The sequence below is a fragment of the Salmo salar genome, chromosome 10 (genome assembly GCF_965601325.2).
Source record: "Salmo salar chromosome 10, fSalSal1, whole genome shotgun sequence".
Classification (NCBI taxonomy): domain Eukaryota; kingdom Metazoa; phylum Chordata; class Actinopteri; order Salmoniformes; family Salmonidae; genus Salmo; species Salmo salar.
In genome coordinates this window covers 3,791,572-4,368,287 of record NC_138300.1, presented here as the reverse complement: position 1 = coordinate 4,368,287, position 576,716 = coordinate 3,791,572, and the positions used below count along the sequence as shown (strand labels likewise).

At 43.9% G+C, this 576,716-nt stretch overlaps 7 protein-coding genes and 1 non-coding gene across 31 annotated transcripts; 2 read left to right on the top strand and 6 right to left on the bottom strand.

The window, feature by feature from the left end:
• Positions 1-17,844: 17,844 nt before the first annotated feature.
• si:ch211-121a2.4 (transmembrane protein 205) lies at positions 17,845-45,654 on the top strand. 13 transcript variants are annotated; one of them, XR_014378970.1, is made up of 6 exons: positions 17,979-18,103; positions 31,559-31,705; positions 31,808-31,971; positions 32,381-34,311; positions 34,349-42,536; positions 42,602-45,654. XR_014378970.1 is itself a non-coding variant. In XM_014123872.3 (5 exons), the coding sequence occupies exons 2-5, from the start codon at positions 31,606-31,608 to the stop codon at positions 44,826-44,828; spliced, it is 399 nt and encodes a 132-aa protein (XP_013979347.1). In that variant the 5' UTR covers positions 17,979-18,103; positions 31,559-31,605; the 3' UTR covers positions 44,829-45,654. The 13 variants fall into 13 exon arrangements, 1 of the variants encoding a protein (XP_013979347.1); XR_014378968.1 differs by having other exon boundaries at positions 32,381-35,327; positions 35,365-42,536; XR_014378973.1 differs by having other exon boundaries at positions 32,381-36,277; positions 36,463-42,536.
• trnat-ugu (transfer RNA threonine (anticodon UGU)) lies at positions 43,962-44,042 on the bottom strand. The gene has a single exon. It is a non-coding gene; the product is annotated as a tRNA-Thr (tRNA).
• Positions 45,655-45,895: 241 nt separating the features above from the next.
• slc35d1a (solute carrier family 35 member D1a) lies at positions 45,896-75,751 on the bottom strand. The gene is made up of 12 exons (XM_014123868.3): positions 75,383-75,751; positions 74,903-74,936; positions 74,729-74,815; positions 74,578-74,645; positions 71,768-71,839; positions 66,986-67,054; positions 64,637-64,739; positions 55,212-55,304; positions 51,548-51,615; positions 51,328-51,406; positions 49,551-49,633; positions 45,896-49,450 (listed from the first exon to the last, which is right to left on the bottom strand). Exons 1-12 carry the CDS (start codon positions 75,490-75,492, stop codon positions 49,348-49,350), a joined length of 969 nt encoding a protein of 322 aa, XP_013979343.1. The 5' UTR covers positions 75,493-75,751; the 3' UTR covers positions 45,896-49,347.
• Positions 75,752-82,186: 6,435 nt separating this feature from the next.
• On the bottom strand, positions 82,187-141,907 carry LOC106613426 (uncharacterized). 2 transcript variants are annotated; one of them, XM_045687250.2, is made up of 6 exons: positions 141,694-141,907; positions 141,466-141,549; positions 140,899-141,095; positions 95,195-95,334; positions 91,178-91,389; positions 82,187-83,320 (listed from the first exon to the last, which is right to left on the bottom strand). In XM_045687250.2, the coding sequence occupies exons 2-6, from the start codon at positions 141,538-141,540 to the stop codon at positions 82,292-82,294; spliced, it is 1,653 nt and encodes a 550-aa protein (XP_045543206.2). In that variant the 5' UTR covers positions 141,541-141,549; positions 141,694-141,907; the 3' UTR covers positions 82,187-82,291. The 2 variants fall into 2 exon arrangements, with proteins under 2 accessions (XP_045543206.2, XP_045543205.2); XM_045687249.2 differs by having other exon boundaries at positions 141,762-141,907.
• An 11,753-nt stretch (positions 141,908-153,660) lies between these two features.
• Positions 153,661-198,781, bottom strand: LOC106560708 (sex comb on midleg-like protein 2). Of its 4 annotated transcripts, none has more exons than XM_014123867.3 (14): positions 198,298-198,781; positions 186,316-186,431; positions 185,854-185,907; positions 185,575-185,645; positions 184,867-185,101; positions 180,890-180,978; positions 172,644-172,887; positions 165,816-166,190; positions 158,945-159,148; positions 158,375-158,530; positions 157,448-157,573; positions 155,697-155,927; positions 155,101-155,285; positions 153,661-154,633 (listed from the first exon to the last, which is right to left on the bottom strand). In XM_014123867.3, exons 2-14 carry the CDS (start codon positions 186,335-186,337, stop codon positions 154,508-154,510), a joined length of 2,118 nt encoding a protein of 705 aa, XP_013979342.3. In that variant the 5' UTR covers positions 186,338-186,431; positions 198,298-198,781; the 3' UTR covers positions 153,661-154,507. The 4 variants fall into 4 exon arrangements, with proteins under 4 accessions (XP_013979342.3, XP_045543202.2, XP_045543203.2 ...); XM_045687246.2 differs by having other exon boundaries at positions 155,697-155,930; positions 198,298-198,774; XM_045687247.2 differs by lacking the exon at positions 198,298-198,781 and having other exon boundaries at positions 155,697-155,930; positions 184,867-185,096.
• A 20,377-nt stretch (positions 198,782-219,158) lies between these two features.
• On the bottom strand, positions 219,159-324,798 carry LOC106613422 (retinoschisin). The gene is made up of 6 exons (XM_014215611.3): positions 324,658-324,798; positions 320,422-320,447; positions 308,613-308,844; positions 291,588-291,729; positions 224,817-225,012; positions 219,159-220,297 (listed from the first exon to the last, which is right to left on the bottom strand). The coding sequence occupies exons 1-6, from the start codon at positions 324,710-324,712 to the stop codon at positions 220,145-220,147; spliced, it is 804 nt and encodes a 267-aa protein (XP_014071086.2). The 5' UTR covers positions 324,713-324,798; the 3' UTR covers positions 219,159-220,144.
• A 5,207-nt stretch (positions 324,799-330,005) lies between these two features.
• On the top strand, positions 330,006-410,290 carry LOC106593666 (AP-1 complex subunit sigma-2). 3 transcript variants are annotated; one of them, XM_045687244.2, is made up of 6 exons: positions 330,108-330,240; positions 339,629-339,807; positions 351,390-351,498; positions 354,388-354,525; positions 386,625-386,712; positions 395,361-401,331. In XM_045687244.2, exons 2-5 carry the CDS (start codon positions 339,629-339,631, stop codon positions 386,670-386,672), a joined length of 474 nt encoding a protein of 157 aa, XP_045543200.1. In that variant the 5' UTR covers positions 330,108-330,240; the 3' UTR covers positions 386,673-386,712; positions 395,361-401,331. The 3 variants fall into 3 exon arrangements, with proteins under 3 accessions (XP_082812804.1, XP_045543200.1, XP_045543201.1); XM_082956678.1 differs by lacking the exons at positions 386,625-386,712; positions 395,361-401,331 and adding an exon at positions 408,524-410,290 and having other exon boundaries at positions 330,006-330,240; XM_045687245.2 differs by lacking the exon at positions 386,625-386,712.
• Positions 410,291-435,168: 24,878 nt separating this feature from the next.
• Positions 435,169-575,398, bottom strand: shroom2a (shroom family member 2a). 6 transcript variants are annotated; one of them, XM_045687237.2, is made up of 12 exons: positions 575,155-575,398; positions 574,035-574,256; positions 547,748-547,896; positions 537,110-537,214; positions 533,271-533,393; positions 477,284-479,804; positions 459,368-459,450; positions 452,870-453,574; positions 448,771-449,457; positions 446,680-446,863; positions 439,052-439,324; positions 435,169-435,799 (listed from the first exon to the last, which is right to left on the bottom strand). In XM_045687237.2, the coding sequence occupies exons 2-12, from the start codon at positions 574,233-574,235 to the stop codon at positions 435,527-435,529; spliced, it is 5,304 nt and encodes a 1,767-aa protein (XP_045543193.1). In that variant the 5' UTR covers positions 574,236-574,256; positions 575,155-575,398; the 3' UTR covers positions 435,169-435,526. The 6 variants fall into 6 exon arrangements, with proteins under 6 accessions (XP_045543193.1, XP_082812802.1, XP_045543194.1 ...); XM_082956676.1 differs by having other exon boundaries at positions 439,052-439,321; XM_045687238.2 differs by having other exon boundaries at positions 575,195-575,398.
• Positions 575,399-576,716: the final 1,318 nt, after the last annotated feature.

Below are 576,716 nucleotides of genomic sequence, written 5' to 3'. Positions count from 1 at the left end.
ACCTGTGGTTTGGATTGAAGAGGGCTTAGGTTGGAAACAACTGCGGATAGAGTGAAAATCTACAGGAGGGTAGCTCTCCAGGAACAGAGTTTGAGAGCCCGGGTCTAAGATCCCTCCCAACCCTCCCAATGTTTTCTCTAATCTCATTAAACATTTTTGAAAAAACTCAATGTCAATGTCCTTGCAAGGGGAGGAGGTTGCTGGAGTATTGAAAACAGGGGATCCAATAATTTTGAAGCCAAAGATTTTTTTTATTACTTGTTAAACAACATCTCTTTCTCTGAGCAAATGTATTAGTATAATATAATTTAAAAAATGCATACACTATTTGTATTATTTATTTTATACAGTCTTTCTTGCTCATCTTTATCAAGGGATCCAATAATTCCGGACCCCACTGTATATGTTTCCTCTTCCTTATTGTGTTCAGACTCAAGTTCTCCTCTCCTCCCTTGTCACGACTTCCGCCAAGGTTGGTCCCTCTCCTTGTTCGGGCGGCGTTCGGCGGTCGACGTTACCGGTCTTCTAGCCATCGCTGATCCATCTTTCATTTTCCATTGGTTTTGTCTTTACTTTCTACACACCTGGTTTTCATTATCTAATTACATGTTCATGTATTTAACCCTCTGTTTCCCCCATGTTTGTTGTGCGTGATTATTTCTATGTTCAGTTCGGTTCATGATGGCTGGTTTTTTGCCGGATGCAATATTTGCTCAATTAAGCTATCTGTTGATATGCATTTCAAAAAGTGCACACACAGACAAAGTTTGCCTTTTGGCAAAGTCCAAGTGGCTGTCATGTGCCTTTTACTAAGGAGTGCATTCCGTTTGGCGTCTCTACCATAAAGGCCTGATTGGTAGAGTGCTGCAGAGATGGTTGTCCTTCTGGAAGGTTCTCTCAACTCCACAGAAGAAATCAGGAGGGCTTTCAGAGTGACCATCCCTGACCAAGGCCTTTCTCCCCCGATTGCTCAGTTTGGCCAGGCCGCCAGCTCTAGGAAGAGTCTTGGTGTTTCTTTTACATATTTAGCAGACGCTCTTATCCAGAGCGACTTACAGTAGTGAATGCATACATTTCATCCAATGTCATACATTTTTTTTCCTGTGCTGGCCCCCCATGGGAATCGAACCCACAACCCTGGCATTGCAAACACCATGCTCTACCAACTGAGCTACTGGGAACTCCAATGCTGCGGAAATGTTTTTTATTTAATCAAATGTTAATGTAACAAAATGTGGAAAAAGTCAAGGGGTCAGAATACTACTCAACAGCCAGTGTAATCCCGTGGCGCGATATTCAAATACCTCAAAAATGCAAAAACTTCAATTTCTCAAACATATGACTATTTTACACCATTTTAAAGACAAGACTCTCGTTAATCTAACCACACTGTCCGATTTCAAAAAGGCTTTACAACGAAAGCAAAACATTAGATTATGTCAGCAGAGTACCCAGCCAGAAATAATCAGACACCCATTTTTCAAGCTAGCATATAATGTCACATCAACCCAAACCACAGCTAAATGCAGCACTAACCTTTGATGATCTTCATCAGATGACAACCCTAGGACATTATGTTATACAATACATGCATGTTTTGTTCAATCAAGTTCATATTTATATCAAAAAACAGCTTTTTACATTAGCATGTGACTAGCATGTGACTAGCATTCCCACCGAACACTGCCGGTGAATTTACTAAATTACTCACGATAAACGTTCACAAAAAACATAACAATTATGTTAAGAATTATAGATACAGAACTCCTCTATGCACTCGATATGTCCGATTTTAAAATAGCTTTTCGGTGAAAGCACATTTTGCAATATTCTCAGTAGATAGCCCGGCATCACAGGGCTAGCTATTTAGACACCCAGCAAGTTTAGCACTCACCAAAGTCAGATTTACTATAAGAAAAATGTTATTACCTTTGCTGTTCTTCGTCAGAATGCACTCCCAGGACTTCTACGTCAATAACAAATGTTGGTTTGGTCCCAAATAATCCATTGTTATATCCAAATAGCGGCGTCTTGTTCGTGCGTTCAAGACACTATCCGAAAGGGTAAATAAGGGTGACGAGCATGGCGCATTTCGTGACAAAATATTTCTAAATATTCCATTACCGTACTTCGAAGCATATCAACCGCTGTTTAAAATCAATTTTTATGCCATTTTTCTCGTAAAAAAGCAATAATATTCCGACCGGGAATCTGCGTTTAGGTAAAAAGAGGAAAGAAAATAAAGCATTCGGTCGACTCGTGCACGCGCCTAAGCCCATAGTACTCTGATCAGCCATTTGCCAAACGCGATAAAGTGTTTCAGCCAGAGCCTGCCTCGATATCGTTCAGCTTTTTCCCGGGCTCTGAGAGCCTATGGGAGCCGTAGGAAGTGTCACGTTATTGCAAAGATCCTCAGTCTTCAATAAAAAGAGCCAAGATGAAACACAATTTGTCAGACAGGCCACTTCCTGCATGGAATCTTCTCAGGTTTTGGCCTGCCATATGAGTTCTGTTATACTCACAGACACCAGTCAAACAGTTTTAGAAACTTTAGGGTGTTTTCTATCCAAAGCCAATAATTATATGCATATTCTAGTTACTGGGCAGGAGTAGTAACCAGATTAAATCGGGTACGTTTTTTATCCGGCCGTGTCAATACTGCCCCCTAGCCCTAACAGGTTAAGGATTTCACGTGAGGCCATGTGCTAAAGAACCAAAGATTAAGACTATAGGCTGGTTTATACTATGTCTATCAACATGTCTGTATACAGTTGTCACAGCGACATCATGAACATTCGATTGTCGTCCGATATCAAACTTGTCATTGTCGTTATGAAAAAGAATAAACACAAAAACGACAGACTGCATGACAGGCTGCATTAAAATACGGGGCTATTCTAACACCAATAAACCCATCGGTTAAAAAATGTATGTATTATATATCAATCTAACAAAGCAGGCAACTAAAAGCAACTTTCTAAACAATGTTTTGGTTCATTTCCAGCTTGTTAGCTAGAGTAGCTAACGTTAAGTTAGCTGGTTAGCAAGTTCAAATAATGACCATATCATGTAGCTGACAACGTCTTAACTTTAGCTCATTTGCATTCAATATTAAAGGAGAATAAACTCACAACAAGATCATTATTTAAAAGTTAATGGCAAGCTAATTACAGAAAATAGCTTACGCTTTTAACAGTGACAAAATAAAAGCAGGGCATTCTATAGGAGAATTTTAGAACTTGGACACTGTCTTGTTGGCCTAACGTTATATCATAACTACTGTCTATGGTAAACACACACTATATCAAATAAAATCAAAGTTGATTTGTCACATGCACAGGATACAAAAAATGTAAACGGTACGGTGAAATGGTTACTTGCAAAGTGGAGTCTTTTGTTTAGACATGTAGCTAGTTAGCTAACTAGCTAAACAATGAACCATAATCCCAACTCATAATGTTACTACCCTGCATGAATCTACAGGTAGCTGAAGCTAACCAACTACTGTAGGTTCAATGATAGCTATCTAGCTAACATTAGGCTGTAACTAGCAATGCAAAGGGCTCTGAGATATGAATAATATTACTACACAGATCACACATGTAATGTTAGCTAGCGAGCCAGCCAGTCAGCCAGCTAATGTTAGCTAGCTGATGAAGAACAGCAAAGGTAATCCAATTTTTCTTATAGTAAATCTGAGTTTGGTGAGTACCAAACTTGGTGGGTGTCAAAATAGCTAGCCATGATGGCCGAGCTTTCTACTCAGAATATTGCAAAATGTGCTTTCACCGAAAAGCTATTTTAAAATCGGACACCGCGATTGCATAAAGGAGTTCTGTATCTATAATTCTTAAAATAATTGTTATGTTTTTTGTGAACGTTTATCGTGAGTAATTTGTAAATTCACCGGAAGTGTTCGGTGGGAATGCTAGTTCTGAACGTCACATGCTAATGTAAAAAGCTGTTTTTTGATATAAATATGAACTTGATTGAACAAAACATGCATGTATTGTATAACATAATGTCCTAGGAGTGTCATCTGATGAAGATCATCAAAGGTTAGTGCTGCATTTAGCTGTGGTTTTGTTTTTTGTGACATTATATGCTAGCTTGAAAAATGGGTGTCTGATTATTTCTGGCTGGGTACTCTGCTGACATAATCTAATGTTTTGCTTTCGTTGTAAAGCCTTTTTGAAATCGGACAGTGTGGTTAGATAAAGGAGAGTCTTGTCTTTAAAATGGTGTAAAATAGTCATATGTTTGAAAAATTGAAGTTTTCGGATTTTCGAGGACTTTGTATTTCGCGCCACGCCCATCATTGGATTTTGGAGCAGGTGTTCCGTTAGCGGAACGTCTAGATGTAAGAGGTTAATGTTGTAAATGACTATTGTAACTGGAAACGGCAGTTTTTTTAATGAAATATCTACATAGGCATACAGAGGCGCATTATCAGCAACCATCACTCCTGTGTTCCAATGGCACATTGTGTTAGCTAATCCAAGTTTATCATTTTAAAAGACTAATTGATCATTAGAAAACCCTTTTGCAATTATGTTAGCACAGCTGAAAACTGGCAACTTCATTAAATTGTACCCGCAAAACACCAGTCTCGTCATCAACAGTGAAGAGGCGACTCCGGCATGCTGGCCTTCTAGGCAGAGTTGCAAAGAAAAAGCTTTATCTCAGACTGGCCAATAAAAAAAAAATATTAAGATGTGCAAAAAAAACACAGACACTGGACAGAGGAACACTGCCTAGAAAGCCAGCATCCCGGAGTCGCCTCTTCACTGTTGACGTTGAGACTGGTGTTTTGCGAGTACTATTTAATGAAACTGCCAGTTGAGGACTTGTTAGGCGTCTGTTTCTCAAACTAGACACTCTAATGTACTTGTCCTCTTGCTCATTTGTGCACCGGGGCCTCCCACTCCTCTTTCTATTCTGGTTAGAGCCAGTTTGCGCTGTTCTGTGGAGGGAGAAGTACACAGCGTTTTACGAGATCTTCAGTTTCTTGGCAATTTCTCGCATAGAATAGCCTTCATTTCTCAGACCAAGAATAGACTGACGAGTTTCAGAAAAAGTTATTTGTTTCTGACCATTTTGAGACTGTAATCGAACCCACAAATGTTGATGCTCCAGATGCTCAACTAGTCTAAAGATGGCAGTTTTATTGCTTCTTTAATCAGTACAACAGTTTTCAGCTGTGCTAATATAATTGAAAAAGTGTTTCCTAATGATCAATTAGCTAATCCAAGTTTAGCATTTTAAAAGCCTAACTCAATGTGCCATTGGAACACAGGAGTGATGGTTGCTGATAATGGGACTCTGTACGCCTATGTAGATATTCCATTAAAAAAACTGCCGTTTCCAGTTACAATAATCATTTACAACATTAAAAATGTCTACACTGTATTTCTGATCAATTTTATGTTATTTTAATGGAAAATTGATTTTATTTTCTTTCAAAAACAAGGACATTTCTAAGTGACCCCAAACATTTGAAGGGTAGTGTATTTGCAATCTAAAGCCTGAATTTTAACAATTTCCTTAGCTATCATACTCTGCTTCCACCGGGCATTCCACTGATTTTAAAACTCGGTCCTCCAGAAAGTGGAGAGCATTAGCAACATTATCATAGTTATTCGTGATATCTTTAATTCACCTGACGTTTTAATCTGCTCCTGGAGTCCATCGAGAAAGGTGTGTTTTTATTAGCGCCCGCCAGTTCCCAATCTGTCAGTCACTCTCCCACTGTCTATATACACCTGTCCATCAAATGCCATTCACATGGTGATTCTCCATGCCTGCTCTGTTTAATGGACCAACATCAGTACAACATTATTACCCTATAATAGTTAGCTAGCTGGTCGCAGAGATAAATCTTGACAAGGGTAATCTATTTGTGTGCAGACAGTCTGTCTCAACACATTCTACGAGCCCCTCAATGATACACATGCAGCGGCACCCACAATACTGTTTCACTCAATGTTTTTTTAGGGGTAAAATACAATTCACTCAATGCAATTCACAATCTTCACAGTCTCAAAACACTTGACCCCTAATAAAGGTTATTAGTGCAAATATAGCAATATAGACACTAATATTGAATTGGAGGATAGTGTACTAAAGTAAACTGAAAACGTTGTATCGGTTGATGTCATTCACTTAGTAAGTCCTTGCCTGTGGTTATCATGACAGGAAAAGTAATCTTGTAAAATGTCCCTCCAGATTGCATGGAGCCAAGTTGTGTAGCTAAAAAACTGTGAATCATTTTAGACAATGTGGTGGGGTAGTCTATTTGCTTCAGATGTAGGATCTTAGTTTAATCATCCTGTTACAGGAGAAGTTTTCTGCAATGCAGGAAATGTAAAACTTGAGGTGTATTTGAGGTTGAAAAGGCTTCTGAAATGTGAAATTTCCACTGTAAAATGTATGACTCCCTTTATTATTTTTCTGCTGTAGCAAACTGGCTTAAATTAAGATCCTATATCTGTATATGGTTAATTTAGTTTTGGATGACAGCACTCTTGCAGCCATCCCTTTTCAAACAGATTGTGTTGAATATCGCCTTAGGGGAGAGTGGGTAAGTTGAGCCAAAGGGGATAAGTTGAGCCAACCTTATTTCTAGGAAACCATACACAAAATGTATAATTTTACCAAATATTTAGGAAGATGTCATCATTTCATGGAGTCTGAATGAAGAAACCGCATGGAAAAGCAAGTTAGGTTAGAAAAGCGCTACAGGGTGTTGTGCGGACAGCCCAGTACATCACTGGTGCTGAGCTCCCTGCCATCCAGGACCTCTACAGCAGGTACTGTCACAGGAATGCCTGAAAAGACTCCAGCCACTCAAGCTGTAGACTGTTCACTCTTCTACCATACTGCAAACTGCACCAGAGTATCGACTCTAGGACCAACGGCCTCCGAGACAGCTTCTAACCCAGTGTTTCCCAAACTCGATCCTGGGGACCCCATGTTTTTTTTTTCCTAGCACTACACAGCTGATCAACTCATCATTAAGCATAGATTTTTTGATTATTTTGGCAGGAATGCCTTCTGGAACGTGAACTTTCATGTGCCTTAAAACTTCTCTAGGGTAGGGGGCAGTATTTTGACGTCCGGATGAAAGGCGTGCCCATAGTAAACTGCCTGCTACTCAGACTCAGAAGGTAGGATATGCATAGTATTAGTAGATTTGGATAGAAAACACGCTGAAGTTTCTAAAACTGTTTGAATGATGTCTGTGAGTATAACAGAACTTATATGGCAGGCAAAAACCTGAGAAAAATCCAACCAGGATGTCACATCCTGACCAGTAATAGGGGTTATTTGTTATTGTAGTTTGGTCAGGACGTGGCAGGGGGTATTTGTTTTATATGGTTCGGGCTGGTTGTGTTAGTTGTAGGGTGTTTGATTTAGTATTCCGGGTTTTGGGCACTGTTCTATGTTTATGTATTTCTATGTTCAGTCTAGTTATTTGTATTTCTATGTTTAGTTAATTGGGGGTTGAACCCTCAATTGGAGGCAGGTGTTTTCTCGTTGCCTCTGATTGAGGGTTCTATAAATAGGTATGTGTTTGTTTTAGTATTTGTGGGAGATTGTGCTAGGTATAGCTTTGTTGCCTTATCAGCCTGTTATTAGTCGTTGTGTTTTTGTTGTGTACTTGTTTGTTTTGGTTCACCTTCTTGTCCGTTTAAATAAAAAGAAGATGAGTGCACATTTCCCCGCTGCGTCTTGGTCCACTTTAACCTATGACAGCCGTGACAGAATCTCCCACCAACCAAGGACCAAGCAGCGGGGTAAGGAGCAACGGGATAATAATATGGACTATCGGGAAAAATGGACTTGGGAGGAAATCTTGGAGGGAAAAGACACAGCATTTTATAGCAAAGTCCAACCTCCTTCAGTCTACATGACACACAACAGATGCATGGAATGGGTCACAAGGTTAAGATTGTATGAAAGATACCTATAATTCACAGCAGACATTGTATTGTAGTTTTTCTAGGTGTCGACCATTTTGGCTGTAGTATTTCCAAGCGCATAGAAGAGAGTCCGTTCTTTGGTATTTTTCTCCAGTAAAGACAATAACAATTCTCCGTCTTAAATTGTATCGTTTATTTACGTATTAGGGTACATAAGGTCTGATTATAAACATTGTTTGACTTGTTTGGAAAAGTTTATTAGTAATGTTTGGGATTAATTTTTGTATGCATTTTGATGTAGGGAAACTGGGTGGATTATTGACTGAAGCGTGCCAGCTAAACTGGGTTTTTATGGATATAAAGAAGGACATTATCGAACAAAAAGGACCATTTGTGATACAACTGGGACCTTTTGGAGTGCATACAGAAGAAGATCATCAAAGGTAAGGCATTTTTTATATTGTTATTTCTGACTTTTGTGTCGCACCTTCCTGGTTGAAATATGTTTTTCATGTGTTTGTACGCGGGGCGCTGTCCTCAGATAATCGCATGGTTTGCTTTTGCCTTAAAGCCTTTTTGAAACCTGACACCGCGGCTGGATTAACAAGAAGTTAAGCTTTATTTTGATGTATCACACTTGTGGTTTTATGAAAGTTAAATATTTATAATACTGTGGTTTGAAATTCCCGCTCTTCAATTTCACCGGATGTTGGCCAGGTGGGACGCTACTGTCCCACCTGCCCATAAGAAGACAACAAACTGGATTTATTTACAAATTAAGAAGAATGTCTCACCCCATTTCTTACTTTATTCAGATAACAATTGCTCAATTTTGGGTACTTGAAACAAAATCATCTCCAAAATATCATTAGTTTTTAAACAAGCCATAGAAAGTTGGTTGCAATTTCAGTAAAAAAGAAATAAGTAAGGAACTTGTCTGGCGGCCCTGCATTAAAAACCAAAATTGGTTAGAGAAAATTGTGATATATAAAAATATATATCACCGTCTCTTGCGCATGTCAGTTTCCTTTCATAATGTATCCTTATTTTCAAAGAGATTATATTATAATTATATAAAATCCCCTTAGATATTTTCAGAGACCAGATTTGCCCGAACAAAAAATGCCCCTTAGATATTAATTTAGAATCCTCCAAACCTCCTAATTGAATTATTGGCGGAGAGTCAAGTCATTGGCGGAGTTGAAGAGGGTGAGGAACGAGATGTAGTCACAATCCATGCCAGGCAAACATGCAGATGTATAGCTCAACTACATGTTATTTGCAACAAGTTCGATCAGGTTTAAATCAGGAGACCTACCTATGTTTAGATATACTGTAGGCCTACCATAGGTGACATGAGTCTCAATAGTGTTGAGTATTGTGCTGTTAAGTGTTGAAGGTCTTTTATTTATTTATTTTTATTTAACCTTTATTTTACTACATATAGGTCTACTTACTCTGCTGGAGTCTTGACCCAGTTTATGCCCTCATTTGCAATGCAAACCATAACAAATTACTATGGGAATAAATGGATGAGGCAAACGGAAGGGGGAAAACGTAAGGAACTTCTTTGTTGGACCTGGAGGCCTTTTGAAAACAGGAGACAGGCCAGTACATTAGGAGACATGGAGGAGGCCATAGGAGGGCAACAACCCAGCAGCAGGACCGCTACCTCCGCCTTTGTGCAAGGAGGAGCAGGAGGAGCACTGCCAGAGCCCTGCAAAATGACCTCCAGCAGGCCACAAATGTGCATGTGTCTGCTCAAACGGTCAGAAACAGACTCCATGAGGGTGGTATGAGGGCCCGACGTCCACAGGTGGGGGTTGTGCTTACAGCCTAACACCGTGCAGGACGTTTGGCATTTGCCAGAGAACACCAAGATTGGCAAATTCGCCACTGGCGCACTGTGCTCTTCACAGATGAAAGCAGGTTCACACTGAGCACATGTGACAGACGTGACAGCGTCTGGAGATGCCGTGGAGAACGTTCTGCTGCCTGCAACATCCTCCAGCATGACCGGTTTGGTGGTGGGTCAGTAATGGTGTGGGGTGGCATTTCTTTGGGGGGCCACACAGCCCTCCATGTGCTCGCCAGAGGTAGCCTGACTGCCATTAGGTACCGAGATGAGATCCTCAGACCCCTTGTGAGACCATATTCTGGTGTGGTTGGCCCTGGGTTCCTCCTAATGCAAGACAATGCTAGACCTCATGTGGCTGGAGTGTGTCAGCAGTTCCTGCAAGAGGAAGGCATTGACGCTATGGACTGGCCTGCCCGTTCCCCAGACCTGAATCCAATTGACCACATCTGGGACATCATGTCTCGCTCCATCCACCAACGCCACATTGCACCACAGACTGTCCAGGAGTTGGTGGATGCTTTAGTCCAGGTCTGGGAGGATATCCCTCAGGAGACCATCCGCCACCTCATCAGGAGCATGCCCAGGCATTGTAGGGATGTCATACAGGCACGTGGAGGCCACACACACTACTGAGCCTCATTTTGACTTGTTTTAAGGACATTACATCAAAGTTGGATCAGCCTGTAGTATGGTTTTCCACTGTAATTTTGAGTGAGACTCCAAATCCAGACCTCCATGGGTTGATAAATTGGATTTCCATTGATTATTTGTGTGTGATTTTGTAGTCAGCACATTCAACTATGTAAAGTATTTAATAAGATTAATAAGATCTAGGATGTGTTATTTTAGTGTTCCCTTTATTTTTTGGAGCAGTGTATATACACAGTTGAAGTCAGAGGTTTACATACACCTTAGCCATATACATTTAAACTAAATTTTTCACAATTCCTGACATTTAATCCTAGTAAAAATTACCTGTTTTAGGATCACCACTTTATTTTAAGAATGTGAAATGTCAGAATAGTAGTAGAGAGAATTATTTATTTCAGCTTTTTTTCTTTCATCACATTCCCAGTGGGTCAGAAGTTTACATACACTCCATTAGTATTTGGTAGCATTGCCTTTAAATTGTTTAACTTGGGTCAAATGTTTCCGGTAGCCTTCCACAAGCTTCCCACTAGAAGTTGGGTGAATTTTGACCCATTCCTCCTGACGGAGCTGGTGTAACTGAATCAGGTTTGTTGGCCTCTTTGCTTTTTCAGTACTGCCCACAAATTCGTGATGGCCACTCCAATACCTTGAATTTGTTGTCCTTAAGCCATTTTTCCACAACTTTGGAAACTGACATAATCTAATGTTTTGCTTTCGTTGTAAAGCCTTTTTGAAATCGGACAGTGTGGTTAGATTAACGAGAGTCTTGTCTTTTAAAATGGTGTAAAATAGTCATATGTTTGAAAAATTGACGTTTTTGCATTTTTGAGGTATTTGAATAACGCGCCACGGGATTACACTGGCTGTTGAGTAGGTGGGACGCAGAGGTTAAGAAGACATGTGTGGAGTGGTAGAAAAACAAGTTTTAATGACTCCAACCTAAGTGTATGTAAAGTTATATATACGTAAATGTCTTACAACGCCTTTACATAAGTCCACTCAAGTTTCTTCAACTGTCTTCTGACTGTGATAAAAGCGATGTTGATTAACTTTGCCACATTGTTTTCGAACCACATCTGGATGGATCCATAACAAATTACTATGGGAATAAATTTCACTGAATGACAGAAATATTGGAATTAAGTACGATAATGAAAGCAACAAATTGATGCTTACTGGAACACCCAAAGTCATCCAGTTGTTATAATAGGATTTCAAGCAATAGCCTACCCGCTTGTGGTCAACTATTTCAGCACTGTTTGGTGCTGCTCTGACAAGCAAGACTACTTAATAAACATATACATTTTAAAACAGTTGTTATAAAATGCAATAATATATTTGTCCTATTGTAAAATGTACATAAAGGCCAAAATGGGCAAACTTCCAATGTATTTGATGCTTAAGTACTCTAAAACCACACTTGTGAAAAACAAAATGCCTCCAGCTGTCCATCACTACTGTAAATAAAAACACTGAATATCTAAAGCTATCATGACACAATGAAATACCCAGATGCGGACACAGGAGGCAGATGGTTGGAGTCTTACATTGTTTTTTTAATCCAAAAGGAGTAGGCAAGAGAATGGTTGTGGACAGGCAAAAGGTCAAAACCAGATCAGAGTCCAGGAGGTATACAGTGGCAGACAGGCTTGTGGTCAAGGCAAGCAGAATGGTCAGGCAGGCGGGTACAGAGTCCAGAAACAGGCAAGGGTCCAAACTGGGAGGACTAGAAAAAGGAAAATAGCAGAAAGCTGGAGAACAGGAAAAACACTGGTTGACTTGGAAAAATATACAAGACGAACTGGTGCAGAGAGACAGGAAACACAAGGATAAATAGGGACACCACCTGGTGTTCTACCTGGGAGCATACCTGGCTGACCGGGGTGTCGGCGGTGGAAATTGGCGATGAGGCCCGCGTCCAAGATGTCTTTAGCAGGAACCCAGCACCTCTCCTCCGGGCCATAACCCTCCCAGTCAACCAGGTCCTGGAAACCCCTGCCCTGTGGTCGAATCTTTAGGAGGCGTCTCACCGTATACGCTGGCTGGCCATCCATTACCCGGGGGGGGGGGGGGGGGGGGCGGGATGGGCCTGGAAACAGAAGACAAAGGACAGTGAGACACCGGCTTAATTCTGGACACATGGAAAGTAGGGTGGATACGGAGGTTACGGGGTAACAAGATAGACAGCAGTGGGACTCTGGAGATGGGAAAAGGACCAATTAACCGGGGAGACAGTTTGCAGGAATCTACCCGAAGGGGCAGGTCCCGAGTGGAAAGCCATACTCTCTGCCCAATGCGGTAGCGGGGAGCTGGGTTCCGGTGACGTTCTGCATGTCAACGATACCTGGAGTTGGTCTTGAGGATAGCTGCCCTGTCTCTTTTCCATGTACGTCAACAGCGGCAGACAAACATCTGGGCCGAGGGTACGCTGACCTCCTGCTCTTGTTCCGGGAAGAGTGGAGGCTGATACCCCATGGAGCACTCGAAAGGGGAGTGTCCCATGGCAGAACAGGGAAAGGTGTTCCGGGCATACTAAATTAATCAAATTTATTTATAAAGCCCTTCTTACATCAGCTGATGTCACAAAGTGCTGTACAGAAACCCAGCCTAAAACCCCAAACAGCAAGCAATGCAGGTGTAGAAGCACTGTGGCTAGGAAAAACTCCCTAGAAAGGCCAGAACCTAGGAAGAAACCTAGAGAGGAACCAGGCTATGAGGGGTGGCCAGTCCTCTTCTGGCTGTGCCGGGTGGAGATTATAGCAGAACATGGCCAAGATGTTCAAATGTTCATAGATGACCAGCAGGGCCAAATAATAATAATCACAGTGGTTGTCGAGGGTGTAACAGATCAGCACCTCAGGAGTAAATGTCAGTTGGCCTTTCATAGCCGATCATTCAGAGTATCTCTTCCGCTCCTGTTGGCTCTAGAAAGTTGACAACAGCAGGTCTGGGACAGGTAGCACGTCCAGTGAACAGGTCAAGGTTCCATAGCCGCAGGCAGAACAGTTGTGGGCCACCAGAAACGATGACAGGTCAGCCTGGAGGAATGAGCCCATTCCAGGACCCGGGACCGGACTGGGTTAGGGACAAACAGCCGGTTAGCTGGCTGGGCCCCCTTCAGGTCCAGGCTGGGAGCGTTGCACCTCGCGAACCAGGTTCTCAATACCCCAATCCACAGTGGCAGCAAGGCATGAGGTAGGGAGAATGGTTTCGGAGGATGTGGCAGAGGAACTGTATAGCCGGGAGAGATGTTAGGCTTCACATTGTTTGACCCTGGCCGGTAGGAAATGGTGAAATTGAATCTGGTAAACAAGAGGGCCAAACGGGCCAGCCTGGAGTTGAGGCGCTTGGCTGTACGGAGATATTCCAAGTTTTTATGGTCAGTCCAGACCAAGAATGGCTGTTCTGCTCCTTCCAGCCAGTGCCTCCCCTCTTCCAATGCCATCTTAACCACCAGGAGTTCTCGATTGCCTACATCGTAGATCTTCTCTGCAGGATAGAGACCATGGGACAGGAAGGCACAGGGATGAAGCTTTTGGTCCTGGGCAGATCGCTGGGACAGGATGGCCCCCACTCCAACAGCCGAAGCATCAACTTCCACCACAAATTGACGCGAAGGGTCCAGATGGATGAGGATGGGAGCTGTTGTGAACCGATGCTTCAGGTCCACAAAGGCTTTGTCGACAGCTGGAGACCATTTGAACGGTACCTTTGGAGAGGTGAGTGCAGAGAGGGGGGCCGCCAGGGTGCTGTAATCCAGAATGAAACGGCAGTAGAAGTTAGCAAAACCAAGAAACCATTGCAACTGAACCCTGGATGTTGGTTGAGGCCAATCCACCACTGCTTTCACCTTTCCAGGATCCATCAGAACATTGCCCTCAGCAATGACATATCCCAGAAAGGTGATAGTAGTGCGGTGGAACTCACACTTCTCGGCTTTAGGGTTAGGGTTAGGGAAACACTGCTGTAACATAAGAGGTTATGGGTTAGGGTTAGGGTTAGGGAAACACTGCTGTAACATCGGAGGTTAGGGTTAGGGTTATGGAAACACTGCTGTAACATGGGAGGTTAGGGTTAGGGCACTGCTGTAACATAAGATATTAGGGTTAAGGAAACACTGATCTAATTTTAGCTAAATACAGGATTGAATAAATTAGCAGCATTTCTTTAACCCTAACTCTAAATCTGTGATGTCTTGTGCAAGTTTAAATTGATACAATACCTGTTAGCAAAGGTTTCAGCTAGAGATGATGTGCAGGGGCTTGCAGGGATTTGTAGTCTTTCATGATGTCTACTTTGATGCTAATTAGCATTTTCAAATCTGAGAGTAAATATAGCCGAAAATATTGATAAAAAAAAAGTTGCCTTGTCCGAGAGAGATTTACACGGTTATCAATGGTGTAGCAGCCCAGGACCATGGATGAAGAGGTGCAGCAGCAGGCTTGTTGTGAATAGCTTCACAGGGTGAACAGTGGCCTTACATGCTGCTGAATGTCCTGATCCAGTCCAGGCCACCGAGTGTTTTCAATCGAGTGATCCCTGGATGTACCTCATGCAGGTCAGATAGCAGTCTCCTCTTGAATTTGTGAGGTACCACCACCCTTGGTCCCCACAGAACACATCCTTGATCAGTAGCCAACTGGTCTTTCTTGTTGATGAATGGACGAAGGCTATCGTCATTTACGAAGGTTGGCCAGTTGGCCAATGTTAAGTCCAAGACTTTTGAAAGCACTGGGTCTTTCCTTGTTTCCTCTGCTATGTCTGAAGCAGATATGGGCAGTTCGTCAATGAGAGAGAACTGGAAGACTGCTCTATCATCTTCACTTTCGGAGTCACTTTTGCATGATAGTCTTGATAGTGCATAGGCATTTGTGTGATCACTGGATCATCTGTGCTATATCTCCTAGTTGTAGGCTAGCAATATCAGAGCCCAACGTTGCATTCGAAGTGCAGCCAGGGTTGGTATGGCTGATTTTGGTCCCAGGATGGCCAACAGAGGCTTGTGATCTGTCAGTAGTTGGAACTTCCTTCCGTAGAGGTATTTGTGAAACTTCTTCACCCCGAATATTATGCTCAAGGTTTCCTTCTCAATTTAAGCATAATTTTTCTCACTTGGTGACAGAGTCCATGATGCAAATGCAATAGGGTGTTCTTCACCTGACGGTAGAACATGTGAGATGACGGCTCCTACTCCATATGAAGATGCATCACACGCGAGTCTCAGCTTCATCTCTGTCGTAGTGGGCAAGCCATTTGCTCTTTAGCATAAGCTGTTTTACCAGTCTTGACTGCTTCTTCGAATTCTGGAGACCAATTCCACTTTCGGCCTGCAGTAGTTGGTGAAGCAGATGCAACAATGTGGACAAGTTTGACACAAACTTTCCGTAATAGTTCCACTACTGAAGGTGGTAGAGGTTGGTGCTGACACGACGATGTCGTCCATGAAGCACTCAACATTGTCGATGCCGTCCGAGATCTGATCCATTGTGTGTTGGAATATCACTGGAGTTGTTGAGATCCCATAGGCCAAGCGATTGAATCTAACTAGTCCCTTGTGTGTATTGATGAGATCCCAAAGACCAAGCGATTGAATCTGAATAGCCCCTTGTGTGTATTGATGAGATCCCATAGGCCAAGCGATTGAATCTGAATAGCCCCTTGTGTGTATTGATGGTCAGATGCTGTTCTGACTCCGGATCAAGCTTCAGGCGTTGATAAGCGAATGCCAGGTGCAGCTACTGAAAACCTTCCCATCAGCTAGAGTGGAAAACAGATCTTCAGCGTTTGGTAGTGGATATTCCTCTGGTAGTATGCAGCAATTTACTGTGACCTTGTAGTCTGCACATTCTAACGGTCTTGTCTTTCTTTGGGACTACAGCGATTAGTCGCACCTCTCCACTTTCATGATGATGTTATTCTTCTGTAGGCGCTCCAGTTCTTCCTCTACTGCTTCCTTAAGAGCATAGGGAACTGGATGTGGCTTGTGAAAGATAGGCTTGGTTCCTTCTTGTACTCTGACTTTTGCTGTGAAGGGTTAGGGTTACTTGGCTTAGACCTTTGTGATGTGGGCTGCTTTGTTCTTGTGTTGCCTTGAGGACGGGACTGAGAAAAGTGTGACTTTTGTAAAGCTTTTTCCTCCACGTGTGTCTCTGACGATCTGCATGTCCCGATAGCTCAATAGTATTCCTGTGGGGAAGCTTGAGTCCATGTGCGATATCACAGGCTTTCTTGAAAGTCAGGTCCTTCTCAGACAGAAGCTTTCTGTGATACGCTTCACCTGTGAGACCACATACAAACTTGTCTCGGAGAGTGTCATCAAGAAATTGTGCAAACTCACATGTAATTGCCAGCCTTTTCAAATCAAGAATGTAGTCAGCCACAGTTTCCCCTTGACTCTGGTGACATTGGTAGAATCTGAAACGTTCTGCAATGAGAATTGGTTTAGGCTTGAAATGCCTTGAATGAGTTTCAGTCAGTTCCGCATAGGTTAACTCCACTGCTTTTATTGGTTCAATGAGACCTTTCAGCAATCCATACTCAGTTGGACCCAAACCTAATTTGCAGCCAGCCAACGCACAAAAAGCTCTAAATGGGAATCAAAATCCTCTTTTGTAGCCTCAAACTCTGGTACTTGACCAATGGTTGCCATTTTCAATGCACATTTTGTTGTTTCCTCATTCCTTGTATTCCTAATTTTCAGAATTTTCATCTAATTCTTTACTTTCTCCATTTCAGAAGTTTCTGCAATTTCTTCATTCTCTGCACTCATTTGTAATAATTTGACGTTTGTTATTTTTCGTCGTTTAAAAAAAGATGTTTTACAATATTTCTCCGCTGAGATCGCCTATTTTCAATGGGTTCAATGACAGTTCTTACTTTAAACACCAGAGGGCAGTGTCGCTATTCTGGACTCCAATATAGGCTTGCTACTTGGCAGCTCCCGAACACTAAAAGCTGTCATCAAGGCAAAGGGTGGCTACTTTGAAGAATCTCAAATATAAAATATATTTTGATTTGTTTAACACTTTTTTGGTTACTACATGATTCCATATGTGTTCCTTCATAGTTGATGTCTTCACTATTATTCTACAATGTAGAAAATAGTAAAAATAAAGAAACCCTTGAATGAATAGGTGTCCAAACTTGACTGGTACTGTATGCTTCAGTAAGGTTGGTTTCTTAGCGTTCATAGCAATGGTTATCAACTGTGCGCAGAAATGGAACGTAAATCACAGAAAATATATGTTGTGGTGGCAGCTGCAGAGAAGTATTTTGGTATACGAGATCTGACTTCAGAAGAGTTCCAGGGTGTGTTAAGGGATGGTGTCCTGTCCGCCCAGGTCGTTGGCATGGTGCAGGAGCAGATAGCATCAAAGTAGTGGAATGGGGTAGTGGGTTCTTAATGAGTGTAGTTTTTTTTTAATGAAATAGTGGTGTGTAGGGTTAGTTGGTGGTGCAATGATTAATATTTATTTTCATTTTACGAACAAGAATAATTCATATAGTTGAATGTACTATAGGTTGGCCGTGACTGGTCTCACACTTCAGTACAGTAGGTGGCAGTGTAGGCAATCCGCCAACCCATTCCCAACGAAGAAGAGCGCCTCTCTCCCTCCAGTCAACAAGGAAAGGTGTCGTTTTCAAGACTGCAACAAACTGGTAGCTATTTGAGGTGCTGTTGAAATAACATTCATTTCCTAAATAGAGATTAATGGACGTTGGCCTGAAAAGCACTGATTACAAATGATTGAAATCTTTATGCACATTTAGGTAGCTAGTTAGCAAGCCTGTCTTGACTTCTCATAATTGGCTAGCTAACCTGCCAGGCAGCCAGCAGTTAGCTAGCAGCTACAGTACCTCTTTTGAAACATGACAACACATAAGTGAAGTAGCTAGCCAACGTAGTTCGTTGAAGGTGACATTGAAGCTGGCTTGTTTTATGTTTTTTTCCACACTGAGCAAATGGCTTGCCGAGTAACGTTAGCTGCCTATGTAGCATGCTGTAACCAGCTAGTTGGCTAAGTATGTCTGCAGCTAGTTAGCTAGTCATGTTCTATGCTGTCAGACGGATTTAAAAAAAACATGTTTTACTAGGCAAGTTAACACATTATTTACAATGACGGCCTACAAAAATGCCTTCTGCGGGGACGGGGATTAAACATACATTAAGTAAAAATATAGGACAAAACGCACATCACGACAAGGGACAACACAACATAGCATGGCAACAACACATTGTTCTGGGGTCGAAATAATCAAGGGACACAACAGTGTAAAGCTGTTGGGAAATAGCCGTAAGAATCGGACTACACGCTAATTACCAGTACCGAGTCGATGTGTGAGGGTACTAGGTAATTGAGAGCTATGTAGCGTTACATAACGTATACAGTACGAGTCAAAAATGTGGATAGCCTACTCATTCCAGGGTTTTTATTTTATTTTTACAATTTTCTACATTGTAGAATAATAGTGAAGACATCAAAACTATGAAATAACACATGGAATCATGTAGTAACCAAAAAGTGTTGTGTTGTGACAAGGTAGAGGTGGTACAGAAGATATACCAAATATGGCTAAGACCAAGTCCATATTATGGCAAGCTCAAATTAACAAAGAGAAATTACAGTCCATTCATTACTTTAACCCTTGTATTGTCTTAAGTGTCAAACGACCCGCCACTATGTTTAACAGCAGAGAAAACCCCCTAAATTATGTTTTTTAAACTTGAAATTTGATGACTTTTCCTTGAGTGACCCCAACATTAGAAAAAGTGAAACATAAAATAATTTACACACCAAAAAAAAACACACACACACACACAATGAGAAATTGAGATTGTGTGCTACTGATTGAAGTAGGATAAAACAAAAATGTGCATGTGCAGCGTCTCCCCTCTACGACCCCACACATGACTCAAGTTCACAGACAAAATAAAAACAATTTCAGACAAAATAAACATTTCTTGAAAACATTGTTTGCTAATGGTGAATGCAGTCAGAGGCTATAAAGGTGCTGCAGATGACAGTCCCTCCAGTTCTCTCTGCTGAAGCCATTAGTGCACGTTTCAGTGCCCAACAGGTCGTAGATCTGAGTTTTCTTTCTTCAGATGTCCAGGAGGAACAAGAGAACAATGGTTTAGAAGAGGTATCTGAAGAAGATGGGGAAGAACACAACCCAGAGCACGATGCATCATCTGCAGATGGAGAAATCCCCCAAGCTGAAAGATACATTTTTGTCAAAGAACAGCAAAATACCATGGTCCTTGTCACCATATGACAACCAGGGCAGGATGGCAGCACAAATGTCATAAGGATGGCCCCAGGGCACACAAGGCATGCAGTTGCCCAGGACATTGCCTCAACATTCTACATGTTCACACCAGCCATTGAAAAAATCATCCTGGAAATGACAAATTTGGAGGGTTTCCGTAAATAACGAGACAACTGGAAAAGGATGGATGAGATTGACCTGCGTTCCTACATAGGGCTGCTAATCTTAGCGGGCGTGTATAGGTGGCGAGGCTACATGTAGTCTCTGGGATGCAGAGAGTGGAAGGGTGATTTTCCGTGCCACGATGCCACTGAAAGTCTTTCACACGTTCTCAAGAATGCTAAGATTTGATAACTGAGTCAAGACGTGTGAGAGACAAACTGGCAGCCATAAGAAGTGGGGGGAGCGTCTGCCATACCTCTACAACCCTGGCCCTAAAGTAACAGTGGATGAGCAAATGGTTCCATTCAGAGGTACATTTTTATATCTGTAATGTAAGTGATTCACTCTTAATTTTATGTATTGCTGTAACATTGATTTATGTGATTAGTATCAGTGTCACAGAAAACAATTACTGATAGTAATCTCTTTTGTCTAAAGGTCGCTGTCCTTTCCGGCAGGAAATGCCCAGCAAGCCAGCAAAGTATGGCGTCAAGATATGGGTGACCTGTGACGCACAGTCCAGCTACGCTTGGAAGATGCAAGTCTACACAGGGAAGCCGACCAGTGGAGGCCCGGAGAAGAACCAGGGGATGCAGGTTGTGCTTGATGTGTCAGATGGACTGAGGGGGCACAATGTCACGGGTGCCAATTTCTTCACCTCTTATCAACTCAGCCAGCAGCTCAAAGAAGAAGAAGATCACCATGGTTGGCGCAGTTAGAAAGAACAAGCCTGAGCTCCCCCCTGTACTCCTAGAAACAAGGGGGAGAGAGGCCTTCTCATCAAAGTTTGCCTTCACCACCACCACTCTAGTTTCGTACCTTGCAAAGAGAAACAAGAATATGGTCCTCCTGAGCACACTGCACAAAATGGCTGAGATCAGTGATCATAAGGACAGGAAGCCAGACATCATCCTGGACTACAACCACAACAAAGGTGTGGACAAGGTGATTGGAACTTACAGCTGCAGGATGACTGCCCACTGGTCATCTTCCATAACCTCATTGATGTGTCCTCATACAATGCCTTCATGATATGGAACAAGATCAACCTTACCTGGATGCCTGATAAGCGGAACAAGAGGGTGTTCCTGGAGCAGCTGGGAAAGGCACTTGTAACCCCACACATTCAAAGAAGGGAGAGCCAAAGGACTGTAAAACAAATACTATGTGCTGCACATGTGAGAAATACATCTGCAAAGTCCATGCGCACACACTTGCATACTTTCCTACATGTGCTAATTAGAGTTCATTGATTTATGTTCACGTTTTTGTTTTGTATCTAGTTTATTCTTATTTATTGTTTATACACCTTGTGGCTGGGGGCAATCGTTAAAACATGTGACAAGACCAGTATTTTGTAGTTGAATTCCTCATTGAACAGTATATAAGAATATCACTATGTTGCCAAAAAAGTTAAAAGGCTATTATTGTTTCCCTTCAATAAAATGCATTTAAGACTACTTTTTCACATTTCTGATTCTTTCTTAGGCTATACAAGTGCTGTCTCTTGCAAAAAAAAATGTTTACACCTATGCAGTACCTTTAGCAATAATAATAATAATAAACCTCTACTTTAGTAAAGAACTATTGACAGGTGTGTTGTAATAAAAACAAGTAGTGTAGACTGCATTTAATCATTGTTTCTGCATTGTGACGAGGGAAAACCCAGATATTTACAACGTTTGAAGAATGACGGGTTGTTTCTTCATGCAAATATATTTGGGGTTAAATTCTATTAAGCTACTTTATTTTAGGGGTTTAGTGAAGGCGGGTAATTTTTTTTACCCTTAGGACAAGGGGAGTATACAGAATGTTAAGACTACACAAGGGTTTAAGACATGAAGGTCAGTCAATCTGGAGAATTAAGGACTTTGAAAGTTTCTTAAATTGCAGTTGCAAAAACCATCAAGTGCTATGATGAAACTGGCTCTCATGAGGACTGCCACAGGAAAGGAAGACCCAGAGTTACCTCTGCTGCAGAGGATACGTTAATTAGAGTTAACTGCACCTCAGATTGCAGCCCAAATAAATGCTGATTTACAGAGTTCAAGTAACAGACACATCTCAACATCAACTGTTCAGAGGAGACTGTGTGAATCAGGTCTTCATGGTCGAATTGCTGCAAAGAAACCACTACTAGGACACCAATAATAAGAAGGGACTTGCTTGGGTCAAGAAAAACAAGCAATGGACGTTAGACTGGTGGAAATCTGTCATTTGGTATGATCAGTCCAAATTTGAGATTTTTGGTTCCAACCGCCGTGTCTTTGTGAGACGCAGAGTAGGTGAACGGATGATTGCCGCCTGTGTGGTTCCCACCGTGAAGCATGGAGGTGGTGGTGCTTTGCTGGTGACACTGATTTATTTACAATTCAAGGCACACTTAACCAGCATGGCTACCACAGCATTCTGTAGCGATACGCCATCCCATCTGGTTTGGTCTTAGTGGGACTATCATCTGTTTTTCAACAGAACAATGACCCAACACACCTCCAGGCGGGGGAGGGGTTATTTGACCAAGAAGGAGAGGGATGGAGTGCTGCATCAGATGACCTGGCCTCCACAATCACCCGATCTCAACCCAATTGAGATGGTTTAGGATGAGTTGGACCGCAGAGTGAAGGAAAAGCAGCCAACAAAGGCTAAGCATATGTGGGAACTGTTGGAAACGCATTCCAGGTGAAGTTGGTTGAGAGAATGCCAAGAGTGTGCAAAACTGTCATCAAAGGATGGCTACCTTGAAGAATCTGAAATACAAAATATATTTTAATTGAACGCTTTTCTGTTACATGATTCCATATGCGTTATTTCATAGTTTTGATGTCTTCACTATTATTCTACAATGTGGAAAATCGTAAAAAATTAAGAAAAACCCTTGAATGAGAAGGTGTTAACTTTTGACTGGTACTGTAGGTAGGGATAAAGTGACTAGGCAACAGGATAGATGAACAGTAGCAGCAGCGTAGTGCCTTTGGCAAAGTTTTCAGACCCCTTGACTTTTTCCAAAATTTTGTTAGGTTACAGCCGTATTCTAAAATTGATGAAATCATTTATTTTTCCCCTCATCAATCTACATATAAGATCCCATAATGACAAAGCAAAGACAGGATTTTAGAAATGTTTGCTAATAAACAGAAATATTACATTTACATAAGTGTAAGATGGCGCCGGAGAGGATGGCTGCCGTTTCATGGGCTCTTAATTAACCAACAGTGCTGTTTTGTTTGTTTTCTAAGCATTGTTTGTAACTTATTTTGTAGATAATGTTGCAGCTACCATCTCTTATGACAAAAAGATCTTATGGAAATCAGAACAGCGATTACCCACCTTGAATTGGACGAATAATTTATCTTTAATGAGTCGGACGAGAGGGATTTACTCCAGACACCTGAACAGGCCCTAACCCCTGTCATTCGCAGAAGATAAGAGACAGAAAAGATATCGCGGAAAGAGATCGGGGTGCCTTGTGAGGATCCGCAGATGATTGGTTAATCTGCCCTCGCCATCCGTACTACTGGCCAACGTACAATCGCTGGAAAATAAATTGGACGTGCTAACGTATATACATATATCTTACCAACGGGACATTAAAAACAGTAATATCTTATGTTTCACTGAGTCGTGGCCAAACAACGACATGAAAAACATACATCTGGCGGGTTATACACTACACTGGCGGATTTTAACAGCTGCCTCTGGTAAGACAACGGGTGACAGTCTATGTATATTTGTAAACAACAGCTGGTGCACGATATCTAAGGAAGTCTCGAGGTTTTGCTCGTCTGAGGTAGTGTGGTCAACAGCTTATCATGAGATACTCTATCTACCTAGAGAGTTTTCATCTGTATTTTTTGTAGCTGTCTACATACCACCACAGACCGATGCTGGCACTAAGACCGCACTCAATGAGCTGTATACTGCCATTTGCAAACAGGAAAACGCTCATCCAGAGCCAGCGCTCCTAGTGGCCGGGGACTTCAAGGCAGGGAAACAAATCCGTTTTACCTCATTTCTATCTGCATGGTAAATGTGCAACCAGAGGGAAAAACACTCAAGACCACCTTTACTCCACACGCAGAGACGCGTACAAAGCTCTCCCTCGCCCTCCATTTGGCAAATCTGACCATAACTTTATCCTCCTGATTCCTGCTTACAAGCAAAAATTAAAGCAGGAAGCACCAGTGACTAGATCAATAAAAAAAAGTGGTCATATGAAGCAGATGCTAAGCTACAGGACTGTTTTGCTAGCACAGACTGGAATATGTTCCGGGATTCTTCCGATGGCATTGAGGAGTACACCACATCAGTCTCTGGCTTCATCAATAAGTGCATCGATGACGTCGTCCCCACAGTGACTGTATGTACATACCTCAACCAGAAGCCATAGAGTACAGGCAACATTCGCACTGAGCTAAAGGGTAGAGCTGCCGCTTTCAAGGAGCGAGACGCTAACCCGGAAGCTTATAAGAAATCCGCTATGCCCTCCGACGAACCATCAAACAGCCAAACCCTCAATACAGGACTGAGATCGAATCATACTACACCGGCTCTGATGGTCGACGCGCAGCTGTGGCAGGGCTTGCAAACTATTAGACTACAAAGGCAAGCACAGCCGAGAGCTGCCCAGTGACACAAGCCTACCAGACGAGCTAAATTACTTTTATGCTTGCTTCAAAGCAAGTAACACTGAAACATGCATGAGAGCACCAGCTGTTCCTGAAGACTGTGTGATCACGCCCTCCGCAGCCGATGTGAGTAAGAACTTTAAACAGGTCAACATTCACAAGGCCGCAGGGCCAGGCGGATTACCAGGATGTGTACTCCGAGCATGCGCTGCTTCACTGACATTTTCAACCTGTCCCTGACTGAGTCTGTAATACCAACATGTTTCAAGCAGACCACCATAGTCCCTGTGCCCAAGAACATTAAGGTAACCTGCCTAAATGGCTACTGACCCGTAGCACTCATGTCTGTAGCCATGAAGTGCTTTGAAAGGTTGGTCACGGCTCACAACACCATCATCCCAGAAACCCTAGACCCACTCCACTTTGCATACCGCCACAACAGATCCACAGATGATGCAATCTCAATAGCACTCCACACTGCCCTTTCACACCTGGACAAAAGGAACACCTATGTGAGAATGCTATTCATTGACAACAGCTCATCACTTAGCTAAGGAACCTGGGACTAAACACCTCCCTCCGCAACTGGATCCTGGACTTCCTGACGGGCCGCCCCCAGGTGGTAAGGGTAGGTAACAACACATCCGCCACGCTGATCCTTAACATGGGGGCACCTTGGGTGCGTGCTCAGTCCCCTCCTGTACTCCCTGTTCACTCATGACTGCACGGCCAGGCATGACTCCAACACCATCATTACATTTGCCGATGACACAACAGTGTGGTAGGCCTGATCACCAACAACGACGAGACAGCCTATAGGGAGGAGGTCAGAGACCTGGCCGTGTGGTGCCAGGACAACCTCTCCCTCAACGTGATCAAGACAAAGGAGATGATTGTGGACTATTAGGTAAAAGAGGTCCGAGCACGCCCCCATTCTCATCGACGGGGCTGCAGTGGAGCAGGTTGAGAGCTTCAAGTTCCTTGATGTCGACATCACCAACAAACTAACATGGTCCAAGCACACCAAGACAGTCGTGAAGTCTCCCCCTCGGGAGACTGAAAAGATTTTGCATGGGTCCTCAGATCCTCAAAAGGTTTTACAGCTGCACCATCGAGAGCATCCTGACCGGTTGCATCACTGCCTGGTATAAAAGCTGCTCGGCCTCCGACCACAAGGCACTACAGAGGGTAGCGCTTACGGCCCAATACATCCCTGGGGCCAAGCATCCTGCCATCCAGGACCTCTATACCAGGTGGTGTCAGAGGAAGGCCCTAAAAACCTATTCCCCCTCGGGAGACTGAAAAGATTTGGCATGGGTCCTCAGATCCTCAAAAGGTTCTACAGCTGCACCATCGAGAGCATCCTGACTGGTTGCATCACTAGTCATAGACTGTTCTCCCTGCTACCGCACAGCAAGTGGTATCGGAGTGCCAAGTCGAGGTCCAAGAGGCTTCTGAACAGCTTCTACCCCCAAGTCATAAGACTACTGAACATCTAATCAAATGGCTACCCAGTCTACAGTGAGGGAAAAAAGTGTTTGATCCCCTGCTGATTTTGTACGTTTGCCCACTGACAAAGAAATTATCAGTCTATAATTTTAATGGTAGGTTTATTTGAACAGTGAGAGACAGAATAACAACAAAAAAATCCAGAAAAACACATGTCAAAAATGTTATAAATTGATTTGCATTTTAATGAGGGAAATAAGTATTTGACCCCCTCTCAATCAGAAAGATTTCTGGCTCCCAGGTGTCTTTTATACAGGTAACGAGCTGAGATTAGGAGCACACTCTTAAAGGGAGTGCTCCTAATCTCAGCTTGTTACCTGTATAAGACACCTGTCCACAGAAGCAATCAATCAATCAGATTCCAAACTCTCCACCATGGCCAAGACCAAAGAGCTCTCCAAGGATGTCAGGGACAAGATTGTAGACCTACACAAGGCTGGAATGGGTGAGAAGGTGACAACAGTTGGTGCGATTATTCGCAAATGGAAGAAACACAAAAAAAACTGTCAATCTCCCTCGGCCTGGGGCTCCATGCAAGATCTCACCTCGTCAATGATCTCAAGGCAGCTGGGACCATAGTCACCAAGAAAACGATTGGTAACACACTACGCCGTGAAGGACTGAAATCCTGCAGCGCCCGCAAGGTCCCCCTGCTCAAGAAAGCACATATACATGCCCGTCTGAAGTTTGCCAATGAACATCTGAATGATTCAGAGAACAACTGGGTGAAAGTGTTGTGGTCAGATGAGACCAAAATGGAGCTCTTTGGCATCAACTCAACTCGTCGTGTTTGGAGGAGGAAGAATGCTGCCTATGACCCCAAGAACACCATCCCCACCGTCAAACATGGAGGTGGAAACATTATGCTTTGGGGGTGTTTTTCTGCTAAGGGGACAGGACAACTTCACCGCATCAAAGGGACGTACCGTCAAATCTTGGGTGAGAACCTCCTTCCCTCAGCCAGGGCATTGAAAATGGGTCGTGGATGGGTATTCTAGCATGACAATGACCCAAAACATACGGCCAAGGCAACAAAGGAGTGGCTCAAGAAGAAGCACATTAAGGTCCTGGAGTGGCCTAGCCAGTCTCCAGACCTTAGTCCCATAGAAAATCTGTGGAGGGAGCTGAAGGTTTGAGTTGCCAAACGTCAGCCTCGAAACCGTAATGACTAGGAGAAGATCTGCAAAGAGGAGTGGGACAAAATCCCTCCTGAGATGTGTGCAAACCTGGTAGCCAACTACAAGAAACGTCTGATCTCTGTGATTGCCAACAAGGGTTTTGCCACCAAGTACTAAGTCATGTTTTGCAGAGGGGTCAAATACTTATTTCCCTCATTAAAATGCAAATCATTTTATAACATTTTTGACATGCGTTTTTCTGGATTCTTTTGTTGTTATTGTGTCTCTCACTGTTCAAATAAACCTACCATTAAAATTATAGACTTATCATTTCTTTGTCAGTCGGCAAATGTACAAAATCAGCAGGGGATCAAATACTTTTTTCCCTCACTGTAAGTATTCAGACCCTTTGCTATGAGACTCGAAATTGAGCTCAGGTGCATCCTGTTTCCATTGATCATCCTTGATGTTTCTACAACTTAATTGGAGTATTTAAATTCATTGGACATGATTTGAAAAGGCACACCTGTCTATATAAGGTCCCACAGTTGACAGTGTATGTCAGAGCAAAAACCAAGCCATGAGGTCGAAGGAATTATCCGTAGAGCTCTGAGACAGGAGTGCCGAGGCACAGATTGATGAAAAACTGCTCCAGAGCGCTCAGGACCTCAGACTGGGGTGAAGCTTCACTTTCCAACAGGAGAATGACACTAAGCACACAGCCAACACAATGCAGGAGTGGCTTCGGGACAAGTCTCTGAATGTCCTTGAGTGGCCCAGCCAGAGCCCAGACTTGAACCCGATCAAACATCTCTGGAGAGAACTGAAAATAGCTGTGCAGCGACACTCCCCATCCAACCTGACACAGTTTGAGAGGATCTGCAGAGAAGAATGGGAGAAACTCCCCAAATACAGGTGTGCCAAGCTTGTAGCGTCATACCCAAGAAGACGAGGCTGTAATCGCTGCCAAAGGTGCTTCAACAAAGTACTGAGTAAAGTGTCTGAATGCTTATGTAAATGTCCTCAGCATAAGGTGCACCTGTGTAATGATCATGCTGTTTAATCAGCTTCTTGATATGCCACACCTGACAGGTGGATGGATTATCTTGACAGAGGAGAAATGCTCACTAACAGGGATGTAACACATTGTGCACAAAATGAGAGAGAAGCTTTTTGTTCGTATGTAACATTTTGAGGATCTTTTATTTCAGCCCATGAAACCAACACTTTACATGTTACGTTTATATTTTTGTTCAGTGTAGCTACATATTGAACTTTCATTCTCTCAGGCCAGGGGCACAATGTATGTATTTATGGTTGCATCAGAATCACTGTTATAATCATTGGCCAGTACGGAGAATTAAGTAAAACCACAAGTCCAAATCCCTGTCTCCATCCATGGCTAATGTCGAAAGGGGACAATTTTAGCTAGGTAGCCACCGGAGGACAACACAACAATTCAAGTTGTTTCTGTCAATGATATATTGGAGTGAAGCCAAATCCAAACTGGCTTCCCTTGACCCTTTTTTTTTTTTTAAATCAAGGGAGGCCAAATGCTTGCTTCTTTTGCATTCAATGCTACGGGGTGGCAACAATATCACTCTTTTTGACCAGACAGCATCATACGGATGGCCTAAACAGAGGGGCTCTGATTTCTCCGATGAGATACATTCAGCCTCTTGCGAATTGAAGAAAAAGTATGAAACAGAGACGAAAGATATAAAATGTATTTGAGAAACTTGGCTTCCATAAATGCACTCCACTGAGAGAACAGTATGACTTGGGTGGCTGGAGTCGTAGACAATTTGAAGGGATTTCCTCTTACACTGCCTGGTATAGAGGTCCTGGATAGCAGGGAGCTCTACCACACTACCCTCTGTAGCGCCTTGCGGTCAGATGCCGAGCAGTTGCCATACCAGGCGGTGATGCAGCCAGTCAAGATGCTCTCAATGGTGTAGCTGGAGATCTTTTTGAGGATCTGAGGACACATGCCAAATCTATTCAGCCTCCTGAAGAGGAAGAGGCATTTTGTTGTGCCTTCTTCACGCCTGTTGGTGTGTGTGGACAATGTTAATTCCTTAGTGATGTGAACACAGAGGAACATGAAGCTCTCAACCTACTCCACTACAGCCCCGTGGATCGTGGCATGCTTGACCCTCTGTTTCCTGTAGTCCATGATGGGCTCCTTTGTCTTGCAACATTGAGTGAGAGGTTGTTGTCCTGGCAGGTCACTGACTTCCCTATAGACTGTCTCATCGTCGTCGGTGATCAGGCCTACCACCGTCATGTTGTCAGTAAACTTGATGTTGGAGTCGTGCGTGGCCATGCAGTGAACGGAGGGTACAGGAGTGGCCCGCGTGTTGAGGGTCAGCATGGCGGATGTGTTGTTGCCTACCCTCACTATATGGGGGCGGCCTGTTAGGAAGTCCAGGATCCAGTTGCAGAGGGAGGTGTTCAGTTCCAGGGTCCTGAGCTTGGAGGGCACTATGGTGTTGAACACTGAGCTGTGGTCAATGAACAGCATTCTCTGATAAATCGATAAGATTGAAGTACTGCTAGTTTTGTCTTTTTCATCAGCATGCTAGGCTAGCTAATTCTATAGCAGCCCATTGGATTCCATGAAAATGCGACGCCTAGAATTGGTTGCTTTAATATTAGCTTGCCTAAAATGCTGACGGAAAGGTTTCATTGTAATGCTCCTCGTTTTTAATCTTCTTGATTTGTCAGTTGGCATAATTAGTACACTGACATCTCCCATCACTGGATTGAGGTACATTTTCCAAGACATATCTCGCGCTGTCCTGATCGTGGCATCGCCACGCTCTGACTAGAGAATGTAATTAACATGTAGTCGAATTCTTATAGCTACAAGGGAAACAGAGTTAACCCGTCTGGGCCAGTGGGACGCTTGCGTCCCACCCTAATCAACAGCCAGTGGAATCGCGTCGCGCTAAATGCAAAACCTCATAAATGCTATAACTTCAATTTCTCAAACATATGACTATTTTACACCGTTTTATAGATACACCTCTCCTGAATCGAACCACGTTGTCCGATTTCAAAAAGGCTTTACAGCAAAAGCAAAACATTAGATTATGTCAGCAGAGTACCCAGCCAGAAATAATCACACAGCCATTTTCAAAGCAACTAGCATGCATCACAAATACCCAAAACACAGCTAAATGCAGCACTAACCTTTGACAACCTTCATCAGATGACACTCCTAGGACATCATGTTACACAACACATGCATTTTTTGTTCGATAAAGTTCATATTTATATATAAAAACAGCATTGCGCATGACGTTCAGAAAATCTTTTCCCTCAAATGCTTCCGATGAATCAGCGCTACAATTTACAAAATTACTAATCGAAAACATTGTTAAAATGTAATATTGTCATTCAAAGACTTATAGATTAACATGTCCTGAATGCCATCTCTTTGCCAGATTTAAAAATAACTTTACTGGGAAATCACACTTTGCAATAAACGACGTGGTATGCCCAGAAAAAAAGTCTAGGCTATAAATGTTGGAGCCATCTTGGAACGATCAACCATCAAAAATACTATTGTAAATAATCCCTTACCTTTGATTATCTTTATCAGAAGGCACTTCTAGGAATCCCAGGTCCATAACAAATGTAGTTTTGTTCAAAAAAGTTAATAATTTATGTCCCAATAGTGTTAGCGCGCTCCGAAGTCTAGTGAAAATGTACCGTGTGCGTCTGACTTGTCGTCAGGAATGAGCCAAAAAAATATATTTAAGTTCGTTCAAACATGTCAAACGTTGTATAACATAAATCTTTAGGGGCTTTTTCAACCAGGGCTTCAATAATATTCCATTGGGACGATTGCATTGTCTTTCAAAACGTTTCGAAAAGGGAGAGTACCCATGGGCGCCGACGTCACAATGGTAATGGCCCATCCCCTGTGACCAAGATAAACATCGTCTCTTTCAGTCAATTTTGATAGTAGGAGACTCAAACCACTTTGTAAAGACTGGGGACATCTAGTGGAAGATTGATTCACAAGCCCCTGTGTGTTTCAATGGCAAATGTTTGAAGTGATATCCACACATCAGATTTCAGTTTCCTGTCAGGATTTGTCTCAGGGTTTTGACTGCCATATGAGTTCTGTTATACTCACAGACACCATTCAAACAGTTTTAGAAACTTTAGGGTGTTTTCTATCCAAATCAAACAATTATATGCATATTCTAGTTACTGGGCAGGAGTAGTAACCAGATTAAATCGGGTACTTTTTTTTATCCGGCCGTGCAAATACTGCCCCCTATCCCCAACAGGTTAAGTGGAGTAGCTAGCTAGCTAGTTGTACATTGCTGTCATTCTGAAACTAGACTTTCACCTCTGGCCCAGTAACCTGCTACTGCTGGTGACTTAGTGGGGGGTCAGAGAGAAATAACCCTGTGTGTCTGCTTACAGGGATCCAGGCAGAGAGAAAGTGGTGGAAGGAGACGGCTGGACTGACAATGACCACTGAAGGGGATCCCAGCCTCTCGGCCAAACTGCTGCAACTGGTGCTCCTGTCCACCTATTGGGGCATGCAGATCTGGTTTACCTGCATATCTAGTAAGTACCTTGACCTCTGATCCCCTTAACCCTGTGAGAGGGTGTGTGTTGGGGTGTGTGATGGACAGTACTCCTATAGGGCTCCTGTGTGTTTTTGATCAGGCATTGTGATGGACAGCCACCTGAACAGACACACATTTGGTTTGATCCAGAGCAGACTGGTTCCGTTCTACCTTCACCTGGGCTCTCTCTGTGCCTTCCTCAACCTGACGCTGTTCGCTGTCTACCACCCTGCAGACCTGCTAGATGACAGAGAGGCCTTCCAGGTAACCCTGACCCTTGACCCTACCACCCTGCTAGATGACAGGGAAGATTTCAATTGCATACTCATCTCCTTCTCAAAACCCATTGGATTAGAAAGCCAGAGGTCCCTCCCTTCAGACCTTCTCCTCCAATGGGTTATGAAAAGGAGAGGACGTGAGAAGTATGCAACAGATTCTCCCAGGGAGACCTTCCAGGGACACAAGGAGTCCTGACCGTGGGAGAATCCTCTCCTCATAACCCATTGGAGAAGGTCTGAAGGGAGGGACCTCTGGCTTTCGAGAAGGAGACGAGTATGCAATTTAGATTCTTCCCCAGATCTGTAACCTTGTCAGGGACTCGATTACATCTGGAGTCATTCCTCTAATCAGCTATGCAGCTGCTTTCATACATACTTTGTCTCTCTCTCTGTAGATTGGGGTATACTTCCTGTGTGTGTCAGTAGCAGCGGTCAACGCCCAGTGGTTCGGTCAGATGACATCAGAGATAATGGAAGACATGCATCTAATGGAGCAAGCCCAAGGATTGGGCCAGGACATTGGTCTGTCTACCAATAGGGAGGCTTACGCCAAACTGTGTGAGACAGACGGTAGATACAGGCGTCTGTCTGGTCGGCTGTGGCTTTACAGACTATTGTCTTCGCTGTGTAACATCTGCTGCATTACCTGCAATGCATACAGCCTGTACTACCAAGCAGAGAACCTTACTTCACTATAGCACAGTTACTAAGTCTGCAGTATCTATTGGCTGGGGAAATAAGGATGGTAAGTCCACGGGTGGCTGGAATGAATGGTAGGGACACATTAAAATCATGGTTTCATACCATTCACATTACTATGAGCCGCCCTACCCTCACCAGCCTCCTGTGGTTAAATCTAGCAACACTCGGGTTTGTTCTTTTTCAAGTTATCAGCCATTTTAATCTTCTACTAGAGGAGAGGTGGATGGGTGTATTTTATTATACTAGAGGAGAGGTGGATGGGTGTATTTTATTATACTAGAGGAGAGGTGGAGGGGTGTATTTTATTATACTAGAGGAGAGATGGAGGGGTGTATTTTATTATACTAGAGGAGAGGTGGAGGGTTGTATTTTATTATACTAGAGGAGAGGTGGAGGGGTGTATTTTATTATACTAGTGGAGAGGTGGAGGGGTGTATTTTATTATACTAGAGGAGAGGTGTATTTTATTCTACTAGAGGAGAGGTGGAGGGGTGTATTTTATTCTACTAGAGGAGAGATGGAGGGGTGTATTTTATTATACTAGAGGAGAGGTGGAGGGTTGTATTTTATTATACTAGAGGAGAGGTGGAGGGGTGTATTTTATTATACTAGTGGAGAGATGGAGGGGTGTATTTTATTATACTAGAGGAGAGGTGGAGGGGTGTATTTTATTCTACTAGAGGAGAGATGGAGGGGTGTATTTTATTATACTAGAGGAGAGGTGGGGGGGTGTATTTTATTATACTACCAGAGGAGAGGTGGAGGGATGTATTTTATTATACTAGAGGAGAGAAGGAGGGGTGTATTTTATTATACTACCAGAGGAGAGGTGGAGGGGTGTATTTTATTATACTAGAGGAGAGGTGGAGTGGTGTATTTTATTCTACTAGAGGAGAGGTGGAGGGGTGTATTTTATTATACTACCAGAGGAGAGGTGGAGGGGTGTATTTTATTATACTACCAGAGGAGAGGTGGAGGGGTGTATTTTATTATACTAGAGGAGAGATGGAGGGGTGTATTTTATTATACTAGAGGAGAGGTGGAGGGGTGTATTTTATTATACTAGAGGAGAGGTGGAGGGGTGTATTTTATTATACTAGAGGAGAGGTGGAGGGCTGTATTTTATTATACTAGAGGAGAGGTGGAAGGGTGTATTTTATTATACTAGAGGAGAGGTGGAGGGGTGTATTTTATTCTACTAGAGGAGAGGTGGAGGGGTGTATTTTATTCTACTAGAGGAGAGGTGGAGGGGTGTATTTTATTATACTAGAGGAGAGATGGAGGGATGTATTTTATTATACTAGAGGAGAGGTGGAGGGGTGTATTTTATTATACTAGAGGAGAGATGGAGGGGTGTATTTTATTCTACTAGAGGAGAGGTGGAGGGGTGTATTGTATTATACTAGAGAGATGAAGGGGTGTATTTTATTATACTATAGGAGAGATGGAGGGGTGTATTTTATTATATTGTAAGTCGCTCTGGATAAGAGCGTCTGCTAAATGACTTAAATGTAAATGAGAGGTGGAGGGGTGTATTTTATTATACTAGAGGAGAGGTGGAGGGGTGTATTTTATTATACTAGAGGAGAGGTGGAGGGGTGTATTTTATTATACCAGAGGAGAGGTGGAGGGGTGTATTTTATTATACTACCAGAGGAGAGATGGAGGGGTGTATTTTATTATACTAGAGGAGAGGTGGAGGGGTGTATTTTATTATACTAGAGGAGAGGTGGAGGGGTGTATTGTATTATACTAGAGGAGAGGTGGAGGGGTGTATTGTATTATACTAGAGGAGAGATGAAGGGGTGTATTTTATTATACTAGAGAGATGAAGGGGTGTATTTTATTATACTAGAGGAGAGGTGGAGGGGTGTATTTTATTATACTAGAGGAGAGGTGGAGGGGTGTATTTTATTATACTAGAGGAGAGATGGATGGGTGTATTTTATTATACTAGAGGAGAGGTGGATGGATGTATTTTATTATACTAGAGGAGAGGTGGAGGGGTGTATTTTATTATAATAGAGGAGAGATGGAGGGGTTTATTTTATTATACTAGAGGAGAGATGGATGGATGTATTTTATTATACTACCAGTGGAGAGGTGGAGGGGTGTATTTTATTATACTACCAGAGGAGAGGTGGAGGGGTGTATTTTATTATACTACCAGAGGAAAGATGGAGGGGTGTATTTTATTATACTACCAGAGGAGAGGTGGAGTGGTGTATTTTATTATACTAGAGGAGAGGTGGAGGGGTGTATTTTATTATACTACCAGAGGAGAGGTGGAGGGGTGTATTTTATTATACTACCAGAGGAGAGGTGGAGGGGTGTATTTTATTATACTACCAGAGGAGAGGTGGAGGGGTGTATTTTATTATACTACCAGAGGAGAGGTGGAGGGGTGTATTTTATTATACTAGAGGAGAGGTGGAGGGGTGTATTTTATTATACTACCAGAGGAGAGGTGGAGGGGTGTATTTTATTATACTAGAGGAGAGGTGGAGGGGTGTATTTTATTCTACTAGAGGAGAGGTGGAGGGGTGTATTTTATTCTACTAGAGGAGAGGTGGAGGGGTGTATTTTATTATACTACCAGAGGAGAGGTGGAGGGGTGTATTTTATTATACTAGAGGAGAGGTGGAGGGGTGTATTTCATTATACTACTAGAGGAGAGATGGAGGGGTGTATTTTATTATACTAGAGGAGAGGTGGAGGGGTGTATTTTATTATACTAGAGGAGAGGTGGAGGGGTGTATTTTATTATACTACCAGAGAGGTGGAGGGGTGTATTTTAGTATACTACCAGAGGAGAGGTGGAGGGGTGTATTTTATTATACTACCAGAGGAGAGATGGAGGGGTGTATTTTATTATACTACCAGATGAGAGATGGAGGGGTGTATTTTATTATACTAGAGGAGAGGTGGAGGGATGTATTTTATTATACTACCAGAGGAGAGATGGAGGGGTGTATTTTATTCTACTAGAGGAGAGGTGGAGGGGTGTATTTTATTATACTAGAGGAGAGGTGGAGGGGTGTATTTTATTATACTACCAGTGGAGAGGTGGAGGGGTGTATTTTATTATACTACCAGAGGAGAGGTGGAGGGGTGTATTTTATTATACTAGAGGAGAGGTGGAGGGGTGTATTTTATTATACTAGAGGAGAGGTGGAGGGGTGTATTTTATTATACTAGAGGAGAGGTGGAGGGGTGTATTTTATTATACTAGAGGAGAGGTGGAGGGGTGTATTGTATTATACTAGAGAGATGAAGGGGTGTATTTTATTATACTAGAGGAGAGGTGGAGGGGTGTATTTTATTATACTACTAGAGGAGAGATGGAGGGGTGTATTTTATTATACCAGAGGAGAGGTGGAGGGGTGTATTTTATTATACTACCAGAGGAGAGGTGGAGGGGTGTATTTTATTATACTAGAGGAGAGGTGGAGTTTGTATTTTATTATACTACCAGAGGAGAGGTGGAGGGGTGTATTTTATTATACTACCAGAGGAGAGGTGGAGGGGTGTATTTTATTATACTACCAGAGGAGAGGTGGAGGGGTGTATTTTATTATACCAGAGGAGAGGTGGAGGGGTGTATTTTATTATACTACCAGAGGAGAGGTGGAGGGGTGTATTTTATTATACTACCAGAGGAGAGGTGGAGGGGTGTATTTTAGTATACTACCAGAGGAGAGGTGGAGGGGTGTATTTTATTATACTACCAGAGGAGAGATGGAGGGGTGTATTTTATTATACTACCAGAGGAGAGATGGAGGGGTGTATTTTATTATACTAGAGGAGAGGTGGAGGGGTGTATTTTATTATACTAGAGGAGAGGTGGAGGGGTGTATTTTATTATACTACCAGAGGAGAGGTGGAGGGGTGTATTTTAGTATACTACCAGAGGAGAGGTGGAGGGGTGTATTTTATTATACTACCAGAGGAGAGATGGAGGGGTGTATTTTATTATACTACCAGATGAGAGATGGAGGGGTGTATTTTATTATACTAGAGGAGAGGTGGAGGGATGTATTTTATTATACTACCAGAGGAGAGATGGAGGGGTGTATTTTATTCTACTAGAGGAGAGGTGGAGGGGTGTATTTTATTATACTAGAGGAGAGGTGGAGGGGTGTATTTTATTTTACTAGAGAGGTGGAGGGGTGTATTTTATTCTACTAGAGGAGAGGTGGAGGGGTGTATTTTATTATACTACCAGAGGAGAGGTGGAGGGGTGTATTTTATTATACTAGAGGAGAGGTGGAGGGGTGTATTTTATTATACTAGAGGAGAGGTGGAGGGGTGTATTTTATTATACTACCAGTGGAGAGGTGGAGGGGTGTATTTTATTATACTACCAGAGGAGAGGTGGAGGGGTGTATTTTATTATACTAGAGGAGAGATGGAGGGGTGTATTTTATTATACTAGAGGAGAGGTGGAGGGGTGTATTTTATTATACTAGAGGAGAGGTGGAGGGGTGTATTTTATTATACTAGAGGAGAGGTGGAGGGGTGTATTTTATTATACTAGAGGAGAGGTGGAGGGGTGTATTGTATTATACTAGAGAGATGAAGGGGTGTATTTTATTATACTAGAGGAGAGGTGGAGGGGTGTATTTTATTATACTAGAGGAGAGGTGGAGGGGTGTATTTTATTATACTAGAGGAGAGATGGATGGGTGTATTTTATTATACTAGAGGAGAGGTGGATGGATGTATTTTATTATACTAGAGGAGAGGTGGAGGGGTGTATTTTATTATAATAGAGGAGAGATGGAGGGGTTTATTTTATTATACTAGAGGAGAGATGGATGGATGTATTTTATTATACTACCAGTGGAGAGGTGGAGGGGTGTATTTTATTATACTACCAGAGGAGAGGTGGAGGGGTGTATTTTATTATACTACCAGAGGAAAGATGGAGGGGTGTATTTTATTATACTACCAGAGGAGAGGTGGAGTGGTGTATTTTATTATACTAGAGGAGAGGTGGAGGGGTGTATTTTATTATACTACCAGAGGAGAGGTGGAGGGGTGTATTTTATTATACTACCAGAGGAGAGGTGGAGGGGTGTATTTTATTATACTACCAGAGGAGAGGTGGAGGGGTGTATTTTATTATACTACCAGAGGAGAGGTGGAGGGGTGTATTTTATTATACTAGAGGAGAGGTGGAGGGGTGTATTTTATTATACTACCAGAGGAGAGGTAGAGGGGTGTATTTTATTATACTAGAGGAGAGGTGGAGGGGTGTATTTTATTCTACTAGAGGAGAGGTGGAGGGGTGTATTTTATTCTACTAGAGGAGAGGTGGAGGGGTGTATTTTATTATACTACCAGAGGAGAGGTGGAGGGGTGTATTTTATTATACTAGAGGAGAGGTGGAGGGGTGTATTTCATTATACTACTAGAGGAGAGATGGAGGGGTGTATTTTATTATACTAGAGGAGAGGTGGAGGGGTGTATTTTATTATACTAGAGGAGAGGTGGAGGGGTGTATTTTATTATACTACCAGAGGAGAGGTGGAGGGGTGTATTTTAGTATACTACCAGAGGAGAGGTGGAGGGGTGTATTTTATTATACTACCAGAGGAGAGATGGAGGGGTGTATTTTATTATACTACCAGATGAGAGATGGAGGGGTGTATTTTATTATACTAGAGGAGAGGTGGAGGGATGTATTTTATTATACTACCAGAGGAGAGATGGAGGGGTGTATTTTATTCTACTAGAGGAGAGGTGGAGGGGTGTATTTTATTATACTAGAGGAGAGGTGGAGGGGTGTATTTTATTATACTACCAGTGGAGAGGTGGAGGGGTGTATTTTATTATACTACCAGAGGAGAGGTGGAGGGGTGTATTTTATTATACTAGAGGAGAGGTGGAGGGGTGTATTTTATTATACTAGAGGAGAGGTGGAGGGGTGTATTTTATTATACTAGAGGAGAGGTGGAGGGGTGTATTTTATTATACTAGAGGAGAGGTGGAGGGGTGTATTGTATTATACTAGAGAGATGAAGGGGTGTATTTTATTATACTAGAGGAGAGGTGGAGGGGTGTATTTTATTATACTACTAGAGGAGAGATGGAGGGGTGTATTTTATTATACCAGAGGAGAGGTGGAGGGGTGTATTTTATTATACTACCAGAGGAGAGGTGGAGGGGTGTATTTTATTATACTAGAGGAGAGGTGGAGTTTGTATTTTATTATACTACCAGAGGAGAGGTGGAGGGGTGTATTTTATTATACTACCAGAGGAGAGGTGGAGGGGTGTATTTTATTATACTACCAGAGGAGAGGTGGAGGGGTGTATTTTATTATACCAGAGGAGAGGTGGAGGGGTGTATTTTATTATACTACCAGAGGAGAGGTGGAGGGGTGTATTTTATTATACTACCAGAGGAGAGGTGGAGGGGTGTATTTTAGTATACTACCAGAGGAGAGGTGGAGGGGTGTATTTTATTATACTACCAGAGGAGAGATGGAGGGGTGTATTTTATTATACTACCAGAGGAGAGATGGAGGGGTGTATTTTATTATACTAGAGGAGAGGTGGAGGGGTGTATTTTATTATACTAGAGGAGAGGTGGAGGGGTGTATTTTATTATACTACCAGAGGAGAGGTGGAGGGGTGTATTTTAGTATACTACCAGAGGAGAGGTGGAGGGGTGTATTTTATTATACTACCAGAGGAGAGATGGAGGGGTGTATTTTATTATACTACCAGATGAGAGATGGAGGGGTGTATTTTATTATACTAGAGGAGAGGTGGAGGGATGTATTTTATTATACTACCAGAGGAGAGATGGAGGGGTGTATTTTATTCTACTAGAGGAGAGGTGGAGGGGTGTATTTTATTATACTAGAGGAGAGGTGGAGGGGTGTATTTTATTTTACTAGAGAGGTGGAGGGGTGTATTTTATTCTACTAGAGGAGAGGTGGAGGGGTGTATTTTATTATACTACCAGAGGAGAGGTGGAGGGGTGTATTTTATTATACTAGAGGAGAGGTGGAGGGGTGTATTTTATTATACTAGAGGAGAGGTGGAGGGGTGTATTTTATTATACTAGAGGAGAGGTGGAGGGGTGTATTTTATTATACTACCAGTGGAGAGGTGGAGGGGTGTATTTTATTATACTACCAGAGGAGAGGTGGAGGGGTGTATTTTATTATACTAGAGGAGAGGTGGAGGGGTGTATTTTATTATACTAGAGGAGAGGTGGAGGGGTGTATTTTATTATACTAGAGGAGAGGTGGAGGGGTGTATTTTATTATACTAGAGGAGAGGTGGAGGGGTGTATTTTATTATACTAGAGGAGAGGTGGAGGGGTGTATTGTATTATACTAGAGAGATGAAGGGGTGTATTTTATTATACTAGAGGAGAGGTGGAGGGGTGTATTTTATTATACTACTAGAGGAGAGATGGAGGGGTGTATTTTATTATACTACCAGAGGAGAGGTGGAGGGGTGTATTTTATTATACTAGAGGAGAGGTGGAGTTTGTATTTTATTATACTACCAGAGGAGAGGTGGAGTTTGTATTTTATTATACTACCAGAGGAGAGGTGGAGGGGTGTATTTTATTATACTACCAGAGGAGAGGTGGAGGGGTGTATTTTATTATACTAGAGGAGAGGTGGAGGGATGTATTTTATTATACTACCAGAGGAGAGGTGGAGGGGTGTATTTTATTATACTGGAGGAGAGGTGGAGGGGTGTATTTTATTATACTACCAGAGGAGAGATGGAGGGGTGTATTTTATTATACTACCAGAGGAGAGATGGAGGGGTGTATTTTATTATACTAGAGGAGAGGTGGAGGGATGTATTTTATTATACCAGAGGAGAGATGGAGGGGTGTATTTTATTATACTAGAGGAGTTATTCTACTAGAGGAGAGGTGGAGGGGTGTATTTTATTATACTAGAGGAGAGGTGGAGGGGTGTATTTTATTATACTAGAGGAGAGGTGGAGGGGTGTATTTTATTATACTAGAGGAGAGGTGGAGGGATGTATTTTATTATACTACCAGAGGAGAGGTGGAGGGGTGTATTTTATTATACTAGAGGAGAGGTGGAGGGGTGTATTTTATTATACTAGAGGAGAGGTGGAGGGGTGTATTTTATTATACTACTAGAGGAGAGATGGAGGGGTGTATTTTATTATACTAGAGGAGAGGTGGAGGGGTGTATTTTATTATACTAGAGGAGAGGTGGAGGGGTGTATTTTATTCTACTAGAGGAGAGGTGGAGGGATGTATTTTATTATACTAGAGGAGAGATGGAGGGGTGTATTTTATTATACTAGAGGAGAGGTGGAGGGGTGTATTTTATTCTACTAGAGGAGAGGTGGAGGGGTGTATTTTATTATACTAGAGGAGAGGTGGAGGGGTGTATTTTATTATACTAGAGGAGAGGTGGAGGGGTGTATTTTATTATACTACTAGAGGAGAGATGGAGGGGTGTATTTTATTATACTAGAGGAGAGGTGGAGGGGTGTATTTTATTATACTAGAGGAGAGGTGGAGGGGTGTATTTTATTCTACTAGAGGAGAGGTGGAGGGATGTATTTTATTATACTAGAGGAGAGATGGAGGGGTGTATTTTATTATACTACCAGAGGAGAGGTGTATTTTATTATACTACCAGAGGAGAGATGGAGGGGTGTATTTTATTATACTACCAGAGGAGAGGTGGAGGGGTGTATTTTATTATACTAGAGGAGAGGTGGAGGGGTGTATTTTATTATACTAGAGAGGTGGAGGGGTGTATTTTATTATACTAGAGGAGAGATGGAGGGGTGTATTTTATTATACTACCAGAGGAGAGGTGGAGGGGTGTATTTTATTATACTAGAGGAGAGGTGGAGGGGTGTATTTTATTATACTAGAGGAGAGGTGGAGGGGTGTATTGTATTATACTACCAGAGGAGAGATGGAGGGGTGTATTTTATTATGCTAGAGAGGTGGAGGGGTGTATTTTATTATACTCGAGGAGAGGTGGAGGGATGTATTTTATTATACTACCAGAGGAGAGGTGGAGGGGTGTATTTTATTATACTACCAGAGGAGAGGTGGAGGGGTGTATTTTATTATACTACCAGAGGAGAGGTGGAGGGGTGTATTTTATTATACCAGAGGAGAGATGGAGAGGTGTATTTTATTATACTACTAGAGGAGAGGTGGAGGGGTGTATTTTATTATACTAGAGGAGAGGTGGAGGGGTGTATTTTATTATACTAGAGGAGAGGTGGAGGGGTGTATTTTATTATACTACTAGAGGAGAGATGGAGGGGTGTATTTTATTATACTAGAGGAGAGGTGGAGGGGTGTATTTTATTATACTAGAGGAGAGGTGGAGGGGTGTATTTTATTCTACTAGAGGAGAGGTGGAGGGATGTATTTTATTATACTAGAGGAGAGATGGAGGGGTGTATTTTATTATACTAGAGGAGAGGTGGAGGGGTGTATTTTATTATACTAGAGGAGAGGTGGAGGGGTGTATTTTATTATACTAGAGGAGAGGTGGAGGGGTGTATTTTATTATACTACTAGAGGAGAGATGGAGGGGTGTATTTTATTATACTAGAGGAGAGGTGGAGGGGTGTATTTTATTATACTAGAGGAGAGGTGGAGGGGTGTATTTTATTCTACTAGAGGAGAGGTGGAGGGATGTATTTTATTATACTAGAGGAGAGATGGAGGGGTGTATTTTATTATACTACCAGAGGAGAGGTGGAGGGGTGTATTTTATTATACTACCAGAGGAGAGATGGAGGGGTGTATTTTATTATACTACCAGAGGAGAGGTGGAGGGGTGTATTTTATTATACTAGAGGAGAGGTGGAGGGGTGTATTTTATTATACTAGAGAGGTGGAGGGGTGTATTTTATTATACTAGAGGAGAGATGGAGGGGTGTATTTTATTATACTAGAGGAGAGGTGGAGGGGTGTATTTTATTATACTAGAGGAGAGGTGGAGGGGTGTATTGTATTATACTACCAGAGGAGAGATGGAGGGGTGTATTTTATTATGCTAGAGAGGTGGAGGGGTGTATTTTATTATACTCGAGGAGAGGTGGAGGGATGTATTTTATTATACTACCAGAGGAGAGGTGGAGGGGTGTATTTTATTATACTACCAGAGGAGAGGTGGAGGGGTGTATTTTATTATACTACCAGAGAGGTGGAGGGGTGTATTTTATTATACCAGAGGAGAGATGGAGAGGTGTATTTTATTATACTACTAGAGGAGAGGTGGAGGGGTGTATTTTATTATACTAGAGGAGAGAAGGAGGGGTGTATTTTCTTCTACTAGCTGAGAGGTGGCGGGATGTATTTTATTGAACGATTAGAGATGGCATAGCTTTTGGCTTTGCAACTTTTAAATTGAATCAAAGGTATACTTCGGTAATGAAAACCTTTATCTACTTCCCCAGAGTCCTATTAACGCAAGGATACTTTCGTGAGCTAATGCTAACTAGTGTTAGCGCAATGACTGGAAGTCCATGGTATCAGCTATCATGCACCATAGACCCAGTCATTGCGTTCATCGGACTCTGGGTAAGTAGATAAAGGTTTAAATTTCCAAAATCCCTTTAATGTAGAGCTGATGTGGATGGTGTCATTAAAGCAAGAGATTCTGTTTACAGTTCTTTTTAAAGTCACATTTACACAACCCTCATCTACCGGTAGAAATTAGGGGGTGGGTGAGGTCATTACTCTCCTGCAGGACTCAGCCTATCCTGTGGGGCTGCCATGGGGACCTCCAGGTGCGTCTTTGATGTCATCTCCTGAGAACCCTCCAACCTGTGTGTTGGCTTCATAGAGGTAGAAAGGACTCCTCTGTGCCACAATGGATTCTGTGACAGCATGGGTAGCGCCATCTCAATTTGAAAGTAGTCAATTTTCTTTTGTGTTTGAAAAAAGCGTATTGCTGAACCAAATGTTGTGATTCATTTCTTGGCTACTAGATTTACAAACCATAGGCAACACAATTCACTCCCAACCCATAGAGACCCCACTCAGTTGACTTTTCTACATTGTAGAATAATAGTTAAGACAAACTATGAAATAACACATGGAATCATGTGTTAAATAAATCAAAATATGAGATTCTTGACAGTAGCCACCCTTTGCCTTGACAGCTTTGTATTCTCTCAACCAGCTTCATGTGGTAGTCACCTGGAATACATTTACATTTTAGTCATTTAGCAGACGCTCTTATCCAGAGCGACTTACAGTAGTGAATACATTGCATTTTTTATTTTTGTACTGGCCCCCCGTGGGAATCGAACCCACAACCCTGGCGTTACAAACACCATGCTCTACCAACTGAGCCACAGGGAATACATTTAAATTAACAGCTAATTAAAAGCTAATGTGTAGAATTTCTTTCCTTCTTAATGTGTTTGAACCAAAGTAGGGGTGGTATACAGAAGATAGCCCTATTTGGTAAAAGACCAAGTCCATATAATACAAGAACAGCTCAAATAAGCAAAGAGAAAAAACAGTTAGTCAACACAGAAAATGTCTTCAAGTGCAGTTGCAAAAACCAAGCGCTATGATGAAACTGGCTCTCATGAGGATCGCCATAGGAAAGGAAGACCCAGAGTTACCTCTGCTGCAATAAAGTTAGTTACCAGCTTCAGAATTCAAGTAACAGACATCTCAACATCAACTGTTAAGAGACTGCGTGAATCAGGCCTTCATGGTCAAATTTCTGCAAAGAACCCACTACTAAAGGACACCAATAAGAAGACATGCTTGGTCAAAGAAACACAAGCAAAGGACATTAGACCAGTGGAAATCTGTCCTTTGCTTGGGCAAAGAAACACAAGCAAAGGACATTAGACCAGTGGAAATCTGTCCTTTGGTCTGATGAGTCCAAATTTGAGATTTTTGGTTCCAACCGCCGTGTCTTTGTGAGATGCAGAGTAGGTGAACGGATGATCTCCGCATGTGTGGTTCCCACTGTGAAGCGTAGAGGTGATGGTGCTTTGCTGGTGACACTGTCTGTGATTTATTTTGAATTCAAGGCACACTTAACCAGCATGGCTACCACAGCATTCTGTAGCAATACGCCATCCCATCTGGTTTGGTGAGACTATCATTTGTTTTTCAACAGGACAATGACCCAACACACCTCCAGGCTGTGTAAGGGCTATTTGACCAAGGAGAGTGATGGAGTGCTGCATCATATGACCTGGCCTTCACAATCACCCAACCTCAACCCAATTGAGATGGTTTGGAATGAGTTGAACTGCAGAGTGAAGGAAAAGCAGCCAACAAGCACTCAGCACATGTGGGAACAGCATTCCAGATGAAGCTGGTTGAGAGAATGCCGAGTGTGCAAAGCAGTCATCAAGGCAAAGGGTGGCTACTTTGAAGAATCTAAAATATATTTAGATTTGTTTAACACTTTTTTGGTTACTACATGATTCCATAGATGTCTACACTTATTTTACAATGTAGTAAAACCCTGGAAGCAGTAGGTGTCAACTTTTGACTGGTACTGTATATTTATTTGGTGTTACATGTACGAGTGGATTTCTTTTAATTTGGGGTGCTTTAATCAAATAAAGAAACAAACGTATCTGTTGTGCCCTTGAGCAAGACATTTAACCCCTAATATGCAGGGTTTTTCTGGATCAAAAAGGGTGGTGGGTGTGGCTGAATTTGAGCCCCCATCTTGGCGGGGGAAGAAATTTTATTTAAGCCAATTTCTCCATGGTGCTATAATACATTTTTGCAGTCTTAAAAGCAAATGTCCTGCAATTCTATGCATTTTACTATCGCTAATGCTGTGTTCAAACAAATCAATACCGCTTAATTGCTTTTGAAATGTAATTCTCCCTGACTGTCAAGATTTTTTGTGATTGTTAGTTAAATATAGTTCCATTTGGTTTTAGTCATTTGTTTACATAAATCCAGTGTAAGAAATAAAAAAATATTTAACGTATACCTCGGGTTTCAATCGAAAATCCGCACAGGGTTCCACATCCACGCAGTGATTGCCGATGAGAGGGGTCATTTCATTCGAGGGGGTGGCGTGGAACGTATACATTAGGCTTCACCTGCTACTGCTGTGTGCCCCCCCCCCCCCCCCCGTGCTGCTTTTAGCCTCTGACTGTCAGTGGTCTAGCGGATTGCGATAAACAGTAAAAAGATCCATTTCACTATGGACTAAAATACTTGAAGGGTTGTAGATGAGGTATTTTTAATGTTAAAAACCATTGTTCTGGTTTTGAAGATAGTTTGACATGTTACAGTAACAGATGCCTTGTTAGGTGATCAACATGATTCACTCAACTTACTACACAAATCAGTAACAAAAAGTAAGTACACCCAGCTAAAACCTTGGGGAGTGCAGACATTGGTATATCAAAAATGCGAATATTGCCATACCTGACAACTTGGCTGTTGTTGGGTAATGGCATGTAAAAGGACCCTGACGTTTCTAAGTATTAAACAGCCTTCAGGGTTAAGTTAGTCCCATCCTTAACCCTTAGGGGAGAAGTTAACCTCTGACAGCCAAACTATGAAACACATCTAAAAGCTTTAGCAAGAGCAAGGTATTGTCTGTTGCCTGCCAGCTACAGTTAAAACAGACCCACTAATCAATGAGACGTGCTAGCAGCAAGTGACGCCTTGCGCTAGGTAGACTCAGCGATATGACGTACATGCAGAAAGTAAACAGCATAGTGGGTCAATAGACTCAACTTCTGTGCTGTTTTGGTGCCCTGGCTACCACACTCTTTTGCCTGGCTACCCACACTTCTTACGCCGGCCAAATGCCACGCCAACGGAAGAGTGGATCCCGACGATTTCTAGAAAGCAAACATCCTAACCATTTTGATTGGTCCCAGAGACAGATGTGTTGTGCCAGAGCAAGAACACACGTGGATAAAACGGCGTTTAGAAAATTCGTCATTGGCTTCGATACCCTGGTTAAAAACGATCCGATGACTTTGTTTTGTACAACACCCTTCATTTTGACATCACCACAAGTGAAGTATGCAGCAGAATAATTCAATTTGAGTTATGGCACATACTGTGTGTGACTATGTGAGAGAAAAGTCTTGTATCTCGCTCATCTCAATATCTGCGGTGCTGCTCGTGGCAACATTTTGCTGAGTCTACCTTTAAACGTCTTTGTACGCCTATAGAGTTTGGTGGCAGAGAGTACTTAGCACCTCTGAACGTAATTTGTGAACAGTGTGTGCACCGATTTTCCATGTAGAAGCACGAGTCAGACGTCTACAGAGGGTGGTCCCTAACGATCGGCACACAAACGCTAGATCCACATTCGGCGCGATGTGTGAAAGCTTTTAGGGTAAGTTAACCCTGGACATGGCGTGTCACAGTAAGGCATCTGTAGTTCACCTTCTCCCAACACTGGCTAAATACAGATAGACCTCCCAACACTGGCTAGCTACAGACAGACCTTCTCCTAACATTGGCTAGCTAGACCGACAGCTGGTAAAAGTGCAATAATATTGTTTTTAAAAGCAAATGAAAAGATTTGACAATCATAAACTTAACATCATTACCACAAGTTGCCTCTATAGAGACCCAGTCACACATACAAACCCTTTATAAAACCCAGAGCAGACATTCAGAAATACTGGAGAATGACAATATAAAAGTCTTTCCTTTCAGATACAGTTGAAATCAGAAGTTTACATACACTTAGGTTGGAGTCATCAAAACTTGTTTTTCAACCACTCCACAAATTTATTGTTAAACTATAGTTTTGGCAAGTGGGTTAGGACATCTACTTTGTGCATGACACAAGTAACTTTTCCAACAATTGTTTCACTTATAACTCACTGTGTCAGAAGTGTACATACACTAAGTTGACTGCCTTTAAACAGCTTGGAAAATGATGTCATGTCAATTAGCCAATCAGAAGCTTCTAAAGTCATCATTTGAGTCGTACCTGTGGATGTATTTCAAGACCTACCTTCAAACTCAGTGCCTCTTTGCTTGACATCATGGGAAAATCAAAAGAAATCAGCCAAGACTTCAGAAAAGAAATTGTAGACCTCCACAAGTCTGGTTCATCCTTGGGAGCAATTTCCAAACGCCTGACGGTACCACGTTCATCTGTACAAACAATAGTACGCAAGTATAAACACCATGAGACCACACAGCCGGCATACCACTCGGGAAGGAGACGCGTTCTGTCTCCTAGAGATGAACGTACTTTGGAGCGAAAAGTGCAAATCAATCCCAGAACAACAGCAAAGGACCTTGTGAAGATGCTGGAGGAAACAGGTACAAAAGTATCTATATCCACAGTAAACGAGTCCTATATCGACATAACCTGAAAGGCCGCTCAACAAGGAAGAAGCCACTGCTCCAAACCCGCCATAAAAAAGCCAGACTACGGTTTGAAACAAAAATATAACTGTTTGGCCATAATGACCATCATTATGTTTGGAGGAAAAAGGGGGAGGCTTGCAAGCCGAAGAACACCATCCCAACCATGAAGCACGGGGGTGGCAGCATCATGTTGTGGGGGTGCTTTGCTGCAGGAGGGACTGGTGCAATTCACAAAATAGATGGCATCACGAGGAAGGAATATTATGGGGATATATTGAAGCAACATCTCAAGACATCAGTCAGGAAGTTAAAGCTTGGTCGCAAATGGGTTGAATGACCCCAAGTATACTTCCAAAGTTGTGGCAAAATGGCTTAAGGACAACAAAGTCAAGGTATTGGAGTGGCCATCACAAAGCCCTGACCTCAATCCTATAGAAAATTTGTGGGCAGAACTGAAAAAGCGTGTGCGAGCAAGGAGGCCTAGAAACCTGACTCAGTTACACCAGCTCTGTCAGGAGGAATGGGCCAAAATTCACCCAACTTATTGTGGGAAGCTTGTGGAAGGCAACTCGAAACGTTTGACCAAAGTTAAACAATTTAAAGGCAATGCTACCAAATACTAATTGAGTGTATGTAAACTTCTGATCCACTGGGAATGTGATGAAAGAAATAAACCATTCTCTCTACTATTATTCTGACAATTCACATTCTTAAAATAAAGTGGTGATCCTAACTGACCTAAGACAGGGAATTTTTACTAGGATTAAATGTCAGGAACTGTGAAAAACTGAGTTTCAATGTATTTGGCTAAGGTGTATGTAAACTTCCGACTTCAACTGTATGATGGACAACATCTTATGCATACCAGCGCCCACATAATACTGCCTCAGATTCCATCGGACCATTCCTGTTTGAGGGAACATTCCAGGTTGGTTCTACACATTCTGCTTGGTTCTGACATCAGGAGAGAATTCAATCCCCATGAACACATTTCACCAAAAACGGGAAGATCGTGCTCTCCATGATGTAATCATCTAATGACTAAACATGAGGAAGTTAAGTAAAAGCACCCTTTAAAATCGATCCATTATAAATATCGTAATCATGTTGCCCCAGCACCGCCCTCCTAATCCATGTGTCCAGTGGGAGGAGCCTGTTGCCACGGTGGGGTGTCCAGTTGGTTGCTATGGTAACCACAGCTGTTAAGTCCATAAATACAACATGTACCAAAAATAGAATGTTCTCTTGTACCATTAACATTTGAAAAAGGATCTCCAGTGACTTTTCCTCTGGCATACCATTACCTCCCTATGATGTAACCATGATGTCAAACCACCACTTTCCCCTTGATCTCCATGGTGTTCTCAGAGGGTTTACTGGACTGTTCCTCTGTCAGAGTAATGTAGGAGTACACCAGGCTACCTGCAATACTGACACACACACACACACACACCATTAACTGTCTGAAATGAATGACTATTTCAGTGTGTAACAAACAGTGACTTAAGTTCAAATATATCCGGTCCATACCTGATATTTAAACCAATGAAATTTGTCCAAGAGAAAATGTAGTCTCCACCAAACACCATCCCGATGTATGTCACTAGAATATTCTGTAAGAAAGAGCGCAGTAGAAGGATTAAAAAACATTTTATCACGTGATTACCGATGGGTTAGAGAGCGTTTTATCACGTGATTACTGATGGGTTAGAGAGCGTTTTATCACGTGATTACTGATGGGTTAGAGAGCGTTTTATCACGTGATTACTGATGGGTTAGAGAGCATTTTATCATGTCATTATTAGGGATGCACAATATATCGGTGAACTTATCGGCATCGGCCGATATTAGCCAAAAATGCCAACATCGATATCGGCCCGATGTCAAAGCTACCGTGCATACCTATATAACGTAGGTACATGACGTAAATGCGCTACACGTGCAACACAGCACGCCTAACCTAGCCCACACAATGTCTGCTGTGTGGATCGAGCAGTCAACAAGTCCAGCAGTCATTTGAAAGAGTAAGAACATTTCAGCGAGACAACTCAAAAGGCGAAATCCATTAACGCCAAGATAACGGAATTCATTGCCCTTGACCGTTCTCTGTCGTGGGTGATGTTGGCTTTCGCCGACTGGTCGAGCATCGGTACACACTACCAAGTGTGCTATTTTTCAGATGTTGCCCTACTGGAGTTACACAGTAATAGCTTCACGACATACTATGGAACGCCGTTTGGGTCTTTGTGTGTCAAAAAGAAACAGTAGTACTGTCAAAGCCGTACAGAAAAGTAAACACCGGCCACGAACGATGTGTTTACAAATATTGTGTTGGTAAAAAATAATAATTTGTTAGACCACAACTTCTGGGGTAGCTAGCTTTAGCGTGGTACCTAGCTAGCACCAATACAACCAGCCTGAAAACAATGATCAGTAGAAACTGCAGTCATTTTCATTATTCTTAGCAATGATTTATGAATCCTTGTGAGTAAGTATTAGCTAGGTTGCCACTTGTTGTTCATGAAAATAAATGAGCTTTGGGCAACAGGGTTAAGCAGCCAGCTAGCTTCATCTGGCTAGTGAGGCTCGACCTGACCGGGTTATGTGTTGTGAAGCTAGCCACAATAAGGATTAGACGCAATGGTGGAATTTGCGATTTGCCTTCAAAATAAAACTAGGCAAGTCAGTTAAGAACAAATTCTTATTTACAACGACGGCCCGGATGATGCTGGCCCAATTGTGCACCGCCATGAGACTCCCAATCACGGCCGGATGTTATCCAGCCTGGATTCGAACCAGGGACTGTTGTTACGCCTCTTGCACTGAGATGCAGTGCCTTAGACCGCTGCGTCCATGTGTGTGTGTTAACTATTTAACTGTACTATAATGCTTAAAACTGCGCAAAAAAATTTATATCTGAAAATATCGGCCAATCACTAGTCATTATTGATGGGTTAGTTAACGTTTTATCGTTTCATTATTGATAGGTTAGGGTTAGAGAGCGTTTTATGTCATTATTAATGGGTTAGAGAGCATTTTATCAGGTCATTATTAATGGGTTAGAGAGCGTTTTATGTCATTAATGGGTTAGAGAGCATTTCATCAGGTCATTATTAATGGATTAGGGTTAGAGTGTTATCACATCGTTATTGATGGGTTAGTAAGCGTTTTCTCATGCCATTATTGATGAGTGGGTTAGTGTTTTATGTCATTAGAGAACGTTTTATCATGTCATTATTAATGGGTTAGGGTAAGACATTTTATCTTGTCATTATTAATGGGCTGGGGTTCTGTTCTGGGAGCTTACCTTGATACAGCCCACGATGGTGGTGGTTAGAGCTGAGTTGTATTGTGTACAGAGCACTGTAGAATACATCAGCACAAACCTGCAATACAAACACACCACAAGTCATCACACACACAGCACAGAAGGGTAGAAACCAGACGTTAGAGGAGTAGGGAAGAAGGGTAGCGAACCGATGGAAGAGGGGTAGAGAACAGACAGAGGTTAAGAGTCAGGATCTCACCCCATTATACAGGATAGGATGAACTGGCTGAGAAACAGGATGTCTGACCAGCCATCATACTCCACCGCCTGCAGACATACACCATCATTAAGACAGCAGAGAAAGTGTATTTAGTAGTAGCTAACAACATAATGGCAGCTTTATGTGTTTCTGGCTGCTGGCCTCTTCACTTCCTGAGTTCGGAAAACCAGGTCTCTCTGTTTCTCTCTACCACTCTCTCAGACACTGTCTCTCTCTCTCTACCACTCTCTCAGACACTGTCTCTCTCTCTCTACCAGTCTCTCAGACACTGTCTCTCACTCTCTACCAGTCTCTCAGACACTGTCTCTCACTCTCTACCACTCTACCAGTCTCTCAGACACTGTCTCTCACTCTCTACCACTCTCTCAGACACTGTCTCTCTGTCTCTCTCTCTCTCTCTACCACTCTCTCAGACACTGTCTCACACTCTTTTGGTATCTTATTAGGATCCCCCATTAGCTGTTGCAAAAGCAGCAGCTACTCTTCCTGGGGTCCAGACAACACATGAAACATGACATAATACAGAACATTAATAGACAAGTACAGCTCAAGGACAGAACGACAAAAGCGGCACACGTAGCCTACATATCAACACACACAAACTATCTAGGTCAAACAGGAGAGGTGTTGCTTTATCTGTTTTTTTAAGCCAGGTTTGCTGTTCATTTGACCAATACGAGACACAGTATTATATAGAGCCATTTTTGCATGTTTTCTTGTTTGTTCTGGATTTAAGGACTATGAAAAGACCCCTGGTGGCATGTCTGTTGGTGTAAACGTGTGTGTCAGACCTGTGTGTAAGTTGACTATGCTAACAATTTGGAATTTAATATTAATGTTTCTTATAAAAAGAAGAACTGATGCAGTCAGTCTCGCCTCAACTCTTAGCCGAGAGAGACTGGCATGTATACAGTTGCTTGCGAAAGTATTCACCCCCCTTGGCATTTTCCTATTTTGTTGACTTACAACCTGGAATTAAAATCGTTTTTTGGGGGGGGTTTTATCATTTGATTTACACAACATGCCTATCACTTTGAAGATGCAAAATATTTTTATTGTGAAACAAGCAAGAAATAAGACAAAAAAACGGAACTTGATCATGCATAACTATTCACCCCCCCCCCCCAAAAAAGTCAATACTTTGTAGAGCCACCTTGTGCAGCAATTACAGCTGCAAGTCTTTTGGGCTATGTCTCTATAAGCTTGGCACATCTAGCCACTGGGATTTTTGCCCATTCTTCAAGGCAAAACTGCTCCAGCTCCTTCAAGTTGGATGGGTTCCGCTGGTGTACAGCAATCTTTAAGTCATACCACAGATTCTCAATTGGATTGAGGTCTGGGCTTTGACTAGGCCATTCCAATACATTTAAATGTTTCCCCTTATACCACTCGAGTGTTGCTTTAGCAGTAAGCTTAGGGTCATTGTCCTGCTGTAAGGTGAACCTCCGTCCCAGTCTCAAATCTCTGGAAGACTGAAACAGGTTTCCCTCAAGAATGTCCCTGTATTTAGCGCCATCCATCATTCCTTCAATTGTGACCAGTTTCACAGTCCCTGCTGATGAAAAACATCCCCACAGCATGATGCTGCCACCACGTGCTTCATTGTGGGGATGGTGTTCTCGGGGTGATGAGAGGTGTTGGGTTTGTAGCAGACATAGCGTTTTCCTTGATGGCCAAAAAGCTCAATTTTAGTTTCATCTGACCAGAGTACCTTCTTCCATATGTTTGGGGAGTCTCCCACATGCCTTTTTTTGGCCACTCTTCCGTAAAGCCCAGCTCTGTGGAGTGTACGGCTTAAAGTGGTCCTATGGACAGATACTCCAATCTCCGGTGTGGAGCTTTGCCGCTTTTTTAGGGTCATCTTAGTTTTTTTTTTGCCTCTCTGATTAATGCCCTCCTTGCCTGGTCCGTGAGTTTTGGTGGGCAGCCCTCACGTGGTGCCATATTCTTTCCATTTTTTAAATGGTGCTCCGTGGGATGTTCAAAGTTTCCGATATTTCTTTATAACCCAATCTGTACTTCTCCACAACCTTGTCCCTGACCTGTTTGGAGAGCTCCTTGGTCTTCATGGTGCCGCTTGCTTGGTGGTGCCCCTTGCTTAGTGGTGTTGCAGACTCTGGGGCCTTTCAGAACAGGTGTATATATATACTGAGATCATGTGACACTTAAATAAAGTCCACCTGTGTGCAATCTAACTAATTATGTGACTTGTGAAGGTAATTGGTTGCACCAGATCTTATTAAGGGGGTGAATACATATGCACGCACCACTTTTCAGTTTTTTTATTTATTTAAACAAGTTATTTTTTTCATTTCACTTCACCAATTTGAACTATTTTCTGTATGCCCATTACCGGAAATCCAAATAAAAATCCATTCAAATTACAGGTTGTAATGCAACTAAATTGGAAAAACACCAAGGGAGATTATTACTTTTGCAAGGCACTGTAGTATTTATATCAGCCCTCTGATTACAATGAAGAGCAAGACGTGCCATTCTGTTCTGGGCGTTCTAGGGCTTTTATTGCAGCACTCAAGACAAGAACACTAGAGCCTGCAGGATTTATGGTGTCATAAAAGCACAGCATCTCTTTATTACAGACAGACCGCTCTCCATCTTCACAACCATTGAATATGTTTTGACCATGACAGTTTACAATCTAAGGTAACAACAAGTAATTTAGTCCACTCAACTTGTACAACAGCCACTGAGGTCTAGAACTTAGGAAATGATTTGCACCAAATAAAATGCTCTTCGTTTTAGAGATGTTCAGGACAGGTTTATTACTGGCACCCATTCCAAAACAGACTGCAACTGTTAAGGGTTTTGATGACTTCATTAGCTGTGGTTGATATGTATATGGTTGAATCATCAGCATACATGCTTTGTGTAATGCCAGTGACAGGTCATTGGTCAAAATAGAAAAAAGTGGCGGAGCTAAAGAGCTGCCCTGTGGTACACTACACCTTAAATGTTTGACATTAAAGAAACCCCTCTGAGTTCTATTAGATTGCCATATTGTAGATTCAGAGCTATCCGAGGTTGAAAATCCATAACACAAGTTCTCTCAACAACAGGTTATGGTCAATACTGTCAAAGGCTGCACTGAAATCTAACAGAACAGCACCCACAATCGTCTTATTTTACATTTATGTCAGTGCAGTACATGTTGAGTGCCCTTCTCTATAAGCATGCTGAAAGTCTGTTGTTAACTCGTTTACAGAGAAATAGCATTGTATTTGGTTGTACTGTATTTTCAACAGTTTGCTAAGAGTTGGCAGCAAGCTGATAGGTCTGCTGTTAGAACCAGTAAAGACTGCTTTACCACTCTTGGGTAGCCGAATGACTGTCTTCCCTCCAAGCCTGAGGACAAAGACTTCCCTCCAGGCCTGAGGACAAAGACTTCCCTCCAGGCCTGAGGACAAAGACTTTTCTCTAGGCTCAGATTAAAGATATGACAGACAGATGCTTTTCTTTAATTATTCGTTTTTTTATGCATGAGTACGACGGCTCACTGTTCGTTGTTGACGTTTTCTGCCTAAGTTTGCCCACTTTGCCATTTGTCTCTCCCTCTCAGTCTCTCCATGACATCAGCACATTGAGAGACTGCTGCCACACAGACCAGTAGACAGACAGATCTTACCCTCTGAACATCTCCAGTGAGTTGAGCTAGCAGCATTGTTGGAAAGATCATAAACAACGCATTATAATACAGCAAGCCATACTTCCCCAGCTCCTGAGGGGGAGGGAGAGAGAGAGAGAGGCAAGAGAGGGAGAGAGGGGAGGGGCAGAAGAGGGAGGAAAAAGAGGGAGAGAAGAGAACAGAGGGTTATTCATGATGGTACATTCCTCTCTAGCCAGCATACAGCTGTCACCAGCTCACTGCTCTACAACAAACTCTTTGGGGTTGTTGGGACGGCATGCTGACTCCATATATGGTGGTAGAATAGTACCTCAGTGTCTATGCTGGTAGGGTTATCATCAGTCTAAAGAACAGTACATACAAAATTACTTTGGCAGTAGTAGAATAGTATAACTAGCGGTAGAGTATAACTAGTGGTATAATAGTATGACTAGTAGTATGATTGTATAACTGATGGTAGAATAGTATAACTAGTAGTATAGCTAGTGGTAGAACAGTATAACTAGTAGTAGAATAGTATAACTAGTAGTATAGCTAGTGGTAGAACAGTATAACTAGTAGTAGAATAGTATAACTAGTAGTATAGCTAGTGGTAGAACAGTAGAACTAGTGGTAGAACTAGTAGTAGAATAGTATAACTAGTAGTATGATAGTATAACTGATGGAAGAATAGTATAACTAGTGGTATAATAGTATAACTAGTAGTAGAATAGTATAACTAGTAGTATGATAGTATAACTGATGGAAGAATAGTATAACTAGTGGTATAATAGTATAACTAGTAGTAGAATAGTATAACTAGTAGTATGATAGTATAACTGATGGTAGAATAGTATAACTAGTGGTATAATAGTATAACTAGTAGTATAGCTAGTGGTAGAACAGTATAACTAGTGGTATAGCTAGTGGTAGAACAGTATAACTAGTAGTAGAATAGTATAACTAGTGGTATAGCTAGTGGTAGAACAGTATAACTAGTAGTAGAATAGTATAACTAGTGGTATAGCTAGTGGTAGAACAGTATAACTAGTGGTCTAACTAGTAGTAGAATAGTATAACTAGTGGTATAGCTAGTGGTAGAACAGTATAACTAGTGGTATAACTAGTATAACTAGTAGTATGATAGTATAACTGATGGTAGAATAGTATAACTAGTAGTATAGCTAGTGGTAGAACAGTATAACTAGTGGTCTAACTAGTAGTAGAATAGTATAACTAGTGGTATAGCTAGTGGTAGAACAGTATAACTAGTGGTATAGCTAGTATAACTAGTAGTATGATAGTATAACTGATGGTAGAATAGTATAACTAGTAGTATAGCTAGTGGTAGAACAGTATAACTAGTGGTATAGCTAGTGGTAGAACAGTATAACTAGTGGTATAACTAGTAGTAGAATAGTATAACTAGTGGTATAGCTAGTGGTAGAACAGTATAACTAGTGGTCTAACTAGTAGTAGAATAGTATAACTAGTGGTATAGCTAGTGGTAGAACAGTATAACTAGTGGTATAGCTAGTATAACTAGTAGTATGATAGTATAACTGATGGTAGAATAGTATAACTAGTAGTATAGCTAGTGGTAGAACAGTATAACTAGTGGTATAGCTAGTGGTAGAACAGTATAACAAGTGGTATAACTACTAGTAGAATAGTATAACTAGTAGTATAGTAAATGTAAATGTAGTATAGCTAGTGGTAGAACAGTATAACTAGTAGTATAGCTAGTGGTAGAACAGTATAACTAGTGGTATAACTAGTAGTAGAATAGTATAACTAGTGGTAGAACTAGTGGTAGAACAGTATAACTAGTGGTATAATAGTATGGCTAGTAGTATGATTGTATAACTGTTGGTAGAATAGTGTCACTAGTGGTAGAATAGTATAACTAGTAGTATAATAGTATAACTAGTGGTAGAATGGTATAACTAGTAGTATAATAGTATAACTAGTGGTAGAATAGTATAACTAGTAGTATAATAGTATAACTAGTGGCAGAATAGTATAACTAGTAGTATAATAGTACAACTAGTGGTAGAATAGTATAACTAGTAGTATAATAGTACAACTAGTGGTATAATAGTATAACTAGTAGTAATGAGAGATCATAAAACAAGTATAAATTAGTAGTCAAAGCAGTAGCGTAAAGTGAATTAGAAAGCTAGCAGACAGTGTAATATGAGTGCAACAGCCAACCTCATGTCAACTCCCAAAATTAACTCTCATTCAAAAGTCACCGAGGGTGACAGTGGGTCACTTTCTAAACATATCTCAGCCTGCCTGTGCTATATCTCAAGCCTTGATCATTTATTGAGTTAAAACTTCAGTCGCAAGTTTTAGCTGATGAACTAAACTAACTGGTGTTCAGCAATAACATGTGAAGGATAGCTTGCCTTCCATTATCTCCACATACACTACATGACCAAAGTATGTGGACACCTGCTCTACAAACATCTCATTCTAAAATCACGGGCATTAAAATATGGAGTTCGTCCCCCCTTTGCTGGGAAGGCTTTCCACTGGACATTGCTGTGGGGACTTGCTTCCATTCAGCCACAAGAGCATTAGTGAGGTTGGGCACTGATGTCGGCCGATTAGGCCTGGCTCACAGTCGACGTTCCAATTAATCCCAAAGGTGTTCGATGGGGTTGAGGTCAGGGCTCTGTGCAGGCCAGTCAAGTTCTTCGACACCAATCTCGACAAACCATTTCTGTATGGACCTCGCTTTGTGCACAAGGTCATTGTCATGCTGAAACAGGAAACGGCCTTCCCCAAACTGTTGCCAAAAAGTCGGAAGCACAGAATAGTCTAGAATGTCATTGTATGCTGTCGAGTTAAGATTTCCCTTCACTGGAACTAAGGGGCCCGAACCATGAAAAACAGCCCCAGACCATTATTCCTCCTCCACCAAACTTTACAGTTGGCACTATGCATTTTTGCAGGTAGTGTTCTCTTGGCATCCACCAAACACAGATTTGTCCGTCGGACTGCCAGATGGTGCAGCGTGATTCATCACTCTAGAGAATACGTTTCCACTGCTCCAGAGTCCAATGATGGCAAGCTTTACACCACTCCAGCCTACACTTGGCATTGTGCATGGTGATCTTAGGCTTGTGTGATCTTCGGCCATGGAAAACCATTTCATGAAGTTCCTGACAAACAGTTCTTGTGCTGTCATTGCTTCTAGAGGCAGTTTGGAACTCGGTATTGAATGTTGCAACTGAGGACAGACAATTTTAACAATTGTTCTGTGAGTTTGTGTGGCCTACCACTTTGCAGATGAGCAGTTGTTGCTCCTACACATTTCCATGTCACAATAACAGCCCTTACAGGTGATCGGAGCAGCTCCAGCAGGGCAGAAATTTGACGAATTGACTTGTTGGAAAGGTGTCATCCTATGACGGTGCCACGTTGAAAGTCACTGAGCTCTTCAGTAAGGCCAGTCTACTGCCAATGTTCCCTATGGAGATTGCATGGTTGTGTGCTTGATTTTATACACCTGTCGGCAACGGGTCTGGCTGAAAAAGCCAAATCCACTATATACAGGGCATTCGGAAAGTATTCAGACCTTCACTTTTTCCACATTTTGTTACATTACAGGCTTATACTAAAAATGATTACCGTAAATTCCGGACTATAAGCCGCAACTTTTTCCCAGGCTTTGAACCTCGCGGCTTAAACAATGACGCGGCTAATATATGGATTTTTCCCGCTTTACATTTTTTTTTCTCCAAAAAACATTCTGTGACGTGCTCAGTTTTTGGGCGGCATGAAGCTTTCATTAGACCAATGAAATTGCCGAACAGGTTAAGGTCAAACAACTTTTTTGTTTACTGTTTAGATTAAATTGAGCGCTCTCAAACTTCCCATCATTCTGATTACGGTAGTCATTTTGTCACCCTCATCATGGCAAAGACACGGAGAAATGCATATGATGCGGCTTTCAAATTGAAGGCGATTGATCTGGCTGTTGGAAAAGGAAATAGAGCTGCTGCACGGAAGCTTGGTCTTAATGAGTCAATGATAAGACATTGGAAACAGCAGCGTGAGGAATTGACTCAGTGCAAAAAGACAACTACCGGTAAAGCTTACTGCTAATTTTAAATTTTGTTACAAGCCGTGTTTCGTTAAAGCCTATTTATTTTTGTTACAAGCCGTGTTTCGTTAAAGCCTGTGTAAAGTTCATTTGTTTCAATGTACCGGTAGGCACCTGCGGCTTATAGACATGTGCGGCTTATTTATGTTCAAAATAATATATATATTTTTTAATTCAGTGGGTGCGGCTTATATTCAGGTGCGCTTAATAGTCCGGAAACTACGGTATAGGTTTTTTCCCTCATCAATCTACACACAACACCCCATCATGACAAAGCAAAAAAAAGTTGTTTTTTATAAAAATACAAAACTGAAATATCGTATTCACAACCTTTACTCTGTACTTTGTTGAAGCATCTTTGGCAGCAATTACAGCCTCGAGTCTCCTTGGGTATGACACTATAAGCTTGGCACACCTGTATTTGGGGAGTTTCTCCCATTCTTCTCTGCAGATCCTCTGAAGCTCTGTCAAGTTGGATGGGGAGCATCGCTGCACAGCTATTTTCAGGTCTCTCCAGAGATTGGGTTCAAGTCCAGGCTCTGGCTGGGCCGCTCAAGGACATTCAGAGCCTTGTCCCGAAGCCACTCCAGCATTATCTTGGCTGTGTGCTTAGGGTCATTGTCCTGTTGGATGGTGAACCTTCCCCCCAGTCTGAGGTCCTTAGCAGGTTGTCATCAAAGATCTCTGTACTTTTCTCTGTTAATCTTTCCCTAGATCCTAACTAGTCTCCCAGTTCCTGCAGCTGAAACACCTCCCCACAACATGATACTGCCAACACGCTTCACCATAGGGATGGTGCCAGGTTTCCTCCAGACGTGGCGTTTGGCATTCAGGCCAAAAAGTTCAATCTTGGTTTCATCAGACCAGAGAATCTTGTTTCTCATGGTCTGAGAGTCCTTTAGGTGCCTTTTGGCAAACTCCAAGCGTGCTGTCATGTACCTTGCTGTGGAGTGGCTTCTGTCTGGCCACTCTACCATAGAGGTCTGAGTGCTGCAGGGATGGTTGTCCTTCTGGAAGGTTCTCCTATCTCCACAAAGGAACTCTGGAGCTCTGTCAGAGTGATCATCAGGTTCTTGGTCACCTCCCTGACCAAGGCCCTTCTCCCCCGATTGCTAAAATTAATGTAATACATTTTTGAATAAGGCTGTAACGTAACAAAATGTGGGAAAAGTGAAAGGGTCTGAATACTTTCCGAATGCCGGGTGCTAAATATATTAGTCCAGCTCGGTGCAACATACGGTATCAGTCAAAAGTTGACACACCTCTTTCAAGAGTTTCTTAATTTTTTCTATTTTCTACATTGTAGAATAATAGTGAAGACATCAAAACTATGGAATCATGTAGTAACCCAAAAAAGCATTCAAAATGTATTTTAGATTCTTCAAAAGTATCCTTGATGAAAGCTTTGCACATACTTGGCATTCTCTCAACCTGCTTCATCTGGAATGCTTTCCCCACAGTCTTGAAGGAGTTCCTACATATGCTGAGCACTTGTTGGCTGCTTTTCCTTAACTCTGCGGTCCAACTTATCCCAAACCATCTCAATTGGGTTGAGATCGGGTGATTGTGGAGGCCAGGTCATCTGATGCAGCACTCCATCCCTCTCCTTCTTGGTCAAATAGCCCTTACACAGCCTGGAGGTGTGTTGGGTCATTGTCCGTTTGAAAAACAAATTATAGTCCCACTAACACCAAACCAGATAGGATGGCGTATCGCTGTGGTAGCCATGCTGGTTAAGTGTGCCTTGAATTGTAAATAAATCAGTGTCACCAGCAAAGCACCACCACCTCCATGCTTCACAGCGGGAACCACACAGGCGGCGATCATCCGTTCACCTACTCTGCATCTCACGAAGACACGGCGGTTGGAACCAAAAATCTCAAATTAGAACTCATCAGACCAAAGGACAGATTTCCACTGGTCTAATGTCCCTTACTCGTCTTTCTTGGCCCAAGCAAGTCAATTCTTCTTATCGGTGTTCTTTAGTAGTGGTTTCTTTGCAGAAATTCGACCATGAAGGCCTGATTCACACAGTCTCCTCTGAACAGTTGATGTTGATATGTGTTTGTTACTTGAACTCTGTGAAGCATTTATTTGGGCTGCAATCTGAGGTGCAGTTAACTCTAATGAACTTATCCTCTGCAGCAGAGGTAACTCTGGGTCTTCCTTTCCTGTGGCGGTCCTCATGAGAGCCAGTTTCATCATAGCACTTGAAGAAACTTAAAGTTTTTGAAATGTTCCGAAGTAACTGAACTTCATGTCTTAAAGTAATGGACTGTCGTTTCTCTTTGCTTATTTGAGCTGTTCTTGCCATAATATGGACTGGTCTTTCACCAAATAGGGCTATCTTCTGTTTACCACCCCTACTGTGTCACAACACAACTGATTGGCTCAAACACATTGAGGAAATAAAATCCACAAATGTACTTTGAACAAGGCACACCTGTTAATTGAAATGCATTCCAGCTGGCTACCTCATGAAGCTGGTTGACAGAATGCCAAGAGTGTGCAAAGCTGTCATCAAGGCAAAGGGTGACTACTTTGAACAATCTCAAATATAACATATATTTTGATTCATTGGTTACTACATGTGTTATTTCATAGTTGACGTCTTCACTATTATTCTACAATGTAAAAAATAGTAGAAAGAAAAAACCTGGAATGTGTAGGTGTGTCCAAACTTTTGACTGATACTGTATATTAGTCCAGCTGGGTGCTACATACAGTACTAGTCAAAAGTTGACACACCTACTCGTGGAATTTCTTCCCGTCTTAATGCGTTTGAGCCAATCAGAAGACCCAGAGTTACCTCTGTTGCAGAGGTTCATTAGTTACCAGCCTCAGAAATTGCAGCCCAAATCAACATCAACTGTTCAGAGGAGACTGCGTGAATCAGGCCTTCATGCTCAAATTGCTGAAAAGAAACCTCTACTTAAGGTCACCAATAAAAAGAGACTTGCTTGTGCCAAGAAACACGAGCAAAGGACATTAGACCAGTGGAAATCTGTCATTTATTCTGATGAGGTCAAATTTGAGATTTTTGGTTCCAACCGCCGTGTCTTTGTGAGACGCAGAGTAGGTGAACGGATGATCTCCGCACATGTGGTTCCCACCGTGAAGCGTGGAGGTGGTGGTGCTTTGCTGGTGACACTGATTTATTTAGAATTCAAGGCACACTTAACCAGCATGGCTACCACAGCATTCTGTAGCGATACGCCATCCCATCTGGTTTAGTCTTAGTGGGACTATCATTTGTTTTACAACAGGACAATGATCCAGCACACCTCCAGGCTGTGTAAGGGCTATTTGACCAAGGAGAGTGATGAGTGCTGCATCAGATGACCTGGCCTCCACAATCACTCGACCTCAACCCAATTGGGATGAGTTGGACCGCAGGGTGAAGGAAAAGCAGCCAACAAGCACTCAGCATATGGGGGAACTCCCTTCAAGACTGTTGGAAAAGCAGGTTGTGAGAAGGACAAAGCTGTCATCAAGGCAAAGGGTGGCTGCTTTTTTGTTTACTACATGATTTCATGTCTTGAAGAATGAAGAAAATAGTAAAAAATAAAGGAAAACCCTTGAATCTGTAGTTGTGTCCAAAATTTTGACTTGTACTATATGTATGTATATATACAGTGGAAGTCAGAAGTTTACATACACCTTAGCCAAATACATTTAAACTCAGTTTTTCACAATTCCTGACATTTAATCCCAGTAAAAATTCCCTGTCTTAGGTCAGTTAGAATCACCACTTTATAAGAATGTGAAATGTCAGAATAATAGTAGAGAGAATTATTGATTTCAGCTTTTATTTCTTTCATCACATTCCCAGTGGGTAAGAAGTTTACATACACTCAATTAGTATTTGGTAGCAATGCCTTTAATCTGTTTAACTTGGGTCAAACATTTCAGGTAGCCTTCCACAAGCTTCCCACAATAAGTTGGGTGAATTTTGGCCCATTCCTCCTGACAGAGCTGGAGTAACTGAGTCAGGTTTGTAGGCCTCCTTGCTCGCACACGCTTTTTCAGTTCTGCCCACAAATCTTCTATAGGATTGAGGTCAGGGCCTTGTGATGGCCACTCCAATACCTTGACTTTGTTGTTCTTAAGCCATTTTGCCACAACTTTGGAAGTATGCTTGGGGTCATTGTCCATTTGGAAGACCCATTTGCGACCAAGCTTTAACTTCCTGACTGATGTCTTGAGATGTTGCTTCAGTATAACCACAATTTCCCTACCTCATGATGCCATCTATTTTGTGAAGTGCACCAGTTTCTCCTGCAGCAAAGCAGCCCCACAACATGATGCTGCCATCCCCGTGCTTCACGGTTGGGATGGTGTTCTTCGGCTTGCAAGCCTCCCCCTTTTTCCTCCAAACATAACGATGGTCATTATGGCCAAACAGTTCTATTTTTGTTTCATCAGACCAGAGGACATTTCTCCAAAAAGTACGATCTTTGTCCCCATGTGCAGTTGCAAACCGTAGTCTGGCTTTTTTATGGCGGTTTTGGAGCAGTGGCTTCTTCCTTGCTGAGCGGCCTTTCAGGTTATGTCGATATAGATACATTTGTACCCGTTTCCTCCAGCATCTTCACAAGGTCCTTTGCTGTTGTTCTGGGATTGATTTGCACTTTTCGCACCAAAATACGTTCATCTCTAGGAGACAGAACGCGTCTCCTTCCTGAGCAGTATGACGGCTGCGTGGTCCCATGGTGTTTATACTTGCGTACTATTGTTTGTACAGATGAACGTGGTACCGTCAGGCGTTTGCAAATTTCTCCCAACGATGAACCAGACTTGTGGAGGTCTACAATTTCTTTTCTGAAGTCTTGGCTGATTTCTTTTAATTTTCCCCATGATGTCAAGCAAAGAGGCACTGAGTTTGAAGGTAGGCCTTGAAATACATCCACAGGTACACCTCCAATTGACTCAAATGATGTCAATTAGCCTATCAGAAGCTTCTAAAACCATGACATAATTTTCTAGAATTTTCCAAGCTGTTTAAAGGCACAGTCAACTTAGTGTATGTAAACTTCTGACCCACTGGAATTGTGATACAGTGAGTGATAAGTGAAATAATCTGTCTGTAAACAATTGTTGGAAAAATGACTTGTGTCATGCACAATGTAGATGTCCTAACCGACTTGCCAAAACTATAGTTTGTTAACAAGAAATTTGTGGAGTGGTTGAAAAACGAGTTAATGACTCCAACCTAAGTGACTTTATCTGTGTATACACACACACACACACACACACACACACACACACACATATATACACACACCAGTCCAGCTAGCGGCTACATATATTAGTCCAGCTAGCTGAAACATACCTTCGAGTCTAGCTTCTGCTTGACGTAGGCTCCGTTAGCTGCAGTCAGAACATCATTTAGCAGAATAAACACATAGCCTTGGAGGTCGAAAGACAGGTCAGCACTGGAGAGAGAGAACACGGACACACAGCAGGTCAGTGCAGTAGAGCGCATAGACAGGTCAGAAACATAACCTGTTGGGGCTAGGGGGCAGTATTTGCACGGCCGGATAAAAAAACGTACCCGATTTAAACTGGTTACTACTCTTGCCCAGAAACGAGAATATGCATATAATTAGACGATTTGGATAGAAAACACTCTAAAGTTTCTAAAACTGTTTGAATGGTGTCTGTGAGTATAACAGAACTCATATGGCAGGCCAAAACCTGAGAAGATTCCATACAGGAAGTGCCCTGTCTGACAATTTGTTGTCCTTCTGTTACATCTCTATCGAAAATACAGCATCTGTGCTGTAATGTGACATTTTCTAAGGCTTCCATTGGCTCTCTAAAGCCGCCAGAAAGTGGAATGGGGTGTCTGTCTCTTGGCAAAGAACAGCAGCAGAGTTTGTGAGTGGTCAGCCTGGGGACAGTGAGACTGAGATGCGTGTTCACGAGACTACTCAATTTTTTTCTTTCAGCCTTTGAATGAATACAACGTTGCCCTGTTGGAATATTATCGCTATTTTACGAGAAAAATAGCATAAAAATTGATTTTAAACAGCGTTTGACATGCTTCTAAGTACGGTAATGGAATATTTTTTTATTTTTTGTCACGAAATGCGCTCGCACGTCACCCTTCGGATAGTGACCTGAACGCACGGACAAAACGGAGCTATTTGAATATAACTATGGATTATTTGGAACCAAAACAACATTTGTTGTTGAAGTAGAAGTCCTGGGAGTGCATTCTGACGAAGAACAGCAAAGGTAATCCAATTTTTCTAATAGTAATTTTGAGTTTAGTGAGCCCCAAACTTGGTGGGTGTCAAAATAGCTAGCCGTGATGGCCGAGCTATGTACTCAGAATATTGCAAAATGTGCTTTCCCCAAAAAGCTATTTTAAAATCTGACACCGCGATTGCATAAAGGAGTTCTGTATCTATAATTGTTATGTATTTTGTGAACGTTTATCATGAGTAATTTAGTAAATTCACCAGAAGTTTTCGGTGGGTATGCTAGTTCTGAACATCACATGCTAATGTAAAAAGCTGGTTTTTGATATAAATATGAACTTGATTGAACAAAACATGCATGTATTGTATAACATAATGTCCTAGGAGTGTCATCTGATGAAAATCAAAGGTTAGTGCTGCATTTAGCTGTGGTTTTGGTTTTTGTGACATATATGCTTGCTTTGAAAATGGCTGTGTGATTATTTTTGGCAGGGTACTCTCATTACATAATTTAATGTTTTGCTTTCGCTGTAAAGCCTTTTTGAAATCGGACAATGTGGTTAGATTAACGAGAGTCTTGTCTTTAAAATGGTGTAAAATAGTCATATGTTTGAGAAATTGAAGTTATAACATTTTTTAGGTATTTGAATTTCGCGCCACGCGATTCCACTGGCTGTTGACTAGGGTGGGACGCTTGCCCATAGAAGATAAGGGAGGGTGAACAGGTTGAAACATGTATTTAGCTGGGGGCAGAGACTCAGCTTACACACGCCGTAAAGATAACATTCTAGAGAGGGCATGGCTCCTCCAGCACAACTCAAAGACATCATTTAAACACTTTATGAATTGATTCATTTTATTTTTGGTAAAACAATATGCACAGTTTAAAAAAGCTTTTAAAATACAAGAAACCCAGAGGATGACACATGAAAGCGTAAACACTTATTTCCAATGTGGTCATTCAGTGTAGAACAAAAACAGGACATAACACAGGAAAATACATGGAGATACGGGTGTGGACCCTAACCCTTCTCTGTGCACCAGGAACAAAGCTGACCTGAAGATATTATATACCATATGAATGAAGCGGTCCTAAAGATATTATATACCATATGAATAAAGCGGTCCTAAAGATATTATATACCATGTGAATAAAGCTGACCTAAAGATATTATATACCATGTGAATAAAGCAGTCCTAAAGATATTATATACCATGTGAATAAAGCAGTCCTAAAGATATTATATACCATGTGAATAAAGCGGTCCTAAAGATATTATATACCATGTGAATAAAGCGGTCCTAAAGATATTATATACCATGTGAATAAAGCAGTCCTAAAGATATTATATACCATGTGAATAAAGCGGTCCTAAAGATATTATATACCATGACTAAAGTGGTCCTAAAGATATTATATACCATGACTAAAGCTGACGTCAGAGACTCTTCACACCTAGAGCAGTAGAACTTACCTTGCCGCTACAAACGCCCCCAGGATCATAGTAAACACTGTTAGCTGGACAGGCCTGGAGAATGTCTTCCTGAAGAGTTTAAGAGTAAAAGGTTAGAGACTAAGTACATGCCTTCTGACAGTCTTCATACCTCTTGATTTATTCCATGTTGTGTTACAGCTCGAATTCAAAATGGATTCAATAGATTTCACAAAATAACCCATAAAAGTTTAAACATGTATTTAGAAATTGTCGCAAATGTATTGAAACTGAAATACAAAAATGTCTAATTTACATAAGCATTCACACCCTTGAGTCAATACATGTCAGAATCACTTTTGGAAGTCTTTCTAGGTAAGTCTAACAGCTTTGCACACCAGGATTATAAAATATTTGCACATTATACATTTTTTTATTCTTCAAACTCTGTCAAGTTGGTTGTTGATCATTGCGAGATAGAAATGTTCAAGTCTTGACAGATTTTTAAGCCAATTTACACTGAACAAAAATAAAAACATACAATTTCAAAGATTTTACTAAGTTACAGTTCATATAAGAAAATCAGTCAACTGAAAAATTCATTAGGCCCTCTAAGCTATGGATTTCACGACTGGGAATACAGACATCTTTTTTAAAAAGGTAGGGGTGTCAATCAGAAACCAGTCAGTATCTGGTGTGACATTTCCTTCGCATAAAGTTGATCAAGTTGTTGATTGTGGTCTGTGGAATTCTGTCCCACTCCTTTACATTTACATTTAAGTCATTTAGTAGACGCTCTTATCCAGAGCGACTTACAAATTGGTGCATTCACCTTATAATATCCAGTGGAACAACCACTTTACAATAGTGCATCTAAATCTTTAAGGGGGGGTTAGAAGGATTACTTTATCCACTCCTCTTGCAGGATATTGGCAGGAACTGGAACACGCTGTCATACACGTCGATCCAGAGCATCCCAAACATGTTAAATGGGTGTCATGTCTGGTGAGTATACAGACCATGGAAGAACTGGGACATTTTCAACTTCCAGGAATTGTGTACAGATCCTTGCGACATAGGGCCATGTATTACCATGCTGAAACACGAGGTGATGGTGGATGAAAGGCAAAAAAAATAAAAATGGGCCTCAGAATCTCGTCACGGTACACTACATAACCAAAAGTATCTGGACACCTGCTCGTCGAACATCTCATTCCAAAATCATGGGCATTAATATAGAGTTGGTCACCCCTTTGCTGTTATAACAATATACACTCTTCTGGGAAGGCAAACCACTAGATGTTGGAGCATTTCGGTCAGCCACAAAACCATTAGTAAGGCCGGGCACTGATGTTGGGTGATTAGGCCTGGCTCGCAGTCGGCGTTACAATTCATCCCAAAGGTGTTCGATGGGGTTGAGGTCAGGGCTCTGTGCAGGCCAGTCAAGCTCTTCCACACCGATCTCGACATTCCAGTTCTGTATGGACCTCGCTTTCTGCATGGGGGCACTGTCATGCTGAAACAGGAAAGGGCCTTCCTCAAACTGTTGCCACAAAGTTGGAAGGACAGAATAGTCTAGAATGTCATTGTATGCTGTAGCGTTCAGATTTCCCTTCACTGGAACTAAGGGGCCCGAACCATGAAAAACAGCCCCAGTCCATTATTCCTCCACCAAACTTTACAGTTGGCACTACGCATTCGGGTAGGTAGCGTTGTCCTGGCATCCACCAAACCCAGATTTGTCCGTCGGACTGCCAGATGGTGAAGCTTGATTGATCACTCCAGTGAACGCGTTTCCAATGGTCCAGAGTCCATTGGCTGCGAGCTTTACACCACTCCAGCCGACGCTTGGCATTGCGCATGGTGATCTTAGGCTTGTGTGCAGCTGCTCGGCCATGGAAACCCATTTCACGAAGCTACCGATGAACAGTTCTTGTGCAGACGTTGCTTCCAGAGGCAGTTTGGAACTCTGTAGTGAGTGTTGCAACTGAGGACAGACCAGTTATACAGGCTACGCGCGCCAGCAATACCATTCTGTGAGTTTGTGTGGGCTGCGGCTGAGCCCTTGTTGCTCTTAGACATTTCCACTTCACAACAGAACTTAGTTGACTGGTGCAGGCCATTCTACTGCCAATGTTTCCTATGGAGATTGCATAGCTGTGTGCTCGACTTTATACACCTGTCAGCGATGGGTGTGGCTGAAATAGCCAAATCCACTAATTTGAAGAGGTGTCCACATACACTATAGTACAAAAGTATCTCTGTGACATGTCTGAGTATGCAGGCCACAGAAGGAACATTTTCAGCTTCCAGGAACTGTGTACAGATCCTTGCGACATGGGGCTGTGCATTATCATGCTGAAACATGAGGTGATGGTGGTGGATGAATGGCATAATAATGGGCCTCAGGATCTCGTCATGGCATCTCTGTGCATTCAAATTGCCATCGATAAAATGCTAATTGTGTTTGTTGTCCGTAGCTTATGCCTGCCCATACCATAACCCCACCTCCACCATGGGGCCCATACCATAACCCCACCACCACGGGGCCCATACCATAACCCCACCTCCACCATGGGGCCCATACCATAACCCCACCACCACGGGTCACTGTTCACCATGTGACATCAGCAAACCGCTTGCCCACACGACGCAATACACGTAGTCTGCCATCTGCCTGGTACAGTTGAAACCGGGATTCATCCATGAAGAGCGCACTTCTTCAGCATGCCAGTTGCCATCGAAGGTGAGCATTTGCCCACTGAAGTTGGTTACGACGCCAAACTGTAGTCAGGTCAAGACCCTGGTGAGGATGACGAGCGGGCAGATGAGCTTGCCGGAGACTTTTTCTGACCTTTTGTGCAGAAATTAGTGCTCGTCTCAGACCATTCCGCAGGTGAAGAAGTCAGATGTGGAGGGGCTGGCGTGGTGGTTACACTTGGCTTGCCGATGTGAGGCCGGTTGGACGTACTGCCAAACTCTTTAAAACAACGTTGGAGGCGGATTATGGTAGAGAAAAATATCATTCAATTATCTGGCAACAGCTCTGGTGGACATTCCTGCAGTCAGCATGCCAATTGCACACTCCCACAACTTGAGACATGTGGCATTGTGTTGTGTGAGACAACTGCACATTTTAGAGTGGCCGTTTATTGTACCCAGCACAAGGTGCACCTGTGTAATAATCATGCTTCTTGATATGCCACACCTGTCAGGTGGATGGATTATCTTGGCAAAGGAGAAATGCTCACTAATGCTCATTGTAAACAAATGTATGCACAACACTTCTGGGATCTTTCATTTCAGCTCATGAAAATGGGCACCAACACAATAAAAGAACACCTTACGGCATGACAGGGACTGTGAAGAGACATTTTTATGCATTTTGTATTATGTGATAAGTGGTTGGGATACGACTAATACTGTATATCGTTGTCTCGCCTGGCTATCTTAAGATCAATGCACTAGCTCTGTTCGGGAGCGTCTGCTGAATGGCTGAATTGTCATGTACATGTGGTGCTATGTATGCATTTTATTTGTTGTTTCCTGTTTGGACAGCAGGAAGAGTTGCCACTACCTCTGCAGCTAATTGGGGATCCTAATAAATACTGAACCAGGTTTTCCTCTAGGATTTTGACTGTGCTTAGCTCTATACTGTTACTTTTTATCCTAAACAACTCTAGTCCTTGCCATGCCAAGCATACCCATAACAGGGTGCAGCCACCACCATGCTTGAAAATATGAAGCGTGGTACTCAGTGATGTGTTGGATTTGCCCGAAACATAATGCTTTGTATTCAGGACAAAGTAAATTTCTTTGCCACATTTTGTGCAGTTTTACTTAAGTGCCTTATTGTCAACAGGATGCATGTTTTGGAATACTTATATTCTGTACAGGCTTCCTTTTCACTCTGTCACTTAGTTTAGTATTGTATATCAATTACAATGTTGTTGATCATCAGTTCTCTCCTATCACAGCCATTAAAATCTGTAACTGTTTTAAAAAGTCGCCATTGGCCACATGGTGAAATCCCTGAGCGTTTTCCTTCCTCTCCGGCAACTGAGTTAGGAAGGACGCCTGCATCTTTGTTGTGACTGGGTGTATTGATACACCATCCAAAGTGTAATTAATAACTTCACCATGATCAAAGGGATATTCAATGTCTGCTTTTTTTTTTTTAACCATCTACCAATAGGTGTCCTTCTTTGCAAGATATTGGAAAACCTCCCTGGTCTTTGTGGTTGAATCTGTGTGAAATTCACTGCTCGACTGAGGGACCTTACAGATAATTGTATGTGTGGGGTACAGAGATGTAGTCATTCAAAAATCTTATTAAACACCATTATTACACACAGAGTGAGTCTATGCAACTTGTTAAGCACATTTTTACTCCTGAACTTATTTAGATTTGCCATAACAAAGGGGTTTAACACTTATTTGAGTCAAGACATTTCAGCTTTACATTTTTTATTAATTTGTAAAACATTGACATTATGGGGTATTGTGTGTTGGCCAGTGACAAAAAAAATCTAAATTTAATCAATTTTAAATTAAGTCTGTAAGACAACAAAATGTGGAAAAAGTGAAGGGGTGAATACTTGGTGAAGGCACTATTTTATTACAGACATACAGACTGGTCATTTATCAAGGGTGAATCCTAACTGCCACTTCAACAAATATGTTCCCTTGGTCTCCAATGACATCAATGCATGACTACAGGGGATTCTCCCTTTAGAGGGTAGAGAAAACAAAGCTTTATAACCTAGTGTTCCAATATTGAAACAAAATGAGTATATTTAAATAATATTAAATAGTAAATCATACTTGAGCAGCAGAACTTCAGCCATCATGGTGAAGAGGATGGAGAACCTCCTGAGGACTGTGAACATCGGCAGGCTGGGAGAGAGAGAACAATATCATCATCTATCCACTACCTCCAAAACAACACAGCTAGATGAAGCCTCAGATAACCTACAACCCCAACCTATAACCATTCCATATAACCCCAGATATTACCAGAACATACAGTGCATCATTCAGAAAGTACTCAGACCCCAGATTTTTTCCACATTTTGTTACATTACAGCCTTATTCTAAAATTTGTTTTCCCCCTTTTCAATCTACACACACTACCCCATAATGAGAAAGCAAAAACAGGTTTAGACATTTTGGCAAATGTATTAAAAATAAACAAATACCTTATTTACATAAGTATTCAGACCCTTTACTCAGTACATTGTTGAAACACCTTTAGCAGCGATTACAGCCTTGAGTCTTCTTGGGTATGAAGATACAAACTTGGCACACCTGTATTTGGGGAGTTTCTCCCATTCTTCTCTGCAGATCTGCTCAAGCTCTGTCAGGTAGGATTGGTAGCGTCACTGCACAGCTATTTTCACATCTCTCCAGAGATCGTGTTCAAGTCCGGGCTCTGGCTGGGCCACTCAAGGACATTCAGAGACTTGTCCCAAAGCCACTGCTGCTGTGTCTTGGCTGTGTGCTTAGGGTCGTTGTCCTGTTGGAAGGTGAACCATCACCCCAGTCTGAGGTCCTGAGCGCTATGGAGCAAGTTTTCATCAAGGATCCCTCTGTACTATGCTCGGTTCATCTTCCTCTCAATCCTGACTAATCTCCCAGTCCCTGCCACTGAAAAACATTCCCACAGCACGATGCTGCCACCACCATGCTTCACTGTAGGGATGGTGCCAGGTTTCCTCCAGACATGACGCTTGGCATTCAGGCCAAAGAGTTCAATCTTGGTTTCATCAGACCAGAGAACCTTGTTTCTCATGGTCTGAGTCCTTTAGGTGCCTTTTGGCCAACTCGAAGGGGGCTGACGTGTGCCTTTTACTGAGGAGTGGCTTCCGTCTGGCCACTCCACCATAAAGGCCTGATTGGTGGAGTGCTGCAGAGATAGTTGTTCTTCAAGAAGGTTCTCCCATCTCCACAGAGGAACTCTGGAGCTCTGTCAGTCACCTCCCTGACTAAGGCCCTTCACCATTGCTCAGTTTGGCCAGGCATTCAGTTCTAGGAAGTCTAGGTGGTTCCATTCTTGTTCCATTTAAGAATGATGGATGCCACTGTGTTGTTGGGGACCTTCAATCCTGCAGAAATGTTTTGGTACCCTTCCCCAGATCTGTACCTCGACACAATCCTGTATCAGAGCTCTACGGACAATTGCTTCGACCTCATGGCTTGGTTTTTGCTCGGACATGCACTGTCAACTGTGGGACCTTATAGATCAGGTGTATGCCTGTCCAATCAATTGAATTTACCACAGGTGGAATCCAATCAAGTTGTAGAAACATCAAGGATGATCAATGGAAACAGGATGCACCTGAGCCCAATTTCAAGTCTCAGCAATGGGTCTGAATACTTAACATTTAAAAAAATATATGTAAATAAGTGAATACATTTACAAACATCGCTAAAAACCTGTTTTCGCTTTGTCATTATGTGGTATTGTGTGTAGATTGATGAGGAACATGTTTCTTTTAATCCCTTTTAGAATAAGGCTAACGTAACAAAATGTGGAAAAACAGAAGGGGTCTGAATACTTTCTGAACCCCCAGACAGCCACAACATATAACCCCCAGACAGCCACAACATAGGGCTGGGCGATATGATGATATATATCATGTGACAATAGAAAAACATCCATCGTTTAATATTATGCTCTATCGTTTATTTCGTTGTGTCGCAAATCACACTCTTTACGGCAATATTTTTAGTCAACTGGACGATGCTTCGCGTTCTGGAAATTTGCAACACAAACATGGAGTAGAGTGAATGTGACACAGAGCAGAGACAAGGAGCTCATACCTAAAAGAGGAGCACCTTCGGTCGCATGGACGTGGTTTGGGTATGAAAAGTCTGACACGGACCAGAAAACCGTCCTTTGCAAAATATGCCGCAGGCCGGTCCCGACAACAGGCTCAAAAACCACAAACCTCTTTTACTACATAGGCAAGAATCATGTGAAACAGCACGGAGAGTCCACGGATGAGATCCAAAAAAGTAAAGTTGAGTGCTCAAAACAAATCTGACTCAGATGTTGCAAGAGGGTTTGCTCGTGGCACACCATATGTCAAAGAATCACGAAGATGGAAGGAGATAACAGTTGCTGTTACAACTTACATCTGCAAAGACATGGCCCCAATTTACACGGTCAAAAAACGGGGGTTTCGTGAGTTAACACTCGACCCAAGGTACCAAATGCAAATTGATATGCGACACGTATTAATGCCAAAATAACACGCAACACCCCCCCCAAAAAATTATATATATATTTGCAACTATAGTTGAAGTGTTTTCCATTTACCTTTTATATTTTGTTACATGCTTAATTGAAAATTTGCACAAAGTTCTAAATAAAAGGAGAACTTATCAAATATGAGTAAATATATTTTATTTGTTGCGTATAATTCAAAATGTAATGAGAAATAGGCCTTTACATGTGGTCATTTTATATAAACTATTGATTCATTGAATTCACAGAAAATGTGCTATATCATGATATGCATCCTTATCGGGATTTGAAAGGACCTATATCGGGATATGAGATTTTGGCCATATCGCCCAGCCCTACCACAACATATATCCATTACATATAAACCCTGATACCAATAACATACTTTAACCGTTTTGTTCCAAACAGTCCAGTTATCTGGTTCCCTACGTACAAGAAAGGGAGCGGGAAGGTCTGCAACAAGAGAAACACGTTACACACACACAAAGATGGACACATACAGACATGCACACCTACCTATTAGCTGACTGACTCACCTTGCGAGGTATACTATGGTCGAAGTCTGGGAAACTGAGCACCCTCAGAGCCTTGCCCACCCACAGCACGACCACGGTGGCCAGCATCTACAACAGACACCTCCGTTATACTGGATCAACACACCGCACCTTCTCTTGCGTTGTCTCTCACACAAACACAGGAATAACACTTACCTGACCGATGCCGACACATATTGACGAGGGGAACCTGAAAGTAAAAATGTATGGTACTGTGACAAGAAAACAGCTTGAGAAACTTGCCAAACATCTCGTGTAACTCCGTGATGTGAAGGTGCCCCAAACGGTGACACATCGACGAAGTTACAGTAGTCAGCTAGCTAGTGTCGCTATCAAAGTTAATTTATTTAAAGTTTCACGTTAGCCACCAAAGCCTCAAACCCGTAGCTAAGTTACCTACATAGAAAATATAAAGAACTGTCTAAATGTGTATCTAACGTTAGTAGGAAGTATCTCGCTGGCGTTAATGAACTAGCTAAATAACGTAACCTGTCCAAGCAATATTAACTAAGTAGCAAGTGAGTTTACGTTAGCTAGTTTATGAATAGCCTGACCAGAACCAAACAGCACGTAGCATCGCTGTGTGTCTAGATGGTTTTGGAAGTAGCGAACAGACTAAACGGAAATCAAACAAACCTATAGTTTGTGAGGATGCTCTTGTTTACCACGACGATGAGGAATGAACTGAGTCCGTAAAATACAGCGGCGAACAGCTTCACGAACACCGTGAGAGATTTGTCCGCCATCCCCGAGCACTCTGTCCTCTTTCCCACTCGCTATCCTTCTCTAGACGAGGCTAAACGGGAACATTGGGACGTCCGGTGAAAGGTAGACTCAACGATATGACGTTGCCACCAGCAACAACGTTAGATATTGACTGTGTTCGAGACTGACTGACCTACAAATCACCTTGCATCATAAATAACTCATTATTATTTGTAGATCAGTCAGTCACAATTTACCAATGATACATAACGGTGTTGATGCTCTCGAACACGGACAGTATCTGCGCATGTGCACGGGTTGCTTCACGCTGTGTACAGCGTTGTTGCCAGGGCCCCAAAACAGCGGAGCAGTTATCCCCACGCTTCAACGCGCTTAGTTTTTGCGGAAATTAACCCACTATGCTGTTCACTTTCTGCATCTATGTCATATCGCTGAGTCTACCTTTAAGGTAAAGTTAGGGTTATGATTTAGGGAGTGGACGTATTAAGGATCCCAGATAGCCCTAACCATCCTCTCTCTCTCAGCCATCGCTTGCTTGGCCTGCGTCAGAGAGGAAGAGGAAGGAGAGACCCAACTCGGCAGAAAATCTGTCAATTTCAATTCAAGGGGTTTTATTGGCATGGGAAACATGTTTACATTACCAAAGCAAGTGAAATAGATAAAACAAAAGTGAAATAAACAAAAAACGTAACATTAAACACACTCACAAAAGTTTCAAAATAATAAAAGACATTTCACATGTCATATTATGTCTACATACAGTGTTGTAATGATGTGCAAATAGTTAAATTACAAGGGTAGTGCACAAAACATTTGATTTGAAGACAGGCTATGTCACATGCACCGAATACAACAGAAATGCTTACTTACAAGCCCCTAACCAACAATGCAGTTGAAGAAATAGAGTTAATAAAATATTTACTAAATTAACTAGTGCAAAAAAAATTGAAAACATTTAAAAATAACAAGAAACTTACATAACAATAACGAGGCTATATACAGGGGGTACCGGTACCGAGTCAATGTGGAGGCTATATACAGGGGGTACCGGTACCGAGTCAATGTGGAGGCTATATACAGGGGGGTACCGGTACCGAGTCAATGCGGAGGCTATATACAGGGGGTACCGGTACCGAGTCAACGTGCGGGGGCACAGGTTAGTCGAGGTAATTTGTACATGTAGGTAGGGGTAAACTGACTATGGCGGGGTCAATGTAAATGGTCCAGGTGGCCATTTGATTAGTTGTTCAGCAGTCTTATGGCTTGGGGGTAGAAGCTGTTTAGGAGCCTTTTGGTCCTTGGTGCTCTGGCACCGCTTGCCGTGTGGTAGCAGAGAGAACAGTGGTCCCGTGTGGCTCAGTTGGTAGAGTATGGTGTTTGCAACGCCAGGGTTGTGGGTTCGATTCCCATGGAGGACCAGTACAGGGAAGAAAGAAAAAAAAAAATGTATGAAATGTATGCATTCACTACTGTAAGTCGCTCTGGATAAGAGCGTCTGCTAAATGACTAAAATATAAGTGTAACAGTCTATGACTGGAGTCTGACAATGTTTTTGGTCTTCCTCTGACACCGCCTGGTATATAGGTCCTGGATGTCAGGAAGCTTAGCCTCTTCAAAACTGTCTTGGTGTGTTCGGACCATGATAGTTTGTTGGTGATGTGGACACCAAGGAACTTGAAACTCTCAACCCGCTCCACTACAGCCCTGTCGATGTGAATGGTGGCTTGTTCGACCCTCCTTTTCCCTGTAGTCCACGATCAGCTCCTTTGTCTTGCTCACATTGAGGGAGAGGATGTTGTCCTGGCACCACACTGCCAGGTCTCTGACCTCCCTGTAGGATTTCTCAACGCTGTCGGTGATGAGGCCTACCACTGTTGTGTCGTCAACAAACTTAATGATGGTGTTGTGGAGTCGTGCTTGGCCACGCAGTCGTGGGTGAACAGGGAGTACAGGAGGAGACTAAGCACACACCACTGAGAGGCCCCAGTGTTGAGGATCAGCGTGGCAGATGTGTTGTTGCCTACCCTCACCACCTGGGGGCGGCCCGTCAGGAAGACCAGGATCTAGTTGCAGAGGGAGGTGTTTAGTCCCAGGGTCCTTAGCTTAGTGATGAGCTTTGTGGGCACTATGGTGTTGAACACTGAGCTGTAGTCAATGAACAGCATTCTCACATAGGTGTTCCTTTTGTCCAGGTGGGAAAGGGCAGTGTGGTCTGCCTACGGCGGTCTTTCTCAAAAGCAAGGCTATGCTCACTGCGTCGGTACATACAGTAGTCAATGATTTCCTTCAATCTTTATTCTGCCACTGTGTACTCTCTGTTTAGGGCCAAATAGCACTAGTTTGCTCAGTTTTTTTGTAAATTCTTTCGAATGTGTTAAGTAATTATCTTTTTGTTTCCTCATGATTTGGTTGCGTCTAATTGTGTTGCTGTCCTGGTGCTCTGTGGGGCCTGTTTGTGAACAGAGCCCAGGACCAGCTTGCTTAGGGGGCTCTTCTCCAGGTTAATTTCTCTGTAGGTTATGGCTTTGTTAAGGAAGGTTTGGAAATCACTTCCTTTTAGGTGGTTATAGAATTTAAAGTCTCTTTTCTGGATTTTGATAATTAGCAGGGATCAGCCTAATGCGGCAACCAGGAGTTTCCGAATGGAAAGGAGTCATAGGCCTATTTAATGCCCTCTGCTTGGGCCTCCGTTTGACATTTAGAGGGTTATGGTGTAGGGGTTACCGACCGACCATCAACATCGCTGACTTCGGAGTCAAGCAAAAGCGACTGAACGGAGGAAGCGACTTGAGTCAATGCAATGGAGCCCGAGGTAACGTTAACCGGTCATGAATGTTGTTGACGAGGCTAGCGTTAGACACTGGACAACTTTGTTGCAACTCTAGTTGAAGGTAACTAGCTAATTGCGTCTGAAGTGTTTTGTGTAACACCCCCCAGTAACTAACATTAGCAAGCAACTCGACTGCAACTAAAATTGCAACAGTTTCTCTGTGTACCTGTTATTAGGTAGTTACTGTAGCTAGCTTCCACCTCAGATAGTCAAGTAATATTTTGTTAGCTCCACCTCATTTAGTTAGGCTGAAGTTGACAAAGCTAATGTTCGCTGAAAAATACATGTCCCTGTATTTGCTTTGTGTGTGTGTTGACAGAGCATACAAGACCGGTAGCTTGCTAATGCCAACTGATATATTTGGGTTCAGTTGTCTTAACAAAATGTTTGTTTTCTTTCAGGATGACATCTTCATCCCTGAATGTTTTCATCCTGGAGGAGACTGTGCAGGAGGCAGAGGAGGTACATGCAAATCCATGTTATTTCTAAGGCTATTGTTTAGTTCAAGTATATGCAGTGATTCTTGAATATAACTATAGCCTAATAGATGCCTTAATTATTCTCTACCAACAGGAAAGAACAGTTAGTACAGCATGCCAAACTGACCCCTTGGCGCCAGTGTTCATGTGCTGCGGTGGAGAAGAGGTCCACCAGGACCATCGCTAAAGAGCTCAGGGCCCAGCTAGACTGCGCTCACGACCATCAGTATACAACGGAGTCCTGCCCCTATAGCAAAATTTCACCAATTAATTAACTGGCATATCGGCTGCTGACTGGTCGAGTAACCTCTTCAAAAGGACTAGTGACACGTCCAATACATCGCCCTCCAGACAGACTGACAAGAACCTGACTGGATGTAATACATCACCATCCAGACAGACTGACAGGTGCCTCTGACTGGATGTAATACATCACCATCCAGACAGACTGACAGGAACCTCTGGATGTAATACAGTCACCATCCAGACAGACTGACAGGAACCTCTGACTGGATGTAATACAGTCACCATCCAGACAGACAGACAGGAACCTCTGACCTGGATGTAATACATCACCATCCAGACAGAAACCTCTGATTGGATGTAATACATCACCATCCAGACAGGAACCTCTGACTGGATGTAATACAGTCACCATCCAGACAGACTGACAGGAACCTCTGGATGTAATACAGTCACCATCCAGACAGACTGACAGGAACCTCTGACTGGATGTAATACAGTCACCATCCAGACAGACTGACAGGAACCTCTGACCTGGATGTAATACAGTCACCATCCAGACAGACTGACAGGAACCTCTGGATGTAATACAGTCACCGTCCAGACAGACTGACAGGAACCTCTGGATGTAATACAGTCACCATCCAGACAGACTGACAGGAACCTCTGGATGTAATACAGTCACCATCCAGACAGACTGACAAGAACCTCTGACTGGATGTAATACAGTCACCATCCAGACAGACTGACAGGAACCTCTGACCTGGATGTAATACAGTCACCATCCAGACAGACTGACAGGATCCTCTGGATGTAATACAGTCACCATCCAGACAGACTGACAGGAACCTCTGGATGTAATACAGTCACCATCCAGACAGACTGACAAGAACCTCTGACCTGGATGTAATACAGTCACCATCCAGACAGACTGACAAGAACCTCTGACCTGGATGTAATACATCACCATCCAGACAGGAACCTCTGACCTGGATGTAATACAGTCACCATCCAGACAGACTGACAGGAACCTCTGGATGTAATACAGTCACCATCCAGACAGACTGACAAGAACCTCTGACTGGATGTAATACAGTCACCATCCAGACAGACTGACAGGAACCTCTGACCTGGATGTAATACATCACCATCCAGACAGACTGACAGGAACCTCTGACCTGGATGTAATACAGTCACCATCCAGACAGACTGACAGGAACCTCTGACCTGGATGTAATACATCACCATCCAGACAGACTGACAGGAACCTCTGACTGGATGTAATACAGTCACCATCCAGACAGACTGACAGGAACCTCTGACTGGATGTAATACAGTCACCATCCAGACAGACTGACAGGATCCTCTGACTGGATGTAATACAGTCACCATCCAGACAGACTGACAGGAACCTCTGACTGGATGTAATACAGTCACCATCCAGACAGACTGACAGGAACCTCTGACTGGATGTAATACAGTCACCATCCAGACAGACTGACAGGAACCTCTGACTGGATGTAATACAGTCACCATCCAGACAGACTGACAGGAACCTCTGACTGGATGTAATACAGTCACCATCCAGACAGACTGACAGGAACCTCTGACTGGATGTAATACAGTCACCATCCAGACAGACTGACAGGAACCTCTGACCTGGATGTAATACAGTCACCATCCAGACAGACTGACAGGATCCTCTGGATGTAATACAGTCACCATCCAGACAGACTGACAGGAACCTCTGGATGTAATACAGTCACCATCCAGACAGACTGACAAGAACCTCTGACCTGGATGTAATACAGTCACCGTCCAGACAGACTGACAGGAACCTCTGGATGTAATACAGTCACCATCCAGACAGACTGACAGGAACCTCTGACCTGGATGTAATACAGTCACCATCCAGACAGACTGACAGGAACCTCTGGATGTAATACAGTCACCATCCAGACAGACTGACAGGAACCTCTGACCTGGATGTAATACAGTCACCATCCAGACAGACTGACAGGAACCTCTGACTGGATGTAATACATCACCATCCAGACAGACTGACAGGAACCTCTGACTGGATGTAATACATCACCATCCAGACAGACTGACAGGAACCTCTGACCTGGATGTAATACAGTCACCATCCAGACAGACTGACAGGAACCTCTGACTGGATGTAATACGAGAACGAACTCTGATCTGGGTCAACGATCGGCTCAGACGTGAACGGCTTCAGTAGGTTTATTGGCTCCCTAACTAACATTATTTCATTCTCTGTAATAAACTCATTCTCTGACTCAGAGCTACTCGGTAAATTCAGCCATATTTGGGAGTTCCAAAATGTTCTCTCCTGCCAGTGATGCAACAATGCCAACATGGGGATTTACAGTTGGCTGGAGTTCTGAATCCTTATGTTTCCATTCCCCTTTAAGTTCTCTCATCTCAGTCCGTAGAGCAGCCGGCTCTCTCAGGCAGCCGTCCATCTCCACCTTCTGCTCTCTGGGTCTTGTTGTGGGGGGTGTTGTTGTGCTGGTCTGTTTTGTGGGTTTGTTCTGTCTGGATTGTGTGGACTAGCTCCCTGAGCTCCACCATGTCTCTCTCCAGCTCTGTGAATGTATCCCTCTCTATGATGGAGGGTCAGTGCAGTTGTGGGACCTGGGTGTGTTCAGTGCTGGGGGTGTGTGTGACTATCCTCGTCTGTAGGACGGTGTGATCAGACTCACTCAGGATGGGGGGGGGGGGGGGGGGGGTCACAGAGAGAAAGCTTTTCCTGCTGTGCGCTCTCTTTGATCCCGTAAAAGTCCCGCTGGAACTATCTCACCATTGAATACAAGCGGATGAAGTCAACAACCCTCATCGAATATTTAAAAAACAGATTACAATAATGAGACGTATCCACCAATCCATAGAAAGGATAGGCGGGAGCTAGACAGACTGCTGTGCCGCTTTGTGGACAACGACTGACATTGTTAGGGCGGAGAGACATGCATCTTGTTACTATATCCATAATCTTTGCCTGCGTACACCCTGAAGGGTTGCAACTTCCGCAAGGTTGTGTCGTCATCAGTATCTCTGACGGAGTCAAATGGTTGTCTCCATCTAGTGGAAGTGTATGCATCGTCCAGAGAAAACAGATTAAATAAATACGCATGATATCAATGAAGTTTGCAGTTCAAATTTATTGTAAAAAAAAAAAAAATCTAACGTAATTGCTATGTTATAGAATATATAGCTAGCTAGATAATATATAGTCCTACTCTCCATTCATGGTAAGAGAACATTCTCTGCTGTAGGGATGCTGATAGCCTGCTGCGGGTCGAAGGGGAAGTTGGGTCTCAGTGTGTGTTCTGAGCCAGACTCATAAGAGGAGCAGGTTTTCAATGTGTGTTCCATGCCTGAGTCGTAAAGGGAATTGGTTTTGACATCGTGTATGTGTGAGTGATGTTCTGAGAGATAGAGGGAGGTGTAATGCCGTGGGGTCTTGTTCCCGAGTTGGGACCGGAAGATGCGGACTCCGTAAACTCTGATGTTCTCTACATCTATTTCCTCTGACAGCATCACCAAGTGCCTCTGGCCCAACCGCCAATCCTCCCTACTGGCCCGTTGCTTGGCAACCAGTGGACTCACGCTCTCTTCATGATGATGCTTCAGCGGCTTGGAGATGAACAGGAAGTCCATCTGACCTGTGATTGGCTCCCTGGGAGAGCTTGTCTGAAGCCTCTTGCTGGTTCCAGAGGGGAATGGTCTGAAGTAGTCTGGAGAGCCAATCAGAGGCTCTGACATTTTAGGGTTCATCCCATTGAGCACAGGACCCACAGCAGTGGAGCTGCCTCGCTTCTGCCTGGGGGGGGGAGGGGGCAGGAGGTGGGGAGGAGGGGGGAGGAGATGGGCCCTGCTTGAGGGAGGGGGGGACAGCTGGTTGCTATGCAGCGGGAGTTGTCCCAGTTCTGAGGCCTTACCAACCCTCCCATCAGCAGACAGAACCCAGAGGCTCACACTGTGGGGCCCTGCCACACCCTGTTTCTCCTCCCTTTCTCTCTCTTTTTCCCTCTCTCTCTCCTCCCTCTCTTTCTCCCTCGCCCCTTCTTTCTCTCTCCTCTCCCTCACCATGATGTCTGCCTGCAGGGAGTCAGTGATGCGGACGATAGCAGAGTGGAGAGTGGTCCTGCTGGGGTTGGGGCTAGGGTTAAGGTTGGGATTAGGGTCTTCTAGGAAGTGGTGTCCAGAGGAGGTGAAGGGCTTGTGTTGGTACGGATCACTGTTGCACACCACAGGGTATGTCTCACTGACTATCTGTGAAAACACACAACAATACAGGTAGGAAATAAACACACAGGCCTTACAGAGGCAAAGCCACGACAGGTTGAATACTGGCCCACCCAAATCAGGCTGTCTTAAAATATATGCAGTATGTGGACACCTCTTCAAATTAGTGGATTTGGCTATTTCAGCCTCACCCGTTGCTGACAGGTGTATAAAATCGAACACGCAGCCATGCAATCTCCATAGACAAACATTGGCAGTAGAATGGCCTTACTGAAGAGCTCAGTGACTTTCAACGTGGCACAGTCATAGGATTCCACCTTTCCAACAAGTCAGTTCATCGCATTTCCTGCTAGAGCTGCCCCGGTCAACCGTAAGTGTTGTTATTGTGAAGTGAAAATGCCTAGGAGCAACAAGGGCTCAGCCACAAAGTGGTAGGCCACACAAGCTCACAGAATGGGACCGCAGAGTGCTGAAGCACGTAAAAATCGTCTGTCGCAACACTCACTACCGAGTTCCAAACTGCCTCTGGAAGCAACGTCAGCACAAGAACTGTTCATCGGGAGCTTTGTGAAATGGGTTTCCATGGCCGAGCAGCTGCACACAAGCCTAAGATCACCATGCGCAATGCCAAGCGTCGGCTGGAGTGGTGTAAAGCTCGCAGCCAATGGACTCTGGACCATTGGAAATGCGTTCACTGGAGTGATCAATCAAGCTTCACCATCTGGCAGTCTGACGGACAAATCTAGGTTTGGCGGATGCCAGGAGAACGATACCTGCCCGAATGCATAGTGCCAACTGTAAAGTTTGGTGTCCCAGACCACTAAGTTTGGTGAATAGTGGTCTGGGGCTGTTTTTCATGGTTCTATGCTTCTAATTTTGTGGCAACAGTTTGGGGAAGGCCCTTTCCTGTTTCAGAATGACAATGCCCCCGTGCACAAAGCGAGGTCCATACAGAAATGGTTTGTCAAGATCAGTGTGGAAGAACTTGACTGGCTTGCACAGAGCCCTGACCTCAACCCCTGTCCACATACTTTTGGTCATGTAGTGAATATAAAGAATGTAATAAATTAATTTAATTTGTAGCTTGTATTGTCTCCTGACTAATCAGACATTTTGGGAAAATGCAGTAGGAGGTTACTGGCATCTTATTGGTTTTATCACAATCATATGGTATGGACAGTTAGTCTGAAATACAGTTCGTCAAGGGATGCTGTTTTCTGTTAAATGTGGAGACATTTTCCTGAGTTCCACTATGGAAAGGTAATTTGTTAGACGGATATAAGGATTGGAAGCACCTTCGCGAAGCATGAGTCAAGCATCAGGCTAGTAAACCCCACTCTTATGCACTGTATACATTTGAAGGCTACAGTGCAAACCATGGCAATTAAAGCCGGGGTAATGTTATTAATCAACTTAACTATGAGGCCATGGACTATTCATTTCTAGAGCGTAATCGTGGTTGTGGACATTATATTTTACGCTAAACAGAACAAAGCGAAACGTAGACATGGGGCACACGGTTTCAGCCATTTCACCCGGTGGGCGGGGCTATAGGTCACGGTGGGCTTAGATTTCAGCGCGCATACGGGTGCACACAGTGTAGAGCACGAGCCGAGCACTCGCTCAAATCGTGGAATATATTCAACACATACATTATGGCTGACCTCATCTGGTCGATTGTTTGGTCGACCAAGATTTTTTTTAGTCGAGCAGTTGCAAATAGATGTTTTTTTTTATGGCACCCGAGACTCCTGTCTGACTTGCACCCGTCTCAGTGAACTAATTCATTGACGCGGCTGCGGGGATGGTTGGGTCCAAGAAGAAGGGAAGTGTGGGTAAGATGCAGAATGCATTCTTTCCCACCATTTTGTGCGCATTCATTGTTTCGTAACTTCATTGTGTGAATTGTTTAACCTTTGATTGTTAGTGTCTATCAATTCCCCATTACAGATATCACCAGTACTACAGTACATTTACCGTTAACCTCTATGGGGCAGGCGGGACGAATTCGTCCCACCTACGTAACAGCCAGTTGAATCCTGTGGCTCGATTTTCAAATACCTTAAAAATCCTATTACTTCAATTTCTCAAACATATGACTATTTTACAGCTATTTAAAGACAAGACTCTCGTTAATCTAACCACACTGTCCGATTTCAAAAAGGCTTTACAACGAAAGCAAAACATTAGATTATGTCAGCAGAGTACCAAGCCAGAAATAATCAGACACCCATTTTTCAAGCTAGCATATAATGTCACAAAAAACAAAACCACAGCTAAATGCAGCACTAACCTTTGATGATCTTCATCAGATGACACACCTAGGACATTATGTTATACAATACATGCATGTTTTGTTCAATCAAGTTCATATTTATATCAAAAAACAGCTTTTTACATTAGCATGTGACGTTCAGAACTAGCAAACTTCCGCCGAATTTACTAACAATTTACTAAATTACTCACGATAAACGTTCACAAAAAGCATAACAATTATTTTAAGAATTATAGATACATTACTCCTCTATGCACTCGATATGTCCGATTTTAAAATAGCTTTCGGTGAAAGCACATTTTGCAATATTCTAAGTACATAGCCCGGCATCACAGGGCTAGCTATTTAGACACCCAGCAGGTTTAGCACTCACCAATATCAGATTTACTATAAGAAAAATGGTCTTACCTTTCCTGTTCTTCGTCAGAATGCACTCCCAGGACTTCTACTTCAATAACAAATGTAGGTTTGGTCCAAAATAATCCATAGTTATGTTCCAACAGCGACGTTTTGTTCGTGCGTCCCAGACACTATCCCAATGGTAAATAACGGTCGCACGCACGGCGCATTTCGTGACAAAAGATTTCTAAATATTTCATTACCGTACTTCGAAGCATGTCAACCGCTGTTTAAAATCAATTTTTATGCCATTTTTCTCGTAAAAAAGCGATAATATTCCGACCGGGAATCTGCAATTAGATAAACAGCCGAAGGAAAATATATCACTGGGTCGAATCGGGCACGCGCCTAATTCCATTGTCCTCTGATGGGCCACTTGGCAAAGGCGATTATGTGTTTCAGCCTGAGGCTGCCTCGTCATCGTTCAGGTTTTTCCCGGGCTCTGAGAGCCTATTGGAGCCCTAGGAAATGTCACGTTACAGCTAAGATCCTGACTCTTCAATAAACAGAAGCAAGAACAACAACACCTTGTCAGACAGGCCACTTCCTGCATGAAACCTTCTCAGGTTTTTGCCTGCCAAATTAGTTCTGTTATACTCACAGACACCATTCAAACAGTTTTAGAAACTTTAGGGTGTTTTCTATCCATATGTAATAAGTATATGCATATTCTAGTTACTGGGTAGGAGTGGTAACCAGATTAAATCGGGTACGTTTTTTATCCGGCGGTGTAAATACTGCCCCCTAGCCCTAACAGCTTAATAACCATAAATTCTAATCTACAATGTTTGTTTGGTTACGGTAACTTCTGGTAACGCATTCAATATATTATTATTACAGTCGTTTACCGTTCTCATTGGAGTGGACACGTTGTTTGGAGAGCTCACAACCTATGCTACACTTTTGAGAACCAAGTTTTGGTTTATTTCATTACATTTACAAGTTTTGTAAAAGTATACATTTTTTGCACTCCTGTCAACGTTGGGCTCCCGAGTGGGGCAGCGGTCTAAGGCACTGCATCTCAGTGCAAGAGGCATCACTACAGTCCTTGGTTCGAATCCAGGCTGTATCACATCTGGCCGTGATTGGGAGTCCCATAGGGCGGCGCACAATTGGCCCAGAGTCATCCGGGTTTGGCCGGGTTAGGCCGTCATTGTAAATAAAAATGTGTTCTTAACTGACTTGCAGTGCCTTGGACCGCTGCGCCACTTGGGAGCCACATACTTGAATACCTTATCCCTTCCACAAATAGCCTACAGCTGTGTCTGTCCAGAGCTCACTGGCGCTGGAAACTGAGGACCCAGAATATTTTATACAATGTTGCAAGTTTGCTAGCATGAGCTTTGGGCTGGACACAGTTGATAGTTGATAAAATGTTTCAAGTTCGTTGCAGACGGGCCATGTGATTTATAAGATATTTATATTTATCAGGATATTTTCTACCTACAAGCTGCAATGTTTTTATTTGTTTGCTTTACAAAGACTACCTTCACATAGTTGACAATGGCAACAGAAGTTACTTTTAGAATTGTATCATTTTCATTTAGTTTTAGATAGAATTTAAAACCACATGACAATTATTTTGAGATACAAAGTGTATTCTCTCTCAGAATGACCTTCTTGATCCTAATCAGTCAGGTTTCAAGACTGGGCATTCAACTGAGACTGCTCTTCTCTGTGTCACGGAGGCTCTCCGCACTGCTAAAGCTAACTCTCTCTCTCCTCTGCTCTCATCCTTCTAGACCTATCTGCTGCCTTTGATACTGTGAACCATCAGATCCTCCTCTCCACCCTCTACGAGTTGGGCATCTCCGGCACGGCCCACGCTTGGATTGCGTCCTACCTGACAGGTCGCTCCTACCAGGTGGCGTGGCGAGAATCTGTCTCCGCACCATGCGCTCTCACCACTGGTGTCCCCCAGGGCTCTGTTCTAGGCCCTCTCCTATTCTCGCTATACACCAAGTCACTTGGCTCTGTCATATCCTCACATGGTCTCTCCTATCATTGCTATGCAGATGACACACAATTAATCTTCTCCTTTCCCCCTTCTGATAACCAGGCGGCGAATCGCATCTCTGCATGTCTGTCAGACATATCAGTGTGGATGACGGATCACCACCTCAAGCTGAACCTCGGCAAGACGGAGCTGCTCTTCCTCCCGGGGAAGGACTGCCCGTTCCATGATCTCGCCATCACGGTTGACAACTCCCTTGTGTCCTCCTCCCAGAGTGCTAAGAACCTTGGCGTGATCCTGGACAACACCCTGTCGTTCTCCACTAACATCAAGGCGGTGACCCAATCCTGTAGGTTCATGCTCTACAACATTCGCAGAGTACGACCCTGCCTCACACAGGAAGCGGCGCAGGTCCTAATCCAGGCACTTGTCATCTCCCGTCTAGATTACTGCAACTCGCTGTTGGCTGGGCTCCCTGCCTGTGCCATTAAACCCCTATAACTCATCCAGAACGCCGCAGCCCGTCTGGTGTTCAACCTTCCCAAGTTCTCTCACGTCACCCCGCTCCTCCGCTCTCTCCACTGGCTTCCAGTTGAAGCTCGCATCCGCTACAAGACCATGGTGATTGCCTACGGAGCTGTGAAGGGAACGGCACCTCCATACCTTCAGGCTCTGATCAGGCCCTACACCCAAACAAGGGCACTGCGTTCATCCACCTCTGGCCTGCTGGCCCCCCTACCTCTGAGGAAGCACAGTTCCCGCTCAGCCCAGTCAAAACTGTTCGCTGCTCTGGCACCCCAATGGTGGAACAAGCTCCCTCATGACGCCAGGACAGCGGAGTCAATCACCACCTTCCGGAGACACCTGAAACCCCACCTCTTTAATGAATACCTAGGATAGGATAAAGTAATCCTTCTAACCCCCCCCCTCCCCTTAAAAGATTTAGATGCACTATTGTAAAGTGGTTGTTCCACTGGATATCATAAGGTGAATGCACCAATTTGTAAGTCGCTCTGGATAAGAGCGTCTGCTAAATGACTTAAATGTAAATGTAAATAAAAGTCAAAATAAAACATAATAAAAAGTAAGTTTGAATGACACTGAGTGGCAGTGTTTTTACAACTAATGCCGGTTTGCCTGAGGCTGATGCCGTGCAGGTGTTTGTACACATGCATATACACACACTCTCATTCAAATAAACACATACAAGAACACACACATACATGTAATAGTGCCAGACATGCACACAAACATATACAGTTGGCATTGCTGTTATGATTTTAGTTGTCCTTGATGTCCTTTGTTTTAAATTCATTAAAATGTTGTTGTTTTTTGCATTGTTGTGTGCTATTTTCTTCTGTCTTTTTCTTTATTCTCTTGGTTGTTGGTGCATTGGGGGGTTCTTGGGGGTGGGGAATGGAATTAATTTTATTTTAATTTTTCTTCTTGAGGTGGGACTACTCTTCTCCACCACATGTACTGCTGAGAGGCTCTTCTCCACCACATGTACTGCTGAGAGGCTCTTCTCCACCACATGTACTGCTGAGAGGCTCTTCTCCACCACATGTACTGTTGAGAGGCTCTTCTCCACCATATGTACTGCTGAGAGGCTCTTCTCTACCACATGTACTGTTGAGAGGCTCTTCTCCACCACATGTACTGTTGAGAGGCTCTTCTCCACCACATGTACTGTTGAGAGGCTCTTCTCCACCACATGTACTGTTGAGAGGCTCTTCTCCACCACATGTACTGCTGAAAGGCTCTTCTCCACTACATGTACTGCTGAAAGGCTCTTCTCCACCACATGTACTGCTGAAAGGCTCTTCTCCACTACATGTACTGCTGAAAGGCTCTTCTCCACCACATGTACTGCTGAAAGGCTCTTCTCCACTACATGTACTGCTGAGAGGCTCTTCTCCACCACATGTACTGCTGAAAGGCTCTTCTCCACTACAGGCCGGATCAAAACACCCATCCAATCTTGCATGCTGACTGTTGTGTTGAGAGGCTAAATCTCAACAATCCAGTCCTGTTGTCCTTTGAAAGGGAAGTCAGTCCCTCTTTGGACTATGATGAAATAATCACCATCTGCAACATCAAGCCTAGTGCTGTAGAACGCCAAACACAAGAAAAGGGAAGCCTGAATACTGTTTTATGATTTAGCCAAATATTTCCATGCCTGCCATGGTTGGCCAGGCCTATGTGTTTGATTCAAAGTGAGCTAGGCTGCTGTCTTCATACCCACCGTGATATTATGCATGATATTTTCATGCCTGCCTATACAGTAGTGTTTGTTCATTCAAAGTGAGCTATTCACTTCAAAGTGGGTTCAATGAAAACACATGCAGGGCTTTCTATTTCTATGCGATATATAGTCTGGAGCAGAACCACGGAGCAGAACCACCGTGCAGAACCAACGTGCAGAACCGCGGAGCAGAACCGCAGAGCAGAAGCCGCGCAACAGAACCGCAGAGCAGAACCACCGTGCAGAACCACCGTGCAGAACCGCGGAGCAGAACCGCAGAGCAGAACCACGGAGCAGAACCGCAGAGCAGAACTGCGGAACAGAACCGCAGAGCAGAACCGCGGAGCAGAACCACAGAGCAGTACCATGGAGCAGAACCGCAGAGCAGAACCGCAGAGCAGAACCGCGGAGCAGAACCACGGAGCAGAACCACGGAGCAGAACTGGTCGATGCCTGACCACGGCCCTGAATTCACTCTCTTGCCTGTAGACCTACTGTAGATCTTTGAGTGGTCGTTCTGATCTGACAATATGTTGATTATTTCATGATGTTTAATTACGGTCAGATGGACTGAACACTTCATCCATTCTCCATATTTTGTGACAGTATAATATCCCCTTTTATCACTGCACTTCTCTGCTGTAGAATCTCTCTCTGAATATGTAGGTGATAGCCTATGTTGTGTATTACATTATGTTTGCTGTAGGACTCGGGACAGTCGGCCTGTTTTGTCAGCTGTGCGGTTGTAAGCGGTTGTGTAGTTGCGCTGCATAATTAGCAATAATAACAGGCATGTTTGCAAAGGGAAATCTGTGGTGTTTCTTGGTCACATTTATCCTGCCTCGTGATAAAGGATGCAATGTGATTGCACAAATCTTCCCTTAAATATGTCAGGGAACTTCTGCCAACGCCACTAAGGCCTTATATAATTGGCAACCATAAGGGCTTTTGAGGAACAGAATGTAAAATAGTTTCCTCTGAGGGTTCGGGGTCAGAGGTTAGGCAACTTACCGGCAGAGGGAGGTAAACTGAAGGGGGTCGAGGGGTCAGGACTCTCACATTCTCTCTCTTCAGCTCCTCTGATAGGCTGAGAGGAACACAGTCTGCTGTGACATCATCACTTACAGGAGACACTTCCTCTCTCTGGCTGTCACTCACTGGAGAATGCCGCTGCCCGTCCCTCACACTCTTCCTTTTCAACCGTCCTCCTCCTCTGCTTTCTCCTGGCCAGAAACACAGACACAGCACTATTTTGTATTTTATTTTATTTAACCTTTATTTAAATAAGGAAGTCAGTTAATAAAAACAAATTCTTATTTACAATGACGGCCTACCAAAAGGCCTCCTGCGAGAACGGGGGCTGGAATTAAAAAAATATATATATAGGACAAAACAAACATCACGACAAGAGAGTCACCACGACACTACATAAAGAGAGACCTAAGACGACAACATAGCAAGGCAGCAACACAACATAACAACAACATGGTAGCAACATAACAACAACATTGTAGCAGCACAAAACATGGTACAAACATTATTGGGCACAGACAACAGCACAAAGGGCAAGAAGGTAGAGACAACAATACATCACGCGAAGCAGCCACAACTGTCAGTAAGTGTCCATGATTGAGTCTTTGAACGAAGAGATTGAGTTACCTTTAAACCCCAACCAAAGCTGACCTTTAAACCCCAACCAAAGCTGACCTCTAAACCCCAACCAAAGCTGACCTCTAAACCCCAACCAAAGCTGACCTTTAAACCCCAACCAAAGCTGACCTTTAAACCCCAACCAAAGCTGACCTTTAAACCCCAACCAAAGCTGACTTCTAAACCCCAACCAAAACTGACCTTTAAACCCCAACCAAAGCTGACCTTTAAACCCCAACCAAAGCTGACTTCTAAACCCCAACCAAAACTGACCTTTAAACCCCAACCAAAGCTGACCTTTAAACCCCAACCAAAGCTGACCTTTAAACCCCAACCAAAGCTGACCTCTAAACCCCAACCAAAGCTGACCTCTAAACCCCAACCAAAGCTGATCTTTAAACCCCAACCAAAGCTGACCTCTAAACTGTAACCTAAATGAAGTATTACAAATGTTACCTGTGAAAGTACTAAGGGCTGGGTGTCTGCCAGAGGGGGGAGGGGTTAGAAGGGTTGCTGCACCAATGAGAAGTGTCAGTGTAGCCCAGAGCGCGCACGCACACACACACACACACACACACACACACACACACACACACACACACACACACACACACAGTTACTGTAGTAAAGGGGTAGATGTATACAATAGATGTTGGCCTTGGGGCAGTTACTGTAGCAGAGGGGTAGATGTTGGCCTTGGGGCAGTTACTGTAGCAGAGGGGTAGATGTTGGCCTTGGGGCAGTTACTGTAGCAGAGGGGTAGTTGTTGGCCTTGGGGCAGTTACTGTAGTAGAGGGGTAGAGGTTGTTGGCCTTGGGGTAGTTACTGTAGCAGAGGGGTAGATGGATACAATAGATGGTGTTGGCCTTTGGGCAGTTACTGTAGCAGAGGGGTAGATGTTGGCCTTGGGGTAGTTACTGTAGCAGAGGGGTAGATGAATACAATAGATGGTGTTGGCCTTGGGGCAGTTACTGTAGCAGAGGGGTAGATGTTGGCCTTGGGGTAGTTACTGTAGCAGAGGGGTAGATGGATACAATAGATGGTGTTGGCCTTGGGGCAGTTACTGTAGCAGAGGGGTAGATGTTGGCCTTGGGGTAGTTACTGTAGCAGAGGGGTAGATGGATACAATAGATGGTGTTGGCCTTGGGGCAGTTACTGTAGCAGAGGGGTAGATGTTGGCCTTGGGGCAGTTACTGTAGCAGAGGGGTAGATGTTGGCCTTGGGGCAGTTACTGTAGCAGAGGGGTAGATGTTGGCCTTGGGGCAGTTACTGTAGCAGAGGGGTAGATGGATACAATAGATGGTGTTGGCCTTTGGGCAGTTACTGTAGCAGAGGGGTAGATGTTGGCCTTGGGGCAGTTACTGTAGCAGAGGGGTAGATGGATACAATAGATGGTGTTGGCCTTGGGGCAGTTACTGTAGTAGAGTGATAGAGGTTGTTGGCCTTGGGGCAGTTAGTGTAGCAGAGGGGTAGATGGATACTCTAGATGGTGTTGGCCTTGGGGCAGTTACTGTAGTAGAGGGGTAGATGTTGGCCTTGGGGCAGTTACTATAGTGGAGGGGTAGATGTTGGCCTTGGAGCAGTTATTGTAGTGGAGGGGTAGATGGATACTAAAGATCTTGGCCTTGGGGCAGTTACTGTAGTGGAGGGGTAGATGTTGGCCTTGGAGCAATTATTGTAGCAGAGGGGTAGATGTTGGCCTTGGGGCAGTTACTGTAGTGGAGGGGTAGATGTATACAATAGATGTTGGCCTTGGGGCAGTTACTGTAGTAGAGGGGTAGATGGATACTATAGATGGTGTTGGCCTTGGGGCAGTTACTGTAGCAGAGGGGTAGATGTTGGCCTTGGGGCAGTTACTGTAGCAGAGTGGTAGATGGATACTATAGATGGTGTTGGCCTTGGGGCAGTTACTGTAGCAGAGGGGTAGATGTTGGCATTGGGGCAGTTACTGTAGCAGAGGGGTATTGGCATTGGGGCAGTTACTGTAGCAGAGTGATAGAGGTTGTTGGCCTTGGGGCAGTTACTGTAGCAGAGGGGTAGATGTTGGCCTTGGGGCAGTTACTGTAGCAGAGGGGTAGATGTTGGCATTGGGGCAGTTACTGTAGTAGAGGGGTAGATGGATACTATAGATGGTGTTGGCCTTGGGGCAGTTACTGTAGCAGAGGGGTAGATGTTGGCCTTGGGGCAGTTACTGTAGCAGAAGGGTAGAGGTTGTTGACCTTGGTGCAGTTACTGTAGTGGAGGGGTAGATGGATACTATAGATGGTGTTGGCCTTGGGGCAGTTACTGTAGTGGAGGGGTAGATGGATACTATAGATGGTGTTGGCCTTGGGGAAGTTACTGTAGTAGAGGGGTAGATGGATACTATAGATGGTGTTGGCCTTGGGGCAGTTAGGGTTAGAGTAGGGTTAGAGGTAGAGGACAGTATTACATGGTGAGGATGAGTAGGGTTAGAGGAGGACAGTATTACATGGTGAGGATGAGTAGGGTTAGAGGAGGACAGTATTACATGGTGAGGATGAGTAGGGTTAGAGGAGGACAGTATTACATGGTGAGGATGAGTAGGGTTAGAGGAGGACAGTATTACATGGTGAGGATGAGTAGGGTTAGAGGTAGAGGACAGTATTACATGGTGAGGATGAGTAGGGTTAGAGGAGGACAGTATTACATGGTGAGGATGAGTAGGGTTAGAGGAGGACAGTATTACATGGTGAGGATGAGTAGGGTTAGAGGAGGACAGTATTACATGGTGAGGATGAGTAGGGTTAGAGGAGGACAGTATTACATGGTGAGGATGAGTAGGGTTAGAGGAGGACAGTATTACATGGTGAGGATGAGTAGGGTTAGAGGTAGAGGACAGTATTACATGGTGAGGATGAGTAGGGTTAGAGGAGGACAGTATTACATGGTGAGGATGAGTAGGGTTAGAGGAGGACAGTATTACATGGTGAGGATGAGTAGGGTTAGAGGAGGACAGTATTACATGGTGAGGATGAGTAGGGTTAGAGGAGGACAGTATTACATGGTGAGGATGAGTAGGGTTAGAGGAGGACAGTATTACATGGTGAGGATGAGTAGGGTTAGAGGAGGACAGTATTACATGGTGAGGATGAGTAGGGTTAGAGGAGGACAGTATTACATGGTGAGGATGAGTAGGGTTAGAGGAGGACAGTATTACATGGTGAGGATGAGTAGGGTTAGAGGAGGACAGTATTACATGGTGAGGATGAGTAGGGTTAGAGGAGGACAGTATTACATGGTGAGGATGAGTAGGGTTAGAGGAGGACAGTATTACATGGTGAGGATGAGTAGGGTTAGAGGAGGACAGTATTACATGGTGAGAATGAGAGGATAGTACCCCCTTTAACCCTAACCCACCTGTCCTGTGTCCAATCCTCCAGGGAAGGTATTCAGGGCTGGTGAAGGTGCAGACGCTCACTCTGCTGTGGACGGCCTCCTTCAGTTTGCAGCTGGAGTCTTCTGTGGTGGACGAGGCTGCTGTTGCTGGCTTTGATACCCTGGACGTAAAATATTTGTACAGGAACAGGGTTAGGTCCTACAAATGAAGTGTCTACCAAGGGTTAGGGCCCTAGACATGAGACACTATATTAGTACTAAGACACCTCCTACCCCAGCCAATAGTGTATTAGTACTAAGAAAACTTCTACCCTAAGACAACACACAACACCTACCCTAAGCCAATAGGTACATCATACCCTAACCTAACATCTAAAATGGCGGAGGAAGAAATGGCAGCAGTTTTACTGGCGCCCAGCCAATTGTGCTATTGTGGGAGTTTTTTGCGTTATTTGTAACTTATTTTGTACAGTCGTGGCCAAAAGTTTTGAGAATGACCCAAATATTTATTTTCACAAAGTCTGCTGCCTCAGTTTGTATGATGGTAATTTGCATAACTCCAGAATGTTATGACGAGTGATCAGATGAATTGCAATTAATTGGAAAGTCCCTCTTTGCCATGCAAATTAACTGAATCCCCCCAAAACATTTCCACTGCATTTCAGCCCTGCCACAAAAGGACCAGCTGACATGTCAGTGATTCTCTCGTTAACACAGGTGTGAGTGTTGACAAGGACAAGGCTGGTGATCACTCTGTCATGCTGATTGAGTTCGAATAACAGACTGGAAGCTTCAAAAGGAGGGTGGTGCTTGGAATCATTGTTCTTCCTCTGTCAACCATGGTTACCTGCAAGGAAATACGAGCCGTCATCATTGTGTTGCACAAAAAGGGCTTCACAGGCAAGGATATTGCTGCCAGTAAGATTGCACCTAAATCAACCATTTATCGGATCATCAAGAACTTCAAGGAGAGCGGTTCAATTGTTGTGAAGAAGGCTTCAGGGTGCCCAAGAAAGTCCAGCAAGCGCCAGGACCGTCTCCTAAAGTTGATTCAGCTGCGGGATCGGGGCACCTCCAGTACAGAGCTTGCTCAGGAATGGCAGCAGGCAGGTGTGAGTGCATCTGCACGCACAGTGAGGAGAAGACTTTGGAGGATGGCCTGGTGTCAAGAAGGGCAGCAAAGAAGCCACTTCTCTCCAGGAAAAACATCAGGGACAGACTGATATTCTGCAAAAGGTACAGGGATTGGACTGCTGAGGACTGGGGTAAAGTAATTTTCTCTGATGAATCCCCTTTCCGATTGTTTGGGGCATCCAGAAAAAAGCTTGTCCGGAGAAGACAAGGTGAGCGCTACCATCAATCCTGTGTCATGCCAACAGTAAAGCATCCTGAGACCATTCATGTGTGGGGTTGCTTCTCAGCCAAGGGAGTGGGCTCACTCACAATTTTGCCTAATAACACAGCCATGAATAAAGAATGGTACCAACATATCCTCCGAGAGCAACTTCTCCCAACCATCCAGGAACAGTTTGGTGACGAACAATGCCTTTTCCAGCATGATGGAGCACCTTGCCATAAGGCAAAAGTGATAACTAAGTGGCTCGGGGAACAAAATATCAATATTTTGGATCCAGGGCCAGGATATTCCCCAGACCTTAATCCCATTGAGAACTTGTGGTCAATCCTCAAGAGGCGGGTGGACAAACAAAAACCCACAAATTCTGACAAACTCCAAGCATTGATTATGCAAGAATGGGCTGCCATCAGTCAGGATGTGGCCCAGAAGTTAATTGACAGCATGCCAGGGCGGATTGCAGAGGTCTTGAAAAAGAAGGCTCAACACTGCAAATATTGACTCTTTGCATCAACTTCATGTAATTGTCAATAAAAGCCTTTGACTCTTATGAAATGCTTGTAATTATACTTCAGTATTCCATAGTAACATCTGACAAAAATATCTAAAGACACTGAAGCAGCAAACTTTGTGAAAATGTATATTTATGTCATTCTCAAAACTTTTGACCACGACTGTACATAATGTTTCTGTCACCGTATCTTACAGAAAAAAAAGAGCTTCTGGATATCAGGACAGCGATCACTCACCTCGGATTAGACAAAGATCTTTTCTTCAACAAGCAGGATGCACAGGACATTCTCCAAACACCCGACAAGGCCAAAATCCCAGTTATTGGAAAGAGGAAGAGACACAGGAACAGAGGACACAGAGCGGGGTGCCTCGTAAGGATCCGCAGAAGGCGAGTGGGAAAGTTGCCGTTACCATCAACATTACTCACCAACATGCAATCATTGGACAATAAATTACGAATATCCTACCAACGGGACGTCAACTGTAACCTCTTATGTTTCACGGAATCGTGGCTGAATTATGACATGGATATTCAGCTTGCGGGATATACGCTGCACCAGCTAGATAGAACAGCACACTCCGGTAAGACAAGGGGGGGCGATCTGTGCATATTTGTAAACAACAGCTGGTGCACGAAATCTAAGGAAGTCTCTACTTCAGGCGAGCAAAATCTAGAGTATCTTATGATAAACTGCAGACCACACTATTTGCCAAGAGAGTTTTCATCTATACTTTTCGTGGCTTTTTATTTACCACCACAGACGGATGCTGGCACTAAGACCGCACTCAGTCAGCTGTATAAGGAAACAGGAAACCGCTCACCCAAAGGCATGCATGAGAGCATCAGCTGTTCCAGATGACTGTGTGATCACGCTCTCCGTAGCCGACGTGAGTAAGACCTTTAACAGGTCAACATTCACAAGTCTGCGGGGCCAGACGGATTACCAGGATGTGTGCTCCGGGCATGTGCTGACCAACTGGCAGGTGTCTTCACTGACATTTTCAACATGTCCCTGATTGAGTCTGTAATACCAACATGCTTCAAGCAGACCACCATAGTCCCTGTGCCCAAGAACACGAAGGTAACCTGCCTAAATGACTACAGACCTGTAGCACTCACTTCCATAGTCATGAAGTGCTTTGAAAGGCTGGTCATGGCTCACATCAACACCATTATCCCAGAAACCCTAGACCCACTCCAATTTGCATACCACCCGCAGATGATGCAATCTCTATTGCACTCCACACTGCCCTTTACCACCTGGACTAAAGGAACACTTACATGAGAATGCTTTTTATTGACTACAGCTCAGCGTTCAACACCATAGTACCCTCAAAGCACATCACTAAGCTAAGGATCCTGGGACCAAACACCTCCCTCTGCAACTGGATCCTGGACTTCCTGACGGGCCGCCCCCAGGTGGTAAGGGTAGGTAACTACAAATCTGCCACGATGATCCTCAACACTGGAGCCCCTCAGGGGTGCGTTCTCAGTCCCCTCCTGTACTCCCTGTTCACCCGCGTGGCTAGTGTGGTGCCAGGACCACGACCTCTCCCTCAACGTGATCAAGACAAAGGAGATGATTGTGGACTACAGGAAAAAGAGGACCGAGCACGCCCCCATTCTCATCGCCGGGGTTGTAGTGGAGCAGGTTGAGAGCTTCAACTTCCTTGGTGTCCACATCACCAACAAACTAGAATGGTCCAAACACACCAAGACAGTCATGAAGAGGGCACGACAAAGCCTATTCCCCCTCAGGAAATGAAAAAGACTTGGCATGCGTCCTCAGATCCTCAAAAGGTTCTACAGCTGCAACATCGAGAGCATCCTGACTGGTTGCATCACTGCCTAGTATGGCAACTGCTCGGCCTCCGACTGCAAGGCACTACAGAGGGTAGTGCGTACGGCCCAGTACAACACTGGGGCTAAGCTGCCTGCCATCCAGGACTTCTACACCAGGCAGTGTCAGAGGAAGTCCCTAAAAATTGTCAAAGACCCCAGCCACCCCAGTTATAGACTGTTCTCTCTACTACCGCATGGCAAGCGGTACCAGAGCACCAAGTCTAGGTCCAAAAGGATTCTCAACAGTTTTTACTACCAAGCCATAAGACTCCTGAACAGGTAATCAAATGCCTACCCAACCCCTCTTTTACGCTGCTGCTACTCCGTGTATTATATATACATAGTCACTAACAAAACATTCATGTACATACTACCTCAATTAGCCCGACTAACCGGTGCCCCCGCACTTTGGCTACCTGGACTATCTGCATTGTGTCCCGCCACCCGCCACCCCCTCTTTTACACTGCTGCTACTCTCTGTTTACCATATATGCATAGTCATTTTTACCATGTCTACATGTACATACTACCTCAATCAGCCCGACTAACCGGTTGCACGTATATAGCCTCACTACTGTATATAGCCTCGCTATTGTTATAGCCTCACTACTGAATATAGCCTCGCTATTGATATAGCCTCACTACTGTATATAGCCTCACTACTGTATATAGCCTCACTACTGTATATAGCCTCACTACTGTATATAGCCTCACTACTGTTATTTTTTACTGTTTTTATTTCTTTACTTATCTATTGTTCACCTAATATCTTTTTTTTTTTCAACTTAAATTGCGCTGTTGGTTAGAGCCTGTAAGTAAGCATTTCACTGTAAGGTCAAAGACACCAGCCCATCTGTTGTATTCAGCGCACGTGACAAAAAAACGTTGATTTGGAATAGTTTATTACTAAGACGCCTCCTAGAATAACCCAATAGTTTATTATGACTAAGACACCTCCTACACTAACCCAATAGTTTATTAGGACTAAGACACCTCCTACACTAACCCAATAGTTTATTAGGACTAAGACACCTCCTACACTAACCCAATAGTTTATTAGGACTAAGACACCTCCCAACCTAATAGTTTATTAGGACTAAGACACCTCCTAACCCAATAGTTTATTAGGACTAAGACACCTCCTACACTAACCCAATAGTTTATTAAGACTAAGACACCTCCCAACCCAATAGTTTATTAGGACTAAGACACCTCCTACACTAACCCAATAGTTTATTAGGACTAAGACACCTCCTACACTAACCCAATAGTTAATTAGGACTAAGACACCTCCTAACCCAATAGCTTATTAGGACTAAGACACCTCCTAACCCAATAGTTTATTAGGACTAAAACACCTCGCAACACAATAGCTTATTAGGACTAAGACACCTCCAACATTAACCCAATAGTTTATTAGGACTAAGACACCTCCTACACTAACCCAACAGTTTATTAGGACTAAGACACCTCCTACACTAACCCAATAGTTTATTAGGACTAAGACACCTCCTACACTAACCCAATAGTATATTAGGACTAAGACACCTCCTACACTAACCCAATAGTTTATAAGGACTAAGACACCTCCCAACCCAATAGTTTATTAGGACTAAGACACCTCCTACACTAACCCAATAGTTTATTAGGACTAAGACACCTCCTACACTAACCCAATAGTTTATTAGGACTAAGACACCTCCTACACTAACCCAATAGTTTATTAGGACTAAGACACCTCCTAACCCAATAGTTTATTAGGACTAAGACACCTCCTACACTAACCCAATAGTTTATTAGGACTAAGACACCTCCTAACCCAATAGTTAATTAGGACTAAGACACCTCCTAACCCAATAGTTAATTAGGACTAAGACACCTCCTAACCCAATAGTTTATTAGGACTAAGACACCTCCTAACCCAATAGTTTATTAGGACTAAGACACCTCCCAACCCAATAGTTTATTAGGACTAAGACACCTCCTACACTAACCCAATCGTTTATTAAGACTAAGACACCTCCTAACCCAATAGTTAATTAGGACTAAGACACCTCATAACCCAATAGTTTATTAGGACTAAGACACCTCCTAACCCAATAGTTTATTAGGACTAAGACACCTCCCAAGCCAATAGTTTATTAGGACTAAGACACCCCCCAACCCAATAGTTTATTAGGACTAAGACACCTCCTACACTAACCCAATAGTTTATTAGGACTAAGACACCTCCCAACCCAATAGTTTATTAGGACTAAGACACCTCCTAACCCAATAGTTAATTAGGACTAAGACACCTCCTAACCCAATAGTTAATTAGGACTAAGACACCTCATAACCCAATAGTTTATTAGGACTAAGACACCTCCTAACCCAATAGTTTATTAGGACTAAGACACCTCCCAAGCCAATAGTTTATTAGGACTAAGACACCTCCCAACCCAATAGTTTATTAGGACTAAGACACCTCCTACACTAACCCAATAGTTTATTAGGACTAAGACACCTCCCAATCCAATAGTTTATTAGGACTAAGACACCTCCTACACTAACCCAACAGTTTATTAGGACTAAGACACCTCCTACACTAACCCAATAGTTTATTAGGACTAAGACACCTCCCAACCCAATAGTTTATTAGGACTAAGACACCTCCTAACCCAATAGTTTATTAGGACTAAGACACCTCCTACACTAACCCAATAGTTTATAAAGACTAAGACACCTCCTACAATAACCCAATAGTTTATTAGTACTAAGACACCTCCTAACCCAATAGTTTATTAGGACTAAGACACCTCCTAACCCAATAGTTTATTAGGACTAAGACACCTCCTAACCCAATAGTGTATTAGGACTAAGACACCTCCTAACCCAATAGTTTATTAGGACTAAGACACCTCCTAACCCAATAGTTAATTAGGGCTAAGACACCTCCTAACCCAATAGTTTATTAGGACTAAGACACCTCCTAACCCAATAGTTTATTAGGACTAAGACACCTCCCAACCCAATAGTTTATTAGGACTAAGACACCTCCTACACTAACCCAATAGTTTATTAGGACTAAGACACCTCCTAACCCAATAGTTAATTAGGACTAAGACACCTCATAACCCAATAGTTTATTAGGACTAAGACACCTCCTAACCCAATAGTTTATTAGGACTAAGACACCTCCCAAGCCAATAGTTTATTAGGACTAAGACACCCCCCAACCCAATAGTTTATTAGGACTAAGACACCTCCTACACTAACCCAATAGTTTATTAGGACTAAGACACCTCCCAACCCAATAGTTTATTAGGACTAAGACACCTCCCAACCCAATAGTTTATTAGGACTAAGACACCTCCTACACTAACCCAATAGTTAATTAGGACTAAGACACCTCCTAACCCAATAGTTTATTAGGACTAAGACACCTCCTAACCCAATAGTTTATTAGGACTAAAACACCTCGCAACCCAATAGCTTATTAGGACTAAGACACCTCCTACATTAACCCAATAGTTTATTAGGACTAAGACACCTCCTACACTAACCCAATAGTTTATTAGGACTAAGACACCTCCTACACTAACCCAATAGTTTATTAGGACTAAGACACCTCCTACACTAACCCAATAGTATATTAGGACTAAGACACCTCCTACACTAACACAATAGTTTATAAGGACTAAGACACCTCCCAACCCAATAGTTTATTAGGACTAAGACACCTCCTACACTAACCCAATAGTTTATTAGGACTAAGACACCTCCTACACTAACCCAATAGTTTATTAGGACTAAGACACCTCCCAACCCAATAGTTTATTAGGACTAAGACACCTCCTACACTAACCCAATAGTTTATAAAGACTAAGACACCTGCTAACCCAATAGTTTATTTGGACTAAGACACCTCCCAACCCAATAGTTTATTAGGACTAAGACACCTCCTACACTAACCCAATAGTTTATTAGGACTAAGACACCTCCTACACTAACCCAATAGTTTATTAGGACTAAGACACCTCCCAACCCAATAGTTTATTAGGACTAAGACACCTCCTACACTAACCCAATAGTTTATTAGGACTAAGACACCTCCTAAACCAAGAGTTTATTAGGACTAAGACACCTCCTACACTAACCCAATAGTTTATAAAGACTAAGACACCTGCTAACCCAATAGTTTATTTGGACTAAGACACCTCCCAACCCAATAGTTTATTAGGACTAAGACACCTCCTAACCCAATAGTTTATTAGGACTAAGACACCTCCTACACTAACCCAATAGTTTATTAGGACTAAGACACCTTCTACACGAACCCAATAGTTTATTAGGACTAAGACACCTCCCAACCCAATACTTTATTAGGACTAAGACACCTCCTACACTAACCCAATAGTTTATTAGGACTAAGACACCTCCTACACTAACCCAATAGTTAATTAGGACTAAGACACCTCCTAACCCAATAGCTTATTAGGACTAAGACACCTCCTAACCCAATAGTTTATTAGGACTAAAACACCTCGCAACACAATAGCTTATTAGGACTAAGACACCTCCAACATTAACCCAATAGTTTATTAGGACTAAGACACCTCCTACACTAACCCAACAGTTTATTAGGACTAAGACACCTCCTACACTAACCCAATAGTTTATTAGGACTAAGACACCTCCTACACTAACCCAATAGTATATTAGGACTAAGACACCTCCTACACTAACCCAATAGTTTATAAGGACTAAGACACCTCCCAACCCAATAGTTTATTAGGACTAAGACACCTCCTACACTAACCCAATAGTTTATTAGGACTAAGACACCTCCTACACTAACCCAATAGTTTATTAGGACTAAGACACCTCCTACACTAACCCAATAGTTTATTAGGACTAAGACACCTCCTAACCCAATAGTTTATTAGGACTAAGACACCTCCTACACTAACCCAATAGTTTATTAGGACTAAGACACCTCCTAACCCAATAGTTAATTAGGACTAAGACACCTCCTAACCCAATAGTTAATTAGGACTAAGACACCTCCTAACCCAATAGTTTATTAGGACTAAGACACCTCCCAAGCCAATAGTTTATTAGGACTAAGACACCTCCCAACCCAATAGTTTATTAGGACTAAGACACCTCCTACACTAACCCAATAGTTTATTAGGACTAAGACACCTCCCAATCCAATAGTTTATTAGGACTAAGACACCTCCTACACTAACCCAACAGTTTATTAGGACTAAGACACCTCCTACACTAACCCAATAGTTTATTAGGACTAAGACACCTCCCAACCCAATAGTTTATTAGGACTAAGACACCTCCTAACCCAATAGTTTATTAGGACTAAGACACCTCCTACACTAACCCAATAGTTTATAAAGACTAAGACACCTCCTACAATAACCCAATAGTTTATTAGTACTAAGACACCTCCTAACCCAATAGTTTATTAGGACTAAGACACCTCCTAACCCAATAGTTTATTAGGACTAAGACACCTCCTAACCCAATAGTGTATTAGGACTAAGACACCTCCTAACCCAATAGTTTATTAGGACTAAGACACCTCCTAACCCAATAGTTAATTAGGGCTAAGACACCTCCTAACCCAATAGTTTATTAGGACTAAGACACCTCCTAACCCAATAGTTTATTAGGACTAAGACACCTCCCAACCCAATAGTTTATTAGGACTAAGACACCTCCTACACTAACCCAATAGTGTATTAGGACTAAGACACCTCCTAACCCAATAGTTAATTAGGACTAAGACACCTCATAACCCAATAGTTTATTAGGACTAAGACACCTCCTAACCCAATAGTTTATTAGGACTAAGACACCTCCCAAGCCAATAGTTTATTAGGACTAAGACACCCCCCAACCCAATAGTTTATTAGGACTAAGACACCTCCTACACTAACCCAATAGTTAATTAGGACTAAGACACCTCCTAACCCAATAGTTTATTAGGACTAAGACACCTCCTAACCCAATAGTTTATTAGGACTAAAACACCTCGCAACCCAATAGCTTATTAGGACTAAGACACCTCCTACATTAACCCAATAGTTTATTAGGACTAAGACACCTCCTACACTAACCCAATAGTTTATTAGGACTAAGACACCTCCTACACTAACCCAATAGTTTATTAGGACTAAGACACCTCCTACACTAACCCAATAGTATATTAGGACTAAGACACCTCCTACACTAACACAATAGTTTATAAGGACTAAGACACCTCCCAACCCAATAGTTTATTAGGACTAAGACACCTCCTACACTAACCCAATAGTTTATTAGGACTAAGACACCTCATACACTAACCCAATAGTTTATTAGGACTAAGACACCTCCCAACCCAATAGTTTATTAGGACTAAGACACCTCCTACACTAACCCAATAGTTTATAAAGACTAAGACACCTGCTAACCCAATAGTTTATTTGGACTAAGACACCTCCCAACCCAATAGTTTATTAGGACTAAGACACCTCCTACACTAACCCAATAGTTTATTAGGACTAAGACACCTCCTACACTAACCCAATAGTTTATTAGGACTAAGACACCTCCCAACCCAATAGTTTATTAGGACTAAGACACCTCCTACACTAACCCAATAGTTTATTAGGACTAAGACACCTCCTAACCCAAGAGTTTATTAGGACTAAGACACCTCCTACACTAACCCAATAGTTTATAAAGACTAAGACACCTGCTAACCCAATAGTTTATTTGGACTAAGACACCTCCCAACCCAAAAATGTATTAGGACTAAGACACCTCCTAACCCAATAGTTTATTAGGACTAAGACACCTCCTACACTAACCCAATAGTTTATTAGGACTAAGACACCTTCTACACGAACCCAATAGTTTATTAGGACTAAGACACCTCCCAACCCAATAGTTAATTAGGACAAAGACACCTCCTACACTAACCCAATAGTTTATAAGGACTAAGACACCTCCTAACCCAATAGTTTATTAGTGCTAAGGCACCTCCTACACTAACCCAATAGTTAATTAGGACTAAGACACCTCCTACACTAACCCAATAGTTTATTAAGACTAAGACACCTCCCAACCCAATAGTTTATTAGGACTAAGACACCTCCTACACTAACCCAATAGTTTATTAGGACTAAGACACCTCCTAAACTAACCCAATAGTTTATTAGGACTAAGACACCTCCTACACTAACCCAATAGTTTATTAGGACTAAGACACCTCCTAACCCAATAGTTAATTAGGACTAAGACACCTCATAAACCAATAGTTTATTAGGACTAAGACACCTCCTAACCCAATAGTTTATTAGGACTAAGACACCTCCCAAGCCAATAGTATATTAGGACTAAGACACCTCCCAACCCAATAGTTTATTAGGACTAAGACACCTCCTACACTAACCCAATAGTTTATTAGAACTAAGACACCTCCTAACCCAATAGTTTATTAGGAATAAGACACCTCCTAACCCAATAGTTTATTAGGACTAAGACACCTCCTAACCCAATAGTTTATTAGGACTAAGACACCTCGCAACCCAATAGCTTATTAGGACTAAGACACCTCCTACATTAACCCAATAGTTTATTAGGACTAAGACACCTCCTACACTAACCCAGTAGTTTATTAGGACTAAGACACCTCCTACACTAACCCAATAGTTTATTATGACTAAGACACCTTCTACACTAACCCAATAGTTTATAAGGACTAAGACACCTCCTACACTAACCCAATAGTTTATTAGGACTAAGACACCTCCCAACCCAATAGTTTATTAGGACTAAGACACCTCCTACACTAACCCAATAGTTTATAAGGACTAAGCCACCTCCTAACCCAATAGTTTATTAGTGCTAAGACACCTCCTACACTAACCCAATAGTTAATTAGGACTAAGACACCTCCTACACTAACCCAATAGTTTATTAAGACTAAGACAACTCCCAACTCAATAGTTTATTAGGACTAAGACACCTCCTACACTAACCCAATAGTTTATTAGGACTAAGACACCTCCTACACTAACCCAATAGTTTATTAGGACTAAGACACCTCCTACACTAACCCAATAGTTTATTAGGACTAAGACACCTCCTACACTAACCCAATAGTTTATTAGGACTAAGACACCTACTACAATAACCCAATAGTTTATTAGGACTAAGACACCTCCTACACTAACCCAGTAGTTTATTAGGACTAAGACACCTCCTACACTAACCCAATAGTTTATTAGGACTAAGACACCTTATACACTAACCCAATAGTTTATTAGGACTAAGACACCTCCCAACACAATAGTGTATTACGACTAAGACACCTCCTACACTCACCCAATAGTTTATAAGGACTAAGACACCTCCTAACCCAATAGTTTATTAGTGCTAAGACACCTCCTACACTAACCCAATAGTTAATTAGGACTAAGACACCTCCTACAATAACCCAATAGTTTATTAGGACCAAGACACCTCCCAACCCAATAGTTTATTAGGACTAAGACACCTCCTACACTAACCCAATAGTTTATTAGGACTAAGACACCTCCTAACCCAATAGTTTATTAGGACTAAGACACCTCCTACACTAACGCAATAGTTTATTAGGACTAAGACACCTCCTAACCCAAGAGTTTATTAGGACTAAGACACCTCCTACACTAACCCAATAGTTTATAAAGACTAAGACACCTGCTAACCCAATAGTTTATTTGGACTAAGACACCTCCCAACCCAACAGTTTATTAGGACTAAGACACCTCCTAACCCAATAGTTTATTAGGACTAAGACACCTCCTACACTAACCCAATAGTTTATTAGGACTAAGACACCTTCTACACGAACCCAATAGTTTATTAGGACTAAGACACCTCCCAACCCAAAAGTTAATTAGGACAAAGACACCTCCTACACTAACCCAATAGTTTATAAGGACTAAGACACCTCCTAACCCAATAGTTTATTAGTGCTAAGACACCTCCTACACTAACCCAATAGTTAATTAGGACTAAGACACCTCCTACACTAACCCAATAGTTTATTAAGACTAAGACACCTCCCAACCCAATAGTTTATTAGGACTAAGACACCTCCTACACTAACCCAATAGTTTATTAGGACTAAGACACCTCCTAACCCAATAGTTAATTAGGACATAGACACCTCATAACCCAATAGTTTATTAGGACTAAGACACCTCCTAACCCAATAGTTTATTAGGACTAAGACACCTCCCAAGCCAATAGTATATTAGGACTAAGACACCTCCCAACCCAATAGTTTATTAGGACTAAGACACCTCCTACACTAAGCCAATAGTTTATTAGAACTAAGACACCTCCTAACCCAATAGTTTATTAGGACTAAGACACCTCCTAACCCAATAGTTTATTAGGACTAAGACACCTCGCAACCCAATAGCTTATTAGGACTAAGACACCTCCTACATTAATCCAATAGTTTATTAGGACTAAGACACCTCCTACACTAACCCAGTAGTTTATTAGGACTAAGACACCTCCTACACTAACCCAATAGTTTATTAGGACTAAGACACCTCCTACACTAACCCAATAGTTTATTAGGACTAAGACACCTCCCAACCTAATAGTTTATTAGGACTAAGACACCTCCTAACCCAATAGTTTATTAGGACTAAGACACCTCCTACACTAACCCAATAGTTTATTAGGACTAAGACACCTCCTACACTAACCCAATAGTTAATTAGGACTAAGACACCTCCTAACCCAATAGCTTATTAGGACTAAGACACCTCCTAACCCAATAGTTTATTAGGACTAAAACACCTCGCAACACAATAGCTTATTAGGACTAAGACACCTCCAACATTAACCCAATAGTTTATTAGGACTAAGACACCTCCTACACTAACCCAACAGTTTATTAGGACTAAGACACCTCCTACACTAACCCAATAGTTTATTAGGACTAAGACACCTCCTACACTAACCCAATAGTTTATTAGGACTAAGACACCTCCTACACTAACCCAATAGTTTATTAGGACTAAGACACCTCCCAACCCAATAGTTTATTAGGACTAAGACACCTCCTACACTAACCCAATAGTTTATAAGGACTAAGACACCTCCTAACCCAATAGTTTATTAGGCTAAGACACCTCCTCAACCCAATAGTTTATTAGGACTAAGACACCTCCTACACTAACCCAATAGTTTATTAGGACTAAGACACCTCCCAACCCAATAGTTTATTAGGACTAAGACACCTCCTACACTAACCCAATAGTTTATTAGGACTAAGACACCTCCTACACTAACCCAATAGTTTATTAGGACTAAGACACCTCCTACACTAACCCAATAGTTTATTAGGACTAAGACACCTCCCTAACCCAATAGTTATTAGGACTAAGACACCTCCCTAACCCAATAGTTTATTAGGACTAAGACACCTCCTAACCCAATAGTTTATTAGGACTAAGACACCTCCTACACTAACCCAATAGTTTATTAGGACTAAGACACCTTATACACTAACCCAATAGTTTATTAGGACTAAGACACCTCCCAACCCAATAGTTAATTAGGACTAAGACACCTCCTACACGCACCCAATAGTTTATAAGGACTAAGACACCTCCTAACCCAATAGTTTATTAGTGCTAAGACACCTCCTACACTAACCCAATAGTTAATTAGGACTAAGACACCTCCTACAATAACCCAATAGTTTATTAGGACTAAGACACCTCCCAACCCAATAGTTTATTAGGACTAAGACACCTCCTACACTAACCCAATAGTTTATTAGGACTAAGACACCTCCTAACCCAATAGTTTATTAGGACTAAGACACCTCCTACACTAACCCAATAGTTTATTAGGACTAAGACACCTCCTAACCCAATAGTTTATTAGGACTAAGACACCTCCTACACTAACCCAATAGTTTATTAGGACTAAGACACCTCCTAACCCAATAGTTTATTAGGACTAAGACACCTCCCAACCCAATAGTTTATTAGGACTAAGACACCTCCCTAACCCAATAGTTTATTAGGACTAAGACACCTCCTACACTAACCCAATAGTTTATTAGGACTAAGACACCTTCTACACGAACCCAATAGTTTATTAGGACTAAGACACCTCCCAACCCAAAAGTTAATTAGGACAAAGACACCTCCTACACTAACCCAATAGTTTATAAGGACTAAGACACCTCCTAACCCAATAGTTTATTAGTGCTAAGACACCTCCTACACTAACCCAATAGTTAATTAGGACTAAGACACCTCCTACACTAACCCAATAGTTTATTAAGACTAAGACACCTCCCAACCCAATAGTTTATTAGGACTAAGACACCTCATAAACCAATAGTTTATTAGGACTAAGACACCTCCTAACCCAATAGTTTATTAGGACTAAGACACCTCCTACACTAACCAATAGTTTATTAGGACTAAGACACCTCCCAACCCAATAGTTTATTAGGACTAAGACACCTCCTACACTAACCCAATAGTTTATTAGGACTAAGACACCTCCTAACCCAATAGTTTATTAGGACTAAGACACCTCCTAACCCAATAGTTTATTAGGACTAAGACACCTCCTAACCCAATAGTTTATTAGGACTAAGACACCTCCCAACCCAATAGTTTATTAGGACTAAGACACCTCCTACATAACCCAATAGTTTATTAGGACTAAGACACCTCCTACACTAACCCAATAGTTTATTAGGACTAAGACACCTCCTACACTAACCCAATAGTTTATTAGGACTAAGACACCTCCTACACTAACCCAATAGTTTATTAGGACTAAGACACCTCCTACACTAACCCAATAGTTTATTAGGACTAAGACACCTCCCAACCCAATAGTTTATTAGGACTAAGACACCTCCTACACTAACCCAATAGTTTATTAGGACTAAGACACCTCCTAACCCAATAGTTTATTAGGCTAAGACACCTCCTACACTAACCCAATAGTTTATTAGGACTAAGACACCTCCTACAATAACCCAATAGTTTATTAGGACTAAGACACCTCCCAACCCAATAGTTTATTAGGACTAAGACACCTCCTACACTAACCCAATAGTTTATTAGGACTAAGACACCTCCTAACCCAATAGTTTATTAGGACTAAGACACCTCCTAACCCAATAGTTTATTAGGACTAAGACACCTCCTAACCCAATAGTTAATTAGGGCTAAGACACCTCCTAACCCAATAGTTTATTAGGACTAAGACACCTCCTAACCCAATAGTTTATTAGGACTAAGACACCTCCCAACCCAATAGTTTATTAGGACTAAGACACCTCCTACACTAACCCAATAGTTTATTAGGACTAAGACACCTCCTAACCCAATAGTTAATTAGGACTAAGACACCTCATAACCCAATAGTTTATTAGGACTAAGACACCTCCTAACCCAATAGTTTATTAGGACTAAGACACCTCCCAAGCCAATAGTTTATTAGGACTAAGACACCCCCCAACCCAATAGTTTATTAGGACTAAGACACCTCCTACACTAACCCAATAGTTTATTAGGACTAAGACACCTCCCAACCCAATAGTTTATTAGGACTAAGACACCTCCTAACCCAATAGTTTATTAGGACTAAGACACCTCGCAACCCAATAGCTTATTAGGACTAAGACACCTCCTACATTAACCCAATAGTTTATTAGGACTAAGACACCTCCTACACTAACCCAGTAGTTTATTAGGACTAAGACACCTCCTACACTAACCCAATAGTTTATTAGGACTAAGACACCTTCTACACTAACCCAATAGTTTATAAGGACTAAGACACCTCCTACACTAACCCAATAGTTTATTAGGACTAAGACACCTCCCAACCCAATAGTTTATTAGGACTAAGACACCTCCTACACTAACCCAATAGTTTATAAGGACTAAGACACCTCCTAACCCAATAGTTTATTAGTGCTAAGACACCTCCTACACTAACCCAATAGTTAATTAGGACTAAGACACCTCCTACACTAACCCAATAGTTTATTAAGACTAAGACAACTCCCAACTCAATAGTTTATTAGGACTAAGACACCTCCTACACTAACCCAATAGTTTATTAGGACTAAGACACCTCCTACACTAACCCAATAGTTTATTAGGACTAAGACACCTCCTACACTAACCCAATAGTTTATTAGGACTAAGACACCTCCTACACTAACCCAATAGTTTATTAGGACTAAGACACCTACTACACTAACCCAATAGTTTATTAGGACTAAGACACCTCCTACACTAACCCAGTAGTTTATTAGGACTAAGACACCTCCTACACTAACCCAATAGTTTATTAGGACTAAGACACCTTATACACTAACCCAATAGTTTATTAGGACTAAGACACCTCCCAACACAATAGTGTATTACGACTAAGACACCTCCTACACGCACCCAATAGTTTATAAGGACTAAGACACCTCCTAACCCAATAGTTTATTAGTGCTAAGACACCTCCTACACTAACCCAATAGTTAATTAGGACTAAGACACCTCCTACAATAACCCAATAGTTTATTAGGACTAAGACACCTCCCAACCCAATAGTTTATTAGGACTAAGACACCTCCTACACTAACCCAATAGTTTATTAGGACTAAGACACCTCCTAACCCAATAGTTTATTAGGACTAAGACACCTCCTACACTAACGCAATAGTTTATTAGGACTAAGACACCACCTAACCCAAGAGTTTATTAGGACTAAGACACCTCCTACACTAACCCAATAGTTTATAAAGACTAAGACACCTGCTAACCCAATAGTTTATTTGGACTAAGACACCTCCCAACCCAACAGTTTATTAGGACTAAGAAACCTCCTAACCCAATAGTTTATTAGGACTAAGACACCTCCTACACTAACCCAATAGTTTATTAGGACTAAGACACCTTCTACACGAACCCAATAGTTTATTAGGACTAAGACACCTCCCAACCCAAAAGTTAATTAGGACAAAGACACCTCCTACACTAACCCAATAGTTTATAAGGACTAAGACACCTCCTAACCCAATAGTTTATTAGTGCTAAGACACCTCCTACACTAACCCAATAGTTAATTAGGACTAAGACACCTCCTACACTAACCCAATAGTTTATTAGGACTAAGACACCTCCTAACCCAATAGTTAATTAGGACATAGACACCTCATAACCCAATAGTTTATTAGGACTAAGACACCTCCTAACCCAATAGTTTATTAGGACTAAGACACCTCCCAAGCCAATAGTATATTAGGACTAAGACACCTCCCAACCCAATAGTTTATTAGGACTAAGACACCTCCTACACTAACCCAATAGTTTATTAGAACTAAGACACCTCCTAACCCAATAGTTTATTAGGACTAAGACACCTCCTAACCCAATAGTTTATTAGGACTAAGACACCTCCTAACCCAATAGTTTATTAGGACTAAGACACCTCGCAACCCAATAGCTTATTAGGACTAAGACACCTCCTACATTAATCCAATAGTTTATTAGGACTAAGACACCTCCTACACTAACCCAGTAGTTTATTAGGACTAAGACACCTCCTACACTAACCCAATAGTTTATTAGGACTAAGACACCTTCTACACTAACCCAATAGTTTATAAGGACTAAGACACCTCCTACACTAACCCAATAGTTTATTAGGACTAAGACACCTCCTACACTAACCCAATAGTATATTAGGACTAAGACACCTCCTACACTAACCCAATAGTTTATAAGGACTAAGACACCTCCCAACCCAATAGTTTATTAGGACTAAGACACCTCCTACACTAACCCAATAGTTTATTAGGACTAAGACACCTCCTAACCCAATAGTTTATTAGGACTAAGACACCTCCTACACTAACCCAATAGTTTATTAGGACAAAGACACCTCCTAACCCAATAGTTTATTAGGACTAAGACACCTCCTAACCCAATAGTTTATTTGGACTAAGACACCTCCCAACCCAATAGTTTATTAGGACTAAGACACCTCCCAACCCAATAGTTTATTAGGACTAAGACACCTCCTACACTAACCCAATAGTTTATTAGGACTAAGACACCTCCTACACTAACCCAATAGTTTATTAGGACTAAGACACCTCCTACACTAACCCAATAGTTTTAGACTAAGACACCTCCGTTTATTAAGACTAAGACACCTCCTAACCCAATAGTTTATTAGGACTAAGACACCTCCCAACCCAATAGTTTATTAGGACTAAGACACCTCCTACACTAACCCAATAGTTTATTAGGACTAAGACACCTCCCAACCCAATAGTTTATTAGGACTAAGACACCTCCTACACTAACCCAATAGTTAATTAGGACTAAGACACCTCCTACACTAACCCAATAGTTTATTAAGACTAAGACACCTCCCAACCCAATAGTTTATTAGGACTAAGACACCTCCTAACCCAATAGTTTATTAGGACTAAGACACCTCCTACACTAACCCAATAGTTTATAAAGACTAAGACACCTCCTACAATAACCCAATAGTTTATTAGTACTAAGACACCTCCTAACCCAATAGTTTATTAGGACTAAGACACCTCCTAACCCAATAGTTTATTAGGACTAAGACACCTCCTAACCCAATAGTGTATTAGGACTAAGACACCTCCTAACCCAATAGTTTATTAGGACTAAGACACCTCCTAACCCAATAGTTAATTAGGACTAAGACACCTCCTAACCCAATAGTTTATTAGGACTAAGACACCTCCTAACCCAATAGTTTATTAGGACTAAGACACCTCCCAACCCAATAGTTTATTAGGACTAAGACACCTCCTACACTAACCCAATAGTTTATTAGGACTAAGACACCTCCTACACTAACCCAATAGTATATTAGGACTAAGACACCTCCTACACTAACCCAATAGTTTATTAGGACTAAGACACCTCCTACACTAACCCAATAGTTTATTAGGACTAAGACACCTCCTACACTAACCCAATAGTTTATTAGGACTAAGACACCTCCTACACTAACCCAATAGTTTATTAGGACTAAGACACCTCCTACACTAACCCAATAGTTTATTAGGATTAAGACACCTCCTACACTAACCCAATAGTTTATTAGGACTAAGACACCTCCTAACCCAATAGTTTATGAGGACTAAGACACCTCCTACACTAACCCAATAGTTTATTAGGACTAAGACATCTCCTACACTAACCCAATCGTTTATTAGTACTAAGACACCTCCTAACCCAATAGTTTATTAGGACTAAGACACCTCCTAACCCAATAGTTTATTAGGACTAAGACACCTCCTAACCCAATAGTGTATTTGGACTAAGAAACCTCCTAACCCAATAGTTTATTAGGACTAAGACACCTCCTAACCCAATAGTTAATTAGGACTAAGACACCTCCTAACCCAATAGTTTATTAGGACTAAGACACCTCCTAACCCAATAGTTTATTATGACTAAGACACCTCCCAACCCAATAGTTTATTAGGAATAAGACACCTCCTACACTAACCCAATAGTTTATTAGGACTAAGACACCTCTAAACCCAATAGTTTATTAGGACGAAGACACCTCCCAACCCAATAGTTTATTAGGACTAAGACACCTCCTACACTAACTCAATAGTTTATAAGGACTAATACACCTCCTACACTAACCCAATAGTTTATTAGGACTAAGACACCTCCCAACCCAATAGTTTATTAGGACTAAGACACCTCCTACACTAACCCAATAGTTTATTAGGACTAAGACACCTCCTACACTAACCCAATAGTTTATTAGGACTAAGACACCTCCCAACCCAATAGATTATTAGGACTATGACACCTCCTACACTAACCCAATAGTTTATTAGGACTAAGACACCTCCCAACCCAATAGTTTATTAGGACTAAGACACCTCCTACACTAACCCAATAGTTTATTAGGACTAAGACACCTCCTAACCCAATAGTTTATTAGGACTAAGACACCTCCTACACTAACCCAATAGTTTATTAGGACAAAGACACCTCCTAACCCAATAGTTTATTAGGACTAAGACACCTCCTAACCCAATAGTTTATTTGGACTAAGACACCTCCCAACCCAATAGTTTATTAGGACTAAGACACCTCCCAACCCAATAGTTTATTAGGACTAAGACACCTCCTACACTAACCCAATAGTTTATTAGGACAAAGACACCTCCTACACTAACCCAATAGTTTATTAGGACTAAGACACCTCCTACACTAATCCAATAGTTTATTAGGACTAAGACACCTTCTACACTAACCCAATAGTTTATAAGGACTAAGACACCTCCTACACTAACCCAATAGTTTATTAGGACTAAGACACCTCCCAACCCAATAGTTTATTAGGACTAAGACACCTCCTACACTAACCCAATAGTTTATAAGGACTAAGACACCTCCTAACCCAATAGTTTATTAGTGCTAAGACACCTCCTACACTAACCCAATAGTTAATTAGGACTAAGACACCTCCTACACTAACCCAATAGTTTATTAAGACTAAGACAACTCCCAACTCAATAGTTTATTAGGACTAAGACACCTCCTACACTAACCCAATAGTTTATTAGGACTAAGACACCTCCTACACTAACCCAATAGTTTATTAGGACTAAGACACCTCCTACACTAACCCAATAGTTTATTAGGACTAAGACACCTCCTACACTAACCCAATAGTTTATTAGGACTAAGACACCTACTACACTAACCCAATAGTTTATTAGGACTAAGACACCTCCTACACTAACCCAGTAGTTTATTAGGACTAAGACACCTCCTACACTAACCCAATAGTTTATTAGGACTAAGACACCTTATACACTAACCCAATAGTTTATTAGGACTAAGACACCTCCCAACACAATAGTGTATTACGACTAAGACACCTCCTACACGCACCCAATAGTTTATAAGGACTAAGACACCTCCTAACCCAATAGTTTATTAGTGCTAAGACACCTCCTACACTAACCCAATAGTTAATTAGGACTAAGACACCTCCTACAATAACCCAATAGTTTATTAGGACTAAGACACCTCCCAACCCAATAGTTTATTAGGACTAAGACACCTCCTACACTAACCCAATAGTTTATTAGGACTAAGACACCTCCCAACCCAATAGTTTATTAGGACTAAGACACCTCCTACACTAACCCAATAGTTTATAAGGACTAAGACACCTCCTAACCCAATAGTTTATTAGTGCTAAGACACCTCCTACACTAACCCAATAGTTAATTAGGACTAAGACACCTCCTACACTAACCCAATAGTTTATTAAGACTAAGACAACTCCCAACTCAATAGTTTATTAGGACTAAGACACCTCCTACACTAACCCAATAGTTTATTAGGACTAAGACACCTCCTACACTAACCCAATAGTTTATTAGGACTAAGACACCTCCTACACTAACCCAATAGTTTATTAGGACTAAGACACCTCCTACACTAACCCAATAGTTTATTAGGACTAAGACACCTACTACACTAACCCAATAGTTTATTAGGACTAAGACACCTCCTACACTAACCCAGTAGTTTATTAGGACTAAGACACCTCCTACACTAACCCAATAGTTTATTAGGACTAAGACACCTTATACACTAACCCAATAGTTTATTAGGACTAAGACACCTCCCAACACAATAGTGTATTACGACTAAGACACCTCCTACACGCACCCAATAGTTTATAAGGACTAAGACACCTCCTAACCCAATAGTTTATTAGTGCTAAGACACCTCCTACACTAACCCAATAGTTAATTAGGACTAAGACACCTCCTACAATAACCCAATAGTTTATTAGGACTAAGACACCTCCCAACCCAATAGTTTATTAGGACTAAGACACCTCCTACACTAACCCAATAGTTTATTAGGACTAAGACACCTCCTAACCCAATAGTTTATTAGGACTAAGACACCTCCTACACTAACGCAATAGTTTATTAGGACTAAGACACCACCTAACCCAAGAGTTTATTAGGACTAAGACACCTCCTACACTAACCCAATAGTTTATAAAGACTAAGACACCTGCTAACCCAATAGTTTATTTGGACTAAGACACCTCCCAACCCAACAGTTTATTAGGACTAAGAAACCTCCTAACCCAATAGTTTATTAGGACTAAGACACCTCCTAACCCAATAGTTTATTAGGACTAAGACACCTCCTACACTAACCCAATAGTTTATTAGGACTAAGACACCTCCTACACTAACCCAATAGTTTATTAGGACTAAGACACCTCCTACACTAACCCAATAGTTTATTAGGACTAAGACACCTACTACACTAACCCAATAGTTTATTAGGACTAAGACACCTCCTACACTAACCCAGTAGTTTATTAGGACTAAGACACCTCCTACACTAACCCAATAGTTTATTAGGACTAAGACACCTTATACACTAACCCAATAGTTTATTAGGACTAAGACACCTCCCAACACAATAGTGTATTACGACTAAGACACCTCCTACACGCACCCAATAGTTTATAAGGACTAAGACACCTCCTAACCCAATAGTTTATTAGTGCTAAGACACCTCCTACACTAACCCAATAGTTAATTAGGACTAAGACACCTCCTACAATAACCCAATAGTTTATTAGGACTAAGACACCTCCCAACCCAATAGTTTATTAGGACTAAGACACCTCCTACACTAACCCAATAGTTTATTAGGACTAAGACACCTCCTAACCCAATAGTTTATTAGGACTAAGACACCTCCTACACTAACGCAATAGTTTATTAGGACTAAGACACCACCTAACCCAAGAGTTTATTAGGACTAAGACACCTCCTACACTAACCCAATAGTTTATAAAGACTAAGACACCTGCTAACCCAATAGTTTATTTGGACTAAGACACCTCCCAACCCAACAGTTTATTAGGACTAAGAAACCTCCTAACCCAATAGTTTATTAGGACTAAGACACCTCCTACACTAACCCAATAGTTTATTAGGACTAAGACACCTTCTACACGAACCCAATAGTTTATTAGGACTAAGACACCTCCCAACCCAAAAGTTAATTAGGACAAAGACACCTCCTACACTAACCCAATAGTTTATAAGGACTAAGACACCTCCTAACCCAATAGTTTATTAGTGCTAAGACACCTCCTACACTAACCCAATAGTTAATTAGGACTAAGACACCTCCTACACTAACCCAATAGTTTATTAAGACTAAGACACCTCCCAACCCAATAGTTTATTAGGACTAAGACACCTCATAAACCAATAGTTTATTAGGACTAAGACACCTCCTAACCCAATAGTTTATTAGGACTAAGACACCTCCCAAGCCAATAGTATATTAGGACTAAGACACCTCCCAACCCAATAGTTTATTAGGACTAAGACACCTCCTACACTAACCCAATAGTTTATTAGAACTAAGACACCTCCTAACCCAATAGTTTATTAGGAATAAGACACCTCCTAACCCAATAGTTTATTAGGACTAAGACACCTCCTAACCCAATAGTTTATTAGGACTAAGACACCTCGCAACCCAATAGCTTATTAGGACTAAGACACCTCCTACATTAACCCAATAGTTTATTAGGACTAAGACACCTCCTACACTAACCCAGTAGTTTATTAGGACTAAGACACCTCCTACACTAACCCAATAGTTTATTAGGACTAAGACACCTTCTACACTAACCCAATAGTTTATAAGGACTAAGACACCTCCTACACTAACCCAATAGTTTATTAGGACTAAGACACCTCCCAACCCAATAGTTTATTAGGACTAAGACACCTCCTACACTAACCCAATAGTTTATAAGGACTAAGACACCTCCTAACCCAATAGTTTATTAGTGCTAAGACACCTCCTACACTAACCCAATAGTTAATTAGGACTAAGACACCTCCTACACTAACCCAATAGTTTATTAAGACTAAGACAACTCCCAACTCAATAGTTTATTAGGACTAAGACACCTCCTACACTAACCCAATAGTTTATTAGGACTAAGACACCTCCTACACTAACCCAATAGTTTATTAGGACTAAGACACCTCCTACACTAACCCAATAGTTTATTAGGACTAAGACACCTCCTACACTAACCCAATAGTTTATTAGGACTAAGACACCTACTACACTAACCCAATAGTTTATTAGGACTAAGACACCTCCTACACTAACCCAGTAGTTTATTAGGACTAAGACACCTCCTACACTAACCCAATAGTTTATTAGGACTAAGACACCTTATACACTAACCCAATAGTTTATTAGGACTAAGACACCTCCCAACACAATAGTGTATTACGACTAAGACACCTCCTACACGCACCCAATAGTTTATAAGGACTAAGACACCTCCTAACCCAATAGTTTATTAGTGCTAAGACACCTCCTACACTAACCCAATAGTTAATTAGGACTAAGACACCTCCTACAATAACCCAATAGTTTATTAGGACTAAGACACCTCCCAACCCAATAGTTTATTAGGACTAAGACACCTCCTACACTAACCCAATAGTTTATTAGGACTAAGACACCTCCTAACCCAATAGTTTATTAGGACTAAGACACCTCCTACACTAACGCAATAGTTTATTAGGACTAAGACACCACCTAACCCAAGAGTTTATTAGGACTAAGACACCTCCTACACTAACCCAATAGTTTATAAAGACTAAGACACCTGCTAACCCAATAGTTTATTTGGACTAAGACACCTCCCAACCCAACAGTTTATTAGGACTAAGAAACCTCCTAACCCAATAGTTTATTAGGACTAAGACACCTCCTACACGAACCCAATAGTTTATTAGGACTAAGACACCTCCCAACCCAAAAGTTAATTAGGACAAAGACACCTCCTACACTAACCCAATAGTTTATAAGGACTAAGACACCTCCTAACCCAATAGTTTATTAGTGCTAAGACACCTCCTACACTAACCCAATAGTTAATTAGGACTAAGACACCTCCTACACTAACCCAATAGTTTATTAGGACTAAGACACCTCCTAACCCAATAGTTAATTAGGACATAGACACCTCATAACCCAATAGTTTATTAGGACTAAGACACCTCCTAACCCAATAGTTTATTAGGACTAAGACACCTCCCAAGCCAATAGTATATTAGGACTAAGACACCTCCCAACCCAATAGTTTATTAGGACTAAGACACCTCCTACACTAACCCAATAGTTTATTAGAACTAAGACACCTCCTAACCCAATAGTTTATTAGGACTAAGACACCTCCTAACCCAATAGTTTATTAGGACTAAGACACCTCCTAACCCAATAGTTTATTAGGACTAAGACACCTCGCAACCCAATAGCTTATTAGGACTAAGACACCTCCTACATTAATCCAATAGTTTATTAGGACTAAGACACCTCCTACACTAACCCAGTAGTTTATTAGGACTAAGACACCTCCTACACTAACCCAATAGTTTATTAGGACTAAGACACCTTCTACACTAACCCAATAGTTTATAAGGACTAAGACACCTCCTACACTAACCCAATAGTTTATTAGGACTAAGACACCTCCTACACTAACCCAATAGTATATTAGGACTAAGACACCTCCTACACTAACCCAATAGTTTATAAGGACTAAGACACCTCCCAACCCAATAGTTTATTAGGACTAAGACACCTCCTACACTAACCCAATAGTTTATTAGGACTAAGACACCTCCTAACCCAATAGTTTATTAGGACTAAGACACCTCCTACACTAACCCAATAGTTTATTAGGACAAAGACACCTCCTAACCCAATAGTTTATTAGGACTAAGACACCTCCTAACCCAATAGTTTATTTGGACTAAGACACCTCCCAACCCAATAGTTTATTAGGACTAAGACACCTCCCAACCCAATAGTTTATTAGGACTAAGACACCTCCTACACTAACCCAATAGTTTATTAGGACAAAGACACCTCCTACACTAACCCAATAGTTTATTAGGACTAAGACACCTCCTACACTAACCCAATAGTTTATTAGGACTAAGACACCTCCCAACCCAATAGTTTATTAGGACTAAGACACCTCCTACACTAACCCAATAGTTTATAAGGACTAAGACACCTCCTAACCCAATAGTTTATTAGTGCTAAGACACCTCCTACACTAACCCAATAGTTAATTAAGACTAAGACACCTCCCAACTCAATAGTTTATTAGGACTAAGACACCTCCTACACTAACCCAATAGTTAATTAGGACTAAGACACCTCCTACACTAACCCAATAGTTTATTAAGACTAAGACACCTCCTAACCCAATACTTTATTAGGACTAAGACACCTCCCAACCCAATAGTTTATTAGGACTAAGACACCTCCTACACTAACCCAATAGTTTATTAGGACTAAGACACCTCCCAACCCAATAGTTTATTAGGACTAAGACACCTCCTACACTAACCCAATAGTTAATTAGGACTAAGACACCTCCTACACTAACCCAATAGTTTATTAAGACTAAGACACCTCCCAACCCAATAGTTTATTAGGACTAAGACACCTCCTAACCCAATAGTTTATTAGGACTAAGACACCTCCTACACTAACCCAATAGTTTATAAAGACTAAGACACCTCCTACAATAACCCAATAGTTTATTAGTACTAAGACACCTCCTAACCCAATAGTTTATTAGGACTAAGACACCTCCTAACCCAATAGTTTATTAGGACTAAGACACCTCCTAACCCAATAGTGTATTAGGACTAAGACACCTCCTAACCCAATAGTTTATTAGGACTAAGACACCTCCTAACCCAATAGTTAATTAGGACTAAGACACCTCCTAACCCAATAGTTTATTAGGACTAAGACACCTCCTAACCCAATAGTTTATTAGGACTAAGACACCTCCCAACCCAATAGTTTATTAGGACTAAGACACCTCCTACACTAACCCAATAGTTTATTAGGACTAAGACACCTCCTACACTAACCCAATAGTATATTAGGACTAAGACACCTCCTACACTAACCCAATAGTTTATTAGGACTAAGACACCTCCTACACTAACCCAATAGTTTATTAGGACTAAGACACCTCCTACACTAACCCAATAGTTTATTAGGACTAAGACACCTCCTACACTAACCCAATAGTTTATTAGGACTAAGACACCTCCTACACTAACCCAATAGTTTATTAGGATTAAGACACCTCCTACACTAACCCAATAGTTTATTAGGACTAAGACACCTCCTAACCCAATAGTTTATGAGGACTAAGACACCTCCTACACTAACCCAATAGTTTATTAGGACTAAGACATCTCCTACACTAACCCAATCGTTTATTAGTACTAAGACACCTCCTAACCCAATAGTTTATTAGGACTAAGACACCTCCTAACCCAATAGTTTATTAGGACTAAGACACCTCCTAACCCAATAGTGTATTTGGACTAAGAAACCTCCTAACCCAATAGTTTATTAGGACTAAGACACCTCCTAACCCAATAGTTAATTAGGACTAAGACACCTCCTAACACAATAGTTTATTAGGACTAAGACACCTCCTAACCCAATAGTTTATTAGGACTAAGACACCTCCCAACCCAATAGTTTATTAGGAATAAGACACCTCCTACACTAACCCAATAGTTTATTAGGACTAAGACACCTCTAAACCCAATAGTTTATTAGGACGAAGACACCTCCCAACCCAATAGTTTATTAGGACTAAGACACCTCCTACACTAACTCAATAGTTTATAAGGACTAATACACCTCCTACACTAACCCAATAGTTTATTAGGACTAAGACACCTCCCAACCCAATAGTTTATTAGGACTAAGACACCTCCTACACTAACCCAATAGTTTATTAGGACTAAGACACCTCCTACACTAACCCAATAGTTTATTAGGACTAAGACACCTCCCAACCCAATAGATTATTAGGACTATGACACCTCCTACACTAACCCAATAGTTTATTAGGACTAAGACACCTCCCAACCCAATAGTTTATTAGGACTAAGACACCTCCTACACTAACCCAATAGTTTATTAAGACTAAGACACCTCCCAACCCAATAGTTTATTAGGACTAAGACACCTCCTACACTAACCCAATAGTTTATTAGGACTAAGACACCTCCTACACTAACCCAATAGTTTATTAGGACTAAGACACCTTCTACACTAACCCAATAGTTTATAAGGACTAAGACACCTCCTACACTAACCCAATAGTTTATTAGGACTAAGACACCTCCTACACTAACCCAATAGTATATTAGGACTAAGACACCTCCTACACTAACCCAATAGTTTATAAGGACTAAGACACCTCCCAACCCAATAGTTTATTAGGACTAAGACACCTCCTACACTAACCCAATAGTTTATTAGGACTAAGACACCTCCTAACCCAATAGTTTATTAGGACTAAGACACCTCCTACACTAACCCAATAGTTTATTAGGACAAAGACACCTCCTAACCCAATAGTTTATTTGGACTAAGACACCTCCCAACCCAATAGTTTATTAGGACTAAGACACCTCCCAACCCAATAGTTTATTAGGACTAAGACACCTCCTACACTAACCCAATAGTTTATTAGGACAAAGACACCTCCTACACTAACCCAATAGTTTATTAGGACTAAGACACCTCCTACACTAACCCAATAGTTTATTAGGACTAAGACACCTCCCAACCCAATAGTTTATTAGGACTAAGACACCTCCTACACTAACCCAATAGTTTATAAGGACTAAGACACCTCCTAACCCAATAGTTTATTAGTGCTAAGACACCTCCTACACTAACCCAATAGTTAATTAAGACTAAGACACCTCCCAACTCAATAGTTTATTAGGACTAAGACACCTCCTACACTAACCCAATAGTTAATTAGGACTAAGACACCTCCTACACTAACCCAATAGTTTATTAAGACTAAGACACCTCCTAACCCAATAGTTTATTAGGACTAAGACACCTCCCAACCCAATAGTTTATTAGGACTAAGACACCTCCTACACTAACCCAATAGTTTATTAGGACTAAGACACCTCCCAACCCAATAGTTTATTAGGACTAAGACACCTCCTACACTAACCCAATAGTTTATTAGGACTAAGACACCTCCTACACTAACCCAATAGTTTATTAGGACTAAGACACCTCCCAACCCAATAGTTTATTAGGACTAAGACACCTCCTAACCCAATAGTTTATTAGGACTAAGACACCTCCTACACTAACCCAATAGTTTATAAAGACTAAGACACCTCCTACAATAACCCAATAGTTTATTAGTACTAAGACACCTCCTAACCCAATAGTTTATTAGGACTAAGACACCTCCTAACCCAATAGTTTATTAGGACTAAGACACCTCCTAACCCAATAGTGTATTAGGACTAAGACACCTCCTAACCCAATAGTTTATTAGGACTAAGACACCTCCTAACCCAATAGTTAATTAGGACTAAGACACCTCCTAACCCAATAGTTTATTAGGACTAAGACACCTCCTAACCCAATAGTTTATTAGGACTAAGACACCTCCCAACCCAATAGTTTATTAGGACTAAGACACCTCCTACACTAACCCAATAGTTTATTAGGACTAAGACACCTCCTACACTAACCCAATAGTATATTAGGACTAAGACACCTCCTACACTAACCCAATAGTTTATTAGGACTAAGACACCTCCTACACTAACCCAATAGTTTATTAGGACTAAGACACCTCCTACACTAACCCAATAGTTTATTAGGACTAAGACACCTCCTACACTAACCCAATAGTTTATTAGGACTAAGACACCTCCTACACTAACCCAATAGTTTATTAGGATTAAGACACCTCCTACACTAACCCAATAGTTTATTAGGACTAAGACACCTCCTAACCCAATAGTTTATGAGGACTAAGACACCTCCTACACTAACCCAATAGTTTATTAGGACTAAGACATCTCCTACACTAACCCAATCGTTTATTAGTACTAAGACACCTCCTAACCCAATAGTTTATTAGGACTAAGACACCTCCTAACCCAATAGTTTATTAGGACTAAGACACCTCCTAACCCAATAGTGTATTTGGACTAAGAAACCTCCTAACCCAATAGTTTATTAGGACTAAGACACCTCCTAACCCAATAGTTAATTAGGACTAAGACACCTCCTAACCCAATAGTTTATTAGGACTAAGACACCTCCTAACCCAATAGTTTATTAGGACTAAGACACCTCCCAACCCAATAGTTTATTAGGACTAAGACACCTCCTACACTAACCCAATAGTTTATTAGGACTAAGACACCTCTAAACCCAATAGTTTATTAGGACGAAGACACCTCCCAACCCAATAGTTTATTAGGACTAAGACACCTCCTACACTAACTCAATAGTTTATAAGGACTAATACACCTCCTACACTAACCCAATAGTTTATTAGGACTAAGACACCTCCCAACCCAATAGTTTATTAGGACTAAGACACCTCCTACACTAACCCAATAGTTTATTAGGACTAAGACACCTCCTACACTAACCCAATAGTTTATTAGGACTAAGACACCTCCCAACCCAATAGATTATTAGGACTATGACACCTCCTACACTAACCCAATAGTTTATTAGGACTAAGACACCTCCCAACCCAATAGTTTATTAGGACTAAGACACCTCCCAACCCAATAGTTTATTAGGACTAAGACACCTCCTACACTAACCCAATAGTTTAATAGGACTAAGACACCTCCAACCCAATTGTTTTAGGACTAAGACACCTCCCAACCCAATAGTTTATTAGGTCTAAGACGCCTCCTACACTAACCCAATAGTTTATTAGGACTAAGACACCTCCTACACTAACCCAATAGTTTATTAGGACTAAGACACCTCCTACACTAACCCAATAGTTTATTAGGACTAAGACACCTCCCAATCAAATAGTTTATTAGGACTAAGACACCTCCTACACTAACCCAATAGTTTATAAGGACTAAGACACCTCCTAACCCAATAGTTTATTAGTGCTAAGACACCTCCTACACTAACCCAATAGTTAATTAGGACTAAGACACCTCCTACACTAACCCAATAGTTTATTAAGACTAAGACACCTCCCAACCCAATAGTTTATTAGGACTAAGACACCTCCTACACTAACCCAATAGTTTATTAGGACTAAGACACCTCCTACACTAACCCAATAGTTTATTAGGACTAAGACACCTCCCAACCCAATAGTTTATTAGGACTAAGACACCTCCTACACTAACCCAATAGTTTATTAGGACTAAGACACCTCCTACACTAACCCAATAGTTTATAAAGACTAAGACACCTCCCAACCCAATAGTTTATTAGGACTAAGACACCTCCTAACCCAATAGTTTATTAGGACTAAGACACCTCCTAACCCAATAGTGTATTAGGACTAAGACACCTCCTAACCCAATAGTTTATTAGGACTAAGACACCTCCTAACCCAATAGTTAATTAGGACTAAGACACCTCCTAACCCAATAGTTTATTAGGACTAAGACACCTCCTAACCCAATAGTTTATTAGGACTAAGACACCTCCTACACTAACCCAATAGTTTATTAGGACTAAGACACCTCCTACACTAACCCAATAGTTTATTAGGACTAAGACACCTCCTACACTAACCCAATAGTTTATTAGGACTAAGACACCTCCTACACTAACCCAATAGTTTATTAGGACTAAGACACCTCCTACACTAACCCAATAGTTTATTAGGACTAATACACCTCCTACAATAACCCAATAGTTTATTAGGACTAAGACACCTCCTACACTAACCCAATAGTTTATTAGGACTAAGACACCTCCTACACTAACCCAATAGTTTATTAGGACTAAGACACCTCCTAACCCAATAGTTTATTAGGACTAAGACACCTCCTACACTAACCCAATAGTTTATTAGTACTAAGACACCTCCTAACCCAATAGTTTATTAGGACTAAGACACCTCCTAACCCAATAGTTTATTAGGACTAAGACACCTCCTAACCCAATAGTGTATTTGGACTAAGAAACCTCCTAACCCAATAGTTTATTAGGACTAAGACACCTCCTAACCCAATAGTTAATTAGGACTAAGACACCTCCTAACCCAATAGTTTATTAGGACTAAGACACCTCCTAACCCAATAGTTTATTAGGACTAAGACACCTCCCAACCCAATAGTTTATTAGGAATAAGACACCTCCTACACTAACCCAATAGTTTATTAGGACTAAGACACCTCTAAACCCAATAGTTTATTAGGACGAAGACACCTCCCAACCCAATAGTTTATTAGGACTAAGACACCTCCTACACTAACTCAATAGTTTATAAGGACTAAGACACCTCCTACACTAACCCAATAGTTTATTAGGACTAAGACACCTCCCAACCCAATAGTTTATTAGGACTAAGACACCTCCTACACTAACCCAATAGTTTATTAGGACTAAGACACCTCCTACACTAACCCAATAGTTTATTAGGACTAAGACACCTCCCAACCCAATAGATTATTAGGACTAAGACACCTCCTACACTAACCCAATAGTTTATTAGGACTAAGACACCTCCCAACCCAATAGTTTATTAGGACTAAGACACCTCCCAACCCAATAGTTTATTAGGACTAAGACACCTCCTACACTAACCCAATAGTTTAATAGGACTAAGACACCTCCAACCCAATTGTTTTAGGACTAAGACACCTCCCAACCCAATAGTTTATTAGGTCTAAGACGCCTCCTACACTAACCCAATAGTTTATTAGGACTAAGACACCTCCTACACTAACCCAATAGTTTATTAGGACTAAGACACCTCCTACACTAACCCAATAGTTTATTAGGACTAAGACACCTCCCAATCAAATAGTTTATTAGTGCTAAGACACCTCCTACACTAACCCAATAGTTAATTAGGACTAAGACACCTCCTACACTAACCCAATAGTTTATTAAGACTAAGACACCTCCCAACCCAATAGTTTATTAGGACTAAGACACCTCCTACACTAACCCAATAGTTTATTAGGACTAAGACACCTCCTACACTAACCCAATAGTTTATTAGGACTAAGACACCTCCTACACTAACCCAATAGTTTATTAGGACTAAGACACCTCCCAACCCAATAGTTTATTAGGACTAAGACACCTCCTAACCCAATAGTTTATTAGGACTAAGACACCTCCTACACTAACCCAAAAGTTTATAAAGACTAAGACACCTCCTAACCCAATAGTTGATTAGGACTAAGACACCTCCTAACCCAATAGTTTATTAGGACTAAGACACCTCCTAACCCAATAGTGTATTAGGACTAAGACACCTCCTAACCCAATAGTGTATTAGGACTAAGACACCTCCTAACCCAATAGTTTATTAGGACTAAGACACCTCCTAACCCAATAGTTTATTAGGACTAAGACACCTCCTAACCCAATAGTTAATTAGGACTAAGACACCTCCTAACCCAATAGTTTATTAGGACTAAGACACCTCCCAACCCAATAGTTTATTAGGACTAAGACACCTCCTACACTAACCCAATAGTTTATTAGGACTAAGACACCTCCTACACTAACCCAATAGTTTATAAAGACTAAGACACCTCCTAACCCAATAGTTGATTAGGACTAAGACACCTCCTAACCCAATAGTTTATTAGGACTAAGACACCTCCTAACCCAATAGTGTATTAGGACTAAGACACCTCCTAACCCAATAGTTTATTAGGACTAAGACACCTCCTAACCCAATAGTTTATTAGGACTAAGACACCTCCTAACCCAATAGTTTATTAGGACTAAGACACCTCCTACACTAACCCAATAGTTTATTAGGACTAAGACACCTCCTACACTAACCCAATAGTTTATTAGGACTAAGACACCTCCTAACCCAATAGTTGATTAGGACTAAGACACCTCCTAACCCAATAGTTTATTAGGACTAAGACACCTCCTAACCCAATAGTGTATTAGGACTAAGACACCTCCTAACCCAATAGTTTATTAGGACTAAGACACCTCCTAACCCAATAGTTAATTAGGACTAAGACACCTCCTAACCCAATAGTTTATTAGGACTAAGACACCTCCTAACCCAATAGTTTATTAGGACTAAGACACCTTCCAACCCAATAGTTTATTAGGACTAAGACACCTCCTACACTAACCCAATAGTTTATTAGGACTAAGACACCTCCTACACTAACCCAATAGTTTATTAGGACTAAGACACCTCCTACACTAACCCAATAGTTTATTAGGACTAAGACACCTCCTACACTAACCCAATAGTTTATTAGGACTAAGACACCTCCTACACTAACCCAATAGTTTATTAGGACTAAGACACCTCCTACACTAACCCAATAGTTTATTAGGACTAAGACACCTCCTACACTAACCCAATAGTTTATTAGGACTAAGACACCTCCTACACTAACCCAATCGTTTATTAGTACTAAGACACCTCCTAACCCAATAGTTTATTAGGACTAAGACACCTCCTAACCCAATAGTTTATTAGGACTAAGACACCTCCTAACCCAATAGTGTATTTGGACTAAGAAACCTCCTAACCCAATAGTTTATTAGGACTAAGACACCTCCTAACCCAATAGTTAATTAGGACTAAGACACCTCCTAACCCAATAGTTTATTAGGACTAAGACACCTCCTAACCCAATAGTTTATTAGGACTAAGACACCTCCCAACCCAATAGTTTATTAGGAATAAGACACCTCCTACACTAACCCAATAGTTTATTAGGACTAAGACACCTCTAAACCCAATAGGTTATTAGGACGAAGACACCTCCCAACCCAATAGTTTATTAGGACTAAGACACCTCCTACACTAACTCAATAGTTTATAAGGACTAAGACACCTCCTACACTAACCCAATAGTTTATTAGGACTAAGACACCTCCCAACCCAATAGTTTATTAGGACTAAGACACCTCCTACACTAACCCAATAGTTTATTAGGACTAAGACACCTCCTACACTAACCCAATAGTTTATTAGGACTAAGACACCTCCCAACCCAATAGATTATTAGGACTAAGACACCTCCTACACTAACCCAATAGTTTATTAGGACTAAGACACCTCCTACACTAACCCAATAGGTTATTAGGACTAAGACACCTCCCAACCCAATAGTTTATTAGGACTAAGACACCTCCTACACTAACCCAATAGTTTAATAGGACTAAGACACCTCCAACCCAATTGTTTTAGGACTAAGACACCTCCCAACCCAATAGTTTATTAGGTCTAAGACGCTTCCTACACTAACCCAATAGTTTATTAGGACTAAGACACCTCCTACACTAACCCAATAGTTTATAAGGACTAAGACACCTCCTAACCCAATAGTTTATTAGTGCTAAGACACCTCCTACACTAACCCAATAGTTAATTAGGACTAAGACACCTCCTACACTAACCCAATAGTTTATAAAGACTAAGACACCTCCTAACCCAATAGTTGATTAGGACTAAGACACCTCCTAACCCAATAGTTTATTAGGACTAAGACACCTCCTAACCCAATAGTGTATTAGGACTAAGACACCTCCTAACCCAATAGTTTATTAGGACTAAGACACCTCCTAACCCAATAGTTAATTAGGACTAAGACACCTCCTAACCCAATAGTTTATTAGGACTAAGACACCTCCTAACCCAATAGTTTATTAGGACTAAGACACCTCCCAACCCAATAGTTTATTAGGACTAAGACACCTCCTACACTAACCCAATAGTTTATTAGGACTAAGACACCTCCTACACTAACCCAATAGTTTATAAAGACTAAGACACCTCCTAACCCAATAGTTGATTAGGACTAAGACACCTCCTAACCCAATAGTATATTAGGACTAAGACACCTCCTAACCCAATAGTTTATTAGGACTAAGACACCTCCTAACCCAATAGTTAATTAGGATTAAGACACCTCCTAACCCAATAGTTTATTAGGACTAAGACACCTCCTAACCCAATAGTTTATTAGGACTAAGACACCTCCTACACTAACCCAATAGTTTATTAGGACTAAGACACCTCCTAACCCAATAGTTTATTAGGACTAAGACACCTCCCAACCCAATAGTTTATTAGGACTAAGACACCTCCTACACTAACCCAATAGTTTATTAGGACTAAGACACCTCCCAACCCAATAGTTTATTAGGACTAAGACACCTCCTACACTAACCCAATAGTTTATTAGGACTAAGACACCTCCTACACTAACCCAATAGTTTATTAAGACTAAGACACCTCCCAACCCAATAGTTTATTAGGACTAAGACACCTCCTAACCCAATAGTTTATTAGGACTAAGACACCTCCTACACTAACCCAATAGTTTATTAGGACTAAGACACCTCCTACACTAACCCAATAGTTTATTAGGACTAAGACACCTCCTACACTAACCCAATAGTTTATTAGGACTAAGACACCTCCTACACTAACCCAATAGTTTATTAGGACTAAGACACCTCCTACACTAACCCAATAGTTTATTAGGACTAAGACACCTCCTACACTAACCCAATAGTTTATTAGGACTAAGACACCTCCTACACTAACCCAATAGTTTATTAGGACTAAGACACCTCCTAACCCAATAGTTTATGAGGACTAAGACACCTCCTACACTAACCCAATAGTTTATTAGGACTAAGACATCTCCTACACTAACCCAATCGTTTATTAGTACTAAGACACCTCCTAACCCAATAGTTTATTAGGACTAAGACACCTCCTAACCCAATAGTTTATTAGGACTAAGACACCTCCTAACCCAATAGTGTATTTGGACTAAGAAACCTCCTAACCCAATAGTTTATTAGGACTAAGACACCTCCTAACCCAATAGTTAATTAGGACTAAGACACCTCCTAACCCAATAGTTTATTAGGACTAAGACACCTCCTAACCCAATAGTTTATTAGGACTAAGACACCTCCCAACCCAATAGTTTATTAGGAATAAGACACCTCCTACACTAACCCAATAGTTTATTAGGACTAAGACACCTCTAAACCCAATAGTTTATTAGGACGAAGACACCTCCCAACCCAATAGTTTATTAGGACTAAGACACCTCCTACACTAACTCAATAGTTTATAAGGACTAATACACCTCCTACACTAACCCAATAGTTTATTAGGACTAAGACACCTCCCAACCCAATAGTTTATTAGGACTAAGACACCTCCTACACTAACCCAATAGTTTATTAGGACTAAGACACCTCCTACACTAACCCAATAGTTTATTAGGACTAAGACACCTCCCAACCCAATAGATTATTAGGACTATGACACCTCCTACACTAACCCAATAGTTTATTAGGACTAAGACACCTCCCAACCCAATAGGTTATTAGGACTAAGACACCTCCCAACCCAATAGTTTATTAGGACTAAGACACCTCCTACACTAACCCAATAGTTTAATAGGACTAAGACACCTCCAACCCAATTGTTTTAGGACTAAGACACCTCCCAACCCAATAGTTTATTAGGTCTAAGACGCCTCCTACACTAACCCAATAGTTTATTAGGACTAAGACACCTCCTACACTAACCCAATAGTTTATTAGGACTAAGACACCTCCTACACTAACCCAATAGTTTATTAGGACTAAGACACCTCCCAACCCAATAGTTTATTAGGACTAAGACACCTCCTACACTAACCCAATAGTTATAGGACTAAGACACCTCCTAACCCAATAGTTTATTAGTGCTAAGACACCTCCTACACTAACCCAATAGTTAATTAGGACTAAGACACCTCCTACACTAACCCAATAGTTTATTAGGACTAAGACACCTCCTACACTAACCCAATAGTTTATTAGGACTAAGACACCTCCTACACTAACCCAATAGTTTATTAGGACTAAGACACCTCCCAACCCAATAGTTTATTAGGACTAAGACACCTCCTAACCCAATAGTTTATTAGGACTAAGACACCTCCTACACTAACCCAATAGTTTATAAAGACTAAGACACCTCCTAACCCAATAGTTGATTAGGACTAAGACACCTCCTAACCCAATAGTTTATTAGGACTAAGACACCTCCTAACCCAATAGTGTATTAGGACTAAGACACCTCCTAACCCAATAGTTTATTAGGACTAAGACACCTCCTAACCCAATAGTTAATTAGGACTAAGACACCTCCTAACCCAATAGTTTATTAGGACTAAGACACCTCCTAACCCAATAGTTTATTAGGACTAAGACACCTCCTACACTAACCCAATAGTTTATTAGGACTAAGACACCTCCTACACTAACCCAATAGTTTATTAGGACTAAGACACCTCCTACACTAACCCAATAGTTTATTAGGACTAAGACACCTCCTACACCCCAATAGTTGATTAGGACTAAGACACCTCCTAACCCAATAGTATATTAGGACTAAGACACCTCCTAACCCAATAGTTTATTAGGACTAAGACACCTCCTAACCCAATAGTTTATTAGGACTAAGACACCTCCTAACCCAATAGTTTATTAGGACTAAGACACCTCCCAACCCAATAGTTTATTAGGACTAAGACACCTCCTACACTAACCCAATAGTTTATTAGGACTAAGACACCTCCTATACTAACCCAATAGTTTATTAGGACTAAGACACCTCCTACACTAACCCAATAGTTTATTAGGACTAAGACACCTCCTACACTAACCCAATAGTTTATTAGGACTAAGACACCTCCTACACTAACCCAATAGTTTATTAGGACTAAGACACCTCCTACACTAACCCAATAGTTTATTAGGACTAAGACACCTCCCAACCCAATAGGTTATTAGGACTAAGACACCTCCCAACCCAATAGTTTATTAGGACTAAGACACCTCCTACACTAACCCAATAGTTTAATAGGACTAAGACACCTCCAACCCAATTGTTTTAGGACTAAGACACCTCCCAACCCAATAGTTTATTAGGTCTAAGACGCTTCCTACACTAACCCAATAGTTTATTAGGACTAAGACACCTCCTACACTAACCCAATAGTTTATAAGGACTAAGACACCTCCTAACCCAATAGTTTATTAGTGCTAAGACACCTCCTACACTAACCCAATAGTTAATTAGGACTAAGACACCTCCTACACTAACCCATTAGTTTATTAAGACTAAGACACCTCCCGACCCAATAGTTTATTAGGACTAAGACACCTCCTACACTAACCCAATAGTTTATTAGGACTAAGACACCTCCTACACTAACCCAATAGTTTATTAGGACTAAGACACCTCCTACACTAACCCAATAGTTTATTAGGACTAAGACACCTCCCAACCCAATAGTTTATTAGGACTAAGACACCTCCTAACCCAATAGTTTATTAGGACTAAGACACCTCCTACACTAACCCAAAAGTTTATAAAGACTAAGACACCTCCTAACCCAATAGTTGATTAGGACTAAGACACCTCCTAACCCAATAGTTTATTAGGACTAAGACACCTCCTAACCCAATAGTGTATTAGGACTAAGACACCTCCTAACCCAATAGTGTATTAGGACTAAGACACCTCCTAACCCAATAGTTTATTAGGACAAAGACACCTCCTAACCCAATAGTTTATTAGGACTAAGACACCTCCTAACCCAATAGTTAATTAGGACTAAGACACCTCCTAACCCAATAGTTTATTAGGACTAAGACACCTCCCAACCCAATAGTTTATTAGGACTAAGACACCTCCTACACTAACCCAATAGTTTATTAGGACTAAGACACCTCCTACACTAACCCAATAGTTTATAAAGACTAAGACACCTCCTAACCCAATAGTTGATTAGGACTAAGACACCTCCTAACCCAATAGTATATTAGGACTAAGACACCTCCTAACCCAATAGTTTATTAGGACTAAGACACCTCCTAACCCAATAGTTTATTAGGACTAAGACACCTCCTAACCCAATAGTTTATTAGGACTAAGACACCTCCCAACCCAATAGTTTATTAGGACTAAGACACCTCCTACACTAACCCAATAGTTTATTAGGACTAAGACACCTCCTATACTAACCCAATAGTTTATAAAGACTAAGACACCTCCTAACCCAATAGTTGATTAGGACTAAGACACCTCCTAACCCAATAGTTTATTAGGACTAAGACACCTCCTAACCCAATAGTGTATTAGGACTAAGACACCTCCTAACCCAATAGTTTATTAGGACTAAGACACCTCCTAACCCAATAGTTAATTAGGACTAAGACACCTCCTAACCCAATAGTTTATTAGGACTAAGACACCTCCTAACCCAATAGTTTATTAGGACTAAGACACCTTCCAACCCAATAGTTTATTAGGACTAAGACACCTCCTACACTAACCCAATAGTTTATTAGGACTAAGACACCTCCTACACTAACCCAATAGTTTATTAGGACTAAGACACCTCCTACACTAACCCAATAGTTTATTAGGACTAAGACACCTCCTACACTAACCCAATAGTTTATTAGGACTAAGACACCTCCTACACTAACCCAATAGTTTATTAGGACTAAGACACCTCCTACACTAACCCAATAGTTTATTAGGACTAAGACACCTCCTACACTAACCCAATAGTTTATTAGGACTAAGACACCTCCTACACTAACCCAATCGTTTATTAGTACTAAGACACCTCCTAACCCAATAGTTTATTAGGACTAAGACACCTCCTAACCCAATAGTTTATTAGGACTAAGACACCTCCTAACCCAATAGTGTATTTGGACTAAGAAACCTCCTAACCCAATAGTTTATTAGGACTAAGACACCTCCTAACCCAATAGTTAATTAGGACTAAGACACCTCCTAACCCAATAGTTTATTAGGACTAAGACACCTCCTAACCCAATAGTTTATTAGGACTAAGACACCTCCCAACCCAATAGTTTATTAGGAATAAGACACCTCCTACACTAACCCAATAGTTTATTAGGACTAAGACACCTCCAAACCCAATAGGTTATTAGGACGAAGACACCTCCCAACCCAATAGTTTATTAGGACTAAGACACCTCCTACACTAACTCAATAGTTTATAAGGACTAAGACACCTCCTACACTAACCCAATAGTTTATTAGGACTAAGACACCTCCCAACCCAATAGTTTATTAGGACTAAGACACCTCCTACACTAACCCAATAGTTTATTAGGACTAAGACACCTCCTACACTAACCCAATAGTTTATTAGGACTAAGACACCTCCCAACCCAATAGATTATTAGGACTAAGACACCTCCTACACTAACCCAATAGTTTATTAGGACTAAGACACCTCCTACACTAACCCAATAGGTTATTAGGACTAAGACACCTCCCAACCCAATAGTTTATTAGGACTAAGACACCTCCTACACTAACCCAATAGTTTAATAGGACTAAGACACCTCCAACCCAATTGTTTTAGGACTAAGACACCTCCCAACCCAATAGTTTATTAGGTCTAAGACGCTTCCTACACTAACCCAATAGTTTATTAGGACTAAGACACCTCCTACACTAACCCAATAGTTTATTAGGACTAAGACACCTCCTAACCCAATAGTTTATTAGTGCTAAGACACCTCCTACACTAACCCAATAGTTAATTAGGACTAAGACACCTCCTACACTAACCCAATAGTTTATAAAGACTAAGACACCTCCTAACCCAATAGTTGATTAGGACTAAGACACCTCCTAACCCAATAGTTTATTAGGACTAAGACACCTCCTAACCCAATAGTGTATTAGGACTAAGACACCTCCTAACCCAATAGTTTATTAGGACTAAGACACCTCCTAACCCAATAGTTAATTAGGACTAAGACACCTCCTAACCCAATAGTTTATTAGGACTAAGACACCTCCTAACCCAATAGTTTATTAGGACTAAGACACCTCCCAACCCAATAGTTTATTAGGACTAAGACACCTCCTAACCCAATAGTTTATTAGGACTAAGACACCTCCTACACTAACCCAATAGTTTATTAGGACTAAGACACCTCCTACACTAACCCAATAGTTTATTAGGACTAAGACACCTCCTACACTAACCCAATAGTTTATAAAGACTAAGACACCTCCTAACCCAATAGTTGATTAGGACTAAGACACCTCCTAACCCAATAGTATATTAGGACTAAGACACCTCCTAACCCAATAGTTTATTAGGACTAAGACACCTCCTAACCCAATAGTTAATTAGGATTAAGACACCTCCTAACCCAATAGTTTATTAGGACTAAGACACCTCCTAACCCAATAGTTTATTAGGACTAAGACACCTCCCAACCCAATAGTTTATTAGGACTAAGACACCTCCTACACTAACCCAATAGTTTATTAGGACTAAGACACCTCCTATACTAACCCAATAGTTTATTAGGACTAAGACACCTCCTACACTAACCCAATAGTTTATTAGGACTAAGACACCTCCTACACTAACCCAATAGTTTATTAGGACTAAGACACCTCCTACACTAACCCAATAGTTTATTAGGACTAAGACACCTCCTACACTAACCCAATAGTTTATTAGGACTAAGACACCTCCTACACTAACCCAATAGTTTATTAGGACTAAGACACCTCCTACACTAACCCAATAGTTTATTAGGACTAAGACACCTCTAAACCCAATAGTTTATTAGGACGAAGACACCTCCCAACCCAATAGTTTATTAGGACTAAGACACCTCCTACACTAACTCAATAGTTTATAAGGACTAAGACACCTCCTACACTAACCCAATAGTTTATTAGGACTAAGACACCTCCCAACCCAATAGTTTATTAGGACTAAGACACCTCCTACACTAACCCAATAGTTTATTAGGACTAAGACACCTCCTACACTAACCCAATAGTTTATTAGGACTAAGACACCTCCCAACCCAATAGATTATTAGGACTAAGACACCTCCTACACTAACCCAATAGTTTATTAGGACTAAGACACCTCCCAACCCAATAGTTTATTAGGACTAAGACACCTCCCAACCCAATAGTTTATTAGGACTAAGACACCTCCTACACTAACCCAATAGTTTAATAGGACTAAGACACCTCCAACCCAATTGTTTTAGGACTAAGACACCTCCCAACCCAATAGTTTATTAGGTCTAAGACGCCTCCTACACTAACCCAATAGTTTATTAGGACTAAGACACCTCCTACACTAACCCAATAGTTTATTAGGACTAAGACACCTCCTACACTAACCCAATAGTTTATAAGGACTAAGACACCTCCCAACCCAATAGTTTATTAGGACTAAGACACCTCCCAACCCAATAGTTTATTAGGACTAAGACACCTCCCAACCCAATAGTTTATTAGGACTAAGACACCTCCTACACTAACCCAATAGTTTATTAGGACTAAGACACCTCCTACACTAACCCAATAGTTTATTTGGACTAAGACACCTCCCAACCCAATAGTTTATTAGGACTAAGACACCTGCTACACTAACTCAATAGTTTATAAGGACTAAGACACCTCCTAACCCAATAGTTGATTAGGACTAAGACACCTCCTAACCCAATAGTTTATTAGGACTAAGACACCTCCTAACCCAATAGTGTATTAGGACTAAGACACCTCCTAACCCAATAGTTTATTAGGACTAAGACACCTCCCAACCCAATAGTTTATTAGGACTAAGACACCTCCTACACTAACCCAATAGTTTATTAGGACTAAGACACCTCCTACACTAACCCAATAGTTTATAAGGACTAAGACACCTCCCAACCCAATAGTTTATTAGGACTAAGACACCTCCTAACCCAATAGTTTATTAGGAGTAAGACACCTCCCAACCCAATAGTTTATTAGGACTAAGACACCTCCTACACTAACCCAATAGTTTATTAGGACTAAGACACCTCCTACACTAACCCAATAGTTTATTAGGACTAAGACACCTCCTACACTAACCCAATAGTTTATTAGGACTAAGACACCTCCCAACCCAATAGTTTATTAGGACTAAGACACCTCCTACACTAACCCAATAGTTAATTAGGACTAAGACACCTCCTACACTAACCCAATAGTTTATTAGGACTAAGACACCTCCCAACCCAATAGATTATTAGGACTAAGACACCTCCTAACCCAATAGATTATTAGGACTAAGACACCTCATAACCCAATAGTTTATAAAGACTAAGACACCTCCTAACCCAATAGTTTATTAGGACTAAGACACCTCCTAACCCAATAGTTTATTAGGACTAAGACATCTCCTAACCCAATAGTTTATTAGGACTAAGACACCTCCTAACCCAATAGTTTATTAGGACTAAGACACCTCCCAACCCAATAGTTTATTAGGACAAAGACACCTCCTAACCCAATAGTTTATTAGGACTAAGACACCTCCTACACTAACTCAATAGTTTATTAGGACTAAGACACCTCATAACCCAATAGTTTATTAGGACTAAGACACCTCCTACACTAACCCAATAGTTTATTAGGACTAAGACACCCCCCAACCCAATAGTTTATTAGGACTAAGACACCTCCCAACCCAATAGTTTATTAGGACTAAGACACCTCCTACACTAACCCAATAGTTTATTAGGACTAAGACACCTCCTACACTAACCCAATAGTTTATTAGGACTAAGACACCTCCTACACTAACCCAATAGTTTATTAGGACTAAGACACCTCCTACACTAACCCAATAGTATAGTTAGTTCTAATCATGCCGTAGTTTGTTCCTCTTACCCAAAGTCAATGGTTTATTCGGACTAATTCTACCGTAATTTGTTGTGCAGAAACTCTTGCTCCACGTTGATGTCAGTGGTGGTCTTGTGTTTGGAGATGGCGGTCCTGCGAGCGCTGGGGAACTCAAAGTCCCAGTCCCAGTCACAGTTGACAGTTAGAGGCAGGACCAGGTCTGGCTTCCTGCAGGAGGAACAGCAGCATCGGGGGGCATGGCTCAGCAGACGACTCTTCTGAAGAAGTTAACAGGTTCACAACAATTTACTTCCAGGTGCATAAAGGGGGGAAATCTAAAGTTTAGCTATGTACTATTTGGGGTTGATATATATATTAAACATGTTGTGGAGCATGTACTGTGTTCCTTCTGAAATTATAACAATATATTACTAACCATAGTCAACAATAGAAATATATTTAATATAAAGATCATTTTAACTAGTATTTTAGATTAGTTGAAATAGCTAAAACCTTCATTGATTGAACAACAAACCAACCTCCTATAATGTCAGTGAATAAATCCAACATAATAAGTAAATAGTAACAAGAACGTTAGCTATTAAGATAACTAAATAAAGGTTAGGGCTAAGTTAGTCAACTACTTGCCCTTGCATGCCCATCCAGGACTTTCTTGGAATGGTTCTCCAAGACATTAAATGAGGCAAGAAGTCTGGTTGTCATCTTTAGACACTGAAATTACATCAGAAATACATTAGCAACATAGCTATATTAAATACTGTATTAGCTATATTATATAGCTCATATTATATATATTATATATTATATATATTATATACTGTTAGTATTATTATACTGTTAGTTGAGCTACTTAACTGCCAACAGTGGCAGCTAACGTTAGCTATCAGCCAAACGGAGTTGGACACAACTTTGAAGTTAAATACCTAGCTAGCTAGCTAGCTACCGTTTATGACACTGGTAGCCTGCTAACAACTTCCGTTCCATCTTCCACACAGCCAGAACAGTTCCTCTCAGGTAGCTAACTACCATCAGCGGTCTTTCCAGCTCGCCACACAAACTACCACGTTGACGCATGCGTCATGCCAGTTACCATAGCAACACGCCAACAGGAGCCAACAGGAACAGGGGAGACAGAAACAAGCTGTGTTGTGGTAGAACAGCGCCCTCCTGCGGTTCAGTATAAAGTTCACTAAATATATACTACTATACTGAACAAAAAATACAAACGCAGCATGTAAAGTGATGGTCCCATTTTTCATGAGCTTAAATAAAATAGCCCAGATATATTCCATACGTATAAAAAGCTTATTTCTCTCAAATGTTGTGCACAAATGTGTTACATCCCTGTTCACAAGCATTTCATCTTTGCCAAGATAATTAATCCACCTGACAGGTGTGGCATATGAAGAATTTGAAAATAGCATGATCATTACACCTTTTGCTGGGGACAATAAAAGGCCACTCTACAATGTGCAGTTTGGTCACACAACACAACAGATGTTTAAAGTGTTGAGGGAGCATGCAATTGTTATGCTGACTGCAGGAAAGTCCATCAGAGCTGTTGGCAGAGAATTGAAAGTCAATTTCTCTACCATAAGCCTCCTCCAACATCGTTTTAGAAAATTGCCCAGTACGTCCAACCGGTCTCACAACTGCAGACCGCGTAAACCACGCCATCTCATGACCTCCACATCCGGCTTCTTCAACTGCGGGATCGTCTGAGACCAGCCACCCAGACAGCTGATGAAACTGGAGTATTTCTGTCTGTAATAAAGCCAGCCCTTTTGTGGGGGGAAAAAAATCATTCTGATTGGCTGGGCCTGACTCCCAAGTGGATGGGCCTATGCCCTCCCATGGCTGTGCCCATTCCCAGTCATGTGAAATTCATAGATTTGGGCCTAAAGAATTTATTTCAATTGACTGATTTCCTTATGAATTCTAACTCAGTAAAATCGTTCAAATTGTTGCATGTTGCATTTACAACTCACACCTACACACTGGTGGAAAAAGTACCCAATTTTCATACTTGAGTTAAAGTAAAGATAACTTCAAAGTAAATGACTCAAGTAAAAGTCACCCAGTAAAATACTACTTGAGTAAAAGTCTAAAAGTATTTCGTTTTAAATGTACTTCAGTATCTAAAGTAAAAAAGTATAAATCATTTAACCTTTCTTATATTAAGCAAACCAGATGACACAATTTTATTGTTTGTTTATTTATTTACGGATAGCCAGGGGCACAATTCAACACTCAGACATAATTTACAAATGAAGCATGTGTGTTTAGTGAGTCTGCCAGATCAGAGGCAGTAGGGATGACCAGGAATTAGACAATTTTCCTGTCCTGCTAAGCATTGAAAATGTAACGAGTATTTTGGGTGTCAGGGAAAACGTAAGGAGTAAAAAGTACCTTATTTTCTTTAGGAAGTAAGTTGTCAAAAATATAAATAGTAAAGTACAGATAAGTTTTTTTGGGGGTTAAGTAGTACTTTAAACCACCACTTGTGTATCAATCTGATTGATTGTGTTGTGCAGTAAGCAGGCTCAGGTGTATAACTGTGGCTCCTTCCACCTTCAAAGAATTGGCAAGAGGACCAACCATGTACACTATATATACAAAGGTATGTGGACACCCCTTCAAATTAATGGATTCGGCTATTTCAAACACACCCGTTGCTGAAAGGTGTATAAAATCCAGCGCACGGCCATGCAATCTAAATAGTCAAACATTGGAAGTTGAATGGCCTTACTCATCTGTCCTCAGTTGCAACACTCACTACCGAGTATCAAACTGCCTCTGGAAGCAACGTCAGCACAATAACTGTTCGTTGGGAGCTTCCTGCAATGGGTTTCCATGGCCGAGCAGCCGCACACAAGACTAAGATCACCACGCGCAACACCAAAGGTCGGCTGAAGTAGTGTAAAGCTCGCCACCATTGGACTCTGGAGCAGCGGAAAGGCGTTCTCTGGAGTGGAATGCTTCACCATCCGGCAGTCCGACGGACGAATTTGGGTTTGGTGGATGCCAGGAGAACACTACCTGCCCCAATGCATAGTGCCAACTAAAGTTTAGTGGAGGGGAATAATGGTCTGGGTTGTTTTTCATGGTTCGGGCCCCTTAGTTCCAGTGAAGGGAAATCTGAACGCTACAGCATACAATGACATTCTAGATGATTCTGTGCTCCCAACTTTGTGGCAACAGTTTGGGGAAGGCCCTTTCCTGTTTCAGCATGACAATGTTCCTGTGCACAAGGCGAGGTCCATACAGAAATGGTTTGTCGATATCGGTGTTGAAGAACTTGACTGGCCTGCACAGAGCCCTGATCTCAACCCCATCAAACACCTTTGGGATGAATTGGAATGCCAACTCTTGTGGCTGAATGGAAGCAAGTCCCTGCAGCAATGTTCCAACATCTAGTGGAAAGCCTTCCCAGAAGAGTGGATGCTGTTATAGCAGCAAAGGGGTTTACCAACTCCATATTAATGCCATGATTTTGGAATGAAATGTTCGAGAAGGTGACCACATACTTTTGGTCATGTAGTGTATGTAACTACGCTATATTGTTTATCCTTGTGTCTGTGCATGTTTTTCAGCATAAAGTACTCTGCAGCCACTCAGTGTGGACACCAGGTGAGGCAACACACAGATTCCTGTTGAACACTCTTTAACTACCTTATTTTCTCAATAAATCTCTCCTTCAATTGATCCCTCTCCCCTTCTCCCTGAATCCTCTAGGTTATTTCAGCTGTGCTGGTGAACACCTCCCGCTTCTGAAATGCCTGACAGAGGGCACATCATGATCAAAGGTAAGAGGTCACTTGGCTGGGTAAACAGGAAATATTAAAGAAATGCTTTACATTGAAATTGTATTTGTATTTTTCCGTCTGCAGGTGTGTTTTGATGTGAGCGAGGATTCCAACCCCAAGTCCCGTCATCGCCACCTCACCCACTCTAAGATATCCCCTGAACCAACTGGGGGCCCAAGGCTGGTTAGGAGAGACCCTGAACCAACTGGGGGCCCAAGGCTGGTTAGGAGAGGCCCTGAACCAACTGGGGGCCCAAGGCTGGTTAGGAGAGACCCTGAACCAACTGGGGGGCCCAAGGCTGGTTAGGAGAGACCCTGAATCAACTGGGGGGCCCAAGGCTGGTTAGGAGAGACCCTGCACTGTAATTCATTAATCATGTGCCGTCTTCCCCGCTCCTCTCCCCACCTCTTCTTTCTTCCTGTTTTTTTAACCTGTTAGGGCTAGGGGGCAGTATTGACACAGCCGGGGAAAAAAAACATACCCGATTTAATCTGGTTACTACTCCTGCCCAGTAACTAGAATATGCATATAATTATTGGCTTTGGATAGAAAACACCCTAACGTTTCTAAAACTGTTTGAATGGTGTCTGTGAGTATAACAGAACTCATATGGCAGGCAAAAACCTGAGAAGATTCTGAACAGGAAGTGCCCTCTCTGACAAGTTGTTGTTCATCTTGGCTCTTTTTATCGAAGACTGAGGATCTTTGCTGTAACGTGACACTTCCTATGGCTCCCATAGGCTCTCAGAGCCCGGGAAAAAGCTGAATGATATCGAGGCAGCCTCTGGCTGAAACACATTATCGCGTTTGGCAAGTGGCCGATCAGAGTACTCTGAGACTCAGGCGCGTGCACGAGTCGACCCCGTGCTTTATTTTCTTTCCTCTTTTTACCTAAACGCAGATTCCCGGTCGGAATATTATCGCTTTTTTACGAGAAAAATGGCATCACATTTATTTTAAACAGCGGTTGACATGCTTCGAAGTACGGTAATGGAATATTTCGAATTTTCTTGTCACGAAATGCGCCATGCTCGTCACCCTTATTTACCCTTTCGGATAGTGTCTTGAACGCACGAACAAAACGCCACTATTTGGATATAACAATGGATTATTTGGGACCAAACCAACATTTGTTATTGAAGTAGAAGTCCTGGGAGTGCATTCTGACGAAGAACAGCAAAGGTAATAACATTTTTCTTATAGTAAATCTGACTTTGGTGAGTGCTAAACTTGCTGGGTGTCTAAATAGCTAGCCCTGTGATGCCGGGCTATCTACTGAGAATATTGCAAAATGTGCTTTCACCGAAAAGCTATTTTAAAATCGGACATAGAGGAGTTCTGTATCTATAATTCTTAAAATAATTATGTTTTTTGTGAACGTTTATCGTGAGTAATTTAGTAAATTCACCGGTAGGGTTCGGTGGGAATGCTAGTCACATGCTAGTCACATGCTAATGTAAAAAGCTGGTTTTTGATATAAATATGAACTTGATTGAACAAAACATGCATGTATTGTATAACATAATGTCCTAGGGTTGTCATCTGATGAAGATCATCAAAGGTTAGTGCTGCATTTAGCTGTGGTTTGGGTTTATGGGACATTATATGCTAGCTTGAAAAATGGGTGTCTGATTATTTCTGGCTGGGTACTCTGCTGACATAATCTAATGTTTTGCTTTCGTTGTAAAGCCTTTTTGAAATCGGACAGTGTGGTTAGATTAACGAGAGTCTTGTTTTTAAAATGGTGTAAAATAGTCATATGTTTGAAAAATTGAAGTTTTTGCATTTGAGGTATTTGAATATCGCGCCACGGGATTACACTGGCTGTTGAGTAGGTGGGACGCAAGCGTCCCACCTAGCCCATAGAGGTTAATGCACACCAGATGTGCATTGAAGTACAGATTGAACTTGTATTTATAATGCATGTATGATGTATTTATAACACTTCGATAATGAACTTCCAATAAAGCATTTCACATTCTCTATTGGTTGATATTAAGTCTCTAATTTGGTGAAATACTACACCTATCCTGTGTCCTCAGATCAGATGAAGGAAATTAGAGATTAACCTGTTTCAGAGTATTTACATGATGCATAGGAAGTGTAGTGTACCGTTTTTTTAAATGCTGGGTGTGTGTGATATATATAATAAACACACAGACACAGCACCATTCAAAGACGAGTTTGAAACTCCTGATATTGGATATGACTGAAATGTCTAAGACTAAATTAGTCCTAATTATTTCAAAAACTTAAAGCATTGCACTTGGGACAAATTCACTAAACCCTAAACCTCAACTAAATTGTATAATAATTGAGCAAATTGAGGTGACTAAATTGCTTGCAGTAACCCTGGATTGTAAACTGTCATGGTCAACACATGTTGATACAACAGTAGCTAAGATGGGGAGAAGTCTGTCCATAATAAAGCTCTGCTCTGCCTTCTTATCAACAAGGCAAGTCCAACAGGCTCTCGTTTTGTGGCACCTAGACTACTGTTCAGTTGTGTGGTCAGGTGCTACAAAGAGGGACATAGGAAAATTGCAATTGGCAGCACTGCTGGCCCTTGGATGTACACAGACAGCAAACAACCAATAATATGCATGTCAATCTCTCCTGGCTCAAAGTAGAGGAGAGATTGACTTCATCACTACTTGTATTTGTGAGAGGTTGAACATGTTGAAAGCGTCGAGCTGTCTAAACGACTAGCACACAACTTAGACACCCATGCATACCCCCAAAGACATGCCACCAGAGGTCTCTTCATAGTCCCCAAGTCCAGCCTATGGGAGGCGCACAGTACTACATAGAGCCATGACTACATGGAACTTTATTCCACATCAGATAACTGATGCAAGCAGTAAAATTAGATTAAAACATATATTTTTTTTAAAGATAAAAATACACCTTATGGAACAGCGCGGACTGTGAAGAGACACAGACATGCATACACACACACACGATAACATACGCACTATACACACACATACACATGGATTTAGTACTGTAGATATGTGGTAGTGGTGGAGTAGGGGCCTGAGGGCACACAGTGTGTTGTGAATTCTGTAATGAATGTATAGTAATGTTTTTAAAAATGTATAAATGCCTTAATTTTGCCGGACCCCAAAAAGAGTAGCTGCTACCTTGGCAGGAACTAATGGGGACCCATAAAAAAAAAAAACAGGAAGAGTAGCTGCTGCCTTGACAGGAACTAATGGGGATACATAATAAACCCCAGGAAGAGCAGCTGCTGCCTTGACAGGAACTAATGGGGATCCATAATAAACCCCAGGAAGAGTAGCTGCTGCCTTGGCAGGAACTAATGGGGATCTATAATAAACCCCAGGAAGAGTAGCTGCTGCCTTGGCAGGAACTAATGGGGATCTATAATAAACCCCAGGAAGAGTAGCTGCTGCCTTGGTAGGAACTAATGGGGACCCATAATAAATACAAATACCTAAACAACACCTTTATTTGCCAAGGTAGAGTACATGATCAATGAATATATTCAATGTACAAGCTACAACAGGCCTGGGCAATTATTTTCCATGGAGGGCCACATTAGAATATGTTTTTGGCATCGTGGGCCAGAATCACATTACAGGATTATACATGTGTATGACTGTTGACAGATATATCTACTGTAAATCACATACAGATATGCATTTTTTTGTTTTTTTAACATGCACAGAAATAAACCACATCCATGTTCTCCTTTTGGTAGGTATTTTCATTATTTAACATGCAATGAACTACACGGAGGGAAAAGTATACTGTGCATTTAGCACCACGGACAGAACTGTTAACGGGTATGGACAAAAACAAGAAAGAGAGAGCTCAACATTACATTCAATCAGTGTGAGGAGTGAAGTCTCTGATGGGCATTGACTAGAGCAGTGAAGTCAGGTACAGTTTCTGACATCGCTATGCGCAGGATTGCTGAGAGGTGAGTCAGTAAGAGATGATCTGTGCCTTGACTTGTTATATTTCATCACTGAAAATGTCTGTTCACATACATAGGTTGACCCAAACAGTACAAACATCTTCTGAACATGAATCCTAATCTTTGGAACGTTTTGTTCGTCGAGAGATGCATACAACCTCGTCAGTGACATTGTTTTGAATAGTTCTCCAATCACTGCATCAGATTGAAGATTGATAAGCTCAAATTGCAGGTCAGTGGGATCATTATCCACATTGAAGGTGAAAGGAGAGGAAACTAACAGCATGTCATTTTCCAAAACTTTGAAATCCTCAAAACGACAAGAAAACTCACCATTCAAAGCTCGCAGCAGTGATGTACAGTTGAAGTCAGAAGTTTACATACAGTTAGGTTGGAGTCATTAAAACTCGTTTTTCAACCACTCCACAAATTTCTTGTTAACAAACTATAGTTTTGGCAAGTCGGTTAGGACATCTACTTTGTGCATGACACAAGTATTTTTTCCAAAAATTGTTTATAGACAGATTATTTCACTTAGAATTCATTGTATCACAATTCCAGTGGGTCAGAAGTTTACATACACTAAGTTGACTGTGCCTTTAAACAGCTTGGAAAATTCCATAAAATTATGTTATGGCTTTAGAAGCTTCTGATAGGCTTTAGCCAACAAGTGCTCAGCATATGTGGGAACTCCTTCAAGACTGTTGGAAAAGCTTTCCAGGTGAAGCCAAGAGTGTGCAAAGCTTTCATCAAGGCAAAGGGTGGCTACTTTGAAGAATCTGAAATATAATTATCTACAATGTAGAAAACAGCAAGAATAAATTAAAACCCTTGATTGAGTAGGTGTGTCCAAACTTTTGACTGGTACTGTAAGTTAAGCCGTTAACTTTACCCTGAGTTGTGAATTTCTCAACCCCCTACGAATGTTCAGTGTTGCCAACTTAGCGACTGTTGCTATATTTAGCGAGTATTCAGACCCCTCTAGCGACACATTTTCAAAAAAGTGACTAGCGACAAATCTAGCGACTTTTTCTGGTGTTATTGGAGACTTTTGGAGACTCTGACATTAAAGCACGTATCGTTCTTACTCTTCTCAACGAGCAGCGGGTGCTGCCGTGGGCCCCACCCCCGTCCTAAAGCACTCACAGGCGGCCAGTCCTCGCACAGCAGTCCCTCCCAACTGCAGTCAGAGCAGCAGATGTTCACCCCTCTGAGTCCAGACTGCAAATGAATCGCGCATGCAGTGGGAAGCCGCCACTGGCTGATCCCACCCTGGCTTACATTTTTTTTTTTAAACAACCTGAATTAGGACCAGACTAGTTACCATAATTTTCTCACATTGCCATTGACAGTTTTGTTCTATTGTCTCTTTTTGGTCCATTTAGATTGTATCAACAATGTCAAAAATGTTATGGTTAAAAATGTTCATGTTTTACTGTGACTTGTTGTAGGCTCCAAAGTGGACCATAAGGTTAAAAACCAAACCAAATGAAGAAAACTAAACAAAAAATAAAATCGAAAACTAAATAACTCCGCTAGTGTCTCTTTTGGGTCCCTGCTGCCGGTCCCAGGCCCGGATAAAGGAGGAGGGATGGAATTGTGACAAAAAAAAACAAAACAAGAATCGACAGAAGAAAGTTCATTTGTAGTTCTAAACATATGTTTTTTACTCACTTAATGTCTCTCCCACGTCGCTATTCTGCTCTTCTACAGCGTTCATCAGAATTACATGCACATGGCCAATTATGCAAATTAGGTGATGACGTCATTTAGCTACTTCTAGCGACTTTTAGGACAGCCAATAGCTACTTTCCTTACTGAGGAGTTGGCAACACTGAATGTTGCGCCTCTTGTCGAGATCAGTGGTGTCTCCATAGTACTTGGTTGGAAAGATAAAATAAAATCTCACGAGGGATGCCATTGAAGTGCAAGCTACATACATACAGAAAGCTACAATAACAGTTAGCTAGCTAACGTTAGCTAACTAAAACTGTCTGGCTAGCTAGCTAGATGGTTAGCTGACTAGGCAGGCTGAGTACATTAGCTAGCTAAATAAGTACAGTAGCTAGCAACGTCAAATCTAAAAACAGCTGAAATGATTTATTCCTATTGAACAATATTTTCTTATATAAAGACAAATATATGGTAAAGAAAGTGTTCTCTTTCCAGTCCTCTGAAGCAGCAGGTAGTCACCGTCAAAAACATCGTCCTTGAAGAGCAATTCTGAGGTAATCATTTTGTGCGGACTGAGCGAGTGCTTCTGAGGTGAAATAGAACTAGAACGGCCCGCGTCCTGTGTCCTACGCGACCGCTACGAGGTATAATAGAGCTAAGCAACCAGTATAACAACGGACGCTTTGGTTCATTACGTAGGCCAGTCAGAATTTTGCAAATTCTAGTAAATAGCCCTAGCAACCGAAGCTAGAAGTCATTGAATCCAATTGTGACGTAGGGGGACACTTTTTTTGGCAGGTGAATAGTATTTGGCATGACAGTGCCCATAAATTTATATTTTGTATTTTCCAGAATTCTGTTCGATTTTATTTTTCCTGATTTTTGTTTGTTTCACAGTTTATTTCAATATTACAGTTATTCATAGAGGAACAACAAACATTGATGTTTTGAGAGCATGTCAATGCTTAAAATCACATCAGAAGACACATTTTGATGTCTGGAAAAAACAAACAAATCAAATGTATTTGTGTAATTCCCCTTTAATTGCGAAATTTAGAGAGAGAAATGTGTTTGTCTAGACATGTTTCTGTTAGGCCTACTGCTGCTGCATATGTTATGGCAGTTTGCAAAACAATGACCACCCAATTGAACCAAATAATCATGATATCTTAGTCAGTTAAGCCTACTTCGCAGTTAACATTTAATTAAGGTTTTTGGGCAAAGTCTGTCTACCCACAAGACCATTACTATTACTAGCATCTCTAATAGGCTACATATTGAGTGATGGACAAATGCGCTCACCAAACAGACAGAGACAATATTGCTGGAAATGATTTGGCAGATTGCTATTGTGTCAGGTTTGGCTTTTCAAGCCAATAGTGGCTAACAAGGGCTGGGATAATATCAATGTGGATTTGATTGGTTAGTAGCTGGGAGATTTTTTGTTTATGACAGTTTGTGATGGAACATATTTAAAAAGTGCATGTTCTTTCAGAATTACATGGCGAGCTCATAGGTGGGCTGGTAGCTACTTGTAGCTCACGATGTCCTGTTGGAGAGCATGGCTCCGGAGCATACACCATAACAAAGAGGACACAAGCTGCTTTCCATTGGGGAGATCTATTAAACAGAAAACACACTTTTATTTCAGGTGTGACTTTATAAACAAGCATGACTTACAGCATCTTTTTCAAGTAATTTGAGCTGCTTTAAAAGACTTTAACAAGAACACTATGTTCTTGTGTTGCTTTATGGCACAACGAGTCCTTAACTTCAACTCACCAACAACAGAAGAATGGTTTAGAATACCCAGAACAGAACGCTACAAACGTTTCTATTAACTAAGACCCCGAGAGATCTCATAGTAAAGCAAGGCAGCTTCTGTTGCATTATGTTGAGGCCGTTTCAACTAAAAGATATACAAAGCATTAAAAAGGCAGTATGAAATATATTGTCCCTCCCTCACCCATAATCTTCACATTTCTACTTATATATAATCTCATTAAAATATTTATTTTCTACAAAAATGTACATTCTTGTGTCTGATATTTATGGTTAAACCCATAAATCTGTTTTAACAAATGGTCCAACTGACATGACGTCCTGAAGGGACCAATAACAGGTGAGGATATCGCCGACTGGTGCTAATATTAAGAGACGCTACACAGGATTTGTCGTCGAATTTTTGCATTGTAAATTCAAACTGTTATTTAGTGGAAATAATTGTTTTTGTAATTCCCTGGTTGTTAAAGTGCTACACTGTTCGCTCAATTTGAGTTTATGTGAGAAAACAAGCACTGAATAGTGTAGGGAATCATTGTACAAATATCAACTTCAGAGCGATTCCCACTAGATAACACAGTCACAAAGTCAAAACTATTACATTTTGAGGCGAATATCACAGTCAATCACAACGCTGGCCGGTAAGCAATACTGTGAAACTATTTCTGCAGATATATTATGGACATTTTCTGAAATTACAACACAAAAATTAAATTAAAAAAATCCTGTGTGTAGCACCTTTAATATCAAACTGAAACCTAGATAGAAAGCCCTTTAATATGATGTCCCCTTTACTCTTGAAACTAGAACGAGCTGTCATCTGAAATACCAGCCCTGCCGTCTCGACCGAATCCCTGACCAGTCATCTGAAATAACTTCTAGAATCCGCCGTCCGACCAGTCCCGACCGTCTCGAAATAACCTGTCCTGACCGCACGATCCAGCCCTGACCAGTCATCTGAAATAACTTCTAGAATCCCGACCGTCCGACCAGTCACTGCCGTCCGAAATAACTTCTAGAATCACTGACCAGTCATCTGAAATAACTTCTAGAATCCGACCGTCCGACCAGTCACTGCCGTCCGAAATAACTTCTAGAATCCCGACCGTCCGACCAGTCCCGACCGTCTCGAAATAACTTCTAGAATCACTGACCAGTCATCTGAAATAACTTCTGCCGACCAGCATCGAAATCTTCGGAAATAATCTTTCTAGACAGTTTTGTCTTGATGAAAACTGGACAAAGCCTCTGTGCTTGACACCACCAGTAGGGGCGATCTCTCTAACAGCATGACCCACATCAAACACCACAGTCACAGGGAATTAGAGTTTCAAAAGAACTGGCTGAATATCTCCACTGGTTGGAGGTTGATGGTCTGTCAGTCTGACAGGCATTAGATATAACGTCTAGCTGTTTAAGACAATGGCCATCTTACATTGGGGAAAGTCACCTGCTAACAATATTAACACATTTCACCCTTTACCATGAGAGGCTAGTGACCGTCATGGCAACAGGCCAAAGGTCTACCTTAAACTGCAGATCATCCAGCATCATGGACACATTCTTGAACTAACAGGAATTGAAATAGACAACAGACATTCTGCAGCTGTAAACAGGTTTAGCTTCTAATATCGTCACGGTTACATTTATATACACATCCTCCTTATCATCAGGATATTAATAATAAAAACATAACGTCATAGAAGAAAACATTGTACATCTTTGGGATCCAGAACCAAGATCAAACATAACTCAGTAAAAAGTCTTAGCATGTCCTAGTGTAGGTTAGTCAGTCTGTGCTATTCAATGTAAACACTATGGAGAGAGTCTGTTGCTTTGGGATCCAACCAATCACAGCCTTCTCTCTGTTTGGCTTGCCCAGCTCTGATTGGCTGGGGAGGAGATGAGGTAATGTGGTGTCAGCGATGCACGACGCATGTTTCCACTGATCCACACCGTGTGTTTCCATGTTTCCACACTGTCTGTATGTTAGAGGCATGTTACCACAGATAACATAACGGGAGTGACAGAGCTCAGAGATAAAGAGGGCTTAGGGCAGGCTGGGGGCTAGAGTTGGAGGGGGCTGTGTGCCCTTGAAGAGACTGTTAGAGGTTGAGTATTGGGTCACCTGTAAGGGACGCTGTGGGACATTCTGTGGTAGGGTGAGCTGTGATTCATCTGGGGTCTGTGAGGCTGGGCTAATCTGGGACCTACTACAGTTTGCCCTGTTTCAGCCTGTGTCTTTCAGCTCTACAGTTTGCCCTGTTTCAGCCTTACAGTTTGCCCTGTTTCAGCCTTACAGTTTGCCCTGTTTCAGTCTGTTACAGTTCTACAGTTTCAGCCCTACAGTTAGCCCTGTTTGTCTGTGTTTCAGCTCTCCAGTTTCACCTCTACAGTTTGCCCTGTTTCAGTATATATGTGTTTCACCTCTACAGTTTGCCCTTTTCCATTCTGTGTTTCAGCTCTACAGTTTGCCCTGTTTCAGCCGCTCTATGTGGTGACACAGCTTCAAGGCGGGCCCCAGCTTCAGACCCATGTACTTCATCACCATGTCACTCCTCAGCAGCATTAGGGCCTTGCCGTCAATCTCCTGAGGATGGACAGACACGCAGGCAGAAAGACAGGAGAGAGACACAGGCAGAGAGAGAGAGAAAAATAAGCCAGGATTAGCATCATTCAGAAGAAACCATGCACGCTGGTATATAACCATCAAAACAGTCGTTTTCACTCTACTCTAGTGGTTATAACTTATTGGTCAGTAATAACAGTAGTTTTCTAGTGGTTATAACTATGGTCAGTAATAACAATCGTTTTCCTAGTGGTTATAACTATGGTCAGTAATAACAATCGTTTTCCTAGTGGTTATAACTATGGTCAGTAATAACAGTAGTTTTCTAGTGGTTATAACTATGGTCAGTAATAACAGTAGTTTTCTAGTGGTTATAACTCTATGGTCAGTAATAACAGTCGTTTTCTAGTGGTTATAACTCTATGGTCAGTAATAATCGTTTTCACTCTACTCTAGTGGTTATAACTCTATGGTCAGAAGTCACTCACGTGTTTCCTGAACAGCTCAGCGTGCGGGGCTAGGGCTGAGGGGTCGGCGTCGCTTACAAACTGCATGACCTCATCGATAGACCAGGTAGAGGGGTTCCTGCCCAACCCCGCCCCCCTGGGGGTCGGTCTGTCAGGGCCCGTGGGCTCGGGGCCCGTGGGCTCGGGGCCCGTGGTGGAGCTGGCGGCTGGAGAACAGAGCAGTAAGACACGGTGAACTAGTCTACAGCTCATTGTAGCTTCAGAGATAAACAGCAGGGGGGAAAAAAAATGTGTCTTTCTTGTGGTAATCTGCAGATATTAGTTTTGGGTTTAGACAGTGACCCGTTCACATCCACCATTTGATTATGGCCCATAAGATAGTTTCTGAGCCATTTAATGTCGGAGTTGTTTAAATCCAGGGCTCGAAATTTGAACATTAATATGGTATGATGTTGCCACTACGCTACTTCAAAGAGATCGCAATGATCAAATATTCCAGGGATTTGTTGCCTTCAAACAAAACAACCCCATAGCAACAACCAGACTGACATAGAGAGCATAGTAGGGTATTGGATACAGCAACACACCATGAGGACAGAGGCTCTGACAGGGCCTACCTTCCACTCCTCTGTGTGTACAGGGGAGGTCCGCAGGGTTGGAGGCATGGCGGTGCAGTGGTGTGCTGTGAGCGCGTCCGGGGCCATGGCATGGGTAATAGGGGCTGCTGGCCTGGGAGTGGGTGTGGTAGTCAGAGGTGCTGCGCAGCGTCTTGGGGCGTGGCGTCATGGAGTTAGAGTCCATGAAGCACTGCTCCTTCAGAAGGCTGTTCTCCTCACGGGGCATAGTATCTGCTGTAGAGATAAACATGGTCCTCTGCCTTATAAGACCGTTACTTTAACCTCTATCTGCCCAATCCCATGATACAGTGCATCCCCTTTGCTTTTTGTAAATTTTTCTACCCAACAGCCTTATTCTAAAATTATTATTTTATTCCCTCATCAATCTACACACAATACCCCATAATGACAAAGCAAAAACAGGCAGATTTTTTTTGCAAACTAAATAAAATACATATATTATTCTGAAATATTACTATATTATAATAATATCAAGTCTTGTTGGGTATGACGCTACAGCTTGGCACACCTGTATTTAGGGAGTTTCTCCCATTGTTCTCTGCAGATCCTCTCAAGCTCTGTCAGGTTGGATGGGGAGCGTCGCTGCACAGCTATTTTCAGGTCTCTCAAGAGACGTTCGATCGGGTTCAGGTCCTGGCTCTGGCTGGGCCACTCAAGGACATTCAGAGACTTGTTCCAAAGCCACTCCTGCGTTGTATTGGCTGTGTGCTTAGGGTCGTTGTCCTGTTAGAAGGTGAACCTTCACGCCAGTCTGAGGTCCTGAGCGCTCTGGAGCAGGTTTTCATCAAGGATCTCTCTATACTTTGCTCCGTTCATCTTTGCCTCGAACCAGACTAGTCTCCCAGTTCCTGCCGCTGAAAAACATCCCCACAGCATGATGCTGCCACCACCATGCTTCACCGTGGGGATGGTGCCAAGTTTCCTCCAGATGTGAGACTTGGAATTCAGGCCAAAGAGTTCAATCTTGGTTTCATCAGACCAGAGAAACGGTTTCTCATGGTCTGAGTCCTTTAGGTGCCTTTTGGTAAACTCCAAGCGGGCTGTCATGTGCCTTTTACTGAGGAGTGGCTTCCGTCTGGCCACTCTACCATAAAGGCCTGATTAATGAAGTGCTGCAGAGATGGTTGTCCTTCTGGAAGGTTCTACCATCTCCACAGAGGAACTCTAGATTTCTGTCAGAGTGACCATCGGGATCTTGGTCACCTCCCTGACCGAGGTCCTTCTCCCCCGATTGCTCAGTTTGGCGGGGCGGCCAGCTCTAGGAAGAGTCTTGGTGGTTCCAAACTTCTTCCATTTAAGAATGATGGAGGCCACTGTGTTCTTTTGGATCTTCAATGCTGCAGAAATGTTTTGGTACCCTTCCTCCGATCTGTGCCTCGACACAATCCTGTCTCAGAGCTCTAAGGACAATTCCTTTGACCTCATGGCTTGGTTTTTGCTCTGACATGCACTGTCAACTGTGGGATCTTATATACACAGGGTCTGAATACTTATGTAAATAAGGTATTTCTGTTTTGTATTTTTCATTTCTAAAAATTGTTTTCGCTTTGTCATTATGTGGTATTGTGTGTACATTGATGAGGAAAAAACAATTTAATCAATTTTAGAATAGGTCACTGATCATCAAAAGGTGTTTGCTTGTTTCTCCAACCTCTATATATAATTTGTGTTGATGTACTGGATGTGTGTAATGTGAGCCAGTATGCTAGGTGCTGATTGGTTGGTGCTACCTTCTGAAAGGTGTGCCTCGGTGCGCAGTAGTTTAGGGGAAAGGGGGGCTGCGTAGGGGGACGAGTCTCTAGACAGACGTTTAATCCCCTGGCTCAGTGATGGGGCCTCCAACGCCTCCTCCTTCACTGGAACAGACAAACACACAGGGAAGAGATGCTGTTACAGCTACAGACCTGCTGCTAGTACAGACACACTGCTAGTACAGACACACTGCTAGTACAGACACACTGCTAGTACAGACTCACAGGGAAGAGATGTTGTGAAACACGGCTACTGACATACAGCTACACATATACACAGTGCCCTGTCCAAGACAACATTTATCATTGAATGTACCTGACTGCGGTGGTGCTGCGGTTACCTGACTGCGGTGGTGCTGCGGTTACCTGACTGCGGTGGTGCTGCGGTTACCTGACTGCGGTGGTGCTGCGGTTACCTGACTGCGGTGGTGCTGCGGTTACCTGACTGCGGTGGTGCTGCGGTTACCTGACTGCGGTGGTGCTGCGGTTACCTGACTGCGGTGGTGCTGCGGTTACCTGACTGCGGTGGTGCTGCAGTTACCTGACTTGGTGGTGCTGCAGTTACCTGACTTGGTGGTGCTGCAGTTACCTGACTTGGTGGTGCTGTAGTTACCTGACTTGGTGGTGCTGTAGTTACCTGACTTGGTGGTGCTGTAGTTACCTGACTTGGTGGTGCTGTAGTTACCTGACTTGGTGGTGCTGTAGTTACCTGACTTGGTGGTGCTGTAGTTACCTGACTTGGTGGTGCTGTAGTTACCTGACTTGGTGGTGCTGTAGTTACCTGACTTGGTGGTGCTGTAGTTACCTGACTTGGTGGTGCTGTAGTTACCTGACTTGGTGGTGCTGTAGTTACCTGACTTGGTGGTGCTGTAGTTACCTGACTTGGTGGTGCTGTGGTGTAGTTACCATATTTACTGTAGGTGTATATGTGGCTGAAGGGCTGGGAGCTGAAGAGGAAATTACTCTGCAGCGTGCGACACAGCGTCTCTAGGAAGCGGAGCACGAAGGAGGCGCTGGAGGCTGAGGGCAGCTTTACCAGACGAACTCCTCCATCCATCCTCACTAGGGGCAGAGGTCAACATGAGGTCAAACACAGAGTCATTGTCAGTTGACTGGCTGACTGGTAATATGGCAGGTCTGTGGCGCGTCCGTGCAGGTCTGTGGCGCGCCCGTGCAGGTCTGTGGCGCGCCCGTGCAGGTCTGTGGCGCGCCCGTGCAGGTCTGTGGCGCGTGAGTGCAGGTCTGTGGCGCGTGAGTGCAGGTCTGTGGCGCGTGAGTGCAGGTCTGTGGCGCGTGAGTGCAGGTCTGTGGCGCGTGAGTGCAGGTCTGTGGCGCGTGAGTGCAGGTCTGTGGCGCGTGCGTGCAGGTCTGTGGCGTGTCCGTGCAGGTCTGTGGCGTGTCCGTGCAGGTCTGTGGCGTGTCCGTGCAGGTCTGTGGCGTGTGAGTGCAGGTCTGTGGCAGTAGCCATCTCCTCACCACTGACAGCCTCTCCTCCCCCAGCATGTGCCTGTAGAGTTCTGAGCAGCACCTTTGGTTGGTAACAACAGTCTAGACAAGTCTGAACTGCCTGTTGGAGCACCGCGTTAACAGGACCTGGCCCAAAGTGGTCCGGAAGACGCTGCATCTGCTTCCTGTCCAGGTGAGGCCCACAGGTCCCATGCTTGTTCACATACACACACACTGATAACACACACACACACACACACACACACACACACACACACACACACATTAAACTGGGGGTACACACTGATATAACACACAAAGAGAAACATCAGGGCTCGACTATTTTACCCACTAGTCCTTCGGACAAGTAGGACTGATGTTTTACTTGTTCAAAATACAACACTGCCCCATTAAGGCTCTCCTGGAGGATGGCTGGCCACTAGCGCTGAGCGATTAATCAACATTCTGGGGTTTTTCCCCCCGGTTATTAAACAACTGACCAAAGTCGGTTCAATTACTTGAGGGAGAAACACCAGTTTCAATGAGAGCACAGTGGAAATTTCCAGACATGAGTCCAGCGCATGACCGGGAGCGCGCCTTTGTCGTTTCTCCTTTTCTACTGACGAAGCTATTGTCCGGTTGAAATATGATCGATTATTTATGACAAAAACAACCTGAGGATTGATTATAAACATCGTTTGCCATGTTTCTATGAACTTTTATGGTACTTTTTTGATTTTTCGTCTGTCTGTTGTGACCGCGCTTTGTTCCAATGGATTACTGAACAAAACGCACCAACAAAATGGAGGTTTTTGAATATAAAGAGGGAATTTATCTAACAAAACAAACATTTATTGTGTAACATGGAGTCTTGGGAGTGCAATCATATGAAGATCAAAGGTAAGTGATACATTTATCTCAATTTCTGACTTTTGTTACTCCTCTTCTTGGCTGGTAACTGTTTGTAATGATTTGTCTGCTGGGAGCTGTTCTCAGATAATCACATGGTTTGCTTTCGCCGTAAAGCCTTTTTGAAATCTGACACAGCGGTTGGATTAACAAGAAGTTAATCTTTAAGCTGGTGTATAACATTTGTATCTTTTATGTATGTTTATTATGAGAATTTCTGTTTTGTTGAGTTTCACGCTCTGCAATTTCACCGGATGCTGTTTGAGACAGTGGATTACGGAACAAAACGCGCTAACAAAACAGAGGTTTTTGGATATAAAGAGGGACTTGATTGAACAAAACAAACATTTATTGGGTAACTGGGAATTTTGTGAGTGTAACCATATGAAGATCATCAAAGGTAAGTGATTCATTTTATCGCTATTTCTGACTTTTGTTACTTGTCTACTTGGCTGGTAACTGTTTGTAATGATTTCTCTGCTGGGAGCTGTTCCCAGATAATCGCATGGTTTGCTTTCGCCGTAAAGCCTTTTTGAAATCTGTATGTTTCATGAATTCTTATAATGAGTATTTCTGTTTTTGAATTTGGCGCTCTGCAATTTCACTGGATGTTGGCCAGGTGGGACGGTAGCGTCCCACAACCCCTAGAGAGGTTAAAAAAAGGTGAAATAAAATTAAATAAAAAGTTCAGCACAGAAACATCATAATTAACTACAACGACCATAATCCATTGTCCCGTTTTTTTTCTGGCTCAGAGATGGATCAGAGAGGAAGAAGCAGAGCAAGATGTTTCACACTCGTCAAAATCTGTCCAAAGAAGCCCAATGCGTTTCGATGGGTTTATTTTGGACCTAAGCTTGCCACCTGACTTCCCGCCTACGACTAGACACACACACAGACAGACCGCATGAGAGAGGAAGGTAAACAACAAAGATGACAAGTGCAGAGACATTTTATTTCTTCATATTATAATCTCAACAATGCACACATGGCTATAGGCTACCTATGAATGTTCCAAAATGCAATTAGCGGGGAAAAAAACACTTTTCAAAAATGCACCACACGCACAAGTGGTTTGTCCAGGACTAGATGATATGGGTTAATGTCAAGCCCTGAACATACAAAGAGAAATAATTAAAATCATGGTTCAAACATATTTTGAAAGATGACTAATCCATTACTTTTAACCAAATTTCCATGACCAATAATTGGTGGTGTCTCTCTACGTATACAAAGAAAGTGTAATGTGGCATCAAAACAGATGCTGCTCTCTGACCCCCGTACCATCTCCTGTCATTGAGCAACGCACTTAACCCCCCCCTAAAGTAGAATACCTGTTTGACAACTGTATAAAACACATGTGGTCAACCCTCAGTCTGGAGAAATACTGGGTGTGCAGGCTTTTGATCCAGCCCTGCTCAAACACATCAATGCCAGTTTATCAAGGTCCGGTTGAGCAGCTTATTTCAAATACGTAGTTTGTTAGAGAGGGACTGGAATAAAAGCATGTACACCCATCAGCTCTCCAGGAGGATGGTTCGCCAGCCATCAGCTCTCCAGGAGGATGGTTCGCCAGCCATCAGCTCTCCAGGAGGATGGTTCGCCAGCCATCAGCTCTCCAGGAGGATGGTTCGCCAGCCATCAGCTCTCCAGGAGGATGGTTCGCCAGCCATCAGCTCTCCAGGAGGATGGTTCGCCAGCCATCAGCTCTCCAGGAGGATGGTTCGCCAGCCATCAGCTCTCCAGGAGGATGGTTCGCCAGCCATCAGCTCTCCAGGAGGATGGTTCGCCACCCTTGATGTATAACATCGTAACAATACAGCCAAATACCTTGTATGACTTTTGAAATGATTCACTCATTCAATATATCAAATGGCAATGGTAGGCTACACATCTTTCTATACAGCTGTAGCAAACCTACAAATGTTTGTCAGGAAATTTACTGGGTATACAAAAGATTAAGAACACCTGCTCTTTCCATGACAGACTGACCAGGTGAATCCAGGTGAAAGCTATGATCCCTTATTGATGTCACTAGTTAAATCCAGTTCAATCAGTCTAGATGAAGGGGAGGAGACAGGTTAAAAAATGATTTTTAAGCCATGAGACAATTGAGACATGGATTGTGTATGTGTGCCATTCAGAAGGTGAATGGGCAAGACAAAACATTGAAGTGCCTTTGAAAGGGGTATGGTAGTAGGTGCCAGGGACACCAGTTTGAGTATGTCAAGAACTGCAACGCTGCTGTGTTTTTCACACTTAACAGTTTTCCATGTGTATCAAGAAATCCAGCGATGCCCTCCGACGAACCATCAAACAGGCAACGCGACAATATACAGTTGAAGTTGGAAGTTTACATAAACTGAATTTAAATGTATTTGGCTAAAGAGTTTCACAATTTTTGACATTTAATCCTAGTAAAAATTCCATGTCTTAAGTCAGTTAGGATCACCACTTTACTTTAAGAATGTTAAATGTCAGAATAATAGTAGAGAGAATGATTTATTTCAGCTTTTATTTCTTTCATCACATTCCCAGTGGGTCAGAAGTTTACATACACTCAATTAGTATTTGGTAGCATTGCCTTTAAATTGTTTAACTTGGGTCAAATGTTTCGGGTAGCCTTCCACAAGCTTCCCACAATAAGTTGGGTGAATTTTGGCCCATTCCTCCTGACAGAGCTGGTGTAAGTGAGTCAGGTTTGTAGGCCTCCTTGCTCGCACACGCTTTTTCAGTTCTGCCCACAAAATTTCTATGGGATTGAGGTCAGGGTTTTGTGATGGCAACTCCAATACCTTGACTTTGTTGTCCTTAAGCCATTTTGCCACAAATGTGTAAGTATGCTTGGTGTCATTGTCCATTTGGAAGACCCATTTGTGACCAAGCTTTAACTTCCTGACTGATGTCTTGAGATGTTGCTTCAATATAACCACATAATTTTCCTACCTCATGATGCCATCTATTTTGTGAAGTGCACCAGTCCCTCCTGCAGCAAAGCAACCCCACAACATGATGCTGCCACACCCATGCTTCACGGTTGGGATGGTGTTCTTCGGCTTGCAAGCCTCCCCCTTTTTCCTCCAAACATAACGATGGTCATTATGGCCAAACAGTTCTATTTTTGTTTCATCAGACCAGAGGACATTTCTCCAAAAAGTACGATTTTTGTCCCCATGTGCAGTTGCAAACCGTAGTCTGGCTTTTTTATGGCGGTTTTGGAGCAGTGGCTTCTTCCTTGCTAAGCAGCCTTTCAGGTTATGTCGATATAGGACTCGTTTTACTGTGGATATAGATACTTTTGTACCGTTTCCTCCAGCATCTTCACAAGGTCCTTTGCAGTTATTCTGGGATTGATTTGACCTCTTCGCTCCAAAGTATGTTCATCTCTAGGAGACAGAACGCGTCTCCTTCCCGAGTGGTATGACGGCTGCGTGGTCCCATGGTGTTTATACTTGCGTACTATTGTTTGTACAGCTGAACGTGGTACCTTCAAGCGTTTGGAAATTGCTCCCAAGGATGAACCAGACTTGTGGAGGAATACAATTTTTTTTTCTGAGGTCTTGGCTGATTTCTTTTGATTTTCCCATGATGTCAAGCAAAGAGGCACTGAGTTTGAAGGTAGGCCTTGAAATACATCCACAGGTACACCTCCAATTGACTCAAATTATGTCAATTAGCCTATCAGAAGCTTCTAAAGCCATGACATCATTTTCTCGAATTTTCCAGGCTGTTTAAAAGGCACAATCAACTTAGTGTATGTAAACTTCTGACCCACTGGAATTGTGATACAGTGAATTATAAGTGAAATAATCTGTCTGTAAATAATTGTTGGAAAAATTACTTGTGTCATGCACAATGTAGATGTCCTAACCGACTTGCCAAAACTATAATTTGTTAACAAGAAATTTGTGGAGTGGTTGAAAAACGAGTTTTAATGACTCCAACCTAAGTGTATGTAAAGTTCCAACTTAACTGTAGGACTAAGATTGAGTCGCACGACACCGGCTCCGAAGGTCAACGCATGTGGCAGGGCTTGCAAACTATTACAGACTGCAAAGGGAATCACAGCCCGAGCTGCCCAGAGCCTACCAGACCAGCTAAATGACTTCTATGCTCGCTTCGAGGCAAGTAACACAAACATAAATGAGAGCATCAGCTGTTGCTCTCCGTAGCCGACGTGATTAAGACCTTTAAACAGGTCAACATTCACAAGGCCGCAGGGCCAGACGGATTACCAGGACGTGTACTCTGAGCATGCCCTGACCAAGTGACGAGTGTCTTCACTGACATTTTGAACCTCTCCCTGACTGAGTCTGTGATACCAACATGTTTCAAGCAGACTACCATAGTCCCAGTGCTCAAGACTAACACTAAGGTAACCTGCCTGACTCCGACATTTAGATTTACATTTTAGTAATTTAGCAGACGCTCTTATCCAGAGCGACTTACAGTAGTGAATGCATACATTTCATACATTTTTTTTTTCTTCGTACTGGCCCCCGGTGGGAATCGAACCCACAACCCTGGTGATGCAAACACCATGCTCTACCAACTGAGCCACACGGGACATGTGGCCGTGTACTCATGTCGGTAGTATTGAAGTGATTTGAAAGGCTGGTCATGGCTCACATCAACACCATTATCCCAGAAACCCTAGACCCACTCCAATTTGCACACCACCCCAACAGATCCACAGATGATGCAATCTCTATTGCACTCCACACTGCCCTTTCCCACCTGGACTAAAGGAACACTTACATGAGAATGCTGTTCATTGACTACAGCTCAGCGTTCAACACCATAGTACCCTCAAAGCTCATCACTAAGCTAAGAACCCTGAGACTAAACACATCCCTCTGCAATTGGATCCTGGACTTCCTGAGAGGGCGCCACCAGGTGGTAAGGGTAGGTAACTACCCATCTGCCACGCTGATCCTCAACACAAGTTCCCATCAGGGGTGCGTGCCTAGTCCCTTCCTGTACTCCCTGTTCACCCACGACTGCGTGGCCAAGCACGACTCTGATACCATCATTAGTGGTAGGACCTGATCACCGACAACGATGAGACAGCCTATAGGGAAGAGGTCAGAGACCTGGCAGTGTGGTGCCAGAACAACAACCTCTCAATGTGAGCAAGACAAAGGAGCTGATCGTGGACTACAGGAAAAGGCAGGCCGAACAGGCCCCCATTAACATCGACGGGGCTGTAGTGGATCGGGTCGAGAGTTTCAAGTTCCTTGGTGTCCACATCACCAACAAACTATCATGGTCCAAACACACCATGACACTTGTGAAAAAGGGCACGACAACACCTTTTCCCCCTCAGGAGACTGAAAAGATTTGGCATTGCTCCCCAGATCCTCAAAAAGTTTACAGCTGCACCATCGAGAGCATCCTGACCAGTTGCCTCCCCGCCTGGTATGGCAGCTGCTCTGCATCTGACCGTAAGGCGCTACAGAGGGTAACGCGTACGGCCCAGTACATCACTGGGGCCAAGCTTCCTGACATCCAGGACCTATATACTAAGCGGTGTCACAAAACATTGTCAAAGACTCCAGCCACCCTAGTCATAGATGGTACCGACGCGCTAAGTCTAGGTACAAAAGGCTCCTTAACAGCTTCTACTCCCCACCTCTTGTTTTTACACTGCTGCTACTGTCTGTTTATTATCTATACATAGTCACTTTACCCCTACCTACATGTACACTGCTGCTACTGTCTGTTTATTATCTATACATAGTCACTTTATTTGATTGATCAATAAATTAACACTGTTTAGTGCTAACAGTAATTTAATACAGGAAACAGAGGTACGTTTCTAGGTGTGTGGTTTGTTGGTATTATGAGGGAGGTGATTGGTGTAATATAAGGTTAGAGAGGTGGGCTGCAGCTGGCTAGAGAGGTGGGCTGCAGCTGGCTAGAGAGGTGGGCTGCAGCTGGCTAGAGAGGTAGGCTGCAGCTGGCTAGAGAGGTGGGCTGTCGTCAAGTTTACCTGTCGAGACCACAGAGCTGAAGCAGTCCTGTTGACCCCCTGACAGCTTGGCATCCGCAGCATCTGAAGACACAACGTTCTGGAGCACCTTGGGCTTCCTCTTGCTGCCAGGTTTAGGGCCTCTCTTCTTGTGAGGCCTGGGAGCCAGGTGTGAGTTAGAGGTTGGAGCAGTGCCGTTCTGAGCTGCAGCTTCCTCAGCTACAGCCTTCAGCAGGGCGATGGTCTCACTCTTGGGGCGCCGCCCCCGCACCCCCTTCCTAACAGGCAGCGGAGGCAGGGGGTTGGGAAGCCGGAAGGGAGCAGGAATGGATCGACGGCTAGGCTTGGAGGGGATGTGGGCTGGTGTTATGACATGCAGGTTCTTTGGCAGGTTGACTGGAAAAACAACAGAGGGATTATAACATTTCAGTGCTACGGACATGGAGGATTACGCTGGACTACAGCCTCTACACTGGCAGACAGAGGAGGATTACGCTGGACTACAGCCTCTACACTGGCAGACAGAGGAGGATTACGCTGGACTACAGCCTCTACACTGGCAGACAGAGGAGGATTACGCTGGACTACAGCCTCTACACTGGCAGACAGAGGAGGATTACGCTGGGCTACAGCCTCTACACTGGCAGACAGAGGAGGATTACGCTGGGCTACAGCCTCTACACTGGCAGAGAGAGGAGGATTACGCTGGGCTACAGCCTCTACACTGGCAGAGAGGAGGATTACGCTGGACTACAGCCTCTACACTGGCAGAGAGAGGAGGATTACGCTGGACTACAGCCTCTACACTGGCAGAGAGAGGAGGATTACGCTGGACTACAGCCTCTACACTGGCAGAGAGAGGAGGATTACGCTGGACTACAGCCTCTACACTGGCAGAGAGAGGAGGATTACGCTGGACTACAGCCTCTACACTGGCAGAGAGAGGAGGATTACGCTGGACTACAGCCTCTACACTGGCAGAGAGAGGAGGATTACGCTGGACTACAGCCTCTACACTGGCAGAGAGAGGAGGATTACGCTGGACTACAGCCTCTACACTGGCAGAGAGAGGAGGATTACGCTGGACTACAGCCTCTACACTGGCAGAGAGAGGAGGATTACGCTGGACTACAGCCTCTACACTGGCAGAGAGAGGAGGATTACGCTGGACTACAGCCTCTACACTGGCAGAGAGAGGAGGATTACGCTGGACTACAACCTCTACACTGGCAGAGAGAGGAGGATTACGCTGGACTACAGCCTCTACACTGGCAGAGAGAGGAGGATTACGCTGGACTACAGCCTCTACACTGGCAGAGAGAGGAGGATTACGCTGGACTACAGCCTCTACACTGGCAGAGAGAGGAGGATTACGCTGGACTACAGCCTCTACACTGGCAGAGAGAGGAGGATTACGCTGGACTACAGCCTCTACACTGGCAGAGAGAGGAGGATTACGCTGGACTACAGCCTCTACACTGGCAGAGAGAGGAGGATTACGCTGGACTACAGCCTCTACACTGGCAGACAGAGGAGGATTACGCTGGACTACAGCCTCTACACTGGCAGACAGAGGAGGATTACGCTGGACTACAGCCTCTACACTGGCTGACAGAGGAGGATTACGCTGGACTGCAGCCTCTACACTGGCTGACAGAGGAGGATTACGCTGGACTGCAGCCTCTACACTGGCTGACAGAGGAGGATTACGCTGGACTGCAGCCTCTACACTGGCTGACAGAGGAGGATTACGCTGGACTGCAGCCTCTACACTGGCTGACAGAGGAGGATTACGCTGGACTGCAGCCTCTACACTGGCTGACAGAGGAGGATTACGCTGGACTACAGCCTCTACACTGGCTGACAGAGGAGGATTACGCTGGACTACAGCCTCTACACTGGCTGACAGAGGAGGATTACGCTGGACTACAGCCTCTACACTGGCTGACAGAGGAGGATTACGCTGGACTACAGCCTCTACACTGGCTGACAGAGGAGGATTACGCTGGACTACAGCCTCTACACTGGCTGACAGAGGAGGATTACGCTGGACTACAGCCTCTACACTGGCTGACAGAGGAGGATTACGCTGGGCTACAGCCTCTACACTGGCTGACAGAGGAGGATTACGCTGGGCTACAGCCTCTACACTGGCTGACAGAAGAGGATTACGCTGGACTACAGCCTCTACACTGGCTGACAGAGGAGGATTACGCTGGGCTACAGCCTCTACACTGGCTGACAGAGGAGGATTACGCTGGGCTACAGCCTCTACACTGGCTGACAGAGGAGGATTACGCTGGGCTACAGCCTCTACACTGGCTGACAGAGGAGGATTACGCTGGGCTACAGCCTCTACACTGGCTGACAGAGGAGGATTACGCTGGGCTACAGCCTCTACACTGACAGAGGAGGATTACGCTGGGCTACAGCCTCTACACTGACAGAGGAGGATTACGCTGGGCTACAGCCTCTACACTGACAGAGGAGGATTACGCTGGGCTACAGCCTCTACACTGACAGAGGAGGATTACGCTGGGCTACAGCCTCTACACTGACAGAGGAGGATTACGCTGGGCTACAGCCTCTACACTGACAGAGGAGGATTACGCTGGGCTACAGCCTCTACACTGACAGAGGAGGATTACACTGGACTACAGTCTCTACACTGGCTGAGCGAGGATTACGCTGGACTACAGCCTCTACACTGGCTGACAGAAGAGGATTACGCTGGACTACAGCCTCTACACTGGCTGACAGAAGAGGATTACGCTGGACTACAGCCTCTACACTGGCTGAGAGAGGATTACGGAGGACTACAGCCTCTACACTGGCTGAGAGGACAGGAGGATTACGCTGCACTACAGCCTCTACACTGGCTGACAGAGGAGGATTACGCTGGGCTACAGCCTCTACACTGACAGAGGAGGATTACGATGGGCTACATGTCTACACTGACAGAGAGGCCAGGAGGATTACGCAGGGCTACAGCCTCTACACTGGCTGAGAGACGTATGTGGCAGGGTCTACAGGAAATCACGCACAACAAAAAGAAAACCAGCCACATCACCGACACCGACGTCATGCTTCCAGACAAACATTACACCTTTTTTGCCCACTTTGAGGATAATAGTGCCACTGTCGAGGCCCACTAACAAGGACTGCGACCCCCCCACCTCTTTCCCTGTGGCCGACGTGAGTAAAACATTTAAACGTGTAAACCCTCGCAAGGCTGCTGGCTCAGACGGCATCCCTAGCTGCGTCCTCAGAGCATCCCAGTCTGCTGTCCTCACATGCTTCAAGATGGCCACCATTGATCCTTTACCCAAAAAGGCAAAGGTAACTGAACTAAATAACTATCGCCCCGTAGCACTCACTTCTGTCATCATGAAGTGCTTTGAGAGACTAATCAAGGATCATATCACCTCCACCTTACCGGCCACCCTAGAACCACTTCAGTTTGCATACCACCCCATCAGGTTCACAGAAGATGCAATCACCATCACACTGCCCTATCACATCTGGACAAGAGGAACACCTATGTAAGAATGCTGTTCATTGACTACAGCTCAGCATTCAACACCATAGTACCCTCCAAGCTCATCAAACCCACCCTGTGCAAATGGGTCCTGGACTTTCTGATGGGCAGCCACCAGGTGACGAAGGTAGGAAACATCTCCACTTCGCTGATCCTCAACACTGGGGCCCCACAAGGGTGCGTGCTCAGCCCCTCCTGTACTCCCTGTTCACCCATGACTGCATGGCCATGCACGCCTCCAGCTCAATTATCAAGTTTGCCGACGACAACAGTGGTGGACTTGATTACCAACAACGACGAGACCACCTACAGGGAGGAGGTGAGGGCCCTCGGAGTGTGGTGTCAGGAAAACAACTTCTCACTCAACATCAACAAAACAAAGGAGTTGATCGTGGACTTCAGGAAACAGCAGAGGGAGCATCCCCCTATCCACATCGACGGGACCATAGTGGATAAGGTGGAAAGTTGTAAGTTCCTTGGCATACAAATCACAGACAAACTGAAATGGTCCACCCACCCGCATCCCCCCGCAACAACGCTTCTTCAACCTCAGGAGGCTGAAGAAATTTGGCTTGTCACCTAAAACCCTGACAAACTTTAACAGCTGCACAATCGAGAGGATTTTATTGATCTGTATCACTGGTACGGCAACTGCACCGCCCTCAACCTCAAGGCTCTCCAGAGGGTGGTGCAGTCTGCACCACGCATCACCGGGGGCACACTGCCTACCCTCCAGGACACTTACAGCACCCGATGTCACAGGAAGGCCAAAAAGATCATCAAGGACAACCACCCGAGCCACTGCCTTTTCACACCGCTACCATCCAGAAGTTTTTTTCGCAACTTGTTTTGTACATAACGTTGATGCTACCATCTCCTATGACCGAAAAGAGCTTCTAAACATCAGAACTGGGATTGCTCACCTCAAACTGGACAAATAATTATTTGCGAGGGATATACTGTTGACACCTGACCAGGCCCTGATCCCCGAGATTGAGGCAAAAGATCAGGATGCTTTGTGAGGACCAGGCAACGAGTGGCTAATCTGCCCGTGCCCTCCGTTCTGCAGCTAACGTTCAATCGCTAGAAAATAAATGGGATGAACTGAAAGCATGTATATCCTACCAACGGGACATTAAAAATAAATATTTTCTGCTTCAACGAGTTGTGGATGAACGACGACATTAAGAACATAGAGCTGGCGAGTTATACACTGCAGCGGCAAGACAGAACAGCAGCTATGCATTTATGTAAACAACAGCTGGAGCACGATATCTAAGGAAGTCTCAAAGTTTTGCTCGCCTGAGGGTCTTATGATAAGCTGTAGACCACACTATTATCCAGAGAGTTTATCTGTATTTTCGTAGCTGTCTACATACCACCACAAAGCGAGGTTGGAAGTAAAACCGCACTAAATGAGCTGTATTCCGCCATAAGCAAACAGGAAAACGCTCATCCAGAGGCGGCATTCCTAGTGGCCGGTGACTTTAATGCAGGGAAACTCAAAATCAGTTTTACCAAATTTCTATCAACATGTTAAACGTGCAACCAAAATTCTAGACCACCTCTACTCCACACACAGACGCATACAAAGCTCTCCCTCGTCCTCCATTTGTCAAATATGATAATAACTATATCCTCCTGATTCCTGCTTACAAGCAAAAGCAGGAAGCACCAGTGACTCAGTCTATGAAAAAGTGGTCAGATGAAGCAGATGCTAAACTACAGGACTGTTTTGATAGCACAAACTGGAATATGTTCCGGGATTCTTCCGATGGCATTGAGAAGTACACCACATCAGTCACTGGCTTCATCAATAAGTGCATCGAGGACGTCGTCCCCACAGTAACTGTACGTACATACCCCAACCAGAAGCCATAGAGTACAGGCAACATTCGCACTGAGCTTAAGGGTAGAACTGCCGCTTTCAAGGAGCAGAACTCTAACCCGGAAGCTTATAAGAAATCCCGCTATGCCCTCCGACGAACCATCAAACAGGGAAAGAATCAATACAGGACTTAGATAGAATCGTACTTCACCGACTCTGACGCTCGTCGGATGTGGCAGGGCTTGCAAACTATTACAGACTACAAAGGGTAGCACAGCTGAGACACACCCAGTGACACGAGCCTACCAGACAAGCTAAATAAGTTCTATGCTTGCTTCGAGGCAAGTAACACTGAAACATGCATGAGAGCACCAACTGTTCCAGTTGACTGTGTGATCACGCTCGCCGTAGCCGATGTGACTAAGACCTTTAAACAGGTCAACATTCACAAGGCAGCAGGGCCAGGCGGATTACCAGGACATGTACTTCGAGCATGCGCTGACCAACTGGCAAGTGTCTTCACTGACATTTTCAACCTCTCCCTGACCGAGTCTGTAATACCAATATGTTTCAAGCAGACCACCTTAGTCCCTGTGCCCAAGAACACTAAAGTATCTCCTTGGTTCCCAGGTTTGAACACTAAGACTGCTGCTACCAGACTAATGGTCTGAACATTAAGACTGGAGACCCATAGAGAACTGCTGCTACCAGACTAATGGTTTGAACACTAAGACTGGAGACCCATAGAGAACTGCTGCTACCAGACTAATGGTTTGAACACTAAGACTAGAGACCCATAGAGAACTGCTGCTACCAGACTAATGGTTTGAACACTAAGACTGGAGACCCATAGAGAACTGCTGCTACTAGACTAATGGTTTGAACACTAGCTAATACAACAGAATTAAATTGACCCGTGATTCTTCATCCTGGTCCAAGGAATCCAAAGGGGAGCACTCCACACCTAATTTACCTAATCAACTCATCAAAACTTTGATTAGTGGAATCAGGGGCATATTCACTAGGAACCAAACAAAAACAAACGGCACGTGATGGGGAGGGACCTACCTGAATTTGTCCAACAGAAACGCTTCTTTGCTTGCAAAACATTTTGCTATGGTCTGTACTAATGAATATATCCCAGGTGTGTAGTGCTTTGGGTCCCCAGGACCAGGATGAAGAATTACTGGGCTAAACAATCGATGAGGATTACAGACTAGTGTGGACGAGATCTGTAATTAATGTCATAACAATGAAGTGTAGACTATGAAGCAGACCTGTAACACCCCCTAGAAGAGGACAAGTGGATTACCTACTACACTTTGGAAATATGTTGATTTAATAACTCTTTCATGCGTCATCCTCTGGAAAGTCTTTGTACTTTTACATTGTTTTAAACTGTTTAAGTTTTTTGTTCCACCAAAATCAATCAATAAATCCATCAACCAACCAATGACCAGGATGAAGACAGGACTCCACTCACCACTGTTGCCAGGCTTCTGCAGGCTGTGTTTGGTAACGGAGCACCATCCAACAGGGAAGAGATCTCTGGAGTGGTGTTGACACCAGTAGTCAAACGCCCCCCTCCACCCGTCAAACATCACAAACACTTCCCCCCCCTTCACCTCTCCGATGGTAGCAGGGCAGATGAGGTAGGGGTTCTTCTTATCTACTGCTTCCAGCTTCATCCCTGGCTTAAAGTTATTCTGGGACAGCGGTGGAGGCTCCTACACACACACACACACACACAGAGAGAGAGAGAGAGAGAGAGAAAAACACAATGACACACACAACGAAACACACCGACACACACACAATGACACACACAACGACACAACGACACACACAGACACACACAGACACAACGACACACACAGACACAACGACACACACAGACACACACAGACACAACGACACACACAATGACACAACGACACACACAATGACACAACGACACACACAATGACACAACGACACACACAATGACACAACGACACACACACAGACACAACGACACACACACAGACACAATGACACACACAGACACAATGACACACACAGACACAATGACACACACAACGACACACACAGACACAATGACACACACAGACACAACGACACACACAGACACAACGACACACACAGACACAACGACACACACAGACACAACGACACACACAGACACAATGACACACAGACACAATGACACACTGACACACAGACACAATGACACACACAGACACAATGACACACAGTGACACAATGACACAGTGACACACACACAGACACAGTGACACACACACACACACACACACACACACACACACACACACACACACACACACACAACAAAATGACAGAGACAGAGACACACACACAACGACACACACAACGACACGAGTTGATGGGCTTGAAGTCATAAACAGCGCAATGCTTAACCTGTCTGGGCTAGGGGGCAGTATTTTCACGGCCGGATAAAAAAACGTAACCGATTTAAACTGGTTACTACTCTTGCCCAGAAACGAGAATATGCATATTATTAGTAGATTTTGATAGAAAACACTGAAGTTTCTAAAACTGTTTGAATGGTGTCTATGAGTATAACAGCACTCATATGGCAGGCAAAAACCTGAGAAAATTCCAAGCAGGAAGTGGCCTGTGTGAGAATTTGTAGTTCTCCTTTTGCTTCTCTATCAAAACTACAGGATCTGTGGGGTTACATAACACTTTAAGGCTTCCATTGGCTCTCTAAAGCCTTCAGAAACCAGATTGAGGCATCTCCTGTCTCTGGGCAGAGTATGGTAGCTCAGTTTGTCATTATTTGGAACAAAAACAAAATTTCTTGTGGAAGTAGCAGTCCTGGGAGTGCATTCTGACGAAGAACAGCAAAGGTAATAACATTTTTCTAATACTAATTCTGAGTTTAGTGTGCCCCGAACATGGCGGGTGTCAAATTAGCTAGCCGTGATGGCTGAGCCATGTACTCAGAATATTGCAAAATGTGCTTTCGCCGAAAAGCTATTTTAAAATCTGACATAGCGATTGCATAAAGGAGTTCTGTATCTATAATTCTTAAAATAATTGTTATGTATTTTGTCAACGTTTATCATAAGTAATTTTGTAAATTCACTGTAATGCATGTTCTGAACATCACACGCCAATGTAAAAAGCTGTTTTTGGATATAAATATGAACTTGATTGAACAAAACATACATGTATTGTATAACATAATGTCCTAGGAGTGTCATCTGATGAAGATCATCAAAGGTTAGTGCTGCATTTAGCTGTGTTTTGGGTTTTTGTGACATATATGCTTGCTTGAAAAATGTCTGTGTGGTTATTTGTGTCTATGTACTCTCCTAACATAATCTAGTGTTTTGCTTTCGCTGTAAAGCCTTTTTGAAAATCGGACAATGTGGTTAGATTAACGAGAGTCTTATCTTTCAATTGGTGTAAAATAGTCGTATGTTTGAAATATTGAAATTATTGCATTTTTGAGGTTTTTGTATTTTGCGCCACGCTCTTCCACTGGCTGTTGAATAGAGTGGGACGCTAACGTCCTACCTAGCCCAGACAGGTTAAAGCATTGCGAAGAGCTGCTGAAAGTCCTGTTTGAATGAATGCTTACGAGCCTGCTGGTGCCTACCAACGTTCAGTCAGACTGCTCCATCAAATATCAAATCATAGACTTAATTATAATATAATAAACACACAGAAATACGAGCCTTAGGTCATTAATATGGTCGAATCCGGAAACTATCATCTCGAAAACAAAAAAAAGTTTATTCTTTCAGTGAAATACGGAACTGTTCCGTATTTTATCTAACGGGTGGCATCCCTAAGTCTAAATATTCCTGTTACATTGCACAACCTTCAATGTTATGTCATAATTACGTAAAATTCTGGCAAATTAGTTCGCAACGAGCCAGGCGGCCCAAACTGTTGCATATACCCTGACTGCGTGCAATGAACGCAAGAGAAGTGACACAATTTCACCTGGTTAATATAGCCTGCTAACCTGGATTTCTTTTAGCTAAATATGCAGGTTTAAAAATATATACACTTCTGTGTATTGATTTTAAGAAAGGCATTGATGTTTATGGTTAGGTACAGTCGTGCAACGATTGTGGTTCTTTCGCAAATGCGCTTTTGTTAAATCATCCCTCGTTTGGCAAAGTTGGCTGTCTTTGTTAGGAAGAAATAGTCTTCACAGTTCGCAACGAGCCAGGCGGCCCAAACTGCTGCATATACCCTGACTCTGTTGCAAGAGAAGTGACACATTTTCCCTAGTTAAAAGAAATTCATGTTAGCAGGCAATATTAACTAAATATGCAGGTTTAAAAATATATACTTGTGTATTGATTTTAAGAAAGGCATTGATGTTTATGGTTAGATACACGTTGGAGCAACGACAGTCCTTTTTCGCGAATGCGCACCGCATCGATTATATGCACCGCATCGATTATATGCAACGCAGGACAGGCTAGATAAACTAGTAATATCATCAACCATGTGTAGTTAACTAGTGATTATGATTTATTGATTGTTTTTTATAAGATAAGTTTAATGCTAGCTAGGAACTTACCTTGGCTTCTTACTGCATTCGCGTAACAGGCAGACTCCTCGTGGAGTGCAATGTAAAGCAGGTGGTTAGAGCGTTGGACTAGTTAACCGTAAGGTTGCAAGATTTAATCCCCAAGCTGACAAGGTAAAAATCTGTCGTTCTGCCCCTGAACAAGGCAGTTAACCCACCGTTCCTAGGCTGTCATTGAAAATAAGAATATGTTCTTAACCGACTTGCCTAGTTAAATAAAAGGTCAAAATAAATAAAAAATAAATAAAATAAAAATCGGCCAAATCGGTGTCCAAAAATACTGATTTCTGATTGTTATGGAAACTTGAAATCGGCCCTAATTAATCGGCCATTCCGATTAATCGGTCGACCTCTAACAGAGACACAATGACGCACACACACAACGACACACACAGACACACACAGACAGACAACACACACAGACACAACGGCACAGACACAACGCACACACACACAGACAGAGACGCACACACACACACACAATGCCACGACGACACACACACACACACACACACTGCCACGACGACACACCCAGAGACACGACGACACACCCAGAGACACGACGACACACCCAGAGACACGACGACACACCCAGAGACACCCAGAGACACGACGACACACCCAGAGACACGACGACAGAGACACAGACAATGACAGAGACACACAATGACAGACACACACAATGACACAGAGACACACTCTCAAAGCGGATACTTTGTTCGGACTTCCACCCTGTACATGGGATCTAATCCCAGAGGCCCGACCCAAAACAACGCGGTCGCCGCAGGAGAGGCAGACAGAGCGGCCTACTGGTCAGACTTAGAAGGCGAGCACACCACCCACCACTTCCGATTATACTACTCGCCAATGTCCAATCTCTAGACAACAAGGTGGACGAAATTATGGCACGAGTTGCCTTCCAGAGAGACATCAGAGATTGTAACATTCTCTGTTTCACAGAAACATGGCTCACTCGGGATATGTTGTCAGAGTCAGTACAACCACCCGGTTTCTTCACGCATCGCGCCGACAGACACAAACATCTCTCTGGTAAGAAGGGCGGGGGTGTATGCCTTATGATTAACCTCTATGGGCTAGGTGGGACGCTAGCGTGCCACCCGTGGTGCACTCCATCAACAGCAGGTGCATTTCAAGAGCGGCAAATTTGAATCCAAATAAATGTCAAAATTCAAATTTTTCAAAAATACAACTATTTTACACCATTTGAAAGATAAACATCTCCTTAATCTAACCACGTTTTACGATTTCAAAAAGGTTTTACGGCGAAAGCATAAATTTAGAGTATGTTAGGACAGTACATTTACAAGAGTTGTGTGTAATGTTTTGTCAAGTCAAAGACAGGGTCACCAAAACCATAAAACCAGCTAAAATGATGCACTAACCTTTTACAATCTCCATCAGATGACACTCCTAGGACATTATGTTAGACAATGCATGCATTTTTAGTTCTATCAAGTTCATATTTATATCCAAAAACAGCGTTTTACTATGGCATTGATGTTGAGGAAATCGTTTCCCTCCAATAACCGGCAGTCAAGTCAGCGTCACAAATTAAATAATTAAAATTAGAAAACATTGGTAAAATATTATATTGTCATTTAAAGAATTATAGATTTACATCTCTTGAACGCAATCAACTTGCCAGATTTAAAAATAACCTTACTGGGAAATCACACTTTGCAATAATCTGAGCACTGCGCCCAGAAAAATACGCGTTGCGATACAGACTAGACGTCATGTTGGGGAGATCTAAAATCGAAAATACTATGTAAATAATCCATTACCTTTGATTCTCTTCATCAGATGTCACTTCCAGGTATCACAGGTCCATAACGAATGTAGTTTTGTTCAAAAAAGCTCATCATTTATGTCCACAAATCTCCGTCTTGTTAGCACATGATCTAAGCCAGCCGGACTTCTCGTCATGAACGAGGGGAAAAAATATATTTCCGTTCGTTCAAACATGTCAAACGTTGTATAGCATAAATCATTAGGGCCTTTTTTAACCAGAACATGAATAATATTCAAGGTGGACGAATGCATACTCTTTTATAACGTATTGGAACGAGGGTACCCAACATGAACTCGCGCGCCAGGTGTCTAATGGGACATCATCGTTCCATGGCTCTTGTTCGGTCAGATCTCCCTCCAGAAGACTCAAAACACTTTGTAAAGGCTGGTGACATCTAGTGGAAGCAATAGGAAGTGCCAAAATATTCCTCAGCCCCTGTGTTTTTCAATGGGATAGGTTTAAAGTCAATACAACACATCAGGTATCCACTTCCTGTCAGAAAATGTCTCAGGGTTTTGCCTGCCAAATGAGTACTGTTATACTCACAGACACCATTCAAACAGTTTTAGAAACTTTAGAGTGTTTTCTATCCATATATAATAAGTATATGCATATTCTAGTTACTGGGTAGGATTAGTAACCAGATTAAATCGGGTACATTTTTTTTATCCAGACGTGCAAATGCTGCCCCCTAGCCCTAACAGGTTAATGACTCATGGTGTAATCATAACAACATACAGGAACTCAAGTCCTTTTGTTCACCTGACCTAGAATTCCTTACAATCAAATGCTGACCGCATTATCTCCCAAGAGAATTCTCTTCGATTATAGTCAGTCTGACCATGACTCCATTTTGTTGCTCCCATCCTATAGGCCGAAACTAAAACAGGAAACACCCGTGCTCAGGTCTATCCAATGCTGGTCTGACCAATCAGATTCCATGCTTCAAGATTGCGTCGATCATGTGAACTGGGATATGTTCCAGGTAGCCTCAGACAATATCATTGATGTATACGCTGATTCGGTAAGCGAGTTTATTCGCAAGTGCATTAGAGATATTGTACCCACTGTGACTATTAAAACCATCCCTAACCAGAAACCGTGGAACGATGGCATCATTCGCGCAAAACTGAAAGCGCAAACCACCACTTTCAATCATGGCAAGGCGACTGGAAATATGACCGAATACAAACAGTGTAGTTATTCCCTCCGCAAGGCAATCAAACAAGCAAAGCATCAGTATAGAGACAAAGTAGAGTCACAATTCAACAGCTCAAAAACGAGTATGTGGCAGGGTCTACAGTCAATAAGATTTACAAAAAGAAAACCAGCCCCGTCGCAGACATCGTTTTGCTCCCAGACAAACTAAACAACATGGCCAATGTGAGTAAAACATTTAAACGTGTTAACCCTCACAAGGCTTAACCCTCACAAGGCTTCTGACTCTTCATTTGGAAGAGTCAGCTTTTTAAACCAACATGGCTCAGTTTAAATTGTTTTTACATTGTAGTAAAACAAAATCTCATTTGACAGCATCCCTAGCCACGTCCTCAGAGCATGCGCAGACCAGCTGGCTGGTGTGTTTACGGATATATTCAATCAATCCCTATCGCAGTCTGCTGTCCCCACATGCTTCAAGATGGACACCATTGTTCCTGTTTCCAAGAAAGCTAAGGTAACTGAACTAAATGACCATCACTCTGTAGCACTCACTTCTATCATCATGAAGTGTTTTGAGAGACAATTTTTATTTTATTTAACCTTCAAAGAGGCAAGTCAATTAAGAACACATTCTTAATTACAATGACGGCCTAGGAACAGTGGGTTAACTGCCTTGTTCAGGGCCAGAATGACAGATTTTTACCTTGTCAGCTCAGGGATTTGATCTAGCAACCTTTCGGTTACTGGCCCAACACTAACCACTAGGCTACCTGCCGCCCCAGACTAGTCAAGGATCATATCACCGCCACACTACCTGATACCCTAGACCCACTCCAATTTGATTAACGCCCCAATACGTCCACAGACGACGCAATCGCCATCACCCTGCCCTATCCCATCTGGACAAGATGAATACCTATGTAAGAATGCTGTCAGGAATGCCATACCATGGTTGCCCTTAGTTTGAAGATGTAATCCGGAGACAGGTGTTTTCTCCATCTCTTTAGCTATCAGATTAATTCCACTGATTTCAAAACTTGATCCTCCAGAAAATGGAGAGCAACACGTATGCAGCTCCACTACACAATACATTTTTTATAAAGCCGCTTTCGACAGGATTAGCAACACAAGACTGACGAGCTCAAATAGACAGACACCTTGATCATGGCAGACCAATCCGAACTTCTCTCTCGGCATGTCCAGCCCACTCATCATCTCAACCAATCATGGCTAGTGGGAAGGTTCCCAGCTTTTTCTGTGGCTTAAACAACAAGGCTCGTAATTTAACAATGTTATTCGTATTTAAAGATGGTATACATGTTTGTTATTAAGGCACATGAAAGTTCACGTTTGAGAAGACATTTATGGCCAAAAAACGCATTTTGATAAGAAATATATTTTTTACGCTCAAATGGCTCTCCTGTGACAAACGCCTAGTTTCCTGAAAATCAGGCCACATAAAGAAATCAGTCAATATAAATAAATAAATAAATTAGGTCTGAATCTATGGATTTCACGTGACTGGGCAGGGATGCAGCCATGGGTGAGCATGGGAGGGCATAGACATACCCACTGAGGAGAGAGACCTCAGCCAATCAGGATACATTTTTCCCCACAAAAAGGCTTTATTTCACACAGAAATACTCCTCAGCACCCCCCTACATGATTCCATAGGCTTGATGTCTTCACTATTATTCTACAACGTAGAAAAAAGTAAAAATAAAGAAAACCTCTGGAATGAGTAGGCGTGTCCAAGCTTTTGACTTGTACTGTATATATGAAGGTTTGGGTAACTTTTTAATCTATCTATCTATCTATATATCTATATATATATATATATATATATATATATATATATATATATATATATATATATATATATATATATATATATATATATATATATATATATATATATATATATATATATATATAATTTATTTTTTTAAGGTCTGTATAGCTTTTTAATCTATAAAAAGGTTTGGTACCTATTTAATCTCCACTGAACAAAAATATAAAACGCAACGTGAAGTGTTGGTCCCGAGGTTTTTTTTAACAAGTGACATCAATAAGGGATCATAGCTTTCACCTGGATTCTCCTGGTGATGGAAAGAGCATGTCATGTTTTGTATACTCAGTGTATAGATTAAGGGTTGCGTACCTTTTTAAAAGCAGTAGCCGGGGCCATCTCTGCTCCATTCAGGGTTCTCAGCAGAAACATTGGCCAGGAAGACGCATTCATTCTGAAGCCTGCAGAATACATACAGAACGTTTAAAAAGGCTTCTCCCCACCCAGCCAGCAAGAGGTATCATAGCCCTTCTAAGGACAAAGTTTCTGGCTAGTGTATCAACTGGAAAAGACTTGAAGAAACAACAACAAAAATCCCATGGCTGAGACCTTAAGTGGATCTCAAATCGATTGTCTGAGGCCAAGTTAACCTCCCCTTTCATGTAAAAAAAGTAATGACCATCGTACTTTTAGGGAAAGAGGATCATTTTGTACATGTACTGAACTGCAATCATTTTTATGTAGGACTGAATGAATGAAAATAAAATGCTGTTAAAACAATCTCCAGAAATGAGCCCAATAAAATATTATTAAAAGTGATGTTTAAATTATTTTAACTTATTGGACCATGCATATAGCCTATATTTGTTTTATTTAACCAGGCAAGTCAGTTAAGAACAAATTCTTATTTACAATGACGGCCTACCAAAAGGCAAAAGGCCTCCTGCGGGGACGGGGGCCTGGGATTCAAAAAATAAATATAGGACAAAACACACATCACAACAAGAGAGACAACACTACATGAAGAGAGACCTAAGACAACAACATAACAAGGCAGCAACACATGACAACACAGCATGGTAGCAACACAACAGACCCGGTAGCAGCACAAAACATGGTACAAACATTATTGGGCACAGACAACAGCACAAAGGGTAAGAAGGTAGAGACAACAATACATCACACAAAGCAGCCACAACTGTCAGTAAGTGTCCATGATTGAGTCGTTGAATGAAGAGATGGAGATAAAACTGTCCAGTTTGAGTGTTTGTTGCAGCTCGTTCCAGTCGCTAGCTGCAGCGAACTGAAAAGAGGAGCGACCCAGGGATGTGTGTGCTTTGGGGACCTTTAACAGAATGTGACTGGCAGAACGGGTGTTGGATGTGGAGGATGAGGGCTGCAGTAGATATCTCAGATGGGGGGAGTGAGGACTAAGAGGGTTTTATAAATAAACATCAACCAGTGGTTCTTGTGACGGGTATACAGAGATGACCAGTTTACAGAGGAGTGTAGAGTACAGTGATGTGTCCTATAAGGAGCATTGGTGGCAAATCTCATGGCCAATTGGTAAAGAGCATCCTTACCTGCCGATCTATAAATTATGTCTCCGTAATCTAGCATGGGTAGGATCGTCATCTGAATCAGGGTTAGTTTGGCAGCTGGGGTGAAAGAGGAGCGATTATGGTAGAGGAAACCAAGTCTAGATTTATCTTTAGCCTGCAGCTTTGATATGTGCCCAGAGAACGACAGTGCACCGTCTAGCCATACTCCCAAGTACCTGTATGAGGTGACTACCTCAAGCTCTAACCCCTCAGAGGTAGCAATAACACCTGTGGGGAGAGGGGCATTCTTCTTACCAAACCACATGACCTTTGTTTTGGAGGTGTTCAGAACAAGGTTAAGAGTAGAGAAAGCTTGTCGGACAATAAGAAAGCTTTGTTGTAGAGCATGGGATGGCGTGATTAATGGGGAACCAATTATTTGTCTCCACAATGTCTGTGAGCAAGTCACTGCCTCAGTGAGCTTGTCCAGGAGTGGGATCAAGAGGGGGGTTTACTTGAGATAGTATCAAGAGTTGTCAATTGATTTATGCCATTGGATGAGATGGTGTTTTTGTGCTATGAAGTACCAGGAACGAGATTAGAACCTTGTCATAGGGACCAAACTGAACGATAATTTAAAGCACATGTTATCTGGCTATGGGATACTCCTTTCTCAAATATAAAGTCCCTTTGTGAACTGTTTCTAAGATCTGTGGTTCATCATGTAGGTTGAGAGGGGTGTATCTTGGCTATAAAAGATCTTTGTACTTTTGTGTTGACACAAAAGCACAAGTCAAAGTGCTTTTGCAAAGCTCTTATTATTAAAGATGTAATTCAAGTATAACTCTGACTGGTGTGCGAAGTTTGTCTATCTCCTCATTTGGTAATGCAGAAATTAGCCCCCCACACTCCATGACATTAGCTAAAGCAAGGGGCTATAGCAGCACACAAGTAGACTATTAACGCATGCTCGGCCGGGCATGCCCTGAGCTGGTGAAGTGAACGGTACTGGAGCGAAATTGGAGCGGGTGAGAAGGCAGACACTCCAGCCTTTGGGAAACTCGCTGAGCGCGGCAGTAGAATTGGGCACGCTCCAGTCCCACTCCAGCCCTGCTCACATACTCTGCGCCAGATGCTATGTTTTGTGATCTGTTCTCCCAATTTCTGCAGAGCGCATCGGAGTAGAATTGTATTGCATTGACAGGCACAAGCAGTGTTTTTCAAATCACCAGGGACCGGTTGCACCAGTTGGTCATAAGCCCTTCTTTGAGCTACGCCTGTGCCTTAATGTAACTTCTAATAGGGAGCAGGCATAGGGTGTTAAATTGGGACCATCTTCATCATGATATGTATAGCAAATAATAGCAATCTATATTTTCTAATGCATGTGTCTCAGGTTCATATTTCACAAACTCCACAGGCTTTTGGAGTTTCATTTGCGGGAGTCAATAGCAAATAGCCTACACTTGATTTAGGCTACATTAACAAGCTAAGAGGGTCTTCACACTTTGACTTTTCACAAAAATATCCTCGACTACACGTGAAATCGAAAAGTATTCAGACCCCTTCACTTTTTCTTCATTTTGTTACGTTATAGCCTTATTCTAAAATTGATTGGACATGATTTGGAAATGCACACACCTGTCTATATAAGGTCCCACAGTTGACAGTCCATGTCAGAGCAATAACCAAGCCATGAGGTCAAAGGAATTGTCAGAGACAAGATTGTGTTGAGGCACCGACCTGGGGAAGGTTACCAACAAATGATTTCAGCATTGAAGATTCCCAAGAACGGCCTCCATCATTCTTAACTGGAAGAAGATTGGAACCACCAAGATTCTTCCTAGAGCTGGCCGCCCAGCCCTACTGAGCAATCAGGGGAGAAGGGCCGTGGTGACCAAGAACCGATGGTCACTCTGACACAGCTCCAGAGTTCCTCTGTGGAGATGGTTGTCCTTCTAGAAGGTTCTCCCATCTACGCAGCACTGTACCAATCAGGCCTTTATGGTAGTGGCCAGACGGAAGCCTCTCCTGAGTAAAAGGCACATGACCGCACGCTTGGAGTTTGCCAAAAGTCCAAAACGACTTTTCTACCAGCATGTTAACTGTGCAACCAGAGGGGGGGGGGGGAAATAACTCTAGACCAGCTTTACTCCACACACAGACGCGTACAAAGCTCTCCCTCGCCCTCCATTTGGAAAATCTGACCATAATTCTATCCTCCTGATTACTGCTTACAACCAAAACTAAAGCAGGAAGCACCAGTGACTCGGTTAACTCAACATTTTATCAAATAATTCAAAATAAAATTGTTATACCTAAAAGCCTCCTAAAATTCAAAATCCAATAGCTAAATAATCCATTGTATGACGATCTTAAAACAATTCCATATGTTAGCTTAGTACCCTATCCCCCAACGGCTTAGATTTTTAGAGGTTAACATACCCAGTGGGTTAGGGCCGTAATTCCCCCATTTTCCACATTGCTGGAAGGTTAGTGTTATGGTTAACGTACCCAGTGGGTTAGGGTAGAGTTTTGGTTAGGGTTATGGTTAACGTACCCAGTGGGTTAGGGTAGAGTTACGGTTAGGGTTATGGTTAACGTACCCTGTGGGTTAGGGTAGAGTTATGGTTATGGTTAGGGTTATGGTTAACGTACCCTGTGGGTTAGGGTAGAGTTATGGTTATGGTTAGGGTTATGGTTAACGTACCCAGTGGGTTAAGGTAGAGTTATGGTTAGGGTTAGGGTTATGGTTAACGTACCCAGTGGGTTAGGGTAGACTTATGGTTAGGGTTATGGTTAACGTACCCAGCGGCGGCTGCAGCATGTCCCCATTCTTTTCACAGGTTCCTATAGGCTGGATGTCTGAGGAGTCAACCAGCCTCCAGAAGTCATTGGTGTTGTCACTGCCATCCAGACGAAGGCGCAGACGCACACCCGTCATGCCCATCACAGTGGCGATGCACACCGAGGTGGAGTTCCGAGGATCATGGACTTCCAGCTTCATCCCCACCTTGAAGTCATTGGAGGGAGGGACTCTGGACTGGAGAGAGACAGAAAACTCACTGCAGAGAGACACTGTACTGTCACTTAGCCTTCTCTGCTGTCACTGAACTCACACTGTCTGAAGAAGCTAGGTGGAGCCTGGGTAGATGGACACTTACCTGTCTGAAGAAGCTAGGTGGAGCCGGGGTAGATGGACACTTACCTGTCTGAAGAAGCTAGGTGGAGCCGGGGTAGATGGACACTTACCTGTCTGAAGAAGCTAGGTGGAGCCGGTGTAGATGGACACATACCTGTCTGAAGAAGCTAGGTGGAGCCGGGGTAGATGGACACATACCTGTCTGAAGAAGCTAGGTGGAGCCGGGGTAGATGGACACATACCTGTCTGAAGAAGCTAGGTGGAGCCGGGGTAAATGGACACATACCTGTCTGACGAAGCTAGGTGGAGCCGGGGTAGATGGACACATACCTGTCTGAAGAAGCTAGGTGGAGCCGGGGTAGATGGACACATACCTGTCTGAAGAAGCTAGGTGGAGCCGGCGTAGATGATGTTTCCTTCAGGTACTCCTCCCAACTGAACGACTCTGAGACAGAAACAAGAAAGGGTTAGTAGTCCCGACAGACCTACATGTATATATTGATGTAACAGGTGTAAAAAATAGACACTGAAAATTATATTTAATAAATCGAAGTTACTTTGCAGTTAGATCAAATGTTATCCTAGGAACAACACGTTCAAACTTTTAAAATAGTAAAAGCTAGGGGTCATCTCTCCTAGGAGTCTAAAGTTACCTTTAGCAGGAGTGGGACGTGGAGGAAGGAGACTTCCTGCTTTCTCCTTCTGATCTGAAAACACAAACACATCAACACTGACCACGCCCGTGTTTATAACCAGGTGGAAAGATGGTATTTACCACATATGACTTGGAAACTCCACTTGAACGGCCCTCCAAGTGGTAATTACTAGTAATTACTACTAAATAAACATGTTTTATTATCACTTAAAACAATGTCACTCCTGTCTTGAATAAAAAGGTTATATTTTGCAATCTCCCAAAATAAATGTCTGACGAAAGAAGGCTCTACTCCATCTTGCGTTATAAACACTACTCATGTCGGACCAGTAAGACTGCTGGAAAATGAGGTACACCAGAATTCCATCCATTTGTGTACCCGCCGATAGAATATTGAAATGAGAAATACAATGGCATACTAAATAAATAGGCTGCAGTGTACATGCTCATGTTTCCTTACCTTTGACTGAAGTCCTGCCCATGATGGATCCAGGGTAATGTGGTTATTCTATGAGGCAATGGGAATGACAGGCAGGTGGTCCACCCAGTATGCAACTATGGCCCTGTAGTACTGATCTGGAACAGAAAAAGACTGATTGTATAAGGTAGAAGGCTATAAAATATCAAGGACGTATCCTCTGTCGCAGCAGGTATCCTCTGTCGCAGCAGGTATCCTCTGTCGCAGCAGGTATCCAGTAAGGTAGAAGTTGTCTGTAGCAGCAGGTATCCAGTAAGGTAGAAGTTGTCTGTAGCAGCAGGTATCCAGTAAGGTAGCAAGTAGGTGGTGGTGAAGGCCCTGGCGGAGTGTTGCCAGGAAAATAACCTCTCCCTCAACAAAATGAAAGAGCCGATTGTGGATTTCAGGAGACAGCCGAGGGAGCACACACCATCCATGGGACCACAGTGGAGGTGAAAAGCTTCCAGTTCATCATCGTACACAACCAAACAGACAGCATGGTGAAGGAAGCTGAAGAAATTCAGCATGGCCCCTAAGACCCTCATTAACTTTTGCAGATGCACCATCGAGAGCATCCTGACGGGCTGTATCACCACCTGGTACGGCAACTGCACCGCACACAACCGCAGGGCTCTCCAAACGGTGGTGCGGGCTGCCCAACGCATCACTGGGGGCACACTGCCTGCCCTCCAGGACACCTACACCACCCGATGTCACAGGAAGGCCAAATAGATCATCAAGGACAACAACCACCCGAGCCACTGCCTGTTCACCCCACTACCATCCTGAAGGCGAGGTCAGTACAGGTGCATCATCACCACCCGAGCCACTGCCTGTTCACCCCGCTATCATCCAGAAGGCGAGGTCAGTACAGGTGCATCATCACCACCCGAGCCACTGCCTGTTCACCCCGCTATCATCCAGAAGGCGAGGTCAGTACAGGTGCATCATCACCACCCGAGCCACTGCCTGTTCACCCCGCTATCATCCAGAAGGCGAGGTCAGTACAGGTGCATCATCACCACCCGAGCCACTGCCTGTTCACCCCGCTATCATCCAGAAGGCGAGGTCAGTACAGGTGCATCATCACCACCCGAGCCACTGCCTGTTCACCCCGCTATCATCCAGAAGGCGAGGTCAGTACAGGTGCATCATCACCACCCGAGCCACTGCCTGTTCACCCCGCTATCATCCAGAAGGCGAGGTCAGTACAGGTGCATCATCACCACCCGAGCCACTGCCTGTTCACCCCGCTATCATCCAGAAGGCGAGGTCAGTACAGGTGCATCATCACCACCCGAGCCACTGCCTGTTCACCCCGCTATCATCCAGAAGGCGAGGTCAGTACAGGTGCATCATCACCACCCGAGCCACTGCCTGTTCACCCCGCTATCATCCAGAAGGCGAGGTCAGTACAGGTGCATCATCACCACCCGAGCCACTGCCTGTTCACCCCGCTATCATCCAGAAGGCGAGGTCAGTACAGGTGCATCATCACCACCCGAGCCACTGCCTGTTCACCCCGCTATCATCCAGAAGGCGAGGTCAGTACAGGTGCATCAAAGCTGGGACCGAGAGACTGAAAAACAGCTTCTATCTCCAGGCCATCAGACTGTTAAATAGTCATCACTAGCCGGCCTCCACCCAGTACTCTGCCCTGAACTTAGTCACTGTCACTAGCCGGCTACCACCCAGTTACTCAACCCTGCACCTTAGGCTGCTGCCCTATGTATATAGACATGGAATCACTGGGCACTTTAAAGATGTTTACATACTGCTTTACAAATGTCATGTGTATATACCGTCTTATAGTCAATGCCACTGACATTGCTCATCCTGATATTTATATATTTCTTCATTATTTTACTTTGAGATGTGTGTGTGTATTGTGACTTTTTAGATACTACTGCACTGTTGGAGCTAGGAACACAAGCGTTTTGCTACACATGCGATAACATCTGCTAAATATGTGTATGTGACAAAATGTAAGGTAGCAGGTATGTTTTTAGTAGCAGGTATCCTATAAGGTAGCAGGTATCCAATAAGGTAGCAGGTATCTTTTTAGTAGCAGGTATCCTATAAGGTCGCAAGTAGATCTTTAGTAGCATGTATTCTATAAGGTAGCAGTAATCCTACAAGGAAGCAGGTATACTAAGGGGTAGGATGTATCCTACAAGGTAGAAGGCATCTCTGTAGTAACAGGTATCCTAAAAGGTAGCATGTATCGTATAAGATAGAAGGAGGTATCTTTGCAGTAGCATGTATTCTATAAGGTTGCAGTACTCCTATAAGGAAGCAGGTATACTATGAGGTAGGATGTATCCTACAAGGTAGAAGGTATCTCTGTAGTAACAGGTATCCTAAAAGGTAGCATGTATCCTAAAAGGTAGCATGTATCCTAAAAGGTAGCATGTATCCTACATTTAGTAGCATGTATCCTACATTTAGTAGCATGTATCGTATAAGATGGAAGGAGGTATCTTTGCAGTAGCATGTATCCTATAAGGTAGGGCTGGGTGATATGACGATATATATCGTGTGACGATAGAAAAACGTCTATCATTTATTTAGTTGTGTCGCAAATCACACTCTTTACGGCAATATTGTGTGGAAGGAAATTTGCAACAAACAAACAAACATGGAGGAGAGTGAATGTGACACAGAGCAAGGAGACACGGAGCTCATACCTAAAAGAGGAGCTACTTCGGTCGCATGGACGTGGTTTGGGTATGAAAAGTTTGACAAGAACCAGAAAACCGTCCTCTGCAAAATAGGCAGCAGGCCGGTCCCGACAACAGGCTCAAACACCACTAACCTCTTATCACCTACGCAAGAATCATGTGAAACAGTACGGGGAGAGTCTACAGATGAGACCCAAAAAGTACAGTCGAGTGCTCAAAACAAACCCCCGACTCAGACGTTGCAAGAGGCTTTTGCTCGCGGCACACCATACGGCAAAGAATCACGAAGATGGAAGGAGATAACAGTTGCCGTTACAACTTACATCGCAGACCCCATTTTACACGGTGGAGAAACGGGGGTTTCGTGAGTTGGTGCCAACACTCGACCCAAGGTACCAAATGTGACACGTATTAACGCCAAAATAACATGCAAAACAGGCAAGCCCCCAAAAACAATAATATACACTCACACACACACACACACACACACACACACACACACACACACACACACACACACACACACACCCCCCCCCCCCCCCCCCCCCCCCCGTTGAAGTCGGAAGTTTACATACACCTTAGCCAAATACATTTAAACTCAGTTTTTCACAATTCCTGACATTTAATCCTAGTAAAAATTCCCTGTTTTAGGTCAGTTAGAATCACCACTTTATTTAAAAAATGTGAAATGTCAGAATAATAGTAGAGAGAATTATTTATTTCAGCTTTTATTTATTTTTATTACATTCCCAGTAGGTCAGAAGTTTACATACACTCAATTAGTATTTGGTAACATTGCCTTTAAATTGTTTAACTTGGGTCAAATGTTTCAGGTAGCCTTCCACAACCCACCCACAATAAGTTGGGTGAATTGTGGCCCATTCCTCCTGACAGAGCTGGTGTAACTGAGTCAGGTTTGTAGACCTCCATGCTCGCACACACTTTTTCAGTTCTGTCCACAAGTTTTCTAAAGGGACTGAGGTCAGGGCTTTGTGATAGCCACTCCAATACCTTGACTTTGTTGTCCTTAAGCCATTTTGCCACAACTTTGGAAGTATGCTTGGGGTCATTGTCCATTCTGAAGACCCATTTGAAACCAAGCTTTAACTTCCTGACTGATGTCTTGAGATGTTGCTTCAATATATCCCCATAATTTTCCTACCTCATGATGCCATCTATTCTGTGAAGTGCACCAGTCCCTCCTGCAGCAAAGCACCCCCACAACATGATGCTGCCACCCCCGTGCTTCATGGTTGGGATGGTGTTCTTCGGCTTGCAAGCCTCCCCCTTTTTCCCTCCAAACATAACGACGGTCATTATGGCCAAACAGTTCTATTTTTGTTTCATCAGACCAGAAGACATTTCTCCAAAAAGTATGATCTTTGTCCCCATGTGCAGTTGCAAACCGTAGTCTGGCTTTTTTTAATGGTGGTTTAGGAGCAGTGGCTTCTTCCTTGCCGAGCAGCCTTTCAGGTTATGTCGATATAGGACTCGTTTTTACTATGGATATAGATACTTTTGTACCGGTTTCATCCAGCATCTTCACAGGGTCCTTTGCGGTTGTTCTGGGATTGATTTGCACTTTTCGCACCAAAGTACGTTCATCTCTAGGATAATGAAGGCATCTTCTTCCTGAGCGGTATGACGGCTGTGTGGTCCCATGGTGTTTATACTTGCGTACTATTGTTTGTACAGATGAACGTGGTACCTTCATGCGTTTGGAAATTGCTCCCAAGGATGAACCAGACTTGTGGAGGTCTACAATTTATTTTCTGGGGTCTTGGCTGATTTCTTTTGATTTTCCCATGATATCAAGCAAAGAGGCACTGAGTTTGGAGGTAGACCTTGAAATACATCCACAGGTACACCTCCAATTGACTCAAATTATGTCAACTAGCCTACAATTTTTTTTGGAATTTTCCAAACTGTTAAAAGGCACAATCAACTTAGTGTATGTAAACTTCTGACCCACTGGAATTGTGATACAGTGAATTATAAGTGAAATAATCTGTCTGTAAAGAATTGCTAGAAAATTACTTGTGTCATGCATAAAGTAGATGCCCTAACCGACTTGCAAAAACTATAGTTTATTAACAAGAAATGTGTGGAGTGGTTGAAAAACTAGTTTTAATGACTCCAACCTAAGTGGATGTAAACTTCTGATTTCAACTGAATATAATTTAAACCTATATTTATTTTGTTTGCAACTATAGTTGAAGTGTTTTCTATTTACCTTTTTCTATTTTCTATTTTGTTACATGCTTAATTGAAAATGTATCAAAAACTTCTAAATAAAAGGAGAACTAATCAAATATGAGTAAATATCTTATTTGTTGAGAATAACTCAAAATGTAATAAGAAATAGGCCTTTACATGTGGTCGTTTTAAATAAACATTGAGTCATTGAATTAATTGAAAATGTGCTATATCAGGATATGCATCGTTATCGGGATATGAGATGACCTATATCGGGATATGAGATTTTGGCCATATCGCCCAGCCTTACTAAAAGGTAGAAGACATCCAATAAGGTAACAGGTATCTCTGTAGTAGCAGGTATCCCTGTAGTAGTGTGTACCCTATAAGGTAACAGGTACCCCTGTAGTAGCAGGTATCCCTGTAGTAGTGGGTACCCTATAAGGTAACAGGTATCCCTGTAGTAGCAGGTATCCCTGTAGTAGTGGGTACCCTATAAGGTAACAGGTATCCCTGTAGTAGCAGGTATCCCTGTAGTAGTGGGTACCCTATAAGGTAACAGGTATCCCTGTAGTAGCAGGTATCCCTGTAGTAGTGGGTACCCTATAAGGTAACATGTACCCCTGTAGTAACAGGTATCCCTGTAGTAGTGGGTACCCTATAAGGTAGCAGGTATCTCTGTAGTAGCAGGTATCCCTGTAGTAGTGGGTACCCTATAAGGTAACAGGTATCCCTGTAGTAGTGGGTACCCTATAAGGTAACAGGTACTCCTGTAGTATTGGGCACACTATAAGGTAACAGGTACCCCTGTAGCAGCAGGTATCCCTGTAGTAGCAGGTATCCCTGTAGTAGCGGGTACCCTATAAGCAGGTACTCCTGTAGTAGTGGGTACCCTATAAGGTAGCAGGTATCTCTGTAGTAGCAGGTATCCCTGTAGTAGTGTGTACCCTATAAGGTAACAGGTATCTCTGTAGTAGCAGGTATCCCTGTAGTAGTGGGTACACTATAAGGTAACAGGTATCCCTGTAGTAGTGGGTACCCTATAAGGTAACAGGTACTCCTGTAGTAGTGGGTACACTATAAGGTAACAGGTACTTCTGTAGTAGCAGGTATGCCTGTAGTAGCAGGTATCCCTGTAGTAGTACTCCTGTAGTAGCAGGTATCCCTGTAGTAGTGGGTACCCTATAAGGTAACAGGTATCCCTGTAGTAGTGGGTACCCTATAAGGTAACAGGTACTCCTGTAGTATTGGGCACACTAGCAGCAGGTATCCCTGTAGTAGCAGGTATCCCTGTAGTAGCAGGTATCCCTGTAGTAGCAGGTACCCTATAAGCAGGTACTCCTGTAGTAGTGGGTACCCTATAAGGTAGCAGGTATCTCTGTAGTAGCAGGTATCCCTGTAGTAGTGTGTACCCTATAAGGTAACAGGTATCCCTGTAGTAGTGGGTACCCTATAAGGTAACAGGTACGCCTGTAGTAGTGGGTATCCTATAAGGTAACAGGTATCCCTGTAGTAGCAGCTATCCCTGTAGTAGTGGGTATCCCTGTAGTAGTGGGTACCCTATAAGGTAACAGGTATCCCTGTAGTAGTGGGTACCCTATAAGGTAACAGGTACGCCTGTAGTAGTGGGTATCCTATAAGGTAACAGGTATCCCTGTAGTAGTGGGTAACCTATACGGTAAAAGGTATCCCTGTAGTAGCAGGTACTCCCTGTAGTAGTGGGTACCCTATAAGGTAACAGGTATCCCTGTAGTAGTGGGTACCCTATAAGGTAGCAGGTACTCTCTGTAGTAGTGGGTACCCTATAAGGTAACAGGTACGCCTGTAGTAGTGGGTATCCTATAAGGTAGCAGGTATCCCTGTAGTAGTGGGTACCCTATACGGTAGAAGGTACCCTGTAGTAGTGGGTACCCTATAAGGTAACAGGTATCCCTGTAGTAGTGGGTACCCTATAAGGTAACAGGTATCCCTGAAATAGTGGGTACCCTATAAGGTAACAGGTATCCCTGTAGTAGTGGGTACCCTATAAGGTAACAGGTATCCCTGTAGTAGTGGGTACCCTATAAGGTAACAGGTACGCCTGTAGTAGTGGGTATCCTATAAGGTAGCAGGTATCCCTGTAGTAGTGGGTACCCTATATGGTAACAGGTATCCCTGTAGTAGCAGCTATCCCTGTAGTAGTGGGTATCCCTGTAGTACTGGGTACCCTATAAGGTAACAGGTACTCCTGTAGTAGCAGGTATCCCTGTAGTAGTGGGTACACTATAATGTAACAGGTACCCCTGTAGTAGCAGGTACCCCTGTAGTAGCAGGTATCCCTGTAGTAGTGGGTACCCTATAAGCAGGTACTCCTGTAGTAGTGGGTACCCTATAAGGTAGCAGGTATCTCTGTAGTAGCAGGTATCCCTGTAGTTGTGGGTTCCCTATAAGGTAATAGGTACCCCTGTAGTAGCAGGTACACTATAAGGTAACAGGTACCCCTGTAGTAGCAGGTATCCCTGTAGTAATGGGTACACTATAAGGTAACAGGTATCCCTGTAGCAGCAGGTATCCCTGTAGCAGCAGGTATCCCTGTAGCAGCAGGTATCCCTGTAGCAGCAGGTATCCCTGTAGCAGCAGGTATCCCTGTAGCAGCAGGTATCCCTGTAGCAGCAGGTATCCCTGTAGTAGTGGGTACCCTATAAGGTAACAGGTACTCCTGTAGTAGTGGGTACACTATAAGGTAACAGGTACCACTGTAGTAGCAGGTATCCCTGTAGTAGTGGGTACCCTATAAGGTAACAGGTATCCCTGTAGTAGCAGGTATCCCTGTAGTAGTGGGTACACTATAAGGTAACAGGTACCCCTGTAGCAGCAGGTATCCCTGTAGTAGCAGGTATCCCTGTAGTAGCAGGTATCCCTGTAGTAGTGGGTACCCTATAAGGTAGCAGGTACCCTGTAGTAGTGGGTATCCTATAAGGTAACAGGTATCCCTGTAGTAGTGGGTACCCTATAAGGTAACAGGTATCCCTGTAGTAGTGGGTACCCTATAAGGTAACAGGTACGCCTGTAGTAGTGGGTACCCTATAAGGTAACAGGTATCCCTGTAGTAGTGGGTACCCTATAAGGTAACAGGTACGCCTGTAGTAGTGGGTATCCTATAAGGTAGCAGCTATCCCTGTAGTAGTGGGTATCCCTGTAGTAGTGGGTATCCCTATAAGGTAACAGGTATCCCTGTAGTAGCAGGTATCCCTGTAGTAGTGGGTACCCTATAATGTAGCAGGTACCCTGTAGTAGTGGGTATCCTATAAGGTAGCAGGTACCCTGTAGTAGTGGGTACCCTATAAGGTAACAGGTATCCCTGTAGTAGCAGGTATGCCTGTAGTAGCAGGTATCCCTGTAGTAGTGGGTACCCTATAAGGTAACAGGTACTCCTGTAGTAGCAGGTATCCCTGTAGTAGTGGGTACACTATAATGTAACAGGTACCCCTGTAGCAGCAGGTATCCCTGTAGCAGCAGGTATCCCTGTAGCAGCAGGTATCCCTGTAGCAGCAGGTATCCCTGTAGCAGCAGGTATCCCTGTAGCAGAAGGTATCCCTGTAGCAGCAGGTATCCCTGTAGCAGCAGGTATCCCTGTAGTAGTGGGTACCCTATAAGGTAACAGGTATCCCTGTAGTAGTGGGTACCCCCTATAAGGTAACAGGTATCCCTGTAGTAGTGGGTACCCTATAAGGTAACAGGTATCCCTGTAGTAGCAGGTATGCCTGTAGTAGTGGGTACCCTATACGGTAACAGGTATCCCTGTAGTAGCAGCTATCCCTGTAGTAGTGGGTATCCCTATAAGGTAACAGGTATCCCTGTAGTAGCGGGTATCCCTGTAGTGGTGGGTATCCCTGTAGTAGTGGGTATCCCTGTAGTAGCGGGTATCCCTGTAGTAGCGGGTATCCCTGTAGTAGCGGGTATCCCTGTAGTAGGAGGTACACTATAAGGTAGCAGGTATCCCTGTAGTAGTGGGTACCCTATAAGGTAACATGTATCCCTGTAGTAGCAGGTATCCCTGTAGTAGTGGGGTACACTATAAGGTAACAGGTATCCCTGTAGTAGTGGGTATCCTATAAGGTAACAGGTACTCCTGTAGTAGTGGTACACTATAAGGTAAATGGTATCCCTGTAGTAGCAGGTATCCCTGTAGTAGTGGGTACACTATAAGGTAACAGGTATCCCTGTAGTAGCAGGTATCCCTGTAGTAGTGGGTACCCTATAAGGTAACAGGTATCCCTGTAGTAGGAGGTATCCCTGTAGTAGGAGGTATCCCTGTAGTAGGAGGTATCCCTGTAGTAGGAGGTATCCCGGTAGTAGCGGGTATCCCGGTAGTAGCGGGTATCCCGGTCGTAGTGGGTACCCTATAAGGTAACAGGTACTCCTGTAGTAGCAGGTATCCCTGTAGTAGCAGGAATCCCTGTAGTAGTGGGTACACTATAAGGTAGCAGGTATCCTTGTAGTAGTGGGTACCCTGTAAGGTAACAGGTACCTCTGTAGTAGCAGGTACCCCTGTAGTAGTGGGTACCCTATAAGGTAACAGGTATCCCTGTAGTAGCAGGTATCCCTGTAGTAGTGGGTACCCTATAAGGTAACAGGTACCCCTGCAGTAGCAGGTACCCCTGTAGTAGTGGGTACCCTATAAAGGTAGAAGGTATCCTACAGCGTAGGATTGTCACAGGAAGGCCAAAAAGATCATCAAGGACAACAACCACCCGAGCCACTGCCTGTTCACCCCACTACCATCCTGAAGGTGAGGTCAGTACATGTGCATCAAAGCTGGGGCCGAGACACTGAAAAAGTGCTTATATCTCAAGGCCATCAGACTGCTAAACAGCAGTCACTAACTCAGAGAGGCTGCTGCATATATTGAGACCCAATCACTGGCCACTTTCATAAATGGATCAGTCACTTTAAACAACGCCACTTCAATAATGTTAACATATCTTACATTACTCATCTCATATGTATATACAGTATTTTATACCATCTATTGTATCTTGCCTATGCCGGTTGGTAATTGCTCATCCATATATTTATATGTACATATTCTTAATCCATCCCTTTAGATTTGTGTATATTATGTAGTTGTTGGGGAATTGGTAGATTACTTGTTAGACATTACTGCACTGTCGGAACTAGAAGCATAAGCATTTCGCTACACTTGCATTAACATCTGCTAACCATGTGTATGTGACCAATAAAATTTGATTTGACAACACACCATATCATCGTGTGACTCCAAGCTTACTTCCATATGATGTTTTTTATATCAATATTTGCACATAAAGACGTTTCCACCGTCATTTCTCACATACTTCATTTCACAGACTCAAAAAGATCCCACCATGTCAAACGAAAAGTCTGTCAGCATTTATAAAATGTATATATTTTTTTATACAGCATGACTCGCAAGAAAACTGGATGGAAACATTCTTACTGACGTTTTTTTCAACCAGGAGGTTTTGCCCATGGGAAGGGGGGGTGCTGGCTGTAAACTGGGTATATCCAAAATCAGAATCTGATTTTACATGAGGCGTTGACAGTGGTGGAAAAAGTACTCGTGCCATACTTGAGTAAAAGTAAAAACATAACTTAATAGAAAATGACTCAAGTAAAAGTCATCCAGTAAAATAGTACTTGAGTAAAGGTCTAGAAGTATTTGGTTTTAAATATATTTAAGTATCAAAAGTAAAAGTATAATCATTTCAAATTCCTTATATTAAGCAAACCAGGCAACACCATTTTCTTGTTTTTTAATTTACTGATAGCCAATAAATAACACTCAAACATAATTTTCAAAATAAGCATTTGTGTTTAGTGAGTCTGTCAGATCAGAAGCAATATAGATGCGAATGATGTTCTCTTGATAAGTGCATGAATTGGACCATCTTCTTGTCCTGCTAAGCATTCATAATGTAACTAGTACTTTTGGGTGCCAGGGAAAATGTATGGAGTAAAAAGTACATTATTTTCTCTAGGAATGTAGTGAAATAAAGGTAGTCAAAAATATAAATAGTAAAGTAAAGATACCCCCAAAAACCTACTTAAGTTGTACTTTAAATAATGTTTTACTTAAGTACTTTACACCACTGGGCGTTATTGTTATTGTGTTACTTTTTATTTTATTCTAAATTGGTAAATATGTTCTTCTTGAACTGCACACTGTTGGTTAAGGGCTTGTCAGTCAGCATTTCACGGTAAAGTCTACACTTATTGTATTCGGCGCATGTGACAAATAAAGTCGGATTTGATAATTCTCCTTTAAATCCAGGAAGCAGCGATTCAACTTACTATTCACCAGCATTTTAATGTCAAAATACGTTCGTTACTCAACAAATACGGAGTTTCGATTAGCAACTTGTCGTCATTTGCTGCCATCACAGCCGGTATGAACTAACAAAAAAGGTCTAAAAGTGTTTACAGGTCCCTCATTTCTACCATGCCCACGTCGGAATGCATTGGATGTGCCATTTCTCCGGTTATTTAACATTTTATTATACTTTTTTGGAAGTACACACCGGCCGTGACGGCAGTAAATGACGATAGTTGCTAATCGAAACTGCATATTTTGTGAGTAACGAACGTATGTTGACATTGAAATGCTGGTGAATAGTTACGTTTTAAATGTCTGCTTCCTGGGCTTCCAGGAGACTCTGATATGGCGATTCTCCTTTAAGGCCATAACCTGGTTCAGGTGTAGTTACCACACTTCGGTTCTTGAGAGCTAACGTTAGTAGCTAGCAAAACAAATGAGTTAACTAGGGCTAAAGCTAGCTTGCTACATCATCACTGGCGTTGTCTGAAGTTAGTTATCCAGTCAGGTGTGAACTGGTGCTAGGCCAATGTAGATAGTTAGATAGCTAGCTAGATGTATAAATACATTATTAATTCTACCGAGAGTACTGGACAAACATACCTTGTTAGCTCGCTAGCTAATGTCCCTAGTACCAGCCTGCAAGTGTCTGCTTACTAGCGAGCGACCTTTTAGTTAATCTCTTTTTTTTTTTTTTTCGATTCATGACTAATTTAATTAAAATGTTCAAACCGTGGTGGTGTATGTTGTTTGGAATGAGAAGAAATGACTTACCAGGGCAGCTTTTGAACGAAATGTATCAGATCCCAACACTTTTCTCTAGCAGTCGTCAGCCGCCATATTTCGTAGTTGAGTCAGTGCGCATGCTCACCAACCTGTGGTGTAATCATTAGTCCAAACAGTTTCAAAACGAAACTTTTTCTATTGTATAAATTCAGGTTCATCCTTCCCGTTTCGCTCTGTTTGCTTCCGCTTAAGAAACTTTTTGTAATTCATTACGCCGATTCCGTTTCGTCATTGCTAAACGTTTAGAATCAGAAAGCGTTTACTCCAAACGGAAAACGTTTTTCAACTAAAACGAGAGTTTCTGTTGGACAATTTGGTCTAGGTCCTTCCCCGTTTAATTCCGGTTTTATTCGTTTAGTTCTTAAACGGTGTCCTTTGCAATACGTAATACACCTCAGTACTGTACCAAAGACAGTAGTATGAAAATATGCACAAACGAATGATGTTAGGTTTGATACTGGAACGCCGAGGCATTATGGGCGATATCAGGTCCGTCTGTTGTGGGCGCAATTTCGTCCAAAAAGAGTCGTTCCAAATTGGGCTGTGTTTAGTCCGTCCGTTTCAGCTCTACTGTACTCATTGAAAACATGAGATCCACGAAAATAATAATATATTGCATAGCCTATTTTGATTAAATTATGGCGCTTCATGGAAATATCCACAATAAAATATTGTTTCATTACAATATTAATAAAATGTTGTTTTTCGACATTTAGCTTGTCAAGTTGTCAGCTGTTTTGACATAAGGCGCAATATGACTGAACATGGGTGCCTGTAAATTTATGGGTGCACAATTTAACAACTGAATTTATAACAATTTCAATTCTATATTTTAACCACCACTTTTTTGTCAATTTTTTTTAACCAGATAGGCCAGTTGAGAACAAGATCTAATTTACAACTGCAACCTGGCCAAGATAAAGCAAAGCAGTTCGACACATATAACAACACAGAGTTACACATGGAGTAAAACAAACATACAGTCAATAACACAATACAAAAAGCTGTATACTATGTGTGCAAATGTAGTAAGATTAGGGAGGTAAGGCAATAAATAGGCCATAGATGCGAAATAATTACAACTTAGCAATTAAACACTGGAGTGATAGATGTGCAGATGATGATGTGCAAGTAGAGATACTAGGGTGCAAAGGAGAAGAAAAAAAATAACAATATGGGGATGTGGTAGTTGGGTGGGCTATTTTCAGATGGGCTATGTACAGGTGCGGTGATCGGAAAGCTGCTCTGACAACTGGTGCTTAAAGCTAGTGAGGGAGATATAAGACTCCAGCTTCAGTGATTTTGCAATTTGTTCCAGTCATTGGCAGCAGAGAACTGGAAGGAAAGGTGGCCAAAGGAGGAGTTGGCCCTAACCCAATTGTGCGCCGCCCTATGGGACTCCCTGTCAGGCCCTGATCTGTTTCACCTGTCCTTGTGATTGTTTCCACCTCCCTCCCAGGTGTCGCCCATCTTTCCCTTTATCCCCACTTCGTCTTGTTTGTCAAGTCAACCAGCAGTTCCTGCTTTTCCCCAGTCTCTCTTTTTCTCATCCTCCTGGTTTTGACCCTTGCCTGTCCGGACTCTGAGACCGCCTGCCTGACCACTCTGCCTGACCCTGAGCCTGCCTGCCGTCCTGTACCCTTGCCCCACTACTCTGGATTATCGACCCCTGCCTGCCTTGACCTGTCATTTACCTGCCCCTGTTGCTGCAATTAACATTGTTACTTCAACACAGTCTGCACTTGGGTCTTACCTGAAACGTTATACTCCCGGTCACAGCCGGTTATGTCACAGCCTGGGATCGAACCCCAGGCTGTAGAGAAGCCGAAACACTGATGCGTCACTCGGTAGGCCCCTAAGGTTTTATATTTAATTCAAATCATTACAACTAAGATGGCGTCGACAGACCATGGCATCTCCTAAGCAACTTTGCAGTAATTTGTTTTTTTGTGTGTTATTTCTTACATTATTAGCCCAGAACATTTGTTGTGTTATTACATGCAGCCAGAAATAACTTTTGGATATCAGAGCGGCGGTAACTCACCAGCATTACGACCAGGAATACGACTTAACAAATTGGATCCTTTGTTCGTACCCCCCCAGGGCAATTGAACTTATCTCAGAGGCTGCTCCAAGTCGCTGCTGGCGGAGTAGAGGTATTCGGAGTGAACTTCTAGTCCGACTCAGGAGGTGGTCACACCATCCACCGCTTCCGAGTATATTACTCGCTAATGTTCAGTCTCTGGACAATAAAGTAGACAAGCTCAGGGTGAGGATCTCCTTCCAGAGAGACATCAGGGACTGTAACATACTCTGTTTCACGGAATCATGGCTCTCTCAGGATATATTGTCCCCGTCCATACAGCCAGCTGGGTTCTCAGTACATCACACAAACAGGAATAAAAAACTCTCCGGGAAGAAGAAGAGAGGCTGAGGTGTATGCTTCATGATTAACTACACATGACGTAAATGTGATGACATACAGAAACTCAAGTCCTTTTGTTCACCAGACCTAGAATACCTCACAATCAAATGCAGACCGTATTACCTCCCCATCATTTTGGGGGGGTTATAGTCACAGCCGTGTATATTCCCTCTCAAGCCGATACCATGACGGCCCTCAAGGAACTACACTGGGCTTTATGCAAACTGGAAACCACATAGCCTGAGGCCACATTTATTGTAGCTGGGGATTTTAACAAAGCAAATTTGAGGAAAACGCTTCAGAAGTTCAACACATTGACTGTAGTACTCGCTCAGGAAAAACACTAGATCACTGCTACTCGCCTTTTTTTAGAAATGCGTACAAGGCCCTCCCTGCCGTAAATCAGATCACGACTCCATTTTGCTCCTCCCTTCCTATAGGCAGAAACTCAAACAGAAAGTACCCGTGCTAAGGTCTATTCAATGCTGGTCTGACCTATCGGAATCAATGCTTCAAGATTGTTTTGATCACATGGACTGGAATATGTTCCGGGTAGCCTCTGAGAGTAACATTGACGCTTACACGGACACGGTGACTGAGTTCATCAGGAAGTGTATAGGGGATGTTGTTCCCACAGTGACTACAGTGGCAAGAAAAGGTCTGTGAACTCTTTGGAATTACATGGATTTCTGCCTTAAATTGGTCATAAAATTTGATCTGATCTTCATCTAAGGCACAACAATAGACCAACACAGTGTGCTTAAACTAATAACACATAAACAATTATACGTTTTCATGTCTTTATTGAACACACTGTGTAAACATTTCTAGTGCAGGTTGGAAAAAGTATACTTTGCAATAACCTCAACCAAACATTTTCTGTAGTTGCGGATGAGACCTACACAACGGTCAGGAGGAATTTTGGACCATTCATCTTTACAAAACTGTTTCAGTTCAGCAATATTCTTAGAATGTCTGGTGTGAACCGCTCTCGTGGTCATGCCACAGCATCTAAATCGGGTTGAGGTCAGGATTCAGACTGGGCCACTCCAGAAGGTGTATTTTCTTCTGTTGAAGCCATTCTGTTGTGTATTTACTAATGTGTTTTGGGTCGTTGTCCTGTTGCATCATCCAACTTCTGTTGGCTGACAGATAGCCTAACATTCTCTTACAAAATGTCTTGATAAACTTGGGAATTCATTTTTCCGTCAATGACAGCAAGCTGTCCAGGCCCTGAGGCAGCAAAGCATCTCCAAACCATGATGCTCCATCCACCATACTTTACAGTTAGAATGAGGTTTTGATGTTGGTGTGCTGTGCCTTTTTTTTCTCCACACATAGTGTTGTGTGTTCCTTCCAAACAACAAAAATTTAGTTTAATCTGTCCACAGAATATTTTGCCAGAAGCGCTGTGGAACATCCAGGTGCTCTTTTGTGAACTTGAGAGTTTTTTTATAGGGCAGGGCAGCTCTAACCAACATCTCCAATCTCGTTTCATTGATTGGATTCCAGGTTAAAATGTAACGTTGAGATTGTTGAGATTGGTGTTTTGCGGGTACTATTTAATGAAGCTGCCAGTTGAGGACTTGTGAAGCATCTGTTTCACAAACTAGACACTCTAATGTACTTGTCCTCTTGCTCAGTTGTGCACCCGGGCCTCCCACTCCTCTTTCTATTCTGGTTAGAGCCAGTTTGCACTGTTCTGTGAAGGGAGTAGTACACAGCGTTGTACCAGATCTTCAGTTTCTTGGCAATTTCTCGCATGGAATAGCCATTTCTCAGAACAAGAATAGACTGATGAGTTTCAGAAGAAAGTACTTTGTTTCTTGGCATTTTGAGCCTGTAATCGAACCCAAAAATGCTGATGCTCCAGATACTCAACTACTCTAAAGAAGGCCAGTTTTATTGCTTCTTTAATCAGAACAACGGTTTTCAGCTGTGCTAACATAATTGCAAAAGGGTTTTCTAATGATCATTTAGCCTTTTATAATGATCAACCTGGATTAGCTAACACAACGTCCCATTGGAACATGTCGTGGAAATATTCGGGCAATCATATTTCACAAATACCGGAGCATGTGAGTTCAAATAGACTTTTTATTACTTCATAACAAAATCCGAGCTGGTTCATGAATACAACTGCCTTCCAGTCTAGACACACACGTTTTATACATTTGTCCTCCTTACGTCACACTCATAGTAACTCCTCTTAATGGCTCATCCACTCTGGCATTTAGCCACGTTATCATATTGCCTTCATATTAGGGCATGGATCCCGTAGAGACACAGAAATAGACAAAAATAAACCTGCACTCGCCTTAAGCTAGCTTCATGCATGTAGGACCATAGTAACAGACCTTGGCACTTTACAGAAATAACCATACATGTCATCCTGCTAACTCCTCTGAAAGGGACACCCCTGTTCTGAAAAAGACCCAAGAGGTGTAACCATAGCAACAGTACATAGTTGGCCATAACACAGTTACAGGAATAACCAGTCGTGTCCAACCCCCAGATAGGTGCATGTCTAATGGTGTCTAATGACCCAGAGCACATATAGAGTGCATTTGTCTTGCTGGTTCCTTCTGAAATACATAATTGCCACATATGTACTGAAAAATGCACAATATATACAGGAGTGATGGTTGCTGATAATGGGCCTCTGTACGCCTATGTAGTCCAGGACCCAATTGCACAGGGCGGGGTTGAGACCGAGGGCCTCAAGCTTAATGATGAGCTTGGAGGGTACTATGGTGTTAAATGCTGAGCTATAGTCAATGAACAGCATTCTTACGTAGGTAGTCCTCTTGTCCAGATGTGATAGGGCAGTATGCAGTGTGATGGTGATTGCATCGTCTGTGGACCTGTTGGGGTGGTATGCAAACTGAAGTGGGTCTAGGGTGACAGGTAAGGTGGAGGTGATATGATCCTTAACTAGCCTCTCAAGGCACTTCATGATGACAGAAGTGAGTGCTTCAGGGAGATAGTAATTTAGTTCAGTTACCTTTTCATTCTTGGGTACAGGAACAATGGTGGCCATCTTGAAGCATGTGGGGACAGCAGACTGGGATAGGGAAAGATTGAATATGTCCGTAAACACTCCAGCCAGCTAGTCTGCGCATGCTCTGAGGACGCGGCTATGGATGCCGTCTGGGCCGTTAGCCTAGCAAGGGTTAACATGTTTAAATGTCTTACTCACACGTCGGCCACGGAGAAGGAGAGTAACTACAATGTTGTTGATCCATCCTCAGTTTTCTCCTATCACAGCCATTAAACTCTGTAACTGTTTTAAAGTCACCATTGTCCTCATGGTGAAATGCTTGAGCGGTTTCCTTCCTCTCCGGTAACTGAGTTAGGAAGGACACCTGTATCTTTGTAGTGACTGGGTGTATTGATACACCATCCAAATTGTAATTAATAACTTCACCATGCTCAAAATTCAGTGTCTGTTTTTTTTTATTTTACCCATCTACCAATAGCTGCCCTTCTTTGCGAAGCATTGGAAAACATCCCTGGTCTTTTTTACAATTAAACTTATTTAGCCTTGCCATTACAAAGGGGTTGAACACTTGTTGACTCAGGGCATTTCAAGTTGAAATCATAAATTATTTAGTAAACATTTCTAAAAACATCATTCCACTTTGACATTATGGGGTGTTGTGTGTAGGCCAGTGACACAAAATCTCAATTTATCCCATTTTATATGCAGGCTGTAACACAACAAAATGTGGAAAAAAGTCAAGTGGTGTGAATACTTTGTGAAAGCACTGTATACAGGATGAGGTTTCTTTGTCATGGTAACATACAAGATATGTAAGGTAGCAGAGGCCAAATAAGGAAACTCTGAGATATTTAGATAGACTTAAGCAAAATGTAGAGATACTGTATATACGTAAATACACATACATATGTATGACATATTAACTAATACATATGTGACCGACCGGCTCGATTCGGTCTTATGTAGCAACATTTTAAATGGTGTTTTTTGCATTGGATAAAAGTAGAGACTCAGAGCTAGAAAATGGTGTATCATACACTACAGTTGAGGAACAATGGGAAAGTAATTCTGCTTTGAAAGTTGATAAACTTGTAACCCCAGTTTTGAGAGAATGGCCTTGGAATGTTTTGGTACACCCACTAGAGAGCTCTGCTTTGTCTACACTAATTCAACATCGTTTACACCTTCTTAAGCCTGAGCCCCACCCATCTCTTTAAGGATTCACATGTGAGGCCATGTGCTAAACAGAGTGAGTATGGTAGTGTACTAAACAACCAAAGATTTCAAGACTAAAGGCTGGTTTATACTACATCTATTGAAATGTCTCTATTCAGTTGTCGCAGTGACATCATAAACGTTCTATTGTCGTCGGACATCCAACTTGTCGTTGTAGTTAAAAAGTATAAACACAAAAACAACAGGCTGCATGACATCAGCAGCCTGGAGATCCATAATAGCATAATTGGTGTATTTTAACACCAAATAAACCCATCTGTTTAAAAATGAATTTAGGATATGTCAATCAAGCAAACCAGGAAACTAAAAGCAACTTTCTAAACAATGTCTTGGTTCGTTTCTAGCTTGTTAACTAGCTAGCTAACGTTAAGTTAGCTGGCTAGCCAGTTCAAATGATGACCATATCATATAGCTGACAATGTCTTAAATTTAGCTAATTTGTATTCATTATTACAGGAAAATAAACTCATTATTTTCAAGTTAATGGCAAGCTAATTACAGAAAATAGCTTACAGTTGTGTGTGACAAAATAAAAGCAGGGCATTATACCAGAGAATTTTAGAACTTGGATAAAGTTAAATCCTAACTTGACTTTGGTGCAGGTCATGTTGTTCTTCACATTACCGTCTCTGGTAAAAACAAACTAAATCAAATCCTTCTCTCCACTGGGATTCTCGACCTTAAACCCTATTACGGGGGCTGAGTCACTGGCTTACCGGTGCTCTTCCATGCCATCCCTAGGAGGGGTGCGTCACTTGAGTGGGTTAAGTCACTGACGTGATCTTCCTGTCCGAGTTGGCGCCCTCCCTCAGGTTCGTGCCGTGGGGGAGATCTTTGTGGGCTATACTCGGTCCTATCTCAGGATAGTAAGTTGGTGGTTTGAAGATATCCCTCTAGTGGTGTGGGGGCTGTGCTTTGGCAAAGTGGGTGGGGTTATATCCGTTATATCCGTTTGGCCCTGTCCGGGGGTATCATCGGATAGGGCCACAGTGTCTCCTGACCCCTCCTGTCTCACCCTCCAGTATTTATGCTGCAGTAGTTTATGTGTCGGGGGGCTAGGGTCAGTCTGTTATATCTGGAGTATTTCTCCTGTCTTATCCGGTGTCCTGTGTGAATTTAAGTATGCTCTCTCTAACTCTCTCTCTTTCTTTCTCTCGGAGGACCTATTGCCCTAGGACCATGCCTCAGGACTATGTGGCTTGATGACTCCTTGGTGTCCCCAGTCCACCTGGTCGTGCTGTTGCTCCAGTTTCAACTGTTCTGCCTGTGGCTATGGAACCTTGACCTGTTCGCCGGACGTGCTACCTTGTCCCAGACCTGCTGTTTTCAACTCTCTAGAGACAGCAGGAGCGATAGAGATACTCTGAATGATCGGCTATGAAAAGCCAACTGACATCTACTCCTGGGGTGCTGACCTGTTGCACCCTCTACAACCACTGTGATTATTATTATCTGACCCTGCTGGTCATCTATGAACATTTGGACATGTTCTGTTATAATCTCCACCCGGCACAGCCAGAAGAGGACTGGCCACCCCTCATAGCCTGGTTCCTCTCTAGGTTTATTCCTAGGTTCTGGCCTTTCTAGGGAGTTTTTCCTAGCCACCGTGCTTCTACACCTGAATTACTTGCTGTTTGAGGTTTTAGGCTGGGTTTCTGCACAGCACTTTGTGACATCAGCTGATGTAAGAAGGGCTTTATAAATACATTGATTGATTGATTGATTTTGTTTAGACATTAGGCTATAACAAGGAATGCAAATGGCTCTGAGATAGGAATAATATACTGCTAAAAAAAATAAAGGGAACACTTAAACAACACAATGTAACTCCAAGTCAATCACACTTCCGTGAAATCAAACTGTCCACTTAGGAAGCAACACTGATTGACAATAAATTTCACATGCTGTTGTGCAAATGGAATAGACAACAGGTGGAAATTATAGGCAATTAGCAAGACACCCCCAATAAAGGAGTGGTTCTGCAGGTGGTAACCACAGACCACTTCTCAGTTCCTATGCTTCCTGGCTGATGTTTTGGTCACTTTTGAATGCTGGCGGTGCTTTCACTCTAGTGGTAGCATGAGACGGAGTCTACAACCCACACAAGTGGCTCAGGTAGTGCAGCTCATCCAGGATGGCACATCAATGCGAGCTGTGGCAAGAAGGTTTGCTGTGTCTGTCAGCGTAGTGTCCAGAGCATGGAGGCGCTACCAGGAGACAGGCCAGTACATCAGGAGACGTGGAGGAGGCTGTACGAGGGCAACAACCCAGCAGCAGGACCGCTACCTCCGCCTTTGTGCAAGGAGGAGCACTGCCAGAGCCCTGCAAAATGACCTCCAGCAGGCCACAAATGTGCATGTGTTTGCTCAAACGGTCAGAAACAGACTCCATGAGGGTGGTATGAGGGCCCGACGTCCACAGGTGGGGGTTGTGCTTACAGCCCAACACCGTGCAGGACGTTTGGCATTTGCCAGAGAACACCAAGAGAACACCACTGGCGCTCTGTGCTCTTCACAGATGAAAGCAGGTTCACACTGAGCACATGTGACAGACGTGACAGAGTCTGGAGACGCCGTGGAGAACGTTCTGCTGCCTGCAACATCCTCCAGCATGACCGGTTTGGCGGTGGGTCAGTCATGGTGTGGGGTGGCATTTCTTTGGGGAGCCGCACAGCCCTCCATGTGCTCTACAGAGGTAGCCTGACTGCCATTAGGTACCGAGATGAGATCCTCAGACCCCTTATGAGACCATATGCTGGTGCGGTTGGCCCTGGGTTCCTCCTAATGCAAGACAATGCTAGACCTTATGTGGCTGGAGTGTGTCAGCAGTTCCTGCAAGAGGAAGGCATTGATGCTATGGACTGGCCCGCCCGTTCCCCAGACCTGAATCCAATTGAGCACATCTGGGACATCATGTCTCGCTTCATCCACCAACGCAACGTTGCACCACAGACTGTCCAGGAGTTGGCGGATGCTTTAGTCCAGGTCTGGGAGGAGATCCCTCAGGAGACCATCCGCCACCTCATCAGGAGCATGCCCAGGCATTGTAGGGAGGTCATACAGGCACGTGGAGGCCACACACACTACTGAGCCTCATTTTGACTTGTTTTAAGGACATTACATCAAAGTTGGATCAGCCTGTAGTGTGGTTTTCCACTTTCATTTTGATTGTGACTCGAAATCCAGACCTCCATGGGTTGATAAATTGGATTTCCATTGATTATTTTTGTGTGATTTTGTTGTCAGCACATTCAACTATGTAAACAAAAAAGTATTTAATAAGATTATTTCATTCATTCAGATCTAGGATGTGTTATTTTAGTGTTCCCTTAATTTTTTTGAGCAGTGTATAATAATACTACATAGATCATACACGTAACAATATAACAGTATGCTTTAACTTCCTGACTTCCTGACAAAATCAGAAACAAATACAGTACCAGTTGGACACACCTACTCATTCAAGGGTTTTTCTTTATTTTTACTATTTTCTACATTGTAGAATAATAGCGAAGACATCAAAACTATGAAATAACACATATGGAATCATGTAGTAACCCAAAAAGTTTTTGGGGCCTTCCTCTGACACTGCCTGGCATAGGAGGTCCTGGATGCCCCAATGATGTACTGGGCATCCCTCTGTAGTGCCTTACAGTTGGATGCTGAGCATACCAGACGGTGATGCAACCGGTCAGGATGCTCTTGATGGTTCAGCTGTAGAACTTTTTGAGGATGATCATCTTCCTTGTCTTAATGATGGTGTTGGAGTCGTGCTTGGCCACGCAGTCATGGGTGAACAGGGAGTACAGGAGGAGACTAAAAACACACCACTGAGGGGCCCCAGTGTTGAGGATCAGTGTGGCAGATGTGTTGTTATCTACCCTTACCACCTGGGGGCGGCCTGTCAGGAAGTCCAGGATCCAGTTGCAGAGGGAGGTGTTTAGTCCCAGGGTCCTTAGCTTAGTGATGAGCTTTGTGGGCACTATGGCGTTGAACGCTGAGCTGTAGTCAATGAATAGCATTCTCACATAGGTGTTCCTTTTGTCCAGGTGGGAAAGGGCAGTGTGGAGTGCGATTGAGATTATGTCATCTGTGGATCTGTTGGGGCAGTATGCGAATTGGACTGGGTCCAGAATTTCCGGGATGATGGTGTTGATGTGAGCCATGACCAGCCTTTCAAAGCACTTCATGGCAACCGATGTGAGTGCTACGGGGCGCTAGTCATATAGGCAGGGTACCTTCACTTTCTTGGGCACAGGGACTTTGGTGGTGTGCGTGATACATGTAGGTATTACAGACTCAGTCAGCGACCGGTTGAAATTGTCAATGAAGACACTTGCCAGTTGCTCAGCGTATGCTCTGAGTACACATCCTGGTAATTCGTCTGGCCCCGCGGCCTTGTGAATGTTGACCTGTTTAAAGGTCTTGCTCACATCGGCTACGGAGAGTGTGATCACACAGTCATCTGGAGCAGCTGGTGCTCTCATGCATGCTTCAGTGTTGCTTGCCTCGAAGCGAGCATCAAAGGCATTTAGCCCATCTGGTAGTCTCGCGTCACTGGGCAGCTCCTGGCTGCGTCTCCCTTTGTAGTCTGTAATAGTTTGCAAGCCCTGCCACATCCGACAAGCATCAGAGCCGGTGTAGTAGGATTCTGGTCATTTATGAACATTTGAACATCTTGGCCATGTTCTGTTGTAATCTCCACCCGGCACAGCCAGAAGAGGACTGGCCACCCCTCATAGCCTGGTTCCTCTCTAGGTTTCTTCCTAGGTTTTGGCCTTTCTAGGGAGTTTTTCCTAGCCACCGTGCTTCTACACCTGCATTGCTTGCTGTTTGGGGTTTTAGGCTGGGTTTCTGTACAGCACTTTGAGATATCAGCTGATGTAAGAAGGGCTATATAAATACATTTGATTTGATTTGATTTAGTAGGATTCAATCTTAGTCCTGTATTGACGCTTTGCCTATTTGATGTTTCGTCTGAGGGCATAAGAGGATTTTGTGTCCCGCTCCTTGAAAGCAGCAGCTCTAGCCTTTATCTCCGTGCGGATGTTGCCTGTGATCCATGGCTTCTGGTTAGGACATGTACGTACGGTCACTGTGGGTACGTCATCATCGATGTACTTATTAATGTAGCCGGTGACTGAGGTGGTATACTCCTAAATATCAATTGATGAATCCTGGAACATATTCCAGTCTGTGCAGCAAAACAGACCTGTAGCATCCATGTCATCTGACCAATTCCGTATTGAGCGAGTCACTGGTACTTTCTTCTTTAGTTTTTGCTTGTAATCAGGAGGATAGAATTATGGTCAGATTTTCCAAATGGAGGGTGAGGGAGAGCTTTGTACACGTCTCTGTGTGTGGGATAAAGGTGGTCTAGTTTTTGTGACATGCTGGTAGAAATGAGAGAAAACGGATTTAAGTTTGCCTGCTTTAAAGTCCCCAGCCACTATGATCGCCACTTCTGGATTACCATTTTCTTATTTGCCTATGGCCTTATACAGCTCGTTGAGTGTGGTCTTAGTGCCAGCGTCGGCTTGTGGAGGTAAATGGATGGCTACGAAAAACATAGATGAAAACTCTCTTGGTAGATAGTGTCGTCTGCAGCTTATCATGAGGTACTCTAACTCAGGTGAGCAATACCTCGAGACTTCTTTAATATTAGACATTGCGCACCAGCTGTTATTGACAAATAGACACACACCCCCACCCCTCGTCTTACCGGACGTAGCTGTTGTATCTTGCCGATGCATGGAAAACAGCCCTGCTCCCACTCTGCCCAGTCCAAGTTCTTCTCTGTCCTGGCACCCCAATGGTGGAACCAGCTTCCCCCTGAAGCTAGGACAACAGCGTCCCTGCCCATCTTCCCCCTGAAGCTAGGACAGCAGAGTCCCTGTCCATCTTCCCCCTGAAGCTAGGACAGCAGCGTCCCTGCCCATCTTCTAAAACCCTACCTCTTCAAACAGTATCTGAGTGGCTCTCCCATAGACGCCAATGCAATAGCTGCTGGGTCTGGTCTACTAAAAATAGTGAGTGGGTTGTCTCGCTTCATCTTCCGTCTCTGGTAAACCCTGACCCCTAACCTCTGACCGCTCACCCTGCCCTAAACCCTCTCCTGAGCAATGTCAATTGCCTCATAAAATAGCTAAATACACTAATTTAAAGGGGTGTCCATATAATTTTTGTATAGATAGTGTATTATGATCTGGCGTCATCACAATAAGGTTAAGATATTAGGATCTGGCTTCATCACATTCAGGTTTATATATTATGATCTGGTTTCATCACATTCAGGTTTATATATTATGATCTGGCTTCATCACATTCAGGTTTATATATTATGATCTGGCTTCATCACATTCAGGTTAAGATATTATGATCTGGTTTCATCACATTCAGGTTAAGATATTATGATCTGGTTTCATCACATTCAGGTTAAGATATTATGATCTGGTTTCATCACATTCAGGTTAAGATATTATGATCTGGTTTCATCACATTCAGGTTCAGATATTATGATCTGGTTTCATCACATTCAGGTTCAGATATTAGGATCTGGCTTCATCACATTCAGGTTCAGATATTAGGATCTGGTTTCATCACATTCAGGTTAAGATATTATGATCTGGTTTCATCACATTCAGGTTAACATATTAGGATCTGTATAGACCAGTACAAGTAAATTATCAATTTCAATGTAAGGGTATTGTGATGTAAACTTCTAAATGAATAGTATATATACATACAGACATGCTCAAATTTGTTGGTACCCCTCCACAAAAAAACGAAGGCACAATTTTCTCTGAAATAACTTGAAACTGACAAAAGTAATTGGCATCCACCATTGTTTCTTCCATATTTAATATAAATCAGACTTTGCTTTAGATTTTTTTGTTCAACATAATATTGTAAATAAAAAAACGAATGAAAATGGCATGGACAAAAATGATGGAACCCATAACCTAATATTTTGTTGCACAACCTTTAGAGGCAATCATTGCAATTAAAATGTTTTCTGTAGCTCTCAATGAGACATCTGCACCTGTTAACAGGTAGTTTGGCCCACTCTTCCTGAGCAAACTGCTCCAGCTGTCTCAGGTTTGATGGGTGCCTTCTGCACCTGTTAACAGGTAGTTTGGCCCACTCTTCCTGAGCAAACTGCCCCAGCTGTCTCAGGGTACCTTCTGCACCTGTTAACAGGTAGTTTTAGCCCACTCTTCCTGAGCAAACTGCTCCAGCTGTCTCAGGTTTGATGGGTGCCTTCTGCACCTGTTAACAGGTAGTTTGGCCCACTCTTCCTGGGCAAACTACCCCAGCTGTCTCAGGGTACCTTCTGTACCTGTTAACAGGTAGTTTAGCCCACTCTTCCTGAGCAAACTGCTCCAGCTGTCTCAGGTTTGATGGGTGCCTTCTGCACCTGTTAACAGGTAGTTTGGCCCACTCTTCCTGGGCAAACTACCCCAGCTGTCTCAGGGTACCTTCTGTACCTGTTAACAGGTAGTTTAGCCCACTCTTCCTGAGCAAACTGCTCCAGCTGTCTCAGGTTTGATGGGTGCCTTCTCCAGACTGCAAGTTTCAGCTCTTTCCATAGATGTTCGATAGGATTCAGATCAGGACTCATAGAAGGCCACTTCACAATAGTCCAATGTTTTGTTCTTATCCATTCTTGGGTGCTTTTAGCTGTGTGTTTTGGGTCATTATCCTGTTGAAGAACCAATGACCTGTGACTGAGACAGAGCTTTCTGACACTGGGCAGTACGTTTCGCTACAGAATGCCTTGATAGTCTTGATTTCATTGTACCCTGCACAGATTCAAGGTACCCTGTGCCAGGCGCAGCAAAGCAGCCCCAAAACATAACCCAGCCTCCTCCATGTTTCACTGTAGGTATGGTGTTCTTTCCTTTGAAAGCTTAATGTTTTCGTCTGTGAACATAGAGCTGATGTGACTGGCCAGAAAGCTCCAGTTTTGATTCATCTGTCTGAAGGACATTCTCCCAGAAGGCTGGTGGCTTGTCAATATGTAGTCTGTCTTTTTTATGTTTTTCTTTCAAAAGTGGAGTTCTGATGGGTCTTCTTCCATGGAGCCCATTTCATCTCAAAAAGCGATGGATGGTGCGATCAGAAACTGACGTACCTTCACCTTGGAGTTCAGCTTGTATCTCTTTGGCAGTTGTCCATGGTTCTTTTTCTACCTTTCGCACTATCCTTCTGTTAAATCTGGGGTTGATTTTTTTCCTTTTGCGGCCGCGCCCAGGGAGGTTGGCTACAGTTTCCATGGACCTTAAACTTCTTAATAATATTTGCAACTGTTGTCACAGGAACATCAAGCTGCTTGGAGATGGTTTTGTAGCCTTTACCTTTACCATGCTTCTCTATTATTTTCTTTCTGATCTCCTCAGACAAATCTCTCCTTTGCTTTCTCTGGTCCATGTTCAGTGTGGTGCACACAATGATACCAAACAGCACAGTGACTACTTTTCTCCATTTAAATAGGCTGAATGACTGATTACAAGATTGGAGACGTGTGAAACTAATTAAAGAAACAAAATATCACTATAATCCAAGTATTTATAATATTTTCTAAGGGGTACCAACATGTGTCCAGGCCATTTTAGAATCTCTTTGTAGAATAAAAACAATAATTCATCTTTTCACAGCTTCTTTACTTTATTCTATGACATACCAAAGGCATGCAAGTATACATGATAAAATAGCTTTTAATTTCATCACTTTTCAGGAGGAATGAAGCATTATTTCAATGAGATGTAAGGGTACCAACAAATTTGAGCGCGTCTGTATATTATATGATACTAGGTGGAGAATTTAAAATCACATAATGTTGTTTGGCCAAAACGCTTACAACTGATGCTGCTATTTATACAAATATATTTACAATGCTGTTGAATAGCTGTGTATACAAACATATTTACTATGCTACAATGCTGGTGAATAGCAGTTTATACAAACAGATTTACTATGCTACAATGCTGGTGAATAGCTGTTGAAATGATTCTATAATACATGTGAATTCTGGAAGAGGGATATTGAATAGATCCGTTCCAGATAGTCAAGGAGCTTGGCTTGTGCTTTAGACACTGTGTCCTGTTATTATTCATTTCAAGCACTTATAACAGAATATTTAACTTGTTTATTTTGCTGAACAGAGCAGCTCTTGCACCAGCTCGGGAGAGAACATCTTTAGTCGGACACTGAATGACAGTTTTTTTTTTACCATCTGATTGTATTCAAATAGTCTGGTTTAATTTAGCCTGGCTCAAGTGATCTCACATTGTCTGTTTTGAACGGTGCACTTTAGCAGACATGGTCAGATACCAACTCGACAGTCCTCTTCTCTTTGTGTTCATAGCCACATGGTGTTCATTAAATCCCTTTCCTGCAGTAAAATTACCCAGTGGCCTCATGGGTGGAATGTTATTCATATTTTTTCTAATTTTAAATTAATAAACTTTTTCCCCCCCCGACAAATGTGTTGTTTTTATGTAAACAGTTTATTTTTTCAGTCTTCTGTGATGTGTAATATTGGGATGCAAACTCAATTGAACACATTTCAATTCTATATCTGACATGGTACAGGCGTCTTCTTTTTTTAAGCCCATAATCGTGTGTGAGGTGTATACTTTTGTTTCAAAGATTACCAAGAAACACTCTGTTAGCCCACTGCAGTAATAAGGTTGACTGTATAATACAGAGTTTATTAACCCTAAAGAACACTGCTATTAGTAACCTTATAGGACACAGCTATCTAGGGTTAACCTTAATACAGGGTTTATTAAACATATAGAACACCATCACTTCTATTGTTCTCTGCTTGTTAGCAAGCAACTTCCTGTCTGGAGAATGTTTACTAATATGTTTCCTGTATACAGTGCATTCAGAAAGTATTCAGACCCCTTGACTTTTTCCACATTTTGTTACGTTACAGCCTTATTCTAAAATTGATTAAATCAAAATACCCCATAATGACAAAGAAAAAAAAGGTTTTGGCAAATGTATTAAAACTAAAAAACAGAAATACCTTATTTACATAAGTATTCAGACCCTTTGCTATGAGACTCGAAATTGAGCTCAGGTGCATCCTGTTTTTATGGATAATCTTTGAGGTGTTTCTACAACTTCATTGGAGTCCACTTGTGGTAAATTAAATTAATTGGACAATATTAGGAAAGGCACACACCTGTCTATATAAGGTCCCACAGTTGACAGTGCATGTCAGAGCAAAAACCAAGCCATGAGGTCAAATGAATTGTCCGTAGAGCTCCGAAACAGGACTGTGTCGAGGCACAGATCTGGGGAAGGGTACCAAAACATTTCTGCAACATTGAAGATCGCCAAGAACACAGTGGCCTACATCATTCTTAAATGGAAGAAATTTGGAACCACCAAGACTCTTCCTAGAGCTGGCCGCCCGGCCAAACTGAGCAATCTGGGGAGAAGGGCCTTGGTCAGGGAGGTGACCAAGAACCCAATGGTCACTCTGACAGAGCTCCAGTTCCTCTGTGGAGATGTGAGACCCTTCCAGAAGGACAACCATCTCTGCAGCACTCCACCAATCAGGCCTTTATGGTAGGGTGGCCAGACAGAAGCCTCTCCTCAGTAAAAGGCACATGACAACCCTCTTGGATTTTTCCAAAAGGCACCTAAAGAACTCTCAGACCAGGAGAAAAGATTCTCTTGTCTGATGAAACCAAGATTGAAATTTCTGGCCTGAATGCCAAGCGTCACGTCTGGAGGAAACCTGGCACCATCCCTACGGTGAAGCATGGTGGCAGCATCATGCTGTGGGGATGTTTTGCAGCGGCAGGGACTGGGAGACTAGTCAGGATCGAGGGAAAGATGAACGGAGAAAAGTTCAGAGAGATCCTTGATGAAAATCTGCTCCAGAGCGCTCAGAACCTCAGACTGGGGTGAAGGTTCACCTTCCAACAGGACAACGACTCTAAGCACACAGCCAAGACAACGCAGGAGTGAGTTCGGGACAAGTCTCTGAATGTCCTTGAGTGGCCCAGCCAGAGCCCGGACTTGAACCCGATCTAACATCTCTGCAGAGACCAGAAAATAGCCAGAAACGCTCCCTGTCCAACCTGACAGAGCAAACATTTCTGTAAACCTGTTTTACTTTAGAATTATGGGGTATTGTGTGTAGATTGAGTTAAAAAATATATATATTTTAGAATAAGGCTATAACGTAACAAAATGTGCAAAAAGTAAATGGGTCCGAATACTTTCCAAATGCACTGTACGTCAGTAAGGATACAGTATCGGAGTACCATCTGTAACGGAGTACCTCTCTATGGACAGGGCGTTACACCATCGGAAATAATGTATACAACTACTAGTTTCCTTTGTTTTCAATGCTGTTACTTTATTGAGGAGTGTATTGGCCCTAAACTTAACCCTAAATATACAAACTAATGTGATTCAACAGAACAGGACATTGGAGACTTCACTGAAATACAGAAACACTATACCTTACTGTTACACATCACAATACAAGTCACATTCAAACAGATAGACACAGACAGTACAGTACTTTAGTTTACAGGACATCCAACAACATATCCCCATCTCATCTGACTCTGGGCTTTAGATCATTAGGGGCTAGTTCCCCGGACACAGACTACGCCTAGTCCTGAACTAAAAAGCATGCTCAATGGAGAATCAGGACCAGGCTTTATCCGTGTCCAGTAAACCGGCCCCCAATGATCATGTCTACAGCTCCTTGTTCTCACTCACATGAAAAAAATACTATAGTATACTATGGTATAAATATTGTAGTACTTAATGTAGTGTTTAGCATACGTATGTATGTACTGTAGTATAGTGTAGTATTTACAGTTAACTAATAGTATAAATTCTGTAGTAAAATAAACTGTAGTATAAACTTTAGTAATTAATGTAGTGTTTTGCCGACTGTAGTATACTGTAGTATTTACTGTAGTGTTTTGGAGAACATCACTGTAGTATTTATTATGGTGTTTCTGTTTTATTATCTTTGACATAGAAGTGGAGGATATCTCCTTCAGGAAACCAATTGGAGAAATACTAAAAGAGCGCATTTCCATAACCTGTAGGTAGGTAGGTAGGTAGGACTGGGGTATGGACGGCAAGATCAGAGCTTCTGCTCTATTCTATAACCTGGTACACAATATATGGTATATACACTATATATACAAAAGTATGAGGACAACCCTTCAAATTGGTGGATTCAGCTATTTCAGCCACATGCAGCTGAAATAATCAATTTAATAAGAACTATTATATAAATGTCCTAAAGCTAAAATATACACAAATAATACATTATCTGATAAAATTGCTTTAAAAAAAGGGGCACAAGACAGGAATGTCCCCTCTCCAACCTCCTGTTTGCAATAGCAATTGAAACGCTTGCAGAAAGAATTAGACAGAACCCAAATGTAACAGGTATCAGTATTGGTGAACATGAATATAAACTAAACTTATTTGCATATTATCTCCTGATATGGCTGACCAATATCGAAAACTCAAATCTCAGGATATAATTATCATTGTTAAAAATTATGGTAATAGGAATAAGAAAAACTCACGATTTACAGCAATCCTTTATGTGGACCACAAAAAAATAGGAAATACTTGGGATGCTTAACAAGTGACAACAAATATATAAAAGTAACATTATTCCATTACTCAACAATATGAAAGCAGATCTAATTAAATGGAACAATCTTCCCATAAATCTTACAGGCAGAATAAACCTCTTCAGAATGGCATAGATGTTATATGGGCAAATAAAAGGAAAGTTTACATCTTCCTGAGTCTGAGGGGGGTTTTAACCTTCCTGAGTCTGAGGGGGGTTTTAACCTTCCTGAGTCTGAGGGGGATTTGAACCTTTCTGAGTCTGAGGGGGGTTTTAACCTTCCTGAGTCTGAAGGGGGTTTTAACCTTTCTGAGTCTGAAGGGGGTTTTAACCTTCCTGAGTCTGAAAGGGGTTTTAACCTTCCTGAGTCTGAGGGGGGTTTTAACCTTCCTGAGTCTGAAAGGGGTTTTAACCTTCCTGAGTCTGAGGGGGGTTTTAACCTTCCTGAGTCTGAGGGGGGTTTTAACCTTCCTGAGTCTGAAGGGGGTTTTAACCTTCCTGAGTCTGAGGGGGGTTTTAACCTTCCTGAGTCTGAAGGGGGTTTTAACCTTCCTGAGTCTGAAGGGGGTTTTAACCTTCCTGAGTCTGAAGGGGGTTTTAACCTTCCTGAGTCTGAGGGGGGTTTTAACCTTCCACACTTGGAATTGTATTGACTCGCCACCAAAGACTTTCACTTGCGACATATAGTTAAATGCACTAAAGCGGAACAATGGGAACATACTGAAGATGCACATGATAATCCCCAGAATTTAAAGCTCAGAATATTAACAACTCATAATTAAAGGGGAATTTCACCCCGGGGGAATCTGGGTTTGGTTTCATCATGTCTGAGGCATTTCTAGGACAGTGAGATGTGTTTCACACATAATAGCCCAGGAGGAAAGCAGGTCAGGGCGTCGCACGCTGAACGGTACACCCTATGACGGCTTCAGGTGTGGCGAGATCTAAATATAAATGTAGTCCTGCTTTTTGGATGTCACGATGGCTCTATGTTATATTGATCGCACTTCACGTTTTTGTGGGTGTAGATATGGTTGTCCTTGTTCCATAGAGTCTTTCAGCGATGTTTCTATCAGAGGATCCATTGCTAAATATACAAGCAGACACATTTTTTTCTGTCTCTGAAAGAATGCAACTCGTGTTGAGCCCAACATCAATGCCCAACCTCACTAATGCTCTTGTGGCTGAATGGAAGTAAGTCCCCGCAGCAATGTTCCAACATCAAGTGGAAAGCCTTCCCAGAAGAGTGGAGGCTGTTATAGCAGCAATGTTCCAACATCTAGTGGAAAGCCTTCCCAGAAGAGTGGAGTCTGTTATAGCAGCAATGTCCCAACATCTAGTGGAAAGCCTTCCCAGAAGAGTGGAGGCTGTTATAACAGCAATGTACCAACATCTAGTGGAAAGCCTTCCCAGAAGAGTGGAGGCTGTTATAGCAGCAATGTTCCAACATCTAGTGGAAAGCCTTCCCAGAAGAGTGGAGGCTGTTATAGCAGCAATGTTCCAACATCTAGTGGAAAGCCTTCCCAGAAGAGTGGAGGCTGTTATAGCAGCAATGTACCAACATCTAGTGGAAAGCCTTCCCAGAAGAGTGGAGGCTGTTATAGCAGCAATGTTCCAACATCTAGTGGAAAGCCTTCCCAGAAGAGTGGAGGCTGTTATAGCAGCAATGTACCAACATCTAGTGGAAAGCCTTCCCAGAAGAGTGGAGGCTGTTATAGCAGCAATGTTCCAACATCTAGTGGAAAGCCTTCCCAGAAGAGTGGAGGCTGTTATAGCAGCAAAGGGGGGGACCAACTCCATATTAATACCCATGATTTAGTAATGAGATGTTCGACGAGCAGGTGTCCACATACTTTTGGTCATATAGTGTACTTGGCATGTAGTTTTGTAACTTATGGGTGGCACAAATTGGGATATGGGCAGGGGAATGGGCAGGGTATATGCAAATTAAATACTGTATTATTTACTATAAAAGGTAAACACACAATGGTCTCTGCCAATAAAACACTCTGCCTGCCACAGCCCCTAGAAGACAAACAGGGTCAGAGATCAAGACATTCTATTGCTACTATATGGGTACTGTGTCTGGACAGGGGTACCGGACCAGTGACAAATCAAAGTTTATTTGCCATATGCACGTCATACAGCCAAGTGTACAATGAAATGCTTAAATAATGTCGCCCTTTGGCAAGCGTCTGGGAGTTAAGTTGGAAGGGCAAGGTGGACACTGACCTCACTGGGCAAAAACTGATTACATCAATGTGGTTTCCATGTCATTTCAACACAACAAATACATTTGATAGCGTTGAATAAATGTGGAAAACAAATCAACGCGAGAGCATTTCCTCATATTTTTATCCAACTTTTAGCATAAATCACATGACATGGTGAATTTGTTTCTTGATTTCACGTTGACTTTACGTTAGTTGATAACTTAACCAAATCAAAACAAGACGTTGAACTGACATCTGTGCCCAGTAGGATAGACAGGGTTAGAGGTTAGGGTTATTTGGGTCGTGGGTCGTAGTGGGTCGTGGGTTTTAGGTACACTTGTTCATGCACATCAGCAGCTCCATGCGCAGGGCGATGCGGGTGTGCCAACCCAGAGGGAGGAGCCTAATATAGCGGGCCACAATAGGAGGACGCAGCAGGTTCTGAACGGACGACGAGCGGTCCGAGTTCCCATAGAACACCTGCGGGAACAGAGACACGACATTGGCCAGTCGATAACATGCCCATCTGACATCAACCAATCAGCTGACTAACAGCCTATAGACTATAGTCCTCTCTAGAGAAGGATGTACAAGCGAGATGGGTTGAATGCCAAATCCCACACTATGTAGTGCACCATAGAGCTCTGGTCAAAACTACTGCATTAGAAAGGAAATAGAGTGCCATTAAGAACACAAGACCCTAAGAGGAACTGACAATTGTTCCCTTGTGATTTAGTAGTATTACTAGTAGCATAATCCAGAATGCCCAGCCTGCATACTGACCCTGTTGTTGGTCCTACTGCACACTGACCCTGTTGTTGGTCCTACTGCACACTGACCCTGTTGTTGGTCCTACTGCACACTGACCCTGTTGTTGGTCCTACTGCACACTGACCCTGTTGTTGGTCCTACTGCACACTGACCCTGTTGTTGGTCCTACTGTACACTGACCCTGTTGTTGGTTCTGCTGCATACTGACCCTTTTGTTGCCAGTCTGGGCCTACTGCATACTGACCCTGTTGTTGGTCCTACTGCACACTGACCCTGTTGTTGGTCCTACTGCACACTGACCCTGTTGTTGGTCCTACTGCACACTGACCCTGTTGTTGGTCCTACTGCATACTGACCCTGTTGTTGGTACCACTATATACTGACCCTATTGTTGGCCCTACTGTATACTGACCCTGTTGTTGGTCCTATTGTATACTGACCCTATTCTTGCTCATACTGTAAACTGAGCCTGGTGTTGGTCTTACTGTATACTAACCCTGTTGTTGGCCCTACCATATACTGACCCTGTTGTTGCCAGTCTGGTCCTACTGTATACTGACCCTGTTGTTGCCAGTCTGGGCCTACTGCATACTGACCCTGTTGTTGTTCCTACTGCATACTGACCCTGTTGTTGGTCCTAATTTATACTGACCCTTTTGTTGCCAGTCTGGTCCTACTGTAAACTGACCCTGTTGTTGGTCTTACTATATACTGACCCTGTTGTTGCCAGTCTGGTCCTACTGTATACTGGCTCTGTTGTTGGTCCTACTGTAAACTGACCCTGTTGTTGGTCTTACTATATACTGACACTGTTGTTGCCAGTCTGGTCCTACTGCATACTGACCCTGTTGTTGCCAGTCTGGGACTACTGCATACTGGCCCTGTTGTTGGTCCTACTGTATACCACCCTATTGTTGGTCCTACTGCATACTGACCCTGTTGTTGGTCCTACTGTATACTGACATTGTTGTTGGTTCTACTCTATACAGACCCTGTTGTTGTCAGTCTGGTCCTACTGTATAATGACCCTGTTGTTGGTATTACTGCATACTGACCCTATTGTTGGTCCCATTGTATAAAGACCCTTTTGTTTCCAGTCTGGGCCAACTGTATACTGCCCCTGTTGATGGTCCTACTGCATACTGACCCTGTTGTTGGTCCTACTGTATACCCACCCTATTGTTGGTCCTACTGCATACTGACCCTGTTGTTGGTCCTACTGTGTACTGACATTGTAGTTGGTGCTACTGCATACAGACCCTGGTGTTGGTTCTACTCTATACAGACCCTGTTGTTGTCAGTCTGGTCCTACTGTATAATGACACTGTTGTTGGTATTACTGCATACTGACCCTATTGTTGGTCTTATTGTATACTGACCCTTTTGCTTCCAGTCTGGGCCTACTGTATACTGCCCCTGTTGTTGGTCCTACTGCATACTGACCCTGTTGTTGGTCCTACTGTATACTGGCTCTGTTGTTGGTCCAACTGTATACTGAACCTGTTGTTGGTTGTACTCTAAACAGACCCTGGTGTTGAACCTAATTTATACGGACCCTTTTGTTGCCAGTCTGGTCCAACTGCACACTGACCCTGTTGTTGGTCCTACTGCACACTGACCCTTTTGTTGGTCCTACTGCACACTGACCCTGTTGTTGGTCCTACTGCACACTGACCCTGTTGTTGGTCCTACTGCACACTGACCCTGTTGGTCCTACTGCACACTGACCCTGTTGTTGGTCCTACTGCATACTGACCCTGTTGTTGGTCCTACTACACACTGACCCTGTTGTTGGTCCTACTGTATACTGACCCTGTTATTGGTCCTACTGTATACTGAACCTGTTATTGGTCCTACTGTATACTGAACCTGTTGTTGGTCCTACTGCACACCGACCCTGTTGTTGGTCCTACTGTATACTGACCCTGTTGTTGGTCCTACTGTATACTGACCCTGTTATTGGTCCTACTGAACCTGTTGTTGCCAGTCTGGTCCTACTGCACACTGACCCTGTTGTTGGTTCTACTGCATACTGACCCTGTTGTTGGTCCTACTGTATACTGGCTCTGTTGTTGGTCCTACTGTATACTGACCCTGCTGTTGGTCCTACTGCACACTGACCCTGTTGGTCCTACTGCACACTGACCCTGTTGTTGGTCCTACTGCATACTGACCCTGTTGTTGGTCCTACTACACACTGACCCTGTTGTTGGTCCTACTGTATACTGACCCTGGTGTTGGTCCTACTGTATACTGACCCTGTTATTGGTCCTACTGTATACTGAACCTGTTGTTGGTCCTACTGCACACTGACCCTGTTGTTGGTCCTACTGTATACTGACCCTGTTGTTGGTCCTACTGTATACTGACCCTGTTATTGGTCCTACTGTATACTGACCCTGTTGTTGCCAGTCTGGTCCTACTGCACACTGACCCTGTTGTTGGTCTACTGCACACTGACCCTGTTGTTGGTCCTACTGTATACTGACCCTGCTGTCGCCAGTCTGGTCCTACTGTATACTGACCCTGGTGTTGAACCTAATTTATACGGACCCTTTTGTTGCCGGTCTGGCCCTACTGCACACTGACCCTGTTGTTGGTCCTACTGCACACTGACCCTATTGTTGGTCCTACTGCACACTGACCCTGGTGTTGGTCCTACTACACACTGACCCTGGTGTTGGTCCTACTACACACTGACCCTGTTGTTGGTCCTACTACACACTGACCCTGTTGTTGGTCCTACTACACACTGACCCTGTTATTGGTCCTACTGTACACTGAACCTGTTGTTGAACCTACTGTGTACTGACCCCGTTGTTGGTCCTACTGTATACTGACCCTGTTGTTGGTCCTACTGCACACTGACCCTGTTATTGGTCCTACTGTATACTGGCTCTGTTGTTGGTCCTACTGTATACTGACCCTGCTGTTGGTCCTACTGCACACTGACCCTGTTGGTCCTACTGCACACTGACCCTGTTGTTGGTCCTACTGCATACTGACCCTGTTGTTGGTCCTACTACACACTGACCCTGTTGTTGGTCCTACTGTATACTGACCCTGGTGTTGGTCCTACTGTATACTGACCCTGTTATTGGTCCTACTGTATACTGAACCTGTTGTTGGTCCTACTGCACACTGACCCTGTTGTTGGTCCTACTGTATACTGACCCTGTTGTTGGTCCTACTGTATACTGACCCTGTTATTGGTCCTACTGTATACTGACCCTGTTGTTGCCAGTCTGGTCCTACTGCACACTGACCCTGTTGTTGGTCTACTGCACACTGACCCTGTTGTTGGTCCTACTGTATACTGACCCTGCTGTTGCCAGTCTGGTCCTACTGTATACTGACCCTGGTGTTGAACCTAATTTATACGGACCCTTTTGTTGCCGGTCTGGCCCTACTGCACACTGACCCTGTTGTTGGTCCTACTGCACACTGACCCTATTGTTGGTCCTACTGCACACTGACCCTGGTGTTGGTCCTACTACACACTGACCCTGGTGTTGGTCCTACTACACACTGACCCTGTTGTTGGTCCTACTACACACTGACCCTGTTGTTGGTCCTACTACACACTGACCCTGTTATTGGTCCTACTGTACACTGAACCTGTTGTTGAACCTACTGTGTACTGACCCCGTTGTTGGTCCTACTGTATACTGACCCTGTTGTTGGTCCTACTGCACACTGACCCTGTTATTGGTCCTACTGTACACTGAACCTGTTGTTGAACCTACTGTGTACTGACCCCGTTGTTGGTCCTACTGTATACTGACCCTGTTGTTGGTCCTACTGCACACTGACCCTGTTGTTGGTCCTACTGCACACTGACCCTGTTGTTGGTCTTACTCTATACTGACCATGTTGTTGCCAGTCTGGTCCTACTGCATACTCTCCTTGTTGTTGGTGCTACTGCATACTGACCTTGTTGTTGGTCCTACTGCATACTGACCCTGTTGTTTGTCCTACTGCATACATGACCCTGTTGTTTGTCCTATTGTATACTGACCCTTTTGTTTCCAGTCTGGGCCTACTGTATACTGCCCCTGTTGATGGTCCTAATGCAATTGACCCTGTTGTGCCAGTCCGGTCCTACTGTATACTGACCCTGTTGTTGGACCTACTGCATACTGACCCTGTTGTTGGTCCTACTGCAAATTAACCCGTTTGTTGGTCCTAATGTGTATTGACCCTGTTGTTGGTCCTACTATATACTGACCCTGTTGTTGCCAGTCTGGTCCTTGTAGTAGATCCAGTTTAGGTTCTGATCGGTGCGGTACTGGACACTGTACTTGGTCAGCCACTCATCAGCATCACAGCGACCCTGGGTCAGGATACCTGAGACCACACCCACATCCTGCAGGTCAATCTCGATCCACTGGCTGTTGTCCTGGAACTTCGACAGCCATGCACACCTGGAAAGGAGGAGGAACATGCATGTTAAAATTAGCGCTGTCAAAGTTAACGCTGTTCAATTATTTTGAAGCATTTTTTTTCACATCTCCATTTTTCACCCAAAAGTTTCAAAAGTCTGTTTCCGCACGGACCCTTTTGAGCGTAAAACACAATGCTATCTGTATGCTCTTTGCAGCTAGCAGCGAGACCTAGCTGGCACAAAACGTTTTTGTTACTTTCTACAACATTGTATTAGGTTGTATGAAACAAACTCAACTCTGGTCCTCAAAGCTAGTTCCACTGCATTTAATCATTCTACCCCTTTAAATCAGGGACTGATTTAGACCTGGTACATCAGGTGGGTGGAATTCATTATCAGGTAGAACAGAGAACCAGCAGGCTTTAGACCCCTTAGTGTAAAAGTTGAATATCCCTGCGATAGATTAAACATTGTGACAACAATTGTCTCAACATTTTCATTGAGGGAAACTCAACGTTTGAATTACAGTTTACAATGTTTCTCACAAAATGTTTACTTCAACGTTCTGCAACCTTGTAATTAGATTTCAGTTTCAGTTCCATGTGTCAAACTATTTTTTCAGTTATATTAAAACCAGGAAAATCTGGAGAGTCCCTGTTGATTACGAACCCATTCGTTTAATAAATTGTGAAAACAAAATAATAACAAAGCTCATATGTAATAAAATGGCAAAATCCTTAACAGACTTGATACATACAGTATCAATGAAACAGTGTTTATTAAAAATAGGCACTTACAAACAAATACAAGAACATGTTTTAGTTTAATGTCAATACGCAAAGAAATAAGATATAGATTGATCAATAATGGCTATTCATGCCGAAAAGACTTACGACCGTCATGATTGGCCTTTTCTATTCAGAAGTTTGGAAGCTTTCAACTTTCCAGCTGAAATAATATTTTCAATAAAAAAGATTATATACAGTTGAAGTCGGAAGTTAACATACACCTTAGCCAAATACATTTAAACTCTGTTTTTCACAATTCCTGACATTTAATCCTAGTAAAAAAATCCCTGTCTTAGGTCAGTTAGGATCACCACTTTATTTCAAGAATGTGAAATGTCAGGATAATAGTAGAGAGAATTTTTTATTTCAGATTTTATTTCTTTCATCACATTCCCAGTGGGAATTTACATACACTCAATTTGTATTTGGTAGCATTGCCTTTAAATTGTTTAACTTGTGTCAAACGTATTGGGTAGCCTTCCACAAGCTTCCCACAATAACTTGGGTGAATTTTGGCCCATTCCTCCTGACAGAGCTGGTGTAACTGAGTCAGGTTTGTAGGCCTCCTTGCTCGCACACGCTTTTTCAGTTCTGCCCACAAATTTTCTATGGGATTGAGGTCAGGGCTTTGTGATGGCTACTCCAATACCTTGACTTTGTTGTCCTTAAGCCATTTTGCCACAACTTTGGAAGTATGCTTTGGGTCATTTTTCATTTGGAAGACCCATTTGAAACCAAGCTTTAACTTCCTGACTGATGTCTTGAGATGTTGCTTCAATATATCCACATCATTTTCCTACCTCATGATGCCATCTATTTTGTGAACTGCACCAGTCCCTCTAGCAGCAAAGCACCCCCGCAACATGATGCTGCCACCCCCGTGCTCCACGGTTGGGATGGTGTTCTTTGGCTTGCAAGGCTCCCCCTTTTTCCTCCAAACATAACAATGGTAATTATGGCCAAACAGTTCTATTTTTGTTTCATCAGACCAGAAGACATTTCTCCAAAAAGTATGATCTTTGTCCCCATGTGCAGTTGTAAACCGTAGTCTGGGTTTTTTATGGCGGTTTTGGAGCAGTGGCTTCTTCCTTGCTGAACGGCCTTTCAGGTTATGTCAATATAGGACTTGTTTTACTGTGGATATAGATACTTTTGTACCTGTTTCTTCCAGCATCTTCACAAGGTCCTTTGCTGTTGTTCTGGGATTGATTTGCACTTTTTGCACCAAAGTACATTCATCTCTAGGAGACAGAACGCGTCTCCTTCCTGAGTGGTATGACGGCTGCGTGGTCCCATGGTGTTTATACTTGCGTACTATTGTTTGTACAGATGAATGTTGTACCTTCAGGCATTTGGAAATTGCTCCCAAGGATGAACCAGACTTGTGGAGGTCTACAATTTTATTTCTGAGGTCTTGGCTGATTTCTTTTGATTTTACCATGATGTCAAGCAAAGAGGCACTGAGTTTGAAGGTAGGCCTTGAAATACATCCACAGGTACACCTCCAATTGACTCAAATTATGTCAATGAACCTATCGGAAACTTCTAAAGCCATGACATTTTCGGGAATTTTTCAAGCTGTTTAGAGGCACAGTCAACTTAGTGTATGTAAAACTCTGACCCACTGGAATTGTGATACAGTGAATTATAAGTGAAATAATTTGTCTGTAAACAATTGTTGGAAAAATTACTTGTGTCATGAACAAAGTAGATGTCCTAACTGACTTGCCAAAACTAGAGTTTGTTAACAAGAAATTTGTGGAGTGGTTGAAAAATGAGTTTTAATGACTTCAACCTAAGTGTATGTAAACTTCCGACTTCAACTATACATGTCCTAAAGCTAAAATATACACAAATAATATATTATCTAAAAAAAGGGCACAAGACAGGGATGTCCCCTCTCCCCCTTCCTGTTTTCACTAGCAATTGAACCGCCTGCAGAAATAATTAGACAGGACCCAAACGTAACAGGTATTAGTATTGGTAAACATGATGTCACGTCTACTCCCGCTCCTCCCTTCCGGTGTTTGATGTCGCCGGTTAACTAATCACCGGTCCTGTCAACCATCATTATGCACACCTAGCAGCAATCATTACGCGTACCTTCGCTTCATCATGAGGCACACCTGGACTCCATTACCTCACTCATTACCTCCCCTTTCTCTGGCACTCCCTTAGGTTCATTCCCCAGGCAGTATTGTTTCTGTGTTTCAAGAAGCTTCTCCTATGTTGTATTGTTCCATGTCCTTTGTTGTATTAAACTTATCACCTGCATCTTGACTCCCAGCGTCTACGTTACAGAGTACTGCCTCAACAAATGGAAGCAGCAGGAAATCAGAACATCTCCCAGATGGTCGACGAGCAGAGATACCTACTTCGTCAACACCATGACCAGCTGGCGCAACTGGGGACTGCTATAGAAGAGGTTCTTTGCAGTGTTCAATGTCTCAAACATACCCAAGAGGCGTTGCCTTCAACTAGCGGAGGATATTCTACCACCAGTCGACCCAGAGAGCCAGCACACCAGCCCATTCAGCAACCCACTCAGGTCAGCGATTCCCATTTGTCCCTCCTTGATAAATATGACGGCCACACGCTTCCCAGCGACTGAGTGAAGCAGAAGGAAACAGCTGGGGCTCCGTCTCTATTGTGGTCAAGGAGGGCACCAGCTCCAGCAGTGTCCGGTACGTCCCAACTCGGGATCCAGGAGAGCAGAGTGTGTGAGTATCCCCTCTTCATCACTTTCTGCCAAACCCTTTTTGGTGTTGATCACACTAGCTGGCTGTCCCTCATGTACTGTATCTACAGCGTTAGTGGATTCCGGTGCCACGGGGAACTTTATTGACCAGACCCTTGCCTCCTCTCTTAACATCACCTCATACCCACTCTCCTCTCCTTTCCCAGTTCAAGCCCTCGATAAATCGGCCACCAGGTTCTGGGACCATCACACACATCACCAAACCACTCACCCTCACCGCAGAGTCCATCCATCAGGAGAACATTCCCTTCTTCATCACCAGTGCACCAGCTCACAAGATCATACTCAGCCTCCCTTGGCTTCAACGCCATAACTCCATCATCTCATAGTCAAGGATTAAAATCACGGACTGGACACCCGAATGCTGGAGGACCTACTTTCCTGTCCTCTCTGGTTCCACGTCAGTTGAGAGTCCTGTGGTTGCCCTTCAGCCCAACATCCCAGAGGCATACTAGGACCTGGGAGTCTCTATGAGGGTGCCACAGGGTTCAATTCTCGGGCCAACTCTTTTCTCTGTATATACCAATGATGTCGCACTTGCTGCTGGTGATTCTCTGATCCACCTCTACACAGATGACACCATTCTATATACATCTGGCCCTTCTTTGGACACTGTGCTAACAAACCTCCAATTGAGCTTCAATGCCATTCTGTCTCCTGCAGAGAGGAATTACATCAGTGATCGAGAGGTCCTGGTGGTGAAGTTGGCATTGGTATGCCCAGAATTCGTTACGTCACTCCTCCACCGGGCTGACTCCCTTCCAGTGTGTTCTCTACCAGGAACCTCTCACTCCGCCTGCCCTGCAAGAAGCTGAGCCCACGGTTTCTCCGGAGGGTCAACGAGGTGACGTACAGTGAGGGGAAAAAAGTATTTGATCCCCTGCTGAATTTGTACGTTTGCCCACTGACAAAGAAATTATCAGTCTATAATTTTAATGGAAGGTTTATTTGAACAGTGAGAGACAGAATAACAACAAAAAATCCAGAAAAATGCATGTCAAAAATGTTATAAAATTATTTTAATGAGGGAAATAAGTATTTGACCCCTTCTCAATCAGAAAGATTTTTGGCTCCCAGGTGTCTTTTATACAGGTAACAAGCTGAGATTAGGAGCACTCCCTTTAAGAGTGTGCCCCTAATCTCAGCTCGTTACCTTCGTCTTGGTTACGTTGAGGGATAAGTTTTCCGGTCACAACTTGTAGACTTGTTTACGTGCTGCTGTGCGTTTTATTGCTAACCTTACTTTGCTACCTGACAACTTTACGGTTTTTGCTTTTTAATTACCGTTTATATTTTTTGTTTTCCCCTCGCTCTACATTTTTTTCATTCAACTTTATCATTCCGGACGCTTTATCTAGACGTGGTTCATCAGGACATCCACCAGCCGAAGCTAAGTAGTAACATTAACATGATGCCTTCTAATTGCAGTCGCTGTACTCATACTATACAGGAGAACAATCGCCTTACGGCGAGAATAGCTGTGCTGCAAGCCCAGCTTCAGACGCAATTGTTAGGCAAGGGTAATTTCAGTGTAGGAAAGGATAGAACAGCATCTGTGCCACCAGTAAGTACAGATAGTAGTATAAATCCCCTCGCACAGTCCCTGCAGCCGGACAAATTTCTCATGGCTTCTGGAGGGAAATGCTGTAGGAATGCTCAACTGGTGTCGCTCATTCAGCCGACAAACATTCAACTGGTTCTCCCCATTAAGCAGCGAGCCGGAGTCAGAGGCCGAGCCTTCTCTGGTCTCTACTCCTCCCGTTACGGCGTCTGAGACGCCAAAGCCTCCCACCATTAGCTCTGACAAATTGAAAACCCTAGTCATTGGCGACTCCATTACCCGCAGTATTAGACTTAAACGAATCATCCAGCAATCATACACTGTTTACCAGGGGGCAGGGCTACCGACGTTAAAGCTAATCTGAAGATGGTGCTGGCTAAAGCTAAAACTGGCGAGTGTAGAGAGTATAGGGATATTGTTATCCACGTCGGCATCAACGATGTTAGGATGAAACAGTCAGAGGTCACCACGTGCAGCATAGCTTCAGCGTGTAAATCAGCTAGAAAGATGTGTCGGCATGGAGTAATTGTCTCTGGCCCCCTCCCAGATAGGGGGAGTGAGTCTCACAACTCAATCGCTGGTTGAAAACTGCTTTCTGCCCCTCCCAAAAGATAGAATTTGTAGATAATTGGCCCTCTTTCTGAGACTCACCCACAACAGTACCAAGCCTGGCCTGTTGAGGAGTGACCGACTCCATCCTAGCTGGAGGGGTGTTCTCATCTTATCTACAAACATAGACAGGGCTCTAACTCCTCTAGCTCCACAATGAGATAGGATGCAGGCCAGGCAGCAGCCTGTTAGCCAGCCGGCCAGCTTAGTGGAGTCTGCCACTAGCACAGTCAGGGTAGTCAGCTCAGCTATCCCCATTGAGACTGTGTCTGTGCCTCGACCTAGGTTGGGCAAAAATAAACATGGTGGTGTTCGCCTTAGCAATCTCACTAGAATAAAGACCTCCTCCATTCCTGCCATTATTGAAAGAGATTGTAATACCTCACATCACAAAATGGGGCTACATAATGTTAGATCCCTCAGTTCCAAGGCAGTTATAGTCAATGAACTAATCACTGATCATAATCTTGATGTGATTGGCCTGACTGAAACATGGCTTAAACCTGATGAATTTACTGTGTTAGGTGAGGCCTCACCCCCTGGTTACACTAGTGACCATATCCCCCGCGCATCCCGCAAAGGTGGAGGTGTTGCTAACGTTTATGACAGCAAATTTCAATTTACAAAAAAAGCTTCTAGTTATGAAATCTATGCAGCCTACTCAATCACTTTTTATAGCTACTGTTTACAGGCCTCCTGGGCCATATACAGCGTTCCTCACTGAGTTCCCTGAATTCCTATCGGACCTTGCAGTCATGGAAGGTAATATTCTAATTTTTGGTGACTTAAATATTCACATGGAAAAGACAACAGACCCACTCCAAAAGGCTTTCGGAGCCATCATTGACTCGGTGGGTTTTGTCCAACATGTCTCTGGACCTACTCACTGCCAAAGTCATACTCTGGACCTAGTTTTGTCCCGTGGAATAAATGTTGTGGATCTTAATGTTTTTCCTCATAATCCTGGATTATCGGACCACCATTTTATTACGATTGCAATCGCAACAAATAATCTGCTCAGAACCCAACCAAGGATCATCAAAAGTCGTGCTATAAATTCTCGGACAATCCAAAGATTCCTAGATGCCCTTCCAGACTCCCTCCGCCTACCCAAGGACGTCATAGTACAAAAATCAGTTAACCACCTGAGGAACTCAATTTAACCTTGCGCAATACCCTAGATACAGTTGCACCCCTAAAAACAAAAAAAAACATTTGTCATAAGAAACTAGCTCCCTGGTATACAGAAAATACCCGAGCTCTGAAGCAAGCTTCCAGAAAATGGAACGGAAATGGCACCAGACCAAATGGAACGGAAATGGCACCAGACCAAACTGGAAGTCTTCCGACTAGCTTGGAAAGACAGTACCGTGCAGTATCGAACAGCCCTCACTGCTGCTCGATCATCCTATTTTTCCAACTTCATTGAGGAAAAAAAGAACAATCCAAAATTTATTTTTGATACTGTTGCAAAGCTAACTAAAAAGCAGCATTCCCCAAGAGATGATGGCTTTCACTTCAGCAGTGATAAATTAACAAACTTCTTTGAAGAAAAGATCATGATCTGTAGAAAGCAAATTATGGACTCCTCTTTAAATCTGCATATTCCTCCAAAGCTCAGTTGTCCTGAGTCTGCACAACTCTGCCAGGACCTAGGATCAAGGGAGACAAGTGTTTTAGTACTATATCTCTTGACACAATGATGAAAAGAATCATGGCCTCTAAACCTTCAAGCTGCATACTGGACCCTATTCCAACTAAACTATTGAAAGAGCTGCTTCCTGTGCTTGGCCCTCCTATGTTGAACATAATAACCGGCTCTCTATCCACCAGATGTGTACCAAACTCACTAAAAGTAGCAGTAATAAAGCCTCTCTTGAAAAAGCCAAACCTTGACCCAGAAAATATAAAAAACTACAGTGGGGGAAAAAAGCATTTGATCCCCTGCTAATTTTGTGTGTTTGCCCACTGATAAAGAAAGGATCAGTCTATAATTTTAATGGTAGGTTTATTTGAACAGTGAGAGACAGAATAACAACAAAAATATCCAGAAAAAAAACGCATGTCAAAAATGTTATAAATTGATTTGCATTTTAATGAGGGAAATAAGTATTTGACCCCCTCTCAATCAGAAAGATTTCTGGCTCCCAGGTGTCTTTTATACAGGTAACGAGCTGAGATTAGGAGCACACTCTTAAAGGGAGTGCTCCTAATCTCAGTTTGTTACCTGTATAAGACACCTGTCCACAGAAGCAATCAATCAATCAGATTCCAAACTCTCCACCATGGCCAAGACCAAAGAGCTCTCCAAGGATGTCAGGGACAAGATTGTAGACCTACACAAGGCTGGAATGGGCTACAAGACCATCGCCAAGCAGCTTGGTGAGAAGGTGACAACATTTGGTGCGATTATTCGCAAATGGAAGAAACAAAAGAACTGTCAATATCCCTCGGCCTGGGGCTCCATGCAAGATCTTACCTCGTGGGGTTGCAATGATCATGAGAACGGTGAGGAATCAGCCCAGAACTACACGGGGGGATCTTGTCAATGATCTCAAGGCAGCTCTGAGCATAGTCACCAAGAAAACAATTGATAACACACTACGCCGTGAAGGACTGAAATCCTGCAGCGCCCGCAAGGTCCCCCTGCTCCAGAAAGCACATATACATGCCCGTCTGATGTTTGCCAATGAACATCTGAATGATTCAGAGGACAACTGGTGAAAGTGTTGTGGTCAGATGAGACCAAAATGGAGCTCTTTGGCATCAACTCAACTCGCCGTGTTTGGAGGAGGAGGAATGCTGCCTATGACCCCAAGAACACATCTCCACCGTCAAACATGGAGGTGGAAACATTATGCTTTGGGGGTGTTTTTCTGCTAAGGGGACAGGACAACTTCACCGCATCATTTGACGGGGCCATGTACTGTCAAATCTTGGGTGAGAACCCCCTTCCCTCAGCCAGGGCATTGAAAATGGGTCGTGGATGGGTATTCCAGCATGACAATGACCCAAAACGCACGGCCAAGGCAACAAAGGAGTAGCTCAAGAAGAAGCACATTAAGGTCCTGGAGTGGCCTAGCCAGTCTCCAGACCTTAATCCCATAGAAAATCTGTGGAGGGAGCTGAAGGTTCAAGTTGCCAAACATCAGCCTCGAAACCTTAATGACTTGGAGAAGATCTGCAAAGAGGAGTGGGACAAAATCCCTCCTGAGATGTGTGCAAACCTGGTGGCCAACTACAAGAAACGTCTGACTTCTGTGATTGCCAACAAGGGTTTTGCCACCAAGTACTAAGTCATGTTTTGCAGAGGGGTCAAATACTTATTTCCCTCATTAAAATGCAAATCATTTTATAACATTTTTGACATGCGTTTTTCTGGATTTTTTGTTGTTATTCTGTCTCTCACTGTTCATATAAACCTACCATTAAAATTATAGACTGATCATTTCTTTGTAAGTGGGCAAACGTACAAAATCAGTAGGGGATCAAATACTTTTTTCCCCCACTGTATCTGCCTATATCGAATCTCCCAATCCTCTCCAAAATTTTGGAAAAAGCTGTTGCGCAGCAACTCACTGCCTTCCTGAAGACAATGGATACGAAATGCTTCAGTCTGATTTTAGCCCCCATCATAGCACTGAGACTGCACTTGTAAAGCTGGTAAATTACCTTTTAATGACGTCAGACTGAGGCTCTGCATCTGTCCTCATGCTCCTAGACCTTAGTGCTGCTTTTGATACCATCGATCACCACATTCTTTTGGTGTGATTGGAAACACAAATTGGTCTACACGCACAAGTTCTGGTCTGGTTTAGATCTTATCTGTCGGAAAGATATCAGTTTGTCTCTGTGGATGGTTTGTCCTCTGACAAATCAACAGTACATTTCGGTGTTCCTCAAGGTTCCGTTTTAGGACCACTATTGTTTTCACTATATATTTTACCTCTTGGTGATGTCATTCGGAAACATAATGTTAAATTTCACTGCAATGCGGATGACACACAGCTGTACATTTCGATGAAACATGGTGAAGCCCCAAAATTGCCCTCGCTGGAAGCCTGTGTTTCAGACATAAGGAAGTGGATGGCTGCAAATGTTCTACTTTTAAACTCGGACAAAACAGAGATGCTTGTTCTAGGTCCCAAGAAACAAAGAGATCTTCTATTGAATCTGACAATTAATCTTGATGGTTGTACAGGTGTCTCAAAGAAAACTGAAGGACCTCGGCGTTACTCTGGACCCTGATCTCTCTTTTGACGAACATATCAAGACTGTTTCAAGGACAGCTTTTATCCATCTACGTAACATTGCAAAAATCAGAAACTTTCTGTCCAAAAATGATGCAGAAAAATGTATCCATGCTTTAGTCACTTCTAGGTTAGACTACTATAATGCTCTACTTTCCGGCTACCTGGATAAAGCACTAAATAAACTTCCATTAGTGCTAAACACGGTTGCTAGAGTCTTGACTAGAACCCCAAAACTTGATCATATTACTCCAGTGCTAGCCTCTCTACACTGGCTTCCTGTTAAGGCAAGGGCTTATTTCAAGGTTTTACTGCTAACCTAAAAAGCATTACATTGTCTTGCTCCAACCTATCTTTCCGATTTGGTCCTGCCGTACATACCTACACGTACGCTACGGTCACAAGATGCAGGCCTTCTAACTGTCCCTATAATTTTTAAGCAAACAGCTGGAGGCAGGGCTTTCTCCTATAGAGCTCAATTTTGATGGAATGGTCTGCCTACACGTGAGAGACGCAGACTCGGTCTCAACCTTTAAGTCTTTATTGAAGACTCATCTCTTCAGTAGGTCCTATGATTGAGTATAGTCTGGCCCAGGAGTGTGAAGGTGAGCGGAAAGGCACTGGAGCAACGAACCGCCCTTGCTGTCTCTGCCTGGCCGGTTCCCCTCTCTCCACTGGGGATTCTCTGCCTCTAACTCTATTACGGGGGCTGAGTCACTGGATTAGTGGTGCTCTTCCATGCCGTCCCTAGGAGGGGTGCATCACTTGAGTGGGTTGAGTCACTGACGTGGTCTTCCTGTCTGGGTTGGCGCCCCCCCTTGGGTTGTGCCGTGGCGGAGATCTTTGTGGGCTATACTTGGCCTTGTCTCAGGATGGTAAGTTGGTGGTTTGAAGATATCACTCTAGTGGTGTGGGGGCTGTGCTTTGGCAAAGTGGGTGGGGTTATATCTTGCCTGTTTGGCCCAGTCTGGGGGTATCGTCGGATGGGGCCACAGTGTCTCCCGACCCCTCCTGTCTCAGCCTCCAGTGTTTATGCTGCAATAGTTTATGTGTCGGGGGGCTAGGGTCAGTCTGTTATATCTGGAGTATTTCTCCTGTCTTATCTGGTGTCCTGTGTGAATTTAAGTATGCTCTCTCTAATTCTCTCTCTCTTTCTCTCTCGGAGGACCTGAGCCCTAGGACCATGCCTCAGGACTACCTGGCCTGATGACTCCTTGCTGTCCCCAGTCCACCTGGCCGTGCTGCTGCTCCAGTTTCAACTGTTCTGCCTGTGGCTATGGAACCCTGACCTGTTCACCGGACATGCTACCTGTTCCAGACCTGCTGTTTTCAACTCTCTAGAGACATCAGGAGCGGTAGAGATACTCTGAATGATTGGCTATGAAAAGCCAACTGACATTTACTCCTGAGGTGCTGACCTGTTGCACCCTCTACAACCACTGTGGTTATTATTATTTGACCCTGCTGGTGATCTATGAACATTTGAACATCTTGGTCATGTTCTGTTATAATCTCCACCCGGCACACCCAGAAGAGGACTGGCCACCCCTCATAGCCTGTTTCCTCTCTAGGTTTCTTCCTAGGTTCTGGCCTTTCTAGGGAGTTTTTCCCAGCCACCGTGCATCTACACCTGCATTGCTTGCTGTTTGGGGTTTTTAGCTGAGTTTCTGTATAGCACTTTGAGATATCAGCTGATGTAAGAAGGGATTTATAAATATATTTGATTTGAAATTTGATAATAGGTTGTTATTCTGGCACCACCCGGCCAGGTCTCTGACCTCCTCCCTATAGGCTGTCTCATCGTTGTCGGTGATCAGGCCAACCACTGTTGTGTCGTCTGCAAACTTAATGATGGTGTTGAATGAATAGCATTCTCACATAAGTGTTCCTTTTGTCCAGGTGGGAAAGGGCAGTGTGGAGTGCAACTGCCCGGTACAGTTGAAACCGGGATTCATCAGTGAAGAGCACACTTCTCCAGCATGCCAGTGGCCATCGAAGGTGAGCATTTGCCCACTGAAGTCAGTTACGACGCCAAACTGCAGTCAGGTCAAGACTCTAGTGAGGATGATGAGCACGCAGATGAGCTTCCGGAGACCTTTTCTGACCGTTTGTGCAGAAATTATTCGGTTGTTAAGTATCCTACAGTTTTATCAACTGTCCGGGTGGCTCGTCTCAGACCATCCTGCAGGTGAAGACAAATGTGGAGGTCCTGGGCTGGCGTGGTTACACGTGGTCTGCGTTTGTGACGCCTGTTAGACGTACTGCCAAATTCTCTAAAACAACATTGAAGTTAGCTTATTAAGGTAGAGAAAAGAACATTCAATTCTCTGGCAACAGCTCTGGTGGACATTCGTACAGTCAGCATGCCAATTGCAGTCCCTCAAAGCTTAAGACATCTGTGGCTTTGTGTTGTGTGACAAAACTGCACATTTTAGAGTGGCCTTTTATTGTCCCCAGCACAAGCTGCACCTGTGTAATGATCATGCTGTTCAATCAGCTTCTTGATATTCCACACCTGTCAGGTGGAGGGATTATCTTGGCAAAAGAGAAATGCTCACTAACAGGGATGTAAACAAATTTGAGAGAAATATCTTTTCTGTCTGTTTTGGCAAATTTCTGGGACATTTTATTTCAGCTCAAGATCACCCTAACCCTAACAGCTGTATGATATTTAGCATGTTGTAGAACATGGATCAGTATCCTAGACTAGATCTAATAGCTGTATGATATTTAACATGTTGTAGAACATGGACCAGTATCCAAGATCTAATAGCTGTATGATATTTAACATGTTGTAGAACATGGACCAGTATCCTAGACTAGATCTAATAGCTGAATTATATTTAACATGTTGTAGAACATGGACCAGTATCCAAGATCTAATAGCTGTATGATATTTAACATGTTGTAGAACATGGACCAGTATCCTAGACTAGATCTAATAGCTGTATGATATTTAACATGTTGTAGAACATGGACCAGTATCCAAGATCTAATAGCTGTATGATATTTAACATGTTGTAGAACATGGACCAGTATCCTAGACTAGATCTAACAGCTGTATTATATTTAACATGTTATAGAACATGGACCAGTATCCTAGACTAGATCTAAAAGCTGTATGATATTTAACATGTTGAAGAACATGGACCAGTATCCAAGACTAGATCTAATAGCTGTATGATATTTAACATGTTGTAGAACATGGACCAGTATCCTAGACTAGATCTAATAGCTGGATGATATTTAACATGTTATAGAACATGGACCAGTATCCTAGACTAGATCTAATAGCTGGATGATATTTAACATGTTATAGAACATGGCCCAGTAACCTAGATCTAATAGCTGTATGATATTTAACATGTTGTAGAACATGGACCAGTATCCCAGATCTAATAGCTGTATTATATTTAACATGTAGAAGAACATGGACCAGTATCCTAGACTAGATCTAATAGCAGTATTATATTTAACATGTTATAGAACATGGATCAGTATCCTAGATCTAATAGCTGTATTACATTTAACATGTGGTAGAACATGGACCAGTATCCTAGATCTAATAGCTGTATGATATTTAACATGTTATAGAACATGGATCAGTATCCTAGATCTAATAGCTGTATTACATTTAACATGTGGTAGAACATGGACCAGTATCCTAGATCTAATAGCTGTATGATATTTAACATGTTATATAACATGGACCAGTATCCTAGACTAGATCCAATAGCTGTATGATATTTAACATGTTATAGAACATGGACCAGTATCCTAGATCTAATAGCTGGATTATATTTAACATGTTATAGAACATGGACCAGTATCCTAGACTAGATCTAATAGCTGTATGATATTTAACATGTTATAGAACATGGACCAGTATCCTAGATCTAATAGCTGGATTATATTTAACATGTTATAGAACATGGACCAGTATCCTAGACTAGATCTAATAGCTGTATTATATTTAACATGTTGTAGAACATGGACCAGTATCCTAGACTAGATCTAATAGCTGTATGATATTTAACATGTTATAGAACATGGACCAGTATCCTAGACTAGATCTAATAGCTGTATTATATTTAACATGTTGTAGAACATGGACCAGTATCCTAGATCTAATAGCTGTATGATATTTAACGTTATAGAATATGGATCAGTATCCTAGATCTAATAGCTGTATTAAATTTAACATGTTGTAGAACATGGACCAGTATCCTAGATCTAATAGCAGTATGATATTTAACATGTTATAGAACATGGACCAGTATCCTAGACTAGATCTAATAGCTGTATGATATTTAACATGTTGTAGAACATGGACCAGTATCCTAGATCTAATAGCTGTATGATATTTAACATGTTGTAGAACATGGACCAGTATCCTAGACTAGATCTAATAGCTGTACGATATTTAACATGTTGTAGAACATGGACCAGTATCCTAGACTAGATCTAATAGCTGTATGATATTTAACATGTTGTAGAACATGGACCAGTATCCTAGACTAGATCTAATAGCTGAATTATATTTAACATGTTGTAGAACATGGACCAGTATCCTAGATCTAATAGCTGTATGATATTTAACATGTTGTAGAACATGGACCAGTATCCTAGACTAGATCTAATAGCTGTATGATATTTAACATGTTGTAGAACATGGACCAGTATCCTAGACTAGATCTAACAGCTGTATTATATTTAACATGTTATAGAACATGGACCAGTATCCTAGACTAGATCTAATAGCTGTATGATATTTAACATGTTGAAGAACATGGACCAGTAACCTAGACTAGATCTAATAGCTGTATGATATTTAACATGTTGTAGAACATGGACCAGTATCCTAGACTAGATCCAATAGCTGTATGATATTTAACATGTTGTAGAACATGGACCAGTATCCTATATCTAATAGCTGTATTATATTTAACATGTTGTAGAACATGGACCAGTATCCTAGATCTAATAGCTGTATTATATTTAACATGTTATAGAACATGGATCAGTATCCTAGATCTAATAGCTGTATTACATTTAACATGTGGTAGAACATGGACCAGTATCGCTAGATCTAATAGCTGTATGATATTTAACATGTTGTATAACATGGACCAGTATCCTAGACTAGATCCAATAGCTGTATGATATTTAACATGTTATAGAACATGGACCAGTATCCTACTAGATCTAATAGCTGTATTATATTTAACATGTTATAGAACATGGACCAGTATCCTAGACTAGATCTAATAGCTGTATGATATTTAACATGTTATAGAACATGGACCAGTATCCTAGACTAGATCTAATAGCTGTATTATATTTAACATGTTATAGAACATGGACCAGTATCCTAGACTAGATCTAATAGCTGTATGATATTTAACATGTTATAGAACATGGACCAGTATCCTAGACTAGATCTAATAGCTGTATTATATTTAACATGTTGTAGAACATGGACCAGTATCCTAGATCTAATAGCTGTATGATATTTAACATGTTGTAGAACATGGACCAGTATCCTAGACTAGATCTAATAGCTGTATGATATTTAACATGTTGTAGAACATGGACCAGTATCCTAGACTAGATCTAATAGCTGTATTATATTTAACATTTTGTTGTAGAACATGGACCAGTATCCTAACTAGATCTAATAGCTGTAGGAAATTTAACATGTTGTAGAACATGAACCAGTATCCTAGATCTAATAGCTGTATTATATTTAACATGTTGTAGAACATGGACCAGTATCCTAGACTAGATCTAATAGCTGTATGATATTTAACATGTTGTAGAACATGGACCAGTATCCTAGACTAGATCTAATAGCTGAATTATATTTAACATGTTGTAGAACATGGACCAGTATCCTAGATCTAATAGCTGTATGATATTTAACATGTTGTAGAACATGGACCAGTATCCTAGATCTAATAGCTGTATGATATTTAACATGTTGTAGAACATGGACCAGTATCCTAGACTAGATCTAATAGCTGTATGATATTTAACATGTTGTAGAACATGGACCAGTATCCTAGACTAGATCTAATAGCTGTATGATATTTAACATGTTGTAGAACATGGACCAGTATCCTAGACTAGATCTAATAGCTGTATGATATTTAACATGTTGTAGAACATGGACCAGTATCCTAGAGCTAATAGCTGTATGATATTTAACATGTTGTAGAACATGGACCAGTATCCTAGACTAGATCTAATAGCTGTATGATATTTAACATGTTGTAGAACATGGACCAGTATCCTAGACTAGATATAATAGCTGTATTATATTTAACATGTTGTACAACATGGACCAGTATCATAGATCTAATAGCTGTATTAAATTTAACATGTTGTAGAACATGGACCAGTATCCTAGATCTAATAGCTGTATGATATTTAACATGTTATATAACATGGACCAGTATCCTAGACTAGATCCAATAGCTGTATGATATTTAACATGTTGTAGAACATGGACCAGTATCCTATATCTAATAGCTGTATTATATTTAACATGTTGTAGAACATGGACCAGTATCCTAGACTAGATCTAATAGCTGTATTATATTTAACATGTTGTAGAACATGGACCAGTATTCTAGACTAGATCTAATAGCTGTATTATATTTAACATGTTGTAGAACATGGACCAGTATCCTAGACTAGATCTAATAGCTGTATTATATTTAACATGTTATAGAACATGGACCAGTATCCTAGACTAGATCTAATAGCTGTATGATATTTATCATGTTATAGAACATGGACCAGTATCCTAGACTAGATCTAATAGCTGTATGATATTTAACATGTTGTAGAACATGGACCAGTATCCTAGATCTAATAGCTGTATGATATTTAACATGTTGTAGAACATGGACCAGTATCCTAGACTAGATCTAATAGCTGTATGATATTTAACATGTTGTAGAACATGGACCAGTATCCTAGACTAGATCTAATAGCTGTATTATATTTAATATTTTGTTGTAGAACATGGACCAGTATCCTAAACTAGATCTAATAGCTGTAGGAAATTTAACATGTTGTAGAACATGAACCAGTATCCTAGATCTAATAGCTGTATTATATTTAACATGTTGTAGAACATGGACCAGTATCCTAGACTAGATCTAATAGCTGTATGATATTTAACATGTTGTAGAACATGGATCAGTATCCTAGAATAGATCTAATAGCTGAATTATATTTAACATGTTGAAGAACATGGACCAGTATCCTAGATCTAATAGCTGTATGATATTTAACATGTTGTAGAACATGGACCAGTATCCTAGATCTAATAGCTGTATGATATTTAACATGTTGTAGAACATGGACCAGTATCCTAGACTAGATCTAATAGCTGTATGATATTTAACATGTTGTAGAACATGGACCAGTATCCTAGATCTAATAGCTGTATGATATTTAACATGTTGTAGAACATGGACCAGTATCCTAGACTAGATCTAATAGCTGTATGATATTTAACATGTTGTAGAACATGGACCAGTATCCTAGAGCTAATAGCTGTATGATATTTAACATGTTATAGAACATGGACCAGTATCCTAGACTAGATCTAAATGCTGTATGATATTTAACATGTTGTAGAACATGGACCAGTATCCTAGACTAGATCTAATAGATGTATGATATTTAACATGTTATAGAACATGGACCAGTATCCTAGACTAGATCTAATAGCTGTATGATATTTAACATGTTGTAGAACATGGATCAGTATCCTAGACTAGATCTAATAGATGTATGATATTTAACATGTTGTAGAACATGGACCAGTATCCTAGATCTAATAGCTGTATTATATTTAACATGTTGAAGAACATGGACCAGTATCCTAGATCTAATAGCTGTATGATATTTAAGATGTTGTAGAACATGGACCAGTATCCTAGATCTAATAGCTGTATGATATTTAACATGTTGTAGAACATGGACCAGTATCCGAGACTAGATCTAATAGCTGTATGATATTTAACATGTTATAGAACATGGACCAGTATCCTAGACTAGATCTAATAGCTGTATGATATTTAACATGTTGTAGAACATGGACCAGTATCCTAGATCTAATAGCTGTATGATATTTAACATGTTGTAGAACATGGACCAGTATCCTAGACTAGATCTAATAGCTGTATTATATTTAATATTTTGTTGTAGAACATGGACCAGTATCCTAGACTAGATCTAATAGCTGTAGGAAATGTAACATGTTGTAGAACATGAACCAGTATCCTAGATCTAATAGCTGTATTATATTTAACATGTTGTAGAACATGGACCAGTATCCGAGACTAGATCTAATAGCTGTATGATATTTAACATGTTGTAGAACATGGACCAGTATCCTAGACTAGATCTAATAGCTGTATTATATTTAACATGTTGTAGAACATGGACCAGTATCCTAGACTACATCTAATAGCTGTAGGATATTTAACATGTTGTAGAACATGGACCAGTATCCTAGATCTAATAGCTGTATTATATTTTACATGTTGTAGAACATGGACAAGTATCCTAGACTAGATTTAATAGCTGTATGATATTTAACATGTTGTAGGACATGGATCAGTATCCTAGAGTAGATCTAATAGCTGTATGATATTTAACATGTTGTAGAGCATGGACCAGTATCCTAGATCTAATAGCTGTATTATATTTAACATGTTGTAGAACATGGACCAGTATCCTAGATCTAATAGCTGTATGATATTTAACATGTTGTAGAACATGGACCAGTATCCTAGATCTAATAGCTGTATGATATTTAACATGTTGTAGAACATGGACCAGTATCCTAGACTAGATCTAATAGCTTTATTATATTTAACATGTTATAGAACATGGACCAGTATCCTAGACTAGATCTAATAGCTGTATGATATTTAACATGTTATAGAACATGGACCAGTATCCTAGACTAGGTCTAATAGCTGTATGATATTTAACATGTTGTAGAACATGGACCAGTATCCTAGACTAGATCTAATAGCTGTATTATATTTAATATTTTGTTGTAGAACATGGACCAGTATCCTAGACTAGATCTAATAGCTGTAGGAAATTTAACATGTTGTAGAACATGGACCAGTATCCTAGATCTAATAGCTGTATGATATTTAACATGTTGTAGAACATGGACCAGTATCCTAGACTAGATCTAATAGCTGTATGATATTTAACATGTTGTAGAACATGGACCAGTATCCTAGATCTAATAGCTGTATGATATTTAACATGTTGTAGAACATGGACCAGTATCCTAGACTAGATCTAATAGCTGTATGATATTTAACATGTTGTAGAACATGGACCAGTATCCTAGAGCTAATAGCTGTATGATATTTAACATGTTATAGAACATGGACCAGTATCCTAGACTAGATCTAATTGCTGTATGATATTTAACATGTTGTAGAACATGGACCAGTATCCTAGATCTAATAGCTGTATTATATTTAACATGTTGAAGAACATGGACCAGTATCCTAGATCTAATAGCTGTATGATATTTAAGATGTTGTAGAACATGGACCAGTATCCTAGATCTAATACCTGTATGATATTTAACATGTTGTAGAACATGGACCAGTATCCGAGACTAGATCTAATAGCTGTATGATATTTAACATGTTATAGAACATGGACCAGTATCCTAGACTAGATCTAATAGCTGTATGATATTTAACATGTTGTAGAACATGGACCAGTATCCTAGATCTAATAGCTGTATGATATTTAACATGTTGTAGAACATGGACCAGTATCCTAGACTAGATCTAATAGCTGTATTATATTTAATATTTTGTTGTAGAACATGGACCAGTATCCTAGACTAGATCTAATAGCTGTAGGAAATGTAACATGTTGTAGAACATGAACCAGTATCCTAGATCTAATAGCTGTATTATATTTAACATGTTGTAGAACATGGACCAGTATCCGAGACTAGATCTAATAGCTGTATGATATTTAACATGTTGTAGAACATGGACCAGTATCCTAGACTACATCTAATAGCTGTAGGATATTTAACATGTTGTAGAACATGGACCAGTATCCTAGATCTAATAGCTGTATTATATTTTACATGTTGTAGAACATGGACAAGTATCCTAGACTAGATTTAATAGCTGTATGATATTTAACATGTTGTAGGACATGGATCAGTATCCTAGAGTAGATCTAATAGCTGTATGATATTTAACATGTTGTAGAGCATGGACCAGTATCCTAGATCTAATAGCTGTATTATATTTAACATGTTGTAGAACATGGACCATTATCCTAGACTAGATCAAATAGCTGTATTATATTTAACATGTTGTAGAACATGGACCAGTATCCTAGACTAGATCTAATAGATGTATGATATTTAACATGTTGAAGAACATGGACCAGTATCCTAGATCTAATAGCTGTATGATATTTAACATGTTATAGAACATGGACCAGTATCCTAGACTAGATCTAATAGCTGTATGATATTTAACATGTTGTAGAACATGGATCAGTATCCTAGACTAGATCTAATAGCTGTATGATATTTAACATGTTGTAGAACATGGACCAGTATCCTAGATCTAATAGCTGTATGATATTTAACATGTTGTAGAACATGGACCAGTATCCTAGACTAGATCTAATAGCTGTATTATATTTAATATTTTGTTGTAGAACATGGACCAGTATCCTAGACTAGATCTAATAGCTGTAGGAAATTTAACATGTTGTAGAACATGGACCAGTATCCTAGATCTAATAGCTGTATGATATTTAACATGTTGTAGAACATGGACCAGTATCCTAGACTAGATCTAATAGCTGTATGATATTTAACATGTTGTAGAACATGGACCAGTATCCTAGATCTAATAGCTGTATGATATTTAACATGTTGTAGAACATGGACCAGTATCCTAGACTAGATCTAATAGCTGTATGATATTTAACATGTTGTAGAACATGGACCAGTATCCTAGAGCTAATAGCTGTATGATATTTAACATGTTATAGAACATGGACCACTATCCTAGACTAGATCTAATTGCTGTATGATATTTAACATGTTGTAGAACATGGACCAGTATCCTAGATCTAATAGCTGTATTATATTTAACATGTTGAAGAACATGGACCAGTATCCTAGATCTAATAGCTGTATGATATTTAAGATGTTGTAGAACATGGACCAGTATCCTAGATCTAATAGCTGTATGATATTTAACATGTTGTAGAACATGGACCAGTATCCGAGACTAGATCTAATAGCTGTATGATATTTAACATGTTGTAGAACATGGACCAGTATCCGAGACTAGATCTAATAGCTGTATGATATTTAACATGTTGTAGAACATGGACCAGTATCCTAGACTAGATCTAATAGCTGTATTATATTTAACATGTTGTAGAAGATGGACCAGTATCCTAGACTACATCTAATAGCTGTAGGATATTTAACATGTTGTAGAACATGGACCAGTATCCTAGATCTAATAGCTGTATTATATTTTACATGTTGTAGAACATGGACAAGTATCCTAGACTAGATTTAATAGCTGTATGATATTTAACATGTTGTAGGACATGGATCAGTATCCTAGAGTAGATCTAATAGCTGTATGATATTTAACATGTTGTAGAGCATGGACCAGTATCCTAGATCTAATAGCTGTATTATATTTAACATGTTGTAGAACATGGACCAGTATCCTAGACCAGATCAAATAGCTGTATTATATTTAACATGTTGTAGAACATGGACCAGTATCCTAGACTAGATCTAATAGCTGTATGATATTTAACATGTTATAGAACATGGACCAGTATCCTAGACTAGGTCTAATAGCTGTATGATATTTAACATGTTGTAGAACATGGACCAGTATCCTAGACTAGATCTAATAGCTGTATGATATTTAACATGTTGTAGAACATGGACCAGTATCCTAGACTAGATCTAATAGCTGTATGATATTTAACATGTTGTAGAACATGGACCAGTATCCTAGACAAGATCTAATAGCTGTATTATATTTAACATGTTGTAGAACATGGACCAGTATCATAGACTAGATCTAATAGCTGTATGATATTTAACATGTTGTAGAACATGGACCAGTATCCTTGACTAGGTCTAATAGCTGTATGATATTTAACATGTTATAGAACATGGACCAGTATCCTAGACTAGATCTAATAGCTGTATGATATTTAACATGTTGTAGAACATGGATCAGTATCCTAGACTAGATCTAATAGCTGTATGATATTTAACATGTTGTAGAACATGGACCAGTATCCTAGATCTAATAGCTGTATGATATTTAACATGTTGTAGAACATGGACCAGTATCCTAGACTAGATCTAATAGCTGTATTATATTTAACATGTTATAGAACATGGACCAGTATCCTAGACTAGATCTAATAGCTGTATGATATTTAACATGTTATAGAACATGGACCAGTATCCTTGACTAGGTCTAATAGCTGTATGATATTTAACATGTTGTAGAACATGGACCAGTATCCTAGACTAGATCTAATAGCTGTATGATATTTAACATGTTGTAGAACATGGACCAGTATCCTAGACTAGATCTAATAGCTGTATGATATTTAACATGTTGTAGAACATGGACCAGTATTCTAGACTAGATCTAATAGCTGTATGATATTTAACATGTTGTAGAGCATGGACCAGTATCCTAGACAAGATCTAATAGCTGTATTATATTTAACATGTTGTAGAACATGGACCAGTATCATAGACTAGATCTAATAGCTGTATGATATTTAACATGTTGTAGAACATGGACCAGTATCCTAGATCTAATAGCTGTATTATATTTAACATGTTGTAGAACATGGACCAGTATCCTAGATCTAATAGCTGAATGATATTTAACATGTTGTAGAACATGGACCAGTATCCTAGACTAGATCTAATAGCTGTATGATATTTAACATGTTGTAGAACATGGACCAGTATCCTAGACTAGATCTAATAGCTGTATGATATTTAACATGTTGTAGAACATGGACCAGTATCCCAGATCTAATAGCTGTATTATATTTAACATGTTGAAGAACATGGACCAGTATCCTAGACTAGATCTAATAGCTGTATTATATTTAACATGTTATAGAACATGGATCAGTATCCTAGATCTAATAGCTGTATTACATTTAACATGTTGTAGAACATGGACCAGTATCCTAGATCTAATAGCTGTATGATATTTAACATGTTATATAACATGGACCAGTATCCTAGACTAGATTCAATAGCTGTATGATATTTAACATGTTGTAGAACATGGACCAGTATCCTATATCTAATAGCTGTATTATATTTAACATGTTGTAGAACATGGACCAGTATCCTAGATCTAATAGCTGTATGATATTTAACATGTTGTAGAACATGGACCAGTATCCTAGATCTAATAGCTGTATGATATTTAACATGTTGTAGAACATGGACCAGTATCCTAGACTAGATCTAACAGCTGTATTATATTTAACATGTTGTAGAACATGGACCAGTATCCTAGACTAGATCTAATAGCTGTATTATATTTAACATGTTGTAGAACATGGACCAGTATTCTAGACTAGATCTAATAGCTGTATTATATTTAAAATGTTGTAGAACATGGACCAGTATCCTAGACTAGATCTAATAGCTGTATGATATTTAACATGTTGTAGAACATGGACCAGTATCCTAGACTAGATCTAATAGCTGTATTATATTTAACATGTTATAGAACATGGACCAGTATCCTAGACTAGATCTAATAGCTGTATGATATTTAACATGTTATAGAACATGGACCAGTATCCTTGACTAGGTCTAATAGCTGTATGATATTTAACATGTTGTAGAACATGGACCAGTATCCTAGACTAGATCTAATAGCTGTATGATATTTAACATGTTGTAGAACATGGACCAGTATCCTAGACTAGATCTAATAGCTGTATGATATTTAACATGTTGTAGAACATGGACCAGTATTCTAGACTAGATCTAATAGCTGTATGATATTTAACATGTTGTAGAGCATGGACCAGTATCCTAGACAAGATCTAATAGCTGTATTATATTTAACATGTTGTAGAACATGGACCAGTATCATAGACTAGATCTAATAGCTGTATGATATTTAACATGTTGTAGAACATGGACCAGTATCCTAGATCTAATAGCTGTATTATATTTAACATGTTGTAGAACATGGACCAGTATCCTAGATCTAATAGCTGAATGATATTTAACATGTTGTAGAACATGGACCAGTATCCTAGACTAGATCTAATAGCTGTATGATATTTAACATGTTGTAGAACATGGACCAGTATCCTAGACTAGATCTAATAGCTGTATGATATTTAACATGTTGTAGAACATGGACCAGTATCCCAGATCTAATAGCTGTATTATATTTAACATGTTGAAGAACATGGACCAGTATCCTAGACTAGATCTAATAGCTGTATTATATTTAACATGTTATAGAACATGGATCAGTATCCTAGATCTAATAGCTGTATTACATTTAACATGTTGTAGAACATGGACCAGTATCCTAGATCTAATAGCTGTATGATATTTAACATGTTATATAACATGGACCAGTATCCTAGACTAGATTCAATAGCTGTATGATATTTAACATGTTGTAGAACATGGACCAGTATCCTATATCTAATAGCTGTATTATATTTAACATGTTGTAGAACATGGACCAGTATCCTAGATCTAATAGCTGTATGATATTTAACATGTTGTAGAACATGGACCAGTATCCTAGATCTAATAGCTGTATGATATTTAACATGTTGTAGAACATGGACCAGTATCCTAGACTAGATCTAACAGCTGTATTATATTTAACATGTTGTAGAACATGGACCAGTATCCTAGACTAGATCTAATAGCTGTATTATATTTAACATGTTGTAGAACATGGACCAGTATTCTAGACTAGATCTAATAGCTGTATTATATTTAAAATGTTGTAGAACATGGACCAGTATCCTAGACTAGATCTAATAGCTGTATTATATTTAACATGTTATAGAACACGGACCAGTATCCTAGACTAGATCTAATAGCTGTATGATATTTAACATGTTGAAGAACATGGACAAGTATCCTAGACTAGATCTAATAGCTGTATGATATTTAACATGTTGTAGAACATGGACCAGTATCCTAGATCTAATAGCTGTATGATATTTCACATGTTGTAGAACACGGACCAGTATCCTAGACTAGATCTAATAGCTGTATGATATTTAACATGTTGTAGAACATGGACCAGTATCCTAGACTAGATCTAATAGCTGTATTATATTTAACATGTTGTAGGACATGGATCAGTATCCTAGAGTAGATCTAATAGCTGTATGATATTTAACATGTTGTAGAACATGGACCAGTATCCTAGACTAGATCTAATAGCTGTATGATATTTAACATGTTGTAGAACATGGACCAGTATCCTAGACTAGATCTAATAGCTGTATTATATTTAACATGTTGTAGGACATGGATCAGTATCCTAGAGTAGATCTAATAGCTGTATGATATTTAACATGTTGTAGAGCATGGACCAGTATCCTAGATCTAATAGCTGTATTATATTTAACATGTTGTAGAACATGGACCAGTATCCTAGACTAGATCTAATAGCTGTATGATATTTAACATGTTGTAGAACATGGACCAGTATCCTAGACTAGATCTAATAGATGTATGATATTTAACATGTTGAAGAACATGGACCAGTATCCTAGATCTAATAGCTGTATGATATTTAACATGTTATAGAACATGGACCAGTATCCTAGACTAGATCTAATAGCTGTATGATATTTAACATGTTGTAGAACATGGATCAGTATCCTAGACTAGATCTAATAGCTGTATGATATTTAACATGTTGTAGAACATGGACCAGTATCCTAGATCTAATAGCTGTATGATATTTAACATGTTGTAGAACATGGACCAGTATCCTAGACTAGATCTAATAGCTGTATTATATTTAACATGTTATAGAACATGGACCAGTATCCTAGACTAGATCTAATAGCTGTATGATATTTAACATGTTATAGAACATGGACCAGTATCCTAGACTAGGTCTAATAGCTGTATGATATTTAACATGTTGTAGAACATGGACCAGTATCCTAGACTAGATCTAATAGCTGTATGATATTTAACATGTTGTAGAACATGGACCAGTATCCTAGACTAGATCTAATAGCTGTATGATATTTAACATGTTGTAGAACATGGACCAGTATCCTAGACAAGATCTAATAGCTGTATTATATTTAACATGTTGTAGAACATGGACCAGTATCATAGACTAGATCTAATAGCTGTATGATATTTAACATGTTGTAGAACATGGACCAGTATCCTAGATCTAATAGCTGTATTATATTTAACATGTTGTAGAACATGGACCAGTATCCTAGATCTAATAGCTGTATGATATTTAACATGTTGTAGAACATGGACCAGTATCCTAGACTAGATCTAATAGCTGTATGATATTTAACATGTTGTAGAACATGGACCAGTATCCTAGACAAGATCTAATAGCTGTATTATATTTAACATGTTGTAGAACATGGACCAGTATCCTAGACTAGATCTAATAGCTGTATGATATTTAACATGTTGTAGAACATGGACCAGTATCCTAGACTAGATCTAATAGCTGAATTATATTTAACATGTTGTAGAACATGGACCAGTATCCTAGATCTAATAGCTGTATGATATTTAACATGTTGTAGAACATGGACCAGTATCCTAGACTAGATCTAATAGCTGTATGATATTTAACATGTTGTAGAACATGGACCAGTATCCTAGACTAGATCTAACAGCTGTATTATATTTAACATGTTATAGAACATGGACCAGTATCCTAGACTAGATCTAATAGCTGTATGATATTTAACATGTTGAAGAACATGGACCAGTAACCTAGACTAGATCTAATAGCTGTATGATATTTAACATGTTGTAGAACATGGACCAGTATCCTAGATCTAATAGCTGTATGATATTTAACATGTTGTAGAACATGGACCAGTATCCGAGACTAGATCTAATAGCTGTATGATATTTAACATGTTGTAGAACATGGACCAGTATCCGAGACTAGATCTAATAGCTGTATGATATTTAACATGTTGTAGAACATGGACCAGTATCCTAGACTAGATCTAATAGCTGTATTATATTTAACATGTTGTAGAACATGGACCAGTATCCTAGACTACATCTAATAGCTGTAGGATATTTAACATGTTGTAGAACATGGACCAGTATCCTAGATCTAATAGCTGTATTATATTTTACATGTTGTAGAACATGGACAAGTATCCTAGACTAGATTTAATAGCTGTATGATATTTAACATGTTGTAGGACATGGATCAGTATCCTAGAGTAGATCTAATAGCTGTATGATATTTAACATGTTGTAGAGCATGGACCAGTATCCTAGATCTAATAGCTGTATTATATTTAACATGTTGTAGAACATGGACCAGTATTCTAGACTAGATCAAATAGCTGTATTATATCTAACATGTTGTAGAACATGGACCAGTATCCTAGACTAGATCTAATAGATGTATGATATTTAACATGTTGAAGAACATGGACCAGTATCCTAGATCTAATAGCTGTATGATATTTAACATGTTATAGAACATGGACCAGTATCCTAGACTAGATCTAATAGCTGTATGATATTTAACATGTTGTAGAACATGGATCAGTATCCTAGACTAGATCTAATAGCTGTATGATATTTAACATGTTGTAGAACATGGACCAGTATCCTAGATCTAATAGCTGTATGATATTTAACATGTTGTAGAACATGGACCAGTATCCTAGACTAGATCTAATAGCTTTATTATATTTAACATGTTATAGAACATGGACCAGTATCCTAGACTAGATCTAATAGCTGTATGATATTTAACATGTTATAGAACATGGACCAGTATCCTAGACTAGGTCTAATAGCTGTATGATATTTAACATGTTGTAGAACATGGACCAGTATCCTAGACTAGATCTAATAGCTGTATTATATTTAATATTTTGTTGTAGAACATGGACCAGTATCCTAGACTAGATCTAATAGCTGTAGGAAATTTAACATGTTGTAGAACATGGACCAGTATCCTAGATCTAATAGCTGTATTATATTTAACATGTTGTAGAACATGGACCAGTATCCTAGACTAGATCTAATAGCTGTATGATATTTAACATGTTGTAGAACATGGACCAGTATCCTAGAATAGATCTAATAGCTGAATTATATTTAACATGTTGAAGAACATGGACCAGTATCCTAGATCTAATAGCTGTATGATATTTAACATGTTGTAGAACATGGACCAGTATCCTAGATCTAATAGCTGTATGATATTTAACATGTTGTAGAACATGGACCAGTATCCTAGACTAGATCTAATAGCTGTATGATATTTAACATGTTGTAGAACATGGACCAGTATCCTAGATCTAATAGCTGTATGATATTTAACATGTTGTAGAACATGGACCAGTATCCTAGAGCTAATAGCTGTATGATATTTAACATGTTATAGAACATGGACCAGTATCCTAGACTAGATCTAATTGCTGTATGATATTTAACATGTTGTAGAACATGGACCAGTATCCTAGATCTAATAGCTGTATGATATTTAAGATGTTGTAGAACATGGACCAGTATCCTAGATCTAATAGCTGTATGATATTTAACATGTTGTAGAACATGGACCAGTATCCGAGACTAGATCTAATAGCTGTATGATATTTAACATGTTGTAGAACATGGACCAGTATCCGAGACTAGATCTAATAGCTGTATGATATTTAACATGTTGTAGAACATGGACCAGTATCCTAGACTAGATCTAATAGCTGTATTATATTTAACATGTTGTAGAACATGGACCAGTATCCTAGACTACATCTAATAGCTGTAGGATATTTAACATGTTGTAGAACATGGACCAGTATCCTAGATCTAATAGCTGTATTATATTTTACATGTTGTAGAACATGGACAAGTATCCTAGACTAGATTTAATAGCTGTATGATATTTAACATGTTGTAGGACATGGATCAGTATCCTAGAGTAGATCTAATAGCTGTATGATATTTAACATGTTGTAGAGCATGGACCAGTATCCTAGATCTAATAGCTGTATTATATTTAACATGTTGTAGAACATGGACCAGTATCCTAGACTAGATCAAATAGCTGTATTATATTTAACATGTTGTAGAACATGGACCAGTATCCTAGACTAGATCAAATAGCTGTATTATATTTAACATGTTGTAGAACATGGACCAGTATCCTAGACTAGATCTAATAGATGTATGATATTTAACATGTTGAAGAACATGGACCAGTATCCTAGATCTAATAGCTGTATGATATTTAACATGTTGTAGAACATGGACCAGTATCCTAGACTAGATCTAATAGCTGTATGATATTTAACATGTTGTAGAACATGGACCAGTATCCTAGACTAGATCTAATAGCTGTATGATATTTAACATGTTGTAGAACATGGACCAGTATCCTAGAGCTAATAGCTGTATGATATTTAACATGTTATAGAACATGGACCAGTATCCTAGACTAGATCTAATTGCTGTATGATATTTAACATGTTGTAGAACATGGACCAGTATCCTAGATCTAATAGCTGTATTATATTTAACATGTTGAAGAACATGGACCAGTATCCTAGATCTAATAGCTGTATGATATTTAAGATGTTGTAGAACATGGACCAGTATCCTAGATCTAATAGCTGTATGATATTTAAGATGTTGTAGAACATGGACCAGTATCCGAGACTAGATCTAATAGCTGTATGATATTTAACATGTTGTAGAACATGGACCAGTATCCTAGACTAGATCTAATAGCTGTATGATATTTAACATGTTGTAGAACATGGACCAGTATCCTAGACTAGATCTAACAGCTGTATTATATTTAACATGTTATAGAACATGGACCAGTATCCTAGACTAGATCTAATAGCTGTATGATATTTAACATGTTGAAGAACATGGACCAGTAACCTAGACTAGATCTAATAGCTGTATGATATTTAACATGTTGTAGAACATGGACCAGTATCCTAGATCTAATAGCTGTATGATATTTAACATGTTGTAGAACATGGACCAGTATCCGAGACTAGATCTAATAGCTGTATGATATTTAACATGTTGTAGAACATGGACCAGTATCCGAGACTAGATCTAATAGCTGTATGATATTTAACATGTTGTAGAACATGGACCAGTATCCTAGACTAGATCTAATAGCTGTATTATATTTAACATGTTGTAGAACATGGACCAGTATCCTAGACTACATCTAATAGCTGTAGGATATTTAACATGTTGTAGAACATGGACCAGTATCCTAGATCTAATAGCTGTATTATATTTTACATGTTGTAGAACATGGACAAGTATCCTAGACTAGATTTAATAGCTGTATGATATTTAACATGTTGTAGGACATGGATCAGTATCCTAGAGTAGATCTAATAGCTGTATGATATTTAACATGTTGTAGAGCATGGACCAGTATCCTAGATCTAATAGCTGTATTATATTTAACATGTTGTAGAACATGGACCAGTATTCTAGACTAGATCAAATAGCTGTATTATATCTAACATGTTGTAGAACATGGACCAGTATCCTAGACTAGATCTAATAGATGTATGATATTTAACATGTTGAAGAACATGGACCAGTATCCTAGATCTAATAGCTGTATGATATTTAACATGTTATAGAACATGGACCAGTATCCTAGACTAGATCTAATAGCTGTATGATATTTAACATGTTGTAGAACATGGATCAGTATCCTAGATCTAATAGCTGTATGATATTTAACATGTTGTAGAACATGGACCAGTATCCTAGACTAGATCTAATAGCTTTATTATATTTAACATGTTATAGAACATGGACCAGTATCCTAGACTAGATCTAATAGCTGTATGATATTTAACATGTTATAGAACATGGACCAGTATCCTAGACTAGGTCTAATAGCTGTATGATATTTAACATGTTGTAGAACATGGACCAGTATCCTAGACTAGATCTAATAGCTGTATTATATTTAATATTTTGTTGTAGAACATGGACCAGTATCCTAGACTAGATCTAATAGCTGTAGGAAATTTAACATGTTGTAGAACATGGACCAGTATCCTAGATCTAATAGCTGTATTATATTTAACATGTTGTAGAACATGGACCAGTATCCTAGACTAGATCTAATAGCTGTATGATATTTAACATGTTGTAGAACATGGACCAGTATCCTAGAATAGATCTAATAGCTGAATTATATTTAACATGTTGAAGAACATGGACCAGTATCCTAGATCTAATAGCTGTATGATATTTAACATGTTGTAGAACATGGACCAGTATCCTAGATCTAATAGCTGTATGATATTTAAAATGTTGTAGAACATGGACCAGTATCCTAGACTAGATCTAATAGCTGTATGATATTTAACATGTTGTAGAACATGGACCAGTATCCTAGATCTAATAGCTGTATGATATTTAACATGTTGTAGAACATGGACCAGTATCCTAGAGCTAATAGCTGTATGATATTTAACATGTTATAGAACATGGACCAGTATCCTAGACTAGATCTAATTGCTGTATGATATTTAACATGTTGTAGAACATGGACCAGTATCCTAGATCTAATAGCTGTATGATATTTAAGATGTTGTAGAACATGGACCAGTATCCTAGATCTAATAGCTGTATGATATTTAACATGTTGTAGAACATGGACCAGTATCCGAGACTAGATCTAATAGCTGTATGATATTTAACATGTTGTAGAACATGGACCAGTATCCGAGACTAGATCTAATAGCTGTATGATATTTAACATGTTGTAGAACATGGACCAGTATCCTAGACTAGATCTAATAGCTGTATTATATTTAACATGTTGTAGAACATGGACCAGTATCCTAGACTACATCTAATAGCTGTAGGATATTTAACATGTTGTAGAACATGGACCAGTATCCTAGATCTAATAGCTGTATTATATTTTACATGTTGTAGAACATGGACAAGTATCCTAGACTAGATTTAATAGCTGTATGATATTTAACATGTTGTAGGACATGGATCAGTATCCTAGAGTAGATCTAATAGCTGTATGATATTTAACATGTTGTAGAGCATGGACCAGTATCCTAGATCTAATAGCTGTATTATATTTAACATGTTGTAGAACATGGACCAGTATCCTAGACTAGATCAAATAGCTGTATTATATTTAACATGTTGTAGAACATGGACCAGTATCCTAGACTAGATCAAATAGCTGTATTATATTTAACATGTTGTAGAACATGGACCAGTATCCTAGACTAGATCTAATAGATGTATGATATTTAACATGTTGAAGAACATGGACCAGTATCCTAGATCTAATAGCTGTATGATATTTAACATGTTATAGAACATGGACCAGTATCCTAGACTAGATCTAATAGCTGTATGATATTTAACATGTTGTAGAACATGGATCAGTATCCTAGACTAGATCTAATAGCTGTATGATATATAACATGTTGTAGAACATGGACCAGTATCCTAGAGCTAATAGCTGTATGATATTTAACATGTTATAGAACATGGACCAGTATCCTAGACTAGATCTAATTGCTGTATGATATTTAACATGTTGTAGAACATGGACCAGTATCCTAGATCTAATAGCTGTATTATATTTAACATGTTGAAGAACATGGACCAGTATCCTAGATCTAATAGCTGTATGATATTTAAGATGTTGTAGAACATGGACCAGTATCCTAGATCTAATAGCTGTATGATATTTAAGATGTTGTAGAACATGGACCAGTATCCGAGACTAGATCTAATAGCTGTATGATATTTAACATGTTGTAGAACATGGACCAGTATCCTAGACTAGATCTAATAGCTGTATTATATTTAACATGTTGTAGAACATGGACCAGTATCCTAGACTACATCTAATAGCTGTAGGATATTTAACATGTTGTAGAACATGGACCAGTATCCTAGATCTAATAGCTGTATTATATTTTACATGTTGTAGAACATGGACAAGTATCCTAGACTAGATTTAATAGCTGTATGATATTTAACATGTTGTAGGACATGGATCAGTATCCTAGAGTAGATCTAATAGCTGTATGATATTAAACATGTTGAAGAACATGGACCAGTAACCTAGACTAGATCTAATAGCTCTATGATATTTAACATGTTGTAGAACATGGACCAGTATCCTAGGCTAGATCTAATAGCTGGATGATATTTAACATGTTATAGAACATGGACCAGTATCCTAGATCTAATAGCTGTTTTATATTTAACATCTTGTAGAACATTGCCGAGTAACCTAGATCTAATAGCTGTATGATATTTAACATGTTGTAGAACATGGACCAGTATCCCAGATCTAATAGCTGTATTATATTTAACATGTTGAAGAACATGGACCAGTATCCTAGACTAGATCTAATAGCTGTATTATATTTAACATGTTATAGAACATGGATCAGTATCCTAGATCTAATAGCTGTATTATATTTAACATGTTGTAGAACATGGACCAGTATCCTAGATCTAATAGCTGTATGATATTTAACATGTTGTAGAACATGGACCAGTATCCTAGATCTAATAGCTGTATGATATTTAACATGTTGTAGAACATGGACCAGTATCCTAGACTAGATCTAACAGCTGTATTATATTTAACATGTTGTAGAACATGGACCAGTATCCTAGACTAGATCTAATAGCTGTATTATATTTAACATGTTGTAGAACATGGACCAGTATTCTAGACTAGATCTAATAGCTGTATTATATTTAAAATGTTGTAGAACATGGACCAGTATCCTAGACTAGATCTAATAGCTGTATTATATTTAACATGTTATAGAACACGGACCAGTATCCTAGATCTAATAGCTGTATTATATTTAACATGTTGTAGAACATGGACCAGTATTCTAGACTAGATCAAATAGCTGTATTATATCTAACATGTTGTAGAACATGGACCAGTATCCTAGACTAGATCTAATAGATGTATGATATTTAACATGTTGAAGAACATGGACCAGTATCCTAGATCTAATAGCTGTATGATATTTAACATGTTATAGAACATGGACCAGTATCCTAGACTAGATCTAATAGCTGTATGATATTTAACATGTTGTAGAACATGGATCAGTATCCTAGATCTAATAGCTGTATGATATTTAACATGTTGTAGAACATGGACCAGTATCCTAGACTAGATCTAATAGCTTTATTATATTTAACATGTTATAGAACATGGACCAGTATCCTAGACTAGATCTAATAGCTGTATGATATTTAACATGTTATAGAACATGGACCAGTATCCTAGACTAGGTCTAATAGCTGTATGATATTTAACATGTTGTAGAACATGGACCAGTATCCTAGACTAGATCTAATAGCTGTATTATATTTAATATTTTGTTGTAGAACATGGACCAGTATCCTAGACTAGATCTAATAGCTGTAGGAAATTTAACATGTTGTAGAACATGGACCAGTATCCTAGATCTAATAGCTGTATTATATTTAACATGTTGTAGAACATGGACCAGTATCCTAGACTAGATCTAATAGCTGTATGATATTTAACATGTTGTAGAACATGGACCAGTATCCTAGAATAGATCTAATAGCTGAATTATATTTAACATGTTGAAGAACATGGACCAGTATCCTAGATCTAATAGCTGTATGATATTTAACATGTTGTAGAACATGGACCAGTATCCTAGATCTAATAGCTGTATGATATTTAAAATGTTGTAGAACATGGACCAGTATCCTAGACTAGATCTAATAGCTGTATGATATTTAACATGTTGTAGAACATGGACCAGTATCCTAGATCTAATAGCTGTATGATATTTAACATGTTGTAGAACATGGACCAGTATCCTAGAGCTAATAGCTGTATGATATTTAACATGTTATAGAACATGGACCAGTATCCTAGACTAGATCTAATTGCTGTATGATATTTAACATGTTGTAGAACATGGACCAGTATCCTAGATCTAATAGCTGTATGATATTTAAGATGTTGTAGAACATGGACCAGTATCCTAGATCTAATAGCTGTATGATATTTAACATGTTGTAGAACATGGACCAGTATCCGAGACTAGATCTAATAGCTGTATGATATTTAACATGTTGTAGAACATGGACCAGTATCCGAGACTAGATCTAATAGCTGTATGATATTTAACATGTTGTAGAACATGGACCAGTATCCTAGACTAGATCTAATAGCTGTATTATATTTAACATGTTGTAGAACATGGACCAGTATCCTAGACTACATCTAATAGCTGTAGGATATTTAACATGTTGTAGAACATGGACCAGTATCCTAGATCTAATAGCTGTATTATATTTTACATGTTGTAGAACATGGACAAGTATCCTAGACTAGATTTAATAGCTGTATGATATTTAACATGTTGTAGGACATGGATCAGTATCCTAGAGTAGATCTAATAGCTGTATGATATTTAACATGTTGTAGAGCATGGACCAGTATCCTAGATCTAATAGCTGTATTATATTTAACATGTTGTAGAACATGGACCAGTATCCTAGACTAGATCAAATAGCTGTATTATATTTAACATGTTGTAGAACATGGACCAGTATCCTAGACTAGATCAAATAGCTGTATTATATTTAACATGTTGTAGAACATGGACCAGTATCCTAGACTAGATCTAATAGATGTATGATATTTAACATGTTGAAGAACATGGACCAGTATCCTAGATCTAATAGCTGTATGATATTTAACATGTTATAGAACATGGACCAGTATCCTAGACTAGATCTAATAGCTGTATGATATTTAACATGTTGTAGAACATGGATCAGTATCCTAGACTAGATCTAATGGCTGTATGATATATAACATGTTGTAGAACATGGACCAGTATCCTAGAGCTAATAGCTGTATGATATTTAACATGTTATAGAACATGGACCAGTATCCTAGACTAGATCTAATTGCTGTATGATATTTAACATGTTGTAGAACATGGACCAGTATCCTAGATCTAATAGCTGTATTATATTTAACATGTTGAAGAACATGGACCAGTATCCTAGATCTAATAGCTGTATGATATTTAAGATGTTGTAGAACATGGACCAGTATCCTAGATCTAATAGCTGTATGATATTTAAGATGTTGTAGAACATGGACCAGTATCCGAGACTAGATCTAATAGCTGTATGATATTTAACATGTTGTAGAACATGGACCAGTATCCTAGACTAGATCTAATAGCTGTATTATATTTAACATGTTGTAGAACATGGACCAGTATCCTAGACTACATCTAATAGCTGTAGGATATTTAACATGTTGTAGAACATGGACCAGTATCCTAGATCTAATAGCTGTATTATATTTTACATGTTGTAGAACATGGACAAGTATCCTAGACTAGATTTAATAGCTGTATGATATTTAACATGTTGTAGGACATGGATCAGTATCCTAGAGTAGATCTAATAGCTGTATGATATTAAACATGTTGAAGAACATGGACCAGTAACCTAGACTAGATCTAATAGCTCTATGATATTTAACATGTTGTAGAACATGGACCAGTATCCTAGGCTAGATCTAATAGCTGGATGATATTTAACATGTTATAGAACATGGACCAGTATCCTAGATCTAATAGCTGTTTTATATTTAACATCTTGTAGAACATTGCCGAGTAACCTAGATCTAATAGCTGTATGATATTTAACATGTTGTAGAACATGGACCAGTATCCCAGATCTAATAGCTGTATTATATTTAACATGTTGAAGAACATGGACCAGTATCCTAGACTAGATCTAATAGCTGTATTATATTTAACATGTTATAGAACATGGATCAGTATCCTAGATCTAATAGCTGTATTATATTTAACATGTTGTAGAACATGGACCAGTATCCTAGATCTAATAGCTGTATGATATTTAACATGTTGTAGAACATGGACCAGTATCCTAGATCTAATAGCTGTATGATATTTAACATGTTGTAGAACATGGACCAGTATCCTAGACTAGATCTAACAGCTGTATTATATTTAACATGTTGTAGAACATGGACCAGTATCCTAGACTAGATCTAATAGCTGTATTATATTTAACATGTTGTAGAACATGGACCAGTATTCTAGACTAGATCTAATAGCTGTATTATATTTAAAATGTTGTAGAACATGGACCAGTATCCTAGACTAGATCTAATAGCTGTATTATATTTAACATGTTATAGAACACGGACCAGTATCCTAGACTAGATCTAATAGCTGTATGATATTTAACATGTTGAAGAACATGGACCAGTATCCTAGACTAGATCTAATAGCTGTATGATATTTAACATGTTATAGAACATGGACCAGTATCCTAGATCTAATAGCTGTATTATATTTAACATGTTATAGAACACGGACCAGTATCCTAGACTAGATCTAATAACTGTATGATATTTAACATGTTATAGAACATGGACCAGTATCCTAGACTAGATCTAATAGCTGTATGATATTTAACATGTTGTAGAACATGGACCAGTATCCTAGATCTAATAGCTGTATGATATTTCACATGTTGTAGAACATGGACCAGTATCCTAGACTAGATCTAATAGCTGTATGATATTTAACATGTTGTAGAACATGGACCAGTATCCTAGACTAGATCTAATAGCTGTATGATATTTAACATGTTATAGAACATGGACCAGTATCCTAGACTAGATCTAATAGCTGTATTATATTTAACATGTTGTAGAGCATGGACCAGTATCCTAGATCTAATAGCTGTATTATATTTAACATGTTATAGAACATGGACCAGTATCCTAGACTAGATCTAATAGCTGTATTATATTTAACATGTTGTAGGACATGGATCAGTATCCTACACTAGATCTAATAGCTGTATGATATTTAACATGTTGTAGAACATGGACCAGTATCCTAGACAAGATCTAATAGCTGTATTATATTTAACATGTTGTAAAACATGGACCAGTATCCTAGATCTAATAGCTGTATTATATTTAACATGTTGTAGAACATGGACCAGTATCCTAGATCTAATAGCTGTATGATATTTAAGATGTTGTAGAACATGGACCAGTATCCTAGATCTAATAGCTGTATGATATTTAACATGTTGTAGAACATGGACCAGTATCCGAGACTAGATCTAATAGCTGTATGATATTTAACATGTTGTAGAACATGGACCAGTATCCGAGACTAGATCTAATAGCTGTATGATATTTAACATGTTGTAGAACATGGACCAGTATCCTAGACTAGATCTAATAGCTGTATTATATTTAACATGTTGTAGAACATGGACCAGTGTCCTAGACTACATCTAATAGCTGTAGGATATTTAACATGTTGTAGAACATGGACCAGTATCCTAGATCTAATAGCTGTATTATATTTTACATGTTGTAGAACATGGACAAGTATCCTAGACTAGATTTAATAGCTGTATGATATTTAACATGTTGTAGGACATGGATCAGTATCCTAGAGTAGATCTAATAGCTGTATGATATTTAACATGTTGTAGAGCATGGACCAGTATCCTAGATCTAATAGCTGTATTATATTTAACATGTTGTAGAACATGGACCAGTATCCTAGACTAGATCAAATAGCTGTATTATATTTAACATGTTGTAGAACATGGACCAGTATCCTAGACTAGATCTAATAGATGTATGATATTTAACATGTTGAAGAACATGGACCAGTATCCTAGATCTAATAGCTGTATGATATTTAACATGTTATAGAACATGGACCAGTATCCTAGACTAGATCTAATAGCTGTATGATATTTAACATGTTGTAGAACATGGATCAGTATCCTAGACTAGATCTAATAGCTGTATGATATTTAACATGTTGTAGAACATGGACCAGTATCCTAGATCTAATTGCTGTATGATATTTAACATGTTGTAGAACATGGACCAGTATCCTAGACTAGATCTAATAGCTGTATGATATTTAACATGTTATAGAACATGGACCAGTATCCTAGACTAGGTCTAATAGCTGTATGATATTTAACATGTTGTAGAACATGGACCAGTATCCTAGACTAGATCTAATAGCTGTATGATATTTAACATGTTGTAGAACATGGACCAGTATTCTAGACTAGATCTAATAGCTGTATTATATTTAACATGTTGTAGAACATGGACCAGTATCCGAGACTAGATCTAATAGCTGTATGATATTTAACATGTTGTAGAACATGGACCAGTATCCGAGACTAGATCTAATAGCTGTATGATATTTAACATGTTGTAGAACATGGACCAGTATCCTAGACTAGATCTAATAGCTGTATTATATTTAACATGTTGTAGAACATGGACCAGTGTCCTAGACTACATCTAATAGCTGTAGGATATTTAACATGTTGTAGAACATGGACCAGTATCCTAGATCTAATAGCTGTATTATATTTTACATGTTGTAGAACATGGACAAGTATCCTAGACTAGATTTAATAGCTGTATGATATTTAACATGTTGTAGGACATGGATCAGTATCCTAGAGTAGATCTAATAGCTGTATGATATTTAACATGTTGTAGAGCATGGACCAGTATCCTAGATCTAATAGCTGTATTATATTTAACATGTTGTAGAACATGGACCAGTATCCTAGACTAGATCAAATAGCTGTATTATATTTAACATGTTGTAGAACATGGACCAGTATCCTAGACTAGATCTAATAGATGTATGATATTTAACATGTTGAAGAACATGGACCAGTATCCTAGATCTAATAGCTGTATGATATTTAACATGTTATAGAACATGGACCAGTATCCTAGACTAGATCTAATAGCTGTATGATATTTAACATGTTGTAGAACATGGATCAGTATCCTAGACTAGATCTAATAGCTGTATGATATTTAACATGTTGTAGAACATGGACCAGTATCCTAGATCTAATTGCTGTATGATATTTAACATGTTGTAGAACATGGACCAGTATCCTAGACTAGATCTAATAGCTGTATGATATTTAACATGTTATAGAACATGGACCAGTATCCTAGACTAGGTCTAATAGCTGTATGATATTTAACATGTTGTAGAACATGGACCAGTATCCTAGACTAGATCTAATAGCTGTATGATATTTAACATGTTGTAGAACATGGACCAGTATCCTAGACTAGATCTAATAGCTGTATGATATTTAACATGTTGTAGAACATGGACCAGTATCCTAGACAAGATCTAATAGCTGTATTATATTTAACATGTTGTAGAACATGGACCAGTATCATAGACTAGATCTAATAGCTGTATGATATTTAACATGTTGTAGAACATGGACCAGTATCCTAGATCTAATAGCTGTATTATATTTAACATGTTGTAGAACATGGACCAGTATCCTAGATCTAATAGCTGTATGATATTTAACATGTTGTAGAACATGGACCAGTATCCTAGACTAGATCTAATAGCTGTATGATATTTAACATGTTGTAGAACATGGACCAGTATCCTAGACTAGATCTAATAGCTGTATGATATTTAACATGTTGTAGAACATGGACCAGTATCCTAGACTAGATCTAACAGCTGTATTATATTTAACATGTTATAGAACATGGACCAGTATCCTAGACTAGATCTAATAGCTGTATGATATTTAACATGTTGAAGAACATGGACCAGTAACCTAGACTAGATCTAATAGCTGTATGATATTTAACATGTTGTAGAACATGGACCAGTATCCTAGGCTAGATCTAATAGCTGGATGATATTTAACATGTTATAGAACATGGACCAGTATCCTAGATCTAATAGCTGTATTATATTTAACATCTTGTAGAACATTGCCGAGTAACCTAGATCTAATAGCTGTATGATATTTAACATGTTGTAGAACATGGACCAGTATCCCAGATCTAATAGCTGTATTATATTTAACATGTTGAAGAACATGGACCAGTATCCTAGACTAGATCTAATAGCTGTATTATATTTAACATGTTATAGAACATGGATCAGTATCCTAGATCTAATAGCTGTATTACATTTAACATGTTGTAGAACATGGACCAGTATCCTAGATCTAATAGCTGTATGATATTTAACATGTTATATAACATGGACCAGTATCTTAGACTAGATTCAATAGCTGTATGATATTTAACATGTTGTAGAACATGGACCAGTATCCTATATCTAATAGCTGTAATATATTTAACATGTTGTAGAACATGGACCAGTATCCTAGATCTAATAGCTGTATGATATTTAACATGTTGTAGAACATGGACCAGTATCCTAGATCTAATAGCTGTATGATATTTAACATGTTGTAGAACATGGACCAGTATCCTAGACTAGATCTAACAGCTGTATTATATTTAACATGTTGTAGAACATGGACCAGTATCCTAGACTAGATCTAATAGCTGTATTATATTTAACATGTTGTAGAACATGGACCAGTATTCTAGACTAGATCTAATAGCTGTATTATATTTAACATGTTGTAGAACATGGACCAGTATCCTAGACTAGATCTAATAGCTGTATTATATTTAACATGTTATAGAACATGGACCAGTATCCTAGACTAGATCTAATAGCTGTATGATATTTAACATGTTGAAGAACATGGACCAGTATCCTAGACTAGATCTAATAGCTGTATGATATTTAACATGTTATAGAACATGGACCAGTATCCTAGATCTAATAGCTGTATTATATTTAACATGTTATAGAACACGGACCAGTATCCTAGACTAGATCTAATAACTGTATGATATTTAACATGTTATAGAACATGGACCAGTATCCTAGACTAGATCTAATAGCTGTATGATATTTAACATGTTGTAGAACATGGACCAGTATCCTAGATCTAATAGCTGTATGATATTTAACATGTTGTAGAACATGGACCAGTATCCTAGATCTAATAGCTGTATGATATTTAACATGTTGTAGAACATGGACCAGTATCCTAGACAAGATCTAATAGCTGTATTATATTTAACATGTTGTAAAACATGGACCAGTATCCTAGATCTAATAGCTGTATTATATTTAACATGTTGTAGAACATGGACCAGTATCCTAGATCTAATAGCTGTATGATATTTAAGATGTTGTAGAACATGGACCAGTATCCTAGATCTAATAGCTGTATGATATTTAACATGTTGTAGAACATGGACCAGTATCCGAGACTAGATCTAATAGCTGTATGATATTTAACATGTTGTAGAACATGGACCAGTATCCGAGACTAGATCTAATAGCTGTATGATATTTAACATGTTGTAGAACATGGACCAGTATCCTAGACTAGATCTAATAGCTGTATTATATTTAACATGTTGTAGAACATGGACCAGTGTCCTAGACTACATCTAATAGCTGTAGGATATTTAACATGTTGTAGAACATGGACCAGTATCCTAGATCTAATAGCTGTATTATATTTTACATGTTGTAGAACATGGACAAGTATCCTAGACTAGATTTAATAGCTGTATGATATTTAACATGTTGTAGGACATGGATCAGTATCCTAGAGTAGATCTAATAGCTGTATGATATTTAACATGTTGTAGAGCATGGACCAGTATCCTAGATCTAATAGCTGTATTATATTTAACATGTTGTAGAACATGGACCAGTATCCTAGACTAGATCAAATAGCTGTATTATATTTAACATGTTGTAGAACATGGACCAGTATCCTAGACTAGATCTAATAGATGTATGATATTTAACATGTTGAAGAACATGGACCAGTATCCTAGATCTAATAGCTGTATGATATTTAACATGTTATAGAACATGGACCAGTATCCTAGACTAGATCTAATAGCTGTATGATATTTAACATGTTGTAGAACATGGATCAGTATCCTAGACTAGATCTAATAGCTGTATGATATTTAACATGTTGTAGAACATGGACCAGTATCCTAGATCTAATTGCTGTATGATATTTAACATGTTGTAGAACATGGACCAGTATCCTAGACTAGATCTAATAGCTGTATGATATTTAACATGTTATAGAACATGGACCAGTATCCTAGACTAGGTCTAATAGCTGTATGATATTTAACATGTTGTAGAACATGGACCAGTATCCTAGACTAGATCTAATAGCTGTATGATATTTAACATGTTGTAGAACATGGACCAGTATCCTAGACTAGATCTAATAGCTGTATGATATTTAACATGTTGTAGAACATGGACCAGTATCCTAGACAAGATCTAATAGCTGTATTATATTTAACATGTTGTAGAACATGGACCAGTATCATAGACTAGATCTAATAGCTGTATGATATTTAACATGTTGTAGAACATGGACCAGTATCCTAGATCTAATAGCTGTATTATATTTAACATGTTGTAGAACATGGACCAGTATCCTAGATCTAATAGCTGTATGATATTTAACATGTTGTAGAACATGGACCAGTATCCTAGACTAGATCTAATAGCTGTATGATATTTAACATGTTGTAGAACATGGACCAGTATCCTAGACTAGATCTAATAGCTGTATGATATTTAACATGTTGTAGAACATGGACCAGTATCCTAGACTAGATCTAACAGCTGTATTATATTTAACATGTTATAGAACATGGACCAGTATCCTAGACTAGATCTAATAGCTGTATGATATTTAACATGTTGAAGAACATGGACCAGTAACCTAGACTAGATCTAATAGCTGTATGATATTTAACATGTTGTAGAACATGGACCAGTATCCTAGGCTAGATCTAATAGCTGGATGATATTTAACATGTTATAGAACATGGACCAGTATCCTAGATCTAATAGCTGTATTATATTTAACATCTTGTAGAACATTGCCGAGTAACCTAGATCTAATAGCTGTATGATATTTAACATGTTGTAGAACATGGACCAGTATCCCAGATCTAATAGCTGTATTATATTTAACATGTTGAAGAACATGGACCAGTATCCTAGACTAGATCTAATAGCTGTATTATATTTAACATGTTATAGAACATGGATCAGTATCCTAGATCTAATAGCTGTATTACATTTAACATGTTGTAGAACATGGACCAGTATCCTAGATCTAATAGCTGTATGATATTTAACATGTTATATAACATGGACCAGTATCCTAGACTAGATTCAATAGCTGTATGATATTTAACATGTTGTAGAACATGGACCAGTATCCTATATCTAATAGCTGTAATATATTTAACATGTTGTAGAACATGGACCAGTATCCTAGATCTAATAGCTGTATGATATTTAACATGTTGTAGAACATGGACCAGTATCCTAGATCTAATAGCTGTATGATATTTAACATGTTGTAGAACATGGACCAGTATCCTAGACTAGATCTAACAGCTGTATTATATTTAACATGTTGTAGAACATGGACCAGTATCCTAGACTAGATCTAATAGCTGTATTATATTTAACATGTTGTAGAACATGGACCAGTATTCTAGACTAGATCTAATAGCTGTATTATATTTAACATGTTGTAGAACATGGACCAGTATCCTAGACTAGATCTAATAGCTGTATTATATTTAACATGTTATAGAACATGGACCAGTATCCTAGACTAGATCTAATAGCTGTATGATATTTAACATGTTGAAGAACATGGACCAGTATCCTAGACTAGATCTAATAGCTGTATGATATTTAACATGTTATAGAACATGGACCAGTATCCTAGATCTAATTGCTGTATTATATTTAACATGTTATAGAACACGGACCAGTATCCTAGACTAGATCTAATAACTGTATGATATTTAACATGTTATAGAACATGGACCAGTATCCTAGACTAGATCTAATAGCTGTATGATATTTAACATGTTGTAGAACATGGACCAGTATCCTAGATCTAATAGCTGTATGATATTTCACATGTTGTAGAACATGGACCAGTATCCTAGACTAGATCTAATAGCTGTATGATATTTAACATGTTGTAGAACATGGACCAGTATCCTAGACTAGATCTAATAGCTGTATTATATTTAACATGTTGTAGGACATGGATCAGTATCCTAGAGTAGATCTAATAGCTGTATGATATTTAACATGTTGTAGAACATGGATCAGTATCCTAGATCTAATAGCTGTATTATATTTAACATGTTGTAGAACATGGACCAGTATCCTAGACTAGATCAAATTGCTGTATTATATTTAACATGTTGTAGAACATGGACCAGTATCCTAGACTAGATCTAATAGATGTATGATATTTAACATGTTGAAGAACATGGACCAGTATCCTAGATCTAATAGCTGTATGATATTTAACATGTTATAGAACATGGACCAGTATCCTAGACTAGATCTAATAGCTGTATGATATTTAACATGTTGTAGAACATGGATCAGTATCCTAGACTAGATCTAATAGCTGTATGATATTTAACATGTTGTAGAACATGGACCAGTATCCTAGATCTAATAGCTGTATGATATTTAACATGTTGTAGAACACGGACCAGTATCCTAGACTAGATCTAATAGCTGTATGATATTTAACATGTTGTAGAACATGGATCAGTATCCTAGACTAGATCTAATAGCTGTATGATATTTAACATGTTATAGAACATGGACCAGTATCCTAGACTAGATCTAATAGCTGTATTATATTTAACATGTTGTAGAACATGGACCAGTATCCTAGACTAGATCTAATAGCTGTATTATATTTAACATGTTATAGAACATGGACCAGTATCCTAGACTAGATCTAATAGCTGTATGATATTTAACATGTTGTAGAACATGGACCAGTATCCTAGATCTAATAGCTGTATTATATTTAACATGTTGTAGAACATGGACCAGTATCCTAGATCTAATAGCTGTATGATATTTAACATGTTGTAGAACATGGACCAGTATCCTAGACTAGATCTAATAGCTGTATGATATTTAACATGTTGTAGAACATGGACCAGTATCCTAGACTAGATCTAATAGCTGAATTATATTTAACATGTTGTAGAACATGGACCAGTATCCTAGATCTAATAGCTGTATGATATTTAACATGTTGTAGAACATGGACCAGTATCCTAGACTAGATCTAATAGCTGTATGATATTTAACATGTTGTAGAACATGGACCAGTATCCTAGACTAGATCTAATAGCTGTATGATATTTAACTTGTTGAAGAACATGGACCAGTATCCTAGACTAGATCTAATAGCTGTATGATATTTAACTTGTTGAAGAACATGGACCAGTAACCTAGACTAGATCTAATAGCTGTATGATATTTAACATGTTGTAGAACATGGACCAGTATCCTAGGCTAGATCTAATAGCTGGATGATATTTAACATGTTATAGAACATGGACCAGTATCCTAGATCTAATAGCTGTATTATATTTAACATCTTGTAGAACATTGCCGAGTAACCTAGATCTAATAGCTGTATGATATTTAACATGTTGTAGAACATGGACCAGTATCCCAGATCTAATAGCTGTATTATATTTAACATGTTGTAGAACATGGACCAGTATCCTAGACTACATCTAATAGCTGTAGGATATTTAACATGTTGTAGAACATGGACCAGTATCCTAGATCTAATAGCTGTATTATATTTAACATGTTGTAGAACATGGACAAGTATCCTAGACTAGATCTAATAGCTGTATGATATTTAACATGTTGTAGAACATGGATCAGTATCCTAGACTAGATCTAATAGCTGTATGATATTTAACATGTTGTAGAGCATGGACCAGTATCCTAGATCTAATAGCTGTATTATATTTAACATGTTGTAGAACATGGACCAGTATCCTAGACTAGATCTAATAGCTGTATGATATTTAACATGTTGTAGAACATGGATCAGTATCCTAGATCTAATAGCTGTATTATATTTAACATGTTGTAGAACATGGACCAGTATTCTAGACTAGATCAAATAGCTGTATTATATTTAACATGTTGTAGAACATGGACCAGTATCCTAGACTAGATCTAATAGATGTATGATATTTAACATGTTGTAGAACATGGATCAGTATCCTAGACTAGATCTAATAGCTGTATGATATTTAACATGTTGTAGAACATGGACCAGTATCCTAGATCTAATAGCTGTATGATATTTAACATGTTGTAGAACATGGACCAGTATCCTAGATCTAATAGCTGTATGATATTTAACATGTTGTAGAACATGGACCAGTATCCTAGACTAGATCTAATAGCTGTATTATATTTAACATGTTATAGAACATGGACCAGTATCCTAGACTAGATCTAATAGCTGTATGATATTTAACATGTTGTAGAACATGGACCAGTATCCTAGACTAGATCTAATAGCTGTATGATATTTAACATGTTGTAGAACATGGACCAGTATCCTAGACAAGATCTAATAGCTGTATTATATTTAACATGTTGTAGAACATGGACCAGTATCCTAGACTTGATCTAATAGCTGTATGATATTTAACATGTTGAAGAACATGGACCAGTAACCTAGACTAGATCTAATAGCTGTATGATATTTAACATGTTGTAGAACATGGACCAGTATCCTAGACTAGATCTAATAGCTGGATGATATTTAACATGTTATAGAACATGGACCAGTATCCTAGATCTAATAGCTGTATTATATTTAACATGTTGTAGAACATGGCCGAGTAACCTAGATCTAATAGCTGTATGATATTTAACATGTTGTAGAAAATGGACCAGTATCCCAGATCTAATAGCTGTATTATATTTAACACGTTGAAGAACATGGACCAGTATCCTAGACTAGATCTAATAGCTGTATTATATTTAACATGTTATAGAACATGGACCAGTATCCTAGACTAGATATAATAGCTGTATTATATTTAACATGTTGTACAACATGGACCAGTATCCTAGATCTAATAGCTGTATGATATTTAACATGTTATAGAACATGGATCAGTATCCTAGATCTAATAGCTGTATTAAATTTAACATGTTGTAGAACATGGACCAGTATCCTAGATCTAATAGCTGTATGATATTTAACATGTTATATAACATGGACCAGTATCCTAGACTAGATCCAATAGCTGTATGATATTTAACATGTTGTAGAACATGGACCAGTATCCTATATCTAATAGCTGTATTATATTTAACATGTTGTAGAACATGGACCAGTATCCTAGATCTAATAGCTGTATGATATTTAACATGTTGTAGAACATGGACCAGTATCCTAGACTAGATTTAATAGCTGTATGATATTTAACATGTTGTAGAACATGGACCAGTATCCTAGACTAGATCTAATAGCTGTATTATATTTAACATGTTGTAGAACATGGACCAGTATTCTAGACTAGATCTAATAGCTGTATTATATTTAACATTTTGTAGAACATGGACCAGTATCCTAGACTAGATCTAATAGCTGTATTATATTTAACATGTTATAGAACATGGACCAGTATCCTAGACTAGATCTAATAGCTGTATGATATTTAACATGTTGAAGAACATGGACCAGTATCCTAGACTAGATCTAATAGCTGTATGATATTTAACATGTTATAGAACATGGACCCGTATCCTAGATCTAATAGCTGTATGATATTTCACATGTTGTAGAACATGGACCAGTATCCTAGACTAGATCTAATAGCTGTATGATATTTAACATGTTGTAGAACATGGACCAGTATCTAAAACTAGATCTAATAGCTGTATTATATTTAATATTTTGTTGTAGAACATGGACCAGTATCCTAGACTAGATCTAATAGCTGTAGGATATTTAACATGTTGTAGAACATGGACCAGTATCCTAGATCTAATAGCTGTATTATATTTAACATGTTGTAGAACATGGACCAGTATCCTAGATCTAATAGCTGTATGATATTTAACATGTTGTAGAACATGGACCAGTATCCTAGAATAGATCTAATAGCTGAATTATATTTAACATGTTGAAGAACATGGACCAGTATCCTAGATCTAATAGCTGTATGATATTTAACATGTTGTAGAACATGGACCAGTATCCTAGATCTAATAGCTGTATGATATTTAACATGTTGTAGAACATGGACCAGTATCCTAGACTAGATCTAATAGCTGTATGATATTTAACATGTTGTAGAACATGGACCAGTATCCTAGAGCTAATAGCTGTATGATATTTAACATGTTATAGAACATGGACCAGTATCCTAGACTAGATCTAATAGCTGTATGATATTTAACATGTTGTAGAACATGGACCAGTATCCTAGATCTAATAGCTGTATTATATTTAACATGTTGAAGAACATGGACCAGTATCCTAGATCTAATAGCTGTATGATATTTAACATGTTGTAGAACATGGACCAGTATCCGAGACTAGATCTAATAGCTGTATGATATTTAACATGTTGTAGAACATGGACCAGTATCCGAGACTAGATCTAATAGCTGTATGATATTTAACATGTTGTAGAACATGGACCAGTATCCTAGACTAGATCTAATAGCTGTATTATATTTAACATGTTGTAGAACATGGACCAGTATCCTAGACTACATCTAATAGCTGTAGGATATTTAACATGTTGTAGAACATGGACCAGTATCCTAGATCTAATAGCTGTATTATATTTAACATGTTGTAGAACATGGACAAGTATCCTAGACTAGATCTAATAGCTGTATGATATTTAACATGTTGTAGAACATGGATCAGTATCCTAGACTAGATCTAATAGCTGTATGATATTTAACATGTTGTAGAGCATGGACCAGTATCCTAGATCTAATAGCTGTATTATATTTAACATGTTGTAGAACATGGACCAGTATCATAGACTAGATCAAATAGCTGTATTATATTTAACATGTTGTAGAACATGGACCAGTATCCTAGACTAGATCTAATAGATGTATGATATTTAACATGTTGTAGAACATGGATCAGTATCCTAGACTAGATCTAATAGCTGTATGATATTTAACATGTTGTAGAACATGGACCAGTATCCTACATCTAATAGCTATATGATATTTAACATGTTGTAGAACATGGACCAGTATCCTAGATCTAATAGCTGTATGATATTTAACATGTTGTAGAACATGGACCAGTATCCTAGACTAGATCTAATAGCTGTATTATATTTAACATGTTATAGAACATGGACCAGTATCCTAGACTAGATCTAATAGCTGTATGATATTTAACATGTTGTAGAACATGGACCAGTATCCTAGACTAGATCTAATAGCTGTATGATATTTAACATGTTGTAGAACATGGACCAGTATCCTAGACTAGATCTAATAGCTGTATGATATTTAACATGTTGTAGAACATGGACCAGTATCCTAGACAAGATCTAATAGCTGTATTATATTTAACATGTTGTAGAACATGGACCAGTAACCTAGACTAGATCTAATAGCTGTATGATATTTAACATGTTGTAGAACATGGACCAGTATCCTAGGCTAGATCTAATAGCTGGATGATATTTAACATGTTATAGAACATGGACCAGTATCCTAGATCTAATAGCTGTATGATATTTAACATGTTGTAGAACATGGACCAGTATCCTAGACAAGATCTAATAGCTGTATTATATTTAACATGTTGTAGAACATGGACCAGTATCATAGACTAGATCTAATAGCTGTATGATATTTAACATGTTGTAGAACATGGATCAGTATCCTAGATCTAATAGCTGTATTAAATTTAACATGTTGTAGAACATGGACCAGTATCCTAGATCTAATAGCTGTATGATATTTAACATGTTATATAACATGGACCAGTATCCTAGACTAGATTCAATAGCTGTATGATATTTAACATGTTGTAGAACATGGACCAGTATCCTATCTCTAATAGCTGTATTATATTTAACATGTTGTAGAACATGGACCAGTATCCTAGATCTAATAGCTGTATGATATTTAACATGTTGTAGAACATGGACCAGTATCCTAGATCTAATAGCTGTATGATATTTAACATGTTGTAGAACATGGACCAGTATCCTAGACTAGATCTAATAGCTGTATTATATTTAACATGTTGTAGAACATGGACCAGTATTCTAGACTAGATCTAATAGCTGTATTATATTTAACATTTTGTAGAACATGGACCAGTATCCTAGACTAGATCTAATAGCTGTATTATATTTAACATGTTATAGAACATGGACCAGTATCCTAGACTAGATCTAATAGCTGTATGATATTTAACATGTTGTAGAACATGGACCAGTATCCTAGACTAGATCTAATAGCTGAATTATATTTAACATGTTGTAGAACATGGACCAGTATCCTAGATCTAATAGCTGTATGATATTTAACATGTTGTAGAACATGGACCAGTATCCTAGACTAGATCTAATAGCTGTATGATATTTAACATGTTGTAGAACATGGACCAGTATCCTAGACTAGATCTAACAGCTGTATTATATTTAACATGTTATAGAACATGGACCAGTATCCTAGACTAGATATAATAGCTGTATTATATTTAACATGTTGAAGAACATGGACCAGTAACCTAGACTAGATCTAATAGCTGTATGATATTTAACATGTTGTAGAACATGGACCAGTATCCTAGGCTAGATCTAATAGCTGGATGATATTTAACATGTTATAGAACATGGACCAGTATCCTAGATCTAATAGCTGTATTATATTTAACATCTTGTAGAACATTGCCGAGTAACCTAGATCTAATAGCTGTATGATATTTAACATGTTGTAGAACATGGACCAGTATCCCAGATCTAATAGCTGTATTATATTTAACATGTTGAAGAACATGGACCAGTATCCTAGACTAGATCTAATAGCTGTATGATATTTAACATGTTGTAGAACATGGACCAGTATCCTAGATCTAATAGCTGTATTATATTTAACATGTTGTAGAACATGGACCAGTATCCTAGATCTAATAGCTGTATGATATTTAACATGTTGTAGAACATGGACCAGTATCCTAGACTAGATCTAATAGCTGTATGATATTTAACATGTTGTAGAACATGGACCAGTATCCTAGACTAGATCTAATAGCTGTATGATATTTAACATGTTGTAGAACATGGACCAGTATCCTAGACTAGATCTAATAGCTGAATTATATTTAACATGTTGTAGAACATGGACCAGTATCCTAGATCTAATAGCTGTATGATATTTAACATGTTGTAGAACATGGACCAGTATCCTAGACTAGATCTAATAGCTGTATGATATTTAACATGTTGTAGAACATGGACCAGTATCCTAGACTAGATCTAACAGCTGTATTATATTTAACATGTTATAGAACATGGACCAGTATCCTAGACTAGATATAATAGCTGTATTATATTTAACATGTTGAAGAACATGGACCAGTAACCTAGACTAGATCTAATAGCTGTATGATATTTAACATGTTGTAGAACATGGACCAGTATCCTAGGCTAGATCTAATAGCTGGATGATATTTAACATGTTATAGAACATGGACCAGTATCCTAGATCTAATAGCTGTATTATATTTAACATCTTGTAGAACATTGCCGAGTAACCTAGATCTAATAGCTGTATGATATTTAACATGTTGTAGAACATGGACCAGTATCCCAGATCTAATAGCTGTATTATATTTAACATGTTGAAGAACATGGACCAGTATCCTAGACTAGATCTAATAGCTGTATTATATTTAACATGTTATAGAACATGGATCAGTATCCTAGATCTAATAGCTGTATTAAATTTAACATGTTGTAGAACATGGACCAGTATCCTAGATCTAATAGCTGTATGATATTTAACATGTTATATAACATGGACCAGTATCCTAGACTAGATTCAATAGCTGTATGATATTTAACATGTTGTAGAACATGGACCAGTATCCTATCTCTAATAGCTGTATTATATTTAACATGTTGTAGAACATGGACCAGTATCCTAGATCTAATAGCTGTATGATATTTAACATGTTGTAGAACATGGACCAGTATCCTAGATCTAATAGCTGTATGATATTTAACATGTTGTAGAACATGGACCAGTATCCTAGACTAGATCTAATAGCTGTATTATATTTAACATGTTGTAGAACATGGACCAGTATTCTAGACTAGATCTAATAGCTGTATTATATTTAACATTTTGTAGAACATGGACCAGTATCCTAGACTAGATCTAATAGCTGTATTATATTTAACATGTTATAGAACATGGACCAGTATCCTAGACTAGATCTAATAGCTGTATGATATTTAACATGTTGTAGAACATGGACCAGTATCCTAGACTAGATCTAATAGCTGAATTATATTTAACATGTTGTAGAACATGGACCAGTATCCTAGATCTAATAGCTGTATGATATTTAACATGTTGTAGAACATGGACCAGTATCCTAGACTAGATCTAATAGCTGTATGATATTTAACATGTTGTAGAACATGGACCAGTATCCTAGACTAGATCTAACAGCTGTATTATATTTAACATGTTATAGAACATGGACCAGTATCCTAGACTAGATATAATAGCTGTATTATATTTAACATGTTGAAGAACATGGACCAGTAACCTAGACTAGATCTAATAGCTGTATGATATTTAACATGTTGTAGAACATGGACCAGTATCCTAGGCTAGATCTAATAGCTGGATGATATTTAACATGTTATAGAACATGGACCAGTATCCTAGATCTAATAGCTGTATTATATTTAACATCTTGTAGAACATTGCCGAGTAACCTAGATCTAATAGCTGTATGATATTTAACATGTTGTAGAACATGGACCAGTATCCCAGATCTAATAGCTGTATTATATTTAACATGTTGAAGAACATGGACCAGTATCCTAGACTAGATCTAATAGCTGTATTATATTTAACATGTTATAGAACATGGATCAGTATCCTAGATCAAATAGCTGTATTAAATTTAACATGTTGTAGAACATGGACCAGTATCCTAGATCTAATAGCTGTATGATATTTAACATGTTATATAACATGGACCAGTATCCTAGACTAGATTCAATAGCTGTATGATATTTAACATGTTGTAGAACATGGACCAGTATCCTATCTCTAATAGCTGTATTATATTTAACATGTTGTAGAACATGGACCAGTATCCTAGATCTAATAGCTGTATGATATTTAACATGTTGTAGAACATGGACCAGTATCCTAGATCTAATAGCTGTATGATATTTAACATGTTGTAGAACATGGACCAGTATCCTAGACTAGATCTAATAGCTGTATTATATTTAACATGTTGTAGAACATGGACCAGTATTCTAGACTAGATCTAATAGCTGTATTATATTTAACATTTTGTAGAACATGGACCAGTATCCTAGACTAGATCTAATAGCTGTATTATATTTAACATGTTATAGAACATGGACCAGTATCCTAGACTAGATCTAATAGCTGTATGATATTTAACATGTTGAAGAACATGGACCAGTATCCTAGACTAGATCTAATAGCTGTATGATATTTAACATGTTATAGAACATGGACCCGTATCCTAGATCTAATAGCTGTATGATATTTCACATGTTGTAGAACATGGACCAGTATCCTAGACTAGATATAATAGCTGTATGATATTTAACATGTTGTAGAACATGGACCAGTATCTAAAACTAGATCTAATAGCTGTATTATATTTAATATTTTGTTGTAGAACATGGACCAGTATCCTAGACTAGATCTAATAGCTGTAGGATATTTAACATGTTGTAGAACATGGACCAGTATCCTAGATCTAATAGCTGTATTATATTTAACATGTTGTAGAACATGGACCAGTATCCTAGATCTAATAGCTGTATGATATTTAACATGTTGTAGAACATGGACCAGTATCCTAGAATAGATCTAATAGCTGAATTATATTTAACATGTTGAAGAACATGGACCAGTATCCTAGATCTAATAGCTGTATGATATTTAACATGTTGTAGAACATGGACCAGTATCCTAGATCTAATAGCTGTATGATATTTAACATGTTGTAGAACATGGACCAGTATCCTAGACTAGATCTAATAGCTGTATGATATTTAACATGTTGTAGAACATGGACCAGTATCCTAGAGCTAATAGCTGTATGATATTTAACATGTTATAGAACATGGACCAGTATCCTAGACTAGATCTAATAGCTGTATGATATTTAACATGTTGTAGAACATGGACCAGTATCCTAGATCTAATAGCTGTATTATATTTAACATGTTGAAGAACATGGACCAGTATCCTAGATCTAATAGCTGTATGATATTTAACATGTTGTAGAACATGGACCAGTATCCGAGACTAGATCTAATAGCTGTATGATATTTAACATGTTGTAGAACATGGATCAGTATCCTAGACTAGATCTAATAGCTGTATGATATTTAACATGTTGTAGAGCATGGACCAGTATCCTAGATCTAATAGCTGTATTATATTTAACATATTGTAGAACATGGACCAGTATCCGAGACTAGATCTAATAGCTGTATGATATTTAACATGTTGTAGAACATGGACCAGTATCCTAGACTAGATCTAATAGCTGTATTATATTTAACATGTTGTAGAACATGGACCAGTATCCTAGACTACATCTAATAGCTGTAGGATATTTAACATGTTGTAGAACATGGACCAGTATCCTAGATCTAATAGCTGTATTATATTTAACATGTTGTAGAACATGGACAAGTATCCTAGACTAGATCTAATAGCTGTATGATATTTAACATGTTGTAGAACATGGATCAGTATCCTAGACTAGATCTAATAGCTGTATGATATTTAACATGTTGTAGAGCATGGACCAGTATCCTAGATCTAATAGCTGTATTATATTTAACATGTTGTAGAACATGGACCAGTATCCTAGACTAGATCAAATAGCTGTATTATATTTAACATGTTGTAGAACATGGACCAGTATCCTAGACTAGATCTAATAGATGTATGATATTTAACATGTTGTAGAACATGGATCAGTATCCTAGACTAGATCTAATAGCTGTATGATATTTAACATGTTGTAGAACATGGACCAGTATCCTAGATCTAATAGCTGTATTATATTTAACATGTTGTAGAACATGGACCAGTATCCTAGATCTAATAGCTGTATGATATTTAACATGTTGTAGAACATGGACCAGTATCCTAGGCTAGATCTAATAGCTGGATGATATTTAACATGTTATAGAACATGGACCAGTATCCTAGATCTAATAGCTGTATTATATTTAACATGTTGTAGAACATGGCCGAGTAACCTAGATCTAATAGCTGTATGATATTTAACATGTTGTAGAACATGGACCAGTATCCCAGATCTAATAGCTGTATTATATTTAACATGTTGAAGAACATGGACCAGTATCCTAGACTAGATCTAATAGCTGTATTATATTTAACATGTTATAGAACATGGATCAGTATCCTAGATCTAATAGCTGTATTAAATTTAACATGTTGTAGAACATGGACCAGTATCCTAGATCTAATAGCTGTATGATATTTAACATGTTATATAAAATGGACCAGTATCCTAGACTAGATTCAATAGCTGTATGATATTTAACATGTTGTAGAACATGGACCAGTATCCTAGACTAGATCTAACAGCTGTATTATATTTAACATGTTGTAGAACATGGACCAGTATCCTAGACTAGATCTAATAGCTGTATTATATTTAACATGTTGTAGAACATGGACCAGTATTCCAGACTAGATCTAATAGCTGTATTATATTTAACATGTTGTAGAACATGGACCAGTATCCTAGACTAGATCTAATAGCTGTATGATATTTAACATGTTGTAGAACATGGACTAGTATCCTAGACTAGATCTAATAGCTGTATGATATTTAACATGTTATAGAACATGGACCAGTATCCTAGATCTAATAGCTGTATTATATTTAACATGTTATAGAACACGGACCAGTATCCTAGACTAGATCTAATAGCTGTATGATATGTAACATGTTATAGAACATGGACCAGTATCCTAGACTAGATCTAATAGCTGTATGATATTTAACATGTTGTAGAACATGGACCAGTATCCTAGATCTAATAGCTGTATGATATTTAACATGTTGTAGAACATGGACCAGTATCCTAGACTAGATCTAATAGCTGTATGATATTTAACATGTTGTAGAACATGGACCAGTATCCTAGACTAGATCTAATAGCTGTATGATATTTAACATGTTGTAGAACATGGACCAGTATCCTAGATCTAATAGCTATATGATATTTAACATGTTGTAGAACATGGACCAGTATCCTAGATCTAATAGCTGTATGATATTTAACATGTTATATAACATGGACCAGTATCCTAGACTAGATTCAATAGCTGTATGATATTTAACATGTTGTAGAACATGGACCAGTATCCTATATCTAATAGCTGTATTATATTTAACATGTTGTAGAACATGGACCAGTATCCTAGATCTAATAGCTGTATGATATTTAACATGTTGTAGAACATGGACCAGTATCCTAGGCTAGATCTAATAGCTGGATGATATTTAACATGTTATAGAACATGGACCAGTATCCTAGATCTAATAGCTGTATTATATTTAACATGTTGTAGAACATGGCCGAGTAACCTAGATCTAATAGCTGTATGATATTTAACATGTTGTAGAACATGGACCAGTATCCCAGATCTAATAGCTGTATTATATTTAACATGTTGAAGAACATGGACCAGTATCCTAGACTAGATCTAATAGCTGTATTATATTTAACATGTTATAGAACATGGATCAGTATCCTAGATCTAATAGCTGTATTAAATTTAACATGTTGTAGAACATGGACCAGTATCCTAGATCTAATAGCTGTATGATATTTAACATGTTATATAAAATGGACCAGTATCCTAGACTAGATTCAATAGCTGTATGATATTTAACATGTTGTAGAACATGGACCAGTATCCTAGACTAGATCTAACAGCTGTATTATATTTAACATGTTGTAGAACATGGACCAGTATCCTAGACTAGATCTAATAGCTGTATTATATTTAACATGTTGTAGAACATGGACCAGTATTCTAGACTAGATCTAATAGCTGTATTATATTTAACATGTTGTAGAACATGGACTAGTATCCTAGACTAGATCTAATAGCTGTATGATATTTAACATGTTATAGAACATGGACCAGTATCCTAGATCTAATAGCTGTATTATATTTAACATGTTATAGAACACGGACCAGTATCCTAGACTAGATCTAATAGCTGTATGATATGTAACATGTTATAGAACATGGACCAGTATCCTAGATTAGATCTAATAGCTGTATGATATTTAACATGTTGTAGAACATGGACCAGTATCCTAGATCTAATAGCTGTATGATATTTAACATGTTGTAGAACATGGACCAGTATCCTAGACTAGATCTAATAGCTGTATGATATTTAACATGTTGTAGAACATGGACCAGTATCCTAGACTAGATCTAATAGCTGTATTATATTTAATATTTTGTTGTAGAACATGGACCAGTATCCTAGACTAGATCTAATAGCTGTAGGATATTTAACATGTTGTAGAACATGGACCAGTATCCTAGATCTAATAGCTGTATTATATTTAACATGTTGTAGAACATGGACCAGTATCCTAGATCTAATAGCTGTATGATATTTAACATGTTGTAGAACATGGACCAGTATCCTAGAATAGATCTAATAGCTGAATTATATTTAACATGTTGAAGAACATGGACCAGTATCCTAGATCTAATAGCTGTATGATATTTAACATGTTGTAGAACATGGACCAGTAGCCTAGATCTAATAGCTGTATGATATTTAACATGTTGTAGAACATGGACCAGTATCCTAGACTAGATCTAATAGCTGTATGATATTTAACATGTTGTAGAACATGGACCAGTATCCTAGAGCTAATAGCTGTATGATATTTAACATGTTATAGAACATGGACCAGTATCCTAGACTAGATCTAATAGCTGTATGATATTTAACATGTTGTAGAACATGGACCAGTATCCTAGATCTAATAGCTGTATTATATTTAACATGTTGAAGAACATGGACCAGTATCCTAGATCTAATAGCTGTATGATATTTAACATGTTGTAGAACATGGACCAGTATCCGAGACTAGATCTAATAGCTGTATGATATTTAACATGTTGTAGAACATGGACCAGTATCCGAGACTAGATCTAATAGCTGTATGATATTTAACATGTTGTAGAACATGGACCAGTATCCTAGACTAGATCTAATAGCTGTATTATATTTAACATGTTGTAGAACATGGACCAGTATCCTAGACTACATCTAATAGCTGTAGGATATTTAACATGTTGTAGAACATGGACCAGTATCCTAGATCTAATAGCTGTATTATATTTAACATGTTGTAGAACATGGACAAGTATCCTAGACTAGATCTAATAGCTGTATGATATTTAACATGTTGTAGAACATGGATCAGTATCCTAGACTAGATCTAATAGCTGTATGATATTTAACATGTTGTAGAGCATGGACCAGTATCCTAGATCTAATAGCTGTATTATATTTAACATGTTGTAGAACATGGACCAGTATCCTAGACTAGATCAAATAGCTGTATTATATTTAACATGTTGTAGAACATGGACCAGTATCCTAGACTAGATCTAATAGATGTATGATATTTAACATGTTGTAGAACATGGATCAGTATCCTAGACTAGATCTAATAGCTGTATGATATTTAACATGTTGTAGAACATGGACCAGTATCCTAGATCTAATAGCTGTATGATATTATAACACTAGTTGTAGAACATGGACCAGTATCCTAGATCTAATAGCTGTATGATATTTAACATGTTGTAGAACATGGACCAGTATCCTAGACTAGATCTAATAGCTGTATTATATTTAACATGTTATAGAACATGGACCAGTATCCTAGACTAGATCTAATAGCTGTATGATATTTAACATGTTGTAGAACATGGACCAGTATCCTAGACTAGATCTAATAGCTGTATGATATTTAACATGTTGTAGAACATGGACCAGTATCCTAGACAAGATCTAATAGCTGTATTATATTTAACATGTTGTAGAACATGGACCAGTATCCTAGACTTGATCTAATAGCTGTATGATATTTAACATGTTGAAGAACATGGACCAGTAACCTAGACTAGATCTAATAGCTGTATGATATTTAACATGTTGTAGAACATGGACCAGTATCCTAGACTAGATCTAATAGCTGGATGATATTTAACATGTTATAGAACATGGACCAGTATCCTAGATCTAATAGCTGTATTATATTTAACATGTTGTAGAACATGGCCGAGTAACCTAGATCTAATAGCTGTATGATATTTAACATGTTGTAGAAAATGGACCAGTATCCCAGATCTAATAGCTGTATTATATTTAACACGTTGAAGAACATTGGACCAGTATCCTAGACTAGATCTAATAGCTGTATTATATTTAACATGTTATAGAACATGGACCAGTATCCTAGACTAGATATAATAGCTGTATTATATTTAACATGTTATACAACATGGACCAGTATCCTAGACTAGATATAATAGCTGTATTATATTTAACATGTTGTACAACATGGACCAGTATCCTAGATCTAATAGCTGTATGATATTTAACATGTTATAGAACATGGATCAGTATCCTAGATCTAATAGCTGTATTAAATTTAACATGTTGTAGAACATGGACCAGTATCCTAGATCTAATAGCTGTATGATATTTAACATGTTATAGAACATGGACCAGTATCCTAGACTAGATCCAATAGCTGTATGATATTTAACATGTTGTAGAACATGGACCAGTATCCTATATCTAATAGCTGTATTATATTTAACATGTTGTAGAACATGGACCAGTATCCTAGATCTAATAGCTGTATGATATTTAACATGTTGTAGAACATGGACCAGTATCCTAGACTAGATTTAATAGCTGTATGATATTTAACATGTTGTAGAACATGGACCAGTATCCTAGACTAGATCTAATAGCTGTATTATATTTAACATGTTGTAGAACATGGACCAGTATTCTAGACTAGATCTAATAGCTGTATTATATTTAACATGTTGTAGAACATGGACCAGTATCCTAGACTAGATCTAATAGCTGTATTATATTTAACATGTTATAGAACATGGACCAGTATCCTAGACTAGATCTAATAGCTGTATGATATTTAACATGTTGTAGAACATGGACCAGTATCCTTTATCTAATAGCTGTATGATATTTAACATGTTGTAGAACATGGACCAGTATCCTAGACTAGATCTAATAGCTGTATGATATTTAACATGTTGTAGAACATGGACCAGTATCCTAGACTAGATCTAATAGCTGTATTATATTTAATATTTTGTTGTAGAACATGGACCAGTATCCTAGACTAGATCTAATAGCTGTAGGATATTTAACATGTTGTAGAACATGGACCAGTATCCTAGATCTAATAGCTGTATTATATTTAACATGTTGTAGAACATGGACCAGTATCCTAGACTATATCTAATAGCTGTATGATATTTAACATGTTGTAGAACATGGACCAGTATCCTAGAATAGATCTAATAGCTGAATTATATTTAACATGTTGAAGAACATGGACCAGTATCCTAGATCTAATAGCTGTATGATATTTAACATGTTGTAGAACATGGACCAGTATCCTAGATCTAATAGCTGTATGATATTTAACATGTTGTAGAACATGGACCAGTATCCTAGACTAGATCTAATAGCTGTATGATATTTAACATGTTGTAGAACATGGACCAGTATCCTAGAGCTAATAGCTGTATGATATTTAACATGTTATAGAACATGGACCAGTATCCTAGACTAGATCTAATAGCTGTATGATATTTAACATGTTGTAGAACATGGACCAGTATCCTAGATCTAATAGCTGTATTATATTTAACATGTTGAAGAACATGGACCAGTATCCTAGATCTAATAGCTGTATGATATTTAACATGTTGTAGAACATGGACCAGTATCCGAGACTAGATCTAATAGCTGTATGATATTTAACATGTTGTAGAACATGGACCAGTATCCGAGACTAGATCTAATAGCTGTATGATATTTAACATGTTGTAGAACATGGACCAGTATCCTAGACTAGATCTAATAGCTGTATTATATTTAACATGTTGTAGAACATGGACCAGTATCCTAGACTACATCTAATAGCTGTAGGATATTTAACATGTTGTAGAACATGGACCAGTATCCTAGATCTAATAGCTGTATGATATTTAACATGTTATAGAACATGGACAAGTATCCTAGACTAGATCTAATAGCTGTATGATATTTAACATGTTGTAGAACATGGATCAGTATCCTAGACTAGATCTAATAGCTGTATGATATTTAACATGTTGTAGAACATGGACCAGTATCCTAGATCTAATAGCTGTATGATATTTAACATGTTGTAGAACATGGACCAGTATCCTAGATCTAATAGCTGTATTATATTTAACATGTTGTAGAACATGGACCAGTATCCTAGACTAGATCTAATAGCTGTATGATATTTAACATGTTGTAGAACATGGACCAGTATCCTAGATCTAATAGCTGTATTATATTTAACATGTTGTAGAACATGGACCAGTATCCTAGATCTAATAGCTGTATTATATTTAACATGTTGTAGAACATGGACCAGTATCCTAGACTAGATCTAATAGCTGTATGATATTTAACATGTTGTAGAACATGGACCAGTATCCTAGATCTAATAGCTGTATGATAATTAACATGTTGTAGAACATGGACCAGTATCCTAGACTAGATCTAATAGCTGTATGATATTTAACATGTTGTAGAACATGGACCAGTATCCTAGACTAGATCTAATAGCTGTATGATATTTAAAATGTTGTAGAACATGGACCAGTATCCTAGACTAGATCTAATAGCTGTATTATATTTAACATGTTGTAGAACATGGACCAGTATCCTAGATCTAATAGCTGTATGATATTTAACATGTTGTAGAACATGGACCAGTATCCTAGACTAGATCTAATAGCTGTATGATATTTAACATGTTATAGAACATGGACCAGTATCCTAAATCTAATAGCTGTATTATATTTAACATGTTGAAGAACATGGACCAGTATCCTAGATCTAATAGCTGTATGATATTTAACATGTTGTAGAACATGGACCAGTATCCGAGACTAGATCTAATAGCTGTATGATATTTAACATGTTGTAGAACATGGACCAGTATCCGAGACTAGATCTAATAGCTGTATGATATTTAACATGTTGTAGAACATGGACCAGTATCCTAGACTAGATCTAATAGCTGTATTATATTTAACATGTTGTAGAACATGGACCAGTATCCTAGACTACATCTAATAGCTGTAGGATATTTAACATGTTGTAGAACATGGACCAGTATCCTAGATCTAATAGCTGTATGATATTTAACATGTTATAGAACATGGACAAGTATCCTAGACTAGATCTAATAGCTGTATGATATTTAACATGTTGTAGAACATGGATCAGTATCCTAGACTAGATCTAATAGCTGTATGATATTTAACATGTTGTAGAACATGGACCAGTATCCTAGATCTAATAGCTGTATGATATTTAACATGTTGTAGAACATGGACCAGTATCCTAGATCTAATAGCTGTATTATATTTAACATGTTGTAGAACATGGACCAGTATCCTAGATCTAATAGCTGTATTATATTTAACATGTTGTAGAACATGGACCAGTATCCTAGACTAGATCTAATAGCTGTATGATATTTAACATGTTGTAGAACATGGACCAGTATCCTAGATCTAATAGCTGTATGATAATTAACATGTTGTAGAACATGGACCAGTATCCTAGACTAGATCTAATAGCTGTATGATATTTAACATGTTGTAGAACATGGACCAGTATCCTAGACTAGATCTAATAGCTGTATGATATTTAAAATGTTGTAGAACATGGACCAGTATCCTAGACTAGATCTAATAGCTGTATTATATTTAACATGTTGTAGAACATGGACCAGTATCCTAGATCTAATAGCTGTATGATATTTAACATGTTGTAGAACATGGACCAGTATCCTAGACTAGATCTAATAGCTGTATGATATTTAACATGTTATAGAACATGGACCAGTATCCTAGATCTAATAGCTGCATGATATTTAACATGTTGTAGAACATGGACCAGTATCCTAGACTAGATCTAATAGCTGTATTATATTTAACATGTTGTAGAACATGGACCAGTATCCTAGACTAGATCTAATAGCTGTATTATATTTAACATGTTATAGAACATGGACCAGTATTCTAGACTAGATCTAATAGCTGTATGATATTTAACATGTTGTAGAACATGGACCAGTATTCTAGACTAGATCTAATAGCTGTATGATATTTAACATGTTGTAGAACATGGACCAGTATCCTAGACTAGATCTAATAGCTGTATGATATTTAACATGTTGTAGAACATGGACCAGTATCCTAGAGTAGATCTAATAGCTGTATGATATTTAACATGTTATAGAACATAGACCAGTATCCTAGACTAGATCTAATAGCTGTATGATATTTAACATGTTGTAGAACATGGACCAGTATCCTAGACTAGATCTAATAGCTGTATGATATTTAACATGTTGTAGAACATGGACCAGTATCCTAGATCTAATAGCTGTATTATATTTAACATGTTGTAGAACATGGACCAGTATCCTAGAGTAGATCTAATAGCTGTATGATATTTAACATGTTATAGAACATGGACCAGTATCCTAGAGTAGATCTAATAGCTGCATGATATTTAACATGTTGTAGAACATGGACCAGTATCCTAGACTAGATCTAATAGGTGTATGATATTTAACATGTTATAGAACTTCTACCAGTATCCTAGATCTAATAGCTGTAGGATATTTAACATGTTGTAGAACATGGACCAGTATCCTAGACTAGATCTAATAGCTGTATTATATTTGACATGAATTCTGACCTGGGTGACATGATGTTATTGTCTTGGAATAGAGTTTATTTGGGGTTTTCTTCCCCTGTAATTAAATAAATTATAACTACAACCCAATGTGATGCTTTTTAAATTGAAACCTCTTATATTAGGGTCAAATTTGAACAATTAAAAAAAAATACGATTAATCTCTATTAACTACAGAAAATCATACGATGAATCTTGATTAATTATTTAAATCTACTGACAGCCCTAGTTCTAATATACAACCTGGGGTGTATACAATAAAGCAGGATCAATGAGCTAGCAAGCTAACTTTCATAAACAACCAAAAATAACTACTGATTTTCAGGTTTATTAAGAAAGCTAAGCTTCAGTATGTGTTTTTGGTTGTTGAGTCCATTAGACCATGGCCATTTCAAGCTGGTCTTTCTAATATAGATAAATATATTTCGACAAGTTAGCTGTCTACCTCATTGATCCTGCCTGTAGTTTACCCCCCTGGAGAGGAGAGAGGGTCATATACATTGATCTTGCTTGTAGTTTACCCCCTGGAGAGGAGAGAGGGTCATATACATTGATCCTGCTTGTAGTTTACCCCCCTGGAGAAGAGAGAGGGTCATATACATTGATCCTGCTTGTAGTTGTAGCTGGAAATAAATATAAAAAATTTTACCACTCTGTTTTCTCCTGCGCCTGACTTCCCTGCCACCTACTTACACGGACTATGACACCCCTGGAGAGGAGAGAGGGTCATACACATTGATCCTGCTTGTAGTTTACCCCCCCTGGAGAGGAGAGAGGGTCATACACATTGTGATGCATACACCTGATTTAGGAGAGGAGACCAACATACACGTTATAATATAGAAGGACAACACCAAGACTATGACAACTGAGGTACAAAAGACCCTTGTTGCAAAATGTGACCACAAGCACATATTAACCACCAATCTCTTCTGAGGATGGTTAAGAGATCTTTGACAATGTGAACATATGAAGTGAAACCGGGAAACTCTATGGGTTGACAGTATTATGAACAGACAGACAGATAGGACATTAGTATAGACAGCAGCACTGACCCGAAGCCCTGGCTGTTGAGTCGTGCCCTGTTGGAGGTCCAGGAGGAATACCAGCCGCTGTACTCTTCCTGGTTAGAACAGCTAATCTGGTCCGGTGTCACTGAACCAGCCTCGAACCCCAGGGGCTTGTGGTAGAGACACTCTGTGGAGCACAGGCACCCTGTTTTATAACTCATCTATAAAGTCATAAAGTGCTATGGCAGATTGCAGAAGAGTCTATTTTCAACATAACATTTTTCACAATCTCATTTGTATTCTCACAGTTGGAGTGGTACAGATCAGAGCACGGTATCTAAATTGTGTAATCTGGTTATGAAACGTTAAAACGTCAGGGCTCCGAGTGTTGCGTAACACTCCATCAAACCCCTGATGCCATCCTGGCGTGACACAGAGAGACGATCTGGGAAGTTGATTAACGTCAAACGTTTACAGATGTTTGAGATTCTGTGTAAATCTCCTGCTGGATTTTGTCTCTGCCAGTCTGTTCCTGTTGGGATGTAAAGTATTATGGCTCACATTATGCTCTCTGTGCATGTATATGTTAGCTGGACATCTATCTGGTACATTTAGCTGATGTTGAATGTACAGTGGTCGTTCTTCAACTACAGGACACATTGCTGTCACCTTGTCCATGTAATGGTCCTTCATACCACTGAGCTCAGTGTAATATGAGTGATTTCGTTTTTTTAGGGGGTAGATCAGATTTAATATTGCACATAGATTGTGGCTTCTATCAATGTAATTGTCTGCTTCATTTCCAATCTCCCTTATATATTGTATATATACATACAGTACCAGTCAAAAGTTTGGACACACCTACTCATGCAAGGCTTTTTCTTTATTTTTACTATTTTCTACATTGTAGAATAAGACATCAAAACTATGAAATACATGGAATCATGTAGTAACCAAAACAGTTTTAAACAAATCAAAATATATTTTATATTTGAGATTATTCAAAGTAGTCACCCTTTGCCTTGATGACAACTTTGCACACTCTTGGCATTCTCTCAACCAGCTTCATGAGGTAGTCACCTGGAATGCACTTCAATTAACAGGTGAGCCTTGTTAAAAGTACATTTGTGGAATTTCTTTCCTTCTTAATGCGTTTGAGCCAATCAGTTTTGTTGTGACAAAGTAGGGTTGGTATACAGAAGATAGCCCTATTTGGTAAAAGATCAAGTCCATATTATGGCAAGAACAGCTCCAATAAGCAAAGAGAAATGACAGTCCATCATTACTTTAAGACATGAAGGTCAGCCAACTCGGACATTTCAAGAACTTTGAAAGTTTCTTCAAGTGCAGTCGCAAAAACCATCAAGTGCTATGATGAAACTGGCTGTCATGAGGACAGACACAGGAATGGAAGACCCAGAGTTATCTCTGCTGCAGAGGATAATGTGGTAAACCATGGGGTGTTGGGTTGAGCGTACAGAGATTGACACAGAGACAGGGAGGCTTTAGTCTGAAAAACAACTTTACTTAATAAGACAGAAAATAAATATATCAAAGAAATAACTTAGGTTTTGCTCGGTCTTCCTTCTCTCTCGTAACTGGTGTCCGTGTCTCTCTCCCCCTTCTCTCCTGCGGTGTGCCATCATGCTCCTTTTATTTAGCCTCCACGGCTGGTTGGCACTTTCCTCTAATTACCTCCACTTAGCTGTCCGTGTCGGGGTGCCCAGCTACCGTATTCCCAGCAGAGGGAGCCAACGTCGCCTCACGTACCTCCCCTCTATTACCATTCCCCGGGGTAGACCTCCTGGGATACCACAATAAGTTCATTGGAGTTAACTGCACCTCAGATTGCAGCCCAAATAAATGCTTCACAGAGTTCAAGTAACAGACACATCTCAACACCAACTGTTCAGAGGAGACTGTGTGAATCAGGCCTTCATGGTCGAATTGCTGCAAAGAAACCAATACTAAAGGACACCAATAAGACGAAGAGACTTGCTTGGGCCAAGAAACACGAGCAATGGACATTAGACCAGTGTAAATCTGTCCTTTGGTCTGATAAGTCCAAAATTGAGATTATTGGTTCCAACCGCCGTGTCTTTGTGAGACGCAGAGTAGGTGAACGGATGATCTCTGCATGTGTGGTTCCCACTGTGAAGCATGGAGGAGGAGGTGTGATGGTGTGGGGGTGCTTTCCTGGTGACACTCAGTATTTATTTAGAATTCAAGGCACACTGAACCAGCATGGCTACCAGTTCCTTTATGTATTCACAGAAAGGCCCAAAAGATCAAAGACATCAATCACCCGAGCCACGGCCTGTTCACCCCACCATCTTCCAGAAGGCGAGGTCAGTACAGGTGCATCAAAGCTGGGACCGAGAGACTGAAAAACAGCTTCTATCTCAAGGCCATCAGTGTTACATCTGCTCCTGCCACGCCCTCTACTTCTCATCCTGTGTCTCCCTAACCTGATGCCACTCCCCCAGTGCTCTCTCCCTCTCTCTTTCTGTGTGTGTGTGTATGTGATTGTGTGAGTGGCGGCAGTTGCAACCTGTTCCATAATCAAGGCATCTACAAATACTCAGCCCTGCCACTTCCACGCTGCCAGTTCGTAGCCCCTGTTCAGTCAGTCTACGGTTCAAGCTGTTTGTTCCTGCATAGATCTTGTTATCCTGTTGTGCCTGTTTTTCCCTAGCCTGACGCTGCTTTTCTCTCCTCTACAGTTCCGTCTGCTCTGGTTCTGGTTCCCGTCTCCAATCCCTCGTTACGTCAGTCCTGCTTCTTTGCCCTGGAACCCCGCTCTAATGCTTCCTTGGATTCCGCTCCGGACCTGCTTACCCTGCCCTTTCTCCCCTTTCCCCAGCCTCAGCCCCAGTTCCTGGTTCCCTGCTACCCGCCCCAGCTTCCCCTGGCCTGCACCCCATCTCCCCCCGCTTTTCAATAAATACCTTAGTTACCTTACCCCTGTCTCCCCGTCTGAGTCTGCACTTGGGTTCACCTGCTTCGCCCCGCATTACAATCAGACTGTTAAACAGCCATCACTAGCCAGGTACCACCCAGTTACTCAACCCTGCACCTTAGAGGCTGCTGCCCTATGTACATAGACATGGAATCACTGGGCACTTTAATAATGTTTACATACTGCTTTACTCATCTCATATGTATATATTGTATTCTATTCTACTGTATTTTAGTCAATGCCACTCCGACATTGCTCATCCTAATGTTTATATATTTCTTAATTCCATTATTTTACTTTTAGATTTGTGTGTGTTGTTGTGAATTGTTAGATACTACTGCACTGTTGGAGTTAGGAATACAAGCATTTAGTTAGACATTACTGCACTGTTGGAGTTAGGATCACAAGCATTTAGTTAGATATTACTGCACTGTTGGAGCTAGAAACACAAGCATTTAGTTAGATACTACTGCACTGTTGGAGCTGGGAACACAAGCATTTAGTTAGATATTACTGTTGGAGCTGGGAACACAAGCATTTAGTTAGATATTACTGCACTGTTGGAGCTAGAAACACAAGCATTTAGTTAGAAACTACTGCAGTGTTGGAGCTGGGAACACAAGCATTTAGTTAGATACTACTGTACTGTTGGAGTTAGGAATACAAGCATTTAGTTAGATATTACTGCACTGTTGGAGCTAGGAACACAAGCATTTAGTTAGATACTACTGCACTGTTGGAGTTACGAATACAAGCATTTAGTTAGATATTACTGCACTGTTGGAGCTGGGAATACAAGCATTTAGTTAGATACTACTGCACTGTTGGAGCTGGGAACACAAGCATTTAGTTAGATATTACTGTTGGAGCTAGAAACACAAGCATTTAGTTAGAAACTACTGCACTGTTGGAGCTGGGAACACAAGCATTTAGTTAGATACTACTGTACTGTTGGAGTTAGGAATACAAGCATTTAGTTAGATATTACTGCACTGTTGGAGCTAGGAACACAAGCATTTAGTTAGATACTACTGCACTGTTGGAGTTAGGAATACAAGCATTTAGTTAGATATTACTGCACTGTTGGAGCTAGGAACACAAGCATTTAGTTAGATACTACTGCACTGTTGGAGCTGGGAACACAAGCATTTAGTTAGATACTACTGCACTGTTGGAGCTGGGAACACAAGCATTTAGTTAGAAACTACTGCACTGTTGGAGCTAGAAACACAAGCATTTAGTTAGATACTACTGCACTGTTGGAGCTGGGAACACAAGCATTTAGTTAGATGTTACTGTTGGAGCTGGGAACACAAGCATTTAGTTAGATATTACTGCACTGTTGGAGCTAGGAACACAAGCATTTAGTTAGATATTACTGCACTGTTGGAGCTAGAAACACAAGCATTTAGTTAGATACTACTGCACTGTTGGAGCTGGGAACACAAGCATTTAGTTAGATATTACTGTTGGAGCTGGGAACACAAGCATTTAGTTAGATATTACTGCACTGTTGGAGCTAGGAACACAAGCATTTAGTTACACCCTCAATAACATCTGCTAAATATGTGTATGTGACCAATACATTTTATTTGATAACTCTACCATCCCTCCCCTAATTGGAGTAAACTAATGGACAACAATACTTAGACTTCTACATCCAGCTTAAACATACTATGTACATTTTATGGACACAGTATATTTTACATTAGTTATCTTTTTTGTTGTTGCTATTTCCAGTGAGTGATTTGCTGGCTACACCTAAAGGACTCCATCAGGGACGGTGGTATTCCCCGTGATGACAGGAGCAGTCAGACCAGGTAGCCCATTCTGCACACGGCTCCATAGCTTACACACCACATCAATGACTTGCTCCACCACCGACTTCATGCTGAGAGGGAGGCTGCTGGGAGCTCAACATCCAGGATAGGTTCTGACCCCATGCTGGGAGGGAGGCTGCTGGGAGCTCAACATCCAGGACAGGTTCTGACCCCATGCTGGGAGGCTGCTGGGAGCTCAACTTCCAGGACAGGCTCTGACCCCATGCTGGGAGGCTGAGAGGGAGGCTGCTGGGGGCTCTGACCACATGCTGGGAGGCTGAGAGGGAGGCTGCTGGGGGCTCTGACCACATGCTGGGAGGCTGAGAGGGATGTTGCTGGGGGCTCAACATCCAGGACAGGATCTGACCCCATGCTGGGAGGCTGAGAGGGAGGCTGCTGGGGACTCAACATCCAGGATAGGTTCTGACTCCATGCTGGGAGGCTGAGAGGGAGGCTGCTGGGAGCTCAACATCCAGGACAGGATCTGACCCCATGCTGGGAGGCTGAGAGGAAGGCTCCTGGGAGCACAACATCCAGGACAGGTTCTGACCACATGCTGGGAGGCTGAGAGGGAGGTTGCTGGGGGCTCAACATCCAGGACAGGTTCTGACCACATGCTGGGAGGCTGAGAGGGAGGCTGCTGGGGGCTCAACATCCAGGATAGGCTCTGACCCCATGCTGGGAGGCTGAGAGGGAGGCTGCTGGGAGCTCAATATCCAGGACAGGTTCTGATCCCATGCTGGGATGCTGAGAGGGAGGCTGCTGGGAGCTCAACATCCAGGACAGGTTCTGACCCCATGCTGGGAGGCTGCTGGAGCTCAACATCCAGGACAGGTTCTGACCACATGCTGGGAGGCTGAGAGGGAGGCTGCTGGGGGCTCAACATCCAGGACAGGATCTGACCCCATGCTGGGAGGCTGAGAGGGAGGCTGCTGGGGGATCAACATCCAGGACAGGATCTGACCCCATGCTGGGAGGCTGAGAGGGAGGCTGCTGGGAGCTCAACATCCAGGACAGGTTCTGACCCCATGCTGGGAGGCTGAGAGGGAGGCTGCTGGGAGCTCAACATCCAGGACAGGCTCTGACCCCATGCTGGGAGGCCGAGAGGGAGGCTGCTGGGTGCTCAACATCCAGGACAGGCTCTGACCCCATGCTGGGAGGCCGAGAGGGAGGCTGCTGGGTGCTCTGACCCCATGCTGGGAGGCCAAGAGGGAGGCTGCTGGGTCCTCTGACCCCATGCTGGGAGGCTGAGAGGGAGGCTGCTGGGGGCTCAACATCCAGGACAGGCTCTGACCCCATGCTGGGAGGCTGAGAGGGAGGCTGCTGGGAGCTCAACATCCAGGACAGGTTCTGACCCCATGCTGGGAGGCTGAGAGGGAGGCTGCTGGGAGCTCAACATCCAGGACAGGTTCTGACCCCATGCTGGGAGGCTGAGAGGGAGGCTGCTGGGGGCTCAACATCCAGGACAGGTTCTGACCCCATGCTGGGAAGCTGAGAGGGAGGCTGCTCGGGGCTCAACATCCAGGACAGGCTCTGACCACATGCTGGGAGGCTGAGAGGGAGGCGGCTGGGTGCTCTGACCCCATGCTGGGAGACTGCTGGGTGCTCTGACCCCATGCTGGGAGACTGCTGGGTTCTCTGACCCCATGCTGGGAGACTGCTGGGTGCTCTGACCCCATGCTGGGAGGCTGCTGGGTGCTCAACATCCAGGACAGGCTCTGACCACATGCTGGGAGGCTGAGAGGGAGGCTGCTGGGAGCTCAACATCCAGGACAGGTTCTGACCCCATGCTGGGAGGCTGACAGGGAGGCTGCTGGGGGTTCAACATCCAGGACAGTCTCTGACCCCATGCTGGGAGGCTGAGAGGGAGGCTGCTGGGGGCTCAACATCCAGGACAGGTTCTGACCCCATGCTGGGAGGTTGAGAGGGAGGCTGCTGGGGGCTCAACATCCAGGACATTCTCGGACCCCATGCTGGGAGGCTGAGAGGGAGGCTGCTGGGATCTCTGACCCCATGCTGGGAGGCTGCTGGGTGCTCTGACCCCATGCTGGGAGGCTGAGAGGGAGGCTGCTGGGGCTCTGACCCCATGCTGGGAGGCTGGAGGGAGGCTGCTGGGTTCTCTGACCCCATGCTGGGAGGCTGAGAGGGAGGCTGCTGGGTTCTCTGACCCCATGCTGGGAGGCTGCTGGGTGCTCTGACCCCATGCTGGGAGGCCGAGAGGGAGGCTGCTGGGAGCTCTGACCCCATGCTGGGAGGCTGCTGGGATCTCTGACCCCATGCTGGGAGGCTGCTGGGTGCTCTGACCCCATGCTGGGAGGCTGCTGGGTTCTCTGACCCCATGCTGGGAGGCTGCTGGGAGCTCTGACCTCAAGCGGGGAGGCTGCTGGGTGCTCTGACCCCATGCTGGGAGGCGCGGGAGCCGACCCGCGGGGAGGCTGCTGGGAGCTCTGACCCCATGCTGGGAGGCCGGGGGGGCTGCTGGGAGCTCTGACCCCATGCTGGGAGGCTGCTGGGTGCTCTGACCCCATGCTGGGAGGCTGCTGGGTGCTCTGACCCCATGCTGGGAGGCTGCTGGGTGCTCTGACCCCATGCTGGGAGGCTGCTGGGTGCTCTGACCCCATGCTGGGAGGCTGAGAGGGAGGCTGCTGGGATCTCTGACCCCATGCTGGGAGGCTGCTGGGTGCTCTGACCCCATGCTGGGAGGCTGAGAGGGAGACTACTGGGAGCAGATGGTCAGTCGTCCCCTAAAGTGGTGCTTCACCCCATCAGCCGTTTATATAAAAGGCAGCTTCTAATCCACTATGCTGGATCAACGGTTGCCAGCTCCAAAGTCCACTGGCTGCCCTCCATCACGTGTGCTCCTGGGCCCAGTATCACGGAGCAGTACGGCTTTTGAGTGACAGGCTTATTTAGGGACGTAATCTGTTCATCACATTGCCACTACAGTAATGAGATCATCTAATGGTGTCCAACATCTGCTATCTCTCCTTCTTTCTTCTCTTCCTAACTGACTCTCCTATGGAGCGATTTCAGTGGCAACAGAAATTGTATTTGAATTTGTATTAGGATATTGAATTTGAATGTAATATTTTTGAATTTTTAATGCACAAATTGAATCATTGAATTCATACATTTTACTTGTATTTCATGATTTGAAACTGAGATGAATGAATATTGCATTAAGTTTTAAAATAAAATGTAATTTATTTGATTGTTTTTGTCATTTAGCAAATGCAGTTATCCAGAGCGATTTACAGGAGCAACTAGGGTTAAGGGACTTGATCAAGGTCACATTCACTTGTGCAATTGAAGAAGGCCTTTTTTATTAGCATGATGGGTTGAAATGCTTCAGGAGGGCGGTCACTTGTGTTTTCGAGGTAGAAGACCTGAGTCTCCATATGAGTTGAATCAGGGCGAAGCGGTGATCGCTAAGCAGGCAGTGTGACAACCTTTACAATGGCACCACTGGGTTAGTGTTAAGGTTAGACCTAACCCAACAGTACTAACCCTAACCCAACAGGACTAACCCTAACCCAACAGGACTATCCCTAACCCAACAGGACTATCCCTAACCCAACAGGACTATCCCTAACCCAACAGGACAATCCCTAACCCAACAGGACTAACCCTAACCCAACAGGACTAACCCTAACCCAACAGGACTATCCCTAACCTAACAGGACTATCCCTAACCCAACAGGACTATCCCTAAACCAACAGGACTAACCCTAAACCAACAGGACTAACCCCAATCCAACAGTACTAACCCCAACCCAACAGTACTAACCCCAACCCAACAGTACTAACCCTATCCCAACAGTACTAACCCAACAGTACTAACCCTAACCCAGCAGTACTATCCCTAACCCAACAGTACTAACCCAACAGTACTAACCCCAACCCAAAAGTACTAACCCCAACAGTACTAACCCTAACCCAACAGTACCAACCCAACAGTACTAACCCTAACCCAACAGGACTAACTCTAACCCAACAGTACTAACCCTAACCCAACAGTACTAACCCAACAGTACTAACCCTAACCCAACAGTACTAACCCTAACCCAACAGTACTAACCCTAACCCAACAGTACTATCCCCAACAGTACTATCCCCAACCCAACAGGACTAACCCTAACCCAACAGTACTATCCCTAACCCAACAGTACTAACCCAACAGTACTATCCCCAACCCAACAGGACTAACCCTAACCCAACAGTACTAACCCTAACCCAACAGTACTAACCCAACAGTACTAACACTAACCCAACAGTACTATCCCTAACCCAACAGTACTAACCCTAACCCAACAGTACTAACCCAACAGTACTAACCCTAACCCAACAGTACTAACCCTAACCCAACAGTACTAACTCTAACCCAACAGTAATATCCCTAACCCAACAGGACTATCCCTAACCCAACAGTACTAACCCTAACCAAACAGTACTAACCCTAACCCTACAGTACTAACCCCAACCCTACAGTACTAACCCTAACCCAACAGTACTAACCCTAACCCAACAGTACTAACCCCAACAGTACTAACCCTAACCCAACAGTACTAACCCTAACCCAACAGTACTAACCCAACAGTACTAACCCTAACCCAACAGTACTAACCCTAACCCAACAGTACTAACCTCAACAGTACTAACCCCAACCCAACAGTACTATCCCTAACCCAACAGTACTAAACCTAACCCAACAGTACTAACCCTAACCCAACAGTACTAACCCTAACCCAACAGTACTAACCCCAACCCAACAGTACTAACCCAACAGTACTAACCCTAACCCAACAGTACTAACCCCAACAGTACTAACCCTAACCCAACAGTACTAACCCAACAGTACTAACCCTAACCCAACAGTGCTAACCCTAACCCAACAGTACTAACCCCAACAGTACTAACCCCAACCCAACAGTACTAACCCAACAGTACTATCCCCAACCCAACAGTACTAACCCCAACCCAACAGTACTAACCCCAACCCAACAGTAATATCCCTAACCCAACAGTACTAACCCTAACCCAACAGTAATAACCCTAACCCAACAGTACTAACCCAACAGTACTAACCCCAACCCAACAGTACTAACCCTAACCCAACAGTACTAACCCAACAGTACTAACCCCAACCCAACAGTACTAACCCTAACCCAACAGTACTAACCCCAACCCAACAGGACTGACCCTAACCCAACAGTACTATCCCTAACCCAACAGTACTAACCCACCAGTACTAACCCTAACCCAACAGTACTAACCCTAACCCAACAGTACTAACCCAACAGTACTAACCCCAACCCAACAATACTAACCCTAACCCAACAGTACTAACCCAACAGTACTAACCCCAACCCAACAGTACTAACCCCAACCCAACAGTACTAACCCCAACCCAACAGTACTAACCCCAACCCAACAGTACTATCCCTAACCCAACAGTACTAACCCTAACCCAACAGTACTAACCCAACAGTACTAACCCCAACCCAACAGTACTAACCCCAACCCAACAGTACTAACCCCAACCCAACAGTATTAACCCTAACCCAGCAGTACTAACCCCAACCCAACAGTACTAACCCCAACAGTACTATCTCTAACCCAACAGTACTATCCCTAACCCAACAGGACTAACCCTAACCCAACAGTACTAACCCTAACCCAACAGTACTAACCCTAACCCAACAGGACTATCCCCAGGTACAGTAGGTGACTATAGTTAGGTGACCACAGGTACAGTAGGTGACTATAGCTAGGTGACCACAGGTACAGAATGTGACTATAGCTAGGTGACCACAGGTACAGTAGGTGACTATAGCTAGGTGACCACAGGTACAGTAGGTGACTATAGCTAGGTGACCACAGGTACAGTAGGTGACTATAGTTAGGTGACCACAGGTACAGTAGGTGACTATAGCTAGGTGACCACAGGTACAGTAGTTGACTATAGTTAGGTGACCACAAGTACAGTAGGTGACTATAGCTAGGTGACCACAGGTACAGTAGGTGACAATAGTTAGGTGAACACAGGTACAGTAGGAGACTATAGTTAGGTGAACACAGGTACAGTAGGTGACCACAGGTACAGTAGGTGGCTATAGCTAGGTGACCACAGGTACAGTAGGTGACTATAGCTAGGTGACCACAGGTACAGTAGGTGACTATAGCTAGGTGACCACAGGTACAGTAGGTGACTATAGCTAGGTGACCACCGGTACAGTAGGTGACCACAGGTACAGTAGGTGGCTATAGCTAGGTGACCACAGGTACAGTAGGTGACTATAGCTAGGTGACCACAAGTAAAGTAGGTGACTATAGCTAGGTGACCACAGATACAGTAGGTGTCTATAGCTAGGTGACCACAGGTACAGTAGGTGACTATAGCTTGGTGACCACAGGTACAGTAGGTGACTATAGCTAGGTGACCACAGGTACAGTAGGTGACTATAGCTAGGTGACCACAGGTACAGTAGGTGACTATAGCTTGGTGACCACAGGTACAGTAGGTGACTATAGCTAGGTGACCACAGGTACAGTAAGTGACTATAGCTAGGTGACCACAGGTACAGTAGGTGACTATAGCTAGGTGACCACAGGTACAGTAGGTGACTATAGCTAGGTGACCACAGGTACAGTAGGTGACTATAGCTAGGTGACCACAGGTACAGTAGGAGACTATAGTTAGATGACCACAGGTACAGTAGGTGACTATAGTTAGGTGAACACAGGTACAGCAGGTGACCACAGGTACAGTAGGTGACTATAGCTAGGTGACCACAGGTACAGTAGGTGACTATAGCTTGGTGACCACAGGTACAGTAGGTGACTATAGCTAGGTGACCACAGGTACAGTAGGTGACTATAGCTAGGTGACCACAGGTACAGTAGGTGACTATAGCTAGGTGACCACAGGTACAGTAGGTGACTATAGCTAGGTGACCACAGGTACAGTAGGTGACTATAGTTAGGTGAACACAGGTACAGCAGGTGACCACAGGCACAGTAGGTGACTATAGCTTGGTGACCACAGGTACAGTAGGTGACTACAGCTAGGTGACCACAGGTACAGTAGGTGACCACAGGTACAGTAGGTGGCTATAGCTAGGTGACCACAGGTACAGTAGGTGACCACAGGTACAGTAGGAGACTATAGCTAGGTGACCACAGGTACAGTAGGTGACCACAGGTACAGTAGGTGACTATAGTTAGGTGAACACAGGTACAGCAGGTGACCACAGGTACAGTAGGTGACTATAGCTAGGTGACCACAGGTACAGTAGGTGACTATAGCTTGGTGACCACAGGTACAGTAGGTGACTATAGCTAGGTGACCACAGGTACAGTAGGTGACTATAGCTAGGTGACCACAGGTACAGTAGGTGACTATAGCTTGGTGACCACAGGTACAGTAGGTGACTATAGCTAGGTGACCACAGGTACAGTAGGTGACTATAGCTAGGTGACCACAAGTACAGTAGGTGACTATAGCTAGGTGACCACAGGTACAGTAGGTGACTATAGCTAGGTGACCACAGGTACAGTAGGTGACTATAGCTAGGTGACCACAGGTACAGTAGGAGACTATAGTTAGATGACCACAGGTACAGTAGGTGACTATAGTTAGGTGAACACAGGTACAGCAGGTGACCACAGGTACAGTAGGTGACTATAGCTAGGTGACCACAGGTACAGTAGGTGACTATAGCTTGGTGACCACAGGTACAGTAGGTGACTATAGCTAGGTGACCACAGGTACAGTAGGTAACTATAGTTAGGTGAACACAGGTACAGCAGGTGACCACAGGTACAGTAGGTGACTATAGCTAGGTGACCACAGGTACAGTAGGTTACCACAGGTACAGTAGGAGACTATAGCTAGGTGACCACAGGTACAGTAGGTGACCACAGGTACAGTAGGTGACTATAGCTAGGTGACCACAGGTACAGTAGGTGACCACAGGTACAGTAGGTGACTATAGCTAGGTGACCACAGGTACAGTAGGTGACTATTGCTAGGTGACCACAGGTACAGTCGGTGACATTAGCTAGGTGACCACAGGTACAGTAGGTGACCACAGGTACAGTAGGAGACTACAGTTAGGTGACCACAGGTACAGTAGGTGACTATAGCTTGGTGACCACAGGTACAGTAGGTGACTATAGCTAGGTGACCACAGGTACAGTAGGTGACTATAGCTAGGTGACCACAGGTACAGTAGGTGACTATAGCTTGGTGACCACAGGTACAGTAGGTGACTATAGCTAGGTGACCACAGGTACAGTAGGTGACTATAGCTAGGTGACCACAGGTACAGTAGGTGACTATAGCTAGGTGACCACAGGTACAGTAGGTGACTATAGCTAGGTGACCACAGGTACAGTAGGTGACTATAGCTAGGTGACCACAGGTACAGTAGGAGACTATAGTTAGATGACCACAGGTACAGTAGGTGACTATAGTTAGGTGAACACAGGTACAGCAGGTGACCACAGGTACAGTAGGTGACTATAGCTAGGTGACCACAGGTACAGTAGGTGACTATAGCTTGGTGACCACAGGTACAGTAGGTGACTATAGCTAGGTGACCACAGGTACAGTAGGTGACTATAGCTAGGTGACCACAGGTACAGTAGGTGACTATAGCTAGGTGACCACAGGTACAGTAGGTGACTATAGCTAGGTGACCACAGGTACAGTAGGTGACTATAGTTAGGTGAACACAGGTACAGCAGGTGACCACAGGTACAGTAGGTGACTATAGCTAGGTGACCACAGGTACAGTAGGTGACTATAGCTAGGTGACCACAGGTACAGTAGGTGACCACAGGAAAAGTAGGTGACCACAGGTACAGTAGGTGGCTATAGCTAGGTGACCACAAGTACAGTAGGTTACCACAGGTACAGTAGGTGACTATAGCTAGGTGACCACAGGTACAGTAGGTGACCACAGGTACAGTAGGTGACTATAGCTAGGTGACCACAGGTACAGTAGGTGACTATTGCTAGGTGACCACAGGTACAGTAGGTGACTATAGCTAGGTGACCACAGGTACAGTAGGTGACCACAGGTACAGTAGGAGACTACAGTTAGGTGACCACAGGTACAGTAGGTGACTATAGCTAGGTGACCACAGGTACAGTAGGTGACTATAGCTAGGTGACCACAAGTACAGTAGGTGACCACAGGTACAGTAGGAGACCACAGGTACAGTAGGTGACTATAGCTAGGTGACCACATGTACAGTAGGTGACTATAGCTAGGTGACCACAGGTACAGTAGGTGACTATAGCTAGGTGACCACAGGTACAGTAGGTGACTATAGCTAGGAGACCACAGGTACAGTAGGTGACTATAGCTAGGAGACCACAGGTACAGTAGGTGAACACAGGTACAGTAGGAGACTACAGTTAGGATAACACAGGTACAGTAGGAGACTATAGCTAGGTGACCACAGGTACAGTAGGTGACTATAGCTAGGTGACCACAGGTACAGTAGGTGACCACAGGTACAGTAGGTGACTATAGCTAGGTGACCACAGGTACAGTAGGTAACTATAGCTAGGTGACCACAGGTACAGTAGGTGACCACAGGTACAGTAGGTGACTATAGCTAGGTGACCACAGGTACAGTAGGTGACTATAGCTAGGTGACCACAGGTACAGTAGGTGACTATAGCTAGGTGACCACAGGTACAGTTAGGTGACCACAGGTACAGTAGGAGACTATAGCTAGTTGACCACAGGTAGAGTAGGTGACTATAGCTAGGTGACCACAGGTACAGTAGGTGACCACAGCTAGGTGACCACAGGTACAGTAAGTGACTATAGCTAGGTGACCACAGGTACAGTAGGTGACTATAGCTAGGTGACCACAGGTACAGTAGGTGACCACAGGTACAGTAGGGGACTATAGCTAGGTTACCACAGGTACAGTAGGTGACCACAGATACAGTAGGTGACTATAGTTAGGAGACCACAGGTACAGTAGGTGACTATAGCTAGGTGACCACAGGTACAGTAGGTGACCACAGGTACAGTAGGTGACTATAGCTAGGTGACCACAGGTACAGTAGGTGACCACAGGTACAGTAGGTGACTATAGTTAGGTGACCACAGGTACAGTAGGTGACTATAGCTAGGTGACCATAGGTACAGTAGGTGACCACAGGTACAGTAGGTGACTATAGCTAGGTGACCACAGGTACAGTAGGTGACTATAGCTAGGTGACCACAGGTACAGTAGGTGACTATAGCTAGGTGACCACAGGTACAGTAGGTGACCACAGGTACAGTAGGTGACTATAGTTAGTTGACCACAGGTACAGTAGGTGACCACAGGTACAGTAGGTGACTATAGTTAGGTGACCACAGGTACAGTAGGTGACCACAGGTACAGTAGGTGACTATAGCTAGGTGACCACAGGTACAGTAGGTGACTATAGCTAGGTGACCACAGGTACAGTAGGTGACCAGAGGTACAGTAGGTGACTAGCTAGGTGACCACAGGTACAGTAGGTGACTATAGCTAGGTGACTACAGGTACAGTAGGTGACCACAGGTACAGTAGGAGACTACTGTTAAGTGACCACAGGCACAGTAGGAGACTATAGTTAGGTGACCACAGGTACAGTAGGAGACTATTGCTAGGTGACCACAGGTACAGTAGGTGACTATAGCTAGGTGACCACAGGTACAGTAGGTGAGCACAGGTACAGTAGGAGACTATAGCTAGGTGACCACAGGTACAGTAGGTGACTATAGCTAGGTGACCACAGGTACAGTAGGTGACCACAGGTACAGTAGGAGACTACAGTTAGGTGACCACAGGTACAGTAGAAGACTATAGTTAGGTGAACACAGGTACAGTAGGAGACTATAGCTAGGTGACCACAGGTACAGTAGGTGACTATAGCTAGGTGACCACAGGTACAGTAGGTGACCACAGGTACAGTAGGAGACTATAGCTAGGTGAACACAGGTACAGTAGGTGACTATAGCTAGGTGACCACAGGTACAGTAGGTGACCACAGGTACAGTAGGAGACTACAGTTAGGTGACCACAGGTACAGTAGGTGACTATAGCTAGGTGACCACAAGTACAGTAGGTGACTATAGCTAGGTGACCACAAGTACAGTAGGTGACTATAGCTAGGTGATCACAGGTAGAGTAGGTGACTATAGCTAGGTGACCACAGGTACAGTAGGTAACCACAGGTACAGTAGGAGACTACAGTTAGGTGACCACAAGTACAGTAGGTGACTATAGCTAGGTGACCACAGGTACAGTAGGTGACTATAGCTAGGTGACCACAGGTACAGTAGGTGACCACAGGTACAGTAGAAGACTACAGTTAGGTGACCACAAGTACAGTAGGTGACTATAGCTAGGTGACCACAGGTACAGTAGGTGACTATAGCTAGGTGACCACAGGTACAGTAGGTGACTATTGCTAGGTGACCACAGGTACAGTAGGTGACTATAGCTAGGTGACCACAGGTACAGTAGGTGACTATAGCTAGGTGACCACAGGTACAGTAGGTGACTACAGGTACAGTAGGAGACTATAGCTAGGAGACCACAGGTACAGTAGGAGACTATAGCTAGGTGACCACAGGTACAGTAGGAGACTATAGCTAGGTGACCACAGGTACAGTAGGTGACTATAGCTAGGTGACCACAGGTACAGTAGGTGACTATAGCTAGGTGACCACAGGTACAGTAGGAAACTATAGCTAGGTGACCACAGGTACAGTAGGAAACTATAGCTAGGTGACCACAGGTACAGTAGGTGACCACAGGTACAGTAGGTGACTATAGCTAGGTGACCACAGGTACAGTAGGTGACTATAGCTAGGTGACCACAGGTACAGTAGGTGACTATAGCTAGGTGACCACAGGTACAGTAGGTGACCACAGGTACAGTAGGTGACTATAGCTAGGTGACCACAGGTACAGTAGGTGACTATAGCTAGGTGACCACAGGTACAGTAGGAGACTATAGCTAGGTGACCACAGGTACAGTAGGTGACTATAGCTAGGTGACCACAGGTACAGTAGGTGACCACAGGTACAGTAGGTGACTATAGCTAGGTGACCACAGGTACAGTAGGTGACTATAGCTAGGTGACCACAGGTACAGTAGGTGACTATAGCTAGGTGACCACGGGTACAGTAGGTGACTATAGCTAGGTGACCACGGGTACAGTAGGTGACCACAGATACAGTCGTTCACCACCGCAAGGTCAGGTGACCTGGGCAGAATCCTATCCTCACCTGGCATGCAGTCTAGTGGGCGGCTCTGAGGAGGCGATGTGGCCAGGACAGGTGATGCCATAGTGGGGGTACCTGTTGCAGAATCCCCCCCTTCACAGTCACATGTGCAGGCTTTCCCTGTCCCAGTCCATGTCTCTAGGACATCTTCCTCCTGCTGCTGCTCCTCCTCCTGCACCTCCTCTTCTGGTTGCACCTCCTCCTCCTGCTGCTCCTCCTGGACCTCCTCTTCCTCCTGGAATACAGGTCCAGAAATGGTTACAATCCTAGTTTACCCTACTATAGTTCAAACCAGCCAGATCCCATCTCACTGTTCTAGAGCAACAAGAGTTCTAATCAGCCCAATCCAATCTCCATGTACAAGAGTACCTAGAGTTCTAACCAGCCCAATCCCATCTCCATGTAGAAGAGTACCTAGAGTTCTAACCAGCCCAATCCCATCTCCATGTACAAGAGTACCTAGAGTTCTAACCAGCCCAATCCCATCTCCATGTACAAGAGTACCTAGAGTTCTAACCAGCCCAATCCCATCTCCATGTACAAGAGTACCTAGAGTTCTAACCAGCCCAATCCCATCTCACTGTACTAGAGAAACTATAGTTCTAACCAGCCCAGTCCCATCTTGCTGTACTAGACTAAATTAGTTCTAACCATCCCAATTCCATCTCAATGCTATAGAGTAACTAGTGTAAACCAGCCCATTCCCATCTCAATAACCAGCCCATTCCCATCTCAATACCCAGCCAATCCCATCTCAATATACTGGAGTAACTAGAGTTCTAACCAGTCCAATCCAATCTCAATGTAGTAGGGTAATTAGAGTTCTAACCAGCCCAATCCAATCTCACTTTAATAGAGAACCTACAGTTCTAACCAGCCCAATCTCATCTTAATGTACTAGAGTTCTAACCAGCCCAATCCCATCTCACTGTACTAGAGTAACTAGAGTTCTAACCAGCCCAATCCCATCTCAATGTACTAGAGTAAAATAGTTATAACCAGCCCAATGATATCTCAATGTACTAGAGTAACTAGTGTTAACCAGCCAAATCCCATCTCTAAATCCAGCCAATCCAAACTCAATATACTAGAGTAACTAGAGTTCCAACCAGCCCAATCCCATCTCCATGTGTTAGTGTAGCTAGAGTTCTGACCAGCCCAATCCCATCTCAATGTGTTAGTGTAACTAGAGTTCTGACCAGCCCAATCCCATCTCCATGTGTTAGTGTAACTAGAGTTCTGACCAGCCCAATCCCATCTCCATGTGTTAGTGTAACTAGAGTTCTGACCAGCATAATCCCATCTCAATGTGTTAGTGTAACTAGAGTTCCGACCAGCCCAATCCCATCTCAATGTGTTAGTGTAACTAGAGTTCCGACCAGCCCAATCTCATCTCAATGTGTTAGTGTAACTAGAGTTCCAACCAGCCCAATCCCATCTCCATGTGTTAGTGTAACTAGAGTTCTGACCAGCCCAATCCCATCTCAATGTGTTAGTGTAACTACAGTTCTGACCAGCCCAATCCCATCTCAATGTGTTAGTGTAACTAGAGTTCTGACCAGCCCAATCCCATCTCAATGTGTTAGTGTAACTAGAGTTCTGACCAGCCCAATCCCATCTCAATGTGTTAGTGTAACTAGAGTTCTGACCAGCCCAATCCCATCTCAATGTGTTAGTGTAACTAGAGTTCTGACCAGCCCAATCTCATTGTACTAAAGTAACTACAGTTCTAACCATCACAATACTAGCTCAATGTACTACAGTTTTAACAGCCCAATCCCATTTTAATGTACTAGAGTAACTCGAGCTCTAACCAGCCCAATCCCATCTCAATGTGTTAGTGTAACTAGATTCTAACCAGCCCAATCCCATTATAATGTACTAGTGTAACTAGATTCTAACCACCCCAATCCCATCTCACTGTACTAAAGTAACTAGAGTTCTAACCAGCCCAATCCCATTTTGCTGTACTAGACTAAATTAATTCTTACCAGCCCAATCCCATCTCAATGTACTAGAGTAACTAGATTCTAACCAGTCCAATCCCATTTCACTGTACGAAAGTAACTAGAGTTCTAACCAGCCAAATCCCATCTCAATGTACTAGAGTGACTAGAGTTCTGACCAGACCAATCCCATCTCCCTGTAATAAAAAAATAGAGTTCAACCAGCCCAATCACATATCTATGTACTAGAGAAACTATAGTTCTAACCAGCCCAATCCCATCTTGCTGTACTAGAGTAAAATATATCTAAACATCTCAATCATACCTCAATGGACTAGAGTATCTAGAGTTGTAACCAGCCCAATCCCATCTCAATAACCAGCCAATCCCATCTCAATGTATTAGTGTAACTAGAGTTCTGACCAGCCCAATCCAACCTCACTGTAATAAAGTAACATGTGTTCTAACCATCCATATCCCATCTCACTGTACTACAGTAACTAGAGTTCTAACCAGACCAATTCCATCTCAATGTACATGAGTAACTTGAGTTCTAACCATCCCAATCCCATCTCACTGTACTAAAGTAAGTAGAGATCTAACCATCCCAATCTCAATGTAATAAAGTAACTGGAGATCTAACCAGCCCAATCCCATCTAAATGTACTAGAGTACCTACAGTGAGGGGGAAAAAGTATTTGATCCCCTGCTGATTTTGTACGTTTGCCTACTGACAAAGAAATGATCAGTCTATAATTTTAATGGTAGTTTTATTTGAACAGTGAGAGACAGAATAACAACAACAAAAAATCCAGAAAAACGCGTTTCAAAAATGTTATAAATTGATTTGCATTTTAATGAGGGAAATAAGTATTTGACCCCCTCTCAATCAGAAAGATTTCTGGCTCCCAGGTGTCTTTTATACAGGTAACAAACTGAGATTAGGAGCACAGTTTTAAAGGGAGTGCTCCTAATCTCAGTTTGTTACCTGTATAAAAGACACCTGTCCACAGAAGCAATCAATCAATCAGATTCTAAACTCTCCACCATGGCCAAGGGACAAGACTGTAGACCTACACAAGGCTGGAATGCGCTACAAGAACATCACCAAGCAGCTTGGTGAGAAGGTGACAACAGTTGGTGCGATTATTCGCAAATGGAAGAAACACAAAAGAACTGTCAATCTCCCTCGGCCTGGGGCTCCATGCAAGATCTCACCTCGTGGAGTTGCAATGATCATGAGAACGGTGAGGAATCAGCCCAGAACTACACGGGAGGATCTTGTCAATGATCTCAAGGCAGGTGGGACCATAGTCACCAAGAAAACAATTGGCAACACACTACGCCGTGAAGGACTGAAATCCTGCAGCGCCCGCAAGGTCCCACTGCTCAAGAAAGTACATATACATGCCCGTCTGAAGTTTGCCAATGAACATCTTAATGATACAGAGGACAACTGGGTGAAAGTGTTGTGGTCAGATGAGACCAAAATGGAGCTCTTTGGCATCAACTCAACTCGCCGTGTTTGGAGGAGGAGGAATGCTGCCTATGACCCCAAGAACACCATCCCCACCGTCAAACATGGAGGTGGAAACATTATGCTTTGGGGGTGTTTTTCTGCTAAGGGGAAAGGACAACTTCACCGCATCAAAGGGACGATGGACGGGGCCATGTACCATCAAATCTTAGGTGAGAACCTCCTTCCCTCAGCCAGGGCATTGAAAATGGGTCATGGATGGGTATTCCAGCATGACACTGACCCAAAACAGACGGGCAAGGCAACAAAGGAGTGGCTCAAGAAGAAGAACATTAAGGTCCTGGAGTGGCCTAGCCAGTCTCCAGACCTTAATCCCATAGAAAATCTGTGGAGGGAGCTGAAGGTTTGAGTTGCCAAACGTCAGCCTCGAAACCTTAATGACTTGGATAAGATCTGCAAAGAGGCGTGGGACAAAATCCCTCCTGAGATGTGTGTAAACCTGGTGGCCAACTACAAGAAATGTCTGACCTCTGTGATTGCCAACAAGGATTTTGCCACCAAGGATTTTGCCACCAAGTACTAAGTCATGTTTTGCAGAGGGGTCAAATACTTATTTCCCTCATTAAAGTGCAAATCAATTTATAACATTTTTGACATGCGTTTTTAGAACTGTAGTCCATTGAGATGAGATTGGGCTGGTTAGAACTCTAGTCCATTGAGATAGGATTGGGCTGGTTAGAACTCTAGTACATTGAGATGGGATTGGGCTGGTTAGAACTCTAGTACATTGAGATGGGATTGGGCTGGTTAGAACTCTAGTACATTGAGATGGGATTGGGCTGGTTAGAACTATCGTACATTGAGATGGGATTGGGCTGGTTAGAACTATCGTACATTGAGATGGGATTGGGCTGGTTAGAACTATCGTACATTGAGATGGAATTGGGCTGGTTAGAACTATCGTACATTGAGATGGAATTGGGCTGGTTAGAACTCTAGTACATTGAGATGGGATTGGGCTGGTTAGAACTCTAGTACATTGAGATGGGATTGGGCTGGTTAGAACTCTAGTACATTGAGATGGGATTGGGCTGGTTAGAACTATCGTACATTGAGATGGGATTGGGCTGGTTAGAACTATCGTACATTGATATGGAATTGGGCTGGTTAGAACTATCGTACATTGAGATGGAATTGGGCTGGTTAGAACTCTAGTACATTGAGATGAGATTGGGCTGGTTAGAACTATCGTACATTGATATGGAATTGGGCTGGTTAGAACTCTCGTACATTGAGATGGGATTGGGCTGGTTAGAACTCTCGTACATTGATATGGGATTGGGCTGGTTAGAACTCTAGTACATTGAGATGGGATTGGGCTGGTTAGAACTCTAGTACATTGAGATGGGATTGGGCTGGTTAGAACTCTAGTACATTGAGATGGGATTGGGCTGGTTAGAACTATCGTACATTGAGATGGGATTGGGCTGGTTAGAACTATCGTACATTGATATGGGATTGGGCTGGTTAGAACTATCGTACATTGATATGGGATTGGGCTGGTTAGAACTCTACTACATTGAGATGATATTGGGCTGGTTAGAACTCTAGTACATTGATATGGGATTGGGCTGGTTAGAACTCTAGTACATTGAGATGAGATTGGGCTGGTTAGAACTCTCGTATATTGATATGGGATTGGGCTGGTTAGAACTATCGTACATTGATATGGAATTGGGCTGGTTAGAACTCTAGTACATTGAGATGGGATTGGGCTGGTTAGAACTCTCGTACATTGATATGGGATTGGGCTGGTTAGAACTCTAGTTACTGTAGTTCATGAAGATTGGATTTTTTTGAATATATTTACTCTCATACATTTAATATGGGATTGGAGTTTTTAGAATTTCGTTACTCTAATGCACTGAGATGGGATTGGGCTGGTTAGAACTCTAGTACATTGATATGAGATTGGGCTGGTTAGAACTCTAGTCCATTGAGATGAGATTGGGCTGGTTAGAACTCTAGTCCATTGAGATGAGATTGGGCTGGTTAGAACTATCGTACATTGATATGGAATTGGGCTGGTTAGAACTCTAGTACATTGAGATGGGATTGGGCTGGTTAGAACTCTCGTACATTGATATGGGATTGGGCTGGTTAGAACTCTAGTACATTGAGATGGGATTGGGCTGGTTAGAACTCTAGTACATTGAGATGGGATTGGGCTGGTTAGAACTATCGTACATTGAGATGGGATTGGGCTGGTTAGAACTATCGTACATTGATATGGGATTGGGCTGGTTAGAACTATCGTACATTGATATGGGATTGGGCTGGTTAGAACTATCGTACATTGATATGGGATTGGGCTGGTTAGAACTCTACTACATTGAGATGAGATTGGGCTGGTTAGAACTCTAGTACATTGATATGGGATTGGGCTGGTTAGAACTCTAGTACATTGAGATGAGATTGGGCTGGTTAGAACTCTCGTACATTGATATGGGATTGGGCTGGTTAGAACTATCGTACATTGATATGGAATTGGGCTGGTTAGAACTCTAGTACATTGAGATGGGATTGGGCTGGTTAGAACTCTCGTACATTGATATGGGATTGGGCTGGTTAGAACTATCGTACATTGATATGGGATTGGGCTGGTTAGAACTATCGTACATTGAGATGGGATTGGGCTGGTTAGAACTATCGTACATTGATATGGGATTGGGCTGGTTAGAACTATCGTACATTGATATGGGATTGGGCTGGTTAGAACTATTGTACATTGATATGGGATTGGGCTGGTTAGAACTCTACTACATTGAGATGAGATTGGGCTGGTTAGAACTCTAGTACATTGATATGGGATTGGGCTGGTTAGAACTCTAGTACATTGAGAGGGGATTGGGCTGGTTAGAACTATCGTACATTGATATGGGATTGGGCTGGTTAGAACTCTAGTACATTGAGATGGGATTGGGCTGGTTAGAATTTAATTTAGTCTAGTACAGCAAAATGGGATTGGGCTGGTTAGAACTATTTTATTTTTATTTTTTTATTTCACCTTTATTTAACCAGGTAGGCTAGTTGAGAACAAGTTCTCATTTGCAACTGCGACCTGGCCAAGATAAATCATAGCAATTCGACATATGCAACAACACAGAGTTACACATGGAATAAACAAAACATACAGTCAATAATACAGTAGAACAAAAGAAAACAAAGTCTATATACAGTGAGTGCAAATGAGGTAAGTTAAGGCAGTAAATAGGCCATGGTGGCGAAGTAATTACAATATAGCATGGTAGATGTGCAGAAGATGAATGTGCAAATAAATACATAAATACAGTATGGGGATGAGGTAGGTAGATAGATGGGCTATGTACAGGTGCAGTGATCTGTGAGCTGCTCTGACAGCTGGTACTTAAAGCTAGTGAGGGAGATATGAGTCTCCAGCTTCAGAGATTTTTGCAGTTCGTTCCAGTCATAGGCAGCAGAGAACTGGAAGGAAAGACGGCCAAAGGAGGAATTGGCTTTGGGGGTGACCAGTGAAATATACCTGCTGGAGCGCGTGCTACGAGTGGGTGCTGCTATGGTGACCAGTGAGTTGAGATAAGGCGGGGCTTTACCTAGCAGGGTCTTGTAGATGACCTGGAGCCAGTGGGTTTGGCAACGAGTATGAAGCGAGGGCCAACCAACGAGAGCGTACAGGTCGCAATGGTGGGTAGTGTATGGGGCTTTGGTGACAAAACGGATGGCAATGTGATAGCCTCCAACACTCTACTCAACAAACTGGATGCAGTCTATTTTATAGATGACATCACCGAAGTCGAGGATCGGTAGGATAGTCAGTTTTACGAGGGTATGTTTGGCAGCGTGAGTGAAGGATGCTTTGTTGCGATATAGGAAGCCGATTCTATAATTAATTTTGGATTGGAGATGCTTAATGTGAGTCTGGAAGGAGAGTTTACAGTCTAACCAGACACCCAGGTATTTGTAGTTGTCCACATATTCTAAGTCAGAGCCGTCCAGAGTAGTGATGCTGGACGGGCGAGCAGGTGCGGGCAGTGATCGATTGAATAGCATGCATTTAGTTTTACTTGCGTTTAAGAGCAGTTGGAGGCCACGGAAGGAGAGTTGTATGGCATTGAAGCTCGTCTGGAGGTTAGTTAACACAGTGTCCAAAGAGGGGCCAAAAGTATACAGAATGGTGTCGTCTGCGTAGAGATGGATCAGAGAATCACCAGCAGCAAGAGCAACATCATTGATGTATACAGAGAAGAGAGTCGGCCCGAGAATTGAACCCTGTGGCACACCCAGAGACTGCCAGAGGCCCGGACAACAGGCCCTCCGATTTGACACACTGAACTCTATCAGAGAAGTAGTTGGTAAACCAGGCGAGGCAATCATTTGAGAAACCATTTGAGAATATGCTATATTTTCTCTAGTACATTAAGATGGGATTGCGATAGAACTCTAGTTACTTCAGTACATTGAGATGTGTTTGGGATTTTTAGAATCTAATTAATCTAACACATTGAGATGGGATTGGGCTGGTCAGTACTCTAGTTACACTAACACATTGAGATGGGATTGGTCTGGTTAGAACTCTAGTTACTGTAGTACAGTGAGATTGGATTGGGCTGGTTAGAACTCTAGTTACTCTAGTATATTGAGATGGGAATGGGCTGGTTATTGAGATGGGAATGGGCTGGTTATTGAGATGGGAATGGGCTGGTTATTGAGATGGGAATGAGCTGGTTATTGAGATGGGAATGGGCTGGTTATTGAGATGGGAATGGACTGGTTATTGAGATGGGAATGAGCTGGTTATTGAGATGGGAATGGGCTGGTTATTGAGATGGGAATGGGCTGGTTTAGTGTAAACTAGTTACTCTATTGCATTGAGATGGAATTGGGATGGTTAGAACTAATTTAGTCTAGTACAGCAAGATGGGACTGGGCTGGTTAAAACTATAGTTTCTCTAGTACAGTGAGATGGGATTGGGCTGGTTAGAACTCTATAGTGAGGGGAAAATTTTTTTGATCCCCTGCTGATTGTGTACGTTTGCCCACTGACAAAGAAATGATCAGTCTGTAATTTTAATGGTAGGTTTATTTGAACAGTGAGAGACAGAATAACAACAAAGACATCCAGAAAAACGCATGTCAAAAATGTTATAAATTGATTTGCATTTTAATGAGGGAAATAAGTATTTGACCCCTCTGCAAAACATGACTTAGTACTTGGTGGCAAAACCCTTGTTGGCAATCACAGAGGTCAGACGTTTCTTGTAGTTGGCCACCAGGTTTGCACACATCCCAGGAGGGATTTTGTCCCACTCCTCTTCGCAGATCTTCTCCAAGTCATTAAGGTTTCGAGGCTGACGTTTGGCATCTCAAACCTTCAGCTCCCTCCACAGATTTTCTATGGAATTAAGGTCTGGAGACTGGCTAGGCCACTCCAGGACCTTAATGTGCTTCTTCTTGAGCCACTCCTTTGTTGCCTTGCCCGTCTGTTTTGGTTCATTGTCATGCTGGAATACGCATCCACGACCCATTTTCAATGCCCTGGCTGAGGGAAGGAGGTTCTCACCCAAGATTTGATGGTACATGGCCCCGTCCATCGTCCCTTTGATGCGGTGAAGTTGTCATGTCCCCTTAGCAGAAAAACACCCCCAAAGCATAATGTTTCCACCTCCATGTTTGACGGTGGGGATGGTGTTCTTGGGGTCATAGGCAGCATTCCTCCTCCTCCAAACACAGAGAGTTGAGTTGATGACAAAGAGCTCCATTTTGGTCTCATCTGACCACAACACTTTCACCCAGTTGTCCTCTGAATCATTAAGATGTTCATTGGCAAACTTCAGACGGGCATGTATATGTGCTTTCTTGAGCAGTGGGACCTTGCGGGCGCTTGCAAGATTTCAGTCCTTCACGGCGTAGTGTGTTGCCAATTGTTTTCTTGGTGACTATGGTCCCACCTGCCTTGAGATCATTGACAAGATCCTCCCGTGTAGTTCTGGGCTGATTCCTCACCGTTCTCATGATCATTGCAACTCCACGAGGTGAGATCTTGCATGGAGCCCCAGGCCGAGGGAGATTGACAGTTCTTTTGTGTTTCTTCCATTTGCGAATAATCGCACCAACTGTTTGGTGATGGTCTTGTAGCCCATTCCAGCCTTGTGTAGGTCTACAATCTTGTCCCTGACATCCTTGGAGAGCTCTTTGGTCTTGGCCATGGTGGAGAGTTTGGAATCTGATTGATAGATTGATTGCTTCTGTGGACAGGTGTCTTTTATACAGGTAACAAACTGAGATTAGGAGCACTCCCTTTAAGAGTGTGCTCCTAATCTCAGCTCGTTACCTGTATAAAAGACACCTGGGAGCCAGAAATCTTTCTGATTGAGAGGGGGTCAAATACTTATTTCCCTCATTAAAATGCAAATCAATTTATAACATTTTTGAAACGCGTTTTTCTGGATTTTTTTGTTGTTATTCTGTCTCTCACTGTTCAAATAAACCTACCATTAAAATTATAGACTGATCATTTATTTGTCAGTGGGCAAACATACAAAATCAGCAGGGGATCAAATACTTTTTTCCCTCACTGTAACTATTATCTAACCAGCCCAATCCCATCTCAATTTGTTAGAGTAAGTAGAGTTCTAACCAGCCCAATCCAATCTCAATGAACTAGAGTTCTAACCAGCCCAATCCCATCTCAATATACTAGAGTTCTAACCAGCCCAATCCCATCTCAATGTATTTGAGTAACTAGATTCCAACCACCCCAATCCCATTTCAATGTACGAAAACAACTAGAGTTCTAACCAGCCCAATCCCATCTGAATGTACTAGAGTAACTCGAGAGTTCTAACCAGCCCAATCCAATCTCAAAGTATTAAAGTAACTAGAGATCTAACCAGCCCAATCCCATCTCAATGTATTAGATTAGCTAAATTCTGACCAGCCCAATCTCATCTCACTGTACCAGAGTAACTAGAGTTCAAATTAGCGTAATCCCATTTTAATGTTCTATAGCAACTAGTTTTATCCAGCCCAATCCCATCTCAAAATCCAGCCCAATCCCATCTCAATGTGCTAGAGTAACTAGAGTTCTAACCAGAACAATCCCATCTCAATGTACTATAGTAACTAGAGTTATAACCAGCCCAATCCCATCTCAATTTATTAGAGTAACTAGATTCTAAACAGCCCAATCCCATCTCACTGAACTAAAATAAATAGAGTTCTAACCAGCCCAATCCCATCTCACTGTACTAGAGTAAGTAGATTCCAACCACCCCAATCCCATTTCAATGTACGAAAACAACTAGAGTTCTACCCAGCCCAATCTAATCTCAATGTTCTAGAGTAACTACAGTTTAATCCAGCCCCATCCCATCTTAATGTACTTGAGTAACTTGAGTTCTAACCAGCCCAATCCAATCTCAATGTATTAAAGTAACTAGAGATCTAACAAACCCAATCACATCTCAATGGACTAGAGTAACTAGAATCTAACCAGCCCAATCTCACTGTACTAAAGTAACTAGAGTTCCAACCATCCCAATCCCATCTCAATGTACTGGAGCATCTCGATTCTAACCAGCCCAATCCCATCTCAATGTATTAGATTAGGTAGATTCTGACCAGCCCAATCCCATGTCAATGTACAAAAGTAACTAGAGTTTTAACCAGCCCAATCCATCTCAATGTACTAGAGTAACTAGATTCTAACCAGCCCAATCCCATAGCAACATACTAGAGAAACTAGATTCTAACCAGCCCAATCCCATCTCAATGTACTTGAGCAACTCGAGTTCTAACCAGCCCAATCTCAATGTATTAAAGTAACTAGAGATCTAACAAGCACAATCCCATCTCAAATGACTAGAGTAACTCGAGTTCTAACCAGCCCAATCCCATCTCAATGTACTAGAGTTCTAACCAGCCCAATCCCATCTCAATGTACTAGAGTAACGAGAGTTCTAACCAGCTCAATCCCATTTTGCTCTACTATGGTAACTAGAGTTCTAACCAGCCCAATCCCATCTCACTATACTAAAATAACTACAGTTCTAACCAGCCCAATCCCATCTCACTGTACTACAGTAACTAGAGTTCTAACCAGCCCAATTACATCTCACTCTACTATAGTAACTAGAGTTCTAACCCGCCCAATCCCATCTCACTGTACTAGAGTTCTAACCAGCCCAATCCCATCTCAATGTACTAGAGTAACGAGAGTTCTAACCAGCCCAATCCCATTTTGCTCTACTATAGTAACTAGAGTTCTAACCAGCCCAATCCCATTTTGCTCTACTATAGTAACTAGAGTTCTAACCAGCCCAATCCCATTTCAATGTATTAGAGTACCTACCTCCTGAGAGTGAACACCGCTTAGGACTGCAGCACCGACAGACAGGCAGCAGAGAAAGAAAGAGAAAAAAGACAGACAGACAGGAGGAGGGAAATACAGTGAGAAAAATACAGAAATATAGAGACAAAATAAACTACATTGGTTTTGAGAGCACTCTGAAAAACGTGAATAAAACCACAGCATTTGGGATGGGTGCAGCAAACTAATCTCTAACAAATATCCCCAACATACGGTCTGATATCCCCAACGTCCGGTCTGATATCCCAAATTTACGGTCTGATATCCCCAACGTCCGGTCCGATACCCCCAACGTCCGGTCCGATACCCCCAACGTCCGGTCCGATACCCCCAACGTCCGGTCCGATACCCCCAACGTCCGGTCCGATACCCCCAACGTACGGTCTGATATCCCTAATATAGGCTATGTAAACCAGAATCTTCACAATCCAGCAGCAAAACTGAAACTCTATTTTTAATATGAGTCATTTTACACAATACAAAAAATGTCAGGTAAATTACAAACATTCTTGACTGACTGAGCTTATTTAACATTATTCCACCGATGACCTGACCATGAGCTGAGTTTAAAGGTCCAGTCAACTAGTACAGACTCGACTCATTAGGTACTCAGAGATGCATTTCAGAGATCTAGTATGAATCCCTTTAAGACATTTAACTGCTAAACTACTGTCCAGTTCTTCCATAACCCAGTCCAACCCAGTTTAACCCAGTCTGACTTTACCCAGTCTAACCCAGTCCAACCCAGTCTGACTTTACCCAGTCTATTCCAGTTTAACCCAGTCTGACTTTACCCAGTCTAACCCAGTCCAACCCAGTCTGACTTTACCCAGTCTAATGCAGTCTGACATTACCCAGTCTAACCCAGTTTAACCCAGTCTGACTTTACCCAATCTAACCCAGTTTAACCCAGTCTGACTTTACTTAGTCTAATGCACTCTGACATTACCCAGTCTAACCCAGTCTGACATTACCCAGTTTAACCCAGTCTGACATTACCCAGTTTTACCCAGTCTGACATTACCCAGTTTAACCCACTCTGACATTACCCAGTCTAACCCACTCTGACATTACCCAGTCTAACCCAGTTTAACTCACTCTGACATTACCCAGTCTAACCCAGTTTAACCCAGTTCTTCCATAACCCAGTGTAACCCAGTGTAACCCACTCTGACATTACCCAGTCTAACCCACTCTGATATTACCCAGTCTAACCCACTCTGACATTACCCAGTCTAACCCACTCTGACATTACCCAGTCTAACCCACTCTGACATTACCCAGTCTAACCCAGTTTAACCCAGTCTGACATTACCCAGTCTAACCCACTCTGATATTACCCAGTCTAACCCAGTTAAATCCAGTCTGACTTTACCCAGTCTAATACAGTCTGACTTTACCCAGTCTAACCCAGTTTAACCCAGTTCTTCCATAACCCAGTCTAACCCAGTCTAACCCACTCTGACATTATCCAGTCTAACCCACTCTGACATTACCCAGTCTAACCCACTCTGACATTACCCAGTCTAAACCAGTTTAACTCTCTGACATTACCCAGTCTAACCCACTCTGACATTACCCAGTCTAACCCAGTTTAACCCAGTCTGACATTACCCAGTCTAACCCACTCTGACATTACCCAGTCTAACCCAGTTAAATCCAGTCTGACTTAACCCAGTCTAACCCACTCCGACATTACCCAGTCTAACCCAGTTTAACCCAGTCTGACATTACCCAGTCTAACCCAGTTTAACCCAGTCTGACATTCCCCACTCTAAACCAGTTTAACCCAGTCTGACATTACCCAGTCTAACCCACTCTGACATTACCCACTCTAAACCAGTTTAACCCAGTCTGACTTTACCCAGTCTAAACCAGTTTAACCCAGTCTGACATTACCCAGTCTAACCCACTCTGATATTATCCAGTCTAACCCAGTCTAACCCACTCTGACATTACTCAGTCTGACACTACCCAGTGTAACCCAGTCTGACATTACCCAGTCTAAGACATTGCCCTCTCTAGCCCAGTCTAAGACATTATCCAGTCTAAACCAGTCCAAGACATTACCCAGTTCAAGACATCACCCAGTCTAAGACATCACCCAGTCTAAGACATCACCCAGTCTAAGACATCACCCAGTCTAAGACATCACCCAGTCTAAGACATTACCCAGTCAAACCAGTCTAAGACATTACCCAGTCTAACCAGTCCAAGACATCACCCAGTCCAAGACATCACCCAGTCCAAGACATCACCCAGTTCAAGACATCACCCAGTTCAATACATTACCCAGTCTAAGACATTACCCAGTCTAAGACATTACCCAGTCTAAGACATTACCTAGTCTAAGACATTACCTAGTCTAACCAGTCTAAGACATTACCTAGTCTAACCCAGTCTAAGACATCACCCAGTCTAAGACATTACCCAGTCTAAGACATTACCTAGTCTAACCAATCTAAGACATTACCTAGTCTAACCCAGTCTAAGACATTACCTAGTCTAACCCAGTCTAAGACATCACCCAGTCTAAGACATTACCTAGTCTAAACCAGTCTAAGACATCACCCAGTCTAACCAGTCTAAGACATTACCTAGTCTAACCAGTCTAAGACATTACCTAGTCTAACCCAGTCTAAGACATCACCCAGTCTAACCAGTCTAAGACATTACCCAGTCAAACCCAGTGTAAGACATTACCCAGTCAAACCCAGTCTAAGACAGCACCCAGTCTAACCCAGTCTAAGACAGCACCCAGTCTAAGACATCACCCAGTCTCACCCAGTCTAAGACATTACCCAGTCTAACCCAGTCTAAGACAGCACCCAGTCTAACCCAGTCTAAGACAGCACCCAGTCTAACCCAGTCTAAGACAGCACCCAGTCAAACCCAGTCTAAGACAGTCTAAGACAGCACCCAGTCTAAGACAGTCTAAGACAGCACCCAGTCTAAGACAGTCTAAGACATTACCCAGTCTAACCCAGTCTAAAATATTACCCAGTCTAACCCAGTCTAAAACATGACCCAGTCTAACCCAGTCTAGGACAGCACCTAGTCTAACCCATTCGAAGGCATTACCCAGTCTAAGACATTACCCAGTCTAACCCATTCTAAGGCATTACCCAGTCTAAGGCATTACCCAGTCTAACAACCGGACAGCAGGAAGTCAAGCAGAGACCAACAGAGTTTAGCGATGTCTATTGCAGATCATCTCAGGGCTGTCAGATCATGGTTAGTAAACCGCTGGTTCAGTAAACTGGGTCATGATTAGTAAACCGCTGGTTCAGTAAACTGGGTCATGGGTCATGGTTAGTAAACCGCTGGTTCAGTAAACTGGGTCATGGTTAGTAAACCGCTGGTTCAGTAAACTGGGTCATGGGTCATGGTTAGTAAACTGCTGGTTCAGTAAACTGGGTCATGGGTCATGGTTAGTAAACTGCTGGTTCAGTAAACTGGGTCATGGTTAGTAAACCGCTGGTTCAGTAAACTGGGTCATGGTTAGTAAACCGCTGGTTCAGTAAACTGGGTCATGGTTAGTAAACCGCTGGTTCAGTAAACTGGGTCATGGGTCATGGTTAGTAAACCGCTGGTTCAGTAAACTGGATCATGGGTCATGGTTAGTAAACCGCTGGTTCAGTAAACTGGGTCATGGGTCATGGTTAGTAAACCGCTGGTTCAGTAAACTGGGTCATGGTTAAGGTCCAATGCAGCAGTTTTGATCTCAATATAAAATAATTTTGGGGTAACAATTATATATCTTATTTTAATTGATTGTTTTCAATTAAAATGGTCAAAAATAAACAAAATTGCTTCTGAGCAAACAGCAATTTCTCAAGCAAGACTTTTGCTAGGACTTTCTGGGAGGGGTCGGAGTGGGGAGAGGAAACCTGAAACCTAGCTGTTATCGGCAGAGCGGTTTGGAACACTCTTTCTTATTGGTCTGTTCACTAATTTACCGCCAGGTGATGTCACCAGGCAAGCTAAAACTCCATCCCACCAAAACAAGCTGAAATTGCAGGCTGCATTTTTAAAACAGCTCTTACACTAAAAGGGCATTATAATCATTTTCTAAATGTCTAAGTATCATTCCAACCTCAGTGTGGAAATATTTATAAAACACAGGAAAATCATGCTGATTTGGGTAACTGGACATATGGGTTAGGGGGGTTAGAGACAGTGCTGACAGGGTACCTGGGTTAGGGAGATTAATCTTACCTTGAGCTAACAGCAGCAGGACTAGCAGAGCAACACAGCGAGTACTGACCCCCATCTTCCTCCTGGACTGGACTGGTGTGAGCAGAGTGATATGATGTACTGAGCAGGACACCGAGGCTAGTGGAGGTTGCTGGTGGATAGGCTTACAGTAATCCACTGGACTCTGATGGCCTCATCTAATACCCACAATCTGCCCCATGATCAAACCCCTCCCTCCCTTAGTTCTCCTGGCCATCCCTCAGCCCTGGGCCATTTGGCAACAGAGACCTACTCATTATGTTAAACATTTCTACTAGAGTGATACACATTCCCTCTGCTGGATTGTCAAACATTTTGTCTCTAACCATCTTCTAAACCTTAAAATGAAATCCACCGTATGTCTCTTTTTAGTCACCATTTTTTTAAAATAATTTTTTAAATATTTTTTTAGGGTGTGGATCAGCTTTCATATTGAGGATAGATTGTTGCTTCCATCAATGTAATTGTCTGCATCATTTACAATCCCCCATATATTTACCCCCAAAATACATATCTATATACACTACCGTTCAAAAGTTTGGGGTCACTTAGATATGTCCTTGTTTTTGAAAGAAAAGCAAAAAAAATTGTCCATTTAAAATAACATCAAATTGATCAGAAATACAGTGTAGACATTGTTAATGTTGTAAATGACTATTGTATCTGGATACGGCTGATTTTTTATGGAATATCTACATAGGCGCACAGAGGCCCATTATCAGCAACCATCACTCCTGTGTTCCAATGGCACGTTTTGTTAGCTAATCCAATTGATCATTTTAAAAGGCTAATTGATCATTAGAAAACCATTTTGCAATTATGTTAGCACAGCTGAAAACTGTTGTTCTGATTAAAGAAGCAATAAAACTGGTCTTCTTTAGACTAGTTGAGTATCTGGAGCATCAGTATTTGTGGGTTCAATTACAGGCTCAAAATGGCCAGAGACAGAGACCTTTCTTCTGAAACTCGTCAGTCTATTCTTGTTCTGAGAAATGAAGGCTATTCCATGCGAGAAATTGCCAAGAAACTGAAGATCTCGCACAACGCTGTGTACAACGCCCTTTATTTATGTATTGCTTCTTTAATCAGAACAACAGTTTTCAGCTGTGCTAACATAATTGCAAAAGGGTTTTCTAATGATCAATTAGCCTTTTAAAATGATAAACTTGGATTAGCTAACACAACGTGCCATTGGACCACAGGAGTGATGGTTGCTGATAATGGGCCTCTGTACGCCTATGTAGGTATTCCATTAAAAATCAGAGTCGGCTTCCTATTTCACAACAAAGCATCCCCTTCACTCATGCTGCCAAACATACCCTGGGTAAAACTGACTATCCTACCGATCCTCAACTTCGGCGATGTCATTTACAAAATAGCATCCAACACACTACTCAGCAAATTGGATGCAGTCTATCACAGTGCCATCTGTTTTGTCACCAAAGCCCCATATAGTACCCACCACTGCAACCTGTATGCTCTCGTTGGCTGGCCCTCGCTTCATAACTTCAAACCTACTGGCTCCAGGTCATCTATAAGTCTTTGCTAGGTGAAGCCCCGCCTTATCTCATTTCACTAGTCACCATAGCAGCACCCACCCGTAGCACGCACTCCAGCAGGTATATTTCACTAGTCAGCCCCAAAATCAATTCCCCCTTTGGCCGCCTCTCCTTCCAGTTCTCTGCTACCAATGACTGGAACGAACTGCAAAAATCACTGAAGCTGGAGACTCATATCTCCCTCACTAACTTTAAGCATCAGCTGTCAGAGCAGCTCACAGATCAATGCACCTGTACATAGCCCATCTGTAAATAACCCATCCAACTACCTCATCCCCATATTGTTATTTATTTTTTTGCTGAACTTTTGAGGATCTGCGGACCCATGCCAAATCTTTTAAGTCTCCTGAGGGGAAAAAGGTGTTGTCGTGCCCTCTTCACGACTGTCTTGGTGTGTTTGGACCATGGTAGTTTGTTGGTGATGTGAACACCAAGGAACTTGAAACACTCAACTGGACGTGCTACCTTGCCTACCTTCATGGGCTATACTCAGCCTTGTCTCAGGGTAGTAAGTTAGTGGTCTGTTGATATCCCTCCAGTGGTGTGGGGGCTGTGCTTTGGCAAAGTGAGTTGGCCCTGTCTGGGGATATCATCGGACGGGGCCACAGTGTCCCCCGCCCCACTCTGTCTCAGTCTCCAGTTTCTATGCTGCAATAGTCTATGTGCCGGGGCTAGGGTCAGTCTGTCTTATCTGGTGTCCTGTGTGAATCTAAGTATGTTCCCTCTAATTCGCTCCCTCTCTCTCCCTCCCCTCCCAGAGGACCTGAACCCTAGGACAATGCCTTAGGACTACCTGGCCTGATGAATCCTGGTTGTCCCCAGTGCACCTGGTCGTGCTGCTGCTCCAGTTTCAACTGTTCTGCCTGCGGCTATGGAACCCTGACCTGTTCACTGGGCGTGCTACCTTGTCTCGGACCTGCTGTTTTCAACTCTCTCTCTATCGCATCTGCTGTCTAGACCTCTAAATGCTTGGCTATGAAAAGCCAACTGACATTTACTCCTGATATACTGACTTGTTGCACCCTCTACAACCACTGTGATTATTATTTGACCCTGCTGGTCATCTCTGAACATTTGAACATCTTGAAGAACAATCTGGCCTTAATGGTCATGTACTGTTATAATCTCCTCCCGGCACAGCCAGAAGAGGACTGGCCACTCCTCAGAGCCTGGTTCCGCTCTAGGTTTCTTCCTAGGTTCCTGCCATTCTAGCCACCGTGCTTCTACATCTGCATTGCTTGCTGTTTGGGGTTTTAGGCTGCTGCTGATGTAAAAAAGGCTTTATAAATACATTTGATTGGTTGGTTGGTAGCAGGCTGATTGGATGGCTGTTTGAGCCAGTAAAGGGTGCTTTAATGTTTCTGGGTAGCAGAATGACTTTTGCATCCCTCCAGGCCTGAGGGTACACACTTTCCCGTAGACTTAGATTGAAGAGATGGCGATATCGTCTACTATCATCCTCAGTAATTGTCCATCCAAGTTATCAGACCCAGTTGGCTTGTCATTGTTCATAGACAACAATCCATTTTTCACCTCTTACACACTGACTTTACGGAATTCAAAATTACAATCTTTCATAATCTGGTCAGTTAAGTGTAACAGTCTAGCTTCCGTCTCTCTCCTCACCCCAACCTGGGCTTGAACCAGGGACCATCTGCACACATCAACAACTGACACCCTACGAAGCATCGTTACCCATCGCGCAACGAAAGCCACAGCCCTTGTTGAGCAAGGGGAACAACTACTTCAAGGCTGCGCACCACCGCTAACTAACTAGCCATTTCACATCGGTTACATATGCTTTTAGAATTTGTTGCTGGCATGTCATGCATAAGTTTGCTAATCTTGCCAATGAAAAAAATCTGTATTTGACAATATCAAATGATCTGATTCAATGAGTGATGAAGAAGAGTTTGTATTTTTCATCAACATTTAATTCAAAGCTTTTTACTCATTATTTATGTCATTTATCTTTGTATCATAGCGCAGATACTTCTTCTTTTTATTTAGTTACGTGATTTCTCAATTTACAGTACGTTTGCCGATCAGGATACTGCTCTAAAACATGTTGATGATTTAATTCCTGTGCTGTTTGTAACTACCCTGGTAGGTTGACTGATAACCTGAACCAGGTTGCAGGTACTAGTTACAGTTTGAAGCTTTTTCCTGAGTGGGCAGCTTGATGAAAGCCAATGAATATTTAGGTACCCCAGAAAATATAACTCTCTGTTGATATCACATACATTATCAAGCATTTCACACATGTTATCCAGATACTGACTGTTAGCACTTGGTGGTCTATAGCAACTTCCCATAAGTACAGGCTACATCTGCATTGCTTGCTCTTTGAGATTTAAGGCTGGGTTTCTGTAAAGCACTTTGTGACAACAGCTGATGTAGAAAGGGCCTTATAAATAAATTTTATTGAGGTGAGGCCGGTGAAACGGTGGCCATATCACTTCAACAGTATTTAACATGAGATCCTCTCTAGGCTTTACAGGAATGTGGTTCTGAATATAGACCGCAACCCCTCCTCCATTGACATTGCTGTCTCTACGGTAGATGGTATAACCTTGTATTGATACCGTTGTATCATCAAAGGTATTATCTAACTGAGTTTCAGAGATACAGTAGTCAGAATATGAATGTTATCTGTTACTAGCAAGTTATCGATTTCATTAACCTTGTTTCTTAGGCTACATTAACGTAGGCGATTTTGTGGGCTTTTCTAGGATGATTGATTGTTTTTATTGCTTTACTGGGAAGCTTATCAGATATAGACATGACAGTAATATTTATGTTTGAGCTGATAGCGCAGGATGAGCTGCACACAGTGGACTTCCTACTAAGGCACACAGCCTTAGTGCTAAAAGTATAACTCTGGTTCATAGGCAGATTATTACTGCTGACAAAAGCTGTAGGATTGAAAGAGGCATTCAGGGGAGTTACAGGAACACGAGTTAGGTTACTTACACTATGACTTCCCACGCCCCTGGGACAATGTCTCAATGCGACCTTGAAATGCGTGGACACGGTCCAGGCACCAATATGATATGGATGGACTCGTCATTCCTGTAGCATCTTCTGTTTCCAGAAGGTGTCAAAGTTATCTTTAGCCAGATGTGTAATGGCAGTAGCCTGCTGAATCCAAGGCATATCTGTCAAGAGTTATACATTTTAAATTGCATCAACTGCATCATTGCCTAGCTCTCCATTCCCAAATAAATATGGTGGTTTTAAGGAGCAGCGTCTCGTAATTTGTTGTATGATTTACCGACCTGCTGCGGGGTTGTCACTAGTTACCACCGCCACAAAGTCAGAAACCCAGCCTATTTCTACAGTATCTCTTCTTCAAACGTGATTCTAAACAACCTTAACCACACTGCTAACCTAATTCCTAACCCTAACCTTAAATTAGTACCAAAAATCAAATGTTTGTTTTTATGAATTTTTACGCTATAGCCAATATTGACTTTGTGGCTGTGCTATCTAGTGGAAATATTGCTGTAGGTGTATTATGATGGTCGGTCACAAGGCGGCGCTGCTGCACTGAAAATGTCTTGACCACTTAGAAATATTATACTTTTTGTATTTCACATTGCATCTGAAACAAACTGTTGACAGACAGACACTTTTAGGCTACTATACTTTCATTTTATTAATTAGGAATTATGTAAAGCTTTATCGATATCTCAGATTTGAATCTTCAGACAACATTCGAGGATTACATTGTGGGAGATATAGTGATTGACGACCACAACAGTCTTGTCTGGAGATATTCTGAACCTGGACAGCCTAACGCGGCCATGATGTCAAAAAGATCCAGAGTAGGCGGGAATAACGGAGTTTATTGACCAATGAACAATCGTAAAAGCGCCCAGAGTCCAATGGTAAATGTAGTTGTCGTTTGACAACAGGAGCAGTAGACGGGTGAATACCAAACTATCAGACTGTGTATTGAGTGAAAGTACATCATTACCCCTAGAAGAATTTAACTCAGTGAAAGGTAAGTCGTCTCCGGCATGATATTGTTTTACTTTTAATATACATATTTTGAACTGTCCGCCTGTTTCTATCACTGACATAAAGTCCAAATATAACGTTTCTCCGTTATGTTGGTCAAGGCAGCACAAATGCGCTTCCATAGTCAAAGTCATAAACCCCGCTCATTTATACAATGTATCTTCTTAAAATTTGTTTTGAACATAACAGTAACCACACTGCTAACCTTATGCCTAACCTTAAATTAAGACCAAAAAGCCAATTTGAATTTTGTGTCTGTGAGTCTGACTTTGTGGCTATGGAAGCCAGTGGAAACCAGGTAGTGGCCGGTGGGGGAGAGACTAAACGGTCACGCTTGGAGTTGGGACGGATTTCAATCTGGCCCCAGCTAACTCATTCAATTATTTATGCTAATTTATGCTTGTTGCTCGAAACTTAAGCTGCCGATTTTAGCATGTCAATATTGGTGGTGCAAACTCAACCAATTTTTTTTTTTAGATGCATGCCATCAAAGCCACTACAAAATATGTATTATTTTATTAGGCCTATGTGGCCTTAAAAAGGAGGGAAATACAATCACGAGGATCCACTTTTTATTGACTGTATGTTTGTTTATTCCATGTGTAACTCTGTGTTGTTGTTTGTGTCGCACTGCTTTGCTTTATCTTGGCCAGGTCGCAGTTGTGAATGAGAACTTGTTCTCAACTGGCCACCTGGTTAAATAAAGGTGAAAAAATAAAATAAAAATAAGCAGACAATGAAAGCTCTTACAATATTCAATGAGTACATTTCTCTAAAACTGTCTTTAGGCTACACGTGCACCACCAATTCAGAACTGTCAGCTAAGTTATGATGGGGAGAGGGAGTGCTAGTTATGATGGGGAGAGGGAGTGCTAGTTATGATGGGGAGAGGGAGTGCTAGTTATGATGGGGAGAGGGAGTGCTAGTTATGATGGGGAGAGGGAGTGCTAGTTATGATGGGGAGAGGGAGTGCTAGTTATGATGGGGAGAGGGAGTGCTAGTTATGATGGGGAGAGGGAGTGCTAGTTATGATGGGGAGAGGGAGTGCTAGTTATGATGGGGAGAGGGAGTGCTAGTTATGATGGGGAGAGGGAGTGCTAGTTATGATGGGGAGAGGGAGTGCTAGTTATGATGGGGAGAGGGAGTGCTAGTTATGATGGGGAGAGGGAGTGCTAGTTATGATGGGGAGAGGGAGTGCTAGTTATGATGGGGAGACGGAGTGCTAGTTATGATGGGGAGAGGGAGTGCTAGTTATGATGGGGAGAGGGAGTGCTAGTTATGATGGGGAGAGGGAGTGCTAGTTATGATGGGGAGAGGGAGTGCTAGTTATGATGGGGAGAGGGAGTGCTAGTTATGATGGGGAGACGGAGTGCTAGTTATGATGGGGAGAGGGAGTGCTAGTTATGATGGGGAGAGGGAGTGCTAGTTATGATGGGGAGAGGGAGTGCTAGTTATGATGGGGAGAGGGAGTGCTAGTTATGATGGGGAGAGGGAGTGCTAGTTATGATGGGGAGAGGGAGTGCTAGTTATGATGGGGAGAGGGAGTGCTAGTTATGATGGGGAGAGGGAGTGCTAGTTATGATGGGGAGAGGGAGTGCTAGTTATGATGGGGAGAGGGAGTGCTAGTTATGATGGGGAGACGGAGTGCTAGTTATGATGGGGAGAGGGAGTGCTAGTTATGATGGGGAGAGGGAGTGCTAGTTATGATGGGGAGACGGAGTGCTAGTTATGATGGGGAGAGGGAGTGCTAGTTATGATGGGGAGAGGGAGTGAGGCACATGAGCTGCTAACAGCTACTCAACACACACGATGTATTATTTTCTTAGCTACAGCATACACATCTCCCTGGCAGATTACATCGTTTGCAGTGCCTTCGGAAAGTATTCAGACCACTTGACTTTTTCCACATTTTGTTACATTTCAGCCTTATTCAAAAATGTATTACATCATTTTTTTTACTCATCAATCTACACAGAATACCCCATAATGATAATAAAAATAAAAAAACGTTTTTTATTTTATTTTGGCAAATGTATTAAAAATAAAAAACAGATACCTTGTGCAGACCCTTTGCTATGATACTTGAAATTGAGCTCAGGTGCATCCTGTTTCCATGGTAATCCTGAAGACGTTTCTACAACTTGATTGGAGTCCACCTGTTAATTGGACATGATTTGGAAAGGCACACACCTGGTCCCACAGTTGACAGTGCATGTCAGAGCAAAAACCAAGCCATGAGGTTGAAGGAATTGTCTGTAGAGCTCCGAGACAGGATGTGTTGAGGCTCTGATCTGGGGGAAGGGTACCAAAACATTTCTGCAGCATTGAAGGTCCCCAAGAACACAGTGCCCTCCATCATTCTTAGTTGGAAGAAATTTGGAACCATCAAGACTCTTCCTAGAGCTGGCCGCCCGGCCGAACTGAGCAATCTGGGGAGAAGGGCCTTGGTCAGGGAGGTGACCAAGAACCCGGTGGTCACTCTGACAGAGCTCCAGAATTCCTCTGTGGAGATGGGAGAACCTTCCAGAAGGACAACCATCTCTGCAGCACTCCACCAATCAGGCCTTTATGGTAGAGTGGCCAGATGGAAGCCACTCCTCAGTAAAAGGCACATGACAGCCCGCTTGGAGTTTGCTCAAAGGCACCTAAAGACTCTCAGACCATGAGAAACAAGATTCTCTAGTCTGATGAAACCAAGATTGAACTCTTTGGCCTGAATGCCAAGTGTCACGTCTGGAGGCAAACTGGCACCATCCCTACGGTGAAGCATGGTGGTGGCAGCATCATGCTGTGGGGATGTTTTTCAGCCGCAGGGACTGGGAGACTAGTCAGGATTGAGAGAAAGATGAACGGAGCATTGTACAGTGAGATCCTTGATGAAAACCTGCTCCAGAGCACTCAGGACCTCAGACTGGGGCGAAGGTTCACCTTCCAACAGGAGAATGACCCTAAATACACAGCCAAGACAACGCAGGAGTGGCTTCGGGACAAGTCTCTGAATGTCCTTGAGTGGCCCAGCCAGAGCCCGGACTTGAACCCGATCGAACATCTCTGGAGAGACCTGAAAATAGCTGCTTAGCGACGCTCCCCATCCAACCTGACAGAGCTTGAGAGGATCTGCAGAGAAGAATGGGAGAAACTCCCCAAATACAGGTGTGCCAAGCTTGTGGCGTCATACCCAAGAAGACTCGAGGCTGTAATCGCTGCCAAAGGTGCTTCAACAAGCACTGAGTAAAAGGACTGAATACTTATGCAAATGTGATATTTAAAAAAGTAATGTAAATACATTTGGCAAATTTCAAAAAAAGTTTTTGCTTTGTCATTATGGGGTATTGTGTGTAGATTGTTAAGGAAAAAAACTTTTTAAATACATTTTGGAATAATGCTGTAACGTAACAATGTGGAATAAGTCAAGGGGTCTGAATACTTTCTGAATACACTGTATGCAGCAGTATACAGGACATATTTTTGGACTCACCGTTGCTGTGCTCACATGAACGTGGCATGACGGTCTTTCTTGTGGGCTCACTTTGTCATCAAAGTCTGGCATTCTCTGGATTTATGGTGCTTTCAAGACAACTGAGAACTCTGAAAAAACAAGGTGGAATCATGACGTCAGTGATCTTCAGGTCAGAGCCTGAGTTCCTGACTTAGGATTCCGAGTTGGATGACCGTTCAAAACATACTTAACTAGTCCGAGCTCGTTTTTTTCCCCCAGAGTTCCCAGTCGTCTTGAATGCAATGAAGTCTGAGATTTCCCAGTTCTGAGTTTCCAGTTGTTTTAAACGCCGCAGATGTCATGCTGGAAGTCATGCAACCTTTTCTGGACCATTGTGTTGCGGGTGAATGTTTGTCCTTTTAAGCTTGGAAAAGAGACTCTTTCAGACCGATAATTTAAAATACTTGAACCCAGACTTGGGCCACACACCCTCTCCACTGAATAGCAGGCAGGGGAATCAAAATAGTGATTGCTTTGCAACGCTTGCAGTTAGCCATTGATTCCTTCCAAACCACTTATTGTTGAATTTGCAATTTCCGACTTATTGTGTACTGTTTATGTCCAATGGCCAACGAGCACCGATACATTTTTATCTATAATTTCTCTTCATTATTTCTCTTCATATGACAAGGATTAAAAAGGATTTGCCAGTAGATTGCCGACATTATTCATGATGATGACTGATTGTCTAGCTTGCTAGATAAGATTGTGAAAATATGATGTTGACATGATCAGTCCAATCAGAGCTACTGTAGATATAACGTGATTTGACGTAATTTTATTTGTGGCCAATGACCTTGAGCCTTCTTGGATGGGCACTTCTAATGTAAATCTATGGCAGTACCCAAGGGGGCTTGAACTGCCTAGTGTCAGAGTGTGTTCGCAACTGGTCGACGGAAGTCAGGTGCAGGAGAGCAGAGATGAGTGAACAGGTCCCACTTTATTCAGGCAGAGGAAAACAGCCGGACGCAACTGCATCATCACACTCCGGCCCAAGAAAAAAAACGATAAATACACAAATAGGTACAAATAACAAAACCACGGGTTACAACAATACCCGGCGCAAAACCAGCCCGTAGCGTCACACACGTAACGAACAAAACAATACCACACACAGACATGGGGGGGGGGGACGACAGATGATAATATACACGTAAAGTAATGAGGCGATGTAAACCAGGTTTTCGGGAAAACAAGACAAAACAAATGGAAAATGAAAGGTGGAGCGGCGATAACTAGAAGACCGGTGACGTCGAACGCCGAACGCCGCCCGAACAAGGAGAGGGACCGACTTCGGCGGGAGTCGTGACACCTAGCTCTCCCTGTAGATTTGGAGGTGACGTAGTGTCCTCGTGAGTGACAGAACACTGAGCCAATCAAGGAAACCTTTTTATTTACATTGTTTACAAACTGATATGTGACACGAATTAATGCAAATAGCATGGAAAACAGGAAGGGGGAAAAAAGGATGTTTTAGCTGCCTGTCACCCTGGCCTAATATTAGCTACTTCACTCTAAGGTACTGCATGCAGGACAGCAGCAAAGACAGTACTCTATGCAACAGCAGTGCACCGGGCAAGCGGGACTCAGGAGCGAAGGACACACTGAGCCCCTTGTTGCCGGCTTGCAGTGCAAACTCTCCCCATTGAGCAGCAGTAGGCTGTATGTATCATGGTGACCAGAGCTGTAAACTCTCCCCATTGAGCAGCAGTAGGCTGTATGTATCACGGTGACGAGAGCTGTAAACTCTCCCCATTGAGCAGGAGTAGGCTGCATCACGGTGACCAGAGCTGTAAACTCTCCCCATTGAGCAGCAGTAGGCTGCATCACGGTGACCAGAGCTGTAAACTCTCCCCATTGAGCAGCAGTAGGCTGTATCATGGTGACCAGAGCTGTAAACTCTCCCCATTGAGCAGCAGTAGGCTGTATGCATCACGGTGACCAGAGCTGTAAACTCTCCCCATTGAGCAGCAGTAGGCTGCATCACGGTGACCCAGAGCTGTAAACTCTCCCCATTGAGCAGCAGTAGGCTGCATCACGGTGACCAGAGCTGTAAACTCTCCCCATTGAGCAGCAGTAGGCTGCATCACGGTGACCAGAGCTGTAAACTCTCCCCATTGAACAGCAGTAGGCTGTATGTATCACAGGGACCAGAGCTGTAAACTCTCCCCATTGAGCAGCAGTAGGCTGTATGTATCACGGTGACCAGAGCTGTAAACTCTCCCCATTGAGCAGCAGTAGCCTGCATCACGGTGACCCAGAGCTGTGAACTCTCCCCATTGAGCAGCAGTAGGCTGTATCATGGTGACCAGAGCTGTAAACTCTCCCCATTGAGCAGCAGTAGGCTGTATGTATCACGGTGACCAGAGCTGTAAACTCTCCCCATTGAGCAGCAGTAGGCTGCATCACGGTGACCCAGAGCTGTAAACTCTCCCCATTGAGCAGCAGTAGGCTGCATCACGGTGACCAGAGCTGTAAACTCTCCCCATTGAGCAGCAGTAGGCTGCATCACGGTGACCAGAGCTGTAAACTCTCCCCATTGAACAGCAGTAGGCTGTATGTATCACGGGGACCAGAGCTGTAAACTCTCCCCATTGAGCAGCAGTAGGCTGTATGTATCACGGTGACCAGAGCTGTAAACTCTCCCCATTGAGCAGCAGTAGCCTGCATTACGGTGACCCAGAGCTGTGAACTCTCCCCATTGAGCAGCAGTAGGCTGTATCATGGTGACCAGAGCTGTAAACTCTCCCCATTGAGCAGCAGTAGGCTGTATGTATCACGGTGACCAGAGCTGTAAACTCTCCTCATTGAGCAGCAGTAGACTGTATCATGGTGACCAGAGCTGTAAACTCTCCCCATTGAGCAGCAGTCGGCTGCATCACGGTGACCAGAGCTGTAAACTCTCCCCATTGAGCAGCAGTAGGCTGTATCATGGTGACCAGAGCTGTAAACTCTCCCCATTGAGCAGCAGTAGGCTGTATGTATCACGGTGACCAGAGCTGTAAACTCTCCCCATTGAGCAGCAGTAGGCTGTATCATGGTGACCAGAGCTGTAAACTCTCCCCATTGAGCAGCAGTCGGCTGCATCACGGTGACCAGAGCTGTAAACTCTCCCCATTGAGCAGCAGTAGGCTGTATCATGGTGACCAGAGCTGTAAACTCTCCCCATTGAGCAGCAGTAGGCTGTATGTATCACGGTGACCAGAGCTGTAAACTCTCCCCATTGAGCAGCAGTAGGCTGTATCATGGTGACCAGAGCTGTAAACTCTCCCCATTGGCTGTGAGACACACGATTTGACCCTCTTCTCACGCTCTCAAGGCACCTCTCTTATATCTCACGCATTGAAAAATACTGCTTTTATTTTTCGAATTAGTTCATTGTATTGTCAGAGCGTTAACTTTTCAACTGTGCTCCAAATCGTAGCATCTGCGCCTGCAATTTAATATCATGAGCAGAACCTACAGACAGACCTTCAGTATGTTGTGGTTTGGTGATTGGCATTTAGGCTGTGGCAACGAGAAGGCAGCAGACAGACCTTCAGTATGTTGTGGTTTGGTGATTGGCATTTAGGCTGTGGCAACGAGAAGGCAGCAGACAGACCTTCAGTATGTTGTAGCAGGTTTGGTAGGGTGACCTGATTTTTAGATATGATTTGTAGATATGAAAATCGTTTAGTCAAACAGATTGTGAACCCAAAAGTGTACGTTTGGTTCTAGAGGGGGGACAAAAAATATAAAAATAATTTGGTTAGGGTTTAGGGGCAGATTTATGTAATCTCGTTTTCAGGAGATTTTATTACCTACGCCACACTATACTATAGTACACTACACCAGTCCTATGAACAATACACTATACTATATTATATTACACTACACCAGTCCTATGAACAATACACTACACTGTATTACACTACACCAGTCCTATGAACAATACACTATACTATATTACACTACACTATACTATACTATATTATACTATACTATACTACATTACACTACACTATACTATAGTACGCTATACTATATTATAGTACACTACACTATACTATATTACACCACACTATACTATATTACACTACACTATACTATAGTACGCTATACTTTATTATAGTACACTACACTATGTTATAGTACACTACACTATATTATAGTACACTATACTGTATTACACTACACCAGTCCTATGAACAATACACTATACTATATTATATTACACTACACCAGTCTTATGAACAATACACTACACTATATTATAGTACACTACAATATACTATATTATAGTACACTATACTACACTATATTACACTACACTATACTATAGCACACTATACTATATTATAGTACACTACACCAGCCCTATGAACAATACACTACACTATATTACACTACACCAGTCCTATGAACAATACACTATACTATATTACACTACACTATATTATAGTACACTATACTACACTATACTATAGTACACTACACTATACTATACTATATTATACTATACTATACTACATTACACTATACTATACTATAGTACGCTATACTATATTATAGTACACTACACTATACTATATTACACCACACTATACTATACTATATTACACTACGCTATACTATACTATAGTACGCTATACTATATTATAGTACACTACACTATGTTATAGTACACTACACTATATTATAGTACACTATACTATATTACATTACACCAGTCCTATGAACAATACACTATACTATATTATATTACACTACACCAGTCCTATGAACAATACACTACACTATACTATACTACGCTATACTATATTATAGTACACTATACTATATTACACCACACTATACTATACTATATTACACTACACCAGTCCTATGAACAATACACTACACTATATTACACTACACCAGTCCTCTGAACAATACACTATATTACACTACACCAGTCCTATGAACAATACATGACGGGACAAGGTGCCCTTACAGTCCTCTGAACAATACATGATGGGCAAGGTGCCCTTACAGTCCTCTGAACAATACATGACGGGGCAAGGTGCCCTTACAGTCCTCTGAACAAAACATGACAGGCAAGGTGCCCTTACAGTCTTCTGAACAATACATGACGGGACAAGGTGCCCTTACAGTCCTCTGAACAATACATGACGGGGCAAGGTTCCCTTACAGTCCTCTGAACAATACATGACGGGCAAGGTGCCCTTACAGTCCTCTGAACAATACATGACGGGGCAAGGTGCCCTTACAGTCCTCGGAACAATACATGACGGGGCAAGGTGCCCTTACAGCCCTCTGAACAATACATGACGGGGCAAGGTGCCCTTACAGTCCTCTGAACAATACATGACGGGCAAGGTTCCCTTACAGTCTTCTGAACAATACATGCCGGGCAAGGTGCCCTTACAGTCCTCTGAACAATACATGATGGGCAAGGTGCCCTTACAGTCCTCTGAACAATACATGACGGGGCAAGGTGCCCTTACAGTCCTCTGAACAATACATGACGGGGCAAGGTGCCCTTACAGTCCTCTGAACAATACATGACGGGGCAAGGTGCCCTTACAGTCCTCTGAACAATACATGACGGGGCAAGGTGCCTTTACAGTCCTCTGAACAATACATGACGGGGCAAGGTGCCCTTACAGTCCTCTGAGCAATACATGACGGGGCAAGGTGCCCTTACAGTCCTCTGAACAATACATGACGGGCAAGGTCCCCTTACAGGGGCTTTTTGTGTTTGGTTGAAGGGGCATTTGTGTTTGGATCCCTCCTTGTCTCTCCTCTCCTCCCTGTCTCCACTAATATCCCTCCTGGTCTCTCCTCCTCCCTGTCTCCACTAATATCCCTCCTTGTCTCTCCTCTCTTCCAGATGCAGTTCATGCTGCTGTTCAGTAGGCAGGGGAAGCTGCGTCTCCAGAAGTGGTATGTTCCTCTGTCTGATAAGGAGAAGAAGAAGATTACCAGAGAGCTGGTCCAGACAGTTCTGGCCAGGAAACCAAAGATGTGTTCATTTCTGGAGTGGAGAGACCTCAAGGTTGTTTACAAGAGGTGAGTAGAGATAGAGCTCAAGCACGTTGTTCCCTACAGTTGAATTCGGAAACATACACTTAGGTTGGAGTCATTAAAACTCGTTTTTCAGCCACTCCACAAATTTCTTGTTAACCTCTATGGGTTAACCTCTATGGGCTAGCGATAATATTCCGCCCGGGAAATCGTTTTTTATTACAAAGAGAGTGAAAGTAAAATCATGCTATCCCCTCATGCACGAGCCTCAGTCTAATGGCCCTCTGATAGAGCACTTGCCAAACGCGCTAATGTGTTTCAGCCTGGGGATGGAATTACATCGTTCAGCTTTTTCCCGCCTTCTGAGAGCCCATGGGAGCCGTAGGAAGTGTCACGACACCATTCAAACAGTTTTAGAAACTTTAGGGTGTTTTCTATCCAAAGCCAATAATTATATGCATATTCTAGTTACTGGGCAGGAGTAGTAACCAGATTAAATCGGGTACGTTTTTTATCCGGCCGTGCAAATACTGCCCCCTAGCCCCAACAGGTTAACAAACTATAGTTTTTGGCATGTCGGTTACGACATCTACTTTGTGCATGACACAAGTCATTTTTCCAGCAATTGTTTACAGACAGATTATTTCACTTATAATTCACTGTATCACAATTCCAGTGGGTCAGAAGTTTACATACACTAAGTTGAATGTGCCTTTAAACAGCTTGGAAAATTCCAGAAAATGATGTCGGCTTTAGAAGCTTCTTATAGGCTAATTGACATCATTTGAGTCAATTGGAGGTGTATCTGTGGATGTATTTCAAGGCCTACCTTCAAACTCAGTGCCTCTTTGCTTGATATCATTGGAAAATCAAAAGAAATCACCCAAGACCTCAGAAAAGAAATTTAGGACCTCCACAAGTCTGGTTCATCCTTGGGAGCAATTTCCAAACGCCTGAATGTTAATCTGTACAAACAATAGTACGCAAGTAAAACACCAAGGGACCACGTAGCCATCATACCGCTCAGGAAGGAGACGCGTTCTGTCTCCTAGAGATGAACGTACTTTGGTGCAAAAAGGTCAAAACAATCCCAGAACAACAGCAAAGGACCGTGTGAAGATGGAGGAAACCGGTACAAAAGTATCTATATCCACAGTAAAACGGGTCCTATATCGACATAACCTGAAAGGCCGCTCAGCAAGGAAGAAGCCACTACTCCAAAACCGCCATAAAAAAGCCAGACTACGGTTTGCAACTACACACGGGGACAAAGATCGTACTTTTTGGAGAAATGTTCTCTGGTCTGATGAAACAAAAAATAGAACTGTTTGGCCATAATGACCATCGTTATGTTTGGAGGAAAAATGGGGAGGATTGCAAGCCTCAGCATCATGTTGTGGGGTGCTTTGCTGCAGGAGGGACTGGTGCACTTCACAAAATAGATGGCATCATGAGGAAGGAAAATTATGGGGATATATTGAAGCAACATCTCAAGACATCAGTCAGGAAGTTAAAGCTTAGTCGCAAATGGGTCTTCCAAATGGTCAATGACCCCAAACAAACTTCCAAAGTTGTGGCAAAATGGCTGAAGGACACCAAAGTCAAGGTATTGGAGTGGCCATCACAAAGCCCTGACCTCAATCTTATAGAAAATTGGTGGGAAAAGGCAGTGTGGAGTGCTATTGAGATTGCATCATCTGTGGATCTGTTGGGGCGGTATACGAATTGGAAAGGGTCTAGGGTTTCTGGGATAATGGTGTTGATGTAAGCTATGACTAGCCTTTCAAAGCACTTCATGGCTACCGACGTGAGTGCTACGGGGCGGTAGTCAAATAGGTAAGTTACCTTTGCTTTCTTGGGCCCAGGGACTATGGTGATCTGATTGAAATATGTCGGTATTACAGACTCGGTCAGGGAGAGGTTGAAAATGTCAGTGAAGACATTTACATTTACATTTAAGTCATTTAGCAGACGCTCTTATCCAGAGCGACTTACAAAATGGTGCATTCACCTTATGATATCCAGTGGAACAACCACTTTACAATAGTGCATCTAAATATTTTAAGGGGGGGGGGGGGTTAGAAGGATTACTTTATCCTATCCTAGGTATTCCTTAAAGAGGTGGGGTTTCAGGTGTCTCCGGAAGGTGGTGATTGACTCCGCTGTCCTGGCGTCGTGAGGGAGCTTGTTCCACCATTGGGGTGCCAGAGCAGCGAACAGTTTTGACTGGGCTGAGCGGGAACTGTGCTTCCTCAGAGGTAGGGGGGCCAGCAGGCCAGTGGTGGATGAACGCAGTGCCCTTGTTTGGGTGTAGGGCCTGATCAGAGCCTGAAGGTATGGAGGTGCCGTTCCCTTCACAGCTCCGTAGGCAATCACCATGGTCTTGTAGCGGATGCGAGCTTCAACTGGAAGCCAGTGGAGAGAGCAGAGGAGCGGGGTGACGTGAGAGAACTTGGGAAGGTTGAACACCAGACGGGCTGCGGCGTTCTGGATGAGTTGTAGGGGTTTAATGGCACAGGCAGGGAGCCCAGCCAACAGCGAGTTGCAGTAATCCAGACGGGAGATGACAAGTGCCTGGATTAGGACCTGCGCCGCTTACTGTGTGAGGCAGGGTCATACTCTGCGAATGTTGTAGAGCATGAACCTACAGGATCGGGTCACCGCCTTGATGTTAGAGGAGAACGACAGGGTGTTGTCCAGGATCACGCCAAGGTTCTTAGCACTCTGGGAGGAGGACACAAGGGAGTTGTCAACCGTGATGGCGAGATCATGGAACGGGCAGTCCTTCCCCGGGAGGAAGAGCAGCTCCGTCTTGCCGAGGTTCAGCTTGAGCTGGTGATCCGTCATCCACACTGATATGTCTGACAGACATGCAGAGATGCGATTCGCCGCCTGGTTATCAGAAGGGGGAAAGGAGAAGATTAATTGTGTGTCGTCTGCATAGCAATGATAGGAGAGACCATGTGAGGATATGACAGAGCCAAGTGACTTGGTGTATAGCGAGAATAGGAGAGGGCCTAGAACAGAGCCCTGGGGGACACCAGTGGTGAGAGCGCATGGTGCGGAGACAGATTCTCGCCACGCCACCTGGTAGGAGCGACCTGTCAGGTAGGACGCAATCCATGCGTGGGCCGCGCCGGAGATGCCCAACTCGGAGAGGAGGATCTGATGGTTCACAGTATCAAAGGCAGCGGATAGGTCTAGAAGTATGAGAGCAGAGGAGAGAGAGTTAGCTTTAGCAGTGCGGAGAGCCTCCGTGACACAGAGAAGAGCAGTCTCAGTTGAATGCCCAGTCTTGAAACCTGACTGATTAGGATCATGAAGGTCATTCTGAGAGAGATAGCAGAAGAGCTGGCCAAGGACGGCACGTTCAAGAGTTTTGGAGAGAAAAGAAAGAAGGGATACTGGTCTGTAGTTGTTGACATCGGAGGGATCGAGTGTAGGTTTTTTCAGAAGGGGTGCAACTCTCGCTCTCTTGAAGACGGAAGGGACGTAGCCAGCGGTCAAGGATGAGTTGATGAGCGAGGTGAGGAAGGGGAGAAGGTCTCCGGAAATGGTCTGGAGAAGAGAGGAGGGGATAGGGTCAAGTGGGCAGGTTGTTGGGCGGCCGGCCGTCACAAGACGCGAGATTTCATCTGGAGAGAGAGGGGAGAAAGAGGTCAAAGCACAGGGTAGGGCAGTGTGAGCAGGACCAGCGGTGTCGTTTGACTTAGCAAACGAGGATCGGATATCGTCAACCTTCTTTTCAAAATGGTTGACGAAGTCATCCGCAGAGAGGGAGGAGGGGGGGGAGGGGGAGGAGGATTCAGGAGGGAGGAGAAGGTAGCAAAGAGCTTCCTAGGGTTAGAGGCAGATGCTTGGAATTTAGAGTGGTAGAAAGTGGCTTTAGCAGCAGAGACAGAAGAGGAGAATGTAGAGAGGAGTAAGTGAAAGGATGCCAGGTCCGCAGGGAGGCGAGTTTTCCTCCATTTCCGCTCGGCTGCCCGGAGCCCTGTTCTGTGAGCTCGTAGTGAGTCGTCGAGCCACGGAGTAGGAGGGGAGGACCGAGCCGGCCTGGAGGATAGGGGACAGAGAAAATCAAAGGATGCAGAAAGGGAGGAGAGGAGGGTTGAGGAGGCAGAATCAGGAGATAGGTTGGAGAAGGTTTGAGCAGAGGGAAGAGATGATAGGATGGAAGAGGAGAGAGTAGCGGGAGAGAGAGAGCGAAGGTTGGGACGGCGCAATACCATCCGAGTAGGGGCAGAGTGAGAAGTGTTGGATGAGAGCAAGAGGGAAAAGGATACAAGGTAGTGGTCGGAGATTTGGAGGGGAGTTGCAATGAGATTAGTGGAAGAACAGCATCTAGTAAAGATGAGGTCAAGCGTATTGCCTGCCTTGTGAGTAGGGGGGGAAGGTGAGAGGGTGAGGTCAAAAGAGGAGAGGAGTGGAAAGAAGGAGGCCGAGAGGAATGAGTCAAAGGTAGACGTGGGGAGGTTAAAGTCACCCAGAACTGTGAGAGGTGAGCCATCCTCAGGAAAGGAACTTATCAAGGCATCAAGCTCATTGATGAACTCTCCAAGGGAACCTGGAGGGCGATAAATGATAAGGATGTTAAGCTTGAAAGGGCTGGTAACTGTGACAGCATGGAATTCAAATGAGGAGATAGACAGATGGGTCAGGGGAGAAAGAGAGAATGTCCACTTGGGAGAGATGAGGATTCCAGTGCCACCACCCCGCTGGCTCGATGCTCTAGGGGTATGCGAGAACACGTGGGCAGACGAAGAGAGAGCAGTAGGAGTAGCAGTGTTATCTGTGGTAATCCATGTTTCCGTCAGCGCCAGGAAGTCTAGGGACTGGAGGGTAGCATAGGCTGAGATGAACTCAGCCTTGTTGGCTGCAGACCGGCAGTTCCAGAGGCTGCCGGAGACCTGGAACTCCACGTGGGTCGTGCGCGCTGGGACCACCAGGTTGGAGTGGCAGCGGTCACGCGGTGTGAAGCGTTTGTATGGCCTGTGCAGAGAGGAGAGAACAGGGATAGACAGACACATAGTTGACAAGCTACAGAAGTGTTGTTTCTTTTATTATTGTCTCCTGTGTCTTTAGAGAACTGTTTCACTTTGATATCCTTTTTCTTCTGTCCTGATTTTCTCTTTCTTTTCTTCTGTTAACTAGATATTCTTTGTTGTTCTTCGTTAGCTAGCTAGCTTCTTCCAGAAGAGTCCCTAGCAACTGCTTAGCAACTGGTAAACAATTCAGCTAGCTAAGATAACTACAATTTTAGACAATTGCCAGTTGGTCCGCGCATGCTCTGAGTACACATCCTGGTAATGTGGCTGTCCCTGCTGACTTGTAAATGTTGACCTGTTTAAAGGTCTTGATCACATTGGCTACAGAGAGTGTGATAACACAGTCGACCGGAACAGCTGGTGCTCTCATGCATGCTTCAGTGTTGCTTCCCTGGAAGCGAGCATAAAAGGCATTTAGCTTGTCTGGTAAGCTCACGTCACTGGGCAGGTCGCTGCTGGGTTTCCCTTTGTAGTCCATAATAGTTTGCAAGCCCTGCCACATCTGACGAGCGTCAGAGCTGGTGATGTAGGATTCAATCTTAGTTCTGTATTGACACTTTGCCTGTTTGATGGTTCGTCTGAGGGCATAGTGTCCGGTTTAGTGTCCCGCTCCTTGAAAGCGTCAGCTCTAGCCTTTAGCTCAGGCGGAGGCCGATCCATGGCTTCTGTTTGGGATATGTACGTACGGTCACTGGGGACGACGCTGTCGATGCACTTATTGATGAAGCCGATGACTGAGGTGGTGTACTCCTCAATGTCATTGGATGAATCCCAGAACATATTCCAGTCTGTGCAGCAAAACAGTCCTATAGCAGAGCATCCGCTTCATCTGACCACTTCCGTATTGAGCGTGTCACTGGTACTTCCTGCTTTAATTTTAGCTTGTAATCAGGAGGAAAGAATTATGGTCAGATTTGCCAAATGGAGGGAGAGCTGTGTGTGGAGTAAAGGTGGTCTAGAGTTTTTTTTCCCCCTCTGGTTGCACGTGACATGCTGGTAGAAATGAGGTAAAACAGATTTAAGTTTGCCTGCATTAAAGTCCCCGGCCCCTAGGAGCTCTGCTTCTGGATGAGCGTTTTCCTGTTTACTTATGTCCTTATACAGCTGGTTGAGTGTGGTCTTGGTGCCAGCATCTGTTTGTGGTGGTAAATAGACGGCTATGAATATTATTACATTTGACATTTTAGTCATTCAGTAGACGCTCTTATCCAGAGCGACTTACAGTAGTGAATGCATACATTTCATAAATGTTTTCCCCCTGTACTGGTCCCCCGTGGGAATCGAACCCACAACCCTGGCGTTGCAAACACCATGCTCTACCAACTGAGCCACACGGGACCTATAGATAAACTCTCTTGGTAGATAGTGTGGTCTACAGCTTATCATGAGGTACTCTACCTCAGGTGAGCAATATCTCGAGACTTCTTTAATATTAGACATCGCGCACCAGCTGTTATTGACAAATAGACACACACCCCCACCCCTCGTCTTACCGGACCTGGCTGTTGTATCTTGCCGATGCACGGAAAACAGCCCTGCTCCCACTCAGCCCAGTCCAAGCTCTTCTCTGTCCTGGCACCCCAATGGTGGAACCAGCTTCCCCCTGAAGCTAGGACAACAGCGTCCCTGCCCATCTTCCCCCTGAATCTAGGACAACAGAGTCCCAGCTCATCTTCTGTTCGTAGCTGCTCAGTGCACGGAAAACCCAGCCAGCTATATATTCTCTGTGTCTTCGTTCAGCCACAACTCGGTGAAACATAAGACATTACAGTTTTTAATGTCTCGTTGGTAGGATAGTCTCGATCATAGATCATCCAGTTTATTTTCCAGCGATTGCACGTTGGCCAATAGAACGGATGGTAAAGGCGGTTTACCCACTCGCTGACGAATTCTCAGAAGGCACCCCGACTTCCTGTATTTCTGTCTTTTCTTCATGCGGATGACGGGGATTTGGGCCTGGTCTTGGGGGAAGCAGTATATCCTTCGTGTCGGACTCATTAACGAAAAAAATCTTCGTCCAGTTCAAGGTGGGTAATCGCTGTTCTGATGTCTAGAAGGTCTAGAAGGTCAAAAGAGACGGTAGCAGCAACATTATGTACAAAATAAGTTACAAACAGAATAGCACAGTTGGTTTGGAGCCCGTAAAACGGCAGCCATCCCCTCCGGCGCCATTTTGTAAAATACCAGTTTAAAGTCCAAAAGACGGCCCCTTACATATCCCCAATCCCCAATCACTACCCAGAGGCATTGGAATATATTTTTTAGACCAGGGGAAAGAGTGCCTCTTACTGGCCCTTCACTTCCGGCAGCATCTGGTCTCCCATACAGGGACCGACCAGGACCGACCCTGCTCAGCTTCAGAGGGAAGTCAGCAGTGGTATGCTGCTGGTAGACATACAGTGCATCTGGAAAGTATTCAGACCCCTTGACTTTTTCCACATTTTGTTAGGTTACAGCGTTGTTCTAAAAATGGATTAAATAAAACATTTTCCTCATCAATCTATACACACTACCCCATAATGACAAAGCGAAAACGGGTTGTAATTTATTTTTGCAAATGTACACTACCGGTCAAAAGTTTTAGAACTCATTCAATGGTTTTTCTTTATTTTTACTATTTTCTACATTGTAGAATAATAGTGAAGACATCAAAACTATGACATAACACACATGGAATCATGTAGTAACCAAAAAAGTGTTAAACAAATCAAAATATATTTAATATTTGCGATTCTTCAAATAGCTACCCTTTGCCTTGATGACAGCTTTGCACACTCTTGGCATTGTCTCAACCAGGTTCATGAGGTAGTCACCTGGAATGCATTTCAATTAACAGGTGTGCCTTGTTAAAAGTTAATTTGTGGAATTTCTTTCCTTCTTTATGCGTTTGAGCCAATCAGTTGTGATGTGATAAGGTAAGGGGGGGGGGGGGGGGGGGGGGTAAACAGAAGATAGCCCTATTTGGTAAAAGACTAAGTCCATATTATGGCAAGAACAGCTCAAATAAGCAAAGAGAAATGACAGTCCATCATTACTTTAAGACATGAAGGTCAGTCAATATGGAACATTTCAAGAACTTAGAAAGTTTCTTCCAAGTGCAGTCGCAAAAACCATCAAGTGCTATGATGAAACTGGCTCTCATGAGGACAGACACAGGAATGGAAGACCCAGAGTTACCTCTGCTGCAGAGGATACGTTCATTAGGGTTAACAGCATCAGAAATTGCAGCCCAAATAAATGCTTCACAGAGTTCAAGTAACAGACACATCAACTGTTCAGAGGAGACTGCGTGAATCAGGCCTTCATGGTCGAATTGCTGCAAAGAAACCACTACTAAAGGACACCAATCATAATAAGAGACTCACCTGCACGAAGAAACATGAGCAATGGACATTAGATCGGTGGCAATTTGTCCTTTGGTCTGGAGTCCAAATTCACGATTTTTGGTTTCAACTGCTGTGTCTTTGTGAGACGCGGTGTGGGTGAACGGATGATCTCTGCATGTGTATTTCTCACCGTAAAGCATGGAGGAGGAGGTGTTATGATGTGGGGGTGCTTTGCTGGTGACACTGTCTGTGATTTATTTAGAATTCAAGGCACACTTAACCAGCATGGCTACCACAGCATTCTGCAGCGATACACCATCCCATCGGGTTTGCGCTTAGTGGGACTATCATTTGTTTTTCAACAGGACAATGGCCCAACACGCCTCCAGGCTGTGTAAGGGCTATTTGACCAAGAAGGAGAGTGATGGAGTGCTGCATCAGATGACCTGGCTTCCACAATCACCCGACCTCGACCCAATTGAGATGGTTTGGGATGAGTCAGACCGCAGAGTGAATTAAATGCAGCGAACAAGTGCTCAGCATATGTGGGAACTCCTTCAGGACTGTTGGAAAAGCATTCCAGGTGAAGCTGGTTGAGAGCATGCCAAGAGTGTTGTGGTGGATGAATCAGAATTAGTTGGGTAACATAGATAATGAAGATGTCTTATCTGCATAATATGTTGATGTGATATACTTGTTATTAGAATGTATCCCTTCAGACTCTGGTGTTGGCAGTTGCACTTCTTCCCTCAGCTGGGGCCTAGTCAACTGGGGCTCAGTCACCTGGGGCCCAGAGAGGGTTAGAGGTCAGGCCTGTCTTTTACATGTCTCTGGTGCTATGCAGAATATCAGAAAGTGAAGAGGACAGAATGGAACATTGTCTTCATATGTGAATGTGTCTTTACCTATTCTAAACCATGTGAAGGCATGGCGTGATTAATAGGGAACCAATTACTTGTCTCCACAATGTCTGTGCGCAAGTCACTCCCTCCTTTTCTATTGGGGGGAGGTGTATGGCAGTGTCTGGAACCATTGTATGTCCTCTCTGATGTTGCATTTATCTTGGGATAGTGTATGACTTAGAGACTCACTCCCCTCAATGAGCTTGTCCAGGAGTGGGGTCAAGAAGGGGTTTTACTTGAGATGGGAGTATCTAGAGTTGACAATTGATTTATGCCATTGGATGAGTTGGTGTTTTTGTGCTAGGAGTAACAGGAACAAGATAGCAACCTCGTCTTAGGGACCAAACAGAACGATAATTTATAGCGAATGTTATCTGGCTACGGGATACTCCTTTCTCATTTATAAAGTTTCACTTTGTGAACTGGTCCTAATATCTGTGATTTATGTCGACTAGGGGGTGGATCTTTGCTATAAAAGATCTCAGTAGCCATTGTTTTATCACTCTCAACAGTTCATTAGAAATAGGGAATCGTTGAAAGTCAATGCTTTTGCAAAGCTCTTATTATTAAAGATGTAGTTTAAGTATAACTCTGACTGGTGTGTGAAGTTTGTAACTCTCCTCATTTGATAATAAAGAAATGAACCACCACAGGGTGCAAAGCTGTCATCAAGGCAAAGGGAGGGTATTAGATGAATCTCAAATAGAAAATATATTTTGATTTGATTAACACTTTTTTTGGTTATGATTCCATATGTGTTATTTCAGTTTTGATGTCTTCGCTATTATTCTACACACATTCAAAACAACGCAGGAGTGGCTTCGGGACAAGTCTCTGAATGCTGACGAGAGAGGAGAGGATAGGCAGAGGGGAGAAGAGGCAGAGGATAGGATAGGAGAGGGGAGGGGGAGAGGCAGAGGATAGGAGAGGGGAGGGGGAGAGGCAGAGGATAGGGGAGGGGGAGAGGCAGAGGATAGGGGAGGGGAGAGGCAGAGGAGAGTCAGATGAAGGGAGAGGCAGAGTCAGATGAAGGGAGAGGAAGAGTCAGATGAAGGGAGAGGCAGAGGGGCAGGGAGGAGGAGAGGGAGAGGCAGAGGGGAGAATAGAGGGAAGAGGGGAGGAGGACAGGGGAGGAGAGGCAGATGAAGGGAGAGGAGAGTCAGATGAAGGGAGAGGCATAGGAGGGAGGAGAGGCAGGGGGGCAGGGAGGAGAAGAGGGGAGAGGAGAACAGGGGAGAGGTAGAGGGGAGAGGGAGAGGAGAGGGGATGAGGAGAGGAGATGGAGAGGCAGAGGGGAGAATAAAGGGAGGAGGACAGGGGAGTGGAGAGGTAGGGGAGTGGCAGAGCGGAGAAGAGGAGTGGAGGAGAGGGGAAGGGAGAGTCAGAGAAGATAGTGAAGAGGCAGAGGAGAGGGGTGAGGGAGGAGGGGAGAGAGTGACAGACAGAGCTTTGCCAACAGTGTCATACGAACTTCATCCCTCTCACCTCCTTCATCTCGACAGACTCGGCTCTGTCCTGTCACCTCCACAGAATCGGCTCTGTCCTGTCACCTCGACGGACTCGGCTCTGTCCTGTCACCGCGACGGACTCGGCTCTGTCCTGTCACCTCGACGGACTCGGCTCTGTCCTGTCACCTCCACGGACTCGGCTCTGTCCTGTCACCTCCACGGACTCGGCTCTGTCCTGTCACCTCCACGGACTCGGCTCTGTCCTGTCACCTCCACGGACTCGGCTCTGTCCTGTCACCTCCACGGACTCGGCTCTGTCCTGTCACCTCCACGGACTCGGCTCTGTCCTGTCAACTCCACGGACTCGGCTCTGTCCTGTCACCTCCACGGACTCGGCTCTGTCCTGTCACCTCCACGGACTCGGCTCTGTCCTGTCACCTCCACAGACTCGGCTCTGTCCTGTCACCTCCACGGACTCGGCTCTGTCCTGTCACCTCGACGGACGCGGCTCTGTCCTGTCACCTCGACGGACGCGGCTCTGTCCTGTCACCTCGACGGACTCGGCTCTGTCCTGTCACCTCCACGGACTCGGCTCTGTCCTGTCACCTCCACGGACTCGGCTCTGTCCTGTCACCTCGACGGACTCGGCTCTGTCCTGTCACCTCGACGGACTCGGCTCTGTCCTGTCACCTCCACGGACTCGGCTCTGTCCTGTCACCTCCACGGACTCGGCTCTGTCCTGTCACCTCCACGGACTCGGCTCTGTCCTGTCACCTCCACGGACTCGGCTCCAATGTTGTTATTCTGTTTCTGCTGTGCCATGGAGGACCAGGACACCAAGCTGTGTTATTAACAGGCGTGTGTGTGTGTGTGTGTGTGTGTGTGTGTGTGTGTGTGTGTGTTCAGGTATGCCAGCCTGTATTTCTGCTGTGCCATAGAGAACCAGGACAACGAGCTGATCACACTAGAGATCATCCACAGATATGTGGAACTACTGGATAAGTACTTTGGCAGTGTACGTATCTATCTACTCCCCTCCCCTCTCCTACTTCCTACTCTTTACTTCCTATTGCCTACTCTTTACTCCCTATTCCCCACTCCCTACTCCCTACTATCTACTCCCCATTCCCTACTTCCTATTCCCTACTCTTTACTCCCTATACCCCATTCCCTACTCCCTACTATCTACTCCCTACTATCTACTCTCTATTCCCTACTATCTACTCTCTATTCCCTACTCTCGACTCTCTTCTCTCTACTCTCTATTCCCTACTCTCTATTCCCTACTCTTTACTCCCTATTCCCCATTCCATACTATCTACTCTCTATTCCCTTCTCTCTACTCTCTATTCCCTATTCCCTACTCTCTATTCCCTTCTCTCTATTCCCTTCTCTCTACTCTCTATTCCCTACTATCTACTCTCTACTCCCTACTATCTACTCTCTACTCCCTACTATCTACTCTCTACTCCCTACTATCTACTCTCTACTCCCTACTATCTACTCTCTATTCCCTATTCCCTACTCTCTATTCCCTACTATCTACTCTCTATTCCCTACTCCCTACTCTCTATTCCTTACTATCTACTCTCTATTCCTTACTATCTACTCTCTATTCCCTACTCCCTACTCTCTATTCCTTACTATCTACTCTCTATTCCCTACTATCTACTCTCTGTTTCCTATTCCCTACTCTCTATTCCCTTCTCTCTACTCTCTATTCCCTACTCTCTATTCCATATTCCCTACTCTCTATTCCCTATTCCCTGCTCTCTATTCCCTACTCTCTATTCCCTACTCTCTATTCCCTATTCTCTATTTCCTATTCCCTACTCTCTACTCCCTATTCCCTACTCTCTATTCTCTATTCCCTACTCTCTACTCTCTATTCCCTATTCCCTATTCCCTACTCTCTACTATCTACTCTCTATTCCCTACTCCCTATACCCTACTTTCTACTCTCTACTCTCTATTCCCTACTCTCTGCTCCCTATTCCCTACTCTCTATTCCCTACTCTCTGCTCTCTATTCCCTTCTCTCTACTCTCTATTCCCTACTCTCTATTCCCTTCTCTCTACTCTCTATTCCCTACTCTCTATTCACTACTCTCTACTCTCTATTCCCTACTATCTACTCTCTATTCCCTACTTTCTATTCCCTATTCCCTATTCCCTACTCTCGACTCTCTTCTCTCAATTCTCTATTCCCTACTCTCTATTCCCTACTCTCTACTCCCTATTCCCTATTCCCTACACTCTACTCTCTATTCCCTATTCCCTACTCTCTATTCCCTACTCTCTATTCCCTATTCCCTACTCTCTATTCCCTTCTCTCTACTCTCTATTCCCTACTCTCTACTCTCTATTCCCTATTCCCTACTCCCTATTCCCTACTCTCTACTCCCTATTCCCTACTATCTATTCCCTATTCCCTACTCTCTATTCCCTACTCTCTATTCCCTACTCTCTATTCCCTACTCTCTACTCTCTATTCCCTACTCTCTATTCCCTACTCCCTACTCTCTATTCCCTATTCCCTACTCTCTATTCCCTACTCCCTATTCCCTACTCTCTTCTCTCTATTCCCTATTTCCTACTCCCTATTCCCTACTCTCTACTCCCTACTCTCTACTCCCTATTCCCTACTCTCTATTCCCTATTCCCTACTCTCTATTCCCTACTCTCTATTCTCTACTCTCTATTCCCTACTCTCTATTATCTATTCCCTACTCTACTCTCTATTCCCTACTATCTACTCTCTATTCCCTATTCCCTACTCTCTATTCCCTACTCTCTACTCTCTATTCCCTACTCTCTATTCCCTACTCTCTACTCTCTATTCCCTACTATCTACTCTCTATTCCCTATTCTCTATTCCCTACTCTCTATTCCCTACTCTCTACTCTCTTTTCCCTACTTGAATGTTTAGCAGGACAGGAAAATGCTCCCAATTCATGCACTTATCAAGACAACATACCTGGTCATCCATACTGCCTTTCAGTGGCGTGTATTCATGGTTGCCAAGGGAATCCAGTTTGGATTTGGTTTCACTCCAATCACATCACATCGAGAGCAGTACGTCATTGACAGAAACAACTTGAATTGTTGTGTTGTTGTCATCCGGTGGCTAGCTAGCTAAAACGGGCCCTTTTCCTTAATCATCCATGGATGGGATGTGGACTTGTGGTTGTGCTTCTCCGAACTGGCCAATGATTATAACAGTGATTCTGATCCAACCATTATTTCATCCATTGTTGTGCCCCTGGCCTGAGAGGATGTTAGTTCAACATGTAGCTAGATGCAGAAGGATAATGTTAACTAGCTAACGTTGCCCATGAAAGGAAGTTAGAATAGCGAGTACTGTATGACAGTCATAGACCATTTTTGTCTAGTCCTATCTAGGCCTATCTAGGGTTATCTAGGCCTATCTAGGGTTATCTAGGCCTATCTAGGCCTATCTTGGGTTATCTAGGCCTATCTTGGGTTATCTAGGCCTATCTTGGGTTATCTAGGCCTATCTTGGGTTATCCAGGCCTATCTTGGGTTATCAAGGCCTATCTAGGGTTATGTTAGTCAACATGTTTCTTCTACACACATTTTTACATTGGACATTTTAGTAATTTAATGGAGGCTCTAATCCAGAGCCAATTTCAGAGTGAGTGCACACGTGTTCGTACTGGTCCCCCGTAGAATAGTGGAGGCAGCTCCAGTAACTTTCCGTACTTCTAAATCAATAGTTGTTCAGTAGTCTGAAAATGTGGGAAACATTACCTTGCTTCACCATGTTGTCATTTTTTATTAAGGTATCTTTGACAAATGGGTACTTTTTCCACCACTGTGTGTGTGTGTGTGTGTGTGTGTGTGTGTGTGTGTGTGTGGTGTGTGTGTGTGTGTGTGTGCTATAGGTTTGTGAGCTGGACATCATATTTAACTTTGAGAAGGCCTACTTCATCCTGGATGAGTTCTTGCTGGGAGGAGAGGCTCAGGACACGTCCAAGAAGAATGTACTAAAGGCTATAGAACAAGCTGACCTACTGCAGGAGGTAAAATACCTCACTGACCCCAAGACAGGGGACCTCTCTAATCTCCGTTAACCCAGACATATCACTCACTCACTCACTCACACACTCACTCACACACTCACTCTCTCTCTCTCCCACTCCTGCCTTTCCTATGCTATGATTTACAGAATGTAGATTTTCAGATCTCTTCCCAAGTACTGTCCATTAACCCTGCAGGAGCCAGACCTCACAGCCTCACTGCTACTCCTCACAGCCTCACTGCTACTCCTCACAGCCTCACTGCTACTCCTCACAGCCGTACTGCTACTCCTCACAGCCGTACTGCTACTCCTCACAGCCGTACTGCTACTCCTCACAGCCTTACTGCTACTCCTCACAGCCGTACTGCTACTCCTCACAGCCGTACAGCTACTCCTCACAGCCTTTCTGCTACTCCTTACTGCTACTCCTCACAGCCGTACTGCTAGTCCTCACAGCCGTACTGCTAGTCCTCACAGCCGTACTGCTACTCCTCACAGCCGTACTGCTACTCCTTACTGCTACTCCTCACAGCCGTACTGCTACCCCTCACAGTGTTTCTGCTACTCCTTACTGCTACTCCTCACAGCCGTACTGCTACTCCTTACTGCTACTCCTCACAGCTACTCATCACAGCCGTACTGCTACTCCTCACAGCTACTCCTCACAGCCGTACTGCTACTCCTCACAGCCGTACTGCTACTCCTCACAGCCTTACTGCTACTCCTCACAGCCTTACTGCTACTCCTCACAGCCGTACTGCTACTCCTCACAGCCTTACTGCTACTCCTCACAGCCGTACTGCTACTCCTCACAGCCGTACTGCTACTCCTCACAGCCGTACAGCTACTCCTCACAGCCGTACTGCTACTCCTCACAGCCGTACTGCTACTCCTCACAGCCGTACTGCTACTCCTCACAGCCTTACTGCTACTCCTCACAGCCGTACTGCTACTCCTCACAGCCGTACTGCTACACCTCACAGCCGTACAGCTACACCTCACAGCCGTACAGCTACACCTCACAGCCGTACAGCTACTCCTCACAGCCGTACTGCTACTCCTCACAGCCTTACTGCTACTCCTCACAGCCGTACTCAAATCAAAATTGAATCAAATCAAATTTATTTATATAGCCCTTTGTACATCAGCTGATATCTCAAAGTGCTGTACAGAAACCCAGCCTAAAACCCCAAACAGCAAGCAATGCATGTGAAAGAAGCACGGTGGCTAGGAAAAACTCCCTAGGAAAAACTCCCTAGAAAGGCCAAAAACCTAGGAAGAAACCTAGAACGGAACCAGGCTATGAGGGGTGGCCAGTCCTCTTCTGGCTGTGCAGGGTGGATATTATAACAGAACATGGTCAAGATGTTAAAATGTTCATAAATGACCAGCATGGTCAAATAATAATAATCATAGTAGTTGTCGAGGATGCAACAAGCACGTCCGGTGAACAGGTCAGGGTTCCATAGCCGCAGGCAGAACAGCTGAAACTGGAGCAGCAGCACGGCCAGGTGGACTGGGGACAGCAAGGAGTCATCATACCAGGTAGTCCTGAGGCATGGTCCTAGGGCTCAGGTCCTCCGAGAGAAAGACAGAAAGAGAGAAAGAGAGAATTAGAGAGAGCATATTTAAATTCACACAGGACACCGGATAAGACAAGAGAAATACTCCAGATGTAACAGACTGACCCTAGCCCCCCGACACATAAACTACTGCAGCATAAATACTGGAGGCTGAGACAGGAAGGATCAGAAGACACTGTGGCCCCATCCGATGATACCCCCGGACAGGGCCAAACAGGCAGGATATAACCCCACCACTTTGCCAAAGCACAGCCCCCACACCACTAGAGGGATGTCTCCAACCACCAACTTACCGTCCTAAGACAAGGCCGAGTATAGCCCACAACGATCTCCGCCATGGCACAACCCAAGGGGGGGGGGGGCGCCAACCCAGACAGGAAGACCACGTCAGTGACTCAACCCACTCAAGTAACGCACTCCTCCCATGGACGGCATGGAAGAACACCAGTAAGCCAGTGACTCAGCCCCTGTAAAAGGGTTAGAGGCAGAGAATCCCAGTGGAAAGAGGGGAACCGGCAAGGCAGAGACAGCAAGGGCGGTTCGTTGCTCCAGCCTTTCCGTTCACCTTCACACTCCTGGGCCAGACTATACTTAATCATAGGACCTACTGAAGAGATAAGTCTTCAGTAAAGACTTAAAGGTTGAGACCGAGTCTGCGTCTCTCACATTGGTAGGCAGACCATTCCATAAAAATGGAGCTCTATAGGAGAAAGCCCTACCTCCAGCCGTTTGCTTAGAAATTCTAGGGACAATTAGGAGGCCTGCGTCTTGTGACCGTAGCGTACGTTTACATTTACATTTAAGTCATTTAGCAGACGCTCTTATCCAGAGCGACTTACAAATTGGTGCATTCACCTTATAATATCCAGTGGAACAACCACTTTACAATAGTGCATCTAAATCTTGTACTGCTACTCCTCACAGCCGTACTGCTACTCCTCACAGCTACTCCTCACAGCCGTACTGCTACTCCTCACAGCTGTACTGCTACTCCTCACAGCTACTCCTCACAGCCGTACTGCTACTCCTTACAGCTACTCCTCACAGCTACTCCTCACAGCCGTACTGCTACTCCTCACAGCCGTACTGCTACTCCTCACAGCCTTACGGCTACTCCTCACAGCCGTACTGCTACTCTTCACAGCCGTACTGCTACTCCTCACAGCCTCACTGCTACTCCTCACAGCCTCACTGCTACTCCTCACAGCCTCACTGCTACTCCTCACAGCCTCACTGCTACTCCTCACAGCCGTACTGCTACTCCTCACAGCCGTACTGCTACTCCTCACAGCCGTACAGCTACTCCTCACAGCCGTACTGCTACTCCTCACAGCCGTACTGCTACTCCTCACAGCCGCACTGCTACTCCTCACATCCTTACTGCTACTCCTCACAGCCTTACTGCTACTCCTCACAGCCGTACTGCTACTCCTCACAGCTACTCCTCACAGCCGTACTGCTACTCCTCACAGCTGTACTGCTACACTTCACAGCTACTCCTCACAGCCGTACTGCTACTCTTCACAGCTACTCCTCACAGCCGTACTGCTACACCTCACAGCCGTACTGCTACTCCTCACAGCCTTACTGCTACTCCTCACAGCCTTACTGCTACTCCTCACAGCCTTACTGCTACTCCTCACAGCTGTACTGCTACCCTTCACAGCCGTACTGCTACTCCTCACAGCCTCACTGCTACTCCTCACAGCCTCACTGCTACTCCTCACAGCCTCACTGCTACTCCTCACAGCCTCACTGCTACTCCTCACAGCCTCACTGCTACTCCTCACAGCCGTACTGCTACTCCTCACAGCCGTACTGCTACTCCTCACAGCCGTACTGCTACTCCTCACAGACGTACTGCTACTCCTCACAGACGTACTGCTACTCCTCACAGCCGTACTGCTACTCCTCACAGCCGTACTGCTACTCCTCACAGCCTCACTGCTACTCCTCACAGCCTCACTGCTACTCCTCACAGCCGTACTGCTACTCCTCACAGGCGTACTGCTACTCCTCACAGCCGTACTGCTACTCCTCACAGCCGTACTGCTACTCCTCACAGCCGTCCTCACAGCCGTACTGCTACTCCTCACAGCTACTCCTCACAGCCGTACTGCTACTCCTCACAGCCGTCCTCACAGCCGTACTGCTACTCCTCACAGCTACTCCTCACAGCAGTACTGCTACACCTTACAGCTACTTCTCACAGCTACTCCTCACAGCCGTACTGCTACTCCTCACAGCCGTACTGCTACTCCTCACAGCTACTCCTCACAGCCTCACTGCTACTCCTTACAGCCGTACTGCTACTCCTCACAGCCGTACTGCTAATCCTCACAGCCGTACTGCTAATCCTCACAGCCGTACTGCTACTCCTCACAGCCGTACTGCTACTCCTCACTGCCGCACTGCTACTCCTCACAGCTACTCCTCACAGCCGTACTGCTACTCCTTACAGCTACTCCTCACAGCTACTCCTCACAGCCGTACTGCTACTCCTCAGAGCCGTACTGCTACTCCTCACAGCCGTACTGCTACTCCTCACAGCCGTACTGCTACTCCTCACAGCCGTACTGCTACTCCTCACAGCCGTACTGCTACTCCTCACAGCCGTACTGCTACTCCTCACAGCCGTACTGCTACTCCTCACAGCTACTCCTCACAGCCATACTGCTACTCCTTACAGCTACTCCTCACAGCTACTCCTCACAGCCGTACTGCTACTCCTCACAGCCGTACTGCTACTCCTCACAGCCGTACAGCTACTCCTCACAGCCGTACTGCTACTCCTCACAGCTACTCCTCACAGCCGTACTGCTACTCCTTACAGCTACTCCTCACAGCTACTCCTCACCGCCGCACTGCTACTCCTCACAGCTATTCCTCACAGCTACTCCTCACAGCCGTACTGCTACTCCTCACAGCTACTCCTCACAGCTACTCATCACAGCCTTACTGCTACACCTCACAGCCGTACTGCTACACCTCACAGCCGTACTGCTACTCCTCACAGCCGTACTGCTACTCCTCACAGCCGTACTGCTACTCCTCACAGCCGTACTGCTACTCCTCACAGCCGTACTGCTACTCCTCACAGCCTTACTGCTACTCCTCACAGCCGTACTTCTACTTCTCACAGCCGTACTGCTACACCTCACAGCCTTACTGCTACACCTCACAGCCGTACTGCTACTCCTCACAGCCGTACTGCTACTCCTCACAGCTACTCCTCACAGCCGTACTGCTACTCCTTACAGCTACTCCTCACAGCTACTCCTCACAGCCGTACTGCTACTCCTCACAGCCGTACTGCTACTCCTCACATCCGCACTGCTACTCCTCACAGCTACTCCTCACAGCCGTACTGCTACTCCTTACAGCTACTCCTCACAGCTACTCCTCACCGCCGCACTGCTACTCCTCACAGCTATTCCTCACAGCTACTCCTCACAGCCGTACTGCTACTCCTCACAGCTACTCCTCACAGCTACTCATCACATCCGTACTGCTACTACTCACAGCCGTACTGCTACTCCTCACAGCCTTACTGCTACTCCTCACAGCCGTACTGCTACTCCTCACAGCCATACTTCTACTTCTCACAGCCTTACTGCTAGACCTCACAGCCGTACTGCTACTCCTCACAGCCGTACTGCTACTCCTCACAGCTACTCCTCACAGCCGTATTGCTACTCCTTACAGCTACTCCTCACTGCTACTCCTCACAGCCGTACTGCTACTCCTCACAGCCGTACTGCTACTCCTCACAGCCGTACTGCTACTCCTCACAGCTACTCCTCACAGCCGTACTGCTACTCCTTACTGCTACTCCTCACAGCTACTCCTCACAGCCGTACTGCTACTCCTCACAGCTACTCCTCACAGCCGTACTGCTACTCCTTACTGCTACTCCTCACAGCTACTCCTCACAGCCGTACTGCTACTCCTCACAGCCGCACTGCTACTCCTCACAGCTACTCCTCACAGCTACTCCTCACAGCCGTACTGCTACTCCTCACAGCTACTCCTCACATCCGTACTGCTACTCCTCACAGCCGTACTGCTACTCCTCACAGCCTTACTGCTACTCCTCACAGCCTCACTGCTACTCCTCACAGCCTCACTGCTACTCCTCACAGCCGTACTGCTACTCCTCACAGCCGTACTGCTACTCCTCACAGCCGTACTGCTACTCCTCACAGCCGTACTGCTACTCCTCACAGCCGTACTGCTACTCCTCACAGCCTTACTGCTACTCCTCACAGCCGTACTACTACTCCTCACAGCCGTACTGCTACTTCTCACAGCCGTACTGCTACTCCTCACAGCCTTACTGCTACACCTCACAGCCGTACTGCTACTCCTCACAGCCGAACTGCTACTCCTCACAGCTACTCCTCACAGCCGTACTGCTACTCCTCACAGCCGTACTGCTACTCCTCACAGCCGCACTGCTACTCCTCACAGCTACTCCTCACAGCCGTACTGCTACTCCTTACAGCTACTCCTCACAGCTACTCCTCACAGCCGCACTACTACTCCTCACAGCTACTCCTCACAGCTACTCATCACATCCGTACTGCTACTCCTCACAGCCTTACTGCTACTCCTCACAGCCGTACTGCTACTCCTCACAGCCGTACTGCTACTTCTCACAGCCGTACTGCTACTTCTCACAGCCTTATTGCTAGACCTCACAGCCGTACTGCTACTCCTCACAGCCGTACTGCTACTCCTCACAGCTACTCCTCACAGCCGTACTGCTACTCCTTACAGCTACTCCTCACAGCTACTCCTCACAGCCGTACTGCTACTCCTCACAGCCGTACTGCTACTCCTCACAGCCGTATTGCTACTCCTCACAGATACTCCTCACAGCCGTACTGCTACTCCTTACAGCTACTCCTCACAGCTACTCCTCACAGCCGCACTGCTACTCCTCACAGCTATTCCTCACAGCTACTCCTCACAGCCGCACTGCTACTCCTCACAGCTACTCCTCACAGCCGTACTGCTACTCCTCACAGCTACTCCTCACAGCCGTACTGCTATTCCTTACAGCTACTCCTCACAGCTACTCCTCACAGCCGCACTACTACTCCTCACAGCTACTCCTCACTGCTACTCCTCACAGCCGTACTGCTACTCCTCACAGCTACTCCTCACAGCTACTCATCACATCCGTACTGCTACTCCTCACAGCCTTACTGCTACTCCTCACAGCCTTACTGCTACTCCTCACAGCCGTACTGCTACTCCTCACAGCCATACTGCTACTTCTCACAGCCGTACTGCTACTTCTCACAGCCTTACTGCTAGACCTCACAGCCGTACTGCTACTCCTCACAGCCGTACTGCTACTCCTCACAGCTACTCCTCACAGCCGTACTGCTACTCCTTACAGCTACTCCTCACAGCTACTCCTCACAGCCGTACTGCTACTCCTCACAGCCGTACTGCTACTCCTCACAGCCGTACAGCTACTCCTCACAGCCGTACTGCTACTCCTCACAGCCGTACTGCTACTCCTCACAGCCGTACTGCTACTCCTCACAGCCTTACTGCTACTCCTCACAGCCGTACTGCTACTCCTCACAGCCGTACTGCTACACCTCACAGCCGTACAGCTACACCTCACAGCCGTACAGCTACACCTCACAGCCGTACAGCTACTCCTCACAGCCGTACTGCTACTCCTCACAGCCGTACTGCTACTCCTCACAGCCTTACTGCTACTCCTCACAGCCGTACTCAAATCAAAATTGAATCAAATCAAATTTATTTATATAGCCCTTTGTACATCAGCTGATATCTCAAAGTGCTGTACAGAAACCCAGCCTAAAACCCCAAACAGCAAGCAATGCATGTGAAAGAAGCACGGTGGCTAGGAAAAACTCCCTAGGAAAAACTCCCTAGAAAGGCCAAAAACCTAGGAAGAAACCTAGAACGGAACCAGGCTATGAGGGGTGGCCAGTCCTCTTCTGGCTGTGCAGGGTGGATATTATAACAGAACATGGTCAAGATGTTAAAATGTTCATAAATGACCAGCATGGTCAAATAATAATAATCATAGTAGTTGTCGAGGATGCAACAAGCACGTCCGGTGAACAGGTCAGGGTTCCATAGCCGCAGGCAGAACAGCTGAAACTGGAGCAGCAGCACGGCCAGGTGGACTGGGGACAGCAAGGAGTCATCATACCAGGTAGTCCTGAGGCATGGTCCTAGGGCTCAGGTCCTCCGAGAGAAAGACAGAAAGAGAGAAAGAGAGAATTAGAGAGAGCATATTTAAATTCACACAGGACACCGGATAAGACAAGAGAAATACTCCAGATGTAACAGACTGACCCTAGCCCCCCGACACATAAACTACTGCAGCATAAATACTGGAGGCTGAGACAGGAAGGATCAGAAGACACTGTGGCCCCATCCGATGATACCCCCGGACAGGGCCAAACAGGCAGGATATAACCCCACCACTTTGCCAAAGCACAGCCCCCACACCACTAGAGGGATGTCTCCAACCACCAACTTACCGTCCTAAGACAAGGCCGAGTATAGCCCACAACGATCTCCGCCATGGCACAACCCAAGGGGGGGGGGGGCGCCAACCCAGACAGGAAGACCACGTCAGTGACTCAACCCACTCAAGTAACGCACTCCTCCCATGGACGGCATGGAAGAACACCAGTAAGCCAGTGACTCAGCCCCTGTAAAAGGGTTAGAGGCAGAGAATCCCAGTGGAAAGAGGGGAACCGGCAAGGCAGAGACAGCAAGGGCGGTTCGTTGCTCCAGCCTTTCCGTTCACCTTCACACTCCTGGGCCAGACTATACTTAATCATAGGACCTACTGAAGAGATAAGTCTTCAGTAAAGACTTAAAGGTTGAGACCGAGTCTGCGTCTCTCACATTGGTAGGCAGACCATTCCATAAAAATGGAGCTCTATAGGAGAAAGCCCTACCTCCAGCCGTTTGCTTAGAAATTCTAGGGACAATTAGGAGGCCTGCGTCTTGTGACCGTAGCGTACGTTTACATTTACATTTAAGTCATTTAGCAGACGCTCTTATCCAGAGCGACTTACAAATTGGTGCATTCACCTTATAATATCCAGTGGAACAACCACTTTACAATAGTGCATCTAAATCTTGTACTGCTACTCCTCACAGCCGTACTGCTACTCCTCACAGCTACTCCTCACAGCCGTACTGCTACTCCTCACAGCTGTACTGCTACTCCTCACAGCTACTCCTCACAGCCGTACTGCTACTCCTTACAGCTACTCCTCACAGCTACTCCTCACAGCCGTACTGCTACTCCTCACAGCCGTACTGCTACTCCTCACAGCCTTACGGCTACTCCTCACAGCCGTACTGCTACTCTTCACAGCCGTACTGCTACTCCTCACAGCCTCACTGCTACTCCTCACAGCCTCACTGCTACTCCTCACAGCCTCACTGCTACTCCTCACAGCCTCACTGCTACTCCTCACAGCCGTACTGCTACTCCTCACAGCCGTACTGCTACTCCTCACAGCCGTACAGCTACTCCTCACAGCCGTACTGCTACTCCTCACAGCCGTACTGCTACTCCTCACAGCCGCACTGCTACTCCTCACATCCTTACTGCTACTCCTCACAGCCTTACTGCTACTCCTCACAGCCGTACTGCTACTCCTCACAGCTACTCCTCACAGCCGTACTGCTACTCCTCACAGCTGTACTGCTACACTTCACAGCTACTCCTCACAGCCGTACTGCTACTCTTCACAGCTACTCCTCACAGCCGTACTGCTACACCTCACAGCCGTACTGCTACTCCTCACAGCCTTACTGCTACTCCTCACAGCCTTACTGCTACTCCTCACAGCCTTACTGCTACTCCTCACAGCTGTACTGCTACTCTTCACAGCCGTACTGCTACTCCTCACAGCCTCACTGCTACTCCTCACAGCCTCACTGCTACTCCTCACAGCCTCACTGCTACTCCTCACAGCCTCACTGCTACTCCTCACAGCCGTACTGCTACTCCTCACAGCCGTACTGCTACTCCTCACAGCCGTACTGCTACTCCTCACAGCCGTACTGCTACTCCTCACAGCCGTACTGCTACTCCTCACAGACGTACTGCTACTCCTCACAGCCGTACTGCTACTCCTCACAGCCGTACTGCTACTCCTCACAGCCTCACTGCTACTCCTCACAGCCTCACTGCTACTCCTCACAGCCGTACTGCTACTCCTCACAGGCGTACTGCTACTCCTCACAGCCGTACTGCTACTCCTCACAGCCGTACTGCTACTCCTCACAGCCGTCCTCACAGCCGTACTGCTACTCCTCACAGCTACTCCTCACAGCCGTACTGCTACTCCTCACAGCCGTCCTCACAGCCGTACTGCTACTCCTCACAGCTACTCCTCACAGCAGTACTGCTACACCTTACAGCTACTTCTCACAGCTACTCCTCACAGCCGTACTGCTACTCCTCACAGCCGTACTGCTACTCCTCACAGCTACTCCTCACAGCCTCACTGCTACTCCTTACAGCCGTACTGCTACTCCTCACAGCCGTACTGCTACTCCTCACAGCCGTACTGCTACTCCTCACAGCCGTACTGCTAATCCTCACAGCCGTACTGCTAATCCTCACAGCCGTACTGCTACTCCTCACAGCCGTACTGCTACTCCTCACTGCCGCACTGCTACTCCTCACAGCTACTCCTCACAGCCGTACTGCTACTCCTTACAGCTACTCCTCACAGCTACTCCTCACAGCCGTACTGCTACTCCTCAGAGCCGTACTGCTACTCCTCAAAGCCGTACTGCCACTCCTCACAGCCGTACTGCTACTCCTCACAGCCGTACTGCTACTCCTCACAGCCTCACTGCTACTCCTCACAGCCTCACTGCTACTCCTCACAGCCTCACTGCTACTCCTCACAGCCGTACTGCTACTCCTCACAGCCGTACTGCTACTCCTCACAGCCGTACTGCTACTCCTCACAGCCGTACTGCTACTCCTCACAGCCGTACTGCTACTCCTCACAGCCTTACTGCTACTCCTCACAGCCGTACTGCTACTCCTCACAGCTACTCCTCACAGCCATACTGCTACTCCTTACAGCTACTCCTCACAGCTACTCCTCACAGCCGTACTGCTACTCCTCACAGCCGTACTGCTACTCCTCACAGCCGTACAGCTACTCCTCACAGCCGTACTGCTACTCCTCACAGCTACTCCTCACAGCCGTACTGCTACTCCTTACAGCTACTCCTCACAGCTACTCCTCACCGCCGCACTGCTACTCCTCACAGCTATTCCTCACAGCTACTCCTCACAGCCGTACTGCTACTCCTCACAGCTACTCCTCACAGCTACTCATCACAGCCTTACTGCTACACCTCACAGCCGTACTGCTACACCTCACAGCCGTACTGCTACTCCTCACAGCCGTACTGCTACTCCTCACAGCCGTACTGCTACTCCTCACAGCCGTACTGCTACTCCTCACAGCCGTACTGCTACTCCTCACAGCCTTACTGCTACTCCTCACAGCCGTACTTCTACTTCTCACAGCCGTACTGCTACACCTCACAGCCTTACTGCTACACCTCACAGCCGTACTGCTACTCCTCACAGCCGTACTGCTACTCCTCACAGCTACTCCTCACAGCCGTACTGCTACTCCTTACAGCTACTCCTCACAGCTACTCCTCACAGCCGTACTGCTACTCCTCACAGCCGTACTGCTACTCCTCACATCCGCACTGCTACTCCTCACAGCTACTCCTCACAGCCGTACTGCTACTCCTTACAGCTACTCCTCACAGCTACTCCTCACCGCCGCACTGCTACTCCTCACAGCTATTCCTCACAGCTACTCCTCACAGCCGTACTGCTACTCCTCACAGCTACTCCTCACAGCTACTCATCACATCCGTACTGCTACTACTCACAGCCGTACTGCTACTCCTCACAGCCTTACTGCTACTCCTCACAGCCGTACTGCTACTCCTCACAGCCATACTTCTACTTCTCACAGCCTTACTGCTAGACCTCACAGCCGTACTGCTACTCCTCACAGCCGTACTGCTACTCCTCACAGCTACTCCTCACAGCCGTATTGCTACTCCTTACAGCTACTCCTCACTGCTACTCCTCACAGCCGTACTGCTACTCCTCACAGCCGTACTGCTACTCCTCACAGCCGTACTGCTACTCCTCACAGCTACTCCTCACAGCCGTACTGCTACTCCTTACTGCTACTCCTCACAGCTACTCCTCACAGCCGTACTGCTACTCCTCACAGCTACTCCTCACAGCCGTACTGCTACTCCTTACTGCTACTCCTCACAGCTACTCCTCACAGCCGTACTGCTACTCCTCACAGCCGCACTGCTACTCCTCACAGCTACTCCTCACAGCTACTCCTCACAGCCGTACTGCTACTCCTCACAGCTACTCCTCACATCCGTACTGCTACTCCTCACAGCCGTACTGCTACTCCTCACAGCCTTACTGCTACTCCTCACAGCCTCACTGCTACTCCTCATACTGCTACTCCTCACAGCCGTACTGCTACTCCTCACAGCCGTACTGCTACTCCTCACAGCCGTACTGCTACTCCTCACAGCCGTACTGCTACTCCTCACAGCCTTACTGCTACTCCTCACAGCCGTACTGCTACTCCTCACAGCCGTACTGCTACTTCTCACAGCCGTACTGCTACTCCTCACAGCCTTACTGCTACACCTCACAGCCGTACTGCTACTCCTCACAGCCGAACTGCTACTCCTCACAGCTACTCCTCACAGCCGTACTGCTACTCCTCACAGCCGTACTGCTACTCCTCACAGCCGCACTGCTACTCCTCACAGCTACTCCTCACAGCCGTACTGCTACTCCTTACAGCTACTCCTCACAGCTACTCCTCACAGCCGCACTACTACTCCTCACAGCTACTCCTCACAGCTACTCATCACATCCGTACTGCTACTCCTCACAGCCTTACTGCTACTCCTCACAGCCGTACTGCTACTCCTCACAGCCGTACTGCTACTTCTCACAGCCGTACTGCTACTTCTCACAGCCTTATTGCTAGACCTCACAGCCGTACTGCTACTCCTCACAGCCGTACTGCTACTCCTCACAGCTACTCCTCACAGCCGTACTGCTACTCCTTACAGCTACTCCTCACAGCTACTCCTCACAGCCGTACTGCTACTCCTCACAGCCGTACTGCTACTCCTCACAGCCGTATTGCTACTCCTCACAGATACTCCTCACAGCCGTACTGCTACTCCTTACAGCTACTCCTCACAGCTACTCCTCACAGCCGCACTGCTACTCCTCACAGCTATTCCTCACAGCTACTCCTCACAGCCGCACTGCTACTCCTCACAGCTACTCCTCACAGCCGTACTGCTACTCCTCACAGCTACTCCTCACAGCCGTACTGCTATTCCTTACAGCTACTCCTCACAGCTACTCCTCACAGCCGCACTACTACTCCTCACAGCTACTCCTCACAGCTACTCATCACATCCGTACTGCTACTCCTCACAGCTACTCCTCACAGCTACTCCTCACAGCTACTCATCACAGCCGTACTGCTACTCCTCACAGCTACTCCTCACAGCTACTCATCACATCCGTACTGCTACTCCTCACAGCCTTACTGCTACTCCTCACAGCCTTACTGCTACTCCTCACAGCCGTACTGCTACTCCTCACAGCCATACTGCTACTTCTCACAGCCGTACTGCTACTTCTCACAGCCTTACTGCTAGACCTCACAGCCGTACTGCTACTCCTCACAGCCGTACTGCTACTCCTCACAGCTACTCCTCACAGCCGTACTGCTACTCCTTACAGCTACTCCTCACAGCTACTCCTCACAGCCGTACTGCTACTCCTCACAGCCGTACTGCTACTCCTCACAGCCGTACTGCTACTCCTCACAGCGACTCCTCACAGCCGTACTGCTACTCCTTACAGCTACTCCTCACAGCTACTCCTCACAGCCGCACTGCTACTCCTCACAGCTACTCCTCACAGCTACTCCTCACAGCTGCACTGCAACTCCTCACAGCTACTCCTCACAGCCGTACTGCTACTCCTTACAGCTACTCCTCACAGCTACTCCTCACAGCCGCACTGCTACTCCTCACAGCTACTCCTCACAGCTACTCCTCACAGCCGTACTGCTACTCCTCACAGCCGTACTGCTACTCCTCACAGCCGTACAGCTACTCCTCACAGCCGTACTGCTACTCCTCACAGCTACTCCTCACAGCCGTACTGCTACTCCTCACAGCTACTCCTCACAGCCGTACTGCTACTCCTTACAGCTACTCCTCACAGCTACTCCTCACCGCCGCACTGCTACTCCTCACAGCTATTCCTCACAGCTACTCCTCACAGCCGTACTGCTACTTCTCACAGCCGTACTGCTACTCCTCACAGCCTTACTGCTACACCTCACAGCCGTACTGCTACTCCTCACAGCCGAACTGCTACTCCTCACAGCTACTCCTCACAGCCGTACTGCTACTCCTCACAGCCGTACTGCTACTCCTCACAGCCGCACTGCTACTCCTCACAGCTACTCCTCACAGCCGTACTGCTACTCCTTACAGCTACTCCTCACAGCTACTCCTCACAGCCGCACTACTACTCCTCACAGCTACTCCTCACAGCTACTCATCACATCCGTACTGCTACTCCTCACAGCCTTACTGCTACTCCTCACAGCCGTACTGCTACTCCTCACAGCCGTACTGCTACTTCTCACAGCCGTACTGCTACTTCTCACAGCCTTATTGCTAGACCTCACAGCCGTACTGCTACTCCTCACAGCCGTACTGCTACTCCTCACAGCTACTCCTCACAGCCGTACTGCTACTCCTTACAGCTACTCCTCACAGCTACTCCTCACAGCCGTACTGCTACTCCTCACAGCCGTACTGCTACTCCTCACAGCCGTATTGCTACTCCTCACAGATACTCCTCACAGCCGTACTGCTACTCCTTACAGCTACTCCTCACAGCTACTCCTCACAGCCGCACTGCTACTCCTCACAGCTATTCCTCACAGCTACTCCTCACAGCCGCACTGCTACTCCTCACAGCTACTCCTCACAGCCGTACTGCTACTCCTCACAGCTACTCCTCACAGCCGTACTGCTATTCCTTACAGCTACTCCTCACAGCTACTCCTCACAGCCGCACTACTACTCCTCACAGCTACTCCTCACAGCTACTCATCACATCCGTACTGCTACTCCTCACAGCTACTCCTCACAGCTACTCCTCACAGCTACTCATCACAGCCGTACTGCTACTCCTCACAGCTACTCCTCACAGCTACTCATCACATCCGTACTGCTACTCCTCACAGCCTTACTGCTACTCCTCACAGCCTTACTGCTACTCCTCACAGCCGTACTGCTACTCCTCACAGCCATACTGCTACTTCTCACAGCCGTACTGCTACTTCTCACAGCCTTACTGCTAGACCTCACAGCCGTACTGCTACTCCTCACAGCCGTACTGCTACTCCTCACAGCTACTCCTCACAGCCGTACTGCTACTCCTTACAGCTACTCCTCACAGCTACTCCTCACAGCCGTACTGCTACTCCTCACAGCCGTACTGCTACTCCTCACAGCCGTACTGCTACTCCTCACAGCGACTCCTCACAGCCGTACTGCTACTCCTTACAGCTACTCCTCACAGCTACTCCTCACAGCCGCACTGCTACTCCTCACAGCTACTCCTCACAGCTACTCCTCACAGCTGCACTGCAACTCCTCACAGCTACTCCTCACAGCCGTACTGCTACTCCTTACAGCTACTCCTCACAGCTACTCCTCACAGCCGCACTGCTACTCCTCACAGCTACTCCTCACAGCTACTCCTCACAGCCGTACTGCTACTCCTCACAGCCGTACTGCTACTCCTCACAGCCGTACAGCTACTCCTCACAGCCGTACTGCTACTCCTCACAGCTACTCCTCACAGCCGTACTGCTACTCCTTACAGCTACTCCTCACAGCTACTCCTCACCGCCGCACTGCTACTCCTCACAGCTATTCCTCACAGCTACTCCTCACAGCCGTACTGCTACTCCTCACAGCTACTCCTCACAGCTACTCATCACAGCCTTACTGCTACACCTCACAGCCGTACTGCTACACCTCACAGCCGTACTGCTACTCCTCACAGCCGTACTGCTACTCCTCACAGCCGTACTGCTACTCCTCACAGCCGTACTGCTACTCCTCACAGCCTTACTGCTACTCCTCACAGCCTTACTGCTACTCCTCACAGCCGTACTTCTACTTCTCACAGCCGTACTGCTACACCTCACAGCCTTACTGCTACACCTCACAGCCGTACTGCTCCTCCTCACAGCCGTACTGCTACTCCTCACAGCTACTCCTCACAGCCGTACTGCTACTCCTTACAGCTACTCCTCACAGCTACTCCTCACAGCCGTACTGCTACTCCGCACTGCCGTACTGCTACTCCTCACAGCCGTACTGCTACTCCTCACATCCGCACTGCTACTCCTCACAGCTACTCCTCACAGCCGTACTGCTACTCCTTACAGCTACTCCTCACAGCTACTCCTCACCGCCGCACTGCTACTCCTCACAGCTATTCCTCACAGCTACTCCTCACAGCCGTACTGCTACTCCTCACAGCTACTCCTCACAGCTACTCATCACATCCGTACTGCTACTACTCACAGCCGTACTGCTACTCCTCACAGCCTTACTGCTACTCCTCACAGCCGTACTGCTACTCCTCACAGCCATACTTCTACTTCTCACAGCCTTACTGCTAGACCTCACAGCCGTACTGCTACTCCTCACAGCCGTACTGCTACTCCTCACAGCTACTCCTCACAGCCGTATTGCTACTCCTTACAGCTACTCCTCACTGCTACTCCTCACAGCCGTACTGCTACTCCTCACAGCCGTACTGCTACTCCTCACAGCCGTACTGCTACTCCTCACAGCTACTCCTCACAGCCGTACTGCTACTCCTTACTGCTACTCCTCACAGCTACTCCTCACAGCCGTACTGCTACTCCTCACAGCTACTCCTCACAGCCGTACTGCTACTCCTCACAGCTACTCCTCACAGCCGTACTGCTACTCCTCACAGCTACTCCTCACAGCCGTACTGCTACTCCTTACAGCTACTCCTCACAGCTACTCCTCACCGCCGCACTGCTACTCCTCACAGCTATTCCTCACAGCTACTCCTCACAGCCGTACTGCTACTTCTCACAGCCGTACTGCTACTCCTCACAGCCTTACTGCTACACCTCACAGCCGTACTGCTACTCCTCACAGCCGAACTGCTACTCCTCACAGCTACTCCTCACAGCCGTACTGCTACTCCTCACAGCCGTACTGCTACTCCTCACAGCCGCACTGCTACTCCTCACAGCTACTCCTCACAGCCGTACTGCTACTCCTTACAGCTACTCCTCACAGCTACTCCTCACAGCCGCACTACTACTCCTCACAGCTACTCCTCACAGCTACTCATCACATCCGTACTGCTACTCCTCACAGCCTTACTGCTACTCCTCACAGCCGTACTGCTACTCCTCACAGCCGTACTGCTACTTCTCACAGCCGTACTGCTACTTCTCACAGCCTTATTGCTAGACCTCACAGCCGTACTGCTACTCCTCACAGCCGTACTGCTACTCCTCACAGCTACTCCTCACAGCCGTACTGCTACTCCTTACAGCTACTCCTCACAGCTACTCCTCACAGCCGTACTGCTACTCCTCACAGCCGTACTGCTACTCCTCACAGCCGTATTGCTACTCCTCACAGATACTCCTCACAGCCGTACTGCTACTCCTTACAGCTACTCCTCACAGCTACTCCTCACAGCCGCACTGCTACTCCTCACAGCTATTCCTCACAGCTACTCCTCACAGCCGCACTGCTACTCCTCACAGCTACTCCTCACAGCCGTACTGCTACTCCTCACAGCTACTCCTCACAGCCGTACTGCTATTCCTTACAGCTACTCCTCACAGCTACTCCTCACAGCCGCACTACTACTCCTCACAGCTACTCCTCACAGCTACTCATCACATCCGTACTGCTACTCCTCACAGCTACTCCTCACAGCTACTCCTCACAGCTACTCATCACAGCCGTACTGCTACTCCTCACAGCTACTCCTCACAGCTACTCATCACATCCGTACTGCTACTCCTCACAGCCTTACTGCTACTCCTCACAGCCTTACTGCTACTCCTCACAGCCGTACTGCTACTCCTCACAGCCATACTGCTACTTCTCACAGCCGTACTGCTACTTCTCACAGCCTTACTGCTAGACCTCACAGCCGTACTGCTACTCCTCACAGCCGTACTGCTACTCCTCACAGCTACTCCTCACAGCCGTACTGCTACTCCTTACAGCTACTCCTCACAGCTACTCCTCACAGCCGTACTGCTACTCCTCACAGCCGTACTGCTACTCCTCACAGCCGTACTGCTACTCCTCACAGCGACTCCTCACAGCCGTACTGCTACTCCTTACAGCTACTCCTCACAGCTACTCCTCACAGCCGCACTGCTACTCCTCACAGCTACTCCTCACAGCTACTCCTCACAGCTGCACTGCAACTCCTCACAGCTACTCCTCACAGCCGTACTGCTACTCCTTACAGCTACTCCTCACAGCTACTCCTCACAGCCGCACTGCTACTCCTCACAGCTACTCCTCACAGCTACTCCTCACAGCCGTACTGCTACTCCTCACAGCCGTACTGCTACTCCTCACAGCCGTACAGCTACTCCTCACAGCCGTACTGCTACTCCTCACAGCTACTCCTCACAGCCGTACTGCTACTCCTCACAGCTACTCCTCACAGCCGTACTGCTACTCCTTACAGCTACTCCTCACAGCTACTCCTCACCGCCGCACTGCTACTCCTCACAGCTATTCCTCACAGCTACTCCTCACAGCCGTACTGCTACTTCTCACAGCCGTACTGCTACTCCTCACAGCCTTACTGCTACACCTCACAGCCGTACTGCTACTCCTCACAGCCGAACTGCTACTCCTCACAGCTACTCCTCACAGCCGTACTGCTACTCCTCACAGCCGTACTGCTACTCCTCACAGCCGCACTGCTACTCCTCACAGCTACTCCTCACAGCCGTACTGCTACTCCTTACAGCTACTCCTCACAGCTACTCCTCACAGCCGCACTACTACTCCTCACAGCTACTCCTCACAGCTACTCATCACATCCGTACTGCTACTCCTCACAGCCTTACTGCTACTCCTCACAGCCGTACTGCTACTCCTCACAGCCGTACTGCTACTTCTCACAGCCGTACTGCTACTTCTCACAGCCTTATTGCTAGACCTCACAGCCGTACTGCTACTCCTCACAGCCGTACTGCTACTCCTCACAGCTACTCCTCACAGCCGTACTGCTACTCCTTACAGCTACTCCTCACAGCTACTCCTCACAGCCGTACTGCTACTCCTCACAGCCGTACTGCTACTCCTCACAGCCGTATTGCTACTCCTCACAGATACTCCTCACAGCCGTACTGCTACTCCTTACAGCTACTCCTCACAGCTACTCCTCACAGCCGCACTGCTACTCCTCACAGCTATTCCTCACAGCTACTCCTCACAGCCGCACTGCTACTCCTCACAGCTACTCCTCACAGCCGTACTGCTACTCCTCACAGCTACTCCTCACAGCCGTACTGCTATTCCTTACAGCTACTCCTCACAGCTACTCCTCACAGCCGCACTACTACTCCTCACAGCTACTCCTCACAGCTACTCATCACATCCGTACTGCTACTCCTCACAGCTACTCCTCACAGCTACTCCTCACAGCTACTCATCACAGCCGTACTGCTACTCCTCACAGCTACTCCTCACAGCTACTCATCACATCCGTACTGCTACTCCTCACAGCTACTCCTCACAGCTACTCCTCACAGCTACTCATCACAGCCGTACTGCTACTCCTCACTGCTACTCCTCACAGCCGTACTGCTACTCCTCACAGCCGTACTGCTACTCCTCACAGCCGTACTGCTACTCCTCACAGCTACTCCTCACAGCCGTACTGCTACTCCTTACTGCTACTCCTCACAGCTACTCCTCACAGCCGTACTGCTACTCCTCACAGCTACTCCTCACAGCCGTACTGCTACTCCTCACAGCTACTCCTCACAGCCGTACTGCTACTCCTCACAGCTACTCCTCACAGCCGTACTGCTACTCCTTACAGCTACTCCTCACAGCTACTCCTCACCGCCGCACTGCTACTCCTCACAGCTATTCCTCACAGCTACTCCTCACAGCCGTACTGCTACTTCTCACAGCCGTACTGCTACTCCTCACAGCCTTACTGCTACACCTCACAGCCGTACTGCTACTCCTCACAGCCGAACTGCTACTCCTCACAGCTACTCCTCACAGCCGTACTGCTACTCCTCACAGCCGTACTGCTACTCCTCACAGCCGCACTGCTACTCCTCACAGCTACTCCTCACAGCCGTACTGCTACTCCTTACAGCTACTCCTCACAGCTACTCCTCACAGCCGCACTACTACTCCTCACAGCTACTCCTCACAGCTACTCATCACATCCGTACTGCTACTCCTCACAGCCTTACTGCTACTCCTCACAGCCGTACTGCTACTCCTCACAGCCGTACTGCTACTTCTCACAGCCGTACTGCTACTTCTCACAGCCTTATTGCTAGACCTCACAGCCGTACTGCTACTCCTCACAGCCGTACTGCTACTCCTCACAGCTACTCCTCACAGCCGTACTGCTACTCCTTACAGCTACTCCTCACAGCTACTCCTCACAGCCGTACTGCTACTCCTCACAGCCGTACTGCTACTCCTCACAGCCGTATTGCTACTCCTCACAGATACTCCTCACAGCCGTACTGCTACTCCTTACAGCTACTCCTCACAGCTACTCCTCACAGCCGCACTGCTACTCCTCACAGCTATTCCTCACAGCTACTCCTCACAGCCGCACTGCTACTCCTCACAGCTACTCCTCACAGCCGTACTGCTACTCCTCACAGCTACTCCTCACAGCCGTACTGCTATTCCTTACAGCTACTCCTCACAGCTACTCCTCACAGCCGCACTACTACTCCTCACAGCTACTCCTCACAGCTACTCATCACATCCGTACTGCTACTCCTCACAGCTACTCCTCACAGCTACTCATCACAGCCGTACTGCTACTCCTCACAGCTACTCCTCACAGCTACTCATCACATCCGTACTGCTACTCCTCACAGCCTTACTGCTACTCCTCACAGCCTTACTGCTACTCCTCACAGCCGTACTGCTACTCCTCACAGCCATACTGCTACTTCTCACAGCCGTACTGCTACTTCTCACAGCCTTACTGCTAGACCTCACAGCCGTACTGCTACTCCTCACAGCCGTACTGCTACTCCTCACAGCTACTCCTCACAGCCGTACTGCTACTCCTTACAGCTACTCCTCACAGCTACTCCTCACAGCCGTACTGCTACTCCTCACAGCCGTACTGCTACTCCTCACAGCCGTACTGCTACTCCTCACAGCGACTCCTCACAGCCGTACTGCTACTCCTTACAGCTACTCCTCACAGCTACTCCTCACAGCCGCACTGCTACTCCTCACAGCTACTCCTCACAGCTACTCCTCACAGCTGCACTGCAACTCCTCACAGCTACTCCTCACAGCCGTACTGCTACTCCTTACAGCTACTCCTCACAGCTACTCCTCACAGCCGCACTGCTACTCCTCACAGCTACTCCTCACAGCTACTCCTCACAGCCGTACTGCTACTCCTCACAGCCGTACTGCTACTCCTCACAGCCGTACAGCTACTCCTCACAGCCGTACTGCTACTCCTCACAGCTACTCCTCACAGCCGTACTGCTACTCCTCACAGCTACTCCTCACAGCCGTACTGCTACTCCTTACAGCTACTCCTCACAGCTACTCCTCACCGCCGCACTGCTACTCCTCACAGCTATTCCTCACAGCTACTCCTCACAGCCGTACTGCTACTTCTCACAGCCGTACTGCTACTCCTCACAGCCTTACTGCTACACCTCACAGCCGTACTGCTACTCCTCACAGCCGAACTGCTACTCCTCACAGCTACTCCTCACAGCCGTACTGCTACTCCTCACAGCCGTACTGCTACTCCTCACAGCCGCACTGCTACTCCTCACAGCTACTCCTCACAGCCGTACTGCTACTCCTTACAGCTACTCCTCACAGCTACTCCTCACAGCCGCACTACTACTCCTCACAGCTACTCCTCACAGCTACTCATCACATCCGTACTGCTACTCCTCACAGCCTTACTGCTACTCCTCACAGCCGTACTGCTACTCCTCACAGCCGTACTGCTACTTCTCACAGCCGTACTGCTACTTCTCACAGCCTTATTGCTAGACCTCACAGCCGTACTGCTACTCCTCACAGCCGTACTGCTACTCCTCACAGCTACTCCTCACAGCCGTACTGCTACTCCTTACAGCTACTCCTCACAGCTACTCCTCACAGCCGTACTGCTACTCCTCACAGCCGTACTGCTACTCCTCACAGCCGTATTGCTACTCCTCACAGATACTCCTCACAGCCGTACTGCTACTCCTTACAGCTACTCCTCACAGCTACTCCTCACAGCCGCACTGCTACTCCTCACAGCTATTCCTCACAGCTACTCCTCACAGCCGCACTGCTACTCCTCACAGCTACTCCTCACAGCCGTACTGCTACTCCTCACAGCTACTCCTCACAGCCGTACTGCTATTCCTTACAGCTACTCCTCACAGCTACTCCTCACAGCCGCACTACTACTCCTCACAGCTACTCCTCACAGCTACTCATCACATCCGTACTGCTACTCCTCACAGCTACTCCTCACAGCTACTCCTCACAGCTACTCATCACAGCCGTACTGCTACTCCTCACAGCTACTCCTCACAGCTACTCATCACATCCGTACTGCTACTCCTCACAGCCTTACTGCTACTCCTCACAGCCTTACTGCTACTCCTCACAGCCGTACTGCTACTCCTCACAGCCATACTGCTACTTCTCACAGCCGTACTGCTACTTCTCACAGCCTTACTGCTAGACCTCACAGCCGTACTGCTACTCCTCACAGCCGTACTGCTACTCCTCACAGCTACTCCTCACAGCCGTACTGCTACTCCTTACAGCTACTCCTCACAGCTACTCCTCACAGCCGTACTGCTACTCCTCACAGCCGTACTGCTACTCCTCACAGCCGTACTGCTACTCCTCACAGCGACTCCTCACAGCCGTACTGCTACTCCTTACAGCTACTCCTCACAGCTACTCCTCACAGCCGCACTGCTACTCCTCACAGCTACTCCTCACAGCTACTCCTCACAGCTGCACTGCAACTCCTCACAGCTACTCCTCACAGCCGTACTGCTACTCCTTACAGCTACTCCTCACAGCTACTCCTCACAGCCGCACTGCTACTCCTCACAGCTACTCCTCACAGCTACTCCTCACAGCCGTACTGCTACTCCTCACAGCCGTACTGCTACTCCTCACAGCCGTACAGCTACTCCTCACAGCCGTACTGCTACTCCTCACAGCTACTCCTCACAGCCGTACTGCTACTCCTTACAGCTACTCCTCACAGCTACTCCTCACCGCCGCACTGCTACTCCTCACAGCTATTCCTCACAGCTACTCCTCACAGCCGTACTGCTACTCCTCACAGCTACTCCTCACAGCTACTCATCACAGCCTTACTGCTACACCTCACAGCCGTACTGCTACACCTCACAGCCGTACTGCTACTCCTCACAGCCGTACTGCTACTCCTCACAGCCGTACTGCTACTCCTCACAGCCGTACTGCTACTCCTCACAGCCTTACTGCTACTCCTCACAGCCTTACTGCTACTCCTCACAGCCGTACTTCTACTTCTCACAGCCGTACTGCTACACCTCACAGCCTTACTGCTACACCTCACAGCCGTACTGCTCCTCCTCACAGCCGTACTGCTACTCCTCACAGCTACTCCTCACAGCCGTACTGCTACTCCTTACAGCTACTCCTCACAGCTACTCCTCACAGCCGTACTGCTACTCCGCACTGCCGTACTGCTACTCCTCACAGCCGTACTGCTACTCCTCACATCCGCACTGCTACTCCTCACAGCTACTCCTCACAGCCGTACTGCTACTCCTTACAGCTACTCCTCACAGCTACTCCTCACCGCCGCACTGCTACTCCTCACAGCTATTCCTCACAGCTACTCCTCACAGCCGTACTGCTACTCCTCACAGCTACTCCTCACAGCTACTCATCACATCCGTACTGCTACTACTCACAGCCGTACTGCTACTCCTCACAGCCTTACTGCTACTCCTCACAGCCGTACTGCTACTCCTCACAGCCATACTTCTACTTCTCACAGCCTTACTGCTAGACCTCACAGCCGTACTGCTACTCCTCACAGCCGTACTGCTACTCCTCACAGCTACTCCTCACAGCCGTATTGCTACTCCTTACAGCTACTCCTCACTGCTACTCCTCACAGCCGTACTGCTACTCCTCACAGCCGTACTGCTACTCCTCACAGCCGTACTGCTACTCCTCACAGCTACTCCTCACAGCCGTACTGCTACTCCTTACTGCTACTCCTCACAGCTACTCCTCACAGCCGTACTGCTACTCCTCACAGCTACTCCTCACAGCCGTACTGCTACTCCTTACTGCTACTCCTCACAGCTACTCCTCACAGCCGTACTGCTACTCCTCACAGCCGCACTGCTACTCCTCACAGCTACTCCTCACAGCTACTCCTCACAGCCGTACTGCTACTCCTCACAGCTACTCCTCACATCCGTACTGCTACTCCTCACAGCCGTACTGCTACTCCTCACAGCCTTACTGCTACTCCTCACAGCCTCACTGCTACTCCTCACAGCCGTACTGCTACTCCTCACAGCCGTACTGCTACTCCTCACAGCCGTACTGCTACTCCTCACAGCCGTACTGCTACTCCTCACAGCCGTACTGCTACTCCTCACAGCCGTACTGCTACTCCTCACAGCCTTACTGCTACTCCTCACAGCCGTACTGCTACTCCTCACAGCCGTACTGCTACTTCTCACAGCCGTACTGCTACTCCTCACAGCCTTACTGCTACACCTCACAGCCGTACTGCTACTCCTCACAGCCGAACTGCTACTCCTCACAGCTACTCCTCACAGCCGTACTGCTACTCCTCACAGCCGTACTGCTACTCCTCACAGCCGCACTGCTACTCCTCACAGCTACTCCTCACAGCCGTACTGCTACTCCTTACAGCTACTCCTCACAGCTACTCCTCACAGCCGCACTACTACTCCTCACAGCTACTCCTCACAGCTACTCATCACATCCGTACTGCTACTCCTCACAGCCTTACTGCTACTCCTCACAGCCGTACTGCTACTCCTCACAGCCGTACTGCTACTTCTCACAGCCGTACTGCTACTTCTCACAGCCTTATTGCTAGACCTCACAGCCGTACTGCTACTCCTCACAGCCGTACTGCTACTCCTCACAGCTACTCCTCACAGCCGTACTGCTACTCCTTACAGCTACTCCTCACAGCTACTCCTCACAGCCGTACTGCTACTCCTCACAGCCGTACTGCTACTCCTCACAGCCGTATTGCTACTCCTCACAGATACTCCTCACAGCCGTACTGCTACTCCTTACAGCTACTCCTCACAGCTACTCCTCACAGCCGCACTGCTACTCCTCACAGCTATTCCTCACAGCTACTCCTCACAGCCGCACTGCTACTCCTCACAGCTACTCCTCACAGCCGTACTGCTACTCCTCACAGCTACTCCTCACAGCCGTACTGCTATTCCTTACAGCTACTCCTCACAGCTACTCCTCACAGCCGCACTACTACTCCTCACAGCTACTCCTCACAGCTACTCCTCACAGCCGTACTGCTACTCCTCACAGCTACTCCTCACAGCTACTCATCACATCCGTACTGCTACTCCTCACAGCCTTACTGCTACTCCTCACAGCCTTACTGCTACTCCTCACAGCCGTACTGCTACTCCTCACAGCCATACTGCTACTTCTCACAGCCGTACTGCTACTTCTCACAGCCTTACTGCTAGACCTCACAGCCGTACTGCTACTCCTCACAGCCGTACTGCTACTCCTCACAGCTACTCCTCACAGCCGTACTGCTACTCCTTACAGCTACTCCTCACAGCTACTCCTCACAGCCGTACTGCTACTCCTCACAACCGTACTGCTACTCCTCACAGCCGTACTGCTACTCCTCATAGCGACTCCTCATTGCCGTACTGCTACTCCTTACAGCTACTCCTCACAGCTACTCCTCACAGCCGCACTGCTTCTCCTCACAGCTACTCCTCACAGCTACTCCTCACAGCTGCACTGCAACTCCTCACAGCTACTCCTCACAGCCGTACTGCTACTCCTTACAGCTACTCCTCACAGCTACTCCTCACAGCCGCACTGCTACTCCTCACAGCTACTCCTCACAGCCGTACTGCTACTCCTCACAGCCGTACTGCTACTCCTCACAGCCTTACTGCTACTCCTCACAGCCTCACTGCTACTCCTCACAGCCGTACTGCTACTCCTCACAGCCGTACTGCTACTCCTCACAGCCGTACTGCTACTCCTCACAGCCGTACTGCTACTCCTCACAGCAGTACTGCTACTCCTCACAGCCGTACTGCTACTCCTCACAGCCTTACTGCTACTCCTCACAGCCGTACTGCTACTTCTCACAGCCGTACTGCTACTCCTCACAGCCTTACTGCTACACCTCACAGCCGTACTGCTACTCCTCACAGCCGAACTGCTACTCCTCACAGCTACTCCTCACAGCCGTACTGCTACTCCTCACAGCCGTACTGCTACTCCTCACAGCCGCACTGCTACTCCTCACAGCTACTCCTCACAGCCGTACTGCTACTCCTTACAGCTACTCCTCACAGCTACTCCTCACAGCCGCACTACTACTCCTCACAGCTACTCCTCACAGCTACTCATCACATCCGTACTGCTACTCCTCACAGCCTTACTGCTACTCCTCACAGCCGTACTGCTACTCCTCACAGCCGTACTGCTACTTCTCACAGCCGTACTGCTACTTCTCACAGCCTTATTGCTAGACCTCACAGCCGTACTGCTACTCCTCACAGCCGTACTGCTACTCCTCACAGCTACTCCTCACAGCCGTACTGCTACTCCTTACAGCTACTCCTCACAGCTACTCCTCACAGCCGTACTGCTACTCCTCACAACCGTACTGCTACTCCTCACAGCCGTATTGCTACTCCTCACAGATACTCCTCACAGCCGTACTGCTACTCCTTACAGCTACTCCTCACAGCTACTCCTCACAGCCGCACTGCTACTCCTCACAGCTATTCCTCACAGCTACTCCTCACAGCCGCACTGCTACTCCTCACAGCTACTCCTCACAGCCGTACTGCTACTCCTCACAGCTACTCCTCACAGCCGTACTGCTACTCCTCACAGCCTTACTGCTACTCCTCACAGCCGTACTGCTACTCCTCACAGCCATACTGCTACTTCTCACAGCCGTACTGCTACTTCTCACAGCCTTACTGCTAGACCTCACAGCCGTACTGCTACTCCTCACAGCCGTACTGCTACTCCTCACAGCTACTCCTCACAGCCGTACTGCTACTCCTTACAGCTACTCCTCACAGCTACTCCTCACAGCCGTACTGCTACTCCTCACAGCCGTACTGCTACTCCTCACAGCCGTACTGCTACTCCTCACAGCGACTCCTCACAGCCGTACTGCTACTCCTTACAGCTACTCCTCACAGCTACTCCTCACAGCCGCACTGCTACTCCTCACAGCTACTCCTCACAGCTACTCCTCACAGCTGCACTGCAACTCCTCACAGCTACTCCTCACAGCCGTACTGCTACTCCTTACAGCTACTCCTCACAGCTACTCCTCACAGCTGCACTGCTACTCCTCACAGCTACTCCTCACAGCCGTACTGCTACTCCTCACAGCTACTCCTCACAGCTACTCATCACATCCGTACTGCTACTCCTCACAGCCTTACTGCTACTCCTCACAGCCGTACTGCTACTCCTCACAGCCGTACTGCTACTTCTCACAGCCTTACTGCTAGACCTCACAGCCGTACTGCTACTCCTCACAGCCGTACTGCTACTCCTCACAGCCGTACTGCTACTCCTCACAGCCGTACTGCTACTCCTCACAGCTACTCCTCACAGCCGTACAGCTACTCCTCACAGCCGTACAAATACTCCTCACAGCCGTACTGCTACTCCTCACAGCCGTACTGCTACTCCTCACAGCCGTACTGCTACTCCTGACAGCCTTACTGCTAATCCTCACAGCCGTACTGCTACTCCTCACAGCCTTACTGCTACTCCTCACAGCCGTACTGCTACTCCTCACAGCCGTACTGCTACTCCTCACAGCCGTACTGCTACTCCTCACAGCCGTACAGCTACTCCTCACAGCCGTACAGCTACTCCTCACAGCCTTACTGCTACTCCTCACAGCCGTACTGCTACTCCTCACAGCCGTACTGCTACTCCTCACAGTTACTCCTCACATCCGTACTGCTACTCCTCACAGCCGTCCTGCTACTCCTCACAGCTACTCCTCACAGCCTTACTGCTATTCCTCACAGCCGTACTGCTACTCCTCACAGCCGTACTGCTACTCCTCACAGTTACTCCTCACATCCGTACTGCTACTCCTCACAGCCGTACTGCTACTCCTCACAGCTACTCCTCACAGCCTTACTGCTACTCCTCACAGCCGTACTGCTACTCCTCACAGCCGTACTGCTACTTCTCACAGCCTTACTGCTAGACCTCACAGCCGTACTGCTACTCCTCACAGCCGTACTGCTACTCCTCACAGCCGTACTGCTACTCCTCACAGCCGTACTGCTACTCCTCACAGCTACTCCTCACAGCCGTACAGCTACTCCTCACAGCCGTACAAATACTCCTCACAGCCGTACTGCTACTCCTCACAGCCGTACTGCTACTCCTCACAGCCGTACTGCTACTCCTGACAGCCTTACTGCTAATCCTCACAGCCGTACTGCTACTCCTCACAGCCTTACTGCTACTCCTCACAGCCGTACTGCTACTCCTCACAGCCGTACTGCTACTCCTCACAGCCGTACTGCTACTCCTCACAGCCGTACAGCTACTCCTCACAGCCGTACAGCTACTCCTCACAGCCTTACTGCTACTCCTCACAGCCGTACTGCTACTCCTCACAGCCGTACTGCTACTCCTCACAGTTACTCCTCACATCCGTACTGCTACTCCTCACAGCCGTCCTGCTACTCCTCACAGCTACTCCTCACAGCCTTACTGCTATTCCTCACAGCCGTACTGCTACTCCTCACAGCCGTACTGCTACTCCTCACAGTTACTCCTCACATCCGTACTGCTACTCCTCACAGCCGTACTGCTACTCCTCACAGCTACTCCTCACAGCCGTACTGCTACTCCCCACTGCCTTACTCCTACTCCTCACAGCCGTACTGCTACTCCTCACAGCCGTACTGCTACTCCTCACAGCCGTACTGCTACTCCTCACAGCCGTACTGCTACTCCTCCGAGCCTCACTTCTACTCCTCAAAGCCTCACTGCTACTCCTCACAGCCGTACTGCTACTCCTCACAGCCTCACTGCTACTCCTCACAGCCTCACTGCTACTCCTCACAGCCTCACTGCTACTCCTCACAGCCTCACTGCTACTCCTCACAGCCGTACTGCTACTCCTCACAGCCGTACTGCTACTCCTCAAAACTACTCCTCACAGCCGTACTGCTACTCCTCACAGCCGTACTGCTACTCCTCACAGCCGTACTGCTACTCCTCACAGCCGTACTGCTACTCCTCACAGCGTTACTGCTACTCCTCACAGCCTTACTGCTACTCCTCACAGCCTTACTGCTATTCCTCACATCCGTACTGCTACTCCTCACAGCCGTACTGCTACTCCTCACAGCCGTACTGCTACTCCTCACAGCCGTACTGCTACTCCTCACAGCCGTACTGCTACTCCTCACAGCCGTACTGCTACTCCTCACAGCCGTACTGCTACTCCTCACAGCCGCACTGCTACTCCTCACAGCCATACTGCTATTCCTTACTGCTACTCCTCACAGCCGTACTGCTACTCCTTACTGCTACTCCTCACAGCCGTACTGCTACTCCTTACAGCCATACTGCTATTCCTTACTGCTACTCCTCACAGCCGTACTGCTACTCCTTACTGCTACTCCTCACCGCCGTACTGCTACTCCTCACAGCCGTACTGCTTCTCCTTACTGCTACTCCTCTCTGCCGTACTGCTACTCCTCTCTGCCGTACTGCTACTCCTCACAGCTACTCCTCACAGCCGTACTGCTACTCCTCACAGCCGTACTGCTACTCCTTACTGCTTCTCCTCACAGCCGTACTGCTACTCCTCACAGCCTTACTGCTACTCCTCACAGCCTTACTGCTACTCCTCACAGCCGTACTGCTACTTCTTACTGCTACTCCTCACAGCCGTACTGCTACTCCTTACAGCCATACTGCTACTCCTTACTGCTACTCCTCACAGCCGTACTGCTACTCCTTACTGCTACTCCTCACAGCCGTACTGCTACTCCTCACAGCCGTACTGCTACTTCTTACTGCTACTCCTCACAGCCGTACTGCTACTCCTTACAGCCATACTGCTATTCCTTACTGCTACTCCTCACAGCCGTACTGCTACTCCTTACTGCTACTCCTCACCGCCGTACTGCTACTCCTCACAGCCGTACTGCTTCTCCTTACTGCTACTCCTCACAGCCGTACTGCTACTCCTCACAGCTACTCCTCACAGCCGTACTGCTACTCCTCACAGCCGTACTGCTACTCCTTACTGCTTCTCCTCACAGCCGTACTGCTACTCCTCACAGCCTTACTGCTACTCCTCACAGCCTTACTGCTACTCCTCACAGCCGTACTGCTACTTCTTACTGCTACTCCTCACAGCCGTACTGCTACTCCTTACTGCTACTCCTCACAGCCGTACTGCTACTCCTCACAGCCGTACTGCTACTCCTCACAGCCGTACTGCTTCTCCTTACTGCTACTCCTCACAGCCGTACTGCTACTCCTCACAGCCGTACTGCTACTCCTCACAGCTACTCCTCACAGCCGTACTGCTACTCCTCACAGCCGTACTGCTACTCCTTACTGCTTCTCCTCACAGCCGTATTGCTACTCCTCACAGCCGTACTGCGGTTACTCCCCTGAGGCAGAGCTCTTGATAGTCCAACACCAGCTCTTATTGGATTTTGGTTTAAAACAGGGATCAGTTCCAGACAGGCAGAATGGCAGCTCACAGTCAAAGTCTCATTGTGTCTAGAGACCAGGCTACAGAGAGGAGAGACCAGAGAGAGGAGAGAGACCAGAGAGAGACCAGAGAGAGGAGAGAGACCAGAGAGAGGAGAGAGACCAGAGAGAGGAGAGAGACCAGAGAGAGGAGAGACCGGAGAGAGAGGAGAGAAACCGGAGAGAGCAGAGAGAGGACAGGGGCCAGAGAGAAAGGAGAAAGAGGAGAGAGACCAGAGAGAGGTCAGAGAGGCAAGAGATTCCAGCGAGGAGAGATCCCAGAGAGAGGGGAGAGATGAGAGACCAAAGAGAGACCCGGAGAGAGAGGGGAGAGACCAGAGAGACCAGAGAGAGGGGAGAGACCAGAGAGAGGAGAGAGACCAGAGAGAAAAGAGAGAGAGACCAAAGAGAGGAGAGAGAGAGGACAGGGTCCAGAGAGAAAGGAGAAAGAGCCCAGAGAGAGAGAGGAGAGACCAGATAAGAGGAGAGAGACCAGAGAGAGAGAGGGGAGAGACCAGAGAGACCAGAGAGAGGGGAGAGACCAGAGAGAGGAGAGAGACCAGAGAGAAAAGAGAGAGAGACCAAAGAGAGGAGAGAGAGAGGACAGGGTCCAGAGAGAAAGGAGAAAGAGCCCAGAGAGAGAGAGGAGAGACCAGATAAGAGGAGAGAGACCAGAGAGAGAGAGGGGAGAGACCAGAGAGATGAGAGAGGAGAGAGACCAGATAAGTGGAGAGAGACCAGGGAATGACCAGAGAGACCCCCCCCCCCCCCCTCCACCCACTTCACCCCCCAGCCACCCTCTACGGGGGAAAACAACGTTTTCAGGGAAAATGGAGAGAGCCTGTGACGCAATTTATTATTTCGGACATTAAAGTGCGACACTCAATCTTAATTCCTGCTTCATATTTACTGGATTGGTTCAACAGTGCAGAGGAGAACCTCCGCCCACAGTTATTTTTCTCTCTGCTCAGACCTGCTCAGCTGACCACTGAGAAACCTCTCTGATTGGCTGGTTGTGTGTTTGTAGATCCAGAGTGAGGACTGGGGAGGTTTACCTAATGAGGAGATCTTATAGCGGGACTGGAGTACCTCCCCTTTACACCAGGTCTTGCTGGGTAAATACCATGGTGCATGGTGTTCAGAGTGGAGTGTTGTATGACTGATACAGTCAGTCAGTCAGCATGGTGTGAACCAGCCAGCCAGTCAGCCAGCCAGTCAGTCAGTTACTCAGCATGGTGTTCAGAGTGGAGTGTTGTATGACTGATACAGTCAGTCAGCATGGTGTGAACCAGCCAGCCAGTCGGCCAGCCAGTCAGTCAGTCAGTCTGCATGGTGTGAACCGGCCAGCCAGTCAGTCAGTCAGTCTGCATGGTGTGAACCAGCCAGCTGGTCGGCCAGTCAGTCAGTCAGTCTGCATGGTGTGAACTGGCCAGCCAGTCAGTCAGTCAGTCTGCATGGTGTGAACCAACCAACCAGCCAGCCAGTCAGTCAGTCAGTATGGTGTGAACCAGCCAGTCAGTTGGCCAGTCAGTCAGTCAGCATGGTGTGAACCAGCCAGCCAGTCAGTCAGCATGGTGTGAACCAGTCAGTCAGCATGGTGTGAACCAGTCAGTCAGCATGGTGTGAACCAGTCAGTCAGCATGGTGTGAACCAGTCAGTCAATCAGCATGGTGTGAACCAGCCAGTCAGTCAGCATGGTGTGAACCAGGCAGCCAGTCAGTCAGCATGGTGTGAACCAGCCAGCCAGTCAGTCAGCATGGTGTGAACCAGCCAGTCGATCATTCTGCAATGTGTTCAGTGTGCTGTATTCGGTGACTGCATGTAGCATACTGACTGTGCTGTATTCGGTGACTGCATGTAGCATACTGTTCACCTTGTAATGCTGTGGGGAAAGTAGATGGCAACATCAGTCAGTCATCATCGGATATGAACCCAAACTGGACTGGTTTTGGCCGCGTCTGGGTATCTAAAGGTGGCCAGCAGGGGGCAGATATCAGAGGGGAGGAAACATTCCAGTGAAATGAGAATGGGGGCTTAGGTTTCTAGAGTAGTGTGCCATAGGGGTAGCACATGATGCACTAATTAATATGGAGGAAGGAAGGCATACCTCAGGGCTTAGGATGAAGCTATTTTAATGAAACTGGAGCAGCTCAGTGGTATTGCAGAGCGACCGCAGCGCTTTGTTAAAATACTGAGCAGATTCTAAATACACACTCAGCACTACAGGACGAAGGAAGGTTTCTTTGTATTCTGATAGGATAAGGAAAGTTTCTCTCTGTATTCTGATTGAATAGGGGAGGTTTCTCTCAGTGTACTGATTGGATAAGGGAAGTTTCTCTCAGTGTACTGATTGGATAAGGGAAGTTTCTCTCTGTATATTGATTGGATAAGGAAAGTTTCTCTCTGTATACTGATTGGATAAGGGAAGTTTCTCTCTGTATACTGATTGGATAAGGGAAGTTTCTCTCTGTATACTGATTGGATAAGGAAAGTTTCTCTCTGTATTCTGATTGGATAAGGAAAGTTTCGCTCTGTATATTGATTGGATAAGGAAGGTTTCTCTCTGTATTCTGATTGGATAAGGGAAGTTTCTCTCTGTATACTGATTGGATAAGGGAAGTTTCTCTCTGTATATTGATTGGATAAGGGAAGTTTCTCTCTGTATATTGATTGGATAAGGGAAGTTTCTCTCTGTATATTGATTGGATAAGGGAAGTTTCTCTCTGTATATTGATTGGATAAGGGAAGTTTCTCTCTGTATACTGATTGGATAAGGAAAGTTTCTCTCTGTATTCTGATTGGATAAGGGACGTTTCTCTCTGTATACTGATTGGATACGGTTTAAGGGAGCATGGGGAGCTCTGCTTACCATGCATACAGGTTCTTAAAGTTTGGGTTGAGTGACAAAATAAAGAGGTCAACAACGGGTTGCAAGTTTTATTTTCTCCTTCTCCACCGTTAATCAAAACCTCAGACTTCTATCTCTTAAGACTGGTCAAAGGATAAGAAGCACACAGGAGAACACCAATGAAATATACAAACAAAAACGGAGTCTGGTACAGGGTCGAGGGAAGCACTACTAGGGCTGTGGCGGAAATTTCATCAACCGGTGATTGTCAAGCAAATAACTGTCGGTCTCACGGTAATTGGCCGTTATTTAACATTTAGCATCTCATCACATTTAGCATCTCCTGGCTTACCACACCTTTGGAACATTTTTAAAAAGTCTAATAAATCCATTTAATATAGCCTACACCATGACAATAAATCCATTATTTATTTTAGACAGGTCTAAAGAAATATGATATGAAGAAAATGTAGTCTATTTCAGAAGAACAGAATAGCATCCTCTGAGTTGTCCTGATGTTAGGCCCTGATCTGTCTATTCCATATGGCTGTGGGCTACACTAGTTAATTTAGCAGGTCCTGATGTGGCTGTGGGCTACACTAGTTCATTTAGCAGGTCCTGATGTGGCTGTGGGCTACACTAGTTCATTTAGTAGGTCCTGATGTGGCTGTGGGGTGACACTAGTTCATTTAGCAGGTCCTGATGTGGCTGTGGACTACACTAGTTCATTTAGCAGGTCCTGATGTGGCTGTGCCATATGGCTGTGGGCTACACTAGTTCATTTAGCAGGTCCTGATGTGGCTGTGGGCTACACTAGTTCATTTAGCAGGTCCTGATGTGGCTGTGGGCTACACTAGTTCATTTAGCACGTCCTGATGTGGCTGTGGGCTACACTAGTTCATTTAGCAGGTCCCGATGTGGCTGTGGGGCGACACTAGTTCATTTAGCAGGTCCTGATGTGGCTGTGGACTACACTAGTTCATTTAGCAGGTCCTGATGTGGCTGTGCCATATGGCTGTGGGCTACACTAGTTAATTTAGCAGGTCCTGATGTGGCTGTGGGCTACACTAGTTCATTTAGCAGGTCCTGATGTGGCTGTGGGCTACACTAGTTCATTTAGCAGGTCCTGATGTGGCTGTGCCATATGGCTGTGGGCTACACTAGTTCATTTAGCAGGTCCTGATGTGGCTGTGGGCTACACTAGTTCATTTAGCAGGTCCTGATGTGGCTGTGGGCTACACTAGTTCATTTAGCAGGTCCTGATGTGGCTGTGCCATATGGCTGTGGGCTACACTAGTTCATTTAGCAGGTCCTGATGTGGCTGTGGGCTACACTAGTTCATTTAGCAGGTCCTGATGTGGCTGTGGGGCGACACTAGTTCATTTAGCAGGTCCTGATGTGGCTGTGGGCTACACTAGTTCATTTAGCAGGTCCTGATGTGGCTGTGGGCGACACTAGTTCATTTAGCAGGTCCTGATCTGGCTGTGGACTACACTAGTTCATTTAGCAGGTCCTGATGTGGCTGTGGGGCTACACTAGTTCATTTAGCAGGTCCTGATGTGGCTGTGGGCTACACTAGTTCATTTAGCAGACAAGATTTGCTAAGAATTCCATAGCATTATTTTATATTATTTTATAGTATGAAGAATACAGTTGATCAAAGCTGAATAAAATAGAAAGGATATTTTCTCCAAAAGATTTGAGGTAGTGCCCTCATGCAGCTATTCTGTGTTGAGCGGTTAACAAAGAAACAGGTCCTCCTATATGCTTCATGTAGAGTTATTTATGTAACTTTAGTTCTACCAACGTTGGGCTTTATGTTTTGATGTTTAATACATTGTAAGGCTGCATGATGAGACTCTAATGATGATTTGAAAACAGTATCATGAAAGGCCTGAGCTCTGCTTAGTTTATTGCGCAGGCTGTACACACTTCAACAGTCTCTCATTCACAATGAGACAAGCACTTGATAATGCCTCGAATTTCCCGGCAACATCCCCTTTGTGTGGCCGTAATGCCCCCCCCCATACTTGTGGGAAATGATAGATCCCAAATTAATACAACCTCTAGCATCCCAAAAACTTTTTTAAGCAATGAGGTTGACGCAACAGATCAGAACATTTAGCTTAAAATGTTAATAAACTATTAGGCTATTTATTCACATTATAATCTCAGCAATACGCACACAGCAGTAGGCAATAAGCGCAAATGTTTAAAAATGCAATAAATTTGCTGGAAAACACCATTCTGAAAAGTGACCGCAAATGACAATATGCATCTAATGCTTTTATTGCAAAGGGGAATTTTTATGGTGAAAATTGTCTTCCCCAAACTTGAAACTCAGGCCCTGCTTATGTATGCCAGTTCTCTACACCCGTTGTAAAGTGGATTAATGTGCTTTATTTTAAGAAGCTGTTTAGCCACCTTAGTGATACTAACCTTATTAAAACATATAGGACTATGGGCTAGGCTACATGAGGTGTGATACTAACCTTATTAAAACATATAGGACTATGGGCTACTAACCTTATTAAAACATATAGGACTATGGGCTAGGCTACATGAGTTGTGCGACTATGATTTGACAAAGTCGCAAAAAAAAGGCGCTGTTTCTTGCCTTGCTGCGCACAAGCTGGGCATCATTCACAATTGATAATATATCATTCACAAGTGATAGGCTAATATTGTCACCTATCAGACTATTCTTGATTTAATCTTGTCTTTACATAGACTAAATAATATATGTGTGAAATTTGTTTTGATTTAGAATGGACCATTATCATGTACCTGTCTCGAAACAGGGGGGGAAAAATACCTGTCATCTACAGACTTAAATAGCAAATGGAGGTTGCTTTTCCCGTGGTTCATTTTCATACCAGTCAGGTAGGCTATACTCCTGTTGTAAAGACAAGCAATGTGCTTAATATTAGGAAAGTTGAGAAATAAATATAGTAGGTCTAGCCTATAGAAAGCTGGTAGGATCCTCCTCTTTTTAATAGAGGCCATCACTCATGCATAGCCTATAGAAATGTTACGCAACATGAGCTCATGGGCTCACATGAAGTGTTTGATTAGATTTTTGAATATATTTGCATTGATGTCAGAGTGATTAGAGGGACAATAGAGTGCTGAGTACCAGGCAGTTAGCTAGTTTGGTAGGCTACTAATGACCATCATCAGAACTTGGAGAAGAATAATTACCGTGATTAAACGGACGCGTGGAATTTGACTGCCGTCATGACTCGTGACCACCGGTGTGGCGGTAACACGGTCACCGTAGCCCTAAGCACTACCTAAACATTAATTCAACTTCACTTTCTCTGTGCACTTCTGTATCAGTTCTGCCCCACATTTTGATGTAATTAAGACATTAAAAGGGTTTTAAGTACAGTGAGCTCAAAGTATTGGGACAGTGACAAATCTGTACTCCAGAACTGTGAGGTTAAAGTGCAGACTGTCAGCTTTCATTCTTTGGATGTTTTTTAAAAAAAAAATCATATCGGGTGAACCGTTTAGAAGTTACAGCCGTTTAGGGGACCAAAAGTATTCTGACAAATTCACTTATATATTATATATTCACACATTTTTCAATTTGGTCCCATATTCCCAGCACGCAATGACTACATCTAGCTTGTGACTACAAATTTGTTGGATGCATTTGCTGTTTGTTTTGGTTGTGTTTCAGATTATCTTGTGCCCAATAGAAATTAATGGTAAATAACGTATTGTGTCATTTTGGAGTCACTTTTATTGTAAATAAGAATAGAATGTTTCTAAACGCCTCTAAATTAAAAATACAGAGGCATAAATATTACCCCCCCCCCCAAAAAAAGAATGCTAACCTCCCGTTATTGTAATGGAGAGAGGTTAGCATGTCGTGGGGGTATTATAACCTCCCCTGTTATTGTAATGGAGAGAGGTTAGCATGTCTTGGGGGTATGATAACCTCCCCTGTTTTTGTAATGTAGAGAGGTTAGCATGTCTTGGGGGAATGATAACCTCCCGTTATTGTAATGTAGAGGTTAGCATGTCTTGGGGGTATGATAACCTCCCCTGTTATTGTAATGTAGAGAGGTTAGCATGTCGTGGGGGTATGATAACCTCCCCTGTTATTGTAATGTAGAGAGGTTAGCATGTCTTGGGGGAATGATAACCTCCTGTTATTGTAATGTAGGGAGGTTAGCATGTCTTGGGGGAATGATAACCTCCCCTGTTATTGTAATGTAGAGAGGTTAGCATGTCTTGGGGGTATGATAACCTACCCTGTTATTGTAATGTAGAGAGGTTAGCATGTCTTGGGGGAATGATAACCTCCCGTTATTGTAATGTAGAGAGGTTAGCATGTCTTGGGGGAATGATAACCTCCTGTTATTGTAATGTAGGGAGGTTAGCATGTCTTGGGGGAATGATAACCTCCCCTGTTATTGTAATGTAGAGAGGTTAGCATGTCGTGCGGGTATGATAACCTACCCTGTTATTGTAATGGAGAGAGGTTAGCATGTCTTGGGGGAATGATAACCTCCCCTGTTATTGTAATGGAGAGAGGTTAGCATGTCTTGGGGGTATGATAACCTCCCCTGTTATTGTAATGTAGAGAGGTTAGCATGTCGTGGGGGTATGATAATCTACCCTGTTATTGTAATGTAGAGAGGTTAGCATGTCGTGGGGGTATGATGACCTCCCCTGTTATTGTAATGGAGAGAGGTTAGCATGTCGTGGGGGTATGATAACCTCCCCTGTTATTGTAATGTAGAGGTTAGCATGTCGTGGGGGAATGCTAACCTCCTCTGTTATTGTAATGGAGAGAGGTTAGCATGTCTTGGGGGTATGATAACCTCCCCTGTTATTGTAATGGAGAGAGGTTAGCATGTCGTGGGGGTATGATATTTGTGCGTCTGTAGCTGGGGTGTGCTCGGTCCTCTTTTTCCTGTAGTCCACAATCATCACGTTTGTCTTGATCACGTTGAGGGAGAGGTTGTTGTCCTGGCACCACACGGCCAGGTCTCTCACCACCTCCTGTCAAATCAAATCAAATGTATTTATAAAGCCCTTCTTATATCAGCTGATATCTCAAAGTGCTGTACAGAAACCCAGCCTAAAACCCCAAATGGCAAGCAATGCAGGTGTAGATGCACGGTGGCTAGGAAAAACTCCCTAGAAAGGCCAGAACCTAGGAAGAAACCTAGAGATGAACCAGGCTATGAGGGGTGGCCAGTCCTCTTCTGGCTGTGCTGGGTCGAGATTATAACAGAACATGGCCAAGATGTTCAAATGTTCATAGATGACCAGCAGGGTCAACTAATAATAATCACAGTGGTTGTCGAGGGTGCAACAGGTCAGCACCTCAGGAGTAGATGTCAGTTGGCTTTTCATAGCCGATCATTCAGAGTATCTCTACCGCTCCTGCTGTCTCTAGAGAGTTGAAAACAGCAGGTCTGGGACAGGTACCATGTCCGGTGAACAGGTCACGACATTGCCGGTGTCTCAACATTGTCGGTGATCAGGCCTACCACTGTTGTGTCATCTGAAAATGTAATGATGGTGTTGGAGTCGTGCCTGGCCGTGAATTAACACTCCTCAGTTAACAGGCTCAAGCAAGCTAAAACCCACATGGTAGCAAAAACTAACTAGCAGAAATTGTTAACAAGTTAGAAATGATTTAAACACACTTTTCTGTAGGCTACTATTTACTAGTTGACAACAAATCATGTATGTCATATAAAATATATTCACCCCACCCAGTATTGTAATCAGAATGTACCAGAAAGCATGTAGTCCTTGGCTCAGACAGTGTAGTAGTGTGGGCTCAATAGCATCTCATTAGTGTGCAAGATCTTGAGAATCAGCTGTACATGTGATGGAAGAATGCACTGTGCATACAGAGGGTTGCAATTCCATTGAATTGGGGATAGTTTAACCAACATATGCCACACGACCTAGAATTGCCTTATGTGTATCCCACAAAAAAGGTTCACTGTTATAAGCTAACTTTTTTGATGAATTTAAGCAAAATTCCCCAAATTCAAGGGCTTAACTTCCCATGGAAAATTTTCGGAAAAATTCCGACCCTTTGCAACCCTAGTTGTGCATCAACCCCTAGTTATGAAGTCTGTTGGTCGTTCTTCAACCCCTAGTTATGAAGTCTGTTGGTTGTTCTTCAACCTCTAGTTAGGAAGTCTGTTGGTCGTTCTTCAACCCCTAGTTATGAAGTCTGTTGGTCGTGCATCAACCCCTAGTTATGAAGTCTGTTGGTCGTTCTTCAACCCCTAGTTAGGAAGTCTGTTGGTCGTTCTTCAACCCCTAGTTAGGAAGTCTGTTGGTCGTTCTTCAACCCCTAGTTAGGAAGTCTGTTGGTCGTTCTTCAACCCCTAGTTAGGAAGTCTGTTGGTCGTTCTTCAACCCCTAGTTGGGAAGTCTGTTGGTCGTGCATCAACCCCTAGTTATGAAGTCTGTTGTTGAGCATCAAACCCATATCTGGGCATCAAACCCATACCAGTCTGTTGTAACGTTTGGTATTCGTGGAAGGCAGTTACTAAATGTTTTTATTTCACTGGAAACCAGTGTGAGGGTTTGTGTCTGTGTTTTTTATCTCTGTGTACATTTGTCTAACCTGTAATCTTGTGAAGTCTGTTTAGCACTTTAAACAAATCTCAGGTTAAAGCCAACAATGATAGTTTGTCTTTACAGAACATTTCGACTGTTCTTCAAAACGGTATTATGATTATTTATACAGGCCTTTATTCACAGTGTGCAGATCTGTAGTCTATTAATCTATGAAGCTCTGCCTGCTGCTCCGTGTCATGCTTCCTCTCATCGCCCAGTCATGTGGATGCTGTATGTGTCTGTCTGTCGTGGGTCGGGGTGGGACCTGGGATGGCTGTTGTCTTACAGCTGTGTGCATCTCTCTTCCCTCAGCCCCGTCATGAGTACTTTAATGTGCCTGTGTACTAAACGTCCACTACTGCTGTCAGCTGCTGTCACCACTCCACTGCTGTCCTGTCAACTCTGCATGAGGAGCCCCTCCCACTCAACACGTGCCCCCCCCCCCCCCCCAGCACATGGTCCCTCCAGCACCTGGCTCATCATCCTCAGCTCCCTAAAGCGCCATGCTTTACCAACTGATCCACACAGGACCACGGCTACATCGTCAAAGAGCGTCTGCTAAATGACTTAAATGTAAATGTAAATATCATTGGTCCACACTTTCAGTTTCTCACATACTTTCATCAGCTGTTTCCACTGTTTGTTGTCGATCTGAAGAGGCCATGGTTTACTGTGTATAATACAACGGGTGGGTCTAATCCTGAATGCTGATTGGTTAAATCTGCATTCCAGCCGGTCTATTCCACAAGTGACTACCGGCAAAATCTATGCCGTTAAAATGCCTATTTACTCTGTTCCATCTGACTGCGCAATCCACTGTCTCATCAGCCCAGCCAGGCAATTTATGAACTTGATCTCCACTATAAAAAGCATCTAGATATTATCTCATATTTCTTTTAGACTAGCATTTGGTTTTCAGCAGCGGTGATTTGTATAAACCTTGCTGTTTGTCTCTCAGACATGTGCAACATTGTTTCAATATTCAAATTCAATCTCCAGCTGTCCCGTAGTAATGAACATGACTGGATGAGACAGACAGGCAGGTAGCTTTTCTCAGCCAGTCGAAATCATGAATCATTTTTATGAATACAGTTGAAGTCTGAAGTTTAAATACAGTTAGGTTGGCGTCATTAAAACTTGTTTTTCAACCACTCCACAAATTTGTTTTTAACAAACTATAGTTTTGGCAAGTCGGTTAGGACATCTACTTTGTGCATGACGCAAGTCATTTTTCCAACAATTGTTTACAGACAGATTATTTCACTTATAATCCACTGTATCACAATTCCAGTGGGTCAGAAGTTTACATACACTAAGTTGACTGTGCCTTTAAACAGCCTGGAAAATTCCCGAAAATGATGTCATGGCTTTAGAAGCTTCTGATAGGCTAATTGACATCATTTGAGTCAATTGGAGGTGTACCTGTGGATGTATTTCAAGGCCTACCTTCAAACTCAGTGCCTCTTTGCTTGACATCATGGGAAAATCAAAAGAAATCAGCCAAGACCTCAGAAAAAAATTGTAGACCTCCACAAGTCTGGTTCATACTTGGGAGCAATTTCCAAACACCTGAAGGTACCACGTTCATCTGTACAAACAATGGTACGCAAGTATAAACACCATGGGACCACGCAGCCGTCATACCACTCAGGAAGGAGACAAGTTTTGTCTCCTAGAGATGAACGTACTTTGGTGCGAAAAGTGCAAATCAATCCCAGAACAACAACAAAGGACCTTGTGAAGATGCTGGAGGAAACAGGTACAAAGTATCTATATCCACAGTAAAACGAGTCCTATATCGACATAACCTGAAAGGCCGCTCAGCAAGGAAGAAATCACTGCTCCAAAACCGCCATAAAAAAGCCAGACTACGGTTTGCAACTGCACGTGGGGACAAAGATCATACTTTTTGGAGAAATGTCCTCTGGTCTGATGAAACAAAAATAGAACTGTTTGGCCATAATGACCATCGGTATGTTTGGAGGAAAGAGGGGGAGGTTTGCAAGCCGAGGAACACATTTACGTCATTTAGCAGACACTCGGGGGTGGCAGCATCATGTTGCGGGGGTGCTTTACTGCAGGAGGGACTGTTGCACTTCACAGAATAGATGGCATCATGAGGATGGAAAATAATGTAGATATATTAACCTGTTGGGGATAGGGGGCAGTATTTGCACGGCCGGATAAAAAACGTACCCGATTTAATCTGGTTACTACTCCTGCCCAGTAACTAGAATATGCATATAATTGTTTGATTTGGATAGAAAACACCCTAAAGCTTCTAAAACTGTTTGAATGGTGTCTGTGAGTATAACAGAACTCATATGGCAGTCAAAACCCTGAGACAAATCCTGACAGGAAACTGAAATCTGATGTGTGGATATCACTTCAAACATTTGCCATTGAAACACACAGGGGCTTATGAATCATTTAGCACTCCCTAAGGCTTCCACTAGATGTCCCCAGTCTTTACAAAGTGGTTTGAGTCTCCTACTATCAAAACTGACTGAAAGAGAGTCTGTGGAAAGTGGTCACAGGTGGAGGGCCATTTACCATTATGACGCGGCCGCCCATGGCTACCCTCCCCTTTCGAAACGTTTTGAAAGACAATGCAAACGCCCCCATGGAATATTATTGAAGCTCTGGTTGAAAAAGGCCCTAAAGATTTATGTTATACAACGTTTGACATGTTTGAACTAACTTAAATATATTTTTTTTGTACATTCGTGACGACAAGTCCGACTCAGCACGGTACATTTTCAGTAGCCTTCGGAGCGCGCTAACAATTGGGACATAAATGATTAACTTTTTCGAACAAAACTACATTTGTTATGGACCTGGGATTCCTGGAAGTGCTTTCTGATAAAGATAATCAAAGGTACGGTTTTATTTGCAATAGTATTTTTTATGGTTGATCGTTCCAAGATGGCTCCAACATGTATAGCCTAGCCTATTTTGCTGGGCATACCACGTCGTTTATTGCAAAGTGTGATTTCCCTGTAAAGTTATTTTTAAATCTGGCAAAGCAGTGGCATTCAAGACATGTTAATCTATAGGTCTTTGAATGACAATATTACATTTTAACCTCTCTAGGGTCGGCGGGACGAAATCGTCCCACCTACTCAACAGCCAGTTGAATCCCGTGGCGCATTATTCAAATACCTTAGAAATGCTATTACTTCAATTTCTCAAACATATGACTATTTTACACAATTTTAAAGACAAGACTCTCGTTAATCTAACCACACTGTCCGATTTCAAAAAGGCTTTACAACGAAAGCAAAACATTAGATTATGTCAGCAGAGTACCCAGCCAGAAAGAATCAGATACCCATTTTTCAAGCTAGCATATAATGTCACATAAACCCAAACCACAGCTAAATGCAGCACTAACCTTTGATGATCTTCATCAGATGACAACCCTAGGACATTATGTTATACAATACATGCATGTTTTGTTCAATCAAGTTCATATTTATATCAAAAAACAGCTTTTTACATTAGCATGTGACTAGCATGTGACTAGCATTCCCACCGAACACTACCGGTGAATTTACTAAATTACTCACGATAAACGTTCACAAAAAACATAATTATTTTAAGAATTATAGATACAGAACTCCTCCATGCACTCGATATGTCCGATTTTAAAATAGCTTTTCGGTGAAAGCACATTTTGCAATATTCTCAGTAGATAGCCCGGCATCACAGGGCTAGCTATTTAGACACCCACCAAGTTTAGCACTCACCAAAATCAGATTTACTATAAGAAAAATGTTATTACCTTTGCTGTCTTCGTCAGAATGCACTCCCAGGACTGCTACTTCAATAACAAATGTTGGTTTGGTTCAAAATAACCCATAGTTATATCCAAATATCCTCTGTTTTGTTCGTGCGTTCAAGACACTATCCGAATGGTAAAGAAGGGTGAAGAGCACGACGCATTTCGTGACTAAAAATTTCTAAATATTCCATTACCGTACTTCAAAGCATGTCAACCGCTGTTTAAAATCAATTTTTATGCCCTTTTTCTCGTAAAAAAGCGATAATATTCCGACCGGGAAAGCGTGTTTAGGTTCAAAGACGAAAGAAAATAAAACATGGGGTCGACTCGTGCACGCGCCTCAGCCCATTGTCCTCTGATAGAGCACTTGCCAAAAGCGCTAATGTTTTCAGCCAGTGGCTGGAATTACATCATTCAGCTTTTTCCCGCCTTCTGAGAGCCTATGGGAGCTGTAGGAAGTGTCACGTTACAGCAAAGATCCTCAGTCTTCAATAAACAGAGTCAAGAAGCTCAAGGAATGGTCAGAGAGGGCACTTCCTGTACAGAATCTTCTCAGGTTTTTGCCTGCCATATGAGTTCTGTTATACTCACAGACACCATTCAAACAGTTTTAGAAACTTTAGGGTGTTTTCTATCCAAAGCCAATAATTATATGCATATTCTAGTTTCTGGGCAGTAGTAATAACCAGATTAAATCGGGTATGTTTTTTATCCGGCCGTGTAAATACTGCCCCCTACCCCCAACAGGTTAACAATGTTTTCGAATAGTAATTTTGTAAATTGTAGCGCTGATTCACCGGAAGCATTTGAGGGAAAAGATTTTCTGAATGTCACGCGCCGATGTAAAATGCTGTTTTTATATATAAATATGAACTTTATCGAACAAAAAATGCATGTATTGTGTAACATGATGTCCTAGGATTGTCATCTGATGAAGATTGTCAAAGGTTAGTGCTGCATTTAGCTGTGTTTTTGGTATTTGTGATGCATCTAGTTGCTTTGAAAATGGCTGTGTGATTATTTCTGGCTGGGTTCTCTCCTAACATAATCTAATGTTTTGCTTTTGCTGTAAAGCCTTTTTGAAATCGGACAACGTGGTTCGATTCAGGAGAGGTGTATCTATAAAACGGTGTAAAATAGTCATATGTTTGAGAAATTGAAGTTATAGCATTTATGAGGTTTTGCATTTCGCGCGACGCAATTCCACTGGCTGTTGATTAGGGTGGGACGCAAGCGTCCCACTGGCCCAGACAGGTTAAAGCAACATCTCAAGACTTCAGTCAGGAAATTAAAGCTTAGTCACAAATGGGTCTTCCAAATGGACAATGACCCCAAGCATACTTCCAAAGTTGTGGCAAAATGGCTTAAGGACAACAAAGTGAAGTTGTTGGAGTGGCCATCACAAAGCCCTGACCTCAATCCTATAGAAGATTTGTGGGCAGAACTGAAAAGGTGTGTGCGAGCAAGGAAGCCTACAAACCTGATTCAGTTACACCAGCTCTGTCAGGAGGAAATGGGCCAAAATTCACCCAACTTATTGTGGGAAGCCTGTGGAAGGCTACCCGAAACATTTGACCCAAGTTAAACAATTTATAGGCAATGCTACCAAATACTAATTGAGTGTATGTAAACTTCTGACCCACTGGGAGTCAGTTAAGAACAAATTCTTATTTTCAATGGTGGCCTAGGAACAGTGCCACTGCCTTGTTCAGGAGCAGAACGACAGCTCGGGGATTCGATCTTGCAACCTTTCGGTTACTAGTCCGACGCTCTAACCACTAGGCTACCTGCCGCCCCAAATCATTCTCTCTACTATTATTCTGACATTTCACATACTTAAAATAAAATGGTGATCTTTACTGACCTAAGACAGGGAATTTTTACTAGGATTAAATGTCAGGAATTGTGAAAAAGTTAGTTTTTAAATGTATTTGGCTAAGGTGTATGAAAACTTCCTACTTCAACTGTATATACAAAGAACTATCAATAGAAAACAGGTCAAACGAAACGAAGTGCAGCTAGTTTACAGTCGTTCCTGATTTGGTTTGAAGTGATTGTGTTTAGCTGTGTTCTTGGCTCCTCTGAACAACAGTGTCCTGACGAGTGAGCCCTTTTTACACCAGGTGAAATTACGCATCATTAGCTCATTGTTATGGATGTATCCAAATAAATGTCATTAGAAAACAGCTGAAACAAATGCAAATGCACCTCCTTTGTTGTTATTCTGGCTGCACTGTTTGACGTGACTGTAAGTTAGCCGTAGTTGGCTAGCTAGAAAGCAAGGGAGAAGAACGTTGCCAGCCAGTATGGGACATTTAGAACGAACGACTGGGATACGTCCATAGATACAGAACAAAAAGACCGAACGACTGGGTCACGTCTCTGGCAACCGAACCGATAGAACGAACGACCAGGCGGCTTGGGTAGCAACCGTAGATTTGTGTCAGGACTATATCTTGTGGAAGGATTAAATAGTATGAATAAATTCATTTAACTTTATTTTATGAAAACATGTCAATCATTATTTGAATATGTTGGTTAACCTTTGTATAAAAGTGATAGGTCCCTTGAAGCCGGTGTTTGGAGGATATATCGGCATGGTTTGCTGGGCCTAACAACACCCGTGCCAATATAGCCCTCAAGCACCGGCTTCGCGGGAATTATCACTTAAATCTTGACACATTCTCCTGTCTCTGGAGTCCATGGATTACTGTGTAATGTTGACACACATTCTCCTGTCTCTGAAGAGTCCATGGTTTACTGTGTAATGTTGACACATTCTCCTGTCTCTGAAGAGTCCCTGGTTTACTGTGTAATGTTGACACATTCTCCTGTCTCTGAAGAGTCCCTGGTTTACTGTGTAATGTTGACACATTCTCCTGTCTCTGAAGAGTCCATGGTTTACTGTGTAATGTTGACACATTCTCCTGTCTCTGAAGAGTCCATGGTTTACTGTGTAATGTTGATACATTCTCCTGTCTCTGAAGAGTCCATGGTTTACTGTGTAATGTTGACACATTCTCCTGTCTCTGAAGAGTCCATGGTTTACTGTGTAATGTTGACACATTCTCCTGTCTCTGAAGAGTCCATGGTTTACTGTGTAATGTTGACACATTCTCCTGTCTCTGAAGAGTCCCTGGTTTACTGTGTAATGTTGACCCTCCCGCCGAGGCAGGCGGATGTGCTCCCTGTCTCTGAAGAGTCCATGGTTTACTGTGTAATGTTGACACATTCTCCTGTCGCTGGGCCTGGACGGAGGACCCCCGTCCGGCCTGGTTTACTGTGTAATGTTGACACACTTCTCCGCTCGGGTCCTGGCGTGAAGGACCCCGTCCGGGCCTGGTTTACTGTGTAATGTTGACATATCTCCTGTCTCTGAAGAGTCCATGGTTTACTGTGTAATGTTGACACATTCTCCTGTCGCTGAAGAGTCCCTGGTTTACTGTGTAATGTTGACACATTCTCCTGTCTCTGAAGAGTCCATGGTTTACTGTGTAATGTTGACACATTCTCCTGTCTCTGAAGAGTCCATGGTTTACTGTGTAATGTTGACACATTCTCCTGTCTCTGAAGAGTCCCTGGTTTACTGTGTAATGTTGACACATTCTCCTGTCTCTGAAGAGTCCATGGTTTACTGTGTAATGTTGACACATTCTCCTGTCTCTGAAGAGTCCATGGTTTACTGTGTAATGTTGACACATTCTCCTGTCTCTGAAGAGTCCCTGGTTTACTGTGTAATGTTGACACATTCTCCTGTCGCTGAAGAGTCCATGGTTTACTGTGTAATGTTGACACATTCTCCTGTCTCTGAAGAGTCCATGGTTTACTGTGTAATGTTGACACATTCTCCTGTCTCTGAAGAGTCCCTGGTTTACTGTGTAATGTTGATACATTCTCCTGTCTCTGAAGAGTCCATGGTTTACTGTGTAATGTTGACACACATTCTCCTGTCTCTGAAGAGTCCATGGTTTACTGTGTAATGTTGACACATTCTCCTGTCTCTGAAGAGTCCATGGTTTACTGTGTAATGTTGACACATTCTCCTGTCTCTGAAGAGTCCATGGTTTACTGTGTAATGTTGACACATTATCCTGTCTCTGAAGAGTCCATGGTTTACTGTGTAATGTTGACACATTATCCTGTCTCTGAAGAGTCCATGGTTTACTGTGTAATGTTGACATATCTCCTGTCTCTGAAGAGTCCATGGTTTACTGTGTAATGTTGACATATCTCCTGTCTCTGAAGAGTCCATGGTTTACTGTGTAATGTTGACACATTCTCCTGTCTCTGAAGAGTCCATGGTTTACTGTGTAATGTTGACACATTATCCTGTCTCTGGAGTCCATGGTTTACTGTGTAATGTTGACACATTCTCCTGTCTCTGAAGAGTCCATGGTTTACTGTGTAATGTTGACACATTATCCTGTCTCTGAAGAGTCCATGGTTTACTGTGTAATGTTGACACATTATCCTGTCTCTGGAGTCCATGGTTTACTGTGTAATGTTGACACATTCTCCTGTCTCTGAAGAGTCCATGGTTTACTGTGTAATGTTGACATATCTCCTGTCTCTGAAGAGTCCATGGTTTACTGTGTAATGTTGACATATCTCCTGTCTCTGAAGAGTCCATGGTTTACTGTGTAATGTTGATACATTCTCCTGTCTCTGAAGAGTCCATGGTTTACTGTGTAATGTTGATACATTGTCCTGTCTCTGAAGAGTCCATGGATTACTGTGTAATGTTGATACATTCTCTAATAAAATACAAAGTTAATATTTTATCCTCATGGCCATGGGCTCGTCCCTGGCTGGTAGTTAATCAGTTTATGTTTATAGTTGGTACGCTGGCACGTTAATCATGTCCATTGACTTGGCACCCTTAATCATGTTCATTGACTTGCAGAATTAAATAGTCCATTAATCAGTTTCACTACTTAAGAGTTCATGAGATTTAGAAGACAATAGAAACCATTGAGGAATCCACGATACAAATGTTACAAAATGGCTGTATTATTCTAAACTTTAAGCTGAACTAGCACTCTTAAAGGGATAGTTCGCCCAAATTACGGAATTACATGCTGGTTTCCTTATCATGTAAGTAGTCTATGGACAAGGTATGACAGCAATCCACTTTTTGGCTGTTTCCCTGGCACTGTTTCCACATGCTAAAGTATACTGTATTTGCCCACAAATCCTCAATGTTTCAGAGAGGGAGCGTGCCCATACCCGATCTTCAATGGAGGATGTGCTGGATAAAGTTACAATCAATTACCACTTGAATTGTATTCAGGGGAAGTATTCAATTCCTCAAATCAGTGAGATAACAAACTGCTGCCTACATTACAGTCCCACCATGTGGTCAGGGCCTACATTACAGTCCCACCATGTGGTCAGGGCCTCCAGGGGTGTTGATGATACGTTACTGGTCATGCTGAACAATATCTACCAATATTTAGAACAGGCAAAAAGCCTAGTGAAAATTGTATTCATTGACTTCAGTAGCATGTTCAACACTATCCAACCCCACCTCATGGTGGATAAGCTTAATCATTTATAAAGGTCATGTTAACGGACTGATATCTCAGACAAAACCTATAACATCTCTTAAACCTGTGTTAACCTCAGACCTTATTTTTGGCGTTTATCCCAAAACCCTATTCTTTCCCCATTCATTTTCCCCAATAGGAATGGCTGAACGATCCAGAGGGAACGCATTTCCTCCATAGGAATGGCTGAACGAACCAGAGGGAACTCATTTCCCCATAGGAATGGCTGAACGATCCAGAGGGAACTCATTTCCCCCATAGGAATGGCTGAACGAACCAGAGGGAACTCATTTCCCCCATAGGAATGGCTGAACGAACCAGAGGGAACTAATTTCCCCCATAGGAATGGCTGAACGATCCAGAGGGAACTCATTTCCCCAATAGGAATGGCTGAACGAACCAGAGGGAACTCATTTCCCCCATAGGAATGGCTGAACGATCCAGAGGGAACTCATTTCCCCCATAGGAATGGCTGAACGAACCAGAGGGAACTCATTTCCCCATAGGAATGGCTGAACGATCCAGAGGGAACTCATTTCCCCCATAGGAATGGCTGAACGAACCAGAGGGAACTCATTTCCCCCATAGGAATGGCTGAACGATCCAGAGGGAACTCATTTCCCCCATAGGAATGGCTGAACGATCCAGAGGGAACTAATTTCTCCCATAGGAATGGCTGAACGAACCAGAGGGAACTCATTTCCCCCATAGGAATGGCTGAACGATCCAGAGGGAACTCATTTCAGTTTTTTAGGACTACGTAAAACATTCAGCCTGCTGCACAGACCCTGTGGAGGCTCTAGTCTAGAGCGCCGTGACGTTCAGCCGTCGCCTGCGCACAGACCCTGTGGAGGCTCTAGTCTAGAGCGCCGTGACGTTCAGCCGTTCAGCCTGCTGCACAGACCCTGTGGAGGCTCTAGTCTAGAGCGCCGTGACGTTCAGCCGTTCAGCCTGCTGCACAGACCCTGTGGAGGCTCTAGTCTAGAGCGCCGTGACGTTCAGCCTGCTGCACAGACCCTGTGGAGGCTCTAGTCTAGAGCGCCGTGACGTTCAGCCGTTCAGCCTGCTGCACAGACCCTGTGGAGGCTCTAGTCTAGAGCGCCGTGACGTTCAGCCTGCTGCACAGACCCTGTGGAGGCTCTAGTCTAGAGCGCCGTGACGTTCAGCCGTTCAGCCTGCTGCACTGACCCTGTGGAGGCTCTAGTCTAGAGCGCCGTGACGTTCAGCCTGCTGCACAGACCCTGTGGAGGCTCTAGTCTAGAGCGCCGTGACGTTCAGCCGTTCAGCCTGCTGCACTGACCCTGTGGAGGCTCTAGTCTAGAGCGCCGTGACGTTCATCCTGCTGCACAGACCCTGTGGAGGCTCTAGTCTAGAGCGCCGTGACGTTCAGCCGTTCAGCCTGCTGCACTGACCCTATGGAGGCTCTAGTCTAGAGGCGCTGGTTAAATTGTGTTTAGGAGCATTTTTTTTTTTTTTATCTCTAAATGGTTTAACTAGCGAGAAATATGTGATAATTGAAAAAAATCATTTTTACCTCAGATTGGTGATCTTAGTATAAAAGTTTATACCCAACACGGGGACAGAAGATCAATAGCATAAAACCGATCAACATCTTTGGCTTTGTGCTGTTGATTTTGTCAGACATGCAGGCGGTCGCAGGACTTCGAACGCAGCTTTTAATTTCTTTCTCAAATGGCACTAATAATTCGGGCCGGTCTCTCTATAAAAGTTTCTGGCCACACAGCAATACACTGATTTCACAGTCAAACTATCACTTAAATAGCAAATACAAATTTGTAACTGTTGATATCATATGGCGGGTCGTGATTCCTTGAGGTTAACTAACAGGAAAAAGTGTTTTGTTCCCTTTCCTTGATGGCAGCCTCCCGAAATCAACATCCACTATTCCAGAATATAAACATTTACATTTTACATTTTAGCAGACGCTCTTATCCAGAGCGACTTACAGTAGTGAATGCATACATTTCATTTTTTTTTTCTTCTCCGTACTGGTCCCCCGTGGGAATCGAACCCACAACCCTGGCGTTGCAAACACCATGCTCTACCAACTGAGCCACACGGGACCATAAATAGAAGCCTTCTGCAAGTTCCCATCTAACCAGCCAGGGATAGGTTATTCCAAGTTCTCATGTGGCCTTTGAATAGTGTTAGTTTGAACAGCGCTACCCCCCCCCCCCCACCCCCCACCCCCCCAAACGTTTCCCCCTGTTCTATTGGTTTCAGCGTGATATTGATGGGAGGAATTAACAAAAAAAGTGTTGCGTTACACAACCCACTTGAATCAAAATGCAACACTTTAAAATGTAGCTAGCCGTCTTCTACAAATTGTCCTGCTACCAGTGATGTACACATTATTCACAGATTACGTATATGTTTTTTTGAGCTGTGTTCATTTTAACAGGACGTGCAACCTCATCTCCCTCTCGCGCAATTGATTTCAACTTGATAATTGATGAATGATTGACAAAAACAGTGTTGCGTTTCTGTTTTGGTGACCCCCGTACTAAAATGCAACAACCCAAAATGTACAGTGCATTCGGAAAGTTTTCATTTTACCGGGTTAGTTGACTGAGAACACGTTGTCATTTACAGCAGCGACCTGGGGAATAGTTACAGGGGAGAGGAGGGGTGATGAATGAGCCAATTGGAAGCTTGTTACATTACAGCCTTATTCTAAAATGGATTTTTTTTTTTATCATCAATCTACACACAATACCCCATAATGACCAAGCAAAAACAGGTTTTTAGAAATGTTTGCACATTTATTAATGTGCATAAGTATTCAGACCCTTTGCTATGAGACTCGAAATTGAGCTCAGGTGCATCCTGTTTACATTGATCATCCTTGAGATGTTTCTACAACTTTATTAGAGTCCACCTGTGGTAAATTCAACTGATTGGACATGATTTGGAAAAGCACACACCTGTCTTTATAAGGTCCCACAGTTGACAGTGCATGTCAGAGCAAAACCAAACCATGAGGTCGAAGGAATTGTCCGTAGAGCTCTGAGGCAGGATTGTCTGAAAGTGAAACTCCTCAAGAACACAGTGGCCTCCATCATTCTTAAATGGAAGAACATTGGAACCACCAAGACTCTTCCTAGAGCTGGCCGCTGAGCAATCAGGGGAGAAGGGCCTTGGTCAGGTGACCAAGTACCCGACGATCACGCTGACAGAGCTCCAGAGTTCCTCTGTGGAGATGGGAGAACCTTTCAGAAGGACAACCATCTCTGCAGTATCAGGGCTTTATGGTAGAGTGGCCAGAGGGAAGCCACTCCTCAGTAAAAGGCACATGACAGCCCACTTGGAGTTTGCCAAAAGGCACCTAAAGACTCTCAGACCATGAGAAACAAGATTCTCTGGTCTGATGAAACCAAGATTGAACTTTTTGGCCTGAATCCCAAGCGTCACATCTGGAGGAAACCTGGCAACATCCCTACAGTGAAGCATGGTGGTGGAAGCATCATGCTGTGGGGATGTTTTTCAGCGGCAGGGACTGGAAGAATAGTCAGAATAGAGGGAAAGATGAATGGAGCAATGTAGAGAGAGATCCTTGATGAAAACCTGCTCCAGAGTGCTCAGGACATCAGACTGGGGCAAAGGTTCACCTTCCAACAAATCTGCAGAGAAGAATGGGAGAAACTCCCCAAATACAGGTGTGCCAAGCTTGTAGCATCATACCCAAAAAGACTCAAGACTGTAGTCGCTGCCAAAGGTGCTTCAACAAAGTACGGAGTAAAGAGTCTGAATACTTATATAAATGTGATACATTTCTAAAAATGTGTTTTCGCTTTGTCATCCTTCTAGACCTATCTGCTGCCTTTGATACTGTAAACCACCAGATCCTCCTCTCCACCCTCTCTGAGTTGGGCATCTCCGGCGCGGCCCACACTTGGATTGCGTCCTACCTGACAGGTCGCTCCTACCAGGTGGCGTGGCGAGAATCTGTCTCCGCACCACGTGCTCTCACCACTGGTGTCCCCCAGGCCTCTGTTCTAGGCCCTCTCCTATTCTCGCTATACACCAAGTCACTTGGCTCTGTCATATCCTCACATGGTCTCTCCTATCATTGCTACGCAGACGACACACAATTAATCTTCTCCTTTCCCCCTTCTGATAACCAGGTGGCGAATCGCATCTCTGCATGTCTGGCAGACATATCAGTGTGGATGACGGATCACCACCTCAAGCTGAACCTCGGCAAGATGGAGCTGCTCTTCCTCCCGGGGAAGGACTGCCCGTTCCATGATCTCGCCATCACGGTTGACAACTCCATTGTGTCCTCCTCCCAGAGTGCTAAGAACCTTGGCGTGACCCTGAACAACACCCTGTCATTCTCCACTAACATCAAGGCGGTGACCCGATCCTGTAGGTTCACGCTCTACAACATTCGCAGAGTACGACCCTGCCTCACACAGGAAGCGGTGGTAGTTTCAACAGGGCATATCCCCCCAATCAATGAGTGATTTTATTGGCACTTCAAAACAAGGTGCTTGTTTCAAAGAAATACCAGTTAATATGTTTACTATTGTTGCACATGTATGTGTAGATAGTACATTTGATGTTTTAGGTTTTCAATATATCACAAACTGTTTCTGCATATTGGTTATTGATTTGGACCCTTTAAAACTGTGTTTTGACATTGGGGCTATTTATCAATGTGTCTTGTCAACAGCACCCAGCAACAGGACCATGTTCAACTTAAGTTATAGGAATATAAATGGAACTTTCAACATGAATTGGTATTGTACTAGAGGGTAGGCAATAACACATCCCCCACGCTGACCCTCAACTCTGGAGCCCCTCAGGGCTGTGTGCTCAGTCCCCTTCTGTACTCCCTGTTCACCCACGACTGCGTGGCCGCGCACGACTCCAACACCATCATTAAGTAAAAACTAAATGCATGCTATTCAATCGATCACTGCCCGCACCTGCTCGCCCGTCCAGCATCACTACTCTGGACGGCTCTGACTTAGAATACGTGGACAACTACAAATACCTGGGTGTTTGGTTAGACTGTAAACTCTCCTTCCAGACTCACATTAAGCATCTCCAATCCAAAATTAAATCTAGAATCGGCTTCCTATATCGCAACAAAGCATCCTTCACTCATGCTGCCAAACATACCCTCGTAAAACTGACCATCCTACCGATCCTCGACTTCGGTGATGTCATCTATAAAATAGCCTTCAACACTCTACTCAACAAACTGGATGCAGTCTATCACAGTGCCATCCGTTTTGTCACCAAAGCCCCATACACTACCCACTATTGCAACCTGTACGCTCTCGTTGGTTGGCCCTCGCTTCATACTCGTCGCCAAACCCACTGGCTACAGGTTATCTACAAGTCTCTGCTAGGTAAAGCCCCGCCTTATCTCAGCTCACTGGTCACCATAGCAGCACCCACCCGTAGCACGCACTCCAGCAGGTATATCTCACTGGTCACCCCCAAAGCCAACACCTCCTTTGGCCACCTTTCCTTCCAGTTCTCTGCTGCCAATGACTGGAACGAACTGCAAAAATCACTGAAGCTGGAGACTCATATCTCCCTCACTAGCTTTAAGCACCAGCCGTCAGAGCAGCTCACAGATCACTGCACCTGTACATAGCCCATCTGTAAACAGCCCATCTATCTACCTACCTCATCCCCATACTGTATTTATTTATTTATCTTGCTCCTTTGCACCCCAGTATCTCTACTTGCACATCTACCATTCCAGTGTTTAATTGCTATATTGTAATTACTTCGCCACCATGGCCTATTTATTTGCACTCACTGTATATAGACTTTGTTTTCTTTTGTTCTACTGTATTATTATTGACTGTATGTCTTGTTTATTCCATGTGTAACTCTGTTGTTATATGTGTCGAATTGCTACGCTTTATCTTGCCCGGCGCGGCGGTGCCCGCCACCGGTTGGGGGGCAGACACTCCCGGTAGGCCTGATCACAGACGACGATGATACAGCCTTTCGGGAGGAGGTCAGAGACCTGGCATTGTGTGTCCACATCACTAAGGAATTATCATGGTCCACACACACTAACATAGTCGCGATAACTTCTCCTCCCCCTCAGGAGGCTGAACAGATTTGGCATTGGCCCTCAGATCAAGGGATCATATTACCGCCACAGCGGCAGTCATGACCACGGTAAAATTCCACGTGACCGTTGAGTCATGTTAATCTCCTTTCTGGACATGCTTTGGTATGAAACTGTGTAAAACATGTATTATTAGATCAGGTTTAATATTGCAAATAGATGGTAGCTTCCATCAATGTAATTGTCTGCATCATTTCCAATCCCCCATATATATTTATACAGTACCAGTAAAAAGTTTGGACACACCTACTCACTTTATTTGTATTATTTTCTACATTGTAGAATAATAGTGAAGACATCAAAACTATGAAATAACACATATGGAATCATAACACCAAAAAAGTGTTAAACAAATCCAAATGTATTTGTATTTATTATGGATCCCCATTAGTTCCTGTCAAGGCAGCAGCTACTCTTCCTGGGGTTTATTATGGATCCCCATTAGTTCCTGCCAAGGCAGCAGCTACTCTTCCTGGGGTTTATTATGGATCCCCATTAGTTCCTGCCAAGGCAGCAGCTACTCTTCCTGGGGTTTATAATGGATCCCCATTAGTTCCTGCCAAGGCAGCAGCAACTCTTCCTGGGGTTTATTATGGATCCCCATTAGCTCCTGTCAAGGCAGCAGCTACTCTTCCTGGGGTTTATTATGGATCCCCATTAGTTCCTGCCAAGGCAGCAGCTACTCTTCCTGGGGTTTATAATGGATCCCCATTAGTTCCTGTCAAGGCAGCAGCTACTCTTCCTGGGGTTTATTATGGATCCCCATTAGTTCCTGCCAAGGCAGCAGCTACTCTTCCTGGGGTTTATTATGGATCCCCATTAGTTCCTGCCAAGGCAGCAGCTACTCTTCCTGGGGTCTGGCAAAATGAAGGCAGTTTTAAAAACATTACAATACATTCATAACAGATTTCACAGCACAATAAGTGTGTGTCCTCAGGCCCATACTGCACTACCGCATATCTACAATACAAAATCCATGTGTACGTGTGTGTATAGTGCGTACGTTATCGTGTGTGTGTATGCATGTCAGGGCTCTGTGCAGGCCAGTCCAGTTCTTCCACATCGATCTTGACAAACCATTTCTGTATGGACCTCGCTTTGCGCACGGGGGCGTTGTCATGATGAAACAGGAATGGGCCTTCCCCAAACTGTTGCCACAAAATTGGAAGCACAGAATCATCTAGAATGTCATTGTATGCTGTAGCATTAAGATTTCCCTTCACTGGAACTAAGGGGCCTAGTCTGAACCATGAAAAACAGCCCTGCTCCTGTTCTGTGAGGTTGTGTGGTCTACCACTTCGCGGCTGAGCCCTTGTTGCTCCTAGACCTTTCCACTTCACATTAACAGCACTTACAATAGACTGGGGTAGCTCTAGCAGGGCAAAACTTTGACAAACTGACTTGTTGGAAAGGTGGCATCCTATGACGGTGCCACGTTGAAAGTCACTGAGCTCTTCAGTAAGGCCATTCTACTGTCAATGTTTGTCTATGGAGACTGCATGCCTGTGTTCTTCATTTTATACACCTGTCAGCAGCAGGTATGGCTGAAATAGCCAAATACACTAATTTGATAGGGTGTCCACATACTTTTGTCGTGTCTTTGGCATCATTAAATTGAAGGCTGTTATTTTATCATATCAATTCTCTGTAATTATTATTATGTGATTAAACGAATCATGTAAATGTAATTAACTAGGAAGTCGGGGCACCAAGGAAAATCTTCAGATTACAAAGTTATAATTTTCCTAATATAACTCTTCAGATATCTCAATATCTGATCAATTAGTCTTCTAATTAATTAATTATTATTTACCTTTACATTAGTCTCATTCCAAACGTCATAAATTGTTGGTTATCTGCACGAACCCAGCCTTCACTATGAATCAGCCATACACCAATTGTCTTAATCATTTATTTACTAACTAACTAAATAATCACAGAAATACATAAACAAACAGTAGATATGGTTAGAAGGAAATGATAGGGGAGGCTCCCTAGTGGGCTAAGCCGATATGACGGCTTGGTAGACAAAGGGAAGTGGGTGTGGACTGAGAAGGGCGCGAAAGACAAAAAAGTCACTACACAGTTGATAATTATAACAATTGAAATGCTAATCCTTTGCACATGAACGCTCACTCATTCGGGAATAATTGCAATCAATATATATATTTACGCTCAGTGTGTCGTCGTGATCTCTGTTGGAATCGTCCATCTTTCTGTTGGAAAGTTCATCCGCTTGTCTCTCCATCTGCTTCCAAGGAGTCTTTCGTGGTTAGAATGGATACTTCAGAGTCCATTCTTATAGAATAGATGTTTCGGCGGTTGTCTGTCTTCGCATTCAATGGTACAAAATTCCTAGCTGCAGACTAGTAATTAGTATCGAAGAGTTGCTCTTATTCTGTCGGAATCGATAGTCTCAAAGTTTCAAAAACCATTACAACCTTAGCTTATACTGAGATTATTGTGGTCTCTACTCAACCTTTGCTCCCTCAGCTGACAGAGGTAGGCGGGGTCTGAAGGGAATTTCTTCAGGTGGGGGTTATATTCGTAACAGTAGAAAAGGGCTGTCCCATGACGCCAGAACGATGTCTGTGCTCATGGGGGCAGGCCAATGACTTAGTTAAACTTTAAACACAATTCTCTCACATTAACGGTTCAACATCACCTTACATAATTTCACAAATAGTTTCATTTTTACTCTTTCATTTTATACAATAATTAGATGCAAACCTCATAACGGAGGCTCCTGTATAAACAGAGTTATGGTCATGTGGCTGTATTGTCTTTCCTGAGGTCACAATCATAAAACAAAACGGACCGGGTCGTAGCTGGCTTCTCCACCGACCGTTTACACATTCTCCAAAACATGGACATTGTTCAGTTCTCAAGTTCTGTGAGGTAGAAGAAGTTCCTTTGTTCTCTCTATGTGTCTCTTTCTGCTCGGTCTGGTAGTGCTCCAGTCCCAGCAACATCAAACTGTTTTAGAGACTGACAGACAGGGTCTGGTAATGCTCCAGTCCCAGCAACATCAAACTGTTTTAGAGACTGACAGACAGGGTCTAGTAGTGGTCCAGTCTCAACATCAAACTGTTTTAGAGACTGACAGACAGGGTCTGGTAGTGGCTCCAGTCTCAACATCAAACTGTTTTAGAGACTGACAGACAGGGTCTGGTAGTGCTGCGTCTCAGCAACATCAAACTGTTTTAGAGACTGACAGACAGGGTCTGGTAGTGCTCCAGTCCCAACAACATCACACTGTTTTAGAGACTGACAGACAGGGTCTGGTAGTGCTCAAGTCTCAGCAACATCAAACTGTTTTAGAGACTGACAGACAGGGTCTGGTAGTGCTCCAGTCCCAGCAACATCAAACTGTTTTAGAGACTGACAGACAGGGTCTGGTAGTGCTCCAGTCTCAACATCAAACTGTTTTAGAGACTGACAGACAGGGTCTGGTAGTGCTGCGGTCTCAGCAACATCAAACTGTTTTAGAGACTGACAGACAGGGTCTGGTAGTGCTCCAGTCCCAACAACATCACACTGCTTTAGAGACTGACAGACAGGGTCTGGTAGTGCTGCGGTCCCGGTAGTGCTCCGGTCCCAGCAACATCAAACTGTTTTAGAGACTGACAGACAGGGTCTGGAAGTGCTCCGGTCCCGGTAGTGCTGCGGTCCCAGCATCATCAAACTGTTTTAGAGACTGACAGACAGGGTCTGGTAGTGCTCCAGTCCCAACAACATCAAACTGTTTTAGAGACTGACAGACAGGGTCTGGTAGTGCTCCAGTCCCAACAACATCAAACTGTTTTAGAGACTGACAGACAGGGTCTGGTAGTGCTCCAGTCCCAGCAACATCGAACTGTTTTAGAGACTGACAGAAAGGGTCTGGTAGTGCTCCAGTCCCAGCAACATCAAACTGTTTTAGAGACTGACAGACAGGGTGGTAGTGCTCCAGTCCCAGTAACAACAAACTGTTTTAGAGACTGACAGACAGGGTCTGGTAGTGCTCCAGTCCCAACAACATCAAACTGTTTTAGAGACTGACAGACAGGGTCTGGTAGTGCTCCAGTCCCAGTAACATAGACCTGTTTTAGAGACTGACAGACAGGGTGGTAGTGCTCCAGTCCCAGCAACATCAAACTGTTTTAGAGACTGACAGACAGGGTCTGGTAGTGCTCCAGTCCCAGCATCATCAAACTGTTTTAGAGACTGACAGACAGGGTCTGGTAGGGCTCCAGTCCCAACAACATCAAACTGTTTTAGAGACTGACAGACAGGGTGGTAGTGCTCCAGTCCCAGCAACATCAAACTGTTTTAGAGACTGACAGACAGGGTGGTAGTGCTCCAGTCCCAGCAACATCAAACTGTTTTAGAGACTGACAGACAGGGTGGTAGTGCTCCAGTCCCAGCAACATCAAACTGTTTTAGAGACTGACAGACAGGGTGGTAGTGCTCCAGTCCCAGCAACATCAAACTGTTTTAGAGACTGACAGACAGGGTGGTAGTGCTCCAGTCCCAGCAACATCAAACTGTTTTAGAGACTGACAGACAGGGTCTGGTAGTGCTCCAGTCCCAACAACATCAAACTGTTTTAGAGACTGACAGACAAGAACATAACGCAGGATATATTTTAGACAGGACACATTTTTCAGACAGGACACATATCACAGAACATACTTCAGACAGGACATAGATAAATTAGGTTACTCACAATAACCATAGTCTATGTTCCTTTAACTCTGCCTTTTAGTGAGTTTATACAAACTGTCATCTCCTACCATTCTGATAGATTGGAGACTGTCAGAAAACGTGGTTGTAACGTTAATCATTTGGTTGTTATTCCTTAGGTTACCTCTAGCCAGATGCCCCAGGGGCCGAGTGGCCCCACACTCATTGAATACGGCACTTTTAAATGTTAGCGCAATCACTAGTAAAACCTTTCTCATTAATGACCTCATTACTGAGCGCCAAGTTGATTGCATGTTTCTCCCTGAAACATGGCTGCTCTCCTTCCCCCAGACTACAGCTTTTCATACTCTAATCAGAAAAGGAAAAAGGGTGGGTGGGGGGACAGCCTGTATTTTTACTAATGCTATCAACTGTAAGGACATTTCATTTTGTGAATTTGCGTCTTTTTAGCATCCTGCTATAGTGTTTAAATGCCAGCCACCAGTGCTGGCCATAACCCTGTATAGGCCACCAAAGCACTGCCCCCACTTTCTATACTGATTTCTCTGAACTATTGTGTGAGTGGACCAAGTATGAGATTGCTCTAAAGCGGAAAGGTATAATAAACCGAGTCAGGAGCAGGTTTTCTTCATCGAACAAAGTTCTCTATTGAGGTATTTCTTTCTTCTTATGAACACCAACACAGTCAAGGATGATCTCCCAAGGAAAACACAAATCTTCTTCTTTACAAGAACAAGGAACATAAGGAGAGTATCTTTAAACTATAACATAAATCACGGGTGTGTCACCGCCTTAATGATGCGTCCGTGGAGAGGTCCCTTCGGGTGGTGGTCCTGATCCGTGGAGAGCTTCCTTCGGGTGGTGGTCCTGATCCGTGGAGAGCTTCCTTCGGGTGGTGGTCCTGATCCGTGGAGAGCTTCCTTCGGGTGGTGGTCCTGATCCGTGGAGAGCTTCCTTCGGGTGGTGGTCCTGATCCGTGGAGAGCTTCCTTCGGGTGGTGGTCCTGATCCGTGGAGAGGTCCCTTTGGGTGGTGGTGTGGATCCGTGGTGGCCATTCCCCAGAAGGTAGTTTGTCCCCTTCTTCTCCCTTCCGAAAGGTACGTCCTCTCCTTTAGAGAAGCAAACACTATTTTCTTTCTCCCTCTCCGTCGGTTCCCCCCTCTCTGCCGGGTTCCCTCCTCTCTCTTGTAGGGGAAAGGGAATAGCTCGTTAGCACCGTCAGCTGTGCTTAATTGCCTCTGATCACCTTGACTCACATGCAGGACTGGGCTACTGTCCGTGGGAGCAGCCTGCCCTCTGGTGGTCCTTCCACTATTGTCGATTGTCCTTGAACTATGATAAAATCTTTGTTGGGCGATTTTAATATTCATGTTGACAAAGAGACTGACTCCAAGGCCATTGAATTTATCAATCTCTTGAGCTCTATAGACGTTATCCAACATGTTACTGGGCCCACCCATAACCACAGCCGTACTCTGGACCTGGTTATTACCAAGAGGCTTTCTACTGGGCCCACCCGTAACCACAGCCGTACTCTGGACCTGGTTATCACCAAGGGGCTTTCTACTGGGCCCACCCGTAACCACAGCCGTACTCTGGACCTGGTTATCACCAAGGGGTTTTCTACTGGGCCCACCCGTAACCACAGCCGTACTCTGGACCTGGTTATCACCAAGGGGCTTTCTACTGGGCCCACCCGTAACCACAGCCGTACTCTGGACCTGGTTATCACCAAGGGGCTTTCTACTGGGCCCACCCGTAACCACAGCCGTACTCTGGACCTGGTTATCACCAAGGGGCTTTCTACTGGGCCCACCCGAAACCACAGCCGTACTCTGGACCTGGTTATCACCAAGGGGCTTTCTACTGGGCCCACCCATAACCACAGCCGTACTCTGGGCCTGGTTATCACCAAGGGGCTTTCTACTGGGCCCACCCATAACCACAGCCGTACTCTGGGCCGGGTTATCACCAAGGGGCTTTCTACTGGGCCCACCCATAACCACAGCCGTACTCTGGACCGGGTTATCACCAAGGGGCTTTCTACTGGGCCCACCCATAACCACAGCCGTACTCTGGACCTGGTTATCACCAAGGGGCTTTCTACTGGGCCCACCCATAACCACAGCCGTACTCTGGACCTGGTTATCACCAAGAGGCTTTCTACTGGGCCCACCCATAACCACAGCCGTACTCTGGGCCTGGTTATCACCAAGGGGCTTTCTACTGGGCCCACCCATAACCACAGCCGTACTCTGGACCGGGTTATCACCAAGGGGCTTTCTACTGGGCCCACCCATAACCACAGCCGTACTCTGGACCTGGTTATCACCAAGGGGCTTTCTACTGGGCCCACCCATAACCACAGCCGTACTCTGGACCGGGTTATCACCAAGGGGCTTTCTACTGGGCCCACCCATAACCACAGCCGTACTCTGGACCTGGTTATCACCAAGGGGCTTTCTACTGGGCCCACCCATAACCACAGCCGTACTCTGGACCTGGTTATCACCAAGGGGCTTTCTACTGGGCCCACCCATAACCACAACCGTACTCTGGACCTGGTTATCACCAAGGGGCTTTCTACTGGGCCCACCCATAACCACAGCCGTACTCTGGACCTGGTTATCACCAAGGGGCTTTCTACTGGGCCCACCCATAACCACAGCCGTACTCTGGACCTGGTTATCACCAAGGGGCTTTCTACTGGGCCCACCCATAACCACAGCCGTACTCTGGACCTGGTTATCACCAAGGGGCTTTCTACTGGGCCCACCCATAACCACAGCCGTACTCTGGACCTGGTTATCACCAAGGGTCTTTCTACTGGGCCGACGCATAACCACAGCCAGCCATACTCTGGACCTGGTTATCACCAAGGGGCTTTCTATTGACATATCCTGTATTGTTGATGTTGTTTTATCTGATGACCACTGGGGATGTTTACTACCTTGTTGCCCAGAGCACAGGGTAATACTGAACACATTAAGAAACATTACCTGGCCTCTGAAGTTGGTGGCTCAAGAAGAAGCACATTAAGGTCCTGGAGTGGCCTAGCCAGTCTCCAGACCTTAATCCCATAGAAAATCTGTGGAGGGAGCTGAAGGTTCGAGTTGCCAAACGTCAGCCTTGAAACCTTAATGACTTGGGAGAAGATCTGCAAAGAGTAGTGGGACAAAATCCCTCCTGAAATGTGTGCAAACCTGGTGGCCAACTACAAGAAACGTCTGACCTCTGTGATTGCCAACAAGGGTTTTGCCACCAAGTACTAAGTCATGTTTTGCAGAGGGGTCAAATACTTATTTCCCTCATTAAAATGCAAATCATTTTATAACATTTTTGACATGTGTTTTTCTGGATTTTTTTGTTGTTATTCTGTCTCTCACTGTTCAAATAAACCTACCATTAAAATTATAGACTGATCATTTCTTTGTCAGTGGGCAAACGTACACAATCAGCAGGGGATCAAATACCTTTTCCCCCTGTCACGGTTGTCGTTGGAAAGGAGGACCAAAATGCAGCAGGATTGTGGATGCTCATCTTGACGTTTTATTTAACTCAAAAATATGAACACCAAAATAACAAACAACGAACTCACGATCAACACAACAGTCTTGTAAGGCTTACTCACGCTAAACAAGAAACAGGCAAAACAAGAAACAATCTCCCACAAAATACAAACCAAAACACACCCTGATATATAGGACTCTCAATCAAAGGCAAAGAGACAACACCTGCCTTCAATTGAGAGTCCCAACCCCAATTAACTAAACATAGAAACAGATTTACTAGACAAAACATAGAAATACATGAATATGACACAGTGCCCAAAAAACCACGGAATACATAAATCAAATGCCCTTCTACAAAAACCACCACCCCGAACCACATAAAACAAATACCCTCTGCCACGTCCTGACCAAACTACAATAACAATTAACCCTTATACTGGTCAGGACGTGACACCCCCTCACTGTATTGTAGATATGTGGTCTGAGGTAACACACTAAATGTATTGTAGATATGTGGTAGTAGAGTAGTGGTCTGAGGTAACACACTAAATGTATTGTAGATATGTGGTAGTAGAGTAGTGGTCTGAGGTAACACACTAAATGTATTGTAGATATGTGGTAGTAGAGTAGTGGTCTGAGGTAACACACTAAATGTATTGTAGATATGTGGTAGTAGAGGTCTGAGGTAACACACTAAATGTATTGTAGATATGTGGTAGTAGTGGTCTGAGGTAACACACTAAATGTATTGTAGATATGTGGTAGTAGAGTAGTGGTCTGAGGTAACACACTAAATGTATTGTAGATATGTGGTAGTAGAGTAGTGGTCTGAGGTAACACACTAAATGTATTGTAGATATGTGGTAGTAGAGTAGTGGTCTGAGGTAACACACTAAATGTATTGTAGATATGTGGTAGTAGAGTAGTGGTCTGAGGTAACACACTAAATGTGTTGTAGATATGTGGTAGTAGTGTAGTGGTCTGAGGTAACACACTAAATGTATTGTAGATATGTGGTAGTAGTGTAGTGGTCTGAGGTAACACACTAAATGTATTGTAGATATGTGGTAGTAGAGTAGTGGTCTGAGGTAACACACTAAATGTATTGTAGATATGTGGTAGTAGAGTAGTGGTCTGAGGTAACACACTAAATGTATTGTAGATATGTGGTAGTAGAGTAGTGGTCTGAGGTAACACACTTAATGTGCTGTGAAATCTGTTGTGAAATGTATTGTAATGTTTTAAAAATGGTATAACTGCCTTAATTTTGCTGGAACCAAGGAAGAGTAGCCGCTGCCTTGGCAGGAACTAATGGGGATCCATAATAAACCCCAGGAAGAGTAGCTGCTGCCTTGACAGGAACTAATAGGGATCCATAATAAACCCCAGGAAGAGTAGCCGCTGCCTTGGCAGGAACTAATGGGGATCCATAATAAACCCCAGGAAGAGTAGCTGCTGCCTTGACAGGAACTAATGGGGATCCATAATAAACCCCAGGAAGAGTAGCTGCTGCCTCGGCAGGAACTAATGGGGATCCATAATAAACCCCAGGAAGAGTAGCTGCTGCCTTGGCAGGAACTAATGGGGATACATAATAAACCCCAGGAAGAGTAGCTGCTGCCTCTGCAGGAACTAATGGGGATCCATAATAAACCCCAGGAAGAGTAGCTGCTGCCTCTGCAGGAACTAATGGGGATCCATAATAAACCCCAGGAAGAGTAGCTGCTGCCTTGGCAGGAACTAATGGGGATCCATAATAAACCCCAGGAAGAGTAGCTGCTGCCTCGGCAGGAACTAATGGGGATCCATAATAAACCCCAGGAAGAGTAGCCGCTGCCTCGGCAGGAACTAATGGGGATCCATAATAAACCCCAGGAAGAGTAGCCGCTGCCTCGACAGGAACTAATGGGGATCCATAATAAACCCCAGGAAGAGTAGCCGCTGCCTTGGCAGGAACTAATGGGGATCCGTAATAAACCCCAGGAAGAGTAGCCGCTGCCTTGACAGGAACTAATGGGGATCCATAATAAACCCCAGGAAGAGTAGCTGCTGCCTTGGCAGCCACTAATGGGGATACATAATAAACCCCAGGAAGAGTAGCTGCTGCCTCTGCAGGAACTAATGGGGATCCATAATAAACCCCAGGAAGAGTAGCTGCTGCCTTGGCAGGAACTAATGGGGATCCATAATAAACCCCAGGAAGAGTAGCTGCTGCCTCGGCAGGAACTAATGGGGATCCATAATAAACCCCAGGAAGAGTAGCTGCTGCCTCGGCAGGAACTAATGGGGATACATAATAAACCCCAGGAAGAGTAGCTGCTGCCTCGACAGGAACTAATGAGGATCCATAATAAACCCCAGGAAGAGTAGCCGCTGCCTTGGCAGGAACTAATGGGGATCCATAATAAACCCCAGGAAGAGTAGCTGCTGCTTTGGCAGGAACTAATGGGGATCCATAATAAACCCCAGGAAGAGTAGCTGCTGCCTTGGCAGGAACTAATGGGGATCCATAATAAACCCCAGGAAGAGTAGCTGCTGCCTTGGCAGTAACTAATGGGGACCCTTAAAAAACTCCAGGAAGAGTAGATGCTGCCTTGGCAGGAACTAATGGGGATACATAATAAACCCCAGGAAGAGTAGCTGCTGCCTTGGCAGGAACTCATGGGGATCCATAATAAACCCCAGGAACTAATGGGGATACAATACAAATAAAAAAATACTGAGGAGTGGCTTCCGTCTGGCCACTCCACCATAAAGGCCTGATTGATGAAGTGCTGCAGGGATGGTTGTCCTTCTGGAAGGTTCTCCCATCTCCATAGAGGAACTCTGGATCTCTGTCAGAGTGACCATCGGGTTCTTGGTCACCTCCCTGACCAAGGACCTTCTCCCCCGATTGCTCAGTTTGGCCGGTTGGCCAGCTCTAGGAAGAGTCTTGGTGGTTCCAAACTTCTTCCATTTAAGAATGATGGAGGCCACTGTGTTCTTGGGGGCCTTCAATGCGCCAGACATTTTCTGGTACCCTTCCCCAGATCTTATATAGACAGGTGTGTGCCGAAATAAGGTATTTCGTTTTTTACAATTATTAATACATTTAAAAAAAAAACAGGTATTGTTTGTAGATTGATGAGGGGGAAAACATTATTTCATCCATTTTAGAATTAGGCTGTAACGCAATTAATGTGCAAAAAGTGAAGGAGTCCGAATGCACTGTACATAAAGCTTGATTTGATGTCTTCCCCGTTATTATCATGATCAGTGGAGGGTTAAATATTACACTGGAGAATTTGTTGATGGCACCCCACACACACATACACCCACGTTCAGCAGCCTGTTTATTTGATATAAAACAGCACATCTGATAGACAGTGTAGCAGTGTGTATAGAGCGATGTAACACTCATTTAGTTTACCTTTGGGGAAATGCCCTGAACCCTGATCGTGGCTATGCTGTCCTTTATATCACACTCCTTCAAACCTTGCGAGGTAGAAGCAGGAAGTAATGGTCACCTAATAAACAGCAGCACCTGGATTAACTACTACAGATGAGTAAAGGACGTCTCAGCCACATCAGAGGTGGACTAGTCCTTTTGCTAAATCGGTCTTTATCATTGTTGAACAAAGTGCTGCTTGAATATAGCAGGGAACCATTTAACCATTGATTCTTTATACAGTGATGAAACTCTGTAGTGTTCTTCTGCCTTCACATGGTGTCAATAAGCTTAACGCTTCTCAATAGAAATATTAAGTTTGGCTACAGGACAGAGAATCTAGATGAGGAAACAGCATGAAACATCACAACAAAAGGCTGCTAGTTTTACAAAACATCAGAACAAAAGGCTGCTAGTTTTACAAAACAACATCACATCAAAAGGTTGCTAGTTTTACAAAACATCACATCAAAAGGCTGCTAGTTTTACAAAACAACAGAACAAAAGGCTGCTAGTTTTACAAAACAACAACAGAACAAAAGGCTGCTAGTTTTACAAAACAACAACAGAACAAAAGGCTGCTAGTTTTACAAAACAACAACAGAACAAAAGGCTGCTAGTTTAAAAAAAAAAAGAGCAACACCCTTTTTTCACTGAAATATCAGGCCAGTCTGAGATTATTTGACATGAATAGGATAAAATATACTGCTCAAAAAATAAAGGGAACACTAAAATAACACATCCTAGATCTGAATGAATTAAATAATCTTATTAAATACTTTTTTCTTTACATAGTTGAATGTGCTGACAACAAAATCACACAAAAATAATCAATGGAAATCCAATTTATCAACCCATGGAGGTCTGGATTTGGAGTCACACTCAAAATTAAAGTGGAAAACCACACTACAGGCAGATCCAACTTTGATGCAATGTCCTTAAAACAAGTCAAAATGAGGCTCAGTAGTGTGTGTGGCCTCCACGTGCCTGTATGACCTCCCTACAACGCCTGGGCATGCTCCTGATGAGGTGGCGGATGGTCTCCTGAGGGATCTCCTCCCAGACCTGGACTAAAGCATCCGCCAACTCCTGGACAGTCTGTGGTGCAACGTGGCGTTGGTGGATGGAGCGAGACATGATGTCCCAGATGTGCTCAATTGGATTCAGGTCTGGGGAACGGGCGGGCCAGTCCATAGCATCAAAGCCTTCCTCTTGCAGGAACTGCTGACACACTCCAGCCACATGAGGTCTAGCATTGTCTTGCATTAGGAGGAACCCAGGGCCAACCGCACCAGCATATGGTCTCACAAGGGGTCTGAGGATCTCATCTCGGTACCTAATGGCAGTCAGGCTACCTCTGGCGAGCACATGGAGGACTGTGCAGGCTGGCTGTTAGCCAGCCTGCCAGCTTAGTGGAGTCTGCCACTAGCACAGTCAGTGTAGTCAGCTCAGCTTCCCCCATTGAGACCGTGTCTGTGCCTCGATCTAGGTTGGGCAAAATTAAAAATGGCGGTGTTTGCTTTAGCAATCTCACTAGTATAAAGACCTCCTCCATTCCTGCCATTATTGAAAGAGATTGTGATACCTCACATCTCAAAATTGGGTTACTTAATGTTAGATCCCTCACTTCCAAGGCAGTTATAGTCAATGAACTAATCACTGATAATAATCTTGATGTGATTGGCCTGACTGAAACATGGCTTAAGCCTGATGAATTTACTGTGTTAAATGAGGCCTCACCCCCAGGTTACATTAGTGACCATACCCCCCGTGCATCCGGCAAAGGCGGAGGTGTTGCTAACATTTACGATAGCAAATTTCAATTTACAAAAAAAAAAACAACAATGACGTTTTCGTCTTTTGAGCTTCTAGTCATGAAATCTATGCAGCCTACTCACTCACTTTTTATAGCTACTGTTTATAGGCCTCCTGGGCCATATGCAGTGTTCCTCACTGAGTTCCCTGAATTCCTATCGGATCTTGTAGTCATAGCAGATAATATTCTAATTTTTGGTGACTTTAACATTCACATGGAAAAGTCCACAGACCCACTCCAAAAGGCTTTCGGAGCCATCATCGACTCAGTGGGTTTTGTCCAACATGTCTCTGGACCTACTCACTGCCACAGTCATACTCTGGACCTAGTTTTGTCCCATGGAATAAATGTTGTGGATCTAAATGTTTTTCCTCATAATCCTGGACTATCGGACCACCATTTTATTACGTTTGCAATTGCAACAAATAATCTGCTCAGACCCCAACCAAGGAGCATTAAAAGTCGTGCTATAAATTCTCAGACAACCCAAAGATTCCTTGATGCCCTTCCAGACTGCCTCTGCCTACCCAAGGACGTCAGAGGACAAAAATCAGTTAACCACCTAACCGAGGAACTCAATTTAACCTTGCGCAATACCCTAGATGCAGTTGCACCCCTAAAAACTAAAAACATCTGTCATAAGAAACTAGCTCCCTGGTATACAGAAAATACACGAGCTCTGAAGCAAGCTTCCAGAAAATTGGAACGGAAATGGCGCCACACCAAACTGGAAGTCTTCCGACTAGCTTGGAAAGACAGTACCGTGCAGTATCGAAGAGCCCTTACTGCTGCTCGATCATCCTATTTTTCCAACTTAATTGAGGAAAATAAGAACAATCCGAAATTTCTTTTTGATACTGTCGCAAAGCTAACTAAAAAGCAGCCTTCGCAAATGGAGGATGGCTTTCACTTCAGCAGTAATAAATTTATGAACTTCTTTGAGGAAAAGATCATGATCATTAGAAAGCAAATTACAGACTCCTCTTTAAATCTGGGTATTCCTCCAAAGCTCCATTGTCCTGAGTCTGCACAACTCTGCCAGGACCTAGGATCAAGGGAGATACTAAAGTGTTTTAGTACTATATCTCTTGACGCAATGATGAAAATAATCATGGCCTCCAAACCCTCAAGCTGCATACTGGACCCTATTCCAACTAAACTACTGAAAGAGCTGCTTCCTGTGCTTGGCCCTCCTATGTTGAACATAATAAACGGCTCTCTATCCACCGGATGTGTACCAAGCTCACTAAAAGTGGCAGTAATAAAGCCTCTCTTGAAAAAGCCGAATCTTGATCCAGAAATTATAAAAAACTATCGGCCTATATCGAATCTTCCATTCCTCTCCAAAATTTTAGAAAAAGCTGTTGCACAGCAACTGACTGCCTTCCTGAAGACAAACAATGTATACGAAACGCTTCAGTCTGGTTTTAGACCCCATCATAGCACTGAGACTGCACTTGTGAAGGTGGTAAATGACCTTTTAATGACGTCAGACCGAGGCTCTGCATCTGTCCTCGTGCTCCTAGATCTTAGTGCCGCTTTTGATACCATCGATCACCACATTCTTTTGGAGAGATTGGAAACCCAAATTGGTCTACATGGACAAGTTCTGGCCTGGTTTAGATCTTATCTGTCGGAAAGATATCAGTTTGTCTCTGTGAATGGTTTGTCCTCTGACAAATCAATTGTAAATTTCGGTGTTCCTCAAGGTTCCGTTTTAGGACCACTATTGTTTTCACTATATATTTTACCTCTTGGGGATGTCATTCGAAAACATAATGTTAAATTTCACTGCTATGCAGACGACACACAGCTGTACATTTCAATGAAACATGGTGAAGCCCCAAAATTGCCCTCGCTAGAAGCCTGTGTTTCAGACATAAAGAAGTGGATGGCTGCAAACTTTCTACTTTTAAACTCGGACAAAACAGAGATGCTTGTTCTAGGTCCCAAGAAACAAAGAGATCTTCTGTTGAATCTGACAATTAATCTGGATGGTTGTACAGTCGTCTCAAATAAAACTGTGAAGGACCTCGGCGTTACTCTGGACCCTGATCTCTCTTTTGAAGAACATATCAAGACTGTTTCAAGGACAGCTTTTTTCCATCTACGTAACATTGCAAAAATCAGAAATTTTCTGTCCAAAAATGACGCAGAAAAATTAATCCATGCTTTTGTTACTTCTAGGCTGGACTACTGCAATGCTCTACTTTCCGGCTACCCGGATAAAGCACTAAATAAACTTCAGTTAGTGCTAAATACGGCTGCTAGAATCCTGACTAGAACCAAAAAATTTGATCATATTACTCCAGTGTTAGCCTCCCTACACTGGCTTCCTGTTAAGGCAAGGGCTGATTTCAAGGTTTTACTGCTAACCTACAAAGCATTACATGGGCTTGCTCCTACCTATCTTTCCGATTTGGTCCTGCCGTACATACCTACACGTACGCTACGGTCACAAGACGCAGGCCTCCTAATTGTCCCTAGAATTTCTAAGCAAACGGCTGGAGGTAGGGCTTTCTCCTATAGAGCTCCATTTTTATGGAATGGTCTGCCTACCAATGTGAGAGACGCAGACTCAGTCTCAACCTTTAAGTCTTTACTGAAGACTTATCTCTTCAGTAGGTCCTATGATTAAGTATAGTCTGGCCCAGGAGTGTGAAGGTGAACGGAAAGGCTGGAGCAACGAACCGCCCTTGCTGTCTCTGCCTTGCCGGTTCCCCTCTTTCCACTGGGATTCTCTGCCTCTAACCCTTTTACAGAGGCTGAGTCACTGGCCTACTGGTGTTCTTCCATGCCGTCCATGGGAGGGGTGCGTCACTTGAGTGGGTTGAGTCACTGACGTGGTCTTCCTGTCTGGGTTGGCGCCCCCCCCCCCCCCCCTTGGGTTGTGCCATGGCGGAGATCGTTGTGGGCTATACTCGGCCTTGTCTTAGGACGGTAAGTTGGTGGTTGGAGACATCCCTCTAGTGGTGTGGGGGCTGTGCTTTGGCAAAGTGGGTGGGGTTATATCCTGCCTGTTTGGCCCTGTCCGGGGGTATCATCGGATGGGGCCACAGTGTCTTCTGATCCCTCCTGTCTCAGCCTCCAGTATTTATGCTGCAGTAGTTTATGTGTCGGGGGGCTAGGGTCAGTCTGTTACATCTGGAGTATTTCTCTTGTCTTATCCGGTGTCCTGTGTGTATTTAAATATGCTCTCTCTAATTCTCTCTTTCTCTCTTTCTGTCTTTCTCTCGGAGGACCTGAGCCCTAGGACCATGCCTCAGGACTACCTGGTATGATGACTCCTTGCTGTCCCCAGTCCACCTGGCCGTGCTGCTGCTCCAGTTTCAACTGTTCTGCCTGCGGCTATGGAACCCTGACCTGTTCACCGGACGTGCTTGTTGCACCCTCGACAACTACTATGATTATTATTATTTGACCATGCTGGTCATTTATGAACATTTTAACATTTTGACCATGTTCTGTTTTAATATCCACCCTGCACAGCCAGAAGAGGACTGGCCACCCCTCATAGCCTGGTTCCTCTCTAGGTTTCTTCCTAGGTTTTTGGCCTTTCTAGGGAGTTTTTCCTAGGGAGTTTTTCCTAGCCACCGTGCTTCTTTCACATGCTTTGCTTGCTGTTTGGGGTTTTAGGCTGGGTTTCTGTACAGCACTTTGAGAATATCAGCTGATGTACGAAGGGCTATATAAAAATAAATTTGATTTGATTTGTGCGGTCCCCAAAGAAATGCCACCCCACGACTGACCCACCGCCAAACCGGTCATGCTGGAGGATGTTGCAGGCAGCAGAACGTTCTCCACGGCGTCTCCAGACTCCGTCACGTCTGTCACATGCTCAGTGTGAACCTGCTTTCATCTGTGAAGAGCACAGGGCGCCAGTGGCGAATTTGCCAATCTTGGTGTTCTCTGGCAAATGCCAAACGTCCTGCACGGTGTTGGGCTGTAAGCACAACCCCCACCTGTGGACGTCGGGCCCTCATACCACCCTCATGGAGTCTGTTTCTGACCGTTTGAGCAGACACATGCACATTTGTGGCCTGCTGGAGGTCATTTCAGGGCTCTGGCAGTGCTCCTCCTGCTCCTCCTTGCACAAAGGCGGAGGTAGCGGTCCTGCTGCAGGGTTGTTGCCGTTCTACGGCCTCCTCCACATCTCCTGATGTACTGGCCTGTCTCCGGGTAGCGCCTCCATGCTCTGGACACTACGCTGACTGACACAGCAAACCTTCTTGCCACAGCTCGCATTGATGTGCCATCCTGGATGAGCTGCACTACCTGAGCCACTTGTGTGGGTTGTAGACTCCGTCTCATGCTACCACTAGAGTGAAAGCACCGCCAGCATTCAAAAGTGACCAAAACATCAGCCAGGAAGCATAGGAACTGAGAAGTGGTCTGTGGTCACCACCTGCAGAACCACTCCTTTATTGGGGGTGTCTTGCTAATTGCCTATAATTTCCACCTGTTGTCTATTCCATTTGCACAACAGCATGCGAAATGTATTGTCAATCAGTGTTGCTTCCTAAGTGGACAGTTTGATTTCACAGAAGTGTGATTGACTTGGAGTTACATTGTGTTGTTTAAGTGTTCCCTTTATTTTTTTGAGTAGTATAATTAGTTATGTTAATTAAATATTGCGCTTTGCAAAGTGGAGGTATAAAGCGTAGTTGATAAATGCATTATTGACTAAAGACAAACTAAAATCAGTTGAGAATAAAACAGTCTACCCTACTCCTCCGTACATAATCAAAATGCTACAATAAATTACTAAATAAAACAGTAAATTATTATTGAACATAATACACAGTGGTTGATGGTGCCATGTGAACAGAGCAACAGACTCTCAGTACAGTCTATCGGAGGTGGATTATCCCAGACTGTAACATCATGGTTCATGGCAGTACAGTCCTGTGTAGAATAAATATGCACACACACACACACACACACACACACAAAAACATATACACACACATATACACACACCTACTCAGTCCAGGGTTTTATTTTATTTTACTATTTTCTACATTGTAGAATAATAGTGAAGACATCAAAACTATGAAATAACACATATGGAATAATGTAGTAACCAAAAACATATCAAAATATATTTTAAATTTGAGATTCTTCAAAGTAGCCACCCTTTGCCTTGATCACAGTGCCATCCGTTTTGTCACCAAAGCCTCATACACTACCCACCACTGCGACCTGTACGCTGTCGTTGGTTGGCCCTCGCTTCATATTCGTCGCCAAACTCACTGGCTCCAGGTCATCTATATGTCTCTGCTAGGTAAAGCCCCACCTTATCTCAGCTCACTGGTCAACATAGCAGCACCCACCCGTAGCACGCGCTCCAGCAGGTATATCTCACTGGTCATCCCCAAAGCCAATTCCTCCTTTGGCCTCCTTTCCTTCCAGTTCTCTGCCGCCAATGACTGGAACGAACAGCAAAAATCACAGAAGCTGGAGACTCATATCTCCCTCACTAACTTTAAGCACCAGCTGTCAGAGCAGCTCACAGATCACTGCACCTGTACATAGCCCATCTGTAAATAGCCCATCCAACTCCCTCATCCCCATACTGTATTTATTTATTTATCTTGCTCCTTTGCACCCCAGTATCTCTACTTGCACATTCATCTTCTGCACATCTACCATTCCAGTGTTTAATTGCTATGTTGTAATTATTTCGCCACTATGGCCTATCTTTTGTCTTACCTCCCTTATCCTACCTCATTTGGACACACTGTATATAGACCTTTTCTATTGTGTTATTGACTGTATGTTTGTTTATTCCATGTGTAACTCTGTATTGTTGTATGTGTCGAACTGCTTTGCTTTATCTTGGCCAGGTCACAGTTGCAAATGAGAACTTGTTCTCAACTAGCCTACCTGGTTAAATAAAGGTGAAATAAATAAAAGATTTAATTAAATCACAGCATTATACACTCTTGGCATTCTCTCAACCAGCTTCAGCTGGAATGCTTTTACAACAGTCTTGAAGGAGTTCCCACATACAGTATGCTGAGCACTTGTTGGATGCTTTTCCTTCACTCTGTGGTCCATCTCTTCCCAAACCATCTCAATTGGGTTGAGGGCGGGTGATTGTGGAGGCCAGGTCATCTGATGCAGCACTCATCACTCTCCTTCTTGGTCAAATAGCCCTTACACAGCCTGGAGGTGTGTTGGGTCATTGTCCTGTAGAAAAACAAATTATAGTCCCACTAAGCACAAACCAGATGGGATTATGTATCGCTACAGAATGCTGTGGTAGCCATGCTGGTTAAGTGTGCCTTGAATTCTAAATAAATCACTGACAGTGTCACCAGCAAAGCACCCCCACACCATCACACCTCCTCCTCCATGCTTCACGGTGGGAACCACACATGCGGAGATCATCCGTTCACCTACTCTGCTTCTCACAAAGACGCAGCGGTTGGAACCAAAAATCTCAAATTAGAACTCATCAGACCAAAGGACATATTTTCGCCGGTCTAATGTGCATTGCTCGTGTTTTTAGGCCCAAACAAGTCTTCTTATTGGTGTCCTTTAGTAGTGGTTTCTTTGCAGCAATTCAACCATGATGGCCTGATTCACAGTCTATTCTGAACAGTTGATGTTGAGATGTGTGTCACTTGAACTCTATGAAGCATTTATTTGGGCTGCAATTTCTGAGGCTGGTAACTCTAATAAACTTATTCTCTGCAGCAGAGGTAACCTCTGGGTCTTCCTTTCCTGTGGAGATCCTCATGTTTTATCACAGCGCTATGGTTTTTGCGACTGCACTTCAATAAACTTTCAAAGATCTTAACATTTTTCTGGATTGACTGACCATGTCTTAACCTCTTATGGCTAGGGGGCAGTATTTTCACGGCTGGATAAAAAACGTACCCGATTTAATCTGGTTACTAATCCTACCCAGTAACTAGAATATGCATATACTTATTATATATGGATAGAAAACACCCTAAAGTTTCTAAAACTGTTTGAATGGTGTCTGTGAGTATAACAGAACTCAAATGGCAGGTCAAAACCTGAGAGATTCCTTTACAGGAAGTGGCCTGTCTGACCATTTCTGGAACTTCTTTGCCATCTCTATCTTTTACTAAGGATCTCTGCTCTAACGTGACACTTCCTACGTCGTCCATAGGCGCTCAGAGCCCGGGAAAAACCTGAATGTCGTCATCCCAGCCCCAGGCTGAAACACATTATCGCCTTTCTCAAGTGGCCGATCAAGGGACTGTGGGCTTAGGCGCGTGACCTGGCCGCCCCCGTCTTTGTGATTTTTTCCTCTGTTTGCCGAAAAGGAGATTCCCAGTCGGAATATTATCGCTTTTCTACGAGAAAAATGGCATAAAAATTGATTTTAAACAGCGGTTGACATGCTTCGAAGTACGGTAATGGAATATTTAGAATTTTTTTGTCACGAATTGCGCCATGCGCACGACCCTTCTTTACCATTTCGGATAGTGTCTGGAACGCACGAACAAAACGCCGCTATTCGGATATAACGATGGATTATTTTGGACCAAACCAACATTTGTTATTGAAGTAGCAGTCCTGGGAGTGCATTCTGACGAAGACAACAAAGGTAATGAAACTTTTGTAATAGTAAATCGGAGTTTGATCAGGGCTAAACTTGGTCGGTGTCTAAATGGCTAGCCGTGATGGCTGGGCTATCTACTGAGAATATTGCAAAATGTGCTTTCACCGAAAAGCTATTTTAAAATCGGACATATCGAGTGCATAGAGGAGTTCTGTATCTATAATTCTTTAAATAATTGTTATGTTTTTTGTGAACGTTTATCGTGAGTAATTTAGTAAATTCACCGGATGTTTGCGGGGGGTATGCTAGTTCTGAACGTCACATGCTAATATAAAAAGCTGGTTTTTGATATAAATATGAACTTGATTGAACAAAACATGCATGCATTGTATAACATAATGTCCTAGGGTTGTCATCTGATGACGATCATCAAAGGTTAGTGCTGCATTTAGCTGTGGTTTTGTTTTTTGTGACATTATATGCTAGCTTGAAAAATGGGTGTCTGATTATTTCTGGCTTGGTACTCTGCTGACATAATCTAATGTTTTGCTTTCGCTGTAAAGCCTTTTTGAAATCGGACAGTGTGGTTAGATAAAGGAGAGTCTTGTCTTTAAAATGCTGTGAAATAGTCATATGTTTGAAAAATTTAAGTTTTTGTATTTTTGAGGAATTTGTCATTCGCGCCACGCCTATCATTGGATATTGGAGCAGGTGTTCCGCTAGCGGAACGTCTAGATGTAAGAGGTTAAAGTAATGATGGACTGTAATTTCTTTTTACTTATTTGAGCTATCATGCTATAATATGTACTTGGTCTTTTATCAAACAGGGCTATCTTCTGTATGCCACCCCTACCTTGTCAAAAAACAACTGATTGGCTCAAATGCATTAAGAAGGAAAGAAATTCCACAAATTAACTTTTAACAAGGCTCACCTGTTAATTGAAATGCATTCCAGGTGACTACCTCGTGAAGCTGGTTGAGAGAATGCCATGAGTGTGCAAAGCCTCATCAAGGCAAAGGGTGGCTACTTTGAAAAATCTCAAATAGAAAATATATTTTGATTTGTTTAACACTTTTTTGGTTACTACATGATTCCATATGTGTTATTTCATAGTTTTGATGTCCACCATTATTCTACAATGTAGAAAATAGTCAAAATAAAGAAAAACCCTGGAATGAGTAGGTGTGTCTAAACTTTTGACTGGTATTGTATATACAGTATGTACACACACACACACACACACACACACACACACACACACACACACACACACACACACACACACAGAGTGCATTCGGAAAGTATTCAGGCCCTTCCCTTTTTCCACATTTTGTTACGTTACAGCCTAATTCTAAAATGGATTAAATAAAACAAAATCCTCAATCTACACACAATACTCCATAATGACAAAGCAAAAACAGGTTTTTAGAAAGTATTCAGACCCTTTGCTATGAGACTCGAAATTGGGCTCAGGTGCATCCTGTTTCCATTGATCATCCTTGAGATGTTTCTACAACTTGATTGGAGTCCACCTGTGGTAAATTCAATTAATTGGACATGATTTGTAAAGGCACACACCTGTCTATATAAGGTCCCACAGTTGACAGTGTATGTCAGAGCAAAAACCAAGCCATGAGGTCGAAGGAAATGTCCATAGATCTCCGAGACAGGATTGTGTCGAGGTACAGATCTGGGGAAGGGTACCAAAACACTTCTGTAGCATTGAAGGTCCCCAAGAACACAGTGGCCTCCATCATTCGTCAATGGAAGAAGTTTGGAACCACCAAGACTGTTCCTAGAGCTGGCCGCCCGGCCAAACTGAGCAATCGGGGGAGAAGGGCCTTGGTCAGGGAGGTAACCAAGAACCCGATGGTCACTCTGACAGAGCTCCAGAGTTCCTCTGTGGAGATGGGAGAACCTTCCAGAAGGACAACCATCTCTGCAGCACTCCACCAATCAGGCCTTTATGGTAGAGTGGCCAGACGGAAGCCACTCCTCAGTAAAAGGCACATGACAGCCCGCTTGGAGTTTGCCAAAAGGCACCTAAAGACTCTCAGACCATGAGAAACAAGGTTCTCTGGTCTGATGAAACCAAGATTGAACTCTTTTGCCTGAATGCCAAGCGTCACGTCTGGAGGAAATTTGGCACCATCCCTAAGGTGAAGCATGGTGATGGCAAAATTATGCTGTGGGGATGTTTTTCAGCGGTAGGGACTGGGATACTAGTCAGGATAGAGGGAAAGATGAATGGAGCAAAGTACACAGAGATCCTTGATGAAAACCTCCTTGAGAGCGCTCAGGACCTCAGACTGGAGCGAAGGTTCACCTTCCAACAGGACAACGACCCTAAGCACACAGCCAAGACAACGCAGGAGGGTCTTCGGTACAAGTCTTTGAATGTGCTTGAGTGGCCAAGCCAGAGTCCGGACTTGAACCCGATCTCTGGAGACTTGAAAATAGCTGTGCAGCAACGCTCCCAATCCTACCTGACAGAGCTTGAGAGGATCTGCAGAGAAGAAATGGGAGAAACTCCCCAAATACAGGTGTGCCAAGCTTGTAGCGTCATACCCAAGAAGACTCCAGGCTGTAATCGCTGCCAGAGGTTCTTCAACAAAGTACTAAGTAAAGGGTCTGAGTACTTATGTAAATGTGATATTTCAGTACTTTTTTTTATACATTTGCAAACATTAAAAAAAAAACTGTTTTTGCTTTGTCATTATGGGGTATTATGTGTAGATTGATGAGGTGAAAAAACAATTGAAAATATTTTAGAATAAGGCTGTAATGTAACAAAATGTGGAAAAAGTCCAAACACATTCGGAATTTTTATTTTGTATTTTTAACTTAATTACAATGACGGCCTAGCCCGGCCAAACGACGCTGGGCCAATTGTGCACCGCCCGAATGCACCGTATATATATATATTTCAACAAAAATATAAACACAACATGTGAAGTGTTGGTCCCATGTTTCATGAGCTGAAATAAAAGATCCCAAAAATGTTCCATACGCACAAAAAGCAAATTTCTCTCCAATTTTGCGCACAAATTTGTTTACATCCCTGTTAGTGAGCATTTCTGCTTTGCCAAGATAATCCATTCACCTGACAGGTGTGGCATATCAAGAAGCTGATTAAACAGCATGATCATTACACAGGTGCACCTTGTGCTGGGGACAATAAAAAGGCCACTAAATCTGCAGTTTTGTCACAACACAATGCCACAGTTGTCTCAAGTTTTGAGGGAGCGTGCAATTGGCATGCTGACTGCAGGAATGTCCACCAGAGCTGTTGCCAGAGAATTGAATGTTAATATCTCTACCATACTGCTGTCGATTTAGAGAATTTGGCAGTGCGTCCAACCGGCCTCACAACCGCAGACCACGTGTAACCACGCCAGTTCACGACCTCCACATCCGGCTTCTTCACCTGCGGGACCGTCTGAGACCAGCCACCCGGACAGCTGATGAAACTGAGGAGTATTTCTGCCTGTATTTAAGCCCTTTTGTGGAGAAAAACAAATTATGATTGGCTAGGCCTGGCTCCCCAGTGGGTGGGCCTATGCCCTCCCATGCCCAACCTTGGCTGTGCCCATGCCCAGTCATGTGAAATCCATAGATTCTGATGTAATGAATTTATTTCAATTGACTGATTTCCTTATATGAATTGTAACTCAGTAAAATCATTGAAACTGTTTCATGTTGCGTTTATTTTTTATTATTATTTGTTTATTTATTTAACCTTTATTTAGTGTAAATATATGATCTGCCATGTGTTCTGGTGGGGCTCCATTAGATTCAGGTCAGTGTTGAGATACTGAGGAGGAAACGTCAGCTAAACATTACAACTCCTCCAGTCTGGAGCTCTGCTCTTTGCTGCCATCTGTTGGGGTACTGCTGCTCCTCTCTGCTGCCCTTTAGTGGCCATAGGGTTCCACTGCAGTGAGGCCAGAGTGGTCAGGTCCATCATACACAGTTTGAGAAGTCATGTGCGTTTGGATCCCAGTGTCGCCCTCACAGGGCCATTCTCTGATCCAGGGGTCAGAGGTTACAGGCTCATCCTCTGCTCTAGCGGCAGGCTGTCCATCAGACACTTCAGCTGCTCCTCTCCCAGTTTAATCTTGTCCTCTAGTTTGCGCTGCTCAATAATGAGGGCAGACTTCATCTTGACAAAGTGTTGGTAGTCGGTCAGGCTCTCCTCTGGGAGGTAGGAGGCCAGGATGTTGTAGACCACTCTCTCCCGACGGTCCAGGTTCTCCTTCAGCTCCTTGGCATCCTCATGCTGCTGGATCAACAGCTTCCTCTTGTCTGTCAGGGTTCTCTGTGGAAGGGAGGGGGACAACATGTATCTGTTAATGAAGTAGAGCTGGGAGGAGGAGATAACATGTATCTGTTAATGAAGTAGAGCTGGGAGGAGAGATAACATGTATCTGTTAATGAAGTAGAGCTGGGAGGGGAGATAACATGCATCTGTTAATGAAGTAGAGCTGGGAGGAGAGATAACATGTATCTGTTAATGAAGTAGAGCTGGGAGGAGAGATAACATGTATCTGTTAATGAAGTAGAGCTGGGAGGGGAGATAACATGTATCTGTTAATGAAGTAGAGCTGGGAGGAGAGATAACATGCATCTGTTAATGAAGTAGAGCTGGGAGGAGAGATAACATGTATCTGTTAATGAAGTAGAGCTGGGAGGAGAGATAACATGTATCTGTTAATGAAGTAGAGCTGGGAGGAGAGATAACATGTATCTGTTAATGAAGTAGAGCTGGGAGGAGAGATAACATGTATCTGTTAATGAAGTAGAGCTGGGAGGGGAGATAACATGTATCTGTTAATGAAGTAGAGCTGGGAGGAGAGATAACATGTATCTGTTAATGAAGTAGAGCTGGGAGGAGAGATAACATGCATCTGTTAATGAAGTAGAGCTGGGAGGGGAGATAACATGTATCTGTTAATGAAGTAGAGCTGGGAGGAGAGATAACATGTATCTGTTAATGAAGTAGAGCTGGGAGGAGAGATAACATGCATCTGTTAATGAAGTAGAGCTGGGAGGGGAGATAACATGTCTCTGTTAATGAAGTAGAGCTGGGAGGGGAGATAACATGTCTCTGTTAATGAAGTAGAGCTGGGAGGAGGAGATAACATGTCTCTGTTAACCTGTTAGGGCTAGGGGGCAGTATTTACACGGCCGGATAAAAAACGTACCCGATTTAATCTGGTTACTACTCCTGCCCAGTAACTAGAATATGCATATAATTATTGGCTTTGGATAGAAAACACCCTAAAGTTTCTAAAACTGTTTGAATGGTGTCTGTGAGTATAACAGAACTCATATGGCAGGCAAAAACCTGAGAAGATTCTGACCAGGAAGTGGCCTGTCTGACAAGTTGTTGTTCATCTTGGCTCTTTTTATTGAAGACTGAGGATCTTTGCTGTAACGTGACACTTCCTACGGCTCCCATAGGCTCTCAGAACCCGGGAAAAAGCTGAATGACGTAATTCAAGGCCCAGGCTGAAACACACTAGCGCGTTTGGCAAGTGCTCTATCAGAGGGCCTTTAGACTGAGGCTCGTGCATGAGGGGATAGCATGCTTTTACTTTCTCTCTCGTTGAATGTAAACAGGCTTTGCCGGTCGGAATATTATCGCTTTTTTTACGAGAAAAGTGGCATAAAAATTGATTTTAACAGCGGTTGACATGCTTCGAAGTACGGTAATGGAATATTTAGAATTTTTTTGTCACGAAATGCGCCATGCTCGTAACCCTTATTTACCCTTTCGGATAGTGTCTTGAACGCACAAACAAAACGCCGCTATTTGGATATAACAATGGATTATTTGGGACCAAACCAACATTTGTTATTGAAGTAGAAGTCCTGGGAGTGCATTCTGACGAAGACAGCAAAGGTAATAACATTTTTCTTATAGTAAATCTGACTTTAGTGAATGCTAAACTTGCTGGGTGTCTAAATAGCTAGCCCTGTGATGCCGGGCTATCTACTTAGAATATTCCAAAATGTGCTTTCACCGAAAAGCTATTTTAAAATCGGACATATCGAGTGCATGGAGGAGTTCTGTATCTATAATTCTTAAAATAATTGTTATGTTTTTTGTGAACGTTTATCATGAGTAATTTAGTAAATTCACCGGAAGTGTTCGGTGGGAATGCTAGTCACATGCTAGTCACCTGCTAATGTAAAAAGCTGGTTTTTGATATAAATATGAACTTGATTGAACAGACATGCATGTATTGTATAACATAATGTCCTAAGATTGTCATCTGATGAAGATCATCAAAGGTTAGTGCTGCATTTAGCTGTGGTTTGGGTTTATGTGACATTATATGCTAGCTTGAAAAATGGGTGTCTGATTATTTCTGGCTGGGTACTCTGCTGACATAATCTAATGTTTTGCTTTGTTGTAAAGCCTTTTTGAAATCGGACAGTGTGGTTAGATTAACGAGAGTCTTGTCTTTAAAATGCTGTAAAATAGTCATATGTTTGAGAAATTAAGGTATTTGAATAACGCGCCACGGGATTCAACTGGCTGTTCAACTGGCTCTCCTCTCCCCTCCCCAACTCTAACCCACCCCAGAGAGGTTAATGAAGTAGAGCTGGGAGCTCCTCAACTCTAACCTACCCTCCCCAACTCTAACCCACCCTCTCCTCTCCTCTCCCCTCCCCAACTCTAACCCACCCTCTCCTCTCCTCGCCCCAACTCTAACCCACCCTCTCCCCTCCCCAACTCTAACCCACCCTCTCCTCTCCCCTCCCCTCCCCTCTCCCCAGCTCTAACCCACCCTCTCCTCTCTCCTCCCCAACTCTAACCCACCCTCTCCTCAACTCTAACCCACCCTCTCCTCTCCTCGCCCCAACTCTAACCCACCCTCTCCCCTCCCCAACTCTAACCCACCCTCTCCCCTCCCCAACTCTAACCCACCCTCTCCCCAGCTCTAACCCACCCTCTCCCCTCTCCTCCCCAACTCTAACCCACCCTCTCCTCAACTCTAACCCACCCTCTCCTCTCCTCGCCCCAACTCTAACCCACCCTCTCCCCTCCCCAACTCTAACCCACCCTCTCCTCTCCCCTCCCCTCCCCTCTCCCCAGCTCTAACCCACCCTCTCCCCTCTCCTCCCCAACTCTAACCCACCCTCTCCTCTCCTCTAACCCACCCTCTCCTCTCCTCAACTCTAACCCACCCTTTCCTCTCCCCTCCCCAACTCTAACCCACCCTCTCCTCTCCCCTCTCCCCTCTCCTCAACTCTAACTCACCCTCTCCTCTCCCCTCTCCTCCCCAACTCTAACCCATCCTCTCCTCTCCCCTCTCCTCCCCAGCTCTAACCCACCCTCTCCCCTCCCCAGCTCTAACCCACCCTCTCCTTTCCTCTCCCCTCTCCCCTCCCCTCCCCAACTCTAACTCACCCTCTCCTCTCCCCTCTCCTCCCCAACTCTAACCCATCCTCTCCTCTCCCCTCTCCTCCCCAGCTCTAACCCACCCTCTCCCCTCCCCAGCTCTAACCCACCCTCTCCTTTCCTCTCCCCTCTCCCCTCCCCTCCCCAACTCTAACTCACCCTCTCCTCAGGTGATGTACCCTCCTCCAGGCTGTTGAGGGCGTTCTCCACTCTGGCCAGGCGTCCGGACAGGGACAGCAGCAGGCTGACCACCTTGTCCAGGTCTCCTATGAACATCCTGAACTTGTCCAGCTGGTTTGGCTTACAGACCTGCTGCACCGTGGCCTCCACCTCCTCTCCTAGGGCGTTGTTATCATGGACGTCCTCCTGAAGACTCTCTCTGGCCTCACGCAGCACCTGCAGCTTCCTGCTGAGAGAGTCCACCAGCTCCTGCTGCAGGACAAGAGGGAGAGGGTTAGAGGTTAGGATCCTGGCCTCACGCAGCACCTGCAGCTTCCTGCTGAGAGTCCATGAGCTCCTAATGCAGGAGGAAAGGGTTAAAGGTCAGAATCAGAGGATGGTTAGGGAGAAAGTGGCAGTCAAGGGAGAAATGATCTCTAATCTCTTTCAGAACCACTACTATTTTTTATTTGATTTAACCTTTATTTAAACAGGGAGTCACAATGAGATTAAAAATCTATTTTACAAGAGAGCCTTGTATACATTACAATATAAACAATAATAAAACACACACGTGTATAAAACAATATAAACCAAAATAAAATATTTAATACAAGCAATCACATTCAACTACATAGAGGTCCTCAATCAATAATGTTAACTGTCTGAGTGGCACCAGCACATCTAACTGCCTGAGTGGCACCAGCACATCTAACTGCCTGAGTGGCACCAGCCCATCTAACTGTCTGAGTGGCACCAGCCCATCTAACTGCCTGAGTGGCACCAGTACATCTAACTGCCTGAGTGGCACCAATACATCTAACTGCCTGAGTGGCACCAGTACATCTAACTGCCTGAGTGGCACCAGTACATCTGCCTGAGTGGCACCAGCCCATCTAACTGTCTGAGTGGCACCAGTACATCTAACTGTCTGAGTGGCACCAGCACATCTAACTGCCTGAGTGGCACCAGTACATCTAACTGCCTGAGTGGCACCAGTACATCTAACTGCCTGAGTGGCACCAGTACATCTAACTGCCTGAGTGGCACCAGCGCATCTAACTGCCTGAGTGGCACCAGCACATCTAACTGCCTGAGTGGCACCAGTACATCTAACTGCCTGAGTGGCACCAGTACATCTAACTGTCTGAGTGGCACCAGTACATCTAACTGCCTGAGTGGCACCAGTACATCTAACTGCCTGAGTGGCACCAGTACATCTAACTGCCTGAGTGGCACCAGTACATCTAACTGTCTGAGTGGCACCAGTACATCTGCCTGAGTGGCACCAGCCCATCTAACTGTCTGAGTGGCACCAGCCCATCTAACTGTCTGAGTGGCACCAGCACATCTAACTGTATGAGTGGCACCAGCACATCTAACTGCCTGAGTGGCACCAGCACATCTAACTGCCTGAGTGGCACCAGTACATCTAACTGCCTGAGTGGCACCAGTACATCTAACTGCCTGAGTGGCACCAGTACATCTAACTGTCTGAGTGGCACCAGTACATCTGCCTGAGTGGCACCAGCCCATCTAACTGTCTGAGTGGCACCAGCCCATCTAACTGTCTGAGTGGCACCAGCACATCTAACTGTATGAGTGGCACCAGCACATCTAACTGCCTGAGTGGCACCAGTACATCTAACTGCCTGAGTGGCACGTGTACATCTAACTGCCTGAGTGGCACCAGTACATCTAACTGCAGTGAACTCTGCAGATTGTTTGTATGCCGCTAATTTGTGGAACAGACTGAAGGGATCTCTGGTGTTATCCATTCCTGAGAAGGGGTTTGGTAACTTCTGATTCTTATCTTAGTTGATGTTACACATGGAGGGAGTTTCTGTCAGGTTGCTTTGTAAATAACTAAAAGAGAACGTAGCTCTCTTCTTACAGACAGAGAGGTCCATCCCACATTTTATACAGACTACAATGAGTCCTAAAATGGTCCCCTGTGATAAAACGTATTGCGGAATGGTAGACTGCGTCCAAGGGTTTCAAAACAGAGGTTGATGAATACATGTAAACAATATCACCAAAATCCAATACAGGGAGAAGCGTTGTTTGAACAATTTTTCTCCTATTTTCAATAGTGAGTAGGGTTGCACATTTTGGGGAATATTCAGAAGTGGAAACTTTCCGTGGGAATTAACAGAAATATATGCAAATTAATATTAATACCACTTAAAATGTAGATGTTTTTTGCATTGGATATATTTACCATATCATATGGAGACAGAAACATAAACCAACGAATAGAACTTTAATTAAATGAGTCGACTCTTCATATGGAATGATTTCACTGAACAACAAAAGGAAGGGAATATTGATCTCCAATGATCCATCACATCTCCCAAAAACGTTTTCAACATGCATCTGTAAAATGATAGTCTAGAAACTAAAGCTTTAATTGTCTTCCTCTCAGGCTTCCATGTCTTCTCCCTGGACCTCTGCAATGTCCACACTAATTTAAGATCTGTAAGTGATTTCTGAATTGAATCAAAGTCATGCTGAAGTTCAGGAATGGCCTGCTGCACTGAGGCGGCACAGGAATACAAACCTGTCATCTGCATAGAGATGAATGTTACAAGGAATAACAGTGTTTCCTATGTCATTAATATACAAGATGAACAATAATGGACCCAATATCGAACCCTGAGGAACACCTTTTTGAATCTCGAGAAATTCAGATTTAACCCCATCTGTCCAGATGGCCTGAGTTCTGTCACTGAGATAATTCTGATTTAACCCCCATCTATCCAGATGGCCTGAGTTCTGTCGCTAAGATAATTCAGATTTAACCCCCATCTATCAAGATGGCCTGAGTTCTCACTAAGATAATTCAGATTTAACCCCATCTATCCAGATGGCCTCAGTTCTGTCACTAAGATAATTCAGATTTAACCCCATCTATCCAGATGGCCTGAGTTCTGTCACTAAGATAATTCAGATTTAACCCCATCTATCCAGATGGTCTGAGTTCTGTCACTAAGATAATTCAGATTTAACCCCCATCTATCCAGATGGTCTGAGTTCTGTCACTAAGATAATTCAGATTTAACCCCATCTATAGAGATGGCCTGAGTTCTGTCACTAAGATAATTCAGATTTAACCCCATCTATCCAGATGGTCTGAGTTCTGTCACTAAGATAATTCTGATTTAACCCCCATCTATCCAGATGGTCTGAGTTCTGTCACTAAGATAACTCTGATTTAACCCCATCTATCCAGATGGTCTGAGTTCTGTCGCTGAGATAATTCAGATTTAACCCCCATCTATCCAGATGGCCTGAGTTCTGTCACTGAGATAATTCTGAAACCATAAACAGGCTGTATATCCCAGGCCAACTCTTGATAACTTCTTCAGCAAAACAGAATGATCAACAGTGTCGAATGCCTTTGACAGGTCAATAAACAAGGCAGCAAAGCTATTTTTAGCATCCAAGGCATTGACAACTAGCGTGGTGGCTGTGGTAGTACTATGCCCAGGTCTAAACCCTGATTGGTGGATATTAACAATACAATTATCAGATAAAAAAGGAAAGAAGTTGTACATTAAGCAAGGATTCTATAATCTTAGCTAAACATATACAGATTTCCATGCTTTTGGAATACTTCCTGATAACAATGTTAAATATAAAATGTGGGCCACTGAACCAGTAGTAAGGGGCACACTTCAGCAGACCAGGCTCTAAATTATCAGCCCCTGGGGATTTAATCATGTCTAATGATAGGAAAGCATCCAGGACTTCTGTATCAGTGAATTTCAGAAAACTCCTGACTAGCATTTTCACTATCATTCAATAGATTTACCGTCATTCAATAGATTTACCGTCATTCAATAGATTTACCGTCATTCAATAGATTTACCGTCATTCAATAGATTTACCATCATTCAATAGAATGAATAGATTTACCATCATTCAATAGATTTACCATCATTTAATAGATTTACCATCATTCAATAGATTTACCATCAACATCCAAACTACTCTTTTCAAGAGCTGGCTTTGAAATATATTGAAATATAAAGCCCGCAGAGATAAAATGGTGATGAAATGCATTAATGATATCCATTAGTAATAGGGCCAGAATGTAAATTAATTTATTGGGGGAGAGAAGAGGAGACATAACAGCTTTCCAAAATGTAGCCTGTACATTGAAATATGGTATTTACATAATAATCTGATTTAGCTTCTTTAACTAGTTTTACACACAGATTTCTCAAATCGCCTGAAAGACTGCCAGTCTGGGCCCCGAGTCTGTGAATCTAGCTTTGGCCCAGTCTGTTGTGTATGACTTCAGATAGCTCTGGACTGAACCAAGGGAAATAACTACTTTTAATTCTCAGTCTATGATCAATGCTGTTCATTAGTGGCATGTTTGGGGTCTTAGGTAAGCAAACCATGATTCACCAACTGTTCCCTGCCCCACTGTAAATGAGTGCAGCAGTTACAGAGGTCTGTAGAACACAGAGTTGGATGTCTAGCTACAGAGAGGTCTGTTACAGTAGAACACAGAGTTGGGGTTAGATATCTAGCTACAGAGGTCTGTTACAAGAGAACACAGAGTTGGGGTTAGATGTCTGTTACAGTAGAACACAGAGTTGGGGTTAGATGTCTAGCTACAGAGGTCAGCTACAGTAGAACACAGAGTTGGGGTTAGATGTATGTTACAGTAGAACACAGAGTTGGGGTTAGATGTCTAGCTACAGAGGTCTGCTACAGTAGAACACAGAGTTGGGGTTAGATGTCTAGCTACAGAGGTCTGTTACAGTAGAACACAGAGTTGGGGTTAGATGTATGTTACAGTAGAACACAGAGTTGGGGTTAGATGTCTAGCTACAGAGGTCTGCTACAGTAGAACACAGAGTTGGGGTTAGATGTCTAGCTACAGAGGTCTGTTACAGTAGAACACAGAGTTGGGGTTAGATGTATGTTACAGTAGAACACAGAGTTGGGGTTAGATGTCTAGCTACAGAGGTCTGTTACAGTAGAACACAGAGTTGGGGTTAGATGTCTAGCTACAGAGGTCTGTTACAGTAGAACACAGAGTTGGAGTTAGATGTCTGTTACAGTAGAACACAGAGTTGGGGTTAGATGTCTAGCTACAGAGGTCAGCTACAGTAGAACACAGAGTTGGGGTTAGATGTCTAGCTACAGAGATGTCTGTTACAGTAGAACACAGAGTTGGGGTTAGATGTCTAGCTACAGAGGTCTGTTACAGTAGAACACAGAGTTGGGGTTAGATGTATGTTTCAGTAGAACACAGAGTTGGGGTTAGATGTCTAGCTACAGAGGTCTGCTACAGTAGAACACAGAGTTGGGGTTAGATGTCTAGCTACAGAGGTCTGTTACAGTAGAACACAGAGTTGGGGTTAGATGTCTGTTACAGTAGAACACAGAGTTGGGGTTAGATGTCTAGCTACAGAAGTCTGTTACAGTAGAACACAGAGTTGGGGTTAGATGTATGTTACAGTAGAACACAGAGTTGGGGTTAGATGTCTAGCTACAGAGGTCTGTTACAGTAGAACACAGAGTTGGGGTTAGATGTATGTTACAGTAGAACACAGAGTTGGGGTTAGATGTCTAGCTACAGAGGTCTGCTACAGTAGAACACAGAGTTGGGGTTAGATGTCTAGCTACAGAGGTCTGTTACAGTAGAACACAGAGTTGGGGTTAGATGTATGTTACAGTAGAACACAGAGTTGGGGTTAGATGTCTAGCTACAAAGGTCTGTTACAGTAGAACACAGAGTTGGGGTTAGATGTCTAGCTACAGAGGTATAACAGTAGAACACAGAGTTGGGGTTAGATGTCTAGCTACAGAGAGGTCTGTTACAGTAGAACACAGAGTTGGGGTTAGATGTCTAGCTACAGAGGTATGTTACAGTAGAACACAGAGTTGGGGTTAGATGTCTGTTACAGTAGAACACAGAGTTGGGGTTAGATGTCTAGCTACAGAGGTATGTTACAGTAGAACACAGAGTTGGGGTTAGATGTCTGTTACAGTAGAACACAGAGTTGGGGTTAGATGTCTAGCTACAGAGGTATGCTACAGTAGAACACAGAGTTGGGGTTAGATGTCTAGCTACAGAGGTCTGTTACAGTAGAACACAGAGTTGGGGTTAGATGTCTAGCTACAGAGATCTGTTACAGTAGAACACAGAGTTGGGGTTAGATGTCCAGCTACAGAGAGGTCTGTTACAGTAGAACACAGAGTTGGGGTTAGATGTCTAGCTACAGAGGTCTAACAGTAGAACACAGAGTTGGGGTTAGATGTCTAGCTACAGAGAGGTCTGTTACAGTAGAACACAGAGTTGGGGTTAGATGTCTAGCTACAGAGGTCTGTTACAGTAGAACACAGAGTTGGGGTTAGATGTCTGTTACAGTAGAACACAGAGTTGGGGTTAGATGTCTAGCTACAGAGGTATGTTACAGTAGAACACAGAGTTGGGGTTAGATGTCTAGCTGCAGAGGTCTGTTACAGTAGAACACAGAGTTGGGGTTAGATGTCTGTTACAGTAGAACACAGAGTTGGGGTTAGATGTCCAGCTACAGAGAGGTCTGTTACAGTAGAACACAGAGTTGGGGTTAGATGTCTAGCTACAGAGGTCTAACAGTAGAACACAGAGTTGGGGTTAGATGTCTAGCTACAGAGAGGTCTGTTACAGTAGAACACAGAGTTGGGGTTAGATGTCTAGCTACAGAGGTCTGTTACAGTAGAACACAGAGTTGGGGTTTGATGTCTAGCTACAGAGAGGTCTGTTACAGTAGAACACAGAGTTGGGGTTAGAGGTCTGTTACAGTAGAACACAGAGTTGGGGTTAGATGTCTAGCTACAGAGGTCTGTTACAGTAGAACACAGAGTTGGGGTTAGATGTCTGTTACAGTAGAACACAGAGTTGGGGTTAGATGTCTAGCTACAGAGGTATGCTACAGTAGAACACAGAGTTGGGGTTAGATGTCTAGCTACAGAGATCTGTTACAGTCGAACACAGAGTTGGGGTTAGATGTCTAGCTACAGAGGTCTGTTACAGTAGAACACAGAGTTGGGGTTAGATGTCTGTTACAGTAGAACACAGAGTTGGGGTTAGATGTCTAGCTACAGAGAGGTCTGTTACAGTAGAACACAGAGTTGGGGTTAGATGTCTAGCTACAGAGGTCTGTTACAATAGAACACAGAGTTGGGGTTAGATGTCTAGCTACAGTGAGGTCTGTTACAGTAGAACACAGAGTTGGGGTTAGATGTCTGTTACAGTAGAACACAGAGTTGGGGTTAGATGTCTAGCTACAGAGGTCTGTTACAGTAGAACACAGTTGGGGTTAGATGTCTAGCTACAGAGAGGTCTGTTACAGTAGAACACAGAGTTGGGGTTAGAGGTCTGTTACAGTAGAACACAGAGTTGGGGTTAGATGTCTGTTACAGTAGAACACAGAGTTGGGGTTAGATGTCTAGCTACAGAGGTCTGTTACAGTAGAACACAGTTGGGGTTAGATGTCTGTTACAGTAGAACACAGAGTTGGGGTGAGATGTCTAGCTACAGAGGTCTGTTACAGTAGAACACAGAGTTGGGGTTAGATGTCTAGCTACAGAGAGCAGTACAGTAAAGAGAGGGTTCCTGGTACCTTTTTATTGGCCAGGTCGTGGTCCAACTCATCCGCTGACTCCTCCTCCAGCTCCTCCTCTAGCCCCTCCCTCTCCTGCATGTCTTTTAGCTTGATCAGAAGCTCCGCCTTTGGTGCCGACGTGCTGTAGTAGGTGGAGCTGGTCACCAAAGCAACCGCTGCCGCTACGCTGTCCCCCTCACCCCTGGAATAAGAGACGGACTCATTTAGAACACAAGTATAAACACACAAACCTGAAATGAGATTTGTGGGACTGAGCTGCAATTCAGAACTTCACCAGCAGGTGGCTAAATTCACCCTTTACTTTGAATGATGTCATTCTCATCAGATCTTTCTTATCACGAATACAAATCAAACCTCTTAAACATTTAACTATTATAATCCAGCTCCCACTACGAGAATACTATTATAATCCAGCTCCCACTATGAGAAGGAAGATTATAATCCAGCTCCCACTATGAGATGGAAGACTATTATAATCCAGCTCCCACTATGAGAAGACTATTATAATCCAGCTCCCACTACGAGACGGAAGACTATTATAATCCAGCTCCCACTATGAGAAGACTATTATAATCCAGCTCCCACTATGAGAAGGAAGATTATTATAATCCAGCTCCCACTACGAGACGGAAGACTATTATAATCCAGCTCCCACTACGAGAAGGAAGACTATTATAATCCAGCTCCCACTATGAGATGGAAGACTATTATAATCCAGCTCCCACTATGAGACGGAAGACTATTATAATCCAGCTCCCACTATGAGACGGAAGACTATTATAATCCAGCTCCCACTATGAGACGGAAGACTATTATAATCCAGCTCCCACTATGAGACGGAAGACTATTATAATCCAGCTCCCACTATGAGACGGAAGACTATTATAATCCAGCTCCCACTATGAGAAGACTATTATAATCCAGCTCCCACTATGAGACGGAAGACTATTATAATCCAGCTCCCACTACGAGACGGAAACCTATTATAATCCAGCTCCCACTATGAGACGGAAGACTATTATAATCCAGCTCCCACTATGAGACGGAAGACTATTATAATCCAGCTCCCACTATGAGACGGAAGACTATTATAATCCAGCTCCCACTATGAGACGGAAACCTATTATAATCCAGCTCCCACTATGAGAAGGAAGACTATTATAATCCAGCTCCCACTATGAGACGGAAGACTATTATAATCCAGCTCCCACTATGAGAAGACTATTATAATCCAGCTCCCACTATGAGACGGAAACCTATTATAATCCAGCTCCCACTATGAGAAGGAAGACTATTATAATCCAGCTCCCACTATGAGACGGAAGACTATTATAATCCAGCTCCCACTATGAGACGGAAACCTATTAAAATCCAGCTCCCACTATGAGACGGAAGACTATTATAATCCAGCTCCCACTATGAGACAGAAGATTATTATAAGAGTAAGAGTTAAGTTAGCTTTAGGTAAGGGGTAGGGTTAGGTAAGAGTTAAATTAGCTTTAGGTAAGGGGTACAGTTAGGTAAGAGTTAAGTTAGCTTTAGGTAAGGGGCAGGGTTAGGTAAGAGTTAAATTAGCGTTAGGTAAGGGGTAGGGTTAGGTAAGGGGTAGGGTTAGGGTTAGGTAAGAGTTAAATTAGCGTTAGGTAAGGGGTAGGGTTAGGTAAGGGGTAGGGTTAGGTAAGGGTTAAGTTAGCGTTAGGTAAGGGGTAGGGTCAGGTAAGAGTTAAGTTAGCATTAGGTAAGGGGTAGGGTCAGGTAAGAGTTAAGTTAGCGTTAGTTAAGGGGTAGGGTTAGGTAAGAGTTAAGTTAGCGTTAGGTAAGGGGTAGGGTCAGGTAAGAGTTAAGTTAGCATTAGGTAAGGGGTAGGGTCAGGTAAGAGTTAAGTTAGCGTTAGTTAAGGGGTAGGGTTAGGTAAGAGTTAAGTTAGCGTTAGGTAAGGGGTAGGGTCAGGTAAGAGTTAAGTTAGCATTAGGTAAGGGGTAGGGTCAGGTAAGAGTTAAGTTAGCGTTAGTTAAGGGGTAGGGTTAGGTAAGAGTTAAGTTAGCGTTAGGTAAGGGGTAGCGATAGGTGTTAAGAGCAGTAACTGACCTGTCCTCTGAAGGCCGTTGTGAGGAGTGTTTGGGGGACACCTTCCTCCTCTCCTTCCCCTCCAGCAGCACTTCTCCCTGGGGGAAGAGTCCCTCCATCAGGTCCATGGTGGTCCTCCTCCGGCTCTTGTCCAAGATGTCGGCTAGGGACTGGTCCTTATTCATGATGTCTCTGGCCAGCTGCTCTCTCTTCACATCCTCCTCAGAGTGGGGGAGAGAGACGGGAAGGGACACGCAGTTACCGCTGGGGGGGTCTGGGTCCGAGGTGGTCTGCCGGCTGGGTGGGGATGTGGCCAGGACTGCCATTTGGCTGTTGTGGACCCTGAGAGGACCCATGTGTGTGTCTCTGTGTTGCTCCAGATCCATCTCAGGGGTTGGGGTTTGGTATGGGGGTAGGGGTGTAGGCAGTTCTGGCGCTGGGTTGCTGGGTGGAGCCAGTGTCTTCTCTCTCTCTGACCCCTGCTCCCTCTGCCGGCTGTAGGCACAGAACAGAGAGTAGGACTGTTCCGGGGCCGCTGAGGTCCCCAGGCTGCTGAGGGGGACCAGACCGGGCCCCTGGGCTTCTTCCACTGTGGAGTGACTTTGACGTAGCAGGTACTGCCGGCTCTCCTTCTCCTTCTCGCTCTCTGAGTGAACAATCTTTATAGGAACCTTCCTCACAGTGGTTGGCTCCATCACATTCTCCATCCTAGAATCATCACAGACACACACAGATGGAGAAAGGAGAGGGGGGGAGAGGGACGACCCAGAGAGAACACTCAGACCACGGAACAGGACGACCCAGAGAGAACACTCAGACCACGGAACAGGACGACCCAGAGAGAACACTCAGACCACGGAACAGGACGACCCAGAGAGAACACTCAGACCACGGAACAGGACGACCCAGAGAGAACACTCAGACCACGGAACAGGACGACCCAGAGAGAACACTCAGACCACGGAACAGGACGACCCAGAGAGAACACTCAGACCACGGAACAGGACGACCCAGAGAGAACACTCAGACCACGGAACAGGACGACCCAGAGAGAACTCTCAGACCACGGAACAGGACGACCCAGAGAGAACACTCAGACCACGGAACAGGACGACCCAGAGAGAACACTCAGACCACGGAACAGGACGACCCAGAGAGAACACTCAGACCACGGAACAGGACGACCCAGAGAGAACTCTCAGACCACGGAACAGGACAACCCAGAGAGAACACTCAGACCATGGAACAGGATGCCCCAAAAAGTCCAAAAGCTGTTATAACAAATGTTCCTCAGAGAGGAACTGAACTACAGTCATTCTACCATCTAGTGGCTGATTGTCACATGACTCTGTGCCCAACATCCTGGCAATGCTGAGAGGCTCTGGTGCCCCTCCCCTCACCCCTAACCCAGCATGGCTGGAATGTCCGGTACGCCACAGAGCTCTCTTCTCTACAGATGATATCAATTATGTTTCAACTCAGAGCTGCAACAAACGGCCTCTGTAACAGATCATGTCGGTCTGCTCTGGAAAGGCATCAGATCTAGGCTGTTGAACTATTCTGCTATTGCGTTGGAAGAGTTATTCACATGCTAATGCTGCTGGATGGAGACAATCAATAAGAGCCTTTGTACAGAGAGACTGAGGAGAGGAGCAGACCAGTCACTGCAGACTACTGCTGACTACTACCGACTACTACCGACTACTGAGGAGAAGAGGAGTAGACCAGTCACTACAGACTACTACAGACTAATGAGGAGAGGTGCAGACCAGTCACTACAGACTACTGAGGAGAGGTGCAGACCAGTCACTACAGACTACTACAGACTACTGCCGACTACTTCAGACTACTACAGACTACTGCCGACTACCACCGACTACTACCGACTACTGAGGAGAAGAGGAGTAGACCAGTCACTACAGACTACTACAGACTAATGAGGAGAGGTGCAGACCAGTCACTACAGACTACTGAGGAGAGGTGCAGACCAGTCACTACAGACTACTACATACTACTACAGACTACTTCAGACTACTGAGGAGAGAAGCAGACCAGTAACTACAGACTACTACAGACTACTACAGCTATGCAATGGATAAGAAATAGATAACTCTAATGTCTATCTATCACAGTTCCAACTAGATCAGAGTGACTTCTAATAGATTTATTGGATACACGTGGAGTCTCCATCATTAACCAACCCTGTGGATACACGTGGAGTCTCCATCGTTAACCAACTCTGTGGAGTCTCCATCGTTAACCAACTCTGTGGAGTCTCCATCGTTAACCAACTCTGTGGAGTCTCCATCGTTAACCAACTCTGTGGAGTCTCCATCGTTAACCAACTCTGTGGAGTCTCCATCGTTAACCAACTCTGTGGATACACGTGGAGTCTCCATCGTTAACCAACTCTGTGGATACACGTGGAGTCTCCATCGTTAACCAACTCTGTGGATACACGTGGAGTCTCCATCGTTAACCAACTCTGTGGATACACGTGGAGTCTCCATCGTTAACCAACTCTGTGGATACACGTGGAGTCTCCATCGTTAACCAACTCTGTGGATACACGTGGAGTCTCCATCGTTAACCAACTCTGTGGATACACGTGGAGTCTCCATCGTTAACCAACTCTGTGGATACACGTGGAGTCTCCATCGTTAACCAACTCTGTGGATACACGTGGAGTCTCCATCGTTAACCAACTCTGTGGATACACGTGGAGTCTCCCTCGTTAACCAACTCTGTGGATACACGTGGAGTCTCCATCATTAACCAACTCTGTGGATACACGTGGAGTCTCCATCATTAACCAACTCTGTGATCTAGTCTTATAATCCACGTTTCTATATTTCAACAATGATATTAAGTAAATTGGTAGTTTATTGAGTAAGGCTTTATGCACAAAAACAGAATAATGAAGTGACCTACGTGTTTTTAGCGAGGTCTAACCAACCTCATGGTAAAGGATGCAGTGGTGAGGTCTAACCAACTTCATGATAAAGGATGCAGTGGTGAGGTCTAACCAACTTCATGGTAAAGCATGCAGTGGTGAGGTCTAACCAAATTCATGATAAAGGATGCAGTGGTGAGGTCTAACCAACTTCATGGTAAAGGATGCAGTGGTGAGGTCTAACCAACTTCATGGTAAAGGATGCAGTGGTGAGGTCTAACCAACTTCATGGTAAAGGATGCAGTGGTGAGGTCTAACCAACTTCATGGTAAAGGATGCAGTGGTGAGGTCTAACCAACTTCATGGTAAAGCATGCAGTGGTGAGGTCTAACCAACTTCATGGTAAAGGATGCAGTGGTGAGGTCTAACCAACTTCATGGTAAATTGATGCAGTGGTGAGGTCTAACCAACTTCATGGTAAAGGATGCAGTGGTGAGGTCTAACCAACTTCATGATAAAGGATGCAGTGGTGAGTGGCATTACTGTCAGATGTTATAAAACATGCTTCGATAAATTGTGTCCAAGGGCTTCAAAACACTGGTAGCTGCACTCGTGTATATAATATCTCCATAATCTATAACAGGAATACATGTCGACTGAATGATCTGTGTTCTATATTTAATGAAAGACCCTATTTCTATAGAAGACCAACATTAATTCTTAATTTGTTGACTGACTCGTCAACATGCTTTTTACAAGATATCTTTTCGTCAATCCAGATGCCCAGATATTTATAGGCGGAGACACGTTCAATGAGGGCACCATCTAACGTACTTACGCACAAATCATCAGCTACATTATTACACGATTTGGAAAATAACATGTACTTGGTTTCCCCAGCGTTTACTACCAACTTCAGGTCAACCAAGGCTTTATGCAAGGTAGTAAAATCAGGTTGAAGAGTCAACAGAGCCTGGAGCTGCCGTATGGGCAGTAGCACAGATAGACCAATGCTGTTCATATTAATAGTGAAAACAACTTGGACCAACAATCGAACCCTGTGGGACACCTTTTGTTATGTCTCGAAATCCTGATTTAACGCCGTCAGTAAGTACACACAGTGTTCTGTCTTTTAAATAATTCTCAAACCAGCTACAAGCAGCTCGATAAATCCAATATCTATCTATCATAGTTCCAAATAGATCAGAGAGTGAAGTCTAATCTTACCTGTTGTTTTGGTCATAGTGCAGACAGACGGAGAGAGAGACAGGGTTGTCATGATGCTGCTGGAGAGAGACAGGAGGCTTGTCTGTCAGCTGAGGAGGAGCAAACTGAGGAGAGGGAGAACGATGGCACTCCATACTGGGCAGGGCAGGAAGGGCTGAACCGGGATTGGATGGCACTACCTGGTGTACCGCCTCCTGCTCCCTCTCCACCAATCCTCTGCTCTGCTCAGAATCCCCCCTTGGGGAGTGGGTGGGACCAGAGGCAAAGTGGGAGGAGACCGGGACGTGGGAGGCTGAAGCTCTGCCCTGAGAGCCAGACAGAGACTCCTGGGAGTGGGTGTTCTGTGGATATTTTGAATGGTCTTGTCTGGGTGGGGAGACCGGACCCGTCCTCCTGGTGCCAGGCTGGAGCTGGGTGTAAAGCTGGGGTATTGAGGTCTGAGGCTCAGTGTAGGACTCATCTGAGGGAAGGAGGTCAGTTTCCAGGGACTGGTAAGAGATGGATGTGGCTCTGTGGTAGGCAGGGCAAGGGGCAGACGTTACAGGGAGGGGGTCGTAGAGGGCAGCGGTGGATCTGATGTCAGGGCTCTCCTCGTTAGTCACGGGTAGAGGGGGTTCTGGGAAGTCTTTCAGCTCCAGAGGTTCCAGAGCCTTCTCTCTCTTCACTGTTCCTCTGAATTCTCCAACACGACATCTGTCAGACAACCTGGGAGAAAGCATAGTCAAACACTGTTCATATGACACAACACACACACACACACACACACACACACACACACACACACACACCCCCACACACACACACACACACACACACACACACACACACACACACACACACACACACAGTATACATACACATAACAGAGAATGTCATGTTGACAGCAACTAACTGAAGTAATGATGACTGTAACTAATAACGAGGACGTGACAGGACACACTCGTGTTCCCACATCCCCGTCACAGAGGAGAATAAATTATCCTCCTACGCCACTCTGGCCCAGATCACTCGTTCAGTCAGATCTTTAACCCTCGGATGTCAAAGCTGATGACTCAAGGCTGTGGGACAAAATGCTCCTGTGTGATGGCTGCTCTGAAGGGAGAAAATGGACTTTTGGGAGATGGATATTATAGCAGCAGTCCCTGTTCTCAAAGGCTCTCTGAGGACGTTCACAACCAAAACACTTCTACTTATGTAGAGTATAAAGAGAGGATCAGCGTGTGTCACAATACATGTTAATCATATGGAGCCTATTACAGTATATATACACAGTGCATTCTGAAAGCATTTAGACCCCTTGACTTAACATTTTCTCACGTTACAGCCTTATTCTAAAATTGATTAAAATAGTTTTTTTCCCCTCATCAATCTACACACAATACCCCATAATGACAACACAAAAAAAAAGTTCAAACATTTCTGCAAATTTATATAAATCACATTTACATAAGTATTCAGACCCTTTACTCAGTACAAGCTTGGCACACCTGTATTTGGGGAGTTTTTCCCCATTCTTCTCCGCAGATTCTCTCAAGCTCTGTCAGGTTGGATGGGGAGCGTCACTGCACAGCTATTTTCAGGTCTCTTCAGAGATGTTCGATCGGGTTCAAGTCTGGGCCACTCAAGGACATTGAGATTTGTTTCCGAAGCCACTCCTGTGTTGTCTTAGCTGTGTGCTTAAGGTTGTTGTCCTGTTGGAAGGTGAACATTCGCCCCAGTCTGAGGTCCTGAGCGCTCTGAAGCAGGTTTTCATCAAGGATCTCACTGTACTTTGCTCCGTTCAGCATTCCCTTGATCCTGACTAGTCTCCCAGTTCCTGCCGCTGAAAAACATCCCCACAGCATGATGCTGCCACCACCATGCTTCACCGTAGGGATGGTGCCAGGTTTCCTCCAGACGTGACGCTTGGCATTCAGGACAAATAGTTCAATCTTGGTTTCATCAGACCAGAGAAACTTGTTTCTCATGGCCTGAGAGTCTTTAGGTGCCTTTTGGCAAACTCCAAGCAGGCTGTTGTGCCTTTTACTGAGGAGTGGTTTCCAACTGGCCACTCTACCATAAAGGCCTGATTGGTGGAGTGCAGCAGAGATAGCTGTCCTTCTGGAAGGTTCTACCATCTCCAGAGAGGAACTCTGGAGCTCTGTCAGAGTGACCTCCCTGACCAAGACCCTTCTCCACCAATTATTGTGTGTAGATGGATGAGGAAAAGTTTTGTTTAATCCATTTTAGAATAAGTCTGTAACGTAACAAAATGTGGAAAAAGTGAAGGGATCTAAATGCTTTCCGAATGCACCTACCCAAAATTGCACCTACCCAAAATCAAATAAAATGTTATTTGTCACATGCGCCGAATACAACAGGTGTAGACTGGTGTTCTTCCATGCCGTCCATGGGAGGGGTGCGTCACTTGAGTGGGTTGAGTCACTGACGTGGTCTTCCTGTCTGGGTTGGCGCCCCCCCCCCCCCCTTGGGTTGTGCCGTGGCGGAGATCTTTGTGGGCTATACACGGCCTTGTCTTAGGACGGTAAGTTGATGGTTGGAGACATCCCTCTAGTGGTGTGGGTGCTGTACTTTGGCAAAGTTGGTGGGGTTATATCCTGCCTGTTTGGCCCTGTCCGGGGGTATCATCGGATGGGGCCACAGTATCTTCTGATCCCTCCTGTCTCAACCTCCAGTATTTATGCTGCAGTAGTTGATGTGTCGGGGGGCTAGGGTCAGTCTGTTACATCTGGAGTATTTCTCTTGTCTTATCCGGTGTCCTGTGCGAATTTAAATATGCTCTCTAATTCTCTCTTTCTCTCTTTCTTTCTCTCTCTCGGAGGACCTGAGCCCTAGGACCATGCCTCAGGACTACCTGGCATGACGACTCCTTGCTGTCCCCAGTCCACCTGGCCGTGCTGCTGCTCCAGTTTCAACTGTTCTGCCTGTGGCTATGGAACCCTGACCTGTTCACCGGACGTGCTTGTTGCACCCTCGACAACTACTATGATTATTATTATTTGACCATGCTGGTCATTTATGAACATTTTAACATCTTGACCATGTTCTGTTATAATATCCACCCGGCACAGCCAGAAGAGGACTGGCCACCCCTCATAGCCTGGTTCCTCTCTAGGTTTCTTCCTAGGTTTTTGGCCTTTCTAGGGAGTTTTTCCTAGCCACCGTGCTTCTTTCACATGCATTGCTTGCTGTTTGGGGTTTTAGGCTGGGTTTCTGTACAGCACTTTGAGATATCAGCTGATGTACGAAGGGCTATGTAAATACATTTGATTTAGACCTTAAGGTGAAATGCTTACTTACAAGCCCTTATCCAACAATGCAGTTTTAAGAAAATACCTAAAAAAAGAGATAAGAATAACAAATAATTGAAGAGCAACAGTAAATAACAATAACGGGGCCATATACAGGGGGTACCGGTACCGAGTCAATGTGCGGTGGCATCGGTATCGAGGTAATTGAGGTAATATGTACATGTAGGTAGAGTTATTAAAGTGACTATGCATAGATAATAACAGAGAGTAGCAGCAGCGTAGAAGAAGGGGGGGGGGGGGGGCAATGCAAATAGTCTGGGTAGCCATTTGACTAGATGTTCAGGAGTCTTATGACTTGGGGTAGAAGCTGTTTAGAAGCCTCTCGTACCTAGACTTGGCGCTCCGGTACAGCTTGCCGTGCGGTAGCAGAGATGACTATGACTAGGGTGGCTGGACTATGACTAGGGTGGCTGGAGTCTTTGACAAGTTTTAGGGCCTTCCTCTGACACCGTCTGGTGTAGAGGTCCTGGATGTCAGGAAGCTTGGCCCCAGTGATGTACTGGGCCGTACGCACTACCCTCTGTAGTGCCTTGCGGTCAGAGGCCGAGGAGTTGCCATACCAGGTAGTGATGCAAACCATCAGGATGCTCTCGATGGTGCAGCTGTAAAATCTTTTGAGGATCTGAGGACCCATGCCAAATCTTTTCAGTCTCCTGAGGGGGAATAGGTTTTGTCGTGCCCGCTTCACGACTGTCTTGGTGTGCTTGGACCATGTTAGTGTGTTGTTGATGTGGACGCCAAGAAACTTGAAGCTCTCAACCTGCTCCACTAAAGCCCCGTCGATGAGAATGGGGGTGTGCTCAGTCCTCTTTTTCCTGTAGTCCACAATCATCTCCTTTGTCTTGATCACGTTGAGGGAGAGGTTGTTGTCCTTGCACCACATGGTCAGGTCTCTGACCTCCTCCCTATAGGCTGTCTCATCATTGTTGGTGATCAGGCCTACCAATGTTGTGCCATCAGCAAACTTAATGATGGTGTTGGAGTCATGCCTGGCCGTGCAGTCATGAGTGAACAGGGAGTACAGGAGGGAACTGAGCACGCTCCCCTGAGGGGCCCCCGTGTTGAGGATCAGAGTGGCAGATGTGTTGTTACCTACCCTTACCACCAGGAGGCGGCAGGTCAGGAAGTCCAGGATCCAGTTGCAGAGGGAGGTGTTTAGTCCCAGGGTCCTTAGCTCAGTGATGAGTTTTGAGGGCACTATGGTGTTGAACGCTGAGCTGTAGTCAATGAACAGCATTCTCACATAGGTGTTCCTTTAGTCCAGGTGGTAAAGGGCAGTGTGGAGTGCAATAGAGATTGCATCATCTGTTGGGGCGGTATGCAAATTGGAGTGGGTCTAGGGTTTCTGGGATGATGGTGTTGATGTGAGCCATGATTAGCCTTTCAAAGCACTTCATGGCTACAGACATGAGTGCTACGGGTCGGTGTCATTTAGGCAGGTTACCGTAGTGTTCTTGGGCACAGGGACTAAGGTGGTCTGCTTGAAACATATTGGTATTACAGACTCAGACAGGGAGAGGTTGAAAATGTCAGTGAAGACACTTGCCGGTTGGTTAGGGCATGCTTGGAGTACATGTCCTGGTAATCCGCCTGGCCCTGCGGCCTTGTGAATGTTGACCTGTTTAAAGGTCTTACTCACATCGGCTACGGCGAGCGTGATCACACAGTCATCTGGAACAGTTGGTGCTCTCATGCATGCTTCAGTGTTGCTTGCCTCGAAGCGAGCATAGAAGTAATTTAGCTCGTCTGATAGGCTCTTGTCACTGGCCAGCTCTCGGCTGTGCTTCCCTTTGTCGTCTGTAATAGTTTGCAAGCCCTGCCACATCCGACGAGCGTCGGAGCCGGTGAAGTACGATTCGATCTTAGTCCTTTATTGATGCTTTGCCTGTTTGATGGTTCGTCGGAGGGCATAGCGGGATTTCTTATAAGCTTCCGGGTTAGAGTTCCGCTCCTTGAAAGCGGCAGCTCTAAATGTTCATGCTACTGAATGTACCAAGAGTATTTTCAGATGTCGTTATCAACAAATACTGTGAAAAGTACAGTAAATGTAAAATGCCCATGAAGTCAACAGTGTAATGTTTGGATTCAGTCTCGTTTCAGGTGAACTGTTGTGTCCTCACCTTTAGTCTAATCATTTCCCCATCCTCTACAAACTGTTCCCTTTTAACTGCTACCATGGTTATGCATTCCATATTTCTTCTGGAAGAACCATTTCAATGTAGCCCTATCCATATCGGCCAATTCCCACCAGTGTAAGCAGTTAAAAAATAATCTCACTTTGGTTTGATAAAGATTTTTATACCACGACTGGCTATGATATTTCAGATTCACCCGCTGAACCGAACAATGGTGTTCTAGTAGAGAGCTAATGAGCCACATGCCTGCAGCAGACGGACCGGTCTGGTCTAGCAGAAGGTCTGATGACGACATATGAGCAGCCGGCCGGCCAGAGAGCGAATGTGTGTTGTTACAGCTGGCTTACGGCCACGCTACATTACGTACCACTGGTCTGACAGGGTTACGGCCACGCTACATTACGTACCACTGGTCTGACAGGGTTACGGCCACGCTACATTACGTACCACTGGTCTGACAGGGTTACGGCCACGCTACATTACGTACCACTGGTCTGACAGGGTTACGGCCATGCTACATTACGTACCACTGGTCTGATAGGGTTACGGCCACGCTACATTACGTACCACTGGTCTGACAGGGTTACGGCCACGCTACATTACGTACCACTGGTCTGACAGGGTTACGGCCATGCTACATTACGTACCACTGGTCTGACAGGGTTACGGCCATGCTACATTACGTACCACTGGTCTGACAGGGTTACGGCCACACTACATCACGTACCACTGGTCTACTGGTCTGACAGAGAACACCCTTGGGAAGGGTTACTCTACTGGCAAAGCCTCACAGCAGACATTACCATTGGGAGTCTATCATGGTGAGACAATAGATCCAAAGACTCCCAATCACAACATTTCCAAAAGAAAGGTACACCTGTAACATCACTCTCCTCAGTAACTAAAGACGGTCATCCGTTTCACCGGGCGACAAAACTGTTGAAAACTCCAGTTGACATTTCTCCTTGGAGGATTGCTATGAGAGCAACGTTCCCCAGACAGCAATGTAGTGTAAGTGTATAATTGTAGGGATATTAATGAGAGATGCTCACCTCGCAGTGGTGTTGTTGTCCTGTTGGGTAGGTTGGCTCTCCAGTTGGGAATATTCTGCTGACTTCCTCCCTGGAACGTGGCTCTGAGAGGAAGATGGAACATAAATGTTGTAAACTCACCAGCCATCAGACTACAACCCTCGCCATCAGACTACAACCCTCGCCACTGTAGCAACAGAGAATACAACCCTCGCCATCACACTACAACCCTCGCCACTGTAGCAACAGACAGAATACAACCCTCGCCATCAGACTACAACCCTCACCACTGTAGCAACAGAGAATACAACCCTCGCCATCACACTACAACCCTCGCCACTGTAGCAACAGACAGAATACAACCCTCGCCATCAGACTACAACCCTCGCCATCAGACTACAACCCTCGCCACTGTAGCAACAGAGAATACAACCCTCGCCAATACACTACAACCCTCGCCATCAGACTACAACCCTCGCCATCAGACTACAACCCTCGCCACTGTAGCAACAGACATAATACAACCCTCGCCATCAGACTACAACCCTCGCCACTGTAGCAACAGAGAATACAACCCTCGCCAATACACTACAACCCTCGCCATAGACTACAACCCTCGCCATCAGACTACAACCCTCGCCACTGTAGCAACAGAGAATACAACCCTCGCCAATACACTACAACCCTGCCCATCAGACTACAACCCTGCCCATCACACTACAACCCTCGCCATAGACTACAACCCTCGCCATAGACTACAACCCTCGCCATAGACTACAACCCTCGCCATCAGAATACAACCCTCACCACTGTAGCAACAGACAGAATACAACCCTCGCCATCAGACTACAACCCTCGCCATCAGACTACAACTCTCGCCACTGTAGCAACAGACAGAATACAACCTTCGCCATCACACTACAACCCTTGCCATAAACTACAACCCTTGCCATAGACTACAACCCTCGCCATCAGACTACAACCCTCGCCATCAGACTACAACCCTCGCCATCAGACTACAACCCTCGCCATCAGACTACAACCCTCGCCATCAGACTACAACCCTCGCCATCAGACTACAACCCTCGCCACTGTAGCAACAGACAGAATACAACCCTCGCCATCAGACTACAACCCTCGCCACTGTAGCAACAGACAGAATACAACCCTCACCATCACACTACAACCCTCGCCATAGACTACAACCCTCGCCATCAGAATACAACCCTCGCCATCAGAATACAACCCTCGCCATCAGAATACAACCCTCGCCATAGACCACAACCCTCGCCACAGACTACAACCCACGCCACTATAGCAACAGACAGACGACAACCCTCGCCATCACACTACAACCCTCACCACAATAGCAACAGACAGACTACAACCCTCGCCATCACACTACAACCCTCGCCATCACACTACAACCCTCGCCATCACACTACAACCCTCGCCATCACACTACAACCCTCGCCACTGCAGCAACAGACAGACAACAACCCTCACCACTGTAGCAACAGACAGACAGACAGACAACAACCCTCACCACTGTAGCAACAGACAGACACAGACAACAACCCTCACCACTGTAGCAACAGACACACACAGACAACAACCCTCACCACTGTAGCAACAGACACAGACAACAACCCTCACCACTGTAGCAACAGACACAGACAAACAACCCTCACCACTGTAGCAACAGACAAACAACCCTCACCACTGCAGCAACAGACAAACAACCCTCACCACTGTAGCAACAGACAGACAGACAACAACCCTCACCACTGCAGCAACAGACAGACAGACAACAACCCTCACCACTGTAGCAACAGACAGACAGACCACAACCCTCACCACTGTAGCAACAGACAGACCACAACCCTCACCACTGCAGCAACAGACAGACAGACAGACAGACAGCAACCCTCACCACTGCAGCAACAGACAGACAACAACCCTCACCACTGCAGCAACAGACAGACAACAACCCTCACCACTGTAGCAACAGACAGACAGACAGACAGACAACAACCCTCACCACTGTAGCAACAGAGACACAGACAACAACCCTCACCACTGTAGCAACAGACACAGACAACAACCCTCACCACTGTAGCAACAGACAAACAACCCTCACCACTGCAGCAACAGACAAACAACCCTCACCACTGCAGCAACAGACAAACAACCCTCACCACTGCAGCAACAGACAAACAACCCTCACCACTGCAGCAACAGACAGACAGACAACAACCCTCACCACTGCAGCAACAGACAGACAGACCACAACCCTCACCACTGTAGCAACAGACAGACCACAACCCTCACCACTGCAGCAACAGACAGACAGACAGACAGACAGACAACAACCCTCACCACTGCAGCAACAGACAGACAGACAGACAGACAACAACCCTCACCACTGCAGCAACAGACAGACAGACAGACAACAACCCTCACCACTGCAGCAACAGACAGACAGACCAAAACCCTCACCACTGCAGCAACAGACAGACCACAACCCTCACCACTGCAGCAACAGACAGACCACAACCCTCACCACTGTAGCAACAGACAGACCACAACCCTCACCACTGCAGCAACAGACAGACAGACAACAACCCTCACCACTGCAGCAACAGACAGACCACAACCCTCACCACTGCAGCAACAGACAGACCACAACCCTCACCACTGTAGCAACAGACAGACCACAACCCTCACCACTGCAGCAACAGACAGACAGACAACAACCCTCACCACTGCAGCAACAGACAGACAGACAGACAACAACCCTCACCACTGCAGCAACAGACAGACAGACAGACAGACAACAACCCTCACCACTGCAGCAACAGACAGACAGACAACAACCCTCACCACTGCAGCAACAGACAGACAGACAGACAGACAGACAACAACCCTCACCACTGTAGCAACAGACAGACAACAACCCTCACCACTGCAGCAACAGACAGACCACAACCCTCACCACTGTAGCAACAGACAGACAGACCAAAACCCTCACCACTGCAGCAACAGACAGACCACAACCCTCACCACTGCAGCAACAGACAGACCACAACCCTCACCACTGTAGCAAGACAGACAGACAGACCACAACCCTCACCACTGTAGCAAGACAGACAGACCACAACCTTCACCACATTAGCAACAGACAGACAACAACCCTCACCACTGTAGCAACAGACAGACAGACAGACCACAACCTTCACCACTGTAGCGACAGACAGACCACAACCTTCACCACTGTAGCGACAGACAGACCACAACCCTCACAACTGTAGCGACAGACAGACCACAACCCTCACCACTGTAGCGACAGACAGACCACAACCCTCACCACTGTAGCAACAGACAGACCACAACCTTCACCACTGCAGCAACAGACAGACAGACAACCCTCACCACTGTAGCAACAGACAGACAGACAACCCTCACCACTGTAGCAACAGACAGACAGACAACAACCCTCACCACTGCAGCAACAGACAGACAGACAGACAACAACCCTCGCCACTGCAGCAACAGACAGACAGACAACAACCCTCGCCACTGCAGCAACAGACAGACAGACAACAACCCCCACCACTGCAGCAACAGACAGACAGACCACAACCCCCACCACTGCAGCAACAGACAGACAGACCACAACCCTCAACACTGCAGCAACAGACAGACAGACAACAACCCTCACCACTGCAGCAACAGACAGACCACAACCCTCACCACTGCAGCAAGACAGACAGACAACAACCCTCACCACTGTAGCGACAGACAGACAACAACCCCCACCACTGCAGCAACAGACAGACAGACAACAACCCTCACCACTGCAGCAACAGACAGACAGACAACAACCCTCACCACTGCAGCAACAGACAGACAACAACCCTCACCACTGCAGCAACAGACAGACAACAACCCTCACCACTGCAGCAACAGACAGACAGACCACAACCCTCACCACTGCAGCAACAGACAGACAGACAGACAACAACCCTCACCACTGCAGCAACAGACAGACAGACCACAACCCTCACCACTGCAGCAACAGACAGACAGACAGACAACAACCCTCACCACTGCAGCAACAGACAGACAGACAGGCAACAAGATTTAGATTATTGTACGTCAGTGAAACATCCAGTCGGTTCTACAGTTACTAAACAAGATTACTGAAGGTTTTCAGTTTTGTGATCTCTCTCATCTGAGGGTGTGTCTTTGTGTTAACCTGGATTAATATTTGTTTACTATATTACTCACTCAGTCAACTTGTCCTAACATGATGAGGTCATACAGCGCCTTCAGAAAGTACTTTACCCTTTCCTTTTAACACATTTCAGCCTGAATTTAAAATGGATTCAATCGAGATTTTGTAACTGGCCTACACAAAATACCCCATAATGTCAAAGTGGATTATTTTTTGTCAATTCTTTTTTTTGAATTTAAGAAAAAAATAAAAGCTGAAATGTCTTCAGTCAATACGTTTTCATCCCCTTTGTTATAGCAAGCCTAAATAATTTCAGGAGTAAAAATGTGCTTAACAAGTCACATAATAAGTCACATGGACTCATTCAGTGTTCAATAATGTTTGAATGACTACCTCATCTCTGTACCCCACACATACAATTATCTATAAGGTCCCTCAATCGAGAAGTGAATTTCAAACACAGATTCAACCACAAAGACCAGGGAGGTTTTCCAATGTCTCGCAAAGAAGGGAACTGATTGGTAGATGTGTAAAAACGTAAAAAGCAGATGAATATCCCTTTGAGCATGGTGAAGTTATTAATTACACTTTGTAGTGACAGGGTATATTGATACACCATCGAAAGATACAGGCGTCCTTCCTAACTCAGTTGCCGGAGAAGAAGGAAACCGCTTAGGGATTTCACCATGAGGACAACGGTGATTTTAAAACAGAGTTTAATGGATGCAAGGTTTGAAATTATTATGTTTCAGTGAAACATATCTGTTTGGGCTTCTTGCGGTACATTTGCAGTGTTCAAATTATTTGTAATTATGTTCTGGCCTCCTGACCATCCGCTCCAGAAATGAAATCGGCCCGCAGCTGAATCTAGTTGATGATCTATGATGTACAGAATAAAAAATGTTCCAAAACATGCACACTAAAGTAAAACTTTTTTTTTTTTTTTTTACATTACGTCCTACATACAAAGTGTTATGTTTGGGGAAAATCCAACACAACACATCACTGAGTACCACTCTTCATATTTTCAAGCATGGTGGTGGCTGCATCATGTTATGGGTATGCTTGTCACCGGCAAGGACTAGGGAGTTCTTAGTACAAAAATAAAAAATCTTTCATCAAGGGAAAGAAATGGACAACTCTGCTAAGGCGCGGGAACCTGTCGATCCAGCTGTGGCGTGGGAACATGGCGACCTAGAGCACCGGAGAGAGAGCATACATGACAGTACCCCGTCCCGTTCGGCTCCAGCTGCAGGACACCAACCACAGGGACGATCCCGGGGATCAGGAGAGGACCGGTCGCCTCCGCTGAGGCGCAGAAACCTGACGAACCCGGCTGAGGCGTGAGAGACTGATGAGCCGGCTGGGATCTCCCCGGTTGCCTCCATCAAGACACGAGAACCTGTTCACCCAGCTGAGGCATGGGAGCCTATCGACCCTCTCCTGTCCCAGCACACTGTGGACTACACTGGGAGACCCTGTCCCAGCACACTGTGGACTACACTGGGAGACCCTCTCCTGTCCCAGCACACTGTGGACTACACTGGGAGACCCTGTCCCAGCACACTGTGGACTACACTGGGAGACCCTGTCCCAGCACACTGTGGACTACACTGGGAGACCCTGTCCCAGCACACTGTGGACTACACTGGGAGACCCTGTCCCAGCACACTGTGGACTACACTGGGAGACCCTGTCCCAGCACACTGTGGACTACACTGGGAGACCCTGTCCCAGCACACTGTGGACTACACTGGGAGACCCTGTCCCAGCACACTGTGGACTACACTGTGGACTACACTGGGAGACCCTGTCCCAGCACACTGTGGACTACACTGGGAGACCCTGTCCCAGCACACTGTGGACTACACTGTGGACTACACTGGGAGACCCTGTCCCAGCACACTGTGGACTACACTGGGAGACCCTGTCCCAGCACACTGTGGACTACACTGGGAGACCCTCTCCTGTATCAGCACACTGTGGACTACACTGGGAGACCCTCTCCTGTCCCAGCACACTGTGGACTACACTGGGAGACCCTCTCCTGTCCCAACACACTGTGGACTACACTGGGAGACCCTCTCCTGTCCCAACACACTGTGGACTACACTGGGAGACCCTCTCCTGTCCCAGCACACTGTGGACTACACTGGGGGACCCTGTCCCAACACACTGTGGACTACACTGGGAGACCCTGTCCCAGCACACTGTGGACTACACTGGGAGACCCTCTCCTGTCCCAGCACACCGTGGACTACACTGGGAGACCCTCTCCTGTCCCAACACACTGTGGACTACACTGGGAGACCCTCTCCTGTCCCAGCACACCGTGGACTACACTGGGAGACCCTCTCCTGTCCCAACACACTGTGGACTACACTGGGAGACCCTCTCCTGTCCCAGCACACTGTGGACTACACTGGGAGACCCTCTTCTGTCCCAGCACACTGTGGACTACACTGGGAGACCCTCTTCTGTCCCAGCACACTGTGGACTACACTGGGAGACCCTCTCCTGTATCAGCACACTGTGGACTACACTGGGAGACTCTCCTGTCCCAGCTGTACATTGTTGAATAATAGTGAAGACATCAAAACGATGAAATAACACATATGGAATCATGTAGTAACCAAAAAAAGTGTTAACCTCTCTGGGCTTGCGCTTGCGCTTGCGTCCCACCTACTCAACAGCCAGTGTAATCCCGTGGCGCGATATTCAAATACCTCAAAAATGCAAAAACTTCAATTTTTCAAACATATGACTATTTTACACCATTTTAAAGACAAGACTCTCGTTAATCTAACCACACTGTCCGATTTCAAAAAGGCTTTACAACGAAAGCAAAACATTAGATTATGTCAGCAGATTACCCAGCCAGAAATAATCAGACACCCATTTTTCAAGCTAGCATATAATGTCACATAAACCCAAACCACAGCTAAATGCAGCACTAACCTTTGATGATCTTCATCAGATGACAACCCTAGGACATTATGTTATACAATACATGCATGTTTTGTTCAATCAAGTTCATATTTATATCAAAAACCAGCTTTTTACATTAGCATGTGACTAGCATGTGACTAGCATTCCCACCGAACACTGCCGGTGTATTTACTAAATTACTCACGATAAACGTTCACAAAAAACATAACAATTATTTTAAGAATTATAGATACAGAAATCCTCTATGCACTCGCTATGTCCGATTTTAAAATAGCTTTTCGGTGAAAGCACATTTTGCAATATTCTCAGTAGATAGCCCGGCATCACAGGGCTAGCTATTTAGACACCCAGCAAGTTTAGCACTCACCAAAGTCAGATTTAATTTAAGAAAAATGTTATTACCTTTGCTGTTCTTCGTCAGAATGCACTCCCAGGACTTCTACTTCAATAACAAATGTTGGTTTGGTCCCAAATAATCCATTGTTATATCCAAATAGCGGCGTTTTGTTCGTGCGTTCAAGACACTATCCGAAAGGGTAAATAAGGGTGACGAGCATGGCGCATTTCGTGACAAAAAATTTCAAAATATTCCATTACCGTACTTCGAAGCATGTCAACCGCTGTTTAAAATCTATTTTTATGCAATTTTTCTCGTAAAAAAGCGATAATATTCCGACCGGGAAAGCGTGTATACGTACAAAGAGAGAGAAAATAAAAACATCTCGTGCCCGAGCCTGAGTCTCAGAGTACTCTGACCGGCCACTATCCAAACGCGATAATGTGTTTCAGCCTGGGGCTGCCTCGATATCATTCAGCTTTTTCCCGGGCTCTGAGAGCCTATGGGAGCCGTAGGAAGTGTCACATTACAGCAAAGATCCTCAGTCTTCAATAAACAGAGACAAGAAGAACAAGATCTTGTCAGAGAGGGCACTTCCTGTAAGGAATCTTCTCAGGTTTTTGCCTGCCATATGAGTTCTGTTATACTCACAGACACCATTCAAACAGTTTTAGAAACTTTACGGTGTTTTCTATCCAAAGCCAATAATTATATGCATATTCTAGTTACTGGGCAGGAGTAGTAACTAGATTAAATCGGGTACGTTTTTTATCCGGCCGTGTCAATACTGCCCCCTAGCCCTAACAGGTTAAGCCAATCAGTTGTGTTGTGACAAGGTAGGGGTGATTCTGAACTTACAATGGCTAGCCCCAAGTCGTTGTGTATTTTTATCTTGTGCATTTTGCTATTTGCCTCATGACTACTGCATGCTTTGTTGACTATGAACTTTCTTGTTTACCCATCCGTGGGACCAACTGTTTGTTCCCACACTCGGGATTCTGACTCTCTATTGGTTACACAGACTTCTGGCCTCCCGTCCTATTCTAACCACCTCCCGCCAGCTTTGTATTCATGTTACCTGATGAAATTGCTGTATATGATCTTGTTGCCATCTAATGCACATTCAGATGTCATAAATCAGCACTGCAGAGCTCTCCCTGTCCTCTGCCGTGCCTTGATTGTATTACTGTTGATGATATCTGGAAATGTGTATGTACACTCTGGCCCATCTACTGTTGCTAACCCCAATTCTGACTTGTGCTCTGATATCTGCTTCACTGATTTCTGCTCTCGTAAAAGCCTGGGTTTTCTGCACTTTAACACTAGAAACTTATTACCTAAAATGGACCAATTGAAAGTGTGGGTTCACAGCTCTGATCCAGATGTGTTGGTCATTACTGAGATGTGGTTAAGAAAGTGTTTTGAATACTGATGTTAACCTTTATGGTTATAACCTTTTTCAGTAAGACAGATCTTCCAAAGGTGGTGGAGTGGCAATCTTTACAAAGGATCACCTTCAGTGCTCGGTTGTCTCCACCAAGTCTGTCCCCAAACAATTTGATTTGCTGGTTTTAAACATTAAACTTTCAAATAGCTCTTTGTTGACTGTTGCTGGGCGCTATCGTCCTCCATCAGCAAGTCTGAATTTGTCCTGCTTGGTGACCTAAACTGGGATATGCTTAAACCACCTGACCAAATCCTAAAACAGTGGGACTCCCTAAATCTTTCTCAGAGTATTAGCATTCCCACATGGTATGACTCCAAACACCCAGAAAAGGCTACTCTCCTCAGTTAACCTCACTAGGGTAGGGGGCACCATTCGGAATTTTGGATGAAAAGCGTGCCCAAAGTAAACTGCCTGCTACTCAGGTCCAGAAGCTAGGATATGCATATAATTGGTAGATTTGGATAGAAAACCCCCTAAAGTTTCCAAAACTGTTAAAATAATGTCTGTGAGTATAACAGAACTGATATGGCAGGCGAAAACCTGAGGAAAATCCATACAGGAAGTGCTATTATTTTAAAATGCCTGTTTTTCCATTGAAAGTCTATCCACCATACAAAGACTTATGACCCAGTTCATGACCCCTATGGCTTCCACTACATGTGGCCAGTCTTTAGGCATTCTTTCAAGCTTTTACGCTGAAAAATGAGGGAGAAACACCACTTTCAATGAGAGGACAGTGGACATTTCCAGACATGAGTCCTGCGCATGACCGGGAGCGCACATTCTTTTTTCTACTTTTATACTGACGAAGCTATTGTCCGGTTGAAATATGATCGATTATTTATGACAAAAACAACCTGAGGATTGATTATAAACATCGTTTGACATGTTTCTACGAACTTTTATGGTACTTCTTTGATTTTCCGTCTGTCTATTGTGACCGCGCTTTGTCCCAGTGGATTACTGAACAAAACACACCAACAAAATTGAGGTTTTTGAATATAAAGAGGGACTTTATCGAACAAAACAAACATTTATTGTGTAACATGGAGTCTTCGGATTGCAACCATATGAAGATCAAAGGTAAGTGATACATTTTATCGCTATTTCTGACTTTTGTTACTCCTCTTCTTGGTTGCTAACTGTTTGTAATGATTTGTCTGCTGGACGCTGTTCTCAGATAATCGCATGGTTTGCTTTTGCCGTGAAGCCTTTTTGAAATCTGACACAGGGGTTGGATTAACAAGAAGTTTATCTTTAAGCTGGTGTATAACACTTGTATGTTTCATGAATTCTTATAATGAGTATTTCTGTTTTTTAATTTGGCTCTCTGCAATTTCACTGGATGTTGGCCAGGTGGGACAGTAGCGTCCCACACCCCCTAGAGAGGTTAACCTCACAAATAATCCTGATAGGTATCAGTCTGGTGTTTTCTGTAATGACCCTAGTGATCACTGTTTTACAGCCTGTGTTCATAATGGCTGCTCAGTGAAATGGCCTGTCCTAATTTGTCAAAGACGCTTGCTAAAAAAACTTTAACGAGCAAGCCTTCCTTCATGACCTGGCCTCTGTCAAATGGTATAGAATCAGCTTGATCCCCTCTGTCAAAGACGCTTGGAACTTTAAAAAAATATTTTCAGTGATATTGTTAACAAACACGCCCCCATAAAGAAAATGAGAATTAAAAACCGGTTCAGCCCCTGGTTCGACAGTGATCTTGCAGAGTTACTCCACCTCAAGAATTGCATTTGGCGAAAGGCTCGGCACACACATACTCAGGCTGACTGACTGGCTCTTGATCAGGCAAAAGAGAAATAAGTGCATTCAGGCTATGCGGAAGGCCAAAGTTAGTTACTTTAAGGAGCAGTTCTCTCCCTGTGGGTCTAACTCCAAGAAGTTCTGGAAAACGGTTAAAGACCTGGAGAATAAACCCTCCTCCTCACAGCTGCCCATGTCCCTTAAAGTTAATGATGTGGTTGTTACTGACAAGAAGCACATGGCTGAGCTTTTTAAATCACCACTTCATTAAGTCAGGATGCCTATTTGACTCAGCCATGCCTCCTTGCCCGTCCAACATTTCCTCATCCCCCACCCCTTCTAATGTGACTATCCCTGACGCTCCTCCCTCTTTTTCCCCTGCCCCGATACAAAGTTTCTCCCTGCAGGCGGTCACTGACTCCAAGGTGCTAAAGGAGCTCCTTAAACTTGACCCCCAAAAAACATCTGGGTCAGATGGTTTAGACTAGAGGTCGTCCGATTAATCAGGGCCGATTTCAAGTTTTCATAACAATCAGAAATTGGTATTTTTGGATGCCGATTTTTTATTTTTTAGACCTTTATTTAACTAGGCAAGTCAGTTAAGAACACATTCTTATTTTCAATGACGGCCTAGGAACGGTAGGTTAACTGCCTTGTTCAGGGGCAGAATGACAGATTTTTACCTTGTCAGCTCGGGGATTCAATCTTGCAACCTTACAGTTAACTAGTCCAACGCTCTAACCACCTGCTTTACATTGCACTCCACGAGGAGCCTGCCTGTTACGCGAATGCAGTAAGAAGCCAAGGTAAGTTACTAGCGAACATTAAACTTATCTTAAAAAAAACAATCAATCATAACCACTAGTTAACTACACATGGTTGATATTACTAGTTTATCTAGCCTGTCCTGCGTTGCATATAATCGCTTAGGTACACGTTGCTCCAACCATAAACATCAATGCCTTTCTTAAAATCAATACACAAGTACCGTAAATTCCGGACTATAAGCCGCAACTTTTTTCCCAGGCTTTGAACCTCGCGGCTTAAACAATGACATATGGATTTTTCCCGCTTTCAATTTTTTTCCCCCCCCAAAAAACACATTCTGTGACGTGCTCAGTTTTTTGGCGGCATGAAGCTTTCATTAGACCAATGAAATTGCCGAACGGGTTAAGGTCAAACAACTATTTTTGTTTACTGTTTAGATTAAATCGAGCGCTCTCAAACTTCCCATCATTCTGATTACGGTAGTCATTTTGTCACCCTGATTCCTGGGGGTACAACAAAGTATTTGAGGCACTCGATATCAGTGTAAATCGTGCATTTAAGGTGGTGCTCCGTGTTCAGCGGGAAGCTTGGATGACAAGTGGGGAAAAATCCTTCACTAAAACTGGCCGCATGCGAGGAGCAACTTATGGTCAAGTCTGCCAGTGGGTCCTGACAGCGTGGAGCATTGTCAAAAAATCCACTATCATCAACGGGTTTTGAAAGGCTGGACTGCTGCATGTTGAAGAGGGCTCAGCGGGGGATTTGCCTCCGGATGAAAGTGACGAGAGCAACAATGAAAACGATCCAAGATCGGATTAAGCAATTCTGAGGCTATTCAACTCCGACACCGAAGGAGATGGTTTCAATGGTTTCAGTGCACAGGAGAAGGAAGATGGTGACCAATGACTTTCTTGGTAGGCTACTGTTTACTGCAAATGTTTTATTTTTGTTACAAGCCGTGTTTCGTTAAAGCCTATTTATTTTTGTTACAAGCCGTGTTTCGTTAAAGCCTGTGTAAAGTTAATTTGTTTCAATGTACCTGCGGCACCTGCGGCTTATAGACATGTGCGCTTAATAGTCCGGAAATTCCGGTATATATTTTTAAACCTGCATATTTAGTTAATATTGCCTGCTAACATGAATTTATTTTAACTAGGGAAAATGTGTCACTTCTCTTGTAAACAGAGTCAGGGTATATGCAGCAGTTTGGGCCGCCTGGCTCGTGAACTGTGTGAAGACTATTTCTTCCAAATAAAGACAGCCGACTTCGCCAAACGGGGGATGATTTAACAAAAGCGCATTTGCAAAAAAAGCATAATCGTTACACGACTGTACCTAACCATAAACATCAATGCCTTTCTTAAAATCAATACACAGAAGTATATATTTTTAAACCTGCATATTTAGCTAAAAGAAATCCAGGTTAGCAGGCAATATTAACCAGGTGAAATTGTGTCATTTTGCGTTCATTGCACGCGGTCAGGGTATATGCAACAGTTTGGGCCGCCTGGCTCGTTGCGAACTAATTTGCCAGAATTTTACGTAATTATGACATAACATTGAAGGTTGTGCAATGTAACAGGAATATTTAGACTTAGGGATGCCACCAGTTAGATAAAATACGGAACAGTTCCGTATTTCACTGAAATAATAAACATTTTGTTTTCAAGATGATAGTTTCCGGATTCGACCATATTAATGACCTAAGGCTCGTGTTTCTGTGTGTTATTATGTTATAATTAAGTCTATGATTTGATAGAGCAGTCTGAGCGATGGTAGGCAGCAGCAGGCTCGTAAGCATTCAGTCAAACAGCACTTTCGTGCGTTTGCCAGCAGCCCTTCGCAATGCATTGCGCTGTTTATGACTTCAAGCCTGTCAACTCCCAAATTTAGGCAGGTGTAACCGATGTGAAATGGCTAGCTAGTTAACCTGTTTGGGCTAGGGGGCAGTATTGAGAATTTTGGAAAAAATATGTGCCCATTTTTAACTGCCTCCTACACCAACTCAGAAGCTAGAATATGCATATTATTGTTCAGGTTTGGATAGAAAAGACCCTAAAGTTTCTAAAACTGTTTGAATGGTGTCTGTGAGTATAACAGAACTCCTATGGCAGGCAAAAACCTGACAAGGTTTCATGCAGGAAGTGGCCTGTCTGACAAGAAGTCGTGCGTCTTGCATCTGTTTATTGAAAAGTAAGGATCTTAGCTGTAACGTGACAATTCCCAGGGCTCCAATAGGCTCTCAGGACGCGGGAAAATCATGAAGGTTGACGAGGCAGCCTCAGGCTGAAACAGATTATCATCTTATTCAAGTGTCCCATTAGGTGACAACGGAGTGAGGCGCGTGCGCGATTAGCCCCCGTGGAGTATTTTAATTCGGCTGTTTAGTTTATTGCAGATTCCCGGTCGGAATATTATCGCTTTTCTACGAGATAAATGGCATAAAAATTGGTTTTAAACAGCGGTTGACATGCTTCGAAGTACGGTAATGGAATATTTAGAATTTTATTGTCACGAATTGCGCCATGCGCGCGACACTTCTTTACCATTTCGGATAGTGTCTGGAACGCACGAACAAAACGCCGCTATTCGGATATAACGATGGATTATTTTGGACCAAACCAACATTTGTTATTGAAGTAGCAGTCCTGGGTGTGCATTCTGACGAAGACAACAAAAGGTAATCAAACTTTTATAATAGTAAATATGATTATGGTGAGTGCTAAACTTGCCGGGTGTCTAAATAGCGAGCCCGTGATGCCTGGGCTATGTACTTAGAATATTGCAAAATGTGCTTTCACCAAAAAGCTATTTTAAAATCTGACATATCGAGTGCATAGAGGAGGTCTGTATCTATAATTCTTAAAATAATTGTTATGCTTTTTGTGAACGTTTATCGTGAGTAATTTAGTAAAATGTTAGCGAATTCCCCGGAAGTATGCTAGTTCTGAACGTCACATGCTAATGTAAAAAGCTGGTTTTTGATATAAATATGAACTTGATTGAACAAAACATGCATGTATTGTATAACATAATGTCCTAGGGTTGTCATCTGATGAAGATCATCAAAGGTGAGTGCTGCATTTAGCTGTCTTCTGGGTTTTGGTGACATTATATGCTGGCTTGAAAAATGGGTGTCTGATTATTTCTGTCTTGGTACTCTGCTGACATAATCTAATGTTTTGCTTTCGTTGTAAAGCCTTTTTGAAATCGGACAGTGTGGTTAGATTAACGAGTCTTGTCTTTAAATAGCTGTAAAATAGTCATATGTTTGAGAAATTGAAGTAATAGGATTTTTAAGGTTTTGAAAATCGCGCCACAGGCTGCAAGTGGCTGTTACGTAGGTGGGACGAATTCGTCCCGCCTAGCCCAGAGAGGTTAACCGGGTGCGCGCAAATAGCGTTTCAAACGTCACTCGCTCTGAGACTTGGAGTAGTTGTTCCCCTTGCTCTACATGGGTAATGCTGCTTCGAGGGTGGCTGTTGTCGATGTGTTCCTGGTTCAAGCCCAGGTAGGAGCGAGGAGAGGGATGGAAGCTATACTGTTACACTAGCAATACTAAAGTGCCTATAAGAACATCCAATAGTCAAAAGGTATATGAAATACAAATCGTATAGAGAGAAATAGTCCTATAATTCCTATAATAACTACAACCTAAAACTTCTCACCTGGGAATATTGAAGACTCATGTTAAAAGGAACCACCAGCTTTCATATGTTCTCATGTTCTGAGCAAGAAACTTAAACATTTTTACATGGCACATATTGCACTTTTACTTTCTTCTCCAACACTTTGTTTTTGCATTATTTAAACCAAATTGAACATGTTTCATTATTTATTTGAGGCTAAATTGATTTTATTGATGTATTATATTAAGTTAAAATAAGTGTGCATTCAGTATTGTTGTAATTGTCATTATTACAAATAAATAAAATAAAAAATAAAAAATTGGCCGATTAATCGGCATTGGCCTTTTTTGGGTCCTCCAATAATCGGTATCGGGATTGAAAAATCATAATCGGTCGACCTCTAATGTATAGACTCTGGAGCCATGACTACTACTAGAATGTGTTTGTACTTGCCTTTAACCAAAGTGTTAAATCATTGCAGCTCTTTAGTTCACAAGCAATGTTATTCAATTTAGGATGGCGGCTTGATATTTGAACTGTAAGGCAAGCGTGAATGTCTGATTGAAAACTTTTATGAGGCAGCTTTGAGCCACAGGTCGTTCTAGCTACATTTACAATCTAATCACATCGCATTATTTTGTGGGACAGCGTGGCGGTATGGAGAATCCTCATGACCAAGTGAAGAGTCTTGTAGTGTGTGACCCCCGTCTGTGTCAGATGGTTTAGTGTGTTCACCACTACATTGACAAAACACTACAGGAAATAATGTTGTTTAATGTGATAGGCTCAGCTATGGATTGTAAAGGCATTAAGCAACAACCCAAAGAATAACGAGTTGGTACGTCGGTAGAAAACAAGGACAATAACATCTCTAGCACACAACGACCAAAGGAAGGAGCACGCACAACCCCAACGGGATAGTTCAGTTGGAGCGAAGTTTGATAGCCTTTAGTTTTTCTCAAGGATCAGGCCTTCTCACCAATTCCCTAATTACCCTCTGGACATGCCAAAGGTCGCATTCATTGTAATATTGTAACCTGTAAAATGTGTTGTTTACAAGCTCAGTTTGATGTATGCCCTGGCTTAGTGCAGCTCCTGCGGTATGACATCATCCTCCTATCCTAGTATTGTTGTCTAGCTACATAGTATAGTCTCTACTGCAAATACTCCTGTTATTAGTTATGGCCAGCCAGGAATGTTCCAGAACACACACAACCTTATCAGCGTTTACATATCTTCATCTTACCCCCCCATGTGCTCCTGAGTTCTTGTGCTCTGACCTTTTAGTTGGTTAATAATAACCAGAAATGGAAACCTCGTCTTCAACCATCATTCCTGCACTCTACAGATGCACCATAGTGTCACTCCTCAGCCGAGCCCGAGGGGTCACTCCTCAGCCGAGCCCGAGGGGTCACTCCTCAGCCGAGCCCGAGGGGTCACTCCTCAGCCGAGCCCGAGGGGTCACTCCTCAGCCGAGCCCAAGATGGTCACTCCTCAGCCTAACCCAAGATGGTCACTCCTCAGCCTAACCCAAGATGGTCAATCCTCGTCCTTTTCTTTACAGGTTCCAAATGTTTTTTTTTAACAGTGTGAATCAGTGCGAGTTCTGCTCAGCTCAAGGTGAAGAGCGGAAAAATCTAAGGAATGAATCCGAGCCTCAGCATTATCACCTGTGGAAGGCAGAGCTTCCAGCGAGGCATGTTTTTTATTGGCCTTGTCAGGCGTGATCGTAAGTTCTTCAGTGGAGCAGAGAGCTACTCCCCATAGAGATACTGTACTGAGAGTAAAGTCATAACACGCAGGAACATTTGAACCAACAACGAGTTTGACAGTGACTCAGTTTCGAGACCTACGGGCCCTTGTAGTGCACTACAACAACACCTTGTCATAGAAGTCAGTGGAGGTTGAGGATAGGATGCCAGTATCTCACCTTGTCATAGAAGTCAGCGGAGGTTGAGGATAGGATGCCAGTATCTCACCTTGTCATAGAAGTCAGCGGAGGTTGAGGATAGGATGCCAGTATCTCACCTTGTCATAGAAGTCAGCGGAGGTTGAGGATAGGATGCCAGTATCTCACCTTGTCATAGAAGTCAGTGGAGGTTGAGGATAGGATGCCAGTATCTCACCTTGTCATAGAAGTCAGCGGAGGTTGAGGATAGGATGCCAGTATCTCACCTTGTCATAGAAGTCAGCGGAGGTTGAGGATAGGATGCCAGTATCTCACCTTGTCATAGAAGTCAGTGGAGGTTGAGGATAGGATGCCAGTATCTCACCTTGTCATAGAAGTCAGCGGAGGGTGAGGATAGGATGCCAGTATCTCACCTTGTCATAGAAGTCAGTGGAGGGTGAGGATAGGATGCCAGTATCTCACCTTGTCATAGAAGTCAGTGGAGGTTGAGGATAGGATGCCAGTATCTCACCTTGTCATAGAAGTCAGTGGAGGTTGAGGATAGGATGCCAGTATCTCACCTTGTCATAGAAGTCAGTGGAGGGTGAGGATAGGATGCCAGTATCTCACCTTGTCATAGAAGTCAGTGGAGGGTGAGGATAGGATGCCAGTATCTCACCTTGTCATAGAAGTCAGTGGAGGTTGAGGATAGGATGCCAGTATCTCACCTTGTCATAGAAGTCAGTGGAGGGTGAGGATAGGATGCCAGTATCTCACCTTGTCATAGAAGTCAGCGGAGGTTGAGGATAGGATGCCAGTATCTCACCTTGTCATAGAAGTCAGTGGAGGTTGAGGATAGGATGCCAGTATCTCACCTTGTCATAGAAGTCAGCGGAGGGTGAGGATAGGATGCCAGTATCTCACCTTGTCATAGAAGTCAGTGGAGGGTGAGGATCGGGACCTCTCGTGGACTGGGGCTGGTTTGGTCCTGTCATCTCCTCCAGGATCCAGGATGTTATCAGCAGACTGGGAGCGTCCTGAGCCTCTGGTCTCAGCTGCTTTCTTCTGGGTGTTCCAGGTGGTCTCGTACTCAGCAAAAGTCCCCAGTCTCTGCAGCTCCAGAAGGGCCTGCTGTCTGTGGTCCTGTCCCTGACACTCTCTCTGTTCCTTCCTGCCGCTGGACATGTCACAATCACCCCTGGCTATCTGTTTGCCCTCTCCACAGTCCTCTACAGGGCCTGGCAGGGCAGTTTTAGGGAGGGGTCTGGTGAAAGCAGGTCTGGCGGTGGAGTGTCGGTTCAGCAAGGCGCCTGCAGCCTCAGTGGGGGTCAGGTCCTCCTCCACCCCCACCTCATTGATTTTGTCTGGCTCAGAGAAACACCGGACCTTCTTCTCCATGGTGAAACGCTTCCTGCTTCCGATACGGGTCACCTGACTCTGGGCAGAGCCAGACCTGGCTGGGAGGCCCTCAGAGAGGTTGGACAGGGGGTTAGAGTTGTCGCTCCTCCCCAGACCAGAGGAGGAGTAGTCCGGCGGGGACCCTGCCTCGGACCCAGGGTGCTCCAGAAGGACAGGCTCGAGGTCTCTCCTTCTAAAGGAGGTGGCCTTCAGCACGCGGGCCTGCGCCTCCTTCAGATGATCCTTATAGGTGGAGGTGGAGGAGCCATCTGAAGAAGAGGTGGTGTCTTTGGGCCTCCAGACCTCTGGCACCTCATGGTCCTCCTCCGCTTCACAGGGTCCACTCAGGGAGGCAGCGCTCTTACTCTTCTGCAGCTGGGCTCGTCTCATCTGGATCTCATTCCTCAGGGTGGTGGCGAATCGGTCGGTCATGGTGCACTGGTTACTGGAGAGATCTACAGTCTCCCCAGTGGAACAGTCTCTGGGTACGAGGCCTGAGTTGCTGAGGCCGCTGGTGGTCTGAGGGCAGATCTGACTGTCTGGCAGCATCTCTTGATGGTGTATGGTGTCCTGCTGAAGAGGCTGTAGAGACTGTCTTCTAGGGGGGTAACTCATATAGTGGGGCTCTGCATTCGGACTGTTGTTTCTCTTCAGGCTGGGCTGGCCTGTAGAGGTGTCCAGTACAGCAGAGGGACAAATGGTAGCTGGCTGTTTGTGGCGGGAGCCGTCATCCTGTCTGCTGTATCCCTTACTGTCCTTGTTGTTGAGGGGTTGAAGTGGCTGGTACTTAGCCTTGGTAACCCCTGACCCAAGGGGAGTGAGTGACTTCTTATCTCTTCCACCCTGTACGATGCTCACTGCACTCCTCCTTTCACCGCAACCCTCCACACCCTCCTCTCTGCCCCCTCCACCCTTCCTTTCATCAGTCTTGACCAGCAAGGCCTGGGTGACCGGTTGACCAGGCTGTCTGGCCGTCACACAGTAGTACCAGCTGTCTTCAGTGCTGTCTGGGGTCTGGCTGTAGAGCTGGGTGTTCTGGGTATTGTAGTTGGTGGTCTGGCTGTAGAGCTGGGTGTTCTGGGTATTGTAGTTGGTGGGGAGCTCCTGCATACTGCTGTAGCAGCCGCTAACGTTCTGCTGTTTGGGGACAGACCAAGTCCTGGGGTGAGAGTAGAGAGAGCTCTCATTACTGTACTGTCTCTGGTGGCAGGGCAGGTAGGTAGGGGGGGGCTGGCCCTGCCTGACATCACTACTGGATAGAGAGCACAGCTTGTTACAGTTCACCTGGTTCTGATGACAGTTCTTTGGTGAAATGTAAGGAGGGACTATGTTGTCCATTCCTTTGTCCAGTGCTTTACCATGGGCCTTGGGCTGGGTGTGAGCACCAGGTCCCTCTGGACAGGCTATAACCAGAACCTTCTCATGGGACTTCGTAGCAGCAAAACTGTCACTGCGTACGGGCGGAGGGGGAGGAGAAGGATCAGAGGTCTTCTTCTTGTCAGGAACGTGCCAGACGGGCCCGCAGCTAGCCCTGGCAGAGCTGAAGGAGTGGGAAAAACCTGGCCCTGACTGCTCCTCTGTCCTGGGGCTGTCCCGGCCCATGCTGGCCCCATGTCCCACAGCCAGCTGCAGGTACCCTGGCCTCTCGTCCTGCCTGACCGCCTCACTACTCAGGCTGTGTCTGTCGTTACTGGGCCGGCCCCCTGATTCCCACTGGCTCACCTCATAGAGCATGTTCTCTGTGGAGGCAGCATTGCTCTTAGGGAGGTTGTAGTCTGGTGTCTTGGAGAGGGTGTAGTCTGGGGTACCAGAGTTGGTGGAAAAGGAGCTGTATGCCGAGTCCCTCTTGCCCCCTCCCAGGTGCTCCGTGCTGGTGTTGGACTTGACCGGGGAGAGGCGTCCTGGGGACAGGTGACCAGGTGGGTAGGGGTGGTGGGAGACGTCTAGACTGTCCATGCTGCCCAGAGAGCTGAACTGGTCTGATACTCGCCGTAGGTTAGTCTGGTTCTGGTCCCAGCCGGATGAGGAGAGGTTGGTAGAGGAGGAGCTAGGAAGGACAGAGACAGGCTGTTGGAGATACATAATGCATTGTCCTACATAATGCTGTAGTCTAACAGTACTTGGGGGGACATGCTAGTAGAGGGCCATTGTCCTACATAATGCTGTAGTCTAACAGTACTTGGGGGGACATGCTAGTAGAGATCCATTGTCCTACATAATGCTGTAGTCTAACAATACTTGGTGGACATGCTAGTAGAGGCCCATTGTCCTACATAATGCTGTAGTCTAACAGTACTTGGGGGACATGCTAGTAGAGGCCCATTGTCCTACATAATGCTATAGTCTAACAGTACTTGGGGGGACATGCTAGTAGAGGCCCATTGTCCTACATAATGCTGTAGTCTAACAGTACTTGGGGGGACATGCTAGTAGAGGCCCATTGTCCTACATAATGCTATAGTCTAACAGTACTTGGGGGTCATATTAGTAGAGGCCCATTGTCCTACATAATGCCATAGTCCAACAGTACTTGGGGGACATGCTAGTAGAGGTCCATTGTCCTACATAATGCTATAGTCTAAAAGTACTTGGGGGGGACATGCTAGTAGAGGCCCATTTTCCTACATAATGCTGTAGTCTAACAGTACTTGGGGGGACATGCTAGTAGAGGCCCATTGTCCTGCATAATGCTATATTCTAACAGTACTTGGGGGACATGCTAGTAGAGGCCCATTGTCCTACATAATGCTGTAGTCTAACAGTACTTGGGGGACATGCTAGTAGAGGCCCATTGTCCTACATAATGCTATAGTCTAACAGTACTTGGGGGACATTCTAGTAGAGGCCAATTGTCCTACATAATGCTGTAGTCTAACAGTACATGGGGGGGACATGCTAGTAGAGGCCCATTGTCCTACATAATGCCATAGTCTAACAGTACTTGGGGGGACATGCTAGTAGAGGCCCATTGTCCTACATAATGCTATAGTCTAACAGTACTTGGGGGACATGCTAGTAGAGGCCCATTGTCCTACATAATGCTATAGTCTAACAGTACTTGGGGGACATGCTAGTAGAGGCCCAATGTCCTACATAATGCTGTAGTCTAACAGTACTTGGGGGACATGCTAGTAGAGGCCCATTGTCCTACATAATGCTATAGTCTAACAGTACTTGGGGGACATTCTAGTAGAGGCCCATTGTACTACATAATGCTGTAGTCTAACAGTACATGGGGGGGACATGCTAGTAGAGGCCCATTGTCCTACATAATGCTGTAGTCTAACAGTACTTGGGGGGACATGCTAGTAGAGGCCCATTGTCCTGCATAATGCTATATTCTAACAGTACTTGGAGGACATGCTAGTAGAGGCCCATTGTCCTACATAATGCTATAGTCTAACAGTACTATGGGGACATGCTATTAGAGGCCCATTGTCCTACATAATGCTGTAGTCTAACAGTATTTGGGGGACATGCTAGTAGAGGCCCATTGTCCTACATAATGCTATAGTCTAACAGTACTTGGGGGACATGCTAGTATAGGCCCATTGTCCTACATAATGCTATATTCTAACAGTACTTGGGGGACATGCTAGTATAGGCCCATTGTCCTACATAATGCTATATTCTAACAGTACTTGGGGGACATGCTAGTATAGGCCCATTGTCCTACATAATGCTATAGTCTAACAGTACTTGGGGGACATGCTAGTAGAGGCCCATTGTCCTACATAATGCTATATTCTAACAGTACTTGGGGGACATGCTAGTATAGGCCCATTGTCCTACATAATGCTATAGTCTAACAGTACTTGGGGGACATGCTAGTAGAGGCCCATTGTCCTACATAATGCTGTAGTCTAAGAGTACTTGGGGGACATGCTAGTAGAGGCCCATTGTCCTACATAATGCTATAGTCTAACAGTACTAGGGGGACATGCTAGGAGAGGCCCATTGTCCTACATAATGCTGTAGTCTAACAGTACTTGGGGGACATGCTAGTAGAGGCCCATTGTCCTACATAATGCTATAGTCTAACAGTACTTGGGGGAAATGCTAGTAGAGGCCCATTGTCCTACATAATGCTATAGTCTAACAGTACTATGGGGACATGCTATTAGAGGCCCATTGTCCTACATAATGCTGTAGTCTAACAGTACTTGGGGGACATGCTAGTAGAGGCCCATTGTCCAACATAATGCTATAGTCTAACAGTACTTGGGGGGACATGCTAGTAGAGGCCCATTGTCCTACATAATGCTATAGTCTAACAGTACTTGGGGGACATACTAGTAGAGGCCCATTGTCCTACATAATGCTGTAGTCTAACAGCACATGGGGGGGACATGCTAGTAGAGGCCCATTGTCCTACATAATGCTGTAGTCTAACAGTACTTGGGGGGACATGCTAGTAGAGGCCCATTGTCCTACATAATGCTATAGTCTAACAGTACTATGGGGACATGCTATTAGAGGCCCATTGTCCTACATAATGCTGTAGTCTAACAGTACTTGGGGGACATGCTAGTAGAGGCCCATTGTCCTACATAATGCCATAGTCTAACAGTACTTGGGGGGACATGCTAGTAGAGGCCCATTGTCCTACATAATGCTATAGTCTAACAGTACTTGGGGGACATGCTAGCAGAGGCCCATTGTCCTACATAATGCCATAGTCCAACAGTACTTGGGGGACATGCTAGTAGAGGCCCATTGTCCTACATAATGCTATAGTCTAACAGTACTTGGGGGACATGCTAGCAGAGGCCCATTGTCCTACATAATGCTGTAGTCTAACAGTACATGGGGGGGACATGCTAGTAGAGGCCCATTGTCCTTCATAATGCTATAGTCTAACAGTACTTGGGGGACGTGCTAGTAGAGGCCTATTGTCCTACATAATGCCATAGTCTAACAGTACTTGGGGGGACATGCTAGTAGAGGCCCATTGTCCTACATAATGCTATAGTCTAACAGTACTTGGGGGACATGCTAGTAGAGGCCCATTGTCCTACATAATGCTGTAGTCTAACAGTAGTGGGGGACATGCTAGTGGAGGCCCATTGTCCTACATAATGCTATAGTCTAACAGTACTTGGGGGAAATGCTATTAGAGACCAATTGTCCTACATAATGCTATAGTCTAACAGTACTTGGGGGACGTGCTAGTAGAGGCCTATTGTCCTACATAATGCCATAGTCTAACAGTACTTGGGGGACATGCTAGTAGAGGCCCATTGTCCTACATAATGCTATAGTCTAACAGTACTTGGGGGACATGCTAGTAGAGGCCCATTGTCCTACATAATGCTATAGTCTAACAGTACTTGGGGGACATTCTAGTAGAGGGCCATTGTCCTACATAATGCTGTAGTCTAACAGTACTATGGGGACATGCTATTAGACGCCCAAAGTCCTAAATAATGCTGTAGTCTAACAGTACTTGGGGGACATGCTAGTAGAGGCCCATTGTCGAACATAATGCTATAGTCTAACAGTACTTGGGGGACATGCTAGTAGAGGCCCATTGTCCTACATAATGCCATAGTCCAACAGTACTTGGGGGACATGCTAGTAGAGGCCCATTGTCCTACATAATGCTATAGTCTAAAAGTACTTGGGGGGACATGCTAGTAGAGGCCCATTTTCCTACATAATGCTGTAGTCTAACAGTACTTGGGGGACATGCTAGTAGAGGCCCATTGTCCTACATAATGCTATAGTCTAACAGTACTTGGGGGACATTCTAGTAGAGGCCCATTGTCCTACATAATGCTGTAGTCTAACAGTACTTGGGGGGGACATGCTAGTAGAGGCCCATTGTCCTACATAATGCTATAGTCTAACAGTACTTGGGGGACGTGCTAGTAGAGGCCTATTGTCCTACATAATGCTGTAGTCTAACAGTACTTGGGGGGACATGCTAGTAGAGGCCCATTGTCCTACATAATGCCATAGTCTAACAGTACTTGGTGGGACATGCTAGTAGAGGCCCATTGTCCTACATAATGCTATAGTCTAACAGTACTTGGGGGACATGCTAGTAGAGGCCCATTGTCCTACATAATGCCATAGTCTAACAGTACTTGGGGGGACATGCTAGTAGAGGCCCATTGTCCTACATAATGCTGTAGTCTAACAGTACATGGGGGGGACATGCTAGTAGAGGCCCATTGTCCTACATAATGCTATAGTCTAACGGTACTTGGGGGACATGCTAGTAGAGGCCCAATGTCCTACATAATGCTGTAGTCTAACAGTACTTGGGGGACATGCTAGTAGAGGCCCATTGTCCTACATAATGCTATAGTCTAACAGTACTTGGGGGGACATGCTAGTAGAGGCCCATTGTCCTACATAATGCTATAGTCTAACAGTACTTGGGGGACGTGCTAGTAGAGGCCCATTGTCCTACATAATGCTATAGTCTAACAGTACTTGGGGGACATGCTAGTAGAGGCCCATTGTCCTACATAATGCTATAGTCTAACAGTACTTGGGGGACATGCTAGTAGAGGCCCAATGTCCTACATAATGCTGTAGTCTAACAGTACTTGGGGGACATGCTAGTAGAGGCCCATTGTCCTACATAATGCTATAGTCTAACAGTACTTGGGGGACATTCTAGTAGAGGCCCATTGTACTACATAATGCTGTAGTCTAACAGTACATGGGGGGGACATGCTAGTAGAGGCCCATTGTCCTACATAATGCTGTAGTCTAACAGTACTTGGGGGGACATGCTAGTAGAGGCCCATTGTCCTGCATAATGCTATATTCTAACAGTACTTGGAGGACATGCTAGTAGAGGCCCATTGTCCTACATAATGCTATAGTCTAACAGTACTATGGGGACATGCTATTAGAGGCCCATTGTCCTACATAATGCTGTAGTCTAACAGTACTTGGGGGACATGCTAGTAGAGGCCCATTGTCCTACATAATGCTATAGTCTAACAGTACTTGGGGGGACATGCTAGTAGAGGCCCATTGTCCTACATAATGCTATAGTCTAACAGTACTTGGGGGACATGCTAGTAGAGGCCCATTGTCCTACATAATGCTGTAGTCTAACAGTACTTGGGGGACATGCTAGTAGAGGCCCATTGTCCTACATAATGCTATAGTCTAACAGTACTTGGGGGACATGCTAGTAGAGGCCCATTGTCCTACATAATGCTATATTCTAACAGTACTTGGGGGACATGCTAGTATAGGCCCATTGTCCTACATAATGCTATAGTCTAACAGTACTTGGGGGACATGCTAGTAGAGGCCCATTGTCCTACATAATGCTGTAGTCTAACAGTACTTGGGGGACATGCTAGTAGAGGCCCATTGTCCTACATAATGCTATAGTCTAACAGTACTAGGGGGACATGCTAGTAGAGGCCCATTGTCCTACATAATGCTGTAGTCTAACAGTACTTGGGGGACATGCTAGTAGAGGCCCATTGTCCTACATAATGCTATAGTCTAACAGTACTTGGGGGAAATGCTAGTAGAGGCCCATTGTCCTACATAATGCTATAGTCTAACAGTACTATGGGGACATGCTATTAGAGGCCCATTGTCCTACATAATGCTGTAGTCTAACAGTACTTGGGGGACATGCTAGTAGAGGCCCATTGTCCAACATAATGCTATAGTCTAACAGTACTTGGGGGGACATGCTAGTAGAGGCCCATTGTCCTACATAATGCTATAGTCTAACAGTACTTGGGGGACATACTAGTAGAGGCCCATTGTCCTACATAATGCTGTAGTCTAACAGTACATGGGGGGGACATGCTAGTAGAGGCCCATTGTCCTACATAATGCTGTAGTCTAACAGTACTTGGGGGGACATGCTAGTAGAGGCCCATTGTCCTACATAATGCTATAGTCTAACAGTACTATGGGGGGACATGCTATTAGAGGCCCATTGTCCTACATAATGCTGTAGTCTAACAGTACTTGGGGGACATGCTAGTAGAGGCCCATTGTCCTACATAATGCCATAGTCTAACAGTACTTGGGGGGACATGCTAGTAGAGGCCCATTGTCCTACATAATGCTATAGTCTAACAGTACTTGGGGGACATGCTAGCAGAGGCCCATTGTCCTACATAATGCCATAGTCCAACAGTACTTGGGGGACATGCTAGTAGAGGCCCATTGTCCTACATAATGCTATAGTCTAACAGTACTTGGGGGACATGCTAGCAGAGGCCCATTGTCCTACATAATGCTGTAGTCTAACAGTACATGGGGGGGACATGCTAGTAGAGGCCCATTGTCCTTCATAATGCTATAGTCTAACAGTACTTGGGGGACGTGCTAGTAGAGGCCTATTGTCCTACATAATGCCATAGTCTAACAGTACTTGGGGGGACATGCTAGTAGAGGCCCATTGTCCTACATAATGCTATAGTCTAACAGTACTTGGGGGACATGCTAGTAGAGGCCCATTGTCCTACATAATGCTGTAGTCTAACAGTAGTGGGGGACATGCTAGTGGAGGCCCATTGTCCTACATAATGCTATAGTCTAACAGTACTTGGGGGAAATGCTATTAGAGACCAATTGTCCTACATAATGCTATAGTCTAACAGTACTTGGGGGACGTGCTAGTAGAGGCCTATTGTCCTACATAATGCCATAGTCTAACAGTACTTGGGGGACATGCTAGTAGAGGCCCATTGTCCTACATAATGCTATAGTCTAACAGTACTTGGGGGACATGCTAGTAGAGGCCCATTGTCCTACATAATGCTATAGTCTAACAGTACTTGGGGGACATTCTAGTAGAGGGCCATTGTCCTACATAATGCTGTAGTCTAACAGTACTATGGGGACATGCTATTAGACGCCCAAAGTCCTAAATAATGCTGTAGTCTAACAGTACTTGGGGGACATGCTAGTAGAGGCCCATTGTCGAACATAATGCTATAGTCTAACAGTACTTGGGGGACATGCTAGTAGAGGCCCATTGTCCTACATAATGCCATAGTCCAACAGTACTTGGGGGACATGCTAGTAGAGGCCCATTGTCCTACATAATGCTATAGTCTAAAAGTACTTGGGGGGACATGCTAGTAGAGGCCCATTTTCCTACATAATGCTGTAGTCTAACAGTACTTGGGGGACATGCTAGTAGAGGCCCATTGTCCTACATAATGCTATAGTCTAACAGTACTTGGGGGACATTCTAGTAGAGGCCCATTGTCCTACATAATGCTGTAGTCTAACAGTACTTGGGGGGGACATGCTAGTAGAGGCCCATTGTCCTACATAATGCTATAGTCTAACAGTACTTGGTGGGACATGCTAGTAGAGGCCCATTGTCCTACATAATGCTATAGTCTAATAGTACTTGGGGGACATGCTAGTAGAGGCCCATTGTCCTACATAATGCCATAGTCTAACAGTACTTGGGGGGACATGCTAGTAGAGGCCCATTGTCCTACATAATGCTGTAGTCTAACAGTACATGGGGGGGACATGCTAGTAGAGGCCCATTGTCCTACATAATGCTATAGTCTAACGGTACTTGGGGGGACATGCTAGTAGAGGCCCAATGTCCTACATAATGCTGTAGTCTAACAGTACTTGGGGGACATGCTAGTAGAGGCCCATTGTCCTACATAATGCTATAGTCTAACAGTACTTGGGGGACATGCTAGTAGAGGCCCATTGTCCTACATAATGCTATAGTCTAACAGTACTTGGGGGACGTGCTAGTAGAGGCCCATTGTCCTACATAATGCTATAGTCTAACAGTACTTGGGGGACGTGCTAGTAGAGGCCCATTGTCCTACATAATGCTATAGTCTAACAGTACTTGGGGGACGTGCTAGTAGAGGCCTATTGTCCTACATAATGCTGTAGTCTAACAGTACTTGGGGGGACATGCTAGTAGAGGCCCATTGTCCTACATAATGCCATAGTCTAACAGTACTTGGTGGGACATGCTAGTAGAGGCCCATTGTCCTACATAATGCTATAGTCTAACAGTACTTGGGGGACATGCTAGTAGAGGCCCATTGTCCTACATAATGCCATAGTCTAACAGTACTTGGGGGGACATGCTAGTAGAGGCCCATTGTCCTACATAATGCTATAGTCTAACAGTACTTGGGGGACATGCTAGTAGAGGCCCATTGTCCTACTTAATGCTATAGTCTAACAGTACTTGGGGGACATGCTAGTAGAGGCCCATTGTCGAACATAATGCTATAGTCTAACAGTACTTGGGGGGACATGCTAGTAGAGGCCCATTGTCCTACATAATGCTATAGTCTAACAGTACTTGGGGGACATGCTAGTAGAGGCCCATTGTCCTACATAATGCCATAGTCCAACAGTACTTGGGGGACATGCTAGTAGAGGCCCATTGTCCTACATAATGCTATAGTCTAACAGTACTTGGGGGGACATGCTAGTAGAGGCCCATTGTCCTACATAATGCTATAGTCTAACAGTACTTGGGGGACGTGCTAGTAGAGGCCCATTGTCCTACATAATGCCATAGTCTAACAGTACTTGGGGGGACATGCTAGTAGAGGCCCATTGTCCTACATAATGCTGTAGTCTAACAGTACATGGGGGGGACATGCTAGTAGAGGCCCATTGTCCTACATAATGCTATAGTCTAACAGTACTTGGGGGACATGCTAGTAGAGGCCCAATGTCCTACATAATGCTGTAGTCTAACAGTACTTGGGGGACATGCTAGTAGAGGCCCATTGTCCTACATAATGCTATAGTCTAACAGTACTTGGGGGACATGCTAGTAGAGGCCCATTGTCCTACATAATGCTATAGTCTAACAGTACTTGGGGGACGTGCTAGTAGAGGCCCATTGTCCTACATAATGCTGTAGTCTAACAGTACTTGGGGGGGACATGCTAGTAGAGGCCCATTGTCCTACATAATGCTATAGTCTAACAGTACTTGGGGGACATGCTAGTAGAGGCCCATTGTCCTACATAATGCTATAGTCTAACAGTACTTGGGGGAAATGCTATTAGAGGCCCATTGTCCTAGATAATGCTGTAGTCTAACAGTACTTGGGGGGACATGCTAGTAGAGGCCCATTGTCCTGCATAATGCTATATTCTAACAGTACTTGGGGGACATGCTAGTAGAGGCCCATTGTCCTACATAATGCTATAGTCTAACAGTACTATGGGGACATGCTATTAGAGGCCCATTGTCCTACATAATGCTGTAGTCTAACAGTACTTGGGGGACATGCTAGTAGAGGCCCATTGCCCTACATAATGCCATAGTCTAACAGTACTTGGTGGGACATGCTAGTAGAGGCCCATTGTCCTACATAATGCTATAGTCTAACAGTACTTGGGGGACATGCTAGTAGAGGCCCATTGTCCTACATAATGCCATAGTCTAACAGTACTTGGGGGGACATGCTAGTAGAGGCCCATTGTCCTACATAATGCTGTAGTCTAACAGTACTTGGGGGACATGCTAGTGGAGGCCCATTGTCCTACATAATGCTATAGTCTAACAGTACTTGGGGGAAATGCTATTAGAGGCCCATTGTCCTAGATAATGCTGTAGTCTAACAGTACTTGGGGGGACATGCTAGTAGAGGCCCATTGTCCTGCATAATGCTATATTCTAACAGTACTTGGGGGACATGCTAGTAGAGGCCCATTGTCCTACATAATGCTATAGTCTAACAGTACTTGGGGGACGTGCTAGTAGAGGCCCATTGTCCTACATAATGCCATAGTCTAACAGTACTTGGGGGACGTGCTAGTAGAGGCCTATTGTCCTACATAATGCTGTAGTCTAACAGTACTTGGGGGGGACATGCTAGTAGAGGCCCATTGTCCTACATAATGCTATAGTCTAACAGTACTTGGGGGACGTGCTAGTAGAGGCCCATTGTCCTACATAATGCTATAGTCTAACAGTACTTGGGGGAAATGCTATTAGAGGCCCATTGTCCTAGATAATGCTGTAGTCTAACAGTACTTGGGGGGACATGCTAGTAGAGGCCCATTGTCCTGCATAATGCTATATTCTAACAGTACTTGGGGGACATGCTAGTAGAGGCCCATTGTCGAACATAATGCTATAGTCTAACAGTACTTGGAGGACATGCTAGTAGAGGCCCATTGTCCTACATAATGCTATAGTCTAACAGTACTATGGGGACATGCTATTAGAGGCCCATTGTCCTACATAATGCTGTAGTCTAACAGTACTTGGGGGATATGCTAGTAGAGGCCCATTGTCCTACATAATGCTATAGTCTAACAGTACTTGGGGGACATGCTTGTAGAGGCCCAATGTCCTACATAATGCTGTAGTCTAACAGTACTTGGGGGACATGCTAGTAGAGGCCCATTGTCCTACATAATGCTATAGTCTAACAGTACTTGGGGGGACATGCTAGTAGAGGCCCATTGTCCTACATAATGCTATAGTCTAACAGTACTTGGGGGACGTGCTAGTAGAGGCCCATTGTCCTACATAATGCCATAGTCTAACAGTACTTGGTGGGACATGCTAGTAGAGGCCCATTGTCCTACATAATGCTATAGTCTAACAGTACTTGGGGGACATGCTAGTAGAGGCCCATTGTCCTACATAATGCTATAGTCTAACAGTACTATGGGGACATGCTATTAGAGGCCCATTGTCCTACATAATGCTGTAGTCTAACAGTACTTGGGGGACATGCTAGTAGAGGCCCATTGTCCTACATAATGCTATAGTCTAACAGTACTTGGGGGACATGCTTGTAGAGGCCCAATGTCCTACATAATGCTGTAGTCTAACAGTACTTGGGGGACATGCTAGTAGAGGCCCATTGTCCTACATAATGCTATAGTCTAACAGTACTTGGGGGGACATGCTAGTAGAGGCCCATTGTCCTACATAATGCTATAGTCTAACAGTACTTGGGGGACGTGCTAGTAGAGGCCCATTGTCCTACATAATGCCATAGTCTAACAGTACTTGGGGGGACATGCTAGTAGAGGCCCATTGTCCTACATAATGCTGTAGTCTAACAGTACATGGGGGGGACATGCTAGTAGAGGCCCATTGTCCTACATAATGCTATAGTCTAACAGTACTTGGGGGACATGCTAGTAGAGGCCCAATGTCCTACATAATGCTGTAGTCTAACAGTACTTGGGGGACATGCTAGTAGAGGCCCATTGTCCTACATAATGCTATAGTCTAACAGTACTTGGGGGACATGCTAGTAGAGGCCCATTGTCCTACATAATGCTATAGTCTAACAGTACTTGGGGGACGTGCTAGTAGAGGCCCATTGTCCTACATAATGCTGTAGTCTAACAGTACTTGGGGGGGACATGCTAGTAGAGGCCCATTGTCCTACATAATGCTATAGTCTAACAGTACTTGGGGGACGTGCTAGTAGAGGCCCATTGTCCTACATAATGCTATAGTCTAACAGTACTTGGGGGAAATGCTATTAGAGGCCCATTGTCCTAGATAATGCTGTAGTCTAACAGTACTTGGGGGGACATGCTAGTAGAGGCCCATTGTCCTGCATAATGCTATATTCTAACAGTACTTGGGGGACATGCTAGTAGAGGCCCATTGTCCTACATAATGCTATAGTCTAACAGTACTATGGGGACATGCTATTAGAGGCCCATTGTCCTACATAATGCTGTAGTCTAACAGTACTTGGGGGACGTGCTAGTAGAGGCCCATTGTCCTACATAATGCCATAGTCTAACAGTACTTGGTGGGACATGCTAGTAGAGGCCCATTGTCCTACATAATGCTATAGTCTAACAGTACTTGGGGGACATGCTAGTAGAGGCCCATTGTCCTACATAATGCTATAGTCTAACAGTACTATGGGGACATGCTATTAGAGGCCCATTGTCCTACATAATGCTGTAGTCTAACAGTACTTGGGGGACATGCTAGTAGAGGCCCATTGTCCTACATAATGCTATAGTCTAACAGTACTTGGGGGACATGCTTGTAGAGGCCCAATGTCCTACATAATGCTGTAGTCTAACAGTACTTGGGGGACATGCTAGTAGAGGCCCATTGTCCTACATAATGCTATAGTCTAACAGTACTTGGGGGGACATGCTAGTAGAGGCCCATTGTCCTACATAATGCTATAGTCTAACAGTACTTGGGGGACGTGCTAGTAGAGGCCCATTGTCCTACATAATGCCATAGTCTAACAGTACTTGGGGGGACATGCTAGTAGAGGCCCATTGTCCTACATAATGCTGTAGTCTAACAGTACATGGGGGGGACATGCTAGTAGAGGCCCATTGTCCTACATAATGCTATAGTCTAACAGTACTTGGGGGACATGCTAGTAGAGGCCCAATGTCCTACATAATGCTGTAGTCTAACAGTACTTGGGGGACATGCTAGTAGAGGCCCATTGTCCTACATAATGCTATAGTCTAACAGTACTTGGGGGACATGCTAGTAGAGGCCCATTGTCCTACATAATGCTATAGTCTAACAGTACTTGGGGGACGTGCTAGTAGAGGCCCATTGTCCTACATAATGCTGTAGTCTAACAGTACTTGGGGGGGACATGCTAGTAGAGGCCCATTGTCCTACATAATGCTATAGTCTAACAGTACTTGGGGGACGTGCTAGTAGAGGCCCATTGTCCTACATAATGCTATAGTCTAACAGTACTTGGGGGAAATGCTATTAGAGGCCCATTGTCCTAGATAATGCTGTAGTCTAACAGTACTTGGGGGGACATGCTAGTAGAGGCCCATTGTCAATGCATAATGCTATATTCTAACAGTACTTGGGGGACATGCTAGTAGAGGCCCATTGTCCTACATAATGCTATAGTCTAACAGTACTATGGGGACATGCTATTAGAGGCCCATTGTCCTACATAATGCTGTAGTCTAACAGTACTTGGGGGACATGCTAGTAGAGGCCCATTGCCCTACATAATGCCATAGTCTAACAGTACTTGGTGGGACATGCTAGTAGAGGCCCATTGTCCTACATAATGCTATAGTCTAACAGTACTTGGGGGACATGCTAGTAGAGGCCCATTGTCCTACATAATGCCATAGTCTAACAGTACTTGGGGGGACATGCTAGGAGAGGCCCATTGTCCTACATAATGCTGTAGTCTAACAGTACTTGGGGGACATGCTAGTGGAGGCCCATTGTCCTACATAATGCTATAGTCTAACAGTACTTGGGGGAAATGCTATTAGAGGCCCATTGTCCTAGATAATGCTGTCGTCTAACAGTACTTGGGGGGACATGCTAGTAGAGGCCCATTGTCCTGCATAATGCTATATTCTAACAGTACTTGGGGGACATGCTAGTAGAGGCCCATTGTCCTACATAATGCTATAGTCTAACAGTACTTGGGGGACGTGCTAGTAGAGGCCCATTGTCCTACATAATGCTATAGTCTAACAGTACTTGGGGGACGTGCTAGTAGAGGCCTATTGTCCTACATAATGCTGTAGTCTAACAGTACTTGGGGGGGACATGCTAGTAGAGGCCCATTGTCCTACATAATGCTATAGTCTAACAGTACTTGGGGGACGTGCTAGTAGAGGCCCATTGTCCTACATAATGCTATAGTCTAACAGTACTTGGGGGAAATGCTATTAGAGGCCCATTGTCCTAGATAATGCTGTAGTCTAACAGTACTTGGGGGGACATGCTAGTAGAGGCCCATTGTCCTGCATAATGCTATATTCTAACAGTACTTGGGGGACATGCTAGTAGAGGCCCATTGTCGAACATAATGCTATAGTCTAACAGTACTTGGGGGGACATGCTAGTAGAGGCCCATTGTCCTACATAATGCTATAGTCTAACAGTACTTGGGGGACATGCTAGTAGAGGCCCATTGTCCTACATAATGCCATAGTCCAACAGTACTTGGGGGACATGCTAGTAGAGGCCCATTGTCCTACATAATGCTATAGTCTAAAAGTACTTGGGGGGACATGCTAGTAGAGGCCCATTTTCCTACATAATGCTGTAGTCTAACAGTACTTGGGGGACATGCTAGTAGAGGCCCATTGTCCTACATAATGCTATAGTCTAACAGTACTTGGGGGACATTCTAGTAGAGGCCCATTGTCCTACATAATGCTGTAGTCTAACAGTACATGGTGGGGACATGCTAGTAGAGGCCCATTGTCCTACATAATGCCATAGTCTAACAGTACTTGGGGGGACATGCTAGTAGAGGCCCATTGTCCTACATAATGCTATAGTCTAACAGTACTTGGGGGACATGCTAGTAGAGGCCCATTGTCCTACATAATGCTATAGTCTAACAGTACTTGGGGGACATGCTAGTAGAGGCCCAATGTCCAACATAATGCTATAGTCTAACAGTACTTGGGGGACATTCTAGTAGAGGCCCATTGTACTACATAATGCTGTAGTCTAACAGTACATGGGGGGGACATGCTAGTAGAGGCCCATTGTCCTACATAATGCTGTAGTCTAACAGTACTTGGGGGGACATGCTAGTAGAGGCCCATTGTCCTGCATAATGCTATATTCTAACAGTACTTGGAGGACATGCTAGTAGAGGCCCATTGTCCTACATAATGCTATAGTCTAACAGTACTATGGGGACATGCTATTAGAGGCCCATTGTCCTACATAATGCTGTAGTCTAACAGTATTTGGGGGACATGCTAGTAGAGGCCCATTGTCCTACATAATGCTATAGTCTAACAGTACTTGGGGGACATGCTAGTATAGGCCCATTGTCCTACATAATGCTATATTCTAACAGTACTTGGGGGACATGCTAGTATAGGCCCATTGTCCTACATAATGCTATATTCTAACAGTACTTGGGGGACATGCTAGTATAGGCCCATTGTCCTACATAATGTTATAGTCTAACAGTACTTGGGGGACATGCTAGTAGAGGCCCATTGTCCTACATAATGCTATATTCTAACAGTACTTGGGGGACATGCTAGTATAGGCCCATTGTCCTACATAATGCTATAGTCTAACAGTACTTGGGGGACATGCTAGTAGAGGCCCATTGTCCTACATAATGCTGTAGTCTAAGAGTACTTGGGGGACATGCTAGTAGAGGCCCATTGTCCTACATAATGCTATAGTCTAACAGTACTAGGGGGACATGCTAGGAGAGGCCCATTGTCCTACATAATGCTGTAGTCTAACAGTACTTGGGGGACATGCTAGTAGAGGCCCATTGTCCTACATAATGCTATAGTCTAACAGTACTTGGGGGAAATGCTAGTAGAGGCCCATTGTCCTACATAATGCTATAGTCTAACAGTACTATGGGGACATGCTATTAGAGGCCCATTGTCCTACATAATGCTGTAGTCTAACAGTACTTGGGGGACATGCTAGTAGAGGCCCATTGTCCAACATAATGCTATAGTCTAACAGTACTTGGGGGGACATGCTAGTAGAGGCCCATTGTCCTACATAATGCTATAGTCTAACAGTACTTGGGGGACATACTAGTAGAGGCCCATTGTCCTACATAATGCTGTAGTCTAACAGTACATGGGGGGGACATGCTAGTAGAGGCCCATTGTCCTACATAATGCTGTAGTCTAACAGTACTTGGGGGGACATGCTAGTAGAGGCCCATTGTCCTACATAATGCTATAGTCTAACAGTACTATGGGGACATGCTATTAGAGGCCCATTGTCCTACATAATGCTGTAGTCTAACAGTACTTGGGGGACATGCTAGTAGAGGCCCATTGTCCTACATAATGCTATAGTCTAACAGTACTTGGGGGACATGCTAGTGGAGGCCCATTGTCCTACATAATGCTATAGTCTAACAGTACTTGGGGGAAATGCTATTAGAGGCCCATTGTCCTAGATAATGCTGTAGTCTAACAGTACTTGGGGGGACATGCTAGTAGAGGCCCATTGTCCTGCATAATGCTATATTCTAACAGTACTTGGGGGACATGCTAGTAGAGGCCCATTGTCCTACATAATGCTATAGTCTAACAGTACTATGGGGACATGCTATTAGAGGCCCATTGTCCTACATAATGCTGTAGTCTAACAGTACTTGGGGGACATGCTAGTAGAGGCCCATTGCCCTACATAATGCCATAGTCTAACAGTACTTGGTGGGACATGCTAGTAGAGGCCCATTGTCCTACATAATGCTATAGTCTAACAGTACTTGGGGGACATGCTAGTAGAGGCCCATTGTCCTACATAATGCCATAGTCTAACAGTACTTGGGGGGACATGCTAGTAGAGGCCCATTGTCCTACATAATGCTATAGTCTAACAGTACTTGGGGGACATGCTAGCAGAGGCCCATTGTCCTACATAATGCCATAGTCCAACAGTACTTGGGGGACATGCTAGTAGAGGCCCATTGTCCTACATAATGCTATAGTCTAACAGTACTTGGGGGACATGCTAGCAGAGGCCCATTGTCCTACATAATGCTGTAGTCTAACAGTACATGGGGGGGACATGCTAGTAGAGGCCCATTGTCCTTCATAATGCTATAGTCTAACAGTACTTGGGGGACGTGCTAGTAGAGGCCTATTGTCCTACATAATGCCATAGTCTAACAGTACTTGGGGGGACATGCTAGTAGAGGCCCATTGTCCTACATAATGCTATAGTCTAACAGTACTTGGGGGACATGCTAGTAGAGGCCCATTGTCCTACATAATGCTGTAGTCTAACAGTAGTGGGGGACATGCTAGTGGAGGCCCATTGTCCTACATAATGCTATAGTCTAACAGTACTTGGGGGACATTCTAGTAGAGGCCCATTGTACTACATAATGCTGTAGTCTAACAGTACATGGGGGGGACATGCTAGTAGAGGCCCATTGTCCTACATAATGCTGTAGTCTAACAGTACTTGGGGGGACATGCTAGTAGAGGCCCATTGTCCTGCATAATGCTATATTCTAACAGTACTTGGAGGACATGCTAGTAGAGGCCCATTGTCCTACATAATGCTATAGTCTAACAGTACTATGGGGACATGCTATTAGAGGCCCATTGTCCTACATAATGCTGTAGTCTAACAGTACTTGGGGGACATGCTAGTAGAGGCCCATTGTCCTACATAATGCTATAGTCTAACAGTACTTGGGGGACGTGCTAGTAGAGGCCTATTGTCCTACATAATGCTGTAGTCTAACATTACTTGGGGGGACATGCTAGTAGAGGCCCATTGTCCTACATAATGCTATAGTCTAACAGTACTTGGGGGACATGCTAGTATAGGCCCATTGTCCTACATAATGCTATATTCTAACAGTACTTGGGGGACATGCTAGTATAGGCCCATTGTCCTACATAATGCTATATTCTAACAGTACTTGGGGGACATGCTAGTATAGGCCCATTGTCCTACATAATGCTATAGTCTAACAGTACTTGGGGGACATGCTAGTAGAGGCCCATTGTCCTACATAATGCTATATTCTAACAGTACTTGGGGGACATGCTAGTATAGGCCCATTGTCCTACATAATGCTATAGTCTAACAGTACTTGGGGGACATGCTAGTAGAGGCCCATTGTCCTACATAATGCTGTAGTCTAAGAGTACTTGGGGGACATGCTAGTAGAGGCCCATTGTCCTACATAATGCTATAGTCTAACAGTACTAGGGGGACATGCTAGGAGAGGCCCATTGTCCTACATAATGCTGTAGTCTAACAGTACTTGGGGGACATGCTAGTAGAGGCCCATTGTCCTACATAATGCTATAGTCTAACAGTACTTGGGGGAAATGCTAGTAGAGGCCCATTGTCCTACATAATGCTATAGTCTAACAGTACTATGGGGACATGCTATTAGAGGCCCATTGTCCTACATAATGCTGTAGTCTAACAGTACTTGGGGACATGCTAGTAGAGGCCCATTGTCCAACATAATGCTATAGTCTAACAGTACTTGGGGGGACATGCTAGTAGAGGCCCATTGTCCTACATAATGCTGTAGTCTAACAGTACATGGGGGGGACATGCTAGTAGAGGCCCATTGTCCTACATAATGCTGTAGTCTAACAGTACTTGGGGGGACATGCTAGTAGAGGCCCATTGTCCTACATAATGCTATAGTCTAACAGTACTATGGGGACATGCTATTAGAGGCCCATTGTCCTACATAATGCTGTAGTCTAACAGTACTTGGGGGACATGCTAGTAGAGGCCCATTGTCCTACATAATGCTATAGTCTAACAGTACTTGGGGGACATGCTAGTGGAGGCCCATTGTCCTACATAATGCTATAGTCTAACAGTACTTGGGGGAAATGTTATTAGAGGCCCATTGTCCTAGATAATGCTGTAGTCTAACAGTACTTGGGGGGACATGCTAGTAGAGGCCCATTGTCCTGCATAATGCTATATTCTAACAGTACTTGGGGGACATGCTAGTAGAGGCCCATTGTCCTACATAATGCTATAGTCTAACAGTACTATGGGGACATGCTATTAGAGGCCCATTGTCCTACATAATGCTGTAGTCTAACAGTACTTGGGGGACATGCTAGTAGAGGCCCATTGCCCTACATAATGCCATAGTCTAACAGTACTTGGTGGGACATGCTAGTAGAGGCCCATTGTCCTACATAATGCTATAGTCTAACAGTAGTGGGGGACATGCTAGTGGAGGCCCATTGTCCTACATAATGCTATAGTCTAACAGTACTTGGGGGAAATGCTATTAGAGACCAATTGTCCTACATAATGCTATAGTCTAACAGTACTTGGGGGACGTGCTAGTAGAGGCCTATTGTCCTACATAATGCCATAGTCTAACAGTACTTGGGGGACATGCTAGTAGAGGCCCATTGTCCTACATAATGCTATAGTCTAACAGTACTTGGGGGACATGCTAGTAGAGGCCCATTGTCCTACATAATGCTATAGTCTAACAGTACTTGGGGGACATTCTAGTAGAGGGCCATTGTCCTACATAATGCTGTAGTCTAACAGTACTATGGGGACATGCTATTAGACGCCCAAAGTCCTAAATAATGCTGTAGTCTAACAGTACTTGGGGGACATGCTAGTAGAGGCCCATTGTCGAACATAATGCTATAGTCTAACAGTACTTGGGGGACATGCTAGTAGAGGCCCATTGTCCTACATAATGCCATAGTCCAACAGTACTTGGGGGACATACTAGTAGAGGCCCATTGTCCTACATAATGCTATAGTCTAAAAGTACTTGGGGGGACATGCTAGTAGAGGCCCATTTTCCTACATAATGCTGTAGTCTAACAGTACTTGGGGGACATGCTAGTAGAGGCCCATTGTCCTACATAATGCTATAGTCTAACAGTACTTGGGGGACATTCTAGTAGAGACCCATTGTCCTACATAATGCTGTAGTCTAACAGTACTTGGGGGGGACATGCTAGTAGAGGCCCATTGTCCTACATAATGCTATAGTCTAACAGTACTTGGGGGACGTGCTAGTAGAGGCCTATTGTCCTACATAATGCTGTAGTCTAACAGTACTTGGGGGGACATGCTAGTAGAGGCCCATTGTCCTACATAATGCCATAGTCTAACAGTACTTGGTGGGACATGCTAGTAGAGGCCCATTGTCCTACATAATGCTATAGTCTAATAGTACTTTGGGGACATGCTAGTAGAGGCCCATTGTCCTACATAATGCCATAGTCTAACAGTACTTGGGGGGACATGCTAGTAGAGGCCCATTGTCCTACATAATGCTGTAGTCTAACAGTACATGGGGGGGACATGCTAGTAGAGGCCCATTGTCCTACATAATGCTATAGTCTAACGGTACTTGGGGGACATGCTAGTAGAGGCCCAATGTCCTACATAATGCTGTAGTCTAACAGTACTTGGGGGACATGCTAGTAGAGGCCCATTGTCCTACATAATGCTATAGTCTAACAGTACTTGGGGGACATGCTAGTAGAGGCCCATTGTCCTACATAATGCTATAGTCTAACAGTACTTGGGGGACGTGCTAGTAGAGGCCCATTGTCCTACATAATGCTATAGTCTAACAGTACTTGGGGGACGTGCTAGTAGAGGCCCATTGTCCTACATAATGCTATAGTCTAACAGTACTTGGGGGACGTGCTAGTAGAGGCCTATTGTCCTACATAATGCTGTAGTCTAACAGTACTTGGGGGGACATGCTAGTACAGGCCCATTGTCCTACATAATGCCATAGTCTAACAGTACTTGGTGGGACATGCTAGTAGAGGCCCATTGTCCTACATAATGCTATAGTCTAACAGTACTTGGGGGACATGCTAGTAGAGGCCCATTGTCCTACATAATGCCATAGTCTAACAGTACTTGGGGGGACATGCTAGTAGAGGCCCATTGTCCTACTTAATGCTATAGTCTAACAGTACTTGGGGGACATGCTAGTAGAGGCCCATTGTCGAACATAATGCTATAGTCTAACAGTACTTGGGGGGACATGCTAGTAGAGGCCCATTGTCCTACATAATGCTATAGTCTAACAGTACTTGGGGGACATGCTAGTAGAGGCCCATTGTCCTACATAATGCCATAGTCCAACAGTACTTGGGGGACATGCTAGTAGAGGCCCATTGTCCTACATAATGCTATAGTCTAAAAGTACTTGGGGGGACATGCTAGTAGAGGCCCATTTTCCTACATAATGCTGTAGTCTAACAGTACTTGGGGGACATGCTAGTAGAGGCCCATTGTCCTACATAATGCTATAGTCTAACAGTACTTGGGGGACATTCTAGTAGAGGCCCATTGTCCTACATAATGCTGTAGTCTAACAGTACATGGTGGGGACATGCTAGTAGAGGCCCATTGTCCTACATAATGCTGTAGTCTAACAGTACTTGGGGGGACATGCTAGTAGAGGCCCATTGTCCTGCATAATGCTATATTCTAACAGTACTTGGAGGACATGCTAGTAGAGGCCCATTGTCCTACATAATGCTATAGTCTAACAGTACTATGGGGACATGCTATTAGAGGCCCATTGTCCTACATAATGCTGTAGTCTAACAGTACTTGGGGGATATGCTAGTAGAGGCCCATTGTCCTACATAATGCTATAGTCTAACAGTACTTGGGGGACATGCTTGTAGAGGCCCAATGTCCTACATAATGCTGTAGTCTAACAGTACTTGGGGGACATGCTAGTAGAGGCCCATTGTCCTACATAATGCTATAGTCTAACAGTACTTGGGGGGACATGCTAGTAGAGGCCCATTGTCCTACATAATGCTATAGTCTAACAGTACTTGGGGGACGTGCTAGTAGAGGCCCATTGTCCTACATAATGCCATAGTCTAACAGTACTTGGTGGGACATGCTAGTAGAGGCCCATTGTCCTACATAATGCTATAGTCTAACAGTACTTGGGGGACATGCTTGTAGAGGCCCAATGTCCTACATAATGCTGTAGTCTAACAGTACTTGGGGGACATGCTAGTAGAGGCCCATTGTCCTACATAATGCTATAGTCTAACAGTACTTGGGGGGACATGCTAGTAGAGGCCCATTGTCCTACATAATGCTATAGTCTAACAGTACTTGGGGGACGTGCTAGTAGAGGCCCATTGTCCTACATAATGCCATAGTCTAACAGTACTTGGGGGGACATGCTAGTAGAGGCCCATTGTCCTACATAATGCTGTAGTCTAACAGTACATGGGGGGGACATGCTAGTAGAGGCCCATTGTCCTACATAATGCTATAGTCTAACAGTACTTGGGGGACATGCTAGTAGAGGCCCAATGTCCTACATAATGCTGTAGTCTAACAGTACTTGGGGGACATGCTAGTAGAGGCCCATTGTCCTACATAATGCTATAGTCTAACAGTACTTGGGGGACATGCTAGTAGAGGCCCATTGTCCTACATAATGCTATAGTCTAACAGTACTTGGGGGACGTGCTAGTAGAGGCCTATTGTCCTACATAATGCTGTAGTCTAACAGTACTTGGGGGGGACATGCTAGTAGAGGCCCATTGTCCTACATAATGCTATAGTCTAACAGTACTTGGGGGACGTGCTAGTAGAGGCCCATTGTCCTACATAATGCTATAGTCTAACAGTACTTGGGGGAAATGCTATTAGAGGCCCATTGTCCTAGATAATGCTGTAGTCTAACAGTACTTGGGGGGACATGCTAGTAGAGGCCCATTGTCCTGCATAATGCTATATTCTAACAGTACTTGGGGGACATGCTAGTAGAGGCCCATTGTCCTACATAATGCTATAGTCTAACAGTACTATGGGGACATGCTATTAGAGGCCCATTGTCCTACATAATGCTGTAGTCTAACAGTACTTGGGGGACATGCTAGTAGAGGCCCATTGCCCTACATAATGCCATAGTCTAACAGTACTTGGTGGGACATGCTAGTAGAGGCCCATTGTCCTACATAATGCTATAGTCTAACAGTACTTGGGGGACATGCTAGTAGAGGCCCATTGTCCTACATAATGCCATAGTCTAACAGTACTTGGGGGGACATGCTAGGAGAGGCCCATTGTCCTACATAATGCTATAGTCTAACAGTACTTGGGGGACATGCTAGTAGAGGCCCATTGTCCTACATAATGCCATAGTCTAACAGTACTTGGGGGACATGCTATTAGAGGCCCATTGTCCTAGATAATGCTGTAGTCTAACAGTACTTGGGGGGACATGCTAGTAGAGGCCCATTGTCCTGCATAATGCTATATTCTAACAGTACTTGGGGGACATGCTAGTAGAGGCCCATTGTCCTACATAATGCTATAGTCTAACAGTACTTGGGGGACGTGCTAGTAGAGGCCCATTGTCCTACATAATGCTATAGTCTAACAGTACTTGGGGGACGTGCTAGTAGAGGCCTATTGTCCTACATAATGCTGTAGTCTAACAGTACTTGGGGGGGACATGCTAGTAGAGGCCCATTGTCCTACATAATGCTATAGTCTAACAGTACTTGGGGGACGTGCTAGTAGAGGCCCATTGTCCTACATAATGCTATAGTCTAACAGTACTTGGGGGAAATGCTATTAGAGGCCCATTGTCCTAGATAATGCTGTAGTCTAACAGTACTTGGGGGGACATGCTAGTAGAGGCCCATTGTCCTGCATAATGCTATATTCTAACAGTACTTGGGGGACATGCTAGTAGAGGCCCATTGTCGAACATAATGCTATAGTCTAACAGTACTTGGAGGACATGCTAGTAGAGGCCCATTGTCCTACATAATGCTATAGTCTAACAGTACTATGGGGACATGCTATTAGAGGCCCATTGTCCTACATAATGCTGTAGTCTAACAGTACTTGGGGGACATGCTTGTAGAGGCCCAATGTCCTACATAATGCTGTAGTCTAACAGTACTTGGGGGACATGCTAGTAGAGGCCCATTGTCCTACATAATGCTATAGTCTAACAGTACTTGGGGGGACATGCTAGTAGAGGCCCATTGTCCTACATAATGCTATAGTCTAACAGTACTTGGGGGACGTGCTAGTAGAGGCCCATTGTCCTACATAATGCCATAGTCTAACAGTACTTGGTGGGACATGCTAGTAGAGGCCCATTGTCCTACATAATGCTATAGTCTAACAGTACTTGGGGGACATGCTAGTAGAGGCCCATTGTCCTACATAATGCTATAGTCTAACAGTACTATGGGGACATGCTATTAGAGGCCCATTGTCCTACATAATGCTGTAGTCTAACAGTACTTGGGGGACATGCTAGTAGAGGCCCATTGTCCTACATAATGCTATAGTCTAACAGTACTTGGGGGACATGCTTGTAGAGGCCCAATGTCCTACATAATGCTGTAGTCTAACAGTACTTGGGGGACATGCTAGTAGAGGCCCATTGTCCTACATAATGCTATAGTCTAACAGTACTTGGGGGGACATGCTAGTAGAGGCCCATTGTCCTACATAATGCTATAGTCTAACAGTACTTGGGGGACGTGCTAGTAGAGGCCCATTGTCCTACATAATGCCATAGTCTAACAGTACTTGGGGGGACATGCTAGTAGAGGCCCATTGTCCTACATAATGCTGTAGTCTAACAGTACATGGGGGGGACATGCTAGTAGAGGCCCAATGTCCTACATAATGCTGTAGTCTAACAGTACTTGGGGGACATGCTAGTAGAGGCCCATTGTCCTACATAATGCTATAGTCTAACAGTACTTGGGGGACATGCTAGTAGAGGCCCATTGTCCTACATAATGCTATAGTCTAACAGTACTTGGGGGACGTGCTAGTAGAGGCCCATTGTCCTACATAATGCTGTAGTCTAACAGTACTTGGGGGGGACATGCTAGTAGAGGCCCATTGTCCTACATAATGCTATAGTCTAACAGTACTTGGGGGAAATGCTATTAGAGGCCCATTGTCCTAGATAATGCTGTAGTCTAACAGTACTTGGGGGGACATGCTAGTAGAGGCCCATTGTCCTGCATAATGCTATATTCTAACAGTACTTGGGGGACATGCTAGTAGAGGCCCATTGTCCTACATAATGCTATAGTCTAACAGTACTATGGGGACATGCTATTAGAGGCCCATTGTCCTACATAATGCTGTAGTCTAACAGTACTTGGGGGACATGCTAGTAGAGGCCCATTGCCCTACATAATGCCATAGTCTAACAGTACTTGGTGGGACATGCTAGTAGAGGCCCATTGTCCTACATAATGCTATAGTCTAACAGTACTTGGGGGACATGCTAGTAGAGGCCCATTGTCCTACATAATGCCATAGTCTAACAGTACTTGGGGGGACATGCTAGGAGAGGCCCATTGTCCTACATAATGCTGTAGTCTAACAGTACTTGGGGGACATGCTAGTGGAGGCCCATTGTCCTACATAATGCTATAGTCTAACAGTACTTGGGGGAAATGCTATTAGAGGCCCATTGTCCTAGATAATGCTGTAGTCTAACAGTACTTGGGGGGACATGCTAGTAGAGGCCCATTGTCCTGCATAATGCTATATTCTAACAGTACTTGGGGGACATGCTAGTAGAGGCCCATTGTCCTACATAATGCTATAGTCTAACAGTACTTGGGGGACGTGCTAGTAGAGGCCCATTGTCCTACATAATGCTATAGTCTAACAGTACTTGGGGGACGTGCTAGTAGAGGCCTATTGTCCTACATAATGCTGTAGTCTAACAGTACTTGGGGGGGACATGCTAGTAGAGGCCCATTGTCCTACATAATGCTATAGTCTAACAGTACTTGGGGGACGTGCTAGTAGAGGCCCATTGTCCTACATAATGCTATAGTCTAACAGTACTTGGGGGAAATGCTATTAGAGGCCCATTGTCCTAGATAATGCTGTAGTCTAACAGTACTTGGGGGGACATGCTAGTAGAGGCCCATTGTCCTGCATAATGCTATATTCTAACAGTACTTGGGGGACATGCTAGTAGAGGCCCATTGTCGAACATAATGCTATAGTCTAACAGTACTTGGGGGGACATGCTAGTAGAGGCCCATTGTCCTACATAATGCTATAGTCTAACAGTACTTGGGGGACATGCTAGTAGAGGCCCATTGTCCTACATAATGCCATAGTCCAACAGTACTTGGGGGACATGCTAGTAGAGGCCCATTGTCCTACATAATGCTATAGTCTAAAAGTAATTGGGGGGACATGCTAGTAGAGGCCCATTTTCCTACATAATGCTGTAGTCTAACAGTACTTGGGGGACATGCTAGTAGAGGCCCATTGTCCTACATAATGCTATAGTCTAACAGTACTTGGGGGACATTCTAGTAGAGGCCCATTGTCCTACATAATGCTGTAGTCTAACAGTACATGGTGGGGACATGCTAGTAGAGGCCCATTGTCCTACATAATGCTGTAGTCTAACAGTACTTGGGGGGACATGCTAGTAGAGGCCCATTGTCCTACATAATGCTATATTCTAACAGTACTTGGAGGACATGCTAGTAGAGGCCCATTGTCCTACATAATGCTATAGTCTAACAGTACTATGGGGACATGCTATTAGAGGCCCATTGTCCTACATAATGCTGTAGTCTAACAGTACTTGGGGGATATGCTAGTAGAGGCCCATTGTCCTACATAATGCTATAGTCTAACAGTACTTGGGGGACGTGCTAGTAGAGGCCCATTGTCCTACATAATGCCATAGTCTAACAGTACTTGGTGGGACATGCTAGTAGAGGCCCATTGTCCTACATAATGCTATAGTCTAACAGTACTTGGGGGACATGCTAGTAGAGGCCCATTGTCCTACATAATGCTATAGTCTAACAGTACTATGGGGGACATGCTATTAGAGGCCCATTGTCCTACATAATGCTGTAGTCTAACAGTACTTGGGGGACATGCTAGTAGAGGCCCATTGTCCTACATAATGCTATAGTCTAACAGTACTTGGGGGACATGCTAGTAGAGGCCCAATGTCCTACATAATGCTGTAGTCTAACAGTACTTGGGGGACATGCTAGTAGAGGCCCATTGTCCTACATAATGCTATAGTCTAACAGTACTTGGGGGACATGCTAGTAGAGGCCCATTGTCCTACATAATGCTATAGTCTAACAGTACTTGGGGGACGTGCTAGTAGAGGCCCATTGTCCTACATAATGCTGTAGTCTAACAGTACTTGGGGGGGACATGCTAGTAGAGGCCCATTGTCCTACATAATGCTATAGTCTAACAGTACTTGGGGGACGTGCTAGTAGAGGCCCATTGTCCTACATAATGCTATAGTCTAACAGTACTTGGGGGAAATGCTATTAGAGGCCCATTGTCCTAGATAATGCTGTAGTCTAACAGTACTTGGGGGGACATGCTAGTAGAGGCCCATTGTCCTGCATAATGCTATATTCTAACAGTACTTGGGGGACATGCTAGTAGAGGCCCATTGTCCTACATAATGCTATAGTCTAACAGTACTATGGGGACATGCTATTAGAGGCCCATTGTCCTACATAATGCTGTAGTCTAACAGTACTTGGGGGACATGCTAGTAGAGGCCCATTGCCCTACATAATGCCATAGTCTAACAGTACTTGGTGGGACATGCTAGTAGAGGCCCATTGTCCTACATAATGCTATAGTCTAACAGTACTTGGGGGACATGCTAGTAGAGGCCCATTGTCCTAGATAATGCTGTAGTCTAACAGTACTTGGGGGGACATGCTAGTAGAGGCCCATTGTCCTGCATAATGCTATATTCTAACAGTACTTGGGGGACATGCTAGTAGAGGCCCATTGTCCTACATAATGCTATAGTCTAACAGTACTTGGGGGACGTGCTAGTAGAGGCCCATTGTCCTACATAATGCTATAGTCTAACAGTACTTGGGGGACGTGCTAGTAGAGGCCTATTGTCCTACATAATGCTGTAGTCTAACAGTACTTGGGGGGGACATGCTAGTAGAGGCCCATTGTCCTACATAATGCTATAGTCTAACAGTACTTGGGGGACGTGCTAGTAGAGGCCCATTGTCCTACATAATGCTATAGTCTAACAGTACTTGGGGGAAATGCTATTAGAGGCCCATTGTCCTAGATAATGCTGTAGTCTAACAGTACTTGGGGGGACATGCTAGTAGAGGCCCATTGTCCTGCATAATGCTATATTCTAACAGTACTTGGGGGACATGCTAGTAGAGGCCCATTGTCGAACATAATGCTATAGTCTAACAGTACTTGGGGGGACATGCTAGTAGAGGCCCATTGTCCTACATAATGCTATAGTCTAACAGTACTTGGGGGACATGCTAGTAGAGGCCCATTGTCCTACATAATGCCATAGTCCAACAGTACTTGGGGGACATGCTAGTAGAGGCCCATTGTCCTACATAATGCTATAGTCTAAAAGTACTTGGGGGGACATGCTAGTAGAGGCCCATTTTCCTACATAATGCTGTAGTCTAACAGTACTTGGGGGACATGCTAGTAGAGGCCCATTGTCCTACATAATGCTATAGTCTAACAGTACTTGGGGGACATTCTAGTAGAGGCCCATTGTCCTACATAATGCTGTAGTCTAACAGTACATGGTGGGGACATGCTAGTAGAGGCCCATTGTCCTACATAATGCTGTAGTCTAACAGTACTTGGGGGGACATGCTAGTAGAGGCCCATTGTCCTACATAATGCTATATTCTAACAGTACTTGGAGGACATGCTAGTAGAGGCCCATTGTCCTACATAATGCTATAGTCTAACAGTACTATGGGGACATGCTATTAGAGGCCCATTGTCCTACATAATGCTGTAGTCTAACAGTACTTGGGGGATATGCTAGTAGAGGCCCATTGTCCTACATAATGCTATAGTCTAACAGTACTTGGGGGACGTGCTAGTAGAGGCCCATTGTCCTACATAATGCCATAGTCTAACAGTACTTGGTGGGACATGCTAGTAGAGGCCCATTGTCCTACATAATGCTATAGTCTAACAGTACTTGGGGGACATGCTAGTAGAGGCCCATTGTCCTACATAATGCTATAGTCTAACAGTACTATGGGGACATGCTATTAGAGGCCCATTGTCCTACATAATGCTGTAGTCTAACAGTACTTGGGGGACATGCTAGTAGACGCCCATTGTCCTACATAATGCTATAGTCTAACAGTACTTGGGGGACATGCTTGTAGAGGCCCAATGTCCTACATAATGCTGTAGTCTAACAGTACTTGGGGGACATGCTAGTAGAGGCCCATTGTCCTACATAATGCTATAGTCTAACAGTACTTGGGGGGACATGCTAGTAGAGGCCCATTGTCCTACATAATGCTATAGTCTAACAGTACTTGGGGGACGTGCTAGTAGAGGCCCATTGTCCTACATAATGCCATAGTCTAACAGTACTTGGGGGGACATGCTAGTAGAGGCCCATTGTCCTACATAATGCTGTAGTCTAACAGTACATGGGGGGGACATGCTAGTAGAGGCCCATTGTCCTACATAATGCTATAGTCTAACAGTACTTGGGGGACATGCTAGTAGAGGCCCAATGTCCTACATAATGCTGTAGTCTAACAGTACTTGGGGGACATGCTAGTAGAGGCCCATTGTCCTACATAATGCTATAGTCTAACAGTACTTGGGGGACATGCTAGTAGAGGCCCATTGTCCTACATAATGCTATAGTCTAACAGTACTTGGGGGACGTGCTAGTAGAGGCCCATTGTCCTACATAATGCTATAGTCTAACAGTACTTGGGGGACGTGCTAGTAGAGGCCTATTGTCCTACATAATGCTGTAGTCTAACAGTACTTGGGGGGGACATGCTAGTAGAGGCCCATTCTTCTACATAATGCTATAGTCTAACAGTACTTGGGGGAAATGCTATTAGAGGCCCATTGTCCTAGATAATGCTGTAGTCTAACAGTACTTGGGGGGACATGCTAGTAGAGGCCCATTGTCCTGCATAATGCTATATTCTAACAGTACTTGGGGGACATGCTAGTAGAGGCCCATTGTCCTACATAATGCTATAGTCTAACAGTACTATGGGGACATGCTATTAGAGGCCCATTGTCCTACATAATGCTGTAGTCTAACAGTACTTGGGGGACATGCTAGTAGAGGCCCATTGCCCTACATAATGCCATAGTCTAACAGTACTTGGTGGGACATGCTAGTAGAGGCCCATTGTCCTACATAATGCTATAGTCTAACAGTACTTGGGGGACATGCTAGTAGAGGCCCATTGTCCTACATAATGCCATAGTCTAACAGTACTTGGGGGGACATGCTAGGAGAGGCCCATTGTCCTACATAATGCTGTAGTCTAACAGTACTTGGGGGACATGCTAGTGGAGGCCCATTGTCCTACATAATGCTATAGTCTAACAGTACTTGGGGGAAATGCTATTAGAGGCCCATTGTCCTAGATAATGCTGTAGTCTAACAGTACTTGGGGGGACATGCTAGTAGAGGCCCATTGTCCTGCATAATGCTATATTCTAACAGTACTTGGGGGACATGCTAGTAGAGGCCCATTGTCCTACATAATGCTATAGTCTAACAGTACTATGGGGACATGCTATTAGAGGCCCATTGTCCTACATAATGCTGTAGTCTAACAGTACTTGGGGGACATGCTAGTAGAGGCCCATTGCCCTACATAATGCCATAGTCTAACAGTACTTGGTGGGACATGCTAGTAGAGGCCCATTGTCCTACATAATGCTATAGTCTAACAGTACTTGGGGGACATGCTAGTAGAGGCCCATTGTCCTACATAATGCCATAGTCTAACAGTACTTGGGGGGACATGCTAGTAGAGGCCCATTGTCCTACATAATGCTGTAGTCTAACAGTACATGGGGGGGACATGCTAGTAGAGGCCCATTGTCCTACATAATGCTATAGTCTAACAGTACTTGGGGGACATGCTAGTAGAGGCCCATTGTCCTACATAATGCTGTAGTCTAACAGTACTTGGGGGACATGCTAGTAGAGGCCCATTGTCCTACATAATGCTATAGTCTAACAGTACTTGGGGGACATGCTAGTAGAGGCCCATTGTCCTACATAATGCTATAGTCTAACAGTACTTGGGGGACGTGCTAGTAGAGGCCCATTGTCCTACATAATGCTATAGTCTAACAGTACTTGGGGGACGTGCTAGTAGAGGCCTATTGTCCTACATAATGCTGTAGTCTAACAGTACTTGGGGGGGACATGCTAGTAGAGGCCCATTGTCCTACATAATGCTATAGTCTAACAGTACTTGGGGGACGTGCTAGTAGAGGCCCATTGTCCTACATAATGCTGTAGTCTAACAGTACTTGGGGGACATGCTAGTAGAGGCCCATTGCCCTACATAATGCTGTAGTCTAACAGTACTTGGGGGGACATGCTAGTAGAGGCCCATTGTCCTACATAATGCTATAGTCTAACAGTACTATGGGGACATGCTAGTAGAGGCCCATTGTCCTACATAATGCTGTAGTCTAACAGTACTTAGGGGACATGCTAGTAGAGGCCCAATGTCCTACATAATGCTATAGTCTAACAGTACTTGGGGGGACATGCTAGTAGAGGCCCATTATCCTACATAATCCTGTAGTCTAACAGTACTTGGGGGACATGCTAGTAGAGGCCCATTGTCCTACATAATGCTATAGTCTAACAGTACTTGGGGGGACATGCTAGTAGAGGCCCATTTTCCTACATAATGCTGTAGTCTAACAGTACTTGGGGGGACATGCTAGTAGAGGCCCATTGTCCTGCATAATGCTATATTCTAACAGTACTTGGGGGACATGCTAGTAGAGGCCCATTGTCCTGCATAATGCTATATTCTAACAGTACTTGGGGGACATGCTAGTAGAGGCCCATTGTCCTACATAATGCTGTAGTCTAACAGTACTTGGGGGACATGCTAGTAGAGGCCCATTGTCCTACATAATGCTATAGTCTAACAGTACTTGGGGGGACATGCTAGTAGAGGCCCATTGTCCTACATAATGCTGTAGTCTAACAGTACTTGGGGGGACATGCTAGTAGAGGCCCATTGTCCTACATAATGCTGTAGTCTAACAGTACTTGGGGGGACATGCTAGTAGAGGCCCATTGTCCTACATAATACCATAGTCTAACAGTACTTGGGGGGACATGCTAGTAGAGGCCCATTGTCCTACATAATGCTATAGTCTAACAGTACTTGGGGGACATGCTAGTAGAGGCCCATTGTCCTACATAATGCCATAGTCTAACAGTACTTGGGGGGACATGCTAGTAGAGGCCCATTGTCCTACATAATGCTATAGTCTAACAGTACTTGGGGGACATGCTAGTAGAGGCCCATTGTCCTACATAATGCTGTAGTCTAACAGTACTTGGGGGGACATGCTAGTAGAGGCCCATTGTCCTACATAATGCTATAGTCTAACAGTACTATGGGGACATGCTATTAGAGGCCCATTGTCCTACATAATGCTGTAGTCTAACAGTACTTGGGGGACATGCTAGTAGAGGCCCATTGTCCTACATAATGCTATAGTCTAACAGTACTTGGGGGACGTGCTAGTAGAGGCCTATTGTCTTACATAATGCTGTAGTCTAACAGTACTTGGGGGGACATGCTAGTAGAGGCCCATTGTCCTACATAATGCCATAGTCTAACAGTACTTGGTGGGACATGCTAGTAGAGGCCCATTGTCCTACATAATGCTATAGTCTAACAGTACTTGGGGGACATGCTAGTAGAGGCCCATTGTCCTACATAATGCTATAGTCTAACAGTACTAGGGGGACATGCTATTAGAGGCCCATTGTCCAACATAATGCTATAGTCTAACAGTACTTGGGGGGACATGCTAGTAGAGGCCCATTTTCCTACATAATGCTGTAGTCTAACAGTACTTGGGGGGACATGCTAGTAGAGGCCCATTGTCCTGCATAATGCTATATTCTAACAGTACTTGGGGGGACATGCTAGTAGAGGCCCATTGTCCTACATAATGCTGTAGTCTAACAGTACTTGGGGGACATGCTAGTAGAGGCCCATTGTCCTACATAATGCTATAGTCTAACAGTACTTGGGGGGACATGCTAGTAGAGGCCCATTGTCCTACATAATACCATAGTCTAACAGTACTTGGGGGGACATGCTAGTAGAGGCCCATTGTCCTACATAATGCTATAGTCTAACAGTACTTGGGGGACATGCTAGTAGAGGCCCATTGTCCTACATAATGCCATAGTCTAACAGTACTATGGGGACATGCTATTAGAGGCCCATTGTCCTACATAATGCTGTAGTCTAACAGTACTTGGGGGACATGCTAGTAGAGGCCCATTGTCCTACATAATGCCATAGTCTAACAGTACTTGGGGGGACATGCTAGTAGAGGCCCATTGTCCTACATAATGCTATAGTCTAACAGTACTTGGGGGGACATGCTAGTAGAGGCCCATTGTCCTGCATAATGCTATATTCTAACAGTACTTGGGGGACATGCTAGTAGAGGCCCATTGTCCAACATAATGCTATAGTCTAACAGTACTTGGGGGACGTGCTAGTAGAGGCCTATTGTCCTACATAATGCCATAGTCTAACAGTACTTGGTGGGACATGCTAGTAGAGGCCCATTGTCCTACATAATGCCATAGTCTAACAGTACTTGGGGGACATGCTAGTAGAGGCCCATTGTCCTACATAATGCCATAGTCTAACAGTACTTGGGGGGACATGCTAGTAGAGACCCATTGTCCTACATAATGCTGTAGTCTAACAGTACTTGGGGGACATGCTAGTAGAGGCCCATTGTCCTACATAATGCTATATTCTAACAGTACTTGGGGGGACATGCTAGTAGAGGCCCATTGTCCGACATAATGCTATATTCTAACAGTACTTGGGGGGACATGCTAGTAGAGGACCATTTTCCGACATAATGCTATAGTCTAACAGTACTTGGGGGGACATGTTAGTAGAGGCCCATTGTCCTACATAATGCTGTAGTCTAACAGTACTTAGGGGACATGCTAGTAGATGCCCATTGTCCTACATAATGCTATAGTCTAACAGTACTTGGGGAACATGCTAGTAGAGGCCCATTGTCCTACATAATGCTATAGTCTAAAAGTACTTGGGGGACATGCTAGTAGAGGCCCACTGTCCTACATAATGCTGTAGTCTAAGAGTACTTGGGGGACATGCTAGTAGAGGCCCATTGTCCTACATAATGCCATAGTCTAACAGTACTTGGGGGTACATGCTAGTAGAGGCCCATTGTCCTACATAATGCTATAGTCTAACAGTACTTGGGGGGACATGCTAGTAGAGGCCCATTGTCCTACATAATGCTGTAGTCTAACAGTACTTGGGGGGACATGCTAGTAGAGGCCCATTGTCCTGCATAATGCTATATTCTAACAGTACTTGGGGGACATGCTAGTAGAGGCCCATTGTCCTACATAATGCTATAGTCTAACAGTACTATGGGGACATGCTATTAGAGGCCCATTGTCCTACATAATGCTGTAGTCTAACAGTACTTGGGGGACATGCTAGTAGAGGCCCATTGTCCTACATAATGCTATAGTCTAACAGTACTTGGGGGGACATGCTAGTAGAGGCCCATTGTCCTACATAATACCATAGTCTAACAGTACTTGGGGGGACATGCTAGTAGAGGCCCATTGTCCTACATAATGCTATAGTCTAACAGTACTTGGGGGACATGCTAGTAGAGGCCCATTGTCCTACATAATGCCATAGTCTAACAGTACTTGGGGGGACATGCTAGTAGAGGCCCATTGTCCTACATAATGCTATAGTCTAACAGTATTTGGGGGACATGCTAGTAGAGGCCCATTGTCCTACATAATGCTGTAGTCTAACAGTACTTGGGGGGACATGCTAGTAGAGGCCCATTGTCCTACATAATGCTATAGTCTAACAGTACTATGGGGACATGCTAGTAGAGGCCCATTGTCCTACATAATGCTGTAGTCTAACAGTACTTGGGGGACATGCTAGTAGAGGCCCATTGTCCTACATAATGCTATAGTCTAACAGTACTTGGGGGACGTGCTAGTAGAGGCCTATTGTCTTACATAATGCTGTAGTCTAACAGTACTTGGGGGGACATGCTAGTAGAGGCCCATTGTCCTACATAATGCCATAGTCTAACAGTACTTGGTGGGACATGCTAGTAGAGGCCCATTGTCCTACATAATGCTATAGTCTAACAGTACTTGGGGGACATGCTAGTAGAGGCCCATTGTCCTACATAATGCTATAGTCTAACAGTACTAGGGGGACATGCTATTAGAGGCCCATTGTCCAACATAATGCTATAGTCTAACAGTACTTGGGGGGACATGCTAGTAGAGGCCCATTTTCCTACATAATGCTGTAGTCTAACAGTACTTGGGGGGACATGCTAGTAGAGGCCCATTGTCCTGCATAATGCTATATTCTAACAGTACTTGGGGGACATGCTAGTAGAGGCCCATTGTCCTACATAATGCTGTAGTCTAACAGTACTTGGGGGACATGCTAGTAGAGGCCCATTGTCCTACATAATGCTGTAGTCTAACAGTACTTGGGGGACATGCTAGTAGAGGCCCATTGTCCTACATAATGCTATAGTCTAAAAGTACTTGGGGGGACATGCTAGTGGAGGCCCATTGTCCTACATAATGCTATAGTCTAACAGTACTTGGGGGGACATGCTAGTAGAGGCCCATTGTCCTACATAATGCTGTAGTCTAACAGTACTTGGGGGGACATGCTAGTAGAGGCCCATTGTCCTACATAATGCTGTAGTCTAACAGTACTTGGGGGACATGCTAGTAGAGGCCCATTGTCCTACATAATGCTATAGTCTAACAGTACTTGGGGGGACATGCTAGTAGAGGCCCATTGTCCTACATAATACCATAGTCTAACAGTACTTGGGGGGACATGCTAGTAGAGGCCCATTGTCCTACATAATGCTATAGTCTAACAGTACTTGGGGGACATGCTAGTAGAGGCCCATTGTCCTACATAATGCCATAGTCTAACAGTACTTGGGGGGACATGCTAGTAGAGGCCCATTGTCCTACATAATGCTATAGTCTAACAGTACTTGGGGGACATGCTAGTAGAGGCCCATTGTCCTACATAATGCTGTAGTCTAACAGTACTTGGGGGGACATGATAGTAGAGGCCCATTGTCCTACATAATGCTTTAGTCTAACAGTACTATGGGGACATGCTATTAGAGGCCCATTGTCCTACATAATGCTGTAGTCTAACAGTACTTGGGGGACATGCTAGTAGAGGCCCATTGTCCTACATAATGCCATAGTCTAACAGTACTTGGGGGGACATGCTAGTAGAGGCCCATTGTCCTACATAATGCTATAGTCTAACAGTACTTGGGGGGACATGCTAGTAGAGGCCCATTGTCCTGCATAATGCTATATTCTAACAGTACTTGGGGGACATGCTAGTAGAGGCCCATTGTCCAACATAATGCTATAGTCTAACAGTACTTGGGGGACGTGCTAGTAGAGGCCTATTGTCCTACATAATGCCATAGTCTAACAGTACTTGGTGGGACATGCTAGTAGAGGCCCATTGTCCTACATAATGCCATAGTCTAACAGTACTTGGGGGACATGCTAGTAGAGGCCCATTGTCCTACATAATGCCATAGTCTAACAGTACTTGGGGGGACATGCTAGTAGAGACCCATTGTCCTACATAATGCTGTAGTCTAACAGTACTTGGGGGACATGCTAGTAGAGGCCCATTGTCCTACATAATGCTATATTCTAACAGTTCTTGGGGGGACATGCTAGTAGAGGCCCATTGTCCGACATAATGCTATATTCTAACAGTACTTGGGGGGACATGCTAGTAGAGGACCATTTTCCGACATAATGCTATAGTCTAACAGTACTTGGGGGGACATGCTAGTAGAGGCCCATTGTCCTACATAATGCTGTAGTCTAACAGTACTTAGGGGACATGCTAGTAGATGCCCATTGTCCTACATAATGCTATAGTCTAACAGTACTTGGGGGACATGCTAGTAGAGGCCCATTGTCCTACATAATGCTATAGTCTAAAAGTACTTGGGGGACATGCTAGTAGAGGCCCACTGTCCTACATAATGCTGTAGTCTAAGAGTACTTGGGGGACATGCTAGTAGAGGCCCATTGTCCTACATAATGCCATAGTCTAACAGTACTTGGGGGTACATGCTAGTAGAGGCCCATTGTCCTACATAATGCTATAGTCTAACAGTACTTGGGGGGACATGCTAGTAGAGGCCCATTGTCCTACATAATGCTGTAGTCTAACAGTACTTGGGGGGACATGCTAGTAGAGGCCCATTGTCCTGCATAATGCTATATTCTAACAGTACTTGGAGGACATGCTAGTAGAGGCCCATTGTCCTACATAATGCTATAGTCTAACAGTACTATGGGGACATGCTATTAGAGGCCCATTGTCCTACATAATGCTGTAGTCTAACAGTACTTGGGGGACATGCTAGTAGAGGCCCATTGTCCTACATAATGCTATAGTCTAACAGTACTTGGGGGACGTGCTAGTAGAGGCCTATTGTCCTACATAATGCTGTAGTCTAACAGTACTTGGGGGGACATGCTAGTAGAGGCCCATTGTCCTACATAATGCCATAGTCTAACAGTACTTGGTGGGACATGCTAGTAGAGGCCCATTGTCCTACATAATGCTATAGTCTAACAGTACTTGGGGGACATGCTAGTAGAGGCCCATTGTCCTACATAATGCTATAGTCTAACAGTACTAGGGGGACATGCTATTAGAGACCCATTGTCCAACATAATGCTATAGTCTAACAGTACTTGGGGGGACATGCTAGTAGAGGCCCATTTTCCTACATAATGCTGTAGTCTAACAGTACTTGGGGGGACATGCTAGTAGAGGCCCATTGTCCTGCATAATGCTATATTCTAATAGTACTTGGGGGACATGCTAGTAGAGGCCCATTGTCCTACATAATGCTGTAGTCTAACAGTACTTGGGGGACATGCTAGTAGAGGCCCATTGTCCTACATAATGCTGTAGTCTAACAGTACTTGGGGGACATGCTAGTAGAGGCCCATTGTCCTACATAATGCTATAGTCTAAAAGTACTTGGGGGGACATGCTAGTGGAGGCCCATTGTCCTACATAATGCTATAGTCTAACAGTACTTGGGGGGACATGCTAGTGGAGGCCCATTGTCCTACATAATGCTATAGTCTAACAGTACTTGGGGGACATGCTAGTAGAGGCCCATTGTCTTACATAATGCTGCAGTCTAAAAGTACTTGGGGGGACATGCTAGTAGAGGCCCATTGTCCTACATAATGCTATAGTCTAACAGTACTTGGGGGGACATGCTAGTAGAGGCCCATTGTCCTACATAATGCTGTAGTCTAACAGTACTTAGGGGACATGCTAGTAGATGCCCATTGTCCTACATAATGCTATAGTCTAACAGTACTTGGGGGACATGCTAGTAGAGGCCCATTGTCCTACATAATGCTATAGTCTAACAGTACTTGGGGGACATGCTAGTAGAGGCCCATTGTCCTACATAATGCTATAGTCTAAAAGTACTTGGGGGGACATGCTAGTAGAGGCCCATTGTCCTACATAATGCTATAGTCAAACAGTACTTGGGGGACATGCTAGTAGAGGCCCACTGTCCTACATAATGCTGTAGTCTAAGAGTACTTGGGGGACATGCTAGTAGAGGCCCATTGTCCTACATAATGCCATAGTCTAACAGTACTTGGGGGTACATGCTAGTAGAGGCCCATTGTCCTACATAATGCTATAGTCTAACAGTACTTGGGGGGACATGCTAGTAGAGGCCCATTGTCCTACATAATGCTGTAGTCTAACAGTACTTGGGGGGACATGCTAGTAGAGGCCCAATGTCCTACATAATGCTATAGTCTAACAGTACTTGGGGGACATGCTAGTAGAGGCCCATTGTCCTACATAATGCCATAGTCTAACAGTACTTGGGGGGACATGCTAGTAGAGGCCCATTGTCCTACATAATACCATAGTCTAACAGTACTTGGGGGGGCATGCTAGTAGAGGCCCATTGTCCTACATAATGCTATAGTCTAACAGTACTTGGAGGACATGCTAGTAGAGGCCCATTGTCCTACATAATGCTATAGTCTAACAGTACTATGGGGACATGCTATTAGAGGCCCATTGTCCTACATAATGCTGTAGTCTAACAGTACTTGGGGGACATGCTAGTAGAGGCCCATTGTCCTACATAATGCTATAGTCTAACAGTACTTGGGGGACGTGCTAGTAGAGGCCTAATGTCCTACATAATGCCATAGTCTAACAGTACTTGGTGGGACATGCTAGTAGAGGCCCATTGTCCTACATAATGCTATAGTCTAACAGTACTTGGGGGACATGCTAGTAGAGGCCCATTGTCCTACATAATGCCATAGTCTAACAGTACTTGGGGGGACATGCTAGTAGAGGCCCATTGTCCTACATAATGCTATAGTCTAACAGTACTTGGGGGGACATGCTAGTAGAGGCCCATTGTCCTGCATAATGCTATATTCTAACAGTACTTGGGGGACATGCTAGTAGAGGCCCATTGTCCTACATAATGCTATAGTCTAACAGTACTATGGGGACATGCTAGTAGAGGCCCATTGTCCTACATAATGCTGTAGTCTAACAGTACTTGGGGGGACATGCTAGTAGAGGCCCATTATCCTACATAATCCTGTAGTCTAACAGTACTTGGGGGACATGCTAGTAGAGGCCCATTGTCCTACATAATGCCATAGTCTAACAGTACTTGGGGGGACATGCTAGTAGAGGCCCATTGTCCTACATAATGCTGTAGTCTAACAGTACTTGGGGGACATGCTAGTAGAGGCCCATTGTCCTACATAATGCTGTAGTCTAACAGTACTTGGGGGACATGCTAGTAGAGGCCCATTGTCCTACATAATGCTATAGTCTAACAGTACTTGGGGGGACATGCTAGTAGAGGCCCATTGTCCTACATAATGCTGTAGTCTAACAGTACTTGGGGGGACATGCTAGTAGAGGCCCATTGTCCTACATAATAGCATAGTCTAACAGTACTTGGGGGGACATGCTAGTAGAGGCCCATTGTCCTACATAATGCTATAGTTAAACAGTACTTGGGGGACATGCTAGTAGAGGCCCATTGTCCTACATAATGCTGTAGTCTAAGAGTACTTGGGGGACATGCTAGTAGAGGCCCATTGTCCTACATAATGCCATAGTCTAACAGTACTTGGGGGTACATGCTAGTAGAGGCCCATTGTCCTACATAATGCTATAGTCTAACAGTACTTGGGGGGACATGCTAGTAGAGGCCCATTGTCCTACATAATGCTGTAGTCTAACAGTACTTGGGGGGACATGCTAGTAGAGGCCCATTGTCCTACATAATGCTGTAGTCTAACAGTACTTGGGGGGACATGCTAGTAGAGGCCCATTGTCCTACATAATGCTATAGTCTAACAGTACTTGGGGGACATGCTAGTAGAGGCCCATTGTCCTACATAATGCTGTAGTCTAACAGTACTTGGGGGGACATGCTAGTAGAGGCCCATTGTCCTGCATAATGCTATATTCTAACAGTACTTGGGGGACATGCTAGTAGAGGCCCATTGTCCTACATAATGCTATAGTCTAACAGTACTATGGGGACATGCTATTAGAGGCCCATTGTCCTACATAATGCTGTAGTCTAACAGTACTTGGGGGACATGCTAGTAGAGGCACATTGTCCAACATAATGCTATAGTCTAACAGTACTTGGGGGGACATGCTAGTAGAGGCCCATTTTCCTACATAATGCTGTAGTCTAACAGTACTTGGGGGGACATGCTAGTAGAGGACCATTGTCCTACATAATGCTGTAGTCTAACAGTACTTGGGGGGACATGCTAGTAGAGGCCCATTGTCCTACATAATGCTGAAGTCTAACAGTACTTGGGGGACATGCTAGTAGAGGCCCATTGTCCTACATAATGCTATATTCTAACAGTACTTGGGGGGACATGCTAGTAGAGGCCCATTGTCCTGCATAATGCTATATTCTAACAGTACTTGGGGGGACATGCTAGTAGAGGACCATTGTCCGACATAATGCTATAGTCTAACAGTACTTTGGGGGACATGCTAGTAGAGGCCCATTGTCCTACATAATGCTGTAGTCTAACAGTACTTAGGGGACATGCTAGTAGAGGGCCATTGTCCTACATAATGCTATAGTCTAACAGTACTTGGGGGGACATGCTAGTAGAGGCCCATTGTCCTACATAATGCTATAGTCTAACAGTACTATGGGGACATGCTATTAGAGGCCCATTGTCCTAGATAATGCTATAGTCTAACAGTACTTGGGGGACATGCTAGTAGAGGCCCATTGTCCTACATAATGCTGTAGTCTAACAGTACTTGGGGGACATGCTAGTAGAGGCCCATTGTCCAACATAATGCTATAGTCTAACAGTACTTGGGGGGACATGCTATTAGAGGCCCATTTTCCTACATAATGCTGTAGTCTAACAGTACTTGGGGGGACATGCTAGTAGAGGCCCATTGTCCTACATAATGCTGTAGTCTAACAGTACTTGGGGGGACATGCTAGTAGAGGCCCATTGTCCTACATAATGATGTAGTCTAACACAGTATTTGGGGGACATGCTAGTAGAGGCCCATTGTCCTACATAATGCTATAGTCTAACAGTACTATGGGGACATGCTAGTAGAGGCCCATTTTCCTACATAATGATATATTCTAACAGTACTTGGGGGGACATGCTAGTAGAGGCCCATTGTCCTACATAATGCTGTAGTCTAAAAGTACTTGGGGGGACATGCTAGTAGAGACCCATTGTCCTACATAATGCTATAGTCTAACAGTACTTGGGGGACATGCTAGTAGAGGCCCATTGTCCAACATAATGCTATAGTCTAACAGTACTATGGGGACATGCTATTAGACCCCATTGTCCTAGATAATGCTATAGTCTAACAGTACTTGGGGGACATGCTAGTAGAGGCCCATTGTCCTACATAATGCTGTAGTCTAACAGTACTTGGGGGACATGCTAGTAGAGGCCCATTGTCCTACATAATGCTATAGTCTAACAGTACTTGGGGGACATGCTAGTAGAGGCCCATTGTCCTACATAATGCTATAGTCTAACAGTACTTGGGGGACATGCTAGTAGAGGCCCATTGTCCTACATAATGCTATAGTCTAACAGTACTTGGGGGACATGCTAGTAGAGGCCCATTGTCCTACATAATGCTATAGTCTAACAGTACTTGGGGGACATGCAAGTAGAGCCCCATTATCCTACTTAATGTTATAGTCTCACAGTCCAATGGCGACATGCTATTAGAGGCCCATTGTCCTACATAATGCTATAGTCTAACAGTACTATGGGGACATGCTATTAGAGGCCCATTGTCCTACATAATGCTGTAGTCTAACAGTACTTGGGGGACATGCTAGTAGAAGCCCATTGTCCAACATAATGCTATAGTCTAACAGTACTTGGGGGGACATGCAAGTCGAGGCCCATTGTCCTACATAATGCCATAGTCTAACAGTACTTGGGGGACATGCTAGTAGAGGCCAATTGTCCTACATAATGCTGTAGGCTTACAGTACTTGGGGGACATGCTAGTAGAGGCCCATTGTCCTACATAATGCTATAGTCTTACAGTACTTGGCGGACATGCTAGTAGAGGCCCATTGCCCTACATAATGCTGTAGTCTAACAGTACTGTGGGGACATGCTAGTAGAGCCCCATTGTCCTACATAATGCTATAGACTAACAGTACTTGGGGGGACATGCTAGTAGAGGCCCATTGTCCTACATAATGCTATAGTCTAACAGTACTTGGCGGGACATGCTAGTAGAGGCCCATTGTCCTACATAATGCTATAGTCTAACAGTACTTGGGGACATGCTAGTAGAGGCCCATTGTCCTACATAATGCTCTAGTCTAACAGTACTTGGGGGGACATGCTAGTAGAGGCCCACTGTCCTACATAATGCTCTAGTCTAACAGTACTTGGGGCGACATGCTAGTAGAGGCCCATTGTCCTACATAATGCTGTAGTCTAACAGTACTTGGGGGGGACATGCTAGTAGAAGTATTCACGGGTCAACCCCAACCCAAATACCCAATACTTGACCTGGAACCCGGGCAGGTCTGGTTCCAAAATTCGGGTCAGGTCCTGTGGGATGGTTATCAGGTCTATGTAACTACAGTTGCTAGACCCGATTGGACCTGACCACGGCTCTGCAGAGCCTATAGCATATTTTATGCTAATTAGGTGCATTTATTGACTTTTAGAAGGCCAAGCCAGCATATACAGCTGAAGTCGGAAGTTTTCATACACCTTAGCCAAGTACATTTAAACCCAGTTTTTCACAATTCCTGACATTTAATCCTAGTAAAAATTCCCTGTTTTAGGTCAGTTAGGATCACCACTTTATTTTAAGAATGTGAAATGTCAGAATAATAGTAGAGAGAATGATTTATTTTAGCTTTTATTTCTTTCATCACATTCCCAGTAGGTCAGAAGTTTACATACACTCAATTAGTATTCGGTAGCATTGCCTTTAAATTGTTTAACTTGGGTCAAACGTTTCAGGTAGCCTTCCACAAGCTTCCCACAGTAAGTTGGGTGAATTTTGGTCCATTCCTCCTGACAGAGCTGGTGTAACCGAGTCAGGTTTGTAGGCCTCCTTTCTCGCATACACATTTTTCGGTCTTCCCACAAATTTTCTATGGGATTGAGGTCAGGGCTTTGTGATGGCCACTCCAATACCTTGACTTTGTTGTCCTTAACCTCTATGGGCTAGGTGGGACGCTTGCGTCCCACCTACTCAACAGCCAGTGTAATCCCGTGGCGTGTTATTCAAATACCTCAAAAATGCAAAAACTTCAATTTTTCAAACATATGACTATTTTACACCATTTTAAAGACAAAGCCGTAGGAAGTGTCACGTTAGAGCAAAGATCCTCAGTCTTCAATAAACAGAGACAAGAAGAACAACAACTTGTCAGACAGGCCACTTCCCATATAGAATCCTCTCAGGTTTTTGCCTGCCATATGAGTTCTGTTATACTCACAGACACCATTCAAACAGTTTTAGAAACTTTAAGGTGTTTTCTATCCAAAGCCAATAATTATATGCATATTCTAGTTACTGGGCAGGAGTAGTAACCAGATTAAATCGGGTACGTTTTTTATCCGGCCGTGTCAATACTGCCCCCTAGCCCTAACAGGTTTTAAGCCAGTTTGCCACAACTTTGGATGTATGCTTGGGGTCATTGTCCATTTGGAAGACCCATTTGCGACCAAGCTTTAACTTCCTGACTGATGTCTTGAGATGTTGCTTCAATACATCCACATAATTTTCATTCCTCATGATGCCATACATTTTGTGAAGTGCACCAGTCCCTCCTGCAGCAAAGCACCCCCACAACATGATGCTGCCACACCCGTGCTTCACGGTTGGGATGGTGTTCTTCGGCTTGCAAGCCTCCCCCTTTTTCCTCCAAACATAACGATGGTCATTATGGCCAAACGGTTCTATTTTTGTTTCATAAGACCAGAGGACATTTCTCCAAAAAGTACGATCTTTGTCCCCATGTGCAGTTGCAAACCGTAGTCTGGCCTTTTTGTGGCAGTTTTGGAGCAGTGGCTTCTTCCTTGCTGAGCAGCCTTTCAGGTTATGTTGATATAGGACTCGTTTTACGGTGGATATAGATACTTGTGTACCTGTTTCCTCCAGCATCTTCACAAGGTCCTTTGCTGTTGTTCTGGGATTGAGTTGCACTTTTCGCACCAAAGTATGTTCATCTCTAGGAGACAGAACGTGTCTCCTTCCTGAGCGGTATGACGGCTGCGTGGTCCCATGGTGTTTATACTTGCGTACTATTGTTTGTACAGATGAACGTGCTACCTTCAGGCATTTGGAAATTACTCCCAAGGATGAACCAGACTTGTGGAGGTCTACAATTTTTTTTCTGAGGTCTTGGCTGATTTCTTTTGATTTTCCCATGATGTCAAGCAGAGGCACTGAGTTTTGAAGGTAGGCCTTGAAATACATCCACAGGTACACCTCCAATTGACTCAAATGATGTCAATTAGCCTATCAGAAGCTTCTAAAGCCATGACACAATATTCTGTCATTTTCCAAGCTGTTTAAAGGCACAGTCAACTTAGTGTATGGAAACTTCAGACCCACTGGATTTGTGATACAGTGAATTATAAGTGAAATAATATGTCTGTAAACAACTGTTGAAAAAATGACTTGTGTCATGCACAAAGTAGATGACGTAACCGACTTACCACAACTATAGTTTGTTAACAAGAAATGTGAGGAGTGGTTGAAAAAAAGAGTTTTAATGACTCCAACCTAACTATGTAAACTTTCGACTTAACTGCAGATATATTTGTTAACCAGAAGAGCAACTTCACTGAGTACATTTTTTTTTTTGGTCCCTCAAGTCCAATCGGATCTGGTCTTGACCCTGACCCGTAAGGATACGGGTCTAGTAATCATCGGGTCCATTCAGGTCCGGGTCTGATCGTCCTGTTCCGTTCCAACTTTTTAGACCCGAGAAAACCACTACATGCTCAACTATCTACACAAACAGACAATATTTCAGGCACTTTGTATTGGATGACTCAGTAGAACAACGATGAAAAAAGGTCCATAGTGCATTGAGGTACAGAATAACTACTGGTCTTATTTTGAAACACTGTGGGCCAGTGGAAAGTAGCCACAGTAAAACTTTCATCAGAACATGGGGCCTGAATAGAACTCAGTTACCCGATCGAGCACAAGGGGCCCAGACATTCTACATCTAGGCCCGTTTTATTTTTCATGGTCTTCATTAAGCAGAGGAGCCCAAGCCGAGCTGTTGCTACGGATACTCACAGACCCAGAGCAGCAATGAGCAGACTGCATGCAGAGCAAGCTGCGGAGAGGGAGCAAGTGACAGACAGAAGCAGCTAATAGAATTACTAATGGAGGAAGTTATTTCTGATTTCGGCATTAAATTTGGCACAAACAATCGGGACCGAATGTTGCGGGCATGGGTAGGGCCCGAATGTTGCGGGCATGGGTAGGGCCCGAATGTTGCAGGCATGGGTAGAGCCCGAATGGGTAGGCCCCGAATGTAGTGGGCATGGGTAGGGCCCGAATGGGTAGGGCCCGAATGTTGTGGGCATGGGTAGGGCCCGAATGTTGTGGGCATGGGTAGGGCCCGAATGTAGTGGGCATGGGTAGGGCCCGAATGTAGTGGGCATGGGTAGGGCCCGAATGTTGTGGGCATGGGTAGGGCCTGAATGGTTAGGGCCCGAATGTTGTGGGCATGGGTAGGCCCTGAATGGTTAGGGCCCGAATGTTGTGGGCATGGGTAGGGCCTGAATGGTTAGGGCCCGAATGTTGTGGGCGTGGGTAGGGCCCGAATGTTGTGGGCGTGGGTAGGGCCCGAATGTTGTGGGCGTGGGTAGGGCCCGAATGTAGTGGGCGTGGGTAGGGCCCGAATGTAGTGGGCGTGGGTAGGGCCCGAATGTTGTGGGCGTGGGTAGGGCCCGAATGTTGTGGGCGTGGGTAGGACCCGAATGTTGTGGGCGTGGGTAGGACCCGAATGTTGTGGGCAGGGCCCGAATGTTGTGGGTAGGGCCCGAATGTTGTGGGTGGTGCCCGAATGTAATGGGCATGGGTAGGACCCGAATGTAATGGGCATGGGTAGGGCCCGAATGTAGTGGGCATGGGTAGGGCCCGAATGTTGTGGGCATGGGTAGGGCCTGAATGGGTAGGGCCTGAATGTTGTGGGCATGGGTAGGGCCTGAGTGGGTAGGGCCTGAATGTTGTGGGCATGTGTAGGGCCTGAATGGGTAGGCCTGAATGTTGTGGGCATGGGTAGGGCCTGAGTGGGTAGGGCCTGAATGTTGTGGGCGTGGGTAGGGCCCGAATGTAGTGGGCGTGGGTAGGGCCCGAATGTAGTGGGCGTGGGTAGGGCCCGAATGTAGTGGGCGTGGGTAGGGCCCGAATGTTGTGGGCGTGGGTAGGGCCCGAATGTAGTGGGCGTGGGTAGGGCCCGAATGTAGTGGGCGTGGGTAGGGCCCGAATGTAGTGGGCGTGGGTAGGGCCCGAATGTTGTGGGCGTGGGTAGGGCCCGAATGTTGTGGGCGTGGGTAGGGCCAGAATGTTGTGGGTAGGGCACGAATGTTGTGGGCATGGGTAGGGCCCGAATGTTGTGGGCATGGGTAGGGCCCGAATGTTGTGGGCGTGGGTAGGGCCCGAATGTTGTGGGTAGGGCCCGAATGTTGTGGGTAGGGCACGAATGTTGTGGGCATGGGTAGGGCCTGAATGGGTAGGGCCCGAATGTTGTGGGCGTGGGTAGGGCCCGAATGTTGTGGGCGTGGGTAGGGTACGAATGTAGTGGGCCTGGGTAGGGCCCGAATGTAGTGGGCGTGGGTTGGGCCCGAATGTAGTGGTCATGGGTAGGGGCCGAATGTTGTGGGCATGGGTAGGGCCTGAATGGTGTGGGCATGGGTAGGGCCTGAGTGGGTAGGGCCTGAATGTTGTGGGCATGTGTAGGGCCTGAATGGGTAGGGCCTGAATGTTGTGGGCATGGGTAGTGCCTGAATGGGTAGGGCCTGAATGTTGTGGGCATGGGTAGGGCCTGAATGGGTAGGGCCTGAATGTTGTGGGTAGGGCCCGAATGTTGTGGGTGGTGCCCGAATGTAATGGGCATGGGTAGGGCCCGAATGTAATGGGCATGGGTAGGGCCCGAATGTAGTGGGCATGGGTAGGGCCCGAATGTAGTGGGCATGGGTAGGGCCCGAATGTAGTGGGCATGGGTAGGGGCCGAATGTTGTGGGCATGGGTAGGGCCTGAATGGGTAGGGCCTGAATGTTGTGGGCATGGGTAGGGCCTGAGTGGGTAGGGCCTGAATGTTGTGGGCATGTGTAGGGCCTGAATGGGTAGGCCTGAATGTTGTGGGCATGGGTAGGGCCTGAGTGGGTAGGGCCTGAATGTTGTGGGCGTGGGTAGGGCCCGAATGTAGTGGGCGTGGGTAGGGCCCGAATGTAGTGGGCGTGGGTAGGGCCCGAATGTTGTGGGCGTGGGTAGGGCCCGAATGTTGTGGGCGTGGGTAGGGCCCGAATGTAGTGGGCGTGGGTAGGGCCCGAATGTAGTGGGCGTGGGTAGGGCCCGAATGTTGTGGGCGTGGGTAGGGCCCGAATGTTGTGGGCGTGGGTAGGGCCAGAATGTTGTGGGTAGGGCACGAATGTTGTGGGCATGGGTAGGGCCCGAATGTTGTGGGCATGGGTAGGGCCCGAATGTTGTGGGCGTGGGTAGGGCCCGGGGGGGGGCCGAATGTTGTGGGTAGGGCACGAATGTTGTGGGCATGGGTAGGGCCTGAATGGGTAGAGCCTGAATGTTGTGGGCATGGGTAGGGCCTGAATGGGTAGGGCCCGAATGTTGTGGGCGTGGGTAGGGCCCGAATGTTGTGGGCGTGGGTAGGGTACGAATGTAGTGGGCGTGGGTAGGGCCCGAATGTAGTGGGCGTGGGTAGGGCCCGAATGTAGTGGGCCTGGGTAGGGCCCGAATGTAGTGGGCGTGGGTTGGGCCCGAATGTAGTGGTCATGGGTAGGGGCCGAATGTTGTGGGCATGGGTAGGGCCTGAGTGGGTAGGGCCTGAATGGTGTGGGCATGGGTAGGACCTGAGTGTTGTGGGCATGTGTAGGGCCTGAATGGGTAGGGCCTGAATGTTGTGGGCATGGGTAGTGCCTGAATGGGTAGGGCCTGAATGTTGTGGGCATGGGTAGGGCCTGAATGGGTAGGGCCTGAATGTTGTGGGCATGGGTAGGGCCTGAATGGGTGGTGCCCGAATGTTGTGGGTGTGGGTAGGGCCCGAATGTTGTGGGCGTGGGTAGGGCCCGAATGTAGTGGGCGTGGGTAGGGCCTGAATGGGTAGGGCCTGAATGTTGTGGGCATGGGTAGGGCCTGAATGGGTAGGGCCTGAATGTTGTGGGCATGTGTAGGGCCTGAGTGGGTAGGGCCTGAATGTTGTGGGCATGGGTAGGGCATGAATGGGTAGTGCCCGAATGTTGTGGGTGTGGGCAGGGCCTGAATGTTGTGGGCGTGGGTAGGGCCCGAATGTTGTGGGCGTGGGTAGGGCCCGAATGTAGTGGGCGTGGGTAGGGCCCGAATGTAGTGGGCGTGGGTAGGGCCTGAGTGGGTAGGGCCTGAATGTTGTGGGCGTGGGTAGGGCCCGAATGTAGTGGGCGTGGGTAGGGCCCGAATGTAGTGGGCGTGGGTAGGGCCCGAATGTTGTGGGCGTGGGTAGGGCCCGAATGTAGTGGGCGTGGGTAGGGCCCGAATGTAGTGGGCGTGGGTAGGGCCCGAATGTTGTGGGCGTGGGTAGGGCCCGAATGTTGTGGGCGTGGGTAGGGCCCGAATGTTGTGGGCGTGGGTAGGAACAGAATGTTGTGGGTAGGGCCCGAATGTTGTGGGTAGGGCACGAATGTTGTGGGCATGGGTAGGGCCCGAATGTTGTGGGCGTGGGTAGGGCCCGAATGTTGTGGGTAGGACCCGAATGTTGTGGGTAGGGCACGAATGTTGTGGGCATGGGTAGGGCCTGAATGGGTAGGGCCCGAATGTTGTGGGCGTGGGTAGGGCCCGAATGTTGTGGGCGTGGGTAGGGTACGAATGTAGTGGGCGTGGGTAGGGCCCGAATGTAGTGGGCGTGGGTAGGGCCCGAATGTAGTGGGCCTGGGTAGGGCCCGAATGTAGTGGGCGTGGGTTGGGCCCGAATGTAGTGGTCATGGGTAGGGGCCGAATGTTGTGGGCATGGGTAGGGCCTGAGTGGGTAGGGCCTGAATGGTGTGGGCATGGGTAGGGCCTGAGTGGGTAGGGCCTGAATGTTGTGGGCATGTGTAGGGCCTGAATGGGTAGGGCCTGAATGTTGTGGGCATGGGTAGTGCCTGAATGGGTAGGGACTGAATGTTGTGGGTGTGGGTAGGGCCCGAATGTTGTGGGCGTGGGTAGGGCCCGAATGTTGTGGGCGTGGGTAGGGCCAGAATGTTGTGGGTAGGGCCCGAATGTTGTGGGTAGGGCACGAATGTTGTGGGCATGGGTAGGGCCTGAATGGGTAGGGCCCGAATGTTGTGGGCGTGGGTAGGGCCCGAATGTTGTGGGCGTGGGTAGGGCCCGAATGTAGTGGGCGTGGGTAGGGCCCGAATGTAGTGGGCCTGGGTAGGGCCCGAATGTAGTGGGCGTGGGTTGGGCCCGAATGTAGTGGTCATGGGTAGGGGCCGAATGTTGTGGGCATGGGTAGGGCCTGAGTGGGTAGGGCCTGAATGGTGTGGGCATGGGTAGGGCCTGAGTGGGTAGGGCCTGAATGTTGTGGGCATGTGTAGGGCCTGAATGGGTAGGGCCTGAATGTTGTGGGCATGGGTAGTGCCTGAATGGGTAGGGCCTGAATGTTGTGGGTGTGGGTAGGGCCCGAATGTTGTGGGCGTGGGTAGGGCCCGAATGTAGTGGGCGTGGGTAGGGCCTGAATGGGTAGGGCCTGAATGTTGTGGGCATGGGTAGGGCCTGAATGGGTAGGGCCTGAATGTTGTGGGCATGTGTAGGGCCTGAATGGGTAGGGCCTGAATGTTGTGGGCATGGGTAGTGCCTGAATGGGTAGGGCCTGAATGTTGTGGGCATGGGTAGGGCCTTAATGGGTAGGGCCTGAATGTTGTGGGCATGGGTAGGGCCTGAATGGGTAGTGCCCGAATGTTGTGGGTGTGGGTAGGGCCCGAATGTTGTGGGCATGGGTAGGGCCCGAATGTAGTGGGCCTGGGTAGGGCCTGAATGGGTAGGGCCTGAATGTTGTGGGCATGGGTAGGGCCTGAATGGGTAGGGCCTGAGTGGGTAGGGCCTGAATGTTGTGGGCATGTGTAGGGCCTGAATGGGTAGGGCCTGAATGTTGTGGGCATGGGTAGGGCCTGAATGGGTAGTGCCCGAATGTTGTGGGTGTGGGCAGGGCCTGAATGTTGTGGGCGTGGGTAGGGCCCGAATGTTGTGGGCGTGGGTAGGGCCCGAATGTTGTGGGCGTGGGTAGGGCCCGAATGTAGTGGGCGTGGGTAGGGCCCGAATGTAGTGGGTGTGGGTAGGACCCGAATGTAGTGGGTAGGGCCCGAATGTAGTGGGTAGGGCCCGAATGTAATGGGCATGGGTAGGGCCCGAATGTAGTGGGCATGGGTAGGGCCCAAATGTAGTGGGCATGGGTAGCGCCCGAATGTTGTGGGCATGGGTAGGGCCCGAATGTTGTGGGCATGGGTAGGGCCCGAATGTTGTGGGCATGGGTTGGGCCCGAATGTAGTGGTCATGGGCATGGGTAGGGCCTGAGTGGGTAGGGACTGAATGGTGTGGGCATGGGTAGGGCCTGAGTGGGTAGGGCCTGAATGTTGTGGGCATGTGTAGGGCCTGAATGGGTAGGGCCTGAATGTTGTGGGCATGGGTAGTGCCTGAATGGGTGGTGCCCGAATGTTGTGGGTGTGGGTAGGGCCCGAATGTTGTGGGCGTGGGTAGGGCCCGAATGTAGTGGGCGTGGGTAGGGCCTGAATGGGTAGGGCCTGAATGTTGTGGGCATGGGTAGGACCTGAATGGGTAGGGCCTGAATATTGTGGGCATGTGTAGGGCCTGAGTGGGTAGGGCCTGAATGTTGTGGGCATGGGTAGGGCATGAATGGGTAGTGCCCGAATGTTGTGGGTGTGGGCAGGGCCTGAATGTTGTGGGCGTGGGTAGGGCCCGAATGTAGTGGGCGTGGGTAGGGCCTGAGTGGGTAGGGCCTGAATGTTGTGGGCGTGGGTAGGGCCCGAATGTAGTGGGCGTGGGTAGGGCCCGAATGTTGTGGGCGTGGGTAGGGCCCGAATGTAGTGGGCGTGGGTAGGGCCCGAATGTTGTGGGCGTGGGTAGGGCCCGAATGTTGTGGGCGTGGGTAGGGCCCGAATGTTGTGGGCGTGGGTAGGGCCAGAATGTTGTGGGCGTGGGTAGGGCCCGAATGTTGTGGGTAGGGCACGAATGTTGTGGGCATGGGTAGGGCCCGAATGTTGTGGGCGTGGGTAGGGCCAGAATGTTGTGGGCGTGGGTAGGGACAGAATGTTGTGGGCGTGGGTAGGGCCCGAATGTTGTGGGTAGGGCCCGAATGTTGTGGGTAGGGCACGAATGTTGTGGGCATGGGTAGGGCCCGAATGTTGTGGGCGTGGGTAGGGCCCGAATGTTGTGGGTAGGACCCGAATGTTGTGGGTAGGGCACGAATGTTGTGGGCATGGGTAGGGCCTGAATGGGTAGAGCCTGAATGTTGTGGGCATGGGTAGGGCCTGAATGGGTAGGGCCCGAATGTTGTGGGCGTGGGTAGGGCCCGAATGTTGTGGGCGTGGGTAGGGTACGAATGTAGTGGGCGTGGGTAGGGCCCGAATGTAGTGGGCGTGGGTAGGGCCCGAATGTAGTGGGCCTGGGTAGGGCCCGAATGTAGTGGGCCTGGGTAGGGCCCGAATGTAGTGGGCGTGGGTTGGGCCCGAATGTAGTGGTCATGGGTAGGGGCCGAATGTTGTGGGCATGGGTAGGGCCTGAGTGGGTAGGGCCTGAATGGTGTGGGCATGGGTAGGGCCTGAGTGGGTAGGGCCTGAATGTTGTGGGCATGTGTAGGGTCTGAATGGGTAGGGCCTGAATGTTGTGGGCATGGGTAGTGCCTGAATGGGTAGGGCCTGAATGTTGTGGGCATGGGTAGGGCCTGAATGGGTAGGGCCTGAATGTTGTGGGCATGGGTAGGGCCAGAATGGGTGGTGCCCGAATGTTGTGGGTGTGGGTAGGGCCCGAATGTTGTGGGCGTGGGTAGGGCCCGAATGTAGTGGGCGTGGGTAGGGCCTGAATGGGTAGGGCCTGAATGTTGTGGGCATGGGTAGGGCCTGAGTGGGTAGGGCCTGAATGTTGTGGGCATGTGTAGGGCCTGAATGGGTAGGGCCTGAATGTTGTGGGCATGGGTAGGGCCTGAATGGGTAGTGCCCGAATGTTGTGGGTGTGGGCAGGGCCTGAATGTTGTGGGCGTGGGTAGGGCCCGAATGTTGTGGGCGTGGGTAGGGCCCGAATGTTGTGGGCGTGGGTAGGGCCCGAATGTAGTGGGCGTGGGTAGGGCCCGAATGTAGTGGGTGTGGGTAGGGCCCGAATGTAGTGGGTAGGGCCCGAATGTAGTGGGCATGGGTAGGGCCCGAATGTTAGTGGGTATGGGTAGGGCCCGAATGTAGTGGGCATGGGTAGGGCCCGAATATTGTGGGCATGGGTAGGGCCCGAATGGGTAGGGCCTGAATGTTGTGGGCATGGGTAGGGCCTGAATGGGTAGGGCCTGAATGTTGTGGGCATGTGTAGGGCCTGAATGGGTAGGGCCTGAATGTTGTGGGCATGGGTAGGGCCTGAGTGGGTAGGGCCTGAATGTTGTGGGCATGGGTAGGGCCTGAGTGGGTAGGGCCTGAATGTTGTGGGAATGGGTAGTGCCTGAATGGGTAGGGCCTGAATGTTGTGGGCATGGGTAGGGCCTGAATGTTGTGGGCATGGGTAGGGCCTGAACGTTGTGGGCATGGGTAGGGCCTGAATGGGTAGGGCCTGAATGTTGTGGGCATGGGTAGGGACTGAATGGGTAGGGCCAGAATGTTGTGGGCATGGGTAGGGCCTGAATGGGTAGGGCCTGAATGTTGTGGGCATGGGTAGGGCCTGAATGTTGTGGGTATGGGTAGGGCCTGAACGTTGTGGGCATGGGTAGGGCCTGAATGGGTAGGGCTCTAAGTCTGATCAGAACACTGGGTTACCTTGCATTACATCTGGTGTTTGATCAGAACACTGGGTTACCTTGCATCATATCTGGTGTCTGATCAGAACACTGGGTTACCTTGCATCATATCTGGTGTCTGATCAGAACACTGGGTTACCTTGCATCATATCTGGTCTGCCAGACTGGCAGGGGCGGAGACTGAGTTTTGGCAGTCTCCGATTGGCTCTCGTTGAACTTGGTGGCGTGCCAGGAGTGAGGCCTGCTTACGGATTCATTCCTCCTAAAGATATGAGTGAGTGAGAGAGATAAACACTAGATTAGACCAAGTGAGAGAGATAAGCACTAGATTAGACCTAGATTAGACCAAATTAACAGGCCTCCACATTACTGTGACTGGCTGATTGACAACACAACAGAGTTACAGTAACACAACACAGAGTTACAGTAACACAACAGAGTTACAGTAACACAACACAGAGTTACAGTAACACAACACAGAGTTACAGTAACACAACAGAGTTACAGTAACACAACACAACACAGTAACGCAACAGAGTTACAGTAACGCAACACAGAGTCACAGTTACACAACATAGAGTTACAGTTACAGTAACACAACATAGAGTTACAGTTACACAACACAGAGTTAGTTACACAACACAGAGTTACAGTTACACAACACAGAGTTACAGTAACACAACACAGAGTTACAGTAACACAACACAGAGTTACAGTAACACAACACAGAGTTACAGTAACACAACACAGAGTTACAGTTACACAACACAGAGTCACAGTTACACAACACAGAGTCACAGTTACACAACACAGAGTTACAGTTACACAACACAGAGTTACAGTAACACAACACAGAGTTACAGTAACACAACAGAGTTACAGTAACACAACACAACACAGTAACGCAACAGAGTTACAGTAACGCAACACAGAGTTACAGTAACACAACACAGAGTCACAGTTACACAACAGAGTTACAGTTACAGTAACACATCATAGAGTTACAGTTACACAACACAGAGTTACAGTTACACAACACAGAGTTACAGTTACACAACACAGAGTTACAGTAACACAACACAGAGTTACAGTAACACAACACAGAGTTACAGTAACACAACAAAGAGTTACAGTAACACAACACAGAGTTACAGTAACACAACACAGAGTTACAGTAACACAACACAGAGTCACAGTTACACAACACAGTAACACCACAGAGTTACAGTAACACAACAGAGTTACAGTAACACAACAGAGTTACAGTAACACAACAGAGTTACAGTAACAACACAGTACAAAGGCAACATGACACGTCTGAAAATCACACACACACGACACCATAATCACTACGGCCATGACGCCATAATCACTACGGCCATGACGCCATAATCACTACGGCCATAATCACTACGGCCATGACACCATGATCACTATGGCCATGATCACTACGGCCATGACACCATGATCACGACACCATAATCACTACGGCCATGATACCATGATCACTACGGCCATGATCACTACGGCCATGATCACTACGGCCATGATCACTACGGCCATGATCACTACGGCCATGATCACTACGGCCATGACACCATGATCACTACAGCCATAATCACAACGGCCATAATCACTACGGCCATGACACCATGATCACTACGGCCATGACACCATGATCACTACGGCCATGATCACTACGGCCATGATCACTACGGCCATGATCACTACGGCCATGACACCATGATCACTACGGCCATGATCACTACGGCCATGATCACTACGGCCATGATCACTACGGCCATGATCACTACGGCCATGACGCCATGATCACTACGGCCATGACACCATGATCACTACGGCCATGACAACATGATTAAGGCACAAGAAATACAAAGTGTGTGGACACTGCACACCATATTCACAACTATGAAAACCGCAGAGAAAGTTCTGGCTCACAAACCTTGAACCTTGACTATCAAACAACGACCAGTCTTATGCAGTAAAACAAAAACATACCCTTTAAAACCGTTCATTCTGTGATGCATGTGATGAGGTCACACCACAACAGGCAGTAGTAACACCACAACAGGCAGTAGTAACACCACAACACCACAACAGGCAGTATTAACACCGCAACACCACAACAGGCAGTATTAACACCACAACAGGCAGTAGTAACACCGCAACACCACAACAGGCAGTAGTAACACCACAACACCACAACAGGCAGTAGTAACACCGCAACACCACAACAGGCAGTAGTAACACCACAACAGGCAGTAGTAACACCACAACAGGCAGTAGTAACACTACAACAGGCAGTAGTAACACCACAACACCACAACAGGCAGTAGTAACACCGCAACGGCAGTAGTAACACCGCAACAGGCAGTAGTAACACCGCAACACCACAACAGGCAGTAGTAACACCACAACAGGCAGCAGTAACACCACAACACCGCAACAGGCAGTAGTAACACCACAACAGGCAGTAGTAACACCACAACACCACAACAGGCAGTATTAACACCGCAACAGGCAGTAGTAACACCACAACAGGCAGTAGTAACACCGCAACACCAGTGTGGACACTGCACACCATATTCACAACTATGAAAACCGCAGAGAAAGTTCTGGCTCACAAACCTTGAACCTTGACTATCAAACAACGACCAGTCTTATGCAGTAAAACAAAAACATACCCTTTAAAACCGTTCATTCTGTGATGCATGTGATGAGGTCACACCACAACAGGCAGTAGTAACACCACAACAGGCAGTAGTAACACCGCAACAGGCAGTAGTAACACCGCAACAGGCAGTAGTAACACCGCAACAGGCAGTAGTAACACCGCAACAGGCAGTAGTAACACCGCAACAGGCAGTAGGAACACCGCAACAGGCAGTAGTAACACCGCAACAGGCAGTAGTAACACCCCAACAGGCAGTCAGTAGCAACACCCCAACAGGCAGTCAGTAGCAACACCGCAACAGGCAGTCAGTAGCAACACCGCAACAGGCAGTCAGTAGCAACACCGCAACAGGCAGTCAGTAGCAACACCGCAACAGGCAGTCAGTAGCAACACCGCAACAGGCAGTCAGTAGCAACACCGCAACAGGCAATAGCAACACCGCAACAGGCAATAGAAACACCGCAACAGGCAGTAGCAACACCGCAACAGGCAGTAGCAACACCGCAACAGGCAGTAGCAACACCGCAACAGGCAGTAGCAACACCGCAACAGGCAGTAGCAACACCGCAACAGGCAGTAGAAACACCGCAACAGGCAGTAGCAACACCGCAACAGGCAGTAGCAACACCGCAACAGGCATTAGTAACACCGCAACAGGCAGTAGTAACACCGCAACAGGCAGTAGTAACACCGCAACAGGCAGTAGTAACACCGCAACAGGCAGTAGCAACACCACAACAGGCAGTAGTAACACCACAATAGGCAGTAGTAACACCACAACAGGCAGTAGTAACACCACAACAGGCAGTAGTAACAACGCAACACCACAACAGGCAGTAGTAACACCACAACAGGCAGTATTTAACACCACAACAGGCAGTACTGACAACACAACAGGCAGTATTTAACAACACAACAGGCAGTAGTATTAAGACATAAGGGCAGTGTAGATGGGCTGATAATGTTTATGATAACCATGGAAACTCCTCAACATGAATGACAGGTCAAGGTCTTGATATTAATCTTACTTATAGTCTATAAATCTCATGATAAAAGCATTATCCATGACACTACTCGATGAAGGAAAGAAAATGGTCACTTATGAAACAAAATGGTGACTAATCACGGGAGATGCTGAACTAGGAAGGAACACTGATGGTTGGAATGATGATATTACCACACAGCAGAAGAATGGCATTATGGGTAGAGGTCTGGGTGGATGACGGCAAGCGGAGGAGGAAGAGGGATGGATGTTATTGGCTAACTAGCTAATGGAAGCATACCTCATGGAACTCCGTAATATCTTGTTGAGAAAGCTCCTGGCCACATGGACATCAGTCTCAGAGGGCATTTGTCCTGTAGCTACTAAATCCACCATTGTCATATTCCTGCCAACAGGGAAGGAGGAACACAGGCTGAAACGCTGAACCAGAGAGCGGACACGTAGGACTCCATTTTAACAAACCTAACAAACGGTCAACCTAAGCGCTGGAGGGACTAGGCACAATAACCGTATAATCGTGTAAACAACGATTATGGATTAAGACCGTCATGAAAATAAAAAAATGTTTTGTTTGTTCTTGTAGAACGAACAGCTGACTGAAGACGGGACGGCCTCCATTTCCGCGGTAACACTCTTTACAATGCGATTAAACTTTGTTCCTCCTTGCGTAAACAAACATGTTTTTGGATGTGTAGGCAACACCACCCTCCCTGCAGCAGCAGCACATGCAGTCAGGAAGAGAAGAGAAAATGTGCGTTGTGTCCCAAATTAAAAATGTTTTCTGTTGGGAGGGTCATTTGGCTGACCAATATCCCGCCATCCAGAATTCCATGACTGTCACATCCCTTTTGTGATAGCAACATCTTCCCCCTCAAAATCAGAACTCAACTCCAACTTTGGAGTGTGATAGAGATAGTATACAAGGAGTTTTACTATGACTGCTGCAGTGCATGGCCGGACTAATCAATTCTCGGTCCCTGGGAAAGAACTATTTAAGAGTGCCACTGCACTGCAGAGTGCCACTGCACTGCAGTGCTAGAAACGTCACTACAGACCCGGGTTCGATCCTCGGCTGTGTTGCAGTCGGCCGTGATCAGGAGACCAATGAAGCGTCTCACAAGGGGAGGGTTTGGCCGGCCAGAATGTCCTTGTCCCATCGCGCTCTAGCGACTCCTTGTGGCGGGTCGAGCGCATGCACGCTGACTCAGTCACCAGTTGTACAGTGTTTCCTCCGACACATTGGTGCGGCTGGCTTCCCGGGTTATGCGAGCAGTGTGTCAAGAAGCAGTGCGGCTTGGCAGGGTCGTGTTTCAGAGGAGGCATGTCTCTCGACCTTTGCCTCTCCCGAGTCTGTACGGGAGTTGCAGCAATGGGACAAGACTAACTACCAATTGGATACCACGAAATTGTGGAGAAAAAGGGGTAAAAGTTTTAAAGAACTGTGCAATTACATTAACTTCATCATTCATTCCAACCAGGAAGTGTGGAAATCTGAGGTTTGTAGTTTTTCAAGTGATTCCCTATCCAGTATACAGTGTCAATGGGGTCATTTTGCACTTCCTAAGGCTTCCACTAGATGTCAACAGTCTTTAGAACGTTGTTTCATGCTTCTACTGTGACTGGGGAGAGAATAAGAGCCATTGGAATCAGATGACTGAGAAAATGACATGAGCTCACGAGGCGCGCGCTGATGTGAGAGTTAGCTGTGTTCCTTTTCTTTTTTGAAGACAAAGGAATCGTCCGGTTGGAATATTATGGAAGATTTATGATAAAAACATCCTAAAGATTGATTCTATACATCGTTTGACATGTTTCTACAAACTGTAGTATAACTTTTTGGACTTCTCGTCTGGACTTAGTAAGCGTGTGCCTTGCATTTGGAATAGTGAACCTAACGCGCAAACGAAATGGAGGTATTTGGACATAAAGATGAACTTTATCGAACAAAATCAACATTTATTCTGGAACTGGGATTCCTGGGAGTGCATTCCGATGAAGATCATCAAAGGTAAGTGAATATTTATAATGTAATTTTTGTCATTTCTGTTGACTCCAAAATGGCGGGTATCTGTTTGGCTTGTTTTGATATCTGAGCGCTGTACTCAGATTATTAAAAGTTGCTTTCGCTGTGAAAATTTTTTCAAATCTGACACAGCGGTTGCATTAACCTGTTGGGGATAGGGGGCAGTATTTGCACGGCCGGATAAAAAAACGTACCCGATTTAATCTGGTTACTATTCCTGCCCAGTAACTAGAATATGCATATAATTGCTTGATTTGGATAGAAAACACCCTAAAGTTTCTAAAACTGTTTGAATAGTGTCTGAGTATAACAGAACTTATTTGGCAGGCCAAAACCTGAGAAGATTCCAAACAGGAAGCGCCCTCTCTGACTATTTCTTGGCCTTGATCATCTCTATCCAAAACAGGGGATCTCTGGCATAACGTTACATTTTCTAACGCTCCCATAGGCTCTCAGAAGGCACCAGAACGTTGAATGATGACTTTGCAGGCCATGGCTGAAAAACAGTAGCGCATTTGGATAGTGGTCGATCTGAGAACAATGAGACTGGGGCGCGCGTGCACGAGACTCCACTATGTTTACATTTTCAGTCTTTGAACGAAAACAGGGTTTCCCGGTCGGAATATTATCGCTTTTTTATGAGAAAAATCGCATAAAAATGGATTTTAAACAGCGTTTGACATGCTTCGAAGTACGGTAATGGAATATTTTGATTTTTTTTGTCACGAAACGCGCCGGGCGAGTCACCCTTCTTTACCCTTCGGATAGTGTCTTGAACGCACGATCAAAACGGCGCTATTTGGATATAACTATGGATTATTTTGAACCAAACCAACATTTGTTATTGAAGTAGAAGTCCTGGGAGTGCATTCTGACGAAGAACAGCAAAGGTAATCCAATTTTTCTTATAGTAAATCTGAGTTTGGTGAGTACCAAATTTGGTGGGTGTCAAAATAGCTAGCCTGTGATGGCCGGGCTATCTACTCAGAATATTGCAAAATGTGCTTTCACCGAAAAGCTATTTTAAAATCGGACATAGCGATTGCATAAAGGAGTTCTGTATCTATAATTCTTAAAATAATTATGTTTTTTGTGAACGTTTATCGTGAGTAATTTAGTAAATTCACTGGAAGTGTTCGGTGGGAATGCTAGTCACATGCTAATGTAAAAAGCTGGTTTTTGATATAAATATGAACTTGATTGAACAAAACATGCATGTATTGTATAACATAATGTCCTAGGAGTGTCATCTGATGAAGATCATCAAAGGTTAGTGCTGCATTTAGCTGTGGTTTTGTTTTTTGTGACATTATATGCTAGCTTGAAAAATGGGTGTCTGATTATTTCTGGCTGGGTACTCTGCTGACATAATCTAATGTTTTGCTTTCGTTGTAAAGCCTTTTTCAAATCGGACAGTGTGGTTAGATTAACGAGAGTCTTGTCTTTAAAATGGTGTAAAATAGTCATATGTTTGACAAATTGAAGTAATAGCATTTCTAAGGTATTTGAATATCGCGCCACGGGATTCCACTGGCTGTTGAGTAGGTGGGACGCAAGCGTCCCACCTAGCCCATAGAGGTTAAGGAGAAGTGTATCTATAATTCTTTGAATAACAGCTGAATATTTTATCAACGTTTATGATGAGTATTTCTGTAAATTGATGTGCTCATTCACCGGAAGTTTTGGGAGGCAAAACATTTCTGAACATTACACGCCAATGTAAAATGTTTTTTTTTTATATAAATATGATCTTTCTCGAGCAAAACATACATGTATTGTGTAACATGAAGTCCTATGAGTGCCATCTGATGAAGATCATCAAAGGTTAGTGATTCATTTTAGCTGTATTTCTGGTTTTTGTGACGCCTCTCCTTGCTTGGAAAATGGCTGTGTGGTTTTTCTTGTCTAGGTGCTGTCCTAACATAATCTGATGTTATGCTTTCGCCGTAAAGCCTTTTTGAAATCGGACAGTGTGGTTCGATTAACGAGAAGTGTATCTTTAAAATGGGATATAATAGTTGTATGTTTGAGAAATTTGAATAAGATTTTTGTTGTTTTGAATTTGCCGCCCTGCTATTTCACTGGCTGTTGAATAGTGTGTTCCGCATGTCCCAGAGAGTCCCACATGTCCCAGAGAGGTTAAAAAAAAAAAATTGGGGGGGAAAAGTGTATCATTGATGGAGTACTGTTTGCCCTGTTGTGCATCTAAGGGCATAGTAGATGAATAATATGACAACTTCTTCCATAGACCCATTGGCCAAATGTGTTGTTTGTGGCAATATTTATAAAATAAAAAATGTCTGGCCACGTACCCCCTGCAGATCCCAGTTTGGACCCCTGCAGATCCCAGTTTGGACCCCTGCAGGACCCAGTTTGGGAACCACTGATCTAGGTGACATCATGAATGGAAAACATAGAAAAACAAGTTATAACACGTAGGCTCAGATCATTACACCTGCCCATCTGTAAATAGCCCACCCACCTCTCATCCCCATATCGTTTTGTTGCTCCTTTGCTCACCAGTATCTCTACTTGCACATTCATCTTCTGCACATCTATCACTCCAGTGTTTAATTGCTAAATTGTAATTATTTCGCCACTATGGCCTATTTTATTGCCTTACCTCCCTAATCTTACTTCATTTGCACACACTGTATATTGACTTTTCTATTGTGTTATTGACTGTATGGTTGTTTATTCCATGTGTAACTCTGTGTTGTTGTTTGTGTCGCACTGCTTTGCTTTATCTTGGCCAGGTCGCAGTTGTAAATTAGAACTTGTTCTCAACTGGCCTACCTGGTTAAATAAAGGTAAAATTAAAACATTTTTAAAAACTGTTGACGTTGAGACTGGTGTTTTGCGGGTACTATTTAATGAAGCTGCCAGTTGAGGACTTGTGAGGCGTCTGTTTCTCCAACTAGACACTAATGTACTTGTCCTCTTGCTCAGTTGTGCACCGGGGCCTCCCACTCCTCTTTCTATTCTGGTTACCGCCAGTTTGCGCTGTTCTGTGAAGGGAGTAATACACAGCGTTGTACGAGATCTTCAGTTTCTTGGCAATTTCTCGCATGGAATAGCCTTCATTTCTCAGAACAAGAATAGACTGACAAGTTTCAGAAGAAAGTACTTTGTTTCTGGCCATTTTGAGCCTGTAATCAAACCCACAAATGCTGATGCTCCAGATACTCAACTAGTCTAAAGAAGGCCAGTTGTATTGCTTCTTTAATCAGAACAACAATTTTCAGCTGTGCTAATGATCAATTAGCCTTTTAAAATTATAAACTTGGATTAGCAAACACAACGTGCCATTGGAACACAGGAGTGATGGTTGCTGATAATGGGCCTCTGTACGCCTAAGTAGATATTCCATTAAAAATCAGACATTTCCAGACGTTTTTCATTTACAACATTAACAATGTCTACACCGTATTTCTGATCAATTTGATGTTATTTTAATGTACAATATTTTTTTTGCTTTTCTTTCAAAAACAAGGACATTTCTAAGTGTCCCCAAACTTTTGAACGGTAATTTACATCAATACAAAACACAATAAAATACTAAATTACAAAACATTATCATAAAAAACAAACAAACAATCTTCAAAGTCTAGTGGCATCCATCCTACTGCTCGCCAGACCGGGGACATTCTAGCCCCTGGAGGTTGTCAGGGAGACAGAGCTGGTCAAAACCCAACCAGGCAGAGAGTTCCCAGCATTCCCTGGTTTTAACAGAAACCTCTCTAAGGTGAAGGACAGTGAGTTGTAGGGGTGGATGAGGTCCAACTGGAAGGAGTAGAGAAATGTTCCAGTTTGATTTAAAACAACTTGGGTGCCAGGATAGCTGGAAATATGGTTGGCTTAGTCTGACCATCAAACCCACTCTGAGGGAGACAGTGATTGAGAGGAGCAGCAGGAGGCGAAATCACTTCATGTTGTCACTAAATATTTCTTATTGATCTGGATTTATCAGCACAGATTTTATATTTTCCATGTATCATTGTTCTGTAAACAAAGTAAACATCAAACTTACATGTATGATTCTTGATTAATTCATCATTAAAATAAAATCATAATGTTAATTAACAGTTGAAATTAAACACCACAGACCGTTTTAATCAGTTGCATTTGGACAAGTAAGATACAGAAGGAAACAGTTTCATTTCTGAACAGTCATTCAACTAACTACTATTGAACAGGAAAGTCTGCAGGTCAAATTCCCTCCAGTTCTGATATAACTGCTGCTATAGCAGCATCAAAAACATCCTCAAGAGCAGCCAATCATTATGATTTGCAACTTCAGCGCCCAGTACAGGCGCTTGAGGCTAACGACTTCAGCGCCCATGAGGCTAACGGCCAACACTACTCATCCATGAGGCTAACAGCTAATAGTCTAGCACAATTCAACTATGAGGCTAACACAACTCATCTATGAGGCTAACACTACTCATCTATGAGGCTAACACTACTCATCTATGAGGCTAACACTACTCATCTATGAGGCTAACACTACTCATCTATGAGGCTAACACTACTCATCTATGAGGCTAACACTACTCATCTATGAGGCTAACACTACTCATCTATGAGGCTAACACTACTCATCTATGAGGCTAACACTACTCATCTATGAGGCTAACACTACTCATCTATGAGGCTAAGACTACTCATCTATGAGGCTAAGACTACTCATCTATGAGGCTAAGACTACTCATCTATGAGGCTAAGACTACTCATCTATGAGGCTAAGACTACTCATCTATGATGCTAAGACTACTCATCTATGATGCTAAGACTACTCATCTATGATGCTAACAACTAACAGCCTAAAACTACTCATCTATGAGGCTAAGACTACTCATCTGAGGCTAACACTACTCATCTATGAGGCTAAGACTACTCATCTATGATGCTAACAGCTAACAGCCTAGAACTACTCATCTATGATGCTAACAGCTAACAGCCTATAACTACTCATCTTATGAGGCTAACAATTAACACTACTCACCTATGAGGCTAACCGCAAATAGCCTAGAACTACTCATCTATGAGGCTAACCACAAATAGCCTAGCACTATTCATCCATGAGGCTAACTCTACTCATCCATGAGGCTAACAGCCTAGCACTATTCATCCATGAGGCTAACAGCCTAGCACTATTCACCCGTGAGGCTAACAGCCTAGCACTATTCACCCGTGAGGCTAACAGCCTAGCACTATTCACCCGTGAGGCTAACAGCCTAGCATTATTCACCCATGAGCTACCTCCACTCACCCATGAGGCTAACAGCTACCTCCACTCACCCGTGAGGCTAACAGCCTAGCATTATTCACCCATGAGCTACCTCCACTCACCCATGAGGCTAACAGCTAACTCCACTCACCCATGAGGCTAACAGCTAACTCCACTCACCCATGAGGCTAAAAGCTAACTCCACTCACCCATGAGGCTAACAGCTAACTCCACTCACCCAAGAGGCTAACAGCTACCTCTACTCATCCATGAGGCTAACAGCTAGGGGGAAACTTCCAAAAGGACAACCATCTCTGCAGCACTCCACCAATCAGGCCTTTGTGGTAGAGTGGCCAGACGGACGCCACTCCTCAGTAAAAGGCACATGACAGCCCACTTGGAGTTTGCCAAAGGGCACCTAAAGAACTCTCAGACCATGAGAAATAAGATTCGCTGGTCTGATGAAACCAAGACTGAACTCTTAAACCAATTCGTAGAACGGTTTCATTTACTTTAAAAGTCTTCATATCTCAAAATCAATGTTGTGTGGTTAATTAAAATTATATCTAAATAAAAATGATACAATTCTAAAAGTAACTTCTATTGACATTGCCATGTATGTAAAAATTGTCTACATAAAGCCAACAAACAACAACAGTGCAGCCTGCAGGTAGAAAATATCCTGATAAAAATATATATCCTATAAATCACATTGGCTATGCATGGCCTGTCTGCAACGAACTGGAATCATTGTATCAACTATTAACCTGGTCCAGCCCCAAACTGGTGCTAACCAACTTGCAACATTGTATCAACTATTAACCTGGTCCAGCCCCAAACTGGTGCTAACCAACTTGCAACATTGTATCAACTATTAACCTGGTCCAGCCCCAAACTGGTGCTAACCAACTTGCAACATTGTATCAACTATTAACCTGGTCCAGCCCCAAACTGGTGCTAACCAACTTGCAACATTGTATCAACTATTAACCTGGTCCAGCCCCAAACTGGTGCTAACCAACTTGCAACATTGTATCAACTATTAACCTGGTCCAGCCCCAAACTGGTGCTAACCAACTTGCAACATTGTATCAACTATTAACCTGGTCCAGCCCCAAACTGGTGCTAACCAACTTGCAACATTGTATCAACTATTAACCTGGTCCAGCCCCAAACTGGTGCTAACCAACTTGCAACACTGTATCAACTATTAACCTGGTCCAGCCCCAAACTGGTGCTAACCAACTTGCAACATTGTATCAACTATTGATCAGACTGGTGTCTCGTGTACCAACATTTTTGTAAATATATTTGCCACTGCTCGACTAAAAATATATATATCTTACATGGTTCGACCAACAGCCTATCGACCAAACAATCGACCAGTCGACTAAATGCGGTCAGCCCTACTTTGAATTGCACTGAGTTAAATTCTACTTCCTTTCACTCAAACGCTACATCCTGTGGGTGTGGGAAATTCAACTTGAATTTCAACTCATGAGTTGAATGTGAGTCAATAACAACATTCTGAATTGAGCTGAACCCTGGCATACTCCATCCTGAATACGGGAATCTTCCAATCGGATTGCTGGAACACCGGGACATGTTGCAACCCTAGGTGGGGTCTTTCCCGCACCTGGCTGGGGGTGGCCTTAACCCGCACCTGGCTGGGGGTGGCCTTAACCCGCACCTGGCTGGGGGTGGCCTTAACCAAACCTGGCTGGGGGTGGCCTTAACCAAACCTGGCTGGGGGTGGCCCGGTCAGATACACTACTACATCAAAATGTAATTCTTTCCTCCCCCTCCTGTCTCTTCCTCCCCCTCCCCCTCTCATCTTAATCAGTACTGCTGGAAACTGTCAACAACCCTAAACTCTCAACTGCTGCTGCAATCTCACAGCACACAACCAGCCTGCTATCACAGCCCTGTAGCAGACAGAGCCCCAGCACAGAGCAGAGCCTCAGCCCTGTAGCAGAGCCTCAGCCCTGTAGCAGAGCCTCAGCACAGAGCAGAGTCACAGTCCTGTAGCAGAGCCTCAGCACAGAGCAGAGCCACAGCCCTGTAGCAGAGCCTCAGCCCTGTAGCAGAGCCCCAGCACAGAGCAGAGTCACAGCCCTGTAGCAGAGCCTCAGCCCTGTAGCAGAGCCTCAGCCCTGTAGCAGAGCCTCAGCCCTGTAGCAGAGCCTCAGCCCTGTAGCAGAGCCACAGCCCTGTAGCAGAGTCACAGCCCTGTAGCAGAGTCACAGCCCTGTAGCAGAGCCTCAGCCCTAGTCCAGACAGCCCTGTAGCAGAGCCTCAGCCCTAGTCCAGACAGCCCTGTAGCAGAGCCTCAGCCCTAGTCCAGACAGCCCTGTAGCAGAGCCTCAGCCCTAGTCCAGACAGCCCTGTAGCAGAGCCTCAGCCCTAGTCCAGACAGCCCTGTAGCAGAGCCTCAGCCCTAGTCCAGACAGCCCTGTAGCAGAGCCTCAGCCCTAGTACAGACAGCCCTGTAGCAGAGCCTCAACCCTAGCCCTAGTCCAGACAGCCCTGTAGCAGAGCCTCAGCCCTGTAGCAGAGCCTCAGCCCTGTAGCAGAGCCTCAGCACAGAGCAGAGTCACAGTCCTGTAGCAGAGCCTCAGCACAGAGCAGAGCCACAGCCCTGTAGCAGAGCCTCAGCCCTGTAGCAGAGCCCCAGCACAGAGCAGAGCCACAGCCCTGTAGCAGAGCCTCAGCCCTGTAGCAGAGCCTCAGCCCTGTAGCAGAGCCTCAGCCCTGTAGCAGAGCCACAGCCCTGTAGCAGAGCCTCAGCCCTAGTCCAGACAGCCCTGTAGCAGAGCCTCAGCCCTAGTCCAGACAGCCCTGTAGCAGAGCCTCAGCCCTAGTCCAGACAGCCCTGTAGCAGAGCCTCAGCCCTAGTCCAGACAGCCCTGTAGCAGAGCCTCAGCCCTAGTCCAGACAGCCCTGTAGCAGAGCCTCAGCCCTAGTACAGACAGCCCTGTAGCAGAGCCTCAACCCTAGCCCTAGTCCAGACAGCCCTGTAGCAGAGCCTCAGCCCTAGCCCAGACAGCCCTGTAGCAGAGCCTCAGCCCTAGCCCTAGTCCAGACAGCCCTGTAGCAGAGCCTCAGCCCTAGTCCAGACAGCCCTGTAGCAGAGCCTCAGCCCTAGTCCAGACAGCCCTGTAGCAGAGCCTCAGCCCTAGTCCAGACAGCCCTGTAGCAGAGCCTCAGCCCTAGTCCAGACAGCCCTGTAGCAGAGCCTCAGCCCTAGTCCAGACAGCCCTATAGCAGAGCCTCAGCCCAGACAGCCCTGTAGCAGAGCCTCAGCCCTAGTCCAGACAGCCCTGTAGCAGAGCCTCAGCCCTAGTCCAGACAGCCCTGTAGCAGAGCCTCAGCCCTAGTCCAGACAGCCCTATAGCAGAGCCTCAGCCCAGACAGCCCTGTAGCAGAGCCTCAGCCCTAGTCCAGACAGCCCTGTAGCAGAGCCTCAGCCCTAGTCCAGACAGCCCTGTAGCAGAGCCTCAGCCCTAGTCCAGACAGACTGACACTGTGCAGAGAAGATCAGCTCAGTGATAGCCCAGGGACCTCCATCTCATCTCTCCCCTGTAACCATAGGGACCGGTTACCTGGAGGGGCAGCCAGGGGGATAAGAACAGCCGTTATGTGTTGGGGTGTGTGTGGTTTCCTACCTCTTGACAACCAGATTGAGGGTCTTGTATGACCCCTTGACCAGACAGATGGCTTCCTGCCTGTAACCGCTCAGAGGAACCTGGTTGATGTTCACCATCTCGTCTCCAACCTGGAGGCTGACCGCTGCTGCCTTGCTGCCCTCCTCCACCTATACCAAACACAGCAGGGTTAGGGTTGACACGGCAGGGTTAGGGTTGACACGGCAGCTTTAGGGTTGACACGGCAGCTTTAGGGTTAACACGGCAGGGTTAGGGTTGACACGGCAGCTTTAGGGTTGACACGGCAGGGTTAGGGTTAACACGGCAGGGTTAGGGTTAACACGGCAGGTTAGGGTTAACACAGCAGGTTAGGGTTAACACGGCAGGTTAGGGTTAACACGGCAGGGTTAGGGTTAACACGGCGGGGTTAGGGTTAACACGGCAGGGTTAGGGTTAACACGGCAGGTTAGGGTTAACACGGCAGGGTTAGGGTTAACACGGCAGGTTAGGGTTAACACAGCAGGGTTAGGGTTAACACAGCAGGGTTAGGGTTAACACAGCAAGGTTAGGGTTAACACAGCAGGTTAGGGTTAACACAGCAGGTTAGGGTTAACACAGCAGGTTAGGGTTAACACAGCAGGGTTAGGGTTAACACAGCAGGTTAGGGTTAACACAGCAGGTTAGGGTTAACACAGCAGGGTTAGGGTTAACACAGCAGCTTTAAGGTTAGGGTTAACACAGCAGCTTTAAGGTTAGGGTTAACACAGCAGGGTTAGGGTTAACACAGCAGCTTTAAGGTTAGGGTTAACACAGCAGGGTTAGGGTTAACACAGCAGGGTTAGGGTTAACACAACAGGGTTAGGGTTAACACAGCAGGGTTAGGGTTAACACAGCAGGGTTAGGTTAACACATCAGGGTTAGGTTAACACATCAGGGTTAGGTTAACACAGCAGGTCAGGGTTAACACAGCAGGTCAGAGTTAACACAGCAGGGTTAGGGTTAACACAGCAGCTTTAAGGTTAGGGTTAACACAGCAGGGTTAGGGTTAACACAGCAGGTTAGGGATAACACAGCAGGTTAGGGATAACACAGCAGGTTAGGGATAACACAGCAGGTTAGGGTTAACACAGCAGGTTAGGGATAACACAGCAGGTTAGGGATAACACAGCAGGGTTAGGGTTAACACAGCAGGTTAGGGTTAACACAGCAGGTTAGGGATAACACAGCAGGTTAGGGATAACACAGCAGGTTAGGGATAACACAGCAGGGTTAGGGTTAACACAGCAGGGTTAGGGTTAACACAGCAGGGTTAGGGTTAACACAGCAGGGTTAGGGTTAACACAGCAGGGTTAGGGTTAACACAGCAGGGTTAGGGTTAACACAGCAGGGTTAGGGTTAACACAGCAGGGTTAGGGTTAACACAGCAGGGTTAGGGTTAACACAGCAGGGTTAGGGTTAACACAGCAGCTTTAGCGTTAACACAGCAGCTTTAGGGTTAACACAGCAGGGTTAAGGTTAGGGTTAACACAGCAGGGTTAGGGTTAACACAGCAGGTTAGGGTTAACACAGCAGGTTAGGGTTAACACAGCAGCTTTAAGGTTAGGGTTAACACAGCAGGTTAGGGTTAACACGGCAGCTTTAAGGTTAGGATTAACACAGCAGGGTTAGGGTTAACACAGCAGGGTTAGGGTTAACACAGCAGGGTCAGGGTTAACACAGCAGGGTCAGGGTTAACACAGCAGGTCAGGGTTAACACAGCAGGTCAGGGTTAACACAGCAGGTCAGAGTTAACACAGCAGGTCAGGGTTAACACAGCAGGTCTGGTATTTATTGGGATCCATTATCCGCTGCAAAAGCATCAGCTACTCTTCCTGGGGTCCACATGAAACATGACATACTACACAAGGACTGAACTACGTAAATGTAAAAAAATATTAAGATATTTAAAACAAAACAAAATCACACTGTGTATGTACTGACATGTAGGCGATCTGTGTAATACATACGGGCAAATTACAATAGAACGTTGGAGTCTATATTTGAGTCCGTTTCATTTCCTCAACTTGCTATCTAGGGTTACAGCAGTTTAGTCTCCTCAACTTGCCATCTAGGGTTACAGCAGTTTAGTCTCCTCAACTTGCCATCTAGGGTTACAGCAGTTTAGTCTCCTCAACTTGCCATCTAGGGTTACAGCAGTTTAGTCTCCTCAACTTGCCATCTAGGGTTACAGCAGTTTAGTCTCCTCAACTTGCTATCTAGGGTTACAGCAGTTTAGTCTCCTCAACTTGCTATCTAGGGTTACAGCAGTTTAGTCTCCTCAACTTGCCATCTAGGGTTACAGCAGTTTAGTCTCCTCAACTCGCCATCTAGGGTTACAGCAGTTTAGTCTCCTCAACTTGCCATCTAGGGTTACAGCAGTTTAGTCTCCTCAACTTGCTCAATCACCACATTATTCAGTAATGGATCGAAATTAGGTTTAACGTTGAGCGAGTGATTTGTCCCAAATGATGCTTTTAGTTTGAGACATTTAGCATCAGTCTATTGTTAGTTACTAATTCTAGAACTGACTGTAGTTCTATGTTAAACCTATTGGTAGTTACCCATTCCAGAACTGACTGGAGCTCTAGCCTTCCCTGTGGCTCAGTTGGCAGAGCATGGTGTTTGCAACGCCAGGGTTGTGGGTTCGATTCCCACGGGGGGCCAGTACAAAAAAATATATATATAATAAGAAAAAAATGTAAAAAGAAAAAAATGTAAAAATATATAATACAAAAAAAAAGGTATGAAATGTATGCATTCACTACTGTAAGTCGCTCTGGATAAGAGCGTCTGCTAAATGACTAAAATGTTAATGTATGTTAAACCTATTGGTAGTTACCCATTCTATAACTGACTGCAGCTCTATGTTAAACCTATTGGTAGTTACCCATTCTATAACTGACTGCAGCGCTATGTTAAACCTATTGGTAGTTACCCATTCTAGAACTGACTGCAGCTCTATGTTAAACCTATTGGTAGTTACCCATTCTATAACTCACTGTAGCTCTATGTTAAACCTATTGCAAGTTACCCATTCTATAACTGACTGCAGCTCTGTGTTAACCTGTTAGGGCTAGGGGGCAGTATTGACATGGCCGGATAAAAAAACGTACCCGATTTAATCTGGTTACTACTCCTGCCCAGTAACTAGAATATGCATATAATTATTGGCTTTGGATAGAAAACACCCTAAAGTTTCTAAAACTGTTTGAATGGTGTCTGAGTATAACAGAACTCATATGGTAGGCCAAAACCTGAGAAGATTCCATGCAGGAAGTGGCCTGTCTGACAAGTTGTTGTTCATCTTGGCTCTTTTTATTGAAGACTGAGGATCTTTGCTATAACGTGACACTTCCTACGGCTCCCATAGGCTCTCAGAACCCGGGAAAAAGCTGAACGATATCGAGGCAGCCTCTGGCTGAAACACATTATCGCGTTTGGCAAGTGGCCGATCAGAGTACTATGGGCTTAGGCGCGTGCCCGAGTCGACCCCATGCTTTATTTTCTTTCGTCTGTTCACCTAAACGCAGATTCCCGGTCGGAATATTATCGCTTTTTTACGAGAAAAATGGCATAAAAATTGATTTTAAACAGCGGTTGACATGCTTCGAAGTACGGTAATGGAATATTTAGAATTGTTTTGTCACGAAATGCACCATGCTCGTCACCCTTATTTACCCTTTCGGATAGTGTCTTGAACGCACGAACAAAACGCCGCTATTTGGATATAACAATGGATTATTTGGGGCCAAACCAACATTTGTTATTGAAGTAGCAGTCCTGGGAGTGCATTCTGATGAAGAACAGCAAAGGTAGTAACATTTTTCTTATAGTAAATCTGACTTTGGTGAGTGCTAAACTTGCTGGGTGTCTAAATAGCTAGCCCTGTGATGCCGGGCTATCTACTGAGAATATTGCAAAATGTGCTTTCACCGAAAAGCTATTTTAAAATCGGACATATCGAGTGCATAGAGGAGTTCTGTATCTATAATTCTTAAAATAATTATGTTTTTTGTGAACGTTTATCGTGAGTAATTTAGTAAATTCACCGGCAGTGTTCGGTGGGAATGCTAGTCACATGCTAATGTAAAAAGCAGTTTTTTTATATAAATATGAACTTGATTGAACAAAACATGCATGTATTGTATAACAATGTCCTAGGGTTGTCATCTGATGAAGATCAAAGGTTAGTGCTGCATTTAGCTGTGGTTTTGGTTTATGTGACATTATATGCTAGCTTGAAAAATGGGTGTCTGATTATTTCTGGCTGGGTACTCTGCTGACATAATCTAATGTTTTGCTTTCGTTGTAAAGCCTTTTTGAAATCGGACAGTGTGGTAAGATTAACGAGAGTCTTGTCTTTAAAATGGTGTAAAATAGTCATATGTTTGAAAAATTGAAGTTTTTGCATTTTTGAGGTATTTGAATAACGCGCCACGGGATTACACTGGCTGTTGAGTAGGTGGGACGCAAGCGTCCCACCTAGCCCATAGAGGTTAAGTGTCTCAGTTATTTATTTTACTGTTGCAGCCGAAGTGTTTACTGTTGAGTCGTCAGCGTACATAGACACACAGGCTTTATTCAAGGTTATTAGTAAAAACAGAAAACAATAATGGCCCTAGCCAGCTTCCCTGTGATACACCAGACTCAACTGAATTTGCATTAGAGAGGCTTCCACTAAGGAAAACCCTCTGTTCTACTAGGTTCATCTCAAGCCATAATAAGGCAGAGAATGCAAATCCATAACACCTACGTTTTTTTCAATTGATAAAAAAAAAAAAAATCCAAAAGTTTGCAAAAGTACTTGTAACAGGCTGATTGGTCAGCTGTTTGAACCATTAAAGGGTGCTCTGCTATTCTTGAGTAGCTTAATGACCTTTGCCTCCCTCCATGTCCGAGGGCACACACTGTCTTCCGGGCTTAAATTGAAGATGTGGCAAACAGGAGTCACAATCGGGTTAACTCAACAGGGTTAGGGCTAAAACCCCTGATTTAGGGTTAAAACAACATGGTTAGGGTTAACTCAACAGGGTTAGGGTTAACACAACAGGGTTAGGGCTAAAACCCCTGATTTAGGGTTAACACAACAGGGTTAGGGCTAAAACCCCTGATTTAGGGTTAACACAACAGGGTTAGGGCTAAAACCCCTGATTTAGGGTTAACACAACAGGGTTAGGGCTAAAACACCTGATTTAGGGTTAAACCAACATGGTTAGGGTTAGGGCTAAAACAGAGTATTCATTGACGTTCCTTTCCATGTTCAATGGAAACATAACAATCCACATTGAAGCATTTCGATCTTTACTGAACAAAAATCTAAAACAACATGTAAAGTGTTGGTCCTGTTTCATGAGCAGAAATAAAATATCCCAGAAATGTTACATACGCACATCCCTGTTAGTGAGCATTTCTCCTTTGCCAGGATCATCCATCCACCTGACAGGTGTGGCATATCAAGAAGCTGATTAAACAGCATGATCATTACACAGGTGCACCTTGTTCGGGGGACAATAAAAGGCCACTAAAATGTGCAGTTCTGTCACACAACACAATGCTACAGACGTCTCAAGTTAAGGGAGAGTACAATTGGAATGCTGACTGTAGGAACGTCCACCAGAGCTGATGCCAGATAATTTAATGTTAATTTCTCTACCATAAGCCGCCTCCAAAGTCGTTTTAGAGAATTTGGCAGTACGTCCAAACAGCCTCACAGCCGCAGACCATGTGTAACCACGCCAACTCAGGACCTCGACATCCGGCTTCTTCACCTGCTAGATCATGAGACCAGCAACCCAGACAGCTGATTAAACTGTGGGTTTGCACAACCGAATAATTTCTGAACAAACTGTCAAAAACCGTCTCATGGAAGCTCATCTGCGTGCTTGTCATCCTCACTAGTTTTGACCTGACTGCAGTTCGTCATTAGTGGACAAATGCTCACCTTCGATGGCCACTGGTACGCTGGAGAACTGTGCTCTTCACAGATGAATCCCAGTTTCAACTGTACCGGGCAGATGGCAGACAGAATGTATGGTGTTGTGTGGGCGAGGGGTTTACTGATGTCAACGTTGTGAACAGAGTGCACCATGGTGGTGGTGGGGTTATGGTATGGGCAGGCATAAGCTACGGGCAACCAACACAAATGTATTTCATCGATTGCAATTGGAATGAACAGATACCGTGACGAGATCCTGAGGCCCATTGTCGTGCCATGCATCAGCCACCATCACCTCATGTTTCAGCATGATAATGCACGGTCCCATGTCGCAAGGATCTGTACACAATTCCTGGAAGCTGAAAATGTCCCAGTTCTTCCGTGGCCTGCATACTCACATGTCACCCATTGAGCATGTTTGGGATGCTCTGGATTGACAGCGTGTTCCAGTTCCCGCCAATATCCAGCAACTTCACACAGACATTGAAGAAGAGTAAGACAACATTCCACAATCAACAGCCTGATCAACTCAACGCAAAGGAGATGTGTTGCGCTGCATTAGGCAAATGGTGGTCACACCAGATACAGACTGGTTTTCTGATCCACACCTCTACCTTTTTTTAAGGTGTCTGTGACCAACAGATGCATATCTGGATTCCCATTCATGTGACATCTATAGATAAGGGCCTAATGAATGTATTTAAATTGACTGATTTCCTTAAATAAACTAACTCAGTAAACTCTTTGAAATTGCTGTATGTTGCATTCCTATTTTAGTTCAGTGTATTTACACTATAATAGATTATAAAGAGCATGAATTGATGTAAACATTTTTGGTAAGGGCTTCTCATTACCGTAATGCCCAATTCTCATTACCATATGGTTGTCTGTTATGGTAATTAGGTCAGTTAGGGTAATAATGAAAACTGTTTCTGATGCATGTACAATGTAACGTCATCACACTGTGGGTGCAACAGATAAGCCACGAACCAGACAACGGGGCCCCCGCGCCACTAACCAGACAACGGGGCCCCCGCGCCACTAACCAGACAACGGGGCCCCCGCGCCACTAACCAGACAACGGGGCCCCCGCGCCACTAACCAGACAACGGGGCCCCCGCGCCACTAACCAGACAACGGGGCCCCCGCGCCACTAACCAGACAACGGGGCTCCCGCGCCACTAACCAGACAACGGGGCTCCCACGCCACTAACCAGACAACAGGGCTCCCACACCACGAACCAGACAACAGGGCTCCCGCACCACTAACCAGATAAGTGCTAAACTTAAGTCGCATTACTTCTGCCTCACATACCAATTCATGTTGACCAGAAAAAGTGAATTATTCCTCAATATTCAAAAATAGAAGGCTGTGAAATCAGCTCTATCAGACACACGCTTCACCATCGCACAGCTTAAAGTGACGCCAGATAAGTGGTGAGACATCCAAGCCAGGGTATCAGCCTTAGACAGAAGTCATGACACATTAACTCCTGGCTCTGGACTCAGTCAGACAGCTCTGCTGGAGGTTAGCCTGGCTCAGAGTCCTGGACCCGTACAAATCAGCTGGGCTAGACAATCTGGACCCTTTCTTTCTAAAATGATCCGCCGCCATTGCTGCAACCCCTATTACTAGACTGTTCAACAGCTTTTTCGTATTGTCTGAGATTCCTAAAGATTGGAAAGCTGCCGCGGTCATCCCCCTCTTCAAAGGGGGAGACAGTCTAGACCCAAACTGTTATAGACCTATATCCATCCTGCACTGCCTTTCTAAAGTCTTTAAAAGCCAAGTTAACAAACAGATCACCGACCATTTCGAATCCCACCGTACCTTCTCCGCTATGCAATCCGGTTTCAGAGCTGGTCATGGATGCACCTCAGCCACGTTCAAGGTACTAAACGATATCATAACCGCCATCGATAAGAGACATTAGTGTGCAGCCGTATTCATCGACCTGGCCAAGGCTTTCGAATCTGTCAATCAACGCATTCTTATCGGCAGAGTCAACAGCCTTGGTTTCTCAAATGACTGCCTCGCCTGCTTCACCAACTACTTCTCAGACAGAGTTCAGTGTTTCAAATCGGAGGGCCTGTTGTCCGGACCTCTGGCAGTCTCTATGGCGGTACCACAGGGTTCAATTCTCAGGCCAACTCTTTTCTCTGTATATATCAACGATGTCGCTCTTGCTGCTGGTGATTCTCTGATCCACCTCTACGCAGACGACACCATTCTGTATACATCTGGCCCTTCTTTGGACACTGTGTTAACAAACCTCCAAACGAGCTTCAACGCCATACAACACTCCTTCCATGGCCTCCAACTGCTTTTAAATGCTAGTAAAACTAAGTGCATGCTCTTCAACCGATCGCTGCCTGCAACCGCCCGCCCGACTAGCATCACTACTCTGGATGGTTCTGACTTAGAATATGTGGACAACTACAAATACCTAGGTGTCTGGTTAGACTGAAAACTCTCCTTCCAGACTCACATTAAGCATCTCCAATCCAAAATAAAATCTAGAATCGGCTTCCTAATTAGCAACAAAGCATCCTTCATTCACACTGCCAAACATACCCTCGTAAAACTGACTATCCTACCGATCCTCGACTTCGGCGACGTCATTTACAAAATAGCCTCCAACACTCTACTCAGCAAACTGGATGCAGTCTATCACAGTGCCATCCATTTTGTCACCAAAGCCCCTTATACCACTGCAACCTGTATGCTCTCGTCGGCTGACTCTCGCTACATATTAGTCGCCAAACCCACTGGCTCTAGGTCATCTACAAGTCTCTGCTAGGTAAAGCCCCGCCTTATCTCAGCTCACTGGTTACCATAGCAGCACCCACCCGTAGCACGTGCTCCAGCAGGTATATTTCACTGGTCACCCCCAAAGCCAAAACCTCCTTTGGCCTCCTTTCCTTCCAGTTCTCTGCTGCCAATGACTGGAACGAACTGCAAAAATTGCTGAAGTTGGAGACTTAAATCTCCCTCACTAACTTTAAGCATCAGCTATCTGAGTAGCTTACCGATCGCTGCAGCTGTACACAGCCCATCTGTAAAGAGCCCATCCAACTACCTACCTCATATTGTTTTTGACTTTTTTGCACACCAGTATTTCTACTTGCAAATCTATCATTCCAGTGTTAATTTGCTAAATTGAAATTACTTCGCTACCATTGGCCTATTTATTGCCTTACCTCCTTACTTCATTTGCACACACTGTATATAGATGTTTCTATTTTGTTATTGACTGTATGTTTGTTTATTCCATGTGTAACTCTGTGTTGTTGTTTCTGTTGCACTGCTTTGCTTTATCTTGGCCAGGTCGCAGTTGTAAATGAGAACTTGTTCTCAACTGGCCTATTTGGTTAACCTCTATGGGCTAGGTGGGACGCTTGCGTCAACAGCCAGTGTAATCCCGTGGCGCGATATTCAAATACCTTAGAAATGCTATTACTTCAATTTCTCAAACATATGACTATTTTACACCATTTTAACCTCTTCGAGTTCGCCTAGGATAGGGGGCGCTACAGCGCGTTTTGGAAAAAATTTGTGCCCATTTTCAACGGCCTCCTACTCAAACTCAGAAGCTAGGATATGCATGTAATTAATATATGTGGATAGAAAACACCCTAAAGTTTCTAAAACTGTTTGAATGGTGTCTGAGTATAACAGAACTCATATGGCAGTCAAAACCCCGAGACCGATCGTAACAGGAACATCAACGTATTAAAGACATAACATTTAAAAATATATTCCGTTCCAAATATGCTGCTGTATTTGTTCATTTAGTCAGACGCCCTACTGGGGGTAGGCCTGGGGGGGTAGGCCTGGGTCCTGGGCCAGAGCAGAGGCTCACAGAAAACATTTTAATCATTGCATTTTCATAGCATTTCGACGCTAGCCTTTCATATCTGAAATATAGAGCTACTGTCCGAGACCCTGACTCCATGGCGGGTGTGACTGAATTAGGACGAAGGGAAAGCGGGATACCTAGTCAGTTGTCCAACAGAATGTATTAAACTGAAACGTGTCCACCGCATTTAACCCAAGCCCTCTGAATCAGAGAGGTAACTTAAATCGACATCCACGTCTTCGGCGCCCGGGGAACAGTGGGTTAAGTGCCTTGTTCGGAGGCAGAATGACAGATTTTTACCTTGTCAGCTCGGGGATTCAATCCAGCAACCTTTCAATTATGTAGGTTTATTGAGACCGAGGACTTTAAAGTCCACCCAGACCTTTGGCAAAACTTAACGGTATGGGAGGAATTTAAAGAATTTTAATTAGAAGCAGATTATTTTACATTACTGATAAGCAACCTACCTTGGTTTCTGGGAGGGGAGGGGAGCATGGTTTCTGGGTGGGGAGGGGAGCGTGGTTTCTGGGAAGGGAGGGGAGCGTGGTTTCTGGGAGGGGAGCGTGGTTTCTGGGAGGGGAGGGGAGCGTGGTTTCTGGGAAGGGAGGGGAGCGTGGTTTCTGGGAAGGGAGGGGAGCGTGGTTTCTGGGAAGGGAGCGTGGTTTCTGGGAGGGGAGCGTGGTTTCTGGGAGGGGAGCGTGGTTTCTGGGAGGGGAGCGTGGTTTCTGGGAGGGGAGCGTGGTTTCTGGGTGGGGAGCGTGGTTTCTGGGTGGGGAGGGGAGCGTGATTTCTGGGTGGGGAGGGGAGCGTGATTTCTGGGTGGGGAGGGGAGCGTGGTTTCTGGGTGGGGAGGAGAGCGTGGTTTCTGGGTGGGGAGGGGAGCGTGGTTTCTGGGAAGGGAGGGGAGCGTGGTTTCTGGGAGGGGAGCGTGGTTTCTGGGAGGGGAGGGGAGCGTGGTTTCTGGGAAGGGAGGGGAGCGTGGTTTCTGGGAAGGGAGGGGAGCGTGGTTTCTGGGAAGGGAGGGGAGCGTGGTTTCTGGGAAGGGAGGGGAGCGTGGTTTCTGGGAAGGGAGCGTGGTTTCTGGGAGGGGAGCGTGGTTTCTGGGAGGGGAGCGTGGTTTCTGGGAGGGGAGCGTGGTTTCTGGGAGGGGAGCGTGGTTTCTGGGTGGGGAGCGTGGTTTCTGGGTGGGGAGGGGAGCGTGATTTCTGGGTGGGGAGGGGAGCGTGATTTCTGGGTGGGGAGGGGAGCGTGGTTTCTGGGTGGGGAGGAGAGCGTGGTTTCTGGGTGGGGAGGGGAGCGTGGTTTCTGGGTGGGGAGGGGAGCGTGGTTTCTGGGAGGGGAGGGGAGCGTGATTTCTGGGAGGGGAGGGGAGCGTGGTTTCTGGGTGGGGAGGGGGGCGTGGTTTCTGGGTGGGGAGGGAGGCGTGGTTTCTGGGTGGGGAGGGGAGCGTGGTTTCTGGGTGGGGAGGAGAGCGTGGTTTCTGGGTGGGGAGGAGAGCGTGGTTTCTGGGTGGGGAGGGGAGCGTGGTTTCTGGGTGGGGAGGGGAGCGTGGTTTCTGGGTGGGGAGGGGAGCGTGGTTTCTGGGTGGGGAGGGGAGCGTGGTTTCTGGGTGGGGAGGGAGGCGTGGTTTCTGGGTGGGGAGGGGAGCGTGGTTTCCGGGTGGGGAGAGGAGGGGAGCGTGGTTTCCGGGTGGGGAGAGGAGGGGAGCGTGGTTTCCGGGTGGGGAGAGGAGGGGAGCGTGGTTTCCGGGTGGGGAGAGGAGGGGAGCGTGGTTTCCGGGTGGGGAGAGGAGGGGAGCGTGGTTTCCGGGTGGGGAGAGGAGGGGAGCGTGGTTTCCGGGTGGGGAGGGAGGCGTGGTTTCTGGGTGGGGAGGGGAGCGTGGTTTCTGGGTGGGGAGGGGAGCGTGGTTTCTGGGTGGGGAGGGGAGCGTGGTTTCTGGGTGGGGAGGGGAGCGTGGTTTCTGGGTGGGGAGGGGAGCGTGGTTTCTGGGTGGGGAGGGGAGCGTGGTTTCTGGGTGGGGAGGGGAGCGTGGTTTCTGGGTGGGGAGGGGAGCGTGGTTTCTGGGTGGGGAGGGGAGCGTGGTTTCTGGGTGGGAGGGGAGCGTGGTTTCTGGGTGGGAGGGGAGCGTGGTTTCTGGGTGGGAGGGGAGCGTGGTTTCTGGGTGGGAGGGGAGTACGGTTTCTGGGTGGGAGGGGAGCACGGTTTCTGGGTGGGAGGGGAGCACGGTTTCTGGGTGGGAGGGGAGCACGGTTTCTGGGTGGGAGGGGAGCACGGTTTCTGGGTGGGAGGGGAGCACGGTTTCTGGGTGGGAGGGGAGCACGGTTTCTGGGTGGGAGGGGAGCACGGTTTCTGGGTGGGAGGGGAGCACGGTTTCTGGGTGGGAGGGGAGCACGGTTTCTGGGTGGGAGGGGAGCACGGTTTCTGGGTGGGAGGGAGCACGGTTTCTGGGTGGGAGGGGAGCACGGTTTCTGGGTGGGAGGGGAGGGGAGCATGGTTTCTGGGTGGGAGGGGAGGGGAGCATGGTTTCTGGGTGGGAGGGGAGAGGAGCATGGTTTCTGGGTGGGAGGGGAGAGGAGCATGGTTTCTGGGTGGGAGGGGAGCATGGTTTCTGGGTGGGGAGGAGGATGGGGACTGAGGGGGGAATGGGTTATCTTTGTACCCCCTTCTGAAAAATAAAAAGTTGGTCACAAAACAACAACAAAAATAATATGTAGTTTTCAGGTTGAAACAACGCTGCTCTCTGACTGGCTGTCTGGTTGAAACAACGCTGCTCTCTGACTGGCTGTCTGGTTGAAACAACGCTGCTCTCTGACTGGCTGTCTGGTTGAAACAACGCTGCTCTCTGACTGGCTGTCTGGTTGAAACAACGCTGCTCTCTGACTGGCTGTCTGGTTGAAACAGCACTGCTCTCTGACTGGCTGTCTGGTTGAAACAGCGCTGCTCTCTGACTGGCTCTCTGGTTGAAACAGCGCTGCTCTCTGACTGGCTGACTGGCTGAAACAACGCTGCTCTCTGACTGGCTGAAACAACGCTGCCCTGTGACTGGCTGAAACAACGCTGCCCTGTGACTGGCTGTCTGGTTGAAACAATGCTATATTATAATCTTCAATCTGCTGGTCGTCTGTGCGCTTTAATTTACGCATTCAAGAAGAATTAACTACCAGAGGCTCTATCGTCAGCTCTGCTCTCTGTGTTCCTCAGCACAGTTCCAAGAGAATGATCTGTACTTCACACAAAGTAAATAAATAAATAAATAAATACAACTAATGTAAAACACATTCCAAGATATTACACCAGTCATTTCAGAATCCCATACTCAACAAGAACATGTTTCAGTAATTCAGAGAATGTAGGGTATCATAAGAAGAACCTCCTGATGACAAACCGACCGGGTCAACTGGAGGGGTCATGAACCCCTGATGACAGACCGACCGGGTCAACTGGAGGGGTCATGAACCCCTGATGACAGACCGACCGGGGCAACTGGGGGTCATGAACCCCTGATGACAGACCGACCGGGGCAACTGGGGGTCATGAACCCCTGATGACAGACCGACCGGGGCAACTGGAGGGGTCATGAACCCCTGATGACAGACTGACCGGGTCAACTGGAGTCATGAACCCCTGATGACAGACTGACCAGGGCGACTGTCTCAGCCTCCAGTAATTATGCTGCAATAGTTTGTGTCGGGGGGCTAGGGTCAGTCTTATCTTCTTGGTGACAGGGGGCATTATTCGGAAATTCAGATGAATAACGTGCCCAAATTAAACTGCCTACTACTCGGGGCCCAGAAGGTAGGATATGCATATTATTAGTAGATTTGGATAGAAAACACCCTAAAGTTTCTAAAAATGTTTGAATGGTGTCTGTGAGTATAACAGAACTCATTTGGCAGGCAAAACCCTGAGACAGATTCTGACAGGAAGTGGATACCTGATGTGTTGAATTACCTTTAAGCCTATGCCATTGAAACACACAGGGGCTTATTAATCTTTTGGCACTTCCTATTGCTTCCACTAGATGTCACCAGCCTTTACAAAGTGTTTTGAGTCTTCTACTGTGAGATCTGACCGAACAAGAGCCTTGGAACGGTGATGGCCGATTAGACTCTGGCGCGCGAGGTCATGTTGGGTACCCTCGTTCCAATACGTTTTAAAAGAGAATGCATTCGTCCACCTTGAATATTATTCATGTTCTGGTTCAAAAAGGCACTAATGATTTATGCTATACAACGTTTGACATGTTTGAACGAACGTAAATATATTTTTTCCCCTCGTTCATGAAGTGAAGTCCGGCGGGCTTAGATCATGTGCTAACAACACGGAGATTTTTGGACATAAATGATGAGCTTTTTTGAACAAAACTACATTCGTTATGGACCTGGGATTCCTGGAAGTGACATCTGATGAAGAGAATCAAAGGTAATGGATTATTTACATAGTATTTTCGATCTCTCCAACATGGCGGTTAGTCTGTATCGCAAAGCGTATTTTTCTGGGCACAGTGCTCAGATTATTGCAAAGTGTGATTTCCCAGTAAGGTTATTTTTTAATCTGGCAAGTCGATTGCGTTCAAGAGATGTAAATCTATAATTCTTTAAATGACAATATAATATTTTACCAATGTTTTCTAATATTAATTATTTAATTTGTTGTGCTGACTTGACTGCCGGTTATTGGAGGGAAACGATTTCCTGAACATCAACGCCATAGTAAAACGCTGTTTTTGGATATAAATATGAACTTGATAGAACTAAAAATGCATGTATTGTCTAACATAATGTCCTAGGAGTGTCATCTGATGGAGATTGTCAAAGGTTAGTGCATTACTTTAGCTGATTTTATGGTTTTGGTGACGCCTGTCTTTGAATTGACAAAACATTACACACAGCTATTGTCAATGTACTCTCCTAACATAATCTAACTTTATGCTTTCGCCGTAAAACCTTTTTGAAATCGGACAACGTGGTTAGATTAAGGAGATGTTTATCTTTCAAAGGGTGTAAGATAGTTGTATGTTTGAAAAATTTGAATTTTGACATTTATTTGGTTTCAAATTTGCCGCTCTTGAAATGCACCTGCTGTTGATAGGGTGCACCACGGGTGGCACGCTAGCGTCCCACATAGCCCCAAGAGGTTCATATGGTGCGTTAGCCAGGCTCAGCAAGACAAGATTCTGAAAATGGAAAAGCTTAATGCGAAGAAGATTAAAAGCCATGTACCTGGTGCTTATGCTAGGTTGAGGAGAGTCGTCACTAGGGGTCCCAATATCTATGTCCATAGATGATATTAAAGAAAAAGTGATAGGAGGCAGAGTGATTGATGCCAACAGATTGATAAATAGGAAAGAGAGTCAAAGTAGTGTAAGCCTATCAGTGATGCTGAGGTTTGACAAAGTCTTGCCCGGAAAAGTACAGATAGGATTCCTTAGTTTCAATGTTAGAGAATTTGTCCCATATGCATTGCAGTGTTTTAGATGCCAAAGAAAGGGATATGTAGCTACGCAGTGTAAATTCAAGAAAAGATGTGTGGAGGGGAACATGATTACAGGGAATGTGGAAGCAAGGTGAAGGTTAAGTGTTGTGCAGCATTTGGTAGATGCCAGGTACAGAGAGAGGCTCAGAGATATAGGAGCAGTCATGACGAATGGTACGCAGAGGGGGTAAAACAGATTGGTAGAACTACAGTGCTATTGGTGGATCTTACAATGGATGTACTTATGCTAGTGTAACAGTGTAGGTTCCGTCCCTCTCTTCGCCCCAACCCGGGCTCGAACCAGGGACCCTTGCACACATCAACAACTGACACCCACGAAGCATCGTTACCCATCGCGCCACAAAAGCCACGGCCCTTGCAACGCAAGGGGAAACCCTCCTTCAAGTCTCAGAGCGAGTGACGTCACTGATTGAAACGCTATTAGCGCGCACCACCGCTAACTAACTAGCCATTTCACATCGGTTACACTGGGTGGACCTACTGTCAGGACTGGCGCTTCCGATTGTCCTGACATGGTTTCGAGGCCTGTTCAGAAATCTGGTGCTCATGAATGTGTGGCGTCAAAAGGACACTTTGATAATGAATAAAGTTGACTTCATTAGCTTTTATTGGTAAGGTCATCAATACGACGACTCGGGTTGTGGAAAGCAGAAATGCCAACTTGAAGGTTATTGTGGAGACGGCAAGAGATGTTGGGAGTAGCAGATGTTACTGTTGAAATGAATGTTGACATGCTGAACAATCCTAAGGGTGGAGTGTTTCAGCATGATACAGTTTAATGGGGTGTTAGAAGTTAGGGATTTATTTGGTTTAGGATCCTGATTGATCGTACATTCCAGCACAGGAAGTGGCGGCATGCACGCCATGACGTCATAGAGGACCGCCATGATGTCATAGAGGACCGCCATGATGTCATAGAGGAAGAACACCTGCGAGAGAGACTGTCTAGTATGGGAGAACGCAGAGCACTTAAATCAGCTCAATTTGAAACGTACTTCGATGTGACCTCTAACCTAAACAGGAAACGGCATCATCACGTAGCCGGTGTTAACAAAGCTAGCTAGGTAAGTCAGTTTAAATTATAGTGCTAGCAATTCAATGAAGAACTATCCCAGAATGGTAATATTTAACAAGTATAAGTCATATTTACATTTTAGTCATTTAGCAGACGCTCTGATCCAGAGCGACTTACAGTAGTGAATGCATGCATGAAATGAAATGTATTTTTTTTTTGGTTCGTTTTTTTTTGTACTGGCCCCCCATGGGAATCGAACCCACAACCCTGGCGTTGCACACACCATGCTGGCGTTGCAAACACCATGCTCTACCAACTGAGCCACAGGGAAGACGTAACAGAATCAATTTTCTCAGTACCGGTTAAGTGAATTAACTTGACACAGACCAGAATCATTTTACGTGGGGTCCTCCTCTCGCAAATTGCTTGTTCTGCTGCTACGTCGTTGAGGATGTTTGACAGATAAGCTTTTATGCATCGCACAGAGGCTGAATGAACAAAAAAAATGAAAACCTATTTTGCTTCCTGTTTGAGAATGATAAATAGCCAGAATAGTGGCGTTTCAACGTGAAGCTAATATCGCAATGCATTAGGATTGCTGGTGTTATATTTCTTGTGATTATTGTGATTTTGCCATTGTAATTGTTTGTTAGATACATTTTAGACTACAAATGCTATGATCGTATGCTATCCATTTGTCTTTTTGTATGTTCTTTGTATGCCATTTTTTTTTAAATATTTGAGTTAACCAATGATATTAGGCCACACTTGGCCATGATTAAACACCTGTGTGTCTTCTGACACTATATAAATGACTAATCTCGCAGTGTTTGTGATGATACCCTGATGAAGACAGCTTTGCTGTCGAAACGTTGGTTATTAGGTTATTACATTTTTGCATCTGAGCTCAGAGTGTGCGGCTTTCCCTTATTTTCTAGTTATATTTCCAATGACCAGGTTTGCGTTGTGAAAAATTCATACAGCTATAACGCCCATGCACATTATTAAATGACAGTGAGGTTCACGATAGCTTGGTTTTATGTTCACCTTATGCATTGATAAATAATTGATAGACGATACGATGCAATATTAGATTAGAAGGCCTAGACTACTTCCTCCTAATGTGAGCTAAACGCATTGGATACAAAACCAACACTGGCATCTTCTAAAGAAGAATATGTCCTTTAAACATATTCTCTGCAGTCCCCAGATAATGCCTGTCTCTCTCCTTGCAGGGGATTAGACAGATGAACTGCAGTCCCCAGATAATGCCTGTCTCTCTTCCTCTCACCAGGCAGTTAGTCGTTGAGGTGTGACGGACGTTTTCTCTGCTGGTCCCCCTGGAGCGCTGGCTGGCTGTTCTAGAAGCCTAGGGTGGGATTGGGCAATCTCCAGCTTTCCATACCATTCCTCTACAATACTAGGGTATACTGTATTACCGGCAGTGCACACAAGGGGCGCTATTTCATTCCAAAACAAAATATTTTTGATGCACAAAACAAAATTTAGGCATCAGGGATCTTTATCCAGGAGGGGATTGATTCTCTGCTGTAACTAAGAAGATTGGTTTGCTAACTAGCTAGATGTCAAGATCAAACGCATAGCTGGATCCCTGAGCTGGAGATCACTTATAGTTATGGCGTAGCATGCACCCCTCCAAACTTTAGGGTGTCCCACACACACAAAACAGAAAAAGAGGCATTTAAAATCATAAAGCGGGCATTTCAGAATACCCTGCTATACACGGTATACTGCCCAAGTTTACACTAGGGCACTGCTGGCTGTTCTACATTTTAGTCATTTAGGAGACGCTCTTATCCAGAGCGACTTACAGTAGTGAATGCATACATTTCATTTCATACATTTATTTTTATTTTTCCCGTACTGGCCCCCGTGGGAATCTAACCCACGGGGCCCTGAGCTACACGGAAGGCCCTGAGCTACACGGAAGGCCCTGAGCTACACGGAAGGCCCAAGACTGTGTGACAAACGCCACTGAACTCCTGCCAAGACAACTAGAGCCAACTTCAGTCCAGAACGTTACGCTTGGTTAGTGGCTTAAACACTAAATCATTCAGCAGCCGGACCCACCTGACCATAAGCTTCTCAGGAATTCTGCTGGTGTGGACCACGTCCCTTAACCTTAGGGAGAGAAGGAAGGTGCTTTGAGCTGCTGTACTGTGTTGGGACTGAGCCCACTGTGACAGCACTAAACACTGTGAGCTCTGCATGCTGGAGGTGAGCTGCTGAACTTTACACCTGTTTGGGTCAATACAGAACGCTACACAAAAGAAGAAGAGATTCACAGCAATCGGACTACAGGAGCTGCCTGCTGTCATACCCCCTGGAACTATCCGGTGAAAACCTTGCTGGTTAATCATTAACCTGCAGCTTAAGCTGACAAACAAGTTAGTGGGATTTTTAGAACGATTCTGTATGATTGTCTACGGCCAGATGGACTTTAAAAAAGTTTTAAAAGAGTTTAAAAAATCTCCCTTGGTACTATAATGGTGCATCTCCCAACTAGCCTAGCACACAGTTCCCTCAGGAAGTATTCACAACTCTTTACTTTTGAGACATTTTGTTTTGTTTTGTTTTGTTACAGCCTGAATTTTAAATTGAGATTGTGTCACTTGTTATGGCAAACCTAAATAAATTCAGGAGCAGGGCCTCTACGTGTCAAACGGGTAACAATGTCTAATTCACCAGCCACGTTGGCGCGTGGTAACACTCCAGGCTCTACAGTGTGGGCATCTAACACAAATAGTCAAGTATGGGCACAAGTGAGAGTTGTGATTGTAATAGCTAAATAAATGCTGTAGTAGCTGTTTTCAAAGTATTTCTGCTAATTTGTTTCATATCTGGTAACTCATAAACGGAATCCTAATGTTATAGCTATCCCACCTCGCATAGCAACACTGCCTTTCTGGGGAGCTGTGAGCACTGAAAGATTTGTGTTTAGAAGCAATGGAGACAGGGACAAAAGTTATTTATTCGAAAGCCTGCTAAAGTGAGACTTTGTCCTCGTTTCTTGGCTAGTTACACTTGTTCACAAGCTAGGTTGCTTTTACAAATGTTTGAGTTAGCTCCCACTGCAAGCAAGAGACATTGGCCTTTAATGTACAGTGATGACTCCAGTGGCCCTGTTACCAAGGTAACCTTAAAATTCTGATTTGTTAAAATACTAAGGTCAAAGAATATTAAAATGAGCAATATACCACATTACTTCTTACTAGTAATACATTTCTTGTTTTAGAAACATTAATAAGCACGCACATCTTTTTATTGTTGTTTATTTGTGTAATTAGGGCAACAACAACAAAAAGTGGACGCCATCTACAGCGCATTCGGAAAGTATTCAGATCCCTTGACTTTTTCCAAATTTTTTTAGGTTACAGCCTTATTCTAAAATGGATTTCCTCATCAATCTACACACAATACCCCATAATGACAAAGCAAAAACAGGCTTAGTAAAAATCAATTCTAGGCAAGTCAGTTAAGAACAAATTCTTATTTACAAGATTCTCTGGTCTGATGAAACCAAGATTTAACTCTTTGGCCTGAATGTCAAGCGTCACACCTGGAGGATACCTGGCACCATCCCTACAGTGAAGCATGGTGGTGGCAGCATCATGATGTGGGGATGTTTTTCAGCGGCAGGGACTGGGAGACTAGTCAGGATTGAGAGAAAGATGAACGGAGCATTGTACAGTGAGATCCTTGATGAAAACCTGCTCCAGAGCGCTCAGGACCTCAGACTGGGGTGAAGGTTCACCTTCCAACAGGACAACGACCCTAAACACAAAGCCAAGACAACGCAGGAATGGCTTCGGGACAAGTATCTGAATGTCCTTGAGTGGCCCAGCCAGAGCCCGGACTTGAACCTGATCTAACATCTCTGGAGAGACGTGGAAATAGCTGTGCAGCGACGCTTCCCATCCAACCTGACAGAGCTTGAGAGGATCTGCAGAGAAGGATGGGAGAAACTCCCCAAATACAGGTCTGCCAAGTTATCTTCATACCCAAGAAGACTCGAGGCTGTAAGCGCTGCCAAAGGTGCTTCAACAAAGTACTGAGTAAAAGGACTGAATACTTATGTAAATGTGATTTCAGTTTAGTTTTAATACATTTGCAATAACATTTTAAATAAACTGTGTAGATTGCTGAGAATTTTTTTTCTTAATCAATTTTAGAATAAGGCTGTAATGTAACAAAATGGGGTCTGAATACTTTAGGAATGCACTGTACCTGCCACTGTGTCTGGTATACAAAACACCACAAAGACCAGGGAGGTTGTCCAACATCTCACAAAGAAGGGCACCTATTGGTAGATGGGTAAAAATGTAAATAGCAGACATTAAATATCCCTTTGAGCATGGTGACGTTGTTACACTTTGGATGGTGTATCAATACACCCAGTCACTACAAAGATACAGGCGTCCTTCCTAACTCAGTTACCGGAGAGGAATGAAACCACTGGGATTTGACCATGAGGCCAATGGTGACTTTAAAACAGTTACAGAGTTTAATGGCTGTGATAGGAGAGAACTGAGGATGGATCAACAACATTGTAGTTACTCCACAATACTAACCTAATTGACAGAGTGAAAAGACGACAAATATTCAAAAACATCCATCCTGTTTGAAATAAGGCACTAAAGTAAAACAACTTTGTCCTAAATACAAAGCGTTATGGTTGGGGGCAAATCCTACATCACTGAGTACCACTCTTCATATTGTCAAGCATGGTGGTGGCTGCATCATGTTATGGGTATGCTTGTCTTCAGCAAGGACTAAGGAGTTTTTTTTAGCATAAAAATAAACATTACAGAGCTAACAACAAGCAAAATCCTGGTTCTGCTTTCCAACAAACACTGGGAGACAAATTCACCTTTCAGCAGGACAATAACCTAAAACACAAGGCCAGATATAGACTGGAGGTGCTTACCAAGACTACACTGAATGTTCCTGAGTGGCTGAGGTACAGTTCACTTAAAGCTACGACAAGACTTGAAAATGTCTGTCTAGCAATGATCAACAACCAACTTGACGAGATTGAAGAAGTGGAAATATTGTAAGAGCCTGGTATGCAAAGCTTTTAGAGAGTTACCCAGAAAGACTCACAGCTGTAGTCGCTGCCAAAAGGTGATTCGAACATGTATTGACTCCGGGGCGTGAATACTTACGTAAATAAGACCTGTATTTAATTTTAAATACATTTTCTAAAAATGTATAAGAACACGCTTTCACTTTGTCGTTATTGGGTATTGTGTGTAGATGGGTTACAAATAATCTATTTTATCTTTTTTTTTTTTTAATCAGACTAACAAAATGTTGAATAAGTCAAAGGGTATGAATACTTTCTGAAGGCTTTGTAGGTAGTAGCCACCGAATGTCATTTTTGGGGAGTTTGGACATTAACAAGTAAATGTGAACGAGAGACATTGTGCAAATGAACAACGTTTTGAAACATGCTTCTCTGATGGAAGAAGAGCACTGGCTCTGGAGCAGCTAGGGCCCGCTCAGAGAAGAAGAAGGAGCAGCAGCTAGGTCCCGCTCAGAGAAGAAGAAGGAGGAGCAGCTAGGGCCCGCTCAGAGAAGAAGAAGGAGGAGCAGCTAGGGCCCGCTCAGAGAAGAAGAAGGAGGGAGCAGCTAGGGCCCGCTCAGAGAAGGAGGGAGCAGCTAGGGCCCGCTCAGAGAAGAAGAAGGAGGAGCAGCTAGGGCCCGCTCAGAGAAGAAGAAGGAGGAGCAGCTAGGGCCCGCTCAGAGAAGAAGGAGCAGCTAGGGCCCGCTCAGAGAAGAAGAAGCAGCTAGGGCCCGCTCAGAGAAGAAGAAGGAGGAGCAGCTAGGGCCCGCTCAGAGAAGAAGAAGGAGGAGCAGCTAGGGCCCGCTCAGAGAAGAAGAAGGAGGAGCAGCTAGGGCCCGCTCAGAGAAGAAGAAGGAGGAGCAGCTAGGGCCCGCTCAGAGAAGAAGAAGGAGGAGCAGCTAGGGCCCGCTCAGAGAAGAAGAAGGAGGAGCAGCTAGGGCCCGCTCAGAGAAGAAGAAGGAGGAGCAGCTAGGGCCCGCTCAGAGAAGAAGAAGGAGGAGCAGCTAGGGCCCGCTCAGAGAAGAAGAAGGAGGAGCAGCTAGGGCCCGCTCAGAGAAGAAGAAGGAGCAGCAGCTAGGGCCCGCTCAGAGAAGAAGAAGGAGCAGCAGCTAGGGCCCGCTCAGAGAAGAAGGAGCAGCAGCTAGGGCCCGCTCAGAGAAGAAGAAGGAGCAGCTAGGGCCCGCTCAGAGAAGAAGAAGGAGCAGCTAGGGCCCGCTCAGAGAAGAAGAAGGAGCAGCTAGGGCCCGCTCAGAGAAGAAGAAGGAGCAGCTAGGGCCCGCTCAGAGAAGAAGAAGGAGCAGCTAGGGCCCGCTCAGAGAAGAAGAAGGAGCAGCTAGGGCCCGCTCAGAGAAGAAGAAGGAGCAGCTAGGGCCCGCTCAGAGAAGAAGAAGGAGCAGCTAGGGCCCGCTCAGAGAAGAAGAAGGAGCAGCTAGGGCCCGCTCAGAGGAGAAGGAGCAGCTAGGGCCCGCTCAGAGAAGAAGGAGCAGCTAGGGCCTGCTCAGAGGAGAAGAAGGGAAGATAGCTATACAGCTAACACTGCTGCTAACTCATCCAAAGCGCTTTGACTTCTCAAACACGGCAGAAAGCTAAAACCACATGATGCCCCGTCGCCTTGTTAATTCAGCCACTTACTAAGATAACTAGCATGTTAAACTAAATACACAGCTAGACTCATCTCCTGTTGTGTAATTTACAAACAAACAAACACGTGACTGGCTCAACTTTTCTGATGAACTATGGTAAGCTTCAGAATGCATTATAATGTGACAGGTGAAATGAAGAACGCAATCTGCTTTATCTCTCAACGTATTCCACAAGTCGACTGCAGGAATTGACTTACAGTAGCTACTAGGGCCGTGGCGGTCACAACATTTCGTCAGCCGGTGATTGTCAAGCAAATAACTGTCGGTCTCACGGTAATTGACCGTTAATTAACGAACACATTTAGCATCTCCTGGCTTCCGCGTTAATATAGTCTACACCTTCACAATAAATCCATGTAATATAGTCTACCTACACCATCACAATAAATCCATGTAATATAGTCTACACCTTCACAATAAATCCATGTAATATAGTCTACCTACACCATCACAATAAATCCATGTAATATAGTCTACCTACACCATCACAATAAATCCATGTAATATAGTCTACCTACACCATCACAATAAATCCATGTAATAGTCTACACCATCACAACAAATCCATGTAATATAGTCTACCTACACCATCACAACAAATCCATGTAATGTAGTCTACACCATCACAATAAATCCATGTAATATAGTCTACCTACACCATCACAACAAATCCATGTAATATAGTCAAACCTCCACCAGCGTGCTGGGTGAGAGGTCAAACCTCCACCAGCGTGCTGGGTGAGAGGTCAAACCTCCACCAGCGTGCTGGGTGAGAGGTCAAACCTCCACCAGCGTGCTGGGTGAGAGGTCAAACCTCCACCAGCGTGCTGGGTGAGAGGTCAAACCTCCACCAGCGTGCTGGGTGAGAGGTCAAACCTCCACCAGCGTGCTGGGTGAGAGGTCAAACCTCCACCAGCGTGCTGGGTGAGAGGTCAAACCTCCACCAGCGTGCTGGGTGAGAGGTCAAACCTCCACCAGCGTGCTGGGTGAGAGGTCAAACCTCCACCAGCGTGCTGGGTGAGAGGTCAAACCTCCACCAGCGTGCTGGGTGAGAGGTCAAACCTCCACCAGCGTGCTGGGTGAGAGGTCAAACCTCCACCAGCGTGCTGGGTGAGAGGTCAAACCTCCACCAGCGTGCTGGGTGAGAGGTCAAACCTCCACCAGCGTGCTGGGTGAGAGGTCAAACCTCCACCAGCGTGCTGGGTGAGAGGTCAAACCTCCACCAGCGTGCTGGGTGAGAGGTCAAACCTCCACCAGCGTGCTGGGTGAGAGGTCAAACCTCCACCAGCGTGCTGGGTGAGAGGTCAAACCTCCACCAGCGTGCTGGGTGAGAGGTCAAACCTCCACCAGCGTGCTGGGTGAGAGGTCAAACCTCCACCAGCGTGCTGGGTGAGAGGTCAAACCTCCACCAGGGTGCTGGGTGAGAGGTCAAACCTCCACCAGGGTGCTGGGTGAGAGGTCAAACCTCCAACAGGGTGCTGGGTGAGAGGTCAAACCTCCACTAGCGTGCTGGGTGAGAGGTCAAACCTCCACTAGCGTGCTGGGTGAGAGGTCAAACCTCCACTAGCGTGCTGGGTGAGAGGTCAAACCTCCACTAGCATGCTGGGTGAGAGGTCAAACCTCCAACAGGGTGCTGGGTGAGAGGTCAAACCTCCACTAGCGTGCTGGGTGAGAGGTCAAACCTCCACTAGCGTGCTGGGTGAGAGGTCAAACCTCCACTAGCGTGCTGGGTGAGAGGTCAAACCTCCACTAGCGTGCTGGGTGAGAGGTCAAACCTCCACTAGCGTGCTGGGTGAGAGGTCAAACCTCCACTAGCGTGCTGGGTGAGAGGTCAAACCTCCACTAGCGTGCTGGGTGAGAGGTCAAACCTCCACTAGCGTGCTGGGTGAGAGGTCAAACCTCCACTAGCGTGCTGGGTGAGAGGTCAAACCTCCACTAGCGTGCTGGGTGAGAGGTCAAACCTCCACTAGCGTGCTGGGTGAGAGGTCAAACCTCCACTAGCGTGCTGGGTGAGAGGTCAAACCTCCACTAGCGTGCTGGGTGAGAGGTCAAACCTCCACTAGCGTGCTGGGTGAGAGGTCAAACCTCCACTAGCGTGCTGGGTGAGAGGTCAAACCTCCACTAGCGTGCTGGGTGAGAGGTCAAACCTCCACTAGCGTGCTGGGTGAGAGGTCAAACCTCCACTAGCGTGCTGGGTGAGAGGTCAAACCTCCACTAGCGTGCTGGGTGAGAGGTCAAACCTCCACTAGCGTGCTGGGTGAGAGGTCAAACCTCCACTAGCGTGCTGGGTGAGAGGTCAAACCTCCACTAGCCTCTTTACTCCAGGAGACCTGTACTTGGTCTCCCGTCGCAGAAGGTGACATCCCGTACTCCAAAAACATATTTAACAGCCCTCTGTTTGACCCATTTCTGAGAAACTTCCGTCACTAAAAACAAATCTATAAACCGGAATGCCTTACCAGTCGGCAGGGGCCATACAATGTGTGAAAATAAATGTTTAAATCCAACTTTTCCAGAGTTTACTGAATTCTAATCGTATCTCCCTAAAGGTGCCATTTGGGATGACGCAGTAATCTCGCGAGGTTAACTACTACGGCGAATGGGAACTAGGCAGTGAGCTTAGCAAAATGTAGATTTAAACATGTATTTTTACCACAGTTAACACATTGTATGGCCCCTACCGACTGGTAAGGCATTCGGGTTTATAGATTTACCTTTTGTGACGGGAAGTTTCTCAGAAATGGGTCAAACAGAGGGCTGTTAAATATGTTTTTGGAGTACGGGATGTCACCTTCTGCGACGGGAGACCAAGTACAGGTCTCCTGTGGTAAAGAGACTGGTCTACACATTTTTACATTTTAGTCATTTAGCAGACGCTCTTATCCAGAGCGACTTACAGTAGTGAATGCATACATTTCATACATTTTTTAAAATCTTTTTCGTACTGGTCCCACGTGGGAATCGAACCCACAACCCTGGTGTTGCAAACCCCATACTCTACCAACTGAGCTACACATGACCTACTGGATATACTCCTTCAGACTGACAGGCAAATCCCATCACACTTCCTTCTACAACAGGAAACACTTGTCAAAGTTATCAGGAACATAAAACAGTAAAGAGTGTACCGTATTAATGTCCTCTCATATTTCACAACTCAGACTTGGAAGAGGGCCTTTCTTGCATGGTATTAAATGTTTGTTTAAATTAGAGCAGACCAGACTCCTGAATTACCTTGGTGATGAGCAGTGGTTCTTGGTGTTCTCTGCCTCCTTTGAGAGTGAATCCCCATGGAGCACCCCCGGAGAGCAGGACATCTACCAGCCGCCACCCTTCCCGACTCCTCTGATCCAGGTCTTCCGGTTTCTCCATCAGCCAGTGGTTGTGATCGCCTTCAGAATATCGGGGCTCACTCCTACTATCCAAGGTGTCCATGGAGCTTAGAAAAACACCTCACTTGATCAAAGACAAGAGGTCAGTTTTCAATAACAGAAAAAATAGGGTTTTCTTGATAACTGAAGAAAAAAAAAAACATTTTACTACACCACTATGCTGCCTTCTCCTGATCACACTCCAGACTGTAACACCCGATGTCCACCAGATATATCTGCGTTTTATTTTGCCAGATGTCTAGCCCACATTTTTATACTTGATGCACCTGCATCGCTTTTTGAACTTGTTGGAGTGTGTGTGTGTGTGTACTTCCGTTTGTACCACGGTACTGTAAAACAAAGCAGGAGTGGAAAAGGTTGAATAACTCAAACCTGGTGCTGCATCCCCAGCGGAGAGTTTCGCACTGCTCCATTTACAATGAATTACTTCCGCCGGAACGCAAACAATTTGATGAATCTGGTGGACATGAGGCGTAATGCTCTTAGTTCAGACTTCAAATATGTTGTCAGTATGCAGGGGGGTTTAAACTAATTTTAATAACTAAATAACTCATCCAAATACACTGGGAGTAGGACCCCCCTCCCTGCTTTGTTACTTACTGTAATAAGTTATCACATGAACAGGCAAAGTTGTATCTCTAGCTAGTTATCTAAAATACGTTTCATGTAATATTTAACTAGCCAGCTAAGATCACACTGTTCACAAACAACACAAAGTGTCAATGCACGTCAAGCTAGTTAATGTTTGCTAGGCTAACTCCAAACTAGCAGTCGATTAGCTATTTTCCCAAACACATGGAAAAAGACCTGGGACTTGCTAGAAACTGGTATAGAAATTCAATAAAGCATTACACTCGACTTAAATAAATTAAACATTCAGACATGAACTGTTGTTTTCTAGAGTAATTAATCGCAGAGGTTGAAACTCGACAGTGTTACATTTTGTTTCCATCGTTAGCTACCTGGGAATTCAATTTGTTGGAAAAAAGGACCGATCTTGACCTGGTTAGCTTTTTTGTCGACGAGCACAGCTTTCAAAGTGATGTATTCTTCATAATATTCGTCACTTGTCTTCTGCCAATTCAACGAAATACGTGGAATTATGTAGTTTTCAAGCGACCCACCTTTTTTACAAGAGACTAGCTAGCATGCTAGTTTATTAACCTGTGGATTGAGTCGCCTGCCAATGCAATGGATTACACAGCAACCTGGGATTTGGACGGTTGCAGCCTGGAGTCATACACTAGACATAACATAGTAAACGTAAACCCAGAGCACTCGATGAGTATGATATGTTGAAGGTATACTTCAGGATTTTGGCAATGAGGCCTTTATCTACTTCCCCAGAGAAACATGAACTTATGGATACCATTTTAAGTCTCTGTCCAGTATGAAGGAAGTTAGAGATAGTATTGGCTTTGCAAAACTAACTAGCATTAGCGCAATGGCAGGAAGTCTATGGGTATCTGCTAGCACATATATTATACATTGTAATTCGCAACATATCATATGAAATGTATGATAGACAACCACAAATGAATACATACAATACGAAACGTAACATATAGTAATTGAGTTATCAAAATGTATTTTTTTACTAAGTTACGTCTACCCGTGAGTCTAGGTTGATCTTCCAAATTGCCAACGAGCCTCAGCTAAAAACTACAACAGCACCACCTGGTGTTGTAGACATGTAACTGTACCTCGAATAGGATGACAGTAGTTTATTGTTACGGATACAGGTATCCTGATTTATGTTACGGGTCTCGTATCCATCCCCCCCTAGACTGCTGGGCCAAAGGGATTCGTAACATTTATGCACATAAAGTTTACGTGCTGTCGAGTAGATACTTTAGACTTTAGTCTATAGAGCTCGCCAGCTTGAAGTAGGCAGGGCAAACCCGTTTTGGTGATTTCTGGTATATCAAATCACGTTTTTGGACTCATTTAGACTTTACAGTGATGTGCTACTAGCCCTTTCCCAACATTGCAGACTTAAAAAGTAAGGAAAGTGTAACACAATAGATAATAATGAGGGTATATACAAGGAGTAGCGGTACAGAGTCGATGTGTAGTAATATGTAGGTGTAGGTAGGGGTAATAGTCACTTGGCAATCAGGATAGATAATCAACAGAGTAGCAGCAGCATATGTGTGTGTGTGTGTGTGTGTGTGTGTGTGTGTGTGTGTGTGTGTGTGTGTGTGTGTGTGTGTGTGTGTGTGTGTGTGTGTGTGTATGTGTGTGTGTGTTGGAGTGTCAGTGTATGTGAGTGCGTAGGTAGAGTCTAGTGAGTGTGCATAGAGCAGTGGCGACCCGTCATTCAGGGCGACCCGTAATTCAGGTCGACCCGTCATTCAGGGCGACCCATCATTCAGGGCGACCCGTCATTTCGGGCGACCCGTCATTCAGGGCGACCCATCATTCAGGGCGACCCGTCAGACCCGTCATTCAGGGTGACCCGTCATTCAGGGCAACCCGTAATTTGAGCCCCACCTGTTTAGCATGTTATTTTGGCATTAATATG

Excerpts from the sequence above, each read along its gene's own strand:
- si:ch211-121a2.4 (XM_014123872.3), top strand. The coding sequence starts at position 31,606 with ATGACCACTGAAGGGGATCCCAGCCTCTCGGCCAAACTGCTGCAACTG. Across the intron at positions 31,706-31,807 it reads CTGGTTTACCTGCATATCTA|GCATTGTGATGGACAGCCAC; the intron begins GTAAGTACCTTG and ends GTTTTTGATCAG. Across the intron at positions 31,972-32,380 it reads ATGACAGAGAGGCCTTCCAG|ATTGGGGTATACTTCCTGTG; the intron begins GTAACCCTGACC and ends CTCTCTCTGTAG.
- LOC106560708 (XM_045687246.2), bottom strand. The coding sequence starts at position 186,337 with ATGGGCAGGACTTCAGTCAAAG. Across the intron at positions 158,531-158,944 it reads GGGAGGAGAGGCTGTCAGTG|TGAGGATGGATGGAGGAGTT; the intron begins GTGAGGAGATGG and ends CTCTGCCCCTAG. Across the intron at positions 157,574-158,374 it reads ATACACCTACAGTAAATATG|TGAAGGAGGAGGCGTTGGAG; the intron begins GTAACTACACCA and ends TGTCTGTTCCAG.
- LOC106613426 (XM_045687250.2), bottom strand. The coding sequence starts at position 141,540 with ATGACAACCAGACTTCTTGCCTCATTTAATGTCTTGGAGAACCATTCC. Across the intron at positions 141,096-141,465 it reads TCCTGGATGGGCATGCAAGG|AAGAGTCGTCTGCTGAGCCA; the intron begins GCAAGTAGTTGA and ends TAACTTCTTCAG. Across the intron at positions 91,390-95,194 it reads GAGGATTGGACACAGGACAG|GAGAAAGCAGAGGAGGAGGA; the intron begins GTGGGTTAGGGT and ends GTTTCTGGCCAG.
- LOC106593666 (XM_082956678.1), top strand. The coding sequence starts at position 339,629 with ATGCAGTTCATGCTGCTGTTCAGTAGGCAGGGGAAGCTGCGTCTCCAG. Across the intron at positions 351,499-354,387 it reads TGGATAAGTACTTTGGCAGT|GTTTGTGAGCTGGACATCAT; the intron begins GTACGTATCTAT and ends TGTGTGCTATAG. Across the intron at positions 354,526-408,523 it reads AAGCTGACCTACTGCAGGAG|GTGGCGAATCGCATCTCTGC; the intron begins GTAAAATACCTC and ends TCTGATAACCAG.
- slc35d1a (XM_014123868.3), bottom strand. The coding sequence starts at position 75,492 with ATGGCGGACAAATCTCTCACGGTGTTCGTGAAGCTGTTCGCCGCTGTA. Across the intron at positions 55,305-64,636 it reads AGCAGAAGCTAGACTCGAAG|GAGCTGGGGAAGTATGGCTT; the intron begins GTATGTTTCAGC and ends CCTCCCCCTCAG. Across the intron at positions 51,407-51,547 it reads ATCCTATCCTGTATAATGGG|GTTTGTGCTGATGTATTCTA; the intron begins GTGAGATCCTGA and ends TTTGTATTGCAG.
- LOC106613422 (XM_014215611.3), bottom strand. The coding sequence starts at position 324,712 with ATGGGGGTCAGTACTCGCTGTGTTGCTCTGCTAGTCCTGCTGCTGTTA. Across the intron at positions 320,448-324,657 it reads CCTGCTGCTGTTAGCTCAAG|TCCTAAGCGGTGTTCACTCT; the intron begins GTAAGATTAATC and ends TCGGTGCTGCAG. Across the intron at positions 225,013-291,587 it reads CTCAACAGCCAGGGCTTCGG|GTGTGCATGGCTGTCGAAGT; the intron begins GTCAGTGCTGCT and ends CCTCCTTTCCAG.
- shroom2a (XM_045687237.2), bottom strand. The coding sequence starts at position 574,235 with ATGGACACCTTGGATAGTAGGAGTGAGCCCCGATATTCTGAAGGCGAT. Across the intron at positions 459,451-477,283 it reads CCACTGACTTCTATGACAAG|AGCCACGTTCCAGGGAGGAA; the intron begins GTGAGATACTGG and ends TCTTCCTCTCAG. Across the intron at positions 439,325-446,679 it reads ACGACCTGGCCAATAAAAAG|CAGGAGCTGGTGGACTCTCT; the intron begins GTACCAGGAACC and ends CTTGTCCTGCAG.